The sequence below is a fragment of the Lissotriton helveticus genome, chromosome 1_1 (genome assembly GCF_964261635.1).
Source record: "Lissotriton helveticus chromosome 1_1, aLisHel1.1, whole genome shotgun sequence".
In the NCBI taxonomy this organism is placed as follows: domain Eukaryota; kingdom Metazoa; phylum Chordata; class Amphibia; order Caudata; family Salamandridae; genus Lissotriton; species Lissotriton helveticus.
In genome coordinates this window covers 26,701,846-27,278,561 of record NC_136057.1, presented here as the reverse complement: position 1 = coordinate 27,278,561, position 576,716 = coordinate 26,701,846, and the positions used below count along the sequence as shown (strand labels likewise).

Below are 576,716 nucleotides of genomic sequence, written 5' to 3'. Positions count from 1 at the left end.
ATGAGACCTCCTCAGAGTCATGAGACCTCCTCACAAACCATGAGACCTCCTCACAAACCATGAGACCCCCTCACAAGCCATGAGACCTCCTCAGAGTCATGAGACCTCCTCACAAACCATGAGACCTCCTCACAAACCATGAGACCTCCTCACAAACCATGAGACCCCCTCACAAACCATGAGACCTCCCCACAAGCCATGAGACCCCCTCACAAACCATGAGACCCCCTCACAAACCATGAGACCTCCTCACAAGCCATGAGACCTCCCCACAAGCCTTGAGACCCCCTCACAAACCATGAGACCCCCTCACAAACCATGAGACCTCCTCACAAGCCATGAGACCTCCCCACAAACCATGAGACCTCCTCACAAGCCATGAGACCTCCTCAGAGTCATGAGACCCCCTCACAAACCATGAGACCCCCTCACAAACCATGAGACCCCCTAACAAACCATGAGACCCCCTCACAAACCATGAGACCTCCTCACAAACCATGAGACCTCCTCACAAACCATGAGACCCCCTCAGAAGCCATGAGACCCCCTCACAAACCATGAGACCTCCTCTCAAGCCATGAGACCCCCTCACAAACCATGAGACCTCCTCACAAGCCATGAGACCTCCTCACAAGCCATGAGACCTCCTCACAAGCCATGAGGCCTCCTCACAAGCCATGAGACCTCCTCAGAGTCATGAGACCTCCTCAGAGTCATGAGACCTCCTCAGAAACCATGAGACCTCCTCACAAGCCATGAGACCTCCTCACAAGCCATGAGACCTCCTCACAAGCCATGAGACCTCCTCAGAGTCATGAGACCTCCTCAGAAACCATGAGACCTCCTCACAAGCCATGAGACCTCCTCACAAGCCATGAGACCTCCTCACAAGCCATGAGACCTCCTCACAAACCATGAGACCCCCCCACAAACCATGAGACCTCCCCTCAGAGCCATGAGACCCCCCCACAAACCATGAGACCCCCTCACAAGCCATGAGACCTCCTCACAAGCCATGAGACCTCCTCACAAACCATGAGACCCCCTCACAAGCCATGAGACCTCCTCACAAGCCATGAGACCTCCTCACAAACCATGAGACCCCCCCACAAACCATGAGACCCCCTCACAAACCATGAGACCTCCTCACAAACCATGAGACCCCCTCACAAACCATGAGACCTCCTCACAAACCATGAGACCCCCTCACAAACCATGAGACCCCTCACAAACCATGAGACCCCCTCAGAAGCCATGAGACCTCCTCACAAACCATGAGACCCCCTCACAAGCCATGAGACCTCCTCACAAGCCATGAGACCTCCTCACAAACCATGAGACCCCCTCACAAGCCATGAGACCTCCTCACAAGCCATGAGACCTCCTCACAAACCATGAGACCCCCCCACAAACCATGAGACCCCCTCACAAACCATGAGACCTCCTCACAAACCATGAGACCCCTCACAAACCATGAGACCCCTCACAAACCATGAGACCTCCTCACAAACCATGAGACCTCCCCACAAACCATGAGACCCCCTCACAAACCATGAGACCTCCCCACAAACCATGAGACCTCCTCACAAACTATGAGACCCCCTCACAAACCATGAGACCTCCTCACAAGCCATGAGACCTCCTCACAAGCCATGAGACCTCCTCACAAACCATGAGACCCCCTCACAAACCATGAGACCCCCTCACAAACCATGAGACCTCCTCACAAACCATGAGACCCCCCACAAACCATGAGACCTCCCCTCAGAGCCATGAGACCTCCTCACAAACCATGAGACCCCCTCACAAACCATGAGACCCCCTCACAAACCATGAGACCTCCTCACAAACCATGAGACCCCCCCACAAACCATGAGACCTCCCCTCAGAGCCATGAGACCTCCTCACAAACCATGAGACCTCCTCACAAACCATGAGACCTCCTCACAAACCATGAGACCCCCCACAAACCATGAGACCCCCTCACAAGCCATGAGACCTCCTCACAAACCATGAGACCCCCTCACAAACCATGAGACCCCCTCACAAGCCATGAGACCTCCTCACAAACCATGAGACCCCCTCACAAACCATGAGACCCCCTCACAAGCCATGAGACCTCCTCACAAGCCATGAGACCTCCTCACAAACCATGAGACCCCCTCACAAGCCATGAGACCTCCCCACAAACCATGAGACCTCCTCACAAGCCATGAGACCTCCTCACAAACCATGAGACCTCTCAAGCCATGAGACCTCCCCACACACCATGAGACCTCCCCACAAACCATGAGACCCCCCACAAGCCATGAGACCCCCCCACAAACCATGAGACCCCCTCACAAACCATGAGACCTCACAAACCATGAGACCTCCCCACAAACCATGAGACCTCCTCACAAACCATGAGACCTCCTCACAAACCATGAGACCTCCTCACAAACCATGAGACCTCCTCACAAGCCAGGAGACCTCCTCACAAACCATGAGACCCCCTCACAAGCCATGAGACCTCCTCACAAGCCATGAGACCTCCTCACAAGCCATGAGACCCCCTCACAAGCCATGAGACCCCAAAAACCATGAGACCCCCTCACAAACCATGAGACCTCTTCACAAACCATGAGACCTCCTCACAAACCATGAGACCCCAAAAACCATGAGACCCCCTCACAAACCATGAGACCTCCCCACAAACCATGAGACCCCCTCACAAGCCATGAGACCTCCCCACAAACCATGAGACCCCCTCACAAGCCATGAGACCTCCTCACAAACCATGAGACCTCCTCACAAACCATGAGACCTCCTCACAAACCATGAGACCCCAAAAACCATGAGACCCCCTCACAAACCATGAGACCTCCCCACAAACCATGAGACCCCCTCACAAGCCATGAGACCTCCTCACAAACCATGAGACCTCCTCACAAGCCATGAGACCCCCTCACAAACCATGAGACCCCAAAAACCATGAGACCCCCTCACAAACCATGAGACCTCCCCACAAACCATGAGACCCCCTCACAAGCCATGAGACCTCCTCACAAACCATGAGACCTCCTCACAAGCCATGAGACCCCCTCACAAACCATGAGACCCCAAAAACCATGAGACCCCCCCACAAACCATGAGACCTCCTCACAAACCATGAGACCTCCTCACAAGCCATGAGACCTCCCCACAAACCATGAGACCTCCTCACAAGCCATGAGACCTCCTCACAAACCATGAGACCTCCTCACAAACCATGAGACCTCCTCACAAGCCATGAGACCTCCTCACAAACCATGAGACCTCCCCACAAACCATGAGACCTCCTCACACGCCATGAGACCTCCTCTCAAACCATGAGACCCCCTCACAAGCCATGAGACCTCCCCACAAACCATGAGACCTCCTCACAAACCATGAGACCTCCTCATCAACCATGAGACCTCCCCATAAGCCATGGGACCTCCCCACAAACCAAGAGACCTCCCCACAAGCCAAGAGACCTCCCCACAAGCCATGAGACCTCCCCACAAACCATGAGACCCCCCCACAAACCATGAGACCTCCTCACAAACCATGAGACCCCTCACAAACCATGAGACCCCCCCACAAACCATGAGACCTCCTCATGAACCATGAGACCTCCTCACAAACCATGAGACCCCCTCACAAACCATGAGACCTCCTCACAAGCCATGAGACCTCCTCACAAACCATGAGACCTCCTCACAAACCATGAGACCTCCTCACAAACCATGAGACCCCTCACAGACCATGAGACCCCTCACAAACCATGAGACCTCCTCACAAACCATGAGACCTCCCCACAAACCATGAGACCCCCTCACAAACCATGAGACCTCACAAACCATGAGACCTCCCCACAAACCATGAGACCTCCTCACAAGCCATGAGACCTCCTCACAAACCATGAGACCTCCTCACAAACCATGAGACCCCTCACAAACCATGAGACCCCTCACAAACCATGAGACCTCCTCACAAATCATGAGACCTCCCCACAAACCATGAGACCCCCTCACAAACCATGAGACCTCACAAACCATGAGACCTCCTCACAAGCCATGAGACCCCCCCACAAGCCATGAGACCTCCTCACAAACTATGAGACCTCCTCACAAACCATGAGACCTCCCCACAAGCCATGAGACCTCCTCACAAGCCATGAGACCCCCTCACAAACCATGAGACCCCCTCACAAACCATGAGACCTCCTCACAAACCATGAGACCCCCTCACAAACCATGATACCTCCTCACAAGCCATGAGACCCCCTCACAAACCATGAGACCCCCTCACAAACCATGAGACCCCCTCACAAACCATGAGACCTCCTCACAAACCATGAGACCTCCCCACAAACCATGAGACCTCCTCACAAGCCATGAGACCTCCTCACAAACCATGAGACCTCCCCACAAACCATGAGACCTCCCCACAAACCATGAGACCTCCTCACAAGCCATGAGACCTCCTCACAAACCATGAGACCCCCCCACAAACCATGAGACCTCCCTCACAAACCACGAGACCTCCCCACAAACCATGAGACCCCCCCACAAACCATGAGACCTCCCCACAAACCATGAGACCTCCCCACAAACCATGAGACCTCCTCACAAGCCATGAGACCTCTCAAGCCATGAGACCTCCTCACAAACCATGAGACCCCCCCACAAACCATGAGACCCCCTCACAAACCATGAGACCTCCCCACAAGCCATGAGACCTCCTCAAAAGCCATGAGACCTCCTCACAAACCATGAGACCCCTCACAAACCATGAGACCCCCTCACAAACCATGAGACCTCCTCACAAACCATGAGACCTCCCCACAAACCATGAGACCTCCTCACAAGCCATGAGACCTCCTCACAAACCATGAGACCTCCCCACAAACCATGAGACCTCCCCACAAACCATGAGACCTCCTCACAAGCCATGAGACCTCTCAAGCCATGAGACCTCCTCACAAACCATGAGACCCCCCCACAAACCATGAGACCTCCCTCACAAACCACGAGACCTCCCCACAAACCATGAGACCCCCCCACAAACCATGAGACCTCCCCACAAACCATGAGACCTCCCCACAAACCATGAGACCTCCTCACAAGCCATGAGACCTCCTCACAAGCCATGAGACCTCTCAAGCCATGAGACCTCCTCACAAACCATGAGACCCCCCCACAAACCATGAGACCCCCTCACAAACCATGAGACCTCCCCACAAGCCATGAGACCTCCTCAAAAGCCATGAGACCTCCTCACAAACCATGAGACCTCCCCACAAACCATGAGACCTCCTCACAAACCATGAGACCTCCTCACAAACCATGAGACCTCCTCACAAACCATGAGACCCCCCCACAAACCATGAGACCCCCTCACAAGCCATGAGACCTCCTCACAAACCATGAGACCTCCTCACAAACGATGAGACCTCCTCACAAACCATGAGACCTCCTCACAAACCATGAGACCCCCTCACAAACCATGAGACCCCCCCACAAACCATGAGACCTCCTCACAAACCATGAGACCTCCTCACAAACCATGAGACCTCCTCACAAACCATGAGACCCCCTCACAAACCATGAGACCTCCTCACAAACCATGAGACCTCCTCACAAACCATGAGACCCCCTCACAAACCATGAGACCTCCTCACAAACCATGAGACCCCCTCACAAACCATGAGACCCCCTCACAAGCCATGAGACCTCCTCAGAGTCATGAGACCTCCTCACAAACCATGAGACCTCCTCACAAGCCATGAGACCCCCTCACAAGCCATGAGACCCCCCCACAAACCATGAGACCCCCCCACAAGCCAAGAGACCTCCCCACAAGCCATGAGACCTCCCCACAAACCATGAGACCTCCTCACAAACCATGAGACCTCCTCACAAACCATGAGACCTCCTCACAAACCATGAGACCTCCTCACAAACCATGAGACCTCCTCACAAACCATGAGACCTCCTCACAAACCATGAGACCTCCTCAGAAACCATGAGACCTCCTCACAAACCATGAGACCTCTTCACAAACCATGAGACCCCCCCACAAACCATGAGACCTCCCCACAAACCATGAGACCTCCTCACAAACCATGAGACCCCCCCACAAGCCATGAGACCTCCCCACAAACCATGAGACTCCCTCACAAACCATGAGACCCCCCCACAAACCATGAGACCTCCCCACAAGCCATGAGACCTCCTCACAAACCATGAGACCCCCCACAAACCATGAGACCTCCTCACAAGCCATGAGACCCCTCACAAACCATGAGACCTCCCCACAAACCATGAGACCCCCTCACAAACCATGAGACCTCCCCACAAACCAAGAGACCTCCCCACAAGCCATGAGACCTCTCAAGCCATGAGACCTCCCCACAAACCATGAGACCTCCTCACAAACCATGAGACCTCCTCACAAACCATGAGACCCCCTCACAAACCATGAGACCTCCCCACAAACCATGAGACCCCCTCACAAACCATGAGACCCCCTCACAAACCATGAGACCTCCTCACAAGCCATGAGACCTCCTCACAAGCCATGAGACCTCCTCACAAACCATGAGACCTCCTCACAAACCATGAGACCTCCTCACAAACCATGAGACCTCCTCACAAACCATGAGACCTCCTCACAAACCATGAGACCCCCTCACAAACCATGAGACCTCCTCACAAGCCATGAGACCTCCTCAGAAACCATGAGACCCCCTCACAAACCATGAGACCTCCTCACAAACCACGAGACCTCCTCACAAACCATGAGACCCCCTCACAAACCATGAGACCCCCTCACAAACCATGAGACCTCCTCAGAAACCATGAGACCTCCTCAGAAACCATGAGACCTCTCAAACCATGAGACATCCTCACAAGCCATGAGACCCCTCACAAACCATGAGACCTCCCCACAAACCATGAGACCCCCTCACAAACCATGAGACCTCCCCACAAACCAAGAGACCTCCCCACAAGCCAAGAGACCTCCCCACAAGCCATGAGACCTCTCAAGCCATGAGACCTCCCCACAAACCATGAGACCTCCTCACAAACCATGAGACCCCCTCACAAACCATGAGACCCCCCCACAAACCATGAGACCTCCTCACAAACCATGAGACCTCCTCACAAGCCAAGAGACCTCCCCACAAGCCATGAGACCTCTCAAGCCATGAGACCTCCCCACAAACCATGAGACCTCCTCACAAACCATGAGACCTCCTCACAAACCATGAGACCCCCTCACAAACCATGAGACCTCCTCACAAACCATGAGACCTCCTCACAAGCCATGAGACCTCCTCACAAGCCATGAGACCCCCTCACAAGCCATGAGACCCCCCACAAACCATGAGACCTCCTCACAAGCCATGAGACCTCCTCACAAGCCATGAGACCTCCTCACAAACCATGAGACCTCCTAACAAGCCATGAGACCTCCTCACAAGCCATGAGACCTCCTCACAAGCCATGAGACCTCCTCACAAACCATGAGACCTCCTCACAAACCATGAGACCTCCTCAGAGCCATGAGACCCCCTCACAAACCATGAGACCTCCTCACAAACCATGAGACCTCCTCACAAACCATGAGACCTCCCCACAAACCATGAGACCCCCTCACAAACCATGAGACCTCCTCACAAGCCATGAGACCCCCTCACAAGCCATGAGACCCCCTCACAAGCCATGAGACCCCCCCCACAAGCCATGAGACCCCCTCACAAACCATGAGACCCCCTCACAAACCATGAGACCTCCTCACAAACCATGAGACCTCCTCACAAACCATGAGACCTCCCCACAAACCATGAGACCTCCTCACAAGCCATGAGACCCCCCCACAAACCATGAGACCTCCTCACAAACCATGAGACCTCCTCACAAACCATGAGACCTCCTCACAAACCATGAGACCCCCTCACAAACTATGAGACCTCCTCACAAACCATGAGACCTCCTCACAAACCATGAGACCTCCTCACAAACCATGAGACCCCCTCACAAACCATGAGACCTCCTCACAAGCCATGAGACCTCCTCACAAACCATGAGACCTCCTCACAAACCATGAGACCTCCCCACAAACCATGAGACCCCCTCACAAACCATGAGACCTCCTCACAAGCCATGAGACCCCCTCACAAGCCATGAGACCCTCTCACAAGCCATGAGACCCCCCCACAAGCCATGAGACCCCCTCACAAACCATGAGACCTCCTCACAAGCCATGAGACCTCCTCACAAACCATGAGACCTCCTCACAAACCATGAGACCTCCTCACAAACCATGAGACCTCCTCACAAGCCATGAGACCCCCTCACAAACCATGAGACCTCCCCACAAACCATGAGACTCCCTCACAAACCATGAGACCCCCCCACAAACCATGAGACCTCCCCACAAGCCATGAGACCTCCTCACAAACCATGAGACCCCCCACAAACCATGAGACCTCCTCACAAGCCATGAGACCCCTCACAAACCATGAGACCTCCCCACAAACCATGAGACCCCCTCACAAACCATGAGACCTCCCCACAAACCAAGAGACCTCCCCACAAGCCATGAGACCTCTCAAGCCATGAGACCTCCCCACAAACCATGAGACCTCCTCACAAACCATGAGACCTCCTCACAAACCATGAGACCCCCTCACAAACCATGAGACCTCCCCACAAACCATGAGACCCCCTCACAAACCATGAGACCCCCTCACAAACCATGAGACCTCCTCACAAGCCATGAGACCTCCTCACAAGCCATGAGACCTCCTCACAAACCATGAGACCTCCTCACAAACCATGAGACCTCCTCACAAACCATGAGACCTCCTCACAAACCATGAGACCTCCTCACAAACCATGAGACCCCCTCACAAACCATGAGACCTCCTCACAAGCCATGAGACCTCCTCAGAAACCATGAGACCCCCTCACAAACCATGAGACCTCCTCACAAACCACGAGACCTCCTCACAAACCATGAGACCCCCTCACAAACCATGAGACCCCCTCACAAACCATGAGACCTCCTCAGAAACCATGAGACCTCCTCAGAAACCATGAGACCTCTCAAACCATGAGACCTCCTCACAAGCCATGAGACCCCTCACAAACCATGAGACCTCCCCACAAACCATGAGACCCCCTCACAAACCATGAGACCTCCCCACAAACCAAGAGACCTCCCCACAAGCCAAGAGACCTCCCCACAAGCCATGAGACCTCTCAAGCCATGAGACCTCCCCACAAACCATGAGACCTCCTCACAAACCATGAGACCCCCTCACAAACCATGAGACCCCCCCACAAACCATGAGACCTCCTCACAAACCATGAGACCTCCTCACAAGCCAAGAGACCTCCCCACAAGCCATGAGACCTCTCAAGCCATGAGACCTCCCCACAAACCATGAGACCTCCTCACAAACCATGAGACCTCCTCACAAACCATGAGACCCCCTCACAAACCATGAGACCTCCTCACAAACCATGAGACCTCCTCACAAGCCATGAGACCTCCTCACAAGCCATGAGACCCCCTCACAAGCCATGAGACCCCCCACAAACCATGAGACCTCCTCACAAGCCATGAGACCTCCTCACAAGCCATGAGACCTCCTCACAAACCATGAGACCTCCTAACAAGCCATGAGACCTCCTCACAAGCCATGAGACCTCCTCACAAGCCATGAGACCTCCTCACAAACCATGAGACCTCCTCACAAACCATGAGACCTCCTCAGAGCCATGAGACCCCCTCACAAACCATGAGACCTCCTCACAAACCATGAGACCTCCTCACAAACCATGAGACCTCCCCACAAACCATGAGACCCCCTCACAAACCATGAGACCTCCTCACAAGCCATGAGACCCCCTCACAAGCCATGAGACCCCCTCACAAGCCATGAGACCCCCCCCACAAGCCATGAGACCCCCTCACAAACCATGAGACCCCCTCACAAACCATGAGACCTCCTCACAAACCATGAGACCTCCTCACAAACCATGAGACCTCCCCACAAACCATGAGACCTCCTCACAAGCCATGAGACCCCCCCACAAACCATGAGACCTCCTCACAAACCATGAGACCTCCTCACAAACCATGAGACCTCCTCACAAACCATGAGACCCCCTCACAAACTATGAGACCTCCTCACAAACCATGAGACCTCCTCACAAACCATGAGACCTCCTCACAAACCATGAGACCCCCTCACAAACCATGAGACCTCCTCACAAGCCATGAGACCTCCTCACAAACCATGAGACCTCCTCACAAACCATGAGACCTCCCCACAAACCATGAGACCCCCTCACAAACCATGAGACCTCCTCACAAGCCATGAGACCCCCTCACAAGCCATGAGACCCTCTCACAAGCCATGAGACCCCCCCCACAAGCCATGAGACCCCCTCACAAACCATGAGACCTCCTCACAAACCATGAGACCTCCTCACAAACCATGAGACCTCCTCACAAACCATGAGACCTCCTCACAAACCATGAGACCTCCTCACAAGCCATGAGACCCCCTCACAAACCATGAGACCTCCTCACAAGCCATGAGACCTCCTCAGAAACCATGAGACCCCCTCACAAACCATGAGACCTCCTCACAAACCACGAGACCTCCTCACAAACCATGAGACCCCCTCACAAACCATGAGACCCCCTCACAAACCATGAGACCTCCTCAGAAACCATGAGACCTCCTCAGAAACCATGAGACCTCTCAAACCATGAGACCTCCTCACAAGCCATGAGACCCCTCACAAACCATGAGACCTCCCCACAAACCATGAGACCCCCTCACAAACCATGAGACCTCCCCACAAACCAAGAGACCTCCCCACAAGCCAAGAGACCTCCCCACAAGCCATGAGACCTCTCAAGCCATGAGACCTCCCCACAAACCATGAGACCTCCTCACAAACCATGAGACCCCCTCACAAACCATGAGACCCCCCCACAAACCATGAGACCTCCTCACAAACCATGAGACCTCCTCACAAGCCAAGAGACCTCCCCACAAGCCATGAGACCTCTCAAGCCATGAGACCTCCCCACAAACCATGAGACCTCCTCACAAACCATGAGACCTCCTCACAAACCATGAGACCCCCTCACAAACCATGAGACCTCCTCACAAACCATGAGACCTCCTCACAAGCCATGAGACCTCCTCACAAGCCATGAGACCCCCTCACAAGCCATGAGACCCCCCCACAAACCATGAGACCTCCTCACAAGCCATGAGACCTCCTCACAAGCCATGAGACCTCCTCACAAACCATGAGACCTCCTAACAAGCCATGAGACCTCCTCACAAGCCATGAGACCTCCTCACAAGCCATGAGACCTCCTCACAAACCATGAGACCTCCTCACAAACCATGAGACCTCCTCACAAACCATGAGACCTCCCCACAAACCATGAGACCCCCTCACAAACCATGAGACCTCCTCACAAGCCATGAGACCCCCTCACAAGCCATGAGACCCCCTCACAAGCCATGAGACCCCCTCACAAGCCATGAGACCTCCTCACAAGCCATGAGACCTCCTCACAAACCATGAGACCTCCTCACAAACCATGAGACCTCCTCAGAGCCATGAGACCCCCTCACAAACCATGAGACCTCCTCACAAACCATGAGACCTCCTCACAAACCATGAGACCTCCCCACAAACCATGAGACCCCCTCACAAACCATGAGACCTCCTCACAAACCATGAGACCTCCTCACAAACCATGAGACCTCCTCACAAACCATGAGACCTCCTCACCAACCATGAGACCCCCTCAGAAGCCATGAGACCCCCCCACAAACCATGAGACCTCCCTACAAGCCATGAGACCTCCCCACAAACCATGAGACCCCCTCACAAACCATGAGACCCCCTCACAAACCATGAGACCTCCTCACAAACCATGAGACCTCCTCACAAACCATGAGACCTCCCCACAAACCATGAGACCTCCTCACAAGCCATGAGACCCCCCCACAAACCATGAGACCTCCTCACAAACCATGAGACCTCCTCACAAACCATGAGACCTCCTCACAAACCATGAGACCCCCTCACAAACCATGAGACCTCCTCACAAACCATGAGACCTCCTCACAAACCATGAGACCTCCTCACAAACCATGAGACCCCCTCACAAACCATGAGACCTCCTCACAAGCCATGAGACCTCCTCACAAACCATGAGACCTCCTCACAAACCATGAGACCTCCCCACAAACCATGAGACCCCCTCACAAACCATGAGACCTCCTCACAAGCCATGAGACCCCCTCACAAGCCATGAGACCCTCTCACAAGCCATGAGACCCCCCCCACAAGCCATGAGACCCCCTCACAAACCATGAGACCTCCTCACAAACCATGAGACCTCCTCACAAACCATGAGACCTCCTCACAAACCATGAGACCTCCTCACAAACCATGAGACCTCCTCACAAGCCATGAGACCCCTCACAAACCATGAGACCTCCCCACAAACCATGAGACCCCCTCACAAACCATGAGACCTCCTCACAAACCATGAGACCTCCTCACAAACCATGAGACCTCCTCACAAACCATGAGACCTCCTCACAAACCATGAGACCTCCTCACAAACCATGAGACCTCCTCAGAAACCATGAGACCTCTCAAACCATGAGACCTCTTAACAAGCCATGAGACCCCTCACAAACCATGAGACCTCCCCACAAACCATGAGACCCCCTCACAAACCATGAGACCTCCCCACAAACCAAGAGACCTCCCCACAAGCCAAGAGACCTCCCCACAAGCCATGAGACCTCTCAAGCCATGAGACCTCCCCACAAACTATGAGACCTCCTCACAAACCATGAGACCTCCTCACAAACCATGAGACCTCCTCAGAGCCATGAGACCCCCTCACAAACCATGGGACCTCCTCACAAACCATGAGACCTCCTCACAAACCATGAGACCTCCCCACAAACCATGAGACCCCCTCACAAACCATGAGACCTCCTCACAAGCCATGAGACCCCCTCACAAGCCATGATACCCCCTCACAAGCCATGAGACCCCCCCACAAGCCATGAGACCCCCTCACAAACCATGAGACCTCCTCACAAACTATGAGACCTCCTCACAAACCATGAGACCTCCTCACAAACCATGAGACCTCCTCACCAACCATGAGACCCCCTCAGAAGCCATGAGACCCCCCCACAAACCATGAGACCTCCCTACAAGCCATGAGACCTCCCCACAAACCATGAGACCCCCTCACAAACCATGAGACCCCCTCACAAACCATGAGACCTCCCCACAAACCATGAGACCTCCTCACAAGCCATGAGACCCCCCCACAAACCATGAGACCTCCTCACAAACCATGAGACCTCCTCACAAACCATGAGACCTCCTCACAAACCATGAGACCCCCTCACAAACCATGAGACCTCCTCACAAACCATGAGACCTCCTCACAAGCCATGAGACCCCCCCACAAACCATAAGGCCTCCTCACAAGCCATGAGACCCCCTGACAAACCATGAGACCCCCTCAGAAGCCATGAGACCCCCTCACAAGCCATGAGACCCCCTCACAAACCATGAGACCCCCTCAGAAGCCATGAGACCTCCTCACAAACCATGAGACCTCCTCACAAACCATGAGACCTCCTCACAAACCATGAGACCTCCTCACAAACCATGAGACCTCCTCACAAACCATGAGACCTCCTCACAAGCCATGAGACCCCCTCACAAACCATGAGACCTCCTCACAAACCATGAGACCTCTTCACAAACCATGAGACCTCCTCACAAACCATGAGACCTCCCCACAAACCATGAGACCCCCTCACAAACCATGAGACCTCCTCACAAGCCATGAGACCTCCTCACAAACCATGAGACCTCCTCACAAACCATGAGACCTCCTCACAAACCATGAGACCTCCTCACCAACCATGAGACCCCCTCAGAAGCCATGAGACCCCCCCACAAACCATGAGACCTCCCTACAAGCCATGAGACCTCCCCACAAACCATGAGACCCCCTCACAAACCATGAGACCCCCTCACAAACCATGAGACGTCCTCACAAACCATGAGACCCCCTCTCAAACCATGAGACCCCCCCACAAACCATGAGACCCCCTCACAAACCATGAGACCTCCCCACAAACCATGAGACCTCCTCACAAGCCATGAGACCCCCTCACAAACCATGAGACCTCCTCACAAACCATGAGACCTCTCAAACCATGAGACCCCCTCACAAACCATGAGACCTTCTCACAAGCCATGAGACCCCCTCACAAACCATGAGACCCCCTCACAAACCATGAGACCTCCTCACAAACCATGAGACCCCCCCACAAGCCATGAGACCTCCTCACAAACCATGAGACCTCCTCACAAACCATGAGACCTCCTCACAAACCATGAGACCCCCCCACAAGCCATGAGACCTCCTCACAAACCATGAGACCCCCCCACAAACCATGAGACCTCCTCACAAACCATGAGACCCCCTCACAAGCCATGAGACCTCCTCACAAACCATGAGACCTCCTAACAAGCCATGAGACCTCCTCACAAACCATGAGACCCCCTCACAAACCATGAGACCCCCTCACAAGCCATGAGACCTCCCCACAAACCATGAGACCCCCTCACAAGCCATGAGACCCCCTCACAAGCCATGAGACCTCCTCACAAACCATGAGACCCCCTCACAAACCATGAGACCCCCTCACAAGCCATGAGACCTCCTCACAAACCATGAGACCTCCTCTCAAACCATGAGACCCCCTCACAAGCCATGAGACCCCCCCAAAAACCATGAGACCCCCTCACAAACCATGAGACCCCCTTACAAACCATGAGACCCCCTCACAAACCATGAGACCCCCTCACAAGCCATGAGACCCCCTCACAAACCATGAGACCCCCTCACAAACCATGAGACCCCCTCACAAGCCATGAGACCTCCTCACGAACCATGAGACCTCCTCACAAACCATGAGACCCCCCCCACAAACCATGAGACCTCCCTACAAACCATGAGACCTCCTCTCAAACCATGAGACCCCCTCACAAACCATGAGACCCCCTCACAAACCATGAGACCCCCTCACAAGCCATGAGACCCCCCCACAAACCATGAGACCCCCTCACAAACCATGAGACCCCCTCACAAGCCATGAGACCTCCTCACAAACCATGAGACCTCCTCACAAACCATGAGACCTCCTCACAAACCATGAGACCTCCTCACAAACCATGAGACCTCCTCATGAACCATGAGACCCCCTCACAAGCCATGAGACCTCCTCACAAACCATGAGACCTCCTCACAAACCATGAGACCCCCCCACAAGCCATGAGACCTCCTTACAAACCATGAGACCCCCTCACAAGCCATGAGACCTCCTCACAAACCATGAGACCTCCTCACAAACCATGAGACCCCCTCACAAGCCATGAGACCTCCTCTCAAACCATGAGACCTCCTCTCAAACCATGAGACCCCCTCACAAACCATGAGACCTCCTCTCAAACCATGAGACCCCCTCACAAGCCATGAGACCTCCTCTCAAACCATGAGACCTCCTCTCAAACCATGAGACCCCCTCACAAGCCATGAGACCTCCTCTCAAACCATGAGACCTCCTCTCAAACCATGAGACCTCCTCACAAGCCATGAGACCCCTCACAAACCATGAGACCTCCCCACAAACCATGAGACCCCCTCACAAACCATGAGACCTCCTCACAAACCATGAGACCTCCTCACAAACCATGAGACCTCCTCACAAACCATGAGACCTCCTCACAAACCATGAGACCTCCTCAGAAACCATGAGACCTCTCAAACCATGAGACCTCCTCACAAGCCATGAGACCCCTCACAAACCATGAGACCTCCCCACAAACCATGAGACCCCCTCACAAACCATGAGACCTCCCCACAAACCAAGAGACCTCCCCACAAGCCAAGAGACCTCCCCACAAGCCATGAGACCTCTCAAGCCATGAGACCTCCCCACAAACTATGAGACCTCCTCACAAACCATGAGACCTCCTCACAAACCATGAGACCTCCTCAGAGCCATGAGACCCCCTCACAAACCATGAGACCTCCTCACAAACCATGAGACCTCCTCACAAACCATGAGACCTCCCCACAAACCATGAGACCCCCTCACAAACCATGAGACCTCCTCACAAGCCATGAGACCCCCTCACAAGCCATGATACCCCCTCACAAGCCATGAGACCCCCCCACAAGCCATGAGACCCCCTCACAAACCATGAGACCTCCTCACAAACTATGAGACCTCCTCACAAACCATGAGACCTCCTCACAAACCATGAGACCTCCTCACCAACCATGAGACCCCCTCAGAAGCCATGAGACCCCCCCACAAACCATGAGACCTCCCTACAAGCCATGAGACCTCCCCACAAACCATGAGACCCCCTCACAAACCATGAGACCCCCTCACAAACCATGAGACCTCCCCACAAACCATGAGACCTCCTCACAAGCCATGAGACCCCCCCACAAACCATGAGACCTCCTCACAAACCATGAGACCTCCTCACAAACCATGAGACCTCCTCACAAACCATGAGACCCCCTCACAAACCATGAGACCTCCTCACAAACCATGAGACCTCCTCACAAGCCATGAGACCCCCCCCACAAACCATAAGGCCTCCTCACAAGCCATGAGACCCCCTGACAAACCATGAGACCCCCTCAGAAGCCATGAGACCCCCTCACAAGCCATGAGACCCCCTCACAAACCATGAGACCCCCTCAGAAGCCATGAGACCTCCTCACAAACCATGAGACCTCCTCACAAACCATGAGACCTCCTCACAAACCATGAGACCTCCTCACAAACCATGAGACCTCCTCACAAACCATGAGACCTCCTCACAAGCCATGAGACCCCCTCACAAACCATGAGACCTCCTCACAAACCATGAGACCTCCTCACAAACCATGAGACCTCCTCACAAACCATGAGACCTCCCCACAAACCATGAGACCCCCTCACAAACCATGAGACCTCCTCACAAGCCATGAGACCTCCTCACAAACCATGAGACCTCCTCACAAACCATGAGACCTCCTCACAAACCATGAGACCTCCTCACCAACCATGAGACCCCCTCAGAAGCCATGAGACCCCCCCACAAACCATGAGACCTCCCTACAAGCCATGAGACCTCCCCACAAACCATGAGACCCCCTCACAAACCATGAGACCCCCTCACAAACCATGAGACCTCCTCACAAACCATGAGACCTCCTCACAAACCATGAGACCTCCCCACAAACCATGAGACCTCCTCACAAGCCATGAGACCCCCTCACAAACCATGAGACCTCCTCACAAACCATGAGACCTCTCAAACCATGAGACCCCCTCAAAAACCATGAGACCTTCTCACAAGCCATGAGACCCCCTCACAAACCATGAGACCCCCTCACAAACCATGAGACCTCCTCACAAACCATGAGACCCCCCCACAAGCCATGAGACCTCCTCACAAACCATGAGACCTCCTCACAAACCATGAGACCTCCTCACAAACCATGAGACCCCCCCACAAGCCATGAGACCTCCTCACAAATCATGAGACCCCCCCACAAACCATGAGACCTCCTCACAAACCATGAGACCCCCTCACAAGCCATGAGACCTCCTCACAAACCATGAGACCTCCTAACAAGCCATGAGACCTCCTCACAAGTCATGAGACCTCCCCACAAACCATGAGACCCCCTCACAAGCCATGAGACCCCCTCACAAGCCATGAGACCTCCTCACAAACCATGAGACCCCCTCACAAACCATGAGACCCCCTCACAAGCCATGAGACCTCCTCACAAACCATGAGACCTCCTCTCAAACCATGAGACCCCCTCACAAGCCATGAGACCCCCCCAAAAACCATGAGACCCCCTCACAAACCATGAGACCCCCTTACAAACCATGAGACCCCCTCACAAACCATGAGACCCCATCACAAGCCATGAGACCCCCTCACAAACCATGAGACCCCCTCACAAACCATGAGACCCCCTCACAAGCCATGAGACCTCCTCACGAACCATGAGACCTCCTCACAAACCATGAGACCCCCCCACAAACCATGAGACCTCCCTACAAACCATGAGACCTCCTCTCAAACCATGAGACCCCCTCACAAACCATGAGACCCCCTCACAAACCATGAGACCCCCTCACAAGCCATGAGACCCCCCCACAAACCATGAGACCCCCTCACAAACCATGAGACCCCCTCACAAGCCATGAGACCTCCTCACAAACCATGAGACCTCCTCACAAACCATGAGACCTCCTCACAAACCATGAGACCTCCTCACAAACCATGAGACCTCCTCATGAACCATGAGACCCCCTCACAAGCTATGAGACCTCCTCACAAACCATGAGACCTCCTCACAAACCATGAGACCCCCCCACAAGCCATGAGACCTCCTCACAAACCATGAGACCCCCTCACAAGCCATGAGACCTCCTCACAAACCATGAGACCTCCTCACAAACCATGAGACCCCCTCACAAGCCATGAGACCTCCTCTCAAACCATGAGACCTCCTCTCAAACCATGAGACCCCCTCACAAACCATGAGACCTCCTCTCAAACCATGAGACCCCCTCACAAGCCATGAGACCTCCTCTCAAACCATGAGACCTCCTCTCAAACCATGAGACCCCCTCACAAGCCATGAGACCCCCCCACAAACCATGAGACCCCCTCACAAACCATGAGACCCCCTTACAAACCATGAGACCCCCTCACAAACCATGAGACCCCCTCACAACCCATGAGACCCCCTCACAACCAATGAGACCCCCTCACAACCCATGAGACCTCCTCACAAACCATGAGACCCCCCCACAAGCCATGAGACCTCCTTACAAACCATGAGACCCCCTCACAAGCCATGAGACCCCCTCACAAACCATGAGACCCCCTCACAAACCATGAGACCCCCTCACAAACCATGAGACCCCCCCACAAACCATGAGACCCCCTCACAAGCCATGAGACCCCCTCACAAGCCATGAGACCCCCCCACAAACCATGAGACCTCCTCACAAACCATGAGACCCCCTCACAACCCATGAGACCCCCTTACAAACCATGAGACCTCCTCACAAGCCATGAGACCTCCTTACAAACCATGAGACCCCCTTACAAACCATGAGACCCCCTCACAAGCCATGAGACCCCCTCACAAACCATGAGACCCCCTCACAAACCATGAGACCCCCTCACAAACCATGAGACCCCCTTACAAACCATGAGACCCCCTCACAAGCCATGAGACCTCCCCACAAGCCATGAGACCCCCTCACAAACCATGAGACCCCCTCACAAACCATGAGACCTCCTCACAAGCCATGAGACCCCCTCACAAACCATGAGACCCCCCCACAAACCATGAGACCTCCTCACAAACCATGAGACCTCCTCACAAGCCATGAGACCCCCTCACAAACCATGAGACCCCCCCACAAACCATGAGACCTCCTCACAAACCATGAGACCCCCTCACAAACCATGAGACCCCCTCACAAACCATGAGACCCCCTCACAAACCATGAGACCCCCTCACAAACCATGAGACCCCCTCACAAACCATGAGACCTCCTCACAAGCCATGAGACCCCCTCACAAACCATGAGACCCCCCCACAAACCATGAGACCTCCTCACAAACCATGAGACCTCCTCACAAACCATGAGACCCCCTCACAAACCATGAGACCTCCCCACAAGCCTTGAGACCCCCTCACAAACCATGAGACCTCCCCACAAACCATGAGACCTCCTCACAAACCATGAGACCCCTCACAAACCATGAGACCTCACAAACCATGAGACCCCCTCAGAAGCCATGAGACCTCCTCACAAACCATGAGACCTCCTCACAAGCCATGAGACCTCCTCATAAACCATGAGACCTCCTCACAAACCATGAGACCCCCTCACAAGCCATGAGACCCCCCCACAAACCATGAGACCTCCTCACAAGCCATGAGACCTCCTCACAAACCATGAGACCCCCTCACAAGCCATGAGACCTCCTCACAAACCATGAGACCTCCTCACAAACCATGAGACCCCCCCACAAACCATGAGACCTCCTCACAAGCCATGAGACCTCCTCACAAACCATGAGACCCCCTCACAAGCCATGAGACCTCCTCACAAACCATGAGACCCCCTCACAAGCCATGAGACCTCCTCACAAACCATGAGACCCCCTCACAAGCCATGAGACCCCTCACAAACCATGAGACCTCCTCACAAACCATGAGACCCCCTCACAAGCCATGAGACCCCCCCACAAACCATGAGACCTCCTCACAAGCCATGAGACCTCCTCACAAACCATGAGACCCCCTCACAAGCCATGAGACCTCCTCACAAACCATGAGACCCCCTCACAAACCATGAGACCCCCTCACAAACCATGAGACCCCCTCACAAGCCATGAGACCTCCTCACAAACCATGAGACCTCCTCACAAACCATGAGACCTCCTCACAAACCATGAGACCTCCTCACAAACCATGAGACCTCCTCATGAACCATGAGACCCCCTCACAAGCTATGAGACCTCCTCACAAACCATGAGACCTCCTCACAAACCATGAGACCCCCCCACAAGCCATGAGACCTCCTCACAAACCATGAGACCCCCTCACAAGCCATGAGACCTCCTCACAAACCATGAGACCTCCTCACAAACCATGAGACCCCCTCACAAGCCATGAGACCTCCTCTCAAACCATGAGACCTCCTCTCAAACCATGAGACCCCCTCACAAACCATGAGACCTCCTCTCAAACCATGAGACCCCCTCACAAGCCATGAGACCTCCTCTCAAACCATGAGACCTCCTCTCAAACCATGAGACCCCCTCACAAGCCATGAGACCCCCCCACAAACCATGAGACCCCCTCACAAACCATGAGACCCCCTTACAAACCATGAGACCCCCTCACAAACCATGAGACCCCCTCACAACCCATGAGACCCCCTCACAACCAATGAGACCCCCTCACAACCCATGAGACCTCCTCACAAACCATGAGACCCCCCCACAAGCCATGAGACCTCCTTACAAACCATGAGACCCCCTCACAAGCCATGAGACCCCCTCACAAACCATGAGACCCCCTCACAAACCATGAGACCCCCTCACAAACCATGAGACCCCCCCACAAACCATGAGACCCCCTCACAAGCCATGAGACCCCCTCACAAGCCATGAGACCCCCCCACAAACCATGAGACCTCCTCACAAACCATGAGACCCCCTCACAACCCATGAGACCCCCTTACAAACCATGAGACCTCCTCACAAGCCATGAGACCTCCTTACAAACCATGAGACCCCCTTACAAACCATGAGACCCCCTCACAAGCCATGAGACCCCCTCACAAACCATGAGACCCCCTCACAAACCATGAGACCCCCTCACAAACCATGAGACCCCCTTACAAACCATGAGACCCCCTCACAAGCCATGAGACCTCCCCACAAGCCATGAGACCCCCTCACAAACCATGAGACCCCCTCACAAACCATGAGACCTCCTCACAAGCCATGAGACCCCCTCACAAACCATGAGACCCCCCCACAAACCATGAGACCTCCTCACAAACCATGAGACCTCCTCACAAGCCATGAGACCCCCTCACAAACCATGAGACCCCCCCACAAACCATGAGACCTCCTCACAAACCATGAGACCCCCTCACAAACCATGAGACCCCCTCACAAACCATGAGACCCCCTCACAAACCATGAGACCCCCTCACAAACCATGAGACCCCCTCACAAACCATGAGACCTCCTCACAAGCCATGAGACCCCCTCACAAACCATGAGACCCCCCCACAAACCATGAGACCTCCTCACAAACCATGAGACCTCCTCACAAACCATGAGACCCCCTCACAAACCATGAGACCTCCCCACAAGCCTTGAGACCCCCTCACAAACCATGAGACCTCCCCACAAACCATGAGACCTCCTCACAAACCATGAGACCCCTCACAAACCATGAGACCTCACAAACCATGAGACCCCCTCAGAAGCCATGAGACCTCCTCACAAACCATGAGACCTCCTCATAAACCATGAGACCTCCTCATAAACCATGAGACCTCCTCACAAACCATGAGACCCCCTCACAAGCCATGAGACCCCCCCACAAACCATGAGACCTCCTCACAAACCATGAGACCCCCTCACAAGCCATGAGACCTCCTCACAAACCATGAGACCTCCTCACAAACCATGAGACCCCCCCACAAACCATGAGACCTCCTCACAAGCCATGAGACCTCCTCACAAACCATGAGACCCCCTCACAAGCCATGAGACCTCCTCACAAACCATGAGACCCCCTCACAAGCCATGAGACCTCCTCACAAACCATGAGACCCCCTCACAAGCCATGAGACCTCCTCACAAACCATGAGACCCCCTCACAAGCCATGAGACCCCTCACAAACCATGAGACCTCCTCACAAACCATGAGACCCCCTCACAAGCCATGAGACCTCCTCACAAACCATGAGACCCCCTCACAAGCCATGAGACCCCCTCACAAGCCATGAGCCCTCCTCACAAACCATGAGACCCCTCACAAACCATGAGACCTCCTCACAAGCCATGAGACTCCTCACAAACCATGAGACCTCCTCACAAACCATGAGACCCCCTCACAAACCATGAGACCTCCTCACAAACCATGAGACCCCCTCACAAGCCATGAGACCCCCTCACAAACCATGAGACCTCCTCACAAACCATGAGACCCCTCACAAGCCATGAGACCTCCCCACAAACCATGAGACCTCCTCACAAACCATGAGACCCCCTCACAAACCATGAGACCCCCTCACAAACCATGAGACCTCCTCACAAACCATGAGACCCCCTCACAAGCCATGAGACCTCCCCACAAACCATGAGACCTCCTCACACACCATGAGACCTCCTCACAAACTATGAGACCCCCTCACAAGCCATGAGACCCCCTCACAAGCCATGAGACCTCCTCACAAGCCATGAGACCTCCCCACAAACCATGAGACCTCCTCACAAACCATGAGACCCCCTCACAAGCCATGAGACCCCCCCACAAACCATGAGACCTCCTCACAAACCATGAGACCTCCTCACAAACCATGAGACCTCCTCACAAACCATGAGACCCCCTCACAAGCCATGAGACCCCCCCACAAACCATGAGACCTCCTCACAAACCATGAGACCCCCTCACAAACCATGAGACCCCCTCACAAACCATGAGACCCCCTCACAAACCATGAGACCTCCTCACAAACCATGAGACCTCCTCACAAACCATGAGACCCCCTCACAACCCATGAGACCCCCTCACAACCCATGAGACCCCCTCACAACCCATGAGACCCCCTCACAACCCATGAGACCCCCTCACAACCCATGAGACCCCCCCACAAACCATGAGACCTCCTCACAAACCATGAGACCTCCTCACAAACCATGAGACCCCCTCACAAACCATGAGACCTCCCCACAAGCCATGAGACCTCCTCAGAAACCATGAGACCTCCCCACAAACCATGAGACCCCCTCACAAGCCATGAGACCCCCTCACAAACCATGAGACCCCCTCACAAACCATGAGACCTCCTCACAAGCCATGAGACCTCCTCACAAGCCATGAGACCTCCCCACAAACCATGAGACCTCCCCACAAACCATGAGACCCCCTCACAAGCCATGAGACCTCCTCACAAGCCATGAGACCCCCTCACAAACCATGAGACCCCCCCACAAACCATGAGACCTCCTTACAAACCATGAGACCTCCTCACAAACCATGAGACCCCCCCACAAACCATGAGACCTCCCCAAAAACCATGAGACCTCCTCACAAACCATGAGACCCCCCCACAAACCATGAGACCTCCCCAAAAACCATGAGACCTCCTCACGAACCATGAGACCTCCCCACAAACCATGAGACCTCCTTACAAACCATGAGACCCCCTCACAAACCATGAGACCCCCTCACAAGCCATGAGACCCCCTCACAAGCCATGAGACCCCCTGACAAACCATGAGACCCCCTCACAAACCATGAGACCCCCTCACAAACCATGAGACCCCCTCACAAGCCATGAGACCTCCCCACAAGCCATGAGACCCCCTCACAAACCATGAGACCCCCTCACAAACCATGAGACCTCCTCACAAGCCATGAGACCCCCTCACAAACCATGAGACCCCCCCACAAACCATGAGACCTCCTCACAAACCATGAGACCTCCTCACAAGCCATGAGACCCCCTCACAAACCATGAGACCCCCCCACAAACCATGAGACCTCCTCACAAACCATGAGACCCCCTCACAAACCATGAGACCCCCTCACAAACCATGAGACCCCCTCACAAACCATGAGACCCCCTCACAAACCATGAGACCTCCTCACAAGCCATGAGACCCCCTCACAAACCATGAGACCCCCTCACAAGCCATGAGACCCCCTCACAAGCCATGAGACCCCCTCACAAACCATGAGACCCCCTCACAAGCCATGAGACCCCCTCACAAACCATGAGACCTCCTCACAAGCCATGAGACCCCCTCACAAGCCATGAGACCCCCTCACAAACCATGAGACCCCCCACAAACCATGAGACCCCCTCACAAACCATGAGACCCCCTCACAAGCCATGAGACCTCCTCACAAACCATGAGACCTCCCACAAGCCATGAGACCTCCCACAAGCCATGAGACCCCCTCACAAACCATGAGACCCCCTCACAAACCATGAGACCCCCTCACAAACCATGAGACCTCCCACAAGCCATGAGACCTCCTCACAAACCATGAGACCTCCCACAAGCCATGAGACCCCCTCACAAACCATGAGACCCCCTCACAAACCATGAGACCCCCTCACAAACCATGAGACCCCCCCACAAACCATGAGACCCCCTCACAAACCATGAGACCCCCTCACAAACCATGAGACCTCCTCACAAGCCATGAGACCCCCTCACAAACCATGAGACCCCCTCACAAACCATGAGACCTCCTCACAAACCATGAGACCTCCTCACAAGCCATGAGACCCCCTCACAAACCATGAGACCCCCTCACAAGCCATGAGACCCCCTCACAAGCCATGAGACCCCCTCACAAACCATGAGACCCCCTCACAAACCATGAGACCCCCTCACAAACCATGAGACCCCCTCACAAACCATGAGACCCCCCCACAAACCATGAGACCCCCTCACAAACCATGAGACCCCCTCACAAACCATGAGACCCCCTCACAAGCCATGAGACCCCCTCACAAACCATGAGACCCCCCACAAACCATGAGACCCCCTCACAAACCATGAGACCCCCTCACAAACCATGAGACCTCCTCACAAGCCATGAGACCCCCTCACAAACCATGAGACCCCCTCACAACCCATGAGACCTCCTCACAAACCATGAGACCCCCTCACAAACCATGAGACCTCCTCACAAACCATGAGACCCCCTCACAAACCATGAGACCTCCTCACAAGCCATGAGACCCCCTCACAAGCCATGAGACCCCCTCACAAACCATGAGACCCCCCACAAACCATGAGACCTCCTCACACACCATGAGACCTCCTCACAAACTATGAGACCCCCTCACAAGCCATGAGACCCCCTCACAAGCCATGAGACCTCCTCACAAACCATGAGACCCCCCCACAAACCATGAGACCCCCTCACAAGCCATGAGACCCCCTCACAAACCATGAGACCCCCTCACAAACCATGAGATCCCCTCACAAACCATGAGACCCCCTCACAAACCATGAGACCTCCTCACAAACCATGAGACCCCCTAACAAACCATGAGACCCCCTCACAAACCATGAGACCCCCTCACAAGCCATGAGACCTCCCTACAAACCATGAGACCCCCCACAAACCATGAGACCCCCCCACAAACCATGAGACCCCCTCACAAACCATGAGACCCCCTCACAAACCATGAGACCCCCTAACAAACCATGAGACCCCCCCACAAACCATGAGACCCCCTCACAAACCATGAGACCCCCTCACAAACCATGAGACCCCCTAACAAACCATGAGACCCCCCCACAAACCATGAGACCCCCTCACAAGCCATGAGACCCCCTCACAAACCATGAGACCCCCTCACAAACCATGAGACCCCCTCACAAGCCATGAGACCTCCTCACAAACCATGAGACCCCCTCACAAACCATGAGACCTCCTCACAAACCATGAGACCCCCTAACAAACCATGAGACCCCCTCACAAACCATGAGACCCCCTCACAAGCCATGAGACCTCCCTACAAACCATGAGACCCCCCACAAACCATGAGACCCCCCCACAAACCATGAGACCCCCTCACAAACCATGAGACCCCCTCACAAACCATGAGACCCCCTAACAAACCATGAGACCCCCCCACAAACCATGAGACCCCCTCACAAACCATGAGACCCCCTCACAAACCATGAGACCCCCTAACAAACCATGAGACCCCCCCACAAACCATGAGACCCCCTCACAAGCCATGAGACCCCCTCACAAACCATGAGACCCCCTCACAAGCCATGAGACCCCCTCACAAGCCATGAGACCTCCTCACAAACCATGAGACCCCCTCACAAACCATGAGACCTCCTCACAAACCATGAGACCCCCTAACAAACCATGAGACCCCCTCACAAACCATGAGACCCCCTCACAAGCCATGAGACCTCCCTACAAACCATGAGACCCCCCACAAACCATGAGACCCCCTCACAAGCCATGAGACCTCCTCACAAGCCATGAGACCCCCTCACAAACCATGAGACCCCCTCACAAGCCATGAGACCCCCTCACAAACCATGAGACCCCCTCACAAACCATGAGACCCCCTCACAAACCATGAGACCCCCTCACAAACCATGAGACCTCCTCACAAACCATGAGACCCCCTCACAAGCCATGAGACCCCCTCACAAACCATGAGACCCCCTCACAAACCATGAGACCCCCTCACAAACCATGAGACCCCCTCACAAACCATGAGACCCCCTCAGAAGCCATGAGACCCCCCCACAAACCATGAGACCCCCTCACAAACCATGAGACCCCTCACAAACCATGAGACCTCCTCACAAACCATGAGACCCCCCCACAAACCATGAGACCTCCTCACAAACCATGAGACCCCCTCACAAACCATGAGACCCCCTCACAAACCATGAGACCCCCTCACAAACCATGAGATCCCCTCACAAACCATGAGACCCCCTCACAAACCATGAGACCTCCTCACAAACCATGAGACCCCCTAACAAACCATGAGACCCCCTCACAAACCATGAGACCCCCTCACAAGCCATGAGACCTCCCTACAAACCATGAGACCCCCCACAAACCATGAGACCCCCTCACAAACCATGAGACCCCCTCACAAACCATGAGACCTCCTCACAAACCATGAGACCCCCCACAAACCATGAGACCTCCCCACAAACCATGAGACCTCCTCACAAACCATGAGACCCCCCCACAAACCATGAGACCCCCTCACAAACCATGAGACCCCCTCACAAGCCATGAGACCTCCTCACAAGCCATGAGACCTCCTCACAAACCATGACACCCCCTCACAAACCATGACACCCCCTCACAAGCCATGACACCCCCTCACAAGCCATGAGACCCCCTCACAAACCATGACACCCCCTCACAAACCATGACACCCCCTCACAAGCCATGACACCCCCTCACAAGCCATGAGACCTCCTCACAAACCATGAGACCCCCTCACAAACCATGACACCCCCTCACAAGCCATGAGACCTCCCTACAAACCATGAGACCCCCCCACAAACCATGACACCCCCTCACAAGCCATGAGACCTCCCTACAAACCATGAGACCCCCCCACAAACCATGAGACCCCCTCACAAACCATGAGACCTCCTCACAAGCCATGAGACCCCCTCACGAACCATGAGACCCCCTCACAAGCCATGAGACCCCCTCACAAGCCATGAGACCCCCTCACAAGCCATGAGACCCCCTCACAAACCATGAGACCCCCTCACAAACCATGAGACCTCCTCACAAACCATGAGACCTCCTCACAAACCATGAGACCCCCTCACAAACCATGAGACCCCCTCACAACCCATGAGACCCCCTCACAAGCCATGAGACCCCCTCACAAGCCATGAGACCTCCCTACAAACCATGAGACCCCCCACAAACCATGAGACCCCCTCACAAGGCATGAGACCCCCCCACAAACCATGAGACCCCCTCACAAACCATGAGACCCCCTCACAAGCCATGAGACCCCCTCACAAACCATGAGACCCCCTCACAAACCATGAGACCCCCTCACAAACCATGAGACCCCCTCACAAGCCATGAGACCTCCCTACAAACCATGAGACCCCCCACAAACCATGAGACCTCCTCACAAACCATGAGACCCCCTCACAAGCCATGAGACCTCCTCACAAGCCATGAGACCCCCTCACGAACCATGAGACCCCCTCACAAGCCATGAGACCCCCTCACAAGCCATGAGACCCCCTCACAAGCCATGAGACCCCCTCACAAACCATGAGACCCCCTCACAAGCCATGAGACCCCCTCACAAGCCATGAGACCCCCTCACAAACCATGAGACCTCCTCACAAACCATGAGACCCCCCCACAAACCATGAGACCCCCTCACACACCATGAGACCTCCTCACAAACCATGAGACCCCCTCATGAACCATGAGACCCCCTCACAAACCATGAGACCTCCTCACAAACCATGAGACCCCCTCATGAACCATGAGACCTCCCCTACAAACCATGAGACCTCCCCACAAACCATGAGACCCCCTCACAAGCCATGAGACCCCCTCACAAACCATGAGACCCCCCCACAAACCATGAGACGTCCTCACAAACCATGAGACCCCCTCACAAACCATGAGACGTCCTCACAAACCATGAGACCCCCTCACAAACCATGAGACCTCCTCACAAACCATGAGACCTCCTCACAAACCATGAGACCCCCTCACAAACCATGAGACCCCCTCACAAACCATGAGACCCCCTCACAAACCATGAGACCTCCTCACAAACCATGAGACCTCCTCACAAACCATGAGACCTCCTCACAAGCCATGAGACCCCCCACAAACCATGAGACCTCCTCACAAGCCATGAGACCCCCCCACAAACCATGAGACCCCCTCACAAACCATGAAACCTCCTCACAAACCATGAGACCCCCTCACAAACCATGAGACCTCCTCACAAGCCATGAGACCCCCTCACGAACCATGAGACCCCCTCACAAGCCATGAGACCCCCTCACAAGCCATGAGACCCCCTCACAAGCCATGAGACCCCCTCACAAACCATGAGACCCCCTCACAAGCCATGAGACCCCCTCACAAGCCATGAGACCTCCCTACAAACCATGAGACCCCCCACAAACCATGAGACCCCCTCACAAACCATGAGACCCCCTCACAAACCATGAGACACCCTCACAAACCATGAGACCCCCTCACAAGCCATGAGACCTCCTCACAAGCCATGAGACCCCCTCACAAACCATGAGACCCCCTCACAAGCCATGAGACCCCCTCACAAACCATGAGACCCCCTCACAAACCATGAGACACCCTCACAAACCATGAGACCCCCTCACAAGCCATGAGACCTCCTCACAAGCCATGAGACCCCCTCACAAACCATGAGACCCCCTCACAAACCATGAGACCCCCTCACAAACCATGAGACCCCCTCACAAACCATGAGACCCCCTCACAAGCCATGAGACCCCCTCACAAGCCATGAGACCCCCTCACAAGCCATGAGACCCCCTCACAAACCATGAGACCCCCTCACAAGCCATGAGACCCCCTCACAAGCCATGAGACCCCCTCACAAACCATGAGACCCCCTCACAGACCATGAGACCCCCTCACAAGCCATGAGACCTCCTCACAAGCCATGAGACCCCCTCACAAACCATGAGACCCCCTCACAAGCCATGAGACCCCCTCACAAGCCATGAGACCCCCTCACAAACCATGAGACCTCCTCACAAACCATGAGACCCCCTCACAAACCATGAGACCCCCTCACAAACCATGAGACCCCCTCACAAGCCATGAGACCTCCCTACAAACCATGAGACCCCCCACAAACCATGAGACCCCCTCACAAACCATGAGACCCCCTCACAAGCCATGAGACCTCCTCACAAACCATGAGACCCCCTCACAAACCATGAGACCCCCTCACAAGCCATGAGACCCCCTCACAAGCCATGAGACCCCCTCACAAACCATGAGACCTCCTCACAAACCATGAGACCCCCCACAAACCATGAGACCCCCTCACACACCATGAGACCTCCTCACAAACCATGAGACCCCCTCATGAACCATGAGACCTCCTCACAAACCATGAGACCCCCTCATGAACCATGAGACCTCCCCTACAAACCATGAGACCTCCCCACAAACCATGAGACCCCCTCACAAGCCATGAGACCCCCTCACAAACCATGAGACCCCCCCACAAACCATGAGACCCCCTCACAAGCCATGAGACCCCCTCACAAACCATGAGACCCCCCCACAAACCATGAGACGTCCTCACAAACCATGAGACCCCCTCACAAACCATGAGACGTCCTCACAAACCATGAGACCCCCTCACAAACCATGAGACCTCCTCACAAACCATGAGACCTCCTCACAAACCATGAGACCCCCTCACAAACCATGAGACCCCCTCACAAACCATGAGACCCCCTCACAAACCATGAGACCTCCTCACAAACCATGAGACCTCCTCACAAGCCATGAGACCCCCTCACAAACCATGAGACCTCCTCACAAACCATGAGACCTCCTCACAAGCCATGAGACCCCCCCACAAACCATGAGACCTCCTCACAAGCCATGAGACCCCCTCACAAACCATGAGACCCCCTCACAAACCATGAGACCCCCTCACAAGCCATGAGACCCCCTCACAAACCATGAGACCTCCTCACAAACCATGAGACCTCCCCACAAACCATGAGACCCCCTCACAAACCATGAGACCCCCTCACAAGCCATGAGACCTCCTCACAAGCCATGAGACCCCCTCACAAACCATGAGACCCCTCACAAGCCATGAGACCCCCTCACAAGCCATGAGACCCCCTCACAAACCATGAGACCTCCTCACAAACCATGAGACCCCCCCACAAGCCATGAGACCTCCCCACAAACCATGAGACCCCCTCACACACCATGAGACCTCCTCACAAACCATGAGACCCCCTCATGAACCATGAGACCTCCTCACAAACCATGAGACCCCCTCATGAACCATGAGACCTCCCCTACAAACCATGAGACCTCCCCACAAACCATGAGACCCCCTCACAAGCCATGAGACCCCCTCACAAACCATGAGACCCCCCCACAAACCATGAGACCCCCTCACAAGCCATGAGACCCCCTCACAAACCATGAGACCCCCCCACAAACCATGAGACGTCCTCACAAACCATGAGACCCCCTCACAAACCATGAGACGTCCTCACAAACCATGAGACCCCCTCACAAACCATGAGACCTCCTCACAAACCATGAGACCTCCTCACAAACCATGAGACCCCCCCACAAACCATGAGACCTCCTCACAAGCCATGAGACCCCCCCACAAACCATGAGACCCCCTCACAAACCATGAGACCTCCTCACAAACCATGAGACCCCCTCACAAACCATGAGACCCCCTCACAAACCATGAGACCCCCTCACAAGCCATGAGACCTCCTCACAAACCATGAGACCCCCTCACAAACCATGACACCCCCTCACAAGCCATGAGACCTCCTCACAAACCATGAGACCCCCCCACAAGCCGTGAGACCTCCTCACAAACCATGAGACCCCCTCACAAACCATGAGACCTCCTCACAAACCATGAGACCCCCTCACAAACCATGAGACCCCCTCACAAGCCATGAGACCCCCTCACAAACCATGAGACGTCCTCACAAACCATGAGACCCCCTCACAAACCATGAGACGTCCTCACAAACCATGAGACCCCCTCACAAGCCATGAGACCTCCTCACAAACCATGAGACCTCCTCACAAGCCATGAGACCCCCTCACAAACCATGAGACGTCCTCACAAACCATGAGACCCCCTCACAAGCCATGAGACCCCCTCACAACCCATGAGACCCCCTCATGAACCATGAGACCTCCCCTACAAACCATGAGACCTCCCCACAAACCATGAGACCCCCTCACAAGCCATGAGACCCCCTCACAAACCATGAGACCCCCCACAAACCATGAGACCCCCTCACAAGCCATGAGACCCCCTCACAAACCATGAGACCCCCCCACAAACCATGAGACGTCCTCACAAACCATGAGACCCCCTCACAAACCATGAGACGTCCTCACAAACCATGAGACCCCCTCACAAACCATGAGACCTCCTCACAAACCATGAGACCCCCTCACAAACCATGAGACCCCCTCACAAACCATGAGACCTCCTCACAAACCATGAGACCTCCTCACAAACCATGAGACCTCCTCACAAGCCATGAGACCCCCCCACAAACCATGAGACCTCCTCACAAGCCATGAGACCCCCCCACAAACCATGAGACCTCCTCACAAACCATGAGACCCCCTCACAAACCATGAGACCCCCTCACAAACCATGAGACCCCCTCAGAAGCCATGAGACCTCCTCACAAACCATGAGACCTCCTCACAAGCCATGAGACCCCCTCACAAACCATGAGACCCCCTCACAACCCATGAGACCTCCTCACAAACCATGAGACCCCCTCACAAACCATGAGACCTCCTCACAAACCATGAGACCCCCTCACAAACCATGAGACCCCCTCACAAGCCATGAGACCCCCTCACAAACCATGAGACGTCCTCACAAACCATGAGACCCCCTCACAAACCATGAGACGTCCTCACAAACCATGAGACCCCCTCACAAACCATGAGACCCCCTCACAAACCATGAGACCTCCTCACAAACCATGAGACCTCCTCACAAGCCATGAGACCCCCTCACAAACCATGAGACGTCCTCACAAATCATGAGACCCCCTCACAAGCCATGAGACCTCCTCACAAACCATGAGACCTCCTCACAAACCATGAGACCCCCTCACAAGCCATGAGACCTCCTCACAAACCATGAGACCCCCTCACAAACCATGAGACCCCCTCACAAGCCATGAGACCCCCTCACAAACCATGAGACGTCCTCACAAACCATGAGACCCCCTCACAAACCATGAGACGTCCTCACAAACCATGAGACCCCCTCACAAACCATGAGACCCCCCCACAAGCCATGAGACCCCCTCACAAACCATGAGGCGTCCTCACAAACCATGAGACCCCCTCACAAGCCATGAGACCCCCCCACAAACCATGAGACCCCCCCACAAACCATGAGACCCCCTCACAAACCATGAGACCTCCTCACAAGCCATGAGACCCCCTCACAAACCATGAGACCCCCTCACAAACCATGAGACCCCCTCACAAACCATGAGACCCCCTCACAAGCCATGAGACCCCCCCACAAACCATGAGACCCCCTCACAAACCATGAGACGTCCTCACAAACCATGAGACCCCCTCACAAGCCATGAGACCCCCCCACAAACCATGAGACCCCCTCACAAACCATGAGACCCCCTCACAAACCATGAGACCTCCTCACAAGCCATGAGACCCCCTCACAAACCATGAGACCCCCTCACAAACCATGAGACCCCCTCACAAGCCATGAGACCCCCTCACAAACCATGAGACCTCCTCACAAGCCATGAGACCTCCTCACAAGCCATGAGACCTCCTCACAAACCATGAGACCCCCTCACAAACCATGAGACCCCCTCACAAACCATGAGACCCCCTCACAAGCCATGAGACCCCCTCACAAACCATGAGACCTCCTCACAAACCATGAGACCCCCTCACAAGCCATGAGACCTCCTCACAAGCCATGAGACTGTTAAAGGTTAGACCGAAAATGTCAACATTATCGGCACCATCTTGCTCTCCCTGGGCCCATTCGTGCGCATAAGCGGCAGCCATTTTGTACACCATGGCCTCCCTGCCCCGCGCCGATAGCCAGCGTCTCTCTCACTCTCGACCTCGCAGGCGACCCCTCGCGCGCTGACAACCCCCCCCCCACTCTCACACGTCTTGGGTCATAAACCCCTCTTCAGCGCGGCTCTGCCTCAGAACCCCATCCTGCTCCCAGCGCGACACTTCCCTTCATCCCTTTCATGGTCCCAGGCCCTTTAAAGCCAACCCCCTTTTCCTGTGTGCTCGTTTGTCTTCCTCATTCCCAGGCCGACACCTAGCTCTGCCGATACTGTTCCTTGCCCCTCCCCGTACAGTAGAAAGCTTCCCTTATCAAAGGACCCCCGGGTTGATCAAAGCCCTCACCCTATGAGATCCGACCAAACCCCCACATTCCATGAATCGGCGGAATGTCCAGCTGCGCGGTAATCATCACCTGTTGTGACCGGGGTGGGGACTTCAACTGTAAATGTGTGTGGGAACGGGTATGAAGGGGAGATTCGGAGGATATCCCTCCGTACATCAAAGCATTGCCAAGGATGTGTTGTATGTAATAAAGCAATAAACTTGTGTATAAGAGGCCAGGCCTCAGAGATGCGGGTAGAGCACCTCGTGACGATACTTGCTGTCCGAACCGATGTGTTCTCCTCCGGAGAGATGCTGAATAAAACCCTTGTTTCCTGCCTTCCAGTCTCCAGCGCCTGCCTCTTCATTTGATTAATATCTTGTGGGTTTAAGAGGCGACACCGCCGGGCAATACTTAAGGATCTTTTATTCTGGTTGGTAGCTTGACCTTTAGCAATTGGCGTCCCAAACGTGGGGCCCATCAGCGACTCGTGGATCCAGTGGGAGAGGTCCTGACGACAGAGTGAACGACTGCAACGATCGGGAGCGCGCCTGTCCGATAGACCCTCGTCTGACAGCCGATCATCCGAACTTCACTGGTTCCGAACAGACCTCTCTCGAGTGATCTACGGTCCTGACTGGGAACCATCAGGAGTGCCGTGAGGAATACGAGGAAAAGAGGACGATCGGGCGCTGGATTCGGAAGACAAGAAACTGTCCATGCGGTCCGGGTAAGGTCGTGTAAACACGACGAATTGCGAAATGATTATTTGAATTGTCCAGAAAATACTAGTATTACTCCTTGTTAATTTATTTGGAGATCCTCTGTCTGCAAACGGAGAAACAACAGGCTCTCCCTTTTTAAACAGTGGAGGATAGGTAATACAACTGTCGTGTCTATCCTTCTCCCCCACTGATCAATTACTTGAAACTGAACTATTGTTCACAAACTGTTTTCTGGAGATTCTCTGTCTGCAAACAGGGAAGAGCCCCTCTCCCCCCTTTTTACAGATAGTGAAAGGGTAGGTAACGCAGACCTTTGCGAGCCTACTTATTCTTCCCACTGAATTGTTTTTTTATTTTTATTGGTCCATGAGGTATTCACTGCTTGCAAACAACGTAGAATAGAAATATTCTGTCTAGTCTTTGCACACAGTGATAAGATAGGCAGTGCTGACTTTTTGTCCCTCATTGCGAGCCGTCATGTCTGTCTTCTCCCCACTGATCGGTAGCCTGTTTAGCCCGGACCGCTTATTAGAGATGAACCATCCGGCTCCACCGGAAGGCACCCCTAATAAGGACATGTTCATGAAGCATGGATTGATCGCTATAGCCTATAACAAACTGTGGCATAAATATACGAAAAAGAATGAAGGAAGTCAGTGGCCACTGATAGGATCCTTCGATGATGACAAAATAAACGCGCTAGAAACAGCCCTAGGTAAAAATAAGACAACGCCCGCTATGCTTGATAGTTTCGGCATGTGGCGCAAAGAAACTGAACAACATAAAAGGAAAATTGAGAGTAGGTTGGAAAAAGAGCTGCGAAAAGCAGCCCACCTAGCTGCTCAGAAGCTAGAAGGAGAGATAAAGGAAAGGGAGAAAGCCAAACAGAAACTAGAAATGGAAACATCAAGCCAGTGCCCGGTTAGAACACCCTCCATGCTCTACCCTGATTTATCCTCGAGACAAAAGCGAGTGAGCGATGATTTGCTGTTAGGCCCTCCGACCATCTACATGCCCCCTCCACATGCCCCTTCCCAACCCTTAGCACAACACCCACCACCCCCAGGTGCAAATGAGGGTAGTGCCACAGCATCGGCCCCCATGGTCTCTATGTCGGCCGAACCTCTTGTACCAAATACTCTGCAAACGGCAACGTTGGGCGACCCAGAGACCCGAGGGACCGGTTCCGCCAGAATAAGCAGACTAAGCAAAGATGAGCGAACAGGGATCGACAAGATAGTAAGAACACTGGTAGAAAGGAAGGAAGGTGAAGAGTACATCACGGATATGTTTAAATCATATACAGGGAGTCACAGACGACACTTTACTGTACGACTGTGTTACCATGTCTTGAATGCATACGAGGACCGATATCGAGACCAAGGTCCCGAGAGCCTAACGACTCTGTACCGGAAGGTCGATATCGGGGATGAGGGCGAGTGTGATGTGACGGATCTCCTTACGCGTACGCTTGAGGTTTTCCGCCACCTCACGGAACGAGAATCGGGAGCTAAACCCACGACATCCGTGGCGACCGAACCACAAACTGAGCCACCTAGCGCCATGATGCCAATACGAGAGGCTGCCCCTTACTGGGTGCCTCCACGAGGTGCAGGGACTCACGATGATGCAAACCACCAAGATGCAAAAGGAAGGGTAGTGTACAACTGGGTCTACCAGCCATGGGACCGACAAGAGATTCTGACATTCCGGAAATCTCTACCCGACCTGCGTAAAAACCCCACTGCCTTCTATACTGAATTAGGTACAGCCCTAGGTTCAACGATTATGACCCTGGCTGACATCGACTTGTTTTTCGGGTTATGTCTACCAGCTGATGTGTGGAAGCAAATCCGGAAAGTCGACCACCATGAGCTGCTCGGACATACCTGGACACAATTCGAGGAAATTGACAAACAACGAGGACCGGGACAGAAGCCTTTGAAATCCATTTTAGACCTCCCAGATAAAATCGTACAGAAATTGAAAACCCTGATTCCAGAAAAGAAAGTGGACTGGTCGATAGTAACGGCCTGTCGCCAGAAACCCCAGGAGGATGTATCGGAATACTTCTCTCGGTTCGAAACAGTGTTCTCCGATTACAGCGGCCAGGACATGACCACTGCAACCGGACACCATCTGTTCGTCCAAAATTATGTTAAGGGTCTGTCGTCCGAGGTCTCCCAGAAACTGCAGGCTAGCGAGAGTAGTTGGGCAGCCTCCAAACCTACGGCTATCCTCCAGATGGCCCAATATTATGAACATCAGAAAAATGAAAACGATAGGGCAACCAAGAGAAAGAAGAAGGATTTGAAAGAGAGGGTGATGATAGCCCAGCTGCAAGGGGTGACTATAGGACGAGACCAATACCGGGGAAACTATCAGACGAATGCCCCTAAGTCCCAAGACCGTACTTCGACTCCCCACAGTGGACGTACAGACATTAGAGAGGACCAGTGTGCTTTCTGTAAAGGGACTGGCCATTGGAAATCCCAGTGCCCGGTTCTTCTGGACATGATCAGAAACAAAGACCCCAAGGACATAGCAAATGGGCCGAGAAATAAGGGACAACAGCGAGGGCCCTCAAATGACACGACTAACGACAGATCAGGTAGACCAAATGCATTTGATCGACCCAGACAGAACCAATACCAGCAATCTGACTATGATGACACCCACAACTTTGCATAGGACTGCCAAGGGCAAGGGAGGGATCCAGTCGAGCTCTATGTTGACCAGCAAGGCCCTTACGTCACTGCTAAGGTCCTGGGTACCACGTCACCATTTCTGGTAGACACTGGCGCAACACGTAGTGCGTTATCTAAACGACTGATTACGGGGGCACCCTTGTCTGGCTCACTTATAACATCGACAGGTTTCGATGGAACGCCCTCCACTAACCCTTTGTCCGCCCCGATCCTCTTTGACGTAGAAAACAACACCACTGACACCACGTTTTTGCTTTCCTCCAATAGCCCTGACGCCATTATGGGACTTGACCTATTGAAACACTTCCGAGCGACGATTAGATGTTCTCAAGACGGAGTTCGAGTTTTTCTTTACAACAACCCTGTCCTGCTTAGACATTGCCCTCCCCGACGCATGTTTTCCATCACCGACACTGACACATCCCTGCTTGACACTCTGCCTCCATATCTATGGGCCAAGACGGATTCGGACGTAGAGCGCATGTTAATCGACCCAGTGCACATTACTGTCCGACCAGACGCAACTCTCCCAAAACTTCCACAATATCTGATATCGCCCGAGGGCGAGAAGGCATTGGTAAAAATTATTCAGTCGCTAGTCGACGCTGCAGTAGTGGAGGAAGTAGTTAGCAACGTTTGCAACAGCCCTATCCTGCCCATTATCAAGAAACAGGGAGAGGGAGATGAGAAAGCATACCGTTTTATCATCGACCTTCGAGAGATCAACAAAGTGGTGGTACCCCAGTACCCTGTGGTCTCGGACATCACCACCATCCTGACTTTGATTCCTTCTACTGCCACCACCTTCACTGTCATTGACCTCAAAAATGCATTCTTTTCCATCCCCATCCATCCAGACAGCCGATACCTCTTCGGCTTCACCCTAAAAAACCGCTCATATAGGTTCTGCCGAGCACCCCAGGGCTACACAGAAAGCCCTAGCATCTACAGCCAGGCCCTCAAGAGACAACTAGATCAAGTCCAGTTACCCGACGGAGTGGTGTTAGTGCAATATGTCGATGACATCCTCTTAGCAGCCGACACCACTCCATTAGCAGTCACAGCCTCCATTCAACTCCTGCACTTCCTTGCGGAAAATGGCCACAAGGTCTCCAAGAAGAAGTTGCAATTCTGCCAACCCCAGGTCACTTACCTAGGCCACCTTTTGTCCAAAGAAGGAAGAAAACTCACCCCTGATCGAATCCAAACCATTCTAGATACCCCTGTCCCTAAGACCCAGAAGCAGGTCCGCTCCCTATTAGGCCTCACCTCCTTCTGCCGACAGTGGTTACCAAACTTTAGCCTCGTTGTGAAACCACTGCTTTCTCTGCTAGGTAAAGACGTCCCTTTCCCACTCCCTTGGACCCCTGAGTGTCAAACCTCCTTCACGGAACTACGAGATGCCCTCTGTTCAGCCCCCGTCCTAGGTACCCCTGATTACAAAAAGCCCTTCTCCCTTTACACTCACGAAAGGGAGGGGTGCGCTTTATCTGTCCTGACCCAGGCCATCGGCCCTAAGCAACGACCGTGCGCTTACTTCTCCGCCACTCTTGACCCTGTAGCCAGAGCCTTGCCTGCCTGCCTTCGAGCCGTAGCTGCTGCTGCGATCTCTATCCGACAGAGTGAGGGGATCGTACTCTCGAGTTCCCTCACGGTACTGGTACCCCATGCAGTCGACACCCTCCTGAACCAAACCAAGACGCAACATCTGATGAGTGCACGACTGACTGGATACGAACTGACCTTGCTTGCACCCCATATCACCCTGAAAAGATGCACCACACTGAACCCGGCAACTCTGTTACCCTTGCCAGAGAACGATCCCAACGTGCACCCTGCACATGACTGCGTGACTCTTACAGACGAACAGACTAGAAGTAGGGTTGACCTCAGAGACACGGCTTTCCCTGACCCTGACGGTGAGCTGTGGGTGGACGGTTCTTGCATCAAACTCCCCGATGGCACCACTTCCGCTGCCTATGCAGTCACCACGGCCCGAACTATAGTTGAGAAAGCCCGTATCACGCAACGATCTGCCCAGGCAGCGGAACTGATTGCCCTGACCCGAGCCTGCATCCTGGCAACAGGAACTACAGTGAACATTTACACCGACAGCCAGTATGCCTTTGGGGTGGTTCACCATTTTGGGCTCCTTTGGAGGGAAAGGGGATTCTTGACCTCACATGGCACCCCCATTTTGCACGGGGATCTAGTCTCCGCCTTGATCGAGGCCGTCCTTCTCCCCAACAAGCTTGCAGTCATCAAATGCCAGGCACACAAAAAGGTGACAGACATCATTGGACAGGGAAATGCGCTAGCCGACGTCACTGCCCGAACGACAGCTGAAAATAGGACGACAACACATATGTACGTGACCAGGTCACAAGCAGAAAAATGGACTGACGCTAGAGACACTATTAGAGACATTCAAACGGCTAGCACACAACACGAGTTGACTGAATGGACACGGGTGGGATTAAAAGACGATGAAGGCTGCTGGCGGACAAGAGACACAAACAAATGGTTGCTACCTGATTCATACCTGATTCCCATACTGGCTATGGCACACTCCCCTGCCCACATAGGATCAGCCCCCATGATTGAACTTGTCTCCAGAGTTTGGCACAATGATAAAATCACAGATTCCGCCAAACGTCTGGTCCAACAATGCTTGATATGCCTGCAACACAACCCCGGGAAAGGAACTGTAGTGCCCCGGGGAGGATTTGGGGTCCCAAACCACCCATTTGAGGTCCTGCAAATGGACTACATCCAGCTAGATAGGTGCCAAGGCCTGAAATACGTGCTTGTCGTGGTGTGCGCCTTTAGCAAATGGGTGGAAGCATACCCAACCCGTGACAACACTGCTATGGCCACTGCAAAGGTACTATTAAAGGAGTTTTTCCCCCGTTACGGCCTTTGTCGTATTTTATGGAGCGATAATGGCCCCCACTTCATAGCCGAAGTCATCCAGTTCATCTTAAAGGGGTTGGGCATCAGGCAGAAATTTCATGCAGTCTTTCACCCCCAGTCCGCTGGACTCGTTGAGCGACACAATGCCACACTAAATCTTAAACTGGCCAAAATAGTAGCTACGACAGGTCTGAAATGGCCAGATGCCCTCCCCCTAGCATTGCTATCGATGCGTTCCACCCCCACCAGACATCACTTAACCCCTTATGAAGTTGTTTTCGGCCGACCCATGAGTATCTGGTCTGCACCAAAGCCAACTTCCATTCATGACGTCCCGGACGTCCTAATATCTGATTATCTGTATAAATTGACTGAAACTCTGTCTGTCATTCATCAGCAGGTGCAGCAGGCCATCCCCGATGCTTCCAGGGGTCCGGGTCACGCCATCCAACCCGGGGATTTCGTGCTGATCCGAAATTTTCAGCGGACGAAAAGTTTGGAACCCCGGTGGACGGGCCCCTGGCAAGTGTTAATCACCACCCGGACGGCTCTTCGTGTGGAGGGGAAAAGGCATTGGCTGCACGCGCACCACTGTAAGAAGGTCTCCCCGACCCTGGCCACGGCGGAAAACATCGGCGACCAAGAAGAGCTCCTGAACAAGGACCGACCGTCACTAACCTGCTATCCTGATACCGAAACACTTGAACTTTCCAAATTCTCCGATCCCACTGTGCCATCCAGAGAAGGGTATTTCCTGCGTCGAAAGGAGGGAGCTTCGGCTAAGTAGACCAAGAACTAAGTTGAATCTCAAAACGGTGACCCAAAGCAATCAAGGGTTGCCTGGAGAGAAGCTAAACTAAGTCTGTGGTTCTGCCCACTACCGAGCACCTTGAAAATGAAGATGATGGAAGCGCCAGATAAGAAGATGATGGAAGCGCCAAATAAGAAGATGATGGGGACAACAGGAAATACCCACTACAGAAACCCAAGAACAGACAGACTCCACAGCTCAAAGACAATTGCACTCTTCATCGCAATCCTTTTTTGCTTTCTCCTCATGACCACACTCTGGATTGTGGAAGAAAATTCACCTGCTCATGAGACACTCCTGACCACTGCTCAGCCTATCACCGCGAAGGAACATTATCTGATTTCGCTCTCTCCCCAACTCAGAGAGAGGCGAAAGGAGTTTTGGAATAACTCTTTCGTACAGCTCCTTCACCAGCACAATCTCGCCACCAATGCCACCAACTGTTGGATCTGTGGGTTGCTACCCCACGCCACTGGACACTCGATACCATTCATCCCCTCACCCTTCTCGGTTCATGGCTCCTGCCTTGCTTGGCTGATCATCCTGCAAGAAAGCTACAAGGACAATGCCACCTCCAGCAAAACCGCAACGCATTTCTCCCACGGGGTCCGGCGAAACAAAACAAAGACACACTTCTGCCCGCAGACCTCCAACGACTCCGTCCACATGGATATCCCTGCTAAAGAACGAATTGAAATGCAGGTGTTCAACAATCCAACCAGACCCACCTTCTCCTACCTGCGGAAACGAACGGCTGCCACCCTGACTGTGGCCCTGTCAGTCATCAACGTCACAGGCCACATGTGCATAGAAGGACATGGGACACAGCTGGTGGGCCACAGTGCCTGTCGTTTCACCAGAACTTTGGACTCCACGGATCCACCTTCCTTTGTGTCGTCCCCAAACATGTATTTCGTCTGCGGCACCAAAGCCTACACTTGGCTCCCCAAAGGCTGGGGGGGCACTTGTTTCATCTCCTTCATCCTTCCTCCGACTTATGTGGCCCCAGCGAATCATCATAGACAAAAACGAGCCAAGGACATCGAGCAAGCCGACTCAACAGGAGCACAGTTCCTCGATGCTATGAAGGGACTTGTTCCTCTTTGGGGCCCGATGGCAAACAGCCGGGCCATCCGACATTTTTTTTTTTTTTTTTTTTTTTTTTTTTTTGCAGAGTTTTATATAGCGCGAACTAGACCCGAACCAATCAGGTATCAGAGCGCTTTACATATTTTTCCAGTTACATTACATTTTTACGTTTTCCAGTTACTTTCATTTTAGGCACGGGGAGATTAAGTGATTTGCCCAGAATCACAGGAGGTTTTGGCGTCGTTACCGAGACTCGAACCCAGTTCCTCCCGGTCCGAGGTCGAGCGCCCTAGCCGTTAGGCCAACTCCTCTCCCCTCTCCTCCTCTCCATTTGACTCAGGCAGTTGAGACAACAATGAATATCACAGCTGGTATCTTTGCCAACAACACCGCCGAACTCCAAGCAGTCCGCTTGGTGGCCCTACAGAACCGCCTTGTCCTAGATGTGGTTCTTGCGGACCGTGGTGGAGCATGCCGCATTATTGGGTCCAGCTGCTGTACATACATACCGGACAACTCGCCCTCAGTGTACAAAGCCATCGAACATCTTCACAGACTCTCTTCGGAAGTCCACCAGGAACAGGAAGAATGGTCGCTTGGTGGTTGGTTCTGGAACACCGTTAAGAACTGGGGCTGGAGACTGTTCACCATTATCCTAATTCCTGTGGTAGTAATATGTGGCCTATGTTTAGGGATTCATTGTCTGCCACCCCTGTGTTCATTATGTGCAAACTGTATTTGTCCTAAGGTCGTGGACTTTGGAAACGAACGCATGGGGGCATTATATGATGCCGAGGTTGGGAATTTGATGAAGATTGACATTGAGTAGGCAAGTTGGCTAGATATGTTGAAAAGGGAGGACTGTTAAAGGTTAGACCGAAAATGTCAACATTATCGGCACCATCTTGCTCTCCCTGGGCCCATTCGTGCGCATAAGCGGCAGCCATTTTGTACACCATGGCCTCCCTGCCCCGCGCCGATAGCCAGCGTCTCTCTCACTCTCGACCTCGCAGGCGACCCCTCGCGCGCTGACAACCCCCCCCCACTCTCACACGTCTTGGGTCATAAACCCCTCTTCAGCGCGGCTCTGCCTCAGAACCCCATCCTGCTCCCAGCGCGACACTTCCCTTCATCCCTTTCATGGTCCCAGGCCCTTTAATGCAAACCCCCTTTTCCTGTGTGCTCGTTTGTCTTCCTCATTCCCAGGCCGACACCTAGCTCTGCCGATACTGTTCCTTGCCCCTCCCCGTACAGTAGAAAGCTTCCCTTATCAAAGGACCCCCGGGTTGATCAAAGCCCTCACCCTATGAGATCCGACCAAACCCCCACATTCCATGAATCGGCGGAATGTCCAGCTGCGCGGTAATCATCACCTGTTGTGACCGGGGTGGGGACTTCAACTGTAAATGTGTGTGGGAACGGGTATGAAGGGGAGATTCGGAGGATATCCCTCCGTACATCAAAGCATTGCCAAGGATGTGTTGTATGTAATAAAGCAATAAACTTGTGTATAAGAGGCCAGGCCTCAGAGATGCGGGTAGAGCACCTCGTGACGATACTTGCTGTCCGAACCGATGTGTTCTCCTCCGGAGAGATGCTGAATAAAACCCTTGTTTCCTGCCTTCCAGTCTCCAGCGCCTGCCTCTTCATTTGATTAATATCTTGTGGGTTTAAGAGGCGACACCGCCGGGCAATACTTAAGGATCTTTTATTCTGGTTGGTAGCTTGACCTTTAGCAAGACCTCCTCACAAGCCATGAGACCCCCTCACAAGCCATGAGACCCCCCACAAGCCATGAGACCTCCTCACAAACCATGAGACCTCCTCACAAGCCATGAGACCCCCTCACAAGCCATGAGACCCCCTCACAAGCCATGAGACCCCCTCACAAACCATGAGACCCCCTCACAAACCATGAGACCCCCCCCACAAACCATGAGACCCCCTCACAAACCATGAGACCTCCTCACAAACCATGAGACCTCCTCACAAGCCATGAGACCTCCTCACAAACCATGAGACCCCCTCACAAACCATGAGACCCCCTCACAAACCATGAGACCCCCTCACAAGCCATGAGACCCCCTCACAAGCCATGAGACCTCCTCACAAACCATGAGACCTCCTCAGAAACCATGAGACCCCCCCACAAACCATGAGACCCCCCCACAAGCCATGAGACCTCCTCACAAACCATGAGACCCCCCCACAAACCATGAGACCCCCTCAAAAGCCATGAGACCTCCTCACAAACCATGAGACCCCCTCACAAGCCATGAGACCCCCTCACAAGCCATGAGACCTCCTCACAAACCATGAGACCCCCTCACAAGCCATGAGACCTCCTCACAAACCATGAGACCCCCCCACAAACCATGAGACCCCCTCACAAGCCATGAGACCTCCTCACAAGCCATGAGACCCCCTCACAAGCCATGAGACCCCCTCACAAGCCATGAGACCCCCTCACAAGCCATGAGACCTCCTCACAAACCATGAGACCCCCCCACAAACCATGAGACCCCCTCACAAGCCATGAGACCTCCTCACAAACCATGAGACCCCCTCACAAGCCATGAGACCCCCTCACAAGCCATGAGACCTCCTCACAAACCATGAGACCCCCCCACAAAACATGAGACCCCCTCACAAGCCATGAGACCTCCTCACAAACCATGAGACCCCCTCACAAGCCATGAGACCCCCTCACAAACCATGAGACGTCCTCACAAACCATGAGACCCCCTCACAAACCATGAGACCCCCTCACAAACCATGAGACCCCCTCACAAACCATGAGACCCCCTCACAAGGCATGAGACCCCCTCACAAGCCATGAGACCCCCCCACAAACCATGAGACCCCCTCACAAACCACGAGACCTCCTCACAAACCACGAGACCTCCTCACAAACCATGAGACCCCCCCACAAGCCATGAGACCTCCTCACAAACCATGAGACCCCCTCACAAGCCATGAGACCCCCTCACAAGCCATGAGACCCCCTCACAAACCATGAGACCCCCTCACAAACCATGAGACCCCCTCACAAACCATGAGACCCCCCTCACAAACCATGAGACCCCCTCACAAACCATGAGACCCCCTCACAAACCATGAGACCCCCTCACAAACCATGAGACCCCCTCACAAACCATGAGACCCCCTCACAAACCATGAGACCCTCACAAGCCATGAGACCCCCTCACAAGCCATGAGACCCCCTCACAAACCATGAGACCTCCTCACAAACCATGAGACCTCCACACAAACCATGAGACCCCCTCACAAGCCATGAGACCTCCTCACAAACCATGAGACCCCCTCACAAGCCATGAGACCCCCTCACAAACCATGAGACCCCCTCACAAACCATGAGACCTCCTCACAAACCATGAGACCCCCTCACAAGCCATGAGACCCCCTCACAAACCATGAGACCCCCCCACAAGCCATGAGACCTCCTCACAAACCATGAGACCCCCTCACAAGCCATGAGACCTCCTCACAAACTATGAGACCCCCTCACAAACCATGAGACCCCCTCACAAACCATGAGACCCCACAAACCATGAGACCCCCTCACAAACCATGAGACCCCCTCACAAACCATGAGACCCCCTCACAAATCATGAGACCCCCTCACAAACCATGAGACCTCCACACAAACCATGAGACCCCCTCACAAACCATGAGACCCCCTCACAAACCATGAGACCCCCTCACAAACCATGAGACCTCCTCACAAACCATAAGACCCCCTCACAAACCATGAGACCTCCTCACACACCATGAGACCCCCTCACAAGCTATGAGACCCCCCACAAACCATGAGACCCCCTCACAGACCATGAGACCCCCTCACAAGCCATGAGACCCCCTCACAAGCCATGAGACCCCCTCACAGACCATGAGACCCCCTCACAAGCCATGAGACCCCCTCACAAACCATGAGACCCCCTCACAGACCATGAGACCCCCTCACAAGCCATGAGACCCCCTCACAAGCCATGAGACCCCCTCACAAGCCATGAGACCCCCTCACAAACCATGAGACCCCCTCACAGACCATGAGACCCCCTCACAAGCCATGAGACCCCCTCACAAACCATGAGACCCCCTCACAGACCATGAGACCCCCCCACAAACCATGAGACCCCCTCACAAGCCATGAGACCTCCCACAAGCCATGAGACCCCCTCACAAACCATGAGACCCCCTCACAAGCCATGAGACCCCCTCACAAACCATGAGACCCCCTCACAAGCCATGAGACCCCCCCACAAACCATGAGACCTCCCCACAAACCATGAGACCCCCTCACAAACCATGAGACCCCCCCACAAACCATGAGACCCCCTCACAAGCCATGAGACCCCCTCACAAACCATGAGACCCCCTCACAAGCCATGAGACCCCCCCACAAACCATGAGACCCCCTCACAAACCATGAGACCCCCTCACAAGCCATGAGACCCCCTCACAAACCATGAGACCCCCTCACAAACCATGAGACCTCCTCACAAACCATGAGACCCCCCACAAACCATGAGACCCCCTCACAAACCATGAGACCTCCTCAGAAACCATGAGACCTCCTCACAAGCCATGAGACCTCCTCACAAACCATGAGACCCCCTCACAAACCATGAGACCTCCTCAGAAACCATGAGACCTCCTCACAAGCCATGAGACCTCCTCACAAACCATGAGACCTCCTCACAAGCCATGAGACCTCCTCACAAGCCATGAGACCCCCTCACAAGCAATGAGACCCCCTCACAAGCCATGAGACCTCCCCACAAACCATGAGATCTCCTCACAAACCATGAGACCTCCTCACAAACCATGAGACCCCCTCACAAGCAATGAGACCTCCTCACAAGCCATGAGACCTCCCCACAAACCATGAGACCTCCTCACAAACCATGAGACCCCCTCACAAGCCATGAGACCCCCTCACAAACCATGAGACCCCCTCACAAACCATGAGACCTCCTCACAAACCATGAGACCTCCTCACAAGCCATGAGACCCCCTCACAAGCCATGAGACCCCCTCACAAACCATGAGACCCCCTCACAAACCATGAGACCCCCTCACAAACCAAGAGACCTCCTCACAAACCATGAGACCCCCTCACAAACCATGAGACCTCCTCACAAACCATGAGACCCCCTCACAAACCATGAGACACCCTCACAAACCATGAGACCTCCTCACAAGCCATGAGACCTCCACACAAACCATGAGACCCCCCACAAACCATGAGACCCCTTCACAAACCATGAGACACCCTCACAAACCATGAGACCCCCTCACAAGCCATGAGACCCCCTCACAAACCATGAGACCTCCTCACAAACCATGAGACCCCCTCACAAACCAAGAGACCTCCTCACAAACCATGAGACCCCCTCACAAACCATGAGACCTCCTCACAAACCATGAGACCTCCTCACAAGCCATGAGACCCCCTCACAAGCCATGAGACCCCCTCACAAACCATGAGACCCCCTCACAAACCATGAGACCTCCTCACAAACCATGAGACCTCCTCACAAACCATGAGACCCCCTCACAAGCAATGAGACCTCCTCACAAGCCATGAGACCTCCCCACAAACCATGAGACCTCCTCACAAACCATGAGACCCCCTCACAAGCCATGAGACCCCCTCACAAACCATGAGACCTCCTCACAAACCATGAGACCCCCTCACAAACCATGAGACCCCCTCACAAACCATGAGACCTCCTCACAAGCCATGAGACCTCCTCACAAACCATGAGACCCCCTCACAAACCATGAGACCCCCTCACAAACCATGAGACCTCCTCACAAGCCATGAGACCTCCTCACAAACCATGAGACCTCCTCACAAACCATGAGACCCCCCCACAAACCATGAGACCCCCTCACAAACCATGAGACCCCCTCACAAACCATGAGACCTCCTCACAAGCCATGAGACCCCCTCACAAACCATGAGACCCCCTCACAAACCATGAGACCTCCTCACAAACCATGAGACCTCCTCACAAACCATGAGACCCCCCTCACAAACCATGAGACCCCCTCACAAACCATGAGACCTCCTCACAAACCATGAGACCTCCTCACAAACCATGAGACCTCCTCACAAACCATGAGACCTCCTCACAAGCCATGAGACCCCCCCACAAACCATGAGACCCCCTCACAAACCATGAGACCTCCTCACAAACCACGAGACCCCCTCACAAACCACGAGACCTCCTCACAAACCACGAGACCTCCTCACAAACCATGAGACCCCCTCACAAACCATGAGACCCCCTCACAAACCATGAGACCCCCTCACAAACCATGAGACACCCTCACAAACCATGAGACCTCCTCACAAGCCATGAGACCTCCACACAAACCATGAGACCCCCCACAAACCATGAGACCCCTTCACAAACCATGAGACACCCTCACAAACCATGAGACCCCCTCACAAACCATGAGACCTCCTCACAAACCATGAGACACCCTCACAAACCATGAGACCTCCTCACAAGCCATGAGACCCCCTCACAAACAATGAGACACCCTCACAAACCATGAGACCTCCTCACAAGCCATGAGACCCCCTCACAAACCATGAGACCCCCTCACAAACCATGAGACCCCCTCACAAGCCATGAGACCTCCTCACAAACCATGAGACCCCCTCACAAACCATGAGACCCCCCACAAACCATGAGACCCCCTCACAAGCCATGAGACCTCCTCACAAACTATGAGACCTCCTCACAAGCCATGAGACCCCCTCACAAACCATGAGACCCCCTCACAAGCCATGAGACCCCCCACAAACCATGAGACCCCCCCACAAACCATGAGACCCCCCCACAAACCATGAGACCCCCTCACAAACCATGAGACCCCCCACAAACCATGAGACCCCCTCACAAGCCATGAGACCTCCTCACAAACTATGAGACCTCCTCACAAGCCATGAGACCTCCACACAAACCATGAGACCCCCTCACAAGCCATGAGACCCCCTCACAAACCATGAGACCCCCTCACAAACTATGAGACCTCCTCACAAACCATGAGACCCCCTCACAAACAATGAGACCTCCTCACAAACCATGAGACCCCCTCACAAACCATGAGACCCCCTCACAAACCATGAGACCCCCTCACAAACCATGAGACCCCCTCACAAACCATGAGACCCCCCTCACAAACCATGAGACCCCCTCACAAACCATGAGACCTCCTCACAAACCATGAGACCTCCTCACAAACCATGAGACCTCCTCACAAACCATGAGACCCCCCCACAAACCATGAGACCCCCTCACAAGCCATGAGACCTCCTCACAAACCATGAGACCTCCTCAGAAACCATGAGACCCCCCCACGAACCTTGAGACCTCCTCACAGACCATGAGACCCCCTCACAGACCATGAGACCTCCACACAAGCCATGAGACCCCCTCACAAACCATGAGACCCCCTCACAAACCATGAGACCCCCTCACAAGCCATGAGACCCCCCCCACAAACCATGAGACCTCCTCACAAGCCATGAGACCCCCTCACAAACCATGAGACCCCCCTCACAAACCATGAGACCCCCTCACAAACCATGAGACCCCCTCACAGACCATGAGACCCCCTCACAAGCCATGAGACCCCCTCACAGACCATGAGACCCCCTCACAGACCATGAGACCTCCTAACAAGCCATGAGACCCCCTCACAAACCATGAGACCCCCTCACAAGCCATGAGACCCCCTCACAAACCATGAGACCTCCTCACAAACCATGAGACCCCCCACAAACCATGAGACCCCCTCACAAGCCATGAGACCCCCTCACAGACCATGAGACCCCCCACAAACCATGAGACCCCCTCACAAGCCATGAGACCCCCTCACAAGCCATGAGACCCCCTCACAAGCCATGAGACCTCCCACAAGCCATGAGACCCCCTCACAAACCATGAGACCCCCTCACAAGCCATGAGACCCCCCCACAAACCATGAGACCCCCTCACAAACCATGAGACCCCCTCACAAGCCATGAGACCCCCCCACAAACCATGAGACCTCCCCACAAACCATGAGACCCCCTCACAAACCATGAGACCCCCTCACAAGCCATGAGACCTCCTCACAAGCCATGAGACCCCCTCACAAGCCATGAGACCCCCTCACAAGCCATGAGACCCCCTCACAAGCCATGAGACCCCCTCACAAGCCATGAGACCCCCTCACAAGCCATGAGACCCCCACAAACCATGAGACCCCCCCACAAACCATGAGACCTCCTCACAAAGCATGAGACCCCTCACAAACCATGAGACCCCCCCACAAACCATGAGACCCCCTCACAAGCCATGAGACCCCCCACAAACCATGAGACCCCCTCACAAGCCATGAGACCCCCCACAAACCATGAGACCCCCCACAAACCATGAGACCCCCTCACAAGCCATGAGACCCCCTCACAAACCATGAGACCCCCTCACAAACCATGAGACCTCTCAAACCATGAGACCTCCTCACAAGCCATGAGACCCCCCCACAAACCATGAGACCCCCTCACAAACCATGAGACCCCCCCCACAAGCCATGAGACCCCCTCACAAGCCATGAGACCCCCTCACAAGCCATGAGACCCCCTCACAAGCCATGAGACCTCCTCACAAGCCATGAGACCCCCTCACAAGCCATGAGACCCCCCACAAACCATGAGACCCCCCCACAAACCATGAGACCTCCTCACAAGCCATGAGACCCCCTCACAAACCATGAGACCCCCTCACAAACCATGAGACCCCCTCACAAGCCATGAGACCTCCCCACAAGCCATGAGACCTCCTCACAAACCATGAGACCTCCTCACAAACCATGAGACCCCCTCACAAGCCATGAGACCCCCCCACAAGCCATGAGACCTCCTCACAAAGCATGAGACCCCTCACAAACCATGAGACCCCCCCACAAACCATGAGACCCCCTCACAAGCCATGAGACCCCCCACAAACCATGAGACCCCCTCACAAGCCATGAGACCCCCCACAAACCATGAGACCCCCCCACAAACCATGAGACCCCCTCACAAGCCATGAGACCCCCTCACAAACCATGAGACCCCCTCACAAACCATGAGACCTCTCAAGCCATGAGACCTCCTCACAAACCATGAGACCCCCCCACAAGCCATGAGACCTCCCCACAAGCCATGAGACCCCCCCACAAACCATGAGACCTCTCAAGCCATGAGACCTCCCCAGAAACCATGAGACCCCCTCACAAACCATGAGACCCCCTCACAAACCATGAGACCCCCTCACAAACCATGAGACCTCCACACAAACCATGAGACCCCCTCACAAGCCATGAGACCCCCTCACAAACCATGAGACCCCCTCACAAACCATGAGACCTCCTCACAAACCATGAGACCCCCTCACAAACCATGAGACCCCCTCACAAGCCATGAGACCCCCTCACAAGCCATGAGACCTCCCCACAAACCATGAGACCTCCTCACAAACCATGAGACCCCCTCACAAACCATGAGACCCCCTCACAAGCCATGAGACCCCCTCACAAACCATGAGACCTCCTCACAAGCCATGAGACCCCCTCACAAGCCATGAGACCTCCTCACAAACCATGAGACCCCCCCACAAACCATGAGACCCCCTCACAAGCCATGAGACCCCCTCAGAAGCCATGAGACGTCCTCACAAACCATGAGACCCCCCCACAAGCCATGAGACCTCCCCACAAGCCATGAGACCCCCCCACAAACCATGAGACCTCCTCAGAGCCATGAGACCTCCCCACAAGCCATGAGACCCCCTCACAAACCATGAGACCTCCCTACAAACCATGAGACCCCCTCACAAACCATGAGACCCCCTACAAACCATGAGACCCCCTCACAAACCATGAGACCTCCTCAGAGCCATGAGACCTCCCCACAAGCCATGAGACCCCCCCACAAACCATGAGACCTCCTCAGAGCCATGAGACCTCCCCACAAGCCATGAGACCCCCTCACAAACCATGAGACCTCCCTACAAACCATGAGACCCCCTCACAAACCATGAGACCCCCCTACAAACCATGAGACCCCCTCACAAACCATGAGACCTCCTCACAAGCCATGAGACCCCCTCACAAGCCATGAGACCCCCCCACAAACCATGAGACCCCCTCACAAGCCATGAGACCTCCTCACAAGCCATGAGACCCCCTCACAAGCCATGAGACCCCCCCACAAACCATGAGACCCCCTCACAACCCATGAGACCTCCTCACAAGCCATGAGACCCCCTCACAAACGGTGACACCTCCTCACGTGCAATAACTTCAGACTTATTCTGCCTGCCTCTCCCTCCCTCGCCTGCTACAAACCCACCGCCCTTCATTGCAGTGACCACTTCACATTACACATCTACCTTACTCCACCCAACCTCCCTTACAAAAGGTACCCCAAGCTCACCACTGTCACAGCCTATGTTCCCTTTAGGGTGTGCGCCTGCGCGCGCACACACCTTTCCACTTAAAAGCACCCAGGTGGAGCGCGTACGCTGAACATGCACAGAGGGAGATTTTGTCAAGTGCTTATTTAAAGGAGTGACTGGAAAGTTTCTCTTGGTGCAGGGCGGCATTCGAGCTCCGTGAGAAGTCTTGGGGAGGTGTGAGGGCACTTGAGGGCATGTTGTGCAGAAACTCGCACATTTTGCAGACGCTGCCAGCTCGGGACAGCTGCTCATGTGCTTTATGTAAATAATTTAGATATATGAGTCCGGGGTTTGGGCACTGTTTGACGGGCCTTGTGCTGAGTGGAGAAGGGCGGTGGGGGTGAGGGGTGCTTATAAGGAGGAATAAAGCAGCCCTGTGTGACTGGTGCCCCGGGGGGAATCTGCTAAAATTAATTGGACACTTAGCGGTCGATTTTGGCATCAATGCGCGTTTTGCATGACACTGGCCTCTCGGGTTTCAAGCAGGCTAGAGTGGTGTAGTGGTTGAGGCTAGGGGTGTATGTGGAGTAGCTCCAGTGAAAACAGTAGTGGGTTCACACCAGCTGCTATGTTCTTGCACTTAATGTTGCAGGTAAAAGTTGTTTTTCTCAAGAATATGTACAAGAACCCTAAAAGTAATAAAAATCAGCAATTCAGTCCCTGTTTTTTTGCGTCGTGTTGCATGGTATACCCAATCCTGCTACCTGGGAGTATTTTATTTCACCAGATGTGTTTCAGAAACTTATTCTCATTCAGCTTATAAATCATGTACTCTGCATCATCAAGCTGAATTTCCTCCAAGCGTTTGGGTGAGTTCAGGGCGTGGATGGGGTTTATGATGGGGGCAAGATTGAGCACTCCGAAATTGTGTCTGAAAGCAGTGTGAGTTTCTCCTAGCGCCTCTCACTGGGTCATTATGGTGTTCAGAAAACATGCTCATGCAATCTTTGGCCTCTCTGTGGAGCACAGAGAGAAAGTCACATTTGTGCCATTTGGAGCAAAGGAGACACATTGCTGTCTAGAGATTGACAGTGAAGTATAAGAGGTGAGGGGGTCAACAAATTAACAGGTGGCCCGAGGCAAGGGTATGGCTTGGCTCTAACATCCTGTGCATGAGCCAAGTCCTCACAATGTCCGGTGTGTAAATTATGTAACAAACACTATACAAAAATATGAGAAAGTCTCTTCAAAATTCCAGAAAGCATATTCCTTTAACATACAGGAGCATTTCCCTTTGGTAAATCAGAATATTTCACTGAGTTGAAAAGCATTTACTAAAACTGACAGTTTTTAAAAATGAACTTGGAAACAGTCAGGCCTCCTGCCATGATAACAATGCCATTAGTGACCTAAGAGGTAAGTCAGTTGTCATGTACACCCTATATATAGGCTATATCTGTATTGTAAGTGGAGCAACATTATAATCAATTTAATCAAACACAAGATATGTTTTGTACAACAAACATCCTCACCCTACATATTCAAAGATGCTCTCATGTGCAACAATGAAGAAAAAAGAGGCAACAGTTAAATAAAATACTTGCCTAAGATCACACAATTTTGTCAAACAGGGAAGCTGTGGAAAAGTCAGCCCATAACGCACCTGATGCCCAGGCTGCTGGCGCAAGACGCCTCTTAGTTCCCATCTTGAACAATTACCAAATAAAGAGACGGGCGCTGGAAGCAGGAAAACAAGAACAGAGTTTTATTTCTCATGAGGAGAGCCTGTCATTTCGGACACTCGCATAGTGTCTTCAGGAGGTGCTCTAACAAGTTTCTCTGAGGCTTCGTCTTTTATACACATGTTTATGATGCACAAACATTCCTTATTGCAGTAAAGATGCTTTGAAGTAGGAAAAAAACATGCTTGGAATCCCAGCTTCAGGCCTATTCCCATACCTGTCGCTCGGATGTCATCCTCCCCTCCTGAATGTAACAAGAGATTGTGATCTCTCAGCCGGACATTCCTACAGGACACGAGGGCAGGAGGGGATGATCAGAACAAAGGTTGGGCAGGCGATAAGATCGGGCACTTCGGTTGGTGTATCACGGTTTTGTTATGCTGGGCAGGAAAAAGGGGGGGTGTACATCCACGAGGCTTGGTCTTAGGACTTAGGACCGGGTCGAAAGGCCAAGTGCAGCTGGGGGGGGGGGCTCGTCAGCAGAGGGGAAGGGTGTTCTTGGGAGGAAATGGGGGGTGTGGGTCAAGCAGGAGTGTTACTTCTAGAGCAGGGTCACGCAGAGGGAGGGGGTTTTATGGCCGATGCATGAGCAGTGCGCGCGGGGAGGGGTGCCGGGGGTTTAACAAACGGGCAGAGAGGCCATGGTGCCTAAAATGGCTGTCGTGTACGTGTGTGCATGGGTCTATGCTGGCGGGATAACACAGTCAGTGATTCGCGATATCCGTTCTGCTTACAACAAGGGGTACAGTGAACACAAATGAACGCCGCTTATGTGTATATACATTGCCATTTTCAACAGTCGCCGCTTTTTAACATAAGCTAGTTCATTTCGGTGTTTACCCCAACTGACGGAGTGTACATATAGCCATGTGTGGCCAATGAAATAGCGTTTGTCAATACTAGCAGATTGCGTGTGACCATATGCAGTCGAAACGATTGGCGGAATGCGGTACATATGAATTTACATTTGTTGGGTTATTCATACAAGTCTAGAGATCGGCATAATACTTAGTCGGGGTCAATCAAGAAAAACGTTCCGACACATTATAGAATCAGGTTCTGACTTTCTCTCCGGTGACATCAACATACAGTAAAAAGTGCTCTGATACCTTCGGGTCTTGTCAGTGCTATATGAGACTTTTGGAAAACTAAATACATGAGTGACCGATGTAGCATTTTTGAAAGCAATACAAAAATGGTTGAGGGAGGAATTCAGTTCGATACAAGCAATTAGTCAAGGGGTGGGTAGAAAGTTCAGGAAGGGGGGTCTTCGTCACAATGTCTTTTTAACAGCGAGCCATCACTGGTAGGCTCTGGTAGTCCGTCTTCTTTCGTTGGCGCTGTTGAGCACCGGCGGTGGAGCTATAGGTCCAGCTCGGATCCATCCTTACGCGTTGCAGGGTGCGATCAGTCCTCTGTTGTTAGATCACAGTCCTGTTTCCTAACTGATCTTCTTAGGGGTGCCTCATGCTGGGCACCTGCGTGTCTTTCTTCTTCCGTGGCAAACCCTTATTCTATCTAAATGCTGCTCTTCTTTTCTGAGTCAAAAGTTATGCGAAAAGGGTGATGTTGTTGAATAATCGAGGGAAGAGAGGGCGGAGCGGGATCAGATCTTTGAACACACCAAGGGACCAAGGGAGCAAAGGACGACGAGCAGGCAGGCCCATCAGTCGGGCTCAAAAGGGATGGGGACTTCAGGCACGAGTGGGTCAGCAAATCGAGGGCTTCAAGGCAGCCCTTCATTCCTTTATCTGCCGAGTGTGAGAGTGGTGCCTCGTCCCGCGTCTCGTTGCTCTGCAACTCCACCTTTGGTTGAGGTCACACGTGCTTCATGATCTGTGGCCAGGCTGTGCGTCACGTCCAGCTCCTCTCCTCCGGTGATTGTATCTTTGAATGGGTACAAAACAAGTTTTAGAAAAAATGGCAGGAGAAGACATTTATACATCTCAATTCCGTCCCCAATCCTAAGTAGGTGGGGGATAGGTTCATCGGTCACAGTCAGAAGTCATCACTTATGGAGTATGTAGGAGGGCATTTCCACTGAATTCGTAAGCCTATTTGGCGTTCATTCGTGACGTACGTGGAGAGAAATCGGACTCCCATCGACAGTGTATTCTATCAAACTCGAAATCGAGTCCTTAGGTAGAGACTCGCCTTTTTTTTTATTAACCCAAGTACTGACAATCTTACATTTCCCTTCGGGGTCGGCTAACACTTGCAAGCAGGGGGGTTATCATCATGAGAGGGGGGCAGAGGCTAAAACATGCTTTTCTTGGGGAGCGACGGTTAATCAAGGTCATCAATTATGCTTCGGGGATAGCTGATATGGAGCTGGGGTCAATCGGGAGAAGCGAGGATGCTTTGGACAGGGAGCTGGGGTCAATCGGGAGAAGCGAGGACGCTTTGGACATCCGCACTTAAGTGCAGAGGGGTGGGGCAATCTGGGCATTGGGGATTGCATTTCTAACGAACTGAAAAACAGAAGACCATCGACGTTATAGTCCCCCTATAAAAAGGCCAGATTAGGGGACATCAGTCGTCTTACCTGTCCTTTCTTTCATTACCAACTCGGGTTCTATCGTTTTGCAGAAAGGAGAGGTAGTAATATGGCAAGTTACAATCGTTTTAGTTCCTGTCAATTTTGCCGAACACCTTTGTGTTCGAAGAGACCCAATTAGGTTTGTGCCGGTGGGGCACAACGTTACCACACAAGGGAGGAGGGAACAGGGGGACCCTCAGAGAGAGAGAGAGAGAGTCGTCCGCACTCTAAACGAACCATTCGGTACACGTATGACATGGAGAGAGAGAGAGAGAGAGAGAGAGAGAGAGAGAGAGAGAGAGAGAGATGTGTACAATAATAGGCCATTTAGTGCGCACACAACACAGAACAGCAGGGGTCAAGTAATACGGAAACACAGGCAGAGGGACGACGTAGATCCATACATTACGTACACACAAACTCAGGCGGGGGAGACAGTACATGTATTATATACAAAAATCCGAGACAAAACATAGAACAGTTATTGGTATTATATACAAAAATCCAAGACAAAACATAGAACAGTTATTGGCCAAAATGATCTCTTCCTGTATGCTGCGCATCCTTAGCATCCTAAGCTCTTTTTACCTTTTTCTTCTCTTTTATCGTCGGCTGCCTTCACTGGTGGCTTTGGTTGCACACACTTACACCTTTGCCAATTGGTCAAGAACTTACCTGGTCGGGCTAATGCTCACGGTGCGATTTTCGAATCATTTTTTTAGCAAATGTGTTTCCAGGCTGAGGCAACAGTGGGTGTCAGTTGGGAGAACAATGGGGCAGCTTTGAGTTCCATGTCTATGAGGGTGGGAAAAGGAGGTAGTAGATTTTAAACACTGGCAACATTCCTAGTCCTCCAGGCGGAGGGTACTTGGGTAAACCTCACCTCGGAATATTCCTTAAACTTTCCCTATTTAGTTAAACGTAGGAATTTATTCATTAGTGCACGTCATTCTTGGTTGTATTATTCGGGGTGCCAAGCGAAGTCATATTTTGTAGTTTCCGCTTCAGGCTGTCCTCCCAAGCGCTAAGTTCAGGGAGAGAAATAGTCATTGTTTGCTCGTCGTGTGTAGGCACCATAATCAAACCCCTTTTTCCTATCTCTTCGTCCGCTAGATCACCATTTTTTCGTACTTTAATCGACGTTCCGATGTGACCTGCAGAAAGAGGGAAAAAGAAGGGGGGCGGTGGCAGCATTTAAAAACACATTAGCGCGCATAAACCCGAAAAGGCTTTTACTTACTACATACTCGGCCTATCTCCACGGGATGCAGTCCCTGCCAACTTGGCGTTTAAGCCCATGTGGACCGTTTAGTGTGGGAGAGATGATTATCGGAAGCCTGTGGATAGCATAGGTCACCCAAGTGTGGTATTACGGATCGTGTGCAGGGGGGGGGTCAGAACAAAGGGCAGTCGGTGTAAAGTGGGGGGGGCGAGCTCATGCTCTCCTTTGAGGAAGAGGGATAACCTACAGTGGTACGGGGTCGTTGTAGTTCGTACTAGGGGGGTCAGGTGGCACTCCTTCGGGGCGACTTAGGGGCATTTTAAAACAACTTTCCTGGTACAGGTAGCATATAAAGTATAGGCTAAATACCAGGGTCTTTAGCGGTTGCTTTAGGCTGTACAAAAATGAAAAACACATACAACAAAAACCTGGACCGTTCATATTTGCAATATTTCTGCGTACTATACTTTTTAACCCTTAACTAATCGAGCTGAGCCATTTCACCTGTATTTTAGTTATATCGGAAATAGTGGTCATTTATTCGAAACTTACCAATCTACGCGTGACAACTACGTTTGCTTTTTCCAAAAATCTTTAATAAGGATGTCGGCGCACAAATACGGGCCTACAACCCCGTGGGCCGGCCACGGAGCAGGCTGGAACTGTACATGTGGGGATACTTATTAGTGGGAAACCTAATGGAGTCGGTGGTCGTTGATTTCATAATAAAAAGTGCGACAAGTGCAATAAAATCATATCGAAACTTCAGTGTGAGCGAATATCATAAGTGTTGAAGTTCGAACTTTCGATAATCATGATGCGCCAAAACTTAACAACAATTCATTGTCCGAATGTTCAATCAGTACCCATCTCATGTCAATTCATTGTCCGAACACATAATCAGTACCCATCCCATATCAATTCATTGTCCGAACTGACAGTACACATCCAATATCAATTCATTGTCCGAACATATAATCAGTACACATCCTATATCAATCCATGTGTTTAAAAAAACTGCATACATATCTCATGACACCAAGGCTGAGCAATCGGGGTACAACAAGGAGTTGAAAGTTTCATTTGTACCAGCGCCATTTTGGGTGCAGCCAGGCAGATCCAGGCATAGTCAAAATCTCCACCAACTCGTGGTTGGCCCAGAGCCTCTTTCGGTAGTCCAAAAGTTCCGTTAAAGGGCAACAGAAAGGATCGGCGGTATGAACCATCAGTCAAAGGGGGAGGGAGGCAACAATTTTTTCTACCGGGTCATACTGGGTTTTCACCGGAACTGATCCGAACTGTAGTCTGCAGGATTTTAGTCATTCATACTGAGGCTGGCGCGAGCATGGGAGCGCCGACGTCTCGCGGCTACATTTTCATCGTTCCGCGGGCAATCATGGCAGTCATGCCCCATCGGGGGTGTCTGCGGGGGTCGGGGCCCCCGTGGCTCTTATAGAATCTTCAAAGTCGAGGAGAACACTTCTGATTGTGGGACTCATTTCTTAATTAACAAGCAACCAGGCCATGCCTTCACGCCGGGCCCGCTCCTGCAGGGTCGACCGCCATTTTACGAGTTCCAGCAGTCACTGCATCACAAGAGTGGACGAACCCTTGTCGGGTGAGTGGAGCGTCGGGGGTGCCACTGGGGGCCTCCACCTGGGGAGGTGGGAGAGGCTCGTTCGCGCCGCCTATCCCTCCCAGCGCACCCCATGCCATTTTTCTCGGCGTTGACATTCATGATGGCCGGACCAGGCGATGAGAGGGGTGGGGGGTCGGAGGCATAGGCAAGACATCCCCCCCCCCCCCCCGGTGGCCTGCAAGGCGCCGCTTCAGGGCCGAACGGGGAGCTCATACCAAGCCGGGGCTGGACCAGGAGATACGAGGGGGGGGTCGATGGCATGAGCAAGACATCCCCCCCATGTTGTCGCAGCCATTATTGAAGAAAGAAGAGGAGGGGACGCCCGGATCCCGTCGGCCTCGGCTCCTCTTCTGGCCCACCTTATGCGACGACCTCCCCGGCCGACGGCTGGCAGCAGGACCTGCCCTACACGTGCCGAAGATCTCGTCTTCTGGATGGGCGTAGCCGCGAACCTGTTGCACTTCGGGAGTTTCCAGAATGGGGGTAGGTATCTGCTGACTTGTATCTATCTCATGTTACCGTTATTGGGGCGTGGCAGGCGGTGGGACAGACATGTTTGGAGCAGTGAGGGGTGGCGGAGCCTAGCTACCTTGTGGCTGCCGTGATGTCAAGCTTGGCTTCTCTCACCACTTTCATGTTTCTTATTGCGGGCTATTTCTAACGTTTCTTATTTCTAGCGAAGTCAAAAACTCATCAGTGGCCTACTGATTTTGCTCGATTTCTTTTTCCTTCCTTTTCTAGTGTGTTTCGTGCTAAAGTTTCTGTTAACAGGATACGGTGATTACTTCGTATTTTACATATGTCCTTTTTATTAGGGGCGCCCTCCGGTTGAGCCAGATGATCTACCTCTAATAAATGGTCCTGGGGGAACTAGTTTACCAATCAGTGGGGAGTAGATAGGCATGACAGATTACAACGGGGGACAAAGGTCCACATTACCTACCCTTCACTACTTGCAAAGATTAGACAGAATATTTCTTTTCTATGTTATTTGCAAACAGGGAATGCCTCAAACGAACTATTACTTGAACAATAAAATGTCCAAGTAATCAATCAATCAGTGGGGAGAAAAAAATAGGCATGACGGATTACAATAGGGGACAAAAATCTGCATTACCTATCCTTCACTATTTGCAAAGAGAGAGGAACGTTCCTATTCATCGCTGTTTGCAAATAGAAAATGTCTCAAAGAGAACCAATACTTCAAGTACAATCAATCAATCAATCAGATGGATAAAGCCATCCTACCAATCGGACGTAAAGACGTCCTACTTAACCTTACCCGGACCGGACCGTGTGGGCAATTCTTCGCCTTCCCTTTTCCAGCGCCCGATCGTTCTCTTTCTCCATGTTTTTACCGCAGCATTCCTGTGGGATTCCAGTCAGGACAGTAGGTCACTTGAGAGAGGTCCGTTCGGAATCGGTGAAGTTCATTCAATCGGCAGCCGGACGAGGGCCCTCTCAAGGCAGGTATACTCCAATCGTTTAGATGTTCACCTCATCGTCTGGACCTCTCTTACCGGACCTTATGTCGCTGATGGGCCCCGCGTTGGGCGCCAATTGTGGAAAAGTCAGCCCATAACGCACCTGATGCCCAGGCTGCTGGCGCAAGATGCCTCTTAGTTCCCATCTTGAACAATTACCAAATAAAGAGACGGGCGCTGGAAGCAGGAAAACAAGAACAGAGTTTTATTTCTCATGAGGAGAGCCTGTCATTTCGGACACTCGCATAGTGTCTTCAGGAGGTGCTCTAACAAGTTTCTCTGAGGCTTCGTCTTTTATACACATGTTTATGATGCACAAACATTCCTTATTGCAGTAAAGACGCTTTGAAGTAGGAAAAAAACATGCTTGGAATCCCAGCTTCAGGCCTATTCCCATACCAGTCGCTCAGATGTCATCCTCCCCTCCTGAATGTAACAAGAGATTGTGATCTCTCAGCCGGACATTCCTACAGGACACGACGGCAGGAGGGGATGATCAGATCAAAGGTTGGGCAGGCGATAAGATCGGGCACTTCGGTTGGTGTATCACGGTTTTGTTATGCTGGGCAGGAAAAAGGGGGGGTGTACATCCACGAGGCTTGGTCTTAGGACTTGGGACCGGGTCGAAAGGCCAAGTGCAGCTGGGGGGGGGGGCTCGTCAGCAGAGGGGAAGGGTGTTCTTGGGAGGAAATGGGGGGTGTGGGTCAAGCAGGAGTGTTACTTCTAGAGCAGGGTCACGCAGATGGAGGGGGTTTTATGGCCGATGCATGAGCAGTGCGCGCGGGGAGGGGTGCCGGGGGTTTAACAAACGGGCAGAGAGGCCATGGTGCCTAAAATGGCTGTCGTGTACGTGTGTGCATGGGTCTATGCTGGCGGGATAACACAGTCAGTGATTCGCGATATCCGTTCTGCTTACAACAAGGGGTACAGTGAACACAAATGAACGCCGCTTATGTGTATATACATTGCCATTTTCAACAAAGCCAAGATTGGTCCCAGGTTTTTTCACATTGTCCAGTTCTGTCACTAGATGGGTATCTTATTCTCTCTCATGCTATTCATCAAGGGCTAATGTTTGTCTTCAATTCTTGGCGCAGGAGCTTTAAGCGTGGGCGGCAGGCAGAAGCCACAGGAAAGCTCGTTTTAGTCTTAAGATTCCAAGAGGACCTCAAAGTGAGCCAAAGCCAGGCATCTGTTTGAGCCTCCAGTGGTTCGCCCACCTCTATGAAGTGCTGACAGCGCCAAAGGGGAAAAACATTGTGACAGAGAGAGTGAAAGCATGGTCCTTTGAGGGGACAAAGGAAACGCATAATGGGAAGGGTGTGCGGTGCTCGACACTCTGGAGGAACCAATGTTCCATAGGGATGGACAGCTAATGAGATGAGTGAAATGCCCCCCCCCCCTTCCCTTACAGGCCACATGTGTCCCCTCATTGGCAATCTACAGTGGTTTTGCAGTTCTGGAGAGGAAGACTGTTGCTGCTGTCCTTGGCAACCATTGGAACCACCATGCCCTCTGTATTGTGGAAAGAACTGTTTGGACTTCTTCTTCACAGGGTGTAAATGTAAATGTAAATGTAAATGTCATGGTACTTATAGAGCGCACTGTCACCAGACGGTCACCTTATGTCGCCTATTCGGCTACCTGGCGCGGATATTCATACCGCTGTGGAACCCCTCCTAGCTTTTCCTGTGAAGTGTCCACTCCTGGGCACCCCCAGGGTGGAGGCCAGGCATCCTAGCGTTGCTGGGGCCGTTGTGGAGATTAAGCAAGCTATTTCCCAGAGTCACAGAGTGGGGCCCGTGATTAGAATAGGCACCGAGGCGAGAATGAACAGGTCCGGGGAAATTGAGCACAAGACCCCGCTGAGGCGGGAATGGAACCCTGGTCCCTGGCCAGAACTCTGCATCAGGGTCTGCCGCTCTAACCATTGAGCCACAATCCTCCAGGTGTGAAGGATGGCTCTGCCAGAAGGGTACACATTGGGAGCAATCCCTGAACTTACAGTATTGTCTGTGGAAGCCAAGAGCAGGAGAAGCCAGGCCAATCAGAGGGCCAGGCCACAACCTTGTTTAAAATGCTCCAAGGCCAAATCAGCCGCCTCTCCCAAAACATGAGCATCATCAACGGGAATGTTCATGAGAATTCAGTGGTCATCATCAAACAGCCAGTGAGATCATCCAGGCATAATGATGCACGGCAATAAAGAAGCCCAGGGGCCTCCACACGATTCCACAGTGTATCGGCCAGAGCAGAAGAGATTCTCTTTGGCCGTGTCCCGACCATCACGCAACACTTTCGCAAAATGGTTCCAAAGGTGATCAGGGAAATTCAGGACAAACATCTGTGCAATCTCCGAAAGATCATGAGAGTAATGTTATAATCTAGTAAGTGATTAATGCATCCTCTCTGTTGTTGCTCTTTGCCTTGCTGCTCAGTCTATGTGATGTCATCAGAATGTTGAGAGTGTTTGAGTGGAAGAAGGAATCCGTTGGTGTGGAAGGGCGGAGCGGCAAGGAGGCTGCTCCTGGTGGGGCATTGTATGCAGCATAGCATGAGGCATAACTTGGATCCTATCTGAAGAATAAAGATGTGATCCTAATATACATCTCTGGACTACGTATCTTTCATTTAATTGTGACAAGTAGCAGGCCAGAAGGCAAGTCACTTTCAAGGAGCGAAACGACGAGGCTCCCCGAAAATAACAACTTCTTCCCCGTTGCCTGAATCCTCTTAGATTCCCTCTCAGGGAGTAGAGAGGAAACAGTCGGGATTCTGCTAGGAGACTCCCGGAGTGAGCCAGGGAAGGTTGAGGTCAAGGATGAAGGCGTTGGGTGACCTGATGATTTACCATTGGAGCAGAAACTTATTTACTCCATGTGACCAACATGAGATCTGTGAAGGCCTTGTTGAAAGAGAGCAAGGGATCCAAAGCTGAGGAGGCCGGCTGTGGAATCTCTGTGGGGTTTGCTTTGTTTTCATCTACAGGCAGAGGCATTCAAGAAGCCTCAGCAATCATGGGTAGCGCAGCCATTTATTTATTTATTATTTATTAATAAAATTTATAGAGCGCGAACAATGGCCCTTAGGCGTCTCGGCGTTGACTTATCTGCTGCATTTAACCAATGAGGGGAGGACTGGGTCTACTGATTAAAAAGCCAGGTCTTGGGGGCGGAGCCGGGCCAGCGGCCAAGATGGTCGCACGAGAGCCCGGCTCCGCCGGCTCTCCTCTCCCGCCGTCTGTTTTCCCGTCTGCCCCGCACCACTTTGCAGCTTTCGTGTGTCGGAAGGGATGCCGAGTGGATGTGTTCGCCTCCGGGCGCTTTCCGTGCCTCGGATGCGGAGTTACGGCTATTTCTGTGCTCGGCCTGTGAACGACTTTCAGCCGGGCCCTGGCGTGGCTGCGCCGCCGCCAGCGAGATCCACATCGTCGGATACAGAGCTTCAGGAGGTCCCTCCCCGCGATTGCACAGGTCAGCCCGCCCCCACAGTCTTGGCGTCAACGCTGCCCCTGCACCGGGAGGACAGATCATACGCTGCTTGTCCCGCTGGTGTGGTGTACCCCCCCCTTTCTCCTTAATGGACTTTCTCGACCCCTACTTGTTGCCGGCTGTTTGGATGGCGTGCTGCCTAGCCTGCAATGGACTGCCTACTCCACATTGTTACTGCGTGGGGCTGGCTTCGGCGCGGCACCACCAATGCGCCCTTTCGGATCGTGGGGGATCGTTTATGTTCATTCACATCAGTGGGGTGCTGACATTCATGGGTAGAGCGTTGGACTGCCGACTTCCTCTTTCCCCCTTTATTGGACTTGGGGCGGGCGACCATGACACTTGCTCTGGTGGCGCTGGGATTTGGGGTCCCCCCGACGAGTGGTGATTTGACCGGTTGAGCCCACAATACGTGTTGGAAGTGCACGCGGTGAAGGCTGCGGAGTGGCATGGACGTTCCCCGCGCGCTGGCAGAGAAGAGCCGGACTTGGATTACGGTGGGGGGCGCCAGCCGCCACCAGAACGGAGAGATACATCGTCGCAGGTATTTTGTGCATGTGACTTTGCCCGTGCGGCCATTGCACGGACCTTTATTGCATATGTTTGGTGTTGGGACCCTGCTCCATTTTTCTTGACGACGTGGGAGTAGGTTTGCGCTACGATCACCTCAGGTGTGCCCTTCATTGACTGCCTATTTGACGCTTATTCGTAAGCCTACTTTGGATGTTCGGAGAGTCCACTGTTCTCATTTGGCACGTTATCCTTTTATTTGTTTATCCTGATGTCGAACTTTGCAACCCCGAAATGGCCGTCCTGGTTTTCCTATCTACGTGACTTGGACTGAAGGCGCAAAATGGCGGCGGCGCCCCTGACGTTGCTTCTTCATGTGACATTGCAGGACATTCGGTTCCTTTAGAGTTGGCATGTCCGCTTGTTGTGCTGCTTCACTTGTGTTTTCCCGCGTGTAACTTTGAGCCCCGTTTCTACCCGGGCCGGCAAACTGTATGTACGACATTGACACTTGGCTCCCTTTCCACTGGCATTGAGAGTTTTTGCGTATTGCTTACTAAGCTTGCGTGGGTGGGCTGCCTAATTGATTTTGTCCCTGCGTATGGGGTTTTTGTATTTCAATGTTTGTTACAGTAATATTACAGGGGTGTGGGACTCGGGGGGGGAGGGTCGGGTGCCTTGTCGGAGGGCCCCCCCTAGCTTCTTTTCCCCTTCTGTGGGGTTTTTGATTATTTTCTCCCCTTTTCTCTTTCTTTCGTGTTGGATATTGTCTTTCCCTTTCCTCTTGCCTCTTTCTTTCTATATTTCGGGTTTAGACTCTGGGCGACAGGCACGCTGCTAGGGGGGGGGGGGCCGTGGCCATTTGCAGTGGTGCAGGGTGGGGGGGGTGGGGGTGGGGTGTTGTTTTTGATTCCTTTTAGTTCCATGGCCTTTTTTCATGTGGTTCTTTCGGTTTTTCCTTTTTCTCTCCCCTTTTTCCCTCCTTTTTCCTTTTTTGAGGGTCGGATTCTAGGCACGTCTTTGTGTGTTTCTCGAGTTCCATACGGGGGTTCTTATTCTACTGCTTATTAAATGGCGGGCGGGCATTGTCTGGGCAGGGGTCTGACCTGTTTGTTGATTATCCTGATTGTACGTTTGATATGTATGCCCTGCCTATGATGGTCTTGCCGTAAATATCCTGTAACTAGTGTAACCCTAGTGTTGGCGATGTTTAATGATATGTTATCCGATCCTGTTTTTCCTCCTTTTTAAAAAGACAAAACGTAACCTTTTTGATCCTGCTACCATGTTCCATTCGGCTCTCCTGAGTTGCGCATCGATATTACGAGGTATACCATGGCTTTGATCCTGATTTACATTGTTTGACTGTGCCACCTCTGTACTTTTGCTTCACTGTGCCGTCTGTCGGATTTTGAATGTAACTGTGAAATCTCAATAAAGGTTTTAAAAAAAAAAAAAAAAAAGCCAGGTCTTGAGCTGTTTACGAAAGGACCAGAGTGAGTGGCTTAGTTTAATTGAGGGAGGTAGGGTGTTCCAGAGCTTAGGGGCTGCGACAAAGAATCTTCTGTCTCCCCATGAGACTGATTTACTGCGTGGAACCACGAGATCATTTGAGCTGGAGGAGCGTAGAGCTCTGGGGGGGCAATAAGGAGGCAGGTTTTGGGTAAAGAAAGCAGGTCCCATGTTATGCATGGCCTTGAACACGATGCAGAGAGCCTTGAATTTTATCCTGTTCCTTATCGGTAGCCAGTGTAATTTTCTGATGGTTGCGGAGGCAGAACAGTATTTGGGGATTCTACCCAGGAGCCTTGCTGCTGTGTTTTGGATTATTTGCATTTTATTCAGGACTCCTTCTTGTGCATTTAAGAAGAGAGCATTGCAGTAATCCAATGTTGACAGCACCAGGGAGGTGACCAATGTTTTGCCAGATGAGTCGGGAAGGAAAGGGAGGATTTTTTTGATTAGCTTCAGTTTATAAAAAGCGGCAGAGGTGATCTGGTTAGCATGGGGGAGAAAAGTGAGACGGTCGTTGAAAATAATTCCGAGATTCCTCACCTTGCCAACCGGGACAGGGGGAGGGCCTAGTGATACGGGCCTCCAGCAGGAGGACCATTCCGGGGTCAGCTGACCAAAGACGACTACTTCCGTTTTGTCGGAATTTAATTTTAGGCAATTGGAAGCCATCCAGCTCCCAATTGCCAGCATGCCCTGATTAAGATCATCGGCTTTTTTGTGGCCATCATTCTTAATGGCCAGGACCAACTGTGTGTCGTCCGCATAGGAGGTAAGGCTCATCCCGTGTGCACGAATGGTATTGGCAAGGTCCGACACATAGATATTAAAAAGTGTCGGACTGAGGGATGAGCCTTGCGGGACTCCACATGGCAGAGACAGAGTGGCGGAATGGAAAGAGCCCATTGTAACCACCTGGGTCCTGTTGGCCAGAAAGGCAGCCAGCAATTTCTTGGCATTGTTTTGGACACCAATGTTTTCGACACGGTTGATCAGGGTAACATGATCGACCGTGTCGAACGCTGCCGACAGGTCGAGCAGTATTAAAACTGCAGTACCCCAGCATCACGGATAGATCTAATATCATCTGCGGCTTTAATAAGAGCCGTCTCTGTCCCATGGTATTGACGAAAGCCAAACTGAGAATCATCGAGGAGATGAAATTCCTCTAGAAAGGCCGAAAGTTGTAAATTCATCGCTTTGTCGGCTATTTTTGCCACTATTGGAAGGTTGGCGATCGGACGATAACTCTTTAGTTCTTCCATGTCCAGTTGAGGTTTTTTTAACAAGGGTTTGATGAGGGTTTGTTTTAGAGTGGCTGGGTAGATGCCTGAAGTGAACATAGAGTTGCAAATTGATGTGACAACCGGAAGCACCACTTCAATGACGGGAAGTAATACTTTGAGAGGACATGGATCAAGGGCCGAGCCCGATTTTATGGTGGAGATAATGTCCGCGACCTGAGAACTGGAGATATCTTTAAACTGGGAGAGGGTGGGTCCATTCCTGAAGCTTGTCAACGGTTTAGAAGGAGGGCTAGGGTTGTTTGCAAATGCGGAGTAGATGTAATTAACCTTGTTGTAAAAGAAATTGGCCAGGGCGTCGCATAGCGACTGGGAAGGTGGGGGGGGTAAGGTTGGAGGATTGACCGGCTAACTGCTTGGTTGTTTCGTACAACGCCTTGTTAGAATTTTTGGCTGACTCAATTCTATCACTAAAGAACTTTTTCTTGGCCTCGCTGATCATTGATTTGTATATGACCAGCGTTTCTTTGTACTTGAGTTTGGCCTCAACAGAGTAGTCTTTCCGCCAGTGCCTCTCTTTGTTCCTGCACTATTGTTTCTGATTCCTTAGGGTCTCTGAGTACCAGGGGGCTGACGGAGCAGATCTATTACGAGATCGTTGTTTAAGAGGGGCCAGATGGGTAGCTGCAGAGCCTACCCACTCATTAAATTGTGTGATGGCGATGTTAGGATCATCTGATAGGGAGGGGGTAGAATTGGTCAGCAGAGTTTTCAAGCTAACAGCATCTATATCGTTCCATGCTGGGAAAGGTTGACGTAAAATGGGGTGTTGTTTAGGAGCACCGGAGTCTTGGGTCATTAATGATGCCAAAATGACGTGATGGTCTGACCAAGTGAGGGGAGGATTCGTGAGACCTGTAGCTCCGGTAGATTAGAAAAGATGCCGTCTAGAATATGGCCCCCCTCATGAGTAGGGGATTTAACCAACTGAGGGAGACCAAAAGTGGCCATATCATCTAGAAGGGTGGCTGTATCCTTATCCTCAATTTTGTCAAAATGAAAGTTAAAATCGCCGAGGATAGTTAAGGAGCTATCCAAGGCTAAAGATTCCAGTATGGCCCTGAAATCTGAGATAAATCCTATCCTGGACCCCGGGGGTCTATATAGTAGGATCCCTTTAAAATTATAGGATGGGGATAATTTGATGGAAAATTGCAAAGCCTCACATAAGGGTACAGAGATTAGATTAATTCTGACAGTGAAAGCGTCACGTAAGATGATGGCAATTCCACCACCCTTTTTACGCTGTCTATCCAATCTATGGATAGTGAAGCCTTTAGGAACTGCGATCACAAGATCTGGATCGGACAAACTGTCCATCCAGGTTTCAGTCAGGAAAAGTATGTCAAGTTTTTTATCCTCAATTAGATCGGCTATTTCCTGTCGGTGTTTACCGAGTGACCGGACATTGATAAGGGCCATCGGATACGATTTATGGGATTTATGGTTTGTGATGAGGGATGGTTTAAACTGAAAGGAAATAGAGGATCCGCAACAGGGACAAGTGTGATCGAGATCTCGAGCGAGGAGCAGAGGATCAATTACTGAGCATGACTGATATAGAGGGGGACGCAATTGTCGGAGCATGCTCGATGTGTAAGATCCATGCGCGATTTTAGAAGCAGAGCCAGGGGGGGTGGGCCTGGGCCCGGTCCAGGCGCGGACGGGCTTGCCTTTGGCGCGCCTTCGGCGCCCATGAAGGAGGCAACCTCCTCTCTCAGAAGTGTTGATGGACTCTCCAGATCTACCTCAGGGAAAGTGCCCAGGCCACTTGCTTTCTGAAGATACAACCTGTCCCTACCATCTCTGCTAATAAGGGGAAAATATTACCCACTTCATTACCATGGTTGAAGATATTGGCATCTAAATGCGGTCTGGGTAAGAGCCAAATATCCCTTCAAACCTTCCCAAGTACTTATCACAAGCTGAAGGCTGCAAGGAACTCTTCCTCCATCAAACGTTGGGCATGGCACTGGGATCATGTCAAAATGGCTTTCGCCTTTAGGAAATCTGCCACATTTTGTAACAGATCGCGATGGTTGGCATACTGGCAGTGGATCAACTTCCAATTCCTTTGGCAGAGGAAGAGGTTTGGCCCGTGGCATGGCAGCGTCAGGGGAGGCTGAGCAGGGTAGACCAGGGCCAGGGATTGAGTCTCTGGTGGAATATTAGTTGGAGGCACCAAGGGCTCTTGAGTCTTTCAGGTGCACCAGAGGAGACTGGGTGAACAAAGAGCCAGTATAGCCTGGGTGAAGACAACAAACTGTGCAGTGTCAGCCCCGGTAAACTATCGTAGAAAGCAGGAGGCCTGACGGTTATCCTAAGCTCGGGCCATGAAGGGCTCTGACTCCCACTCTTTCATGTTCTTGGCGTGATTGAAGCTGCACTTCTCACATGATCTAGAGTCATGTTTGGGCACCTGAGGCAGATAACAGTTGCTGTCCGATGTCAGGGCACGGCTAGCTCCACTAGTACTGTCCAACGTTAGACATAGCTGGCTCATCCAATCCCTTCTATTCACTGTGGAGTGGTGTGGCTCACTGGTTAGAGGCGGCAGACCCGGAAGCAGAAGTCGGCCCTGGACCAGGGTTCGATTCCCGACGCGGCAGGGTCGTGGACCAGGGTCAGCGGACTCGATAATTCTCGCCTCGGTGCCGACTCTAACCAGGGGTCCCACTCGGCAACTCTGGGCATCAGCTTGCCTAATCTCCACAACGGCCCCATCAACGCCGGGGATGCCTGGCTCCACCTTGGGGACTCCCAGCAGGGACCATCCCACAGGGAAAGCCAGGACGGGTTCCCCAGCGGTATACAGCGCCAGGACGCCGACTGGCAGCAGTGCGCTTTACAAGTATACACATTACATTACATTACATTACTCTGCATTCTACCGTATGTAATCTTGCTGTTATAATCTGGTGGAAAAAATACAAGTTATGCAATGCCAAGAAAGACCATGTCTGGGTTAGCTACTCATGACTTACATGGGAAAACCAGAGAGCTCTGTTTCATGCTTCCCCACACTATTCAAAGTAAATGTACTTGATGGTACCTACCTTTGAGTTCTGTCATTTCTGTACCTGTTTATGCAGATGCTGGGAGAGTAAATGTCATGGGGACCTGGTATGATCATGTTAGTGTATAATACGTCTGATTTAAATATGATTATTACATGCAACTAAGTGGCGGAACCTTCTGACTTTGGCAGCTCATGCACTGAGATCACTTTCACAGTGAGTTTTCCCATGCCTTAGGTGCACACAAACTTGACTGCTGTGCACAGAGAACCTTTATTGCCGCACATAGACGAAAGATTCAAGGGAACATTGGTCACACCCATATCCTTCAAGGAAGTCCCAAGAACTTCCTCCATTGGTGCTTATCTGTCCTTCACCTCTAGGCCTCAAGAAGCAAAGTTGACAACTCCTTGGACACACCATCTTTCACACTAACACCCTTCTTCAACACCAACTTACCTGTCTGAACCTAGAAAGTAAAACCTAACCCCAGCACTCCTTCGGCACTCCATTGACCTGAACGCCTCCAAGTGCACTAAGGAACTTAGAAAACAATCCTGGCCCTCATCCAGATGATCAAAGTACCGAAGGCGCGCCAAACGCAAGCCCATCTGCGCCCGGCGGAGCCCGAACTAGGCCAGGGACTCTGCCGGTTTTAATAAAAAGAACCAGGCAAGAATGACCTATTCTCAAACTTGCTTTTACCTCTAAACAACGTTCCCACTACTAGTAAAACCCGTTGTTGGAAAGACTCTCCTGGCCACTGAGAAGACCCAGCCACCTGTATAAAGTGTAAACGGACTATCTGGCCAATCAAAGAGTCGCCCACGAGGTCAACTAAACATATTTTTAACATTAAAATGTTTGTATTCCAATGCCAGTTCCCTCCCTAAACACTGTCTCATCTCAGCTCCAATCCAGATTTACTATTTATTGCAGAAACATGGTTTAAATACTCCATCTTGCCCAAAATGGCGATTGCGGTACCACCAAGCTACAAAATATGTGGCAGAATTAGCCGTGCTGGAGGCGGCATTGCTGTTTAACTCCTTCCGTGCTCATGACGAGCTCAGCTTGTCATGAGGCACGGTGGCGCTGTGCTCATGACGAACTGAGCTCGTCATGAGGCACGGTGGCGCTGTGTTCATGACGAGCTGAGCTCGTCATGACGCGTGGCGCTGACACGCAGGGCTAATTCCTCTGCTGTGCTGAGCGTTCTGAAGAAACGGGCGTGGTCATGACGAGCTCAGCGCCACCGTGCAGTGTGGCGAGCCGAGCTCATCACAAGCACCTTGTTGCTGCGCGCGCCCCCACTACCCCCAGCGCCACGGGGTAATTAGCCCCGCGGTGAAGGGGTTGAGTTCAAACACTTTAGCTCTAGTTAATGATCAAACTTCAAGTGACACCTCGCCGCCACCATCTTGACATGGTCTACACAAGCATGGAGATGTCTCAGGTTGAGTTTCCTACTTTCTAAGGGACAGAGGCGTGCAGTTGTCGAAATAGGAAGGAGTGGACAATTTTCATTGAGTTTAGATAGTATTTTAGTGTTTGACATTCAATAACTGGGGTGGCTGAGTGAACTAAAGAATGGTGATGGATTAAACCCATATCAGTTGACTGGGGGTGAGTGTTTGATTTGTTCAAGCGCTCCGTCCATCATCCCCTTTTGCATCGCTTTGTTCGCCCTAAGTGTGGCAGGGTATACTCAGACGTGAGTCCCTTGCTCACTTGGCCACTGGATTCAAGATAGCCTGGCTGATGAGGATTATGAATCCGAAACCGGTCCCAGGATGCTTGTTTCCGGTCCAGGGAAGACATGGCTTGGCAGTTCGGGCTGGACTGTTCCCATGAGGCACAGGGTCAGACTGATTTGCATAATGGCCATGTCTGAACTGGGGTGGCTGAGTGGGCTAAAGAATGGTGATGGATTAAACCCAGATCAGTTGACTGGGGGTGAGTGTTTGATTTGCTCAAACGCTCCGTCCATCATCCCCTTTTGCATCGCGATGACATTCAATAAAGACATCGGTCAATAGGAAAATGTTTTTCAGAAGTATATTTGGAGATCTCAGGCCTGAGTGCAGAGACCTCCACACACAAACATTTATGTTTTAATAGTAAATGTGGAAGGGACACGGGAAGTGGTTAAAAACGTAATTCTCATTACAAAGTAGAAGTGGTTTAGGGCAGAGGAAGGAGCTGTTTAGGGTGGGTTTGGGAAGGGTTTAGAGAGGGACATGCGTCTACCCTTAAAAGAGTAGGCCCATTACTATTTATCAACAACACTTCTAAAGTTACTACAGCCAAAAAGGACCCCAAGACAGCTGCAAATGTACTCCAGCTCAGACCTGGAGTATGTCCATCACCACACATGGCCAACACTGTCGCACCTTCCATGGTAAATAATGGAGGCAGGGACCTAAAATAGAACTCCTTAGGAAGTGATGTTAAAATAATCTACTTTTTTTGTACTTTAAAAATGTATAAATTGAATTTCATTTGAACTAATCATGTAAATTAAAAATAGATATTGCCTAACATTCTACCCGGCACAGTTCGCGTTCCAACGTTGTGAATCACATTGCCTCCCTGGGGTAGCTTCTGCAAGTCTACAGATATATCGCAGCATATTTGAAGCCATAAACACCGCAGAGTTGGAGTTCTTCCCATAGAAGAGGCCATGCTCCCTGGTGGTCCATCTCCAAGAAGAGCTGGCAGAAGTCTAAGGCGCTTGAGGTCAGGTGGAAGAGTCCTCATGCTTGCATTGTGAGTAACTGCTGACCTCGGTATTCCGCATATTAACACCAGAACCTGGGCTTCTATGGGAATTTACAAGGGCATATTATCAAGCCCATTATCGCCGCTTTAGCGGCAGTTTCCTGCCGATAAAAGCAGCGATAATATATCGCTTTTATGTTTTTCTCTTATAGATGTAGCAGATTGGATATTCTTTATTAAAATTCCTTTAAATTCTGGTTGTAACACTGAGCAATGTTTGTTTGTTAATTTTTTTATTGTTAAACTCATTGTGGAATAAGTAGATACACATGGTTGTCTCTTCGTTGTCTTTTTTTAAAGATTTTCTATAATTTCTCAGTTTGTTCATTATCTGCTTTCATCATCCCACCCAGATCCAATCCTAGAGCAAGCAAGGAATATTCCAAATTGAGTTTCACAATAAGGAAAAGAATATAAAAAACTAAAGTTTCAATATAGACAAGGAAGATTTCACAGACAACACAACTAAACTAATGGGACAGTGTAAGGGTCTCTGCAGCGAATCAAGTAGAACAAGCCAGGGTGGCAGGTTGGAGGTTGGCTCGCTTCAATGATGGCCTCAAACAAATCTATGGGCAACAAACGTTTGCCAATGCTGATCAGCTGGGCCTTGGGGTTGTGTTTCCTGTGAGACTCAAAGGTAGGCAGATCTCGCAGGAATAGCAAGTCTCGGCGGCCATCTTGGATTCCTCTTGTATTTAAACCGTGTCTTTCCTTGAGGGCCTTTGCTAGCCAATAGAGCGACTGGAGGAACACGCATCTCAGTGATTGCCCGCGCACTTTCTCGTTGGTGTGAACAGTCGACAGTGAGTACAGCTTTGGGCCTGCAAAACAAGTAGATAGAAGGTTAGCGAACAGAAAAGCTGAAGAGAAACACACACTCTCATTGGTAGATCTTGATTGGAACACTGGGAGAACCGGCGTAGTCGGTTTCAAAGAACGATCACTCAGGAACAGACCCGAAAACCTAGAATGTAAGGCACCATAGATAATCCAGGCCTGTGCAGTAACAAGTCCTACCAACATAGAAGAGCAAAGAGCTGTAATCAGTGATGCGTCACGATTATTGTCGTCAGAATTAAAGACATGTCAGAGCTGAAGACATTCCAAGAACAGGGCAAAGATTACTTCCTTGTAATATAACAGGGTGATAGATCATGAGAGTTAAAGACACCACAGAAAGGTAAACCAAGCAGAATACAACAGTTCAAGAGAAAGGTATGAAAGCGTAGAAACTAGGGGTGGGCGAAATTTGCATAGTCGCACTACGCAAAGCTCTGCAAAATGGTAAAAAATCTCAGCGAGCACCCAAAAGTTCAGTGAACACGCGGAATTGCTTGTTCCTCCCGTTCGCAATTCTTTTTTCCTGTTTGCGAACGCTGTTTGTGTGCTCTGGGCGAACAAGCAAACAAATTCCGCCAAAGCGATGATCCTGGAATGTTTGGCAATTCCACGTTCTCCGCGGAACGCGAAATTACTCAAATCCTGCAAATTCCGCGAGCGGAACGGAATTTACTGCCCAGCCCCCTAGTAAAAACCCTAGAAAAAAAGCAATCGTTGGTGATTATGCAGCGATATCTGTGATTAAACCCAAGAGCTCCTGCAACAACAGTAACCTTTACAGTCACAGGTGTGTTTCACCTGTCCGGACTCAGCAGGGAGAAGCTTTCGTCTTGTTTGAGGAGGCTGAGGGTCGCGGGGCTGGTGAAACATGATAGCATGTCCATAGAGCTGGGAGCCGGGGCCTGGTTTAGAGTTTGATGGGCAGGTTACTTAGCCACAACGTGATGGATATCCTGCCCTCCTTGCTACAATTGCAAATGTTTACAAATAAATACAGGTATAAAACAATATGTTTTCTGTCTGTATTTATTTTTTAAAATGGAGAAATACAGAAAGGTGTTCTTCTTGTGAGGGACTCTACTTGCTGTCTTTAACTCATTCAAATTCAACAGCTGAGCAGATAGACATCATGGAGAGTTGAAACCAGGATGAGACTTCCTTAAATACAGGCATATGTTAACACATATTTGTATTATAATGCTAATATTTACCTGTGGGTGTGGTGTTTGTTACATTTGGCTGCTCAATGCGCTAACACATGACAGGCATCAAAGCATTAGTGCATGTTTATTAGTTAAATACATGTGGGAATGTACCATTATACAACTTTATTTATTCTCAAAACACTAAATAAATATGGATAAATACCAATAAGATGGTTAAAAAATAAATATGGATAAATACCAATAAGATGGTTAAAAAATAAATATGGATAAATACAGACGGAAATGTTAAAAAAACAAAAATATCATAAAACTGGGAACCCTAATTATATCTTAAAGTATATATCACAGCCACTCACGGGCACTTGTTGCATGGTCTCTGTAGGGTATGTTGAACGTCTGCACATCGCTCACTGGTGACACTGCACCCATGTGAACAATCCTGCGATGTCGCCAACTTCATCACTAGTGTCATGGTGGGAGGATATGGGTGGACCCCGCCTCAGTCTGTGGGGGGTTAAATACCATTGGAACAAGAGTTTCTTTCCCAGTCCATTCACACAGACTAGGAGATGGCTCTCTGGAAGTCCCTCTGTATTGATTCAGGTACTTTTCCTAGAGCACCCTCATATGTAATCAAATCAAAGTGGCAGCTAACGCTCCTAGGGAAATCACCCAAATAGCGAAAAAAATTACAAATTGGCCCCAACCGGATTACCCGCAGAACCTGCACCTCAATATTGTCAGGATTTAGCAGAATTTTTTAACAATAAAATTCTGGATATATATAATTCGTTTCCCCGAGTTTCTGGCCCCGAGAACCAGGATACAGAATGAGAAATCCTGGAGGGCAGAGCGGCTCATCTAGATGGTCTTCCCACCCTAGACATGGCTACGCTCTCACAAATTTTTACTAAAATCAAATCTGGATCCCCCTGTGATGCAACCCCGGTGCACCTGCTGCACAAGGTAAAGGAGGTTATACTACCGGTATTATTGGGAGTACTAAGGGGCATATTATCAACGGCCAGCGATAATTATCACTGGCCCTACATAGCGATAGAAATATTATCGCTGGCTATCGCTGAATATTATCGCCACGATAACGCTATATTTACAACGCATAGCGCTATGGCGAAAATATTTCAGCGGTGGCGGTGATTTCAATGGAACATCGCTGGTTTTCCAGCGATGCTCGATTAAAAAACAGTGATAACATTGCTGATATGACCCTGTTGTTGTATCAGCATAATCCATCTCCCATTAAAAGTATGCCTTAGTCAGGAATTTAACAGACGTTAAATTCCTGAGTTAAGGCTGAGGTAGCGCGATTTTTTTTATCGCTGCACCTCCTTGTTGATATCGCGAAGCTGCCTTCACTATATTAACATGTGTTGTTTTCACAGCCACGCCTTTTTTGCATCCCATTAACGATGCGAGGCGAGGCTGTGAAAAAATGGGCTCTACATCAAGGAAACACGCGCTAGCGTGTCCTTGATGATATTGCGATAAAATTATCGCCGCTTTTCGCCCAAAAATAGACGCTAAAGCGGCGATAATTATATCGCCAGCCTTGCTATATTCCCCTAAATTCTTCCATTATCGCTGGTCAAGTGCCTAGATTGTGGAAACATACCATGGTAAAGGCACTATTAAAGAAACCCAACCTCAACCCTGAAGTATGGAGCAACTATTGGCCAGTATCGCTCCTCCCCATGACCAGAAAAATCTTAGGAAAACATGTAAATAAGATTCTCTCTGATTACTTGGAATCCAGCGCGATTTTACATACTTCCTAGACAGGCTTCTGACCTAACCATGGCACAGAAACAGCCTTGTTATCAGTTATGGAGGAATCACGGAAGGGCCTTGATCCGGGAGGCACAGTGGCGATTATCCTGCCTGACTTGAGCTCCGTTTTCAACACTGTCAACTACAACATTCTCTTTGACAGACTCAAAGTTGTGGGAGTGTCAGGCAAGGCCCTCTCCTTGCTCAAATCCTTTTTAGAGGAAAGATGATATCAGGTATTCGAAGGCAATCACTTCTCTAGAAGGAGTTCTACAGGGGTACTCCTTGAGCCCCACCCCTTTTAATGTTTATTTAAGACCACTTGCTGAGATACTCCTCCTATATGGGATCCAGATTATGACCTATGCAGATGACACGCAGCTAGTGGTGGCGCTAATCCAGCGTAAGAAGGTGTTAGTCAACTAAGAAGCTTGCTTGGGAACGGTGGACACTTGGATGGACCAGTCGTATCGGAGATAAGACAGAGTTAATGATCCTTGGCAGTCACACCATCATTTCTCCATCTTTGAAATGGCCCAATTGTTTTGGGCTCACCTCCAAAACCCAAAGAAAGGATCAAAAGCTTAGGAGTTTGGCTAGACAGGTCACTAAAGTTGGACCACCAAACAGTCCAAGTAGCAGCTACTTGCTATGGCATTATCAGGCAAATGCGGAACATTTTACCACTGATTGCTGTAACTGTTCGCAGGATCATGGTACAAGCACTGGTGTTGTCCCGGTTGGATTACTGTAACTCTCTGTACCTGGATACCCCAAAGACCACCACTAGGAAACTGCAGGTTGTGCAGAATTGCGCAGCCAGGCTGCTGCTCACCATCCCTGAAGCACAGTCGGCTAAACCGGAGCTGAGAGCACTGCACTGGCTACCAATCAAAGAACGCATAATGTTTAACTCACTATGCATAGCGCACAAAACCCCATGGGGTACGGGTCCAAAAATCAATCTCCCTCTGATGACCTTTCATCGTCCTTCTCGCAATCCGAGACAGGCTAATCTGTTCCAAGCAACAATACCTAAAGTCCAGAGAGCACGAGCCGGAGGCCGTTCATTCTCATACAATGCGACAAGTCTATGGAACACGCTCCCGATCCAGCTCCGATCAATGACCCATCATCTCTCATTTAGGAAGCAACTAAAAACATGGCTCTTCCAGAACCTGCCTTGAGGCCATTGGTTGCAACAGCGCTGGGATGCGTAAGGGTAGCCATGCGCTCTACCAAGAAAGAATTAATAATAATAATAATAACTTTGATGCATTTGGTCCCAGATCTCTGCATTTACCTTGTATCTCTCCACTTCGAGACACTGCCGAAAGTGTATGATATGCTGCACCAGAGGGGGGCTGCCCCCTCGGTAAATGGGGTGATTTGCCTTCCAATCTCCTGGAATGTTTTTGGGGTCAATTTTGAGCTAGAGATAGGTCAAGTACCTAGGCTGTCACAGAGGAGGTGAAGGTCCCGCTGTTGTACCTACTACCACTTGTTGTCGCTCACACATTGCTTCTAATTGAGTCAATCAGGTGAGAGTGATCTTCACTGAAAGCGAAGCTCCAGATGTTGTACCTACTACCAGTGCTTGTCATCACTACAGTGTCTGTCATTGAGGCAGTCAAGTGAGAGTAACCTTCACCTGCAGTGAAGTCTCTTGATGCCTTACCTGTCATTACCGCTTGTCATCACTCTCTCCTTCGCTGTAATCCACTGAGAGTGACCCGCAAACCTCCTGTATCCACAATAATCATGGTCATTAAGGTCCTTTTCTTTTCAGGGTTCTAGCTTGCCCAAGCTTGCAAAGACTAAAGACAGAGCCTCATGAACATACAGTATTGGAATAGAGTCTAAATATATACAATAACGCTGTCTTGCACCCGTTAGCACTCTCTCACTAGCAAACCCCGTCAGTTTGTGGTGTCACCAGGAGTGCTGTCCTGAAGATAAAAGACGGACTTATGTTACATGATGTATATTGCGCTCTTCGTGCTACAAGTGCATTATATCCTATGTTGCGCCTTCGATGGACAGGCCCTCATTGGATGCTAGTGTACAAAGATCAACACAAAGTCGCAGTCTCCCCTCCATCTTCCCCCTTGAGGCAGCTGCAAAGAAGGACAAAAATCTACTTTTTCCAAACTTTTCTAACTTTGCAGGTGTACTGGGAAACTTTTGAAAGTAAGTAGCTCTGCTGCACTGCACTATACTAATTGGACATTTTTAAAAGTAAGTTTAAGCACAGTATTTTGTACTGGACACGGCACCTGGAAGAGACCTTTGCACATGTACGACTATGTTTTTGTAGTAAATGCGGGAGGGACGGGGGGGAGTGCATGGAAAATGGGGAACACTTATAAAATGGAAGGGGTTTACAGAGGCACCTACTCCCACCCAGAAAAGAGTAATCCCATTGCTATTCACAAACTGCACTTCTAAAGTTACCACAGCCCCAAAAGGGCCCAAAACTGAACATATTACTCCAGTTCAGAGCTGGAGTAAGTTCAGCACCACACATGGCCAGCCTGAGGAACTGCAACAAAATTTATATTTCAATAATTTACATATATTAAAATTGTATGTCATTACACAAATAAATATTCATCTGTTATACATGTATTTTTTTTTGCTAATGTAAAAATAAATGTAACTTATTTTAAGGTGTGTTAAAATCTTACTAACTTCTTAACATTTAGCTCCACTTTACCCTTTGGCTTTCTCAGTAAAGTAAAAAAATAAATAAATAAATAAATATATATAAACATATATATATATATTTAGGACTCACTATCAGCCAAATTCATAAGTTACAGCTCATTCAAAATCAAGCAGCTAGGCTGTTTTTTCAGCAACCGAGACAGTGCCACACTAACCCATTAATGAAGCAGCTTCATTGGCTTCCTGTGATACAGCGGTCTATGTTCAAGACCGGTTGTGTGATTTTTAATCCACTTCATGAATCAGGAACCAAGTTCATATCCGCCAAGATCTCAAGATCTCAAGATACTTGCCTACACAGAATCTTAGATCAGCGACAATGAACATGTTGACTGTTCCAAGATTTAAACGTAAGAGTATGGGTGGCTCGCGCTTCTCGGTACTAGGTCCCACTTTGTGGATTTCCCTTCCAATTGAAATTAGACTAACCTCAGAATATTTCAGCTTCAGAAGAAAACTCAAAACATGGTTATTCACTCAAGTCCATTGTTAGAGCTGAAGGATAGCTCACTTCTCCTCTTAGCGCCATGAGACCGTTGGTATACGAGCCCTTTATTAGTTCCATAAACATAAACATATATATATATATATTCACTGAAAAAACCATAGGTTATAGACCATATATAGTTAGGAATTAGCATTTAGAAAACCTTATTTTACTCACACAAAACCATTGAAATTCCATATATAGTTAGTTGCACTAACTATATATCGCGCACCCGCAATCCACTGCTGATGATGTCACATATTACATCATTCATGACATGGTCAGTGACATCACTGATGACATCACTGATGACGTCTCAAATGACATCACTGATGACATCACTGATGACATCTCATTTGACATCATTCTTGTGCTAATACGATAAACCTCTTCAGACTCTAATATAACCTTAGATACACTCAGTGTATACAGACACTCACACACTGTCACTCATCCATGGAGTTACTCACACACCTAGTCAGTCATGCAAAGAAACAATCTCACCTCCATTTCCTCAACTATACAGTTATACACACCTTACTTATTCAAACATATACTAACACATATTTACTCTCTTATACAATCCCTGATACAAGTTCACAATGATCCATACAGCCACTCACACATTCAGTGGCTCTCATGCACAGTTATTTATATATGCCAACTCTCACATGTACTGTGTTTTACATATGTACTTACTATGACATGTAGCATTGAGATATCCATTCACTCATCAATACACTCATGCACACAGTCAACCGCCCATGTAGCTTTTTCCACATGCACTCTTGAACTCATACACCTAGTGAATCACTGCTCACACATCTATGCACAGAGTCACACACCTCCCAGCCACCCCCACACAAACTCAATCTCCCATAGAAATACTTGGGCAACCAATTAATAACACATATAGCCTCTCGTATAGCTAATGATCAACACATGCAGCAGTTTACATCACAACAGACATAATGATGCACAAATTAAGACAGTTTAGTCACTAACCCATGCATTCAGTGAGACACATTTAATCACTCACTCATACAGTCAGTCACGCACCTACTAAATCCTTCATCCAGACACTTATACATCCACTCATTCTTCAATATCTAAGACATATTTTAACTTTACAGAAACATACAGTCACTGGATGTTGTCATCAGTGATGTCATTTGAGATGTCATCAGTGATGTCATCAGTGATGTCACTGACCATGTCATGAATGATGTAATATGTGACATCATCAGCAGTGGATTGCGGGTGCGCGATATATAGTTAGTGCAACTAACTATATATGGAATTTCAATGGTTTTGTGTGAGTAAAATAAGGTTTTCTAAATGCTAATTCCTAACTATATATGGTCTATAACCTATGGTTTTTTCAGTGAATTTTCAAGGTTTTGTAAATGCTAATTCCTAACTATATATGGTCTATAACCTATGGTTTTTTCTGTGAATTTCATTGGTTTTTTAACAGCTAATATCTGTAGCTGTAAAATGTATTCTTCTTTAAATCCAAAAATATATTTTATATGTTTATGAATAATTTTTTTTTAAAATATTTTTTTTTCTTCGTTCCCGCTTCGCGAATCGGGAAGCTTCCCGTTAGCTGACCTTGATGCCGCGAAATAGACCGCGAGCCGGTAAACGTTTCTTTACCGCAAGTGCCGCGTTAGAAAACAACATCGTGACGCCTCCCGTCCGCATGACGTTTCACGTTGTCGCGTGATACGTCATATGACGTGCTACGTTAGCGAACTGGTACGCGAAGCGAGTGCCAAAGCGCAGGTTTCTGGAAGCAAACCGGGAGGCCCTGCAAAGCGCTTAACGTAAACACAGCAAGTCATGTGACTTGGTAATAACACTTTTCATTGGTTCATTTCACTTTTGGTTTCCTAATGATGTAAGACTAGGTCATATAATCTAAAATGAACACTTTTGATTGGTTGAGAACTCTTGTTTTTCCCAAATGATGAAAATCCCTCCTTCTTTCCTCACTCTGACTTTCATCATTGTGAGAGAAAGACCCTTTGTGATCACTGAGCAATGGCTTCTTTAGTAGCTTCAGCTGGTGCTTCCCCACCACCTCCACCACATCCAAGGAAGAGTGGACCACCTGCTCAAGTTGTAATTCAACAAGAAGAAGAAGAAGAGGAACAGGAGGACGAGCACGAAGAGAGGCAGTTTTTGCCTGAGCAGCCCAAGACGTCTCACCGGAAAGAAAACTTCATTTGGCAATTTTTTAAAATTCCCAAAGGTCAGAAAAAAGTAAATGCAAGATACGTAACTTGCCTTATATGTCAAGATAGACTGTCCAGAGGGACCGACAAAAAATACAGTTTCGGAAACTACACAATGCATCGCCATATGACTAGGTGGCATCCTAACAACTACAGTGCTGCACAGTTTCGGAACGACCTAGATAATCTCCCTATTATGGCCAGAAGATCTGTTGTACCGGAAGTAACGGGACCAGAGGGCAGGGAGATGGTGCCAAATATACAAATGAGATTTGGTGAAGTAAAACACACCTGCGTATTTTGCGATGGATTCATTTCCTACGGAGAAAGAAGCATCACTCTGATCAACAGAGCTATTGACTATCATATGCAAGTTTGTCCGAAACGCCCAAAATAATAAATACTTCTTTTTTTTGTTTTGTTGCTCCTGTTGAGCCCTTTACAATGAATCGTTTTCATTGCCCCCTCCAAGAAAAACCCAAAAAAATATAAAACTGTTCCGAAAAATTCAAAAACAGTAAAAAAATGTTCAGAAAAATAAAAAAAAAAGTTCTTTTCAGAACTACCTCCCCGTTATTAAAAAATTGGTACAATATTTGGAACTGTGCCAACCTCTATTTCTCTTAGTTCGCTTCCTAGTTCGCTCGCTGGTACGCGAACTGGAAGCGAACCAAAAACAGTAAGTATAAGGGAAGGAAACACACACTTATGTTAAAAGAAAGACAGCTATAGGGGAGTAAACTAGAGATACTATTACCCATAATCCACTGCTGATGATGTCACATATTACATCATTCATGACATGCTCAGTGACATCATCAGCAGAGGATTGCGGGTTTTTTGGCAACATGCCTTATCCACGGTTTAATAACGCTGCCTTTTGCTTTATATAAGTTTTCAAATTGTATGAAATATATACCAATAGGTCTTTATGAACCTTTAGGTAGTGCTTTTGTTCATGAGGTCTGGTCGCTTCCATACACATACAGATGTTTCAAAGATGATCAAGAAGTTTATCTGAATGGAGAGGAATGCACTGAGACGCCAGATCATTCACTAATGTGTAGGCACATACAGTTACACGATTCATGCAACAAACACCGACCAAATATGGCTTGCGTGTTGCAAGGCACGCCAGTTCCTGCTATCATCCCCACGTTCAAGTTGTTGGAAAATGGTAGTTATTTGATGCTCAATAATGAAGATTGTTCTGAGTTAATTAAAAGTATTCCTTTTATCGTAACAGTAAGTGAACGGGTTATTTGCTGCAGAAATGTTCTATTTCCTCCCACACATGAACATAGGGAGTTTTCAATCTGGCCACAAATACCAACCTTGGGACACGTTTCAACGGCATGGCAAGAATAAGAGCTCTTTTGTCTCAGAGAGAGGTGGCCTTGAGTTCGGCCCGTGAAACTTTCGTACTTCACATAGCGAACACCCGTACACAGGTTTGCCTTTCAATTTCAGCAACATGTTTCCGACTATCTTTAACGCATCCTCCACAAAATCCCTGGCACACTTTTTTAAAGTTGTTACCAGTGGTCTCGTGACTTCATTTGAGAAAATCTTTGGAGTCATCCCTGCTCCCTTTCATTGTATTTTCTGCACTCTGGTTCGTGGATTGGCATTTTTACTTGCATTACCAGCGGACGCTCTTGTGCTTTTTTACATTTTTAAATATGGATGTCCCTCCTATGCAACCTCCGACCCTGCAGCTGCTGACACTGTTCCGCAATCGCATGCTAGAATATTATGGCACAATGCCGTTGGCGATATTAAGCACGGCATATGGATTATCTTTTCGGTTCTCCTACTTCACCTGTGTCCAGCCTGTATTTCACTGCCTGACCTGTGATTTCGATTGGGCCATTGATTTGTGTCTCTGCGGACCGGTTTCTCCTGACGTCGACTTTAATCAGCTGATGACTCCTATCATTACTCACGAGTTGATTTGTCCTGGCGAAAGGATTATGGCTGTGGCATTGATGCATGGACTACTTGGTCCCTGGAATTTACTGGCGGCAGCACAGTCTTTCTTGGAACACAGCTTTCTTGAAAACCCACCGAGCTGTCCTCTGATGGTGATAGAGGATCCGGTGCTGGGAGAGCACGTATGTTCTTTTCCGCTTTTAAATTGGATGGCTGAACTGTTTTCGGATGAAGACGGTGACTTCCTATTGGAGGCTGTTGCAGCTTATTTTGCATACACAGTTATGTCATAGACCTTTTTCATGTTTGATATGCTGAGTACTAGCATTTCATTGACAATTCATTGACTTATTTGTCAAGTTTTTATTATTTACCTTGCCTATTGGCTTAAGACTCGATAAAGTACTTGGCTGTTTTATTTTTCTTTAGCATTGAATTTTCCTAGTTTTTAATGCTTTACCTTGCGGACCGTCCACATATAAACTTGCAATCTGCTCTCATGAGATGGCACTTCTATTATCTTATTCAGTTCGTTTCCGGATCATGAGGAGGTGTCATCTAGGTCCTGGATATCTTTACACCGTGTTAAGTTAGCATGGGCTCATTACCGGTTTAAACGCCATTTTTCCTTTTTTGCAACTTCTGCACACGACACTTAGTTGTTGCTTTAGCTTTCCACCTAGTAGTTCATCGTGGTTTACATGAGAATAATATGTTATTGGTCTACTATCTGCTTTACTTGTTAAACTATATCTGTACAGCGAGTGCTAAAGTTTCAAGAACAACACGATACAGAATTGTTATGAGGTCTGATCTCCACGACTTCATACTCATAACATAAGTGCAACTTCTGCCAATTCTGGGCATGAGGCGGGTTTTATATTGCTTTGCCGAACACACATACACAACAGTTGATGCGGTTCACATGAAGAGAGAGCTGGTGTATGCTGATGTGATTCCTTCAAATCTAAGACACTAAAGTATGGGCACGCCCTAAACCAACACAAAGAGACCTTCTTAGCAAATAATATAATATGTGTATTAGGGAGGGTGAGATATAAGCAGCCGCGGGCCGTGGAGGGAGTTACGATGGGGCAGGGAGGCGGGGAGGGGGAGAAGCAGGGTGGAGCCCTCTCTACCTTGCCCCTCCCCCTCCCCGCCTCCCTGCCCCACCGTAACTCCCTCCACGGCCCGCGGCTGCTTATAAGTGTTGCTAACTCTTATTCATTTACAGCATGTTAACATACTGTCACCATTCGCTTTTTATGTACTAGTAACTATGCTGGTAATTTTGCTACTGATAATATGTGTACTTGTATTCTCCACCCTGCTTCTCCCCCTCCCCGCCTCCCTGCCTCACCGTAACTCCCTCCACGGCCCGCGGCTGCTTATAAGTGTTGCTAACTCTTATTCATTTACAGCATGTTAACATACTATCACCATTCACTTTTTATGTACTAGTAACTATGCTGGTAATTTTGCTACTGATAATATGTGTACTTTTATTATCTAAGGTACTACGCCTGAGAAGACGGCATTAGTAAATAAACATTTCAAATACACATCTGTTCTTCTTAACTCCATGTTCTGGTTTCTAAGAAATCTATAACGACCGACTGTTCATGAGTTCCACGTATCCTGAGGTACTATAAGTTCATATTCTGGATTGTCTAAACATTGAGAGTTTGTTATATCCAATGTGACACTGTACCTAGCTTGCTAAATAGTTTTTGATTACTAACGTGAGTTTTGGGACACCCTAATTCGCCGAGGTTCCAATCCTCTGTCCACAGTTCTGTGTGAGAACAGAAACCCTGCGACAGGGGCACCCCCGACCCTTGCTGGAGCTTCATCACACTTGCGATACAACTCCAGCAATGCGCCACCTTTACGGCACAGATACATCACGCATCTGTGCTGTTTTTGCCCCATGATGCGCCGCATTGTAAATGCAGCACACCATAGCTGACGGAACAGCGGCACAGAATGACTAACACATCCCTGGTGATGCGCCAGTCATCATAAATCTATCCCTATGCTTCTTATCTTGTTAGAGATGAACCGCCATATGTATCATCAAAGTTATTTGCATTTCCTAAATAGCGAACTTTAAGGAATAAATAGCGATTCTTTACCATTCCTAGTTTGCGATGAGCTATTTGCTAATTAGCCGAATGTAGCCCAATGAAGCCCAATGTAGCCCAATGTAGCCCAAAGATGGCCGCCAGACACACAAAAAAACAAATGTAGCCCAAATATCAGCCAGATGTAGCCCAACTATAGCCCAGTGACAGAATGACCAATCAGCTTCGCAAACCTCCGTTACGCGAAGCGGAGCGCTGTTACAGATATATATCTTTTTTTGAACGTTAATTTCTCAAAATCCACTGGAGCACATATATTGAGACCTAGCAAAGGCACATCGGGCTACCAGTCCCTAATATTTTGCCAAGTTTCGTGCAAATCCATTCAGCCGTTCAATTATTATTTTTATTATTTTTTTTTGCCCCGCGGGGCCCTTTTAAAACCTCCACATCAAACCTAGGGGGTCAGCGAGGATCTACTATGCCCCCTTATAGTTATTTCCCCCTTTGTTTTGACCTCCTCTTGTCTCTCGATCCTACCGAGAGACAAGATGGCGGCCGCTACGGACTGTTTGGAATGTTGACAGACGCCGGAGAACCAATCAGCTTCGCTTCACAAAGCTCCGTTGCGCGAAAAGTCCGCGAACCAGAGCGCTGCCTGGTCCGCGCTTACAGATATATATCTTTTTTTAAACGTTAATTTCTCAAAATCCACTGGAGCACATATATTGAGACCTACAAAAGGCACATCGGGCTACCAGTCCCTACAATTTTGCCAAGTTTCGTGCAAATCCATTCAGCCGTTCGGGCTAAAAGTGAGGCCAACCGCCCTATGGAAAACTCAATGTTAAAAACACGTTTTGGGACCCCCCTTTTTTCTCGGCCCCCCCTGGACGAACCCCCCCCAAATTTTCAAGGGCTGCTCAGAAACAAAATGTGCCATTTTCCTGAAAATTTCAGCCAATTCCGTCCACAAACGCCAAAGTTATTAGACATAGAATTTTCAAAAAACCCATAGAGAAAAAATCCTAACTATATATACCTACTGGCGACCGCCAGTAGGTAATATACATATATATATATATATATATATATATATATATCATTAGACACATGAAAGAGACACCGCACTCTTCTCGGATGGTTAAAGCGATTTATTCCAGCTCAGCAATAACTTCCTTCACCTACGCGTTTCGAACAGTAAATGTTCCTGATCACACATCTACCGTGATCAGGAACATTTACTGTTCGAAACGCGTAGGTGAAGGAAGTTATTGCTGAGCTGGAATAAATCGCTTTAACCATCCGAGAAGAGTGCGGTGTCTCTTTCATGTGTCTAATGATGAATCACGAGTCTTGTCCTTGACTCGTCACCTGCACCAGCTGAAAGGTCGCTCCTCCTAACCCAGGGACGTTTGCTTTGAAATATATATATATTCACAGAAAAAACCATAGGTTATAGACCATATATAGTTAGGAATTAGCATTTACAAAACCTTGAAAATTCACTGAAAAAACCATAGGTTATAGACCATATATAGTTAGGAAATAGCATTTAGAAAACCTTATTTTACTCACACAAAACCATTGAAATTCCATATATAGTTAGTTGCACTAACTATATATCGCGCACCTGCAATCCACTGCTGATGATGTCACATATTACATCATTCATGACATGGTCAGTGACATCACTGATGACATCACTGATGACATCTCAAATGACATCACTGATGACATCACTGATGACATCTCATTTGACATTACTGATCACATCACTGATGACATCATTCATGTGATGATACAATGAACCTCTTCAGACTCTAATATAACCTTAGATACACTCAGTGTAAACAGACACTCACAGACTGTCACTCATCCATGGAGTTACTCACACACCTAGTCAGTCTTGCAAAGAATCAATCACACCTCGATTTCCTCAACTATATAGTTATACACACCTTACTTATTGGAACATATAATAACACATATTTACTCTGTTATACAATCCCTGATACAAGTTCACAATAATCCATACAGCCACTCACACATTCACTGGCTCTTATGCACAGTTATTTATATATGTCAACTATCACATGTACTGTGTTTTACATATGTACTTACTTTGACATGTAGCACTGAGATATCCATTCACTCACCAATACACTCATGCACACAGTCAACCGCCCATACAGATGTTTCCACATGCACTTTTGAACCCATACATCTAGTGAATCAACTGCTCACACATCTATGCACAGAGTCATACACCTCCCAGACACCCACACACACACTCAGTCTCCCATACAAATACTTGGGCAACTAATCAATAACCCATATAGTTAGTCATATAGCTAATGATCAACACATGCATCAGATTACAAAACAACAGACACAATGATGCACAATTTAAAACAGTTTAGTCACTAACCCATGCACTCAGTGAGACACATTTAATCACTCACTTATACAGTCAGTCATGCACCTACTAAATCCTTCATCCAGACACTTATACATCCACTCATTCTTCAATATGTAAGACATATTTTAACTTTACAGAAGCATACAGTCACTGGATGTTGTCATCAGTGATGTCATCAGTGATGTCATTTGAGATGTCATCAGTGATGTCATCAGTGATGTCACTGACCATGTCATGAATGATGTAATATGTGACATCATCAGCAGTGGATTGCAGGTGCGCGATATATAGTTAGTGCAACTAACTATATATGGAATTTCAATGGTTTTGTGTGAGTAAAATAAGGTTTTCTAAATGCTATTTCCTAACTATATATGGTCTATAACCTATGGTTTTTTCAGTGAATTTTCAAGGTTTTGTAAATGCTAATTCCTAACTATATATGGTCTATAACCTATGGTTTTTTCTGTGAATTTCATTGGTTTTTTAACAGCTAATATCTGTAGCTGTAAAATGTATTCTTCTTTAAATCCAAAAATATATTTTATATGTTTATGAATAATTTTTTTTTTAAATATTTTTTTTTCTTCGTTCCCGCTTCGCGAATCGGGAAGCTTCCCGTTAGCTGACCTTGATGCCGCGAAATAGACCGCGAGCCGGTAAACGTTTCTTTACCGCAAGTGCCGCGTTAGAAAACAACATCGTGACGCCTCCCGTCCGCATGACGTTCCACGTTGTCGCTTGATACGTCATATGACGTGCTACGTTAGCAAACTGGTACGCGAAGCGAGTGCCAAAGCGCAGGTTTCTGGAAGCAAACCGGGAGGCCCTGCAAAGCGCTTAACGTAAACACAGCAAGTCATGTGACTTGGTAATAACACTTTTCATTGGTTCATTTCACTTTTGGTTTCCTAATGATGTAAGACTAGGTCATATAATCTAAAATGAACACTTTTGATTGGTTGAGAACTCTTGTTTTTCCCAAATGATGAAAATCCCTCCTTCTTTCCTCACTCTGACTTTCATCATTGTGAGAGAAAGACCCTTTGTGATCACTGAGCAATGGCTTCTTTAGTAGCTTCAGCTGGTGCTTCCCCACCACCTCCACCACATCCAAGGAAGAGTGGACCACCTGCTCAAGTTGTAATTCAACAAGAAGAAGAAGAAGAGGAACAGGAGGACGAGCACGAAGAGAGGCAGTTTTTGCCTGAGCAGCCCAAGACGTCTCACCGGAAAGAAAACTTCATTTGGCAATTTTTTAAAATTCCCAAAGGTCAGAAAAAAGTAAATGCAAGATACGTAACTTGCCTTATATGTCAAGATAGACTGTCCAGAGGGACCGACAAAAAATACAGTTTCGGAAACTACACAATGCATCGCCATATGACTAGGTGGCATCCTAACAACTACAGTGCTGCACAGTTTCGGAACGACCTAGATAATCTCCCTATTATGGCCAGAAGATCTGTTGTACCGGAAGTAACGGGACCAGAGGGCAGGGAGATGGTGCCAAATATACAAATGAGATTTGGTGAAGTAAAACACACCTGCGTATTTTGCGATGGATTCATTTCCTACGGAGAAAGAAGCATCACTCTGATCAACAGAGCTATTGACTATCATATGCAAGTTTGTCCGAAACGCCCAAAATAATAAATACTTCTTTTTTTTGTTTTGTTGCTCCTGTTGAGCCCTTTACAATGAATCGTTTTCATTGCCCCCTCCAAGAAAAACCCAAAAAAATATAAAACTGTTCCGAAAAATTCAAAAACAGTAAAAAAATGTTCAGAAAAATAAAAAAAAAAGTTCTTTTCAGAACTACCTCCCCGTTATTAAAAAATTGGTACAATATTTGGAACTGTGCCAACCTCTATTTCTCTTAGTTCGCTTCCTAGTTCGCTCGCTGGTACGCGAACTGGAAGCGAACCAAAAACAGTAAGTATAAGGGAAGGAAACACACACTTATGTTAAAAGAAAGACAGCTATAGGGGAGTAAACTAGAGATACTATTACCCATAATCCACTACTGATGATGTCACATATTACATCATTCATGACATGCTCAGTGACATCATCAGCAGAGGATTGCGGGTTTTTTGGCAACATGCCTTATCCACGGTTTAATAACGCTGCCTTTTGCTTTATATAAGTTTTCAAATTGTATGAAATATATACCAATAGGTCTTTATGAACCTTTAGGTAGTGCTTTTGTTCATGAGGTCTGGTCGCTTCCATACACATACAGATGTTTCAAAGATGATCAAGAAGTTTATCTGAATGGAGAGGAATGCACTGAGACGCCAGATCATTCACTAATGTGTAGGCACATACAGTTACACGATTCATGCAACAAACACCGACCAAATATGGCTTGCGTGTTGCAAGGCACGCCAGTTCCTGCTATCATCCCCACGTTCAAGTTGTTGGAAAATGGTAGTTATTTGATGCTCAATAATGAAGATTGTTCTGAGTTAATTAAAAAGTATTCCTTTTATCGTAACAGTAAGTGAACGGGTTATTTGCTGCAGAAATGTTCTATTTCCTCCCACACATGAACATAGGGAGTTTTCAATCTGGCCACAAATACCAACCTTGGGACACGTTTCAACGGCATGACAAGAATAAGAGCTCTTTTGTCTCAGAGAGAGGTGGCCTTGAGTTCGGCCCGTGAAACTTTCGTACTTCACATAGCGAACACCCGTACACAGGTTTGCCTTTCAATTTCAGCAACATGTTTCCGACTATCTTTAACGCATCCTCCACAAAATCCCTGGCACACTTTTTTAAAGTTGTTACCAGTGGTCTCGTGACTTCATTTGAGAAAATCTTTGGAGTCATCCCTGCTCCCTTTCATTCCATTTTCTCCACTCTGGTTCGTGGATTGCATTTTTACTTGCATTACCAGCGGACGCTCTTGTGCTTTTTTACATTTTTAAATATGGATGTCCCTCCTATGCAACCTCCGACCCTGCAGCTGCTGACACTGTTCCGCAATCGCATGCTAGAATATTATGGCACAATGCCGTTGGCGATATTAAGCACGGCATATGGATTATCTTTTCGGTTCTCCTACTTCACCTGTGTCCAGCCTGTATTTCACTGCCTGACCTGTGATTTCGATTGGGCCATTGATTTGTGTCTCTGCGGACCGGTTTCTCCTGACGTCGACTTTAATCAGCTGATGACTCCTATCATTACTCACGAGTTGATTTGTCCTGGCGAAAGGATTATGGCTGTGGCATTGATGCATGGACTACTTGGTCCCTGGAATTTACTGGCGGCAGCACAGTCTTTCTTGGAACACAGCTTTCTTGAAAACCCACCGAGCTGTCCTCTGATGGTGATAGAGGATCCGGTGCTGGGAGAGCACGTATGTTCTTTTCCGCTTTTAAATTGGATGGCTGAACTGTTTTCGGATGAAGACGGTGACTTCCTATTGGAGGCTGTTGCAGCTTATTTTGCATACACAGTTATGTCATAGACCTTTTTCATGTTTGATATGCTGAGTACTAGCATTTCATTGACAATTCATTGACTTATTTGTCAAGTTTTTATTATTTACCTTGCCTATTGGCTTAAGACTCGATAAAGTACTTGGCTGTTTTATTTTTCTTTAGCATTGAATTTTCCTAGTTTTTAATGCTTTACCTTGCGGACCGTCCACATATAAACTTGCAATCTGCTCTCATGAGATGGCACTTCTATTATCTTATTCAGTTCGTTTCCGGATCATGAGGAGGTGTCATCTAGGTCCTGGATATCTTTACACCGTGTTAAGTTAGCATGGGCTCATTACCGGTTTAAACGCCATTTTTCCTTTTTTGCAACTTCTGCACACGACACTTAGTTGTTGCTTTAGCTTTCCACCTAGTAGTTCATCGTGGTTTACATGAGAATAATATGTTATTGGTCTACTATCTGCTTTACTTGTTAAACTATATCTGTACAGCGAGTGCTAAAGTTTCAAGAACAACACGATACAGAATTGTTATGAGGTCTGATCTCCACGACTTCATACTCATAACATAAGTGCAACTTCTGCCAATTCTGGGCATGAGGCGGGTTTTATATTGCTTTGCCGAACACACATACACAACAGTTGATGCGGTTCACATGAAGAGAGAGCTGGTGTATGCTGATGTGATTCCTTCAAATCTAAGACACTAAAGTATGGACACGCCCTAAACCAACACAAAGAGACCTTCTTAGCAAATAATATAATATGTGTATTAGGGAGGGTGAGATATAAGCAGCCGCGGGCCGTGGAGGGAGTTACGATGGGGCAGGGAGGCGGGGAGGGGGAGAAGCAGGGTGGAGCCCTCTCTACCTTGCCCCTCCCCCTCCCCGCCTCCCTGCCCCACCGTAACTCCCTCCACGGCCCGCGGCTGCTTATAAGTGTTGCTAACTCTTATTCATTTACAGCATGTTAACATACTATCACCATTCGCTTTTTATGTACTAGTAACTATGCTGGTAATTTTGCTACTGATAATATGTGTACTTTTATTATCTAAGGTACTACGCCTGAGAAGACGGCATTAGTAAATAAACATTTCAAATACACATGTGTTCTTCTTAACTCCATGTTCTGGTTTCTAAGAAATATATAACGACCGACTGTTCATGAGTTCCACGTATCCTGAGGTACTATAAGTTCATATTCTGGATTGTCTAAACATTGAGAGTTTGTTATATCCAATGTGACACTGTACCTAGCTTGCTAAATAGTTTTTGATTACTAACGTGAGTTTTGGGACACCCTAATTCGCCGAGGTTCCAATCCTCTGTCCACAGTTCTGTGTGAGAACAGAAACCCTGCGACAGGGGCACCCCCGACCCTTGCTGGAGCTTCATCACACTTGCGATACAACTCCAGCAATGCGCCACCTTTACGGCACAGATACATCACGCATCTGTGCTGTTTTTGCCCCATGATGCGCCGCATTGTAAATGCAGCACACCATAGGTGACGGAACAGCGGCACAGAATGACTAACACATCCCTGGTGATGCGCCAGTCATCATAAATCTATCCCTATGCTTCTTATCTTGTTAGAGATGAACCGCCATATGTATCATAAAAGTTATTTGCATTTCCTAAATAGCGAACTTTAAGGAATAAATAGCGATTCTTTACCATTCCTAGTTTGCGATGAGCTATTTGCTAATTAGCCGAATGTAGCCCAATGAAGCCCAATGTAGCCCAATGTAGCCCAAAGATGGCCGCCAGACACACAAAAAAACAAATGTAGCCCAAATATCAGCCAGATGTAGCCCAACTATAGCCCAGTGACAGAATGACCAATCAGCTTCGCAAACCTCCGTTACGCGAAGCGGAGCGCTGTTACAGATATATATCTTTTTTTGAACGTTAATTTCTCAAAATCCACTGGAGCACATATATTGAGACCTAGCAAAGGCACATCGGGCTACCAGTCCCTAATATTTTGCCAAGTTTCGTGCAAATCCATTCAGCCGTTCAATTATTATTTTTATTATTTTTTTTTGCCCCGCGGGGCCCTTTTAAAACCTCCACATCACACCTAGGGGGTCAGCGAGGATCTACTATGCCCCCTTATAGTTATTTCCCCCTTTGTTTTGACCTCCTCTTGTCTCTCGATCCTACCGAGAGACAAGATGGCGGCCGCTACGGACTGTTTGGAATGTTGACAGACGCCGGAGAACCAATCAGCTTCGCTTCACAAAGCTCCGTTGCGCGAAAAGTCCGCGAACCAGAGCGCTAACCGGTCCGCTGTTACAGATATATATCTTTTTTTAAACGTTAATTTCTCAAAATCCACTGGAGCACATATATTGAGACCTACAAAAGGCACATCGGGCTACCAGTCCCTACAATTTTGCCAAGTTTCGTGCAAATCCATTCAGCCGTTCGGGCTAAAAGTGAGGCCAACCGCCCTATGGAAAACTCAATGTTAAAAACACGTTTTGGGACCCCCCTTTTTTCTCGGCCCCCACTGGACGAACCCCCCCCAAATTTTCAAGGGCTGCTCAGAAACAAAATGTGCCATTTTCCTGAAAATTTCAGCCGATTCCGTCCACAAACGCCAAAGTTATTAGACATAGAATTTTCAAAAAACCCATAGAGAAAAAATCCTAACTATATATACCTACTGGCGACCGCCAGTAGGTAATATATATATATATATATATATATATATATATATATATATATATATATATATATATATATATATATATATTCAAAGATGGGAGCACACTCCTAACCTCTCCGCCGGATCGCCCCTTTTCATTCTGGTACATGCAGTTCGTATGACTTGAAGAGTTAGGAAAAAGTTCGTAAGTGTTTCACCAAGGATGGTGCAAGTAAGTACTTGGTATTTCCAGTATCTCTAAACACGGCTTGTGTTTCGGGATAATATCCCTCATCAGTAGAGATCAGTTCTGGGGTGGCTGAGAAGGCTGCCAAACAACAGTCACAGGCTTCGTTGCCTGTCAGGCGCGAAGGTGCATCTCCAATAGCTCGTCAGCTATGGGGGCTCACGGGAGCCCTTAAAAGTATTCAAAGATGGGAGCACACTCCTAACCTCTCCGCCGGATCGTCCCTTTGGATTCTGGTACATGCAGTTCGTATGACTTGAAGACAATTGTGGACAAGTTTAATGTCTTGGTCTCTTTGCTCTAAACACATAGGGGCAGATTTATAAGCCCCCTGCGCCACCAGTGCGCCACTTTTTGTGACGTACTAGTGGCGCAGGGGGCTCCTCCATATTTACAAGGAGAGGAAAAGCCACCCTGCGTGACTTTTTCTCTCCTTGTAAATACGGCCCCTTCACACGCAGCACTTTTCATTGAAGGGCCATTCCATGGGTGTTGCTGTGGGTGTTCCCACGCAACACCCATGGAACAAGACACATCTCTAGATATACGAGTAAATCTGGAGATGCCTCTGAATGCTACACCACTATAGAGTTGGCGCAGTGAGGCGCAACGAGGAGAAATGTTTTAATTTCGTCTAGTTTCTTCCTCTTTCAATGCGTGCTGCATTCTACAGCACGCATTGAAAGAGGAAAATACCTGTAATGATTGTTTTTGTGCAGGAAGGTGCCCCTTCCTGCACAAAATCAATCTCCCCACGATGCAGGCATGCTTGCACCATGGTGCAAGGGTGCCTGCTGCAGTTTGTGACCCCGCGCAGGGGAAGCACAGAGATGCAACATTTTCTTGTAAATATGTAACATCCCTGAGCTTCGGAAGTGCCGCAGCTTGGCGCAGCCAAAGGCCTTGCTGTTCCACACTGCAGCACTTCCTTGTAGATATGCCCCATACTCTATTAGAACCTAGAGCCAATACACAGAGGGGGGCTCACAAGGTTTGAGGGGAGGGAGAAGGAGCCCTGAATCGCGGCCTCATTTGCCTTCTGGTCCTAGAGACGGGCAAATCATTGTAAATTCCCATTGCTTACCGAGCCGCATTCCGTATCCAAGGGAAATTCTCTTGCCAATCCAACCGCGCAGTCTGTAGTAAAAGGTTATGCATAATGCTAGCCTCCTGTCCTGCCACAAAATGGAAACGGCCAGCTTGTAGTCACTATTCATCCTAGAAAGAGCCTATGACCAACTTGCAATTGCCCCCTCCTCCCCCAGGAGTTCCCCTTATGTCGATCAGGATTTGACCAATCAGGATTTATCAAGCGCAGCAAATCCCCTGTGAGGGTCTCAGGGCGCTGGAGTTGGTAGCTGCTTCGCGGTGCTCTCTCCATCAGAAAATACATTTTTGCAGTAAAAAATCAGGCAAAAGAAGGAGAAAGCACCCAGAATGACGGGGAAGAGGAAGGAGAAATCAGTAAAATACGAGGCAAAAGCAAAAGATAGCACTCAGGGCCATATTATCGCCGCTTTTAACGGCAGGAAACTGCCGCTAAAGCGGCGATAATGGGCTTGATATTATGCCCTTGTGAATTTCCATAGAAGCCGAGGGTCTGATGTTAACCTGGGCTTCTATGGGAATTCACGAGGGCATATTGTGAAGCCCATTATCACCGCTTTAGCGGCAGTTTCCTGCCGATAAAAGCTGCGATAATGTATCGCCCTTTCTTGATAATATGGCCCTCAGTGAATCGGAGGAAAGCAGAGCGGTGCAGCAGCACGGGGAGAGCTGGGCCTGGGGCTTGTTCCTTATGTCATTGTCCTGGTAAATGAACCACTCCTGGTTGAAAGTCACAAGGCCAGATGGGCCAAATTAAGGAGTAAGCCAGCACGCTGGCTTACAAAGTATTGTGACTGGCCACGAGACCTCTGTGATGAGTTCAATATGCAAGATCAATGTGGGGGGAGGGAAGGAATACGTGATGCGTTCAGTTTCCTGTAGTCATATACTATCTAATCAAATGAGAAGGATCACTTGTCCTGCATAACATCGGGTATGCGGGAATGGTTCTTTCTAGTCCCAATTAAAAAACCCTCATGCACGTGTTGGTTGATGGTAACGTCAAGCGGTATATCTTGGTTCTCCGCTAGCCCTCACACGTGTCTGCATAATCATAGGGTTTAGTGGTTATGCAACCTCCACCAGGAGGTAATACCCTTTGTTAAAAACAGTAGTGACCAGTGATAGTGACAGTGACGTGGTGTAGTGAAGGTTATTAAAAGTCTCTCACTTCCAGACAAATGTTTAATAGTTCTGGTTTCTGGAGGCAATAAAAAACAATGTAGGTGACTCAGAGTTATTATGACTCTTTCACACTGAAAATGTGATATAGGTCAACATGTTTCAGCCCTCAATCGCCAGACGGTCGGGTGGGCTTTCTTCAGGACCAGGGTGTGAAATATACAAATAAGTATTTCTTAGTGTATCAGTATAACAGGAACATAACTTTATGTAGTTCCTAAAGGTCACTTGATACCTTCGTTCGCTGTTTTAGTAAACCTCATCAGGATCCATGTGGGTCAGGGAGGCCTGCTTCGGTCACTCCGTCTCATGACTGGTTCTGACTCTGCCACTGCTGGTCCCGGAAACAAGTTCAATATGGCCATTAGGGTACTCTTGATTTTTCAAAATCTTCCCCAGGGGATTGTGTGGTCATAGATTTTCAAAACCCTAGCCTGCTTGGTAATTTATGATACAGGGCACACTACGTGGGCTCTACTCCTCGGATGATTAAGCTGGCAGCCTTTTTTACAAGTCACCTTCAAGGGGCATGGTAAGTTCCCACGAGGTAAGTTCATCCATCCCCGGCTCGAATAGTCCACCTGTGAGTTTTAATATTCCCCATACTGATGCTTTTAAAACCTCTCCAAGATGTACATGAAATAAACTGACTCTCCACAGATTCTAATGTGAGGGTGTGTGAATTCCTATGGGGGGCGGAGGGAGAGAACAGCAAAAATAATGGTTCTCGTACGTGTGATGCTGCTCACTCTGTAAAGAAGAATGCTCTTTGGGACAAATATCGCTGGTTTGCATTCAGAACTCAACAATCAAGATTGTTTTTTTTTGTTTTTTTTTAAAAACCTTTATTAAGCAGTAAGGAATATACAAATACGGGCCTACAACCAGTCAGGCCGGCCACGACACAGTACGAGAGGCCAATGACTCCGGAAGGAAGTTCCCCGGAATCAGCAAGCAATTCAGTCTGGAAAGGTTAAGTACGGCCATCGAGCAGGATCAAAGAAGGTTAATTTTATAATAAGGAGTATAGCAGGATCAATTGCAGGGTATGGATATCCGAGTCCCCATAGCGGGCCACGAAGCAAACAGCAAAACATAAGGGCATCAATATGGATAATCATCAGCAACAGTTTACATCAATCAGGATATGGACGCCATATATCAGAGCAGTACCCACCGTGGCCCGTCTCTTGTCTACCTATCACCCAGTTACATGTTTGAAACAGAACGGAGGAACCGGAATAGCAACAGTGAATATAATCATCCGCTATACTAACCTAAAGAAGAAAAGAGGGGAGAAGGGAGGGAGGAAAGGGGAGAAGTAATATAAGCAAGAAGAAGAGAACGCCGCGCCGATGCAAGCGCCCCACAGCAATAAGCACGCAAAGAAGTAAGGATATCGCCAGTAAGGTGGGCATGTGAGTCGTAATAGCAATGTGGCAAAACCGTAAGAAGGAGAACAACACAACTCCAGTTCCCACCCTCAATCGTACCATGGGAGACAAGCACAGACGCGGCGCTCCGATAAAGGGATACAAAAGAGCCATAGAACTAAGGAAAAGAAAACAGAGAAGAAGCCCCGGCCCACCCACCCCACCCTGCACCTCTGCAGAAGGCTACGGCCTACCCCCCCAGCAGCGTGCCTGTCGCCCTAAATCAGAACCCGAAATATAGAGAAGTCAAGGAAAGAGAGAGGAATAAAGAGGCAAAAAAAGGGGGAAAGAAATCAAGAGGGGGGGAGGAGACCATCAATCGAGTCTTTCGGCCCCAGTCCCCCGCCCACCCACACAATTATACAGCGTCTAAACGAGATCGACACAATCTCAGGTATCGTTAACTCGAAGGGATCATCCATATTATCATGATTGGGGGTCTGCCTCATCACAATCCGTTCACCGGTAGTCCTCAGGGTTCAGTTTGGCTCACCTCTGGCCTTCCCTAGTCATCACTACCACACATGATATAGCAGTGGGAAGCAAACATTTCAAGATGGAGAGGCTACTCGATCGGAACAAAACAAGGCAAGGGTGTAGACCAGGGGGCCCCAGCAACCAGCAACAAAACAAGAATCTTTCTCTGCAGTCCGGAACTCTCAATAATGACACCAAGAGCAACAAAAAACAGGAGTTCAGTCTCGCCATATAAGAAATCAGAGGCTCCCCCGCAGTATAACAGCACGACCTCACCAAAGTAGATCAGAGCAGCAGTCCACAACGCTCCTCGAACACTCGAGCAGGATCGGGCCCCAACATGGAGCCCACGCCCTCGCACTCCACACTCACAACTGCCAGGAGATTCGGGGCCGCAGGCTTGCAGTCTTGTCAGTGTACAGCGGTAGCACTCCTCGCAGCGATCGAGGGGGACAAAGCAGCGCCTCCACGAAGTCGAGCCGCGTCCATGAAGAACGGTCCATCAAAGATGGCGGCGGACCGTAGACCTTTCACAGGGGCATCGGGGGCCAAGGCCGCATGCAGAGACTGCAGGGCGTCAAGGACATCACCAATCGTGGGCTCACGCTCACATGACCAGGCCCCCGCGCACTCCAACCACACAAGTCCGCCGCCCTGAGGAGATCCGTGTCCCAGGGCGTCGGCCGCCATTTTGCGGGTTCAGCCGCGTCACCACCCTCCGCAACTCCCGGAGCGGACTCTTAAGCGAGGGCACCCCTGGAGTTCACGCAGGCCCCACGAATGGCAATCTTGGTGCAGAAAGATGCGCCACCAAATTCGGGGGGTCCGCCCGCGCCACCACTCGCGGGCATCACAAGCCGACTCCGGGCGCAGGGCTCCAAGATGGCCGGACGAGGCAGCAACGGGGGCGTCCACCTGCACGGTCTTCCCCCATCCACGGCACGCCGTGCCCTACCACGGGGCCTCCCGGCCGCTGGATCGGGCCCGGTCAGTATTCACCGGAACAATCGCACAATGGCCTCTCACAGTCGGCCCTCTCTCCCGCCGGGGGCCGCCGCCGACACCGCCACCCCGTCCGATCCACGCAGGCAAGGCTCCGGTCTCCACACCGCGAAGGCCCCGGACCAAGCAGGAGCACAGCTTCTGATCCACAGCACACAGGAGCCCCCAGGCCAGACTGTGAGTACGAGCGTTGCTTCACGTTTCCGTTTCTTCCCGAGTGTGTCGTCTCGGGGCAGGATATTCGTCAGGATTTGCGTGTTGGGCAGGAAGGCTGACGGAGCCGAGCTACAGAGCGGCCATTGCGGTCAGGAGCTTGGCTCCTCCCCCAAGATTGGTTATTTTTTACTAGTTCTTATGACTCAAGAAACATGACGTACAGAAGATTTTCATGTTAATGTTTTGCGTACATAGGAATCACTGCCCGCCTCCTGGAGAGATTACAGACAATCCAAAACTCAGCAGCCAGACTCATCTTTGACCTCCCCGAAAAACCCACATCATACCCCACCTCAAGAAGCTACACTGGCTCCCGATCCAGAAGAGATGCCAGTTCAAGATGTTGATCCACGCATACGAAGCCCTGCACAACGAAGGACCAGCATACAACAACAAACAAATGACCTTCCACCAACCGACCAGACACCTGGAATCCACCTCCCTCTACCTTGCAGACAACCCCTGGATCCACCGATGCAACAGCGGAGGACGCTCCTTCTCACAAATGGCGGCCAAAGCTTGGAACGACCTCCTCTGCACCTCAGGACCACCCCATCGCGCTGGGAATTCAGGAAAGGACTCAAGTCCTGGCTGTTCGAGTGAACAGGCACCACAAAGAGGACGGATATTCCATCTGCCGAAATATAAATCCCATTATATCCAATGAGATTTACAGTTCGGCTGATTGGATATCAGTCAACGTTGTGACCGAGTAACCCGTCTGCCAAGATCTAAACAGGCCCTGGCTCTTAAGATCCATCGACAAAGTGAAGAGAGAAGTGGTTGGTTTTATCACGCTTGCTCCACTGCTCACAAATAACTTTTCGCTGCTCTTAAGAAGGAAGCAGGATCGAAGGATGGAATGAGAGAATGCAGGCTGCATTATTATAATTCAATCAGTAAGGGGAAGGATGAGATCAGAGCCACAGCATGGGAAGAGGTTGAAGCTGCTTACAATCGTAAGGACTGTGGAGCTTTCAAGAGGGAAGTAAATGCACCATGTTTTAATGACAACACCATGTCTCCCTCGTACGCTATAATACGGGCCACTGGAATTATGCGATTGCATGGCCATGGAGATTTTCACATAATTATGCATTTGCCGCATCTACCACATAATCCCCTGCACATTCTGCAGATTTTAACATAAAAAATGTGTTTCTAGCTCAAACAGTTCAAAGGTTACTAAAAATGCAGTGACACGTGTTGCTGGGCTGTGGAAGACACCTAGCAAAGCTGGACTGTTCATCTTTCTGTTGCTTATTGCTATATTTGGATATTAAACGGGTACTAACAAGATGCTGCCAAAACTCAGGTAGTGTTACCAAGTTTAAAAATGATGAAATAATGAAGTAATACTATTACAAAATGTGCCTCATTATGTTGCATAATTTGCCTTTTCTTGACACATAATATACTCAACCGTGCCGCATAGTTTGACCCTCTCATGCCACTTGATTCTTGCGGCCCTGACTATAATCCCTGCTGATAAATGGGTTATGTTATAACAATTTATTATGCGCACTACTACCCGGAGGTGTCTAGGCATTCACGGTCTACCATGCTGTGTCAGGAAAAGCTAATTTCTGAAAAGCCATGTCTTGAGCAGTTTCCGGAACTCAAGCAGGGATGGAGTCTTCCTAAGGTAGAGTGGAAGGGCGTTCCATTCCTTTATAGTGTTGTAGCTTAAACTCCTACCCACCCCCCAGTAGGTCCTTTTGATTCTAGGGGTGGGCATCCGGTAGGCATTTGCTGAACAAAGCGATCTGTAGGGAGAATACCAGCTAAAAAGGGATGTATGACGTTTCAACGCATACTTTTACCACGCATGCCTTTACAACGCAGGTTTTACAACGCAAGTCGTTACAATGACTTGCGTTGGGGGGCGCTGGATAGTGAATAGTTTAATTTACTATTCAAACTCCAGTCCCCGTGGATAGTAGGGAAGGTGTTGGATAGTAAATTATACTATTCCCTATCCTAGAGCGCCCCCCAGCGCAATGCGTTGTAATAACTTGCGTTGTAAAAGTTGCGTCGTAATGGTAGTGCGTTGTAAAAGTTGCGTCGTAAAGGATGTTCCCCGCTAAAAAGATCCAACAGAAATCGTGGTCCTTCTCTATGCAAGGCCTTATGCGCAGTGCAAAGAGCCTTAACCCCTTCGCTGCGGGGGTTAATTCTCCCGCTGTGCTGGGGAGGAGGGTGGCGCGCACAGCGCCCGCATGCTCATGACGAGCTCAGCTTGTCATGAGGCACGGCGATCCTGTGCTCATGACGAGCTGAGCTCGTCACAGGTGCACCGGTTCCCGTGGAACGTTCAGCACAGCAGGGGAATTATCCCCGCATGCGAGCGTTCCACGGCTCATGACGAGCTCAGCACCGGAGCGCCGTGCCTCATGATGAGCTCAGCTCGTCATGAGCATGCAAAGTGTTAAATTTGATCCGCTGACCAACTGGTAACGAGTGCAATTCCTGAATGCCTGCTCTGATAGACTGGTATTTAGGAACATCCAAGACCAGTCTAGCCGCTGCGTTTTGTACTGCCTGCAACCTTCTAAGTAAATTGGATTGTAAGTTAATATACAGACCATTACAGTAATCCAATTTGGATAAGACAAGGGAGGTCAGTACTGTTTTTCTTGTACTTATAGGGATAAAAGGCAGAATTGTACGTACAATTCTGATAGTGAGGAAGGAGGAGGAGACCACCTTAGAAACTTGGGACTTCATGTTGAGTTTTTCATCTATGATGACCCCCAGATTCCTTGCCTTGGCTACTGGTGTAGGAGTAGGGGCTAGTGTGTCTGGCCACCAAACTGGTGACCATTGAGGGGAAAAGTTTCCAAATAACACCGCCTCGGTTTTTCCTGAGTTCAACTTCAGGCAGTGCGTACCCATCCAGTTGCTCAGAGTGACCATACAGTCGTGAAGTTTGATAGAGTAGTTGATGTCCTTGTCTAATGCTGAAATAACCAACTGAGTGTCGTCAGCATAGGAGGTCAGAATTAAATCAAAGTTTCTAATTAAAGAAGCTAATTTCTAATTTCTAATTTAAAACATTTGTAGAGCGCAACGTCCACCAAGCGGTTTCTTGGCGCTAACAAGGTCCGATTTACTGAAGATTGCAGGGGTAAGCGAGTTTATAAAAGGAAGGCCTGTCTAAACAGGAACGTTTTGAGATCCTTTCGAAAAGAGGCATAGTGGGTGGCAAAACGTAGGTGATCAGGCAGAGAATTCCACAAAGCAGGGGCCAAGGTGGAGAAATTGGCTCCACCCCACTTTTTCCGCTTAAAACGGGGGGTTTGGAGGAGAGCTTTAGAGGAGGACCGGAGCTCTCTGGAGGGAACATAATCGCTTATCAGCGAAGAGATGAAGTGCGGGGCAGTGCCTTGCCGGGCCTGGAAGGTCATACAGGCGGTCTTAAAGAGGGAGCGCTCCCTGATAGGCAGCCAGTGGAGCTCCCTAAGAAGAGGGGAGGAATGATGGTAGCGTGGGAGACCGTAAATAAGCCGGGCCGCGTGGTTTTGCACCACCTGGAGCCTCCGTAAGCTGTATGCCGGAATGCCATTATAGAGGGCATTGGCGTAATCCAGCCGTGAGATTACCAATGCGGCCATGATCAGTTTGAGAGCCTGGGGGGAAAAAAAACGGGAGACAGTACGCATTGTTCGAAGGGTGAGGAAGCAAGAGGAGACTACGGAACTGATTTGGGAGTGAAGAGTGAGGTGACTGTTCATTTTCACTCCCAGTGTTTTTACTGTGGCTGAAGGGGTAGGGGCGGGACCAAGAGAGGGGGGCCAAAAGTGGGGGTTCCAGGGACTGGATGAACCACCAGTGAGAACCAACTCGGTCTTCTCCGGGTTCAATTTGAGGTGGTTGTGGTTCATCCAATCCCTGATGAAAATCATAATGGACTGAAAATTAGAGACAGAAGAAGAGGAAGAAGAAAGATCGAAGATGAGCTGGAGGTCATCTGCATAATTAAATACAGTGACCTCCAGCTGCTGAAGAGCGAAAATAAGAGGGGAGATGTAAAGGTTGAAAAGTAAGGGGGAAAGGGAAGAACCCTGGGGGACACCACAAGTGACGGGGAGTGGGGTGGTCGTGAAGGCTCCCAGCCGAACCGCCTGGGTACGGTCCCTCAGAAAGGAGGAAAGCCAAACCAGGGCTGTTCCCTGGATTCCGGCCGCCTTGACACGGGACAAGAGGATGTTATGGTCAACCGTGTCAAAAGCGGCGGAGAGGTCCAGGAGCACCAGCGCCTGGTGTTGGTTATGATCCATTCCCTTCCTGAGTTCATCTAGGACCGATACCACGACTGATTCGGTCGAGTGCCTGGGACGAAAGCCAGCCTGGCGGGAAGCCAGTCCCCCATTTGCCTCTACGTGGGCACTGAGTACCGCGGTGACGTGGCGCTCTAGTACCTTGCCTAAGTAGGGCAGTAGGGAAATGGGGCGATAATTGGCTAAGATGGTTGGGTCCGCGCCAGGCTTCTTCAGTATGGGCACTATGGTGGCAGATTTGAGTGCGGGTGTCACGACTCCCTGGGCCAAAGAGTTGTTCAGGACAGTGAGGGGGGGTTCAGGGCAGCAGGAATAAATTTGCTGCAGAATGCGTGCAGGGCAGACATCTGCAGGGGAGCCCGATTTAACCTTAGGGAGAATCTCCAAGAAAACTTCCTGGGTAAGGGGGGGAATAGAGGTAAGACAACTTGGGACGGTCGGAGGGGGAAGATCGACGAAGGCAGATGAAGGGGGAGGGATGTTAGCCTTGATGGTAATAATCTTGTCTAGGAAATATGAGTTGAGTTGGGTACATGAAGACTGGGATGGAGGAATTTGGGGTGAGGCTCTGTCAGAAAAGGCTAGATCATTCACTATGGAATTTGGAAACATAAATATTAAAAAGCGTAGGGCTAAAGAGGACCCCTGAGGCACCCCGCATGGCAGGTTAAAGGTGTAGATTTAAAATTGCCCAATTGAACAGATTGAGTTTGATCCGAAAGGAAAGAGGTTAAAAGGCCGAGAGCCCTTCCTTCTATCCCTATTGTTTTTAAGCGTTCGACCAAAAGCGTATGGTCCAATGCCACGGACAGGTTGAGGAGAACGAGGGCTGCCGACCCTCCACCATCTAGAGTCTTACGGATTTCCTCAGTAGTTTTTATTAGAGCGGTCTCGGTACTATGACCGGCTCTGAAACCAAACTGACTCTGATCCAAGATTTGATTCTCTGCAATGAAGGTGGAGAGCTCAGTATTTAACAGTTTCTCAAAAATGTTTCCGGGCAGTGGGAGCCTTGCAATAGGACGGTAGTTGACTGGATCTGCAATAGGACGGGTGGAACACTTTGCACAGGTGTTTAACCCAAGAGATAATCAGGGCATCAGGAATTTTGGGAAGAGGTGGATGACACGGAGGGGCTGGCACTCCTCTCTGAATCTATTCGGGTTTAGGAGGTGTCCAACGCCCTACAGATTTGTCTTTTGGGCAAGACCCCGGGAGCGGGTGGAGTTCCAGTCCATCTTTTTAAAACCAGTGTCTCTCTCCGGGACCCACTGTTGAAAGATGTGATCCGAACCGTAATAAGAGGCCCTACCCCTCCATCCTGGATGGAGGAAAATGTCATCCCCATGTTTAACAAGTGTGACAAGAACCTCAGTAGTTGCTATCGTCCGATATCCCTTCTCGACTCAACGCTGAGAATATTGGGAAGAGTCCTACTGCTCGGCTGGAGGCTTGATATGAGGAGAGTTGTCCCCTTTATGAGATCTAACATAGTTTTCACCAGGGGCTGGGCACCGCAGAGCAGCGCCTCGCTCTACACTTGTGACTTGGGAAGCATACTAAAGCTAAACTGGATCACTTCAGATGGGTTTGATGGACTTAACCAGAGCATTGAATCCAGTGAGCCCTTCAAAGCTAGGTCAGATGGTGGAATCAGTGGGGTCCCTCCTTCTCATCCTTGGGAGATGCCATCATGATACTTCTGCAAGGGTTTGCTATGCACTAAGGGGGCTTCTACAGACAAGATAGGTTTGTCCAGAGGGGTCAAATAGCGTAGTGTTTTGGCACCCTTTTTATTTTCGCTATTTATAAATGGTCTGGAAAAGAGTTAAGTTGGCCTAGGGAAAGACTGCCTTCAATTGGGAAGGCGCTTGTTTATTCTGGGTTTTATTGTACGCAGATGATGCTGTGTTTCCTTCTCAGACAGCCAATGGCCTCAGTGCTTACAGAATGCCTTTGCCCTGTTTATGAATGACCTAGGGACTCATTTATGAAAAGTGACGCATCGCTGCGTGAAAACAGCGATGCGTCGCTTTTCACTGCGCCCTCCTTGCGACACCAATGATGCGTCATATTTACAGTATGACCCATCATGGCGCAAGGAGTTACAGATACGTCAGTATTTCTGGCGTATCTGTAGGCGCAAAAGTGACGCATTGCTGGAGTGTGTCACAAAAGTGATGCAACTCAAGCAATGTGTACTTTCACATGGGCAAGTCCCATGTGAAAGGGCCTGCGTCAGTCTTACGCCTGCTGTGAGGCAGGCGTAAGAAATTGACGCATTTGTGTCCTAGAAGTGGCGCAGTGAAATCTCATAGATTTCACTGCGTCACCTCTACCATCCTTTCTTGCGTCAGAACGCCCCCCCTGTATACATTATACCTGGCGCCGGTATAATGTGGCGCAGGGGTTTACAAAGTGACGCATCTACCTAGATGCGTCACTTTGTAAATATGGTGCAACAAGGCACATTTTTTACGCTGCTGGTGCGTCACAAAAAGTGACGCACCGGCGGCGTAAAAGTGACACCGGCATCATAAATGAGGCCCCTAGATTTGAGTATCAGTCTAGCCAAAGCCTATGTTATGATCAGTCCCGATGAGGCTACCAAAACTAGATCCCACCTCCATGACTAGCCAAGAACCAGAGAGAGTAATGGGGCTTTCTTATCCGGGTCTTTCTGTTGCCTCATTCTTAAATTGGAGGGACGCGCTGATCATCAGAACCCAACACCTGCCCAGATCCACCCAGGCTGGGCTCAGATTCGCATCTAACCAAAGAGCCAAACCAATGGAAGCTTTGACTGTGATAAACAAATCTAAAAGCATCTTTGCGGGCACCTTTGGGGCCAGGGTTTGGGGTTCAGTTAATCCAGAGCCCTTCAAAGGTTTGAGAACAACTTTATATAGCGCCATTTGAAACCTCCGGTGTCAGTGCGCTTCAAAAGTGTCATTTAACATAACATAACATAACATTTGAGTGCTCCGAAGTCCTGCCCTGACTCCAGCTGGCCTCCCAGCTGTTACTGCCAGATACTATGGACTTTGTTAAAGTTCGACTGATTTGGTTACTGGTATCAATTCGGACCCAATATGAAACGGGTTCTCAAAAGCTCTTGTCAATTATTGTCTGTCTTTGGAAAACATGAAAGCCAAACCCTGGCTGAATCGTGTAAACCAAACTTTAGTAGCCTCGGGGGTCCTTGCGTTGTTGAGTACCCTGGGCCCACCAAATGAAGAGTGAAGCGTTTATTTAATGGATATCAAATGTCAATAGAAAGTCTGAAATTAGGGGTGAAGGAAAATTAAAATACCCGCCACCTCAAACCAAATTGCGTATGGCACCTATCAAACTAAGCAAGTCATCGGGACCCTCCCCGGAAGAGCTCTCGTGTCTCTTTCATCCAAGCATCGATCCATTCCTTTCACTCTTCCATCCCCCTGCTGATATCAACCATTTCACCTCTGCATTCGGTCGTCCATTCATTTTTTCATCCATCATTCAGTCGTCCATCCATACCCAAACCTATCATTCCATCTCCAAACCTATCCATTAAACCTATCCCTCCATCTATCTATCCATCCATCCACCCTTTTACCTATCCATCTCCTCATCCACCCTTTCACTCATCCACCCATCCTTTCAGTCATTCATCAATACATCCTTTTGCTCATTCATCCACCCATCCTTTCAGTCCATTCATTCATCTAGCCACACTTTCACTCCATCCATCTATCCATCCTTTCACTAATCTATCCACCCTCCCACCCATCCATCCATTCATCCCTCCACACATTTACCCTTTCACTCATTCACCCATCCTTTCACTCACTCATCCATCCAGGTTTACACTCATCTGTCCATCCACCCTCCCTTTCACTCATCACACCCATCCACCCTTTCACTCTCCCCTCCATCCATCCATCCATCCATTCTCTTATTATCCACCCATCCACCCATTCAACCATACATCTATCATCCAGCCATTCACCCTCCCTTTCACTCATCCATCCATTCTTTCTCTCACCCATTCATCCTTCTCATCCATCCATTGTCCCTTTCACTAAGCCATCCATACTTTCACTCACTCATCCTCAAATTCATCTTTTCATTCAATCATCCATCTACCCAACCATCCTTTCACTCACCCATCAATCCACCTTTTCACTCACATCTATCCATCCTAATACACACTCATCTTGGTCTGCCAAGTTGCTAAAGTTTGGGGGTTCATGACGCCCCAGCATCCATCCTTTACTCATCCATCTATCCATCCTTTGCTCATCTATCTATCCACCCTTTCATTATGTCCATCCATTTACCCTGTTACTCCCCCCATCCATTCAACCTTTCACTTAGCCATCCATCGTTTCATTCACTCATGCATCTATTCTTTCACTCATCATCCATGCACCCTTTCACTCATCCATCAATCCACCCTTTCATCCATCCAGCCGCCCTCCCTTTCATTAATCCGTCCAATCTTTCACGTATCCATCCACCCTTTTATCCATCTGTCCAACCACCCTCTTTCAATCATCTATCCATTCTGTCACTCATCCATCCTTACATTCATAATTTCACTCATTCATCCATCTACCCATCCACCCTTTCACTCACCCACCCACCCACCCATCCATTGTTTCACTCCCTCACTCACTCACCCACCCTTTCACCTTATTTATGAGTCTTTGCCTGCCAGTTGCAGACAGAAGTGGCCCATCAAGAACTCCCCCCAGCTGTAGTTGCTAAAGAGGGGTGAGGGTAGGTGGGGGAGGGGTTCACGACGACCCTGTGTACTACTCATACTTATGCAACAGTTTTTATATTTTGATTTCCACAGTTGTATGATTCAATGTCTCTGTATAATGTGCAAGTGTGATGTGAAGTGCTCTGACACCCTCCATTGGGATGAGAAGCGCTAGAAAATACATTAATTACAAGTGAGAGAGGTGCTATGGAGAGCTGAAGGGCCCTTTTGGAGGGTGGTACTGAGGGAATCTGCGGAGAACGAGGCCTCTGGGAGCCGCCAATAAAGATTGCCGCACCGGGCACCACCACCCCAAGGCCGGCCCTGAGTCAGAAGTCACCTGTGTTACGACGCAGTCCACACTGCAGAGAGGTCAAGCTCTGTCCTGGGAGCAACTATGTCCAAAACACCATGTAGTGCTCCAGCCAGGTGACCTGAGGTGTGAGCCTGTTATGTGGGAAGCCATTCTTTTGACCCAAAAACAGCCGACTTATAAGTCCTTCAAAGGTTTGCTACAGGTTCCAGGGCCACTAAAGCCATTGCCACAGCTTTCACCCAGTGCCTAATTTGAGCCTGTGGTTTCTGGTGCTGGGCACTGGCACTTAATTGTCAACACCGACACTTATAACAGCCTACCACATGGTGGCGCTGTTTGATTTAGAGATTAGAACAACAACAGTTGTTTATTAATTCACTATGCATTAAACATGGCTGATTGCTGCCGCTCAAGCCATTCTTATAGCTTTTTTGGGGCCGGAATAGTCAGCACTGTCACACTTGTAGGTGTGTGATGGCAATGGCTCTGTTACTACTGTCATTGGCAGCGCTAGGGGGGCAATGTGTGGTGAAAGCTGCTGCTGCCTCCTGACGAGGCCCCGGGCACCTATTTATTTTCCAAATTAAGTACTGCCCCCTGTTTTATTAGACCAGTGGTGTGCTTGCACTAATGTTTCCACGTGAGTTTCCCCCACTGACACTTCCATATTGAGCGCAGCCGGCGCACAGCCTTATGTACTAGAACCGCGCCTCTCAGTCCAGAGGTGGCTCTGATGATGATCTTGTGCGTGTCTGGATTGGTGCGCTGGGGTCTTTCAACGTTTGTTTATTGCCTTCAAGATGCCCCCCCCCCCCCCCCCCCCCCCGCCTCTGCGCATGCACTTTGACGCACGTGGGCGCGCCTGCTGCCGGGACTCATTGGGGCCTCTCGGTTTGTGTCTGTGCAGACCCGCTCACAAGTATGGAGGCGTTTCTTGTTAATATGCCACTAACTGGGCATTCTATCTGTGTTTTCAGACAGAGCCTCTGCCTGGAGGGTCGGGCCGCCCTCAGCAGCCGCTGGGATCATCCATGCTCCAGGAACTTTGAATTTGGCGCGCAAAGACGGATTCCCTCCGCAGCTCTGGGCACTTCTTCTTCTCTACTTATATTCCCAGGCTTTGGGAGTGCTGGGTTAAATGGTAATGCAAGTCAGCAAGTCATTGCCAAAACTTAATACCTGTGGGAGATAACTAAGGGATTTATCAAGAGTCTTCAAGAAGCACTGGTAAATACAATGTGAAATAAAGTTCGAGGTGATTATGGAAGAAAGCACACCCAGAAACAGACGGCCATGGATGCGTTTTGAATGATAGATGCCGCCATCACTCCCTTATGGTAAAGTCCGGTGCACCCACCAATGACTGGACCCACAGAAGCACGCATCCAAGGTATACACCCCACATAAACTCCAAGCAGCAAAGGTACGACAGCAATCACCCAGCACAAGAGACAGACACAGTGTGTGAATGTCTGTCTAGGAAACAAAAATGGAACTAAAACCCTCCACGATCAGGATATTGGTGCGGTTGTTACTGGGCCAAGGGGAACACGCCCCAAGAAAGACACCAACAACCTCCCACAACTTGAACAGCGTACATACGACTTGACCACTGCTACCAGCACAGCTGCACCGCCTGACCAGAACCTCCTGCGCTGCTTTTACCAGAACCACCAGTGCCGCGTCGACCAGCACCGCCGATCCCCACCCAACGGAGGGATCCCTTCCTGGACTGCAGGCAGCTAATCCTGCAAGCACACTCATACATCTGCAACATCCAACCCCATTCCTACTCAATGACTTACTGTAGTGCCTACCAGCCACCACAAGTCCCTGACCCCGGGTATGATGCCGTATTGTGTCTACGGCTGACCCCGGCATGTCATCTGTAGCCGTGTGCCTCAAAACTCTGGAGGCACAGTCGCGCAAGAACCACTCCACGCTGTTAGTTTTAGCGTAAAAGGCCATTTATTAGGACAGGGTTGACCACCAATTTTAACATAACACTAATAAACAGTTAACAATCCCCGACCTCATGTCTTCCAACCATCATCCACTCTCGTACTCCAATCACTCACTCTCACTTCGCATCACGACCTCTTCACATATATCATTCACTTCCACGCTTCTCTTTCAAACCTCCTCCAGCATCTAGCCATCGCACTCCTGCCTGCCACACCCCCATCCTGCACCTGCATTCCCCTCCCCGGAAGGGTGATTATGCCCGTCATGGACTCCCCACCCCTCCCAAGAACTGCCAACCAGGGAACCCCCAGAGGGCGGTTACCTGCCCCACCACATACCGTGTACCTTTCGTTCTCACACCCGTCAGCACCAGATCGACTCGTTCCACAACTGACTAATAGTATCCCGCATTTCCATAAATTAGTATGCATTCCCCATGTACGAAAGGTGCACTCCGTCATCACGAAAGAGAAGGGGCTCCTCGAGCCGCAGCCCCGCATGAGCAAATACCTTGATACCATGGTCACCACAAAAAAGTCTCATAGCCCTATTCAACTTTCGCCTCGCCCTTTCAACGGCTGCAGGCTTCAGTGCCCCCCTCCAGATACGTCGTGGCACAAACTCAGTCCAAACAATGCAGGCGCCAGCCAGATTGCTCCTTATTGCCTCCAAGTCCCGTTGCATCAAATGTAGTAATGACACTCATGTCCGGGCAGCCCAGCTGAGCCATCTTCTTCGTCAACCAGGGAAACAAAGCACCCCATCGCATCCCGCTCTTACCCCACCAATGGATCTCATGATGGCTGCTCCGCAGGCCCAGGCTATGACCATACACCTGTCTGTCCGCATACTTGGAGGCCCAGTGAACAAAGGAGTGCCCAACAATCCAGGTAACCGTCTTGGCTCCTGGCCCCCGAACGCAACCTACGAAGAAAAAAGAGATTAGCACCACAACTAAACAGTAATAACGCACCAGCAGCCGCCCTGCCTACCCAAGACGCTCCCTCCATCATTTGTGCACATAGCGTTCACAGCAGCTAGACCTCCAGCGCCCAATCCTCCTTGATCTCGTTCCACGACCATCCCAACCTAGCTGCTGCCGTGGCCGCCCCTATCTGGAATGAGTGCGTCCCATACCGAGCTGGGTCCCTGCCAATGCACTGCAGCATCATCCTCAATACTGCCAGCAACTGAAAGGAAGTCAAACGCTTCTGAGAGGCATGGCAAAATATCTCCCCCACCGACCTTGCCACAAAAAACTCTCCACTTACGAACCGGGCACACCTCCGCACAACCACTCTCACCCAGCCATACCCATTTGCCTCGCCCGACATGGTCCGTCTTGGAACAGCCCAACCAAATACCCAGACGAGACCCATGCACACGCACCTCCTCAAACAGTCTACCAGGCGTGCCCTTCGTCCCCACCAACTCTGACACCCTAAATGCTCCAAAAAACATCCAAATCATGCACAAACGGAACAACGCCACTTCATGATCATCTTAACAGCAATGTGGCAACTCAGCCAAAAAGCCCCACAACAACTCAAACGTAATCGCCTCTCGAGGTGCTTCCCACCCTCCCACTCCCCTCACACGCCCCCAACCTTTCAGCATCCTGCTCAGTAAATTAGTCCTAGCCGGGTCAAAACCCAAATATACCATGCTGTAAAAAGAAATCCCAGCCAGCTTACCAGAAATCGTCGTCTGCGACAGTCCTCTGTCCATGAAGTCCAACACAAATCGAACAACTCCCCGCTCACAGTCACACCTGGGCATACGCCACGCATCCCTGTTCCAACCCAAAAAGGCACCAAATTCAGACCACGCCAACCTGTAGGAGCGCCTCATAGAGTCTGCTATAGATCTTTCCACCAACCCACTACTCTCACTCCCCCCAGGCCCAGATACCCTCCGGCACCATGGTCTTGCAAGCTTCCGCTCCCGGCGCCAGCCTCCTAAAACGCTGCTACTGCGAACGAGACAATGCATCTGCAATGTCATTGCTTGCACCCGGGACTTGTTGCGCACGAAACAGCACATTAAATCGCAAACATAGCAGCATAAAACTTCGCAATAATCGCAACACTCGCAGGTCCCTCGCCCTCTGATTGTTCACCAGGTCCACCACTGTCCTGTTGTCAACATGAAACAAAACAGACCTGTTCTGAAACTCAGGGCCCCATGCCTGCAATGCCACCAACAAGGGGAAGAATTCGAGAAAACCAATGTTCCTACCCAGCTGCAGCCAATGGGCCGGCCACTGCTCCGTACACCAACGCCCGTCCCAGAAAATACCAAAACCGGTCGCGCCTGCAGCATCTGAATAGAGTTGCACCTGACACACAATCTTATCATGTGCAAATCCAGGCACACGCCGTTAAAGTCTTCCAAGAAACTTTGCCACACACGTAGATCCGACCGGATCCCCAGCGTGACCCTGACCCTGTGGTGAGGGAGCACCGCCCCTGACATGGCCATGCCAAGACGCCTGCAAAAAGTCCTCCCGGCCCTCACCACCCGGCAAGCAAAGTTCAGTAGTCCCAGAAGACGCTGCACTAACCTCAGGTCAATCTTCCGCACCCCAATCACATGAAACAGAAAAACATTCATCTCCGCCACCTTCTGCTCTGGCAGTCGCGCCAACCACGCATTGGAATCAAGCTCAATACCCAAAAAGGTCAAGCAGCAACTGGGCCCAGCCGTCTTCTCGGGCGCCAAAGGAACTCCAAAATCCTGAGCCAAACTCTGGAACTGCCCCAGGGTCGCCCCACACTCCCCCGTCTGGCCCCTCCCTACGAACAAGAAATCATCCAGATAGTGTGACACCAGCCGATGCCCACTTCTGTCCATGAAGGCCCACTGCAAAAAGGAACTGAATGTCTCAAACAGCGCGCAGGAAATCGCACAACCCATCGGCAAGACCCTGTCCACAAAGATGGCCCCTCCAAACTGCATCCCCAACAAGGAAAACTCAGCCGGATGAATGGGAAGGAGGCGAAAGGCCGACTTGATGTCACATTTTGCCAATTCCGCCCCCTCCCACAAACCCGCACCAGACCAATGGCATCGTCGACCGACGCATACAACACACTGGAGTCCTCCTCCGCAATGAAATCATTCACTGAACTCCCTTCCGGCCAGGACAGGTGGTGAATCAGCCTGAACTCCCCCTGCTCTTTTTTAGGTACCTTTCCCAAAGGTGAAATAATGAGATCCGGGACCGGCCACGTGTCAAACGGGCCCACAATCCTGCCTTCCAATAGTTGTATTGTATTGTATTGTATTGTATTTATTATTTGTAACGCGCAACTGTCACCCTACGGGTATCCTGGCGCCAACAGGAAGTAGTCAGATGGAAACAAACAATACACTGGCTGTCATGTCCTACAAAAACAAACCGCCTGGACTGTTAGATAGGCTCAGGAAAAAATCAAACTTTGACGAACAGCCATGTTTTCAGGCTCTTTCTGAACCCCAGCAAGGTGTCCATTTGCCTGATATTCTGGGGGAGCTCATTCCACAGCCTAGATGCAGAAGTGCAGAAAGCTCTGCCTCCCATCCTTGATCTCCTAATCCTGGTAGTTGCTGCCAGACCCAAGCTGGAGGAGCGCAGGGACCTTGTAGGCTTATACCAGGTGAGCCTTTCCTGTAAGGGAATAGGTCCCATGTTGTGCAGGGCTCTATACACAATACATAGGGACTTAAAAGCGATTCTGCTCCCGATTGGCAGCCAATGTAAAGTTCTTTTTGCAATTTCGCCACCACCACCCCCGGTAGTTCCTTCGCAGACCGCAAGTTCTCTGCCCACCGACGCTCCCGAGGACCCTGATAACCTACCCGAAACCCTTCCAGAAACCCCCAATGAATCTTCAATGCCGCTTCTCTATCAGGGTACCGAGAGAGCCATGGACTCATGGCCTCCACATCAACCTGTGTAGGGGCCCTTTGGCCCAGTTTGCCCCCGTCCTTTAGTGATCCTCCACTGCTTGGAGGACGTGGCCAGGGTGAAACATTGTGTGACAGGGTGGCGACCCCCACATTTGGAACACTCGTGCTTAAACTTGCATGGATGTCGTGTGCAGAAGCCATTATCAAAGTTCCAGCAGGCCCCAGTGGTAGCCCCCCAAGGCTTGGGTTGCTGACCAGCGGTTCCTGTGTAAGTACCCTGACTCCCTGATCCAACGGCAGATCCCTGCCCACCCGCCCCAGACTGGGCGGGACACAACTGAAAAGGCCGATAGGCCACCGGGAGGCCGCTGGCCATGTGAGTAGAAGCGCCGCCTGTGTGGAGGACATCCACTGTACCCAAAGTTCCTGGTCGATATCCTCCCATGCCTTGTCCGGGTTGACGCTAATCCTGGCTCTAAACTCCTCATCGTAACTGAGCCACGCAAACCCACCAAAATGCATCTGGGCTTTTCTGATCACATCCATATACTTAAACAGAGCTATCGCCCTATCCAGATGCCTCTCGCAATAAATGCTGGCGTAGATCAAAAACGCCGACGTCCAATTTTCCATAGTTACCGGCACCTTCGACCGTCTCGTCAACTCCCATTCCTCCTCCTTTGAACCCTCCTCGGCCTGAATCTCCCTGTGTAACAATTTGAACGCATCTATGTACTCATGCTTCCATATTCTAGATTTCGTCTTTTCCGACAAGTGAGACCCGAGTGGCATCGCCAAGCCCTTGTACGGTAACTTCTTCCGGTGTTTGTCCCCCCGTCCTCCTTCCCCTCCGGGTCCTCAGTCTTGTCAGTCTGCACACTGGCCACCACCGCCTGCGCCTTCCCTCCAATCGCAGCCCCCACCACATCCCCCCCAACCCCTGCATCCCTGACAGACCCATCCCCCACACCCACCGACCGGCAGGCCTTTTTACGCCCCCCCCTTCGGGCCGTCATCCCACGCATCCCACTAGGCACCCTCACCTGAAAGTTTCGTGGACACCTCCCGGTCCTTTCCTCTGGCGTCCGCCGCCTTCTGACACACCTTTGTGGGCCGACCGGTGCTGGCCTGTGTCGCCTGTAAAACACCAAGCTTCCCTGTTGCCGCCTCACTCTTTCTCCAACACACTTCTTCACGCACCTCACCCTCTTCCAGCTCCTCACTATCCTCCTCATAGTCCAATTGCTCCTCATCCACTACCTCCAGAACTGCTCTTCGCACTTCACTCGCCACTCTCTTCGCACCTTTCCCATGCACACCAGGTACAAACCCGCACTCCAGAACCGCTGTTGCCTGCTCCCTCGGTGGAAGGCAGGCTGACGCGGACCCCCCTGCTGCTTTGCCCCGGCGTTTGGAGGCCATCTTGCACCGGACGGCCCACCCTCGCCTCTGCCAGCCTCCGCTGCCGGCTTGTGCCCCCCCACACCAGGCAGTCTGCGCCTGAGGAGGCCCCAGCGCTGGCGAGGCCCTTCCCTCAAGCCGACACCGCTGCACTCCGTCAGCCGCACACACCGGCGCACCAGTGTTCGCTCCTCCGCCCAGCCGACCGACCGGGAGTGTAAGTCAGCACCCACAAGGACAACTACCTGAAAGTTACCTAAACTAAAGCTCCACCACTACAAACTTCCTTAACCTATTCCCTGAGGCGCTGGGGACAAGAAGAGAAAAAACTTCCTCCCCTGCCCCCTTATAAACACTATCTTAAGCCCACCCCGTAAAACCCACCCCCTACACTACCTAACACCCTGTCTCTCTCGCTCGAACTCCCCAGGGGAAGACTGGTCTGCCGACCTCACTTCCCCTGGGGGCCGCATTCTGCTTGATGTGGCGGACGGATGCAGTGGGGTCCTGAAGAGTAGTGACCACCCGCAAATGACACGCAATGCACCGTGACAGCCACATAGCCAATGCTTTGGAGGCATCGCCACATTTCCATAGTCAAGTGTAAAACATCTGGCTCCACGTTGGCCAGCGCTCAAGGTGCTTCACCCGCCACCAGTTGGTGAAGAGCTGGCACCGCCGTCCTGGAGAAGTAAAGGCAGCTGGGTATGTTTCAGTGGAGTGCCAAGGAAGCGGTGAACCCCATGCTCCCCACAAATGGAGACGGCAGACACGTCCAGCCACAATCCTGACAGGGAGGTTCTTGGGACGATGATGGGCAGCGGAGGCTCGAAGATGTCGTGTATGGCTGCCGGCTGCAAGCCGCCCTCTCTTGGCACTGGTGAGGGTGGTGGTGTCAAGGCGGCTTCTGTAAGCACAGAGGAAGAAACTGCAGCCATTGCACCCCTGGAGTGGCGCCTTTTAGCCTCGTCCCAGAGAAGACACTTCTTCAGGTGGGCAATTTGACCAGATGTCCCTAAAAGTCAACCTAACTTCCACCTACTGACAGACCATTGGCAAACTGGGAGGTTAAGTTAGTTCTTGGCAGACAAGGCTGATGTAGGTCCAGCAGCAGAGTGTGTGTCTGCCTCAGAGCTGGCAATGCAGGTGCAAAAAATAACCAACTAGGTCATTTTTGAAGCATCTGCTGGACTTGTCCCTGGAAGGAGGCGCGCTGTAGTATGGAAGTGTCCTCGCCCGAAAGCGAAAGTACTGCCAGTACTTTTGTTGAAACCTCCTTCCTACCGGTTGATATTGTCCTGAAAAAAGGAATTAAAATGCTTCAGATTGATGGCCCTGGTGAAGTCCTGATGAGATTTGAGATGCATTGTCGGGGTCGAAACGTGTCGACAACATGAAGGGAAACAACCTGGCAAATGATTTCCAGGTGATAACTTTGTGGGGAACAAAATAACTGTTTATCAGGCAAGAGTGACATTTAAATTACACTACCGTAATTTCTGTAATTCAACATTATGCTTATTGTGTGAAATCCGGAAATGACGCCACATAATGGATTTATGCTACATTTCAGGCAAAATTATCGAACGGAAAAGCAAACAACCACAGCGTGAGTGACGGTTGCTCATGACACTTCTGTTTTTTGCACGTCCCAAGAACCTTCTCCACCCATTCCAAGAACCTTCTCCTCTGCCCAGCCCTATCACCTCTTCCGTCCATCCTTTCTCTGTCCTTTCGCCGCGTCTCCCCTCCTCGGCTTTCCTGTTCTCTCCCTCTCTTCTCCCTCCTTTCATCCTTTCTCTCCCTCTCTTCTCCCTCCTTTCATCCTTTCTCTGTCCTTTCGCGGCGTCACCCCTCCTCGGCTCTCCTCTTCTCTCCCTCTCTTCTCCCTCCTTTCATCCTTTCTCACCCTCTCTTCTACCTCCTTTCATCCTTTCTCTCCCTCTCTTCTCCCTCCTTTCATCCTTTCTCTCCCTCTCTTCTCCCTCCTTTCATCCTTTCTCGCTCTCTCTGCTCCTTCACTTCACCCCACCCTTTTCCTCTCCTCATTCTCTTCGGTCCAGTTCTGCTCTCTCCGTCCTTTCTCCCCTCCCTTCCTCCTCTTTCTGCCCCCCCCTCATGTCTGCAGCTCCCTCTGCCCCCCCCCCCCCTCGACCCCCCCTCGGCCTCCACTTATCTCTCCTCACCTCTCTATTAAGCGCTGCTGATGGACTGGCCTGTAAGTATCTCAAACTCTGTTAAGAGCCATCAGGGGGGTCCCTGGGGGCCCCAACGAGGCAGAGAGATCAATGGTTAACGGATTAAAGGGAGGGGGGGCAGAGGGGGGGTCTGCTGGAGTAGGGAGCGCAGTGCTGGCATCTGAGGCTCACCTGCTCGAAGCCACGCACCCGCGCGCCAGAGAAATATAGAAATACTGCAAGAAAACAAACAGGAGGGACGGGGGGGGGGGGGGGGGGGACGGGGGGCGAAAAACAATGTGAAAAGAATAAAGAGGAAAAGGTGGGGAGGGGGGACTGGGGGGCTCCGTCTCTGGCGGCTTCCACCCCTCGTGGTAGTGTTTTCTGCCCAGGGTCAGAGGGTGTCTCCGCGTGGCGCCCCCTCACAGACGCAACATATTAATAATAATATTCATAAAAATGATAAAACAAAGAATAACAAGAACAGGGGCGTGCCTTGGACAAGAAAAATAAGGGCGGGGGGGTGAGCTTCAGCTTTTCCAACAATATATAATGTTAAAATATATTATCCCACAAGCAGGGGCATGAGAGGAGCTTGAGGGGCAGAGGTATGGGAGAGGAGTGCGGATTGGCAGGGGCACTGAGGGGCATATTTACAAGCCCCCATCACCACCACAACAAGCACTTTAAGTGACGTTGTGATGGCGATAGGCGCCGCGCCTTATTTACAAGGCAGCGTTAAGCCACTTAACGTGGCTTAACGCTGCCTTGTAAATAAAGCCCTCTTTTACGGTGTATTTAGCATGAAAGTGGTGAGCAGCGGGTGTTGCCGTGGGCGTTCCACCATACCACCCATTGATTTTGACGCTGCCCCTATGTACACGCGCACCGTACATAGGAGGCAGCGCCAAAATTAACAAGTCTTAACCCCTTCGCTGCGCCAGCAAGTCCGCCGCAGCGCTAGGGGGGTGTGGCGGCCGCGCGGCGCTCCCATGCTCGTGACGGAACCGCTCCGTCACGAGCCTCGGGTGCGCTGTCCTTATGACGGAGCGGTTCCGTCACGGCCCCGCCTGCTCAATGGAACGTCCAGCGCAGGCGCGGAATCCGCGCTGCGCAGGCGTGCCGAGCAGACTGTGACGGAACTGCTCCGTCATCAGCACAGCGCGTCCGTGGCTGGTGACGGAGCGGTTCCCTCACCAGCATGGGAGGGGTTAAACAGACATAACGAGGAGAAATGCTTTATTTCTCCTCATTTCTGCTGTGTCCTTGTGTGCTGCCCTGTGCAGACATAAAATTGCCTTGGATTGTTTATGTGCAGGAAGGGCCCCCTTCCTTCACATAAACAATCATTAAAAAAAATAGCTGTTTTGCAACTTCTATGTCTGCTGCATTAAGCAGCACACATAAAAGTTACAAAATCGCCTTTAAAGATTGTTTATGTGCAGGAAGGGGGACCTTCCCGTACATAAACAATCTTCCCCTGCACGCACAAACCCTTGCACTATGGTGCCTGCGTTGGCCCCAGGCAGCTAAAGGTAGCGCCAGCGCAGGGGGAAACGCAGGGCTGCACCATATTCTGGTATAAATGGTGCAGCCCGAGTTTCTAAAATGACCAAGCCTGTCTTTAGCCTTCTTGGCTTAACAAAACGCTTCACCACTTTATTGAAAATATGTCCCTAAGGGAGAGAATTCGCAATGTTTTGTAAAATAACTAACGGTTTTGAAGACTTTTAAAACCAAGAGACGGAGTGTGTGTCGGCGTTTTGGTCTGTGTGTAAACAATGCTAGTGAAATCCGACACCTCACTCTACCCAACCGGAAGCACCAGTACCCACCTATTTGCTAGAATATATATTTATTGGGGGGGTGTAGCACCCTTAACACCCCCTTGAAACTACACCCCTGAATCATAACGAAACCAAAACAAAGTGACTTTTCGCAGTGGTATTGTTTTTGAGCAGATTAGACACTTGGGGCCCGATTCACAGAATGAATTTAAGACTCAATCCTAAACTTACTACTATTTTGGTATTCACAGAATGCACTTACAACTTTTGGCATTCACAGAATGAATTTACTACTTTTGGCATTCACAGAATGAACTTACTACTTTCGGTATTCACAGAAGTTAGGATTTTGTCTTAAGTTTGTCTTAAGACAAACTTAAGATAGACTTAAGACAGACTTAAGACAAAATCCTAACTTCTGTGAATGGCAAAAGTAGTAAGTGCATTCTGGGAATACCAAAATAGTAGTAAGTTTAGGATTGAGTCTTAAGTTCATTCTGTGAATCGGGCCCACTGTGACACCGAGACTAAACTCTAGAAAAATTAAGTATGAAGGTGGCTGAAGCCAGCGGGTGAACTTCGACATGCAGCGGGCGGGGCTGGGGCTGCAAAGTCTGGACTTCCTGCGGAAACTTGGGGCCTGACGTAGGAGCGGCTGTACCCATTCCATGTCTGTGTGGAAATGTGCGGCTGCTCCAGAAGGGCTTTTGTTCTCTGCGAGGATGGGTGTCAGGACTGGCCCTACCGGGCATCGGGCGTTTCCCCAGGAGGCTGGAATGGTGGGGGCGACTTTGTTACTGGAAGCCGGTTTTGTAGCAGTGCAGCAGTTTCTGTTTTTTAAGTTTGAGTTTATTGGGAAAAACAAGACAGGAACAGCGAATGCACAATTACATATATCTTCAAAAGTTCCATGAAAAACAGAAGTAATGGCTACGAAGCATTAACAATGATTAATAAACAATGAATTACCTACTGGCGGTCGCCAGTAGGTATATATAGTTAGGATTTTTTCTCTATGGGATTTTTGAAAATTCTATGTCTAATAACTTTGGCGTTTGTGGACGGAATTGGCTGAAATTTTCAGGAAAATGGCACATTTTGTTTCTGAGTAGCCCTTGAAAATTTGGTGGGGGTTCGTCAAGGGGGGGCCGAGAAAAAAGGGGGGTCCCAAAACGTGTTTTTAACATTCAGTTTTCCATAGGGTGGTTGGCCTCACTTTTAGCCCGAACGGCTGAATGGATTTGCACGAAACTTGGCAAAATTGTAGGGACTGGTAGCCCGATGTGCCTTTTGTAGGTCTCAATATATGTGCTACAGTGGATTTTGAGAAATTAACGTTTAAAAAAAGATATATATCTGTAACAGCGGACCGGGCAGCGCTCCAGGACGCGTACTTTTCGCGCAACGGAGCTTTGTGAAGCGAAGCTGATTGGTTCTCCGGCGTCTGTAAACATTCCAAACAGTCCGTAGCGGCCGCCATCTTGTCTCTCGGTAGGATCGAGAGACAAGCGGAGGCCAAACCGAAGGGGCAAATGACCATAAGGGGGCATAGTAGATCCTCCCTGACCGTTTAGGTTTGATGTGGAGGTTTTAAAAGGGCCCCGCGGGGCAAAAAAAAAAAATAATAATAATAATCGAACAGCTGAATGGATTTGCACGAAACTTGGCAAAATTGTAGGGACTGGTAGCCCGATGTGCCTTTGCTAGATCTCAATATATGTGCTCCAGTGGATTTTGAGAAATTAACGTTCAAAAAAAGATATATATCTGTAACAGTGCACCGCTTCGCGTACTTTTCGCGTTACGGAGCTTTGCGAAGCGAAGCTGATTGGCTCTCCGGTGTCTGTAAACATTCCAAACAGTCCGTAGCGGCCGCCATCTTGTCTCTCGGTAGGATCGAACAGCTGAATGGATTTGCACGAAACTTGGCAAAATTGTAGGGACTGGTAGCCCGATGTGCCTTTGCTAGGTCTCAATATATGTGCTTCAGTGCATTTTGAGAAATTAACGTTCAAAAACAAGATATATATCTGTAACAGCGCTCCGCTTCGCGGAGATAAAATTTTATGTGTATTACCTAGCTGTTGCTAACACCAGTTAGCGACGGCTAGTAGAAGATAGCGACCATCTTGGGCCCCACTTTGCATGTGAGTGATATTTATCACTAATGACATGCAAAGTGGGCATGCCAAGATGTTAGCGACTGGAAACAGTCGCTAACATCGCTATCTCCTATTATCAACTTTTGGAAATATTCGAGATAAGCGCGAATATCTCCAAAAGCTACCACCTGCCCTGAGCAGTTCTTAGCCATGTTATCCAATGGGAGGTGGATAATATGGCTAAGAGCATTAGCTCGGTAATGCATGAATATCGCTGAGTTTTCAGCGATATTAATGCATTGCGGTCGTTTTTTATCGTATTTGCGATAAACCTTGATAATAGCAAGGTTTATCTGCGATAATTTCTGACGGTAAAAAAATCGTTGCTAAGCATCGTTAGGGATAAATATCGCTTAACTTTGGTAATATGCCCCAACGTCTGTTAACGTTCGATTCGAAGGAAATCAGGAAGTGTTGAAAAACATTGTCTGCGCCATCTTGTCTTTTTTCAAATGCCACACTTTTGTCGTGCACGGCAGCCATTTTAGATGCCTTGACCAGACCCACTCTGTGCACGCTGTCGATCCTTAGCATGGCTCCCCACCCTCGCAAGCATCTCCCCCAGGCAGTGGTCACCCCCGCTCTCTGTCTTATGCATGGGTAATAAACCTCCCCCCATCTGCGCTGCTCTTCCCTGAGAATCACACCCTGTGCCCGCCCGACACCTCCCTTTCGCCCTATTCACTACCGCACCCTCTGTCACTCCTTTTCCTCTGTGTCCGATTGTCCAGGCTGGTCCTAGGGTATCAGCTAGCCCTGCAGATGTAGTTTATGGCCACAGCTGTAAAGAATCACCCCTCTTCAAAGGAGTTATAGTAGATCAAGGCCCACACTCGATGAGATCCGTCACAGCAGAAGCGTTGCTATTATCTGAAAACCATCCTGTATTGTGATTGGGGAGGGGACCGAGCCTGAAGCGGAAGATTCCAGGGATGACTCTTTGTATATCAAAGTTTTTACAATTATGTGTCACATAAAAAATATATAGCACTCCGACAAAGTAGTAAGTTTATAAAACTTTAATAATTTATATATACAAGAAAACAAAAATAGTAATAACATATAAAAAAATTTAGGGAAAAACAACGAAGTAGCGGTCGGCTGTGCGAATAGTCCCAACGCAGCACAACGTCCAGATTTCCGGCGTGGGGCGTCGCGGGGGGTGGGTCATCAGTAGCAAACATTTGTGCGAATAGTTCCAAGGCAGCAGAACGCGCTGAAATCTAGATGACACGAAAGTGATGTCTAGTAAGTTGCCACCCAGCAAATAACGGCGTGGGGCGTCGCGGGGGGTGGGTCATCAGTAGCAAACTGTTGTGCGAATAGTTCCAAGGCAGCAGAACGATGGCACCAAGGTGATGTCCAGTAAGTTGCCGCACTGGTTTTGGTATCCTACAATGCTGCTCCGAATAACGGCGTGGGGGGAGGCGGCGTGAACGGGCCTCTCCAGGTGGAGTGTCATCTGTTGTAGTGGGGCGCCCCTTTACCGTTTCAGTTGCCATTCCGTCCGTTTTTGGTCCACTGTGTCAAAAGCCGCAATTCAGCTGAGTTGCGCCCACTCTTGCGGTGCAGCGATAGGCGGCTGTCACAGGACTCTCAAAATGGCGGCAGGCTGTTTCCTTTTTGGGCCTGGTCCACTGAAATGGCCCTGGGACACCTTGGAAATCGGACGCTTGTCTGCTAGGTCTTGGACCCCATTCTCGAAAGCGTCCCCTCCGCCTTGAGAATTCATCAAAAGTTTTGGGGGCCCCGACTCCTGCAGGCTTCTGGTGGGGAGCGGCTGCCATGATTGCTCGCGGAATGACCACGACTGAGCTACGAGATGGTGGTGCTCTCATGCTGACGCCAGCTTCAGTCTGAAACATCCAGAAACAAGGTGGGGCTTTCATCGTTTGGGAAAAAAAAAAGTTTTCATCCAATGAAAAGTGTTGTTTTTAGGTCATATGATCAAGCCTTCCATCATTAGGAAACCAAAAGTAAAATGAACCAATGAAAAGTTTTATAAACAAGTCACATGACCTGTTATGCGGCATAGGGTATAAAATGCGGAGAAAATACGTTGGCACGTGAGGCGGCGTCAGTAGCGGACCGATGTGCGAATAGGCCGAAGGCAACACAACGCGCCAAGATCCGGATGGCACCGAGGTGGTGTCCAGCAAGTTGCAGCACTGGTGTGGCCATCCTATAATGCTGAAAGTCGGCGTGGGTCATAGTTGAGAGTTCTGAGCAGCGGTTGTAACACTGTCTGAAGCTTATTTGCAGCTGCTGCAGCTTCACTACGAGCCAAGATCCGGATGGCACCGAGGTGGTGTCTAGTAAGGTGCACTGGTGTGGCCATCCTACAATGCTGAAAGTCGGCGTGGGGCGCCCCGTTGGCCTGTGAGTTTGCGTCAGTAGCGGACCGATGTGCGAATAGGCCGAAGGCAGCACAACGCGCCAAGATCCGGATGGCACCGAGGTGGTGTCTAGTAAGTTGCCGCACTGGTGTGGCCATCCAACAATGCTGAAAGTCGGCGTGGGGCGCCCCGTTGGCCTGTGAGTTTGCATCAGTAGCGGACCGATGTGCGAATAGGCCGAAGGCAGCACAACGCGCCAAGATCCGGATGGCACCGAGGTGGTGTCTAGTAAGTTGCCGCACTTCTGTGGCCATCCTACAATGTTGAAAGTCGGCGTGGGGCGCCCCGTTGGCCTATGAGATGGCGTCAGTAGCGGACCGATGTGCGAATGGGGCCAAAGGCAGCGCAACAATATTTTCTGATTTGAAGACACCACAAGGCGCTGAGATGCCAAGATCCGGATGGCACCGAGGTGGTGTCTAGCAAGTTGTGGCACTGGTGTGGCCATCCTACAATGGTAAAAGTCGGCGTGGGGCGCCCTGTTGGCCTGTGAGATGGTGTCAGTAGCGGACTGATGTGCGAATGGGGCCAAAGGCAGCGCAACAATATTTTCTACAATATTTTCGGAGTAGAAGACACCACAAGGCGCTGAGATGCCAAGATCCGGATGGCACCGAGGTGATGTCTAAGTTGCGGACCGATGTGCGAATGGGGCCAAAGGCAGCGCAACAATATTTTCTGAAGAGAATACACCACAAGGCGCTGAGATGCCAAGATCCGGATGGCACCGAGGTGATGTCTAAGTTGCGGACCGATGTGCGAATGGGGCCAAAGGCAGCGTAACAATATTTTCTGTATGGAAGATACCAGTAGGCGTTGAGATGCCAAGATTCGGATGGCACCGAGGTGATGTCTAGCAAGTTGCTGTACTGGTGTGGTCATCCTACAATGCTGAAACTCGGCGTGGGTCGCCCCATTAGCCTGTGAGATGGCTGTTCTTTGGATTTGGGCCTGGTCCACTAAAATGGCCCTGGGACACCTTAGAACTCGGACACTCGATTTTTTTTTCCTTTCCTGTACATGCAAAAAAGGTAAATGCCCGGTAAGTTACACGCTTCATCTGCCACGATGAACTCTCCAGAGGAACCGAAAAAAAATATAGTTGTGGTAACTATACCATGCATCGTCATATGGAGAGGTGGCACCAATTAATTATAGTGCTGCATAAAAGAGAGATTTGGAGGAGAACCCCTGACCTGCTAGTACATTCATCAAAGAAGTGGCACTGAGAGCTTCAGAGGCAAGGGAAACGGTCCCAAATATTTAGAAGAACTTTGGAAAGATTAAAATGACATGTTTAGATTGTGGTAAATTAATTTCATGTGGACAGATGAGTGTTACTCTAATAAATACAGCATATGAGCATCATCATAGTCGATGGTTGGTAGAGACATTTTGACTATATCCTGGACCTGCCCGTCCTCGCCCAAAATGGCGCCGGAATAAATGGGACTCGTAACTCCTTGTTGTGTACTGGTTGCAGAACCTTGAAATCACGAGATACGTATGCAGTTTTGAAGCACATGGCGGGCGGGGACGAGAATTGATTGAATATTTCGACATTCCTATTGATATTAAGTTCTGATGTGTTATTGATTACTGTACTGTTGAAAGTTCGAATTAACGTCACCCATGGTACTTGCCCGCAAATGTATATCTAGATAATTTTATTGTAACTGGCCCTGTCGTATTTTAATTATAAAATGTACGTCCACCGATTCCGTAACTGTTAGACACCTTAGTTCTTGCAACCTAATGGCCCGCCCGTTACGTTCCTCTACAGTGTAAATGTCTATTCATCATATACGATTACAGTTTGCTCTGTGGCAGGCCCACGTGGTTATAGGCTCGTATTTGTATAATGAAATTTTCACAATAAAGGTTTTTAAAAGAAAACATGGTAGTAGTATATACATTGGTAAAGTTTTTAATAATAGTCACTGTTTTAGAATCATTAAAAGGCAAGTGAAATAAAGCAGACCAATTACATGAAGGGTAAAAGGTATAATACGAAGGAACGCAGTAAAGATAAATGGTCAAGGGCTGTTGTGTTTTCTATTCCTGCAACATAAAGTGATCGATAAGAATCTCATATTCAGGCGTATCGGCGACTAAGACAGCAGGTCGACCCTCTTTTGCTCAACGGCTCCGTCATGGGACGAAGAAACGCTCTTTTTCTCGAAAAAAGAATATATTTTACTTGCAGGACAGTTGTAAAATTTCCGGGAAAGTACATTAGCCTGGAACATTATAACATATATTTAAGAAAAAATAATGTTCAGAAGTAATGAAAAGCGTAATTTTTAGGTGATATGACCAAGCCTTTCATCATTACAATAAGAAAAGTAAAATGAAACAATGAAAAGTTTTATTAACAAGTCACATGACTTGTTATGCTTACGTTACGCGCTGCGCGCCCCGGATGACTTCCGGATGCGCTAACGCGGCGCGTCATATGACGCATTACGCGACAACGCAGGTCCAGAATATAGTCAAAATGTCTCCACCAACCAGCGGTCGGAACACAACCCCTTTCAGCAGGCTAAATAGTTCTGTTAAATGACAACAGAAGGGACAGGCAACAAGAACCATCAGTCAAAGAGGGGAGGGCTAGTTCTTCTCTACCGGGTTAAATTGGGGCGCTACCGGAACTGATCGAATTGGTAGTCTACAGTGTTTCTGGATGTTTCAGACTGAAGCTGGGGTTAGCATGAGAGCAGCACCATTTCGTAGCTCCGTTGTGGCCATTCCGCAACCAATCATGGCAGCCGCTCTTTATCGTTATTTTGGGCGGGGTGGGTGGCGGAGCCGAGCTGTTTTGCAGCCATCATTGTGTGGAGTTCAGTTCATCTCACTAGTTTTGTATTTGTCATGAGGGGTTGTTCCTAATGTTTCTATTTTAGCGAGGTCAAAAAGAGATCCCATTAGTGGCCTACTGATTTTACTCGATTCCTTTTCTTTTTTTTTACACGATTTTTCGTTATCTGCAAAGACTAAACAGAGTATTGCGACTCTGTGTTTGTTTGTAAATAGAGAATGAACCAAAGAGAACTAATTCTAAAACAGTAAATACTTGGATAACAATCAATCAAATGGAGAGAGAAGCAGGCACGACGGATTACAACGGGGGCAAAGGCCTGCGTTAACTACCTTTCACTATCTGCAAAGAGAGAGTACTCCTAATAGAAATGAGGGGGGGGCACCATTCAAAGCAGATCAGTGTGCATAAACACGAAAATGTTTTCACTTACCACGTACTTGACATTCGACAGCTTATGATATTTGCTATTAAAAAACCATTGAAATTCACTGAAAAAACCATAGGTTATAGACCATATATAGTTAGGAATTAGCATTTACAAAACCTTGAAAATTCACTGAAAAAACCATAGGTTATAGACCATATATAGTTAGGAATTAGCATTTAAAAAACCTTATTTTACTCACACAAAACCATTGAAATTCCATATATAGTTAGTTGCACTAACTATATATCGCGCACCCGCAATCCACTGCTGATCATGTCACATATTACATCATTCATGACATGGTCAGTGACATCACTGATGACATCACTGATGACATCTCAAATGACATCACTGATGACATCACTGATGACATCTCAAATGACATCACTGATGACATCACTGATGACATCTCAAATGACATCCCTGATGACATCACTGATGACATCTCATTTGACATTACTGATCACATCACTGATGACATCATTCATGTGATAATACGATGAACCTCTTCAGACTCTAATATAACCTTAGATACACTCAGTGTAAACAGACACTCACAGACTGTCACTCATCCATGGAGTTACTCACACACCTAGTCAGTCATGCAAAGAATCAATCACACCTCCATTTCCTCAACTATACAGTTATACACACCTTACTTATTCAAACATATACTAACACATATTTACTCTATTATACAATCCCTGATACAAGTTCACAGTGATCCATACAGCCACTCACACATTCACTGGCTCTTATGCACAGTTATTTATATATGTCAACTCTCACATGTACTGTGTTTTACATATGTACTTACTTTGACATGCAGCACTGAGATATCCATTCACTCACCAATACACTCATGCACACAGTCAACCGCCCATACAGCTCTTTCCACATGCACTTTTGAACCCATACATCTAGTGAATCAACTGCTCACACATCTATGCACAGAGTCATACACCTCCCAGCCACCCACACACACACTCAGTCTCCCATACAAATACTTGGGCAACCAATCAATAACCCATATAGTTACTCATATAGCTACTGATCAACACATGCAGCAGTTTACAGAACAACAGACATAATGATGCACAAATTAAGACAGTTTAGTCACTAACCCATGCACTCAGTGAGACACATTTAATCACTCACTCATACAGTCAGGCATGCACCTACTAAATCCTTCATCCAGACACTTATACATCCACTCATTCTTCAATATGTAAGACATATTTTAACTTTACAGAAACAGTCACTGGATGTTGTCATCAGTGATGTCATCAGTGATGTCATTTGAGATGTCATCAGTGATGTCATCAGTGATGTCATTTGAGATGTCATCAGTGATGTCATCAGTGATGTCACTGACCATGTCATGAATGATGTAATATGTGACATGATCAGCAGTGGATTGCGGGTGCGCAATATATAGTTAGTGCAACTAACTATATATGGAATTTCAATGGTTTTGTGTGAGTAAAATAAGGTTTTTTAAATGCTAATTCCTAACTATATATGGTCTATAACCTATGGTTTTTTCAGTGAATTTTCAAGGTTTTGTAAATGCTAATTCCTAACTATATATGGTCTATAACCTATGGTTTTTTCAGTGAATAGAAGATATAAATAGATATGAACTTTAAACAACTGCATAATAAGAGAAGGCGGAAATGGGAAAAGAGGGGAGAGCCATATTTAGCATACTATATCAAATAAAGAAATATAGCAATACACTATAACAAGAAATAAAAAGATAAAAACACCATGTCTTTTGTTTTGATTTTGACATTTATTTTTTACAAACTTTATACAAAGACAGAGTGAAAAAGAAATTCAAGGTGCTTTCCCTAAGTTCGCTGGAGGCAAGATGGCCGCCGAGACGCTGTAGAGGAAAGTCACGCCTGACTCTCCTCCTGATGGTGGTGTATTTGGTGTTCTATTCCTTGCTTTTCTGAATCGGTTTGGAATCGGTTTTGCCCTCAGTTGGAACTTTAAATAGAATACCTGACTATCACTGGACTGATATAAGAAAAAAAAACAACAGAGAAAATAGATAAGAGAGGAGCACTCAGCCGCTGGTTGCGATGCTCGGAGTGTCTATTCTCTGGCCTGTACGAGCAGAGTACATAACTCAGCTTAAGGAAAGGACCCTGTCCAAGGTTATCTCCCTCTTTTCGACGCGGACTGTGTGGTCTGGGCAGATTGACTGGAAGAAGCTACTGAGAGTAATGACTCCTAAACTCCAGCGTTCGCCCAAGAAAACCCGCGATTTTCGAGATAGGTGGGGTGATGATGAAGAGGAAGTACTCACAGATGACTCCGGAGCCCCAGCCTCTAACTTAAGAGGAAAAGCGAGATCGAAGGCGCAGCAGAGACGAGAGGCCGCAAAGGAGAGTAAAATGCGGAAGATCCGAGAAAACGAAATGGAGAGGAAAAAGATGACGGCCCCATTTAAAAAAGTCAACAAGGAGCAGGCTCTCACTGGCGAGTCAATAGTGAAAGAGACTTCGCTCCGACAATCTACTATTGTTGAAACATTTTCGCCCTTACCGAGTTCCCAATCTGCTCTGCACCGGGTGTTCGTGGTTCCGTCTCTGGCATCTCTGTGTGGCTTGGTCGGGGAGAAACAGCTTGGCGGCCTCGCGGGAGTGACTGAGGGAGCGACCTGTCCGGTGGAGCCCGTCGGCTACAGTAAAGTTACAGAGCCCTCGAGATCGCGAGGGATTTCTACGGCTTTGGTAGGGGGCGGGGCTGTGCAATCACAGGTATTGCATACACAAGAGCTACAAGAGATAAGTACAGGGCCAAAACCTGACATAAATCATGACACACAACCCTTGGCTAAATCAAATGCGGAAATGAGCAGCAAGATCGGGGGTATTATTGTGGCATCTAAAGGGATTCAAGAAACTGCATTTAAAGAGACAGTCCACGAGTCAGCTAAAGCTAATGCTAATGCGGACGCAACTGATAAGATCGGGTATATCATTGCGGCATCAGAACCGACCCAAGAAATCGCAGATAAAGAGGCAGCCCTCGACACGGTGAAATCAGGGGCTAAGAAATCTGCAAATGTAACCCATAAATCTGGTAAGAAAGTACCAATCACCTTAGGACCCAACTTGGCTTCCCCCAGTGAGGACGTTTTTTACACTGGCAATGATGAGGCAGATGACGACGATGATGAGGGTGAGAGCGAGAACAGTGGTTCGGACTCAGAGTCAGATTTGGGAACGTCAGCTGGCTCTGAAGTGGGCACTGATTCAGATATTGAGACAGAATCGGATAGTGTTTCAATTTTTCTGGATAGTGACACGGAGTCTATTGATTTGGAGCAAGAGACAGTTCAAAAAGTCCCAAAGGTAAGACAAAAGGCCGCTGCCATAGAGATGAATAAGCCAGTACTGAAAAGCAGAACCAAGTGTAAGAATAAGTGTAGACGAAAGAACTTGGCCAGAGCATCTCGAGGAGCCCCGGCGAAATCAGTTGCAAAGAAATTGGATTGGGACAATGCAGTGGAAAGCCATGCACTGTCTACTGGGGGGGCCAATAATACGACTATTGGTATGCACGATGTTAATTTTCAGGGGCCTGAGGGAAGTGCCTCTAACTTTGAAGTACTGCTTTCTATTTTAAAGCAAATACAGGGTGAGGCTCGAGCTGAGAGTCAAAGGGTAAGCAGAAGAGCCAGGCACCCAAATAAAAAAATCCAAACTTCTCTGCGTAAAATCAATAAAATGTATGAAGAAGTGGTTGGGAGAGTATCGGAGGTGGAGGACAGAACGGGAAAATTAGAGGATGACTTCGTGAAATTGCAAGACACTAAGAGAGATCAGGATAAGACATCAGCGGATATGCTCTGGAAATTGGAAGATTTCGAAAACAGACAAAGGCGCAATAATGTCAGATTACTTGGGGTACAGGAAGGAAAGGAGGGGGAGGATGTACGGGCATTTGTTGTTGAGGGTGCTTTTCCAGAGATGGCTTCATGGGATTGGGAACATGAGGTACAACGGGCACACCGGTTCCCAATGACGCGGAAGGAGTCACAGGGTAAGCCGCGCGCAATATTGCTCTATGTTGGGAATTTTCTACTGCGTGAAGAGATAATCAGTAAGGCAAAACCGCAGGCCAAGCGTACCTATAAGGATGTTGTTTTCTTTGCCCGTCCTGACTTCTGCCACGCCACTGTGGAAAGGCGATGGCGTATGAGGCAGATGATCACTCCCTTTCAGAACATTGGCTGTGAGGCTTACCTCATGTTTCCAGCACGATTTAAGGTTGGACTAAATGGAAGCTTTAAGATCTTTTATTCTGAAATTATGGCGCAAGAGTACCTTAGTTTTTTGCGTGAAACCAGAGGTCAGCATCAGGCACAACATAAGGCACAACATAAGGAGCATATGGAGCATGATGCTCATGTAGTTGCTCTTAGAGACATTCCCCGGAAGAAGTAGTAAAAAGAAAAGATTAATAACCTTATGAAGTAGGAGAAGCCTAAGGTTTGGTTTAAATATCTGATGTATGAGTTAAGATCGTATACTCCTAGGATGTTCTATTCTTTTTTTTGTATAGGATGCTCAGGCTGGTTATGATGCTTAGTTTTGGTTTAAAACAGGATGTTTTAGGATGTTTAGGATGTGCATTATTAGGGGGGGGAAGGGGGAAAAAAAAGGAAAAAGGAGGAAAGGAAAAAAAAAACGGAAAGGGGCAGCTGTGTATTGGTGGGTGTCAGTGGTTCTAGGTGGTATTGGGGGCAGATGGGGATAAATATTATCTCGGGGAGAGCACCATGAGTGAAATTTATGGTTTATGAGGATCAGGGGAGGGAGGGCGTGACATCCTGTAGGCATCGTCGGTCAGACATAGGTCCTTTGGACCTATTTGCCTGTGGGGGGGGTGGGTATCTGTGGGAGGGCTGTCTGGGGTGGGGGAGGGGGGAGTCGGGGCAGGGCACATGGGCTTTGGAAATTGTCAGGATTATGAAGAACTTGATCTAGAATGGAAGCACGAGTCTGAGTATCGAATGGAATGGGCTGAGAGAGTTAAAATGGGAGTTGCTGAAATAGAAGTAGTAAAGAACAAGCTTGAAAGATTGGTAATTAGTACTGAGCGGTTAGTTTGCAGCCCTTTAAAAACTAGATATGTCCCTTAGATTCGTAACATGGAACGTCTGTGGTTTAAATGACGTTCGAAAAAGACAAAAGATAGCAGTTCGACTGCGGCAGATGAATGTAGACTACGTATTCTTGCAAGAAACACACACAATGAGTACCCAGGAGTTCTGTCTTAATCAGTTGGGGTTCCATTTAATAGTAAGATCCAAGCAAGGGACGAAAAATAGAGGGGTAGCTATCCTTTCAAGAAGTAAAAATGTGGTAACCAGAAAAAAACTAGAAGATCAATGGGGTAGATGGGCTATGGTTGAGATCTTAATAGAGGGAGTATGGACAACCTTGGTGGCAGTTTATGGCTCAACGCAGGATGATCCAGAAATTTTGCAGTTCCTAGATGCAGAGTTAGCGGGCTGGCCTCCTCGGGTTATTATAGGAGGTGATTTAAATATTAATGGTGCAGATGGGCTGGGGGTAGGACTGACTGGAAGCTATAAAGGTAGGAAGAAAAGAGTACATAAAGCACTGGTTGATCTTTTAGAGAATAATGTTCTGCAAGATGTTTGGGGTAGAATTAGATCGGATCAAATAGGCTTTACATACTACTCCGCACCACATCATATATGCGTCCGACTAGATTATTTCTTGATATCTAACGAACTAATGACTAGAGTAGAAATTGATAGGCTCCCACGCATCTTCAGTGATCACAACCCCCTAGTATTAACAATGAAGCTAGAAGGGAAAACTAGAATAAGTAGGGTCTGGACCTTTGAGAGAAGGCTTCTCCTGGACGATAATTATATTCAGCATATGTCCAAATGGATTAATGAGTTTTTTGAGATTAACAGAGGAAGTGCTCCGGTGGGAGTTATATGGGACGCCTTTAAGGCCGGTGCTCAGGGAGAGACATGCAGTTTTAGCGCGTATAAACAGAAACTGGAACGACTTAGGGATACTGGCATAGAGAGGGCCGTGTCAGAGGCGGAGGAACAACTTCATCAGTGTGTAATAATGGGGGAACCGATAGAACAACCAATTATAGAATTGATGAAAGCAAAAAGTGAAGCTGAGGATGATTTGGCAAACAAGGCAGCTCAGTACTATACTATTAGAAGGGAGAGCTGCTACGAGTTTAGCGAAAAAGTCGGACATGTTCTGGCCATGCGTACTAGGCAGATAGCGGCAGCTGGGACTGTGAGGGAGATTCGGGATGAAAATGGAAGGCTAAATTAGGGAAGTTTTTAGGAAATTTTATCAGACACTCTATGATGACCAATACCCCAGTAATCCTGAAGAGATAGGTGAATATCTGCGGAATATTCCGGTTGAAAGGGTAACTAATGAAGATGCAGAAGGACTAGAGAGGCTGTTGGATTATACTGAAATTAAAGAAGCTATGGGCAATCTCCCCTCAGGAAAGGCTGCTGGCCCGGATCAGCTGCCTTCAGAGTTTTATAAAACCTTCTGGGGGAGCCTAGGGCAGGATTTAATTAGAACGATCCAAGCTGCTCAGACGGGGGAATCTATCCCAAAATCTTGGGGGGTGCAGATATTGTTCTAATATTAAAAAAAGGGAAGCCGGCGATTGAGCCGGGGTCTTACAGACCAAGCACCTTGATGAATAATGCCACAAAAATATATTCGAAAGCCCTTGCGACGAGATTCGCAGGAATAATAGGTGCCCTAGTCAGTAGCAACCAGCACGGTTCAATCCCGGAAGAGGTACGACACATCATACCCGGAAAGTTATAACTATGTTTGACGCCACCGAGGTCACAGGAGACCCGATGGCCGTAATGTTGTTAGATGCTGAGAAGGCGTTTGATCGGGTCTCCTGGGACTATCTATGGCACACCTTAATAAGAGCTGGGATTAAGGGGGGTTTCGTGAAAGCCCTACAGACTCTGTATAGGGAACCGGTTGCGGCTTTAAGAGTAAACGGGGGCATTACGGGACAATTTCAGATTAAGAGAGGCACACGGCAGGGGTGCCCTTGCTCCCCGTTGCTATTTGCCATGTACATGGATCCATTAATTCGCAGGATAGAGTCATGTGTAGATATCACCCCATTAAATACACTATTGGGCCCCTGTAAGATACTTGCTTACGCTAACGATGTGGCAGTGATAACACCAAACCCCACGGAGGCGATTGAGTTGATAGAGGCAGAGGCTCGTAGATTTGGGCAAGTTTCAGGTTATGCCCTGAATACTTCAAAGACTCAGATCATCAAAAACTCTATGACTCTCTGTGATGATAACCGAGTGGTTCAGGCAGGGCTGTATTTAGGTATTAATATCTCAGCTGATCTTGACGCTTTGGTGGAAAAAAACATCGTCCCAATAATAGACAAAGTTAAGAAAGATCTTGATCGATACGAGAATCTTCACTTGTCACTAGTAGGGCGTGTTAATATCATCAAGATGCTGGTTCTTCCGAAATTTTTGTATGTTTTTAGGGCGATTCCACTCTCATTTGATAATAAGTGGTTTAAAATCTGCGAACAGACGGTCAACCGTTTTATCTGGGCAAAAGGCAAGACGCGGAGGGCATTGAGATTTATGTCGCTCTCGCGGGAAAGAGGAGGCTGGTCACTACCGGACCTAAAACTTTATCATTGGGCAGCAGCACTGCAATGTATGGTTGGCTTGATCGGAGGCGCTGAAGTGGAGGGTTAGGACAGGTTTGGTTCGCTTGCTATTTATGGTTTGGTCTTGGGTACGAATGCTGAAAATGTATTTTTGAGATTCACGGAGGGAAGCTACTTCAAAAGAACACGATTTAAGACGGTTATGGCCGCACATAATATAAGGAAAGGGTTTTCTAAAAAGGTGGGAATAGGGAAGTACAATGCATACACTAGACTAAAAGATAACCCCTCCCTTCCTAGTGAGGTTTTTTCGGGAGCTGTCTTTCAAGAGTGGGAGAGGCGGGGGATAAGAAAGTTTGGAGATATGTTGGGTCTTCATGGTATATTACAATTCACGGAACTACAAAACAGTTATGCTTTGGATACAAAACATTTCTTTAAATACCTTCAAATAAGAAGCTGCATACTAAATAAACAAGGGGGTACATCGGGATTCGAAAGAAATGTGGTTATGGACCTTATAGAAGGTGGCAGTGATTGCACTATTAAGAGGTTTTATTTAGAAATGACACAATTAAAGAAGGATGATTTAGAGAAATGGATAGATAAGTGGACTATTGATTTAGATATAGGCAGGGATATTTTTACAGAGTCATTAGAAATGGGGGGGAAAATGCTGTGCTCATCCTCCCTTCAGGCCCAACATTATAAGATACTTTATCATCTATATTATACACCCGCGAAGATTGCCCAGTGGGGAGGTTTATCCGGTACTACTTGTTTTAGATGTGGTAGTACAGATGCTGATCTGCTACATATCTTTTCTGTTTGTCCCCATTTGGATAAGATGAAACAGGATATTAAGAATTTTTTCGGAATGCACTGTCAACAACAATAGAGTTAACACCAGCAATTATGTTATTGGGGATAGATGTTGATGGGCAGTCGAGTTGTAGAAATTTTATATTTGTAGCAATGGCGATCATGAGATTGTTAGTGGCTTCTGCTTGGCTTGATCCTAACCCTCCATCATATCATCAATGGTTAGGCTAACTATTGTCAATTCATAAACTGGAAACAGCCATATATGCTAGGAAGGGAAAAAAGGGTAAGGAATTGGGCATGCAAATTTGGGGTCCTTTTATTCGATGGAAATTAGGTACTGATTGTTAAAAGTCTAAGAACTTGTTTAGATGGATATTTGAATATGTATGTATGATTTTGTGTTCTATTTTACTGTAATTATTGTGCCCTGCTCATGTTATAAAGAAAATGGGGAAAAAATCTTGAATAAAAAAAAAAACAAAAAAAAACCAAGGTGCTTTCCCTACTTCATTTGATACAGAGACAGTGGTATTGCCGAAAGAGGCACAAAGAGATACGTATTTGGTTAGAGGAAGCCATAAAATATCTCTTTTGATAGCTAGAGGAAAAGGAGTGACGTAGTTGGAGTCCAATCTGTGATGAAGACAAATGACGTTTCACCAAGACCTGAAGGTAACATTTTGGGTTTGTTTCTAATTTGATGTAATTAAATGAAAAGCAACAGTCAATAATAAATCTATTACTCTAAACCCTGGTCTTGAACAAGGCCATTGAGGTGCCAAACTACCTAAGAAAATATTAGTGAGGGAGAAAGGGATGGCGACATTAAAAATCGTATTAACCTGGGAACAGACCATTTTCCAAAAAATGATAAATAGTGCGGCACTCAAATAACATATGTTTAAGACCCGCAGTGGAACATGAGCAGGGCCACCATGATGAGGACATTTCAGGGCAAAAGGATTTCAAAGTAGTAGGAGTACGTAATAAATGGCAGCAAACAAAATAAAGGGTTTGAGTACTGTTTGCAGTAAGTGTAGTTTTGTTTATTTTAAGCCAAATCCTATCCCAAAATATTTTAGGCCAACATTTGGCGAAATCCTTTCCCCAAGCTAGTTCTGGTTTTGAATTCGCTCCATCATGAGTCATTTGTAATGATTTATAAATAATAAATGCTGCTGACAGTGCAGCCGTTTTGAAAGCACCCGCTGCTGAGTTCCTTGTATAGCCAGTTTTTTCAGGCTACAATAAAAGTGTCAAGATAACTCTGGTGGTTACTACGCCTGCTGCAAAGGATTTGTACCATGCAGATCACAGAAGAGTATTTTATGTGCATAGCTCAGTGGGTTACTGCTTTTGTAGCAGGGACTCTTTTGTTACTGTGCAGTTCATAAGTTACAATCATAATCAAGCACAGTGAGCTGTGAAGTGTCATCAAAGAGCTACATGGAAACTGAATGGCACAAGTAAGAAAGTTATGTTTTTCCGATGCATTTATTATCTTAATGTTGCTTAAAAGGGTTACTTTGGGTAGAAATCAGTGGCGGCCCCTCCATTAGGGCGGAGGAGCGCCGCCCTCTCTGCCACCACCCTCAAATAAAACAATAATAAAATGGGTTTTAACCCCTTCCCCCACGCTAAGCCCTTTTTTGGCTATCTGGGGTAGTTTGCGTTTACGCCCCTGTAACTTTCTGTCCACATATCCACACCAAATTTGCATCCTTTTCTTCCAACATCTTGAGGATTCTAAATGTACCCACGCTTTGTGGATTCCCTTGGAGGGAACCCAGAAATTAGCCAAAATACAGCAAATGTTTTTTTAAATGGGAAAAAATTGCTGCAGAAGAAAGCGTTTGTTTGTTACCTGCAAATAGTATCAACAAAGGGTTTGTGGTGCTGAAATCACCACTGGGCATATTATCAAGGGCCATATCGCCACTTTTCCGGCTTTAAAAACCAGAAGAGTGACGACATTTACATCCCCACTATCAACAAGCTCGCAGTAAGCCTTGTTAGACCTAGTTTCCATGAGTTTGCTCTCGTTGTCTTATCGCCCTGCATGCCATCGCTAATGACATGCAAAGTAGGCGTTCCGGAGCAAAGCTACATGGAAATAGTCGCTGTTGGAACTGGCCCTTTTTGCAGGGTTATCCCCAAACTTTTTGCTTCTGCCTCCCTTATTTTCCCTGACCCGTGGCTGTTGGCAATAGGACTCTGCAAACTTTACCACTGCTGATCAGTGCTAAAGTGCATATGCTCTCTGTGTAAATTGTTATTCTGATTGGATGTACATGATTGGCATATTTGTATCACCATGAAGTCCCTAGTAAAGTGCACTGGGTGTGCCAGGGCTGGTGATGACAAATGCTACTAGTGGGCCTGCAGCACTGATTGTGCCACCCACATGAGTAGCCCTAAAATGGTGTCTCAGGCCTGCCACTGCAGTGCCTATGTGCAGTTTAGAAACTGCCATGTCCTCCTGGTTAGTGTCCCCACTGATCAAGCCTAACCCTTCACTTTTTGTGCACATTAGTCACCCCTATGGAAGGCCCAAGGTACCCCCTGGGCAGGGTGCAGTGTATGTAAAAGGTAGAGCATGTACTGGTGCAGGTAACATGCTCTGGTAGTGAATTACAGCCATTTTAGTTTTTCACTATTGTAAGGCTATTTTGCTCCATAGGCTAACATGGGGGATGCTGGCTACAGTGGCTAACAGCAGATCTTCCCATTGGCACAAGATAGGACATAAAAGTTTGGTATCCCTGAACTCAGAATTTAATAACACATCTTTTAGGAAAGGTTGTTTTAAATCCTGTGTTTGAGAACAGCACTTTTAGAAAGTTGCTGTTCTCTTGTCTGACCCTTCTGTGTGCCTTGGCCTGTTTGTGTATTGACTGTCTGGTTTGAGAGTGACAGGGGCTGGGGATGCCCAAGGAGGCTGGCTGAGTCAGCCCTAGGCTGAATGACTGCATTTGCAACTTGAATGGTGGGAGGAGATAGCACCTGGGCAATGCTGGCTCCACCTCCTTCTGGGCGGCTGACGACCCTGCCCCTCACTCTGAAAGGAAAGGAGAAGCCAGAAAAACAAAGTGCTCAAGGAACACCCAGAACTGGTTCAGACCCGGCTCAGGGCCCACTTGCACAAAGAGAACAAAGACTTTTAGGGGTATAAGTACAGGACCCCTGACAACAGAAAATTAGATCATCCTGGAATCAAGAAGGAACGTCTGCCAAGGAGAAAGTTAAAACTGAAGAAGGAAGATTGTCCAGCTGTTGCTCTGCTGGATTGCCCTGCTGTTGCTTTGCTGCCAAGGAGAGGGGAAGGACTTTGCTTTGTGCTGCGTCCCCTTGCTTGAAGGAATCTCCAAGAGCCTGAGAAGAGCTGGCTCCCTGTTTTGAAGTCCCAGGAACAAAAGGACTTCACCCCAGCTTCCCATGAGCTCTACTGAGAGAGTTCTGTCCTTCCTGACGTGCGTGGCCCATCTGGAAGCTGTACCTGTGCTGGTAAGCTGGAAACTAAGCTTTAAAGACTTTGCTACAGAAAAGTTGTCTCATCGCTCGCTGCGGAGCGCATCCCCGACAGTGCGAGGAAATTCCCGCCGCTACGAAGGCCGAGATCGCCGCAGCGCCTGTTGGCGCTGCCAGAGCCGTCGCACCCTTCATTTGCGGGACGCACCAGACCGGTGCGGGAAGACTAACATTGCTGCGAGTGTCGTCGCCGAGCCTGTCGTCGCTGGGTGAAATCGCCACCCCGCCTGCTTGCGGACCGCATCACGTCGCTGTGAGTGTCATCGCCGAAGCCATTGCATCGAGGAGCTGCGAGAGAGAAGATCACCGCTGGTCCGCCCGAGTCGTCGCCCCGGAGATCGTCGCAACTCCAAAGATCGTCGCATCGTGCCTTTGCGAGGACAAACTTCCTACGGATGATAATGCGCTATCTTGGCATTTGAATCCAGCGATAGCTGGCGATAAAAGAAATAGCGCTAAGCGCGCTTTGAGATATTTATCGCAAGTTGTTGTTAATATGCCCCCATATTCTCAGCTTTCAGGGACAGGCAGACTTTCATCAGAAAACCCAATTTTTTTACACAGTTTTGTCATTTTACTGGGATATAGCCTATTTTTGCTATTTGTTGTGCTTCAACCTCTTTTCAATTAGTGGTAAAAAAGGGTATAAAATCAATAAAGGATCCTGGAAAGCTATACATTTCTGAAAGGTAGGCAAACTCTGAATTCAACAAGGAGTCATTTGTGTAGATCCTTCAAGGTTTTTATTATGGAAACTAACAGTTGAAAATAAAAAATATTGAAATTAAGTTGATAAAAACAGCCATTTGTGCCAACGTTTTCACCTGTAACTTCTTCTAAGTATGACAGATTTTTTAAAACAATATACCGTTACATCCACTGGATCCTTCTGGTTGTGGGGATATATAAGACTCATAGGTTCACTAAGAACTCGAGTAACCCAGAGCCAATAACTGAGCTGCGTGCTGCAATGGTTTTTCGTTGTGTACAGTGTACATAGCGATTCATTTGGTAAAATATGAGGAGTGAAAAATAGGTACCAAGGAAACCTATATATTTCCGAAATGGGAACAAAATATAAAGTTATGAAGCAGTGGTTATTTGCACATTTCCAAAATTGTGGGTACAATTACAAGCATGTGAATTAGAGGTCATTTTTCAAAGTGACTTCTTTTTTACAGATTGTCTTACATTTGGAAGGCAGAAATGCAAAGTAAGTCAATTGGTAATAACACTTGTTCTACTATTCTATGTTTCCCATAGTCTCCCGATAAAAATGGTATCTCACTTGCGTGGGAAGGCCTAGTGCCTGCAACAGGAAACAGCCCATCACGCAACTTGGACACATCACATTTTTCCAGTGAAAACTTACCCTTTTTTTGCAATGTGCCTAGCTGTGGGTTTTGGACCGTAGCTCAGCCGGCACCCTAAGGAAACCTAGCAAACCTATAAATTTTTTAAAACTAGACACCCTTGGGAATCCAGGATGTGGTGACTTGTGTGGTTCTTACCAGGTTCTGTTACCCAGAATCCCTTGCAAACCTCAAACATTGTAAAAAAAAAAAACTTTACCTCATAATTCTGTGAAGGAAAGTTCTAGAATCTGTGTGGATCCACAAACTTCCACACACCCAGCATTCCCCAAAGACTCCCGATAAAAATGGTACCTCACTTGTGTGAGTAGGCCTAGTACCCGCGACAAGAAACGGCCCAAAACACAACGTGGACACAACACATTTTTCCAGTGAAAACGGACCTTTTATTTGCAATGTGTCTAGCTGTGAATTTTGGACCCTGTCTCTTCCAGCAACTAGGGAAATCTAGCAAACCTATACATTTATTTAAACTAGACATCAGGGGAATCCAGGATGGGGTGACCTGTGTGGCTCTCACAAGGTTCTGTTACCCCAAATCCCTTGTTAACCTCAAACTTTCTCCACATAAACAATTTTCCTCATTTTTCTGTGAAGGAAAGTTCTAGAATCTGCGGGGAGCCACAAACTTCCAGCCACCCAGTGATCTTCAGATACAAATGGTATCTCACTTGTGTGGGTAGGCCTAGTACATACGACAGGAAATGGCCCAAAATACAACGTGGACACCTCACATTTTTCCTGTGACAAAGGGCCCTTTATTCACAATGTGCCTAGTTGCCTATTTTGGACCCTAGCTCTACCGACACCTAAGAAACCTAGCAAAACTATATATTTTGTTTACCTAGATATCCAGGGGAATCCAGGATGGGGTGACTTGTGTGGCTCCCACCAAGTTCTGTTACCCAGAATCCCTGGCAAACCTCAAACTTTGTAAAAGAAAAACACCCTTTTTCTCACATTTCTGTGATGGAAAGTTCAGGAATCTGTGAGGAGCCACATACTTCCACCCACCCAGCATTCCCAAAAGGGAATGCACAACGCAGCACACATGGAAACAGCAAATAAACCATTCTCTTCGTTTTGCCAGGGTAAGACTAGGTTTTCCCTGGTCTTAATTTTGCTATCTCATATTTAATTATTGTATTGGCTTTTCTGCTATTTTGTGCATGTAATGGCTACTTCACTACAGGCATTGGTTACTCAACCACCATCTTTCTTGAGTTCCCCAGGTAAGCCTGGCATAAAATGGGTACATTGGCTTAAGCCGTTTGAAAATCATATTGTTGCTCTTGATGCCGCAATCTACAGTCCTGCGTGTAAATGTGCAATGCTGTATGGTGGTCTTGACCTTGCACCGCAACAAATGTTTGATAGTTTGCCAACTATTTCTGCACCCTCTGGGGAGGGCCCTTGGAACCTATACCTCAAGGCAATTGCAAGATTATTACATAAGCAATTTTCAGATGCACCAACATTGGGCCCGATTCACAGAATGAATTTAAGACTCAATCCTAAACTTAATACTATTTTGGTATTCACAGAATGCACTTACTACTTTTGGTATTCACAGAAGTTAGGATTTTGTCTTAAGACAAACTTGAGACAGACTTAAGACAGACTTAAGACAAAATCCTAACTTCTGTGAATACCAAAAGTAGTAAGTGCATTCTGTGAATACCAAAATAGTATTAAGTTTAGGATTGAGTCTTAAGTTCATTCTGTGAATCGGGCCCATTCTGCTTGGGCAGCATGCCTCTTTCAAGAGCAGGGAGCAGTCTGAAGAGAATGTGAAGGAGTGTGTGTCAGCACTTAGGGAATTAGCAACCACACGTGAATTGGAAACCAATTTGAATAATTACATTTGTGACCCATTTGTTTTTAATTGTGCATCTAGAAAGGTACATGAAAGACTATTAAGTTGTAGAAGCCCCACTCTCTGAAGTTCTTGATTTGCAAAGAGCCTTAAACACTCTCTTATGTCTTCAAAACCTTACATCCAGAATCTACTATGGTTAAGGCTGTTATATCCACTGAGGAGTGTGTAGATTCTGTCTGCGCCAAAGGAAGGCCGTTTAGAAGTACAAGCAAGAAATCCTTTAGTGCATGTTGTGGTTCTAAGTCTCAGTTTAGTAATGTGCAAAACTGCCCGCACTTGGCAAGAAGTGTAGAGTTTGCAAACAAATGGGGCATGTTCAAATTGTATGCAAGAGTTCCAAACAGTACACAAAAATTGGCAATGGTTGAAAAAATGAAGTTTTGCAGCATTTTTGTGTAGACAGACGGAGTTAACAAAGGTGCAGCGCTTAGAGACACTAAGGGGCATATTAGCAAAGAATAGCGATATTTATTGCTAAACGTGCTCAGCGATTTTTTTTTATCGCTGCCTTTCTCTGGATATTTTAGCGGAGAAAACATGCTATTAGCAACGTTTATCTCCATTGTGCTAAAATATCCAGTGATAGCGGCGAAATGCGAGAATATCGCTGGAAATCCAGGAATATTCTCGCATTAACGGCAATGGGGGCCTAATCTGATAATCCACCTCCCATTGACTATACAGGTAAGTCAACTTTTTAGCAGTCGTTAGGTTAGAGTGATAATCGCGCTTAGCGAATTTTTTTTATCGCTATGCGTGCCTGGCTAATAGGCGATAGCTGTGTTAGCGACTGCTTTCAGTCACTAACAGTTTGGGTACGCCCACTTTGCATGCCATTAGCGATAAATATCGCTGACATACAAAGCGGGCCCCAAACCGGTCGCTATCACCTATAAGCTGTTGTTAACTGCTGTTAGCGACAGCTTGATAATATGCCCCTAAGAGTCCTCCTTCAGGCGGGCGAGCGGTCCACCAAACTAAAATTCAGGCCCTGAGTCTCCAGAGTTCTGGCCAGTCAGTCAGGGTGGAACCCTGGACTGAATAATCTTTGTAAGTGGTAAGTTATGAGTCCTACTGCTTATAGAACATTAATTTACTTTTGAAAAAACCTTTAAAAATACCCTTTACAAAAGTGAAGTTATGTCTACTAAACAAACTGAAAAACTATTGCGAATGTCCAGCTATTTGAACAAACCATAAGTTGCGTCCCAGCCATCCAAACCATAACTAGCAGCACCCGAAATGCAATGCCACCGAACTGACCCATGATGTGTCGGACGACATCACGAATGACATCGATGACATCACTAATGACGTTACATATCACCTTGATATTCATATTGTCAGTGACATCACCATGGAAACAGTATCACATCTTTGGGTGAGTGTTGATGTTTAACTATCTTGCACTGTTAGTCTGTGTTTCATTGGTGTAAATACTGTGAGGTCATGGGCATTGCTTTTGGGGTGCGAGTTGAGTGACTCATGCTTTTTCGGTTTTGTTTACTATGCATTCCTTTCCTTTAACTTTTTCAAAGGGAAGTTCTGAGGTTCATTTTTAAACACATGTTAAAGTCAAATCAGTAGAAAAAAACATAACTTACCTTTAGAAGAGTTTTTATGTTTTTTGTTTGTTTTTAAGGCATACTTCAGACATATTTGTTTAGTCCATTCCCTCTTAGATAGAGCATCCCACAAGAGAGTAGCTTGGTTACGTGAATGGAGTAAATTTGTCCCAGTGGCTCTAGGCAGTGCTTAATTTGTAAAAAAACGATAACTGCCGGGCCCCGCGTCAGACCCCTGCAGCTTGCACCACACATTACCCCTGCTCTGCTGCCAATAACAGTACCAACACAACTACTAACCATCACACTCCTACAAGTGTGACAATTCAGACTATTTGAGGGCTCCAAAGCTATGAGAATTACTTGGCCACGAGGTAATGGTCATTTTTTATGTATATTGAATGAATAGAAATAAACGATGGATCGCACACTGCTAGCCACCAAGTAACCGTCACAGGCCTCGATGCCTCTCCGGCGCGCAGGTGCGTCTCCAAAAGCTCGTCAGCTTGGGGGCTCATGGGAGCCCTATAACAGAAATAAACGATGGATCGCACACCGCTAGCCTCTCCTCCGGATCGCCCCTAAGGACTCTGGTATGTGAAGTGCATGTGGTTTGAAGAGTTGAAACAAAGTTCGTAAGTGGTTCACTAAAGTTGGTGCAAGTAAGTACTTGTTGTTCCCAAGATCTCTAGACCCGAGACATGGCCCGGGTTTCGGGATAGTTTCCCTCATCAGTAGAGAAAGTATTTGGGGTGGATGAGAAGGCCGGCAAGTAACCGTCACAGGCCTCGATGCCTCTCCGGCGCGCATGTGCGTCTCCAAAAGCTCGTCAGCTTGGGGGCTCATGGGAGCCCTATAACAGAATGAATTAATAATTAACTGTTGTTGTGGTCATCCCAAAATTAGCCAGCCAGTGCCACCTTGTGGCAGACTGTCAGAAGCGCTGGTGTTGAGAATGAAGTGCCGGTGCCCAGCCCTGGAAACCACTGCCTCAAATTAAGCACTGGTCCTGGGATACCTGTAGTAAAGGACAATACCCAGCACAGATATTGCCCCAAACCCAGAGACTGACCCTGGATCCACAGAAGAGCCTCAAACACGTGCCTAAGTTTTTCATTCAGACTTCTGTCTATTACACGCGTGTTACAGAAATGGCCTCCACCCACTCCCGTCAGCCATTCCCGCCGGATCCCGGAAAGGGTCTAAATGCAAAATATGAGCACTGAGTGTTCTAATTGCATCATCTATGCATCCGGAGTGTTCTAGAAGGCAGAATGGGACACAATGTAGATTTTCTGAGTGCACTCCGGTCTAAGTATGCGAGAGTGGTAATTGGATTAGTAGAATGTACAACGGACATAAGTCCCAGTAATTGAAAGATATTCCACAGAATGGATGTAATTGTATGTTAAAGTTTTGCTGAGCTAAATGTAAAGCTTGCAGCTCCTCTGCCCCCGAGGCGGCATGGTGCACTCACTCTGGTGCGGGCACGTGGTTGGAATCCCATAAACTGGAGATAATTGTGTCTCGTGTCAATGCTGCAAGTCAAATGCTCTGACCGTGAGTGGAGCAGACGACAGCAAGCCTCCACATCTGCATGTTACTGCTATTGTTAGGGGAAACCTGTACTATATGCTAGTGATGATACCTGGGCCATGTTATACAGAGTGCCCCGGGGGTGCAATGGGCGTTTGTACCCTCTTTTTGTGCCCCGGGGCCCTCTGGTTTTACAGAAGGGGCCGCAGACGCTTGTGCAGCCCCCTTCTGTAATACAGGTAGGGCTGACGTACATATGGGCACAGCGCTATCATCAGAGGGCGTTCCCTCAATTGCATGGAGGCATGCAGCGCATTATAGACAAAGAAGCTCTCAGGAGGCTCACTTAAACGGTGGTGCACTGTCAGTGTGCCCCCAGATGGCAGCCCTCTGGAGGGGTGTAGGGGGTCCTATGGACCCCCCCAGACATCCCCTTGCAGGTGGGTGCAGTCACTCGCTGCACCCAGGCCCGGACTGGCCGTTATGGGCACCGGGCAATCCCCCGGTGAGCCGCAAGGGTGGGGGCCGGTTTTGGTCCCCTGGGGGCCGTTTTTATCACAGGGCCGTTTTTGCAGCATAGCTGCAAAATCGGCCCTGTAACAAAATCGGCCGAAAACCCTCCCTGGCAAAGAGTTCGGCCCCTCGCCCCCCGGGGGTGGCGGCCGAGCACTTTGCCAGGGCCGGTTTTCGTTCCCAGTCCGCCCCTGGCTGCACCCCTCTTCAAGGGGATCTCTCACCCCTCTTCAAAGTGCAGACGGGTTGCCGCCTGCATTGTGAAAACACAAAGCGGCTTCAAAGCGCTCCATATTTCACTTGAATGTGCTGCCCCCAGCACAAGTTCACGGCTGCGGGGGGTGGGAGAGCAGTGCATTCACTGTAGTAGGGCGCACTCTCCTTGTTAGCGCCAAGTGCACGTTTTTAAAGTGCGCCTATCGCGAACAAGGAAAATGTTCCTCGTTGTATAATACGGCCCCTGATAAATTCTGATTCACCATCCTCCAAGGGACCTGTAGTTATTGCCACTGTTTTTCATATTCATTATTTTTATTCATTATTATTATTGGCTACTCTTTTCTTTATTTTTATTCTATTTCATTATTGTCATGGAAGCCCTTAGATTTGCCACCCACTTAATCTTCCTGCCCTTGTTTCCGCTCATAGTTTTCCCTGTATACCTCAGCAGATGAGCAATCTACCCTATGTTCGTGTGACAACCAGACACACTAATCTTCGGTAAAAGGTTCTCGACTTCTCAAGCTTCTGAAGGGCCTATAACCAGTCACTGCAGGGGCAACTCTGCACGCCCACATCATTTTATTTAACTTCTTTCCCAATTTGTACAGCCATTAATGGCCCCCTGGGTGTCACCCATTATTACTCTGTTAAAGCGCTCCGCCGGGTGATATCAACAGGTATCGTTGGGCTGGATACCATTCCTAATGAAAAAAAACATTAATTTCCTTTGATGTAAACTGCGGTCCATTATCACTCAGCAATTTTCTTTTTTGTCTGTAAATGCATTTCTAAGAAAGCTGTGATCCCCAGGAGCGGGGTCCCCCGGCAACAAGCAAGACGTCCAGCTCCCCAAAGAGAAGCAGCACACACATTTATCCCCACTTACAGAAGATTTCATAACATATGCTCATGTGTTCATAAATTATAACATACGGTCATGTGTTCATAAATTATAACATATGGACATGCGTCCTAAGTTATAACATACGGTTATGAGTTCATAAATTATAACATATGGACATGCGTCCTAAGTTATAACATACGGTTATGAGTTCATAAATTATAACATATGGTCATGGTTCTAAGTTATAACATACGGTTATGAGTTCATAAATTATAACATATGGACTTGCGTCCTAAGTTATAACATACGGTTATGAGTTCATAAATTATAACATATGGTCATGCGTCCTAAGTTATAACATACGGTTATGAGTTCATAAATTATAACATATGGTCATGGTTCTAAGTTATAACATACGGTTATGAGTTCATAAATTATAACATATGGACTTGCGTCCTAAGTTATAACATACGGTTATGAGTTCATAAATTATAACATATGGTCATGGTTCTAAGTTATAACATACGGTTATGAGTTCATAAATTATAACATATGGACTTGCGTCCTAAGTTATAACATACGGTTATGAGTTCATAAATTATAACATATGGTCATGCGTCCTAAGTTATAACATACGGTTATGAGTTCATAAATTATAACATATGGACATGCGTCCTAAGTTATAACATACGGTCATGAGTTCATAAATTGTAACATATGGACATGCGTCCTAAGTTATAACATAGGGTCATGAGTTCATAAATTATAACATATGGTCATGGTTCTAAGTTATAACATACGGTTATGAGTTCATAAATTATAACATATGGACTTGCGTCCTAAGTTATAACATACGGTTATGAGTTCATAAATTATAACATATGGTCATGGTTCTAAGTTATAACATACGGTTATGAGTTCATAAATTATAACATATGGACTTGCGTCCTAAGTTATAACATACGGTTATGAGTTCATAAATTATAACATATGGTCATGCGTCCTAAGTTATAACATACGGTTATGAGTTCATAAATTATAACATATGGACATGCGTCCTAAGTTATAACATACGGTCATGAGTTCATAAATTGTAACATATGGACATGCGTCCTAAGTTATAACATAGGGTCATGAGTTCATAAATTATAACATATGGACATGCGTCCTAAGTTATAACATACGGTTATGAGTTCATAAATTATAACATAAGGACATGCGTCCTAAGTTATAACATAGGGTCATGAGTTCATAAATTATAACATATGGACATGCGTCCTAAGTTATAACATACGGTTATGAGTTCATAAATTATAACATATGGACATGCGTCCTAAGTTATAACATAGGGTCATGAGTTCATAAATTGTAACATATGGACATGCGTCCTAAGTTATAACATAGGGTCATGAGTTCATAAATTATAACATATGGACATGCGTCCTAAGTTATAACATACGGTTATGAGTTCATAAATTATAACATAAGGACATGCGTCCTAAGTTATAACATAGGGTCATGAGTTCATAAATTATAACATATGGACATGCGTCCTAAGTTATAACATACGGTTATGAGTTCATAAATTATAACATATGGACATGCGTCCTAAGTTATAACATAGGGTCATGAGTTCATAAATTATAACATATGGTCATGCGTCCTAAGTTATAACATACGGTTATGAGTTCATAAATTATGACATATGGACATGCGTCCTAAGTTATAACATAGGGTCATGAGTTCATAAATTATAACATATGGACATGCGTCCTAAGTTAAAACATACGGTTATGAGTTCATAAATTATGACATATGGACATACGTCCTAAGTTATAACATAGGGTCATGAGTTCATAAATTATAACATATGGTCATGCGTCCTAAGTTATAACATACGGTTATGAGTTCATAAATTATAACATATGGACATGCGTCCTAAGTTAAAACATACGGTTATGAGTTCATAAATTATGACATATGGACATGCGTCCTAAGTTATAACATAGGGTCATGAGTTCATAAATTATAACATATGGACATGCGTCCTAAGTTATAACATACGGTCATGAGTTCATAAATTGTAACATATGGTCATGCGTCCTAAGTTATAACATAGGGTCATGAGTTCATAAATTATAACATATGGACATGCGTTCTAAGTTATAACATACGGTTATGAGTTCATAAATTATAACATAAGGACATGCGTCCTAAGTTATAACATAGGGTCATGAGTTCATAAATTATAACATATGGACATGCGTCCTAAGTTATAACATACGGTTATGAGTTCATAAATTATAACATATGGACATGCGTCCTAAGTTATAACATAGGGTCATGAGTTCATAAATTATAACATATGGTCATGCGTCCTAAGTTATAACATACGGTTATGAGTTCATAAATTATGACATATGGACATGCGTCCTAAGTTATAACATACGGTTATGAGTTCATAAATTATAACATATGGACATGCGTCCTAAGTTAAAACATACGGTTATGAGTTCATAAATTATAACATATGGTCATGGTTCTAAGTTATAACATACGGTTATGAGTTCATAAATTATAACATATGGACTTGCGTCCTAAGTTATAACATACGGTTATGAGTTCATAAATTATAACATATGGACATGCGTCCTAAGTTATAACATACGGTTATGAGTTCATAAATTATAACATATGGTCATGGTTCTAAGTTATAACATACGGTTATGAGTTCATAAATTATAACATATGGACATGCGTCCTAAGTTATAACATAAGGTTATGAGTTCATAAATTATAACATATGGTCATGCTTCCTAAGTTATAACATACGGTCATGTGTTCATAAATTATAACATATGGTCATGCGTCCTAAGTTATAACATACGGTCATGTGTTCATAAATTAAAACATATGGTCATGCTTCCTAAGTTATAACATACGGTCATGAGTTCATAAAATAAAACATTTGGTCACGCGTCCTAAGTTATACCATACGGTCATGAGTTCATAAATTATAACATATGGTCATGCGTCCTCAGTTATAACATACGGTTATGAGTTCATAAATTATAACATATGGTCATGCGTCCTAACTTATAACATACGGTCATGAGTTCATAAATTAAAACATATGGACATGCGTTCTAAAGTTATAACATACGGTCATGAGTTCATAAATTATAACATATGGTCATGCGTCCTCAGTTATAACATACGGTCATGAGTTCATAAATTATAACATTTGGTCATGCGTCCTCAGTTATAACATACGGTCATGAATTCATAAATTAAAACATATGGACATGCGTTCTAAAGTTATAACATGCAGTCATGAGTTCATAAATGATAACATATGGTCATGCTTCCTCAGTTATAACATACGGTCATGAGTTCATAAATTATAACATATGGTCATGCGTCCTCAGTTATAACATACGGTCATGAGTTCATAAATTAAAACATATGGTCATGCTTCCTAAGTTATAACATACGGTCATGAGTTCATAAATTTAAACATATAGACATGCGTTCTAAAGTTATAACATACGGTGTTGAGTTCATAAATTATAACATATGGGCATGCGTCCTAACTTATAACATACGGTCATGAGTTCATAAATTATAACATATGGTCATGCGTCCTCAGTTATAACATACGGTCATGTGTTCATAAATTATAACATATGTTCATGCGTCCTAACTTATAACATACGGTCATGAGTTCATAAATTATAACATATGTTCATGCGTCCTAACTTATAACATACGGTCATGTGTTCGTAAATTATAACATATGGTCATGCGTCCTAAATTATAACATATGGTCATGTGTTCGTAACTTATACCATATGGACACGTGTTCGTAAATTATAACATACGGTCATGTGTTCGTAAATTATAACATATGTTCATGCGTCCTAACTTATAACATATGGTCATGCGTCCTAAATTATAACATATATTCATGCGTCCTAACTTATAACATACGGTCATGTGTTCGTAAATTATAACATACGGTCATGTGTTCGTAAATTATAACATATGGTCATGTGTTCGTAACTTATACCATATGGACACGTGTTCGTAAGATGTTAAATAAGGTGAGGCTCAGGGAGGAGCCATTTTTTTATTTTATTTTTTTTAAAGACCTTTATTGTACTAAATGCATCTTACACAGCTTACAGCTTACAACCCCTCTGGGCCAGCCGCGTAAAACAATAACTACACATTACAGTATCAGGTGAACACAGTCGTCTGGCCGACAACCCGGAGGTCCGGCGGCGTAATATGTATCGTGTGTAGCATTCATAGTTTAGCAAACCACATATCTCATCGAACAAATAGGTCTGTGAGGTTTTTAATTTTGTAGAGTAATAGTGGGGGCGTCACGGTCATTAGCCGGATGACAGCCCGCACTCATGAGCGTATATGACTAGTAAACATGTCCATGGGTATCTTCCCCCATGGGGGTGCGGGGCATCGACGCGGAAGTGATGTGCGATACAACATCGTAGATGTGTTAAGGATGTATGAGTGCATAGTTGATTATACCTTGTGGAAGAATGTCGGAAGGACGGCAGCGTTTGGTGGGAACCGCCTCAGCCATGTCCGTCGCACTTGGCGGTCTCATGTGTGTGGCTTCACCCAATAGTGGTGGTTTGAGTAAGTTAGCTGGTGGTGTGAAATACCATCCGGATTCACCTACCCAGCGTCGGGCAGTAAGCGTGCGTGGCGGCCAGTCCCCCCGTCCGTGTTATGGTGATATCGTGTATTGTCAACCCTGGACAGAGGGGAAGGGGGGCCCAGGCGCGTGGAGCAGGGTATGGTGTGTGAAGGTGGTCATGTAGTACGTACAATGTCTTAGCTAACTAAAGCATGAAGGTCTGGTCAGGGAGCCGAACTATTGCTTCAAGAAGCATCAAAGCCTCAACTGGAGGGGGGTTATATACAAAGGGGAAACGACTCTTGGTTGGGTGTTTGTGCATGGTCGGGGAAAACAAGGGTAGGAGTGCAGCATTCATGTGGGTGTAGGTCTGATGATCGGGGATCAGGGGCATCATGGAGTCGGCGTGTCCGTTCCTCAGGCAGGAGCCATGAGGGATCCCTTTGTTGCCAATCAAAGTACAAGTCTTAAATGCGTTTGATAAGATTGTCTGAGTCCGGTTGTCCAAAACGTCAATGAGCCAGTGTACGTGTTCCCATGGATGCCCACCTGGTGAAGCCCACGAGCCAAGATGGTATGGGAAAGAGTGTCGAAGGCAGCTGACAAATCAAGCAATACCAGCATGGCTGGATCGCCAGCATCAGGGAAAGTCTAATACCATACGTTACCACCACAGCACAGTTTCAATGTTATGAAAGGTTCAATCACCGGATTGAGAGGGTCCAGTGTACCGTGTTCTGCAAGATCGGCAACAAGAGCAGAAGGCACCGAGGAGTCAATGGAACCTGGGGCAGTCATTCACAGTCAAGCCAGGGTGACCTGCTGTGGCTCACCTGTGCTATGGCTGACAGCTCAGATGGACACCTGGGGTACCATGGTCAACAGCACAGGGGGGCACCCGGCTTTAGACGCTGACGTATAGTCACGTCAGATGGTGCATGTTTGTCATCCAAGGACTTGAAGCGAAGCCCACATGCGGGATGACCACTGTGGGCTTAGGCAGGATGGATCTTGCATCGCCTGGGCTGCCTGCAGGTGAGTGTCGGCCACCTCAGAGGAAGTGCAGAACACCTTTAGCTATTTACTTCAGTGCGAAAGGAGGAGCTCTGCCATGATGAGTGAAGCAGGATGTTAAATCTTCATTCCATCGCGGAGTGCATGCTACCTGGGCAGGTGCAGGTGAGAATGAAACAGATGCTTTGAGGTTTGTGTGTTGATCCTGCTGTCCCAAGTAGCATAGACTGTGAATGTCCTGTCGCGACAGTCAACGCGCTGTGTAAGCAGTGGTATGTCTCAGAGTCTGTCGAGAAAGAGTGGTTATTGAGCCAGAGTGATATTTGTAAATAGCGTTTCTTGGACCCGGCAACCAGCAGGTCATGTTATGTTAATTACATTTACAAAGCGCTAGCCACCATTTTCATGGTATCGCAGGGCGTTATTACTTCACCAGAACTGGGAAGGCCGTCGATTGTTTCTGATGTTTCTTGTTGTCTGATTGTTCGGGTTTAGTTGAAGGTAAGGTAAAGTTTTAGCTTAGAAGTCGTTTGTGTGGTTTAATGAGAAGATACATTCCATTGCATCCTGGGAGATGTGTGTGCAGTGCCATGTGCATGGGGGGGGGCTCCCCAAACACCTTTAGTGTTATTCTGGGTTGGATGGTCAGTTGTCTATGTCTTGGATAAAGTAAAGTGTCCTCTTTGCTTTGCACCTCTCTTCAGGGAGGTGGGTATGATGTCTTGTTGTCCACATGAGGGGTGTCCTCTTTCTGCCAGATTGGTCTGAGGGGTCCTAACAGCGCTCTTGGTTTGGCAGCATTTTGCCCACTGTGACGTGTTGGTGTCGTCTTGAGATCACGAGGGTAGTAGGGGTAAATCCAATGTTTGCTGTCTGAGGGGGACTGAAGTTGGGACTGAAATGATGGTGTGGTGATAGTGCTGAGTGCTAGTGAAAAACCGAGGAAAGCTTGTGTGCAATATCTGATGTGTGTGGCCCGGTTCACAGAACTAACTTAAGACAAATCCTAAAATTACTACCATTTTGGCATTCACAGAAGGCACTTACTCATTTTGGTATTCACAGAAGGCACTTAGGGCCCGATTCACTGAACTAACTTAAGACAAAATCCTAAACTTACTACCATTTTGGTTTTCACAGAATGCACCTACTCATTTTGGTATTCACAGAAGGCACTTACTCATTTTGGTATTCACAGAAGGCACTTACTCATTTTGGTATTCACAGAAGGCACTTACTCATTTTGGTATTCACAGAAGGCACTTACTCATTTCGGTATTCACAGAATGCACTTACTCATTTCGGTATTCACAGAAGGCACTTACTCATTTCGGTATTCGCAGAAGGCACTTACTCATTTTGGTATTCACAGAAGGCACTTACTCATTTCGGTATTCACAGAAGGTACATACTCATTTTGGTATTCACAGAAGGCACTTACCCATTTTGGTATTCACAGAAGGCACTTACTCATTTTGGTATTCACAGAAGGCACTTACTCATTTTGGTATTCACAGAAGGCACTTACTCATTTCGGTATTCACAGAAGGCACTTACTCATTTTGGTATTCACAGAAGTTAGGAGTCATAACTTTAGGACTCCTAAATGCCTTCTGTGAATACCGAAAGTCTTAAAGTTAGGATTTTTCTCAGTTTAGGAGTAGTAAAGTTAGGATGTATGCATAAATGTGATTTTAACCAGGGCGTCCGCAGCGCTACTGCACTATAGTGTGCAGGGTAACCACTGTGTGGTCTTCAGACCCTTACAAGAGGCCGAGAAGTGACTCTTCTGCTGCCGTCTGTCTGTCTCTCTCTCACCCCTTCCTCTCGAGCCCCCAGTGCACTCTCACATTCATCACAGATTCCTTCTCCAACCCCTCAAGCTGCCCATTCTCGCTGGCACGGATCCCTCCAAAAATATCTCCTCATCTATCAAATGATGCCATGAAGTATAAACATGGCTCTTACAGACCTTCCTCAAACTCGTGTCTCCATCCCGTGGTCCTGCTCCCGGAGAGGCCGCCAGAGCATTGGCTGCATTTTCTGCTCCAATGACATCAGTCTGAGGTTTCCTCCGGCCCCTTCCTGGTCTCCAGCAAGTCCAAACTTTTTCATGGTCAGAAAGTTTTGATCTCTCCCACGCCCTGTTTCAATGTCAAAGTTTCCATCTCTTCTTTATATGACAATGTCTGAGTTATGATACAGGTTTCAGAAAATAAATCTTCGATCCCTAGGCTCTTACTTTTCATGTTCGTTCACCTCTTGGAAATCTAGGTCTCTTCACTTCTGCTTGCAGGACTCACTGCCCCACCCAGACCCTCCCTGACTCCTCTTTCTACCTCTTCCACCCACATACCCCTCCACTAAACCTCATCTAGCATCTGACAGCTCTTCAGATCTCTCCAGCCCCCTAAATCCAGTCTCTAGTCCCAGACATGCCCAAAGTTGTTTACAATTTAACCAATATCTGCAGTTTACGTTGGTGCAAAACTGGTTGAACCCTCAGCTTCTTCCTGAGTATGTGGACCTGGTAGAAATGTACAGGGCCCGATTCACAGAACTAACTTAAGACAAAATCCTAAACTTGCTACCATTTCGGTATTCACAGAAGGCACTTACTCATTTCGGTATTCACAGAAGGCACTTACTCATTTCGGTATTCGCAGAAGGCAATTCATTTCGGTATTCACAGAAGGCACTTACTCATTTCGGTATTCGCAGAAGGCAATTACTCATTTCGGTATTCATAGAAGGCACTCATTTTGGTATTCACAGAAGGCACTTACTCATTTCGGTATTCACAGAAGGCACTTACAGCCTGATTCATGTACGGGCCGTTTTGCGTGTCCCTAATAGCGATTAATAGCGACTCGCTATTGAGGAAACGCAAAACGGCATTCATGTACTTTTCGGGGAAAAAATAGCGACTCGCACGCGGGCGCTAAAGCCGTTAGCGACCGACAAAAAACGCAGAAAAATCGCTATTTCCGGCTACCTGCGATCGGGATAGCGACTCGCAATCCCGATCGCACGGGATAGCGACTCGCAATCCCGATCGCACGGGATAGCGACTCGCAATCCCGATCGCACGGGATAGCGACTCGCAATCCCGTGGGATCGGGAATGCGAGTCGCAATCTCGCGGGATCTGGAAAACGGGAAGACGCATTACGAGCACCGTGATGACATCACAACCAGGAAGCAGCCAAATCCCACCCCCAAACAACACAGTGACGCTATCAGTCGAGTGTTGAAGACCGAAAGCTGCCGCTAAACCGCCGTTAGCGACTCACAACCCCGCCGAAATAGCGACCGCCATGTCGGAGGAACCCCAGCCAGGCCCCAGCAACAGCGCTGCCCGCAAGTGCAAACTGAAATTCTCCGAACAGGAGCTGGAGAACCTCATCGAAGGGGTGGTGGCCAACCACGACCAGCTGTTTGGTGGCAACTCCCGGAGGGTCCCAGAGCAGGTGAAGAGGAGGATCTGGGTTGGGATTGCCTCCAGTGTGAACTCTGTGGGCGTTGCGGACAGGTCTCTGGAGGAGCTCAAAAAGCGGTGGTACGACCTCCGAGGCCGTGCCAAGGAGAGGGTGGCGGAGCGCCTTGGTGAGGCATCAGGCACCGGAGGTGGTGGACCGACTGTCCCACCCAACACCCCCTGGAGGACCAGGTAGAGGACACGTTGGAGAGGGAGGCGTGTGTTGGCGTGACCCCTCTGGACTCCTCCCGCCCCACCCAAGACACCCAAGGTAAGTGGCATGCGACTGCACCCTGTCCCCTATGACCGCCCCTGACCAAATAGGCTCACTCATTGGCCCTTAGTCATGCCTATGTTGTGCATCAGGAAATGCCCTGAAGCATTGTGGGAGACGTAGTATGTCCACAATGTAGTAGTACCACAATGCGGCCAGAAAGGTTCCAAAGTGCGCAAATACACAGCCACCCAGGGAATGACACCCAGCATGCATGTAACATCTGCACGTCTGACAGTCACATGCACCTAATGAGTATCCACTTACCCTCACAGGTGCGGGTGACAGCAGTGACAGTGAGAGGCTGCTGATCGATGAGGAGGCCCAGGAGGAGGAATCCCTACCTGATACACAGCCACCAGCCCCTGCAGCAGCGACAACACCAGCAGCCAGGCCCCTCGCCTCTGCTGCTACAACACCTGCAGGCCCACCGTCTGCCAAGGCCAGGCCCCCCGCCTCTGCTGCTTCAACACCTGCAGGCCCACCGTCTGCCAAGGCCAGGCCCCCCGCCTCTGCTGCTTCAACACCTGCAGGCCCACCGTCTGCCAAGGCCAGGCCCCCCGCCTCTGCTGCTACAACACCTGCAGGCCCACCCTCTGCCAGAGCCAGGCACCCCACCAATGTGCCTCCAGTGGCTGCCGCACCTGCAACACCAGCTGCTACAACACCTGCAGCACGTCCAATAAGATCTGGGCCAGCCACATCCGCTACACAGCGGCCCAACAGCAGGCGGGGCAATGGGCATCTCCATGCCTGCATGAGCGTGGAGCGGCGCATGCTCCGCATACACCAGCGGCAGTCCCAGCAGCAAGGAGCAATCCAGCTCCAGCTTCATAAGATAGGCCGCAATGTGGCTGGAGTCGGGGAGAGGATGGACCGCATGACGGCGGCCATGAACCGCATGACGGCGGCTATGGAAGACAACACTGCAGCGCTGGTGAAGCACCGCAGTGTTGCAAGCAGGCGCCACCACCAGTTGCTGAGCCGGCTGTCCACCTATAGCCTCTCCAATTATGTCTCGGCAAATGCCACCACCCTGATTGCGCGGCGCTCGTTGACCCAGCAGCACCAACTGGTCCAGTGCTGCGAGGATATTACCCGGGTGCTGGAGCATTTGACCACCGCCGTCACCGCACTGCACGCACCTGTGCTACCGGCAATTGTGGGGGGTGATGATGCTAGTGAGGGTGCCTCCAGTGTCAGCAGCCACTCTGCCACGCAGGCCCCCCCACCTAGGCGCAGCACAAGGGCTACGCCTGCTCCAGCTGCCCAGGATGAGGAAGAGCCTCACAGGCGCCTGGGGATTGTGCGCCGGAGGCGCCAATGACATTGTGTCAGGGACACAGGCGCAGGCTGAACTTAAGCCTGCCATGGACCGTCTCATGCAGTATGCATGAATACTGCATTTTGTAAATAGTTGTTACCAAGACCCTTTTTTTTTTGTGATTATAACAAATACATTTATTTTGGTGCACACATACGCCTTGTGTAATCATTACAGTTTGCATGCAATTGTGATATGTGGGGTGGGGGAAGGGGGTGGGCTAGAAATTGTTAGCTGTGATGTGGTTGCGACGTCTGTGGCCTTCAGCTGGGTTCTCCCCGCGTGCATGGTGCGCATGTGCTGGTGGCCGGTCGTCCCCCTCAGATTCACTGCCTGAGATGTCAACTGGTATCCGGCGCTTGGTTGCAATGTTATGAAGCATTGCACAGACAGCCACAATGCGGCAGCACGCTGCAGGACTGTAATACATGGCCCCACCTGTCTTGTGCAGTATACGGAACCTGCTCTTGAGCAGGCCAAATGTCCTTTCAATACAGTTCCTTGTCCGGATGTGCGCAACATTGTAGCGGCGTTGCTGAGGTGTGGCAGGGTTGAGGTAAGGGGTCAGGAGGTATTCCCGTAGGGCGTAGCCACTGTCACCTGTATGAGAGGAGCAGATGTTGATTGCCTGTGCAGCGCAGTTACTTCATAGCAATGTGACATTGTCGACAAAGTGTACTTACCAAGTAGGTGTCCTTCCCCAAACTCTCCCCTGAGCAGTCGTGTGTGGAGTCCGCTGTGCCTGAAGATAAAGGAGTCATGGGTACTCCCTGGGTACTGGGCCACAATGTCAGTGATGATGGTCTTGGCATTGCAGACCATCTGTATGTTGAGGGAGTGGTACGACTTCCTGTTGCGGTACATATACTCCGTTCCAGCTGGTGGGCAGATGGCGACGTGGGTACAGTCTATGCAGCCAAGGACATGGGGAAAATGGGCAACATTATAAAATTGTAGTTTTGTGAGGTCCAAATCCTGTTGGCTCGTGGGAAATGTGATGTGCCGGTGGAGCTGGGTGAGCATGGCGTCAACAAAAGTGTGGAGGCAGCGTGACATGGTGGGCTGGGATATCCCCCCAGCAGCGGCTACTATGCCCTGGAAACTGCCGGATGCCAGGAGGTGCAGGCTGCACAATACCTGCACATGTGTGGGCACAGAATTGTTTCGCCTTGTTGGGTGCTGCATGATGGGGTCGAGTTCTTGTATCAGCCAGGTGATCATTTCCCCATTCAGCCTGTATTTAGCATAAATCTGTTCTCTGGTTTGCCCCAGCAAGGTGACCCGCTGCCGGTAAATCCTTGCCTGCCTCATGCGTCTCCTCCGTGCTGCTCGCTGTAGCCTTCGCCGCCTCACCACCATGTACATCCCAGGCATTGTGGAACGCCTATTGCTGCTGCTGAATGTCCTTGTGTGTGATTGGTCAGGCCTGGACCTGTTGGTGATTGGCTAACAGTTTTTCAAATTTTGGTTAATCATGGCTTTTATGGTTACCACCTGCTTTGAGTTGTCCTTAAATTGCGCCGCGCAAATGTGCGATTTAGCGCTTTTTCGCTAATGTATTTCTTTCATGAATGCCGATTGAGACAATATTGCGTTTCGCTATTCAATTCGCAGATTCCGTGGTTGGTCGCTATTTCATTATCGCTAATGCTCGACTTCCCGGAGTCTGCGACTTTTACAGCGTAATCGCTATTCCGCTCGCTATTATTTTTTAGCGATTTCGCTATTTCGTACTTGAATGCCGATTCCGTGTTTTGCACCCGCAATTGCGTTTTCGCAGCCATTGCGGGCGCTATTTCGTTTCATGAATCAGGCTGTTACTCATTTCGGTATTCACAGAAGGCACTTACTCATTTCGGTATTCACAGAAGGCACTTACTCATTTCGGTATTCACAGAAGGCACTTACTCATTTCGGTATTCACAGAAGGCACTTACTCATTTTGGTATTCACAGAAGGCACTTACTCATTTCGGTATTCATAGAAGGCACTTACTCATTTCGGTATTCACAGAAGGCACTTACTCATTTCGGTATTCACAGAAGGCACTTACTCATTTCGGTATTCACAGAAGGCACTTACTCATTTTGGTATTCACAGAAGGCACTTACTCATTTTGCTATTCACAGAAGGCACTTACTCATTTTGGTATTCACAGAAGGCACTTACTCATTTCGGTATTCACAGAAGGCACTTACTCATTTCGGTATTCACAGAAGGCACTTACTCATTTTGGTATTCACAGAAGGCACTTACTCATTTCGGTATTCACAGAAGGCACTTACTCATTTTGGTATTAACAGAAGGCATTTAGGAGTCCTAAAGTTAGGACTCCTAACTTCTGTGAATACCAAAATGGTAGTAAGTTTAGGATTTTGTCTTAAGTTAGTTCTGTGAATCGGGTCCACAGTTTTTTACAATTTTAACGATTACCCCATGACTCCATCGCGGCACACTCTGCTGCATCCAACCCACAGGACCTCAGACCACAACTCTTTCCTGACAAAAAGTGACTCTCGTTTCAAGAAGTGAGACTGGTCTCACCTGTCCTTCCTCATACTCACACTTCACTTGCCTCATTTGAAAAGAGTTTCAGGTCACATCTCCTATCTACATCCTCCATCTCCATTTATTTCAGGTCTAACTCTCCCAAAAGTAAGGAGCCCCCATCTAAAAACACAAACCAAATACAAAAATGACATGAAAAATCCCTCTAAATCCTACAATGCTGACCGTCAACATTCTAAAACATCCTCATCAACAAACACATCAGAAGAACAACCTCATCAAATTACCAAATGCATCATCTCCAGTGCAAGACTGTCGACTACACCGCCAACCGCCTCCTGCGCTGCACGCTGTAGGTCAATGGACAAGCACCCAGACCTATAATATCCATATGTTATTCCTGACACAAACCTGGCACTCAGTCGATGCTTCAGGGTGGTACCCCCTCTTCTTGATCTCCACTTCAACCATAAAGGAGGAAATGTGGCAATTACTTATAGAGATTTCATTTAATGCAAAAACCTAAAACATGTATAATTCTACCTTTCCAATGTCTGACAGTTGAAGTGAAAATGACTGACTCAAAATCCACCATATTTCCACATTAAGGGGTCGATTCCGATCCGGTAAAAAGCGTTCCGAATTGCCGTTCGGAGCGTTTTTCACGTACGAATCGTACCCTGCAACGTCCCCCGTACGAACGACGAAGTACGATCCGTACCAGGAGCCATACTCCGTACGAATCGTATAGGGATAGTACGAATAAAATTCCCTTTCGATCTCTATTGAACTTGCCCCAATAAAACTAAAGGAACAGAAAACAGAAGTTTGTCCACTAATTCCTAAAATAACTAATTGAAGTGATATCTCAGAGGTATAGAGTGCTTCTGACACCAAAACCCTTCTTTGAGAAACCTTAAACAGGATAAAAGTAATAGAAATATAGAAACTACACATTCCTAGACCAAAACTGATTTTTTTCTGATCTGGGATAAACCCATCAAACACCAAGAGACCCAAAGAAGCTTTTTGACATAGTTAAACCAGCCACAAACCTCTCTCAATGCCAACAAATAAAACATTTGGGTGAAATGTGTTTACTGACAACAAAGTAAAAATATTGAACTGTCTACAACAGTCTCAGGCCTTACCCTTACTGCCTCAACCGGAAGTCTAGACAACTCTGTGCATCAAGCTGACCTGATAAATACTAAAGCAAATGCCAAACTGTTGGGAATGCCCCCTGCACTGCAAACAGATGTGTGACTGTGCTCCGGGTGCCCAGACTGTGGGGAATGCCCCCTGCACTGCGAACAGATGTGTAACTGTGCTCCTGGTGCCCGGACTGCTGGGAATGCCCCCTATACTGCAAACAGATGTGTGACTGTGCTCCGGGTGTCCAGACCGTGGGGAATGCCCCCTGCACTGCGAACAGATGTGTAACTGTGCTCTGGGTGCCCGGACTGCTGGGAATGCCAACTCAACTGCGAACAGATGTGTAACTGTGCTCTGGGTGCCCAGACTGTGGGGAATGCCCCTTGCACTGCGAACAGATGTGTAACTGTGCTCCGGGTGCCCGGACTGTTGGCAATGTCCCAGGCATTGCAAACAGATGTGTGACTGTGCTCCGGGTGCCCAGACCGTGGGGAATGCCCCCTGCACTGCGAACAGATGTGTAACTGTGCTCTGGGTGCCCAGACTGTGGGGAATGCCCCCTGCACTGCAAACAGATGTGTAACTGTGCTCCTGGTGCCCGGACTGTTGGGAATGCCCCCTGCACTGCAAACAGACGTGTAACTGTGCTCTGGGTGCCCGGACTGCTGGGAATACCCCCTGCACTGCAAACAGGTGTGTAACTGTGCTCCGGGTGCCCGGACTGTTGGCAATGTCCCAGGCATTGCAAACAAATGTGTAACTGTGCTCTGGGTGCCCAGACTGCTGGGAATACCCCCTGCACTGCAAACAGGTGTGTAACTGTGCTCCTGGTGCCCGGACTGTTGGGAATGCCCCCTGCACTGCAAATAGACGTATAACTGTGCTCTGGGTGCCCGGACTGCTGGGAATACCCCCTGCACTGCAAACAGGTGTGTAACTGTGCTCCGGGTGCCCGGACTGTTGGCAATGTCCCAGGCATTGCAAACAGATGTGTAACTGTGCTCTGGGTGCCCGGACTGCTGGGAATACCCCCTGCACTGCAAACAGGTGTGTAACTGTGCTCCTGGTGCCCGGACTGTTGGGAATGCCCCCTGCACTGCAAACAGACATGTAACTGTGCTCTGGGTGCCCGGACTGCTGGGAATGCCCCCTGCACTGCGAACAGATGTGTAACTGTGCTCTGGGTGCCCAGACTGTGGGGAATGCCCCCTGCACTGCGAACAGATGTGTAACTGTGCTCCTGGTGCCCGGACTGTTGGGAATGCCCCCTGCACTGCAAACAGACGTGTAACTGTGCTCTGGGTGCCCGGACTGTGGGGAATGCCTCCTGCACTGTGAACAGATGTGTAACTGTGCTCTGGGTGCCGGGACTGCTGGGAATGCCCCCTGTACTGCAAACAGATGTGTAACTGTGCTCTGGGTGCCCGGACTGCTGGGAATGCCCCTTGTACTGCAAACAGATGTGTAACTGTGCTCTGGGTGCCCGGACTGCTGGGAATGCCCCCTGTACTGCAAACAGATGTGTAACTGTGCTCTGGGTGCCCGGACTGCTGGGAATGCCCCCTGTACGGCAAACAGATGTGTAACTGTGCTCTGGGGGCCCGGACTGTGGGGAATGCCCCCTGCACTGCAAACAGATGTGTAACTGTGCTCCTGGTGCCCGGACTGTTGGGAATGCCCCCTGCACTGCAAACAGATGTGTAACTGTGCTCTGGGTGCCTGGACTGCTGGGAATGCCCCCTGCACTGCAAACAGATGTGAAACTGTGCTCTGGGTGCCCAGACTGCTGGGAATGCCCCCTGCACTGCAAACAGATGTGTAACTGTGCTCTGGGGGCCCGGACTGTGGGGAATGCTCCCTGCACTGCGAACAGATGTGTAACTGTGCTCTGGGTGCCCGGACTGCTGGGAATGCCCCCTGTACTGCAAACAGATGTGTAGCTGTGCATTGGGGGCCCGGACTGTGGGGAATGCTCCCTGCACTGCAAACAGATGTGAAACTGTGCTCTGGGTGCCCGGACTGCTGGGAATGCCCCCTGTACTGCAAACAGATGTGTAGCTGTGCATTGGGGGCCCGGACTGCTGGGAATGCCCCCTGCACTGCAAACAGATGTGAAACTGTGCTCTGGGTGCCCGGACTGCTGGGAATGCCCCCTGTACTGCAAACAGATGTGCAACTGTGCTCTGGTGCCCGGACTGCTGGGAATGCCCCCTGCACTGCAAACAGATGTGTAACTGTGCTCTGGGTGCCCGGACTGCTGGGAATGCCCCCTGCACTGCAAACAGATGTGTAACTGTGCTCCGGTTGCCCGGACTGTTGGGAATGCCCCCTGCACTGCAAACAGATGTGTAACTGTGCTCTGGGTGCCCGGACTGCTGGGAATGCCCCCTGCACTTTGAACAGATGTGTAACTGTGCTCCTGGTGCCCGGACTGCTGGGAATGCTCCCTGCACTGCGAACAGATGTGTAACTGTGCTCCTGGTGCCCGGACAGTTGGGAATGCCCCCTGCACTGCAAACAGATGTGTAACTGTGCTCCTGGTGTCCGGACTGTTGGGAATGCCCCCTGCACTGCGAACAGATGTGTAACTGTGCTCTGGGTGCCCGGACTGCTGGGAATGCCCCCTGCACTGCAAACAGATGTGTAACTGTGCTCTGGGGGACGGACTGTGGGAATGCTCCCTGCACTGCGAACAGATGTGTAACTGTGCTCTGGGTGCCCAGACTGCTGGGAATGCCCCCTATACTGCAAACAGATGCGTAACTGTGCTCTGGGTGCCCCGACTGCTGGGAATGCCCCCTGTACTGCAAACGGATGTGTAACTGTGCTCTGGGTGCCCAGACTGTGGGGAATGCCCCCTGCACTGCGAACTGATGTGTAACTGTGCTCCTGGTGCTCGGACTGCTGGGAATGCCCCCTGCACTGCAAACAGATGTGTAACTGTGCTCTGGGTGCCTGGACTGCTAGGAATGCCCCCTGCACTGTGAACAGATGTGTAACTGTGCTCCTGGTGCCCGGACTGCTGGGAATGCCCCCTGCACTGCAAACAGATGTGTAACTGTGCTCTGGGTGCCCGGACTGCTGGGAATGCCCCCTGCACTGCAAACTGATGTGTAACTGTGCTCTGGGTGCCCGGACTGCTGGGAATGCCCCCTGCACTGCGAACAGATGTGTATCTGTGCTCCTGGTGCCCGGACTGCTGGGAATGTCCCCTGCACTGCAAACAGATGTGTAACTGTGTTCTGGTGCCCGGACTGCTGGGAATGCCCCCTGCACTGCAAACAGATGTGTAACTGTGCTCTGGGCACCCGGCTTTTATTTTGGTCCAGGGGTCACGCTAATCTAGCATGTGTGCAGAGGCCTAGGCTTGTTCTTGTAATGCACGGCCCTGAATGTTTCTCTGACCTGGAGGGGCGCACCGAGTGTGCCCTCACAGTTGGCAATGGATGTCTGTCCATGCCCTGGGGCATCACCTAAAGTGGTGGTGGCAGCTCTTGGAAACTATAGTATGAACAGACCTTATTCTATGTGTTAAGGCGAGGCGAGCCTATCAGCTTCTCTCGTGTCAAGTTTAGCTGTAGTGGTATGGGAGTGCATGTATGTGCGGTGAATGACAGGCTGCCCCGGGACACCGAAGGGGGCCACCTACGAGGGCGGCCACCTTTAGTGCCACAGGATGGCACAGACCCCAAAGAGTGGTCTAGTGTTCGGGACTCGGAGGGTCCCCAATGATGTCACTTCCGGCGGGGGAGGGGTCAGGGCCGAAGGTATATGGCCCGGGGTCGCGGGCCTGGTGCCCTCTTTGACCCCTGATCGGCTAGAAGGTGGGGGGGCTCTGGGGCGGCGGCGGGCACACCCAGAGCCATGGCGGAGTTACAGGGCGATCCAACGCTGGAAGGTACAGAGGGGTACCCCCTTCAGGAGCACAGTAAGGGTGCGAGAGCCAATTATCCCCAGGGAGATCCTCGGTGGGATCCTGGAGGAGTGACGGCGCCCCGTTAGTCCTTTGGGCGGTTGTGGACCTGAGCAACCGGGGGTTGCCTGCAACGCTCCGCCCCCCGAGGGGGGAGGGGCGCGAGTAAGGGGTGGACTGGAGGTCCGCCGGGGGGAGGGGGTTAGACCTTCCCCCCAATATTGACAACGCCCCCGCGGTTAACACCACAAGGGGGTTTATGGCTCAGCAGGTGGGCAGGTCACGAGGGGCGGCCTGACCCTGGATCGCCTGTAAGATAACCCAACATGTTGGCATAATGTTTATGCAAATAAAGCTGCAACAACTTTCTCTAACAAAAACATTCTGTGGTGTCTGTTATTTGGGAAATTGTTGTGAGCGGTTTGGGGTATGGGCCGATATTGGCACTATGATAGGCTGCCCCGGGACACCGAAGGGGGCCACCTACGAGGGCGGCCACCTTTAGTGCCACAGGATGGCACAGACCCCAAAGAGCGGTCTAGTGTTCGGGACTTGGAGGGTCCCCAGTGATGTCACTTCCGGCGGGGGAGAGGTCAGGGCCGAAGGTATATGGACCGGGGTCGCGGGCCTGGCGCCCGCTTTGACCCCTGATCGGCCGCGGGGACGGACCCTCTACCCCCTTGACTCGGATGAGCGGTGCTGCCCGAATGCTGTTTTCCCTCCCTACCACTAACCCGACTATCGGGCAGCAAGGGGGGGTAGTTATCTAATACTATTTTGCTTTGTGTTGCAGGCGGAGTTACAGGGCGATCCAACGCTGGAAGGTACAGAGGGGTACCCTCTACAGGAGCACAGTAAGGCTGCGAGAGTCAATTATCCCCAGGGAGATCCTCGGTGGGATCCTGGAGTAGTGACGGCGCCCCGTTAGTCCTTTGGGCGGTTGTGGACCTGAGCAACCGGGGGTTGCCTGCAACGCTCCGCCCCCCTAAGGGGAGGGGCGCGAGTTAGGGGTGGACTGGAAGTCCGCCGGGGGGAGGGGGTTAGACCTTCCCCCCAATATTGACAACGCCCCCTTGGTTAACACCACAAGGGGCTTTATAGCTCAACAGGTGGGCAGGTCGCGAGGGGCGGCCTGACCCTGGATCGCCCGTAATAACCCAACATGTTGGCATAATGTTTATGCAAATAAAGCTGCAACAACGTTCTCCAACAAAAACATTGTGTGGTGTCTGTTATTTGGGAAATTGTTTTGAGCGGTTTGGGGTATGGGCCGATATTGGCACTAGGCATAGCACACTGATAGGAGCAGGACTCCGTGTGTTTGAGGCTCAGTATTGGGCCAGCGGGATCCATTTTGATGTCCCTGGGGCAGATTTGCAAGCCCCTTGCGTTACTTTTAACATGGGGAAAGTAACGCAAAAGTGGCGCAAGGGGCATGTACATCTGCCCCCTCTGGCTTTAGTACGACACATGATGGAGGACGAGGGGAGCTTCCCGCAGAAGGTGCGAGTGATGCTTGCCTTAGGGTGGAGACTGAAATGAGGGGGAATGGGGAGAAAACTAGTTAGAAATTGTTTGAAGGCCTTGTTTGCAAAAGGCTGCTGATTAGTTCTTCCCAAGTACTGGTATTTGGAAGAACCCAGGGGTGAGGAGCCTGACAGGCGGTTCTGTTGTTCTAGGTGAGGCCGTTTCGAAGAAGCGCCTGCCCCTTTGTCTGTCTCTGATGACAGCTTCAGGAAGGCTGATGACAGCCAGGTGCAGAGATCTCACACTTCATTGTGCCCATGTTTTGGATATTTCTGCTTGGAGTCAGCCCTATTGCTTCCTGCTGTGGGAGCCATCATCTTGCATAAAGTTTGTGTTTGAGAGCTGGTCACATAATCACATTTACCGTAGAAAGTGGATCCATATTTCCAGCCTGGAAAACTTTGCAACAATCCTGGCTTATTCTTGACTGAGGACGAGAGAGCTCCGCGGAGTCATCGAAGAGCTGATCTTCACCCAATGCTGGTGTCTGCCTGGCAGTCAGTCTCCCAGTATTCAGGACTCACCTCCTGAAGGCTGCACTTTCTGCTGGTGGAGCTGAGGGTTGGCCTAATGTGCACAGACGCCTCCCTGGCTGCTGAGAGAGGGAAGCAGTGCCCTGGCCCTGCAGGAGTAGAGACTGTCCAGGGGGAGATGACCATCATATTCCCAGTGGTAGGACCATCCGGAGAAAGCTAAGAGTGTCATGATCCCATAAAAGAAACAAGCAATGACAGTTGTATGCGGTGACTTGCATAAGATCTTGTGCAAGATTCTCTGAAGGAACTTTATAGGCAGGTTCTGGGTTGGAGATGTTGGAAGACAGAGCAGTGGCTTGTATTAAAAGTTAGATCACAACGATCGCGAGTGGTCCTTTATAGTGCGATGGTCACTTCTGGGTCAGATGCAGCAGAGCCCATTTAACACCATTGCAAGCATCCCTGTGTGCAGCATTTCATGGTGGCCCTGGCTTTCTGCTCTCAGTGCAGCTTCTCCTCTTGGCTTTCCATCATTACACATTTGTTTTGTTTTCCTTGGCTGTTCTCTGTTGCTCCCTCCTCTACCCCCTTTGCTTGTTGCCTTAGCTCTGCTCTCTCCATTTTCATTGGTCTGTCTTTGAGTTGGTGCATCTAGAAAGTTTACCTGCTCTTTGGCATCCTGAGGATTAGCGCTGGGATCCTGGTTGAGATCTGGTCTCAACACAACACCATTCATCAGGGAGCAGGGTAAGCTCACTACATATCTGCTACCGCAACTTCTTTCTCTACTCCTACTTATTTTTAATGCTCTGATAGCTTCCATTCCTTTTCAGAGCACACCCCTTGTTCACCTCCTGTGGCAGACCACTCACCAATCCAGAAGCGACACCAATCCGGTCAAGGAGTTAGCGTCACCATCCTGCTCCTGTGAGCACTCCTCCTGTGTTTCTCTTTCCCATCTCCATTTTAGCTGCTGTTTCTATTGAAGTTGGGGAGCCCTCAGCACTACCTTTGGAGAGAACCGGGGAAGGCTGGGATTGGCTACGGCTCTACTCGAAGCTTGAGATGAAGCCAGAGTGACCCGTGTGGTGGGGGATTGCCCCCTCTTGGTGGCTCTATGCAGATTCTGTGTGAGCTGCATAAGAATGCACCAAAACAAGTATCCTGTGTCACCTGGAGGTTTGTTGCAAGCTTATGAGACTGATGCTGCTGTGAGTGTAGCGGGAAGGTCTGATCAACCTAGAGGCCACAGCTGGCGGAAAGACATCGCAGCAAGGCTGCAATGGCTACACCAGAGGACCTGTCTGCAGCCAGAATAGAGGGCCAGAGAAGACAACTGCACCAGTCACCTCTACAAACCTCAGCCTCATAGAAGCTGCCCGTGAGGCCCCCTGCTGTGAAGGCAAGAGCCCCAACAGCCTCCACCACACTGCATGACCTGCTGCAACAGACTTGTGAGTGCAGCAGGAGGAGTGGGGTACCGGGAAGATACAGGAAGGAGGGGTTCAGGCCTCACTGCTTGACACAACTTCAAGTTCAAGTTCAAGTTCGGAGATTTGTATAGCGCACCACTCACCCAGACGGTCTCAAGGCGCTTGAGGGAGGGGGGGGGGGGTGCATTACTTATCGAATATCCAAGTTTTTAGTTGCTTTCTGAAGGAGAGGTGGTTCTGTGTAAGGCGGAGGTGGGTGGGGAGAGAATTCCAGGTTTTTGCCGCTAAGTAGGAGAAGGATCTACCCCCCTTGGTGGATTTATGTATGCGCGGAATATCGGCGAGGGCTTGATTGGACTATCGAAGATGGCGGGTGGGGGTGTAGAAGGACAGTCGTGTGTTGAGGCATTCGGGTCCTAGGTCGTAGAGGGCTTTGTGTGCGTGGGTGAGGAGACGAAACGTTATTCTCTTGTTGACGGGAAGCCAGTGGAGGTCTTTCAGGTGATCGGAAATGTGAGCTTGGCGGGGGATGTCTAGGATGAGTCTGACTGAGGCGTTTTGGATGCGTTGGAGTTTTTTTTGTAGTTTGGCTGTGGTTCCGGTGTAAAGGGTATTTCCATAATCCAGTCTGCTTGTGACCAGTGCGTGGGTGACCGTCTTTCTTGTTTCGGTGGGGATCCAACGGAAGATTTTTTTGAGCATGCGTAGGATGTTGAAGCATGATGAAGAGACGGCGTTGACTTGTCTGGTCATCGAGAGGGAGGAGTCCAGTATGAAGCCCAGGTTACGTGCGTGATCCGTGGGTATGGGTGCGGTTCCCAGGGCCGGTGGCCACCATGAGTCGTCCCAGGCAGAGGGGGATGAACCAAGGATGAGGACTTCCGTCTTGTCCGAGTTTAGTTTTAAACAGCTGTTCTTCATCCACTCGGCTACTTCTTTCATTCCGTCGTGTAAGTTGGTTTTGGCGGTGTTTGGGTCTCTGGTGAGTGAAAGGATCAGCTGGGTGTCGTCTGCGTAGGAGATGATGTTGAGGTTATGTTGGCGTGCGATGGATGCGAGGGGACTCATGTATACGTTGAAGAGGGTGGGACTGAGTGATGAACCTTGTGGTACGCCGCAGATGACTTCGGTGGCCTCTGATTTGAAAGGGGGGAGGCGGACTCTTTGTGTTCTTCCGGTGAGGAACGAGATGATCCAGTCTAATGCTTTTCCTTGTATACCGATGTTGTTGAGGCGTTGTATGAGGGTGCTATGACAGACTGTGTCAAAGGCTGCGGAGAGGTCAAGTAGGAGGAGAGCGCCTGTTTCTCCGTTGTCCAAGTAGAGTTCGAATGTCGTCTGTTGCTGCGATGAGGGCGGTCTCGGTGCTGTGTTTGGCTCGGAAGCCGGACTGAGATGGGTCGAGGGATTTGTTGGATTCAAGGAAGGCGGCGAGCTGATTATTGACGGCCTTCTCAATGACTTTGGCAGGAAAAGGGAGGAGCGAGATGGGGCGGTAGTTCTTAAGTTCAGTGGGGTCTGCTGTGGGTTTCTTCAGAAGGGCGCTGAGTTCGGCATGTTTCCAGCTTTCCGGGAAGGTGGCGGAGTTGAGGGAGCAGTTGATGACGTCGCGGAGATGGGGTGTGATAATGGAGTCTGCTTTGTTGAAAATGTGGTGGGAACATGGGTCGGTTGGCGATCCTGAGTGGATGGAGTTCATCAGGCGGATGGTGTCTTCAGTGGTGATTGGGTTCCAGGCGCTAAGGTTATTAGAGTGTGGTTTTGGTTCGGAGGTGGGTGGAGTGGATAGGTCTTCGGGCTGGTTTTCGAAGATGTTATGTATGTCGATGATTTTGTTGTGGAAGAATGATGAAAGAGAGTCGCAAAGGTGTTGGGAGGGAGTGATGTCGTTGTTGCCGGCGGTGGGGTTGGTAAATTCTTTGACGATGTTGAATAGTTCCTTGCTGTTTTGGGCGTTGTTATCAAGCCGATCCTTGAATGCTGATTTCTTGGTGGATCGGATCAGCTGGTGGTGTTTGCGGGTGGCGTTCTTGAAGGTGGCCAAGTTGTCCGTGGTTGGGTTTTTTCTCCAGGCTTTCTCGAGGGTACGGTAGAGCTTCTTGGATTTCTTAAGGTCATCGTTGAACCAGGGGGCTTTTTTGCTAACTTGTTTGATTTGATGTTTTTTCAAGGGTGCTAGTTCATCGGCGCTGTGAGTGATCCATTGTGTGAGGTTGGTGGCTGCTTGGTTTGGGTCCGATGATATGGCAGGAGGGTTTTGGTGAAGCGAAGTGAAGAGGTGGTCGGTGGTAACTTTGTTCCAGTTTCTTCGGGGAATAGGTTGTGGGAGGTTGAGGGTCATGTTTTTTTTGTAGTTGAAGTGAACGCAGCTGTGGTCCGTCCAATGGAGAGCTGTGGTGTGATCGAAGGAGATGTGCTTGCTGGAGGTGAAGATTGGGTCGAGCGTGTGCCCGGCATAGTGGGTGGGGGTGTTAACAAGTTGTTTGAGTCCGAGATTGGCGAGGTTGTCCAGAAGGGTGGTGGTGTTACTGTCATTTGTCTTTTCCAGGTGGAAGTTGAGGTCTCCCAGTAGGATGTAGTTCTCGGAGGGGAGGGCATGTGGGGTGATGAAGTCAACGATGTCATCGCTGAATTGTGTGCGGGGTCCTGGTGGCCTGTAGATGAGGGTGCCTCTGAGTGTGGTCTTGGGGTCGGTGTGGATCTGGAAGTGAAGGTGTTCGGCGGCTGCGAGGTTATCGTCGGAACTGGTTGTGATGCGGATGGTGTTCTTATGGACAATGGCGATTCCTCCTCCTGTTTGGTTGGTGCGGTCCTTTCGGATGATTTTGTAGCCGTCCGGGATGGCTATGGCGATGTCGGGCGCTGATGAGGCGTTCATCCATGTTTCTGTAAGGAAGGCGACGTCCAGCGATGTAGTGTCGAGTAGGTTCCAGAGTTCGATGGAGTGTCTGTGGACCGAGCGGGTGTTGAGCAGGAAGCACTTTAGGTGGTTAGTGTCGGAGCTCTGTTTGGAGATTGTGGATTTGGTGTGGGTCTTGGTGCAGTCTAATTTGCAGGAGTGGCAGGCGAAGGGTCCATGAGTAAGTCCTGGGGCAGCTTGGTAGCAGTCTTGGAGACGGCCGGGGTTGAGTGCTGAGAGGGTTGCGGCGTCATATGTTATGCGGGTGGAATGGGAATCGCTAGGACCAGGGGGTTTGGCGCTGGGCGCGGTCCAGGCGCGGACGGGCGTAGACGGGCTTACCTTTGGCGCACCTTCGGCACACAAATGCATCTGTCATATGTGGATAGTGGAGGGGGGAGGGGCGAGGGAGGAGCAGCTGGGAGGCGGGAGCGGGGTGGAGAGCCGGGCAGGGAGGTACAACAACAAACAACAAAATGGATGGCTGCGAGCCAAAAGCGAAAGAGGATTTGGGCACAAACTTTAAAACGCGATCAAATTGGCAATGGCACTGGCACAATCAGTCACAGGAGATATAGTTAGGCAAAGGCAGCACAGCACAGTACAATGATCGTCAAAGCGCACTATCGCAGTATAGCGCTATTATACAAATATAATGAGCAGTCAGGCACTATTAATTTCGTGAGCAATGCGAGCTAGCAAGTATTAATCTGGCAGTGTGGCGCTACGATACCAATCAGCAGGGAGCTGGGAGCAGCGTGAGGAGCGACCGCTTCTGATCAGATCAGGACGGTCAACTTAGGTGTCGATTATGATTGCGGATAATCCGCATCCTCCGGGCCGGTGGAAGCCACCGCCGGCCCGGAGGATGCGGATTCACCGCCACGGTCACAGAAAACACCCACCGCCAGATTATGATGGCGGTGGAAACAGCGGCGGACGGCAGGTCCGTCCGCTGCCGATCCGCGGGGTGTTGAGCGCTATTTGGTGGCGGTGTCTGCAAGACACCGTCAGCGAAATTAGGATACGTGTTTAAACATGCTTTTCCGCGGCGGCTTTTCCGCCGTGGAAAAGCATGTGGAACTTTGCTTTTGGGGGTCCCTTGCGGGCCCCCAGGGTGAAAGGGGGGTGGGGGTGCACATGGGGGGTACCTATGGTACCCCCCTGCATTTACACGCACAAAGCGGCAGGCACCGCGCGGTGCCTGCCGCTTTGTGCATGTAAATGCAAAGCATGTATTTTTAACCTTGCGGCGGGTGCTGCTTCAAGCAGCACCCGCCGTAAGGTTAAAGATACGGGATGTGACCGCCAGGGTGGCGGTCACATCCTAATTGCAACGGAGGGACCGCCGCTGCCCCTGCGGACGGTCCCTCCACCTCGGGGGTGGCGAACGGACGCAGGTCCGTCCGCCATCCTAATAGGCCAACTAGTTTGGAATCCTGTTTGTTGCTTCCAGTGAATTGTGTAGTATTTAGTTCTGTTGTGTGACTAACGTACTGTCTTTTTACATAGAAAACAAGGTATACAGACAAAATATCGATTCCAAAATATGGAATTGCAGTAATATCGAAGTGAAAATATAGAATGGGCAAAATATCGAATGAACAGAATATAGGCAACCAAAATATTGAATTTAAGGTAAGTAATTTAATATCGATTTTCGTAAATATAGAAAGTCAAAATGTCAAAGTATATAATATAAGTATTAAATATATCGAATTTTTAATAATATCGAATTTTTGGAGTGTTTTGTATGTTAGTATATGTGTGAAAAGTGTAACATTATTTTATAATTTATTTTAAGTAATGAATTTGATGTTATTTAAATTTTGCGTAATTTAATTCTGTAGCGGGTTGTGGGTTTATAGGAGAATAGGGTGGGAAGTAATTTAATTATAATTAATTAAGTATTTAACTTTATTTATTGGTATTTATTTTGAATGAATTGTTCATTAATTTTTAATTGGTAATTAGTTAAATTTAAAATGGCAATTAATTTTACTTAATTGATTAATTGATAATTATGTTAATTTTATTAATTTATTTTCCGTAGCGGGTTGTGGGTTTATAGGGGAATAGGGTGGGAAGTAATTTAATTATAATTAATTAAGTATTTAACTTTATTTATTGGTATTTATTTTGAATGAATTGTTCATTCATTTTTAATTGGTAATTAATTAAATTTAAAATGGCAATTAATTTTACTTAATTGATTAATTGATAATTATGTTAATTTTATTAATTTATTTTCCGTAGCGGGTTGTGGGTTTATAGGGGAATAGGGTGGGAAGTAAGTTAATTATAATTAATTAAATATTTTAATTTATTTATTGGTATATATCTTGAATAATTGTTAAAAAAATGTCATTGGTAATTAATTACATTTTAATTGGTAATTAATTTTTATTAATTGGTTAATTGATAATTATGTTAATTTTATAAATGTATTTCCCGTAGCGGGTTGTGGGTTTATAGGGGAATAGGGTGGGAAGTAATTTAATTGTAATTAATTAAATATTTTAATTTAATTATTGGTATTTATTTTGAATTGATTGTTAATTAATTTTCAATTGCTAATTAATTAATTGGTAATTGGTAATTGGTAATTAATTTGTATTAATAGGTAATGAATTTTAATAATTAATTTGTATTTGTATTTTTAATTGATAAATTATTATATTATATGAAATTGGTAATTACTTTTAATAAATTTTTTATTGGTATTAATATTTCATTTATTTTTATTAATATATGAAGTATTTACTTTCCCTACTGTTGCACTCACTGGAGTAGGAATAGTAATTTGTATCCCTACGCTATCCAATACTTTCCCTACTGTTCCACTCTCTGGAGTGGGAATAGTAATTTTTACCCCTACGCTATCCAACGCTTTCCCTACTGTTGCACTCTCTGGAGTGGCAATAGTAAGTTTTACCCCTATGCTATCCAACACTTTCCCTACTGTTGCACCCTCTGGAGTGGGAATAGTAATTTTTACCCCTACGCTATCCAACGCTTTCCCTACTGTTGCACTCTCTGGAGTGGGAATAGTAATTTTTACCCCTATGCTATCCAACGCTTTCCCTACTGTTGCACTCTCTGGAGTGGGAATAGTAATTTTTACCCCTACGCTATCCAACGCTTTCCCTACTGTTGCACCCTCTGGAGTGGGAATAGTAATTTTTACCCCTACGCTATCCAACGCTTTCCCTACTGTTGCACTCTCTGGAGTGGCAATAGTAAGTTTTACCCCTATGCTATCCAACACTTTCCCTACTGTTGCACCCTCTGGAGTGGGAATAGTAATTTTTACCCCTACGCTATCCAACGCTTTCCCTACTGTTGCACTCTCTGGAGTGGGAATAGTAATTTTTACCCTCCCGCTATCCTACAGTAAAAATATTGTATATTATTAATTAATATTATGTTAATATATATATATATATGTTCGGTATGTAGACGTCCAAATAGCCAGCAACTAGATAGATAGACGAAGCAAGACCCATAGATAGTGCAGAATTTCTTTATTCAAAGACCCAGCACCAGTCCGCCATGACGCGTTTCGGCTTCACCAAGCCTTGATCACATGACACTGACATGGAGGCTGACCACCCATTTTAAAGTGCACAATGTTAATTTGCATAATAGATACAGAAGAGTTACTGACACATTCTCACTCGCGTAATGCACATGGAAGGACTTAACCCAATCCTAGTAACCAAAACCTTACATCAGCATAAAATGTTTATACACAGCTATTCAGTTCATGGTAGTTCTCCCAAAATGTTGCACAAAATTGTAAAAATGGAGAAAGCGGATGAGGCAATTGCGAATAATGTTAAAACACTTAAATAAATAAACTGTTTTAAAACAATAAATATTCTCAATCATTGCCCCAACTGCTAAAATGTGAATACAATTCTACCGTACGCTTGCATTTAAGCAACAGAGAAAATATAAAACACACATTAATGCCAGAACACATGTAAACTTTATATTGGGTTTTTAAAACTGGCAAACATTCAGCCCTAGTGGGCAAACAAGGTGCAAAAAATGAGTTAAGTCTGTGTGCAAAGTTGCATTGTCAACAGGTAGAGTACTGCCCTAGTGGGCAAGACCACTGTGCAAAATACGCTTTTATCACTGTGCAAAGTTGCAAACCTGACTCCATTATACAATAAATATAAAGTGCTACCAGTGAGTTTAAAATCATAAGACAGATGTTAAATATCATGTAATTACATTCGTGTGGAGGACTTTTTTGTGGGGTAGTTCATTATTTCTTTACAGTCGGTCCAGCCACTGTTGATTGCTATCTGTATATATATGTGTTAAAAAATTAAATTGTATGTTTATTTTTTTTTTACTTAAATTAATAATTTAATATTTCTAAAGTTATTTAAGTTTTTTTATGTATGTTTTAGTTAATTATAGTTATTATTTCATTAATTTTAAATTACTTTTAAGACATTTTAAAAAATTCGATATTTTGACTAATTATATATTTTTTTCTCGATATTTTTGTACTTACCTGTTTGTAGATAGGACTTGAATATTTTTGCTTTCTATATTTTTACTTCGATATTTTTAGTATTCTATATTTTTGTATTCTAAGGGGCATATTATCAAGGGAGTTTATCTCCGCTTTTTTGGCTTTAAAAGCCAAGAAAGCGGAGATAAAATTATCTCCCTATTACCTAGCTGTCGCTAACACCAGTTAGCGACAGCTAGTAGGAGATAGCGACCATCTTGGGCCCCACTTTGCATGTCAGTGATATTTATCACTAATGACATGCAAAGTGGGCGTGCCAAGATGTTAGCGACTGGAAACAGTCGCTAACATCGCTCTCGCCTATTACCAACTTTTGGAGATATTCGCGCTAAGCGCGATTATCTCCAAAAGCGAACACCTGCCCCTGAGCAGTTCTTAGCCATGTTATCCAATGGGAGGTGGATAACATGGCTAAGAGCATTAGCTCGGTAATGCATGAATATCGCGGACTTTTCAGCGATATTCATGCATTGCGGCCGTTTTTTATCGCATTTGCGATAAACCTTGGCAATACCAAGGTTTATCTGCGGTAAAAATCGCCGCAGCTCAGCGGTAAAATTTTGTCTCTAACCAAGCAATAGCGATAATTATCGCTATTGCTTGGTAATATGCCCCTAAATGTTTTCAGTGATCCATAAAATAAGCACTAGGCTGGATAATACGTTATTGCATCTGTTGGGTGACTGTTGAGTTGTGAGCTCTTGCTCCCCACACACTACCTCCCTGAGAAGCCTGTGACTGCTCGCCCTTTCTACCCTGAGATTAAAGTGTGGAAAAGGTGGTACTTGGCCTAGTTTCAGGAGCATTAGTAGGACGGACCCCAAAAACCAGGGGCAAACAACATCAATCACCACGGTTGTGGCCCAGTAGCCCCGTCTGACCTGTATCCTTTGGAATGGGGTCTGACACAGACCTACCACACTTTTCAGATCTGAGTCCCATTTTAAGGACATCAGCACCCCTGTTGCTCTGTACCTGACCTGTGTGACTCTAACACAACGCGAAAGCTTCGACAGAGTGAAAATAGGACAGGCCACCCTACTTTCCAAAAATCCTGGTGAGTATCCAGATGACGTAAACATTTTCCGCACTTTATCAAGTCTTCCTTTCCTTATGAGAGTCCTTAAGAGCTGTGTGGTGATTCCACCGAAACAATTCAGAAGTGAGAGTCTTCTTTTCTTCTATTAGTCACTCCTGTACAGAGACTGATGTGATGCAAGCAGTGGATACAAAATAAAGGAGATTCATGGTTTGTCATCTCATCTGATTCCATCCGCTGCGTTTGACGATGTGGGTCATTTCTTTCTCCAAGTATTTTACTTGAACAGATTGGATATGTAATGTTCTGAAATGGCTCTACTCTTATTTCTAGATCTGCTCTCAGCAAATAAAAATATCTCTCCAAACCATCACCTCTGATATGAGCCTGTGAGACGCCCAACATCCCCCATTATCCATATGGTGACGGTGCTCGGTTGTATATGAAAGTCTCCCCCACAGAGGACATTGTTGACCTTGCGCACCACGTGGACCTTCGATCATGATTGTTGGTCCAGCAGTCCACACTGAACTCACTCAAAACAGAATTCCTACTGATCACGGTCTTCACAGTACAACCCTGACTCGATTCACTAAATCTACTCAGCTTCAAGCCGTCCATTGTTGAATGTTGTCGATCCTTAAACTTCATCCTGTACAAAGACTTTAATCTGGGTGGTAATGTAAATGCACGGAGCAGAGGAGCACAATGCCATGTCAGGTCCTTTGTGGAATAAATGCAGGACCGCAGTAGAGGACTTTACGTCAGTAATCCAACCTTCGATCACGAGTGCTATCGAGGCGTGATTATGGTAACACCTTACTAACTGCACCCCAAGGATTCATCTGGCCTCTCTAAAGGCAGGTGTCCATCACACATGGCCAACCTTCGATCACGAGTGCCATCGAGGAGTGATTATGGTAATACCTTACCAACTGCATTCAAGGACCCACCTGGCCTCTCTAAAGGCAGGTGTCCATCAGACATGGCCAACCTTCGATCACGAGTGCCATCAAGGAGTGAGTGACGATGGCACCTCCTTACTAACTGCATCCAAGGATCCACCTAGCCCCTCTAAAGGCAGGTGTCCATCAAACATGACCAACCTTCGATCACGAGTACCATAGAGCAGTGATTATGGTAACTCCTTACTAAAAGCATCCAAGGATCCACCTGGCCTCTCTAAAGACAGGTGTCCATCAAACATGGCCAACCTTCGATCACAAGTGCCGTCAGCGTCTCTAAGGCTAGGGATGCGGCGTCTCCGGTTTTGATCTGATCCAGCTCTGACTTGAGAATTTGAATGTCCCAATGGCAGCATATGTTTAGAAGGTCTCACGCGGCTCCAATTCAGCGGTACTGTGGGGTGATTTATCCCCGACCATGATGAATTCACAGGAGATTTTGACGAAGTAAAATTGGAACCATTCGTAGCATGAACCTGAAGTAATCTCAGGATTATTTCACACCACGACCGTATTCTGGTCCTTCCTTTCCCCTGTCCAGAGGAAGACCCCCAGCAGAGGAGTCTACTTACCCTTTTGCGTTAGGGTCGAAACGTTGACATTCCCCCAGTGGACCTACACCCAACATCTACACCCCAAATATCCCAACCACAGATGAAGTCTCATTGTGACACAAATTGTAAAATATTTATCAAAAATTGTGAATGAGCATAGGGGTAGGTCTAATATTGTAGGGGTACCGGCTCTGTTAGGAATTTATGCCGGATCCCAACTGCCGTAGTATTTTGAATTGCCTTTTTTTTTTTAATTCCTCTTGATGATCTACATCTTCATTTTCTGTCCTACACATGAGCACCTACTTACTCACCTCTCTCTCTCCCCTTGAAAATAACCGTGCTAATATTACATGCTGCATATTATGCCTCTGTGTATGTCTTTCATTCCAAGAAAAAAGACTCAACGTAAAAATAAATTGATGTTTGCAATTTAATGAATTTTCGGTGGCCTCATATCAATGAATTTTGCCCTGTTGAATGTGCCGCTATATTATATAATTTCGCCTGTATGAATTGTTTTCATAGTATACTCTCTTATAGCTATTACATTGAGTATAGTTAGGAGTGTCTAGGACCAATTGTTTTCTTTATCGATCGATACCCAGGTCCTTTGACACTAAAGTGGGGTTTTTTTTTTTTTTGCAGAGTTTTATATAGCGCGAACTAGACCCGAGCCGAATCAGGTATCAGAGCGCTTTACATAGCACCAGTTACGTTACATGAGGACAGACACACATTCATTTTAGGCACGGGGAGATTAAGTGATTTGCCCAGAATCACAGGAAGTTTTGGCGTCGTTACCGAGACTCGAACCCAGATCCCCAGGTCTGAGGTTGAGCGCCCTAGCCGTTCGGCCAACTCCTCTCCCCATGGGTTACCCCATTTATTATAATGGGTCATAATTTACTCAAACCTTCCAAATAATGTGGCCATCTCCTGCTACATAATTCCAGTGGCCCTGTTTATAAGTCAAACATCTGACAAACCTACAGCAAATTGGAAGTACCTAACTGAGCTCAGGGAGTCACCCAACATTACAACACAAATCTGTGCTAACTGTAATACCTGGTTTCTTGAGTGTTCGGTTTAAAATTATTAAAGAATCTAGAACTCATGTGCCCCGTGTAAGGGTGTCGAATTATACCTTTCTAGATTTTACTAAAAACACAGAGGTTGTTTTTTAACATTCCCCGGTACCAAAGACTTAGACAATGTGACAACCTTAATTAAAAAGACAGTTAACTGCAACCATTCCACAACCCACCGAGCAATATTTGAGTGAGCCACATTTCAAGTAACAATCAATCCCGTGGAACGTAACAGGGATAGTTAGTGGAACCCCAAACCTTCTTTCATTAAAGCACTACACACTTGTAGTCTAGTTCACACAATATGAATTGTGACCACAATAAAGACAAATAAAATGGCAGCTACAAAAATCAAATTAGAGGAGCCACTCAAACATGTCCTCATTCTGTTACTTCTAAGTACGAATCAAATTCTATCAATCAATCAGTCAATCAGGGGGTTTGTATAGCGCAAACTACTCACCCGGAACAGGTCTCAAGGTGCTGAGGGAGACAGGGGTATGGGGGGGAGGGGTCCGCAGATCCAGCAGGATCATTGAGCTCCGTCGAAGAGCCGGGTCTTGAGGTCCTTTAGGAACTTGGGGAACGATACAGTCTGTCGGAGGTGGAGAGGGAGGGAGTTCCATGTCTTGGCCAAGAGGAGGGAGAAGGAGTGCCCTCCTGTTCTGCTTTTCTTGATCTGAGGAACCGTTGCGAGGGAGAGCTGGGCCGATCGGAGACAGTGCTGGGGAGCGTGAAACAGGAGGCGGTGGTTCAAGGTGGCGGGTCTGGTGTTGTGGAGGACCGGGTGTGCGTGGCTGAGAAGCTTGAAGGTGATTCTCTTCTCCAAGCCAATGTAGGGTCCGTAGGTGTTGGCTGATGTGGCAGTGGTGTAGTTGTTTGCGGGTAAGGTTCTTGTTGATACGGCATAAAGTGCATTGCCGTACTCCAGTCTGCTGCTGATGAGGGCGTGTATGCCCGTTTTCCTATGTTCGGGGTTATCCACTTGAAGGTCTTGCGGAGTAGGCGGAGGGTGTGGTAGCAGGAGGAGGTGATGGCGTTGACCTGGCGGCCCATGATGAGTTCGGAGTCCAGGATGATCCGGAGGTTGCGTGTGTTGTCCTTGGGGGTGGGTGGGTCACCGAGGGCAGGGGGCCACCAGGTGTCGTTCCAGGCGTTGGGTGTCTTCCTGAAGCCTGCTTGGGAGGGGTCAAGGATGTTGTTCTCTTCAATGAAGGCAGCGAGTTGGCTGTTGACGGCTTTTTTCATGACTTTGGCCGGATAAGGGAGTAGGGGGATCGGACTGAAATTCTTGAGATCGGTGGGGTCCGCCGAAAGTTTTTTCAAGAGAGTGTTGATCTCTGCATGTTTCCAGTCATCGGGGAAGGAAGCGATCTCAAAGGAGCGGGTGATGATACGTTGAAGTTCGGGGGCAAAAATGTCCATGACTTTGCAGTAGATGTGGTGGGGGTAGTGGTCCGTGGGGGCCCCAGTGGGTGGTCTATATTATCCTCAGATTGTCTTCGATGCTGAGGGCGGTCCAGCTGTTAAGTATTGGTTGCGTGCTGCTGGGAGAGGTGGAAGGGGGTTCCTAATAGGGTTTTTTTTTGTTTTTGTTTTTAAACAAATTTTATTGAAAGATTGCATATATTTCGCAGAGCTCTGTGCCCCAGAGATATCTGCAGGTCAAATATATCACAGACATTGAGTTGCAATCCACTTTTCTCATGTTATACAAAAAAATGTAATCAAAGCAAAATTACTCCCCTCTCCCCCCCAACTCCCCCTCCTCGCCGAAACTCCCCCCTCCCGGATCCCACCCACCCCTGCCGCACGGTCTCTATCTCTCGTCTTCCATTCATCATACATTCAACGGACAATACGCAAACACCTCGTATCATGGCCCCTTCATACTCCTCATAGGGGTTTTTGACGTCGAAGTTGTCATAGATGGTCTTGATCTTGTGATGGCAGAAAGCGCTGAGTCTGTGGCAGAGGTCCTTGGAGGGCGCGATGTCTGTGGACTCGCTGTTGGGTTAGGTGAACTCTTTGATGATGCTGAAGAGTTCTTTGCTGTAGTGAGCGTTGGTGGAGATTCTGTTCTGAAGTGCTTCTATCCTGGAGAGTCTGATGAGCTTGTGGTGGGCCACAGTAGCTGTTTTGAAGTTGACAAGGTCCGTCGGGTTTTGAAGTTCCTCCACAGTTTTTTGAGTCATCGGCAGGTGCGCCTGGAGTCTCGGAGTTCGGTGGTGAATCAAGTGGCTTTCTTGGCTTGGGCTTGGAGGTTTTCTTGAGGGGGGCGATAGTGTTGGCGCAGTTGTTAATCCAGTTTTGTAGAGTGTGGCTGGCAGTGGTAGGGTCATCGTCTGTGGTGGTGGGAGGGGAGCTGCTGAGGGTGGTGGCGAGTTGGTCGTTGGAGATCTTGTTCCAATTCCTGCATTGGAGCTGATGCTGGCCTCTGCATGGGATGTTGCATTTGAAGGTGAAGTGAACACAGAAGTGGTCCATCCATGGGAGTTCGGAGGTGTGGTTGAAGGTGATGGAGTTCCCTGCTGTGAAAACGGATCAAGGATGTGCCCGCTGAGTGCGTTGGTTCAGGTACGATCTGCTTGAGTCCGATGGTGTGGAGGTTGTCCAGGAGGGTGGCGGAGTTGGGGTCCAAGCAGTTGTTGAGGTGGAAGTTGAGGTCTCCCAGTGGCATGAAATTGGTGGAGGTGATGGAATGCGGTGTGATGATGTCAGTGATGGAGTCGGAGAAAGGAGCACCGGGTCCTTGGTTCTGTAGATGAGGGTGCCTCGGAGGGTGGAGGACGGGTTGGTCTGGATCTTGAAATGGAGGTATTCCATCAGGTCTATGGGTCCATCGGAATAGGTGCTCAGCCGGAGATTGGTCTTGTGACCCATGGCGATGCCTCCTCTGGGGTGGTTGGGGCGATCCTTCCAGGTGAACTTTTATCCTTCAGGGATGTTGATCGCAATGTCTGGCCGGAGGAGGCGTTCGTCTAGGTTTCGGTGAGGAAGGCGATGTCCAGGGTGGTGCTGTCGAGGAAGTCCCAGACTTCTGTGGTGTGTTTGTGGAGGGAGCGCACTTTGAGGAGGATGCCTCTCAGGGCGTGGGGTCCAATGGAGTGTTGCTGGAGGGAGGTGGAGGGTCATGGGTCTCGGCAAAGGTGAAGGAATGATGGCAGTGACGCCAGGTGAAAGAACCGTGGGTGTTGAGAGGTGAGGAGAGAATGCAGTTGAAGTTCCTGGCAGTGTTGAGTTTGTGGAGAGCCGAGGAGCTGTAGAGCTGGTGGACCGGAGGTCCAGGGGTCCTGGTGCTGGTCACGGTCGGGTTGCGGACAGGCGCAGATGGACTTGCCTTTGGCGCACCAGCAGCGCACCCGCTGTGTGCCTCTGCTGCTCCGCTGCACAGTGGCCGCCATTAATTACGGGAGGAAGGAGTGAGACGCAGCTGGGAGGTGGGGGAGGGGCCCCTGGGAAAAAGAGCGAGGAAAGACGGGTGGAGAAAACGGGAAAGGGGGGCACCAGACAAGGGCACAGGCACAAGGGTGGGGCAGAACCAAGGAAAAATAAAGAAATGAAAGAGAAAACAGTGGAGGGGAACCAGGAAATAAGAAGAAATGTAAAAAAAGAAAAACAGCAGAGGGAAACCAAGAGCAGGCAGGCAGGCAAAGATGCAAGGCAGAGCGGGTGCCGGGGTGGGGGTCGGCGCAGAGCAGGCAGTAGAGGCACTTCAGGTGGAGCCCGATTCTCAAACATAATCTGAGACAAAATCCTAACTTTCCGACTTTCGGTATTCACAAAGGGCATTTAGGAGTAGTAAAGCCTTCAGTCTCAGTTAACTGAGATTTTGTCTCAGTTAAACTTAAGTTTTACTTAAGATAAACTTAAGACCCAAACTTACGTTTAACTGAGACAAAATCCTAACTTTACGACTTTCTGTATTCACAAAGGGCATTTAGAGTCGTACGGTTAGGATTTTGTCTCAGTTAAACTTAAGTTGTACTTAAGTTAAACTTAAGACCCAAACTTAAGTTTAACTGAGGCAAAATCCTAACTTTACTGCTCGTAAATACCCTTTGTGAATACAGACAGTCGTAAAGTTAGGATTTTGTCTCAGTTAAACGTAAGTTTGGGTCTTAAGTTTATCTTAAGTAAAACTTAAGTTTAACTGAGACAAAATCTCAGTTAACTGAGACTGAAGGCTTTACTGCTCCTAAATGCCCTTTGTGAATACCGGAAGTCGTAAAGTTAGGATTTTGTCTCAGATTACTCTTCTGAATCGGGCCCAGTGTAAATTGCTAATTACACCTATTTTACTAATCCTACAAACTCTTTTTTTAATTGATTGGCTGGCAGATGTAACTCAAGCAGGGGAATACCCAGAGTAGAAAAGAATATTCATAACAGACACAACGACTTGGAGATAGCACCAGAGTTACTTTACACCGACATCTACAACACTGACCAGCGCAGAAACACTTGCATTGGTCAATAAGTGAAAACGTATTAGTGCAAAAGTGCAAAATTGTGACAGAGTGCAGTCTATATAGCCAGGTACTATGATATTATCCTGACATATAAAAATTAGCCATCTGTAGTAGGGGGGTGGACAGGTGGGGCGCGAACCTGGGTGTCCACAGGAAAACAGGCAAAGGACCAAAGATCCTGTCCCCCATCAGAGACTGTGAAGGTAAGGGGAGGGCTTTAACATACCTCTTATTTGGAGAAGTGTGGCTCACCGGTTAGAAGCGGCAGACCCTGAAGCAGAGGTCGGCCCGGGACCAGGGTTCAATTCCCGAAGCGGCAGGGTCTTGGGTCAATGTCCGCGGACTCCATAATTCTCACTTAGGTGCCTCCTCGAATCACGGGTTCACACTCTGCAACTCTGGGCAATAGCTTGCTTAATCTCCACAAAGGCCCTAGCAGCGCCGGGGATGCGTGGCTTCACCTTGGGGTGCCCTCTCACAGGGAAAGCCAGGACGGGTTCCCCAGTGGTATACAGCGCCAGGACACCGCGTAACGAGGTAACAGTGCGCTTTACAAGTATACATACATTACATTACATTACATTTAGTGCCTGGAGGTAAATATCTGACACTTTGCTACTTCCCACCGTCATATGTCTAAGAGGCATCTACAAAAACAAGTGCGCACAGGACGAGATGAAAGAAGAATCAGAGGCAGGGAAGAAAGAGAAAGCAAAAGAATAAAGTGAAAGGGGGAGACAGAAGGGGTCAAAGAAAAAAAGAGATATGAGACTGCATGAGTGTGTACACGTTATACAGCAATACTTGGATCAAAGTTAAACTCACAAACAACACGACAACAAAAAAGTGTCTTACAAATCGAGGCCTAAAACAGGGATGCGTACTTGCCCCAACACTTTTCAACCTATATACAGCGGACCTTGGGAGAGGCTCCACAATGCCAACCTCGCAATCCCAAAAATTGGAGTCAACAAAATACAAATGTTACAATACGCGGATGACCTGGTGGAGATGGACCACACAAAAATAGGCCTACAAAAGGGACTAGACGCTTTAAACACCTACAATCAGATCAATGAACTTACAATAAACCCAGAAAAGACCAAAGTATTGATCTTCGGGTGTTGCACAAAAAAAACACTCCTCAAATGGCTCATGGGCAAAGATACAATAACTGTTTCAAAGTCTTATAATTACCTCGGGCGCTGGCTGAGTGACTCGGGCAAAGCAACTTTACACTTACACAAAATGAACTCTAAAGTAGAGTCCACAATCTATGGGCCCGATTCACAAAATGAACTTAAGACTAAATCCTAAACTTACTACTATTTGGTATTCACAGAATGCACTTACTACTTTTGTGATTCACAGAGTAAACTTACTACTTTCGGGATTCACAGAATGAACTTACTACTTTCGGTATTCACAGAATAGATTTAAGACTACTAACTTTACGTCCGCACTCGGCCGTAAATTCCGGCCCGGAGGCGGAGCTTCAGGCTTGGAGGCGGAGCTTCCGGCTCGGAGGTGGGGATTTAGCCATGGCTGAAATCTCCACCTCTGGGCCACAAGCTCCGCCTCTAGGCCGGAAGCTTTGCCTCCGGGCCGCAAGCTCCGCCCCCAAGCCAGAAGCTCCGCCTCCGAGCCGGAATTTACGGCCCGAGTGCGGACGGAAAGTTATTAGTCTTAAATCTATTCTGTGAATACCGAAAGTAGTAAGTTCATTCTGTGAATCCTGAAAGTAGTAAGTTCACTCTGTGAATCCCAAAAGTAGTAAGTGCATTCTGTGAATACCAAATAGTAGGAAGTTTAGGATTTAGTCTTAAGTTCATTCTGTGAATCGGGCCCTATTACATGAGAAAATGCAGAGTCCAACCACTATCCCAATCAGAAAGGTACTACAATCTAAAATAAGGGCAAATCGCGGGTTACGCGCAGCAGGCATTCCCAGGCAAAATGAACGCAATGATGGAAAAAGCACAATGTCGGGCGTATAAACGTATTTTTAAACTACCTAATTACACCCGCAATAGCGGCATCCGTTTGGATTTTGGCCTGGTGCATCAGAGCAAAGAATGCTTGGGAATGCACGCAAAATATTATTATCATGTATTCAAAACTCAGAATGGGACCATGAGGAGCATGCTAACACCCATCGATAATGGACCTCTTAACCCATGGCAGGTCTACATGCAGGAAGCAGTAGAAGTTTTAGACTTGGCGACACAGAATTGGGGTCAAGAGGACATAACCTTCCTGGGGATTAAGAAGGCAATCAAAAAACAATGCTATCATTTGTCAAGAGAAAGTGCTCATACATGGAGCCCAAATCTCAGCCTTCCCTCCACCAAGCACTGGGGAGAAAGGCTCTAAAAAACATTCAGTGGGCTAGACTAGTGCCACTCCCAATAAAAGAACTTATCCGGGGTGGAAAGCCCTTGACCATATAATCAGCTGTAGAATCTGCGATTTCAAAACAGAATCATTACTACATCTGACGTGCTGCTGTGCGGGTCAGTTACAATCTCGACTGAAGCTATTAACCCGTTCCGTGCTGCCGTCGGCCATTGGCCGACGGCAGCACTACATCCCCAGTGCTGCCGTCGGCCAATGGCCGACGCGGCCCCACCCGTTTAGCGGAAGTGCGGTACTTCCGCAAAATCGCGGCCACAGTTAAAACCAATATGGCTACGCAAAGGTGTTCGGACAGTAAAAAATGCTGTCTTGGTTTTATTTTCCTCCACTTTACTGACCGATCTGGCCAGACTTGGGAGATACATGGAAGAAGTGCGTTCCAGACTTGTTAAGGAATAAGATCACGCCAACTGCAAGAAAATAGTCTTGCGGGGGACAGACAAAGACTCACTTCCCTTGTAATGCTTTATATATCATTCAATTTATTAATTTGATTGTTTTCTTTCTTTAACTCTCCTATATTTTACTAGTACTTTTTATGAAGTGAAATTGTTTATAATTGTAAAAAATTTTCTTAATGTTCGGCTTTTAAATCATCCTGTTATATTGCAATTGGTTTTAAGTAACGGTGCAATTAAATAAAATCTTTCTACAGTATCTACAGAGTGTGTGGGAGGAAAAAAAGGTAGACAGAGAGAGAGACAAAAAAAGAGAAAGAAAGAGAGAAGCAAGAGAGAGAGAGAGGAGATGGGGTGGAAGGGCAGAAAATGAGATGGTAAAATATAGAAGAAAGAGGGTCAGGGCGAAGGAAGGAGACAAAAAGATCCCCAAAGATATTCAGAGAGCGAGAAGATCGAGGAAAAAAAGTCAGCTAGGGAGAGAAAAAAAGGAAAGGAGATAAAACAGAGAGAGAAAGAATAGGAGAGAACTGTTGAGGGACAATGGGGCATATTACCAACGTTAAGCGATATTTATCGCTAACGATGCTTAGCAACGAATTTTTTAACGCTAAGCATCGTCAGAAATTATCGCAGATAAACCTTGCTATTATCAAGGTTTATCGCAAATGCGATAAAAAACGGCCGCAATGCATGAATATCGCTGAAAAGTCAGCGATATTCATGCATTACCGAGCTAATGCTCTTAGCCATGTTATCCACCTCCCATTGGATAACATGGCTAAGAACTGCTCAGGGCAGGTGTTAGTTTTTGGAGATATTCGCGCTTAGCGGGAATATCTCCAAAAGTTGGTAATAGGAGATAGCGATGTTAGCGACTGTTTCCAGTCGCTAACATCTTGGCACGCCCACTTTGCATGTCATTAGTGATAAATATCACTGACATGCAAAGCGGGGCCCAAGATGGTCGCTATCTCCTACTAGCTGTCGCTAACTGGTGTTAGCGACAGCTAGGTAATAGGGAGATAATTTTATCTCCGCTTTCTTGGCTTTTACAGCCAAAAAAGCGGAGATAAACCCCCTTGATAATATGCCCCAATATTTCTATATATAGATAGATATGTGAAGAGTAAGAAAGTAAAAGAGAGACAAAAGAGGGAGAAGTTGGGGGAGAGAGAGGAAGGAGCGATAGATATAGAGGAGGTGCAGAGAGAGGAAGAGAAAAGAAAGAAGACAGAGAGAGAGAGAGAGAGAGAGGGAGGGACGGACGGAGTGAGAGAGAGCAGCGAGAAAGCGCTTAGAGGCAGAGATAAGGGGGGCAGGAGTCATGGGAGCCCTGGTGAGTGTGAGGAGAGGGGAGGAGAGCTGAGTGAGCGCCTCCCGGAGAGAGGGAGTGAAGAGGAGCGGGGGCTGAGAGCTGACTCCACCAGAAGCAGAGGACGAGGGGCTGAGGAGAGACAGAGAGACAGAGAGAGAGGGCAGCTGGCACAGAGGAGAGACAGGGAGCACGAGGCACCAGGAGGAGCGGGGCGCACGTGCACAGAGACATCCTTCAATGTAGATGCAGAGAGAGCGGAGGACATAACGGGGCAAAGACCAAGAAGGGGAGAGTGACAGAGACGGGGCAGAGAAGAGACGGGGGAGGTACCGAGAGCGCAGGGGCAGACAGAGTGCCCGGGCAGAATACAGACAGCGCGTGAGAGAGGAGCGCTCTCACCCGGACACCCCCTGAGGTACCGAGTCCAACCCACTGCTTGCCTCCTGTCCCAGGATACCTCCTGCCTCCTCGCCGGGGACATCTTCGGTGAGGTAGAGAGCTCCATCCGCCTCCACTCCCCGGACCCCACCTGCCTCCTCACCCCGGACACCTGCTGCCTCCTCACCCCGGACACCTGCTGCCTCGCCACGGATAGCTCCTCGCTGTCCCACAGACGCTCTTCACCCCTCGGCCCGGACAGCACCTCCGTCAGGTAGAAAACTCAGGCTGCACTTTCAACCCGGACGCATCTGAGAGAGGTAGAGAGACCCCAGGGGGTCTGCTCCCCCTGACACCCCCGGGCGAAGAACAGAAGGTTCAGGCTGCCTCCTCGCCACGGGTGGACCCCCGTGAGGTACAAGGAACCCCGGCTGCCTCCTGTCTCCCGACACATCTCAGTGAGGTACAGAGACCCCCGTGTGGCTGTTCCACCGGGACACCCACTCGGCGAGGTACAGAGACCCCAGGCTGCCTCCTTCCCCCGGACCCCTGCCCAGTGAGGTACAGGGACCCCAGGCTGCAGCCCCCCCGGACCCCCTCACCATGACCTGCATCGCGGATTTCTTCACCTACGAGACCACCAAGTCCGTGGTGGTGAAGAGCTGGACCATCGGCGTCATCAACCGGGCCGTGCAGCTCCTCATCATCGCCTACTTCGTCGGGTAGGCGCTGTCTGTCCGTTGGTGGATGTGTGGGTCTGTCCTTGTGTGTGCAGAGATGGACGTGTGCGTGTGTCATTGTCCTTACTGTTGTGATAATAGCCCTGTGGGGCCGTCGCAGGCCACACATTCGTTATGACAGGGATCTTCCTTGCCTACATGGCGCATTGTGATTAAATAACAATGTGCCTTACATTTTATTTGTTTTCTACTCCTATATTAATTTGTATCCATTATGACTAACAGTGCATTGGGACCCCTCCCTTTTGTACTGAGATACTTGTGTAACCTGGAGGCTACAAGTTGGAAATCAGCAGGGCCGACTCCGACTTTCATCCTTGAATAGACAGTAGATTGAGCCCGGTGGAGTGATACTTCACAGCGCCACGAGGACGAAGGCGGAAGGCGCAGTTGTCCTCCTCACCCTGGTGTTAGCGGCGCTGCGCCTGCCCTGGGTGATGGCTGAAAGCTTTCAGGGGTTGTGTTAGCGGATGAAGATAAGTGCATGGCTGTAATTAGACCCCACGCCTGTGGGTGCTCGGGAAACAGCAGGTAAAACATTTACTCGCCTAACAAAGCTGGCATCCTAAAATGGAGCAATTGAAGTTTAGTAGGGCAGCCCGCTGGCCCACCGTGGCTGGGGGGAGACTCTGAGGGCAGTGTTTAGAGTTCACTGGTCTGCACCGCCACAGGCATTGTTTAATATTTTAAGAATCATCCATTGCCGTTATTCGATAGATCTCTGGTCCGGGCATTGTTCGATAGAGCTCTGGTCTGGACATTGTTCGATAGAACTCTGGTCTGGACATTGTTCGATAGATCTCTGGTCTGGGACTGTTCGATAGATCTCTGGTCTGGACATTGTTCGATAGAACTCTGGTCTGGGACTGTTCGATAGATCTCTGGTCTGGACATTGTTCGATAGATCTCTGGTCTGGGCATTGTTCGATAGAGCTCTGGTCTGGACATTGTTCGATAGAACTCTGGTCTGGGACTGTTTGATAGATCTCTGGTCTGGGACTGTTCGATAGATCTCTGGTCTGGACATTGTTCGATAGAACTCTGGTCTGGGACTGTTCGATAGATCTCTGGTCTGGACATTGTTCGATAGATCTCTGGTCTGGGCATTGTTCGATAGATCTCTGGTCTGGGCATTGTTTGATAGATCTCTGGTCTGGACATTGTTCGATAGAGCTCTGGTTTGGGCATTGTTCGATAGAGCTCTGGTTTGGGCATTGTTCAATAGATCTCTAGTCTGGGCATTGTTCGATAGAGCTCTGGTTTGGGCATTGTTCGATAGAGCTCTGGTTTGGGCATTGTTCATAGACCTCTAGTCTGGGCATTGTTCGATAGAGCTCTGGTCCAGGCATTGTTCGATAGAGCTCTGGTCTCGTCATTGTTCGATAGAGCTCTGGACTGGGCATTGTTCGATAGAGCTCTGGTCTGGACATTGTTCAATAGAGCTCTGGTTTGGGCATTGTTCGATAGATCTCTAGTCTGGGCATTGTTCGATAGAGCTCTGGTCTGGACATTGTTCGACAGAGCTCTGGTTAGGGCATTGTTCAATAGATCTCTAGTCTGGGCATTGTTCGATACATCTCTAATTTGGGCATTGTTCGATAGATCTCTGGTCTGGGCATTGTTCAATAGAGCTCTGGACTAGGCATTGTTCGATAGATCTCTAGTCTGGCCATTGTTCGATAGAGCTCTGGTTAGGGCATTGTTCAATAGATCTCTAGTCTGGGCATTGTTCGATGGATCTCTAGACTGGGCATGGTTCGATAGAGCTCTGGTCTGGACATTGTTCGATAGAGCTCTGGTTTGGGCATTGTTCAATAGATCTCTAGTCTGGGCATTGTTCGATGGATCTCTAGACTGGGCATTGTTCGATAGAGCTCTGGTCTGGACATTGTTCGATAGAGCTCTGGTTAGGGCATTGTTCAATAGATCTCTAGTCTGGGCATTGTTCGATAGATCTCTGGTCTGGGCATTGTTCAATAGATCTCTGGTCTGGGCATTGTTCAATAGAGCTCTGGTCTGGACATTGTTCGATAGAGCTCTGGTTAGGGCATTGTTCGATACATCTCTAATTTGGGCATTGTTCGATAGATCTCTGGTCTGGGCATTGTTCAATAGAGCTCTGGACTGGGCATTGTTCGATAGATCTCTAGTCTGGGCATTGTTCGATAGAGCTCTGGTCTGGACATTGTTCAATAGATCTCTAGTCTGGGCATTGTTCGATAGAGCTCTGGTTTGGGCATTGTTCGATAGAGCTCTGATTTGGGCATTGTTCGATAGAGCTCTGGTCTCGTCATTGTTCGATAGAGCTGTGGACTGGGCATTGTTCGATAGAGCTCTGGTTTGGACATTGTTCAATAGAGCTCTGGACTGGGCATTGTTCGATAGATCTCTAGTCTGGGCATTGTTCAATAGAGCTCTGGTTTGGACATTGTTCGATAGAGCTCTGGTTTGGGCATTGTTCGATAGATCTCTAGTCTGGGCATTGTTCGATAAAGCTCTGGTATGGACATTGTTCGATAGAGCTCTGATTAGGGCATTGTTCGATAGATCTCTAGTCTGGGCATTGTTCGATAGAGCTCTGGTTTGGGCATTGTTCGATAGAGCTCTGGACTGGGCATTGTTCGATAGAGCTCTGGTCTGGACATTGTTCGATAGAGCTCTGGTTAGGGCATTGTTCAATAGATCTCTAGTCTGGGCATTGTTCGATGGATCTCTAGACTGGGCATGGTTCGATAGAGCTCTGGTCTGGACATTGTTCGATAGAGCTCTGGTTTGGGCATTGTTCAATAGATCTCTAGTCTGGACATTGTTCGATGGATCTCTAGACTGGGCATGGTTCGATAGAGCTCTGGTCTGGACATTGTTCGATAGAGCTCTGGTTTGGGCATTGTTCAATAGATCTCTAGTCTGGGCATTGTTCGATGGATCTCTAGACTGGGCATTGTTCGATAGAGCTCTGGTCTGGACATTGTTCGATAGAGCTCTGGTTAGGGCATTGTTCAATAGATCTCTAGTCTGGGCATTGTTCGATACATCTCTAATTTGGGCATTGTTCGATAGATCTCTGGTCTGGGCATTGTTCAATAGAGCTCTGGACTGGGCATTGTTCGATAGATCTCTAGTCTGGGCATTGTTCGATAGAGCTCTGGTCTGGACATTGTTCAATAGATCTCTAGTCTGGGCATTGTTCGATAGAGCTCTGGTTTGGGCATTGTTCGATAGAGCTCTGATTTGGGCATTGTTCGATAGAGCTCTGGTCTCGTCATTGTTCGATAGAGCTGTGGACTGGGCATTGTTCGATAGAGCTCTGGTTTGGACATTGTTCAATAGAGCTCTGGACTGGGCATTGTTCGATAGATCTCTAGTCTGGGCATTGTTCAATAGAGCTCTGGTTTGGACATTGTTCGATAGAGCTCTGGTTTGGGCATTGTTCGATAGATCTCTAGTCTGGGCATTGTTCGATAAAGCTCTGGTATGGACATTGTTCGATAGAGCTCTGGACTGGGCATTGTTCGATAGAGCTCTGGTCTGGACATTGTTCGATAGAGCTCTGGTTTGGACATTGTTCGATAGAGCTCTGGTTTGGGCATTGTTCGATAGATCTCTAGTCTGGGCATTGTTCGATAAAGCTCTGGTATGGACATTGTTCGATAGAGCTCTGGTCTGGGCATTGTTCGATAGATCTCTGGTCTGGGCATTGTTTGATAGATCTCTAGTCTGGGCATTGTTCAATAGAGCTCTGGTTTGGACATTGTTCGATAGAGCTCTGGTTTGGGCATTGTTCGATAGATCTCTAGTCTGGGCATTGTTCGATAAAGCTCTGGTATGGACATTGTTCGATAGAGCTCTGGTCTGGGCATTGTTCGATAGATCTCTGGTCTGGGCATTGTTTGATAGATCTCTAGTCTGGGCATTGTTCGATAGAGCTCTGGTCTGGACATTGTTCAATAGAGCTCTGGTTAGGGCATTGTTCGATAGATCTCTAGTCTGGGCATTGTTCGATAGAGCTCTGGTTTGGGCATTGTTCGATAGAGCTCTGGACTGGGCATTGTTCGATAGAGCTCTGGTCTGGACATTGTTCAATAGAGCTCTGGTTTGGGCATTGTTCGATAGATCTTTAGTCTGGGCATTGTTCGATAGAGCTCTGGTCTGGACATTGTTCGATAGAGCTCTGGTTAGGGCATTGTTCAATAGAGCACTGGTTTGGGCATTGTTTAATAGATCTCTAGTCTGGGCATTGTTCGATGGATCTCTAGTCTGGGCATTGTTCGATAGAGCTCTGGTCTAGACATTGTACGATAGAGCTCTGGTTAGGGCATTGTTCAATAGATCTCTAGTCTGGGCATTGTTCGATACATCTCTGCTTTGGGCATTGTTCAATAGATCTCTAGTCTGGGCATTGTTCGATAGAGCTCTGGTTTGGGCATTGTTTGATAGAGCTCTGGTTTGGGCATTGTTCGATAGAGCTCTGGTCTCGTCATTGTTCGATAGAGCTCTGGACTGGGCATTGTTCGATAGATCTCTGGTCTGGATATTGTTTGATAGAGCTCTGGTCTGGACATTGTTCGATAGATCTCTGGTCTGGGACTGTTCGATAGGGCTCTGGTCTGGGCATTGTTCGATAGAGCTCGGGTCTGGACATTGTTCAATAGAGCTCTGGTCTGGACATTGTTCGATAGATCTCTGGTCTGGGACTGCTCGATAGGGCTCTGGTCTGGGCATTGTTCGATAGAGCTCTGGTCTGGACATTGTTCAATAGAGCTCTGGTCCGGGCATTTTTTGATAGGGCTCTGGTCTGGGCATTGTTCGATAGAGCTCTGGTCTGGACATTGTTCAACAGAGCTCTGGTCCGGGCATTGTTCAATAGATAGTTGGTGTAGACATTGCTCGATAGATCTCTGGTCTGGACATTGTTCGATAGATCTCTGGTCTGGACATTGTTCAATAGAGCTCTGGTCTGGACATTGTTCGATAGAGCTCTGGTCTGGACATTGTTCGATAGAGCTCTGGTCTGGACATCGTTCAATAGAGCTCTGGTCCGGGCATTGTTCAACAGAGCTCTGGTCTGGACATTGTTCAATAGATCTCTGGTCTGGACATTGTTCAATAGAGCTCTGGTATGGACATTGTTCAATAGATCTCTGGTCTGGACATTGTTCGATAGAGCTCTGGTCTGGACATTGTTCGATAGAGCTCTGGTTAGGGCATTGTTCGATAGAGCTCTGGTTTGGGCATTGTTCAATAGATCTCTAGTCTGGGCATTGTTCGATAGAGCTCTGGTTTGGGCTTTGTTCGATAGAGCTCTGGTTTGGGCATTGTTCGATAGAGCTCTGGTCTCGTCATCGTTCGATAGAGCTCTGGACTGGGCATTGTTCGATAGATCTCTGGTCTGGATATTGTTCAATAGAGCTCTGGTCTGGGCATTGTTCGATAGAGCTCTGGTCTGGGCATTGTTCGATAGATCTCTTGTCTGGGCATTGTTCGATAGATCTCTGATCTGGGACTGTTCGATAGGGCTCTGGTCTGGGCATTGTTCGATAGAGCTCTGGTCTGGACATTGTTCGATAGATCTCTGGTCTGGGACTGTTCGATAGGGCTCTGGTCTGGGCATTGTTCGATAGAGCTCTGGTCTGGACATTGTTCAATAGAGCTCTGGTCCAGGTATTTTGTGATAGGGCTCTGGTTTGGGCATTGTTCAATAGATCTCTAGTCTGGGCATTGTTCGATAGAGCTCTGGTCTGGACATTGTTCGATAGATCCCTAGTCTGGACATTGTTCAATAGAGCTCTGGTCTGGACATTGTTCGATAGAGCTCTGGTCTGGACATTGTTCGATAGAGCTCTGGTCTGGACATCATTCAATAGAGCTCTGGTCCGGGCATTGTTCAATAGAGCTCTGGTCTGGACATTGTTCAATAGATCTCTGGTCTGGACATTGTGCGATAGAGCTCTGGTCCAGGGATTGTTCGATAGAGCTCTGGTCTGGGCATTGTTCGATAGATCTCTTGTCTGGACATTGTTCGATAGAGCTCTGGTATGGACATTGTTCAATAGATCTCTGGTCTGGACATTGTTCGATGGAGCTCTGGTCTGGACATTGTTCGATAGAGCTCTGGTTAGGGCATTGTTCGATAGAGCTCTGGTTTGGGCATTGTTCAATAGATCTCTAGTCTGGGTATTGTTCGATAGAGGTCTGGTTTGGGCATTGTTCGATAGAGCTCTGGTTTGGGCATTGTTCGATAGAGCTCTGGTCTCGTCATTGTTCGATAGAGCTCTGGACTGGGCATTGTTCGACAGATCTCTGGTCTGGGCATTGTTCGATAGAGCTCTGGTCTGGGCATTGTTCGATAGATCTCTTGTCTGGGCATTGTTCGATAGATCTCTGGTCTGGGACTGTTCGATAGGGCTCTGGTCTGGGCATTGTTCGATAGAGGTCTGGTCTGGACATTGTTTGATAGATCTCTGGTCTGGGACTGTTCGATAGGGCTCTGGTCTAGGCATTGTTCGATAGAGCTCTGGTCTCGACATTGTTCAATAGAGCTCTGGTCCGGGCATTTTTTGATAGAGCTCTGGTCCGGGCATTGTTCGATAGAGCTCTGGTCTGGACATTGTTCAATAGAGCTCTGGTCCAGGGATTGTTCGATAGAGCTCTGGTCCGGGCATTGTTCGATAGAGCTCTGGTCCGGGCATTGTTCGATAGATCTCTGGTCTGGGCATTGTTCGATAGATCTCTGGTCTGGGCATTGTTCGATAGAGCTCTGGTCCGGGCATTGTTCGATAGATCTCTGGTCTGGCCATTGTTCGATAGATCTCTGGTCTGGGCATTGTTCGATAGATCTCTAGTCTTCACATTGTTCGATAGATCTCTGGTCCGGGCATTGTTTGATAGATCTCTAGTCTTCCCATTGTTCGATAGATCTCTCGTCCGGGCATTGTTTGATAGATCTCTAGTCTTCGCATTGTTCGATAGATCTCTGGTGCGGGCATTGTTTGATAGATCTCTAGTCTTCGCATTGTTCGATAGAGCTCTAGTCTGGACATTGTTCGATAGAGCTCTGGTCTGGACATTGTTCGATAGAGCTCTGGTCTGGACATTGTTGGATAGAGCTCTGGTCCGGGCATTGTTCGATAGATCTCTGATTTTGTATCAGTTAAACTTAAGTTTTGCTGAAGTTAAACCTAAGACCAAAACTTAAGTTTAACTGAGACAAAATCGATAGATCTCTAGTCTTCGCATTGTTCGATAGATCTCTGGTGCGGGCATTGTTCGATAGAGCTCTGGCCTGGACATTGTTCGATAGAGCTCTGGTCTGGACATTGTTCGATAGAGCTCTGGTCCGGGCATTGTTCGATAGATCTCTGGTCTGGGCATTGTTCGATAGATCTCTAGTCTGGACATTGTTCGATAGAGCTCTGGTCTGGACATTGTTCAATAGAGCTCTGGTCCGGGCATTGTTCGATAGATCTCTGGTCTGGGCATTGTTCGATAGATCTCTGGTCTGGGCATTGTTCGATAGAGCTCTGGTCCGGGCATTGTTCGATAGATCTCTGGTCTGGCCATTGTTCGATAGATCTATGGTCTAGCATTGTTCGATAGATCTCTAGTCTTCACATTGTTCGATAGATCTCTGGTCCGGGCGTTGTTTGATAGATCTCTAGTCTTCCCATTGTTCGATAGATCTCTGGTCCGGGCATTGTTTGATAGATCTCTAGTCTTTGCATTGTTCGATAGATCTCTGGTGCGGGCATTGTTTGATAGATCTCTGGTCTTCGCATTGTTCGATGGATCTCTAATTCGGGTATTGTTCGATAGAGCTCTGGTCTGGGCATTGTTCGATAGATCTCTCATACGGTCATTGTTCACTAGATCTCTGTTCTGGGAATTGTTCGATAGATCTCTGGTCTGGGCATTGTTCGATAGATCTCTGGTCTGGACATTGTTCGATAGAGCTCTGGTCTGGACATTGTTCGATAGAGCTCTGGTCTGCATAATGTTCGATAAAGCTCTGGTCTAGACATTGTGCAATAGAGCTCTGGTCTGGGCATTGCTCGATAGAGCTCTGGTCTGGGCATTGTTCTACAGATGTCTAGTCTGGGTATTGTTCAATAGATCTCTAGACTGCGCATTGTTTGCTAGAGCTCTGGTCCTGTCATTGTTCGATGGATCCCCAGTTTGGGAATTGTTCAATAGATCTCTACTCTGCGCATTGTTAAATAGATCTCTGGTCTCGACTTTGTTCGATAGAGCTCTGGTCCAGGCATTGTTTGATAGAGCTCTGGTCTGGACATTGTTTGATAGAGCTCTGGTCCCGGCATTGTTCCATAGATCTCTGGTCTGGACATTGTTTGATAGAGCTCTGGTCCCGGCATTGTTACATAGATCTCTGGTCTGGACATTGTTCGATAGAGCTCTGGTCTGGGCATTGTTTGATAGAGCTCTGGTCTGGACATTATTTGATAGAGCTCTGGTCTGGACATTGTGTGCTAGAGCTCTGGTCTGGACATTGTTTGATAGAGCTCTGGTCTGGACATTGCTCGATGGAGCTCTGGTCTGGGCATTGTTCTACAGATGTCTAGTCTGGGTATTGTTCAATAGATTTCTAGTCTGCGCATTGTTTGGTAGATCTCTCGTCTGGACATTGTTCGATAGAGCTCTGGTCTGGCCATTGCTCAATGGATCTCTAGTTCAGGCATTGTTCGATACATCTCTAATCTGGCTATTGTTCGATAGATCTCTGGTCTGGGCATTGTTCGATAGAGCTCTGGTCCGGGCATGGTTCGATAGATCTCTGGTCTGGCCATTGTTCGATAGATCTCTAGTCTTCCCATTGTTCAATAGATCTCTCGTCCGGGCATTGTTTGCTAGATCTCTAGTCTTCGCATTGTTCGATAGATCTCTGGTGCGGGCATTGTTTGATAGATCTCTAGTCTTCGCATTGTTCGATGGATCTCTAATTCGGGTATTGTTCAATAGAGCTCTGGTCTGGGCATTGTTCGATAGATCTCTCATACGGTCATTGTTCACTAGATCTCTGTTCTGGGAATTGTTCGATAGATCTCTGGTCTGGGCATTGTTCGATAGATCTCTGGTCTGGACATTGTTCGATAGAGCTCTGGTCTGGACATTGTTCGATAGAGCTCTGGTCCAGGCATTGTTTGATAGAGCTCTGGTCTGGACATTGTTTGATAGAGCTCTGGTCCCGGCATTGTTCCATAGATCTCTGGTCTGGACATTGTTTGATAGAGCTCTGGTCCCGGCATTGTTCCATAGATCTCTGGTCTGGACATTGTTCGATAGAGCTCTGGTCTGGGCATTGTTTGATAGAGCTCTGGTCTGGAAATTATTTGATAGAGCTCTGGTCTGGACATTGTGTGATAGAGCTCTGGTCTGGACATTGTTTGATAGAGCTCTGGTCTGGACATTGCTCGATGGAGCTCTGGTCTGGGCATTGTTCTACAGATGTCTAGTCTGGGTATTGTTCAATAGATTTCTAGTCTGCGCATTGTTTGGTAGATCTCTCGTCTGGACATTGTTCGATAGAGCTCTGGTCTGGCCATTGCTCGATGGATCTCTAGTTCAGGCATTGTTCGATAGATCTCTAGTCTGCACATTGTTCAATAGAGCTCTGGTATGGACATTGTTCGATAGAGCTCTGGTCTGGGCATTGTTCAATAGAGCTCTGGTCTTGGCATTGTTCTACAGATCTCTAGTCTGAGCATTGTTCGAGGAAGGTCTGGTCTGGACATTGTTCGATAGAGCTCCGGTCCGGCCATTGTTCGATGGATCTCTAGTTAGGGTATTGTTCGATAGATCTTTACTCTGTGCATAGTTCGATAGAGCTCTGGTCTGGACATTGTTCGATAGAGCTCTGGTCCGGCCATTGCTTGATGGATCTCTAGTTCAGGCATTGTTCGATAGATCTCTAGTCTGGGCATTGTTCGATAGAGCTCTGGTATGGACATTGTTCGATAGAGCTCTGGTCCGGGCATTGTTCGATGGATCTCTTGTTCTGGCATTGTTCGATAGATCTTTAGTCTTTGCATTGTTCGATAGAGCTTTGGTCTGGACATTGTTCGATAGAGCTCTGGTACGGGCATTGTTCAATGGAGCTCTAGTTTGGGCATTATTTGATAGAGCTCTGGTCAAGGCATTGTTCGATAGAGCTCTGGTCCGGGCATTGTTCGATAGATCTTTAGTCTTCGCATTGTTCAATAGAGTACTGGTCTGGACATTGTTCGATAGAGCTCTGGTCCGGGCATTGTTCGATGGATGTCTAGTTCAGGCATTGTTCGATAGATCTCTAGTCTGCGCATTGTTAGATAAATCTATGATCTGGTCATTTTTCGATAGATCTCTAGTCTGGTCATTGTTCAATAGATCTTCGGTCTGGACATTGTTAGATAGATCTTTGGTGTGGGCATTGTTCAATAGATCTCTGGTCTGGACATTGTTCAATAGAGCTGTAATCCAGGCATTGTTCGATAGTTCTTTAGTCTGGACATTGTTTGATAGAGCTCTGGTCCAGGCATTGTTTGAAAGAGCTCTGGTCTGGAACTTGTTTGATAGAGCTCTGGTCTGGACATTGTTTGATAGAGCTCTGGTCTGGACATTGCTCGATAGAGCTCTGGTCTGGGCATTGTTCTACGGATGCCTAGTCTGGGTATTGTTCAATAGATCTCTAGTCTGCGCATTGTTCGCTAGAGCTCTGGTCTGGACATTGATCGATAGAGCTCTGATCCGGGTATTGTTCGATAGATCTCTCCTCTGTGCATTGTTAAATAGATCTCTGGTCTCGACTTTGTTCAATAGAGCTCTGGTCCGGGCATTGTTTGATAGAGCTCTGGTCCGGGCATTGTTTGATAGAGCTCTGGTCTGGACATTGTTTGATAGAGCTCTGGTCTGGAAATTGCTTTATAGGGCTCTGGTCCGTGCATTGTTCCATAGATCTCTGGTCTGGACATTGTTCAATAGATCTCTGGTCTGGACTTTGTTCGATAAAGCTCTTGTCCGGGCATTGTTTGATAGAGCTCTGGTCTGGAAATTATTTCATAGAGCTCTGGTCTGGACATTGTGTGATAGAGCTCTGGTCTGGACATTGTTTGATAGAGCTCTGGTCTTGGCATTGTTCTACAGAGCTCTAGTCTGAGCATTGTTTGAGGAAGTTCTGGTCTGGACATTGTTCGATAGAGCTCCGGTCCGGCCATTGTTCGATGGATCTCTAGTTAGGGTATTGTTTGATAGATCTCTACTCTGTGCATTGTTCGATAGAGCTCTGGTCTGGACATTGTTCGATAGAGCTCTGGTCCGGCCATTGCTTGATGGATCTCTAGTTCAGGCATTGTTCGATAGATCTCTAGTCTGGGCATTGTTCGATAGAGCTCTGGTATGGACATTGTTCGATAGAGCTCTGGTCCGGGCATTGTTCGATGGATCTCTTGTTCTGGCATTGTTCGATAGATCTCTAGTCTTTGCATTGTTCAAAAGAGCTCTGGTCTGGACATTGTTCGATAGAACTCTGGTACGGGCATTGCTCGATAGAGCTCTGGTCTGGGCATTGTTCTACGGATGCCTAGTCTGGGTATTGTTCAATAGATCTCTAGTCTCCGCATTGTTCGCTGGAGCTCTGGTCTGGACATTGCTCGATAGAGCTCTGATCCGCGTATTGTTCGATAGATCTCTCCTCTGTGCATTGTTAAATAGATCTCTGGTCTCGACTTTGTTCGATAGAGCTCTGGTCCGGGCATTGTTTGATAGAGCTCTGGTCCGGGCATTGTTTGATAGAGCTCTGGTCTGGACATTGTTTGATAGAGCTCTGGTCTGGACATTGCTTGATAGAGCTCTGGTCCGGGCATTGTTCCATAGATCTCTGGTCTGGACATTTTTCAATAGATCTCTGGTCTGGACTGAGGGGCATATTATCCAGGACGGCCGATACATTTTCGCCGCTTTTATTTATTCCTATCGAAGCCCATGTTAGATGTCTTCACATCTAACATGGGCTTCGATAAGAATTCATAGAGCATCTTATCAAGCCCATTATCGCCGCTTTATCGGCAGTTTCCTGCCTATAAAAAGCGGCGATAATGTATCGCCCGTCCTTGATAATATGCCCCTTTGTTCGATAGAGCTCTGGTCCGGGCATTGTTTGATAGAGCTCTGGTCTGGACATTGCTCGATGGAGCTCTGGTCTGGGCATTGTTCTACAGATGTCTAGTCTGGGTATTGTTCAATAAATCTCTAGTCTGCGCATTGTTCAATAGAGCTCTGGTCTGGACATTGTTCGATAGAGCTCTGGTCCGGGCATTGTTCAATAGAGCTCTGGTTTTGGCATTGTTCTACAGATCTCTAGTCTGAGCATTGTTCGAGGAAGGTCTGGTCTGGACATTGTTCGATAGAGCTCTGGTCCGGCCATTGTTCGATGGATCTCTAGTTCGGGTATTGTTCGATAGATCTCTACTCTGTGCATTGTTCGATAGAGGTCTGGTCCAGCCATTGCTTGATGGATCTCTAGTTCAGGCATTGTTCGATAGATCTCTAGTCTTTGCATTGTTCAATAGATCTCTAGTCTGGGAATTGTTCAATAGAGCTCTGGTCTGGGAATTGTTTGAGAGAGCTCTGGTCTGGACATTGTTGAATGGATCTCAAGATCAGGCATTGTTCAATGGATCTCTAGTCTGCGTAATGTTCGATAGAGCTCTGGTCTGGGCATTGCTCGATAGATCTCTAGTCTGGGCATTGTTCGATAGATCTCTGGTCCCGGCATTGTTCGATAGATCTCTGGTCTGGGCATTATTCAATAGATCTCTAGTCTGCATAATGTTCGATAGAGATCTTGTCTAGACATTGTGCGATAGAGCTCTGGTCTGGGCATTGCTCGATAGAGCTCTGGTCCGGGCATTGTTCGTTAGATCTCTTGTTCTGGCATTCTTCGATAGATCTCTAGTCTGTGCATTGGTCTGGTCTGGACATTGTTTGATAGAGCTCTGGTCTGGACATTGCTCGATAGAGCTCTGGTCTGGGCATTGTTCTACAGATGCCTAGTCTGGGTATTGTTCAATAGATCTCTACTCTGTGCATTGTTATCTCTAGTCTGGGCATTGTTCAATAGATCTCTGGTCTGGACATTGTTAGATAGAGCTCTGGTGTGGGCATTGTTTGATAGATCTCTAGTCTTTGCATTGTTCGATAGATCTATGGTCTAGCATTGTTCGATAGATCTCTAGTCTTCACATTGTTCGATAGATCTCTGGTCCGGGTGTTGTTTGATAGATCTCTAGTCTTCCCATTGTTCGATAGATCTCTGGTCCGGGCATTGTTTGATAGATCTCTAGTCTTTGCATTGTTCGATAGATCTCTGGTGCGGGCATTGTTTGATAGATCTCTGGTCTTCGCATTGTTCGATGGATCTCTAATTCGGGTATTGTTCGATAGAGCTCTGGTCTGGGCATTGTTCGATAGATCTCTCATACGGTCATTGTTCACTAGATCTCTGTTCTGGGAATTGTTCGATAGATCTCTGGTCTGGGCATTGTTCGATAGATCTCTGGTCTGGACATTGTTCGATAGAGCTCTGGTCTGGACATTGTTCGATAGAGCTCTGGTCTGCATAATGTTCGATAAAGCTCTGGTCTAGACATTGTGCAATAGAGCTCTGGTCTGGGCATTGCTCGATAGAGCTCTGGTCTGGGCATTGTTCTACAGATGTCTAGTCTGGGTATTGTTCAATAGATCTCTAGACTGCGCATTGTTTGCTAGAGCTCTGGTCCTGTCATTGTTCGATGGATCCCCAGTTTGGGAATTGTTCAATAGATCTCTACTCTGCGCATTGTTAAATAGATCTCTGGTCTCGACTTTGTTCGATAGAGCTCTGGTCCAGGCATTGTTTGATAGAGCTCTGGTCTGGACATTGTTTGATAGAGCTCTGGTCCCGGCATTGTTCCATAGATCTCTGGTCTGGACATTGTTTGATAGAGCTCTGGTCCCGGCATTGTTACATAGATCTCTGGTCTGGACATTGTTCGATAGAGCTCTGGTCTGGGCATTGTTTGATAGAGCTCTGGTCTGGACATTATTTGATAGAGCTCTGGTCTGGACATTGTGTGCTAGAGCTCTGGTCTGGACATTGTTTGATAGAGCTCTGGTCTGGACATTGCTCGATGGAGCTCTGGTCTGGGCATTGTTCTACAGATGTCTAGTCTGGGTATTGTTCAATAGATTTCTAGTCTGCGCATTGTTTGGTAGATCTCTCGTCTGGACATTGTTCGATAGAGCTCTGGTCTGGCCATTGCTCAATGGATCTCTAGTTCAGGCATTGTTCGATACATCTCTAATCTGGCTATTGTTCGATAGATCTCTGGTCTGGGCATTGTTCGATAGAGCTCTGGTCCGGGCATTGTTCGATAGATCTCTGGTCTGGCCATTGTTCGATAGATCTCTAGTCTTCCCATTGTTCAATAGATCTCTCGTCCGGGCATTGTTTGCTAGATCTCTAGTCTTCGCATTGTTCGATAGATCTCTGGTGCGGGCATTGTTTGATAGATCTCTAGTCTTCGCATTGTTCGATGGATCTCTAATTCGGGTATTGTTCGATAGAGCTCTGGTCTGGGCATTGTTCGATAGATCTCTCATACGGTCATTGTTCACTAGATCTCTGTTCTGGGAATTGTTCGATAGATCTCTGGTCTGGGCATTGTTCGATAGATCTCTGGTCTGGACATTGTTCGATAGAGCTCTGGTCTGGACATTGTTCGATAGAGCTCTGGTCCAGGCATTGTTTGATAGAGCTCTGGTCTGGACATTGTTTGATAGAGCTCTGGTCCCGGCATTGTTCCATAGATCTCTGGTCTGGACATTGTTTGATAGAGCTCTGGTCCCGGCATTGTTCCATAGATCTCTGGTCTGGACATTGTTCGATAGAGCTCTGGTCTGGGCATTGTTTGATAGAGCTCTGGTCTGGAAATTATTTGATAGAGCTCTGGTCTGGACATTGTGTGATAGAGCTCTGGTCTGGACATTGTTTGATAGAGCTCTGGTCTGGACATTGCTCGATGGAGCTCTGGTCTGGGCATTGTTCTACAGATGTCTAGTCTGGGTATTGTTCAATAGATTTCTAGTCTGCGCATTGTTTGGTAGATCTCTCGTCTGGACATTGTTCGATAGAGCTCTGGTCTGGCCATTGCTCGATGGATCTCTAGTTCAGGCATTGTTCGATAGATCTCTAGTCTGCACATTGTTCAATAGAGCTCTGGTATGGACATTGTTCGATAGAGCTCTGGTCTGGGCATTGTTCAATAGAGCTCTGGTCTTGGCATTGTTCTACAGATCTCTAGTCTGAGCATTGTTCGAGGAAGGTCTGGTCTGGACATTGTTCGATAGAGCTCCGGTCCGGCCATTGTTCGATGGATCTCTAGTTAGGGTATTGTTCGATAGATCTTTACTCTGTGCATAGTTCGATAGAGCTCTGGTCTGGACATTGTTCGATAGAGCTCTGGTCCGGCCATTGCTTGATGGATCTCTAGTTCAGGCATTGTTCGATAGATCTCTAGTCTGGGCATTGTTCGATAGAGCTCTGGTATGGACATTGTTCGATAGAGCTCTGGTCCGGGCATTGTTCGATGGATCTCTTGTTCTGGCATTGTTCGATAGATCTTTAGTCTTTGCATTATTCGATAGAGCTTTGGTCTGGACATTGTTCGATAGAGCTCTGGTACGGGCATTGTTCAATGGAGCTCTAGTTTGGGCATTATTTGATAGAGCTCTGGTCAAGGCATTGTTCGATAGAGCTCTGGTCCGGGCATTGTTGGATAGATCTTTAGTCTTCGCATTGTTCAATAGAGTACTGGTCTGGACATTGTTCGATAGAGCTCTGGTCCGGGCATTGTTCGATGGATGTCTAGTTCAGGCATTGTTCGATAGATCTCTAGTCTGCGCATTGTTAGATAAATCTATGATCTGGTCATTTTTCGATAGATCTCTAGTCTGGTCATTGTTCAATAGATCTTCGGTCTGGACATTGTTAGATAGATCTTTGGTGTGGGCATTGTTCAATAGATCTCTGGTCTGGACATTGTTCAATAGAGCTGTAATCCAGGCATTGTTCGATAGTTCTTTAGTCTGGACATTGTTTGATAGAGCTCTGGTCCAGGCATTGTTTGAAAGAGCTCTGGTCTGGAACTTGTTTGATAGAGCTCTGGTCTGGACATTGTTTGATAGAGCTCTGGTCTGGACATTGCTCGATAGAGCTCTGGTCTGGGCATTGTTCTACGGATGCCTAGTCTGGGTATTGTTCAATAGATCTCTAGTCTGCGCATTGTTCGCTAGAGCTCTGGTCTGGACATTGATCGATAGAGCTCTGATCCGGGTATTGTTCGATAGATCTCTCCTCTGTGCATTGTTAAATAGATCTCTGGTCTCGACTTTGTTCAATAGAGCTCTGGTCCGGGCATTGTTTGATAGAGCTCTGGTCCGGGCATTGTTTGATAGAGCTCTGGTCTGGACATTGTTTGATAGAGCTCTGGTCTGGACATTGCTTTATAGGGCTCTGGTCCGTGCATTGTTCCATAGATCTCTGGTCTGGACATTGTTCAATAGATCTCTGGTCTGGACTTTGTTCGATAAAGCTCTTGTCCGGGCATTGTTTGATAGAGCTCTGGTCTGGAAATTATTTCATAGAGCTCTGGTCTGGACATTGTGTGATAGAGCTCTGGTCTGGACATTGTTTGATAGAGCTCTGGTCTTGGCATTGTTCTACAGAGCTCTAGTCTGAGCATTGTTTGAGGAAGTTCTGGTCTGGACATTGTTCGATAGAGCTCCGGTCCGGCCATTGTTCGATGGATCTCTAGTTAGGGTATTGTTTGATAGATCTCTACTCTGTGCATTGTTCGATAGAGCTCTGGTCTGGACATTGTTCGATAGAGCTCTGGTCCGGCCATTGCTTGATGGATCTCTAGTTCAGGCATTGTTCGATAGATCTCTAGTCTGGGCATTGTTCGATAGAGCTCTGGTATGGACATTGTTCGATAGAGCTCTGGTCCGGGCATTGTTCGATGGATCTCTTGTTCTGGCATTGTTCGATAGATCTCTAGTCTTTGCATTGTTCAAAAGAGCTCTGGTCTGGACATTGTTCGATAGAACTCTGGTACGGGCATTGCTCGATAGAGCTCTGGTCTGGGCATTGTTCTACGGATGCCTAGTCTGGGTATTGTTCAATAGATCTCTAGTCTCCGCATTGTTCGCTGGAGCTCTGGTCTGGACATTGCTCGATAGAGCTCTGATCCGCGTATTGTTCGATAGATCTCTCCTCTGTGCATTGTTAAATAGATCTCTGGTCTCGACTTTGTTCGATAGAGCTCTGGTCCGGGCATTGTTTGATAGAGCTCTGGTCCGGGCATTGTTTGATAGAGCTCTGGTCTGGACATTGTTTGATAGAGCTCTGGTCTGGACATTGCTTGATAGAGCTCTGGTCCGGGCATTGTTCCATAGATCTCTGGTCTGGACATTTTTCAATAGATCTCTGGTCTGGACTGAGGGGCATATTATCCAGGACGGCCGATACATTTTCGCCGCTTTTATTTATTCCTATCGAAGCCCATGTTAGATGTCTTCACATCTAACATGGGCTTCGATAAGAATTCATAGAGCATCTTATCAAGCCCATTATCGCCGCTTTATCGGCAGTTTCCTGCCTATAAAAAGCGGCGATAATGTATCGCCCGTCCTTGATAATATGCCCCTTTGTTCGATAGAGCTCTGGTCCGGGCATTGTTTGATAGAGCTCTGGTCTGGACATTGCTCGATGGAGCTCTGGTCTGGGCATTGTTCTACAGATGTCTAGTCTGGGTATTGTTCAATAAATCTCTAGTCTGCGCATTGTTCAATAGAGCTCTGGTCTGGACATTGTTCGATAGAGCTCTGGTCCGGGCATTGTTCAATAGAGCTCTGGTTTTGGCATTGTTCTACAGATCTCTAGTCTGAGCATTGTTCGAGGAAGGTCTGGTCTGGACATTGTTCGATAGAGCTCTGGTCCGGCCATTGTTCGATGGATCTCTAGTTCGGGTATTGTTCGATAGATCTCTACTCTGTGCATTGTTCGATAGAGGTCTGGTCCAGCCATTGCTTGATGGATCTCTAGTTCAGGCATTGTTCGATAGATCTCTAGTCTTTGCATTGTTCAATAGATCTCTAGTCTGGGAATTGTTCAATAGAGCTCTGGTCTGGGAATTGTTTGAGAGAGCTCTGGTCTGGACATTGTTGAATGGATCTCAAGATCAGGCATTGTTCAATGGATCTCTAGTCTGCGTAATGTTCGATAGAGCTCTGGTCTGGGCATTGCTCGATAGATCTCTAGTCTGGGCATTGTTCGATAGATCTCTGGTCCCGGCATTGTTCGATAGATCTCTGGTCTGGGCATTATTCAATAGATCTCTAGTCTGCATAATGTTCGATAGAGATCTTGTCTAGACATTGTGCGATAGAGCTCTGGTCTGGGCATTGCTCGATAGAGCTCTGGTCCGGGCATTGTTCGTTAGATCTCTTGTTCTGGCATTCTTCGATAGATCTCTAGTCTGTGCATTGGTCTGGTCTGGACATTGTTTGATAGAGCTCTGGTCTGGACATTGCTCGATAGAGCTCTGGTCTGGGCATTGTTCTACAGATGCCTAGTCTGGGTATTGTTCAATAGATCTCTACTCTGTGCATTGTTATCTCTAGTCTGGGCATTGTTCAATAGATCTCTGGTCTGGACATTGTTAGATAGAGCTCTGGTGTGGGCATTGTTCAATAGATCTCTGGTCTGGACATTGTTCAATAGAGCTCTGGTCCAGGCATTGTTCGATAGTTCTCTAGTCTGGACATTGTTTGATAGAGCTCTGGTCCAGGCATTGTTCGATAGAGCTCTGGTCTGGAAATTGTTTGATAGAGCTCTGGTCTGGACATTGTTTGATAGAGCTCTGGTTTGGACATTGCTTGATAGAGCTCTGGTCTGGACATTGCTCGATAGAGCTCTGGTCTGTTCATTGTTTTACAGATATCTAGTCTGGGTATTGTTCAACAGATCTCTAGTCTGCGCATTGTTCGCTAGAGCTCTGGTCTGGACATTGCTCGATAGATCTCTAGTCTGGGCATTGTTCAATAGATCTCTAGTCTGGGCATTGTTCAATAGATCTCTGGTCTGGACATTGTTAGATAGAGCTCTGGTGTGGGCATTGTTCAATAGATCTCTGGTCTGGACATTGTTCAATAGAGCTCTGGTCCAGGCATTGTTCGATAGTTCTCTAGTCTGGACATTGTTTGATAGAGCTCTGGTCCAGGCATTGTTCGATAGAGCTCTGGTCTGGAAATTGTTTGATAGAGCTCTGGTCTGGACATTGCTTGATAGAGCTCTGGTCTGGACATTGCTCGATAGAGCTCTGGTCTGGGCATTGTTTTACAGATATCTAGTCTGGGTATTGTTCAACAGATCTCTAGTCTGCGCATTGTTCGCTAGAGCTCTGGTCTGGACATTGCTCGATAGATCTCTAGTCTGGGCATTGTTCAATAGATCTCTAGTCTGGGCATTGTTCAATAGATCTCTGGTCTGGACATTGTTAGATAGAGCTCTGGTGTGGGCATTGTTCAATAGATCTCTGGTCTGGACATTGTTCAATAGAGCTCTGGTCCAGGCATTGTTCGATAGTTCTCTAGTCTGGACATTGTTTGATAGAGCTCTGGTCCAGGCATTGTTCGATAGAGCTCTGGTCTGGAAATTGTTTGATAGAGCTCTGGTCTGGACATTGTTTGATAGAGCTCTGGTTTGGACATTGCTTGATAGAGCTCTGGTCTGGACATTGCTCGATAGAGCTCTGGTCTGGGCATTGTTTTACAGATATCTAGTCTGGGTATTGTTCAACAGATCTCTAGTCTGCGCATTGTTCGCTAGAGCTCTGGTCTGGACATTGCTCGATAGTGCTCTGGTCCGGGCATTGTTCAATAGATCTCTAGTCTGGGCATTGTTCAGTAGATCTCTGGTATGGACATTTTTCGAAAGAGCTCTGCCTCGGGCATTGTTCTCTAGAGCTCGATCCAGGCATTGATCAATAGATCTCTAGTCTGCTCATTGTTCGAGGAAGGTCTGGTGTGGACATTGTTCGATAGAGCTCTGGTCCGGTCATTGTTCGATGGATCTTTAGTTCGGGTATTGTTCAATAGATCTCTACTCTCTGCATTGTTCGATAGAGCTCTGGTCTGGACATTGTTTGATAGATCTCTGGTCTGCGCATTGTAAGATGGATTTCTAGTTCGGTTATTTTTCAATAGATCTCTGGTCTGGACATTGTTCATTAGATATCTAGGCTGCACATTGTTCGATGGATCTCTAGAGATCTATCAAAGAATGCCCAGACTAGAGATCCATCGAACAATGTGCAGCCTAGATATCTAATGAACAATGTCCAGACCAGAGCTTCCTCGAACAATGAGCAGACTACAGATTATCGAACAATGCCCACACTAGTCTGCTCATTGTTTGAGGAAGCTCTGGTCTGGACAATGTTTAATAGAACTCTGGTCCGGGCATTGTTTGATGGATCTCTAGTTTGGGCATTGTTTGACGGATCTCTAGTCCGGGCATTGTTTGTTAGATCTCTGGTCTGGGAATTGCTCGATAGATCTCTAGTCTGCGCATTGTTCGATAGATCTCTGGTCCGTGCATTATTCAATACATCTCTAATCTGGCCATTGTTCAATAGATCTCTAGTCTGGACATTGTTAAATAGATGTCTGGTCTGGACATCGTTCAATACATCTCTAATCTGGACATTGTTCGATAGAGCTGTGGTCCGGGCATTGTTCGATAGATTTCTGGTCTGGACATTGTTCAATAGATCTCTGGTCTGGACATTGTTCGATAGAGCTCTGGTCTGGGCATTGTTTGATAGATCTCTAGTCTGCTCATTGTTTGAGGAAGCTCTGGTCTGGACATTGTTCGATAGAGCTTTGGTCTGGGCATTGTTCAATAGATCTCTGGTCTGGACATTGTTCGATGGATCTCTTGTTCTGGCATTGTTCGATAGATCTCTAGTCTGTGTAATGTTCGATAGAGCTCTGGTCTAGACATTGTACGATAGAGCTCTGGTCTGGGCATTGTCCAATGGATGTCTAGTTCATGCATTGTTTGATAGATCTCTAGTCTATGCATTGCTCGACAGAGCTCTGGTCTGCACATTGTTCGATAGAGCTCTGGTCCGGGCATTGCTCGATAGAACTCTGGTCTGTGCATTGTTCTATAGATGTCTAGTCTGGGTATTGTTCAATAGATCTCTAGTCTGCACATTGTTTGTTAGAGCTCTGGTCTTGACATTGCTCGATAGAGCTCTGGTCTGGCCATTGTTTGATACATCTCTAATCTGGCCATTGTTCAATAGATCTCTGGTCTGGACATTGTTTAATATATCTCTGGTCTGGACATTGTTCGTGGAAGGTCTGGTCTGGACATTGTTCAATAGATCTCTGGTCTGGACATTGCTCATCAGATATCTAGACTGCACATTGTTTGATGGATACCCAGAGATCTATCAAAGAATGCCCAGACTATAGATCAATCGAAAAAATGTGCAGCCTAGATATCTAATGAACAATGTCCAGACCAGAGCTTCCTCGAACAATGAGCAGACTTGAGATCTATCGAACAATGCCCACGCTAGTCTGCTCATTGTTTGAGTAAGCTCTGGTCTGGACAATGTTCAATAGAGCTCTGGTCCGGGCATTGTTCGATGGATCTCTAGTTTGGGCATTGTTCGATAGATCTCTAGTCTGCACATTGTTCGATAGATCTCTGGTCCACGCATTGTTCGACACATCTCTAATCTGGCCATTGTTCGATAGATCTCTAATCTGGGCATTCTTAAATAGATCTCTGGTTCGATACATCTCTAATCTGGTCACTGTTCGATAAAGCTCTGGTCTGGGCATTGTTTGATAGATCTCTAGTCTGGGCATTGTTTGATAGAGCTCTGGTCCGGGCATTGTTAAATAGATCTCTGGTCTGTACATTGTTCGATAGAGCTGTGGTCCGGGCATTGTTCGATAGATCTCTGGTCTGGACATTGTTCAATAGATCTCTGGTCTGAATATTGTTTGATTGTGCTCTGGTCTGGGCATTGTTTGATAGATCTCTAGTCTGCTCATTGTTTGAGGAAGCTCTGTTCTGGACATTGTTTGATAGCGCTCTAGCCTAGGCATTGTTGAATGGATCTCTAGTTCGGGAATTGTTCTATATATCTCTTGTTCTGGCATTGTTCGATAGATCTCTAGTCTGCGTAATGTTCGATAGAGCTCTGGTCTAGACATTGTTTGATAGAGCTCTGGTCTGGGTATTGTCCGATGGATCTCTAGTTCAGGCATTGTTCGATAGATCTCTAGTCTATTGATTGTTCAACAGAGCTCTGGTCTGCACATTGCTCGATAGAGCTCTGGTCCGGGCATTGCTGGATAGAGCTCTGGTCCGGGCATTGTTCGATACATCTCTAATCTGGCCATTGTTCAATAGATCTCTAGTCTGGACAGTGTTCAATAGATCACTGGTCTGGACAATGTCCAATAGATCTGTGGTCTAGACATTGTTCGAAAGAGCTCTGCTCCAGGTATTGTTCTATAGAACTCTGGTCCAGGCATTGTTTAATAGATCTCTAGTCTGCTCATTGTTCGAGGAAGGTCTGGTCTGGACATTGTTCGATAGCGCTCTGGTCGGGTCATTGTTCAATGGATCTCTATTTCGGATATTGTTGGATAGATCTCTACTCTGTGTCTGTTAGATAGAGCTCTGGTCTGGACATTGTTCGATAGAGCTCTGGTCCGGCCATTGCTCGATGGATCTCTAGTTCAGGCATTGTTCGATAAATCTCTAGTCTGCACATTGTTCAATTGAGCTCTGGTGTGGACATTGTTCAATAGAGCTCTGGTCTTGGCAGTGTTCTACAGATCTCTAGTCTGAGCATTGTTCGAGGAAGGTCTGGTCTGGACATTGTTCGATAGAGCTCCGGTCCGGCCATTGTTCGATGGATCTCTAGTTCGGTTATTGTTCGATAGATCTCTACTCTGTGCATTGTTCGATAGAACTCTGGTTTGGACATTGTTCGATAGAGCTCTGGTCCGGCCATTACGCGATGGATCTCTAGTTCAGGCATTGTTCGATAGATCTCTAGTCTGGACATTGTTTGATAGAGCTCTGGTCCGGGCATTGTTCAATGGATCTCTTGTTCTGGCATTGTTTGATAGATCTCTAGTCTTTGCATTGTTCTATAGAGCTCTGGTCCGGGCATTGTTCGATAGAGCTCTGGTCCGGGCATTGTTCGATAGATCTCCGGTCTGGGCATTGTTCGATAGATCTCTGGTCTGGGCATTGTTTGATAGATCTCTGGTCCGGGCATTGTTCGATAGATCTCTGGTCTGGGCATTGTTCGATAGATCCCTAGTCTGCGCATTGTTAGATAAATCTATGATCTGCCCATTTTTTGATAGGTCTCTAATCTGGGCATTGTTCAATAGATTTCTGGTCTGGAGGACATTGTTAGATAGAGCTCTGGTCTGGGCATTGTTTGATAGATCTCTAATCTGCTCATTGTTCAAGGAAGCTCTAGTCTGGACATTGTTCGATAGAGCTCTGGTCCGGGCATTGTTCGATAGAGCTCTGGTCCGGGCATTGTTTGATAGATCTCTGGTCTGGGCATTGTTTGATAGATCTCTGGTCTGGACATTGTTTGATAGAGCTCTGGTCCTGGCATTGTTCGATAGAGCTCTGGTCCGGGCATTGTTTGATAGATCTCTGGTCTGGGCATTGTTCGATAGAGCTCTGGTCCGGGCATTGTTCAATAGATCTCTGGTGTGGACATTGTTCGATAGAGCTCTGGTCTGGATATTGTTCAATAGTGCTCTGGTCTAGGCATTGTTCGATAGTTCTCTAGTGTGGACATTGTTTGATAGAGCTCTGGTCTGGAAATTGTTCAATAGATCTCTGGTCCGGGCATTGTTCGATAGATTATACATATAATTAATTTTGGCTGCCGCGGGTTGTGTGTTGATTACTAGAGGTGCTTAATATATACAAATATGTGTTCCAGAAAGGAAAGAAGCAAAGTAGCTGAAGAGCCTTTTAGAAATTTAAATGCAGGGATATCTGTAAACAAAGCGTTGACTCATGGAAATATAAGGCCTAATGAAGGCCTGAAAGCTAAATTCATTAGGTTAGAGAGGTTAAAAAAGACAGAGATTGCTAAATGGTGGGACGGGGCAACACTGAAGGAGTACATCAATCTTGAGAGGATCCCGCGGGGCTTACGCTCTAATATTTTCCCGACCTATGATGACCTAGAGGAGGACTTGATCCTTTTATGTGAGAAGGAACTCATAGGGAATTCCATGAAACCAATGAACTTGCTTATTGAAAACACAGAGAGAAAGGTATCTAAGGCAGCAGAAGAGGCTGACACTTTAGAAAAAGAAATAGCAGATATGAAGCTTACAGTAGCTACTAAGAAAAATTACACTATTTTGGAAGAAGTACTCAATAAATTTGAAGATGAGATTAAGGAAAAGAAAGCTTGTAAACTTAAGCGGGATGAAATAGATCACCGTAACGGTAGAGTTTTCCCTTTCGCTAAGAAGTTTGACAACATAGTCAGACAAGATTTACAACGTGGTGAGAGTAGATCTTCGTTACTTAGGGGCATATGTAGATAATTTACATTTTGCTATTCTCAAATAGTGATTTTTAAGGAATCGCTATTTGAGAATTGCAAAATGGAATGTAGGTAATAAATCGCAATTTTTTTGCGAATCTCTAAAATTCCTTAAATGCGATTAGCAAATTGCGAATCGTAATTAAGGGATGAATGTCCCATTCATTCCTATGGGCCAAGAGGCCCATAGGAATGAATGGGGATACATTCTCAAATTGCGATTTTCTATAAGAAAATTGCAATTTGAGAATCTCAATTCCAAGGGTGCCAGGGTGTCCAAAGGACACCTGTTGCACCCCTGGAATGTGCCTGTAAGTACATGTGACGCACATACATGCCCTAAGGGCATGTCTGTGCGCCACATGGCACTTTGAATTTTTAAAAAAAATGCATTTTGACAGGAAATCGCAAAATACCATTTACTTGGAGTAAGTGGTATTTTGCGATTCTTTAAGCCAAAATCGCAATTTAAAAGGCACCCCTACATAGCATTTAAGGAATCGCAAAATTGCGATTCCCTAAATGCTTGAGCAAAATGAGGAATCGCAATTTTTTCGATTCCTTATTTTGATATGTTGCACCTACACACCAAAAGGCCGTTTGCGATTTGCAAACACCTTCCTACATGTGCCCCTTAGTTCTGTTAGCACAGCCTAATCTAGTAATATATCTGGAAATTGAGATGAGGGAGTAATAGATGGATTGATCCAACACAACAATGGGGAACAGTTTTTTAAGGGAGGTCCAACAAATTTGTATTGGAAACAAGGAAAACAATATCAGGCAGAGAGAGGACACCCGAGGAAGACCAAGAGAGGGAGCAGGGGGAGAGGTAAATCCAGAAGCAAGAGAGAGTGAACACAAGCTCCTAGAGCAGGGCCAAACAATGAACAATGTAGAGCGGGAGATTCAGGTTACAAATCTTTCAAATGCTACTCTTTCTAATGATATGTTATCTGTTTTATGTAAAGGATTGAGCTTTTGTTCAACTACATATTGTGACATGACTAACGTCAATATGGATCTATATAAGTTTATTAGGAACTTAAAATTAAAATAGTTGTTTGCCTCTAACATTACCGTTAATAAACAACCTGTAGTTGATGTTATTGTGGGTGATTTATCAATACAGGATATTCGAGATACCGTCATGTTACTTTCCATTACAGAAAATGAACAGGATCCCATTACGATGCATAGGGTTTTACAAGATCTTGAGTGCTGTTCTGATTTGAGTGCAGATAGCGGCCTGAAGCCCAAATCTAAATGGACACCCAAATTGTCAAGCGGTAACAATATTGATGCATTTCACAAGGTTGTTAATAAAGAACTTGACAAATATGAAGAGACCATGAATCACCGTAGGTTAATGCCACATGTTGATAACCTTACATCCAATGAAAGTGCCGTATTAAAGCAACTGGGGGCATATGTATCAAATACTCCATTTGCAATTCTCAATTCTTTTTGAGAATCGCTATTTGAGAATAGCAAACGAGATGTAATAAAAAATTTGCAAATAGTTAGCGATTCCTTGGCATTCCTTAATTGCGATTAGCAAATTGTGAATAGCAATTAAGGAATACCTTAGGAAACTCATAGGAATGAATGGGAAGACATTCTCAATTTGCGATTCGCAATTATAGAATCGCAAATTGAGAATAATTTCAAGGGTGCAAGGGTGTCATGAGGACACCCTGATGCACCCCTGAAATGAGCATGTGTGCGCATGTGGTGCACATACATGCCCTAAGGGCATATATGTGCGCCACATGGCACTTTGAAAAATGGCAAAAGGTGCCTTTTTCAAAGAAATCGCAAATTACCACCAACTTGAAGTTGGTGGTAATTTGCAATTTCTTAAGGAGAAATCGCACAACTTGGGTGCTTGTTACATCACATTTAAGGAATCGCAATTTGTGATTCCTTAAATGCTTTCGCAAAATAGGGAATCTCACATTTTGTGATTCCATAGTTTGCGATTCCCTTTTGGCATGATGCATCCCAAAAGCCTTTTCCCGTTTGCAAATGGGCCGATTCTCAGAATCGGCCCATTTGCGAACGGGAAAAGGGCTTGATACTTACGCCCCCTAATTGCCAATTACATGATTATCATAAGGGAAGCAGACAAGGGTGGCAATATTGTAGTCATGGAGAAAGGCTATATGAGGTTGAAATTATGAGCGAATTGAGCAATGTACTTTGTTATATAAAAACTCTCTAATAACCCTGTGTTTGGGATCACCAAATTGAATAATGAACAACTAAAGAAATGGAACACAAGAGGCCTACTTAATGACGACGAATATCGATATCTGTTGATTGACAGGCCCAGGTATCCCTGTTTATATCATGCCGCTGCTCCACCAGGTAGGCCGATTGTATCCGGCATAGGCGGTCCAACCGAGAGAATTTCCGAATTTGTAGACACATATCTGCAACCTTATGTAGCCAACTTACCTTCTACGATAAGAGACGCAAAACACATTCTGAATGTCATAATGGACATACCATGGGATAGGGCCACGATATTGGTTACGTTAGACGTGGTTTCATTACACACCAATATTTTACATCAACAAGGTCTATCTGCACTTCGCCATTTTCTCTACAAAAGACCTGTGGAGCGGTTGGAGCATTCTGAAATGTTAATCACCATGTGGCAAATGATCTTGAAACACAATGTATTTTTATTTGGAGGAAACTGGTACCAACAGACGTGCGGAACCGCAATGGGTTACAGATTTGCGCCGCCTTTGCCTGCCTCTTTATAGGGTGGTTCGAGGCGGCGCACTTTTGGGGCCCATTCGGGGCCACTTGGCATGATTATATAATGTATTATGGCAGCTACATAGACAACTGTCTTTTAATATGGACTGGCAGCGTTACTGAGCTGCAAAATTGTTTGGGATACTTGAGGAAGCCACATGACAACCATACTAGTAGGCAACACAGTTTAATAGTGATTGATCTGGAGAAACACACATTTTGAATTTAAAATGTAATATCATGGTTGGGGGTTCTCTTTAATAATCAGAATTGATTTCCTTCTGAGTGAACACCTTTTGCAACATTAGGATAATCAAAGACTGGGGAAAAACCATACCACTCTAACTTATACCTTGCAGTTTGCATGCAGCTCTTAGGTGAGAGTTAGTAGCTCACTGTTCTATGTTAGGATTTTAACTTGTAAACTGCAAGTAGCAGAAAGATCTCACTGACAAAAGCAGTGGCCCATTGACCTATTTACATTATGTGCTGTTTCATAGGCCTGCCAGGACTGGAGGTGAACTTCAGTATGGATTGTGGTGGACAGGCATCAAGGTTAAGCTACACTTGCCACCGCTAGGGTCCACCTGCTAGTGTTAAGACGTCAGGGTTTCTGAAGTCGAGCGGGGCCATCGATGGTCTAGCATGGGAATGTGCTCCCTCGGGAGAGTGGTCTGGGGGACAGGCCGTGACGGCTGAACCTGGTTCCCCAGTTCCAAATTCGGCAGCTCTCACCATAGTGCCACATCCTCTCCCCCACTGAACACCATACTGCCCCACTGAGAGAAACTCGCACTGCCTTCAGCTACAACCCATTTGTGCCCCGCCATAAACACCTGGATGCAACTCAAATCAAATTACGCACTAGACAAGAGCAATATGCTGCCTTAAAAAACAAACCTACCAACATCCTGGAAAAAGCAAAGTAAAGCATGTGAAATGTAAGCAGGAACAACATGGTTACCAATCCACCCATCAATCAGGCATTGCAGTACCTTAAGGACTGGTGCACTTCCCCACCCGGGGAAAACAATGCTGTTCAAAGAAAAACAAGAAAACAAAGATAGCGCTTCACTGGCACACTCTGTAAAGTAGCGCTAATGTGTTTGGGTGTGAATTAATTCAATCTGGCTGGCCAGTTTGCGAACACTCTGTCTTGCTCTATTTTGTTTTTTATTTATTTTTCATAGTTTGAACCTTTTATTCCTGAGACTGCACTGTGGAAAACAAAAATGTCAGAAAAAGACGTCAAAAGTGTTTTTACTTTTTTTGGATCCATTTCACAGGTGAACAAATAAACGAAAGGAGGAAAGAGAGGGTTAAAAACGTTTCTTGAAGTCACAGGGGCATATTACCAAGGGGGGCGATAGGCAATTATCGCCGATTTAGCGGCCGTTTTCGGCCGCTAAGCATCGATAATTTTATCACCCTAGTAGCAAGCTGTCGCTAACAGCAGTTAGCGACAGCTTGTAGGCGATAGCGAGCGGTTTGGGGCCCGCTTTTCATGTCAGCGATATTTATCGCTAATGACATGCAAAGTGGGCGTGCCCAAACTGTTAGCGACTGAAAGCAATCTCTAACGTCCTATCGCCTATTAGCAAGGCAGGCGTACCGATGGAAAAATTTGCGCTAAGAGCAAATATCTCCAGAAACACCTGCCCAGACCAGTTGTTAGCCATGTTATCCAGTGGGAGGTGGATAACATGGCTAAGAGCATTTCGTCGCTAATGCGTGAATATCGCTGTATTCTCAGCGATATTCACGCATTTCGCCGCTATCGCCAGAAAATGTATCGTTTTGGAGATAAACGTTGCTAATAGCAAGTTATCTCAGCGATAAATTCCGGCGATGCTCAGCGATAAAAAAATCGTCGCTAAGCCTATTTAGGGATAAATATCGCCCCCCTTGGCAATATGCCCCACAGTTTTCAGTAAGTGAGGAGGAGCGAGATAGAAAGAGAGGGAATAAGAGAAAGAAAGAGAGGGGGACAGATGCCAGAGGCAGAGCAGAAGTGCACACTGCCCTTGTCTTCTCTGGGCAAGAAGGAAAAGAGTCCTTTTCCTCCTCTGCCCACCAGGCCTATCCCCAAACGGCCACGAACGTCAAGCCTCCTTTGCAGGCTTTGGCAACTTTACTGTCCTGGGATGGGATGAATGTTTAAAATAAACAAAGTAGAGGAACGGAGTCTACTGGAAAAAAGTAGTAGGGGCACGCCGTGCCCCGCCGATCCCGCCAACTTCGACCACTGGAAGCAAGGAAAACTGCTGGCACGTGATTCAACACTGGGTGAGGCAGGGATTGGAGAAGGTTCTTTTTTGTCCAGCTTGCAACCGAAAGGCTGGCGGGGCTGGGGCACAGTCAACCGATATGAGGCTGGTGAAGTCAGTCACAAGATAGGACAGTAGACTGACCGGGGCAGGGTCGCTCGCTAGATCCCCAAAAGTGAGGGAAAGGCAGTCACGTGCCTGACTCAACTATAACTGAGTCGGGGTTGTGTAATCCTTCCTCCTATCAACCTTCAGAATGATGGCCGGACGGGAAGGGAATCAGGCAGGCTTAAGCCAGTTTTGAAGGGGGACATTCAGACCCAAAGCTTCAGTGTGCCTGTGACTCAGTGTGCATGCGTGTGTGATCACGTGCTTCGGTGCACCCGTGCACCCGTGTGCCTCTATGTATTATTATTTTTTTTTAATACATTTTATTGTTTTTCAAAAAGCAAACAAATGACATTACAATACATCCCCTCAACAAAAAGCTCATTCAACACGTAACAAAAAAAGGAAAAAGAAAGGCTCAATTACATCAATACCCCCATATCTTCTACAGTTAAACAGCTGATGCCAAAATGAAGATAAAAACAATAAAAAAGACAAAAAAGAAACACATCTGCCCACTTATCCTTATCATGCGTTATATAGTCGATTTGTAATAATGCAACACCACCTAGTCAACATGCCAGCCAACTCCCCTGCCCCATAGTCATTATTCTCCCAATCCCTTGTGTGCGACCTTCTACTCAGCATCAGCTGTCCTATTCAATAGAAATACCCGCAGCGGTTCCCAGATGTCTCTTGGCCTCGAAATTGTTGGTAATTCTTCTGCATAAGTTTCCAGATTTTCTTTACAGTAAACTACGGGCCCAATTCACAGAATGAATTTAAAACTTTATCCTAAATTTACTACTATTTTGGCATTCACAGAATTAACTTACTACTTTTGGTATTCACAGAAGTTAGGATTTTGTCTTAAGTTTGTCTTAAGACAGGCTTAAAACAGACTTAAGACAGACTTAAGACAGACTTAAAACAGACTTAAGACAAAATCCTAAATTAAGTCTGTCTTAAGTCTATCTTAACTTTGTCTTAAGACAAACTTAAGACAAAATCCTAACTTCTGTGAATGCCAAAAGTAGTAAGTTTAGGATTGAGTCTTAAGTTCATTCTGTGAATCGGGCCCCAAGTCTTTTAACCAATGTTCTACTTTCGGACTGTACCTATCCCCCCACACAACTGCCACTCTTTGCACCGCCATCAACAAGGCCAATCTTACAAATCTCCCAGTCACTCCCCTGATGTGTGGCACACAGCAAAGCAGACAAACAAGCGGAGTTTACCGGATCTCTCCCGCCACCATAGTCATGCAGTTTCTCACCACCCCTTCCCAGAACTCATACACCTTTCTACAGCCCCAAGCTAAGTGCAGAAAATCTGCACTTCCCTGACAACAACGCATACAACAATCAGACTCACGCAGTCCAAACCTATGCAACCGTGCAGGCGTGTAATATACCTGATGTATATATTTGAAATGTATGATGCTTAGATTGCCATTCATACTAAGCTTCCCTGTCAATTCGCAGACATGCTTCCAATCCTTCTCCATAATCGGCTCAGATAGACAGGCATTCCATCTCTCCCAACTTCTGTCCGGTTCATTCATGCATTCATCTTTAATCATTTTATATAATCTGGAAATCAATTTTTTGTTAGTGGGAGTGGTGAAAGCAAACTGCAGTGATAACAACGCAGGAGGTTCCAGAGGGTAAGTAGTATAGTATACCTTGTCCGCATGTTGCAATCTGTGCATCGCAAACCTGAATAGCAGTGTCTGATTACTAATGTATAGGAGAGCGTCCGGTGTAATAAACGTCCCGTCCGGGTATATATCTTGCGGGAGGCCCGCGGTCCCTGCAGGGGACCCCATAGGAGGGCAAACCCCGTAGTAGTGCGCAGGGAACCGCGGGCCCGCCTTGGGGAGGGTGGGTGGGCGGGGACAAACACTCTGGCCACACCCCCCCTTCCGGTGTCTGCCTATATGGGGCGCGCTCGCCCCTTGGCGCCCTTTTTGCTGCTGCCCCTGTCCACCTGGTCACTCCCGGCTGCCCTCGCCAGCCCAGCCGTTACCCCTGAGCCCCCTACGCTCCCCCACTTCCCCCCCTACAACGTCGGACGCGAGGCCCGCAGTTCTCTCCCCTCCCTACCGCTCACCCGATTGAAGGGGGGAAGTGGGGAGGGGGCCATAATAATGTTGTTCTTGTCTTCCAGGTTGCAGGAGGAGTTACATGGCGGCCCCCATACAGGACAGGCGCAGGAACAGGACCTGAAGCCACAGTGCGAGAGGCACCATACTGAGTCATACATAGCTAAGGGGCCCTTCTTGGGGACTTGGCTCAACGGCACCCCGTTAGTCCTTAGGGCGGTTGTAACCTGAGCAACCGGGGGTTTGCTAATAACGCCCCTCCTAGCTGGGCAGGGTGTGAGTTGACTCTCCCTTGTTCAGAGGTGGGCGGGGCAGGTGGACGGTAGGTCCACCGGGGGGAGGCTTGCCTCCCCGGTCGACACGGGGCCAGGGGCCACTAGTGTCTGCTTCTTTGGCTCGAATTCAGGCGCCCTGCAACAAGGGGTTGCGGGGCGGAGGGGTCGCCTATCAGTTAACCCGCTTTGTTATTTGTACCACAAATAAACCTGCAACTTTTTACTTCCCAAACATACTTGTCTGTGTATTATTTGGGTGAAGGGTTGCGGGGCAAGGGTACCGATGCAACTACTATGCATTCGTTGAAAGCCATCCCCGTGGATTAAACGCATCAACGGCGCTTCGTGAGTCACTGACATCGCAGCGTGGTGCTCTATGTACATGGCTGGTGAATATAGCGGTAGCTTTTGCGCCAATCGCCCTATTGCCTGCCAGGCGGCTATGGTCGCATCTACTGCATTTATTTCAGTTTTCGGGGTGCCGCGCGTCCGGTGAGTAATCATGCTGTGCAGCGGAGTCGAGGAAGCATCCCCTTCCTCCACCGCGACATGCAGAGTATATGCATGTGGTCTCAACCAATAACATAAGTATTGAACCTGCGCACTCAGGTAGTAAGCGTAGAAGACTGGTGCTCCAAACCCCCCGTCATGTGCCTCTATGTATTAGTGTATCTGTCTCACGGGGTGCGTGTGTTTCTCAGCGTGCGCATGCATGTGAGCCCGTTTGTAGTGCGGTTTGTATGTATGTCTGTATGCTGGGGACAACATGGGATAAAAGGCATTGTCATTTACAACGTCATTACTTGATTAATGCTTCACGAAGGGGGAAAAAACAATAACATGTTCAATGCCAATAGCTCAAAACAATGTCATTGCGAGACCTATTGCATTGTAAATGCTTGTTCTGAATGCTTTCTGTGCCTCTGCTTAGTTTTTTATTGCTTTCTCCCCCCTTCACCCCTAATTTTCTGAGTGCTTTTACCTGATTTTCCCTCGTTTTTACGGCTTACAGGCTTGTTTGAATGAACAGAGCGCCGCAAAGCGGCTAGCAACTCCAGCGCCTTGAACCCCTCAGGGGCGATTTGTACTTCCTGATTGATGGTTTGATTGACTCTTTCGGGACCTCCTCTGCTCTCTGTCCATCGATCCTCACTCAGCTGAGCACAGAGAGAGAATGATAGCCCTTGCTGTGCACAGAAGGCTGTGCTGTGATTGACAGGCCGCCTCATTCGGAAAGACTCACTCCCTGTCTATTAAACAGTAAGTGAGTTTTATGAGACACTCTTGGAAGCATTAAATACCCAGGGGTCAGATCAGGAAATCACTTTAGACACTGACAGCCGGTCACAGCTCATTTCCTCTTCCCACTCACGTATTGATTGGACAAGAGAGTACTTTGCATATCACTGAACCATAAATGCGCCTGCGCAAAGTATGCTATAAACCGATACGTTACTTGCAAACTGATGTGCAGATATGAAGACAGACGTCGCCCAACATATGCACCAGGGTCAGACTTAGGGGTGAAGCCAGCACAGAGTCGGGGACACCCCCCCTTCACAAAGGCACAGGCTGAGGGCGGTACTCAGCTGAGGATCACAAGAACAGACCTGAGGCAAGAGAGGCAGGGATACAGGACGAAGACACAGAGGCCTCCTCCAGGCAATGTTCACAACTGTTTACTAGTACTGAACCAGTACCTCGTGGTTGTCACCCCTGTACACTGGCACTGATGCGGGACCTCGAGGTTGTCACCTCTGTACACTGGCACTGATGCGGGACCTCGTGGTTGTCACCTCTGTACACTGGCACTGATGCAGGACCTCGTGGTTGTCACCCCTGTACACTGGCACTGATGCGGGGCCTCGTGGTTGTCACCCCTGTACACTGGCACTGATGCGGGACCTCGTGGTTGTCACCTCTGTACACTGGCACTGACTGATGCAGGACCTCGTGGTTGTCACCCCTGTACACTGGCACTGATGCAGGACCTCGTGGTTGTCACCTCTGTACACTGGCACTGATGCAGGACCTCGTGGTTGTCACCTCTGTACGCTGGCACTGATGCGGGACCTCGTGGTTGTCACCCCTGTACACTGGCACCGATGCAGGACCTCGGGGTTGTCACCCCTGTACACTGGCACCGATGCTGGACCTCGTGGTTGTCACCCCTGTACACTGGCACTGATGCAGGGCCTCGTGGTTGTCACCTCTGTACACTGGCACTGATGCAGGACCTCGTGGTTGTCACCTCTGTACACTGGCACTGATGCTGGACCTCGTGGTTGTCACCTCTGTACACTGGCACTGATGCAGGACCTCGTGGTTGTCACCTCTGTACACTGGCACTGATGCTGGACCTCGTGGTTGTCACCCCTGTACACTGGCACTGATGCAGGGCCTCGTGGTTGTCACCTCTGTACACTGGCACTGATGCTGGACCTCGTGGTTGTCACCCCTGTACACTGGCACTGATGCTGGACCTCGTGGTTGTCGCCCCTGTACACTGGCACTGATGCGGGACCTCGTGGTTGTCACCCCTGTACACTGGCACTGATGCGGGACCTCGTGGTTGTCACCCCTGTACACTGGCACTGATGCAGGACCTCGTGGTTGTCACCCCTGTACACTGGCACCGATGCAGGACCTCGTGGTTGTCACCCCTGTACACTGGCACTGATGCAGGACCTCGTGGTTGTCACCCCTGTACACTGGCACTGATGCAGGACCTCATGGTTGTCACCCCTGTACACTGGCACTGATGCAGGGCCTTGTGGTTGTCACCCCTGTACACTGGCACTGATGCTGGACCTCGTGGTTGTCACCTCTGTACACTGGCACTGATGCCGGGCCTCGTGGTCGTCACCTCTGTACACTGGCACTGATGCAGGGCCTCGTGGTTGTGACCCCTGTACACTGGCACTGATGCGGGACCTCGTGGTTGTCACCCCTGTACACTGGCACTGATGCAGGACCTCGTGGTTGTCACCCCTGTACACTGGCACTGATGCAGGACCTCGTGGTTGTGACCCCTGTACACTGGCACTGATGCAGGGCCTCGTGGTTGTCACCCCTGTACACTGGCATTGATGCAGGACCTCGTGGTTGTGACCCCTGTACACTGGCACTGTACACTGGCACTGATCCAGGACCTCGTGGTTGTCACTCCTGTACACTGGCACTGATGCAGGACCTCGTGGTTGTCACCCCTGTACACTGGCACCGATGCGGGACCTCGTGGTTGTCACCTCTGTACACTGCACTGATGCAGGACCTCGTGGTTGTCACCTCTGTACACTGGCACTGATGCAGGGCCTCGTGGTTGTCACCTCTGTACACTGGCACTGATGCAGGGGCTCGTGGTTGTCACCCCTGTACACTGGCACTGATGCAGGGCCTCGTGGTTGTCACTCCTGGACACTGGCACTGATGGAGGACCTCGTGGTTGTCACCTCTGTACACTGGCACTGATGCAGGACCTCGTGGTTGTCACCTCTGTACACTGGCACTGATGCAGGGCCTCGTGGTTGTCACCTCTGTACACTGGCACTGATGCAGGGGCTCGTGGTTGTCACCCCTGTACACTGGCACTGATGCAGGACCTCGTGGTTGTCACTCCTGGACACTGGCACTGATGGAGGACCTCGTGGTTGTCACCTCTGTACACTGGCACTGATGCAGGACCCCGTGGTTGTCCCCCCTGTACACTGGCACTGATGCGGGACCTCGTGGTTGTCACCTCTGTACACTGGCACCGATGCAGGTCCTCGTGGTTGTCACCTCTGTACACTGGCACCGATGCAGGTCCTCGTGGTTGTCACCTCTGTACACTGGCACTGATGCAGGACCTCGTGGTTGTCACCCCTGTACACTGGCACTGATGCAGGACCTCCTGGTTGTCACCTCTGGACACTGGCACTGATGCAGGACCTCGTGGTTGTCACCTCTGTACACTGGCACTGATGCAGGACCTCGTGGTTGTCACTCCTGTACACTGGCACTGATGCATGACCTCGTGGTTGTCACCCCTGTACACTGGCACTGATGCAGGCCCTCGTGGTTGTCACCCCTGTACACTGGCACTGATGCGGGACCTCGTGATTGTCACCTGTACACTGGCACTGATGCAGGACCTCGTGGTTGTGACCCCTGTACACTGGCACTGATGCAGGACCTCGTGGTTGTCACCTCTGTACACTGGCACTGATGCTGGACCTCGTGGTTGTCACCTCTGTACACTGGCACTGATGCTGGACCTCGTGGTTGTCACCCCTGTACAGTGGCACTGATGCTGGACCTCGTGGTTGTCACCTCTGTACACTGGCACTGATGCAGGGCCTCGTGGTTGTCACCTCTGTACACTGGCACTGATGCAGGGGCTCGTGGTTGTCACCCCTGTACACTGGCACTGATGCTGGACCTCGTGGTTGTCACCCCTGTACAGTGGCACTGATGCTGGACCTCGTGGTTGTCACCTCTGTACACTGGCACTGATGCAGGGCCTCGTGGTTGTCACCTCTGTACACTGGCACTGATGCAGGGGCTCGTGGTTGTCGCCCCTGTACACTGGCACTGATGCATGACCTCGTGGTTGTCACCTCTGTACACTGGCACTGATGCAGGACCTCGTGGTTGTCACTCCTGTACACTGGCACTGATGCAGGGCCTCGTGGTTGTCACCCCTGTACACTGGCACTGATGCTGGACCTCGTGGTTGTCACCCCTGTACACTGGCACTGATGCAGGACCTCGTGGTTGTCACCCCTGTACACTGGCACTGATGCTGGACCTCGTGGTTGTCACCCCTGTACACTGGCACTGATGCAGGACCTCGTGGTTGTCACCTCTGTACACTGGCACTGATGCAGGGGCTCGTGGTTGTCGCCCCTGTACACTGGCACTGATGCAGGGCCTCGTGGTTGTCACCTCTGTACACTGGCACTGATGCAGGCCCTCGTGGTTGTCACTCCTGTACACTGGCACTGATGCATGACCTCGTGGTTGTCACCCCTGTACACTGGCACTGATGCAGGACCTCGTGGTTGTCACCCCTGTACACTGGCACTGATGCAGGGCCTCGTGGTTGTCACCCTGTACACTGGCACTGATGCAGGGGCTCGTGGTTGTCACCTGTGTACACTGGCACTGATGCTGGGCCTCGTGGTTGTCACCTCTGTACACTGGCACCGATGCACGACCTCGTGGTTGTCACCCCTGTACACTGGCACTGATGCGGGACCTCGTGGTTGTCACCCCTGTACACTGGCACTGATGCTGGACCTCGTGGTTGTCACCCCTGTACACTGGCACTGATGCAGGACCTCGTGGTTGTCACCCTGTACACTGGCCCTGATGCAGGACCTCGTGGTTGTCACCCCTGTACACTGGCACTGATGCAGGTCCTCGTGGTTGTCACCTCTGTACACTGGCACCGATGCAGGACCTCGTGGTTGTCCCCTCTGTACACTGGCACTGATGCGGGGCCTCGTGGTTGTCACCCTGTACACTGGCACTGATGCAGGACCTCGTGGTTGTCACCTCTGTACACTGGCACTGATGCAGGACCTCGTGGTTGTCACCCCTGTACACTGGCACTGATGCAGGACCTCGTGGTTGTCACCTCTGTACACTGGCACTGATGCAGGACCTCGTGGTTGTCACCTCTGTACACTGGCACTGATGCGGGACCTCGTGGTTGTCACCCCTGTACACTGGCACTGATGCAGGACCTCGTGGTTGTCACCCCTGTAAACTGGCACTGATGCGGGACCTCGTGGTTGTCACCTCTGTACACTGGCACTGATGCAGGACCTCGTGGTTGTCACCTCTGTACACTGGCACTGATGGAGGACCTCGTGGTTGTCACCTCTGTACACTGGCACTGATGCAGGACCTCGTGGTTGTCACCCCTGTACACTGGCACTGATGCAGGACCTCGTGGTTGTCACCTCTGTACACTGGCACTGATGCAGGGCCTCGTGGTTGTCACCCCTGTACACTGGCACTGATGCAGGACCTCGTGGTTGTCACCCCGTACACTGGCACTGATGCAGGACCTCGTGGTTGTCACCTCTGTACACTGGCACTGATGCGGGGCCTCGTGGTTGTCACCTCTGTACACTGGCACTGATGCAGGACCTCGTGGTTGTCACCCCTGTACACTGGCACTGATGCAGGACCTCGTGGTTGTCACCCCTGTACACTGGCACTGATGCGGGACCTCGTGGTTGTCCCCCCTGTACACTGGCACTGATGCGGGGCCTCGTGGTTGTCACCTCTGTACACTGGCACTGATGCAGGACCTCGTGGTTGTCACCCCTGTACACTGGCACTGATGCAGGACCTCGTGGTTGTCACCCCGTACACTGGCACTGATGCAGGACCTCGTGGTTGTCACCTCTGTACACTGGCACTGATGCGGGGCCTCGTGGTTGTCACCTCTGTACACTGGCACTGATGCTGGACCTCGTGGTTGTCGCCCCTGTACACTGGCACTGATGCAGGACCTCGTGGTTGTCACCCCTGTACACTGGCACTGATGCAGGACCTCGTGGTTGTCACCCCTGTACACTGGCACTGATGCAGGACCTCGTGGTTGTCACCTCTGTACACTGGCACTGATGCTGGACCTCGTGGTTGTCGCCCCTGTACACTGGCACCGATGCAGGGCCTCGTGGTTGCCCCTGTATACTGGCACTGATGCAGGACCTCGTGGTTGTCACCCCTGTACACTGGCACTGATGCTGGACCTCGTGGTTGTCACCCCTGTACACTGGCACTGATGCAGGACCTCGTGGTTGTCACCTCTGTACACTGGCACTGATGCAGGACCTCGTGGTTGTCACCTCTGTACACTGGCACTGATGCAGGACCTCGTGGTTGTCACCCCTGTACACTGGCACTGATGCAGGACCTCGTGGGTGTCACCTCTGTACACTGGCACTGATGCGGGGCCTCGTGGTTGTCACCCCTGTACAGTGGCACTGATGCTGGACCTCGTGGTTGTCGCCCCTGTACACTGGCACTGATGCAGGACCTCGTGGTTGTCACCTCTGTACACTGGCACTGATGCAGGACCTCGTGGTTGTCACCCCTGTACACTGGCACTAATGCAGGGGCTCGTGGTTGTCACCCCTGTACACTGGCACTGATGCAGGACCTCGTGGTTGTCACCCCTGTACACTGGCACTGATGCGGGACCTCGTGGTTGTCACCTCTGTACACTGGCACTGATGCAGGACCTCGTGGTTGTCACCCCTGTACACTGGCACTGATGCAGGACCTCGTGGTTGTCACCCCTGTACACTGGCACTGATGCAGGACCTCGTGGTTGTCACCCCTGTACAGTGGCACTGATGCAGGACCTCGTGGGTGTCACCCCTGTACACTGGCACCGATGCAGGACCTCGTGGGTGTCACCCCTGTACACTGGCACCGATGCAGGACCTCGTGGGTGTCACCCCTGTACACTGGCACTGATGCGGGACCTCGTGGTTGTCACCCCTGTACACTGGCACCGATGCAGGACCTCGTGGGTGTCACCCCTGTACACTGGCACTGATGCAGGATCTCGTGGTTGTCACCTCTGTACACTGGCACTGATGCAGGACCTCGTGGTTGTCACCTCTGTACACTGGCACTGATGCAGGACCTCGTGGTTGTCACCTCTGTACACTGGCACTGATGCAGGACCTCGTGGTTGTCACCCCTGTACACTGGCACTGATGCAGGACCTCGTGGTTGTCACTCCTGTACACTGGCACTGATGCGGGACCTCGTGGTTGTCACCCCTGTACACTGGCACCGATGCAGGACCTCGTGGGTGTCACCCCTGTACACTGGCACTGATGCGGGACCTCGTGGTTGTCACCCCTGTACACTGGCACCGATGCAGGACCTCGTGGTTGTCACCCCTGTACACTGGCACTGATGCGGGACCTCGTGGTTGTCACCCCTGTACACTGGCACCGATGCAGGACCTCGTGGGTGTCACCCCTGTACACTGGCACCGATGCAGGACCTCGTGGGTGTCACCCCTGTACACTGGCACTGATGCGGGACCTCGTGGTTGTCACCCCTGTACACTGGCACCGATGCAGGACCTCGTGGGTGTCACCCCTGTACACTGGCACTGATGCAGGATCTCGTGGTTGTCACCTCTGTACACTGGCACTGATGCAGGACCTCGTGGTTGTCACCTCTGTACACTGGCACTGATGCAGGACCTCGTGGTTGTCACCTCTGTACACTGGCACTGATGCAGGACCTCGTGGTTGTCACCCCTGTACACTGGCACTGATGCAGGACCTCGTGGTTGTCACCCCTGTACACTGGCACTGATGCAGGACCTCGTGGTTGTCACCCCTGTACACTGGCACCGATGCTGGACCTCGTGGTTGTCACCCCTGTACACTGGCACTGATGCAGGACCTCGTGGTTGTCACCTCTGTACACTGGCACTGATGCAGGACCTCGTGGTTGTCACCCCTGTACACTGGCACTGATGCAGGACCTCGTGGTTGTCACCCCTGTACACTGGCACTGATGCGGGACCTCGTGGTTGTCACCTCTGTACACTGGCACTGATGCAGGACCTCGTGGTTGTCACCGCTGTACACTGGCACTGATGCGGGACCTCGTGGTTGTCACCTGTACACTGGCACTGATGCGGGACCTCGTGGTTGTCACCTGTACACTGGCACTGATGCGGGACCTCGTGGTTGTCACCTCTCTACACTGGCACTGATGCAGGACCTCGTGGTTGTCACCTCTGTACACTGGCACTGATGCAGGACCTCGTGGTTGTCACCCCTGTACACTGGCACTGATGCAGGACCTCGTGGTTGTCACCTGTACACTGGCACTGATGCGGGACCTCGTGGTTGTCACCCCTGTACACTGGCACTGATGCAGGACCTCGTGGTTGTCACCTCTGTACACTGGCACTGATGCAGGACCTCGTGGTTGTCACCCCTGTACACTGGCACTGATGCAGGACCTCGTGGTTGTCACCCCTGTACACTGGCACTGATGCAGGACCTCGTGGTTGTCACCTGTACAGTGGCACTGATGCAGGACCTCGTGGTTGTCACCCCTGTACACTGGCACTGATGCAGGACCTCGTGGTTGTCACCCCTGTACACTGGCACTGATGCAGGACCTCGTGGTTGTCACCTCTGTACACTGGCACTGATGCAGGACCTCGTGGTTGTCACCCCTGTACACTGGCACTGATGCAGGGGCTCGTGGTTGTCACCCCTGTACACTGGCACTGATGCGGGACCTCGTGGTTGTCACCCCTGTACACTGGCACTGATGCTGGACCTCGTGGTTGTCACCCCTGTACACTGGCACTGATGCAGGACCTCGTGGTTGTCACCCCTGTACACTGGCACTGATGCAGGACCTCGTGGTCGTCACCCCTGTACACTGGCACTGATGCAGGGCCTCGTGGTTGTCACCTCTGTACACTGGCACTGATGCGGGACCTCGTGGTTGTCACCTCTGTACACTGGCACTGATGCAGGACCTCGAGGTTGTCACCACTGTACACTGGCACTGATGCAGGGCCTCGTGGTTGTCACCTCTGTACACTGGCACTGATGCGGGACCTCGTGGTTGTCACCTCTGTACACTGGCACTGATGCGGGACCTCGTGGTTGTCACCTCTGTACACTGGCACTGATGCAGGACCTCGAGGTTGTCACCACTGTACACTGGCACTGATGCGGGACCTCGTGGTTGTCACCCCTGTACACTGGCACCGATGCAGGGCCTCGTGGTTGTCACCCCTGTACACTGGCACTGATGCTGGACCTCGTGGTTGTCACCTCTGTACACTGGCACTGATGCAGGACCTCATGGTTGTCACCCGTGTACACTGGCACTGATGCAGGACCCCGTGGTTGTCACCTCTGTACACTGGCACTGATGCGAGGCCTCGTGGTTGTCACCCCTGTACACTGGCACTGATGCAGGACCTCGTGGTTGTCACCTGTACACTGGCACTGATGCGGGACCTCGTGGTTGTCACCCCTGTACACTGGCACTGATGCTGGGGCTCGTGGTTGTCACCCCTGTACACTGGCACTGATGCAGGACCTCGTGGTTGTCACCTCTGTACACTGGCACTGATGCTGGGGCTCGTGGTTGTCACCCCTGTACACTGGCACTGATGCAGGACCTCGTGGTTGTCACCCCTGTACACTAGCACTGATGCGGGACCTCGTGGTTGTCACCCCTGTACACTGGCACTGATGCTGGACCTCGTGGGTGTCACCCTGTACACTGGCACTGATGCAGGACCTCGTGGTTGTCACCTCTGTACACTGGCACTGATGCTGGACCTCGTGGTTGTCACCCCTGTACACTGGCACTGATGCAGGACCTCGTGGTTGTCACCTCTGTACACTGGCACTGATGCGGGACCTCGTGGTTGTCACCCCTGTACACTGGCACTGATGCAGGACCTCATGGTTGTCACCCGTGTACACTGGCACTGATGCAGGACCCCGTGGTTGTCACCTCTGTACACTGGCACTGATGCAGGACCTCATGGTTGTCACCCCTGTACACTGGCACTGATGCGGGACCTCGTGGTTGTCACCCCTGTACACTGGCACTGATGCAGGACCTCGTGGTTGTCACCCCTGTACACTGGCACTGATGCAGGACCTCATGGTTGTCACCTCTGTACACTGGCACTGATGCAGGACCTCGTGGTTGTCTCCTCTGTACACTGTCACTGATGCAGGACCTCGTGGTTGTCACCCCTGTACACTGGCACTGATGCAGGACCTCGTGGTTGTCTCCTCTGTACACTGGCACTGATGCAGGACCTCGTGGTTGTCACCTCTGTACACTGGCACTGATGCAGGGCCTCGTGGTTGTCACCCCTGTACACTGGCACTGATGGAGGACCTCGTGGTTGTCACCTCTGTACACTGGCACTGATGCAGGGCCTCGTGGTTGTCACCCCTGTACACTGGCACTGATGCAGGACCTCGTGGTTGTCACCCCTGTACACTGGCACTGATGCAGGACCTCGTGGTTGTCCCCCCTGTACACTGGCACTGATGCAGGACCTCGTGGTTGTCCCCCCTGTACACTGGCACTGATGCAGGACCTCGTGGTTGTCACCCCTGTACACTGGCACTGATGCAGGGGCTCGTGGTTGTCACCCCTGTACACTGGCACTGATGCAGGACCTCGTGGTTGTCACCCCTGTACACTGGCACTGATGCAGGACCTCGTGGTTGTCACCCCTGTACACTGGCACTGATGCAGGGCCTCGTGGTTGTCACCTCTGTACACTGGCACTGATGCAGGGCCTCGTGGTTGTCACCCCTGTACACTGGCACTGATGCAGGACCTCGTGGTTGTCACCCCTGTACACTGGCACTGATGCAGGACCTCGTGGTTGTCACCTCTGTACACTGGCAGTGATGCAGGGCCTCGTGGTTGTCACCCCTGTACACTGGCACTGATGGAGGACCTCGTGGTTGTCACCTCTGTACACTGGCACTGATGCAGGGCCTCGTGGTTGTCACCCCTGTACACTGGCACTGATGCAGGACCTCGTGGTTGTCACCCCTGTACACTGGCACTGATGCAGGACCTCGTGGTTGTCACCTCTGTACACTGGCACTGATGCAGGACCTCATGGTTGTCACCTCTGTACACTGGCACTGATGCAGGACCTCGTGGTTGTCACCTCTGTACACTGGCACTGATGGAGGACCTCGTGGTTGTCACCCCTGTACACTGGCACTGATGCAGGACCTCGTGGTTGTCACCCCTGTACACTGGCACTGATGCAGGACCTCGTGGTTGTCACCTCTGTACACTGGCACTGATGGAGGACCTCGTGGTTGTCACCCATGTACACTGGCACTGATGCAGGACCTCGTGGTTGTCACCTCTGTACACTGGCACTGATGGAGGACCTCGTGGTTGTCACCCCCGTACACTGGCACTGATGCGGGGCCTCGTGGTTGTCACCCCTGTACACTGGCACTGATGCGGGGCCTCGTGGGTGTCACCCCTGTACACTGGCACTGATGCAGCTCCTTGTGGTTGTCACCTCTGTACACTGGCACTGATGCAGGACCTCGTGGTTGTCACCTCTGTACACTGGCACTGATGCAGGACCTCGTGGTTGTCACCCCTGTACACTGGCACTGATGCAGGACCTCGTGGTTGTCACCTCTGTACACTGGCACTGATGCGGGACCTCGTGGTTGTCACCTCTGTACACTGGCACTGATGCTGGGCCTCGTGGTTGTCACCCCTGTACACTGGCACTGATGCAGGACCTCGTGGTTGTCACCCCTGTACACTGGCACTGATGCAGGACCTCGTGGTTGTCACCCCTGTACACTGGCACTGATGGAGGACCTCGTGGTTGTCACCTCTGTACACTGGCACTGATGCAGGACCTCGTGGTTGTCACCCCTGTACACTGGCACTGATGCAGGAGCACGTGGTTGTCACTCTGTACACTGGCACCGATGCTGGACCTCGTGGTTGTCACCTCTGTACACTGGCACTGATGCGGGACCTCGTGGTTGTCCCCCCTGTACACTGGCACTGATGCAGGACCTCGTGGTTGTCACCCCTGTACACTGGCACTGATGCAGGACCTCGTGGTTGTCACCCCTGTACACTGGCACTGATGCAGGACCTCGTGGTTGTCACCTCTGTACACTGGCACTGATGCAGGACCTCGTGGTTGTCACCCCTGTACACTGGCACTGATGCAGGACCTCGTGGTTGTCACCTCTGTACACTGGCACTGATGCGGGACCTCGTGGTTGTCACCTCTGTACACTGGCACTGATGCTGGGCCTCGTGGTTGTCACCCCTGTACACTGGCACTGATGCAGGACCTCGTGGTTGTCACCCCTGTACACTGGCACTGATGCGGGACCTCGTGGTTGTCACCTCTGTACACTGGCACTGATGCAGGACCTCGTGGTTGTCACCTCTGTACACTGGCACTGATGCGGGGCCTCGTGGTTGTCACCTCTGTACACTGGCACTGATGCTGGACCTCGTGGTTGTCGCCCCTGTACACTGGCACTGATGCTGGACCTCGTGGTTGTCGCCCCTGTACACTGGCACTGATGCAGGACCTCGTGGTTGTCACCCATGTACACTGGCACTGATGCAGGACCTCGTGGTTGTCACCCCTGTACACTGGCACTGATGGAGGACCTCGTGGTTGTCACCTCTGTACACTGGCACTGATGCAGGACCTCGTGGTTGTCACCCCTGTACACTGGCACTGATGCAGGACCTCGTGGTTGTCGCCCCTGTACACTGGCACTGATGCAGGACCTCGTGGTTGTCACCCCGTACACTGGCACTGATGCAGGACCTCGTGGTTGTCACCTCTGTACACTGGCACTGATGCAGGACCTCGTGGTTGTCACCTCTGTACACTGGCACTGATGCAGGACCTCGTGGTTGTCACCCCTGTACACTGGCACTGATGCAGGACCTCGTGGGTGTCACCCCTGTACACTGGCACTGATGCGGGACCTCGTGGTTGTCACCTCTGTACACTGGCACTGATGCAGGACCTCGTGGTTGTCACCCCTGTACACTGGCACTGATGCAGGACCTCGTGGTTGTCACCCCTGTACACTGGCACTGATGCAGGACCTCGTGGTTGTCACCCCTGTACAGTGGCACTGATGCAGGACCTCGTGGGTGTCACCCCTGTACACTGGCACCGATGCAGGACCTCGTGGGTGTCACCCCTGTACACTGGCACCGATGCAGGACCTCGTGGGTGTCACCCCTGTACACTGGCACTGATGCGGGACCTCGTGGTTGTCACCCCTGTACACTGGCACCGATGCAGGACCTCGTGGGTGTCACCCCTGTACACTGGCACTGATGCAGGATCTCGTGGTTGTCACCTCTGTACACTGGCACTGATGCAGGACCTCGTGGTTGTCACCTCTGTACACTGGCACTGATGCAGGACCTCGTGGTTGTCACCTCTGTACACTGGCACTGATGCAGGACCTCGTGGTTGTCACCCCTGTACACTGGCACTGATGCAGGACCTCGTGGTTGTCACTCCTGTACACTGGCACTGATGCGGGACCTCGTGGTTGTCACCCCTGTACACTGGCACCGATGCAGGACCTCGTGGGTGTCACCCCTGTACACTGGCACTGATGCGGGACCTCGTGGTTGTCACCCCTGTACACTGGCACCGATGCAGGACCTCGTGGTTGTCACCCCTGTACACTGGCACTGATGCGGGACCTCGTGGTTGTCACCCCTGTACACTGGCACCGATGCAGGACCTCGTGGGTGTCACCCCTGTACACTGGCACCGATGCAGGACCTCGTGGGTGTCACCCCTGTACACTGGCACTGATGCAGGATCTCGTGGTTGTCACCTCTGTACACTGGCACTGATGCAGGACCTCGTGGTTGTCACCTCTGTACACTGGCACTGATGCAGGACCTCGTGGTTGTCACCTCTGTACACTGGCACTGATGCAGGACCTCGTGGTTGTCACCCCTGTACACTGGCACTGATGCAGGACCTCGTGGTTGTCACTCCTGTACACTGGCACTGATGCGGGACCTCGTGGTTGTCACCCCTGTACACTGGCACCGATGCAGGACCTCGTGGGTGTCACCCCTGTACACTGGCACTGATGCGGGACCTCGTGGTTGTCACCCCTGTACACTGGCACCGATGCAGGACCTCGTGGTTGTCACCCCTGTACACTGGCACTGATGCGGGACCTCGTGGTTGTCACCCCTGTACACTGGCACCGATGCAGGACCTCGTGGGTGTCACCCCTGTACACTGGCACCGATGCAGGACCTCGTGGGTGTCACCCCTGTACACTGGCACTGATGCGGGACCTCGTGGTTGTCACCCCTGTACACTGGCACCGATGCAGGACCTCGTGGGTGTCACCCCTGTACACTGGCACTGATGCAGGATCTCGTGGTTGTCACCTCTGTACACTGGCACTGATGCAGGACCTCGTGGTTGTCACCTCTGTACACTGGCACTGATGCAGGACCTCGTGGTTGTCACCTCTGTACACTGGCACTGATGCAGGACCTCGTGGTTGTCACCCCTGTACACTGGCACTGATGCAGGACCTCGTGGTTGTCACCCCTGTACACTGGCACTGATGCAGGACCTCGTGGTTGTCACCCCTGTACACTGGCACCGATGCTGGACCTCGTGGTTGTCACCCCTGTACACTGGCACTGATGCAGGACCTCGTGGTTGTCACCTCTGTACACTGGCACTGATGCAGGACCTCGTGGTTGTCACCCCTGTACACTGGCACTGATGCAGGACCTCGTGGTTGTCACCCCTGTACACTGGCACTGATGCGGGACCTCGTGGTTGTCACCTCTGTACACTGGCACTGATGCAGGACCTCGTGGTTGTCACCGCTGTACACTGGCACTGATGCGGGACCTCGTGGTTGTCACCTGTACACTGGCACTGATGCGGGACCTCGTGGTTGTCACCTGTACACTGGCACTGATGCGGGACCTCGTGGTTGTCACCTCTCTACACTGGCACTGATGCAGGACCTCGTGGTTGTCACCTCTGTACACTGGCACTGATGCAGGACCTCGTGGTTGTCACCCCTGTACACTGGCACTGATGCAGGACCTCGTGGTTGTCACCTGTACACTGGCACTGATGCGGGACCTCGTGGTTGTCACCCCTGTACACTGGCACTGATGCAGGACCTCGTGGTTGTCACCTCTGTACACTGGCACTGATGCAGGACCTCGTGGTTGTCACCCCTGTACACTGGCACTGATGCAGGACCTCGTGGTTGTCACCCCTGTACACTGGCACTGATGCAGGACCTCGTGGTTGTCACCTGTACAGTGGCACTGATGCAGGACCTCGTGGTTGTCACCCCTGTACACTGGCACTGATGCAGGACCTCGTGGTTGTCACCCCTGTACACTGGCACTGATGCAGGACCTCGTGGTTGTCACCTCTGTACACTGGCACTGATGCAGGACCTCGTGGTTGTCACCCCTGTACACTGGCACTGATGCAGGGGCTCGTGGTTGTCACCCCTGTACACTGGCACTGATGCGGGACCTCGTGGTTGTCACCCCTGTACACTGGCACTGATGCTGGACCTCGTGGTTGTCACCCCTGTACACTGGCACTGATGCAGGACCTCGTGGTTGTCACCCCTGTACACTGGCACTGATGCGGGACCTCGTGGTTGTCACCTCTGTACACTGGCACTGATGCAGGACCTCGAGGTTGTCACCACTGTACACTGGCACTGATGCGGGACCTCGTGGTTGTCACCTCTGTACACTGGCACTGATGCGGGACCTCGTGGTTGTCACCCCTGTACACTGGCACTGATGCTGGGCCTCGTGGTTGTCACCTCTGTACACTGGCACTGATGCAGGACCTCGTGGTTGTCACCCCTGTACACTGGCACTGATGCGGGACCTCGTGGTTGTCACCCCTGTACACTGGCACTGATGCAGGAGCACGTGGTTGTCACTCTGTACACTGGCACCGATGCTGGACCTCGTGGTTGTCACCTCTGTACACTGGCACTGATGCGGGACCTCGTGGTTGTCCCCCCTGTACACTGGCACTGATGCAGGACCTCGTGGTTGTCACCCCTGTACACTGGCACTGATGCAGGACCTCGTGGTTGTCACCCCTGTACACTGGCACTGATGCAGGACCTCGTGGTTGTCACCTCTGTACACTGGCACTGATGCAGGACCTCGTGGTTGTCACCCCTGTACACTGGCACTGATGCAGGACCTCGTGGTTGTCACCTCTGTACACTGGCACTGATGCGGGACCTCGTGGTTGTCACCTCTGTACACTGGCACTGATGCTGGGCCTCGTGGTTGTCACCCCTGTACACTGGCACTGATGCAGGACCTCGTGGTTGTCACCCCTGTACACTGGCACTGATGCGGGACCTCGTGGTTGTCACCTCTGTACACTGGCACTGATGCAGGACCTCGTGGTTGTCACCTCTGTACACTGGCACTGATGCGGGGCCTCGTGGTTGTCACCTCTGTACACTGGCACTGATGCTGGACCTCGTGGTTGTCGCCCCTGTACACTGGCACTGATGCTGGACCTCGTGGTTGTCGCCCCTGTACACTGGCACTGATGCAGGACCTCGTGGTTGTCACCCATGTACACTGGCACTGATGCAGGACCTCGTGGTTGTCACCCCTGTACACTGGCACTGATGGAGGACCTCGTGGTTGTCACCTCTGTACACTGGCACTGATGCAGGACCTCGTGGTTGTCACCCCTGTACACTGGCACTGATGCAGGACCTCGTGGTTGTCGCCCCTGTACACTGGCACTGATGCAGGACCTCGTGGTTGTCACCCCGTACACTGGCACTGATGCAGGACCTCGTGGTTGTCACCTCTGTACACTGGCACTGATGCAGGACCTCGTGGTTGTCACCTCTGTACACTGGCACTGATGCAGGACCTCGTGGTTGTCACCCCTGTACACTGGCACTGATGCAGGACCTCGTGGGTGTCACCCCTGTACACTGGCACTGATGCGGGACCTCGTGGTTGTCACCTCTGTACACTGGCACTGATGCAGGACCTCGTGGTTGTCACCCCTGTACACTGGCACTGATGCAGGACCTCGTGGTTGTCACCCCTGTACACTGGCACTGATGCAGGACCTCGTGGTTGTCACCCCTGTACAGTGGCACTGATGCAGGACCTCGTGGGTGTCACCCCTGTACACTGGCACCGATGCAGGACCTCGTGGGTGTCACCCCTGTACACTGGCACCGATGCAGGACCTCGTGGGTGTCACCCCTGTACACTGGCACTGATGCGGGACCTCGTGGTTGTCACCCCTGTACACTGGCACCGATGCAGGACCTCGTGGGTGTCACCCCTGTACACTGGCACTGATGCAGGATCTCGTGGTTGTCACCTCTGTACACTGGCACTGATGCAGGACCTCGTGGTTGTCACCTCTGTACACTGGCACTGATGCAGGACCTCGTGGTTGTCACCTCTGTACACTGGCACTGATGCAGGACCTCGTGGTTGTCACCCCTGTACACTGGCACTGATGCAGGACCTCGTGGTTGTCACTCCTGTACACTGGCACTGATGCGGGACCTCGTGGTTGTCACCCCTGTACACTGGCACCGATGCAGGACCTCGTGGGTGTCACCCCTGTACACTGGCACTGATGCGGGACCTCGTGGTTGTCACCCCTGTACACTGGCACCGATGCAGGACCTCGTGGTTGTCACCCCTGTACACTGGCACTGATGCGGGACCTCGTGGTTGTCACCCCTGTACACTGGCACCGATGCAGGACCTCGTGGGTGTCACCCCTGTACACTGGCACCGATGCAGGACCTCGTGGGTGTCACCCCTGTACACTGGCACTGATGCAGGATCTCGTGGTTGTCACCTCTGTACACTGGCACTGATGCAGGACCTCGTGGTTGTCACCTCTGTACACTGGCACTGATGCAGGACCTCGTGGTTGTCACCTCTGTACACTGGCACTGATGCAGGACCTCGTGGTTGTCACCCCTGTACACTGGCACTGATGCAGGACCTCGTGGTTGTCACTCCTGTACACTGGCACTGATGCGGGACCTCGTGGTTGTCACCCCTGTACACTGGCACCGATGCAGGACCTCGTGGGTGTCACCCCTGTACACTGGCACTGATGCGGGACCTCGTGGTTGTCACCCCTGTACACTGGCACCGATGCAGGACCTCGTGGTTGTCACCCCTGTACACTGGCACTGATGCGGGACCTCGTGGTTGTCACCCCTGTACACTGGCACCGATGCAGGACCTCGTGGGTGTCACCCCTGTACACTGGCACCGATGCAGGACCTCGTGGGTGTCACCCCTGTACACTGGCACTGATGCGGGACCTCGTGGTTGTCACCCCTGTACACTGGCACCGATGCAGGACCTCGTGGGTGTCACCCCTGTACACTGGCACTGATGCAGGATCTCGTGGTTGTCACCTCTGTACACTGGCACTGATGCAGGACCTCGTGGTTGTCACCTCTGTACACTGGCACTGATGCAGGACCTCGTGGTTGTCACCTCTGTACACTGGCACTGATGCAGGACCTCGTGGTTGTCACCCCTGTACACTGGCACTGATGCAGGACCTCGTGGTTGTCACCCCTGTACACTGGCACTGATGCAGGACCTCGTGGTTGTCACCCCTGTACACTGGCACCGATGCTGGACCTCGTGGTTGTCACCCCTGTACACTGGCACTGATGCAGGACCTCGTGGTTGTCACCTCTGTACACTGGCACTGATGCAGGACCTCGTGGTTGTCACCCCTGTACACTGGCACTGATGCAGGACCTCGTGGTTGTCACCCCTGTACACTGGCACTGATGCGGGACCTCGTGGTTGTCACCTCTGTACACTGGCACTGATGCAGGACCTCGTGGTTGTCACCGCTGTACACTGGCACTGATGCGGGACCTCGTGGTTGTCACCTGTACACTGGCACTGATGCGGGACCTCGTGGTTGTCACCTGTACACTGGCACTGATGCGGGACCTCGTGGTTGTCACCTCTCTACACTGGCACTGATGCAGGACCTCGTGGTTGTCACCTCTGTACACTGGCACTGATGCAGGACCTCGTGGTTGTCACCCCTGTACACTGGCACTGATGCAGGACCTCGTGGTTGTCACCTGTACACTGGCACTGATGCGGGACCTCGTGGTTGTCACCCCTGTACACTGGCACTGATGCAGGACCTCGTGGTTGTCACCTCTGTACACTGGCACTGATGCAGGACCTCGTGGTTGTCACCCCTGTACACTGGCACTGATGCAGGACCTCGTGGTTGTCACCCCTGTACACTGGCACTGATGCAGGACCTCGTGGTTGTCACCTGTACAGTGGCACTGATGCAGGACCTCGTGGTTGTCACCCCTGTACACTGGCACTGATGCAGGACCTCGTGGTTGTCACCCCTGTACACTGGCACTGATGCAGGACCTCGTGGTTGTCACCTCTGTACACTGGCACTGATGCAGGACCTCGTGGTTGTCACCCCTGTACACTGGCACTGATGCAGGGGCTCGTGGTTGTCACCCCTGTACACTGGCACTGATGCGGGACCTCGTGGTTGTCACCCCTGTACACTGGCACTGATGCTGGACCTCGTGGTTGTCACCCCTGTACACTGGCACTGATGCAGGACCTCGTGGTTGTCACCCCTGTACACTGGCACTGATGCGGGACCTCGTGGTTGTCACCTCTGTACACTGGCACTGATGCAGGACCTCGAGGTTGTCACCACTGTACACTGGCACTGATGCGGGACCTCGTGGTTGTCACCTCTGTACACTGGCACTGATGCGGGACCTCGTGGTTGTCACCCCTGTACACTGGCACTGATGCTGGGCCTCGTGGTTGTCACCTCTGTACACTGGCACTGATGCAGGACCTCGTGGTTGTCACCCCTGTACACTGGCACTGATGCGGGACCTCGTGGTTGTCACCCCTGTACACTGGCACTGATGCAGGAGCACGTGGTTGTCACTCTGTACACTGGCACCGATGCTGGACCTCGTGGTTGTCACCTCTGTACACTGGCACTGATGCGGGACCTCGTGGTTGTCCCCCCTGTACACTGGCACTGATGCAGGACCTCGTGGTTGTCACCCCTGTACACTGGCACTGATGCAGGACCTCGTGGTTGTCACCCCTGTACACTGGCACTGATGCAGGACCTCGTGGTTGTCACCTCTGTACACTGGCACTGATGCAGGACCTCGTGGTTGTCACCCCTGTACACTGGCACTGATGCAGGACCTCGTGGTTGTCACCTCTGTACACTGGCACTGATGCGGGACCTCGTGGTTGTCACCTCTGTACACTGGCACTGATGCTGGGCCTCGTGGTTGTCACCCCTGTACACTGGCACTGATGCAGGACCTCGTGGTTGTCACCCCTGTACACTGGCACTGATGCGGGACCTCGTGGTTGTCACCTCTGTACACTGGCACTGATGCAGGACCTCGTGGTTGTCACCTCTGTACACTGGCACTGATGCGGGGCCTCGTGGTTGTCACCTCTGTACACTGGCACTGATGCTGGACCTCGTGGTTGTCGCCCCTGTACACTGGCACTGATGCTGGACCTCGTGGTTGTCGCCCCTGTACACTGGCACTGATGCAGGACCTCGTGGTTGTCACCCATGTACACTGGCACTGATGCAGGACCTCGTGGTTGTCACCCCTGTACACTGGCACTGATGGAGGACCTCGTGGTTGTCACCTCTGTACACTGGCACTGATGCAGGACCTCGTGGTTGTCACCCCTGTACACTGGCACTGATGCAGGACCTCGTGGTTGTCGCCCCTGTACACTGGCACTGATGCAGGACCTCGTGGTTGTCACCCCGTACACTGGCACTGATGCAGGACCTCGTGGTTGTCACCTCTGTACACTGGCACTGATGCAGGACCTCGTGGTTGTCACCTCTGTACACTGGCACTGATGCAGGACCTCGTGGTTGTCACCCCTGTACACTGGCACTGATGCAGGACCTCGTGGGTGTCACCCCTGTACACTGGCACTGATGCGGGACCTCGTGGTTGTCACCTCTGTACACTGGCACTGATGCAGGACCTCGTGGTTGTCACCCCTGTACACTGGCACTGATGCAGGACCTCGTGGTTGTCACCCCTGTACACTGGCACTGATGCAGGACCTCGTGGTTGTCACCCCTGTACAGTGGCACTGATGCAGGACCTCGTGGGTGTCACCCCTGTACACTGGCACCGATGCAGGACCTCGTGGGTGTCACCCCTGTACACTGGCACCGATGCAGGACCTCGTGGGTGTCACCCCTGTACACTGGCACTGATGCGGGACCTCGTGGTTGTCACCCCTGTACACTGGCACCGATGCAGGACCTCGTGGGTGTCACCCCTGTACACTGGCACTGATGCAGGATCTCGTGGTTGTCACCTCTGTACACTGGCACTGATGCAGGACCTCGTGGTTGTCACCTCTGTACACTGGCACTGATGCAGGACCTCGTGGTTGTCACCTCTGTACACTGGCACTGATGCAGGACCTCGTGGTTGTCACCCCTGTACACTGGCACTGATGCAGGACCTCGTGGTTGTCACTCCTGTACACTGGCACTGATGCGGGACCTCGTGGTTGTCACCCCTGTACACTGGCACCGATGCAGGACCTCGTGGGTGTCACCCCTGTACACTGGCACTGATGCGGGACCTCGTGGTTGTCACCCCTGTACACTGGCACCGATGCAGGACCTCGTGGTTGTCACCCCTGTACACTGGCACTGATGCGGGACCTCGTGGTTGTCACCCCTGTACACTGGCACCGATGCAGGACCTCGTGGGTGTCACCCCTGTACACTGGCACCGATGCAGGACCTCGTGGGTGTCACCCCTGTACACTGGTACTGATGCGGGACCTCGTGGTTGTCACCCCTGTACACTGGCACCGATGCAGGACCTCGTGGGTGTCACCCCTGTACACTGGCACTGATGCAGGATCTCGTGGTTGTCACCTCTGTACACTGGCACTGATGCAGGACCTCGTGGTTGTCACCTCTGTACACTGGCACTGATGCAGGACCTCGTGGTTGTCACCTCTGTACACTGGCACTGATGCAGGACCTCGTGGTTGTCACCCCTGTACACTGGCACTGATGCAGGACCTCGTGGTTGTCACCCCTGTACACTGGCACTGATGCAGGACCTCGTGGTTGTCACCCCTGTACACTGGCACCGATGCTGGACCTCGTGGTTGTCACCCCTGTACACTGGCACTGATGCAGGACCTCGTGGTTGTCACCTCTGTACACTGGCACTGATGCAGGACCTCGTGGTTGTCACCCCTGTACACTGGCACTGATGCAGGACCTCGTGGTTGTCACCCCTGTACACTGGCACTGATGCGGGACCTCGTGGTTGTCACCTCTGTACACTGGCACTGATGCAGGACCTCGTGGTTGTCACCGCTGTACACTGGCACTGATGCGGGACCTCGTGGTTGTCACCTGTACACTGGCACTGATGCGGGACCTCGTGGTTGTCACCTGTACACTGGCACTGATGCGGGACCTCGTGGTTGTCACCTCTCTACACTGGCACTGATGCAGGACCTCGTGGTTGTCACCTCTGTACACTGGCACTGATGCAGGACCTCGTGGTTGTCACCCCTGTACACTGGCACTGATGCAGGACCTCGTGGTTGTCACCTGTACACTGGCACTGATGCGGGACCTCGTGGTTGTCACCCCTGTACACTGGCACTGATGCAGGACCTCGTGGTTGTCACCTCTGTACACTGGCACTGATGCAGGACCTCGTGGTTGTCACCCCTGTACACTGGCACTGATGCAGGACCTCGTGGTTGTCACCCCTGTACACTGGCACTGATGCAGGACCTCGTGGTTGTCACCTGTACAGTGGCACTGATGCAGGACCTCGTGGTTGTCACCCCTGTACACTGGCACTGATGCAGGACCTCGTGGTTGTCACCCCTGTACACTGGCACTGATGCAGGACCTCGTGGTTGTCACCTCTGTACACTGGCACTGATGCAGGACCTCGTGGTTGTCACCCCTGTACACTGGCACTGATGCAGGGGCTCGTGGTTGTCACCCCTGTACACTGGCACTGATGCGGGACCTCGTGGTTGTCACCCCTGTACACTGGCACTGATGCTGGACCTCGTGGTTGTCACCCCTGTACACTGGCACTGATGCAGGACCTCGTGGTTGTCACCCCTGTACACTGGCACTGATGCGGGACCTCGTGGTTGTCACCTCTGTACACTGGCACTGATGCAGGACCTCGAGGTTGTCACCACTGTACACTGGCACTGATGCGGGACCTCGTGGTTGTCACCCCTGTACACTGGCACCGATGCAGGGCCTCGTGGTTGTCACCCCTGTACACTGGCACTGATGCTGGACCTCGTGGTTGTCACCTCTGTACACTGGCACTGATGCAGGACCTCATGGTTGTCACCCGTGTACACTGGCACTGATGCAGGACCCCGTGGTTGTCACCTCTGTACACTGGCACTGATGCGAGGCCTCGTGGTTGTCACCCCTGTACACTGGCACTGATGCAGGACCTCGTGGTTGTCACCTGTACACTGGCACTGATGCGGGACCTCGTGGTTGTCACCCCTGTACACTGGCACTGATGCTGGGGCTCGTGGTTGTCACCCCTGTACACTGGCACTGATGCAGGACCTCGTGGTTGTCACCTCTGTACACTGGCACTGATGCTGGGGCTCGTGGTTGTCACCCCTGTACACTGGCACTGATGCAGGACCTCGTGGTTGTCACCCCTGTACACTAGCACTGATGCGGGACCTCGTGGTTGTCACCCCTGTACACTGGCACTGATGCTGGACCTCGTGGGTGTCACCCTGTACACTGGCACTGATGCAGGACCTCGTGGTTGTCACCTCTGTACACTGGCACTGATGCTGGACCTCGTGGTTGTCACCCCTGTACACTGGCACTGATGCAGGACCTCGTGGTTGTCACCTCTGTACACTGGCACTGATGCGGGACCTCGTGGTTGTCACCCCTGTACACTGGCACTGATGCAGGACCCCGTGGTTGTCACCTCTGTACACTGGCACTGATGCAGGACCTCATGGTTGTCACCCCTGTACACTGGCACTGATGCGGGACCTCATGGTTGTCACCCGTGTACACTGGCACTGATGCAGGACCCCGTGGTTGTCACCTCTGTACACTGGCACTGATGCAGGACCTCATGGTTGTCACCCCTGTACACTGGCACTGATGCGGGACCTCGTGGTTGTCACCCCTGTACACTGGCACTGATGCAGGACCTCGTGGTTGTCACCCCTGTACACTGGCACTGATGCAGGACCTCATGGTTGTCACCTCTGTACACTGGCACTGATGCAGGACCTCGTGGTTGTCACCCCTGTACACTGGCACTGATGCAGGGGCTCGTGGTTGTCACCTGTACAGTGGCACTGATGCAGGACCTCGTGGTTGTCACCCCTGTACACTGGCACTGATGCTGGGCCTCGTGGTTGTCACCTCTGTACACTGGCACTGATGCAGGACCTCGTGGTTGTCACCTCTGTACACTGGCACTGATGCAGGACCTCGTGGTTGTCACCTCTGTACACTGTCACTGATGCAGGACCTCGTGGTTGTCACCCCTGTACACTGGCACTGATGCAGGACCTCGTGGTTGTCCCCCCTGTACACTGGCACTGATGCAGGACCTCGTGGTTGTCCCCCCTGTACACTGGCACTGATGCAGGACCTCGTGGTTGTCACCCCTGTACACTGGCACTGATGCAGGGGCTCGTGGTTGTCACCCCTGTACACTGGCACTGATGCAGGACCTCGTGGTTGTCACCCCTGTACACTGGCACTGATGCAGGACCTCGTGGTTGTCACCCCTGTACACTGGCACTGATGCAGGGCCTCGTGGTTGTCACCTCTGTACACTGGCACTGATGCAGGGCCTCGTGGTTGTCACCCCTGTACACTGGCACTGATGCAGGACCTCGTGGTTGTCACCCCTGTACACTGGCACTGATGCAGGACCTCGTGGTTGTCACCTCTGTACACTGGCACTGATGCAGGGCCTCGTGGTTGTCACCCCTGTACACTGGCACTGATGGAGGACCTCGTGGTTGTCACCTCTGTACACTGGCACTGATGCAGGGCCTCGTGGTTGTCACCCCTGTACACTGGCACTGATGCAGGACCTCGTGGTTGTCACCCCTGTACACTGGCACTGATGCAGGACCTCGTGGTTGTCACCTCTGTACACTGGCACTGATGCAGGACCTCATGGTTGTCACCTCTGTACACTGGCACTGATGCAGGACCTCGTGGTTGTCACCTCTGTACACTGGCACTGATGGAGGACCTCGTGGTTGTCACCCCTGTACACTGGCACTGATGCAGGACCTCGTGGTTGTCACCCCTGTACACTGGCACTGATGCAGGACCTCGTGGTTGTCACCTCTGTACACTGGCACTGATGGAGGACCTCGTGGTTGTCACCCATGTACACTGGCACTGATGCAGGACCTCGTGGTTGTCACCTCTGTACACTGGCACTGATGGAGGACCTCGTGGTTGTCACCCCCGTACACTGGCACTGATGCGGGGCCTCGTGGTTGTCACCCCTGTACACTGGCACTGATGCGGGGCCTCGTGGGTGTCACCCCTGTACACTGGCACTGATGCAGCTCCTTGTGGTTGTCACCTCTGTACACTGGCACTAATGCAGGGGCTCGTGGTTGTCGCCTCTGTACACTGGCACTGATGCAGGGGCTCGTGGTTGTCACCCCTGTACACTGGCACTGATGCAGGACCTCGTGGTTGTCACCTCTGTACACTGGCACTGATGCGGGACCTCGTGGTTGTCACCCCTGTACACTGGCACTGATGCTGGGCCTCGTGGTTGTCACCTCTGTACACTGGCACTGATGCAGGACCTCGTGGTTGTCACCCCTGTACACTGGCACTGATGCGGGACCTCGTGGTTGTCACCCCTGTACACTGGCACTGATGCAGGAGCACGTGGTTGTCACTCTGTACACTGGCACCGATGCTGGACCTCGTGGTTGTCACCTCTGTACACTGGCACTGATGCGGGACCTCGTGGTTGTCCCCCCTGTACACTGGCACTGATGCAGGACCTCGTGGTTGTCACCCCTGTACACTGGCACTGATGCAGGACCTCGTGGTTGTCACCCCTGTACACTGGCACTGATGCAGGACCTCGTGGTTGTCACCTCTGTACACTGGCACTGATGCAGGACCTCGTGGTTGTCACCCCTGTACACTGGCACTGATGCAGGACCTCGTGGTTGTCACCCCTGTACACTGGCACCGATGCAGGGCCTCGTGGTTGTCACCCCTGTACACTGGCACTGATGCTGGACCTCGTGGTTGTCACCTCTGTACACTGGCACTGATGCAGGACCTCATGGTTGTCACCCGTGTACACTGGCACTGATGCAGGACCCCGTGGTTGTCACCTCTGTACACTGGCACTGATGCGAGGCCTCGTGGTTGTCACCCCTGTACACTGGCACTGATGCAGGACCTCGTGGTTGTCACCTGTACACTGGCACTGATGCGGGACCTCGTGGTTGTCACCCCTGTACACTGGCACTGATGCTGGGGCTCGTGGTTGTCACCCCTGTACACTGGCACTGATGCAGGACCTCGTGGTTGTCACCTCTGTACACTGGCACTGATGCTGGGGCTCGTGGTTGTCACCCCTGTACACTGGCACTGATGCAGGACCTCGTGGTTGTCACCCCTGTACACTAGCACTGATGCGGGACCTCGTGGTTGTCACCCCTGTACACTGGCACTGATGCTGGACCTCGTGGGTGTCACCCTGTACACTGGCACTGATGCAGGACCTCGTGGTTGTCACCTCTGTACACTGGCACTGATGCTGGACCTCGTGGTTGTCACCCCTGTACACTGGCACTGATGCAGGACCTCGTGGTTGTCACCTCTGTACACTGGCACTGATGCGGGACCTCGTGGTTGTCACCCCTGTACACTGGCACTGATGCAGGACCCCGTGGTTGTCACCTCTGTACACTGGCACTGATGCAGGACCTCATGGTTGTCACCCCTGTACACTGGCACTGATGCGGGACCTCATGGTTGTCACCCGTGTACACTGGCACTGATGCAGGACCCCGTGGTTGTCACCTCTGTACACTGGCACTGATGCAGGACCTCATGGTTGTCACCCCTGTACACTGGCACTGATGCGGGACCTCGTGGTTGTCACCCCTGTACACTGGCACTGATGCAGGACCTCGTGGTTGTCACCCCTGTACACTGGCACTGATGCAGGACCTCATGGTTGTCACCTCTGTACACTGGCACTGATGCAGGACCTCGTGGTTGTCACCCCTGTACACTGGCACTGATGCAGGGGCTCGTGGTTGTCACCTGTACAGTGGCACTGATGCAGGACCTCGTGGTTGTCACCCCTGTACACTGGCACTGATGCTGGGCCTCGTGGTTGTCACCTCTGTACACTGGCACTGATGCAGGACCTCGTGGTTGTCACCTCTGTACACTGGCACTGATGCAGGACCTCGTGGTTGTCACCTCTGTACACTGTCACTGATGCAGGACCTCGTGGTTGTCACCCCTGTACACTGGCACTGATGCAGGACCTCGTGGTTGTCCCCCCTGTACACTGGCACTGATGCAGGACCTCGTGGTTGTCCCCCCTGTACACTGGCACTGATGCAGGACCTCGTGGTTGTCACCCCTGTACACTGGCACTGATGCAGGGGCTCGTGGTTGTCACCCCTGTACACTGGCACTGATGCAGGACCTCGTGGTTGTCACCCCTGTACACTGGCACTGATGCAGGACCTCGTGGTTGTCACCCCTGTACACTGGCACTGATGCAGGGCCTCGTGGTTGTCACCTCTGTACACTGGCACTGATGCAGGGCCTCGTGGTTGTCACCCCTGTACACTGGCACTGATGCAGGACCTCGTGGTTGTCACCCCTGTACACTGGCACTGATGCAGGACCTCGTGGTTGTCACCTCTGTACACTGGCACTGATGCAGGGCCTCGTGGTTGTCACCCCTGTACACTGGCACTGATGGAGGACCTCGTGGTTGTCACCTCTGTACACTGGCACTGATGCAGGGCCTCGTGGTTGTCACCCCTGTACACTGGCACTGATGCAGGACCTCGTGGTTGTCACCCCTGTACACTGGCACTGATGCAGGACCTCGTGGTTGTCACCTCTGTACACTGGCACTGATGCAGGACCTCATGGTTGTCACCTCTGTACACTGGCACTGATGCAGGACCTCGTGGTTGTCACCTCTGTACACTGGCACTGATGGAGGACCTCGTGGTTGTCACCCCTGTACACTGGCACTGATGCAGGACCTCGTGGTTGTCACCCCTGTACACTGGCACTGATGCAGGACCTCGTGGTTGTCACCTCTGTACACTGGCACTGATGGAGGACCTCGTGGTTGTCACCCATGTACACTGGCACTGATGCAGGACCTCGTGGTTGTCACCTCTGTACACTGGCACTGATGGAGGACCTCGTGGTTGTCACCCCCGTACACTGGCACTGATGCGGGGCCTCGTGGTTGTCACCCCTGTACACTGGCACTGATGCGGGGCCTCGTGGGTGTCACCCCTGTACACTGGCACTGATGCAGCTCCTTGTGGTTGTCACCTCTGTACACTGGCACTAATGCAGGGGCTCGTGGTTGTCGCCTCTGTACACTGGCACTGATGCAGGGGCTCGTGGTTGTCACCCCTGTACACTGGCACTGATGCAGGACCTCGTGGTTGTCACCTCTGTACACTGGCACTGATGCGGGACCTCGTGGTTGTCACCCCTGTACACTGGCACTGATGCTGGGCCTCGTGGTTGTCACCTCTGTACACTGGCACTGATGCAGGACCTCGTGGTTGTCACCCCTGTACACTGGCACTGATGCGGGACCTCGTGGTTGTCACCCCTGTACACTGGCACTGATGCAGGAGCACGTGGTTGTCACTCTGTACACTGGCACCGATGCTGGACCTCGTGGTTGTCACCTCTGTACACTGGCACTGATGCGGGACCTCGTGGTTGTCCCCCCTGTACACTGGCACTGATGCAGGACCTCGTGGTTGTCACCCCTGTACACTGGCACTGATGCAGGACCTCGTGGTTGTCACCCCTGTACACTGGCACTGATGCAGGACCTCGTGGTTGTCACCTCTGTACACTGGCACTGATGCAGGACCTCGTGGTTGTCACCCCTGTACACTGGCACTGATGCAGGACCTCGTGGTTGTCACCTCTGTACACTGGCACTGATGCGGGACCTCGTGGTTGTCACCTCTGTACACTGGCACTGATGCTGGGCCTCGTGGTTGTCACCCCTGTACACTGGCACTGATGCAGGACCTCGTGGTTGTCACCCCTGTACACTGGCACTGATGCGGGACCTCGTGGTTGTCACCTCTGTACACTGGCACTGATGCAGGACCTCGTGGTTGTCACCTCTGTACACTGGCACTGATGCGGGGCCTCGTGGTTGTCACCTCTGTACACTGGCACTGATGCTGGACCTCGTGGTTGTCGCCCCTGTACACTGGCACTGATGCTGGACCTCGTGGTTGTCGCCCCTGTACACTGGCACTGATGCAGGACCTCGTGGTTGTCACCCATGTACACTGGCACTGATGCAGGACCTCGTGGTTGTCACCCCTGTACACTGGCACTGATGGAGGACCTCGTGGTTGTCACCTCTGTACACTGGCACTGATGCAGGACCTCGTGGTTGTCACCCCTGTACACTGGCACTGATGCAGGACCTCGTGGTTGTCGCCCCTGTACACTGGCACTGATGCAGGACCTCGTGGTTGTCACCCCGTACACTGGCACTGATGCAGGACCTCGTGGTTGTCACCTCTGTACACTGGCACTGATGCAGGACCTCATGGTTGTCACCCCTGTACACTGGCACTGATGCAGGACCTCGTGGTTGTCACCTCTGTACACTGGCACTGATGCGAGGCCTCGTGGTTGTCACCTCTGTACACTGGCACTGATGCAGGACCTCGTGGTTGTCACCCCTGTACACTGGCACTGATGCAGGGCCTCGTGGTTGTCCCCCCTGTACACTGGCACTGATGCAGGGCCTCGTGGTTGTCACCCCTGTACACTGGCACTGATGCAGGACCTCATGGTTGTCACCCCTGTACACTGGCACTGATGCGAGGCCTCGTGGTTGTCACCTCTGTACACTGGCACTGATGCAGGACCTCGTGGTTGTCACCCCTGTACACTGGCACTGATGCAGGACCTCGTGGTTGTCACCCCTGTACACTGGCACTGATGCAGGGCCTCGTGGTTGTCACCCCTGTACACTGGCACTGATGCAGGACCTCGTGGTTGTCACCCCGTACACTGGCACTGATGCGGGACCTCGTGGTTGTCACCTCTGTACACTGGCACTGATGCAGGACCTCGTGGTTGTCACCCCTGTACACTGGCACTGATGCAGGACCTCGTGGTTGTCACCCCTGTACACTGGCACTGATGCAGGACCTCGTGGTTGTCACCCCGTACACTGGCACTGATGCGGGACCTCGTGGTTGTCACCTCTGTACACTGGCACTGATGCAGGACCTCGTGGTTGTCACCCCTGTACACTGGCACTGATGCAGGACCTCGTGGTGGTCACCCCTGTACACTGGCACTGATGCAGGACCTCGTGGTTGTCACCCCTGTACACTGGCACTGATGCAGGACCTCGTGGTTGTCACCCCGTACACTGGCACTGATGCGGGGCCTCGTGGTTGTCACCTCTGTACACTGGCACTGATGCAGGACCTCGTGGTTGTCACCCCGTACACTGGCACTGATGCGGGACCTCGTGGTTGTCACCTCTGTACACTGGCACTGATGCAGGACCTCGTGGTTGTCACCCCTGTACACTGGCACTGATGCAGGACCTCGTGGTGGTCACCCCTGTACACTGGCACTGATGCAGGACCTCGTGGTTGTCACCCCTGTACACTGGCACCGATGCAGGACCTCGTGGTTGTCACCCCTGTACACTGGCACTGATGCAGGACCTCGTGGTTGTCACCTCTGTACACTGGCACTGATGCAGGACCTCGTGGTTGTCACCCCTGTACACTGGCACTGATGCAGGACCTCGTGGTTGTCACCCCTGTACACTGGCACTGATGCAGGACCTCGTGGTGGTCACCCCTGTACACTGGCACTGATGCAGGACCTCGTGGTTGTCACCCCTGTACACTGGCACCGATGCAGGACCTCGTGGTTGTCACCCCTGTACACTGGCACTGATGCAGGACCTCGTGGTTGTCACCTCTGTACACTGGCACTGATGCAGGATCTCGTGGTTGTCACCCCTGTACAGTGGCACTGATGCAGGGCCTCGTGGTTGTCACCCCTGTACACTGGCACTGATGCAGGATCTCGTGGTTGTCACCTCTGTACACTGGCACTGATGCAGGACCTCGTGGTTGTCACCTCTGTACACTGGCACTGATGCAGGACCTCGTGGGTGTCACCCTGTACACTGGCACTGATGCAGGACCTCGTGGTTGTCACCCCTGTACACTGGCACTGATGCAGGACCTCGTGGTTGTCACCTCTGTACACTGGCACTGATGCAGGACCTCGAGGTTGTCACCCCTGTACACTGGCACTGATGCAGGACCTCGTGGTTGTCACCCCTGTACACTGTCACTGATGCAGGACCTCGTGGTTGTCACCTCTGTACACTGGCACTGATGCAGGACCTCGTGGTTGTCACCTCTGTACACTGGCACTGATGCGGGACCTCGTGGTTGTCACCACTGTACACTGGCACTGATGCGGGACCTCGTGGTTGTCCCCCCTGTACACTGGCACTGATGCAGGACCTCGTGGTTGTCACCTCTGTACACTGGCACTGATGCAGGGCCTCGTGGTTGTCACCTCTGTACACTGCACTGATGCAGGATCTCGTGGTTGTCACCTCTGTACACTGGCACTGATGCAGGACCTCGTGGTTGTCACCTCTGTACACTGGCACTGATGCTGGACCTCGTGGTTGTCACCCCTGTACACTGGCACTGATGCAGGACCTCGTGGTTGTCACCCCTGTACAGTGGCACTGATGCAGGACCTCGTGGTTGTCACCCCTGTACACTGGCACTGATGCAGGACCTCGTGGTTGTCACCCCTGTAAACTGGCACTGATGCAGGACCTCGTGGTTGTCACCCCTGTAAACTGGCACTGATGCAGGACCTCGTGGTTGTCACCTCTGTACACTGGCACTGATGCAGGACCTCGTGGTTGTCACCCCTGTAAACTGGCACTGATGCAGGACCTCGTGGTTGTCACCCCTGTACACTGGCACTGATGCAGGACCTCGTGGTTGTCACCCCTGTACACTGGCACTGATGCAGGACCTCGTGGTTGTCACCTGTACACTGGCACTGATGCGGGACCTCGTGGTTGTCACCTCTCTACACTGGCACTGATGCAGGACCTCGTGGTTGTCACCTCTGTACACTGGCACTGATGCAGGACCTCGTGGTTGTCACCCCTGTACACTGGCACTGATGCAGGACCTCGTGGTTGTCACCTGTACACTGGCACTGATGCGGGACCTCGTGGTTGTCACCCCTGTACACTGGCACTGATGCAGGACCTCGTGGTTGTCACCTCTGTACACTGGCACTGATGCAGGGCCTCGTGGGTGTCACCTCTGTACACTGGCACTGATGGAGGACCTCGTGGTTGTCACCTCTGTACACTGGCACTGATGGAGGACCTCGTGGTTGTCACCTCTGTACACTGGCACTGATGCGGGACCTCGTGGTTGTCCCCCCTGTACACTGGCACTGATGCAGGACCTCGTGGTTGTCACCCCCGTACACTGGCACTGATGCGGGACCTCGTGGTTGTCACCTCTGTACACTGGCACTGATGCAGGACCTCGTGGTTGTCACCCCTGTACACTGGCACTGATGCAGGACCTCGTGGTGGTCACCCCTGTACACTGGCACTGATGCAGGACCTCGTGGTTGTCACCCCTGTACACTGGCACCGATGCAGGACCTCGTGGTTGTCACCCCTGTACACTGGCACTGATGCAGGACCTCGTGGTTGTCACCTCTGTACACTGGCACTGATGCAGGACCTCGTGGTTGTCACCCCTGTACACTGGCACTGATGCAGGACCTCGTGGTTGTCACCCCTGTACACTGGCACTGATGCAGGACCTCGTGGTGGTCACCCCTGTACACTGGCACTGATGCAGGACCTCGTGGTTGTCACCCCTGTACACTGGCACCGATGCAGGACCTCGTGGTTGTCACCCCTGTACACTGGCACTGATGCAGGACCTCGTGGTTGTCACCTCTGTACACTGGCACTGATGCAGGATCTCGTGGTTGTCACCCCTGTACAGTGGCACTGATGCAGGGCCTCGTGGTTGTCACCCCTGTACACTGGCACTGATGCAGGATCTCGTGGTTGTCACCTCTGTACACTGGCACTGATGCAGGACCTCGTGGTTGTCACCTCTGTACACTGGCACTGATGCAGGACCTCGTGGGTGTCACCCTGTACACTGGCACTGATGCAGGACCTCGTGGTTGTCACCCCTGTACACTGGCACTGATGCAGGACCTCGTGGTTGTCACCTCTGTACACTGGCACTGATGCAGGACCTCGAGGTTGTCACCCCTGTACACTGGCACTGATGCAGGACCTCGTGGTTGTCACCCCTGTACACTGTCACTGATGCAGGACCTCGTGGTTGTCACCTCTGTACACTGGCACTGATGCAGGACCTCGTGGTTGTCACCTCTGTACACTGGCACTGATGCGGGACCTCGTGGTTGTCACCACTGTACACTGGCACTGATGCGGGACCTCGTGGTTGTCCCCCCTGTACACTGGCACTGATGCAGGACCTCGTGGTTGTCACCTCTGTACACTGGCACTGATGCAGGGCCTCGTGGTTGTCACCTCTGTACACTGCACTGATGCAGGATCTCGTGGTTGTCACCTCTGTACACTGGCACTGATGCAGGACCTCGTGGTTGTCACCTCTGTACACTGGCACTGATGCTGGACCTCGTGGTTGTCACCCCTGTACACTGGCACTGATGCAGGACCTCGTGGTTGTCACCCCTGTACAGTGGCACTGATGCAGGACCTCGTGGTTGTCACCCCTGTACACTGGCACTGATGCAGGACCTCGTGGTTGTCACCCCTGTAAACTGGCACTGATGCAGGACCTCGTGGTTGTCACCCCTGTAAACTGGCACTGATGCAGGACCTCGTGGTTGTCACCTCTGTACACTGGCACTGATGCAGGACCTCGTGGTTGTCACCCCTGTAAACTGGCACTGATGCAGGACCTCGTGGTTGTCACCCCTGTACACTGGCACTGATGCAGGACCTCGTGGTTGTCACCCCTGTACACTGGCACTGATGCAGGACCTCGTGGTTGTCACCTGTACACTGGCACTGATGCGGGACCTCGTGGTTGTCACCTCTCTACACTGGCACTGATGCAGGACCTCGTGGTTGTCACCTCTGTACACTGGCACTGATGCAGGACCTCGTGGTTGTCACCCCTGTACACTGGCACTGATGCAGGACCTCGTGGTTGTCACCTGTACACTGGCACTGATGCGGGACCTCGTGGTTGTCACCCCTGTACACTGGCACTGATGCAGGACCTCGTGGTTGTCACCTCTGTACACTGGCACTGATGCAGGGCCTCGTGGGTGTCACCTCTGTACACTGGCACTGATGGAGGACCTCGTGGTTGTCACCTCTGTACACTGGCACTGATGGAGGACCTCGTGGTTGTCACCTCTGTACACTGGCACTGATGCGGGACCTCGTGGTTGTCCCCCCTGTACACTGGCACTGATGCAGGACCTCGTGGTTGTCACCCCCGTACACTGGCACTGATGCGGGGCCTCGTGGTTGTCACCCCTGTACACTGGCACTGATGCGGGGCCTCGTGGTTGTCACCTCTGTACACTGGCACTGATGCAGGACCTCGTGGTTGTCACCTCTGTACACTGGCACTGATGCAGGGCCTCGTGGTTGTCACCCCTGTACACTGGCACTGATGCAGGACCTCGTGGTTGTCACCCCTGTACACTGGCACTGATGCTGGGCCTCGTGGTTGTCACCCCTGTACACTGGCCCTGATGCAGGACCTCGTGGTTGTCACCCCTGTACACTGGCACTGATGCAGGGGCTCGTGGTTGTCACCTCTGTACACTGGCACTGATGCAGGGCCTCGTGGTTGTCACCCCTGTACACTGGCACTGATGCAGGACCTCGTGGTTGTCACCTCTGTACACTGGCACTGATGCAGGGGCTCGTGGTTGTCACCTCTGTACACTGGCACTGATGCAGGACCTCGTGGTTGTCACCTCTGTACACTGGCACTGATGCAGGGCCTCGTGGTTGTCACCTGTACACTGGCACTGATGCAGGACCTCGTGGTTGTCACCTCTGTACACTGGCACTGATGCTGAGCCTCGTGGTTGTCACCCCTGTACACTGGCACTGATGCGGGGCCTCGTGGTTGTCACCTCTGTACACTGGCACTGAGGCAGGACCTCGTGGTTGTCACCCCTGTACACTGGCACTGATGCAGGACCTCGTGGTTGTCACCTCTGTACACTGGCACTGATGCAGGGCCTCGTGGTTGTCACCCCTGTACACTGGCACTGATGCAGGACCTCGTGGTTGTCACCCCTGTACACTGGCACTGATGCTGGACCTCGTGGTTGTCACCCCTGTACACTGGCACTGATGCAGGACCTCGTGGTTGTCACCTCTGTACACTGGCACTGATGCTGGACCTCGTGGTTGTCACCCCTGTACACTGGCACTGATGCAGGACCTCGTGGTTGTCACCTCTGTACACTGGCACTGATGCAGGACCTCGTGGTTGTCACCCCTGTACACTGGCACTGATGCGGGGCCTCGTGGTTGTCACCTCTGTACACTGGCACTGAGGCAGGACCTCGTGGTTGTCACCCCTGTACACTGGCACTGATGCAGGACCTCGTGGTTGTCACCTCTGTACACTGGCACTGATGCAGGGCCTCGTGGTTGTCACCCCTGTACACTGGCACTGATGCAGGACCTCGTGGTTGTCACCCCTGTACACTGGCACTGATGCTGGACCTCGTGGTTGTCACCCCTGTACACTGGCACTGATGCAGGACCTCGTGGTTGTCACCTCTGTACACTGGCACTGATGCAGGACCTCGTGGTTGTCACCTCTGTACACTGGCACTGATGCGGGACCTCATGGTTGTCACCTCTGTACACTGGCACTGATGCAGGACCTCGTGGTTGTCACCTCTGTACACTGGCACTGATGCAGGACCTCGTGGTTGTCACCTCTGTACACTGGCACTGATGCAGGACCTCGTGGTTGTCACCTCTGTACACTGGCACTGATGCAGGGCCTCGTGGTTGTCACCTCTGTACACTGGCACTGATGCAGGGCCTCGTGGTTGTCACCCCCGTACACTGGCACTGATGCAGGACCTCGTGGTTGTCACCTCTGTACACTGGCACTGATGCAGGACCTCGTGGTTGTCACCCCTGTACACTGGCACTGATGCAGGACCTCGTGGTTGTCACCCCTGTACACTGGCACTGATGCAGGGCCTCGTGGTTGTCACCTCTGTACACTGGCACTGATGCGGGGCCTCGTGGTGGTCACCCCTGTACACTGGCACTGATGCAGGACCCCGTGGTTGTCACCCCTGTACACTGGCACTGATGCAGGACCTCGTGGTTGTCACCTCTGTACACTGGCACTGATGCAGGGCCTCGTGGTTGTCACCCCTGTACACTGGCACTGATGCAGGACCTCGTGGTTGTCACCCCTGTACACTGGCACTGATGCAGGACCTCGTGGTTGTCACCTCTGTACACTGGCACTGATGCAGGGCCTCGTGGTTGTCACCTCTGTACACTGGCACTGATGCAGGACCTCGTGGTTGTCACCTCTGTACACTGGCACTGATGCAGGACCTCATGGTTGTCACCTCTGTACACTGGCACTGATGCAGGACCTCGTGGTTGTCACCTGTACACTGGCACTGATGCAGGACCTCGTGGTTGTCACCTCTGTACACTGGCACTGATGCAAGACCTCGTGGTTGTCACCTCTGTACACTGGCACTGATGAAGGACCTCGTGGTTGTCACCCCTGTACACTGGCACTGATGCAGGACCTCGTGGTTGTCACCTCTGTACACTGGCACTGATGCAGGACCTCGTGGTTGTCACCTCTGTACACTGGCACTGATGGAGGACCTCGTGGTTGTCACCCATGTACACTGGCACTGATGCAGGACCTCGTGGTTGTCACCTCTGTACACTGGCACTGATGCAGGACCTCGTGGTTGTCACCTCTGTACACTGGCACTGATGGAGGACCTCGTGGTTGTCACCCATGTACACTGGCACTGATGCAGGACCTCGTGGTTGTCACCCCCGTACACTGGCACTGATGCGGGGCCTCGTGGTTGTCACCCCTGTACACTGGCACTGATGCGGGGCCTCGTGGGTGTCACCCCTGTACACTGGCACTGATGCAGCTCCTTGTGGTTGTCACCTCTGTACACTGGCACTAATGCAGGGGCTCGTGGTTGTCGCCTCTGTACACTGGCACTGATGCAGGGGCTCGTGGTTGTCACCCCTGTACACTGGCACTGATGCAGGACCTCGTGGTTGTCACCTCTGTACACTGGCACTGATGCGGGACCTCGTGGTTGTCACCCCTGTACACTGGCACTGATGCTGGGCCTCGTGGTTGTCACCTCTGTACACTGGCACTGATGCAGGACCTCGTGGTTGTCACCCCTGTACACTGGCACTGATGCGGGACCTCGTGGTTGTCACCCCTGTACACTGGCACTGATGCAGGAGCACGTGGTTGTCACTCTGTACACTGGCACCGATGCTGGACCTCGTGGTTGTCACCTCTGTACACTGGCACTGATGCGGGACCTCGTGGTTGTCCCCCCTGTACACTGGCACTGATGCAGGACCTCGTGGTTGTCACCCCTGTACACTGGCACTGATGCAGGACCTCGTGGTTGTCACCCCTGTACACTGGCACTGATGCAGGACCTCGTGGTTGTCACCTCTGTACACTGGCACTGATGCAGGACCTCGTGGTTGTCACCCCTGTACACTGGCACTGATGCAGGACCTCGTGGTTGTCACCTCTGTACACTGGCACTGATGCGGGACCTCGTGGTTGTCACCTCTGTACACTGGCACTGATGCTGGGCCTCGTGGTTGTCACCCCTGTACACTGGCACTGATGCAGGACCTCGTGGTTGTCACCCCTGTACACTGGCACTGATGCGGGACCTCGTGGTTGTCACCTCTGTACACTGGCACTGATGCAGGACCTCGTGGTTGTCACCTCTGTACACTGGCACTGATGCGGGGCCTCGTGGTTGTCACCTCTGTACACTGGCACTGATGCTGGACCTCGTGGTTGTCGCCCCTGTACACTGGCACTGATGCAGGACCTCGTGGTTGTCACCTCTGTACACTGGCACTGATGCTGGACCTCGTGGTTGTCGCCCCTGTACACTGGCACCGATGCAGGGCCTCGTGGTTGCCCCTGTATACTGGCACTGATGCAGGACCTCGTGGTTGTCACCCCTGTACACTGGCACTGATGCAGGACCTCGTGGTTGTCACCCCTGTACACTGGCACTGATGCAGGACCTCGTGGTTGTCGCCCCTGTACACTGGCACTGATGCAGGACCTCGTGGTTGTCACCCCTGTACACTGGCACTGATGCAGGGGCTCGTGGTTGTCGCCTCTGTACACTGGCACTGATGCAGGACCTCGTGGTTGTCACCCCGTACACTGGCACTGATGCGGGACCTCGTGGTTGTCACCTCTGTACACTGGCACTGATGCAGGACCTCGTGGTTGTCACCCCTGTACACTGGCACTGATGCAGGACCTCGTGGTGGTCACCCCTGTACACTGGCACTGATGCAGGACCTCGTGGTTGTCACCCCTGTACACTGGCACTGATGCAGGACCTCGTGGTTGTCACCCCGTACACTGGCACTGATGCGGGGCCTCGTGGTTGTCACCTCTGTACACTGGCACTGATGCAGGACCTCGTGGTTGTCACCCCGTACACTGGCACTGATGCGGGACCTCGTGGTTGTCACCTCTGTACACTGGCACTGATGCAGGACCTCGTGGTTGTCACCCCTGTACACTGGCACTGATGCAGGACCTCGTGGTGGTCACCCCTGTACACTGGCACTGATGCAGGACCTCGTGGTTGTCACCCCTGTACACTGGCACCGATGCAGGACCTCGTGGTTGTCACCCCTGTACACTGGCACTGATGCAGGACCTCGTGGTTGTCACCTCTGTACACTGGCACTGATGCAGGATCTCGTGGTTGTCACCCCTGTACAGTGGCACTGATGCAGGGCCTCGTGGTTGTCACCCCTGTACACTGGCACTGATGCAGGATCTCGTGGTTGTCACCTCTGTACACTGGCACTGATGCAGGACCTCGTGGTTGTCACCTCTGTACACTGGCACTGATGCAGGACCTCGTGGTTGTCACCCCTGTACACTGGCACTGATGCAGGACCTCGTGGTTGTCACCCCTGTACACTGGCACTGATGCAGGACCTCGTGGTTGTCACCCCTGTAAACTGGCACTGATGCAGGACCTCGTGGTTGTCACCCCTGTAAACTGGCACTGATGCAGGACCTCGTGGTTGTCACCCCTGTACACTGGCACTGATGCAGGACCTCGTGGTTGTCACCCCTGTAAACTGGCACTGATGCAGGACCTCGTGGTTGTCACCCCTGTACACTGGCACTGATGCAGGACCTCGTGGTTGTCACCCCTGTACACTGGCACTGATGCAGGACCTCGTGGTTGTGACCCCTGTACACTGGCACTGATGCAGGGCCTCGTGGTTGTCACCCCTGTACACTGGCATTGATGCAGGACCTCGTGGTTGTCACCCCTGTACACTGGCACTGATGCGGAGCCTCGTGGTTGTCACCTCTGTACACTGGCACTGATGCAGGACCTCGTGGTTGTGACCCCTGTACACTGGCACTGATGCAGGGCCTCGTGGTTGTCACCCCTGTACACTGGCATTGATGCAGGACCTCGTGGTTGTCACCCCTGTACACTGGCACTGATGCGGAGCCTCGTGGTTGTCCCCCCTGTACACTGGCACTGATGCAGGACCTCGTGGTTGTCACCTCTGTACACTGGCACTGATGCAGGACCTCGTGGTTGTCACCTCTGCACACTGGCACTGATGCAGGACCTCGTGGTTGTCACCCCTGTACACTGGCACTGATGCAGGACCTCGTGGTTGTCACCTCTGTACACTGGCACTGATGCAGGACCTCGTGGTTGTCACCTCTGTACACTGGCACTGATGCAGGACCTCGTGGTTGTCACCCCTGTACACTGGCACTGATGCAGGACCTCGTGGTTGTCACCTCTGTACACTGGCACTGATGCAGGACCTCGTGGTTGTCACCTCTGTACACTGGCACTGATGCGGGCCTCGTGGTTGTCACCCCTGTACACTGGCACTGATGCAGGACCTCGTGGTTGTCACCTGTACACTGGCACTGATGCGGGACCTCGTGGTTGTCACCTCTGTACACTGGCACTGATGCAGGACCTCGTGGTTGTCACCCCTGTACACTGGCACTGATGCAGGACCTCGTGGTTGTCACCTGTACACTGGCACTGATGCGGGACCTCGTGGTTGTCACCCCTGTACACTGGCACTGATGCAGGACCTCGTGGTTGTCACCTCTGTACACTGGCACTGATGCAGGGCCTCGTGGTTGTCACCTCTGTACACTGGCACTGATGCAGGACCTCGTGGTTGTCACCCCCGTACACTGGCACTGATGCGGGGCCTCGTGGTTGTCACCCCTGTACACTGGCACTGATGCTGGACCTCGTGGTTGTCACCTCTGTACACTGGCACTGATGCGGGGCCTCGTGGTTGTCACCTCTGTACACTGGCACTGATGCAGGGGCTCGTGGTTGTCACCTCTGTACACTGGCACTGATGCAGGACCTCGTGGTTGTCACCTCTGTACACTGGCACTGATGCAGGGCCTCGTGGTTGTCACCCCTGTACACTGGCACTGATGCAGGACCTCGTGGTTGTCACCCCTGTACACTGGCACTGATGCAGGACCTCGTGGTTGTCACCCCTGTACACTGGCACTGATGCAGGACCTCGTGGTTGTCACCCCTGTACACTGGCACTGATGCAGGGCCTCGTGGTTGTCACCCCTGTACACTGGCACTGATGCAGGACCTCATGGTTGTCACCTCTGTACACTGGCACTGATGCAGGGCCTCGTGGTTGTCACCCCTGTACACTGGCACTGATGCAGGACCTCATGGTTGTCACCTCTGTACACTGGCACTGATGCAGGGCCTCGTGGTTGTCACCTCTGTACACTGGCACTGATGCAGGACCTCGTGGTTGTCACCCCCGTACACTGGCACTGATGCGGGGCCTCGTGGTTGTCACCCCTGTACACTGGCACTGATGCAGGACCTCGTGGTTGTCACCCCTGTACACTGGCACTGATGCAGGACCTCGTGGTTGTCCCCCCTGTACACTGGCACTGATGCAGGACCTCGTGGTTGTCCCCCCTGTACACTGGCACTGATGCAGGACCTCGTGGTTGTCACCCCTGTACACTGGCACTGATGCAGGGGCTCGTGGTTGTCACCCCTGTACACTGGCACTGATGCAGGACCTCGTGGTTGTCACCCCTGTACACTGGCACTGATGCAGGACCTCGTGGTTGTCACCCCTGTACACTGGCACTGATGCAGGGCCTCGTGGTTGTCACCTCTGTACACTGGCACTGATGCGGGGCCTCGTGGTGGTCACCCCTGTACACTGGCACTGATGCAGGACCCCGTGGTTGTCACCCCTGTACACTGGCACTGATGCAGGACCTCGTGGTTGTCACCTCTGTACACTGGCACTGATGCAGGGCCTCGTGGTTGTCACCCCTGTACACTGGCACTGATGCAGGACCTCGTGGTTGTCACCCCTGTACACTGGCACTGATGCAGGGCCTCGTGGTTGTCACCTCTCTACACTGGCACTGATGCAGGACCTCGTGGTTGTCACCTCTGTACACTGGCACTGATGCAGGGGCTCGTGGTTGTCACCTCTGTACACTGGCACTGATGGAGGGGCTCGTGGTTGTCACCTCTGTACACTGGCACTGATGCAGGGGCTCGTGGTTGTCACCCCTGTACACTGGCACTGATGCAGGGGCTCGTGGTTGTCACCTCTGTACACTGGCACTGATGCAGGGGCTCGTGGTTGTCACCTGTACAGTGGCACTGATGCGGGACCTCGTGGTTGTCACCTCTGTACACTGGCACTGATGCAGGATCTCGTGGTTGTCACCTCTGTACACTGGCACTGATGCAGGACCTCGTGGTTGTCACCTCTGTACACTGGCACTGATGAAGGACCTCGTGGTTGTCACCCCTGTACACTGGCACTGATGCAGGACCTCGTGGTTGTCACCTCTGTACACTGGCACTGATGCAGGACCTCGCGGTTGTCACCCCTGTACACTGGCACTGATGCAGGCCCTCGTGGTTGTCACCCCTGTACACTGGCACTGATGCAGGCCCTCGTGGTTGTCACCTCTGTACACTGGCACTGATGCAGGGCCTCGTGGTTGTCACCCCTGTACAGTGGCACTGAGGCAGGACCTCGTGGTTGTCACCTGTACACTGGCACTGATGCTGGACCTCGTGGTTGTCACCCCTGTACACTGGCACTGATGCAGGACCTCGTGGTTGTCACCCCTGTACACTGGCACTGATGCAGGACCTCGTGGTTGTCACCTCTGTACACTGGCACTGATGCAGGGCCTCGTGGTTGTCACCCCTGTACACTGGCACTGATGCGGGACCTCGTGGTTGTCACCCCTGTACACTGGCACTGATGCAGGACCTCGTGGTTGTCACCCCTGTACACTGGCACTGATGCAGGACCTCGTGGTTGTCACCTCTGTACACTGGCACTGATGCGGGACCTCGTGGTTGTCACCCCTGTACACTGGCACTGATGCGGGACCTCGTGGTTGTCACCCCTGTACACTGGCACTGATGCAGGACCTCGTGGTTGTCACCCCTGTACACTGGCACTGATGCAGGGCCTCGTGGTTGTCACCCCTGTACAGTGGCACTGAGGCAGGACCTCGTGGTTGTCACCCCTGTACACTGGCACTGATGCAGGACCCCGTGGTTGTCACCCCTGTACACTGGCACTGATGCAGGGCCTCGTGGTTGTCACCTCTGTACACTGGCACTGATGCTGGACCTCGTGGTCGTCACCTCTGTACACTGGCACTGATGCAGGACCTCGTGGTTGTCACCCTGTACACTGGCACTGATGCAGGACCTCGTGGTTGTCACCTCTGTACACTGGCACTGATGCTGGGCCTCGTGGTTGTCACCTCTGTACACTGGCACTGATGCAGGGCCTCGTGGTTGTCACCCCTGTACAGTGGCACTGATGCAGGACCTCGTGGTTGTCACCCCTGTACACTGGCACTGATGCTGGACCTCGTGGTTGTCACCCCTGTACACTGGCACTGATGCGGGACCTCGTGGTTGTCACCTCTGTACACTGGCACTGATGCGGGTCCTCGTGGTTGTCACCCCTGTACAGTGGCACTGATGCAGGACCTCGTGGTTGTCACCTGTACACTGGCACTGATGCTGGACCTCGAGGTTGTCACCCCTGTACACTGGCACTGATGCAGGACCTCGTGGTTGTCACCTGTACACTGGCACTGATGCAGGACCTCGTGGTTGTCACCTCTGTACACTGGCACTGATGCTGGACCTCGTGGTTGTCACCCCTGTACACTGGCACTGATGCAGGACCTCCTGGTTGTCACCTCTGTACACTGGCACTGATGCAGGGCCTCGTGGTTGTCACCCCTGTACAGTGGCACTGATGCAGGACCTCGTGGTTGTCACCTCTGTACACTGGCACTGATGCTGGACCTCGTGGTTGTCACCCCTGTACACTGGCACTGATGCGGGACCTCGTGGTTGTCACCTCTGTACACTGGCACTGATGCGGGTCCTCGTGGTTGTCACCCCTGTACAGTGGCACTGATGCAGGACCTCGTGGTTGTCACCTGTACACTGGCACTGATGCAGGACCTCGTGGTTGTCACCTCTGTACACTGGCACTGATGCAGGACCTCGTGGTTGTCACCCCTGTACACTGGCACTGATGCAGGACCTCCTGGTTGTCACCTCTGTACACTGGCACTGATGCAGGACCTCGTGGGTGTCACCCTGTACACTGGCACTGATGCAGGACCTCGTGGGTGTCACCCTGTACACTGGCACTGATGCAGGACCTCGTGGTTGTCACCCCTGTACACTGGCACTGATGCAGGACCTCGTGGGTGTCACCCTGTACACTGGCACTGATGCAGGACCTCGTGGTTGTCACCCCTGTACACTGGCACTGATGCAGGACCTCGTGGTTGTCACCCCTGTACACTGGCACTGATGCAGGACCTCGTGGTTGTCACCTCTGTACACTGGCACTGATGCAGGGCCTCGTGGTTGTCACCCTGTACACTGGCACTGATGCAGGACCTCGTGGTTGTCACCCCTGTACACTGGCACTGATGCAGGACCTCGGGGTTGTCACCCCTGTACAGTGGCACTGAGGCAGGACCTCGTGGTTGTCACCCCTGTACACTGGCACTGATGCTGGACCTCGTGGTTGTCACCCCTGTACACTGGCACTGATGCAGGGCCTCGTGGTTGTCACCCCTGTACAGTGGCACTGAGGCAGGACCTCGTGGTTGTCACCCCTGTACACTGGCACTGATGCAGGACCTCGTGGGTGTCACCCTGTACACTGGCACTGATGCAGGACCTCGTGGTTGTCACCCCTGTACACTGGCACTGATGCAGGACCTCGTGGTTGTCACCCCTGTACAGTGGCACTGAGGCAGGACCTCGTGGTTGTCACCCCTGTACACTGGCACTGATGCTGGACCTCGTGGTTGTCACCCCTGTACACTGGCACTGATGCAGGGCCTCGTGGTTGTCACCCCTGTACAGTGGCACTGAGGCAGGACCTCGTGGTTGTCACCCCTGTACACTGGCACTGATGCAGGACCTCGTGGTTGTCACCCCTGTACACTGGCACTGATGCAGGACCTCGTGGTTGTCACCTCTGTACACTGGCACTGATGCAGGACCTCGTGGGTGTCATCCCTGTACACTGGCACTGATGCGGGACCTCGTGGGTGTCATCCCTGTACACTGGCACTGATGCAGGACCTCGTGGTTGTCACCTGTACAGTGGCACTGAGGCAGGACCTCGTGGTTGTCACCCCTGTACACTGGCACTGATGCAGGACCTCGTGGTTGTCACCCCTGTACACTGGCACTGATGCAGGACCTCGTGGTTGTCACCCCTGTACACTGGCACTGATGCAGGGGCTCGTGGTTGTCACCTCTGTACACTGGCACTGATGCAGGACCTCGTGGTTGTCACCCCTGTACACTGGCACTGATGCAGGGGCTCGTGGTTGTCACCTCTGTACACTGGCACTGATGCAGGACCTCGTGGTTGTCACCCCTGTACACTGGCACTGATGCAGGGCCTCGTGGTTGTCACCTCTGTACACTGTCACTGATGCAGGACCTCGTGGTTGTCACCCCTGTACACTGGCACTGATGCAGGGGCTCGTGGTTGTCACCCCTGTACACTGGCACTGATGCAGGGGCTCGTGGTTGTCACCTCTGTACACTGGCACTGATGCAGGACCTCGTGGTTGTCACCCCTGTACACTGGCACTGATGCAGGGCCTCGTGGTTGTCACCTCTGTACACTGGCACTGATGCAGAACCTTGTGGTTGTCACCTCTGGACACTGGCACGGATGCAGGACCTCGTGGTTGTCACCCCTGTACACTGGCACTGATGCTGGACCTCGTGGTTGTCACCTCTGTACACTGGCACTGATGCAGGACCTCGTGGTTGTCACCTCTGTACACTGGCACTGATGCAGGACCTCGTGGTTGTCACCTCTGTACACTGGCACTGATGGAGGGGCTCGTGGTTGTCACCCCTGTACACTGGCACTGATGCAGGACCCCGTGGTTGTCATCCCTGTACACTGGCACTGATGCAGGACCTCGTGGTTGTCACCCCTGTACACTGGCACTGATGCGGGACCACGTGGTTGTCACTCCTGTACACTGGCACTGATGCAGGACCTCGTGGTTGTCACCTCTGTACACTGGCACTGATGGAGGGGCTCGTGGTTGTCACCCCTGTACAGTGGCACTGATGCAGGACCCCGTGGTTGTCATCCCTGTACACTGGCACTGATGCGGGACCTCGTGGTTGTCACCTCTGTACACTGGCACTGATGCAGGGGCTCGTGGTTGTCACCTCTGTACACTGGCACTGATGGAGGGGCTCGTGGTTGTCACCCCTGTACAGTGGCACTGATGCAGGACCCCGTGGTTGTCACCCCTGTACACTGGCACTGATGCAGGACCTCGTGGTCGTCACCTCTGTACACTGGCACTGATGCAGGACCTCGTGGTTGTCACCCCTGTACACTGGCACTGATGCTGGACCTCGTGGTTGTCACCCCTGTACACTGGCACTGATGCAGACCTCGTGGTCGTCACCTCTGTACACTGGCACTGATGCAGGGCCTCGTGGTTGTCACCTCTGTACACTGGCACTGATGCAGGACCTCGTGGTTGTCACCTCTGTACACTGGCACTGATGCAGGGCCTCGTGGTTGTCCCCCCTGTACACTGGCACTGATGCAGGACCTCATGGTTGTCACCTCTGTACACTGGCACTGATGCAGGGCCTCGTGGTTGTCACCTCTGTACACTGGCACTGATGCAGGACCTCGTGGTTGTCACCCCTGTACACTGGCACTGATGCAGGACCTCATGGTTGTCACCTCTGTACACTGGCACTGATGCAGGACCTCGTGGTTGTCACCTGTACACTGGCACTGATGCAGGACCTCGTGGTTGTCACCTCTGTACACTGGCACTGATGCAGGACCTCGTGGTTGTCACCTCTGTACACTGGCACTGATGCAAGACCTCGTGGTTGTCACCTCTGTACACTGGCACTGATGCATGACCTCGTGGTTGTCACCCCTGTACACTGGCACTGATGAAGGACCTCGTGGTTGTCACCCCTGTACACTGGCACTGATGCAGGACCTCGTGGTTGTCACCTCTGTACACTGGCACTGATGCAGGACCTCATGGTTGTCACCTCTGTACACTGGCACTGATGCAGGGGCTCGTGGTTGTCACCTCTGTACACTGGCACTGATGCAGGACCTCGTGGTTGTCACCCCTGTACACTGGCACTGATGCAGGGGCTCGTGGTTGTCACCTGTGTACACTGGCACTGATGCAGGACCTCGTGGTTGTCACCTCTGTACACTGGCACTGATGCAGGACCTCGTGGTTGTCACCTCTGTACACTGGCACTGATGGAGGACCTCGTGGTTGTCACCCATGTACACTGGCACTGATGCAGGACCTCGTGGTTGTCACCTCTGTACACTGGCACTGATGGAGGACCTCGTGGTTGTCACCCCCGTACACTGGCACTGATGCGGGGCCTCGTGGTTGTCACCCCTGTACACTGGCACTGATGCGGGGCCTCGTGGGTGTCACCCCTGTACACTGGCACTGATGCAGCTCCTTGTGGTTGTCACCTCTGTACACTGGCACTAATGCAGGGGCTCGTGGTTGTCGCCTCTGTACACTGGCACTGATGCAGGGGCTCGTGGTTGTCACCCCTGTACACTGGCACTGATGCAGGACCTCGTGGTTGTCACCTCTGTACACTGGCACTGATGCGGGACCTCGTGGTTGTCACCCCTGTACACTGGCACTGATGCTGGGCCTCGTGGTTGTCACCTCTGTACACTGGCACTGATGCAGGACCTCGTGGTTGTCACCCCTGTACACTGGCACTGATGCGGGACCTCATGGTTGTCACCCCTGTACACTGGCACTGATGCAGGACCTCGTGGTTGTCACCTCTGTACACTGGCACTGATGCTGGACCCCGTGGTTGTCACCCCTGTACACTGGCACTGATGCAGGACCTCGTGGTTGTCACCTCTGTACACTGGCACTGATGCGGGGCCTCGTGGTTGTCACCCCTGTACACTGGCACTGATGCAGGACCTCGTGGTTGTCACCTCTGTACACTGGCACTGATGGAGGGGCTCGTGGTTGTCACCTGTACACTGGCACTGATGCAGGAGCACGTGGTTGTCACTCTGTACACTGGCACCGATGCTGGACCTCGTGGTTGTCACCTCTGTACACTGGCACTGATGCAGGACCTCGTGGTTGTCACCCCTGTACACTGGCACTGATGCAGGACCTCGTGGTTGTCACCCCTGTACACTGGCACTGATGCAGGACCTCGTGGTTGTCACCTGTACACTGGCACTGATGCGGGACCTCGTGGTTGTCACCCCTGTACACTGGCACCGATGCTGGACCTCGTGGTTGTCACTCCTGTACACTGGCACTGAGGCAGGGCCTCGTGATTGTCACCTCTGTACACTGGCACTGATGCGGGACCTCGTGGTTGTCACCACTGTACACTGGCACTGATGCAGGACCTCGTGGTTGTCACCTCTGTACACTGGCACTGATGCGGGACCTCGTGGTTGTCACCCCTGTACACTGGCACTGATGCAGGACCTCGTGGTTGTCGCCCCTGTACACTGGCACTGATGCGGGACCTCGTGGTTGTCACCCCTGTACACTGGCACTGATGCGGAGCCTCGTGGTTGTCACCCCTGTACACTGGCACTGATGCTGGACCTCGTGGTTGTCACCTCTGTACACTGGCACTGATGCGGGACCTCGTGGTTGTCCCCCCTGTACACTGGCACTGATGCAGGACCTCGTGGTTGTCACCCCTGTACACTGGCACTGATGCAGGACCTCGTGGTTGTCACCCCTGTACACTGGCACTGATGCAGGACCTCGTGGTTGTCACCTCTGTACACTGGCACTGATGCTGGACCTCGAGGTTGTCACCCCTGTACACTGGCACTGATGCAGGACCTCGTGGTTGTCACCCCTGTACACTGGCACTGATGCAGGACCTCGTGGTTGTCACCTCTGTACACTGGCACTGATGCAGGACCTCGTGGTTGTCACCCCTGTACACTGGCACTGATGCAGGACCTCGTGGTTGTCACCTCTGTACACTGGCACTGATGCGGGGCCTCGTGGTTGTCACCCCTGTACACTGGCACTGATGCAGGACCTCGTGGTTGTCACCTCTGTACACTGGCACTGATGGAGGGGCTCGTGGTTGTCACCTGTACACTGGCACTGATGCAGGAGCACGTGGTTGTCACTCTGTACACTGGCACTGATGCTGGACCCCGTGGTTGTCACCCCTGTACACTGGCACTGATGCAGGACCTCGTGGTTGTCACCTCTGTACACTGGCACCGATGCTGGACCTCGTGGTTGTCACCTCTGTACACTGGCACTGATGCGGGACCTCGTGGTTGTCACCCCTGTACACTGGCACTGATGCAGGACCTCGTGGTTGTCACCCCTGTACACTGGCACTGATGCAGGACCTCGTGGTTGTCACCCCTGTACACTGGCACTGATGCAGGACCTCGTGGTTGTCACCTCTGTACACTGGCACTGATGCGGGACCTCGTGGTTGTCCCCCCTGTACACTGGCACTGATGCAGGACCTCGTGGTTGTCACCCCTGTACACTGGCACTGATGCAGGACCTCGTGGTTGTCACCCCTGTACACTGGCACTGATGCAGGACCTCGTGGTTGTCACCTCTGTACACTGGCACTGATGCGGGGCCTCGTGGGTGTCACCTCTGTACACTGGCACTGATGCAGGACCTCGTGGTTGTCACCTCTGTACACTGGCACTGATGCTGGACCTCGAGGTTGTCACCCCTGTACACTGGCACTGATGCAGGACCTCGTGGTTGTCACCCCTGTACACTGGCACTGATGCAGGACCTCGTGGTTGTCACCCCTGTACACTGGCACTGATGCAGGACCTCGTGGTTGTCACCTCTGTACACTGGCACTGATGCAGGGCCTCGTGGTTGTCACCTCTGTACACTGGCACTGATGCAGGACCTCGTGGTTGTCACCTCTGTACACTGGCACTGATGCAGGACCTCGTGGTTGTCACCCCTGTACACTGGCACTGATGCAGGACCTCGTGGTTGTGACCCCTGTACACTGGCACTGATGCAGGACCTCGTGGTTGTGACCCCTGTACACTGGCACTGATGCAGGACCTCGTGGTTGTGACCCCTGTACACTGGCACTGATGCTGGACCTCGTGGTTGTCACCCCTGTACACTGGCACTGATGCAGGACCTCGTGGTTGTCACCTCTGTACACTGGCACTGATGCAGGACCTCGTGGTTGTCACCCCTGTACACTGGCACTGATGCAGGACCTCGTGGTTGTCACCCCTGTACACTGGCACTGATGCTGAGCCTCGTGGTTGTCACCCCTGTACACTGGCACTGATGCAGGACCTCGTGGTTGTCACCTCTGTACACTGGCACTGATGCAGGACCTCGTGGTTGTCACCCCTGTACACTGGCACTGATGCAGGACCTCGTGGTTGTCACCCCTGTACACTGGCACTGATGCAGGACCTCGTGGGTGTCACCCTGTACACTGGCACTGATGCAGGACCTCGTGGTTGTCACCTCTGTACACTGGCACTGATGCAGGACCTCGTGGTTGTCACCTCTGTACACTGGCACTGATGCAGGACCTCGTGGTTGTCACCCCTGTACACTGGCACTGATGCAGGACCTCGTGGTTGTCACCTCTGTACACTGGCACTGATGCGGGACCTCGTGGTTGTCACCTCTGTACACTGGCACTGATGCTGGGCCTCGTGGTTGTCACCTCTGTACACTGGCACTGATGCAGGGCCTCGTGGTTGTCACCCCTGTACAGTGGCACTGAGGCAGGACCTCGTGGTTGTCACCTCTGTACACTGGCACTGATGCTGGACCTCGTGGTTGTCACCTCTGTACACTGGCACTGATGCGGGTCCTCGTGGTTGTCACCCCTGTACAGTGGCACTGATGCAGGACCTCGTGGTTGTCACCTCTGTACACTGGCACTGATGCAGGACCTCGTGGGTGTCACCCTGTACACTGGCACTGATGCAGGACCTCGTGGGTGTCACCCTGTACACTGGCACTGATGCAGGACCTCGTGGTTGTCACCCCTGTACACTGGCACTGATGCAGGACCTCGTGGTTGTCACCCCTGTACACTGGCACTGATGCAGGACCTCGTGGGTGTCACCCTGTACACTGGCACTGATGCAGGACCTCGTGGTTGTCACCCCTGTACACTGGCACTGATGCAGGACCTCGTGGTTGTCACCTCTGTACAGTGGCACTGAGGCAGGACCTCGTGGTTGTCACCCCTGTACACTGGCACTGATGCTGGACCTCGTGGTTGTCACCCCTGTACACTGGCACTGATGCAGGGCCTCGTGGTTGTCACCCCTGTACAGTGGCACTGAGGCAGGACCTCGTGGTTGTCACCCCTGTACACTGGCACTGATGCAGGACCTCGTGGTTGTCACCCCTGTACACTGGCACTGATGCAGGACCTCGTGGTTGTCACCTCTGTACACTGGCACTGATGCAGGACCTCGTGGGTGTCATCCCTGTACACTGGCACTGATGCAGGACCTCGTGGTTGTCACCTGTACAGTGGCACTGAGGCAGGACCTCGTGGTTGTCACCCCTGTACACTGGCACTGATGCAGGACCTCGTGGTTGTCACCCCTGTACACTGGCACTGATGCAGGGCCTCGTGGTTGTCACCTCTGTACACTGGCACTGATGCAGGACCTCGTGGTTGTCACCCCTGTACACTGGCACTGATGCAGGGGCTCGTGGTTGTCACCTCTGTACACTGGCACTGATGCAGGACCTCGTGGTTGTCACCCCTGTACACTGGCACTGATGCAGGGGCTCGTGGTTGTCACCTCTGTACACTGGCACTGATGCAGGACCTCGTGGTTGTCACCCCTGTACACTGGCACTGATGCAGGGCCTCGTGGTTGTCACCTCTGTACACTGTCACTGATGCAGGACCTCGTGGTTGTCACCCCTGTACACTGGCACTGATGCAGGGGCTCGTGGTTGTCACCCCTGTACACTGGCACTGATGCAGGGGCTCGTGGTTGTCACCTCTGTACACTGGCACTGATGCAGGACCTCGTGGTTGTCACCCCTGTACACTGGCACTGATGCAGGGCCTCGTGGTTGTCACCTCTGTACACTGGCACTGATGCAGAACCTTGTGGTTGTCACCTCTGGACACTGGCACGGATGCAGGACCTCGTGGTTGTCACCCCTGTACACTGGCACTGATGCTGGACCTCGTGGTTGTCACCTCTGTACACTGGCACTGATGCAGGACCTCGTGGTTGTCACCTCTGTACACTGGCACTGATGCAGGACCTCGTGGTTGTCACCTCTGTACACTGGCACTGATGGAGGGGCTCGTGGTTGTCACCCCTGTACACTGGCACTGATGCAGGACCCCGTGGTTGTCATCCCTGTACACTGGCACTGATGCAGGACCTCGTGGTTGTCACCCCTGTACACTGGCACTGATGCGGGACCACGTGGTTGTCACTCCTGTACACTGGCACTGATGCAGGACCTCGTGGTTGTCACCTCTGTACACTGGCACTGATGGAGGGGCTCGTGGTTGTCACCCCTGTACAGTGGCACTGATGCAGGACCCCGTGGTTGTCATCCCTGTACACTGGCACTGATGCGGGACCTCGTGGTTGTCACCTCTGTACACTGGCACTGATGCAGGGGCTCGTGGTTGTCACCTCTGTACACTGGCACTGATGGAGGGGCTCGTGGTTGTCACCCCTGTACAGTGGCACTGATGCAGGACCCCGTGGTTGTCACCCCTGTACACTGGCACTGATGCAGGACCTCGTGGTCGTCACCTCTGTACACTGGCACTGATGCAGACCTCGTGGTCGTCACCTCTGTACACTGGCACTGATGCAGGGCCTCGTGGTTGTCACCTCTGTACACTGGCACTGATGCGGGACCTCATGGTTGTCACCCCTGTACACTGGCACTGATGCAGACCTCGTGGTCGTCACCTCTGTACACTGGCACTGATGCGGGACCTCATGGTTGTCACCCCTGTACACTGGCACTGATGCGGGGCCTCGTGGTTGTCCCCCCTGTACACTGGCACTGATGGAGGGGCTCGTGGTTGTCACCCCTGTACAGTGGCACTGATGCAGGACCCCGTGGTTGTCCCCCCTGTACACTGGCACTGATGCAGGACCTCATGGTTGTCACCTCTGTACACTGGCACTGATGCAGGGCCTCGTGGTTGTCACCTCTGTACACTGGCACTGATGCAGGACCTCATGGTTGTCACCTCTGTACACTGGCACTGATGCAGGGCCTCGTGGTTGTCACCCCTGCACACTGGCACTGATGCAGGCCCTCGTGGTTGTCACCTCTGTACACTGGCACTGATGCAGGACCTCATGGTTGTCACCTCTGTACACTGGCACTGATGCTGGACCTCGTGGTTGTCACCTCTGTACACTGGCACTGATGCAGGGCCTCGTGGTTGTCACCCCTGTACACTGGCACTGATGCAGGACCTCGTGGTTGTCACTCCTGTACACTGGCACTGATGCAGGACCTCGTGGTTGTCACCTGTACACTGGCACTGATGCAGGACCTCGTGGTTGTCACCTCTGTACACTGGCACTGATGCAGGACCTCGTGGTTGTCACCTCTGTACACTGGCACTGATGCAAGACCTCGTGGTTGTCACCTCTGTACACTGGCACTGATGAAGGACCTCGTGGTTGTCACCCCTGTACACTGGCACTGATGCAGGACCTCGTGGTTGTCACCTCTGTACACTGGCACTGATGCAGGACCTCGTGGTTGTCACCTCTGTACACTGGCACTGATGGAGGACCTCGTGGTTGTCACCCCCGTACACTGGCACTGATGCGGGGCCTCGTGGTTGTCACCCCTGTACACTGGCACTGATGCGGGGCCTCGTGGTTGTCACCCCTGTACACTGGCACTGATGCAGCTCCTTGTGGTTGTCACCTCTGTACACTGGCACTAATGCAGGGGCTCGTGGTTGTCGCCTCTGTACACTGGCACTGATGCAGGGGCTCGTGGTTGTCACCCCTGTACACTGGCACTGATGCAGGACCTCGTGGTTGTCACCTCTGTACACTGGCACTGATGCGGGACCTCGTGGTTGTCACCCCTGTACACTGGCACTGATGCTGGGCCTCGTGGTTGTCACCTCTGTACACTGGCACTGATGCAGGACCTCGTGGTTGTCACCCCTGTACACTGGCACTGATGCGGGACCTCGTGGTTGTCACCCCTGTACACTGGCACTGATGCAGGAGCACGTGGTTGTCACTCTGTACACTGGCACCGATGCTGGACCTCGTGGTTGTCACCTCTGTACACTGGCACTGATGCGGGACCTCGTGGTTGTCCCCCCTGTACACTGGCACTGATGCTGGACCTCGTGGTTGTCACCTCTGTACACTGGCACTGATGCAGGACCTCGTGGTTGTCACCCCTGTACACTGGCACTGATGCAGGACCTCGTGGTTGTCACCCCTGTACACTGGCACTGATGCAGGACCTCGTGGTTGTCACCTCTGTACACTGGCACTGATGCAGGACCTCGTGGTTGTCACCCCTGTACACTGGCACTGATGCAGGACCTCGTGGTTGTCACCCCTGTACACTGGCACTGATGCAGGACCTCGTGGTTGTCACCTCTGTACACTGGCACTGATGCAGGGCCTCGTGGTTGTCACCCCTGTACACTGGCACTGATGCAGGACCTCGTGGTTGTCACCCCTGTACACTGGCACTGATGCAGGACCTCGTGGTTGTCACCTCTGTACACTGGCACTGATGCAGGGCCTCGTGGTTGTCACCCCTGTACACTGGCACTGATGGAGGACCTCGTGGTTGTCACCCATGTACACTGGCACTGATGCAGGACCTCGTGGTTGTCACCCCGTACACTGGCACTGATGCAGGACCTCGTGGTTGTCACCCCTGTACACTGGCACTGATGCAGGGCCTCGTGGTTGTCACCTCTGTACACTGGCACCGATGCAGGTCCTCGTGGTTGTCACCCCGTACACTGGCACTGATGCAGGACCTCGTGGTTGTCACCCCTGTACACTGGCACTGATGCAGGGTCTCGTGGTTGTCACCCCTGTACACTGGCACTGATGCTGGACCTCGTGGTTGTCACCCCTGTACACTGGCACTGATGCAGGACCTCGTGGTTGTCACCCCGTACACTGGCACTGATGCAGGACCTCGTGGTTGTCACCTCTGTACACTGGCACTGATGCGGGGCCTCGTGGTTGTCACCTCTGTACACTGGCACTGATGCAGGACCTCGTGGTTGTCACCTCTGTACACTGGCACTGATGCAGGGTCTCGTGGTTGTCACCCCTGTACACTGGCACTGATGCTGGACCTCGTGGTTGTCACCCCTGTACACTGGCACTGATGCAGGACCTCGTGGTTGTCACCCCGTACACTGGCACTGATGCAGGACCTCGTGGTTGTCACCTCTGTACACTGGCACTGATGCGGGGCCTCGTGGTTGTCACCTCTGTACACTGGCACTGATGCAGGACCTCGTGGTTGTCACCCCTGTACACTGGCACTGATGCAGGACCTCGTGGTTGTCACCCCGTACACTGGCACTGATGCAGGACCTCGTGGTTGTCACCTCTGTACACTGGCACTGATGCAGGACCTCGTGGTTGTCACCTCTGTACACTGGCACTGATGCAGGGCCTCGTGGTTGTCACCCCGTACACTGGCACTGATGCAGGACCTCGTGGTTGTCACCTCTGTACACTGGCACTGATGCAGGGCCTCGTGGTTGTCACCCCGTACACTGGCACTGATGCAGGACCTCGTGGTTGTCACCTCTGTACACTGGCACTGATGCAGGACCTCGTGGGTGTCACCCCTGTACACTGGCACTGATGCTGGACCTCGTGGTTGTCACCCCGTACACTGGCACTGATGCGGGACCTCGTGGTTGTCACCCCTGTACACTGGCACTGATGCGGGGCCTCGTGGTTGTCACCTCTGTACACTGGCACTGATGCTGGACCTCGTGGTTGTCACCCCTGTACACTGGCACTGATGCAGGGGCTCGTGGTTGTCACCTCTGTACACTGGCACTGATGCTGGACCTCGTGGTTGTCACCCCTGTACACTGGCACTGATGCAGGACCTCGTGGTTGTCACCCCTGTACACTGGCACTGATGCAGGACCTCGTGGTTGTCACCTCTGTACACTGGCACTGATGCAGGACCTCGTGGTTGTCACCCCTGTACACTGGCACTGATGCAGGACCTCGTGGTTGTCACCCCTGTACACTGGCACTGATGCAGGACCTCGTGGTTGTCACCTCTGTACACTGGCACTGATGCAGGGCCTCGTGGTTGTCACCCCTGTACACTGGCACTGATGCAGGACCTCGTGGTTGTCACCCCGTACACTGGCACTGATGCGGGGCCTCGTGGTTGTCACCCCTGTACACTGGCACTGATGCAGGACCTCGTGGTTGTCACCCCGTACACTGGCACTGATGCAGGGCCTCGTGGTTGTCACCCCTGTACACTGGCACTGATGCAGGACCTCGTGGTTGTCACCCCGTACACTGGCACTGATGCAGGCCCTCGTGGTTGTCACCTCTGTACACTGGCACTGATGCAGGACCTCGTGGTTGTCACCCCTGTACACTGGCACTGATGCAGGACCTCGTGGTTGTCACCTCTGTACACTGGCACTGATGCAGGGCCTCGTGGTTGTCACCTCTGTACACTGGCACTGATGCGAGGCCTCGTGGTTGTCACCCCTGTACACTGGCACTGATGCTGGACCTCGTGGTTGTCACCCCTGTACACTGGCACTGATGCAGGACCTCGTGGTTGTCACCCCTGTACACTGGCACTGATGCAGGACCTCGTGGTTGTCACCTCTGTACACTGGCACTGATGCAGGACCTCGTGGTTGTCACCCCTGTACACTGGCACTGATGCAGGACCTCGTGGTTGTCACCTCTGTACACTGGCACTGATGCAGGGCCTCGTGGTTGTCACCCCTGTACACTGGCACTGATGCAGGACCTCGTGGTTGTCACCCCTGTACACTGGCACTGATGCAGGACCTCGTGGTTGTCACCTCTGTACACTGGCACTGATGCAGGGCCTCGTGGTTGTCACCCCTGTACACTGGCACTGATGCAGGACCTCGTGGTTGTCACCTCTGTACACTGGCACTGATGCAGGGCCTCGTGGTTGTCACCCCTGTACACTGGCACTGATGCAGGACCTCGTGGTTGTCACCCCTGTACACTGGCACTGATGCAGGACCTCGTGGTTGTCACCCCGTACACTGGCACTGATGCAGGACCTCGTGGTTGTCACCCCTGTACACTGGCACTGATGCAGGACCTCGTGGTTGTCACCCCGTACACTGGCACTGATGCAGGACCTCGTGGGTGTCACCCCTGTACACTGGCACTGATGCGGGGCCTCGTGGTTGTCACCTCTGTACACTGGCACTGATGCAGGACCTCGTGGTTGTCACCCCTGTACACTGGCACTGATGCAGGACCTCGTGGTTGTCACCCCGTACACTGGCACTGATGCAGGACCTCGTGGTTGTCACCTCTGTACACTGGCACTGATGCGGGGCCTCGTGGTTGTCACCTCTGTACACTGGCACTGATGCTGGACCTCGTGGTTGTCGCCCCTGTACACTGGCACTGATGCAGGACCTCGTGGTTGTCACCCCTGTACACTGGCACTGATGCAGGACCTCGTGGTTGTCACCTCTGTACACTGGCACTGATGCTGGACCTCGTGGTTGTCGCCCCTGTACACTGGCACCGATGCAGGGCCTCGTGGTTGCCCCTGTATACTGGCACTGATGCAGGACCTCGTGGTTGTCACCCCTGTACACTGGCACTGATGCAGGACCTCGTGGTTGTCGCCCCTGTACACTGGCACTGATGCAGGACCTCGTGGTTGTCACCCCTGTACACTGGCACTGATGCAGGACCTCGTGGTTGTCACCTCTGTACACTGGCACTGATGCAGGACCTCGTGGTTGTCACCCCTGTACACTGGCACCGATGCAGGACCTCGTGGGTGTCACCCCTGTACACTGGCACTGATGCGGGACCTCGTGGTTGTCACCTCTGTACACTGGCACTGATGCAGGACCTCGTGGTTGTCACCCCTGTACACTGGCACTGATGCAGGACCTCGTGGTTGTCACCCCTGTACACTGGCACTGATGCAGGACCTCGTGGGTGTCACCCTGTACACTGGCACTGATGCAGGACCTCGTGGTTGTCACCTCTGTACACTGGCACTGATGCTGGGCCTCGTGGTTGTCACCTCTGTACACTGGCACTGATGCAGGGCCTCGTGGTTGTCACCCCTGTACAGTGGCACTGAGGCAGGACCTCGTGGTTGTCACCCCTGTACACTGGCACTGATGCAGGACCTCGTGGTTGTCACCCCTGTACACTGGCACTGATGCAGAACCTCGTGGTGGTCACCCCTGTACACTGGCACTGATGCAGGACCTCGTGGTTGTCACCCCTGTACACTGGCACCGATGCAGGACCTCGTGTGTGTCACCCCTGTACACTGGCACTGATGCAGGACCTCGTGGTTGTCACCTCTGTACACTGGCACTGATGCAGGGCCTCGTGGTTGTCACCTCTGTACACTGGCACTGATGCGAGGCCTCGTGGTTGTCACCCCTGTACACTGGCACTGATGCTGGACCTCGTGGTTGTCACCCCTGTACACTGGCACTGATGCAGGATCTCGTGGTTGTCACCTCTGTACACTGGCACTGATGCAGGACCTCGTGGTTGTCACCTCTGTACACTGGCACTGATGCAGGACCTCGTGGTTGTCACCCCTGTACACTGGCACTGATGCAGGACCTCGTGGTTGTCACCCCTGTACACTGGCACTGATGCAGGACCTCGTGGTTGTCACCCCTGTAAACTGGCACTGATGCAGGACCTCGTGGTTGTCACCCCTGTAAACTGGCACTGATGCTGGACCTCGTGGTTGTCACCCCTGTACACTGGCACTGATGCAGGACCTCGTGGTTGTCACCTGTACACTGGCACTGATGCGGGACCTCGTGGTTGTCACCTCTCTACACTGGCACTGATGCAGGACCTCGTGGTTGTCACCTCTGTACACTGGCACTGATGCAGGACCTCGTGGTTGTCACCCCTGTACACTGGCACTGATGCAGGACCTCGTGGTTGTCACCTGTACACTGGCACTGATGCGGGACCTCGTGGTTGTCACCCCTGTACACTGGCACTGATGCAGGACCTCGTGGTTGTCACCTCTGTACACTGGCACTGATGCAGGACCTCGTGGTTGTCACCTCTGTACACTGGCACTGATGCAGGACCTCGTGGTGGTCACCCCTGTACACTGGCACTGATGCAGGACCTCGTGGTTGTCACCCCTGTACACTGGCACTGATGCAGGGGCTCGTGGTTGTCACCCCTGTACACTGGCACTGATGCGGGACCTCGTGGTTGTCACCCCTGTACACTGGCACTGATGCTGGACCTCGTGGTTGTCACCCCTGTACACTGGCACTGATGCAGGACCTCGAGGTTGTCACCACTGTACACTGGCACTGATGCGGGACCTCGTGGTTGTCACCCCTGTACACTGGCACCGATGCAGGGCCTCGTGGTTGTCACCCCTGTACACTGGCACTGATGCTGGACCTCGTGGTTGTCACCCCTGTACACTGGCACTGATGCAGGACCTCGTGGTTGTCACCCCTGTACACTGGCACTGATGCAGGACCTCGTGGGTGTCATCCCTGTACACTGGCACTGATGCAGGTCCTCGTGGTTGTCACCTGTACAGTGGCACTGAGGCAGGACCTCGTGGTTGTCACCTCTGTACACTGGCACTGATGCGGGGCCTCGTGGTTGTCACCTCTGTACACTGGCACTGATGCAGGACCTCGTGGTTGTCACCCCTGTACACTGGCACTGATGCAGAACCTCGTGGTTGTCACCTCTGTACACTGGCACTGATGCAGGACCTCATGGTTGTCACCCGTGTACACTGGCACTGATGCAGGACCCCGTGGTTGTCACCTCTGTACACTGGCACTGATGCGAGGCCTCGTGGTTGTCACCCCTGTACACTGGCACTGATGCAGGACCTCGTGGTTGTCACCTGTACACTGGCACTGATGCAGGCCCTCGTGGTTGTCACCTGTACACTGGCACTGATGCAGGCCCTCGTGGTTGTCACCTCTGTACACTAGCACTGATGCGGGACCTCGTGGTTGTCACCCCTGTACACTGGCACTGATGCTGGGGCTCGTGGTTGTCACCCCTGTACACTAGCACTGATGCGGGACCTCGTGGTTGTCACCCCTGTACACTGGCACTGATGCTGGACCTCGTGGTTGTCACCCCTGTACACTGGCACTGATGCTGGACCTCGTGGTTGTCACCCCTGTACACTGGCACTGATGCAGGACCTCGTGGTTGTCACCTCTGTACACTAGCACTGATGCGGGACCTCGTGGTTGTCACCCCTGTACACTGGCACTGATGCAGGACCTCGTGGTTGTCACCCCTGTACACTGGCACTGATGCAGGGGCTCGTGGTTGTCACCCCTGTACACTGGCACTGATGCAGGACCTCGTGGTTGTCACCCCTGTACACTGGCACTGATGCAGGACCTCGTGGTTGTCACCCCTGTACACTGGCACTGATGCAGGGCCTCGTGGTTGTCACCTCTGTACACTGGCACTGATGCGGGGCCTCGTGGTGGTCACCCCTGTACACTGGCACTGATGCAGGACCCCGTGGTTGTCACCCCTGTACACTGGCACTGATGCAGGACCTCGTGGTTGTCACCTCTGTACACTGGCACTGATGCAGGGCCTCGTGGTTGTCACCCCTGTACACTGGCACTGATGCAGGACCTCGTGGTTGTCACCCCTGTACACTGGCACTGATGCAGGACCTCGTGGTTGTCACCCCTGTACACTGGCACTGATGCAGGACCCCGTGGTTGTCACCCCTGTACACTGGCACTGATGCAGGACCTCGTGGTTGTCACCTCTGTACACTGGCACTGATGCAGGACCTCGTGGTTGTCACCTCTGTACACTGGCACTGATGCAGGGCCTCGTGGTTGTCACCTCTGTACACTGGCACTGATGCAGGACCTCGTGGTTGTCACCTCTGTACACTGGCACTGATGCAGGACCTCATGGTTGTCACCTCTGTACACTGGCACTGATGCAGGACCTCGTGGTTGTCACCTGTACACTGGCACTGATGCAGGACCTCGTGGTTGTCACCTCTGTACACTGGCACTGATGCAAGACCTCGTGGTTGTCACCTCTGTACACTGGCACTGATGAAGGACCTCGTGGTTGTCACCCCTGTACACTGGCACTGATGCAGGACCTCGTGGTTGTCACCTCTGTACACTGGCACTGATGCAGGACCTCGTGGTTGTCACCTCTGTACACTGGCACTGATGGAGGACCTCGTGGTTGTCACCCATGTACACTGGCACTGATGCAGGACCTCGTGGTTGTCACCTCTGTACACTGGCACTGATGGAGGACCTCGTGGTTGTCACCCCCGTACACTGGCACTGATGCGGGGCCTCGTGGTTGTCACCCCTGTACACTGGCACTGATGCGGGGCCTCGTGGGTGTCACCCCTGTACACTGGCACTGATGCAGCTCCTTGTGGTTGTCACCTCTGTACACTGGCACTAATGCAGGGGCTCGTGGTTGTCGCCTCTGTACACTGGCACTGATGCAGGGGCTCGTGGTTGTCACCCCTGTACACTGGCACTGATGCAGGACCTCGTGGTTGTCACCTCTGTACACTGGCACTGATGCGGGACCTCGTGGTTGTCACCCCTGTACACTGGCACTGATGCTGGGCCTCGTGGTTGTCACCTCTGTACACTGGCACTGATGCGGGGCCTCGTGGTTGTCACCTCTGTACACTGGCACTAATGCAGGGGCTCGTGGTTGTCGCCTCTGTACACTGGCACTGATGCAGGGGCTCGTGGTTGTCACCCCTGTACACTGGCACTGATGCAGGACCTCGTGGTTGTCACCTCTGTACACTGGCACTGATGCGGGACCTCGTGGTTGTCACCCCTGTACACTGGCACTGATGCAGGACCTCGTGGTTGTCACCTCTGTACACTGGCACTGATGCAGGACCTCGTGGTTGTCACCCCTGTACACTGGCACTGATGCGGGACCTCGTGGTTGTCACCCCTGTACACTGGCACTGATGCAGGAGCACGTGGTTGTCACTCTGTACACTGGCACCGATGCTGGACCTCGTGGTTGTCACCTCTGTACACTGGCACTGATGCGGGACCTCGTGGTTGTCACCTCTGTACACTGGCACTGATGCAGGATCTCGTGGTTGTCACCCCTGTACACTGGCACTGATGCAGGACCTCGTGGTTGTCACCCCTGTACACTGGCACTGATGCAGGACCTCGTGGTTGTCACCTCTGTACACTGGCACTGATGCTGGACCTCGAGGTTGTCACCCCTGTACACTGGCACTGATGCAGGACCTCGTGGTTGTCACCCCTGTACACTGTCACTGATGCAGGACCTCGTGGTTGTCACCCCTGTACACTGGCACTGATGCAGGACCTCGTGGTTGTCACCTCTGTACACTGGCACTGATGCAGGGCCTCGTGGTTGTCACCCCTGTACACTGGCACTGATGCAGGACCTCGTGGTTGTCACCCCTGTACACTGGCACTGATGCAGGACCTCGTGGTTGTCACCTCTGTACACTGGCACTGATGCAGGGCCTCGTGGTTGTCACCCCTGTACACTGGCACTGATGGAGGACCTCGTGGTTGTCACCCATGTACACTGGCACTGATGCAGGACCTCGTGGTTGTCACCCCGTACACTGGCACTGATGCAGGACCTCGTGGTTGTCACCCCTGTACACTGGCACTGATGCAGGACCTCGTGGTTGTCACCCCGTACACTGGCACTGATGCAGGACCTCGTGGTTGTCACCTCTGTACACTGGCACTGATGCGGGGCCTCGTGGTTGTCACCTCTGTACACTGGCACTGATGCAGGACCTCGTGGTTGTCACCCCTGTACACTGGCACTGATGCAGGACCTCGTGGTTGTCACCCCGTACACTGGCACTGATGCAGGACCTCGTGGTTGTCACCTCTGTACACTGGCACTGATGCAGGACCTCGTGGTTGTCACCTCTGTACACTGGCACTGATGCAGGGCCTCGTGGTTGTCACCCATGTACACTGGCACTGATGCTGGACCTCGTGGTTGTCACCCCGTACACTGGCACTGATGCGGGGCCTCGTGGTTGTCACCTCTGTACACTGGCACTGATGCTGGACCTCGTGGTTGTCACCCCTGTACACTGGCACTGATGCAGGGGCTCGTGGTTGTCACCTCTGTACACTGGCACTGATGCTGGACCTCGTGGTTGTCACCCCTGTACACTGGCACTGATGCGGGGCCTCGTGGTTGTCACCTCTGTACACTGGCACTGATGCAGGACCTCGTGGTTGTCACCTCTGTACACTGGCACTGATGCAGGACCTCGTGGTTGTCACCTCTGTACACTGGCACTGATGCAGGACCTCGTGGTTGTCACCTCTGTACACTGGCACTGATGCAGGACCTCGTGGTGGTCACCCCTGTACACTGGCACTGATGCAGGACCTCGTGGTTGTCACCCCTGTACACTGGCACTGATGCAGGACCTCGTGGTTGTCACCCCTGTACACTGGCACTGATGCAGGACCTCGTGGTTGTCACCCCTGTACACTGGCACTGATGCGGGGCCTCGTGGTTGTCACCTCTGTACACTGGCACTGATGCAGGGTCCCGTGGTTGTCACCTGTACACTGGCACTGATGCAGGACCTCGTGGTTGTCACCCCTGTACACTGGCACTGATGCAGGACCTCGTGGTTGTCACCCCTGTACACTGGCACTGATGCAGGACCTCGTGGTTGTCACCCCTGTACACTGGCACTGATGCTGGACCTCGTGGTTGTCACCCCTGTACACTGGCACTGATATAGGACCTCGTGCTTGTCACCCCTGTACACTGGCACTGATGCAGGACCTCGTGGTTGTCACCTCTGTACACTGGCACTGACGCAGGGCCTCGTGGTTGTCACCCCTGTACACTGGCACTGATGCAGGGGCTCGTGGTTGTCACCTCTGTACACTGGCACTGATGCTGGACCTCGTGGTTGTCACCCCTGTACACTGGCACTGATGCAGGACCTCGTGGTTGTCACCCCTGTACACTGGCACTGATGCAGGACCTCGTGGTTGTCCCCCCTGTACACTGGCACTGATGCAGGGCCTCGTGGTTGTCACCCCTGTACACTGGCACTGATGCAGGACCTCGTGGTTGTCACCCCTGTACACTGGCACTGATGCAGGACCTCGTGGTTGTCACCTCTGTACACTGGCACTGATGCTGGACCTCGAGGTTGTCACCCCTGTACACTGGCACTGATGCAGGACCTCGTGGTTGTCACCCCGTACACTGGCACTGATGCGGGACCTCGTGGTTGTCACCTCTGTACACTGTCACTGATGCAGGACCTCGTGGTTGTCACCCCTGTACACTGGCACTGATGCAGGACCTCGTGGTTGTCACCCCTGTACACTGGCACTGATGCAGGACCTCGTGGTTGTCACCCCTGTACACTGGCACTGATGCAGGACCTCGTGGTTGTCACCTCTGTACACTGGCACTGATGCAGGGCCTCGTGGTTGTCGCCCCTGTACACTGGCACTGATGCAGGGCCTCGTGGTTGTCACCCCTGTACACTGGCACTGATGCAGGACCTCGTGGTTGTCACCCCTGTACACTGGCACTGATGCGGGTCCTCGTGGTTGTCACCTCTGTACACTGGCACTGATGCAGGACCTCGTGGTTGTCACCTCTGTACACTGGCACTGATGCAGGGCCTCGTGGTTGTCACCCCTGTACACTGGCACTGATGCAGGACCTCGTGGTTGTCACCTCTGTACACTGGCACTGATGCAGGACCTCGTGGTTGTCACCTCTGTACACTGGCACTGATGCAGGACCTCGTGGTTGTCACCCCTGTACACTGGCACTGATGCAGGACCTCGTGGTTGTCACCTCTGTACACTGGCACTGATGCAGGACCTCATGGTTGTCACCCCGTACACTGTCACTGATGCAGGACCTCGTGGTTGTCACCCCTGTACACTGGCACTGATGCAGGACCTCGTGGTTGTCACCCCTGTACACTGGCACTGATGCAGGACCTCGTGGTTGTCACCTCTGTACACTGGCACTGATGCAGGGCCTCGTGGTTGTCACCCCTGTACACTGGCACTGATGCAGGACCTCGTGGTTGTCACCCCTGTACACTGGCACTGATGCAGGACCTCGTGGTTGTCACCTCTGTACACTGGCACTGATGCAGGGCCTCGTGGTTGTCACCCCTGTACACTGGCACTGATGCAGGACCTCGTGGTTGTCACCCCTGTACACTGGCACTGATGCAGGACCTCGTGGTTGTCACCTCTGTACACTGGCACTGATGCAGGGCCTCGTGGTTGTCACCCCTGTACACTGGCACTGATGCAGGACCTCGTGGTTGTCACCTCTGTACACTGGCACTGATGCGGGGCCTCGTGGTTGTCACCCCTGTACACTGGCACTGATGGAGGACCTCGTGGTTGTCACCTCTGTACACTGGCACTGATGCAGGGCCTCGTGGTTGTCACCCCTGTACACTGGCACTGATGCAGGACCTCGTGGTTGTCACCCCTGTACACTGGCACTGATGCAGGACCTCGTGGTTGTCACCTCTGTACACTGGCACTGATGCAGGGCCTCGTGGTTGTCACCCCTGTACACTGGCACTGATGCAGGACCTCGTGGTTGTCACCCCGTACACTGGCACTGATGCAGGACCTCGTGGTTGTCACCTCTGTACACTGGCACTGATGCGGGGCCTCGTGGTTGTCACCTCTGTACACTGGCACTGATGCAGGACCTCGTGGTTGTCACCCCTGTACACTGGCACTGATGCAGGGCCTCGTGGTTGTCACCCCTGTACACTGGCACTGATGCTGGACCTCGTGGTTGTCACCCCGTACACTGGCACTGATGCAGGACCTCGTGGTTGTCACCTCTGTACACTGGCACTGATGCGGGGCCTCGTGGTTGTCACCTCTGTACACTGGCACTGATGCTGGACCTCGTGGTTGTCGCCCCTGTACACTGGCACTGATGCAGGACCTCGTGGTTGTCACCCCTGTACACTGGCACTGATGCAGGACCTCGTGGTTGTCACCTCTGTACACTGGCACTGATGCTGGACCTCGTGGTTGTCGCCCCTGTACACTGGCACTGATGCAGGACCTCGTGGTTGTCACCCCTGTACACTGGCACTGATGCTGGACCTCGTGGTTGTCACCTCTGTACACTGGCACTGATGCAGGACCTCGTGGTTGTCGCCCCTGTACACTGGCACTGATGCAGGACCTCGTGGTTGTCACCCCTGTACACTGGCACTGATGCTGGACCTCGTGGTTGTCACCTCTGTACACTGGCACTGATGCAGGGCCTCGTGGTTGTCACCTCTGTACACTGGCACTGATGCAGGGGCTCGTGGTTGTCACCTCTGTACACTGACACTGACTGATGCTGGACCTCATGGTTGTCACCCCTGTACACTGGCACTGATGCAGGACCTCGTGGTTGTCACCCCTGTACACTGGCACTGATGCTGGACCTCGTGGTTGTCACCTCTGTACACTGGCACTGATGCAGGACCTCGTGGTTGTCACCCCTGTACACTGGCACTGATGCAGGACCTCGTGGTTGTCACCCCTGTACACTGGCACCGATGCAGGACCTCGTGGGTGTCACCCCGTACACTGGCACCGATGCAGGACCTCGTGGGTGTCACCCCGTACACTGGCACTGATGCAGGACCTCGTGGGTGTCACCTCTGTACACTGGCACTGATGCAGGACCTCGTGGTTGTCACCCCTGTACACTGGCACCGATGCAGGACCTCGTGGGTGTCACCCCTGTACACTGGCACTGATGCAGGATCTCGTGGTTGTCACCTCTGTACACTGGCACTGATGCAGGACCTCGTGGTTGTCACCTCTGTACACTGGCACTGATGCAGGACCTCGTGGTTGTCACCCCTGTACACTGGCACTGATGCAGGACCTCGTGGTTGTCACCCCTGTACACTGGCACTGATGCAGGACCTCGTGGTTGTCACCCCTGTAAACTGGCACTGATGCGGGACCTCGTGGTTGTCACCCCTGTACACTGGCACTGATGCAGGACCTCGTGGTTGTCACCCCTGTAAACTGGCACTGATGCGGGACCTCGTGGTTGTCACCTCTGTACACTGGCACTGATGCAGGACCTCGTGGTTGTCACCCCTGTAAACTGGCACTGATGCAGGACCTCGTGGTTGTCACCTCTGTACACTGGCACTGATGCAGGACCTCGTGGTTGTCACCCCTGTAAACTGGCACTGATGCAGGACCTCGTGGTTGTCACCCCTGTACACTGGCACTGATGCAGGACCTCGTGGTTGTCACCCCTGTACACTGGCACTGATGTAGGACCTCGTGGTTGTCACCTGTACACTGGCACTGATGCGGGACCTCGTGGTTGTCACCTCTCTACACTGGCACTGATGCAGGACCTCGTGGTTGTCACCTCTGTACACTGGCACTGATGCAGGACCTCGTGGTTGTCACCCCTGTACACTGGCACTGATGCAGGACCTCGTGGTTGTCACCTGTACACTGGCACTGATGCGGGACCTCGTGGTTGTCACCCCTGTACACTGGCACTGATGCAGGACCTCGTGGTTGTCACCTCTGTACACTGGCACTGATGCAGGACCTCGTGGTTGTCACCCCTGTACACTGGCACTGATGCAGGACCTCGTGGTGGTCACCCCTGTACACTGGCACTGATGCAGGACCTCGTGGTTGTCACCCCTGTACACTGGCACTGATGCAGGGGCTCGTGGTTGTCACCCCTGTACACTGGCACTGATGCGGGACCTCGTGGTTGTCACCCCTGTACACTGGCACTGATGCTGGACCTCGTGGTTGTCACCCCTGTACACTGGCACTGATGCAGGACCTCGAGGTTGTCACCACTGTACACTGGCACTGATGCGGGACCTCGTGGTTGTCACCCCTGTACACTGGCACCGATGCAGGGCCTCGTGGTTGTCACCCCTGTACACTGGCACTGATGCTGGACCTCGTGGTTGTCACCCCTGTACACTGGCACTGATGCAGGACCTCGTGGTTGTCACCCCTGTACACTGGCACTGATGCAGGACCTCGTGGTTGTCACCCCTGTACACTGGCACTGATGCAGAACCTCGTGGTTGTCACCTCTGTACACTGGCACTGATGCAGGACCTCATGGTTGTCACCCGTGTACACTGGCACTGATGCAGGACCCCGTGGTTGTCACCTCTGTACACTGGCACTGATGCGAGGCCTCGTGGTTGTCACCCCTGTACACTGGCACTGATGCAGGACCTCGTGGTTGTCACCTGTACACTGGCACTGATGCAGGCCCTCGTGGTTGTCACCTGTACACTGGCACTGATGCAGGCCCTCGTGGTTGTCACCTCTGTACACTGGCACTGATGCAGGACCTCGTGGTTGTCACCCCTGCACACTGGCACTGATGCGGGACCTCGTGGTTGTCACCCCTGTACACTAGCACTGATGCGGGACCTCGTGGTTGTCACCCCTGTACACTGGCACTGATGCTGGACCTCGTGGGTGTCACCCTGTACACTGGCACTGATGCAGGACCTCGTGGTTGTCACCCCTGTACACTGGCACTGATGCTGGACCTCGTGGGTGTCACCCTGTACACTAGCACTGATGCGGGACCTCGTGGTTGTCACCTCTGTACACTGGCACTGATGCGGGACCTCGTGGTTGTCACCCCTGTACACTGGCACTGATGCAGGACCTCATGGTTGTCACCTCTGTACACTGGCACTGATGCAGGACCCCGTGGTTGTCACCTCTGTACACTGGCACTGATGCAGGCCCTCGTGGTTGTCACCTCTGTACACTAGCACTGATGCGGGACCTCGTGGTTGTCACCCCTGTACACTGGCACTGATGCAGGACCTCGTGGTTGTCACCCCTGTACACTGGCACTGATGCAGGACCTCGTGGTTGTCACCCCTGTACACTGGCACTGATGCAGGACCTCGTGGTTGTCACTCCTGTACACTGGCACTGATGCAGGACCTCGTGGGTGTCACCCCTGTACACTGGCACTGATGCAGGACCTCGTGGTTGTCACCCCTGTACACTGGCACTGATGCAGGACCTCGTGGTTGTCACCTGTACACTGGCACCGATGCAGGCCCTCGTGGTTGTCACCTCTGTACACTGGCACTGATGCAGGACCTCGTGGGTGTCACCCCTGTACACTGGCACTGATGCAGGACCTCGTGGTTGTCACCCCTGTACACTGGCACTGATGCAGGACCTCGTGGTTGTCACCCCTGTACACTGGCACTGATGCAGGACCTCGTGGTTGTCACTCCTGTACACTGGCACTGATGCAGGACCTCGTGGTTGTCACCCCTGTACACTGGCACTGATGCGGGGCCTCGTGGTTGTCACCCCTGTACACTGGCACTGATGCTGGACCTCGTGGTTGTCACCCCTGTACACTGGCACTGATGCAGGACCTCGTGGTTGTCACCTCTGTACACTGGCACTGATGCGGGGCCTCGTGGTTGTCACCTCTGTACACTGGCACTGATGCAGGGGCTCGTGGTTGTCACCTCTGTACACTGGCACTGATGCAGGACCTCGTGGTTGTCACCTCTGTACACTGGCACTGATGCGGGGCCTCGTGGTTGTCACCCCTGTACACTGGCACTGATGCAGGACCTCGTGGTTGTCACCTCTGTACACTGGCACTGATGCTGGACCCCGTGGTTGTCACCTCTGTACACTGGCACTGATGCTGGGCCTCGTGGTTGTCACCTCTGTACACTGGCACTGATGCATGACCTCGTGGTTGTCACCCCTGTACACTGGCACTGATGCAGGACCTCGTGGTTGTCACCTCTGTACACTGGCACTGATGCTGGACCCCGTGGTTGTCACCTCTGTACACTGGCACTGATGCTGGGCCTCGTGGTTGTCACCTCTGTACACTGGCACTGATGCAGGACCTCGTGGTTGTCGCCTCTGTACACTGGCACTGATGCATGACCTCGTGGTTGTCACCCCTGTACACTGGCACTGATGCAGGACCTCGAGGTTGTCACCCCTGTACACTGGCACTGATGCTGGACCTCGTGGTTGTCACTCCGTACACTGGCACTGATGCTGGACCTCGTGGTTGTCACCCCTGTACACTGGCACTGATGCAGGACCTCGTGGTTGTCACCTCTGTACACTGGCACCGATGCAGTGCCTCGTGGTTGTCACCCTGTACACTGGCACTGATGCAGGAGCTCCTGGTTGTCACCTCTGTACACTGGCACTGATGCGGGTCCTCGTGGTTGTCACCTCTGTACACTGGCACTGATGCAGGACCTCGTGGTTGTCACCCCTGTACACTGGCACTGATGCAGGACCTCGTGGTTGTCACCTCTGTACACTGGCACTGATGCTGGACCTCGTGGTTGTCACCTCTGTACACTGGCACTGATGCGGGTCCTCGTGGTTGTCACCCCTGTACAGTGGCACTGATGCAGGACCTCGTGGTTGTCACCTCTGTACACTGGCACTGATGCTGGACCTCGTGGTTGTCACCTCTGTACACTGGCACTGATGCAGGACCTCGTGGGTGTCACCCTGTACACTGGCACTGATGCAGGACCTCGTGGTTGTCACCCCTGTACACTGGCACTGATGCAGGACCTCGTGGTTGTCACCCCTGTACAGTGGCACTGAGGCAGGACCTCGTGGTTGTCACCCCTGTACACTGGCACTGATGCAGGGCCTCGTGGTTGTCACCCCTGTACAGTGGCACTGAGGCAGGACCTCGTGGTTGTCACCCCGTACACTGGCACTGATGCAGGGCCTCGTGGTTGTCACCCCTGTACACTGGCACTGATGCAGGACCTCGTGGTTGTCACCTCTGTACACTGGCACTGATGCAGGACCTCGTGGATGTCACCCCTGTACACTGGCACTGATGCAGGACCTCGTGGTTGTCACCCCTGTACACTGGCACTGATGCAGGGGCTCGTGGTTGTCACCTCTGTACACTGGCACTGATGCAGGACCTCGTGGTTGTCACCCCTGTACACTGGCACTGATGCAGGGGCTCGTGGTTGTCACCTCTGTACACTGGCACTGATGCAGGACCTCGTGGTTGTCACCCCTGTACACTGGCACTGATGCAGGGCCTCGTGGTTGTCACCTCTGTACACTGTCACTGATGCAGGACCTCGTGGTTGTCACCCCTGTACACTGGCACTGATGCAGGGGCTCGTGGTTGTCACCCCTGTACACTGGCACTGATGCAGGGGCTCGTGGTTGTCACCTCTGTACACTGGCACTGATGCAGGACCTCGTGGTTGTCACCCCTGTACACTGGCACTGATGCAGGGCCTCGTGGTTGTCACCTCTGTACACTGGCACTGATGCAGAACCTTGTGGTTGTCACCTCTGGACACTGGCACGGATGCAGGACCTCGTGGTTGTCACCCCTGTACACTGGCACTGATGCTGGACCTCGTGGTTGTCACCTCTGTACACTGGCACTGATGCAGGACCTCGTGGTTGTCACCTCTGTACACTGGCACTGATGCGGGGCCTCGTGGTTGTCACCCCCGTACACTGGCACTGATGCAGGACCTCGTGGTTGTCACCTCTGTACACTGGCACTGATGCAGGACCTCGTGGTTGTCACCCCTGTACAGTGGCACTGATGCAGGACCTCGTGGTTGTCACCTCTGTACACTGGCACTGATGGAGGGGCTCGTGGTTGTCACCCCTGTACACTGGCACTGATGCAGGACCCCGTGGTTGTCATCCCTGTACACTGGCACTGATGCAGGACCTCGTGGTTGTCACCCCTGTACACTGGCACTGATGCGGGACCACGTGGTTGTCACTCCTGTACACTGGCACTGATGCAGGACCTCGTGGTTGTCACCTCTGTACACTGGCACTGATGGAGGGGCTCGTGGTTGTCACCTCTGTACACTGGCACTGATGCAGGGGCTCGTGGTTGTCACCTCTGTACACTGGCACTGATGGAGGGGCTCGTGGTTGTCACCCCTGTACAGTGGCACTGATGCAGGACCCCGTGGTTGTCACCCCTGTACACTGGCACTGATGCAGACCTCGTGGTCGTCACCTCTGTACACTGGCACTGATGCGGGACCTCGTGGTCGTCACCTCTGTACACTGGCACTGATGCAGACCTCGTGGTCGTCACCTCTGTACACTGGCACTGATGCAGGGCCTCGTGGTTGTCACCTCTGTACACTGGCACTGATGCAGGACCTCGTGGTTGTCACCTCTGTACACTGGCACTGATGCAGGGCCTCGTGGTTGTCCCCCCTGTACACTGGCACTGATGCAGGACCTCATGGTTGTCACCTCTGTACACTGGCACTGATGCAGGGCCTCGTGGTTGTCACCTCTGTACACTGGCACTGATGCAGGACCTCGTGGTTGTCACCTCTGTACACTGGCACTGATGCAGGACCTCATGGTTGTCACCTCTGTACACTGGCACTGATGCAGGACCTCGTGGTTGTCACCTGTACACTGGCACTGATGCAGGACCTCGTGGTTGTCACCTCTGTACACTGGCACTGATGCAGGACCTCGTGGTTGTCACCTCTGTACACTGGCACTGATGCAAGACCTCGTGGTTGTCACCTCTGTACACTGGCACTGATGAAGGACCTCGTGGTTGTCACCCCTGTACACTGGCACTGATGCAGGACCTCGTGGTTGTCACCTCTGTACACTGGCACTGATGCAGGACCTCGTGGTTGTCACCTCTGTACACTGGCACTGATGGAGGACCTCGTGGTTGTCACCCATGTACACTGGCACTGATGCAGGACCTCGTGGTTGTCACCTCTGTACACTGGCACTGATGGAGGACCTCGTGGTTGTCACCCCCGTACACTGGCACTGATGCGGGGCCTCGTGGTTGTCACCCCTGTACACTGGCACTGATGCGGGGCCTCGTGGGTGTCACCCCTGTACACTGGCACTGATGCAGCTCCTTGTGGTTGTCACCTCTGTACACTGGCACTAATGCAGGGGCTCGTGGTTGTCACCCCTGTACACTGGCACTGATGCAGGACCTCGTGGTTGTCACCTCTGTACACTGGCACTGATGCGGGACCTCGTGGTTGTCACCCCTGTACACTGGCACTGATGCTGGGCCTCGTGGTTGTCACCTCTGTACACTGGCACTGATGCAGGACCTCGTGGTTGTCACCCCTGTACACTGGCACTGATGCAGGACCTCGTGGTTGTCACCCCTGTACACTGGCACTGATGCAGGGGCTCGTGGTTGTCACCTCTGTACACTGGCACTGATGCAGGACCTCGTGGTTGTCACCTCTGTACACTGGCACTGATGGAGGACCTCGTGGTTGTCACCCATGTACACTGGCACTGATGCAGGACCTCGTGGTTGTCACCTCTGTACACTGGCACTGATGGAGGACCTCGTGGTTGTCACCCCCGTACACTGGCACTGATGCGGGGCCTCGTGGTTGTCACCCCTGTACACTGGCACTGATGCGGGGCCTCGTGGGTGTCACCCCTGTACACTGGCACTGATGCAGCTCCTTGTGGTTGTCACCTCTGTACACTGGCACTAATGCAGGGGCTCGTGGTTGTCACCCCTGTACACTGGCACTGATGCAGGACCTCGTGGTTGTCACCTCTGTACACTGGCACTGATGCGGGACCTCGTGGTTGTCACCCCTGTACACTGGCACTGATGCAGGAGCACGTGGTTGTCACTCTGTACACTGGCACCGATGCTGGACCTCGTGGTTGTCACCTCTGTACACTGGCACTGATGCGGGACCTCGTGGTTGTCCCCCCTGTACACTGGCACTGATGCAGGACCTCGTGGTTGTCACCCCTGTACACTGGCACTGATGCAGGACCTCGTGGTTGTCACCCCTGTACACTGGCACTGATGCAGGACCTCGTGGTTGTCACCTCTGTACACTGGCACTGATGCTGGACCTCGAGGTTGTCACCCCTGTACACTGGCACTGATGCATGACCTCGTGGTTGTGACCCCTGTACACTGGCACTGATGCAGGACCTCGTGGTTGTCACCCCTGTACACTGTCACTGATGCAGGACCTCGTGGTTGTCACCCCTGTACACTGGCACTGATGCAGGACCTCGTGGTTGTCACCTCTGTACACTGGCACTGATGCAGGACCTCGTGGTTGTCACCTCTGTACACTGGCACTGATGCAGGGCCTCGTGGTTGTCACCCCTGTACACTGGCACTGATGCAGGACCTCGTGGTTGTCACCCCTGTACACTGGCACTGATGCAGGACCTCGTGGTTGTCACCTCTGTACACTGGCACTGATGCAGGGCCTCGTGGTTGTCACCCCTGTACACTGGCACTGATGGAGGACCTCGTGGTTGTCACCCATGTACACTGGCACTGATGCAGGACCTCGTGGTTGTCACCCCGTACACTGGCACTGATGCAGGACCTCGTGGTTGTCACCCCTGTACACTGGCACTGATGCAGGACCTCGTGGTTGTCACCCCGTACACTGGCACTGATGCAGGACCTCGTGGTTGTCACCTCTGTACACTGGCACTGATGCGGGGCCTCGTGGTTGTCACCTCTGTACACTGGCACTGATGCAGGACCTCGTGGTTGTCACCCCTGTACACTGGCACTGATGCAGGACCTCGTGGTTGTCACCCCGTACACTGGCACTGATGCAGGACCTCGTGGTTGTCACCTCTGTACACTGGCACTGATGCAGGACCTCGTGGTTGTCACCCCTGTACACTGGCACTGATGCAGGACCTCGTGGTTGTCACCTCTGTACACTGGCACTGATGCAGGACCTCGTGGTTGTCACCTCTGTACACTGGCACTGATGCAGGGCCTCGTGGTTGTCACCCCGTACACTGGCACTGATGCAGGACCTCGTGGTTGTCACCTCTGTACACTGGCACTGATGCAGGGCCTCGTGGTTGTCACCCCGTACACTGGCACTGATGCAGGACCTCGTGGTTGTCACCTCTGTACACTGGCACTGATGCAGGACCTCGTGGGTGTCACCCCTGTACACTGGCACTGATGCTGGACCTCGTGGTTGTCACCCCGTACACTGGCACTGATGCGGGACCTCGTGGTTGTCACCCCTGTATACTGGCACTGATGCGGGGCCTCGTGGTTGTCACCTCTGTACACTGGCACTGATGCTGGACCTCGTGGTTGTCACCCCTGTACACTGGCACTGATGCAGGGGCTCGTGGTTGTCACCTCTGTACACTGGCACTGATGCTGGACCTCGTGGTTGTCACCCCTGTACACTGGCACTGATGCAGGACCTCGTGGTTGTCACCCCTGTACACTGGCACTGATGCAGGACCTCGTGGTTGTCACCTCTGTACACTGGCACTGATGCAGGACCTCGTGGTTGTCACCCCTGTACACTGGCACTGATGCAGGACCTCGTGGTTGTCACCCCTGTACACTGGCACTGATGCAGGACCTCGTGGTTGTCACCTCTGTACACTGGCACTGATGCAGGGCCTCGTGGTTGTCACCCCTGTACACTGGCACTGATGCAGGACCTCGTGGTTGTCACCCCTGTACACTGGCACTGATGCAGGACCTCGTGGTTGTCACCTCTGTACACTGGCACTGATGCAGGGCCTCGTGGTTGTCACCCCTGTACACTGGCACTGATGCAGGACCTCGTGGTTGTCACCCCTGTACACTGGCACTGATGCAGGACCTCGTGGTTGTCACCTCTGTACACTGGCACTGATGCAGGGCCTCGTGGTTGTCACCCCTGTACACTGGCACTGATGGAGGACCTCGTGGTTGTCACCTCTGTACACTGGCACTGATGCAGGGCCTCGTGGTTGTCACCCCTGTACACTGGCACTGATGCAGGACCTCGTGGTTGTCACCCCTGTACACTGGCACTGATGCAGGACCTCGTGGTTGTCACCCCGTACACTGGCACTGATGCAGGACCTCGTGGTTGTCACCCCTGTACACTGGCACTGATGCAGGACCTCGTGGTTGTCACCCCGTACACTGGCACTGATGCAGGACCTCGTGGTTGTCACCTCTGTACACTGGCACTGATGCGGGGCCTCGTGGTTGTCACCTCTGTACACTGGCACTGATGCAGGACCTCGTGGTTGTCACCTCTGTACACTGGCACTGATGCAGGACCTCGTGGTTGTCACCTCTGTACACTGGCACTGATGCAGGACCTCGTGGTTGTCACCCCGTACACTGGCACTGATGCAGGACCTCGTGGTTGTCACCTCTGTACACTGGCACTGATGCGGGGCCTCGTGGTTGTCACCTCTGTACACTGGCACTGATGCTGGACCTCGTGGTTGTCGCCCCTGTACACTGGCACTGATGCAGGACCTCGTGGTTGTCACCCCTGTACACTGGCACTGATGCAGGACCTCGTGGTTGTCACCTCTGTACACTGGCACTGATGCTGGACCTCGTGGTTGTCGCCCCTGTACACTGGCACCGATGCAGGGCCTCGTGGTTGCCCCTGTATACTGGCACTGATGCAGGACCTCGTGGTTGTCACCCCTGTACACTGGCACTGATGCAGGACCTCGTGGTTGTCGCCCCTGTACACTGGCACTGATGCAGGACCTCGTGGTTGTCACCCCTGTACACTGGCACTGATGCAGGACCTCGTGGTGGTCACCTCTGTACACTGGCACTGATGCAGGACCTCATGGTTGTCACCCCTGTACACTGGCACTGATGCAGGACCTCGTGGTTGTCACCCCTGTACACTGGCACTGATGCAGGACCTCGTGGTTGTCACCCCTGTACACTGGCACTGATGCAGGACCTCGTGGTTGTCACCTCTGTACACTGGCACTGATGCAGGACCTCGTGGTTGTCACCCCTGTACACTGGCACTGATGCAGGACCTCGTGGTTGTCACCCCTGTACACTGGCACTGATGCAGGACCTCGTGGTTGTCACTCCTGTACACTGGCACTGAGGCAGGGCCTCGTGATTGTCACCTCTGTACACTGGCACTGATGCGGGACCTCGTGGTTGTCACCACTGTACACTGGCACTGATGCAGGACCTCGTGGTTGTCACCTCTGTACACTGGCACTGATGCGGGACCTCGTGGTTGTCACCCCTGTACACTGGCACTGATGCAGGACCTCGTGGTTGTCACCCCTGTACACTGGCACTGATGCAGGGGCTCGTGGTTGTCCCCCCTGTACACTGGCACTGATGCAGGACCTCGTGGTTGTCACCCCTGTACACTGGCACTGATGCGGGACCTCGTGGTTGTCACCTCTGTACACTGGCACTGATGCAGGACCTCGTGGTTGTCACCCCTGTACACTGGCACTGATGCAGGTCCTCGTGGTTGTCACCTCTGTACACTGGCACTGATGCAGGGCCTCGTGGTTGTCACCCCTGTACACTGGCACTGATGCGGGACCTCGTGGTTGTCACCTCTGTACACTGGCACTGATGCGGGACCTCGTGGTTGTCACCACTGTACACTGGCACTGATGCAGGACCTCGTGGTTGTCACTCCTGTACACTGGCACTGAGGCAGGGCCTCGTGATTGTCACCTCTGTACACTGGCACCGATGCAGGACCTCGTGGTTGTCACCTCTGTACACTGGCACTGATGCTGGATCTCGTGGTTGTCACTCCTGTACACTGGCACTGATGCAGGACCTCGTGGCTCTCTCTAAAAATTGTTACTTCAGACCATATGATGGTTGTTGGAAATGGGATCCCCGGCTGGCCAGGGCTTTCGCCAAAGTCAGTCAGAGACCACCACTCCCAAGTCAGGGCAAGGGAGTTACACGCCAAGATAACCCCTGCTCACCCTCTAGGTAACGTGGCGCGAGCAGCAAGGCTGAACTTGGAGGCGATGTAAGTGAAGTATTTGCGCACGCACCCCAGCAACAACACCCAGGACCCACCACAAAGGAAACTCCACACAAGGTTATATAAAAAATAGCCTTTGTATTACACCAAAAACACATTAGATAAAACACACACTTTACAATGTGCCAGAGGCACGGGCAGAATTTACAGGGGATATTTACAAGACAGGGCCACCTGGACCACTGTCAGGAATCAGAAGTAACACTTTCAGAAATAGCACTTAGAATGTAAATCACTGTAGCACAAAATATAAAAATAGAGCACACAACCAGTAACTACTGGTAACCAGGACCTCACTAGCACCACCTGTACTAGGGAGAAAACAACCACCTAAGTATTACAGTACCTTTAGGGGTGTAAGAACATAACACATGATGCAATGCATAACATTCATTCAGAGGTGTAAGGGAGGAAAACACATGATGCATCACAATACATTCAGAGGTGTAGCAATAAGTACAGTTGCGCCAAACTCACACAGGTCACCACCTGTGACTGTCCCTAGGCCCTCTGGCCTTGTTGGGGCTAGGACGCCCTGTGTCCAGTGTCCAGGGGCCTAAACGTGGCAGTTGCCCACAAAGTGCTGGGCAACTGGCGCAATTGATGGGGCCAACGTGGGAGCCTCTCTAGGCTCTGCCCAACTGGCTGTCTCCTGAGCCTCTCTGGGCTCGTGAAACAAATGGCCCCTGAGCCTCTCTGGGCTCCTGCAAGAATGGCACTCAAGAGCCTCTCTGGCTCTTAACACTGGGGCGCCTTGGGGGAGCCTCCCAGGGCTCTTAACATCTAGCAATGCCCCCAAGAGCCTCGGGGCTCTAAGAACAACTGTGGCAGGGGCGGCCCTCTGGGGAGCCTCGCAGCGCTCCAAACCAACAATGCCCACACGAGCCTCTCTGGGCCCGTCACTAGCGTTGGAGTCCCTCCCGGGGGACTCGAAATGGCATTTGGGCCCCTGAGCCTCTCAGGGCTCACCAACAATTCCTCGCGTTGGACCTTAAAGGGGAAGCGGCCCGCTGCCTTCCAGGGCCGCTCCCGAAGTATGCACGGGCCCCACGGGGCCTTTACAGAGCACTGGGGCCCCCGCCTCGAGACGCCCCCACTTCACTCACCGGGCTCTGCTGCGGGGGCTCCGAGGTCGCGCTGGGTTCCTGCGGCGTCTCTCTGCCGCCAGGACGCTTCTCTCTGGTGCTCCGGGGCTCTCCCTCGTCCTCGGGAGCCCCGGGGAGGGAAAAGGAAAGACGCCAGCTTCTGCCCTCACCGGAGAGCGGGGTGGCCTCCCGTCCGCTTCCGGTTGCTTCTCTGTCCTGCCCCCGGCCTGCCTGACTTCCGGGTCACGGCTGTGGGGGCGGGACTTCTGTCGGGCCGCGCTCGGATTGGCCGGCCGGCAGGAACACTTCCGGGTCGTCGCGGGCAGCGCGGCGGCCCGTCTCCGGCACTTTTAGGCGGGGGTGAGTTTACCGAGGAGTGGGCTCCCTCGAGGTAAACTTAAAAGATAGCGGCCAGGTCCCTGGCAGGGTGGGCACCTGCCAGGGGGCAAATTAATCAAAAGTAAGTGAGGTGGCACTCGCTTGGGGCGGACAATGCCGGGTGGGCACCGGCCTCTGCAGACAAAGCGCTCCTAGCGCTAGAGGGGTGACCACAGCGCTCCCAGGCGCTAGATGAATTTTTAAAGCGCCTCCTGCGCAAAAGTAGCAAATAAAGCGCTATTAAGCGCTGGGGGCCGAAATCAAGCGCTCCCAAGCGCTAGGGGAGAGTTCAGGCCCCCAAAGTCCAGGCAGAGTCCTTCAGCAAGGCAGGGGGGGCAAGGCTGGGCCCAGAGCCAGCTCACTGGGTCTCCAGGCAGGGAGACAGTCCAAGTGGCGGTCCTCTGGCCCAGCAGCAGCAGCAACAGCCCCCTCAGGATCCTGGAAGAGAACAACTCTGTGGGGACACAGCCCCATTTTCATACACCATTTCCTGTGTCTCAGGGTGCAGGGTGGGGGCAGAACCAGTCGCAGCTGGTTCTTGAGTACTCTGTTTACCTCAACCACCCTCTCTATTCACTGGCAGGGCTTGGGTCATTAGACACACCACAGGGGGGCGGAGCCAGCATTGTGTGGGGAAAACCCAGCCCATCCAGGACACAGGTACACTCCTCCCACACATCACTCATGCTAATCTCCCACTCACCACCGGGCAGACCCATCCAGACTTCCTGGAGCCTGGCATGCCAGCCAGCTCCAGCCAATCACGCTCCAGCACCCTCACTGCACACGTACAGCCATGTCTAGGAATGACACTTCCCCCCTAGACACATACATGCCGCATACACCACCTTGCAGCATTCACTCTCACGAGTTCACACATACCAGACTCGAGCCTGTACACCCCACGCATCAGGAACTACCAGGGACACATAAATTCCCCATGCATTCCTATGGGCGGGCAGGCCTAGCTCAGCACATGCACTCAGAGTGCGCACGCACTTTTCACTGGGACACAGTGAAAGTGCGCAGAATCCAAAAATCACCATCACCAGGTCCCCATTTAAAGGCAAAAAGTCTAGGGGTGAACCTGCCCTAAGGGCCAAGTCCAACAATGGTCGTGCTCCCGAAGATCTTGGACACCTCCTTGAGGTCTGCCTGGATGTCCTGCAGGAGGGCCTTCCTTCCTGTCTGTGCCAGGTTGTTACCCTGAGGTGTATAATAAGCATATCTGTGTGCCAGGCTGTGTCTTCTCGCAGATTCTTCAGAGCCGCTGTTAGTTGGTTCCATCTCATCCCTGGTTTCCCCAGTCAGCAGATGCATGTGCTCACCGGTCGCTGTGTCATCCTGTGGCCCCCCCACCCCCGCTGCCACCAGGTCTGCATTCTAGACACGAACGAGTGGTCCACTACCCACACCAGGCGGGGGCGTTTTCCTGCTGAAACAATGGTCACAATGTCAGCCGTCCTCTTGTGGTGGTGGCCGTGCTCCTCCCTCAGCTACCACCCCTTTTGCTGCCCTTCCGGTGGGCTCTACAGCAACTGGGGCCTGATGTAGGTCCTGTATGCCTGGGACCGCCACCTGCCTATTGACTGTATCCCCGCTTCGGACATGCCGTACTGTGCTACTGAGGTTGCTGCGCCAATCCTAAAAGAGTGGGAACCAAACGCCGCTGGGGGTAGCCGGCTGTAGCAAGGGCATGGCGCATCACTGTTGTGAATTGAAACTTGTTTAAGTGGCTCCCATCCTGATGTTTGAACAACGGGTCGTCACCCGCCGGTCGAGCCACCATGTATGTGAACAAGCAGCACACCGCACAGTATCTGTGATCTTTGATGCTTTGTAGCTGCACCACCATTCCTTTGCCAGCCTGACCCGTTGTGGACTTCCTTAGTAATATCTCAACCTGGGCTTCCCTGGGTTTGACATCAGTGGCTTGGAGGCACCGCCCTGCCGGCCCGCTCTTCCTGGGGGCCACTAGCTCACTGATCCGAAAGGCTCCAAAGAATGCTGTGGCGAAGGCTGTCCTAAACAGGTGTAGCTCACAGACATCCCTTGTACATTCCTTTAAAGCCTCCATAAACTTGCCCAATCTCGTGAAATCTATTGGGCGCCTGCTGCCTGACTTTTTCCCCTCGGCCCGTTTCCACCCCTTCATTGCTGCTTTGAGGTATAGGGATGTGGTCCTGTCCTGCATGTATCTTCGTGAAATGTGCTATGGCCGCCAAGTGGGCCTGTGCCCATCATCTGGAAAAAAACAGTCTGAATTGTCAAATACGTAGTTGTGTGATGATAAGTAGTTGTGTTGGTAGTGGCATTGGCAGCACTGGCAATGGCAATGGGTGGTGAAAGTTGTGGTAGCCTCCTTGAGAGGACCTGGCACCTATTTTTGTACAAATTAAGCATTGTGAGCAAATATATGGAGGAAACTGTGGGACACAATCCAACTGCCCCTCCTGCGAACTAATTACTAGCCACCCACAGCCATGGTCACTGCACTTCTCACTGGAGAACCACCAAATATGAGGTTGGCCATGACGTAAGCGTGCTGTTAAAAATAAACATGCTGGACACTTGGCGTTGAGACCAGACAGATCACGTGTCTCTTTGAATAGTTGTTATGGCTGCGGCACATGCTGGTGAGCCGAGACACGACAATCACCACAGTACCAGCCGGCACCCCGGCTCCACTCAAGCCTTTCTTCACCACATGGGTCCATCTGATCACAAAACACAGGAAACAGGAACACATCACACCCACTGTGCAACAATTCCACTGACCTTCGCTCCCAGCATGCATCCTGTTCAAACCACTCTGCATAATCTGCAAAGGCATTCACAGGAACTGTCAGAAAGTGGGAGCATTAGATGGTGCAATCCCACGTCAAATAATAATCACAATCCTTGTCAGGGTGAACCACAAAAGTCACTAATTAAACCTGAGCGCCACCCCCTGGTAGCTCTGGTACTGGGCAAACAGGCTTAACTTGGAGGCGTTGTGTAAAGTACTTATGCAGTGCTAAAACTGTAATAAAGTTGAAATGCAAAACAATAAGAATCCCAAAACAAATTATATAAATAGAGTGAACCCAAATGACACCCAAGTGACAAACATTCAATGCGAGGAACCAGATATATGATTTTTTTTTTTAAACAGCACCATGGAAGCACAAGGTGCCACTAATACTCAATGATCGTGGGAGAAGAACATGACCTAGACGCAATTTGACCTTGAATGTAAGGGAGTGCAAGTCAGATACACTCTGCAGGTTTGTCCTGGTCAAAGAGTTTACCTTCCGACTTTAGTCCTTTAAGCCCAAATCCACCACAGGAGCTCACTTCTAAAGCCCCCTGGACTTTAGGGAAGGCACTCAGAAACACACAGGGTGTCAGACAGAGGCCACTTCAAGTTCCAGGACAGGTCCACTTGCCACTGGTCAGCTGGGCAGTTTCAGGTAAAGGCCTCTTGTAGCTAGTTGTGTCCCTGTAGCTTTAACAGGAGGTCAGCCTTATGACCCTTGGATTCCACTTCTTTGTCCTGGGTACAAGGGGAAGAGCCAGACCAGTCTTCCAGGTTCTTCTCAGGTCACAGAAAGCTGCACGGTCCTTTTTCTGTTCTTTCCAGATCCAGAGAGTGTTCTGAAGTGGGTGCCTGGAGATGCTACATTTATGCCTGACTGGAGCGAGTGGGTGAGAATGACCCCTGGGGATGCCCTAACCAATGGGGAAAAGGTTCCTGGGTTAACCCCTACTCACTTTTTGCATTTTCACGATGGCGGAAGTATTTGGCCACACTGAACTTGAACTGGTGGAGGGGGGTGTTTGGGGAGTGTACTATGGTAATCCTACTGTGCTCCAAAACTCCAGTTTGAAATAGTCCTTGTATCCTCAACAAACTCAGAGACAGAAGTCTGGTAGAAAACAGCTTACCTTTCAGCAGCTGGGTAGTGATTGTACAAGAGCTGCTTTGGTGTCCTGTCATTGTCCCTTTGAAGTGCACCCCAAGTGTTACATGAAGCCTCCATCAGACCTGGCAAAGTATTGTCAAAAAGCATCCCAATGGGAATAGAGCCTGACTGGCTGGTTGGACAAAAGAGAGGGCAGGCCTAGGTGTTAGCTGCATCTGCCTGTGACAGGAGAGGCCTCCTTTGAAGTTACTCACTTCATAGCCCACCAGAGATCATGCCAAACAAAGGGAAACACCACCCCACACTCAAGACCCTTTGTCTAGTGTCTGGGAGCAATACACATACACCTCAAATGTGCCATTAGGGTGAGTAATGTCAAGGTCAGGTTGGAAAATTACAACGTTCTGAAAGTTCCAGATCTAAAATAATAATATAAAATCTGACTTTAGCTTTAAGTTGGATTTAAAATTACTTGTAAAACGAGTCTTTGAAATATTTCTCTAGCTACTCCCAAACTGAATTTTGCCCTTATTAAATGTTATAGGGTAATTTAGCGTTGGTCTACTGGAGGCCAGCCTTACTGTATCCTTACCAGATTCCCACATTCGTGATTTATGTCTGAGAGGCTTTTTTGGAATGTAGGAATTGCTTTATTGCATCTCATGAACTGTACATAACAGCTGCCAAATCTTTGTACACTTAGAGACTTTGAGTAGACGCATTTTGTTGAGGCTTACCCAACCACAGCATTTAATTAAACCAACTTGTTCCTGTTTTGCCAAACTCCTTTTGTCTTTTCATTTCTTTAAGGTAAACTCATATGCGAGCAACACACTATCAGTGTAATTGAAAAATGACAAACAGCATGGACAGTGTAGTCCCAACTGATGCCCATAAGGAAGAGCTGCCCCTGTGCTTCTGGCACTGATTTGCCACCACTGAGGCCAGGGGTTGCAAATGCAGTGCCAGGTGTTGCAACGGAAAAGGCAGGAGTTGCAGCTGCAACACCTGGCGACCCCTAAAGGACGTCTGAGGATAGTCTCTCTCCTTGCTGCAGATGAGGAAAACCTAAACGCCGATCTTTCTGTTACCACAAATCTATCTCGTCTGCTTTAAACCCATTGCTCATTTGCTCATCTCCTCCTGCTGGCACTACTTTTCACCAAGTTATGCAAACGTCCCCATATGCACTATGTAACCATTTAGGTCCCATTTATTTGTTGTTCTTTAAACTATTCACTTACTCTCTACATCAATAGGGTACTTTAAGATTACTCTCAACAAATTAAATAAATCCACCGCCCAAGAAGGTATGGAGTGTGTGCCATGTGAGTGGCAACCCTAGCGGTGCATGCGGCACAGGCCGCTAACTCACTCAGTGCCAGGGGCGTAACACAGGCCCCTGCAGCCCCCGCGGGGCGGGGGGGCCCTCACCCTCCAGGGGGCCACGTCAGCACCGCACTTCTGCTGGGGAGCTCTAGATTGAGTCCGGAGGGGGCCCCTTCACGTACCCTGCAGGGGGCGCCCCTCAAGGTTCGTTACGCGGTGCACAGACATAATATCGACTCCAAAATATCGTTTGGACAGAATATCGAGTTTGAAATATCGTTTGGACAAAATATCGACAGGACAGAATATAGACAGCCAAAATATCGTTTTTAAGGTAAGTGAAGTAATATCGACTGTAAATAATATAGAAAGTAAAAATATCCAAGTATATAATCTAGATAGTAAAAAATATCGTTTTTTTAATAATATTTAATTATTTATAGTGTTTTTTCATGTTATAATGTGTGTGAAAAGTGTCATTTTATGTTATAATTATTTTTAATTAATGATTTTTTTAAATTATTGTGTAATTTTATTCTGTAGCGGGTTGTGGGTTTATAGGGGAATAGGGTGGGAAGTAATTTAATTATAATTAATTAAATATGTAAATGTATTTATTGGTAGTAATATTTAATTAATTGGTAATTAAATAATATGTGTTAATTATTTAAAATTTAATTGGTAATTAATTTAATTTTATTGATTAATTGCTAATTACGTAAATTTAAATAATTTATTTCCTGTAGTGGGTTGTGGGTTTATAGGGGAATAGGGTGGGAAGTAATTTAATTATAATTAATTAAATATGTAAATTTAATAATTGGTAGTAATATTTAATTAATTGTTAATTAAAAAATATTTGTTAATTAATTAAAAATAAATTGGTAATTAATTTAATTTAATTGATTACTTGCTAATTATGTTAAATTAAATTATTTATTTCCTGAAGCGGGTTGTGGGTTTATAGGGGAATAGAGTGGGAAGTAATTTAATAATAATTAATGAAATAATAACATTTATTTAATTGTATTTATTTTAAAATAATTGTAAATTAAATTTTAATTATCAAATTAATAATTGGTAATTAGTTATAAATTAGTATTAATAGGTAACTAATTGAAATATTTACAGTTTTTGGTTTTTGGGTATTTTTAGGGTTCAGGGTCAGTTTTTAGTTTTGGGTAAAGGGGTATTTTTAGGGTTCAGGGTCAGTTTTTAGTTTTTGGGTAAAGGGGTATTTTTAGGGTTCAGGGTCAGTTTTTAGTTTTTGGGTAAAGTGATATTTTTAGGGTTCAGGGTCAGTTTTTAGTTTTTGGGTAAAGGGGTATTTTTAGGGTTCAGGGTCAGTTTTTGGTTTTGGGGTAAAGGGGTATTTTTAGGGTTCAGGGTCAGTTTTTAGTTTTTGGGTAAAGGGGTATTTTTAGGGTTCAGGGTCAGTTTTTAGTTTTTGGGTAAAGGGGTATTTTTAGGGTTCAGGGTCAGTTTTTGGTTTTTGGGTAAAGGGGTATTTTTAGGGTTCAGGGTCAGTTTTTAGTTTTTGGGTAAAGGGGTATTTTTAGGGTTCAGGGTAAGTTTTGGGTTTTTGGGTAAAGGGGTTTTTTTAGGGTTCAGGGTCAGTTTTGGGTTTTTGGGGTACAGGAAACAGTGTAAAAATAAAGTAAAATTAAATTTACATTAAATTAATTTAATGAAATTTAATTAAATTAAAATATATTAAATTAATTTTAAATAATTTAAATAAATTTTTTTATTATATACTTACCAATAGAATAGTAATTTTTACTCTTTTGTATTTGTATGTTAATAATATTGGCTATTATTTATTTAAATTTTGTTACTATATATATATATGTTTTAAGAAATATGAATAAAAAAAGTTATTTTTTTACTTTCATTAATTATTTAATTATTAAAAGTTATTTTAAGTATTGTTAAGTATATTTTAGTAATTAATTTTTTATATTAATGTAATTAAACATTGTTTTTATTAAAGTCGATATTTTTTACAACGATATTTTTGTAAACGATATTTTAAACTCGATATTTTTGTACTGACCTGTTTGTAGATACAAACTCGATATTCTGTCAGTCGATATTTTGTCAACGATATTTTTTCCAGTCGATATTATGTCCCTCGATATTTTTTCAGTGATCCTCGTTACGCCACTGCTCAGTGCCACTGCATGACTTACAGTTTCCTCATCACACAGGGACCTGGTGAAGTGCCACTTTCACATGGGAAGCTGAAACACTAGGTAGGTCTGGTGTGGGCATCACTGCTGCGCACACCATGGTGAGCAACTGCCCTTGCTGGGCAAGCATCAGGAAATGTGGCTACACTTGCGGTGCCTGCATCATGGGAGTTGCTACACTTCTGCTGAATGCATCCTGGGAGCAGCAGCCCCTACTGTTCATGCATCACTTTACACTACTCCCCTTGCTGTACAGGTAACAAGATGAATAGCTGAATCTCTTCAACCAATCAATCGGTCAATCAATCAATCAATCGGGCTACTCACCCGTGAGGCTCTCAAGGCTCAGTTTGACCTGTGGTCACGTGTTAAAATCCAGTCCAATCCACTCCACGTTTCATGCTTTCAAGGTCGAGTACAATTAAGATGAGCAACAAGAAAGCTCTGTTATGCAGCATAACAAGGGGTGAATGTGAGCTTTACAAGCACCTTATGTTATGTTGTTCCGTGAAGTCCTCCGCTGTCACAGTCTCACTGTCGATATATTTCCTGTCCCCTGAGCCAGAACTCTAGTTCCACTTTCACTTCTGAAGAAGCTCTTGGCTTTAGGTTAAGAAGTTAAGGGCCAGCCCTGGACCCTGTGCGGCTGCGACTATTAAATATTAACATCTTAAAACAATAGTTTAAACAGAACGCAATACTTTGTATAAATATAATCAGATTTCAACTTTTTGAAAGTAACTTGCACTTCAAAAAGTTGAACATAATTAATTAAAAAAAGTAATGAATATGTGCTATAACTTTTTTCCCCAAATAATTACTACTGGCTAAAGGGTAAGCTAGTTCTTTATGACACAAACAGAATTATCACCATTTATTAAACATATCAACACAAATCACATCTGTTCAAAAATGGCCATTTTTAGATTCATGTTGCAAACATTTTTCTTAAAACATTAGAAATGTAATTAAGTTGGCAATGTGTTTATTTGGCCTTTATGAGAAATGTGAAAAACAAAGTCCTTAATTTCACCATCCTCAATTATTAAGGAAACTTTCTTAGTGGAGGGATGTTCTCGAGCACAATGTCCTTATTGAAATGGTGTGTGCATTGAAGGATCTCTCTTCACACATTAGTTATTTATTAATGAAGTACAAGCCCCAGGGCTGACATACATAAAGTGAACAGTGATTTATATATATATATATATTCAAACAACTCCTGGTAAGACAAATCCTTCAAACGGAAAAAAAACGTAGCTGAGGCCTCAAATAGTGCTCAGTGTGATTTTATTTTATTTTCAAGGTTTTATATAGCGCTGGCTAGACCCGGAGGTATCAGAGCGCTTTACATGAGCATCAGATCATAGTTACAGGTTACATCGTCACAAAGGTTACACAGTTATTAGAGCATGGCAACATAGTTACTTGTAAGGTCGAGATAAAACAATAAGCACAAATACGTAAGGGGAAAAGCAGGCAGGGGGAAAGATTCAGGGAGGGATAATGAGGGGGAAAGAGGAGGGGAGGGTGACGGACACAGCATGGAGAGAGATGGGGAAGGGCGACGGGGACACAAACCGGTAGACGAGTCAAAGCAACGTCTAAAGTCTAGTAAGCTGTGATCCCAGGGGAAGTGGTATCACTTCCCTATCTCAGTTGCGGGAGGCTCCCTTTACACAGTGGACTCTCTCAGAGGGGTCTCTGAGACTCCAAGGCCTACAAACTGGATCCTTCCCCAAAAAGGGGAGAGGGAGTGCTTTGGCAAGGGGTGCCATACCAGACCTCAGCTGCGAGTGGCTCCCTTGGCGCAGTGGACTCTCTCAGCGGGTTCGATGAGACTCCAGTGTATAAATATTGGATCTTTCCCCAACAAGGGGAGAAGGAGTGCTTAGTCAAAGGGCACAAAGGACAGGGGGGTAGGCAGACTAGCAGGCAAAGTGAGAGATTCAGGGGAGAGGGGATAGGAACTAGGGAAGTAGACAAAGAGAGAAAGAGTACTAAATGGAAACACATTTAAATTAATGAGTTATTTTATATCGCTGGCTAGACCCGAAGGAAACAAATCGCTTTACATGAGGAACAATAATGTTGCAATTTACATCAGTTAAAAAATTACATAAGTATCAAGAAAAGCATTTAAAGAACATAGGGGACAAGGTGAATGGCACAAGGAAGGGTAAGGGGATGGGGTAAAGGGGTAGGAGGAAGATAGGACGTAGAGACGAGGGGAAAATCTGCCCAAGGTCCGGCTGGGTAGGTGATGGCAGCAGGGGAGTCCACAACCCATCTCCTCTTTAGCTATATGGTAGCTCCACCGGGGATCAGCCTAATCGCTTGGTCTCTACATTCTGGGGTAAGTTCAACAGGTTCCAAGTCCTGATGTGTAAACAGGTTAAGGAATAGGTTCAAGGTCTGATCAATGTCCAATTGTTGTCCCAGGGAAGTAAAACAACGTGGAGGGGACCACTATGGAAGCCATCTTGGGGTCGGGCAGGGGACTGTACTGTACACTGGTGGCCATCTTAAGGTCAGGCGTCTGGCAGTTAGAGTCAATTACCAGGGCAGTGGCTGCCAAAGAGTAACAAATCCAGCGTGCACACACCATCACACGCACAGACATGCACAAGCACATACAAATGTGGGCACACACTCTCATATGCGCACATACGCACAAACACAAGCACATAGACATCCAAAAACACAAGTACACATAAAATCCCATGCTCTAGTACAAAAAGCCCCAGTGGGCAAAAAATATAATGTTCTAAAACATTAAAAAATAAAAGAAACCAATGTAGGCGTTTTTGGCAACATGTCGTAATCATGTTCTCGTGCTCAATCACGCTACACAGTACTGCACATTATTGCGAGATTCTTCCCAAGTGGGCATTCCTCTTCCAGTATACAGATATCTTTCTTTCTTCATATCTAAAAGTAAAAAAGTAAGGGGCAACATTTACAATCTATATCACAAAATCATCGCTACTCATCATCAAAACAATTAAAATCCAAGAATGAAATTCCTAGAACAGAGACAGTCTTAAACATATTTCATCTATAAACTAATTCTGTAAATGAACTGCAAGCTCCTCGTCCAAATTATGACCAAAAGGGTGTGTGGTGTTATAGTTAATAATAAATCTAGATTCAAGTTTCCTCAACTCCAACATTCCGTTACCTCCCCTTTCCTGATATGCAACGTGATCGAGTACATATAATTTTAACAAGTTTGGATTTTGATTGTGTTCTGCTGCAAAATGGCGTGCAATTAGATATTGTTGGTTAACAAACTTGATCGCCCTCAAGTGTTCGAATATTCTGAGTTTGGCCCTTTTTATTGAGCGATGTAAAACTTATTGCATGGACACTGTAACGCATACACAACATATTCTGTATTACAACCAAAATGCTTCGTTATCTTGTATGGAGCCTGATCTACAGAGATTTTTAAACTTTTACGATTCGTGGTATTTTTACACGCTTTGCATTTTTTGCAAATATAAAATCCCTGAATCTGATTGGTTTTGGCCTTGTCTCTTATTAAAGCTGTAGTTAGTGTATCCTTCAATTATTTTGCTTTTTTAAAAGTTAAAGAAGGATTTTCACTCACAACTTCAGTTAGATCTTTTTCAAGTGTCAAAATGTTCCAAACTTTTTTCAAACTTCTCCTGACCTTCCAAGATTGACAGCTGTAATCTGTGATAAATCTCACTTGTTCTTTATTTTCCCGCTGTTTTGGGATTAACAGGTTGTTTCTCTCCATCTGATCAACTTTTAGTTCTGCCTGCCTAATCACGCTTTTACTGTATCCTCTTTCAAGAAATCTTTGGGTCATTACTCTTTTTTCATTTTCATAACCCATTTGTGAACTACAGTTGCGTTTAGCTCTTATTAGCTCACCTACAGGAATGTCCTGGATCAGATTAGCCGGATGGCAGCTCCCTGTATGTAGCAGGCTATTGCCTGCTGTTGGTTTCCTGTACAGGCAAACCCAGGGGACGGTGATGGGAACTTGCTTTGCCGCCATTTTCGCGGGTTTATACCTGGGCTGGGGGGAGAAGCTTGTGGTGAATAACATCTCCCACTTTAGTGACCACGCCGTCCTCTGGGTCCGCTATATTGATGACATTTTCTGCATCTGGAACGGTACAGAGGAGCAGGCAAGGGAGTTTGAAGTCATCCTAAATGACAATTCATTGAATCTACAGTTTACGAGTCACATGGATAGGACAAGTCTAGATTTCCTTGATCTGAGATTGACCATAGTGGATAATGAATTAACAAGTGTTTTATTTCAGAAACCAACAGCAGGCTTTTGGCCGCCATGGGTGTGGCAGGGTATGCTCAGACGTGAGTCCCTTGCTCACTTTGCCACTGGATTCAAGCAAGCGGGCTGAAGACGGCTGGAATGCCAGAAACCGGTCCTCGAAAACTTGTTTCCGGTCCAGGGAAGGCATGGCTTGGCAGTTCGGGCTGGACTGTTCCCATGAGGCACAGGGTCAGACTGATTTGCATATAGCCATGTCCGAACTGGGGTGGCAGAGTGGGCTAAAGAACGGTGATGGATCAAACCCAGATCTTTTGACTGGGTGTGAGTGTTTGATTGGTTCTGATGCTCCGTCCATCACCACCCCCTTTTGTACCGCTTTGGCCGCCATAAGTGTGGCAGGGTATGCTCAGACGTGAGTCCCTTGCTCACTTTGCCACTGGATTCAAGCAAGCCGGGCTGAAGATGGTTGGAATGCCAGAAACCGGTCCTCGGAAGCTTGTTTCCGGTCCAGGGAAGGCATGGCTTGGCAGTTCGGGCTGGACTGTTCCCATGAGGCACAGGGTCAGACTGATTTGCATATAGCCATGTCTGAACTGGGGTGGCAGAGTGGGCTAAAGAACGGTGATGGATCAAACCCAGATCTTTTGACTGGGTGTGAGTGTTTCATTGGTTCTAATGCTCCGTCCATCACCACCCCCTTTTGTACCTTCAATCTTTAATGAGCAAGTTTAACACGAACAAATGTGGCAACATTGTAACTCTTTTATTTCTATGTATCACATGCACGTGTTGAAATCACTGTACTTTTTTATTTATTTTATTTAGAAAGTTTTATATAGCACGAACGTGACCCTTGGGTATCAGAGCGCTTCACAGATACATATACATGAGGTAGATTTGAGATACAATTCACATAGCATTACCATATAGGGAATGAAGTAGGTAATTATAGCTCTATATAGTAAGCGTATCACACTGATATGAGGTAGATTAGGTATATTTCAAACAGGAGATATATTCTGACTATGTACAATAGTTTGTTAAAATTAGGCTAGTATTAACACCGAGATTACACAGTTCTGTATTTTTTCTATCTGCGTCTATCCCCCAAGTTATCATAAACGTTATTCTATATCCTACTATATTGCATGCTGTATTCCTGTACAAACAGTTCTGACTTGGCCTTGTCAGTGCAATCTTCCTCTAGTTCTAATCGGGTGTAGCGCCTCTAGGTTGTTCCCCGTTTACTGGAGATTTTCTCTTGCTTCCTTTAAAAAAGAATGGCCGTGAAACAAACCTCACCCGTGACAAAGAAGTGAGGGAACTTCGAAACGCGTTGGGTGTTTCCCGAGTGTGCCAATAAATCACACTGAGCACTATTTGAGGCCTCGGCTCTGGTGTTTTCCGTTTGAAGGATGTGTCTTACCAGGAGTTGTTTGAATGGTTAGGGGTTGGCGACCCCGCTGAGTGCCCGCCGTCGAGAGAGGCTTGAGCACACCAACATTTGGTGCTTGTAATATATATATATATATATATATATATATACATACCAAGTCGCCACGCCACAGGTAAGTATCTGCCACAACTTGTTTAATGCAGGTCCAGAAAGGTGACATGTCGCCCAGCACTCGATAATTCCATACAGCGCCTGACGCGTTTCGTGCCAAAACACTTTTTCGAAGGCTCTGGAAATATGCACACAGCTGTTACTTTTCTTCGCGCTACTTATCAGATGAAACACAGTCCCGCCCCAGTGGGCGTGTCCAACCCCGTGGCCTGCTGGACGTCGTAGTGCTTGCTCTTGCTCCAGTGAGCTAACATTGCTGCGTTAATTAAAATAAGTACTACCCTAGTGGGTTGGTGGTGATCTGTACTCATGGTCCGGTACATGCCTTAGTTCTATCTATAGACCACGCGCCAATCAGGAGGGATCTAGATATGTAATGATGATCAGGTGCATGTCTTAGTTTCCTTAATAGACCATGCTCCAAATGTATTGTATTTTTTTTGTAGTGGTAGGAGGAGGTTTGGGATGAGTAAAAAGGGAGGTGGAGGGTGGAAGAGTCAGAGGGAAAGGTTTAGAAAAGCTTGTTAGGAAGATCTGAATAGTAAAACAGGCATGAGATGATGCAAGGAGGGAAGAGTCTAGAAAGGGTTATTTTGTGGATTACATTAGTAGAATGGGTTTGGGATCAGTGAGAGAGTGGGGGTATAGGATTTATTGATAGACATATAGGGTGAGATATAGGCTAGTGCATTGGAGACGCTGAATTAGAAGTAAAGTAATACATAGAAAGATACATAAGTACATGGAAGGTTTATATGTATAAGGAAGGTATTATATGTCGATTTAAGTTGTATTTAATAAACTCAGACTTTCAAGTGTTGCTTTACTTTAAGTTAATTTATTTGTTTTCATATTTTTTTCAAATTCAATACTGAAGCAATTGTAGATAAATAGTTATGATAAAAGATGTACTTATTTATGGAATCAATAATAACATGACAATAAGTAATATATACAATTGCTAAGCAGAACTAACGAATATCTATATATTTATAAATAAGCTTATTATTATTATTATTATTATTATTATGCAATTTGTATTGCGCAAACTAAACCAGAAGGTGTCAAGGCGCCTATCAAAACAGATCAGAAAGTTTGCAGAGCACCACTACAGGTATGCACGTGTAAAAAGGTGGGTCTTTAAAGCAGATCTAAAGGCTTGTAAAGTGGGGCGGGACCTTACTTCCAAAGGGAGAGCATTCCACCATTTAGGGGACAGGTTAGAAAAGGCCTTGCCTCCCCACCTTGTTTTCCTAACACGAGGCACAGAAAGAAGAAGTTTGTGAGAGGAACGAAGATTCCTGCCGGGGTTGTACTGAGACAGGATCGATCCAATGCCTGTAGTGCTGGTTTTCGCTAAGGCTTTGTACACCATACACATGGATTTAAAAAGGATACGATCCCCAACGGGGAGCCAGTGGAGCTGCTTACGGGCTTCAGTAGCAGAGGCCCGTTTAGGTAGGTCGAGAACAAATCTCGCTGCCGCATTCTGGACCACCTGCAAGCGCTGTAGCTGACTCTTATTCAGTCCTGCATACAGCGCATTGCAATAGTCCAGACGGGAGCCCAGAAGTGCGACGGCAAGTTGCTTTCTTGCCTGGAGGGACAGATAATGTCTGATTTTCCTCAGGATGTGGATAATCCCCCAACAGGTCGATACAGTCCTGCTGACCTGTTGGCACATACCAAGGGTGGGATCGATCATAACCCCCAGATTTTTAGCTAAGGAGGTAGGGTCGGGGCAGACGCCCAGTGAGTTCGGCCACCACTCGGCAGACCAGATCTCTTCCTTTCCTCCAAAAACCATCACCTCCGTCTTCTCCCCATTCAGTTTCAGTGAATTGTGAATCATCCACTGGCCGACTGCCTCCATACAAGATCTAAAATTGGCGGCAGTCGACGTAACTGACTGGGAGAGAGAGACTAGGATCTGGGTGTCGTCCGCATAGGAAACTACCTCCATCCCGAAAGATCTGATAAGTCTGGCAAGGGGGGTCACATAGATGTTAAAAAGGGTAGGACTAAGCGCCGACCCTTGAGGGACCCCACATTGCACAGACAGGGATGGAGATAGAAACGATCCCAGCATCACCCTTTGCTCTCTATGGTCGAGAAAAGAGGAAAGGAGTCCCAGGGCCGACCCGCGAACCCCAATCACATGTTTATACAAAGCAATACACATATGTAGGTACGCATCTCTAATCCAAATAAATGCTTATATATAGAGGGACATGCTGTATATATCTGTTTGAGCATGGTAGGTATGTGGAGAAGAACCAATTCTTGAGTAGTTTTCTGAAGATAAGACAGTTATCTGTTGATCTTATGTTGGGGGTAAGAGTTCCATAGTTTGGCTGCTTGAACAGAGAAGGATGTGCCACCCATGTTTTTTCTTGTATATTGGGATTTTGAGGCGAGGTCCCACTCTAGAGCAGGGGTTCCATTGTTGAATGTTTTTGGAGATTTTATCCCTGATGAAGAGCGGTCCCTTTCCATGTATCACTTTGTGGGTAATACAAAGCAGCTTGAACGTGGATCTTCTGGCATCCGGTAACCAATGTCGAGCCCTCAAGGCAGGAGAGATGTGGTCTTGCAGCTTTATATGTAAGAGTAGTCTAGCAGCAGAGTTCTGAATCCATTGTAGTCTTTTCATAGTTGCTAAAGATGATCCATGGTAGAGACTATTGGCGTAGTCGAGTTTAGACCGAACAAGAGAGACAGTGGCCTGGACCTTGTGTGGAAATCCCAGGTGGGGTAAGATGCGTCGCAGAGTTTTTATAGTAACGAAGCTTGATCTTGCTAGTTTGTCCACTTGGGCATTCATTGATAGCTTTGAGCCCATGGTAATTCTGGTGTTTCTTACTACCTTCAATACTTTAGGCGGTGATCCCAGTTCCTCAGGCCGGGCAGCCAGTGGGTCATAATTTTTCCAATCGACACATGTGCGTATTTCTTTTTTATAAGCATTCAACTTGAGATGGCTCCATGTCATCCAGTGATCTACGACTCAGAGACAACTGAACATTTGTGAGTTTCCAATGTCTTTGGGGCTTACTACTTTAAGGAGTATTTGTGTGGCATCTGCATAGTTAACGCACGTGAGGTGAAATTGATTGATCAGTGCCGGTAATGACTTCATGTAAATGTTGAAAAGCATGGGTGAGATGATAGAGCCTTGAGGCACCCCTGCTTTTGTGAAGTTTGGTTTGGATGAGAAATGGGGGGTGTGGATGACATTATTTATGTTCTGAAGGTAGGATGTGATCCAGTCAAGATCAGTAACATCTATGCTGTCTTCGTAGAGTCTTTGTATTAGTGTGTCATGGTCAACCGTGCCAAAGGCACACTCTGGAGTTCTGCTGGTCAGGGCCTCAATTAGGCCTCTAACAATCCTGCTTTTCCCACACTTAAACAATTCACTCTCCTGGCCAAACACTGAGTGCTACATTCACTTTCAAAACCCAGTTTAAACTCTAAGAGCAGAGCACACTCTGCTTAGCCTATGAGGTATTATACATTTGTTTCTTGGGTGGGGGGTTTTTATGTTTCACTCACTTGCTAAGACAAAAGGGAGCTGGGGGTGGATTGCTTACAGACAGGTGTGAGTACAGATTTGAAGGAGAAAGTAGGTGGGGAAATTAAGCAGTCACAGGCAGGTGAAACAGCAGATTTCAAGCTATAAACCCCACAAACAAACAAGTAAATTGAGGCAGTCACTGGCAGGTGAAAACTGTTGTGTTTGAACTACAAAGCCCACAATGCAACAGGAAAATGTAGGCAGTCACGGGCCGGTGAAACAGAAGATATTAAAGTGCAAATCCGACAAACAAACAGGTGAAAAAAAAGGCACAGTCGGGTAGAGGAGAATTGCTTTTAAAGTCTCAGGAAATAGACAGTGCAATGTCTGTCTTCTTACCCCCTCCTGGTCCTTGGTTCACTGCAATGTTGGTCAAAGTGAAGCTGCAGCTAATAAAATGGGGGTGGCTGTTTTGGGGTTCACCCAACAAACATTAAGGGGTCCGGGCAGGTTTCAGAGAAGGGCTCAGGGTTACTTGGGAGCTAGAGAGCCAATCAGCAAGCTGAGGTTGCTGGGCAGGGGGCTGGGAGCTGCTCCTCACCCAGTTCATCGTCAGAGGTAGACGAACAGCCTGGCCACCGCTGGGTGTCTCTGACTACTGAGAGACCAGAACTTAAATAATCAAAAAGAATCAATCACTTAGGTCGTTTTCCAGAGTCTCTTGGAAATTTTCTAATGACGACCCTCAGCCGCACTGTCACGGCAGAGGTATATCTTGGTTCTCCGCTCATTTGATTAAGTGGGATGAATCATCATATGGTCTTAGCACCTGAGTGTTCCGTTCTCCAGGTGTTCGTCATCCGCCATCAGGAGGATGTGCGACAGTCATGGTGTGAGACAGTCATGAGTGGGAGGAGTGTTGGAATAATAAAATAATATTACAAATCTCTTCTCTCCTGTGCAGTTTGTTTTTATTTTCACAGGGGAGGGATAAGGTTAAAAAAGTGGGCGGTGCCTAATTGCATAATGATAGGTCCAAAGCACCTGGTGAGTGGCCGGTCGACATGTTTCAGCCTGTGTCGCCCAAAAGGGTCGGAGGCTTTCTTCAGGACCAAAAGATCCAGCGGTCTCAAAAGATGAGGGGCTGTGAATGTGCTATGTAAGGTGAGTGGATTCTCCCACCCTATTAGGGCAACAGGTTGTGTTTAATGGCAGTTATGGACATTTGGTAATAGGCCTTGTTTTGGTCTATTGCTGTGGAGGACAAAGAGAAAATAAGAAAGGGGTTAAAGGCTTACTTATTAAAGGCAAACATATTCATAGGCTAACACCTTGTTGAAACAAATGTTGTTCTACTTCTTACTTAATGTGATTGAGATGTTGTAATACGTTTCGCAGTGCTGGTTTCCTGTTGTCAGTAGACGTAAAGTATCACAAGCCAGAGTGAACTTTCAGGTTATTAAAAGAAGAGTAAAAAAGAGAAAAAGTCCAGAAAAGCCGACATAAAGCGTTTTCCTGGAAAATTACCAAAGGTGCATTTGTGTGCCTCTGTGAGGGTAAAAGTGAAAGTAAAAGTGAGAGCGCTTTAGGAAAAATAGATTTGGTTAGTGTTACCTGGAATCTATGGGCCCGATTCACAGAACTAACTTAAGACAAAATCCTAAAGTTACTACCATTTTGGCATTCACAGAAGGCACTTACTCTTTTCGGTATTCACAGAAGACACTTACTCATTTCGGTATTCACAGAAGTTAGGAGTCTTAACTTTAGGACTCCTAAATGCTTTCTGTGAATACCGAAAGTCCTAAAATTAGGATTTTTCTTAACTTTACTACTACTAAACTGAGAAAAATCCTAATTTTAAGACTTTCGGTATTCACAGAAGGTATTTAGGAGTCCTAACTTTACTACTACTAAATTGAGAAAAATCCTAACTTTAAGACTTTCGGTATTCACAGAAAGCATTTAGGAGTCCTAAAGTTAAGACTCCTAACTTCTGTGAATACCGAAATGAGTAAGTGCCTTCTGTGAATACCGAAATGAGTAAGTGCCTTCTGTGAATACCGAAATGAGTAAATGCCTTCTGTGAATACCGAAATCTGTGAATACCGAAATGAGTAAGTGCCTTCTGTGAATACCGAAATGAGTAAGTGCCTTCTGTGAATACCAAAATGAGTGTGAGCCTTCTGTGAATACCGAAATGAGTAAGTGCCTTCTGTGAATATTGAAATGAGTAAGTGCCTTCTGTGAATACCGAAATGAGTAAGTGCCTTCTGTGAACACCGAAATGAGTAAGTGCCTTCTGTGAATACCAAAATGGGTAAATGCCTTCTGTGAATACTAAAATGAGTAAGTGCCTTCTGTGAATAATAAAATGGGTAAGTGCCTTCTGTGAATACTAAAATGAGTAAGTGCCTTCTGTGAATACCGAAATGGGTAAGTGCCTTCTGTGAATACTAAAATGAGTAAGTGCCTTCTGTGAACACCGAAATGAGTAAGTGCCTTCTGTGAATACCAAAATGGGTAAATGCCTTCTGTGAATACTAAAATGAGTAAGTGCCTTCTGTGAATACTAAAATGGGTAAGTGCCTTCTGTGAATACTAAAATGAGTAGGTGCCTTCTGTGAACACCGAAATGAGTAAGTACCTTCTGTGAATACCAAAATGGGTAAATGCCTTCTGTGAATACTAAAATGAGTAAGTGCCTTCTGTGAATACCAAAATGGGTAAATGCCTTCTGTGAATACTAAAATGAGTAAGTGCCTTCTGTGAATACCAAAATGAGTAAGTGTCTTCTGTGAATACCGAAATGAGTAAGTGCTTTCTGTGAATACCAAAATGGTGGTAAGTTTAGGATTTTGTCTTAAGTTAGTTCTGTGAATCGGGCCCGTAGTGGTTGTTTCAGTTCCATGAGGCCGGCACTGTGCCTTGTAATCCTACTGAGGGACCAGTGCAGCCCTGGGATGACCAGGCCATGATCAGAGGGGGCAAACAGCCTGGCCGCCACTGGGTGACTCTGTTGTGCATGTCTTTTTTAAGAGGGACTTCTTGTGGAGAGGTCTTCCTGTTGAGGGATGGGTCTTACAACCAGGGGCGTAGCTTACTCAGTAAGATGGGGGGACCTTCAGATTTTCCAACAATCACGCTGGCATATCATGTTAAATACATTATATGATAAGCAGGGTGCACGAGAGGGGTTCAAGGGACAGTGTAAAGGGAGAGGAATGTGTATTGGCAGGGGCCCTAAGTGAGAGAAACATCATATTTTGTAAACTATCCAACATTTTTTAAGTATTTCAAAGTAGAGAGGGAGAGAGTGTGTGTGCATTTTTTATCTGTGTGTATGTACAATTCCTGGTGAAATCTGACATATACCCCACCATACCCGAATGAAAGAGCCTCCCTTCGTAGCTGAGACCCTTCGTAGCTGAGACACTGCACTAAGAGGGGGTAGGAAGAGAGACTGCACCAAAAGGGGAGGGGAAAGAGAGACTGCACCAAGAGGAGATGAGAGAGAGACAGTATTGTCAGGGCTGAAGAGAGACAGTATTGGCAGGGCTGAAGAGAGGCTGAATTTTCAGGGCTCTGTGCCCCGGTGTCACTGCACCTGCTGAACTAATAGCTAAGCCCTTGGGACAGCCCTTCCCCAGCCCTGCTCTGGAGAGAGCCCTGTCTCTGTCTCTTATTCCTCGACGGCTCAGATGTACATATTTGGGCGGAAAGCTTCAATCTAAGACGTCTGCTGCCCTGGGCCGGTGCCAGCCTGCTGCCCTGGGCCGGTGCCAGGCTCCTGCCCTGGGAAAGGACAGGAAACCTCAGTGCTGCTTCCCAGGCCCCCCTGTGCCAAGAGCAACAAACACAATTATTAATACCCACCTCTGAGGCGACCAGCCGTCCCCGGGCACAGGACATGGCGTAAACAGGCTACCGGGCTGAGCTGGCATCGGCCGACGGGCAGTGGCACCCAAGGGAAGCATGAAACCCGGGGCTTGAGGGGTGCTGGCGCCTAGAGTCAGCATGGAGTCACTGGGAGAGAGAGGCTAGCGCCTAGCGTCAACATGGAGTCACTGGGAAAGAGAGGCTAGCGCCTAGCGTCAACATGGAGTCAGTGGGAGAGAGAGGCTAGCGCCTAGCGTCAACATGGAGTCAGTGGTAGAGAGAGGCTAGAGGCTAGCCCCTAGCGTCAACATGGAGTCAGTGGGAGAGAGAGAGGCTAGCGCCTAGCGTCAACATGGAGTCAGTGGTAGAGAGAGGCTAGAGGCTAGCCCCTAGCGTCAACATGGAGTCAGTGGGAGAGAGAGGCTAGAGGCTAGCGCCTAGCGTCAACATGGAGTCAGTGGGAGAGAGAGGCTAGCGCCTAGCGTCAACATGGAGTCAGTGGTAGAGAGAGGCTAGAGGCTAGTGCCTAGCGTCAATATGGAGTCAGTGGGAGAGAGATGCTAGCGCCTAGCGTCAGCATGGAGTCACTGGGAGAGAGAGGCTAGCGCCTAGAGTCAACATGGAGTCACTGGGAGAGAGAGGCTAGCGCCTAGCGTCAACATGGAGTCACTGGGAGAGAGAGGCTAGCGCCTAGCTTCAACATGAAGTCAATGGGACAGAGAGGCTAGCGCCTAGAGTCAACATGGAGTCAGTGGCAGAGAGAGGCTAGCGCCTAGCGTCAACATGAAGTCAGTGGGAGAAAGAGGCTTGTACCTAGCGTCAACATGGAGTCACTGGGACAAGTTTTTTAGAATTGTTAAAGCGAAAACCCAACTTCCTATAATGCACATGCTGTTAGCTTAAAAATCCATTGCTGTCTGTGTCACACATCTGATTTGTCAGCTGTAATTCTTCATCTGTGTCTGTGGAGGCGGTAGTCACTGTAGTCCTTTGTCTATGTCTATGACAGCTGTCAAATAGTCCTACTTTTATGTCGACAGTTGCTGCAAACTGTAGTCCTACTTCTATATCTATGAACTGTCCCAGTTTTTTGTTTTGAGAATCTGGTCATCCTACCTGTGGGGGAGGGAGGTGCTAGCACCTAGCATCATCTCACCATACCCGGCTCAGACTACCTTCAACCAACTAGTTACCAAAATATACATTAGTCGGGTGTAACACCTCAAACACCCCCCTGAAGCTATGCCCATGCTGTGGTGTCTAGCTGTGTTTTAAATTTGCAATCATCTAGCCACATGCTGGCCTTGTCACCAGGTGCATTAACCTGCTGAGCTGTGCCAACCGATTGGCATGAGTCTGTGGCCAGTGGGTGCAATGCCGGATTAAACCCCGTGGAGGCCCCTGGACAGTCGAAGTTTGGGGGGCCCCCTCGCAAATTATCTCCCAATACCCAATGCACCGGCTTATTTTACAAACTAACAGCTGCCAGAAGAGGAGCTTTTAAGAGACAAACTGTTCTGTGAATCTGATGTCTCTGGTTTATTTACTTTAAGTTGTTAGTAGTACATTACGTTAATAAAGTATTTCCTGTGTCGCAGCTTTAATGTAAAGTTTTCGTTACTTTCAGTTGATTACATTTTTTTAAATCTATCTTTTGGAAATAATATTTAAGGAAGCTTGATTGTAATTTTATCTCAAGATCAAATCAATATTATTGTGATCTGTAATTGCGGGGCCCCTAAAAGGAGCGGGAGCCATAAACCAGTGCCTACTTTGCCCATTTGGTTCATCTCTTCAGCAGGCCCTTTAAGGCGCCAAGAAGCCACCTCCCTGAAAGACAGCGCGTGCCTTGCAGTCCGCCGTCAGCGCATTAGCCCGCCGCGCTATCTTCGACGCTGTGCCCTCTCTGGCTCCCGGGGCAGCGGTGCTTACATGTTCTGGTAAGGCCTCTACCTCAGCCGGATGGCGGCGGGGGCGGGGGCTCCTGGGAGCCGCTAATGGACAGGCTGGAGTGCTGCTAATAGGACCAGCACTGAGTGTGCCCCCCTGGGAGGGGATTCCCCGCAAGTGAGGCTTCCTGCTCTCACACACACACTTGGAGGGTCGAGGGGGAGTCACTTAAACCGCCTCCCTTCCTGCCAGGGCGGATCTCTGCCCCGTTAAGTGTCTCATTAGAGAGAGGAGGCTAGAGTTTAACAGGGGTGGGAGAGACGGAGTCTGACACACCCCTCGCTTCCCAGCTCACTCAGGCCTGGATGTACTCTTCCCATTCTGATGCTTGCCTTTATTAGGTCTCGCCTGGCGAAAGCAGCGCACGCGCTGATCTCGCCTTGCGAGTGCCTTTTGCAATCAAATCTCCCAGAGGCTTCCATGCACGCGTCTGCATGGACAAAGATGGCTGCTCTCACCATTTGTCCAAAGCAAACAGCATGAGCGTGTCCGTAGGGACTGTGGACAGTCCGACGTCATTTTGTTGTTCTAGCAACTAAAATGCCGCTTCGCGTATACTCATCTTTGACACAAAGCAAAACATGCACTCGTATCTTGTTTTAATTGTCATTATGAGTACAAAACAAGCAGTATACCAGACCTCCCAAAAAACCAACAGTGGGAAAGCAGCTCAGGTTTTATATAGCGCCAACATAACCAGATGGCCACCAGAGCGCTTTATAGTGATAGGTAGAAGGATGCTTTTTTTTTGCAGATTTATATAGCGCGAACTCGACCCGAAGGCATTGGAGCGCTTTACACGAGCACCAGTTATACTACCCAATGACACTTTTTTTTTTTTTAGGCACGGGGAGATTAGTGATTTGCCCAGAATCACAGGATGTTGAGCTGACACTGAGGCCTGAACCTGCTTCCCCAGCTCCAAAGTCTAGCTCTTAGAGGCTAAGGTCTCAGACAGAACTATCATTCAGGTTACACAGATGTAAGAAAGTGCCCCTTTTTGCATGGTTGTCCCATTTTTTGTCTTATGATGCTTGTTGACTGTGTGTGTCCTGGGTTTCTGCCAACCAGGTACCCAGGGCCTATGTTCTTTCCCCAAAACTGTACTGTGTACCCCCAGATTGGCACCTATCTGCCGACATCTAAGTACCTTGTGAAAGGTAACATTGGTACCAAGGGCGCTGTGACCAGGGAAGGCCTTTAAGAGCTGCAGCACACATTGTGCCCCCTTAGAAGCCCTGTACCTTTACACACTGCCTTTGCAGTCTGAGTGTGTTGTTGCAGAGAAAAGTGAAGAGTCAGCATAGCAAAACCACTGCCTACGGCATAGATCAACCACCCCTCTAGCAGGGTGCACTGTCTCTCTGGTGAGGGTACAGGCGCATGAGCCCTGTAGCCCTACAGTGTCTGAATCTATTCTTAGACATTGCAAGTGCAGGAATGCTCTTAAGAGTATATGGTCTTTGGAGGTTGTCATTACGAACTCCACAGCACCATAATGACTGTACTGAAATCCAGAACGTTTGGTATCAAACTTCCCAGCACATTAAACCCACACTGATGCCAGTGTGAGATTTAATGATAAATGCACTCAGAGGGCATCTTAGAGATGCCCCCTGAAAAACATCCTAACTCTAATGTTCTGGCTTTTTGCCAGCTGCCACCACCAGACATGTTTCTGGACCCCTGGGCCGAGAGCCTCCCGCTCTCAGGGTCTAGAAGCAAAGCACATCCTGGGGCGAGGTGCCAAGCCTCCTCCCCCAGGATGGGCAGGGTCCACAAAGGGGAAGCTTCAAAGGCTTGCCGCCTTTGTGAGCTGACCCAGCCATTTGCTGCTCCAACCAACTGGCCCATACTGGTTCTGATCCCTACTTTGGGTGGGAGAATCAGCAGGAAATCCAAGGTAGGAGGAGAGGTGTTCCCACCTTTGCCAACCCCACCCCTCAGGCGGGGGAGGCGAGGTGGAGCACAACTCTCTCCGCCGTTGTGAGGATGGGGGACCCAGCCAACCAGAGTGAGGCTTATGCCCACCTTTCACTGGAGGGTGGCACATTCAGGGGTGTTCCCTCCACAAGGATGGGACCCAGTGGTCCCCACCTACACCTACCTGAAATGACCCTAAACCTAGCAACCCCAAACCTTGCTCCCTCAGACAAGAAGAAGGACTGAAGAGCCAGACTGAAGGAAGAAGAGGGCGACACCAAATGACTTGGCCTCAGCCCTTCTAGCCTGTCCCGAACTCGACCTGCTCCAGCGAAATACCAGTGTGTCCTGCAGCCAGAAGCCCCCCAGAACCAGGAGGACCTGCCTTGCCTCAGTCTTCCCTGAAAAGTCTTTGTCTCCCGTGAGCACCAGATTTGCTCACCAACAGACTCTGGCCAAATCCACGAGTCTGCACTACTCTGCAACCGATGCCCATGGCCCAAATTCGAGTGGCCCAACATCACAAGGAGGTCTCCCCGGGGATCTTGACCTGGCATCTGGTGATCCTTGACCTGCCTCAGTCTCCTGACGACGCCTGCAGTCCCTTTTTGGAGGATCCCTCCGACCGCGACCGGAGCCAGTGAGGAAAACCAGACGCCAAAAGACACCCCTGCATCCAATGCCCCACGGCCTTGAGTGACCCAACAGAGGGTGTCCCGGCATCCCACGACCTCCCAACTTACCTCTTCAGCCAGTGGTCGCCTCCAGAAGATCTTTGTCCCCGAGCCTGCAGTGTTTATTTTAACCAGAGAATCCCCATTGAAAACAACAGGGCAACCAATGCCAAAACAGCACCCTGCACTCGGCCGTCCCTGTGCCGCTGCAGGTGCACTTTGTGTGCTAACTTGAACCCTCCTTTCCAGGAGCTTTGCTCCCTCAACCTGTGGCCTGCTCATGAGCAGCCACCAACCGGAGGCCCCGTACCCCCAATTGGATGACATTGGGCCTCAGCACTCTTCACCCGGCTGCCCTAGTGCCGCTGAGAGTGCTCTTGGAGTGCATCCATGACCCTGCGGGAACCCTTGTTCTAACCTCAGAAGCTCAACCCTCAAAACCATTTACTTACCTGCAAAACGTTAACTCCATTTTTCTCCCTAGGATTGCATTGATTGTTTTCCCCTCAAAACTTCTAAGTGTTGAGGGTGTTTGTATGGAAACCTAAGAAACTGTGATTTGATAAAAACTGTTTCACTCACCTTTTATCCAGGAAATATCCCAGTGTGATATCTAGGCATATCACACTGAGTAGAGAAAGTAATCTGAAAAGTAACTTAAAAAGTAATCACAAAGTAATTGCTAAGTAACTAAAAAGTAATTTCAGCTGTTTCTGCGCATTGAACCTACCTGTAAATGCATTCAACTGTATCACATGAGAAACGTATTGTTTTACTTACCTGCACCAAGTCTGGCTTAGTTCTAAAAATAAAAAACAACAAAGAAATATTTCTGTACAAAACAATTGGTCTAGGTCAGTCTTTGAGTGTGGGAAATCATTTCTTGTACAACAAATGCTTAACACTTTCCTCAGATAAAGCCTTACTGCTCGCCCGCACTACCACAAATAGAGAGTAGGATATTATCTGCTTTACTATTCGTACGGAAAAGGGGGTGGTGATGAACAGAGTGCCTGAATTAAGCAGACCACTCTTACCCAGTCCAAAGATCAGGGCTTGATCCATCACCGTTTTTGAGCTCACTGCACCATCCCAGCTCAGAACTTGGCTATATGCAAATTAGTCTGTTCCTGTCCCAGTGCATGATGGGAACAGGGCAAACCAAACTACCAAGCCAATTCTTATACTGGGAAGGAAACAAGCTACCGGGGACCGGTTTCTGGCATTTCAGCCTTGTCGGCCCGGCTTGCTTGAATCCTGATGGTGCAATGAGCAAGTGACTCACATCTGAGTATACCCTTCCACGCTTGTGGTGGACAAAATGATTCAGAAAAGGGGGTGGTGATGAACAGAGTGCCTGAATTAAGCAGACCACTCTTACCCAGTCCAAAGATCAGGGCTTGATCCATCACCGTTTTTTAGCTCACTGCACCATCCCAGCTCAGAACTTGGCTATATGCAAATTAGTCTGTTCCTGTCCCAGTGCATGATGGGAACAGGGCAAACCAAACTACCAAGCCAATTCTTATACTGGGAAGGAAACAAGCTACCGGGGACCGGTTTCTGGCATTTCAGCCTCGTCGGCCCGACTTGCTTGAATCCTGATGGTGCAATGAGCAAGGGACTCACATCTGAGTATACCCTTCCACGCTTGTAGTGGACAAAATGATTCAGAAAAGGGGGTGGTGATGAACAGAGTGCCTGAATTAAGCAGACCACTCTTACCCAGTCCAAAGATCAGGGCTTGATCCAGACACTCTGTTCATCACCACCCCCTTTTCTGAATCGTTTTTGGCCACTATAGGTGTGGCAGGGTATACTCAGACATGAGTCCCTTGCTCACTGCTCCATCAGGATTCAAGCAAGCCGGGCCGACGACGCCTGAAATGGCAGAAACCGGTCCCCGGAAGCTTGTCTCCTTTCTGGTGAAGAATTGGCTTGGTAGTTTGGTCTGCCCTGTTCCCATGATGCACTGGGCCAGGGACAGACTAATTTGCATATAGCCAGGTTCTGAGCTGGGATGGGGCAGTGAGCTAAATAACGGTGATGGATCAAGCCCTGATCTTTGGACTGGGTAAGAGTGGACTGCTTAATTCAGACACTCTGTTCATCACCACCCCCTTTTCTGAATCGTTACTATTCGTAAGCCGTACACACTATACCTTACTTTGGTATAGTATATACAGAGCCAGGTTCCTACAACAGATCATAGAAGATCCTGCATCCCACGGCACACCTGTACCACAGGTTACTGAGCACTTACAGGTCAAGGCCTTAGAACTATCCGTCCGGGTCAGTGGCGGCCGGTGCAGGTAAGTGCAGTGGAGCAAGGCGGGAGGGTGAGTTAGTTAGCAGATAACGGAATAGGGAAAATAAAAGAAAGAAATCAATCCTATTCTGTTATCCGTTGACTTCCCCACCGCCCCGCCCACCGTGCTTACCTGCACCGGCCGCGACTGGTCTGGGTACACAGACCGTAGAAGACTATGAATCTTACCCCACACCTGTACCGCGGATTAAGAGCGATCTAAAGCTTTCACCAAAAAAAGCCATCTTTAACTACATAAACCTGAGAGGCTCAGGCCTTGGACAGAAATGCTGAGACCCCATTCACACCTGTCTCACAGGCTCAAGCCTCTGGCAGCAGAGCTATCCTTCAGGCTACAGAGACCTCTCAGGCATCAGACAGCCCTGGTGTCTCTCAGATTACATACATCTTCCTGTCTCTGGCCTTTAATAGCCCAGAAGCCCTTTAAGTACTAATGTGGGAACTTGTCTGCTCTCTTGGGAGGGGATTTAATGAGTCATAGGCACCGTCTGCAGATGGAGTGTGGCCTGGGGCACCATTAGCAATGTCAGAGTTTAAAAGGCAACTCAAAAGTATCATTTGATCCATTTACAAAACACACAAAGCAACACTTACCAGCACAAGGAACACTGTTGGGTTTTAAGGAGCTTTAAGAAGTGGTATGCACATCTGGCATAAGAGCCTTGTGCATTGTGGGTGTGTAGGACACCCCCTTTCTATTAGTGTTCACAATAATGCAGGAACCATGCACACTAACTGCTCACAACAAGCACTGCACAGTCAGCAGTGGTGCAAGCGTCCCTCACACACAGACCAAGCAGCAGCAGTGCAAGCTTCCCTCACTCACAAGTAAGTCTGAGCCAGAAGAGACGTACAGCTGTGAAATAGATTGAAAATGTACGTGTTTCCACGCAGAGTACAGATTATAAACATATGGATACTTTCTCTGGCCCGCCCCAGTAATGCCCCCTTGATGCAAAATGGTGCAAAGTCGATTTGGCGCTGTAAAAATGGCATCTTCCCAAAGTAAAACACTTTTTGTGCTGTGAAGTGAATCACAGCTCTTTTAGCACCATTTGTGTCGCTTTGTGTCATGCTAACACCAGCGCAATCTGCGCCTATGTATATTGACCAGTCACTGACCAAGGGCTGATTTAGAGTGTGGCGGAGAGGGAACTCTATCGCACTGAAGATACTGTACCCTGTCCGACAAGCTGAAGGTCCACCTATCAGATTTACAGTCAGGCGGGCCTTAAGTATGTCAGTGATAGCGACTTCTTAGCCTCCATCGTTTGACATACTCCTCCCATGGTCTGGTGGAATAAAGGTCATCTGAGGTTTCAAGAATGGAAGGACGGTGCACCAGAATGGATCCAAAAGTAATCTTTATTTCATCATCAAATTCAAATCTTTTGGGGACATGGCTGATGTCCACAAAACATTTTAATTTGAAGACGAAATAAAGATTACTTTTGGATTATCATGGAGAACTTCCGACTCCATTCTGGTGCACCGTCCTTCCATTCTTGAATTCTCTTATCTGGTATCCAGTGGGGTATTCGTGCGGCATACCCCGGACGAGATTGCACGGACAATTTATACATTTTTTGACTAGGAAATTGAGGTGCAGAACCTTGGTCAGTCGCATTGGGGTTTGGTGTATCACAGGTCATCTGAGGTTTGGCCATTAGGGTCACTGACAGAGTACTGGAAACAGAAATATCATGTGGACATAATATGTGTCAAAAATATCGCGAACAAAATATCGAGGTGAGTGCAACTAGGTAAGTATAGGTTTGCTATTCTTAACTCCTCATCTTTGAAGAAATGTATATATCATCAAGGTACATATAAGTGGAGTTATATATAGTAAAACTTTGCTCACATATAGAAACTACGATCACAATATTTTCTCTTCGAAATTCTTGACACATTATTTTCTCCCACGATATTTCTGTTTCTGATCATTTGTCTAAACACCGGCCATTCGACCACCTGCCCGGTTTAGAGTGGGTAGTCGAATGGCCAATTATTACAATCTCTTCTCCCAGTGAAAACCTGGCAGTAAGGGACAGTAAAAACATTTAAATTGGCCCTTCACGATGAGAGAAAATACCATGGTGTTGGGGTCATTAGTTTTGTTTTTTTGAAACCAAAGTCCTGCTTTGGGATTTTGTTTTCGAAGAAACAAAATTTAGTTAAGACTTTAACAGGCGGCTGTCCTGTTTGACAGCCATCCGTCAAACTTGTATCCCATTGACTGGAACTACAGTTGGCAGGTCCGGTCCCTCTTTGCTGATGGACAACTCTAAATTTGGATGGCGGGTACTCCGTCAGGGTGATGGGGTAAAATATTCTGTCACCCGTATGGATTAAATGCCGTCTTCTGAACTCTAAATCTGGCCCTAGCTCTCAAAGTACGGGGACTGATTTAGAGTTTGGCAGGGAGGGTACTCCATTGCGGCAACTGTGACGGAATAAGATCTCCACCCAACCCTCGGCTCCCCCACCTTGTGTACAGGCAGGTGGACCTTCGGTACCTCGACAATGCAGCCTACTCTGGGTCTGTTGTACAGATAGTGCTCTGACGGCTCAATGGAGTACGGGCCATCAGAGGTTGACGCATAACACCATCTGGACGATTTCAAGCGGACACGGAGCGGGACAGTAAAAAACATAATGACAACCAAACCATGGGAAAAAAACTCCCAGGGTGTGGGAGTCATTTCTTTTTTTCAAAATCAAACTCCAGCTTTGGGAGTTTGATTTTGAAAAATGATAAAGTTTATAAAAGTTTGACGGATGGTCATTCTGTTTGGCCGAGCCGTCTGCCAAACATTTGCAACATTGACAGGAACCGCTGTGGCGGCGGTGCCTGCCAAGGCTAGGAGTTGTTCGCAAGGCTGGAGGACGACTCTAGATTTGGGGGACGGGATGATATTATTCCATCTGCCCAAATCTAATTCAGGCCCATAGACTTAATGCAAGCTGTCTGACTTGGGGGCCAAATGGCCAACCTGACAGCAGACATCTGTGTCAGAACCACAAGTACAACTAGTCCTGGTACGGTCACATATCTGCATTAAACGTTGCCATGATAGGCAGAGGTAAGGGATGCGTCTGTACCCTCTGCCGTCTCGCAGTGTGGAAGGGTTGCCTTCTTGCCTACCGAAGAGACGCGGATGCTGTTACTGTGATTAAGAGGTCAGACAATAGTAAAACGAGATCAGAAGGTTCGAATTGCCGTGCATGTCCTCCTGTCGGTGGTGGTGGAACCATTTGTAGAGTGGAGATGCTGCCATCAATGCTACATCACTGAAGTCATGGGGATTGGGAAAAATCCAAGTGTCACACAAAGAACAAGTGTAGTAAATGAGCCCCGCCCACTCAGCAGGAGAGTGGTAAGGGTGGAGTATATCGCTCATGTTACATATTGGGGCACGCTGTTGCTGATAAATTACTAAAGCGCGGTGTGGTAGCATACTGTCATTTATAGATAGCACGTTTATCATTTCAGTGGCACGTACATTTGCACAGGCGTGTCGTTGTACTGATAAAACCAAACTGCGCACAAGTGATAATGTGTGAAAATCAACTTTCACAAATATTTATAATTTGTGAATCTCCAAGTAAAGTGCCTTGATTTGTTTTAATTGTATTAAAAGGCACGTTTCCATAATTCTTCAGAATTGCAAAAAAGTATTTTATTTGTGCTTTCCTAACTGCTGATATACTGTAAATAATAAGCTCAGTTTATTTACAGGAATGTAAGTTTTGTTGTGTGTTGGGAAAAAATTGACATCCTACAACCCTTCCTTTTACACTCCTTGTGCTCCAGCAAGATTGTCACGCAGTTCACTTTAGAAAAACTTCACACTTTGCAGTCAGAGAAAGAAAAGTAAACACCAAGCTCCCTGTTAGGAGAATAAGCAGCAATTTGACAGAAGTCACACCTGACATTTGACCTCCATCTTTCAATGCACAGCAGATGAGATAAGAGGAAAACAAAATGTAAACACATATTTACTGGTCATTCACCTTCAGAACTCAAGCACGGTTATTTAGGGGGTGCTGGGACACCCCCAGCACCCCTACTTCCAGCACCTATGCATCTTGTAACAAACTGCTGAGCATCTGATAAGAATACAAGGCTCTGTCTTGCAGGCTTGGATCTGCTGAAAACAGTGTACAGTGCGGAGGTGTTCGCACAGCAAAAGTTTTTGGCCCAAATGAACTTCCTCAGCACATCTGGTTCCAATAAGTTTAAAATCAGAAGCACAGAGTAAACTCCGTCCAATGAAGGCTGTCATCACATCTGGGATTCATGGTCAGACCCCTGGGAACCCCACTAAAGCCACTAGTTTACAAAAAGTATTTGGAAAACTCATCAGGTCCAACCACCTCCTCTCTAGGATTTGCCCCAGGAGGGTAAGCCAGGGGTATTTGCGGGACATGTTTATAATTTGGGTCCTGACCCATGGACATTCTTGCACATGTCTTTACCTCCATGCAGATTATTCAGGGAGAGGCGGTTGGTGTACCCCCATGCCCCTTGAGTGGGTGCCCACCCCTGGACCAATCCCAGTTAGTCTAGAGTGGGTGAGGTGGTCCTCAGTGTGCCAATAGGGACGGGTGTGCCTAGGCTGTCTGCCCGCGCTGTGGTAGGGTGTGGGACGCTGACCTCCATCCTTGCCTCATGTGGCCGCCTTCGGTGTTACTGAGGGCCTCGGGCCCCCTGAAGGGATGAGACCCACCTGAGCTCTCGTTCCTCTTAGTACCCTTGGTGCTGGCTGACGCGGGCATTCAATACCTACGTGTGTCGTTTACTTGAATAAGGCGTTTGCGTTACTATGAGTCGGGTCCTGTGTGTGGTCTGCTCTTGGAGAGCCTCACCCAAAGGTCTTCTAATGAGGCGTCCCCTCAGACCTTCTGCCTTGTGTGTCTCCTGCCCACTTTTCCCTCCCTCCTTCAACAAGTTCGATATGTTAATTATAGGATACCTATGGAACGGCAGGAAGTAGGAGGTCTGCCTGGTCTGGTGGCTTAGTGGACTAATGCGCTCACTGTAGTGGCCTGAGCCGACCTGGTGGTCACAGGTTCAAATCCCAGCAGGTCCATTCAGCCTTTCATCCTGCTAAGGTCAAGATACCCTTCTAGGTGAACGTGTGCTTTACAAATACACATGTTATGTTTAGTTGTTTTCACTCGCTGAATTTATGTCATCTTATGAGGCCTTCTTCAGGCCCTGGAATCATGTGCCTTGAAGCGCCTGTTGCTCACAGAGGCTCCCCAAACTGCCCTGACGTGGGAGGACATTCATGGTCATCGCTACACCCAGCTGAGCTAAATATCATGTCAAAATATTCTCCGGTTATAGAATCTCCAGTCACTCTGTCCATAGAGGGACCCACGGTTCATCTAAAACAACTCTTGCCGCAGTCTCATCTGGCCCAGTTCTTGTTCCGCGTCAAGGGACGCAAGTGACCCCTGAATCACTTGTCCTCAGGGGACATCTTCACAGTTGAGGACATTCTACTGAAAAAACTTGACCTATCTCCTAATATAGCTCTGCCCACATCATTTATTTTATTAACTTCAAATGTCCTGAGACCCTGCTGTAAATTCTTGATATTTTAAGTACAATAAACCAGTCCTCTGTTCTGCAGTACCTCCCACCACAAACATCTCAGAATTCCTCAACTATTACAACCTTGAACCCTTGTACATTCCTAATGTCCTTGTTCCCACAGCTGGTCATGTAACCATTTGAAAAGTACTCATGAGAAGTGGGAGGCCTTGCTATCATCAGTTAGTTCTCATGAGTCCATACCCTAGGCAAGCAAGGGACACTCAACCCCATGGAGCGCCTCAAATGCCAATTCCACTCTCTGGGCCCGATTCACAGAATGAATTTAAGACTCAATCCTAAACTTACTACTATTTTGGTATTCACAGAATGAACTTAAGACTCAATCCTAAACTTACTCCTATTTTGGTATTCACAGAATGAATTTACTACTTTTGGTATTCACAGAAGTTAGGATTTTGTCTTAAGTTTGTCTTAAGTCTGTCTTAAGTCTGTCTTAAGCCAAACTTAAGACAAAATCCTAACTTCTGTGAATACCAAAAGTAGTGAGTTCATTCTGTGAATGCCAAAAGTAGTAAATTTAAGATTGAGTCTTAAGTTCATTCTGTGAATCGGGCCCAGAGAAACTCAGTCCACTATCTTCCACCTCATGTACACCAAATCAAACTCATACACAAACCCTCGGATCTCCTCACCACCTCATGCATCCAGCCCTCCCATGCCACCATCCTCAGCATCCTCAACCACCCAGACTACCCAAGCCTTATAAACAGCCTCCTCAGTACAAACACCATAGTACCAGGTGATTCATTTCCCAAAAATTGTTCCTTAGGTTGTCTTTTTTAGCAGTTTCCTCTGTCTCTGATTTAATGGTGATGCTATGCAGTAAAAAGGAGTCAAATGCAGGTTAGTTTCGCCAATAGTATGTATTCCAAGATAATCGGTAAAGGAGGGATGCCACTGCCAGACACCTCTCTGCCAGTTCCTCCATTTCTAACCACCACCCTCCGAATCTCCTCTCTCCCATCTTCTGACTCCAGGCATTACATCACAGGCTTGCACCACAGGTGCCCTGGCTGAGTGCTCCTGAAAATGGCGAGCGTGCCTGTCAGAGAGGCTGCGGTGTCGGTCGTGATGACTTTGGGGGTAATGTTGCTGGTTTTGAAGAGGGCGTGGGCTGACACAGGGGGTGCCAGTAGAATTCTATCTGAGAGGGGGTGATGTCATCGTACTTCTGCAGGCCTTTGATATGTGCTGCTGAATATATGATGCCCTTAAAGGGAGGGGGGCAAGTGTGGAACCTTGAAGGCCATGGAGGAGGGGGGGGTTACCACCAGCCAAAAGATGCAAGAGTATGAAGGCTTGAGCAGCAGTTCTGTTGTCACATTCTATGAGATACAATAAAGATATTTGGTACCAAACATCATGTTTTATTGGGCAATGTGTTTTTGTGAGGTTGAAGTAGGTGTTAACGGTGAGTCCAAGTGACTTGGCATTGCTTGAAAGTTGGAATTGTACTCTGTCCAGGCTCATGTTGTAGAGACAGTCTTGGTGGTCTGAGCTTTAGGTGGGTGCTGGACATCTGGCTGAGGGGCAGGCAGTGTTTGAGGCGGATCACTGAAAGAATATCGACTACCAAAATATCGACTACCCAAAATATCGAGGAAAAAATATCTACAGCAAAAATATCGAGTTTGTATGTACAAACAGGTAAGTACAAAAATATCGAGTACAAAATATCGTTTACAAAAATATAGTTGTAAAAAATATCGTATTTACTAAAAACAGTGTTAAATTAAATTAATATTAATAATTAATTACTAAAATATACTTAAAATTACTTAAATTAACTTATAATAATTAAATAATTAATGAAAGTTAAATAAATATTTTTTTATTTCATATTTATTAAACATATATATATAGTAATAAAATATAATAAAATAATACCCAAAAACTGACCCTGAACCCTAAAAATACCCCTTTACCCAAAAACTGAAAACTGACTCTGAACCCTAAAAATACCCCTTTACCCAAAAACTGAAAACTGACCCTGAACCCTAAAAATACCCCTTTACCCAAAAACTGAAAACTGACCCTGAACCCTAAAAATACCCCTTTACCCAAAAACCCAAAACTGACCCTGAACCCTAAAAATACCCCTTTACCCAAAAACCCAAAACTGACCCTGAACCCTAAAAATAAAAACAATTTATTTTACTATCTATAGTATATACTTACATATTTTCACTTTCTATATTATTTACAGTCGATATTACTGCACTTACCTTAAAAACGATATTTTGGCTGTCGATATTCTGTCCAGTCGATATTTTGTCCAAACGATATTCTGTCCTGTCGATATTTTGTCCAAACGATATTTTTTCCTCGATATTCTGTCCAAACGATATTTTGGAGTCGATATTATGTCTGTGCACCGTTTGAGGCATGGCATGTCTAGATCAGAGGTCTCTTTCAAGTAGAGTACCTTTTCGAGTACAGGTGTGTATCCTCAGTGTATTGGAGAACTTTAATACTGTGATTAACGAGAAGAGCGAAAAGGAGGACAAGATAGGTCCAGGTGGGACTTTGCGAGTAATAAAGATTTTCTGAGATCTGGAGTAGCCCAAGTGAACAAACTTCTGTTGTGTGATAAGAAATGAGCTGGTAAGGGCATTGTGGGTGAATTCCATGCAGATCTTCAGGGTGTGGATGAGGGAGGGAGGAAGTTGGCCCCATCCTGCAGCATGTCCTGAAGCCAGGTGTGTGGTCACGCACAAGATAGATGGCACTGATGTGAACTTGGAGTGTGCATGGGTTACTTTTCCAATGATTTTGCACATGAGGGGCAAGTTGGCGAGGTCATCGCGGTCTAGGATCTGGCCTGTCTTGAGAGCTTATGGAAAGGTGCCTTGAGTAAAGGAACAGTCTTTGAGAGAGTGTCAGAGCATTCTGCGAGAGACAGGGGGCCTCATTTATGAGGCTGTGCGTCACTTTTACGCCGCCGGTGCGTCACTTTTACGCCTCTGATGTGTCACTTTTTGTGACGCACCAGTGGGGTAAAATTTGCGCCTTGTTGCGCCATATTTACAGAGTGACGCATCTAGGTAGATGCGTCACTTTGTAAACCCCTGACCACATTATACCTGCACCAGGTATAATGTATGCAGGGGGGGGCGTATTGATGCAAGAAAGGGTCGTAGAAGTGACGCAGTGAAATCTATAAGATTTCACTGCGTCACTTCTAGGACGCCGTTGCATCAAAATCTTGCGCCTGCCTCACAGGAGGCGTAAGACTGACGCAGGCCCTTTCACACGGGGCTTGCCCCATGTGAAAGGACACATTGCTGGAGTTGGGTCACTTTTGTGACACACTCCAGCAATGCGTCACTTTTTCGCCATACAGATACGTCAGAAATACTGACGTATCTGTAACTCCTTGCGACATGATGCGTCATACTGTAAATATGACGCATCATTGGTGTCGCAAGGAGGGCGCAGTGGAAAGGAATGCATCTCTGTTTTCACGCAGCGATGCGTCACTTTTCATAAATGAGGCCCAGGGTTTTGAAGACCTCTGCGCTGAAATGTGAGTGTCACAGTAGAATCAGGCTTTTTGTTTTCGATGTATTTAGAACATCTGTATTTTTTCCTCAAAGAAGAGGTAATGGCATTGCACTTGTCTGTGCAGTTGTGTGTCTTTTCTTTTTTACACTTCTTATTCTGCAGTGTGAAGGTGTCCTGACTGCAGGTGTGCCAAGAACCACCAGAGATTGTTAGTTTGTTTCCAAGATAAGGGGGGTACTGGTCTTGATGACTTTGTCAAAGATGTCACTGGTTTTGAAGATAGTGGGGAGAGGAGTTGGCCTAACTTCTAGGGCGGTCGACCTCGAATCTGGGGAACTGGGTTTGAGTCTCGGCAATGACGCTCAACATCCTGTGATTCTGGACAAATCACTTAATCTCCCCGAGCCTAACAAAAATGTATTGCAACTGGTGCTTTGTAAAGCGCTCTGATACCCAATTTGGGTCAAGTTTGCGCTATATAAAACTCAGTAAAATAAAAATAAATAAGTAAATAGTGAAGGCCGGCAAAGGGAGCCGATGGTGTTCCAGGATAGAGGTGATGTGATTTCTTCAGGTGCTGAAAGAGATGTACTGCGGTGAGAAAGATGCCCTTATGGGGTACCCGTGTGTGGTCTGGTAGAACAGGGCATTACCACCATATAGGTCCGACAGCACGCCGACGTCACCAACAATTCTGAAGTTGCTTTCTGGAGGGAATGGTTTCTCTTTCTTAAGACGAGTGAGCGGGTACCAGGTCTTCTTAGTTTTGTTTTGGCAGTGAGTTCATTGAGGGAAAGTTGGAGTCCAGGGTGAATCCAAGTGAATTGGTATTCAGTGAAATATTACATTTGTAGCTGCAAGGTTCACTTGATTGAACCCACCTTGCACTGTTTTATTGTTTGTTGTTTTTGTAAAATAACAGGAATTCTGTCTTGGTTGGGTTGAGCTTCAGGTGGGTGCTGGACGTCCAGGTCTGGATGATGTGCCGGCCGTGTTTGAGGCTTTGGGCGTCTGAAGTAGAGGAGCCTTTCAAGTAGAGGTGCTTATCATCAGCATGTTTCTGACTCTTGATGCTGGGATCTGTGAGCAGAGCACCAAATCCCTCCATGTTGTAGAGGCCGAAGATGACGAGAGACAGCATGGAAAAATGGGGGGCACCGGAGTGATAGGAATCATATGGGACCTTGAGCAACCCATATGAATGAACTTTTGTGGCAAAGGTAGGAGGAGCACCAGGGAAGGACATCGCCAGAGAATTCCACTCGAAAAAAGAGTTCGGACCAAATATCTCTGGACAAAATGCAGTGCAAGACTATCGAGGATAAAAATATTGTGAAGGTTTTAAAGTTTGCTTTGGCTGTGTTCTTCCAGTTCGTTAGGATTATTTTAAGGGCTGCTGTGAGGAGTACGCTCCACCTGTATATATATATTTTTGTATGGTCTTTTTTTTGTATGCCAATAAACGTTTTTAAATAAAAAAAAAAAAAAAAAAAAATATTGTGAAGGTAAGTTTCTATGGGAAGCAAAGCTTTACTATACGTAACTCTACATATAGGTACCTTGACAGTATTCTGTCCACACGATGTTCGTAGCATCAATAGTGTATTAGAGAACCATTCGAGATGCCAGGGTGTATATGGGGGAGGGAAGGTCGACTGTGTCGACGGCAGCTGAGAGGAGCAGTCAAGCCTGTAAAGATCCCTGCCGAGTAGGCGGGATATCTAAATAGGGTGGTCGGTCCATCACCGCAGAGCAGTCCTGGCGGGTCTGTTCATTGATCTGCTCAGATATTTAAAAAGATTATCATGTAGCTCAGATGTGACATATCAAGATCACTAATTGAGGAACTGGGGGAAGGGCTTCTGTCTGCAGGGACAATTTAACAAGAACTTCATTCCAATCTGAGATTTCAGTTTTTACCAAACTTTTGTAATGCAGAACCGTTTGCCAGATAATAGCTGGCAGAATTTGTGTGGAAAAAGCACTACGTTGTAGGACTGCGAGGTAACACAAGACAGTAAGCACTGTTATTTAGGACTCAGCATTGTGAAACAAGGTTCCACATGCTGTCAAACGGTATTACAAGTTCTCTGCTGTAGGACGCTCGCACAATGATACAGGGCTGCCTCGTGATAAAGAACACTATCGCAATGATTTTGGACCCTCCCGTCATATGGGACACTAGCACAATGATACAGGGCTGTCCTGTGATATAAATTTTTTTACAGAAAACTCCTCGGACCTGTTGGACTTTGGCCCTTAGGGCAGGTTCACCCCGAGACTTTTTGCTTGAAATGGTGACCTGGAGATGGTGATTTTTGGGATTCTGCGCACTTTCACTGTGTCCCAGTGGAAAGTGCGGGCGCACTCTGAGTGCATGTGCTGAGCTAGGCCTGCCCGCCCATAGGAATGCATGGGGAATGTATGTGTCCCTGGTAGTTCCTGATGCGTGGGGTGTACAGGCTTGAGTCTGGTATGTGTGAACTCGTGTGAGTGAATGCTGCGCAACGGTGTATGCAGCATGTATGTGTCTAGTAGGGAAGCGCCATTTCTAGACATGGCTGTACGTGTGCTGTGAGGGTGCTGGCGTGTGATTGGCTGGAGCTGGCTGGCATGCCAGGCTCCAGGAAGTCTGGATGGGTCTGCCCGGTGGTGAGTGGGAGATTAGCATGAGTGATGTGTGGGAGGAGTGTACCTGTGTCCTGGATGGGCTGGGTTTTCCCCACACAATGCTGGCTCCGCCCCCCTGTGGTGTGTCTAATGACCCAAGCCCTGCCAGTGAATAGAGAGGGTGGTTGAGGTAAACAGAGTACTCAAGAACCAGCTGCGACTGGTTCCGCCCCCACTCTGCACCCTTGAACAAAGGAATGCACTGTATAAAAATGGGGCTGTGTCCCCACTGAAGTTGTTCTCTTCCAGGATCCTGAGGGGGCTGTTGCTGCTGCTGGGCCAGAGGACCGCCACTTGGGGTGTCTCCCTGCCTGGAGACCCAGTGTGCTGGCTCTGGGCCCAGCCTTGCCCCCCCCTGCCTGCCCAAGGACTGCTGGGACTCTGCCCTGCTTGCTGAGGGCACCTGGGAGCGCTTTATTTCACTTATAGCGCTTAAAAGCGCTTTCTTTGGCTTGTAGCGCTTGGGAGCGCTGTGCCTTCACCCTAGCGCTGAGAGCGCTTTACTTTTCCTTTTTGCGGCTGCCCACGCCGAGTTTGCAGTCCCCTGGCAGGTGCCCACCCTGCCAAGGATCTTGCGCTGTACACTGCCACTAGCGCTGTGGGAGCGCTTCATTTATCTCTAAGGCCGGTGCCCACCCGGCATTACCGCGGAGATTGTCCCCGTGGCCGCCCGGCCGCGACCAGGAAGTCAGGCAGGCCGGGGGCGGTACTCCGGGACACTCGTCATTCCCCGGGCCGCGCTCTGATTGGCTGCCGGCCCGGGACAGGAAGGAGGAAGCCAGAAGCTGCCGGGAGCCGACCCCGGGATCCGGGGAACAGGAGAGAGAGAAGCCGGCGTCTTCCCTTGTCCCCCCCCGGGCTCCCAAAGCGAGGGAGAGCCCAGGAGAGGGAGGACAGAAGTCTGCAGAGACCGGTGAGTGGGGCTTTGAGTGAGGCGGTTGGGGGGTGTGTCGGGCACGCTTTCGGTGCCGCCCCCGTGACCTGGGCCCCCTTCTCCCTTCAATTTGTTTGTTGGAGCCTGCGAGGCTCCGGGGGCATAATTGAGTATTTGAGCCCTGAGAGGCTCCAAGTGCCCACCTTGTGTTGCGAGCCCAGAGAGGCTCGTGGGGGCATTTCGTCGTGCAGAGCCCTGAGGCTCAGTGGCAGCCCACAGTGTTCTGTTGAGAGCCCTGTGAGAGGCTCAGGGGCCATTTATTTACGAGAAGCTCCTGAGGGCCCGGTCAATCCTTTGAGAGCCCAGCGAGGCTCCTCCATCTACATTGGCCCCATCATTGTGCTATCCAGTTGCCCAGCACTTTGTGGGCGACTGCTCCGTTTAGGACACTGGACACAGGGCGTCCTAGCCCCAGAGAGGCCAGAGGGCCTAGGGACAGTCACAGGTGGTGACTTACGTGAGTTTGGCGCAATTGTACTTTCTATGCACCTCTGAATGTATTGTTTATGCGTCATGTGCCTTTTACACCTCTGAATGAATGTCATGCATTGCATCATGTGTTTTCCTCTTACACCCCTACAGGTATTGTAATACATAGGTGGTTGTTTTCTCCCTAGTACAGGTGGTGCTAGTGAGATCCTGGTTACCAGTAATTACTGGTTGTGCGCTCTATTGTTATATTGTGTGCTATTTTGTGCTAAAGTAATTTTACTTTCTGAAAGTGCTACTTCTGATTCCTGACAGTGGTCCAGGTGGCCCTGTCTTGTACATATCCCCTGTAAATTCTGCCCGTGCCTCTGGCACATTGTAAAGTGTGTGTTTTATCTAATGTGTTTTGGTGTAATACAAAGGCTATTTTTATATAACCTTGTGTGGAGTTTCCTTTCTGGTGGGCCTTTGGTTGTTGTTGCTGGGGTGCGTGCGCAAATACTTAGCCTACATCGCCTCCAAGTTTAGCCTTGCTGCTCGCGCCACGTTACCTAGAGGGTGAGTAGGGGTTATCTTGGCGTGTAACTCCCTTGCCCTGACTTGGGTGTGGTGGTCTCTGACTGACTTTGGCGAAAGCCCTGGCCAGCCGGGGATCCCATTTCCAACAGGACCCAAACAACTTCCGACCGATAACCAACATACCCATGCTAGCCATGTTTCTGGTAAAATGTGTTCAACAACAACTCAGCAAACACATCACAGAATTCAAGCCACTGGACGACTGCTAATCAGGATTCAGACCTGGGCACAGTACCGAAACAGCAATTCTACATTTAGTGGACGACGCCCTACTTGTTCTCGGCCGTAATGAAACTTGTCTGCTGGTGCTGCTTGACCTCTCGTCGGCTTTCGATACTGTTAACCACTGCAAAATACTGGAGAGATTAGAAAACAGGATGGAACTATCGGGCACCGGCATACTGTGGTTCGAATCCTTCTCAGAAAACAGAACGCAAAGGTTTATGGTGAATCAAAACCTATCTTCGTCATCCCCTAATCCAATTGGAGTACCACAAAGCTCAACATTATCTCCTTCACTATTTAACCTCTATGTCGAGCCCCTAACTGAATTATTACAGCAGGCGAATATCTCCTTTCACATGTACGCGGATGACACACAGTTGTCTAGTACAGATCAAGACAATGGACCAAGCTTTAGAAAGGGCCGTTCAATGGCTAACCAACAATCACTTTAAGCTAAACTCTAAAAAAAATGGAATTCCTTCTAATCTACTTCCCCAAAAACTCTTTGCTAATGAAGGATTGGACGAAGCTGATCACTGCAATAAATTGTACCCCTATCCCAGTAGACTCAACCAAATCACCTGGAATTACACTGGATAAGAACCTAAATATGCAAACACACATCAGCATGATGGCTAAAAATGCCCGCTTTCACCTCAGCTTTCTCAGAAAAATGAAACCGTTCATCGAAATTCCAGACCCCGAATCTGCAGTTCAGGCATTAGTCATCTCGAGGTTGGAATACGGATGTACTACTTTATCAGCTCTTCCCACTAAAAGCCTATCTTAATGCAGCCGCAAGACTCCTAACAGGATCTAGAAAATTTGACCACATCACGCCACACCTGAAGGCGCTCAACTGGCTGCCTTATGAAGCAGGAATGCAACTAAAGATGGCCTATATCACTCATAATGCAATAAACTACAAAACTCCCCGGTATCTAGCCCAGAAACTTACGATATCTGGTGAAGCAGTCTCTCTAGGAGTTCCGACAATCTTCTCCTGAAACCCGCATTCTTGAGCAAGAAAAAAACATATGATAGAGCATTCTCTGGAGATGCACCAAGAATTTGGAACTCACTCCCTCGGAGTTTCAGAAGAATCTCATCAACGACAGTATTTAACAAGCATTTGCAATGCAATAGGTCTCGCATTAATTAAGTTTGAGCTATTGGCATTGCTAAATATTGCAACACCAATTGCAACAAAAGTCTATAAATTGTAGGCCAAAAAAAGTGTCTTTATTTTTGTAGCAATGGTGCATGCTGCGCTTTAGATGAATATGTTTAAAAGTAAAGTGCACCATACTGCAATTGTTACAATAGTTAATTGTGGATGCGTTAACAATTGATGTGTGCACTGATGGCTGGTGGTGTGTGTGCCTGGTGGAAGCGTGCACTGACGGCTGGTGGTGTGTGTGCCTGGTGAAAGCATGCGCTGACGGCTGGTGGTGTGTGTGCCTGGTGAAAGCGTGCACTGACGGCTGGTGGTGTGTGTGCCTGGTGAAAGCATGCACTGACGGCTGGTGGTGTGTGTGTGCCTGGTGAAAGTGCGCACTGATGGTGTGGTTGTGTGTGTGGTTGTGTAGTTGTATGTGTGGTTGTGTGTGTGTTTGTGTGTGTGTCTGTGTGTGAGTATGTGGTTGTGTGTGTGTGTGGTTGTGTGTGTGTGGTTGTGTGTGTGTGTGTGGTTGTATGTGTAGTTGTATGTGTGGTTGTGTGTGTGGTTGCATGTGTGGTTGTGTGTGTTGTGTTTGTGGTTGTGTGGGTGTGTGTGGCTGTGTGTGGTTGTGTGTGTGGTTGTGTGTGAGGTTGTGTGGTTGTGTGTTAGGTTGTGTGTGTGGTTGTATGTGGTTGTGTGTGTGTGTGGTTGTGTGTGTGGTTGTGGTTGTGTGTGTGTGGTTGTATGTGTGTGTGTGGTTGTGTGTGTGTGGTTGTGTGTGTTGTGTTTGTGTGTGTTGTGCTTGTGGTTGTATGTGTTGTGTTTGTGGTTGTGTGTGTGGTTGTGTGTTGTGTGTGTGTGGTTGTGTGTGTGTGGTTGTGTGTGTGGTTGTGTGTGTGGTTGTGTGTGGTTGTGGTTGTGTGTGGGTGTGGTTGAGTGTGTGGTTGTGTGTGGTTGTATGTGTGGTTGTGTGTAGTTGTGCTTGTGTGTGGTTGTGTGTGTGGTTGTGTGTGTTTGGTTGTGTGTGTGTGGTTGTGTGTGTGTGTTGTGTTTGTGGTTGTGTGTGTGGTTGTGTGTTGTTGTGTGTGTGTGTGGTTGTGTGTGTGTGTGGCTGTGTGTGTGTGTGGTTGTGTGTGTGGTTGTGTGTGTGGTTGTGTGTGTTTGTGTGTGGTTGTGTGTGGTTGTGGTTGTGTGTGGTTGTGGTTGAGTGTGTTGTTGTGTGTGTGGTTGTGTGTGTGGTTGTTTGTGGTTGTGTGTGTGGTTGTATGTGTGGTTGTGGTTGAGTGTGTGGTTTTGTGTGTGGTTGTGTGGTTGTGTGGTTGTGTGTGTGTTTGTGTGTACGGCTGTGTGTGTGGCTGATGGTGGTGGTACTGGTAGTGGTAGTCCTGGTGGTGGTGGTACTGGTAGTACTGGTGGTGGTGGTACAGGGGGTGGTAGTACTGGAGGTGGTGGTAGTACTGATAGTGATAGTATTGGTGGTGGTGGTACTGGCAGTCGTAGTATTGGTGGTGGTGGTACTGGCAGTGGTTGTACTGGTGGTGGTGGTACTGGTAGCGGTAGTATTGGTGGTGGTGGTACTGGTGGCGGTAGTACTGGTGGTGGTGGTAGTACTGGTAGTGGTGGTGGTGGTACTAGTAGTGGTAGTACTGGTGGTGATAGTACTGGTGGTGGTGGTACTGGTAGTATTGGTGGCGGTGGTACTGGTAGTGGTAGTACTGGTGGTGGTAGTACTGTTGGTGGTAGTACTGGTGGTGGTGGTACTGGTAGTGCTAGTATTGGTGGTGGTGGTACTGGTAGTGGTAGTGGTAGTACTGGTGGTTGTAGTACTGTTGGTGGTAGTACTGGTGGTAATACTGGTGGTGGTAGTATTGGTGGTGGTGGCAGAGGCAACGTGAGGAATCCTTAAGGAGGGACAGGGTGGGGAGCTGTAGAAAGTCCACGAAAGAAGCATGCGTGGGAAGGGAGGCTGTGAGGGAGAAGAACCTCGCAGGGCCCGCTTAGAGGAGCGGTTAAAACGGCGCCTCTGGGGCTGGTGAATTGGAGTGGAACAATGAACGCGAGTCCTGAGTCAGTGAAACAAGGAGGAGGAGGAGGTGCAAGGCAGAGGGAAAAGAAGGGAGAGCAATTAACTAACGAAGTGGGAAGGACGAAAGGCGAGAATAGTGGGTATGTGTAGATCTTCACCATAGATGACAAGTGGCCCATGTCATTCTTTATATTTTCAGTCTGTCGTGGCTTTCAGGTACTGACAGGTTGCATTCTGGGACTTGTAGTTTTTACCCGAGGCCTGCAGTGGTGCAAGGTAACTAGGACATTTTATTGTTGGACTGAGACTAAAAGAGCGCTGTGATGTAAGAGCACTGTATAGGTGATTACAGAGCAACGCCGAAACTGCGCCTTTTTGTGAGGCTAAATGCCCGACTCCGGCCACTCCTACCCTTCAGGGCCCAAAGAGGCGTACCTTACTCAGCTAGGAAACGGCAATATAAGAAGAGGGACAGTAACATCAAAGAGTGAGGCCGAGACGAGGGGCAAGAATGAAAGAGAGGACTTGGTTCCCTATGGAGGCGTGAGGTTCAGCAGAGGAGAGGACAAGGGAAGGTTAACACTAGAGGGTGCGCATTGATCCGAGGGAGTGGCTGAGACCAGGAAATAGGTGGGTCGAGCAGATTGGTGAGAGAAGAGAGGCAGGCATCAATGGAGGCGGGGTTGAAATGGATGTTAACAGAAAACCAGGGAGACTGGGAGATTAAGATGGTGAAAAGGTGCGAGAAGGGGATCAAGTGGTAAAAGTGAAGTAGGAGAGCTGTGTAGGGAAAGGAGGGACAGTGCAAGGGGAGAAAGCTATGTTAAATACAGGAGGAGAGATGGGGAGAGGCGGCATAAGGGAGGGGTGCCAGACAGCTAATCCCATGGAGCCCTGGGAGAGAGGAGAAGAGCACAGCATACTAAAAGCAGGCCCTGGGGGACTATCAGGTGAGGGAGGGGGTGCGGGAAGAGGAGAGACAGCACTGCCACTGTAGGCAGCCAGAGGATGAGACAGCGCGAGGAGTGAAAGATAGATGGCGAGATGCAGCCAAACAGATAAAATGAGATAGGAATATACAAGCATTGTGAATAGAGCGATTTAAGAAGAAATCCACGCCAGGCAATCAGCAGTCATGAAAGTAGAAAATAGGAGAGCGACAGAAGCAGGGAGGGAGACAAATGGACGTGAAAGGGAGACAATAGGCAGGAAGAGCAGGAGAGCGCATGGAGAAAGGCAGTCACAGGAGAGGAGACAGATGGATAGTGGCAGGCAGAGACATGACACCAGACGGGGGGACAGGTAAAGCAGCAGGCAGAGAGTGTCGTATAAAGAGACAGAAGACAGCAGGCACAGTCAACAGCCAGGCAAAGACAGGATAGCGGCAAAGAGACAGCCAGGGAAAATGACTGACAGGAAAAAGACAAACCAGGCGACGGACAGGAAATCATACGGAAAGGGCAGAAGTGAAGCATGGCTGATACCGAAAAGACACGCAGACGGGGAAAAAGCACAGAGGAAGGCAAGAAGTGGGGCGGACAGGAAAACATACGGAAAGGGCAGAAGTGAAGCATGGCCATTACCGAAAAGACACGCAGACGGGGAGAAAGCACAGAGGAAGGCAGGAAGTGGGGCGGACAGGAAAACATACAGAAAGGGCAGAAGTGAAGCATGGCTGATACCGAAAAGACACACAGACGGGGAGAAAGCACAGAGGAAGGCAGGAAGTGGGGCAAGAGGAGAATCCAAAAGACACAGATGTACACAAAACAAGCTCTCAGCATTGCGTGGCGGGGTGGGGGAGCGGCTTCCTTTGCGTGACGGGGGGGCAAGGGAGGGGCTTCCTTTGAAGTCTGATGGTGGGGGGGCGGGGGAGCGGATTCCTTTGAAGTCTGATGCCGAGGCTCAGACAAATGGTAATGGTGTGCGATATGCGATGTGGCTGGGATGTGCACGTGCCCAGCTCACATGAACTGTACCGAATCCGCAGTTTGGGGAGACTTTTCGAAAGCCTTACTACAATCTCGCCCACCATCCCTACGGGATGGCTTAGACAAGACCTAAAAAGGAAGCTAAGTACTTTTTGATGCGCAAATTCTTCCCTTAAATCCTCAGCAGTCAGTACTCACCTTTACTCCATTAGTTCCAACAGATAATCTCTCGACTTGCTCTTTCGTTGGAGTGATACTCCCTGTTTGGTTCTTTTCGAGAACCGACTCCTGGAGGGACCTTAACTTGCTATAACATTTTTGCCTGCTATAATCAATCTTCTATACTAAACTCTTTTGTGATACCCTGTGAGGTCAGCCTCTCTAAATGTGATCTGTTTTTACTCAGAACACGTCCTATTACACTTGAACTTAACAACCTATTCTATTTAGAATGTTTTTATCGAATGTACACTTACCTACCCATCATAGATATTAGGTATCTATCTATAGGACTCCACTAAACTGTTTGAATTCTTTGCTTTTGTACTGTAAAGCGCTCTGATACCCTAGTCAGGGTCTTGTTCACGCTATACAAAACACTAAATAATTAAATAAATACAATAAAATAAAGGACATGAGCACAATGATACAGGGCCGTCCTGAGATACTAGCACAATGATATAGGGTTGTCCTGTGATGCAGGTCAGGAGCACAATGCTATAGGGCTGTCCTGTGACATATCACACTAGCACAATGATATAGGGCTGTCCTGTGATATAGGACCCATGCACAATGATATAGGGCCGTCCTGTGATATAGGACACACGCACAATGATATAGGGCTGTCCTCTGATATAAGACACTAGCTCAATGATGTAGGGCACTAGAACACTCATATAGGGCTGCCTTGTGATATAGCACAATGATATAGGGCTGTATTGGGGAACATCCTTTACAACGCAACTGTTACAACGAAGTACCTTTACGACGCAACCATTACAACGCAACTTTTACAACGACTTGTGCTGGGGGGCGCTCTAGGATAGGGAATAGTTTCCAACACCTCCCCTACTATCCACGGGGACTGGAGTTGGAATAGTAAATTAAACTATTCACTATCCAGCGCCCCCCCAACGCAAGTCGTTGTAACGACTTGCGTCGTAAAACTTGCGTCGTAAATGCATGCGTTGTAACGTCATACATCCGCTGTATTATGATATAGCACACTCACACAATGATATAGGGCCGTCCGGTAATATAGGACCCACGCACAATGATATAGGGCTGTTCTTTGATACAGTGCACTAGTACAGTAACATAGGGCAGTCCTGTGATATAGGACTACTGCACAATGATATAGGGTCGTCTTGTGATATAGGACCCACACACAATCATATAGGGCCGCCCTGTAATGCAGGACACTCGTACAATGATACAGGGCTGTCCTGTGATATATACCCTTTTTGCTGCGAGCTGTACAGGTTGTTAAAGCCAAGGGCCACTCCCTCGTCATAGGCCTGGACTCTTCAGGGCCTTTAACAGCTGGTATATCCCTCGCCATCGGGCCATAAGGCTATATTATAGGGTTTTTCTATGATGGAGGGCAGCAGCTCTATGATATAAGGGGATTCGCACTCTGATATATGCTGCAGTGTATACCCCACAAGCAATAATGTGGTACCCACAGACCACACCCCGTTCCATCTTGTCCCCCACTTTCTGCCTTCATAAGACCTCATTGAGCTGACCTACCCCACAGTGAACTGATGAAGCGGGAAGACAGAGAGGCTTTGGGTAGCTGAGACAAAAGTCTTCTGTGGCTGTTCTATGAAAGTCCTTGGAAACCGTTTCCTCTTTCAGTATCTTCTTGGCTTGCCCAGTCGTGTGATTCGTCATAGAATTCTGAGGTTCAGAATTTGGTCTCCATCCCCTCCACTCTCATCCTTCCGGGAGATCATCCTTTAAGAACTCAGAAGGATTATGTGGTTGTGGCTGAAAATGCAAAGAACAAAAGTGCACAGTGTATTTCACCGCCTGTATTTTTTAAGTGCGTGTTGCAATTTTCTAAAAAAAATATTTTGTAAATGTACAATATAATGTAAAGATGTTGCAGCAGGGAGTTTTCTCTTTTGAATGGAATCCATGTAAGTAGCCTTGCATTGAGTAGATTTGTAATGCTTTTTAAATCAGTCAATCACTCTGGCTCTGTATAGCGCTGCTAGTCACCCGAGGGTATCCAGGCGCTGGGGGTGTTCCTGCAGGGCTCAGTCGAACATCCAGGCCTCGAGTCCTTTTCTGAATTCCAGCAGAGACAATGAGGTCCGTAGGTGAAGGGGGAGGTCGTTCCAGGCCTTCGCAGCGAGGAAGGAGAAGGAGCGACCTCCACTGTTGCTGCGGCAGATGTGGCGGGAGTGGGCGTGGCAGAGGCACAGGTGCATGGGCATCCGCAGAAATTTTTCCTGGGGGGCTTGATGAAAAAGGGTCAGGCAGATCAGGTCGATTACCCCTTTTCTAGGTTTGCCCGGCGTTAGCCGCTTCTCACCCGACTCACGATTACCAAACAAAGAGGCAGGCGCTGGAGACTGGAAGGCAGGAAACAGGAGTTTATTTCCGACGGAACAGAACACGTCAAATCAGACAACAGGGTTTCTTCTCGAGGTGCTCTCTCGACATCTCTGAGGCCTCGCCTCGGATACACTGTTACTTTATTACATGCAACACATTCTTGGTAATGCTTTGAAGTATGGAAAAGGCGTCTTTGGAATCCCCGGTTCAGGCCCGTTCCCACACATATCTACAGTAGGAGTCCCCACCCCTAATCTCAGCATGATGGCTATCGCGCAGCCGGACATTCCGCTGGGAACAGAAATGCGGGTAATCGATCGGATCTAGGGGTGTGGGGGCATTGATTAACCCCCCGCTCCTTTGAAGTGAGGTGAGGTCCTACTGTAGGGGCAATAAACCGCATCTGTTGGGCTAAGCGATGGCCTGGGGTCGGGCCAAACAATCGGGTAAGGAGGAAGGAGGAAGAGGTTATCAAAGGGCCTGTTTTATGAATGAGATGAAAGGGTGTGGGGGGTTCAGCACGGGATGTGGCTAGGAGGCAGGGTCGCGCTGGAAGTACGATCAGGGCCCAAGCAGGAGAGACCGGGGGCTGTCAAAAAAGGGGGGGGGTGCTTGCGAAGCCGGGGCGTGAGGAGATGAGACGCGCTGGCTATCGGCAGTAGGCAGAGAGAGATCATGGCATTCAAAATGGCTGCTGCTTACGCGCACGCATGGATCTGAAAAAAGACAAGATGGCGCCGATAATGTTTATGCCACGATCTAGATTTTAACAGTCCTCCCTTTTCAACATATCTAGCCAGCTTGTTAATTTACGTCAATCCCCATTATATCTCTTATTTCGAGGTCATACAATGTTTTCATGTGTTCAGTTTTGAAGTCCGAAGTCTTAGGGCACATGCAGTTAGCAATGAGCGAACACAGAGGTGGCAAACATTGAATGCTTAGGCAACACCCACACAGTATCACGACCGGTATCAATATATATGTGAATAACCTCCATCCCCAGTCCTTCAAAGTGCCCCAAAACCAGCTTCCAAGCGACCATCCTTCCTGTTCCTGGTGAACCTCCGAGGAAAGCCTGTGGAGGTGTTCGATTGCTTTGTAGACTGAGGGCGAGTTATCTGACACGTAGGTGCAACAGCTGGATCCAATGATGCGGCATGCTCCCCCTCGGTCAGCTAGAACCACATCTAGAACAAGGCGGTTCTGAAGAGCCACCAGGCGGACTGCCTGAAGCTCGGCCGTATTGTTAGTGAGGATGCCAGCCGTGATGTTCATGGTCGTTTCTACTGCCTGGGTCAGGTGGCGGATGGCGCGGCTGTTTGCCATTGGACCCCACAGAGGAACAAGCCCCTTCACTGCATCCAAGAACTGTGCTCCAGTGGAGTCGGCTTGTTCAATGTCTCTTGCGCGCTTCTGTCGGTGATGGTTTGCGGGGGCTACGTACGTTGGAGGGAGAACGAAGGCGACGTAGCAGGTACCCCCCCAACTTTTTGGAAGCCAAGTGTAAGCTTTGTGCCACAAACAAAGTACATATTCGGAGAAGCAACAAAGGAGGGGGGATCAATGGAGTCCAATGTTCTGGTGATGTGGCAGGAACTGTGACCCACCGGCTGTGTTCCCAAGCCTTCGAGGCACACGAGGTCCGTGACATTGATAACAGACAGAGCCACCGTCAGAGTGGCAGCAGTTCGTTTCCGTAAGTAGGAGAAGGTGGGTCTGGCTGGATTATGGAACACCTGCATTTCGACTCGCTCCTTGGCAGGGATGTCCATCTGGAAGGAGGAGCCAGAGGTCAAAGGACAAAAGGGAGCAGAAGTCCTTCCGGTTTTGTTCAGCCAGAACCCGTGGTAGAAGTGCGACACTGTTTGACCAGAAGTGGCGTTGTCCCTGTAGCTCTCTTGCAAGAGGGTCAACCAGGCAAGGCAAGAACCGTAAACTGAGAAAGGGGAAGGGATGAAAGGGATGGAGTGTCCGGTGGCATGCGGGAGCAACCCGCAGATCCAGCAGTTTGTAGCGTTGGCGGCAAGGTTGTGTTGGTGCAACAGTTGCACGAAGGAATTGTTCCAGAACTCCTTACGCCTTTCTCGGAGCTGAGGCGAGAGGGAGATCAGGTGATGTTCTTTCATAGTAGTTGGCTGTGCAGTGGTCGGCAATATCTGATGAGCGGGTGCGCTCTCTTCCATGATCCAGAAGGAAGTCATGAGGAGGAGGCAAAAGAGGAGGACAATGAAAAGAGCAATTGTCTTCGATTTGTGTATACTGTCAGTCTTTGGGTTTCGATAACGGGTATTTCCTGTTGCTTCCGTCGTCTTCTTATCTGGCGCTTCCATCATCTTCTTATCTGGCGCTTCCATCCTCTTCAAGGTGCTCGGTAGTGGGCAGAACCGCTGACTTCGTTTAGCCTCTCTTCGGGTAACCCTTGGTTGTGTTTAGGCTACCGTTCTGAGATTCAACTTAGTCTGTGGTCTACTTAGCCGAAGCTCCCTCCTTTCGACGCAGGAAATACCCTTCCCTGGATGGCACAGTGGGATCAGAAAATTTTGCAAGTTCGAGTGCCTCGGTATCAGGATAACAGTTCAATGATGGCCAGTCTTTGTTCAGTAGTTCGTCTTGGGTGTTGACGTTTTCTGTCGTGGTCAGGGTCGAGGAGACCTTCTTACAGTGGTGCGCGTGCAGCCAGTGTCGCTTCCCCTCCACTCGAAGAGCCGTTCGGGTGGTAATCAGTACTTGCCAGGGGCCCGTCCACCGGGGTTCCAGACTCTTTGTCCGTTGGAAATTCCGGATCAGCACATAATCTCCCGGTTGGATATCGTGACCCGGACCCCTGGAAGCATCGGGGATGGCCTGCTGCACCTGCTGATGAATGACAGACAATGTTTTAGTCAATTTGCACAAGTAATCAGACAGTAGGACGTCTGGGATGTCGAGAACGGAGGTCGGTTTAGGGGCAGTCCAGAGATTCATTGGTCGCCCACACACAACCTCGTAGGGGGTCAAATGGTGCTTAGTGGGAGTGGAGCGCATCGATAGCAATGCCAGTGGGAGGGCATCTGGCCATTTAAGTCCTGTGGTGGCCACTATCTTCGACAATTTTAGTTTCAGCGTGGCGTTGTGTCGCTCAACTAAGCCGGCAGATTGGGGGTGAAAGACTGCATGAAACCTCTGTTTTACACCCAACCCTTTCAAGATTAGTTGGATAACTACAGCTATGAAGTGGGGGCCGTTGTCGCTCCATAGAATTCGACAAAGACCGTAGCGAGGGAAAAACTCTTTCAGCAGTACCTTGGCAGTGGTCATGGCAGTGTTATCACGGGTTGGATAGGCTTCTACCCATTTGCTGAAAGCACACACAATGACTAATACATACTTCAGGCTTTGGCATCTTTCTAGTTGGATGTAGTCCATCTGGAGGACCTCAAAAGGATGGTCGGGGACTCCGAACCCTCCCCGGGGTACCACAGTTCCTTTCCCAGGGTTGTGTTGCAAGCAGATAAGGCATTGTTGGACCAGGCGTCTGGCTGAGTCGGGAATTTTGTCGTTGTGCCAGACCCTGGAGATGAGTTCGATCATAGGGGCAGATCCTATGTGTGCGGGGGAGTGTGACATAGTCAGTATGGGGATCAGGTATGACTTGGGTAGCAACCATTTGTTAGTGTCCTTTGTCCGCCAGCAGCCTTCCTCGTCTTTCAATCCCACCCGTGCCCATTCAGTCAATTCGTGTGGTGAGCTGGCCATCTGGATGTCCCTAATCGTTTCCCTAGCGTCAGTCCATTTTTCTGCTTGTGACCTGGTCACATACATGTGTGTCGTTGTCCTATTCTCAGCTGTGGTTCGGGCAGTGATGTTGGCCAGCGCGTTTCCCTGTCCGACTAAGTCTGTCACCTTCTTGTGTGCCTGACATTTGATTACCGCTAATCGTTTGGGAAGGAGAACTGCTTCAATCAGGGCGGAGACTAAATCTCCGTGGAGGATGGGCGTGCCGTGGGACGTCAAGAATCCCCTTTCCCTCCATAAGAGTCCAAAATGGTGAACCACTCCGAAGGCGTACTGGCTGTCCGTGTAAATGTTTGCAGTAGTCCCTGTCGCTATAATACATGCTCGTGTGAGGGCAATCAGTTCTGCCGCCTGTGCGAATCGCTGTGCGATGCGAGCAGTTTCAACTACAGTTCGGGCTGTGGTAACTGCATAGGCAGCTGAGGTGGTGCCGTCGGGGAGTTTTATGCAAGAACCGTCTACCCATAGCTCTCCGTCAGGATCTGGGAAGGCAGTGTCCCGGAGGTCAACTCTACTCCTAGTCTGCTCGTCTGTGAGGGTAACACAGTCATGTATAGGGGGGACATTCGGGTCGTTTTCGGGCAGGGGCAACAAGGTGACTGGGTTCAGTGTGGTGCATCTTTTCAGCGTGATGTGGGGTGCAAGCAGAGTCAGTTCGTATCCAGTCAGTCGGGCGCTAGTCAGGTGTTGCGTCTTAGTCTGGTTCAAGAGGGTGTCAACAGCATGGGGCACTAATACCGTGAGGGAATTCGAGAGTACGATCCCCTCACTTTGTCGGATAGAGACAGCAGCGGCAGCTACGGCTCGAAGGCAGGCAGGCAAGGCTCTCGCTACGGGGTCGAGGGTGGCAGAGAAATAGGCACATGGTCGTTGCTTGGGGCCAATAGTTTGCGTCAGGACGGACAAAGCGCACCCCTCCCTTTCGTGAGTGTAGAGAGAGAAGGGCTTGGTGTAATCGGGGGTTCCTAGGACTGGTGCAGAACAAAGGGCATCTCGAAGTTCTTTAAAGGAAGATTGGCATTCGGGGGTCCAAGGGAGTGGGAAGGGGACGTCTTTGGCTAGTAGGGAAAGTAGTGGCTTTACAATGAGGCTGAAATTTGGCAACCACTGCCGGCAGAAGGAGGTGAGGCCTACCAGGGAGCGGACTTGTTTCTGGGTCTTTGGGACGGGGGTCTCTAGAATGGCCTGAATTCGATCGGGTGTAAGCTTTCTCCCGTCTTTGGACAAGAGGTGGCCTAGGTAGGTGACCTGGGGTTGGCAGAATTGCAACTTCTTTTTGGAGACCTTGTGGCCATTTTCCGCGAGGAAGTGCAGGAGTTGGAGGGTGGCTGTGACTGCAAGTGGAGTGGTGTCGGTCGCCAAAAGAATGTCATCGACGTACTGTATCAACACCACTCCCTCCGGTAGCTGAACGGCGTCCAGCTGTCTCTTGAGGGCCTGGCTATAGATGCTGGGACTTTCTGTGTAGCCTTGGGGAGCTCTACAAAATCTATATGAGCGAGATTTTAAAGTGAAGCCGAAAAGGTAGCGGCTGTCCGGGTGGATGGGGATGGAGAAGAAAGCGTTTTTGAGGTCTATTACAGTGAAGGTGGTGGCTGTGGAAGGAATCAGGTTCAGAATGGTGGCGATATCTGAGACTACGGGGTACTGGGGTACAACTACCTTGTTGACTTCTCGAAGGTCGATGATGAAGCGATACGCTTTCTCATCTCCCTCGCCCTGCTTCTTCACAATGGGTAGGATAGGGCTGTTGCAAATATTGCTGTCTACTTCCTCTACCACTCCTGCCTCTACCAGGGACTGGATTATCATCACCAATGCCTTCTCACCTTCGGGCGATATCCGATAATGTGGGAGTTTTGGGAGTATCGCATCTTGGCGGACAGTTATGCGCACGGGGTCAATCATCATTCGTCCTACATCAGCGTGAGTTTTAGCCCATAGATACAGAGGTAGAGAGTCAAGTAAGGATGCGTCAGTGTCAGAGATGGAGAGCATGTGTCGTGCATGATGATGTCTGAGCAGAGTTGGGTTATCGTACAGAATGACTCGAACCCCATCCTGTGAACACCTGATAGTGGCTCGGAAATGCTTCAGTAAGTCAAGTCCCATAATGGCATCGGGGGTGTTGGAGGAAAGCAGAAACGTCGTGTCAGTGGGGTTACTGTCCAAGTCGAAGGAAACTGGTGCGGATAAAGGGTTAGTGGAGGGCGTTCCATCAAAGCCTATTGATGTTATTTGTGAGCCAGACAAGGGTGCCCTTGGAATCAGTCGTTTAGATAACGCACTACGTGTCGCGCCAGTGTCTACCAGGAATGGACACTTCGTACCTAGGACCTTAGCGGTGACGTAAGGACCTTGCTGGTCAACATAGAGCTCGACTGGATCCCTTCCTTGCCCTTGGCAGCCCTATGCAAAGTCGTGAGCGTTGTCGTAGTCAGACTGTTGGCACTGATTCTGTCGGGGGCGGTCAAATGTGTTCGGTCTGCCAGGTCTGTCATTGTTGGTGTCGTGGGTGTGCCCTCGTCCCTGCCCTCTAGTCCTGGTGCCATTCGTCATGTCCCTCGTCTCTTTATTTTTAAGCATTTCCAGAAGAACCGGACATTGAGACTTCCAATGGCCAAATCCTTTGCAAAACGCACACTGGTTCTCATCGAGGTCTGTTCGTGGAGCGCCGGGTGTGCGGTCTCTAGGGGGTGAGTTTCTAGGGGCATTCGGCTGGTAGTTTCCCCTATACCGTTCCCTTCCTGTCATCACTCCTTGCAATTGAGCAATCATCACTCGTTCCTTCAAGTCCTTTTTCTTTTTCTCAGTCGCCCTCTCGTTCTCGTTCTTTTGGTGTTCGTAATACTGAGCCATCTGAAGGATAGCTGCAGGTTTGGAGGCCCCCCAACTACTCTCGCTCGTCTGTAACTTTTGGGAGACCTCTTGCGATAGACCCTTTACGTAGTTTTGCACGAATAGGTGTTGTCCGGTTGCAGTGGTCATGTCTTGGCCACTGTAGTCGGAGAACACCGTCTCAAATCGGGAGAAGTATTCTGATACGTCTTCCTGGGGTTTCTGACGGCAAGCCGTGACTACCGACCAGTCTACCTTCTTCTCTGGGATCAATGTCTTCAGCTTCTGAACTATTTTGTCCGGGAGTTCCAGTATGTCTTTTACAGGTTTCTTTCCGGGCTCTCGCTGTCTATCCAGTTCACTGAGTTGATTCCAGGTATGTCCGAACAGCTCTGTGTGGTCGGCTTTTCGAATTTGCTTCCACACATCAGCCGGCAGACATAACCCGAAAAACAAGTCAATGTCCGCTAGAGTCATTATGGTTGAGCCTAAGGCTGTACCTAGTTCGGTATAAAATGCTGTCGGGTTCTTTCTTAAATCGGGCAGGGTTTGCCTAAAAGTTAAAATATCTTGTCGATCCCATGGTTGATAAACCCAGTTGTACACAACCCTCCCCTTTGCATCTGCGTGGTTGATATCGTCGTCTGTTCCCTGACCTCGCGGGGGAACCCAGTAGGGGGCGGCTTCTCTGATAGGCATCATAGTGTTGGCTACTTCTGATGAGGACCCAGTCGTTTCGGGAACTGTAATCTTAACTTCCGGTTTTTGTTCCGTGAGGATGGCGGAAAACCTCAAGCGTTTGCATGAAGAGGTCCGCCGCGTCACGCTCGGCCTCGTCTCCAATATCGACTTTTCTATATAACGCTGTCAGTTTAGTAGGACCCCGATTCTGATACCTATCCTCATATGCGTTCAGGGTGTGGTAACTAAACCGTAAAATGAAATGCCGTCTGTGGCTACCGGCATGCGAATTGTGCATATCCATCGTATACTCTTCGCTCTCCTTCCGTTCTACCAGTGCCTTTGCTATCTTGTCAATTCCCTTCCGCTCATCTTTGCTCAATCTATTCAGTCTACCCGGTGGCTGCTTGCTAGTCTCGGGTTCATCTGATGTCGTTACTAATGCGGCCGGGGCGGAGGCCGTGAAGGTTGGGGCACTGGATTCAAGGTTATTCTCCTTTGCACTCGGAGCTGGCAAGTGCTGTACTAGGGGTTGGGAGGGGGCATATGGGGGGGGCATATAGATGATCGGAGGACTTAGCAGCAGTTCATCGTTCGCCCGTTGTTTGGAGGTCAGCTCAGGGTAGAGCGTAGAGGGGGTCCTAACAGGACACTGGCCTGTTGATTCAGATTCCTGTTTTTGTCTGGCTTCCTCCCTTTCTTTTATCTCTTCTTCTAGTTTCTTAGCGGCCAGGTGGGCTGCCTTTTGTAACTCTTTTCCTATTCTCGCTTCTTCTCTTTTCTTTCGTTGCTCTGCTTCTTTACGCCACATGCCGAAACTATCAAGCATAGTGGGCGTGGTTTTATTGTTACAAAGGGCTGTTTCCAGCACGCTTATTTTTGTGTCATCGAAGGATCCTATCAGTGGCCACTGACTTTCCTGATCCTTTCTAGTATATTTATTCCATAACTTACTATAAGCTACGGCGACTAGTCCATATTTTAAAAACATATCCTTATTAGGGGTGCCCTCCAGAGGAGCCGGATGATCCACCTCTAATAAGCGGTCCTGGCTGAACCAACTACTGACCAATGGGGAGAAGATAGGCATGACGGGTTACAACGGGGACAAAAGTCTGCACTACCTATCCTTCACTACTTTTTGAAGACTGGACAGAATGTTTCTATTCTGCAGTATTCGCAAATAGGGAATACCCAAAGAGAGAACCAATATCGAACAATTAATGTCCGTTCAATCAATACAATCAGTGGCGAGAAAAAAATAGGCACGACGGGTTACAATGGGGGCAAAAGCCTGCGCTACCTATTCTTCACTATCTGCAAAGGAGGACAGGATGCTTTTATCCTTCCCCGTTTGTAGACAGAGAATTCTCGAGAAAACAATCCTCGAACAAACAATGTTCGGGCAAACAATCAATCAGTGGGGGAGAAAGATAGGCACGACGGATTACAACGGGGGCAAAGGCCTGCGTTACCTACCCTTCACTCCCTGCAAAGGAAGAGAGAATATTTTTATCCCTCTCAGTTTACAGACAGAGAATCTCCAAGAGAACCAACAATTCGGAGAGTAATACTAGTATTTTCCAATCAAACAATCACATATTTCCCAGTTTGTCGTGTTACACGACCTTACCCGGACCGTATGGACAGTTTCTCGTCTTCCGCTTCCAGCGCCCGATCGTCCTCTATTCTCCGTAATTGCTGTGGCACTCCTGATGGTTCCCAGTCAGGACCGTAGATCACTCGAGAGAGGTCTGCTCGGAACCAGTGAAGTTCGGATGATCGGATGCCAGACGAGGGTCTATCGGGCAAGTGCACTTCCCGATCGTTGCAGTCGTTCACTCCGTCGTCGGGACCTCTCCCACTGGATCCACGTGTCGCTGATGGGCCCCACGTTTGGGACGCCAATTGATGAAAAAGGGTTCAGGCAGATCAGGTCGTTATACCCCTTTTCTAGGTTTGCCCGGTGTTAGCCGCTTCTCACCCGACTCACGATTACCAAACAAAGAGGCAGGCGCTGGAGACTGGAAGGCAGGAAACAGGAGTTTATTTCCGACGGAACAGAACACGTCAAATCAGACAACAGGGTATCTTCTCGAGGTGCTCTCTCGACATTTCTGAGGCCTAGCCTCTTATACACTGGTTTATTACTTTATTACATGCAACACATTCTTGGTAATGCTTTGAAGTATGGAAAAGGCGTCTTTGGAATCCCCGGTTCAGGCCCGTTCCCACACATATCTACAGTAGGAGTCCCCACCCCTAATCTCAGCATGATGGCTATCGCGCAGCCGGACATTCCGCTGGGAACAGAAATGCGGGTAATCGATCGGAACTAGGGGTGTGGAGGCATTGATTAACCCCCCGCTCCTTTGAAGTGAGGTGAGGTCCTACTGTAGGGGCAATAAACCGCATCTGTTGGGCTAAGCGATGGCCTGGGGTCGGGCCGAAAAATCGGGTAAGGAGGAAGGAGGAAGAGGTTATCAAAGGGCCTGTTTTATGAATGAGATGAAAGGGTGTGGGGGGTTCAGCACGGGATGTGGCTAGGAGGCAGGGTCGTGCTGGAGGTGCGTTCAGGGCCCAAGCAGGAGAGACCGGGGGCTGTCAAAAAAGGGGGGGGTGTGTGCTTGCAAGGCCGGGGCGTGAGGGGATGAGACGCGCTGGCTATCGGCAGTAGGCACAGAGAGAGAGAGAGATCATGGCATTCAAAATGGCTGCTGCTTACGCGCACGCATTGATCTGAAAAAAGACAAGATTGCGCCGATAATGTTTATGCCACGATCTAGATTTTAACAGGCTAACCTGGCAAACGAAGGGGTGTGGCTAATGTTAATCAATAGGGGCGGGGCTAACATGGCAGACATTCAGAATCGGGTAATGGTCAGGCCAAGCTGAGAAAAAAAAGTGGTGAATTCTGCATTTGAAACTGGACAACAAGTAGAGCACACATACGAACCCTAACATTACCCCCCTGGCCCCTTAAAACTCATACATTCACTGATCCCTAAAATTAGCCCCCTGCCACCCCAAAACCCATACCCGCCCTGACCCCTAAAATTGTCCCCCTGACACCCCAAAACCCATACCCGCCCTGACCCCTAAAATTGTCCCCCTGGCACCCCAAAACCCATACCCACCCTGAACCCTAAAATTACCCCGTGGTACCCCAAAACCCATACCCACCCTGAACCCTAAAATTACCCCTGCCCCCCCTAAACTCACACTGCCCTGAACCCTAACATTACCCCTGGCACCCCAAAACCCATATCCACCCGAACCCTAACATTTCCCGTAGCACCCCAAAACCCATACACGCCCTGAACCCTAAAATTAACACTGGCACCCCAAAACTCATACCCACCTTGAACCCTAAAATTATCCCTGCCACCCCAAAACCCATACCCACCCTAAACCCTAAAATTACCCCACTGGCATCCCAAAAGCTGAACACTACGGGGCAGATTTAAAAGCCCCTGCGCCACTCTTGCGTCACTTTTAACATGGGAATAGTGACACAAAAGTGGCCCAAAGGGCTTGTAAATCTGCCCCTACAAGCTTACCCTACATTTGCATATTCAGAGGGGGCTGTCCTTCTTGACGTTTCCATGCATGTAAGTCTAAAACACCGTAACCTAGATATGCAGCCAGTAGGTAATGCTGGTGATGCAGTAGAATGCATTAAAGTTACTGGAACTTACTTAAAAACTGCTGCCTGCTCTTCTGATACTATTCGGTGGAGTCGGGCTGATCAGCAGCACTGTTGTACTGACATCCAGCCCCTCCCGAAGGTCTCACTTTCTAGATAGGTGTTGGTCGAATGTCTCCTGGATTCTCATTCCCTGGGCCTTTTTTGCTTCTTTGTCTGTGCCCTTGGATGCAAAAAGAGACAGATCCATGGCTCTGTTCACCATTTATCTGGTGAGCAGCGCCATGGATGTGTATTCTATACAAGTGCACAGACAGCAGGGAAAAGGGATGATAGTGCGGGTGATGCTTTTCCTTTGTAAAGTCATTCCTGCTGGTGTCATAGCCCAGGGTGTGCTGTCTGTGCACTTGTATGGATACACACCTATACAAGTGCACAGACAGCAAACCCTGGGCTATGACGCCAGTAGAAATTCCTATACAAAAGAAAAGCGTCACCTGCACTGGCCATCCCTTTCCTCCTGCTGTGCACATCTTCTTCCCACTCCCACCCCATGACCAGACAGCTAGAAGTGGTGATTTGTCATTCTGAGGGGTGTGAATGTTATAAGAATGTGTGTGCCCGGCTGAGGCAGCTTCCCGGCACACCACACACACACAGCCGCACCTGAGTACTTCACACAGGTCTTTAAAAGACTATTTACTTGGTAATGAGGCTTTGTTGTGTTTTCACCCCTAATTAGAGCCCCTGCATCTCCACTATGCACATGGCTTTGGCGGGATGAATTAGCCCCGCCCGCCCCCGGAAATTTGAGGGAGACGAGTTGACGTGAGGTTTAAAAGAGGGGTGAACAAGGGATTGAAGACACTGAGTGGTGACCGTGATGGGGCAGACATTTAATGCAGTTTCCTTTACAAATAGGTTTATTGTACAAATCCACTTTGACAGACTCGCAGACAGCAAATGCTGCTGCCTTTCCATTGCGTCTGAAAGTTTTTTTCTCGAAGTTGGGTCGACGAGCTGATCGGGTTATTTTCTTCCTTCATGTGGTGGTGATGAGTGGGTTGCAGGGCGCCTGTACTTGTCGCCTCTGTCATTAGTAGCCCCCTGCTTCCATTTGAACGCCGAGGATCACCGCCCCCCCCAACCACTGGCACCTGGAGGGGTTGCCGTGATGTCTAGGGTGACCAACTGGCATGCGTGCAAATTCAGGAGGACGGTGAGTTTAAAAATTCAGGACAAAGGGTCAAAATTCAGGACAAAAGGTAAGGTTTACAGACACATCAGAGAAGGTTGCGCAATAGTACATAAGTAAGTAAATAGACAACTACTAAAGTACAAGTGAAAATAAGTTTATATTAGGTTGAGATAATTGTGCACTTCATGGTTTGTCAGTATACGCGCAGCTGTAAGCAAATGTGCAGGTCTTTTGTGGTAACAAGACCGCCCCCACCTTTCCAGCTCCCCGAGAAAACGCCTGTTGCCCGGTCCGGCCAGTCCGGCCTTGCTACCACCCTCCAATGGCGCCCCTCATCTTCACATAGACCCTCGCTCATGTGTATTTCATTTCTTCTATGGTGCTACTCATCCCAAGTATGTGGGGCAGAGTTTTGGAGTGCGTTACAACACACACATATTGTAAAGAGACAATCACTCATATAAATGGGAAAGTCAATGTATGGGAAATGTTGCTTAAGATAATAGGGCTTACAATGAGTAATCATACTTTCATCCATCATTCAGTCTTTCGCCATTCATTCTGTCCTTCCATCTGTGTGCCCATCCATGTCATATTCATCCATTTACAAACCTATCCATTTTCGTTTCCTTCCATCCATCCGTACACTCATCAATCCACTCTTCCACCCCTCCAGCCATTAACTCATCCATCCAGCCATTCAACTGTTCAGTCATCCATTTACCCATCCCCCTTTCTCTTTCAATTCCCCTTTCACTTAGCCATCCAATCTTTCTTCCATCCACCCACCCATCCATCTACTCATCCACTCATGAATCCATCCATCGAACCTATCATTCATCCATCCTTTCACTCATCCACCCTATCACTCCTTCACTCATCTATCCATCCTTTTGTCTATCTACCCGCCCTTTCACTCACTCATATAGCCTTACATCCACCCTTTCACTTATCACTTCATCAATCAACCCTTTCACTTATCAATTCATTAATTCATCCATCATTTCACTCATCCATCCACCCATTCACTCACCCGTCATTCACCCTTTCACTCCTCCGTCCATCCATCATTTCACTCATCTATCCAGCCATCCATCCACCCATCCCATCCCTTCACTTACTTACTCACTCACCTTTTCACATTAATTATGAGACCCATCAAGGACTCCACCCTCGCTGTAGTTCCTAAAGCAAGGGGTGGGGTGGAGCAGGGTTCACTATGCCCCTGCACATAGGCAATCTGAAAAAGTGGAAGGCATGAGTCATGCATGATGCATAGTGCCTGGACGTGGGGCGACTGTGACATGGTGTTGTTTCCAGGGCTTTAAGTGGGATGAAAAATTGGGGGGTCTCTCCAAAAGGGTGTTTGATGTAACAAAATGCGTGCCTTAAAACACATAAGCTAAAAATCTGTGCTTAATATAATGTGTCGCCCGACTGGTATTTTTGTTGCTTCTGTGATTGCATCCAGATATATAATACAACAAGAAACGTTACACTTAGAACAAGTAATGTTACACCTACAACAAGCCAGAACTATTGGCTTTGTCAATGGTTGTTAGTTGAATAAAATAAAAAAAGCAGCAATCATGGTTGCTGTACTAAAACTATAATCCTTTCCTTTCAACTTCTTTCACCGCCTTCCTATGGCTAAGTGGATTCTCACCTAGCAGCAGCATGGGCGTTTTTGCACCTCCATGTGACAGAATGCTCTGCCCTGGACCGAGGCTGGATGAGGCCACCACATGTTGTGCCAGCCCAGACTGACCCATTGTCACTCTGTGTGGGGCAATCAGCCCCACACAGAGTGACAATGGGCGGGTGGGGCTGCTCTTGTGTTCAGAGTATTGCGAGGGGGCCTCATCAGGGAGCTGAGGCTTTTTGCAGGGAACAGATCTGCTCCCTGCAAAGCCTAAAATTAAGGCGGATGGTTGGATGATGTCCTGCCTGAGGATGAGGATGTGCATACCACGTGTACATTGGAAGTTACGGACTATGGGGCAGATTTACAATGACTGGCACATTGCTGCATATTATCAGGGATGCGCCAGTTATTTTGCGTGACTCAAAAAACCCCTTGTGCCACCATGGTTGCGGCACATTTACAATGCGGCGCACCATGGCGCAAGGATAGACAGATGCATGACGCATCTGTCGTGTAAGGGTGACGCAGTGCTGGAGTCGTATCGCAAGCGCGAACCAACTCGAGCACTGCTTAGGGATGTCCTATGCCTAACATGCTGTGTCACCCCTTACGCCTGCTTCAAGCAGGTATAAGGATTTGATGCAGCGGGGACATACAAGTGACTCAGTGAAATCTTATTAAGGTCGAGCCAGAGCCCAGCCAGGGTCGAGCCAGAGCCGAGCCAGGGTCGAGCCAGGGTCGAGCCAGAGCCGAGCCAGGGTCGAGCCAAAGCCGAGCCAGGGTCGAGCCAGAGCCAAGCCAGGGTCAAGCTAGAGTCGAGCCAGGGTCGAGCCAGAGCCGAGCCAGAGTCGGACCAGGGCCGAGCCAGGGTCGAGCCAGAGCCGAGCCAGGGTTCAGCCAGAGCCGAGCCAGGGTCGAGCCAAAGCCGAGCCAGGGTCGAGCCAGAGCCCAGCCAGGGTCGAGCCAGAGTCAAGCCAGGGGCGAGCCAAAGCCGAGTCAAGGTCGAGCCAGAGCCGAACCAGGGCCTAGCCAGGGTCGAGCCAGAGCCGAGCCAGAGCCGAGCCAGAGCTGAGCCAGAGCCGAGCCAGGGACGAGCCAGAGCCGAGCCAGAGCCGAGCCAGAGCCCAGCCAGGGTCGAGCCAGAGCCCAGCCAGGGTCGAGCCAGAGCCGAGCCATGGTGGAGCCAAAGCCGAGCCAGGGTCGAGCCAGAGCCGAGCCAGGGTCGAGTCAGAGCCGAGTCAGGGTCGAGCCAGAGCCGAGCCAGGGTCGAGCCAGAGCCAAGCTAGGGTCGAGCCAGAGCCGAGCCAGGGTCGAGCCAGAGCTGAGCCAGAGTCGAACCAGGGTCGAGCCAGAGCCGAGCCAGGTTCGAGCCAGAGCCGAGCCAGGGTCCAGCCAGAGCCGAGCCAGGTTCGAGCCAGGTTCGAGCCAGGGCCGAGCCAGGGTCGAGCCAGAGCCGAGCCAGAGCCGAGCCAGGGTCGAGCCAGAGCCGAGCCAGGGTCGAGCCAGAGCAGAGCCATAGCCGAGCCAGGGTCGAGCCAGAGCCGAGCCAGGGTCGAGCCAGAGCCGAGCCAAGGTCAAGCCAGAGCAGAGCCATGGTCGAGCCAGGGTCGAGCCAGAGCAGAGCCAGGGACGAGCTAGAGTCGAGCCAGGGGTGAGCCAAAGTCGAGTCAAGGTCGAGCCAGAGCCGAGCAGAGCCGAGCCAGAGCCGAGCCATGGTCGAGCCAGAGCAGAGCCAGGGACGAGCCAGAGTCGAGCCAGGGGTGAGCCAAAGTCGAGACAAGGTCGAGCCAGAGCCGAGCCAGGGTCGAGCGAGAGCCGAGCCAGGGTCGAGCCAGAGCCGAGCCAGGGTCGAGCCAGGGACGAGCCAGCGCAGAGCCAGAACCGAGCCAGAGCCGAGCCAGAGCCGATCCATGGTCGAGTCAGAGCCGAGCCAGAGCCGAGCCATGGTCGAGCCAGAGCCGAGCCAGAGCCCAGCCAGGGTCGAGCCAGAGCCCAGCCAGGGTCGAGCCAGAGCCAGGGTCGAGCCAGAGCCGAGCCATGGTGGAGCCAAAGCCGAGCCAGGGTCGAGCCAGGGTCGAGCCAGGGCCGAGCCAGGGTCGAACCAGAGCCGAGCCAGGGTCGACCCAGAGCCGAGCCATGGTGGAGCCAAAGCCGAGCCAGGGTCGAGCCAGGGCCGAGCCAGGGTCGAACCAGAGCCGAGCCAGGGTCGACCCAGAGCCGAGCCAGGGTCGAGCCAGAGCCAAGCGAGGGTCGAGCCAGAGCCGAACCAGGGTCGAGCCAGAGCCGAGCCAGATTCGAGCCGGGGTCGAGCCAGAGCCGAGCCGGGGTCGAGCCAGAGCCGAGCCAGGTTCGAGCCAGAGCCAAGCCAGGGTCGAGCCAGAGCTGAGCCAGGGTCGAGCCAGAGCCGAGCCAGAGTCGAGCCAGAGCCGAGCCAGAGTCGCGCCAGAGCCGAGCCAGAGTCGAGCCAGAGCAGAGCCATGGTCGAGCCAGAGCAGAGCCATGGTCGAGCCAAAGCCGAGCCAGGGTCGAGCCAGGGTCGAGCCAGAGCCGAGCCATGGTCGAGCCAAAGCCGACCCTGGCTCGGCTCTGGCTCGTTCTTAAAACTCAAGGCTCGCCGCTCGAGCCGTGACATAAAACGCTCGGGTGTGTAATGGTCGGTTAAAACGCAAACAAGTGGGTCCTTTTTTAACCTATACCCAAGTTTCTCCAAATTAGTTGTTTAAAGAAATACATTAAAGCACGATAAAATGGTCTGCCCAGCATTTGACCAAGTGGTAAAGTCACAATTTGAACCCAGATTTGCCGGTTACACGTTGTGAAATTCAGCCACTGGGTGGACAACTTCTTTCCTGTTAACACCAAAGGACAACATTGTCCAATCCGCTGATGACGTAAATTAATCTGCTGGGGTCAATACATAAATACACCGATCACATGTTTTGTTCCATCTCAAGCTATGTTTATGACGGTCCTTTCTAGAAAGAAACTGAAGGTTAGGTGTAGGAGTAAACAGGGCTCTCTTGGCCCAAATCAGAAAGGAATTTGCTTGTCTAAGTTAGAGTTACATGTGAAAATAGCTTTGTTTTATAGAGCAAAACGTATTTTTAAATGTACAGAAATTGCTTTCGCACGAGACGAGAGGGATTCCCCGGCGGGAATGTCACCCACAAATTTAGGGGCATATTATCAGGGACCGGTGTTAAAATTATCCCCGTTTTATCGGCAGGAAACTGCCGATAAAACTGCGATAATGGGCTTGATAATACGCCCATGTTAATTCCCATAGAAGCCTATGTTTACATCAGAACATGGGCTTCTATGGGAATTCACAAGGGCGAAATATCAAGCCCATTATCGCCGTTTAAAACGGCGATAATTTTAACACCGGTCCTTGAAAATATGCCCCTTAGATATTAGTAGGCATTTACACACACCAATTAGAGCCCTCCCCACCCCGTAGGTTTACGAAAGCCAAGGGCAGGATTAAATCCCTCCCAGAGGGGCCTGGCGGGGAGGTGGGGGCAAGGATTCTTCCGGGGGTGTTTCCTTCATAGAGAAATAAAAGAATCACGACAGTAAGTGCAGTGCACCTGTTTGTCTTGTGAAAATACACGAGTGTCTATATTCGCTTCAGAAAATTGATTTCTCCAAACTTTTCGGGTTATGCATGGAAAGTTGAAGCTTACGAAGATTTCGGGTCGATAAACTACCATACTATCGCGAGTAAAATATCGCGATACAAAAGTATCATGGCTTAAAAATAGAGGGGCAGATTTACAAGCCCCCTGGTCATTTTTGCGCCGCCGTTGTGACACTTTTTGTGAAGCGCCAGCTTGAGCAATACGCCACGTTGCGGCCCATTTACAACATGACACATCTAGATGCGTCACGTTGTAAAGCCCACATTATACCTGCGTCAGGTATAATATATGCTGGGTGGGCGTTCCCACACAGGAAAGCCTCGTAGAAGTGACGCAGTGAAATCTACAAGATTTCACTGCCTCACTTCTAGGACGCCACTGCGTCAAATCCTTACGCCTGCCTCACAGCAGGCGTAAGAAGTGAAGGAACACAATGAGGATAGGCCTGCCCGTGCATTGCAGGGGTAGCGTCGTGCTTGCAATGACTCCAGCAATGCGTGACTTTTGCCCAGTCAGATGCGACAGAATTTCTGACGCATCTGTCAATCCTTGCGCCATGGTGCGCCGTATTGTAAATAAGGCGGGGCAGATTTACAAGAACTGGTGAATCCCTGCATATTAGCAGGGATGCACCAGTAAAGATGCGACACGCAGGAATACCCTTGCGCCACCACGGATCCGTCGTATTAACAATGCGACGCACTGTGGCGCAAGGCTAGTCAGATGCGTGTCGCATCTTTTGGCATAAGGGCAGCAGATTGCTGGAGTCATGTCGCATGCGTGACACAACTCCAGCAATGCTCAGGAGCGCCCTACACCTAACATGCTGCCTCACTCCTTATGCCTGCTTCAAGCAGGCGCATTAGTTGCACCTTATTAGTACCAGTGTAACACCCACATATAGCAATAAGCCACATAAAGGTGACCAGTCAACCTTTGGGAAGGGCCTCCCACTGCTCGGCAACACATATCTCTGGGATTTTACTAATTTTTTAACCGTTTGCGCTAGAAACACATTTTTTTCTTAAAATCTGAAAATTATACAGCAGATGGTGCTTTCTATGGAGAATGCGGCAAATCTACAATTATGCGAAAATCACTGCGACCACACAATCGCATCCTTATTCCAGTAACCCTGAGTACACGCTACCCAGTACTAATGGTTGACCATGCAGGCGGCCCCGGAGCAGGACATGTCGCCTCCCGGCACCTATAAGTGAGTCTGTGAACACGAACGGAGGACCTGGGCTCACCCATGTTGCTGTGCCTGGGGCATACACTGAGCAGGTTGCATGCTAGAATTGTCCTTTCCTTTTACTTTCAACTTTGGCGCCTTCAGCCTGATTAAGATGAGCCTTTTGCAGGAATGCTAGGTTAATGTCACTTCGTCAGCTGAGCGTGTATTATATATTACTTGGTTGCAAACCCCATCCCTCTTACATTCCATGTAGAGGAGAGGTATCTACCCAGCAAACCTGTCACCGTTAAAGTCAATGGGCCCGATTCACTGAACTAACTTAAGACAAAATCCTAAACTAACTACTTTTGGTATTCACAGAAGGCATTTAGTAGTAGTAAAGTTAGGATTTTGTCTTAAGTCTGTCTTAAGTCTGTCCTAAGTTTGTCTTAATTCTGTCTTAAATTTGTCTTAAGTCTGTCCTAAGTTTGTCTTAAGTTTGTCTTAAGTCTTTCTTAAGTCAAACTTAAGTCAAACTTAAGACAAAATCCTAACTTTACTACTACTAAATGCCTTCTGTTAATACCAAAAGTAGTAAGTTTAGGATTTTGTCTTAAGTTAGTTCTGTGAATCGGCCCACTGTGTCGGCCTGGAGTTCTGTCTAAATTGTATAATTTTATTGTTAATTTTCTAACTTGCATTTTGTACTTAAATTACATTGTACCTAAATTATTTTGTTTGTGCCTTTCTGTGGGCAAGAGTGGTATGCAATATTTATGCGTTGATATGAACACTGTCTACAAGTCTGTTTGTGCACCTTAATGTGTAACGCAGCCTTGCATTAGGAGGGAATCCTTGTGTGTCGGGGAGTTCAGTCGCGCTCTCTCTGTAGCACTGAGAAGGAGGCTCTGTGTGGATTCTGGCTTGAGGGGTTGAGGGGCTGCAGCCATAACCCTTGGAGTATGGAGCATTCATTGCATAACCCCTCGCATGGCCAAATTGGGTTACAGCAATGCACGTGGAGGGAGCTGAGGTGTTGGAGGTCTGTGGGGAAGGGTGGAGACCAACTGGAGTGTGGGATGCTACAGAAGGAATGCTCCTGGGCAGGTGGGATGACCTTGAGGTTTGACCTCAGAGGTGGGGCTCCCAGTGTTTTTCAGTCTTTCATCACTTTCTCTTCTCTCCTCCTAGGTGGGTGTTTATCCATGAGAAGGCCTACCAGGTCCGGGACACCGCCATCGAGTCCTCCGTCATGACCAAGGTGAAGGGCTTCGGGAAGTACAGCGAGAAGGTCATGGATGTGGCAGACTACGTCACACCCCCACAGGTGGGTCACGGAATCAAGGCACAACCAGGGGAAACCTAAACCACCCTTTCCTCAGAGTTCTCAACCCCCACTGTCTAAAGCACTCCTCAAAGTACTAACACACTCCTCAACCCCAAATATTTATCACGCTCCTCAACCCCAAATATTTATCACGCTCCTCAACCCCAAATATTTATCACGCTCCTCAACCCCAAATATTTATCACGCTCCTCAACCCCAAATATAATATTTATCACGCTCCTCAACCCCAAATATTTATCACACTCATCAACCCCAAATATTTATCACGCTCCTCAACCCCAAATATGTATCACACTCCTCAACCCCAAATATTTATCACGCTCCTCAACCCCAAATATTTATCACACTCCTCAACCCCAAATATTTATCACGCTCCTCAACCCCAAATATTTATCACGCTCCTCAACCCCAAATATGTATCACACTCCTCAACCCCAAATATTTATCACGCTCCTCAACCCCAAATATGTATCACACTCCTCAACCCCAAATATTTATCACGCTCCTCAACCCCAAATATTTATCACACTCCTCAACCCCAAATATTTATCACGCTCCTCAACCCCAAATATTTATCACGCTCCTCAACCCCAAATATAATATTTATCACGCTCCTCAACCCCAAATATTTATCACGCTCCTCAACCCCAAATATAATATTTATCACGCTCCTCAACCCCAAATATAATATTTATCACGCTCCTCAACCCCAAATATTTATCACGCTCCTCAACCCCAAATATAATATTTATCACGCTCCTCAACCCCAAATATAATATTTATCACACTCCTCAACCCCAAATATTTATCACACTCCTCAACCCCAAATATTTATCACGCTCCTCAACCCCAAATATTTATCACACTCCTCAACCCCAAATATTTATCACGCTCCTCAACCCCAAATATTTATCACGCTCCTCAACCCCAAATATGTATCACACTCCTCAACCCCAAATATTTATCACGCTCCTCAACCCCAAATATTTATCACACTCCTCAACCCCAAATATTTATCACGCTCCTCAACCCCAAATATTTATCACGCTCCTCAACCCCAAATATGTATCACACTCCTCAACCCCAAATATTTATCACGCTCCTCAACCCCAAATATGTATCACACTCCTCAACCCCAAATATTTATCACACTCCTCAACCCCAAATATTTATCACGCTCCTCAACCCCAAATATTTATCACGCTCCTCAACCCCAAATATAATATTTATCACGCTCCTCAACCCCAAATATTTATCACGCTCCTCAACCCCAAATATAATATTTATCACGCTCCTCAACCCCAAATATAATATTTATCACGCTCCTCAACCCCAAATATTTATCACGCTCCTCAACCCCAAATATAATATTTATCACGCTCCTCAACCCCAAATATAATATTTATCACACTCCTCAACCCCAAATATTTATCACACTCCTCAACCCCAAATATTTATCACGCTCCTCAACCCCAAATATTTATCACACTCCTCAACCCCAAATATTTATCACGCTCCTCAACCCCAAATATTTATCACGCTCCTCAACCCCAAATATAATATTTATCACGCTCCTCAACCCCAAATATTTATCACGCTCCTCAACCCCAAATATAATATTTATCACGCTCCTCAACCCCAAATATAATATTTATCACGCTCCTCAACCCCAAATATAATATTTATCACGCTCCTCAACCCCAAATAATTATCACGCTCCTCAACCCCAAATATTTATCACGCTCCTCAACCCCAAATATTTATCACGCTCCTCAACCCCAAATATAATATTTATCACACTCCTCAACCCCAAATATAATATTTATCACGCTCCTCAACCCCAAATAATTATCACACTCCTCAACCCCAAATATTTATCACAATCCTCAACCCCAAATATTTATCACAATCCTCAACCCCAAATATTTATCACACTCCTCAAGCCCAAATATTTTTCACATTCCTCAACCCCAAATATTTATCACACTCCTCAACCCCAAATATTTATCACAATCCTCAACCCCAAATATTTATCACACTCCTCAAGCCCAAATATTTTTCACATTCCTCAACCCCAAATAATTATCACACTCCTCAACCCCAAATATTTATCACACTCCTCAACCCCAAATATTTATCACACTCCTCAAGCCCAAATATTTTTCACACTCCTCAAGCCCAAATATTTTTCACATTCCTCAACCCCAAATATTTATCACACTCCGAAACCACAAATCTCTAATCTATGCCTCATCTCCAAACCTCTCCCATACTCACCAACTCCTCCAAGTTCCTACCATGATCCTCACCCAAGCCTTACCTCAGTCTTTGTAGTTATTAAACCATTGCCCCTTGCAGAGGGCAGTGCCATTCTGCACTTTCATTGAGGTTATGACTGGTCTTGCTTTTCCACCCGTGACCTCGGCATTTGTGAGCCCATGGGGGCGCTCCACCGCCTCAGGAAAGCACAACTGCTGCCCCCTTGCCTACTAGGGAACAGGTGCGATTTGTGCCAGCTGAGATTATAGCAAAAAATAAATATGGATAAATACAGACGGAAATGCCCAAAAAATAAATACCATAAAGTCCGGAGCCCTAGTAATTATTGACAAATAAAAAAAATTCTCCAAGGGAGCACCTGCTTCAAGGAGACATCATTTGTTGATGCAAACCCTGGCATGACTATCTGAGGGGCATATTTACAAGAGCTTTATCTTCGCTTTTTTGGCTCACAAAGCCAAAAAAGCGAACATAAAACCAGCGCACTATTTACAAGAGGGTGCTAACATGCATAATCGCATGTTAGCACCCTTTTTCCCAACGCCTCCCTGTGCATATCCAATGAGATGCAAAGTGGGCGTTACTGGGCGTACCCCGGATGGATTACCTTGCAAATATAGCTGATGTTTACATCGCGATATTTACAAGGCAGCCCACATGATTTTAGCACATGTTAGATTTTGGCGAAAACTGCCTTTTTTGCCAAAATCTAACGTCAGCTAAAATCCTGATTTAGCCATCCCTAACATAGGGGGTGGATTATGCTGATACAACCCTGTGGGTCGTATCAGCAAGGTTCTCGCCGTTTGCAGGGAACATCGCTGGAAAACCAGCAAGATTCCCTGCAAAAGGGAGATAACCTCACTATCGCTGGAATTTTTATCGCCCTGGAGTAACGCGTTGTTAATAACGCGCTACCAGGGTGATAAATTCCAGAGATAGCCTGCGATAATATAATTATCGCTAAGCACAGCCAGCGCCGTTGTTGCTATGCCCCTGAGTAGGTTGGGCTGTGCATCAAAAACTACGGATGTTTCCATCATCCACCCATTCAACACCCACGCCAATGCCTTCTTGGCGCTAAGTGACGCAATGAGCAGCAAAGCAGCACCAACATCTATCTGCACAAAAAAAAGGCACCTCTGAAACGTAAATATTCATCCAAGACTGTTCACTTTTATTTGCTTCACTTTGTGTGATTTTGTGTAAATAATGAGTGAATCTGCCCCTGTGTTTGTTGGGTGTTTTACTGCCCCCTACAGTGCCTGAGCTCCAGACCCTGATTCATAAGCCCTGTTGCTCCTCCTTGCACCCCTAGAGAGTCAGGAGTGAGAAGGGGGTACTGGAGAGCACTGGAGCCATGAGACACTGTGATGTGGTTATATCACCTAAAAGAGGAGGCAGACCCTGTAGACTCTTGGGGAAGGTTTGCGTTTATTTATGTTCAGCAGATCACAGAAGGAGCGCCGGGCGTCTTACCATTCGCGCTCCGATCGCTCGCACATTCGCGCCTCACCCTCGCGCATGCCCACGACTGTTTGCGAGCTCGTCCTTGCGTGCCGCGTCATCACGCGCCCGCGAAGGACTAGACCGCTACACTACATATCTCCCCTTTTTGCACACACGCAAAGAGATGCTAAGAGTCCACTATTTCAACATCCCCCCAATTCAAAGTCTCTGAAGCGAGCGGGTATGACCACCGCTCTCCCTGCACGTGTACGCCTTACCGGGGTAGAAGCTTCTCGGACACCTTCTCCCATAGGTCTCAACATTCCGCTCCTCATCTGACTCAGTTCATTTCTCTGGGGTGTCAAGTCCTTTTCGACCCTCTCTTCCTCTACCCTCGGAGCTTCCAGATCTTCTCCCTCTACGTGCAAATGTCCTTCCACTTGGCTTTCACCTTCTTCCGTTATTCTCTCCTCTCTGCCACTCAGTCCTTGATCTTGTTGGCCTTTCTCTTTTTCCTCTGGCCACTGTAGGATCTTGTTAATTTTAGCCATGCGGTCTTGGGACCACACATTTCCGTCACTAAGTAACGCAGCTCTGTCGTATACTTCCTCCACTTGCATGGGTGGGCTGTACTTGCTTTCTCCTTTCCTTTTCAGCACGGCCAACTTGACTCTCACCCATTCCCCTTTTTCCAAAGGCGCTTCTTTCACATTTCTTCTCCTGTTATAGTGCTCAGTATATACTTTTTGGGCCTTTTCGAGATTGTGCTGGACTACGGCAGGTGACCATTTGCTGGTGACGGTCTTCTCCCTCCAGACCACATTGTCCTTTGTGAACGGGTGCCTGCTCCTTAGGATCTGGAAGGGGCTGTAGGAGGTGGGGGTAATCCTGTACGCCCACAACATGCTTTGGACCTCCTTCTCCCAATCTTTGCCCTACATGATGGCGGCTCGTATGGATCCCATGAGGGCACGATTAAATCTCTCCACCTGTCCGTTGCTCGAAGGGAGGTACACTGAGGTGTATTTCGCTTTGATTCCATTAGTTTCTGCGTACTTGTACCACTTCTCAGATGTGAAATGCTGACCATTGTCACTGAGGACCGTCCTCGGGATCCCTTCTCTCAGGAACACTGAGGTGAGAAACGTAATAATTGTGTCAGTGTCCCTCTCTTCCTGCACATGTATTTCTGGCCACTTAGAATACTTGTCCACCAAAACACATAAGTATTTCGGCATACCTTGGTTATCCAGCACTGGTCCCAGAATGTCAACCGATACATCCTCCCACGGGTTGCGCGGTTGGTCGAACCTTCCCAATGCAGGTCTCAATGGCTTCAATATTTTGTCGGCTCCTTGGCACTGGTTACAGTCCCTCACGTGCCTTTCTACTTGATTGTCCAGTCCCGGCCACCAATACATTTGCTTCACTCGCAGTTTGGTTTTCACGATGCCGAGATGTCCTTCATGTAGCTGGTGCAGCAGGCGCGGGATTAGTCTCGTGGGGGGGCACCACTTTGTCACCTCGATATAAGAAGATTCCGGAGTCGCTCACAGATAGTTCTTCCCTTACTTCGTAGAATTTTCGGAGAACTTCCTTCAACCTCCTTTTCTCTGGCCAGCCATCGAGCACACATTCTTTGACCTCCTTCATGTCTTCGTCCTCCTCATACGCTTGCGCCCATTCTTGCTTGCTGATTACTTTTTCTGACTCCTCCATCACAGCTATCATCTCTTCATTCTCCAACAACGAATTTGGCGCCTCCTCCATGGCTGAAGCTCGACTAAGATAGTCAGCCACTTTGTTGCGTGTCCCCGGTATGTACTCCACATCATACCTATACTCGAGCAGCTTCAGCGCCATCTTGGCTATGCGTGGGGTTGCAGTTGCATGTCCACTCGAGGTGAGTACCTTGACCAGCGGTTTGTGGTCCGTTTGTAGATGAAATCTCGTGCCCCACAGGAACTGCCTGAACTTCCCCATGGCCCATACCACCGCCAGCATTTCCTTCTCAATCACACTGAACTTTTGTTCTGTGGGGGATAACACTCTGGATGCGAAGCTGAGGGTTTCCACAGTACCATCTTCTCTCTCCTGTGCGAGAACTGCCCCTAGCCCCTTTTCGCTGGCATCTGTGGTCAGTATGGTCTGTCCAAGAGGATCATGTCCATGCAAAGGCACAGCCTGGCTTATGTCCGTCTTTAACACTTCAAATTCTCTCTGTGCCTCTTCATCCCAATGGAACGCCGTCTTGTTTCTTATGAGCTGTCTCAATTGATGTGTTTTAGTCGCGAAGTGCTGAACGAATTTACTATAGTATTCGGCCATCCCTAGGAAGGATATCACTTCCTCCTTGCTGACGGGGGCTCTGGCATCACAAATCGCCTTCACGTTCTCCCTCTTAGGGGTGATCCCATTTCCTCCAATCTCATGACCCAGGTAGGTGACAGATGTCATTCCCAGTTGACATTTCTTCCATTCAGCAGTCAGTCCTTTCTCCTGCAGCACGCTCAGTACTTTGTTCAGTTTCTTGTCGTGGTCTTCTCGGTCCATTCCCATCACCAAGATGTCGTCTTGGAAATATTGGATGCCCTCTACGTCCTTGAACAGGCGGTGCATCAGCTTTTGGAACACCGCTGCAGCTGATGCCAGCCCGAAGGGCATTCTGCGAAATTGATAACATCCGAACGGTGTTATGAAGGACGTGAATTTTTGGCTAGATGGATGCAAGTCTATCTGATGATAGGCGGACGCGAGGTCAATGGTGGAGAACCACTTCACTCCCCTTGTTCTGGCTAGCATTTCTTCAATCCTAGGCAACAGGAATTTCTCCACTATCAGGCATTTATTTAGTTCTCGCAGGTCCACACACAAACGCACCTTGCCGTTGGGTTTTCGTGCGACGACTAAGGGAGATAGCCATTCCGAACTGTCTATGGGCTCAATTATCCCTTGTTCTTCCAGTATGCGTAGCTCTTGTTGTAACGCTTCCCTCGCCGCGATGGGTACGTTCCGGATTTTGTGGGACACTGGGCGGGAGTTCTCTTTGAGCAAGATTTTGTGCGTGAATTTCTCTAGCTTGCCGACTTTCCCTCCGAATACCTTTGGAAATTCTCTCTTCACTTTCTCCGGATTCGGCCAGCATTCACAATCCGTCAGCAACACTTGCTCACTGCCTCCTGGGTCCAGTTTGATCCCTAGATCACCTTGATCTCTCCACCCCAACACCGATGGGCCCTTCTCTGCTACATAGTTTGCAGTCCGCCGTTCTTCCCCTAAATTCAAACTTCAGGATCCGGTAGCCCACCATGGGGATCGGGGTGCCTGTATATGATACCGGCCGAATGTCTGGCGGTTCCAACTTGGGGCTTAGGCTTGGACTGAACTCTTCCTCCCATACAGATCTTTGGACTATGGTGTACGGGGATCCTGAGTCTATCGCAATCCTGATCTTCACTCCTCCTATCAGCATGTCGGCCCGTGGTTTACTCGAGCGCTTGTTTTCTATTCCCAGCACTTGCTCCTCGATGCACAACACCAGGTCTTCTTCTTCCTGTTCCTCTTCTTCTCCTTCTAGGCGGTCCTGTGCCACGTACTTCACGACCATCTTCTTCCCCTTCCTGCGACATACCTTCTCATAATGACCTATTAGGCCACAGAACATGCATTTCGCCCGAAATGCTGGGCAACGTTTATCTTGGGCCGCATGGTTCGCACTTCCGCACCTGTAACACGTGGCTTTGCTGTCCGTGGACTGTGTCCATGTCTGACTTGACTTTCCAGACCATCTGTTGGTTCCTTTATTATTCCCGGGCGTCATTCTGTTTCGTCCTGACTGCTCTGCATCGTCCACCTTGTTCACCATGGTTCTCTGGGTGTTCTACCGTTTCGCTGCGTCAGCGCATCGCTTTGACAGTTCTGCTTTCTTTACCATTGCTATTACTTCTTTTAGCGTCGCCTCTCCATGCACCCACAACTTATCCTGCACCGTCTTATTGGTGGTGTGCATCACGATTTGGTCCTTTATGAAGTCGTCTTGTAGTGTCCCGTACTTGCATGTAATCGCTAACCTTCTCAACGCCGCGACGTAGTCATCAATGGATTCTCCCGCTTCTTGCTTCCTCTGCTGGAAGTTAAAACGATCAATGGAGACGCACACCGCAGGTCGGTAATGGTTATCTAGATCTTCTAAGGCATGCCGGAAGACATCATCATCATCCGCTGGTCTAGGCGTGGGCACTAGGTTCGTGAACACTCTTATCCCTTCTGGACCTAGATTATGTAGGAGTATCCTTCTTCTGCTCGCACTGGGGAAGGGTTCTCCATTTTCGCCTTCCAAAGCTTCTAAATAGTCCTTGAAATATTCCCTCCAGTCTTCCCATTTCATCTGGGGCTCACCAGGTTTGGGCAGAAACGGAATCGGCGTCGTAAGGGAAGATGTTTGTGTGCTCATCCTGGCCTGCTCTTCCGGTTCCCCTCCTTGACTTCTAGGGCTACCAGGCGCGCTTGCGTTCCCGCCTTGTGCCGTGTTGAGTCGGGGTTCTCCTTCTCCCCCTTCTCTTCTCTCTCCCCGTTCCGCCAGGGCCTCAGTGGTGGTGTATCTACCCTCCTACCGTGCTTCCTTTCCTTGTTCGCCTGAGTTCCTGGCCCTGGTGCACGTGGTGGGAGCGTCTCGTCTCCTTGCGCCTCTGCCACGCTCCTCCTGCGACTCTCTGCCACTGCGCTTCTTTCCTTTTTGTCCCCTGACCGGTACACTGCAGTGGTCTCCCAATGTTTGTTGCTCCTCTGTGTGCCTTTAGTCTCCTACGAACCAGTCAAGGCTTCTAGTGACGAATCCCACTCCTCGTCGCCACTGTGATGTGGTTATATCACCTAAAAGAGGAGGCAGACTCTGTAGACTCTTGGGGAAGGTTTGCGTTTAATTATGTTCAGCAGATCACAGAAGGAGCGCCGGGTGTCTTACAATTCGCGCTCCGATCGCTCGCACATTCGCGCCTCACCCTCGCGCATGCGCACCACTGTTTGCGATCTCGTCCTTGCGTGCCGCGTCATCACGCGCCCGCGAAGGACTAGACCGCTACACTACAGACACCAGTGGGAAATCCCAGTTCCCACCACTAATAAAACCCAATCGCCCACTAACCCCACTCTTGCACCCCTCCACCCGCAGCTTCTCAACTGCAATTGTCTTTTCGCAGTATTTTCTGACAAATCATGCCTTTATTTGGGTTCCTAGGGGGTAATGTTAGGACCTAGGAGGCCCAGGCCAGTCATGCTTGTTTGTACAGACTAAAAAACCTTGCGAGAAAAGAATACATCCGTCACGCCCCTTTGAGGGACAGTCCCTTTGATTTTAAATTGCAAGTAACTCCATGTATACACAGGCATGGTTAAGCCGCATCATCTTTCGGTACGAAACTGTGTTTGTGCGTGAAAGTTCACCAGTGCTGCCATTTGTGCAGGAAAGCGTCCCACGGGCGCCTGCACTAATTATTAGCACACCTCGGCCTGTGAAGGAAGACAGCCTGGACCAGTGCTGGCAAACCTCATCTGCTCTCAGCTGAAGGCGCAGACAGTCGCAGTTCACACAGTGTGCGCTAGAGGGCAGCAGATGACAGGCTCAGATCCGACTCCACATTCCAACGTAAAGACAAGTGACGTGACCTCCTGCCGCAAACAAGCATGTCCTTCTGTCTGTCTGCAGTCTGTCCGCACCCGTGTGCTGTCTGTGAGGCACTCTGCACCCCTCAAGCCTCTAGGGTGTCACTTAGGCTTGTCCACGCCAATGCTTGTACACACTCATGCAAGTCATCCAAAGTAGTGCTACTTTAAAAACTCCAAAATACAATATTTACTACACAGTGGGCGGGGCTTAGAGTGGGACATGATGCTACAAAACACAGACCTAGTTAGGAGTCAGAGAACTGCAATTCACAAACTGCACTTTAAACACACTACAGCAGCACTACTGATGAAACAGGAGTGACTGTCCTCCAGCTGAGTCAAGGGCAGCCAGAGCCAACCACTGCCACTGTAACTCAGTACTAAAGAATAAAATCGAGGCAGGTAAAGTTTTATTATAATGTTATTAATATATCATTTATTAAAATGAACATTTTAATAGATTTTTTATTTAAATTACAAAGATAACATTTAATTCAATTTAAACAATGAATTTAAATAAAAAAATAAACAATTTTTAAAGTTAATATGTCATAATATGAAAGTGTGAATAGGTGTTAGATGAATGTGTTGTAATATTTCTAAGTCAGGTAAAACGTGTATTTTTTATGTTTTAGAATCATTTTTCTTAAAATTCCCTATTACTTTCTGCATGGAGGTCTCCACCCCAGTGGCTGAGGTGTCCAGCAATACCTGGAAAGTTACTAATACTAACTTTTCAGTCAGAAATGAGGTCATAGGAGCCTTCGCCCCTCATTTGAAGGGATGGAGACACATAATTCGACACATATGTAAATCTTCACATATAAATGGTGACTTGCATCCATCAAGAGATTTGCGCATAGGTGTAGGAGTATATCTACACATGAGGGGCTCTCCACGTGTAACCTTGCCTCCTCACCAGGCCTCTTGTGTTCCTCTATGGTTTCACTCCAGCCATCCCAGCCCAACCCCTCCCGCCTCAAGGGAGACCTCACCTGGGCTACTCTGCCCATTTCCATAGTTTATGTAAGAAATACTAGGCCCTGCTATGTGCACCGCATCTGCAGTACTGTTATGGGGACCCCTTCTAAAGTGCTGTGTCCAGTTCTGTATGTGTCCAGTTCTGGTGGCCGCAATTTGGAACAAAAAGTCTAGTCATGTTGGCCACATCAAAACTGGACATTCTTGGCAGCCACACCGAATTACTTAAGGTCACCAGATGACCCCATATCTTCCCCTGAATTATTAGACTGGCAGAAAAACAAAAGAAGGTAAGCCCCCTGGAATGATCAAGTCCCCAATGATATCGAGTCATCTGGGAAGTTTAGAAAGAGTTAGCTCTGTCCTTGAGGCTAAATATGGAGCGTAAAGTCCAGGCCTGGATGCCACCCGTGGAGAATCATGCCCAGTCCATGAGGCCACCAGTGGAGAATCATGCCCAGTCCATGAGGCCACCAGTGGAGAATCATGCCCAGTCCATGCGGCCACCAGTGGAGAATCATGCCCAGTCCATGAGGCCACCAGTGGAGAATCATGCCCAGTCCTGGAGGCCATCCGTGGAGAATCGTGTCCAGTCCTGGAGACCACCCGTGGAGAATCATGCCCAGTCCTGGAGGTCAGCCATGGAGAATCATGCCCAGTCCTGGAGGTCACCCGTGGAGAATCATGCCCAGTCCATGAGGCCACCAGTGGAGAATCATGCCCAGTCCTGGATGCCACCCGTGGAGAATCGTGCCCAGTCCTGGAGGCCACCCATGGAGAATCATGCCCAGTCCATGAGGCCACCAGTGGAGAATCATGCCCAGTCCTGGAGGCCACCCGTGGAGAATCGTGTCCAGTCCATGAGGCCACCAGTGGAGAATCATGCCCAGTCCATAACGCCACCCATGGAGAATCGTGTCCAGTCCATGAGGCCACCAGTGGAGAATCATGCCCAGTCCATGACGCCACCTGTGGTGAATCATGCCCAGTCCTGGAGACCACCTCTGGAGAATCATTCCCAGTCCTGGAGACCACCCATGGAGAATCATGCCCAGTCCATGAGACCACCTCTGGAGAATCATGTCAAGTCCTGCAGACCACCTCTGGAGAATCATTCCCAGTCCTGGAGACCACCCATGGAGAATCATGCCCAGTCCATGAGACCACCCGTGGAGAATCATGTCCAGTCCTGGAGACCACCTCTGGAGAATCATGCCCAGTCCTGGATGCCACCCATGGAGAATTGTGTCCAGTCCTGGAGACCACCTCTGTAGAATCATGCCCCGTCCTCGAGGCCACCCGTGGAGAATCATGTCCAGTCCTGGAGACCACCTCTGGAGAATCATGCCCAGTCCTGGATGCCACCCATGGAGAATTGTGTCCAGTCCTGGAGACCACCTCTGTAGAATCATGCCCAGTCCTAGAGGCCACCTGCGGAGAATCATGCCCAGTACTGGAGGCCACCCGTGGAGAATCGTGTCCAGTCCTGGATGCCACCCGTGGAGAATCGTGTCCAGTCCTAGAGGCCACCCGTGGAGAATCATGCCCAGTCCTGGAGGCCACCCGAGGAGAATCATGCCCAGTCCACGAGGCCACCCGTGGAGACTCATGCCCAGTCCATGAGGCCACCAGTGGAGAATCATGCCCAGTCCTGGAGGCCACCCGTGGGGAATCATCCCCAGTCCTGGAGGCCACCCGTGGAGAATCGTGCCCAGTCCTCGATGCCACCTCTGGAAAATCATGCCCAGTCCTGGATGCCACCCGTGGAGAATCGTGTCCAGTCCTGGAGGCCACCCATGGAGAATCATGCCCAATCCATGAGGCCACCAGTGGAGAATCATAACCAGTCCATGAGGCCACCGGTGGAGAATCATGCCCAGTCCTGGAGGCCGCCCGTGGAGAATCATGCCCAGTCCTGGAGGCCACCCGTGGAGAATCATGCCCAGTCCTGGAGGCCACCGGTGGGCAATCATGCCCAGTCCTGGAGGCCACCCGTGGAGAATCACGCCCAGTCCTGGAGGTCACCCGTGGAGAATCATGCCCGGTCCTAGAGGCCACCCGTGGAGAATCATGCCCGGTCCTAGAGGCCACCCGTGGAGAATCATGCCCAGTCCTGGAGGCCACCCGTGGAGAATCATGCCCAGTCCTGGAGGCCCCCTCTGGAGAATCATGCCCAGTCCTGGAGGCCCCCTCTGGAGAATCATGCCCAGTCCTGGAGGCCCCCTCTGGAGAATCATGCCCAGTCCTGGAGGCCCCTTCTGGAGAATCATGCCCAGTCCTGGAGGCCACTAGTGGACAACAATGCCCAGTCCTGGAGGCCCCCTCTGGAGAATCATGCCCAGTCCTGGAGGCCACCCATGGAGAATCGTGTCCAGTCCTGGAGGCCATCCGTGGAGAATCGTGTCCAGTCCTGGAGACCACCCGTGGAGAATCATGCCCAGTCCTGGAGGTCACCCATGGAGAATCATGCCCAGTCCATGAGGCCACCAGTGGAGAATCATGCCCAGTCCTGGATGCCACCCGTGGAGAATCGTGCCCAGTCCTGGAGGCCACCAGTGGAGAATCATGCCCAGTCCTGGAGGCCCCCTCTGGAGAATCGTGCCCAGTCCATGAGGCCACCCGTGGAGAATCATGCCCAGTCCTGGAGGCCACCAGTGGAGAATCATGCCCAGTCCTGGAGGCCACCAGTGGGGAATCATGCCCAGTCCTGGAGGCCACCAGTGGGGAATCATGCCCAGTCCTGGAGGCCACCCGTGGAGAATCATGCCCAGTCCACGAGGTCACCCATGGAGAATCGTGCCCAGTCCATGAGGCCACCAGTGGAGAATCATGCCCAGTCCTGGAGGCCACCAGTGGGGAATCATGCCCAGTCCTGGAGGCCACCCATGGATAATCGTTCCCAGTCCTGGAGGCCACCCATGGAGAATCATGCCCAGTCCTAGAGGCCATCCGTGGAGAATCATGCCCAGCCCTGGAGGTCACCCATGGAGAATCGTTCCCAGTCCTGGAGGCCACCCATGGAGAATCATGCCCAGTCCATGAGGCCACCAGTGGAGAATCATGCCCAGTCCTGGAGGCCACCTGTGGAGAATCATGCCCAGTCCTGGAGGCCACCCGTCGAGAATCATGCCCAGTCCATGAGGCCACCCGTGGAGAATCGTGTCCAGTCCATGAGGCCACCAGTGGAGAATCATGCCCAGTTCATAACGCCACCCATGGAGAATCGTGTCCAGTCCATGAGGCCACCAGTGGAGAATCATGCCCAGTCCATGACGCCACCTGTGGTGAATCATGCCCAGTCCTGGAGGCCACCTGTGGTGAATCATGCCCAGTCCTGGAGGCCACCTCTGGAGAATCATGTCCAGTCCTGGAGACCACCCGTGGAGAATCATGCCCAGTCCTGGAGGCCACCTCTCGAGAATCATGTCCAGTCCTGCAGACCACCTCTGGAGAATCATTCCCAGTCCATGAGGCCACCCGTGGAGAATCATGTCCAGTCCTGGAGACCACCTCTGGAGAATCATGCCCAGTCCTGGAGGCCAGCTGTGGAGAATCATGCCCAGTCCTGGAAACCACCTCTGGAGAATCATGCCCCGTCCTCGAGGCCACCCGTGGGGAATCATGCCCAGTCCTAGAGGCCACCTGCGGAGAATCATGCCCAGTCCATGAGACCACCTCTGGAGAATCATGTCCAGTCCTGGAGACCACCCGTGGAGAATCATGCCCAGTCCTGGAGGCCACCTCTCGAGAATCATGTCCAGTCCTGCAGACCACCTCTGGAGAATCATTCCCAGTCCATGAGGCCACCCGTGGAGAATCATGTCCAGTCCTGGAGACCACCTCTGGAGAATCATGCCCAGTCCTGGAGGCCAGCTGTGGAGAATTGTGTCCAGTCCTGGAGACCACCTCTGTAGAATCATGCCCCGTCCTCGAGGCCACCCGTGGAGAATCATGCCCAGTCCTCGATGCCACCCGTGGAGAATCGTGTCCAGTCATGGAGACCACCTCTGGAGAATCATGCCCAGCCCTAGAGGCCACCCGTGGAGAATCGTGTCCAGTCCTGGAAACCACCTCTGGAGAATCATGCCCCGTCCTCGAGGCCACCCGTGGGGAATCATGCCCAGTCCTAGAGGCCACCTGCGGAGAATCATGCCCAGTCCTGGAGGCCACCCGTGGAGAATCGTGTCCAGTCCTGGATGCCACCCGTGGAGAATCTTGTTCAGTCCTAGAGGCCACCCGTGGAGAATCATGCCCAGTCCTGGAGGCCACCCGTGGAGAATCATGCCCAGTCCTGGATGCCACCCGTGGAGAATCGTGTCCAGTCCTGGAGACCCCCTCTGGAGAATCATGCCCAGTCCTGGATGCCACCCGTGGAGAATCGTGTCCAGTCTTAGAGGCCACCCATGGAGAATCATGCCTGGTCCTTGAGGCCACCCATGGAGAATCGTGTCCAGTCCTGGAGGCCGCCCATGGAGAATCATGCCCAGCCCTGGAGGTCACACATGGAGAATCGTTCCCAGTCCTGGAGGCCACCCATGGAGAATCATGCCCAGTCCTGAAGGCCACCCGTGGAGAATCATGTCCAGTCCTGGAGACCACCCGTGGAGAATCATGCCCAGTCCTGGAGGTCACTTCTGGAGAATCATGTCCAGTCATAGAGGCCACCCGTGGAGAATCATGCCCAGTCCATGAGGCCACCCGTGGAGAATCATGCCCAGTCCTGCAGACCACCTCTGGAGAATCATTCCCAGTCCTGGAGGCCACCCGTGGAGAATCATGTCCAGTCCTGGAGACCACCTCTGGAGAATCATGCCCAGTCCTGGATGCCACCCATGGAGAATTGTGTCCAGTCCTGGAGACCACCTCTGTAGAATCATGCCCCGTCCTCGAGGCCACCCGTGGAGAATCGTGTCCAGTCATGGAGACCACCTCTGGAGAATCATGCCCCGTCCTCGAGGCCACCCGTGGGGAATCATGCCCAGTCCTAGAGGCCACCTGCGGAGAATCATGCCCAGTACTGGAGGCCACCCGTGGAGAATCGTGTCCAGTCCTGGATGCCACCCGTGGAGAATCGTGTCCAGTCCTAGAGGCCACCCGTGGAGAATCATGCCCAGTCCTGGAGGCCACCCGAGGAGAATCATGCCCAGTCCACGAGGCCACCCGTGGAGAATCATGCCCAGTCCATGAGGCCACCAGTGGAGAATCATGCCCAGTCCTGGAGGCCACCCGTGGGGAATCATCCCCAGTCCTGGAGGCCACCCGTGGAGAATCGTGCCCAGTCCTCGATGCCACCTCTGGAAAATCATGCCCAGTCCTGGATGCCACCCGTGGAGAATCGTGTCCAGTCCTGGAGGCCACCCATGGAGAATCATGCCCAATCCATGAGGCCACCAGTGGAGAATCATAACCAGTCCATGAGGCCACCAGTGGAGAATCATGCCCAGTCCTGGAGGCCGCCCGTGGAGAATCATGCCCAGTCCTGGAGGCCACCCGTGGAGAATCATGCCCAGTCCCGGAGGCCACCGGTGGGCAATCATGCCCAGTCCTGGAGGCCACCCGTGGAGAATCACGCCCAGTCCTGGAGGCCACCCGTGGAGAATCATGCCCGGTCCTAGAGGCCACCCGTGGAGAATCATGCCCGGTCCTAGAGGCCACCCGTGGAGAATCATGCCCAGTCCTGGAGGCCACCCGTGGAGAATCATGCCCAGTCCTGGAGGCCCCCTCTGGAGAATCATGCCCAGTCCTGGAGGCCACTAGTGGACAATCATGCCCAGTCCTGGAGGCCCCCTCTGGAGAATCATGCCCAGTCCTGGAGGCCACCCATGGAGAATCGTGTCCAGTCCTGGAGGCCATCCGTGGAGAATCGTGTCCAGTCCTGGAGACCACCCGTGGAGAATCATGCCCAGTCCTGGAGGTCACCCATGGAGAATCATGCCCAGTCCATGAGGCCACCAGTGGAGAATCATGCCCAGTCCTGGATGCCACCCGTGGAGAATCGTGCCCAGTCCTGGAGGCCACCAGTGGAGAATCATGCCCAGTCCTGGAGGCCCCCTCTGGAGAATCGTGCCCAGTCCATGAGGCCACCAGTGGAGAATCATGCCCAGTCCTGGAGGCCACCAGTGGGGAATCATGCCCAGTCCTGGAGGCCACCCATGGAGAATCGTTCCCAGTCCTGGAGGCCACCCATGGAGAATCATGCCCAGTCCTAGAGGCCATCCGTGGAGAATCATGCCCAGCCCTGGAGGTCACCCATGGAGAATCGTTCCCAGTCCTGGAGGCCACCCATGGAGAATCATGCCCAGTCCATGAGGCCACCAGTGGAGAATCATGCCCAGTCCTGGAGGCCACCTGTGGAGAATCATGCCCAGTCCTGGAGGCCACCCGTCGAGAATCATGCCCAGTCCATGAGGCCACCCGTGGAGAATCGTGTCCAGTCCATGAGGCCACCAGTGGAGAATCATGCCCAGTTCATAACGCCACCCATGGAGAATCGTGTCCAGTCCATGAGGCCACCAGTGGAGAATCATGCCCAGTCCATGACGCCACCTGTGGTGAATCATGCCCAGTCCTGGAGGCCACCTGTGGAGAATCATGCCCAGTCCATGAGGCCACCTCTGGAGAATCATGTCCAGTCCTGGAGACCACCCGTGGAGAATCATGCCCAGTCCTGGAGGCCACCTCTGGAGAATCATTCCCAGTCCATGAGGCCACCCGTGGAGAATCATGTCCAGTCCTGGAGACCACCTCTGGAGAATCATGCCCAGTCCTGGAGGCCAGCGGTGGAGAATCATGCCCAGTCCTGGATGCCACCCATGGAGAATTGTGTCCAGTCCTGGAGACCACCTCTGTAGAATCATGCCCCGTCCTCTTGTATGTATGTATGTACATGTATTTACATACATACATACAAGAGAATCATGCCCCGTCCTCGAGGCCACCCGTGGGGAATCATGCCCAGTCCTAGAGGCCACCTGCGGAGAATCATGCCCAGTCCTGGAGGCCACCCGTGGAGAATCGTGTCCAGTCCTGGATGCCACCCGTGGAGAATCGTGTTCAGTCCTAGAGGCCACCCGTGGAGAATCATGCCCAGTCCTGGAGGCCACCCGTGGAGAATCATGCCCAGTCCTGGATGCCACCCGTGGAGAATCGTGTCCAGTCCTGGAGACCCCCTCTGGAGAATCATGCCCAGTCCTGGATGCCACCCGTGGAGAATCGTGTCCAGTCTTAGAGGCCACCCATGGAGAATCATGCCTGGTCCTTGAGGCCACCCATGGAGAATCGTGTCCAGTCCTGGAGGCCGCCCATGGAGAATCATGCCCAGCCCTGGAGGTCACACATGGAGAATCGTTCCCAGTCCTGGAGGCCACCCATGGAGAATCATGCCCAGTCCTGAAGGCCACCCGTGGAGAATCATGTCCAGTCCTGGAGACCACCTCTGGAGAATCATGTCCAGTCCTGGAGACCACCCGTGGAGAATCATGCCCAGTCCTGGAGGTCACCTCTGGAGAATCATGTCCAGTCCTAGAGGCCACCCGTGGAGAATCATGCCCAGTCCATGAGGCCACCCGTGGAGAATCATGCCCAGTCCATGAGGCCACCCGTGGAGAATCATGTCCAGTCCTGGAGACCACCTCTGGAGAATCATGTCCAGTCCTGGATGCCACCCATGGCGAATCGTGTCCAGTATTGGAGACCACCTCTGGAGAATCATGCCCCGCCCTCGAGGCCACCCGTGGAGAATCATGCCCAGTCCTCGATGCCACCCGTGGAGAATCGTGTCCAGTCCTGGGGACCACCTCTGGAGAATCATGCCCCGTCCTCGAGGCCACCCGTGGGGAATCATGCCCAGTCCTAGAGGCCACCTGTGGAGAATCATGCCCAGTACTGGAGGCCACCCGTGGAGAGTCATGCCCAGTCCTAGAGGCCACCCGTTGAGAATCGTGTCCAGTCCTGGAGGCCACCTCTGGAGAATCATACCCCGACCTCAAGGCCACCCGTGGGGAATCATGCCCAGTCCTAGAGGCCACCCATGGAGAATCATGCCCGGTCCTAGAGGCCACCCGTGGAGAATCATGCCCAGTCTTGGAGGCCACCCATGGAGAATCATGCCCAGTCCTGGATGCCACCCGTGGAGAATCGTGTCCAGTCCTGGAGACCACCTCTGGAGAATCATGCCCCGTCCTCGAGGCCACCCGTGGAGAATCATGCCCAGTCCTGGATGCCACCCGTGGAGGATCGTGTCCAGTCCTGGAGGCCATACATCGAAAATCATGCCCAGTCCTGGATGCCACCCATGGAGAATTGTGTCCAGTCCTGGAGGCCACCCACGGAGAATCATGCCCAGTCCTGGATGCCACCCGTGGAGAATCGTGTACAGTCCTGGAGACCACCTCTGGAGAATCATGCCCAGTCCTGGAGGCCACCCGTGGAGAATCGTGTCCAGTCCTGGATGCCACCCGTGGAGAATAGTGTCCAGTCCTCGAGGCCACCCGTGGAGAATCATGCCCAGTCCTGGAGGCCACCCGTGGAGAATCATGCCCAGTCCTGGATGCCACCCGTGGAGAATCGTGTCCAGTCCTGGAGACCACCTCTGGAGAATCATGCCCAGTCCTGGATGCCACCCGTGGAGAATGATGCCCAGTCCTGGATGCCACCCGTGGAGAATCGTGTCCAGTCCTGGAGGCCAACCGTGGAGAATCGTGTCCCGTCCTGGCAGTTGCCTGTGGAGAATCTTGCCCTGTCCCATAGGCCACCTGTGGAGAATTGTGCCCAGTTCTGGAGGCCACATCTGTGTGTCTAGTTCTGAAAGTCACACTAAAGTATTGGGTTAATTCCTGGACTCCTTGGCTTAAGTATTGTGCTCATCTCTGGAAGGACCTCTGGAGAAATGCGCCCATGCATTGAGACAAGGGCTTCAAGTAGCTTGTACAACTCTGGAGCCACAACGTGATCATTGTCTTTGTTTCTCTAGAGGTCAAGTGTTGTAATCTACTTTCTGATATAATCCTTCGTCCCCATTGTTGTTCTCTGCCTTGCTGCTCAGCTAGTGGTGAGGTCATTTGAATGCCAAGAGTGTGTGTGCTTGGGTAGGAGTTAGTTGGAGTGTATGGGTTAAGCAGCAAGGAGGCTGCTCCTGGACGGGCATTACATAGGAACTTATCATCGTCCTGTAACCTGTAAATGAAGATATAACTTTTTCTACATGACCTGACTACATGTTGTACACATTGCAACATCATATCTGTCAAACTGCATCAACTGTCCTTTTCTGGAGGCCACCCTGGAATGCTGTGTTCTGTTCTGAAGACCGTATCAGGATGATTGACTCCAGGTCTGGAAGTCACCCTGGAATGCTGTGCTCTGTTCTTGGGGATTGAGCCCTGTTCTGAAGGCCACCCTGGAATGCTGTGCTCTATTCTAGAGGCCACATCTGTAGGATTGTGTCCAATCAGGAGGTCACCCTTGGATTCTGTGTTCTGTATTGTGGTTCCGTCAGTCCTGGAAGCCACCCTCGGATGTTGTGTTCTGTTCTGCAGGACATATCTGGAGTATTGTGTCCAGTTCTGGAGGCTGCCCTGGGATGTTCTGTTCTAAAGGTCATATCTGGAGTATTGTGTTCAGTTGAGGCTGGGATGTTGTTTTCTGTTAAGAGGTCATAACTGGAGTATTGTGTTCTGTCAGTTCTGAGGCCCCCCTTGGATGTTGTGTTCTGTTCTGGAGTACATATCTGGAGTATTGTGTCTAGCTCTGGAGGCCGCCCTCGGATGTTGTGTTCTGTTCTGCAGGTCATATCTGGAGTACTGTGTCCAGTTCTGGAGGCCACCCTCGGGTTTTTGTTCAGTTCTGGAGGTCATATCTGGAGTACTGGGTCCAGTTCTGGAGGCCGCCCTCAGATGTTGTGTTCTCTTCTAGAGGTCATATCTGGAGTACTGGGTCCAGTTCTGGGGGCTGCCCTCGGATGTTGTGTTCTGTTCTGGAGGTCATATCTGGAGTACTGGGTTCAGTTCTGGGGGCTGCCCTCGGATGTTGTGTTCTGTTCTGGAGGTCATATCTGGAGTACTCTGTCCATTTCTGGAGGGCGCCCTCAGATGTTGTTTTCTGTTCTGGAGGTCATATCTGGAGTAGTGTGTCCAGTTCTGGAGGCCCCCCTCTGGTGTTGTGTTCTGGAGGTCATATGTGGAGTATTGTTTTCAGTTCAGGCAGCCACCCTCGGATGTTGTGTTCTGTTCTGGAGGTCATATCTGAAGTACTGTGTCCAGTTCTGGAGGCCGCCCTCGGATGTTGTGTTCTGTTCTAGAGGTCATATCTGGAGTACTGTGTCCAGTTCTGAAGGCCGCCCTCGGATGTTGTGTTCTGTTCTAGAGGTCATATCTGGAGTACTGTGTCCAGTTCTGGAGGGCGCCCTCAGATGTTGTGTTCTCTTCTGGAGGTCATATCTGGAGTACTGTGTCCAGTTCTGTAGGCCGCCCTCGGATGTTGTCGTCTGTTCTGGAGGTCGTATCTGGAGTACTGTGTCCAATTCTGGCCCCTGCCCTCGAATGTTGTTTTCTGTTCTGATGGTCATATCTGGAGTACTGTGTCTAGCTCTGGAGGCTGCCCTCGGATGTTGTGTTCTGTTCTGGAGATCATATCTGGAGTACTGTGTCCAGTTCTGGAGGTTCCCTCGGATGTTGTGTTCTGTTCTAGAGGTCGTATTTGGAGTACTGGGTCCATTTCTGAAGGCCACATCCGAACGGCTGTGTTTTGCCCTAAAGAACATATCTGGACACCAGGTTCAGTTCTAAAGTCCATGCCTGACGCTGGGTCCAGTTCTGGAGGTTGCCCTCAGACGTTGTGTTCTGTTCTGGAGGTCATATCTGGAGCACTGTGTTCAGTTCTGGAGGCTTACCTCAGATGTTGTGTTCTGTTCTGGAGGTCAAATCTGGAATATTGTGTGCAGTTCTGGAGGCCGCCCTCGGATGTCGTGTTTTGTTCTGGAGGTCATATCTGGAGTACTGTGTCTAGCTCTGGAGGCTGCCCTCGGATGTTGTGTTCTGTTCTAGAGGTCATATCTGGAGCACTGTGTTCAGTTCTGGAGGCTTACCTCAGATGTTGTGTTCTGTTCTGGAGGTCAAATCTGGACTATTGTGTTCAGTTCTGGAGGCCGCCCTCAGATGTTGTGTTCTGTTCTGGAGGTCATATCTGGAGCACTGTGTTCAGTTCTGGAGGCTTACCTCAGATGTTGTGTTCTGTTCTGGAGGTCAAATCTGGACTATTGTGTTCAGTTCTGGAGGTCGCCCTCGGATGTTGTGTTCTGTTCTGGAGGTCATATCTGGAGTACTGTGTCCAGTTCTGAAGGCTGCCCTCGGATGTTGTGTTCTGTTCTAGAGGTCATATCTGGAGTACTGTGTCCGGTTCTGGAGGGCGCCCTCAGATGTTGTTTTCTGTTCTGAAGGCCATATCTGGAGTACTGTGTCCAGTTCTGGAGGCCGCCCTCGGATGTTGTGCTCTGTTCTGGAGGTCATATCTGGAGTACTGTGTCTAGCTCTGGAGGCTGCCCTCGGATGTTGTGTTCTGTTCTGGAGGTCATATCTGGAGTACTGTGTCTAGCTCTGGAGGCTGCCCTCGGATGTTGTGTTCTCTTCTAGAGGTCATATCTGGAGTACTGTGTCCAGTTCTGGAGGGCGCCCTCAGATGTTGTTTTCTGTTCTGATGGTCAAATCTGGAGTACTGTGTCTAGCTTTGGAGGCCGCCCTCGGATGTTGTGTTCTGTTCTGGAGGTCAAATCTGGAGTACTGTGTCTAGCTCTGGAGGCTGCCCTCGGATGTTGTCGTCTGTTCTGGAGGTCGTATCTGGAGTACTGTGTCCAATTCTGGCCGCCGCCCTCGGATGTTGTGTTCTGTTCTGGAGGTCATATCTGGAGTACTGTGTCTAGCTCTGGAGGCTGCCCTCGGATGTTGTGTTCTGTTCTGGAGATCATATCTGGAGTACTGTGTCCAGTTCTGGAGGTTCCCTCGGATGTTGTGTTCTGTTCTAGAGGTCGTATTTGGAGTACTGGGTCTAGTTCTGAAGGCCACCTCCGAACGGCTGTGTTTTGTTCTAAAAAACACATCTGGACACCAGGTTCAGTTCTAAAGTCCATGCCTGACGCTGGGTCCAGTTCTGGAGGTTGCCCTCAGATGTTGTGTTCTGTTTTGGAGGTCATATCTGGAGTACTGTGTTCAGTTCTGGAGGCTTACCTCAGATGTTGTGTTCTGTTCTGGAGGTCATATCTGGAGTACTGTGTTCAGTTCTGTAGGCCGCCCTCAGATGTTGTGTTCTGTTCTGGAGGTCATATCTGGAGTACTGTGTCCAGTTCTGGAGTCCGCCCTCTGATGTTGTGTTCTGTTCTAGAGGTAATTTCTGGAATATTGTGTCCAGTTCTGGAGGACGCCCTCGGATGTTGTGTTCTGTTCTGGAAGTCATATCTGGAGTACTGTGTCCCGTTCTGTAGGCCGCCCTCGGATGTTTTGTTCTGTTCTGGAGGTCGTATCTGGAGTACTGTGTCCAATTCTGGAGGCCGCCCTCGGATGTTGTTTTCTGTTCTGGAGGTCGTATCTGGAGTTTTGTGTCCAGTACTGGAGGCCACCATCGGATGTTGTGTTCTGTTCTGGAGGTCAAATCTGGACTATTGTGTTCAGTTCTGGAGGCCGCCCTCGGATGTTGTGTTCTGTTCTAGAGGTCATTTCTGGAATATTGTGTCCAGTTCTGGAGGACGCCATCGGATGTTGTGTTCTGTTCTGGAAGTCATATCTGGAGTACTGTGTCCCGTTCTGAGGGCTGCCCTCGGATGTTGTTTTCTGTTCTGGAGGTCGTATCTGGAGTTTTGTGTCCAGTACTGGAGGCCACCATCGGATGTTGTGTTCTGTTTTAGAAGTTATATCTGGAGTACTGTGTCCAGTTCTGGAGGCCGTCCTCAAATGTTGTTTTCTGTTCTGATGGTCATATCTGGAGTACTGCGTCTAGCTCTGGAGGCCGCCCTCGGATGTTGTGTTCTGTTCTGGAGGTCATATCTGGAGTATTGTGTCCCACTCTGTAGGCCGCCCTCGGATGTTATCGTCTGTTCTGGAGGTCGTATTTGGAGTACTGTGTCCAGTTCTGAAGGCCACCTCCGAACGGCTGTGTTTTGTTCTAAAGGACACATCTGGACACCAGGTTCAGTTCTAAAGTCCATGCCTGACGCTGGGTCCAGTTCTGGAGGTTGCCCTCAGATGTTGTGTTCTGTTCTGGAGGTCATATCTGGAGTACTGGGTTCAGTTCTGGAGGCCGCCCTCAGATGTTGTGTTCTGTTCTGGAGGTCATATCTGGAGTACTGTGTCCAGTTCTGGAGGCCACCCTCGGATGTTTTGTTCTGTTCTTGAGGTCCTATCTGGAGTACTTTATTCAGTTCTGGAGGCCGCCCTCGAATGTTGTGTTCTGTTCTAGAGGTTGTATCTTGAGTACTGGGTTCAGTTCTGGAGGCCACCATCGGATGTTGTGTTCTGTTCTAGAGGTTGTATCTGGAGTACTGGGTTCAGTTCTCGAGGCCACCCTGGGATGTTGTGTTCTGTTCTAGAGGTTGTATCTGGAGTACTGGGTTCAGTTCTGGAGGCCGCCCTCGGATGTTGTGTTCTGTTCTAGAGGTTGCATCTGGAGTACTGTGTCCAGTTCTGGAGGCCGCCCTCGGATGTTGTGTTCTGTTCTAGTGGTTGTATCTGGAGTACTGGGTTCAGTTCTGGAGGCCGCCCTCGGATGTTGTGTTCTGTTCTAGAGGTTGTATCTGGTTTACTGTGTCCAGTTCTGGAGGCCGCCCTCGGATGTTGTGTTCTGTTCTAGTGGTTGTATCTGGAGTACTGGGTTCAGTTCTGGAGGCCACCCTCGGATGTTGTGTTCTGTTCTAGAGGTTGTATCTGGAGTACTGTGTCCAGTTCTGGAGGCCACCCTCGGATGTTGTGTCCTGTTCTGGAGGTCATATCTGGAGTACTGTGTTCAGTTCTGGAGGCTTACCTCAGATGTTGTGTTCTGTTCTGGAGGTCATATCTGGAGTACTGTGTCCAGTTCTGGAGGCCGCCCTCGGATGTTTTGTTCTGTTCTTGAGGTCGTATCTGGAGTACTTTGTTCAGTTCTGGAGGCCTCCCTCGGATGTTGTGTTCTGTTCTAGAGGTTGTATCTTGAGTACTGGGTTCAGTTCTGGAGGCCGCCCTCGGATGTTGTGTTCTGTTCTAGAGGTTGTATCTGGAGTACTGGGTTCAGTTCTCGAGGCCACCCTCGGATGTTGTGTTCTGTTCTAGAGGTTGTATCTGGAGTACTTTGTTCAATTCTGGAGGCCGCCATCGGATGTTGTGTTCTGGTCTAGAGGTTGTATCTTGAGTACTGGGTTCAGTTCTGGAGGCCACCCTCGGATGTTGTGTTCTGTTCTAGAGGTTGTATCTGGAGTACTGGGTTCAGTTCTGGAGGCCGCCCTCGGATGTTGTGTTCTGTTCTAGAGGTTGTATCTGGAGTACTGGGTTCAGTTCTCGAGGCCACCCTAGGATGTTGTGTTCTGTTCTAGAGGTTGTATCTGGAGTACTGGGTTCAGTTCTGGAGGCCGCCCTCGGATGTTGTGTTCTGTTCTAGAGGTTGCATCTGGAGTAACGTGTCCAGTTCTGGAGGCTGCCCTCGGATGTTGTGTTCTCTTCTAGTGGTTGTATCTGGAGTACTTGGTTCAGTTCTGGAGGCCGCCCTCGGATGTTGTGTTCTGTTCTAGAGGTTGCATCTGGAGTACTGGGTTCAGTTCTAGAGGCCGCCCTCGGATGTTGTGTTCTGTTCTAGAGGTTGCATCTAGAGTACTGTGTCCAGTTCTGGAGGCCACCCTCGGATGTTGTGTTCTGTTCTAGTGGTTGTATCTGGAGTACTGGGTTCAGTTCTGGAGGCCGCCCTCGGATGTTGTGTTCTGTTCTAGAGTTTGCATCTGGAGTACTGTGTCCAGTTCTGGAGGCCGCCCTTAGATGTTGTGTTCTGATCTAGTGGTTGTTTCTGGAATACTGTGTCCAGTTCTGGAGGCCGCCCTCGGATGTTGTGTTCTGTTCTAGAGGTCGTATCTGGAGTTCTGGGTTCAGTTCTGGAGACCGCCCTCGGATGTTGTGTTCTGTTCTAGTGGTTGTATCTGGAGTACTGGGTTCAGTTCTGGAGGCCACCCTCGGATGTTGTGTTCTGTTCTAGAGGTTGTATCTGGAGTACTGTGTCCAGTTCTGGAGGCCGCCCTCGGATGTTGTGTTCTGTTCTGGAGGTTGTATCTGGAGTACTGTGTCTAATTCTGGAGGCCACCCTCGGATGTTGTGTACTGTTCTGGAGGTTGTATCTGGAGTACTGTGTCCAGTTCTGGAGGCCGACCTCAGATGTTGTGTTCTGTTCTAGAGGTTGTATCTGGAGTACTGGGTTCAGTTCTGGAGGCCGCCCTCGGATGTTGTGTTCTGTTCTAGAGGTTGTATCTGGAGTACTGGGTTCAGTTCTCGAGGCCACCCTGGGATGTTGTGTTCTGTTCTAGAGGTTGTATCTGGAGTACTGGGTTCAGTTCTGGAGGCCGCCCTCGGATGTTGTGTTCTGTTCTAGAGGTTGCATCTGGAGTACTGTGTCCAGTTCTGGAGGCCGCCCTCGGATGTTGTGTTCTGTTCTAGTGGTTGTATCTGGAGTACTGGGTTCAGTTCTGGAGGCCGCCCTCGGATGTTGTGTTCTGTTCTAGAGGTTGTATCTGGAATACTGTGTCCAGTTCTGGAGGCCGCCCTCGGATGTTGTGTTCTGTTCTAGTGGTTGTATCTGGAGTACTGGGTTCAGTTCTGGAGGCCACCCTCGGATGTTGTGTTCTGTTCTAGAGGTTGTATCTGGAGTACTGTGTCCAGTTCTGGAGGCCGCCCTCGGATGTTGTGTTCTGTTCTGGAGGTCATATCTGGAGTACTGTGTTCAGTTCTGGAGGCTTACCTCAGATGTTGTGTCCTGTTCTGGAGGTCATATCTGGAGTACTGTGTCCAGTTCTGGAGGCCGCCCTCGGATGTTTTGTTCTGTTCTTGAGGTCGTATCTGGAGTACTTTGTTCAGTTCTGGAGGCCTCCCTCGGATGTTGTGTTCTGTTCTAGAGGTTGTATCTTGAGTACTGGGTTCAGTTCTGGAGGCCGCCCTCGGATGTTGTGTTCTGTTCTAGAGGTTGTATCTGGAGTACTGGGTTCAGTTCTCGAGGCCACCCTCGGATGTTGTGTTCTGTTCTAGAGGTTGTATCTGGAGTACTTTGTTCAATTCTGGAGGCCGCCATCGGATGTTGTGTTCTGGTCTAGAGGTTGTATCTTGAGTACTGGGTTCAGTTCTGGAGGCCACCCTCGGATGTTGTGTTCTGTTCTAGAGGTTGTATCTGGAGTACTGGGTTCAGTTCTGGAGGCCGCCCTCGGATGTTGTGTTCTGTTCTAGAGGTTGTATCTGGAGTACTGGGTTCAGTTCTCGAGGCCACCCTAGGATGTTGTGTTCTGTTCTAGAGGTTGTATCTGGAGTACTGGGTTCAGTTCTGGAGGCCGCCCTCGGATGTTGTGTTCTGTTCTAGAGGTTGCATCTAGAGTAACGTGTCCAGTTCTGGAGGCTGCCCTCGGATGTTGTGTTCTGTTCTAGTGGTTGTATCTGGAGTACTGGGTTCAGTTCTGGAGGCCGCCCTCGGATGTTGTGTTCTGTTCTAGAGGTTGCATCTGGAGTACTGGGTTCAGTTCTGGAGGCCGCCCTCGGATGTTGTGTTCTGTTCTAGAGGTTGCATCTGGAGTACTGTGTCCAGTTCTGGAGGCCGCCCTCGGATGTTGTGTTCTGTTCTAGTGGTTGTATCTGGAGTACTGGGTTCAGTTCTGGAGGCCGCCCTCGGATGTTGTGTTCTGTTCTAGAGTTTGCATCTGGAGTACTGTGTCCAGTTCTGGAGGCCGCCCTCGGATGTTGTGTTCTGTTCTAGTGGTTGTATCTGGAGTACTGTGTCCAGTTCTGGAGGCCGCCCTCGGATGTTGTGTTCTGTTCTAGAGGTCGTATCTGGAGTACTGGGTTCAGTTCTGGAGACCGCCCTCGGATGTTGTGTTCTGTTCTAGTGGTTGTATCTGGACTACTGGGTTCAGTTCTGGAGGCCACCCTCGGATGTTGTGTTCTGTTCTAGAGGTTGTATCTGGAGTACTGTGTCCAGTTCTGGAGGCCGCCCTCGGATGTTGTGTTCTGTTCTGGAGGTTGTATCTGGAGTACTGTGTCTAATTCTGGAGGCCACCCTCGGATGTTGTGTACTGTTCTGGAGGTTGTATCTGGAGTACTGTGTCCAGTTCAGGAGGCCGAACTCAGATGTTGTGTTCTGTTCTAGAGGTCATTTCTGGAATATTGTGTCCAATTCTGGAGGCCACCCTCGGATGTTGTGTTCTGTTCTAGTGGTTGTATCTGGAGTACTGTGTCCAGTTCTGGAGCCGCCCTCGGATGTTGTGTTCTGTTCTAGTGGTTGTATCTGGAGTACTGTGTCCAGTTCTGGAGGCCGCCATCCGATGTTGTGTTCTGTTCTTGAGGTCGTATCTGGAGTACTGGGTTCAGTTCTGGAGGCCGCCCTCGGATGTTGTGTTCTGTTCTAGTGGTTGTATCTGGAGTACTGTGTCCAGTTCTGGAGGCCGCCATCGGATGTTGTGTTCTGGTCTAGAGGTTGTATCTGGAGTACTGGGTTCAGTTCTGGAGGCCGCCCTCGGATGTTGTGTTCTGTTCTAGAGGTTGTATCTGGAGTACTGGGTTCAGTTCTGGAGGCCGCCCTCAGATGTTGTGTTCTGTTCTAGTGGTTGTATCTGGAGTACTGGGTTCAGTTCTGGAGGCCGCCCTCGGATGTTTTGTTCTGTTCTTGAGGTCGTATCTGGAGTACTTTGTTCAATTGTGGAGGCCACCCTCGGATGTTGTGTTCTGTTCTAGTGGTTGTATCTGGAGTACTGTGTCCAGTTCTGGAGGCCGCCCTCGGATGTTGTGTTCTGTTCTAGTGGTTGTATCTGGAGTACTGTGTCCAGTTCTGGAGGCCGCCATCGGATGTTGTGTTCTGTTCTTGAGGTCGTATCTGGAGTACTGGGTTCAGTTCTGGAGGCCGCCCTCGGATGTTGTGTTCTATTCTAGTGGTTGAATCTGGAGTACTGTGTCCAGTTCTGGAGGCCGCCATCGGATGTTGTGTTCTGGTCTAGAGGTTGTATCTGGAGTACTGGGTTCAGTTCTGGAGGCCGCCCTCGGATGTTGTGTTCTGTTCTAGTGGTTGTATTTGGAGTACTGTGTCCAGTTCTGGAGGCTGTCCTTGGATGTTGTGTTCTGTTCTAGAGGTTGTATCTGGAGTACTGGGTTCAGTTCTGGAGGCCGCCCTTGGATGTTGTGTTCTGTTCTTGAGGTCGTATCTGGAGTACTGGGTTCAGTTCTGGAGGCCGCCCTCGGATGTTGTGTTCTGTTCAGTGGTTGTATCTGGAGTACTGTGTCCAGTACTGGAGGCCGCCATCGGATGTTGTGTTCTGTTCTAGAGGTTGTATCTGGAGTACTGTGTCCAGTTCTGGAGGCCGCCCTCGGATGTTGTGTCCTGTTCTAGAGGTTGTATCTGGAGCAGAGTGTCCACTTCTGGAGGCCGCCCTCGGATGTTGTGTTCTGTTCTAGAGGTCGTATCTGGAGTATTGGGTTCAGCTCTCAAGGCCACCTCCGAACGGCTGTGTTTTGTTCTAAAGGACAACCAGGTCCAGTTCTAAAGTCCATGCCTGGAGCCTGGTCCAGTTCTGGCGGCCACATCGAGAACAATAAAGCTGATAATGCAAGGCTCCAACTGGAGCTCACACAGGGTGAAGGTGTCAAACGTAGTCAACAGAAAGCTCTCTGTGTTTGTTTACATGTCTTCCAGCTAAAGCAGCAAAGATAAGTCTTTAGAAATATGGACTGCTGGCTTGATTAATATATTGATTAAAAGAAAGCGTTGCTTCTGCGCAGCTGGTCCTGACTCCTCACTCGACCTATCAGTGCTCGCTGGCTTCTGTCATGCCCAGTCAGGCTCTGATAGTCCACATTATGAAAATGGGGTGACCCAGTGGTCATGGACCTGGGTTTAATGTGGTACCAAAGACAATGGTCCTAGACCTAATTATGTAGATGAAACAAATCACAACCCACAATAATTATTTGACAAATTATTTCCTGAGCCCATACCCTGTTGGCTCATAGTAATTGATACAATCAGTCTATCAAAGTGCAACAACCAAGGAATTATTTGATTTACAACACGTTTTGTTCCATCATTTTTAACACAACACTATCAGCCTGATTCATCAAAGTCCCGTTTTGCGAGCCCCTAATAGCGATTCATAACGAATCGCTATTAAGGACTTGCAAAACGGGATTCATGTAGGAATTGCAAAAAATATTGCGATTCCTACATGTTCCTTATTTGCGATTAGCTAATTGCTAATCGCTAATAAGGAATCACTCCCCATGCATTCCTATGGGCCTACAGGCCCATAGGAATGCATGGGGAGTGATTCCTTATTTGCGATTAGCAATTAGCTAATCGCAAATAAGGATGCGATTTCAAGGGTGCAGGGGTGTCCAAAGGATACCCTGTAGCACCCCTGAAATGTAATCTACATTGGTGTTGCGCACACACATGTCCAAAGGACATGTGTGTGTGTAACATGCAACTTAGAAAAATGCATTTAAATGCATTTTTCTAAGTTTTTGCTATTTACCACGAGGTCTGACCTCTCGGTAAATAGCGGCCCAAAATTGCAATTTCGCAATTTTAAAATGATTCATGAATTGCATTTAAGGAATCTCAAATAGAGATTCCTTAAATGCAATTCTTCGCAAATGTGCGAATTCTTTAATAGCGAATTTTGCATTTGGGATGATGAATCCCAAATGCAAAAATTGCGCTCGCAAAAGGCAAGATTCTGAGAATATGGCCCTTTGCAAGTGCAATTTAGCTTGATGAATCAGGCTGTATATTCTTTACTGCAATTGACAAAATTGGACAGAAAGGGGAAATGGAGAGGTTGCTCCAAGGAAACGTGCAGAATGAGGGGAGGCTCTAGTGTGGGAAGGGTGAATAGAATTCAGATAGTGTGGTAAAGGAAATGGTTAAAATTGTTCATTCATTAGACGGATCGATAATTCTCAGTCTTTTTTCTACCTTTTGTCTTTGGTACCACATCTGATAGTCCACAGCCTGGACAGTATTGAACATTAATGATCTGTGTCTTCTGTAGTCTCCCATCTCTTCTTCCGCCTCCATGAGTCCTCTCCTCCACCATGGCTTGTGGTTCCTCCAATATTGCACCCCTTTCTTCCAAAATCCACACACTTTTTGCCTATCCTCTCCTGACTCCCTGTCTCTCCCTTGACTTTTGTTCTTCGACCCCTGAGTCCATTTCTCTCTCTTGAGGTTTATTCACCCGCTCCTGACTTTCTGTCTCTCCCTTTCTCTTCATCCTCTCCTGACTCCCTGGGGCATATTAGCAAGGGCAATATCGCCACTTTTTCCCGCTAAAGCGACAATATTTTTATCGCCCTATCAGCAAGCTGTCTCTAACAGCAGTTAGTAAGAGCTTTGAGGCGATAGCTACAGATTTGGGGCCAGCTTTGCATGTCAGCGATTTTTATCAGTAGTGACATGCAAAGTGGGCGTACCCAACCCGTTAGCGACTGAAAACAGTCGCTAACACAGCTATCGCCTATTAGCAAGGTGCGATTATCGCTATAATCTAACGCCTGCTAAAAACATGACTTACCTGTTTATCCAATGGGAGGTGGATCTTCAGGTTAAGCCCACATTGGCGTTAATGCGTGAATATCGCTGGATTTCCAGCGATATTCACGCATTTCGCCACTATCGCTGGATATTTTAGCACAATCGAGAAAAACGTTGCTAATAGCAGGTTTTCTCCGCTAACATATCCAGCGATAGGCAGCGATTAAAAAAAATGCGCTAAGCGCATTTAGCGACAAATATCGCTATTTCTTGCTAATAGGCCCCCCTGTTTCTTGTTTGACTTTTCTTCATCCTCTCCTGTCTCTCCCTCCCCCTTTCACTCTCTACTTCCCCTGTCTCTTCCCATACTTACCCCAACTCCTCCTCATCATATCTTCCTCTCTCCCACCAGGGATCCTCCGTGTTCGTGATAATCACAAAGATGATTCTGACAGAAAACCAGGTGCAAGGCTACTGTCCTGAGGTAAGTGAGGGCGGAGGGAGGAGCGAGGCAGGCGTAAAACCAGGCGGTGCAGGGGTAAGAGTACCAATGAACCTCGTGCGGCGAGCGCCTTGAAGGGTAGAGGGAGCTATCACCGCAGGGGTGTCTCAACCTGCTGGGGATGTTGTAGTTTGCAGAGCACCATTGACATGTGTCCAGGGAGTTCTCTAAGATTATATGTGGGTATTTACAGACCCCATCTCGCTGTAGCATTAGAGGTACCAGTGAAGACAAGCGGGTAAGGTACCCCAGATGGGGCCCATTCCCCCAGCTTCTGGGTAACTCTAACGCGTCTCTCCATATGAGGGGTGCAGTCGCTGTCACTTCTTGGGGAGCAGATGTGCCCCCCCAGACTTGGTTCCTCAGCGTCTTCCAGAGGTGTAGTAATGGCGGTCCTCATTAGACCTGTCTCAGGATCCAGGGTCACCGCGATGAGCCCTGTCTGGTCTTTTCCTACTTCCACATGATGGATCCCAGCCTGGCTCTGCAGATGCACCGCAGATCTTGGTCTGAAATGCCAGGCACTGTGGTGTCTGGGCAGTAACCAGTAGGTTCTGTTGTGTGTTGGCAGTAACAAGCAGGTACTGCGGTGTGTTGGCGGTAACCACCAGGTACTGCGGTGTGTTGGCTGTAACCACCAGGTAACACGGTGTGTTGGCGGTAACCACCAGGTAACACGGTGTGTTGGCGGTAACCACCAGGTACCACGGTGTGTTGGCTGTAACCACCAGGTAACGCGGTGTGTTGGCGGTAACCACCAGGTAACGCGGTGTGTTGGCTGTAACCACCAGGTAACGCGGTGTGTTGGCGGTAACCAGCAGGTAACGCGGTGTGTTGGCGGTAACCAGCAGTCACCACAGTATTTTGGCGGTAAAGACTCTGCTACACATCTCAGATCTTCCAGATGGGCAGGTCCACTGTCCCTCTTCCTGAAGTCTTGTCGTCTGCATCTGGAAGGACCTGGGTCAGCTTCCCTTTCAATACCTGTTCCTTTCCTTGCAGACAGAGGTGAAGTATGCCTGCACCAGTGACGAGAAATGCAAGAGCTTTTCATCTGGGACAACAGGAAACGGTGAGGGCTGGTGACCGGAAGAGCCTCTCGGCTCCTTCTCTGAACACTCAGCCTCTTCCTTGGCCAGAGGTCCCTCTCCAGCTGCCCTTGCTTGTCTCTCTTTAACTCCATCTCCAGTCACAGGGCCCGATTCACAGAACTAACTTAAGACAAAATCCTAAACTTACTACCATTTTGGTATTCACAGAAGGCACTTACTCATTTTGGTATTCACAGAAGGCACTTACTCATTTAGGTATTCACAGAAGTTAGGACTCCTAAATGCCTTCTGTGAATACCGAAAGTCTTAAAGTTAGGATTTTTCTCAGTTTAGGAGTAGTAAAGTTAGGAGTCCTAACCTCTGTGAATACCGAAATGGTAGTACGTTTAGGATTTTGTCTTAAGTTAGTTCTGTGAATCGGGCCCACTGTCATCATCCTCTTCTCATTCATGTTTGTCTCCCTACTCTCTGTTTGCCTGTGTCTCAGCATCCTGCGTGGTTTGACATGCATTTAGGTGTATTTGTAAGTGCATGCTCAGCATCACAGTCATTGTAGTGACTGCGTTGTAAAGGTACATTGTGGTTGTGGCTGTGTGGTAAAGGCTGTTTCCCACATACAAGTGTATTTTTGAATGGACGCTCACTTTGAGTGCTGTATTTGACATGGATGCAGTTGTATGTGTGAGTGCACACTCACCTCGATGGATGGCCTTTGGTACTGTGGTCGGATAGTATTACCCAGCTCTGTGGTATTTAGTTTATTGCCAGGTGAGAGCAGTAGGCCTCACAAGTGTGCAAGGTGTGCGTGCACAAAAAAGAGCAGGGATGCTCACAGAGAAGGCCAAAACATGTTGGCACAGAAACTAAGGGTATAATTGAATAATTGCAACCAATAGAACCCACAAATGTCTAGTTTTATCCATACCCAGGGACCCTACTAATAAAGTAAAACCTTTGTATATACCTTGAGGTATTTTTAATACATCACTTTTCTGGAGAATCATTATCCACTTTGTTTATCTAAGAACTCCCACTTCCACCTATGGTTGAGTCCACCCTGGCAGTACCACCTTACCAGGGTGTTGATAGGCGCCGATGATGAAGCATGTCACGATAAGTGAGTGAGGCGTCTACTCCAATATCTTTGGATACCCCCTAACTATTTAGAACAAAGCAGAGGTAACACCTGACATCCTGACACAATAGGGAACCCGATGTTTCCCCATAAGAATCTCTGATTATTCAGTTGCTCGTGGTGTGTGTGAGTAATCTCAGGCTGTTTATGTCTTATCTCTGTCCTGTTTATTCTCAGGTCGCGTCTCTCTTATCTGTGCACTGTTTAATCTCAGGCTGTGTTTCTCATATCTGTGTCCTGTTTAATCTCAGGCTGTGTGTCTCTTCTCTGTTTAACCTCAGGCTGTGTCTCTCTTCTCTGTTTAACCTCAGGCTGTGTCTCTCGTATATGTGTCCTGTTTAATCTCAGGCTGTGTATCTCTTCTCTGTTTAATCTCAGGCTGTGTCTCTCGTATATGTGTCCTGTTTAATCTCAGGCTGTGTCTCTCTTCTCTGTTTAATCTCAGGCTGTGTCTCTCTTCTCTGTTTAATCTCAGGCTGTGTATCTCTTCTCTGTTTAACCTCAGGCTGTGTCTCTCTTCTCTGTTTAACCTCAGGCTGTGTCTCTCTTCTCTGTTTAACCTCAGGCTGTGTTTCTCATATCTGTGTCCTGTTTAATCTCAGGCTGTGTCTCTCTTCTCTGTTTAATCTCAGGCTGTGTATCTCTTCTCTGTTTAACCTCAGGCTGTGTCTCTCTTCTCTGTTTAACCTCAGGCTGTGTCTCTCTTCTCTGTTTAACCTCAGGCTGTGTCTCTCTTCTCTGTTTCACCTCAGGCTGTGTTTCTCATATCTGTGTCCTGTTTAATCTCAGGCTGTGTCTCTCGTATATGTGTCCTGTTTAATCTCAGGCTGTGTCTCTCTTCTCTGTTTAATCTCAGGCTGTGTCTCTCGTATATGTGTCCTGTTTAATCTCAGGCTGTGTCTCTCTTCTCTGTTTAATCTCAGGCTGTGTCTCTCGTATATGTGTCCTGTTTAATCTCAGGCTGTGTCTCTCGTATATGTGTCCTGTTTAATCTCAGGCTGTGTATCTCTTCTCTGTTTAATCTCAGGCTGTGTCTCTCGTATATGTGTCCTGTTTAATCTCAGGCTGTGTCTCTCTTCTCTGTTTAATCTCAGGCTGTGTATCTCTTCTCTGTTTAACCTCAGGCTGTGTCTCTCTTCTCTGTTTAACCTCAGGCTGTGTCTCTCTTCTCTGTTTAACCTCAGGCTGTGTTTCTCATATCTGTGTCCTGTTTAGTCTCAGGCTGTGTCTCTCGTATATGTGTCCTGTTTAATCTCAGGCTGTGTATCTCTTCTCTGTTTAATCTCAGGCTGTGTCTCTCGTATATGTGTCCTGTTTAATCTCAGGCTGTGTCTCTCTTCTCTGTTTAATCTCAGGCTGTGTCTCTCTTCTCTGTTTAATCTCAGGCTGTGTATCTCTTCTCTGTTTAACCTCAGGCTGTGTCTCTCTTCTCTGTTTAACCTCAGGCTGTGTCTCTCTTCTCTGTTTAACCTCAGGCTGTGTTTCTCATATCTGTGTCCTGTTTAATCTCAGGCTGTGTCTCTCTTCTCTGTTTAACCTCAGGCTGTGTCTCTCTTCTCTGTTTAACCTCAGGCTGTGTCTCTCGTATATGTGTCCTGTTTAATCTCAGGCTGTGTCTCTCTTCTCTGTTTAATCTCAGGCTGTGTATCTCTTCTCTGTTTAACCTCAGGCTGTGTCTCTCTTCTCTGTTTAACCTCAGGCTGTGTCTCTCTTCTCTGTTTAACCTCAGGCTGTGTTTCTCATATCTGTGTCCTGTTTAATCTCAGGCTGTGTCTCTCGTATATGTGTCCTGTTTAATCTCAGGCTGTGTCTCTCTTCTCTGTTTAATCTCAGACTGTGTCTCTCGTATATGTGTCCTGTTTAATCTCAGGCTGTGTCTCTCTTCTCTGTTTAATCTCAGGCTGTGTCTCTCGTATATGTGTCCTGTTTAATCTCAGGCTGTGTCTCTCGTATATGTGTCCTGTTTAATCTCAGGCTGTGTATCTCTTCTCTGTTTAATCTCAGGCTGTGTCTCTCGTATATGTGTCCTGTTTAATCTCAGGCTGTGTATCTCTTCTCTGTTTAACCTCAGGCTGTGTCTCTCTCATCTGTGTTTTTTTAATCTCAGGCTGTGTCTCTCTCGTCTGTGTCCTGTTTAATCTCAGGCAGTGTACCCCACGTGTGCCCTCTTTAATCTCAGACAGCGCCTACACTTTTTGTCTCCTGTTCAGCATCAGACTCTGTTTCCTCTGCTTGTATCCTGTATGAGCTCATTCTTTCTCTCCTGCCTGTCTCCTGTTTTAATTCCAGGCTATGTCTCTCCTGGCTGTGTCCTATCTTACCTCTGTCTGTGGCCCCCTTCATGCCTAACTGCTGACTTTGCTTCTCTCTCTCCACAGGGTACCTGACTGGCCGTTGTGTGAACTTCAGCCCCAAGTTCCGGACTTGTGAGATTCAGGGCTGGTGCCCCACTGAGATGGACACCGTTGGCGCGTGAGTGTCTCAGTGCAGAGAGTACCTTGTGAGTCCTCCAAAGGGTGACTCTCCAGAGGTTCTCCTGATGCTCTGGGGAACCACTTCAGACATCATCTCCAGCACCTGTCTCTTCTACATGGTCAGGTGTAACTGTAGTGGGTGTCTCCTCAGGGTGATCAGGTGTGCTCCATGAGAAAGGTGTTGTCAGGGCTTCTCTCCAGATCATCAGGACGGTGCCATCAGGGCGGAGCTGCAGGCCCGAGTCCAGGTGCGCAGGTGTGCTCTATAGAACAGGATCTGCAATAGATGGTCAGGTGTACTTTAAAGGACAGTAACCGTAGTGGTCGTCTCTTCCGGGAGATCAGGTGTGCTCCATAAGGCAGGTGCTGCCAGGGCAATCTCTCCAAATCACCAGGAGTGTGCCATCGGGGAGGAGCTGTAGCGCCGCGTCTAAATGCGCACTATAGAACAGGATCTGCAGTAGATCATATGCATTCCATCAGAGAGGAGCTGCCTTGGTTGTCTCCTCCAGGTTATGAGGTGTAGCTTACAGGACAGGATCTGTCCTAGCAGTCTTCTCTAGAAAATCAGGTCCTCTCCATCAGAGAGGAGCTTTCTTGGTTGTCTTCTCCAGGTTTGAGGTGTCGTCTACAAGACAGAGTCTACCCTAGCAGTCTTCTCCAAGTATTGAGGTGCTCTCCATCAGAGAGGAGCTTTCTTGGTTGTCTTCTCCAGGTTTGAGGTGTCGTCTACAGGACAGAGTCTACCCTAGCAGCCTTCTCTAAGTATTGAGGTGCTCTCCATCAGAGAGGAGCTTCCTTGGTTGTCTTCTCCAGGTTTGAGGTGTCGTCTACTGGACAAAGTCTACACCCGCAACTTTCTCCAGGTAAAAATCAAGGTGCTCTTCATCAGAGAGGAGCTTTCTTGGTCGTCTTCTCCAGGTTTGAGGTGTCGTCTACAGGACAGAGTCTACCCTAGCAGTCTTCTCCAAGTATTGAGGTGCTCTCCATCAGAGAGGAGCTTTCTTGGTCGTCTTCTCCAGGTTTGAGGTGTCGTCTACAGGACAGAGTCTACCCTAGCAGTCTTCTCCAAGTATTGAGGTGCTCTCCATCAGAGAGGAGCTTCCTTGGTTGTCTTCTCCAGGTTATGAGGTGTAGTCTACAGGACAGGGTCTGCCCTCGCAGTCTTCTCTTGGTAATCAGGTGCTGCCCATCAGGGAGTAGCTGGTGTTATTGTCTCCTCCGCTCCTCCAGCTGATCAGGTGTACTCTGTAGGGCAGAGTCTCCTCCAGGTGAGCTCTATCAGGGAGGAGCTGCCATGGTTGCTTCCTCGTAGTGATCAGGTCTACTCTATAGGAGAGTGTTGGACCCGGCCTCGTGGCGTGGTCCTGCTCCTCCCCGCATGGCGGGCCCTGGACCGCAACAACCCCTGGCCTCCTCGACGAACCTCCCTCTCCAACCCTCAACGAGAGCCGCCACTCCTGGCGACCCCCGGCTCTCCCCCTCGGGAACGCGGCGACCCCTACTCGCCCTACTCTGCTGGGCTGGCCCCTAACCTGGCCCGCCATCTCAGGCCCGACTCCACCTTGGGCCTTCCACCTCATGACCACGTGGCCTCGGCCTGACCTCGGCCGCGGCCTCAGCGAAGCCCTGACATCGAGGCTCCAAGATCCGACCAGGGGGTAAAACGGCCACTCGACGAATCAAGGAGGAGGAGAGTTTCGATGGCCCTCCAGCCGTCCCTGGACGCCTGGTTTCGATCGCCCTCCGGACTCCCTGGGCGCTAGCTCCACCCCCCTGCTGGGTGTCTGGACACCCTCATCCCGGCCCCTCTGACCCCCAGGCGTGAGGGTCCGGACATCAAAGACCTCCAGACCTATATCTGGGGCAGCTCTGGAACAAGTCAGCAGTTGTATCCTGGAGTTGAGAGCCCTGCTGACGCTGTCGCGGCTGACCCCGAGAAGAACTCACTGCTCTGATCCCTGAAACCATCTTGGAGTCCTGCTGGCGCTGCCGCGACCCAACCTCGCTGAAACCATCTTTGGAGTCCTGCTGGCGCTGCCGCGGCCCAACCTCGCTGAAACCATCTTTGGAGTCCTGCTGGCGCTGCCGCGGCCCAACCTCGCTGAAACCCTCTTTGGAGTCCTGCTCGCGCTGCCGCGGCCCAACCTCACTGAAACCATCTCTGGAGTCCTGCTGGCGCTGCCGCGCCCAACCTCGCTGAAACCACCTTTGGAGTCCTGCTGGCGCTGCCGCGTCCCAACCTCGCTGAAACTATCTTTGGCGTCCTGCTGACGCTTACGCGGCCCGACCTTACGGAACCCCCCAGCTCGAGGATTGAGAGCTGTGCGTAGGGTATCCCCGTACCAGGCTGGTACTAAGACTGTCCCGCTACCCCTTTCCCCCCAGAACCAAGACTTTATGGATCCCTCGATCCGCTTGTACATACTGCCGAGAGAACCAATCTTTACTGTTGATAAAGACCCTAAGAAGTTATCCTTTTGTGTGGTGTACCTTTGTAGTGGTGTGATTGCTCTGCTGTTACGATTCGAGGAGAGGACCCTCTCCCAGGAGGACTCTCTACAAACGCTCGGCCATCTCCCGAAGGAGAGGGGGGTCCAGGGGTGGTCAGTCAGACATCTTCTGCCACCCCGGGGACCGCCTTTCTAACATTGGTGGCAGGCGGTGCGATCCGAGCCAACGCAAATCGTACAGAGAGTGACTCGCCCACTACTGACCGAAACACACCGCGACCATGACTACCAAAGAAAACAGACCGACCGCAGAGTTCCAGAAGGAACGGTTGGAAGTGTATAACCATAAAGAATTGAAACAATTCTGCAAGGATCTGGGCATCGCTACCACTGGAATAAGCACCAAGGCAGATTTCAAGTTGGCCCTACAAACATGGGTGGAGGCAGGAGAGACGCCACCCCAGGGCGAAGAAAACACGGCCCCCGATGTGCCCCGAGAAAACCTCGCAACTACAGCAGAGGAAATAAACACCAACGTCGACACGGGCCTCTCCCACGAAGACGCCCGCGAACAAGAAAGGAGCCGGCTCCACGAATTGGAGCTCGCCCGACTCCGTCTGGACGGAGAGCTGCAGCTAGCAGAGAAGAAGATAGCCCTTGAGCAACTACGGCTGCAGGGAGAATTGGAGGAGAAACGGAAACAGAGAGACTTATAGGAGAAGAAGCTCACGTTCGAGCACGAACGTGGCTTAAAAGAACTTGAGATCAAGGCCACAACGAGTGAGGCCAGCGCCTCCGGGAACCGGGGCCCGCCTCCGCCGGCGGACACGAAGGTCCACATCCCCAAAGATGTCGTCAAAGAATACTATAAAAACGACGACATCCAACAATGGTTTAAGGCCTACGAGGTAGCCATGGCCTCTCATCGAATACCCCAAAAAGACTGGGGTGCTGGCTTGTGGGGAAGTTCGTCAACGAAGGGAGAGACGCCCTGCTAGAACTCCCCAACGCCGAGATGACCTCGTACGAGCATATGAAAGCCGCCCTCCTTACTCGCTATGGACTCACCCCTGAGATGTACCGGCAGCGATTCCGAGACTGTAAGAAACTCCCCGGTACTACATGGGTGGAGTACGTGAACTTCTATAGTAGAGCTCTAGAGGGGTGGATCAAAGGCAGCCAGGTCACCACCTACGAGCAGCTGGTCAACCTCATCGTATGGGAGCACCTCTCCAACAACTGTTTTATCGAACTCCGGCAGCATCTCCTCGACAGCAAGCTGACCGAGCCACGGAAACTCGCCATCGAGGCCGATCGGTGGGTGAGCACCCGGGTCCCCCGGAGCCCGATGGGAGACTACGGCCGAGGTCCCCCGGGGAACCACCGCCCACGAGGCGGCGGAGGAGGCCAAACCAGGACCAGGGACTCCCCCGCAGGACCGCTCCCGACCCCCACTTCGCCGTCCCTGGCCAGAAGAGGGACCCCCCCAGCACGGCCGGGGCCCCGCCCGAACTTTACCGCCAACAGATGCCAGCGGCCCGGTCACTATGCCAATGACCCCCTCTGCCCGATGAACCAACGACCCGGCCCCACCGGTCCTCCTAATCGCCAGATCGCTGCCGCCGCCCTGGGAGAAGAGAGGGGCGAAGAAGAAAGCTACGACCACGACCAGACCGAGTGGGAGCCCGCCGCTATGTCCCTGGTATGTCTAGGCGAAAGAGACATGATACCCCGGGCAACACTCAAAAGTACTGCAAATGGGTCACCATTAATGGAAGCCCTCCGCGACACCGGAGCCAGCGTAACGGCCGTCCGAGGCCACTTGGTGACCCCTGACCATATCCTGCCCAATGCGCTGTGCCCAGTACGGTCGGCGGACAATTCAGAGAGCCTGTGCCAGATGGCCCGCATCCCCTACGAGTGGGGGGGGTGTCGGACCTGCTGAAAGTGACCGTCCGGGACGATGCCCCCGTGGACTGCCTCCTCGGGAACGACCTGGAAAGTTCCCCCTGGGCCCACGTCGAGCGGAGAGAGCATCTGGGGATGCTCGGCCTTCCCGAGTGGGTCTGTGCGACCACCCGATCCATGGCCGCCCGGGCCACAGCCCCGGCGGAAGCTGCCCCGACTGAAGAACCGGAGTGGCCCGCGCCTCCGCCGCCCGTCGTATCCGAAGACGCCGATCAGGAGCCCGACCCACCGGGGCCCAACAGTGAGGAAATAGCTGAGCTCGGCAACCTCCCGGAACTAGCCCAATGGCGCCAAGAAGGTGGCCCCACGCGAGAACAGTTCCGGCAGGAGCAGAGAACCTGCCCCTTCCTCGAGGGAATTCGACAGCAAGCCGCCACTCAAGCCGCCAGAGACCCGTCGGGGTCCCACTGGGTCTATTGGGATCATGATCTCCTCTACAGCGAACAAAAGATTGCCGAACTGGGGGCCGGCCGGGTGCTGGTGGTCTGCCTCCGGTTCAGAGACTTCCTCCTGAACCTGGCACACGATGTGCCCCTCGCCGGGCACCTGGGGCAGGACAAAACATACAGCCGCCTGTTAACCCATTTCTACTGGCCAAAAATGAGAAACGATGTGCACAATCATTGCCGGACGTGCCCCACCTGCCAAGCCAGCGGGAAGAGTGGAGGGAAGCACAAGGCCCCCCTCCAACCCTTCCCAGTCGTCAACACCCCTTTCGAGCGGGTGGGAATAGACATTGTGGGGCCTCTGGAGCCTCGCACCTCCCAAGGGCACCGGTTTATTCTCATCCTGGTAGACCATGCCACCCGCTATCCCGAAGCCATCCCCCTCCGGACTGTGACGGCCCCCGTGGTGGGCCGGGCACTGATGGGGATCTTCTCCCACGTGGGCTTCACTCGAGAGGTCGTCAGTGACCGGGGTACGAACTTTATTTCCCGATACATGAAGTCCCTGTGGCAACAGTGCGGGTCACGTATAAATTCACGACCCCCTACCACCCCCAAGGGAATGGATTGGTGGAGCGCTTCAATAGAACTCTCAAGGGGATGATCATGGGCCTGGAGGAGCCCTTGCGACGCCAATGGGACGTGCTGCTGCCCTGCCTCCTCTTCGCCTATCGGGAAGTTCCTCAGAAGTCCCTGGGGTTCAGCCCCTTTGAACTATTGTACGGACACCCCGTCCGGGGTCCCCTCAGCCTGGTCAAAGAAGGCTGGGAGGCGGCAGTCAAAGATGCTCCCCCCGACGTCTACCGATACCTCCTGACCCTCGGAAATCAAACTCGGAAGTCCTGGGAACTTCCCGAAGCCAACCTCGAGGCCAGCCAAGAGGAGATGAAACGCTGGTACGACCAAAACGCCTCTTCCATCGAGTTCGAACCGGGCCAACAGGTCTGGGTCATGTCCCCGGTCGAACTCTGTGCCCTCCAGGACAAATGGACGGGGCCCTTCAAGGTGGTGGAGCGTAAGGGTCCTGTCACCTACCTGGTGGACATGGAATCCCCCAGGAACCCCCTCAGGGTCCTTCACACCAACTGGCTTAAGCCTCACTTTGTCCGGACCGAACTCAGCCTGCTGATGGCTACGGATGGTGGGGCCGAAGACGACTCTGAGCCCCTACCGGACCTCCTGAGCACCTCCGAGAAGGACGGCTCCATCAAGGGGGTCACCCTCTCCTCCACCCTGACCCCAGAACAGCGCCAGGACTGCCAATAACTGCTGGGTCAGTTCACAGACTTGTTTTCACTCACCCCCGGAGTCACCCAGTGGTGCATCCACGATGTCGACACCGACACCGACGCCTGTGCGACACCGGGCCTACAGAGTTCACGACCGAGTCCGGACCTGCATCCAATCGGAGGTCTCCAAGATGTTGGCTCTGGGGGTAGTCGAACCCTCTGACAGTCCGTGGGCCAGTCCGGTCGTCCTGGCCCCCAAAGCCGCCGCCCCTGGCGCCGCTCCCGAACTGCGATTTTGTGTAGACTACCGGGGGTTGAACGCCGTCACCCGGACCGATGCCCACCCCATTCCACGGGTCGATGAACTGATCGATCGCCTGGCAGCGGCCCGCTACCTGAGCACATTCGACCTAACCTCCGGTTACTGGCAGATCGGACTCACCCCGGGCGCCCAAGAGCGCTCCGCTTTCTCAACCCCCAATGGCCACTACCACTTCAGGGTGATGCCCTTCCGGATGAAGAACGCCCCCGCCACGTTCCAGAGGCTGGTGAATAAGGTGCTGGCGGGGCTAGAAGGGTTCAGCGCCGCCTACCTGGATGATATTGCGGTGTACAGCCTCCACTGGGCCGAGCACCTCAAGCACCTCCGACCGGCCGGACTGACAATAAAAGCAAGCAAGTGCCAGATAGGCCAAGGTTCCGTGACCTATCTGGGACACCAAGTGGGGAGCGGCCATGTGGCTCCCCTCCAACTCAAGATCGACGCCATTATGGCCGGGGAGCCGCCGGTCACCCAGACAGCAGTCACAGCCTTCCTGGGGCTCACTGGGTATTACCGGCGCTTTGTGAAGAATTATGGGAGCATTGTTGGCCCCCTCACCGAACTCACTTCCAAGAGGCAGCCCCTGAGTGTCAGGCCGCCTTTGAGACCCTAAAAACAGCGATGTGTACCGCCCCCGTGCTCCAAGCCCCCGACTACAGCCGGGAATTCATGGTACAGACAGACGCCTCGGAGCATGGTGTCAGGGCGGTCCTTTCCCAACTCAACGCCGAAGGAGTTGACCAGCCTGTGGCCTTCATCAGCCGACATCTGCTGGCCCGAGAACAACGCTGGAGCACCATTGAACGAGAGGCCTTCGCCGTGGTGTGGGCCCTCAAGAAACTCCCACCTTATCTCTTCGGCACCCACTTCCGGGTGCAAACGGACCACCGGCCCTTGCGGTGGTTGATGCAAATGCGAGGAGAAAATCCAAAGTTGCTGCGATGGTCCATCTCCCTCCAAGGGATGGACTTCACTGTGGAACACCGCCCCGGCAACGACCATGCCAACCCCGACGGCCTGTTCCGCTTCTTCCGCCTCGACGAGGAGAACCCCCAAGGAAATGGGTGACTCTCCCCGCCTTCAGCTGGTGGGGGCGTGTGTTGGACCCGGCCTCGTGGCGTGGTCCTGCTCCTCCCCGCATGGCGGGCCCTGGACCGCAACAAACCCTGGCCTCCTCGATGAACCTCCCTCTCCAACCCTCAACGAGAGCCGCCACTCCTGGCGACCCCCGGCTCTCCCCCTCGGGAACGCGGCGACCCCTACTTGCCCTACTCTGCTGGGCTGGCCCCTAACCTGGCCCGCCATCTCAGGCCCGACTCCACCTTAGGCCTTCCACGTCATGACCACGTGGCCTCGGCCCGACCTCGGCCTCAGCGAAGTCCCGACATCGAGGCTCCAAGATCCGACCAGGGGGTAAAACGGCCACTCGACGAATCAAGGAGGAGGAGTTTCGATGGCCCTCCAGCCGTCCCTGGACGCCTGGTTTCGATCGCCCTCCGGACTCCCTGGGCGCTGGCTCCACCCCCCTGCTGGGTGTCTGGACACCCTCATCCCGGCCCCTCTGACCCCCAGGCGTGAGGGTCCGGACATCAAAGACCTCCAGACCTATATCTGGGGCAGCTCTGGAACAAGTCGTCAGTTGTATCCTGGAGTCGAGAGCCCTGCTGACGCTGTCGCGGCTGACCCCGGGAAGAACTCACTGCTCTGATCCCTGAAACCATCTTGGAGTCCTGCTGGCGCTGCCGCGGCCCAACCTCGCTGAAACCATCTTTGGAGTCCTGCTGGCGCTGCCGCAGCCCAACCTCGCTGAAACCACCTTTGGAGTCCTGCTGGCGCTGCAGCGGCCCGACCTTACGGAACCCCCCAGCTCGAGGATTGAGAGCTGTGATTTAGGTATCCCCGTACCAGGCTGGTACTAAGACTGTCCCGCTACCCCTTTCCCCCCAGAACCAAGACTTTACGGATCCCTCGATCCGCTTGTACATACTGCCGAGCGAACCAATCTTTACTGTTGATAAAGACCCTAAGAAGTTATCCTTTTGTGTGGTGTACCTTTGTAGTGGTGTGATTGCTCTGCTGTTACGATTCGAGGAGAGGACCCTCTCCCAGGAGGCCTCTCTGCAAACGCTCGGCCATCTCCCGAAGGAGAGGGGGGTCCAGGGGTGGTCAGTCAGACATCTTCTTCCGCCCCGGGGACCGCCTTTCTAACAGAGAGGGTCTGTCAGTCTCCTCCAGAAGAAAAAGTGTCTTACACCAGACAGGAGCAGCAGTAGCTGTCTCGCACACATAATCTGGTGTTGTCGGTGAAAAGGCGGTTCAGTGGTTGTCGCCTCAAGATGATTTGGCATTCTGGAATGAGCTGTTGTACCGTGTCACACCTTGTGACAGTCGTGTCTCGTCTTCATCCAAGGAGACACAGTTTTGAAGAGCGATGGTGAAGGGACAAGGGGTAATACCAAAATAGCTTTTTAAAAAAAAAAATATTGTTAACCGAAATATCACCTTTCTATACTAAGAAAAAGAATGACAAAAAGATCATGTCCAGAATATTGTGGAAGAGATTATTGTCAACAATAAATGTAAACTTTAAAGCAATATATTTGAGATATTTTAGAGTGAAACTCATTATAATATAAACGAAATCGTTTTTATTAATTACTTCACTATGCATATATATATATATATATATATATATATATATATTTACAAGCATACATATATGTATTTCAATGTATATGTATACCATATTTTGTTATGTAATTTATTTCCCATGCTATTCCTCTATAAACCCATTAACCCACTACATTTTAAATTACCAATTTAACTTAAAAATAAACTTTTTTTAAATTCCAACATTATTTAAAAAAAATTAAACAATTATACTATTAATATCCCAAACTTACATTCATGTTTTAACTAACATATGTACAAATAATGTAAAACAATACTTTTATAGCTACATTTAGGTAAATTATATTGAAGAAAACAGGATTAAGTAAAACAATATTAAATAGCGATAAAGCAATATTTTTGACAACGAAATTCTGTGACACAATGTTTTTTTTTTTAAACAATATTCTTGATGTGATTTTGAGGTACTGTGATATTTGAAACTCAGTTTTTTATCCAATCACCAATTTCTATTTTGTCTGTAAGCCTTCACACTGTTCTCACAGATCTTCTTGTCCATAGCCTTCATTTTTTTATTTTACAGAGTTTTATATAGAGCAAACTAGACCCAAATCGGGTATCAGAGCACTTTACATAGCACCCGCTGCATTACATGAGGACACATTCATTTTATTGTTAGGCAGCGGGAGATTAAGTGATTTGCCCAGAATCACAGGATGTTCAGCGTCAATGCCGAGACTCGAACCCAGTTCCCCAGATTCAAGGCCGACCGCCCTAGCCGTTAAGCCAACTCATCTCCCCAAATTCATGTGGTGCCACAGTGCTGCTCACCCTGAAGTAAAATGTGGTCTCCCTCCTCCTGTATAACGCTGTATAACGCTGGAGTCACAGTGGTGCTCTCACTTCTCTTCACTATCATGCTCTGGTATGTGTTGGGTATTTAATTTCCTGCATTTCTACTGATGCCGATGTTTGCAGAATGCTGGCACAGTGTATTCCTTCTTGAAATCTTTTCTGAGAATTCCCTCAATGGCACTCACTGCCTACCGTCGGTTGCCAGTGGTATATTCTAGTCTGGATTAAACTCCATCACCAAGTATTGGATTCCAGCATAGAATAATCCTGGAGCTATGGGCTCAAACTTATGTGCATAAGATTTGTGGAGTGCCTATGGGTTTGAGAGAATATCTTGAGAAAGACCTAAAGAAAGTGTGGGTATGATAGAAGAAATAGAGAGATTGGAGAGGTTGACTCCTGTGATCCATGATCACATGTTGAATGGCACACTGAGGATGTGTGTGGACTTGCGTGATTAGAACCACACCATTTGTGTAGATAGCCAGCCACTCCTGGGCATTATCAAAATGCTGAACACATTGAAGTGGGCCATGAAGTTTACAGAACTGGATATGTCAGTGGACTGTTCTCAAATCGAGTTGTGCAAAGATTCTCAGCATATGATGTCCTTTCACTGTAGGTGGGGCATGTCATTATAAAAGAATGGCCTTTGATTTTCCATGGGTGTTAGCCAACTTCCATAAAGTAATGAAAGTTCTGTTTGTGAAAGTTTTTGGACATGTCTATTTCCATAACAATATATTTGCCTACAGGGATAAAAAAGACTGACAGGCTGATGAAAGGCAGATGCATTCCTTCCTCTTCTCTTCCATGCTCTAATCTCACAGTGTTGCTCTCTCTTTACTCTTCTCTCCAATGCTCTGGCTGTGGGATCACAAGGCTGTTTGCCCTGCTGTAACCTGTGCTGCCCCTCCTCTTGCATTGCATGTGGAGGTGTCACAGGGATGCTTTCTCTCACCGAGCCGGACTGGGTGTTTATTACCGAGACGTGGGCCAGAGACTGCTCTTGTCCCGTTCTGGTGGAGGCAATCCCTTCCACATATGCGTTTTGCAGATTAAAGAGGGTAGGCAGAATGGGTGGGGGCTTGGACGTTTTGTATAAAGATGTTTATTCTTGTCCCACCGAGCCGCTCACAACGGGGCTGGTTCACAGAACTAACTTAAGACAAAATCCTAAACTTACTACTTTTGGTATTCACAGAAGTTAGGATTTTGTCTCAAGTTTGTCTTAAGACAGACTTAATATAGACTTAAGACAAACTTAAGACAAAATCCTAACTTCTGTGAATACCAAAAGTAGTACGTTTAGAATTTTGTCTTAAGTTAGTTCTGTGAATCAGGCCCAAAGTGTCTTGATCCGTACCAGGCATTATATTTTTTGTTAAAAGTTCATCTGACTGAAAGTTTTACTGGTATTGTGATCTACCGCCAACCTGGACCGAGAGCGTTGTTTAGCCAGGATTTTAGCAACCTCATAGAACCTTACCTGGCAAGATCCAATCTCACCCTTCTGGGTGATTTTAATTTTCACCTGGATAGGACCCTATGCAAGGAAACACACATGTTTCTAGAAACTATGAATTGTTGTGGTCTACCCTAATTGGTTATGAGCCCTACCCATATAGCAGACCATATACTAGATGGCATTTTTTCTAATAATTCCCGGATTATGGTAACAGAATCTATACTACTCTCCTGATCAGACCATTATTCCATTCCTTTCAACTTCCAGATCCCGGTATCTTATAAAGCTCTAAATAAGAAAAATAAAATGGAGAAGAGAAACCTCAGTCGTATCAGCAATGTGGCTCTTCTTAACGCACTTAATAACCATCAATGGCTCCCCCATTCTGATGCTAATTTGGCAGCCACAGATTTTTCTAACTGAATTGAAGTAGCCATGGACAGCCTAGCTCCGCTTAAGGAGCACAATGCGGCTAGAAAAATGCCCTCTGCCCCCTGGTTTTCTGATAAGCTGAGAAAAGTCAGACAATCCTGCTGCCATCAGGAAAGGATCTGGCGTCTAGACCTCAACCCTGCGGGAAGAGACTTGCAGAAACAAAGACTAAGGGAATATAAAACCACCATCATAGAGGAAAAAGTATTATTTTATTCCCAGGTTACAGAATCCCTAAGATCTTCTAGGGAGATTTTTAATGTAATTAAGTCTCTTTCCTCCCTCTCAGTCCCTGTCCACACTGACTCCTCCCAGGAGCTTTATGACAGAATTGCTAGTTTTTTTCCGTTCTAAGATCACGGAAATATATTCCTCCTTGGAAACTCTTAATGCTGGGACCCCTAAATTAGTCTCTGCCAACAGCCCCCTTTCTTTTTATAATGCAGTAACTCTGGCGGAGGCAGGCAATTTACTTACCCCCCCTCCTCCGTCACAAGAAGACACGGGCCGCCTGTTAGGTGGAATTACATCCCCCTCCCCGTTAAAGTCCTCTCCACTGGAGATTATGAAACTAGGGAGGGAGGTTATTGTACCCACATCACCTCAGTACTTAATGTAGCTATTTCATCCGGGAAGTACCCTACCTCCTGGAAGACTGCGGTCGTCAAACCTCTCTTAAAAAAGCCCTCTCTAGACTCTGTAAAAAATGACCGCCCCCTCTCCCTATTACCCGTCCCAGCTAAAATTCTGGAGAAACATCTGAATTCTCGCCTTAGCTCCTATCTGGGGGAATATCAGCTGCTCGATGGCTCTCTGCGCGGTTTTAGAAGGGATCATAGCACGTGAACGGCGTTAACCTCCGTACTCAACAACATCCACGTTCAGATTGACGCTGGTCACACCACGCTATTGATTCTTCTTGACCTTACGGCAGCCTTCGACACGATATACCCCCTGTGATTGGTGGATCACCTTAAGGAAATGGGGGTTGGGGGTCTGGCCCTTAAGCTCCTCACCTCGGGCCCGATTCACAGAATGAACTTACTGCTATTTTAGTATTCACAGAATGCACTTACTACTTTTGGTATTCACAGAAGTTAGGATTTTGTCTTAAGTTTGACAGACTTAAGATAGACCTGCTTTCCATCCTCTACCCTTTCATTCTCTTTATCACAATTCTGGCCACCACCATTCCAATTTCTGCTTTCCCACCTCTTCTTTTTCATGCTCTGAGGTCACAGCAGTGCTTTACCAGCTCTAACTCTTTCTTTCCCGTCTCTTCTCTTCCAGGCCTATCATGGTGGAAGCTGAAAACTTCACCATCTTCATCAAGAACAGCATCCGTTTCCCGCTCTTCGACTTTGAAAAGTGAGTCCTTCGAAAACTCTGCACCATCTCAGTCAGCTGTCCCTCACATTGCACTAATATCTCTGGTTCAGGATGTAAACAGCAGAGCTATCAATAGATTTACACTAAACGTATTAGGTGAGGATGCAGACAGCAGACCTACATCTTGGTGACTCTAATCCTATCTGGTTCAACACATGGAGAGCATGGGTTTAAATAGCAGAGGTGTCCATAAAGGTTTACTAATCTCACTTGTTCAGGACAGAACGGAGTTTGTGCCTCAGATAGCAGAGCCGTGCCTCAGGGTGTACAGATCCTCCAGCTCATGCCTCTGAGAGCAGAGTGATGCCTCAGGAGGTACAGATCCTCCAGCTCATGCCTCCGAGAGCAGAGTGATGCCTCAGGATGTACAGATCCTCCAGCTCATGCCTCATACAGTAGAGTGAGGCCTCAGGATATACTGATCCTCCACCTCATGCCTCAGACAGCAGAGTGATGCCTCAGACTGTACAGATCCTCCAGCTCATGCCTCAGACACTACAGTCATGCCTCAGGATGTTCGGATCCTCCAGCTCATGCCTCAGACAGTAGAGCGATGCCTGAGGATGTACAGATCCTCCAGCTCATGCCTCAGACTGTACAGATCCTCCAACTCATGCCTCAGACAGCAGACTGATGCCTCAGGGTGTACAGATCCTCCAGCTCATGCCTCAGACAGTAGAGTGATGCCTCAGGATGTACAGATCCTCCACCTCATGCCTCAGACAGTAGAGTGATGCCTCAGACTGTACAGATCCTCCAACTCATGCCTCATTCATCAGGACCAACAATGAAATTAAAACTACTGCACCAAGTGAATTTAATAAAGTGAAAGAAATCACCGGGAGAACAAGAAAGTGAACATTGTCACCTGAAAGCTCCGGGTGCCCTTACAGTCTGGGTTAATCCCTCAATCTGTAAGGTAGACTGGCCTCACCCCACCTGGCAGCGGCTCAGGGGAAGATGAAGCACCGCTCTCTCCGTCGGTACTTCGGGGCCGGCGTCCTGATGAATGCAAAGACACAAAAGTCGCTTATTTGCAGAAACTAGTCGACCATTTCTCACCCCAGGCCGTCCACCTAACTTGACAGTCTTGGGTCATATCGATTTTTAACGTTGGTATGTCAGGCACACACCGAATAAATTCTTGTTAAGTGCCTTTGTTCAAACCAATTTTAACGCACTCCCAGTTTGGTTTCTTCACCCTCTCACTCCTTTCTACACTGCACACCCCAGTCCCATGTTTGTGTCCACTCATTAACATCGAGTGGCATACCTCACTGTCTTTGCCACCATCCACTTAGGAACCCCCTTACCACCGGGTTGACCTTTGTGTGTGGCACCGATTTTCTCAGACGGGTGGTACGGATAAAATCCCAAATGATGAAGGGCGGATCCGTGTGGTGACTGATGGGTATTTCTCGCATCCTGCTGAGAACTTCTGTGGTATGTCACTGTGGTCTTATGGTTGTGGTTGACCTGTTGTTAATTTTGGGCACTTTATTTTGAGACCCTCTGTTACTTCTGTTGTTTATAGGTTCTTGGGGATTGTACTCAGAGCTTGGTCTTTAAACTCCCCTAAGGTCCCCCCCTACCGTAGTGTTTTTTGATTATTTTTTTTTTTTTTCTTCTGGTCACCACCTTGGTTCTGGGGTTTCTGCTTAATCCTTGTTCTGACCCATTTGTCTGCCTTCTTTCCCAATTCTTGGGGAGAGGTCAGATCAGAGTCAATAAGGTATTGATGCAACAGCTGGTTTGTACAGTTATTAAGGATCTGTTCTCTCATCATAAGATTGTACAATCCTGTATAGTCTGAAACTTTACTTCCCTGCAACCAACCCTCCAAAGCCTTAGTGGCACATTCAACGAAATCAGTCCAGTCTTGAGTCTGTGCTTTTTGGGTGTCTCTGAACAACAACCTGTATTGCTCAGTGGTTAGGCCATACCCTTCAATAAGAGCACTCTTCAAAACAGAGTAGTTTTTGGCATCCTCAGGTCAAACTGTGAGGAGCCTGTCCCTCCCTTTCTCAGAAAAGGAGTACCACAAAATTGCAGCCCACTGTTCCTCAGGAACCTGCTGTACCATGCAGGCTCTCTCAAGAGCAGTCATCCATTTGTGGATGTCATCCCCTTCTTTGAAGGGGGCCACAATTTTAGTCAGGTTTCTATTGTCATAGGCCCTGTCTTTTTCTCTTGGAAAATTGCTGCCACCAGTGACATCTAAGCCACTTAATTTCTGCTCTCTTGCCAAGGCAAGTTTAGCTTGAGCTAAGGTAAGCTTAGCTTGACTCAGGGCTACCTCCTCTCTCTCTATCTGGAGTCTGACAGCCCTCATCCTAGCCCTATGCTCAGCTTTCTGAGAAGCAGTCATGCCTCTCTCTGATTCTCTGGAGGCACTAGAAATATGAGAGTCCCCTGAGGGAGATCTCACTCTTCTGTTGCCTGGGAGAATAAGATGGTGGGTTCTGGGGAGGTGCTGGCCCTCTCCATTCCCCAGTAGGTCCAAGTTGGCCTGGCTAAGCCTGGCAACTGGAACCTGGCTACCCTGTTCCTGAACTTCTAAGTCCTCAACATCTGAGTCCTCATCTAAGTCATCATCATCCTCCTCTTCAGGGGGATCAGTTACAGGGGGGTTCCCTCCATTTCCTGTTTCTAGGGAAGCTTGCTTCGCCTTGTCTAAGTCATCCTGTTCTAGGATTTCTACCAGGATTAGGCAGGTGGGGCTTCTGCCCCTTTTTAACCCTCTTGCTTTGCACAAGGCAATCAAGTCTCTACGGGTTAACTTGTCATATCCAAAAGTTGCCTGGGTAGGGTCAACTGTCGCAGGATTAGACCCTGAGGCCTTTCCTGTGTCAGACATGGTTACTAGTGAGGTGTAAGTGGTGCACTTACCTACACTAAGTGTTTTCCTACTGTACCTTGCTAGTGAGTTGTAGTCAGGGTGTGCTAATCCCTTTAATCTACAACTACTAAGTTCAGTAGAACTTAATATGCTAAGCTTTTGATTTATATGTACCTAGAGGTACTTGATGTGATCTTTCAATTTGATATAAAGATTGCAATGGTAAAACAACAGCAAGCTCAAATCCGCACCGCTGCTCACCAATGTGAGAAGTTGGCCTGGTAGGGGATGTTTCCAATTCTGGAACCACCTACTACCTGACCAAACAATCCCTTATGGTGTCTGGTTGTAAGTCAACCTTATTAGACAAGCTATCCTAGGGGTAGCATGGACTAAGCAGCCTAAAGGCTTAACTTAAGAGGTCGTGTTAAGCGAGCTGTTTTACCACATACAATCCTGTAATACCAAATGAAAGGACACCACACAAGTATATATTATAAAAATATATGTGTTTATTACTAAAAACAATCCCCAGTATTCTTTATGAATAAAGGGGCACAAGCGTTAAATCAAAAGCACTGTTTAAACATACAAAGTTGCACAATTATGGATGAGGGCAGGGGGCCACTCAAACCATATACTAAACAAGTGGTATAAGAGATGTCACTCGAGCAGTGGTTAGGCCTAGGGCCTAGGGAATCGCTGGGAGCAGTCAGGACAAGCAATGCTGAAGTCGGGAATGGCCCTCGGGATTCGGGAGATGTGCGGAAAGCGCACGCACGCACCAATGTTAACCAATAGTGCGTAAAAGTTGTAAAGTTAAAGTTAAAGGACACTTCCGCTGAACCTAGAGGAACAAAACTTAACACACAGACCCTAGAGGTGTGCACCAGTGTGGGAACACCGGCGGAGCAAAGTTACCTCACCCACAGGAAGTGGATGCACAGGGTCGAAGTGGCGTCGGGTTTTGACTCGCAGGCTCTTGGTGCTTGAAGCTGAAAGGGCTGCAGGCGGGTTAAAGATGAAGTGTCCGGTGGAGTCCAAGGGTGGACCCAAGTTGTAGAGTACCTGAAAGCAGAGGGGACAGAGTCTGGGTCACTCAGCAGTGACCAGGGTGGAACCAGGACGGAACCAGGCAATGTCGGGCGCAATCAGGTGGTCGTCGAGGAGCTTTTCTCCGCTGTCACGTGGGCTCTGGGGTATCTGCGACGTCCAGGAGCAGGTCACGATCTGTCCCACGCAGGCTCTCACCGTCGGTGCAGTCGGCTTCAAGTTTGGAGCAAACAAGCCTTGGCAAGAGCAATCCACGCGGGATCGGAAGATTGCTTTTCACTCAGACCAGGAAGGTCAGAGTCGGGGCTCCTTTTCAGGGGAGCTAGTGTGGATCTGGAGCAACTAGATTCACGAGTCTTCTTAGTTAGTTCGTCGGCACAGGGACCACTAGCCAGCTGGCAAGTGACCGGGCCAACGCGGTGAGCCAAATAGAGCCAAAGGGCCCCACGCAGCACTCGTCGAGTGTGGAGGGCTGAACTTCGGCTCAGGAGTAGCTCAGGGTGGGGGCTTCTCAAACCCCGGTGCACAGCTTTGAGGGTCACTCGTGGGCTGCACGGTCAGCGTCTCGTGGTCAATTCAAGATGGCGTGCCCCACGCTTCCGGTCGCCTCCACGGGTCTCAGCTTTGCAGGGACTGTGGATCGGGCTGTTAGAAGGCAGGCAGGCTTGATCTCGTTGATCTCAGTCGCTCGAGTTCCGGCGGGAACTGCAACTAAGTAGACGTCGAGGGCTGGATGGTGCCTGCTGCTGCAGGGTGGTCACTCCTTGACCACAAGGGAGATTCTTCGGGCTTCCACGTTGAGATGGAGGGCGAAGGGTCCAGAATATCCTTTCAAATGTTTCTTCCAGGAAATCTGATGTGCATTGGCACTGCTCCCACTCTTATTCGAATCTGGTGGGCGTGATTACCTGCTAGGTCCCCTCCTATGGGTGGGACCCAGGAAGTGGGTGGATACACCCCCTTCCTTTGATCCAGGCCGCCCTGGCACGAGGGCTGGAGTGCCCCAGAACCGGTTTGGCCGGATTATGCAAGGGGCAGCCTTGTGCGCCCCAAGCAGTGTCTGGTTTCTTTCAAACCTCCCTGCTACAATACACTATCTCCTGTCTGGAGGGCGGTGACACCCTCCTGTGACAGGAAACCCTTTTTCCAGGACCCATTTGGTCGAGTTTCGGTCGACTGCAGGGGTCCAGACATTTGTCTGTGGCAGAGGCATCCATTTTGTGGATCTTAAGGCCTTTGGAGAAATCAACCGCATTAAAGTAAAGTAACATGTCTTACCCCTCTAGAGGGGTGGAATGCCATCCCCGTCGCCAGAACTGGCGAGGGGATGGTATTCCAAATCGTATGACACCTTACACGACATGTTTTGATAAAGCCAAACCAAAGTTGCTAAATAACCGCGAGGATTATAAGGCACTTAATAGTATATGGTATGGCATTATCCTGAAACAGCTTAGGGATTTGTTCCCGACAGCTGCAGACAGGCTCAGCTCATGCTAGAGCTCCATCTCACATAAAACCACGCACTCAGCCTCCAGGATTGATGAGGCCTACTATAAGAGTGGCTCACAGGTTTACATGTGTCCAGATATAGGTTTAGATATAGATATACTATACCTAAGCAAGGGGTGTTTACACCACCTTACCCCAGCTGAGTGATCAGCCAGTTGTGTCAATTTAAGAACCAGCCAGGGGTGGCAAAAGATATGCTGCAGCCCCTGGTAGGCCTTAGTGGCCCCTATGCCCTGTGCACCTATAGTGCATTCTACAGGGGCTGACAAGGAGTCCATTTCCAATTGGTATGTGCCTATAGCACATATGTCAGTAATTTAGTGAGAGAACAGCAGGCTGGGGGTCTGATCAGCAGGCCCACAGCCTCAGTAGTCGAAAACCAGTGAAGCAAAAAGCAAAAATTTGGGGTGACCATAGGATAGCAGACCCTACTCTCCTACAGCAGGTATTCACATTACCAGAGGACCATTTGACAGTAAAAGCATTGAGGGGTAGGGAACCAATTCTAAACTGGAAATATAACTTCCTATCTAGGGGTTTGGAAATCAAATCCCAATACTGTTCGTATTTGGGTATGGGTTTAAAATCCAGGAACTGGGATGTCAACATCGATGGTTGGTTAGAGATCAATGCCGTGTTAAATATCATATCCCAGTACATTTTTTTCAAACATGTCTTGGAAGGAAAAACCTGTGGATCTACTGCTGTCCACAGGTGATCTAGGTGCAGTTTTTGGAGCAAGGTTCTTACTTAATTGAGCCATAGTATCTTATGAAAACAATCGGAGCTTACAACATCCATTAGAGCAGCTGCGTAATGATTCAGTTCGGGAGTAGTTTTTACGCGTCTCCAATATAGGAGGGGACGCAGTCTTGCCATGTCCTCTATCTTTTTCCTCCCAAAGTCGTATTGTAGCGGGATCATGGGTGTGCTCTGGGGTACACCAATCGTTCGTCGAAGAAACGTATTTTCTGCGACGACTAGTGGACTCAAGTTTGAGAAGCCCCATAACTCTGATCCATACAAACAAGCTCCCAAAACTTTCATGCTGTAAATCTCCATAACTGGCTGGGTGGGTTTTGTGAATGAAGATTTGTATTTTAGCGCTATTGAACCTGTCAGTTGGTTAAACTTTAGCACCACATTATCCATATGAGATTTCCAGTTCATGTTTGACTGTAATAAAATGCCTAGATAGGTAAAAGCATTCACTTCTTCCAATACAGAGCCATTAAAATACATTTTCCCCTTGAATTTCTTAACCGGGCATAAGTTCATGAACTTTGTCTTTGATGTATTTAGTTCTAAGCCCCGGATCCGGCAGAAGTCACCAAAAGCGTTTAGTGTCTTTTGTAATCCACTGGGGGTCCGTGAGACCAGCAGAGTATCATCGGCAAACATCAATACTGGTACTCGCTCCCCACCTAGTATTGGAGCATCTGTCGTGGATTGTTTCAAGAAATCAACTATACCATTAATATACAGTGAGAATAAGGTGGGGGCCAGGACACAGCCTTGCCTTCCCCCCCGCTCTACCGGGAAGGATTCTGTGACATCTCCCTGGGCACCCCACCTAATCCGGGCATAGTTGTCTTCGTGCAATCTCACAAGCAGGGTCAGCATTTCTGGGCTTATTCCAAGATCCCTCAGTACAATCCAAAGTTTGTGTCGGGGTACTAAGTCAAACGCTGACTTCAAGTCCACAAAGACAGCGTATAATGGCCCGTTTGTCAGGGTTACATTTTTCCAGAACATTGTCAAGAAGTGGAATACCTGATCGACAGAGCTAGTTAGGGGGCGGAAGCCTGCTTGGTACGGGGAGAGGATGTCCTTATCATCAATCCAGGCTTGTATTTTGTTTTGTAACATCCTGCCCATCAGTTTTTGCGCAGCATCGATAAGGCTGATGGGCCTGTAGTTGCTTGGTAAAGCCTTGTCCCCTTTTTTAAAGACCGGTATTATCTCCGCGCCCTTCCATGTTGCTGGGATCGTGGCACCTTGTGCGATTGCGTTGGCAAGCCATACAAAATATTTACACCAGTTAGTCCTGTCGGCTAAAAACACATCCGCTGGTATTCCATCAATACCTGGCGCCCTACCTCTGGTTACTCCATCCATAGCCACTTGTGCATCTTTCAATGTGAATAGGTCTTGGGTGTATAATACCCTTTGCAGGGGGGTTTCAGTTGGGGGAGGTAAATTGTCTGCGTATTGCGGTTTGAAGAATTCCACCCAGTCCTTCTTCGCTACATGGTTTTTTGGGCAATCTGCATTTCCCCCTTTACCCCACTTTAATATAGCCCAAAACTCCTTCTGATGCTTAGCAGCACACGCTTTCTTCAAATCTAGCCACGTGTTCTCGTCCCACAATCTTTTTGCCCTATTTTGTGCTTTTCTATAGTCGTTCCTGGCTTTTAATACATCAGTTTTTGTCCTCAGCGCTATGCTGAGTTTCTGACGCGCTTCTCTACACGAGTTGTCATACCATGCTCGTTTTATTAGTTTTCTAGAACCTTTCTTCTGTTTAATTTTTTTGAAGAATAACTTCTGAATATTAGCGAACAGCTTTTGCTGTGACTCTTCGATCAATTGATTAAAATTCATCTCGTTGGTAAGAGATTGTAATCTAGATACCTCTACATTAACTATTTCCTCTAAGACCTGCATGTCCCCTATATTATCCATCAATGTTGCCCATTTAATATGACGAAGATTATTGGATGAAACAACATCTAATGTTGGAACACCCTTATTCTGGTTAGTTGTGTTTTCACCTGGTACCAGATTAATGAGCAAGCACAAGGGATTGTGGTCACTCTCCAATCTCGGTACCACTTGCATGTCCACCACTTTGGACCAGTCTCTAACATCTATGATGATGTAATCTATCCTACTGCTTGACCTCTCATTATCAAAGGTATGTTTACCCTGGAGGTCCGAGGGGGTACGACCATTTACTGCCCTCAGGCCTCTGGACAGGCATAAGCTCTTAACCTGTATAGCTACTTCTGTCCACTTCTTTACCTGTGGTAGATCTAATTGCGGAATACCCCATTTAGAGTCTTCTTCTTGGGTCAAATCATTATCCTCACAACCTAACGGTTCAAATGTTGTATTCAGATCTCCCCCCACGCAGATAGTATAATTTGCGGGTAGGATCTCTAAATCATTATCTAATGCACCTATCACATCAGAGGCAGCGCCTCCTTGCATTCCCCTGGCATAAATGTTATATAGAGCCATGTTTTGGCCTTCCGCCCTAGTAAGCACTAATGAAAGTAGGTCACTGTTGTTGATGGGTCTCTTTTTGATGGTGCATTGTAAGGATTGTCGTACCCAAATAATTAAACCCCCTGAGGGCCGTCCCTTAATGTTCTTTTTCGCAGGTATATGATAATTTAAATACCCCTGGCGAAAGACTGGTGCCACTGCCCAGGTTTCTTGCATCATAATGATATCATAGCTATCGATGAACTGGCACCATTCCGGGGTCTCCAATTTGTGATGGATACCTGCTATGTTCCATGAGATAAATTTTGTACTACCTTCTGTCTGGGCAATGCCCCTTTGTAACAAAGGACATTGGTTAAGAGGAGTCAGAAGGTGTGTAGGATTAATTTCCACCTCCTGTGTATTAGTGTGGGAATTTGGCGAGATTAGCTCAACTATGCTAAGGGTGTCTTCCCTGTGGATGGATGTAATTCTCTCGCTGCAGTTTAGTTCTGTGTTATTTAAAATACAATATTTTCCCTCATAGCATTCAATAGCCTTGGCCACTTCTGTGTTTGACCTTTCTTCCAGTCAGTCACATTCGCTTAGACCAGAAAGGGACGAGAACCTATTTTCCAACGGTATTCCCCAGTTATTTATTTTTCCGCTAATTTTGGCTTTCCTTAGTACAGGGTTCCATTTGGTTTTCAACATAGTTGGGTTTAGGGTGTTACTTTTCTTTGAATAGAAAAAGTCCAACGTTAATGGCACAATTTCCGTTGTTCTGCGCTGAGGGGGGTATATATTAGCTAATATATTTGGCAGAACTTCTGGATCGGTAAGATGCAGCACCACACAATCCCCCTTAAATTTTTTGGCGCCGCCCCCGATCCATTCAACTCTTCTAGCTTTAGTTATTTCTTGTGCCAACTGATCCCTGCCTCCTTGCGAAAAAGCCATGTTCCCTGATAACCAGTGAAGAGATTTGTTTATTAGGGAGGGAATATTCTCTACTTGCCCTCGCTCCAATTGAGGGACATTTGCGAGGACTAGTATTAGCGGAGAGGCCTCAACAACTAATTCTACAGCCCCTTTATCTAACTTGGCATTTTCTACGCTATGTGTATGACTTGACCCTGTGTTGTTCCCTATGTTGGTATCTGGGTCCAAGTCTCTTAACCCCCCCCTCCCATGATCAGAGCTCTCCAGATTGATTGTGGGGATATCTACTAATACTTCTTGTCTGGGGGCTGTTTGGGTTGATTTGGAATCAACTATAGGTACTTTCAATAGCGGGCGTTTTGTGTTCTCCTCTATTGATTTTTGTAAGAGGTCCCCTAGTCTATTCACCTCTTCAGTTAGATGGTCAATTTTATTTAAGAGTGGTTTGGTTATTGATTTAATTTTATGATCAATAGCATTTAATAACTTTTTAAGTTGATCATCATCCATATGTGCCTTTCCTTCTATGGGAGCACTTGTATCTTCTATACTTTTTTTTTTCTCGGGGGACCCGTTGGGGCGTTTTTTACTTGACCGTAGGCCACCCCGCTTGGGCATATTCTTCACCCCCCCCTTTGCTATTCTCGGTGCTGGGACGGGTGCGAGGGCCCCCTCTTCAATGGAGATTATTCCTTGATCTAATATATTCTCGTGGGCTGGTTCATCTATGACCACCAAGAGTTCAGTCAATGGGATATCATCCTGGGTCTGGAACACCTCGTTACTGATATCGAGTGTAGGGGTGGGTGGTAGCGTATTTTCAAAGTGCATATCAGGTGATTGGCTCAACCCCAGAGATGATCGCCTGTCATGATTTATTTGGGCAACTTTTTGTACCATATAATTGTCTATGGTATTGACGGGAACAGTCACTTTCGATTTGGACATGTTAGTTAAATTTATCGAAGCTGTAGAAGCAGGTACTTAGTTTTGGTAGTCTATGGCGGTATCTTTTACACTTACAATTATGCGTGGTGGGATCACACTTACTTTAAATATTCGTGCAGGGGTCAGGGCCCTGCCCCTGCCTCCTCGTGCCGATGAGGGCCGTAGAGGGCCCGCCCTTTGCCCGGGCTTAGCCTGGGCGCTCCCGCGCGCGACTCGCGGGGCGAGAGGCGTTCCTCTCTTTTCAGGCGCCTCCGGGCGCAGAGGTGGCGTCAGGGACGCGACTCAGCCGCCGGGGCACCTGGGAGGTGTAGTCTTGACCCCCGGTGGCTGCAGGCACAATGGCGGTGCAAGCGCGGCGGCCGTTCCCCTCACGGCGTCTCACTCGCGCTGCACAGCAAGATGAAGGCGAGGCGAGGGCAGAAGAAACAACAGCAGCCGTTCCCCTCACGGCAGGTAAGCAAGGATTCTGGCGTCCCTCAGAGCGCTCGGGGCTCCTCTCTTTTCAGGCGCCTCCGGGCGCAGAGGTGGCGTCAGGGACGAGACTCAGCCGCCGGGGCACCTGGGAGGTGTAGTCTTGACCCCCGGTGGCTGCAGGCACAAAGGCGGTGTAAGCGCGGCGGCCGTTCCCCTCACGGCGTCTCACTCGCGCTGCACAGCAAGATGAAGGCGAGGCGAGGGCAGAAGAAACAACAGCAGCCGTTCCCCTCATGGCAGGTAAGCAAGGATTCTGGCGTCCCTCAGAGCGCTCGGCGCTCCTCTCTTTTCAGGCGCCTCCGGGCGCAGAGGTGGCGTCAGGGACGCGACTCAGCCGCCGGGGCACCTAGGAGGTGTAGTCTTGACCCCCGGTGGCTGCAGGCACAATGGCAGTGCAAGCGCGGCGGCCGTTCCCCTCACGGCGTCTCACTCGCGCTGCACAGCAAGATGAAGGCGAGGCGAGGGCAGAAGAAACAACAGCAGCCGTTCCCCTCACGGCAGGTAAGCAAGGATTCTGCGTTAACAGATTCTCCAGCTCATGCCTCAGACAGTAGAGTGATGCCTCAGGGTGTACAGATCCTCCAGCTCATGCCTCAGAAGCAGAGTGATGCCTCAGGATGTACAGATCCTCCAGCTCATGCCTCAGACAGTAGAGTGATGCCTCAGAATGTACAGATCCTCCAACTCATGCCTCAGACAGTAGAGTGATACCTCAGGATGTACAGATCCTCCAGATCATGCCTCAGACAGTAGAGTGAGGCCTCGGGATGTACAGGTCCTCCAGCTCATGCCTCAGACACTACAGTCATGCCTCAGGATGTACATATCCTCCAACTCATGCCTCAGACAGCACAGTCATGCTTCAGGCTGTAGAGATCCTCCACCTCATGCCTTAGACAGCAGAGCGATGCTTCAGGATGTACAGATCCTCCACCTCATGCCTCAGACAGTAGAGTGATGCCTCAGGATGTACAGATCCTCCAGCTCATGCCTCAGACAGCAGAGTGATGCCTGAGGATGTACAGATCCTCCAGCTCATGCCTCAGACAGTAGAGTGATGCCTCAGGATGTACAGATCCTCCACCTCATGCCTTAGACAGCAGAGCGATGCTTCAGGATGTACAGATCCTCCACCTCATGCCTCAGACAGTAGAGTGATGCCTCAGGATGTACAGATCCTCCAGCTCATGCCTCAGACAGCAGAGTGATGCCTGAGGATGTACAGATCCTCCAGCTCATGCCTCAGAGAGCAGAGCAATGCCTCAGGATGTACAGATCCTCCAGCTCATGCCTCAGACAGCAGAGTGATGCCTCAGGATGTACAGATCCTCAAGCTCATGCCTCAGACAGCAGAATGATGACTCAGGATGTACTGATCCTCCAGCTCATGGCTCAGACAGTAGAGTGATGCCTCAGGGTGTACATATCCTCCAGCTCATGCCTCAGACAGCAGAGCGATGCCTCAGGACGTACAGATACTCCACCTCATGCCTCAGACAGTAGAGCGATGCCTCAGGATGTACAGATCCTCCACCTCATGCCTCAGACAGTAGAGCGATGCCTCAGCATGTACAGATCCTCCACCTCATGCCTCAGACAGTAGAGTGATGCCTCAGGATGTACAGATACTCCACCTCATGCCTCAGACAGTAGAGCGATGCCTCAGGATGTACAGATCCTCCAGCTCATGCCTCAGACAGTAGAGTGATGCCTCAAGATGTACAGATCCTCCACCTCATGCCTCAGACAGTAGAGTGATGCCTCAGACTGTACAGATCCTCCAACTCATGCCTCAGACAGCAGAGTGATGCCTCAGGGTGTACAGATCCTCCAGCTCATGCCTCAGAAGCAGACTGATGCCTCAGGGTGTACAGATCCTCCAGCTCATGCCTCAGACAGCAGAGTGATGCCTCAGGATGTACAGATCCTCCAGCTCATTCCTCAGACAGCAAAGTGTTGACTCAGGCTGTAAAGCTCCACTTGGATAAGAAGTACTTATCGGTGTATGTGTTGTGGTCACAGGGCAGCACATGAAGTTACTCCCCAGTCTTGCTTCATGTGAATCGTGTTGCAGTATTGGGCAGTGAAGTGCACCAGCTCCTGGACAATGTGAGGTCAATCTGAGAAGTATCGAAGCACCCTTTAATGAAGTCTGAATCTTCCCCAAAAGCTCCAGAAGCGAATAGGAGCCATTATCCCACGGCTTACCCTAGGTAACCAAGCGATGCTCTTGAAAAACGTCCACAAACCTAGGATTCCACCATGCTTCCGTATAACAACAACAAAGCATCCATCTTGCGGTACTGAGGGGCTGAGTTCTGGATGTCCAAGGCTTAATGCAAAAAGCCCCTCTGAAGCTGAATGTTGTAAAGAAGAAACCCCAGGCAGGGGGACTGAAATCAGCCATCTTCCCTCATCTGTTCCCCAGATCCTTGGCTTCTCTGCTGTCCAGGGACCATCAGCAGGGTGCCAGGCTGAGCAACTTCCACCAGAGAAGAACATTGATGACGATGAGACTCCACGTAAGTGCCGGACGACCCCATTACCAAGAAACTGTCCCTACGTTCCCCGGGCAAGTAGAAAATACCATAACCAGTTGGGTTATGGTGACCAACTGACGAGCAATTGGTCAGCTTGGGTAAGCCTGCACAGGGATTGGTAAAGTCTGATGGTCATGACGAGGAAGGATTCAATGCTGTGAATCAGACACGAGTGGTTGGCCGGGTGCAGCAGACTCCAGTGCTAAAGTGCCAGTTCTGGAGAAGAATCCAGCCGCAAAATGTCACCACCGTACATTTCTCCTGATTTATCGCTTCCTCTAGAAATTGGAGATGTTCTAATATATATTCAACGTTACATCAGGCCCTTGGTATAGGTGTACACTGAATCCTGGCTCAGAACAGACTTCAATAACCTTAGGGCACAAAGAAGACGGCAATGCACTTACAACATTGATCCTTCTGCAATGAATACACGTTGCATCAGACTAGAATCCATTCCTAGCAGTGGACAGACTGGAATACACGTCTCATCAGACTGGAATGCACTTCTAGCATTGGTCAGGCTGAAACTCACCCCACATCAGTCTGGAATGCACAGCTAGCAATAGTCAGGTTGGAATGCACTTCTCATCAGACTGGAATGCACATCTAGCAGTGGTCAGGTTGGAATGCACTTCTCATCAGACTGGAATGCACATCTAGCAGTGGTCAGGTTGGAATGCACTTCTCATCAGACTGGAATGCACATCTAGCAGTGGTCAGGTTGGATTGCACTTCTCATCAGACAGGAATGCACTTGTAGTATTGGTCAGGCTGAAACTCACCCCTCATCAGACTGGAATGCACATCTAGCAGTGGTCAGACAGAAACACACCCCACATCAGACTGGAATGCACATCTAGCAGTGGTCAGTTTGGATTGCACTTCTCATCAGATGTAGCACTGGTCAGGCTGAAACTCACCCCTCATCAGACTGGAATGCACATCTAGCAGTGGTCAGACAGAAACACACCCCACATCAGACTGGAATGCACATCTAGCAGTGGTCAGTTTGGATTGCACTTCTCATCAGATGTAGCACTGGTCAGGCTGAAACTCACCCCTCATCAGACTGGAATGCACATCTAGCAGTGGTCAGACAGAAACACACCCCACATCAGACTGGAATGCACATCTAGAAGTGGTCAGGGTTGAATGCACTTCTCATCAGACTGGAATGCACATCTAGCAGTGGTCGGTTAGACTGCACTTAAAACATTGATTCTTCTGCAACGAATACACTTTGCACCAGACTAGAATGCATTTCTAGCAGTGAACAGACACGAATATACTTCTAGAATTTGGTCAGACTGTTATAAACTTCTCATCAGACTGGAATGCCCTTCTAGCGTTGGTCAGACTGAAACTCACACCACAGCAGACTGGAAGGCACATCTAGCAGTGGTCAGGTTGGAATGCACTTCTCATCAGACTGGAATGCACTCACAACACTGATCCTTCTGCAATCAATATACTTTGCATCAGACTAGAATCCATTTCTAGCAGTGGACAGACTGGAATACATTTCTGGGCGACCAGGCATGTGTGACATTTACCTTCAGCTTTGAAGACTGATAAATACAAGTATTCAATAAATATATAAGCAGTAGAGTATTTGTCTCAAATTCTTTTAAACAAGTTCAGAGTTGTGTTTTAAAGAAAAGCACCAAACTAAAAACAAAACATGGACAACAATTTTCATGGTTCTTCCCTTTCAAGCGTTCTCAAATGCAAGAGAAAATGAGGTACACAAAGGTACTCTATGTAGGCATTAAGAAGAAGCATGTCCAAGATGGCCACCCACCTGGTCCTAGATGGCTACCATCTGTTCCAAAATGGCTTCCAGCTTATCCAAAATGGCTGCCTGACAGAGCCAATCTTCAGAGATAAATCAAGACTACCCAGTACCCTACGTAGTGTCCTTCGCCACACAATTGGACAGAAATAGAGCAAAAAGACACAAGAAATTGGACCTCAGAAGAGAACCACCGGACCCACCCACACTTCCCATTTCCTGTTTGATCTTTACGCATGAACCATCCAGTCTCCAGCTTTATTATTACTTGCTCATCTTGACTGCACCCTGTTTCTTCCCTAGGGAGTCCCCAGACAAGGGGTGCACACGTATGTTATGTTACAACATATTTATAAAGCGTACGTACACCAAAAAGATTTCATGGCGCTATGTTCTTTCTTCTAGATCTTTCTTCATCAGTCCATCTCTCACTTGTCTCCTCCAATCGCAGTCTCTGGTCTCCTCCCTCTGCTCACCCCACCTCTCTCTCTCTCACCCTCACAGGGGAAATCTGGCCTCTAACCTCACCGCCGACCAGATCAAGAAATGCCGCTTCAACCCGGACACCCAACCCTACTGTCCCATCTTCCGCCTTGGAGACGTGGTCAGAATGGCAGGCCAGAACTTCACCAAACTCGCCGACAAGGTGTGTATTCTCCATCCACTCGTTGTGATGGGAATGTCAAGGGAATGAGAAGGATTGTCAGGGAATGCCATGGAAATGGAAAGGGGCTGGTAATGGGGTCGGTTCCCACTTCAGAGATGCCCCAAAAGGTTTCACGTTTGGCATATAGCGTCATATGCATCAAAAAGTCATTTTGCGATTCTCAAATAGCAACTTTTTTGTGAATCGCTATATGAGAATCGCAAAATGCTATGTATGTAGGATTTGCAATAAATTTTGCGAATCCTACATATTCCTTAATTGAGAATTGCAAATGGCGATTCGCAATTAAGGAATACCTCCGCATTCATTCCTATTGGCCCTAGAGGCCCATAGGAATGACTGGGAAGACATTCTCAATTTGCGATTAGCAATTAGAGAATCGCAAACTGAGAATGCAATTTTAAGGGTGCAGGGGTGTCAAAAGGACACCCTGTTGCACCCCTGAAATAAGCATGGGTGCACATGTGGCACACATACATGCCCTAAGGGCATGTATGTGCTTCACATTGCACTTTGAAAAATGCAAAAAAGTGCATTTTTCAAAGAAATCGCAAATTACCACCAACTTGAAGTTGGTGGTAATTTTCGATTCCTTAAGGCCAAATTGTACTTTTTTGGTGCTTCTTACATTGCATTTAAGGAATCGCAAAATTTGCGATTCCTTAAATGCAATCGCAAAATAAGGAATTGCAAATTTGCGATTCTTTATTTTGCCTTAATACATACCATTTGGCAAAATTGTATACACAAAAGCCAAAATTCCGCAAATTTCGGCGTTTGCGAATGCAATTTTGCTTGTTGGGATGGGGTGAGGGAATGGGAGAAGAAAAGAAGAGAGACAGAGGTGGTGATGAAAGAGAGAGACTGGGGGGCATTCTCCATGGGTCGAGGGATGGGCTGAGTGTACCTGGGAGAGAAGAGGCGCTAAAATGACGTAAGGGGAGAGCATTGACACATCAGTGAGATAAAAAACCAAAGCTGGTGAGCTGTGTACACACATTGCAGTGGGTTTAGTAAGTAGTGATTATTTACTCTGATTTCACACTCCTGGGAGTAGGGGCATTGCTGCATGCACTTCACTTTGATTCCCAAAATAGCAGAAGATTGAGAAAACAATACAAGACTAGAAGGGAAAATGAGAACAAGGTACAGAGTGACATGATTGTCCCTTGTGACAGCTCCCAAGGCCATCGAAGGCCCAACAGCTCGCGACAGATAGGTTCAGTCCACACTAACATGGCCATGTCAGCAGACGTCTTACTGCAGCGGTTCTTACCCTGCGGTCCGCGCACTTCTGGGGGTCCGTGATACGCACTTAGGGTCAAAGGCTGTTTAGAAAATTAAATATTATTAGCAGATTAATAAAGTACATATACATAAAAGCAACATTCAAAATAGAATTTTTTAAAAAGCTCTGCAAACGAAAAGGCTTTTAAAATTAGAAGCTAAGTACAGTAAAGTGAATATAGTAAGGACCATTGCAAGCTGCAAAGCAGTCATAGGGGCCAATAGAAAGAGAGCATGCATTAGAAACAAAAAAGACAATCTGGTGTGCTAGAATCTAGAATATTGCTTCATCTTGAAATAGAACTACGTTTTGAACGTTCCTATTAATATTTAAATTTCCATTTCACTTTTTTGTGAATTAAATACAATATTTAATCATTTGTGTATTTGGTTGATGTGTACTTGTTCTTGTATTTTAGTTATTGGTTTGAGGTTCAATTAGTTGAAAGTGCTTTGGAGGTGGTCGTCAAAGTGTTAAGAACAGCTGACCCACTGTGTACTTTTGGGAGCACATTAACCCTACCCAATAAGTCCTCTTTCTCTGTCTTCTGTCTTGCAGGGAGGCGTCATGGGAATAAAGATTGGGTGGGTGTGTGACCTGGACCGCTCCTGGGATGACTGTGTGCCAAAATACACCTTCACTCGCTTGGACAGCATCTCCGAGAAGAACAACGTGTCACCTGGGTACAACTTCAGGTAAGTGGGGAGACCATAGAGTCTATGATGCTGTGATAGAATAAGAGAGACACACAGAATGGAATGTACACACAGTATAAAGTCTACAATGATGTGGTAGAACGGCAGAGACACACCTGCAAATTTACAAAGCACCGTAAGGCCTTTGGCTGCACCACGTTGCGGCACTTTCAGAGCACAGGAATGCGACATATTTACAATGATATACCAATTGATGTGATTTAGACGTAAAAAAAACGTTATCTTATCTCTTCTCTCCTATGAATGTATTATTTGTACAATCTTCCATGTATTCACGGTGAATTTGGACAACATAATAACTTTTTTATAATATCTAAACAAAATACCAGAAATATATTTGGATGTTTATTTTCGTAAAAAAGATTTTAAAAAGTTATATATAAAAAAATAAGACAAATAGATAATTAGATACTATTTGTGTATGCTACTTTGCCTGTTTTTTCCAATACATGTTATTGTATGATTCATGTTCTAGATCTTTCTGCCTGCGCCTAAAGTACCATTGCCCTACCCAGGCTTTTTTCTTCAATTTATATTTTCCTTGTTATGTAAAAAAAATGTAAATGTAAATGTGTTGGACTTGTAAAGCGCACGGCTGCCCGTAAGCGTCCCGGCGCTGGAGACCACTGGGGAACCCGTCCTGCTTTCCCTGTAAGATGGTCCCTTCTGGGTATCTCCAAGGTGAAACCAGGCATCCCTGGCGTCTGTGGGGGGCCGTTGTAGAGATGAGGCAAGCTTAATGCCCAGAGTTGCCGAGTGTGATCCCTGGTTAGAGTAGGCACCGAGGCGAGAATTGTCGAGTCCGCTGACCCTGGTCCACGACCCTGCCGCGTCGGGAATTGAACCCTGGTCCCGGGCCGTTCTCTGCTTCCGGGTTTGCCACCTCTAACCAGTGAGCCACACCACTCCACGGGCATGGGCAAGTTTATCTTGTAAACAGGGGCCCCACTATTTTCCAAGTTAAGTGCAGGTTTTGACAATTAAGTGCCGGAGCCGAGCACCGGAAACCACTGGTCCTGGGCAGTTCCCTGGTGACTTTGGTTAACCACTGCCTTCTGATGAGCGGCACCTGCTCTTTCACTCGGGGTCTGGCAGCTCCTCTGCTGAAGGCATTACAGCTCTTGTCCTTCCTGCTGGGCACAGCAACACATCTCTTCCAGATTCCAGGCAGGGTCCAGCCCCAGCTAGGAAGCAGCAACCCATGGTGGTGTGATCCTGGGCAGAAGAGCTCTTTTCAAGTGTAAAGGGAGTATGAGGAACTGATTCTGCAGGGCCAGTTCTTTTACAGTTGCAATGGGCACTGGCTGGAAGCCAAGGCCAATCGAAGACTGCGTTATAGTAAAGAATTCCCCAATCGCCACTCAAAGCTGGGCACGTCTTGCCAGTAATTTCTACAAATGAGGGAATAGCAAAGGCACCAAACGATGGAACAAATCTATATGCTAGAAAGAGACAAGTGGATTCTCTCATAGGCTGGTAGCTCTCAACTCTCAAATAGAGTATGCTACAGCTGAGCGCAGTGAGTGTGTGCTGGGTCCTGTGCATGTCATGTATCCTTGTGCAGCAAACAACAAGGTGATGGATGGAATGCTTCAGTTATTCTCAGGCACTGGCGATCACTCAGGACACATTCCAGGTCATCATTTTTCACCCACGCTGGCACTCTAGATGGAGGCCCGCCTTATGCATGTCAGTACTAACCCTGGGTGGTGAACTCCACTCCACTTGCAGAGTTTGCAGAGTTTTCCACTCTCCGGGTTACACGGAGCTCGCAGAGGTTTTTTCCTCGCTCGCTTTCGTCAACGCCAAGTTGGCTAGCGCGAGCGAGGAAAATCAACCTCCTGGCGATATTTTTCCTCGTTCGTGATCGTCAACATCAAGTTGGTGAGCGTGAGTGTGGAAAATCAACCTCCCAGTGAGATTTCTCAAAGCGGGGGAAGGGGTTCAGGTTTCTCATGGCGAGTGGTCGCAAATGCTCGCGACCACTCAAGTTGAGAAACTGCCTGTTCGCTTTGAAAAAGCTGCCGCTCAATTTAAAATCTATTCGAGTGTCAGAAAAAGAAAGCAGGGACCGCTTGCACTGTGCATGGTGCCGTTCGCAATGATTGCACAGTGCGGACAAGCATCCGGCACTGTGCAATCACCACAAACTGCATTTTTCTATCGTACTCCGCCGCTCGCGGAGCTCTGTGTAGTGCGGCAGAGTTTTTTTGCACATTGCAGAGTTCCACGTAATGCAACTCCGCGAACTCCGCCAAGGGTTAGTCAGTATCAAGGGTCTACTGTTGTTTGGCACAGTCTGTCAGGCACACAAGCTGAGTTCATGATAAGAAGACAATGCAATGGGAGGGGGGGTTGCTCTATGCAAGGACAAAGGCTTTCCAGAGAAGGTGCTAAATATAAACAAGAGAGTCTGGGAGGGCCTGGAGGAGGTTGGATCAGGCAGTGAACAGGGAGCTGGAAGTCCGCGGGAGAAACTATGAGGTTCACACAAATACAAATAGGAAGGTAAGAGCAGGGAAATGACAGACAAACTCTCACACATGATAGTCTGCCTGCTCCTCGGAAGTGATCTCTCTGTGAGGTGAAAAGGACCTTACAAGATGGCAAGGAGCAGATTCATCTCACACAGGTAAGGGAGACAGCCAGCATCTCTGCAGAAGAAGAACTGGGAGGGTCTCTGTGCCAAAGGCACACACCTTGGAGTCTAACAAGCACCCTTGGAAGCAATGAACGTCAGGATAAATATAAAACACACAAGAAGGCAGGGAGGAGAGTGGAAGGCTCACAGGAACAGGAACTGAGCTCACAGGAACAGGAACTGAGCTCACAGGAACAGGAACTGAGCTCACAGGAACAGGAACTGAGCTCACAGGAACAGGAACTGAGCTCACAGGAACAGGAACTGAGCTCACAGGAAATCTTTATTATAAGATCTGGACTGGAACACACAGAATTGTGAATACTGGGAGCTGAATAGTAAATGGGACTGGACAGGAACGTGCACTCAGAGCGGGAAGATGGGATACAAGACTAGGAATCTGCGTATGCAAAACAGGTCTGGATGTGTTTAGTCAGAATCAGCAACAAGGCAAACACTGGAACCAAGAGGTAGGATGAACAAGAGGCAGACAACAGACACAAATAACCAATCAGAACAGGAACATGGAGTCAATAACTATGAGAACAGGCATCAAAAGACGAGCTGGAATATAGGTGCAGGGACAGAGCACAAGGAGGCTGAGCAGTGAGGCCAGCTGTGAACCTCTGCACTCTGGGTTCACCAGATAGAGACAGCTGGAGGCTCAGAGGAGGAGCACAGCTGCAGGGAGAGAGCCTGGTGCAAGGAATCAACCAGGTGGAAGGAATCAGGGATCCACCCTGAAGGGAAGGCAGAACTGAGGTTTGGAAAGGGGAAGACCAGGGGATCCAGCAGATACAGGACTGGACACAAGAAAGCCAGGAATGGCACACGGATCACTCACCAGACAGAGGAAAGTCCAGAATGCAGGGATAGAGAGGTCAGGATCTGAGGGGCCGATTCACAGAACTAACTTAAGACAAAATCCTAACTTACTACTTTTGTTATTCACAAAAGTTAGGATTTTGTCTTAAGTTTGTCTTAAGACAGACTTAAGACAAAATCCTAACTTCTGTGAATACCAAAAGTAGTAAGTTTAGGATTTTGTCTTAAGTTAGTTCTGTGAATCTGGCCCTAAGAATTAAGAGAGAGAATAGAGCCCCACCACCCAGGCGTGACCGGGGCAGGCTTATGAGACAGAATGGACTGCAAGGACCATGATGCATTAGAAAGGTGGTGTGGAAGCCTGGACTGGAATAACGTGGAGCTGGAAATGCAAGGTGTAGAAGTGTATATTGTCCTATTCAGGGGTAAAGGCCGGACATCGAAGGGACCTTTGAGAGCCATCTTGTTGCCTGATGGTAGAATCCTAGCAGTCGGCACTGACCTTGCTCCTGATGGGAACCCTCCTCCCTGAACTGCGAAGTTCGGACCCTCCAGAAGGGAGCACAAGCAAACCCAGACCGGTGTCGGGTTCATCCGTAGGGTGCAGGTTTCTTGCAGTGGCCCAGTGAGCACAGGACTAACGTCAGTGCATACCCGGTGCACTTAGGGTGTCAACTGCAACATCCAAGGTGATGGATGAATGCTTAAATTAATCTTCCCACTGGTGCTCACTTAGGATTGCATTCTGTCCATTGGCATGGTGGCAAAAAATGATGAACTGGCATGCAGTCCGAGCAGTTACCAATGGCTAAGATGAGGTCAAGCCTTCCATCCATCACTTGTGTATTCCTCATTGCGACGCCCTGAGTGGGAAAGTTGTGGCCAGGCTTGGGTGCTGCGCGCTCCCTGTCCTGGGACTCAAGCTGCACCCTTCCGATGAGGCCCCGATAGGTGGAAGCCAGCCTGGGTGCTTGTGTCCCTGTCTGACAGTTTAGGCTCGACTGTTCCTATTGCAACAGGGTCAAGGCTGGTTTGCATATGGCTGGTTTCTGTCTGAGCTGGTATAGAAAAAAGAAGGGCTGGGACATGGCCCAAGTAATTGAGAACAATTTCCTCTATCAGGATCTTCAAGAAGAAAGGTAAGGCTGTATTCCTTGAAAAACATGTATCTTAAGATGTCCTACACACCAGAACCTGGGCTTCTATGGGAATTCACAAGGGCATATTATCAAGCCCATTATCGCCGCTTTAGCGGCAGTTTCCTGCCGATAAAAGAGGCGATAATGTATCGCCCTTTCTTGATATATGGCCCAGTGTTCCTTATCTATATTTCATCCTATTGTATTTATACCTGATCCGAGAACTCTTTGTACAGATTACCTTATTGTGTCAGGTGTTTTAATGCACTGTAGCCCTCCCCAGCTCTCTCATTGCACAGCACTCTGATGCTGTGATGGTCATGTCTATGCTTTATAAAAACACAATAAATAAAAAAAAATTACCATTTGCTGAGATTACCTCTAGCATTCCAACCACATTTTTTTTATTTCGGCACATTTCCTAAACTGGAGGAAACCATCTCATGGCACATCTTGGAGCAGAGCTGCAGAGCCACGCAGACTGCTTTTGGCTACTTCTTTGTTTTATAACAGGTCTCTAGTCTGAAGAAAGACTGCATCCAGACAGCAGACATGGGTGAAATGCCGCATGGCCTCCAGTGTGCAGACCACCGCTGAGGCAAGCGCAGGGGAGTCTGAATGGCCTTAACCCAACTTTTGGGGCGATGTGTAGTGTTTCCTCACAGAAAACCCCAGTCACACTGCAACACATATGGAAACACAACTAGAGTACACAGTCACATGGAGGCAGTGATACACCATGAATTTATAGATGAGCCTCAACGAACTGTCCGGTGAGGGTCAGGGGTCAGCCTCATGCATTGAGCGCACTTTGATGTGTTCTACCAATCTAACCTAGCTCAGCACTCGGCCACAGCAGCAACAAGCGTGCCCAAGAAGCACGTGCCATTGGTTGTCAGAGCTATGGCCGTGGTGCAGAAAAACACAGGCCCTCATTTATGAAAAGTGACGCATCGCTACGAGAAAACAAAAATGCGTCACTTTTCATTGCACCCTCCTTGGATGTGTCATATTTTCTGTTTGATGCATCATGTCGCAAGGATTTACAAATACGTCAGTATTTCTGACGTATCTGTAGGCACAAAAATGATGCATTGCTGGAGTGTGTCACAAAAGTGACGCAACTCCAGCAATGGGTCATTACACATGGGCAAGTCCCATGTGAAATGTGCCAGTGTCAGTCTTACGCCCTCCATGAGGCAGGCATAAGATATTGACGCATTTGCATGGTAGAAGTGATGCAGTGAAATCTCACAGATTTCACTGCATCACTTCTACAACCCTTTCATCGTACATGGGGTACGGCTCGTACACCCATCGTACATGGGGTACGACTCGTACACCTCATGATCGCAGGGGTACGCACCGTACCCCTGCGGTCATGGGGTGTACGGACCGTACGGTGTGTATGTGCTTGTGTGCTTTTCCGTACGACTCGCCCTTACCTGACGTGGACCGTACGAATCGGGTCCTTATACTCCAGTCCGGATCGTACTGGTCGGGTCGTACGGCATGTGTACGAGTCGTACGGCATGTGTACGAGTCGTACGGTTCACGGTTTCAGGCTTGCAATATGTACGGATCGCGACGATTCGGACGGATTCACTGAATACGGATCGTACTATGCAACTCGGAAGGACGGGTGCGATTCGTACGGAGAGGGCTCCGGATACAAATCGTATGGATGTTTTTTCTCCCAAATCGGAATCGACCCCCATGGTGTCAAAGTCCTGTCTATGAGAGACCTATGACCTAACAGCCTCTTTCAACAACTTCTTAGTGAATACATTTTGCTTGTGAACTTTCCTTTCTGTCTCCTACCTGGATCTTGTCAGCCATCTTTAGATCCACCTCTGTGGTGTGTTCTTGTGCTATGCCTCCATCGATATGAATTCTGGATTCTCCCTTCGGAACTGAAGGGATGGGATCTCATTCTCACGATTTAGTGCACATACTGAGTTACAGATGCCCAAAGGACCACAGTCCTGACACAAACCCACCGAGCTATCCTTTTTGGAGGCAGTGCTTTCAGCAGTCCTGTTAAACAAGTTCAGGGGTGCAGAGGTAATCAAAGCAATTATCCTGTCTTGCCTACAACACATTCAAGCACATTGTGAAGTTGGGAATTGTAGTTTTAAAAATGTATTCTAGATGGTGTAAATGAAATGAACGGTAACAACACCGAAGGAGAAGATTGCAGTTAAAATGGCTGCTGTTCATGAGAACAATAAAAACATTGCAGACATGTCTACAAGTTACAAAGCATCCTAGACCCGGAAGCTATTTCTAAACCCTACATTATTTTGGTAGGCTAGAACATTAGATAGAATCCTGCCTGTTAAGCATTTAGAACAGATGGCACAGCATACCTTTAGAAACAGCTCGTCTGGCTGTCTCTCATCAGAGTTTCTTCACAGAAGGACAGATGCTTCAGTCAAAGATGGAAGTGCCAGCCTGACTGCTCCTGGCTTCTGCAGCTAGCTCTCCCGATATATCTCTCCGACTGAAAGCCGAGTCTACTACTCCTAAACTGAGACAAAATCCAAACTTTACGACTTTCGGTATTCATAAAAGGCATTTAAAAGTTGCAAGGTTAGGAATTTCTAACTTTACTACTCCTAAACTGAGACAAAATCCAAACTTTACGACTTTCCGTATTCATAAAAGGCATTTAAAAGTAGCAAGGTTAGGAATTTCTAACTTTACTACTCCTAAACTGAGACAAAATCTAAACTTTACGACTTTCCGTATTCATAAAAGGCTTTTAGGAGTAGCAAAGTTAGGAATTTCTAACTTTACTACTCCTAAACTGAGAAAAATCCTAAATTTACGACTTTCTGTATTCACAAAAGGCATTTAGGAGTCCTAACTTTACATGCCTTTTGTGAATACCGAAAGTCGTAAAGTTAGGATTTTGTCTCGGGAAACATCCTTTACAACGAAACTTTTACAACGCAGTGCTTTTACAACGCAGGTTTTACAACGAAAACCATTACAACGCATTGCGCTGGGGGGCGCTCTAGGATAGGGAATAGATTTAATTTACTATCCAACACCTTCCCTAGGGTCCACGGGGACTGGAGTTGGAATAGTAAATTAAACTATTCACTATCCAGCACCCCAAAGCGCTATGCGTTGTAAAGGTTTGCGTTGTAAAAACTGCGTTGTAACAGCATGCGTGGTAAAAGCATGTGTTGTAACATCATACATCCCATCTTAACATCACATATATATATGTATGAACAAAGCCATGTTAGCCTTGAACACCAGAAAACGGCTGTGATGACGTGTGCAGGCATGTGTGCAACGGAGTAAGAAGCCAACATAAAATGAAGAGTTTCCTTGTGAAGACAAGCATAGAAACAGGATCTGCGTCCACTGGACACATGCGTGTTTTATCAGCAGCAGTTTCAACGGAGAAGGGATCTCACCCTTTTTAACACAGATAGTAATAGGATTCAATGCAAAGCAAACTTAGAAAAGAACCAACTTCAGATGGTTCCGAACACCACGCTGCCGGTGGATGCTTGTAGCTAGAGGTGGGAAGGGGCTTGTATACAAGGATAGAAGTTGTGATGCAACTGTAAGAAGGGATGTATGACGGTACAACACGTGGTATTACCACGCGTACCGTTACAACGCAGGTTTTTCAACTCAAGTCGTTACAACGACTTGCGTTGGGGGTGCTGGATAGTGGATAGTTTAATTTACTATTCCAACTCCAGTCACCGTGGATAGTAGGGAAGGTGTTGGATAGTAAATTAAACTATTCCCTATCCTAGAGCGCCCTCCAGCGAAAGTCGTTGTAACGACTTTCGTTGTAAAACCTTCGTTGTAATGGTACTGCGTTGTTAGAGTTTTGTTGAAAAGGATGTTCCCCGTAAGAAGAGGTATTGAACTGAACCAGCCAGCATGGGCTAGCATCAGGGGTCTAACAGTTATGTTATGTTAAAAACATTTATTAAGCGCGCATACACCAACGGTTTCTTGGCGCTCAGATAAGGATCACGGCAGTGGAAAGGAGATTGCTTAATCAGTATATGCTGCTTGAATGAACAATCAAGTCTTTAGCTGCTTCCTGAACTGGGCAAGGGAAGTCAAAGACCTAATCTGCGCCGGGAGGAACTTCCAAAATTGCGGAGCAAGGACAGAAAACCTTAGTCCGCCGTACTTCATCCGTTTGGCTGCAGGAGTTTCCAACAGATTCAAGTGGGAGGATCTAAGATTTCGAGTGGCAGTGTAGCGGTGCAAGCGGGCCGAAATAAAAGCCTGACCGTTGCAATGTAGTGCTTTAAAAATGGTGCAACCCATCTTAAAAGCACAGCGCTTACTCACTGGAAGCCAGTGAAGGCTTTTCATTAATGGGCTGACATGATGCCATTTAGGCTGATGAAAGATCAGCCTGGCCGCCTGGTTCTGAACTAGTTGGAGGCGCCTCAGTTGGTAGGCCGGAATGCCAACATACAATGAATTGGCATAATCCGGGCGATAGATCACAAGGGCAAGAATGGCCAAAATCATAGCTTCCCTGCTCAAGAATCTGCTGATCCTCTTTATTCTACGCAGCTGAAAAAAACCAACAGAGACTACTGAGCTGATCTGAGCCTTCATGGACAAATCATTACTGATAATGATCCCCAGACTCTTAGAAGAGGCAGCTGGCACAGGGGGATTACCGAGTTTAGGGGACCAGAAGTTGGAATGCCATGGGTTAGCTGACCCACCTGTGAGAATCAACTCGCTGGGCCCGATTCACAGAATGAATTTAAGACTCAATCCTAAACTTACTACTATTTTGGTATTCACAGAATGCACTTACTACTTTTGGCATTCACAGAAGTTAGGATTTAACTCTGTCTGTCTTAAGTCTGTCTTAAGACTGTCTTAAGTCTGTCTTAAGTTTGTCTTAAGACAAACTTAAGACAAAATCCTAACTTCTGTAAATACCAAAAGCAGTACATTTATTTTGTTAATGCCAAAAGTAGTAAGTGCGTTCTGTGAATACCAAAATAGTAGTAAGTTTAGGATTGAGTCTTAAGTTCATTCTGTGAATCGGGCCCAGTTTTCTCTGGGTTCAGTTTCAACTGCTTGTTGTTCATCCAGTCACTTATAAAAACCATTGTGTCTCAAACATTGGACTCAGATGAAGCAGAAGAATTAACATTGAACACCAGTTGAAGATCGTCTGTGTAGTTAAAAGTTCCAACATTCCTTTCCCGCAGTGAATGAATTAATGGAAGAAGATAAAGAATAACAAGCATTTACAATGCAATGGTTTCGCCTTTGGAAAAGTTTGAGCTATTGGCATTATAAATGTAAATGACAAAATTTGTATTTATGTGTTGGTTTTGAAAACAGATAAATAAATGGCATTGTCATTTACAATGCCATTAGCTTAATCTCTCGCAAATGTGAGACCTATTGTACCCTACGGACGAGCTCAGCAGACAGCAATTACTACCACACACACACCCAGAGCCACACACACACACACAGAGCCAGCCACACACACACATTTCTGCAGTGAGGGTGAATATGCAGTGCTGCAGAGGAAGCCACAGTGTGCAGTGCTGCAGAGGAGAAGACAATGTGCAGTGCTGCAGAGGAGGCCACAGTGTGCAGTGCTGCAGAGGAGGAGACCGTGTGCAGTGCTGCAGAGGAGGCCACAGTGTGCAGTGCTGCAGAGGAGGAGGAGACAGTGTGCAGTGCTGCAGAGGAGGCCACAGTGTGCAGTGCTGCAGAGGAGGCCACAGTGTGCAGTGCTGCAGAGGAGAAGACAATGTGCAGTGCTGCAGAGGAGGCCACAGTGTGCAGTGCTGCAGAGGAGGAGACAGTGTGCAGTGCTGTAATTAGAGTCGGCCTGGGCAGTGATGTAATGATTATCACCTTGCAGTGTTGCCCTCTAGTGCAGTGCTGCTGAGGGGGGTACTGTTTATAGTGTGGTAATGAGGATTATTCTGTGCATTTCTCCATTAAGCGCTTCTTTGTGTAGTACTGCACGGAGGGCTGTTCTGTGCAGCCCTGCAGTGAGGGTCACGCTCTACAGTGAGGTCTCTCCAGTGCAGTAATAATGGCGGTCCCTCTGTGCAGTGCTGCTGTGGGGGTGTCTTGGTATACTGGAGGGATGCTGTTCAGCCCTGCAGTGAGGGTCAGGCTCTACAGTTCTGCAGTGAGGTCTCTCCAGTGCAGTAACAATGACTGTCACTCTGTGCTGTGCTGCGGTGAGGGTGTCTTGGTATACTCGAGGGACGCTGTGCAGCCCTAATGTTGCTTGGACACTTCACCTCTCGGCTCCAGAATTGAGCCCACCTTCTCTGCTTCGGGGAAGCACCTAGAAGCACATCTGTTCCCCAGTGCGTAATTTGAGCCAGTGGTTTCCGGTGCCCGGCAACGGCACTTAATGTTTGGCACCAGCATTTAATTGTCTGCACCGACATGTAATTGCCGACACTGGCACTTCTGACAGCCACCACATTATGATGCTGTTTGTATAAATTAGAGATGAGCAAACAGCAAATGTTTATTAATTCAGTACGCTTTAAAAACAACAAATACCTGCTGCCCAAGCTATTTTGATATCTTTGGGGGCCTGGAATAGACTGAATTGTCGCACTTGCAGTGTGCTAATTAGTAGTAGTTGTGTAGGTACTGCCATTGTTCAACAAATGTTCTCCCCACTCAGAAGCCACGACCTGGTCTGTGTTCCACCTCCCAACTTGCTTGCTTGTTTCCAGGCATGTCTTTTGTAATTGTGTGTAACTCCAGGGTTATATGTAAAGCATCCTAGCAACTGTTGGTGCATAGGCGCTATATACGACTGTTAAGTAAATACACCAATAGCTGTTCAATCACTTCCCCAGTGTGTGCACACAGACACGCTCTCACCCCCCATTGCCTGTCACTTCACCGTATCTCCTTTCCTTTCTCCTCCCCCTCCTACATCTCTCCCCTTCCAGTCTTTCCTATTTTCTTGCCCCTCATTCTCTCATCCCTTGCCCTCTTAAACCTTACCTTCGCCCCTTCTTCCATCTTTCTCGCAACCACTCCTTCTATTCCCACCCATAGTGCCCACATCGCCAGCGCTCGCGCCACACTGCGCACGTTAACACTTACATACCAAGGAAACTCATGAGACATATTTGTGGGAAAGCAGTGGTGCAGGTTTATTTCGTACAACAAGTAGCTGATAAGGTGGGTCATCTTACAGGCGATCCAATGCGGCAGCCCCTCGCTGACCCGCATGCCTAAGGAGCCATCTTGCACGGCGAGTCGATGCTCTGACGGTGCAGTAAATTACCATTTTATTTCGTTATACTCCCGCTTCCCCTGTCAGGGCGGAGCAATGAGGCACACCCCCGGTCGGTTCAGGCCCCCCGACCGCCCGAAGGACTAACGGGGCGCTGACGCTGTTTCCTGGAACCCCCTCGGCTCCAGGTTCTTGGCTCAGGCACCCTTACTGTGCCAGGCAGAGGTATTTAGACTGTATCCTTCTGCCGCAGAGGTACCCCTACTGTCCATCTGCTTCCAGATCGCCCTGTGACTCCGCCACAGCTCTGGAGGACGCCCCCGTCGATGACAGAGCCCCCCACCCACCTAGCTACTTCACAACGCTGTCTCGTACCACTTGTACATCCAGAAGGGATATGTTCACCCTCAGTTTCTCTTGTACTGGTACCACCCAGACCTCCTTCCAACTAACTTCTGCATGGGACCGTTGCCCATCCTGCGGCATGCTCTATCGCTATCGGTTTATCTGGGCCTACGAGTGCCACCTTCAGACCACGGGAACTCGCTCGCTCTTAACCTATTGCCCACTGCTACCACGTCCTCCTGCACGATACCCTCCAGTTCCTCTTGTAGGAGTGCATGTCTAAGGACCCCGGCTTCTCTTTTCCATCAACTTATGTCTGGATCCTTTGCCCCACCCAATCCAAGAGCAGCCCACGGAACCAATGCGGAAAGGAGAGGCTGAGCAAAGTTGCTGGGCCGGCTATAAACCCCCCGGGAACGACCCCCCATCCTAGAAGAGCCCTCCCATTGGCCATTGGCGAGGAGGGCGGCTCAGGGGGGTTGGCGCGCTGCAGGCTCCTCTCGCGCGACGTGTGGGACTAAGACGCTGTCTCGCCCATGCTCCCCTCCGTGTCGCGCGGCCAGCGGCATTCTGTCAGTCTTTCTTGGGGATGGAGGGAGTTTTATATAGCGTGAACTCAACTCGAAGGTATCAGAGCACTTTATATGAGCACCCGTTGCGTTAAAGAGGGACCCATTCATTGTGTTATGCACGGTCAGATTAAATGATTTGCCCAGAATCACAGGTGAGGTTGTTGGGTATCCGTGCAGAGACTCGAACCCCGTTCCCCAGCTTCGAGGCCGATGTTTCTTGTCGGAAAGTGGTCCCATTTCATACATTTTTATCAGGCTCTGCGTTTTGCCTATAGCCCGCACTCTGCCTCCATGCACATTGGTGTGTGTGTCTGTGAGGGAGGGGAGGGTGCTGGGGGAGAGTGAATGGTTCACTAGAGGTAGAGATTCAAAAAACAAGTCAATTGTATTCAAAATATTCATGTTCCCTGCTTTCAAATGTTGGTGTGTACGCAAGACCTAAGTAAGTGACATACGGGAATCTTAGGGACACCTCGGTATATTTCGCAAAGGATCTGTCATTTCAAGTTGTGCCACTGCAGGTAGAAATGACAGAATTAAATCTAAAATGTTGCGGAGCCTGCAGCTGGTATCTATTGACCCACCTCAGTGAACCAAATCGGAAAATACATTTGAGAAGTTAAAAACTGAAAAATAAAACACATTTTTTTTCATTTAAATGACTAAACAATGCACCGGTCGACTTGAACTTTGGAAGAGATATGGATGGCTTTAGTTCACAATCCAATGTCTTTCATGCCCCTTTCCTTATTGGCGCAATTACGGTAGGTATAAAGCACAAGCTCTGCTTTGCAGCCTGTTAGCGCAGGGTTTCATAACCTTCAAACCGGAAGAAACAACAGGGAGTGGAAAACGACAGGCTCCTCCTTGGAAGGTAAAAGGACGGAGCAACAACGTTTGCACCTTTTCCTCACAAACAAGGAAGCTGCAATCACATTAGTACGGTCACCGACTGCCAGATCAGAAGGAGCCGACTGTGTTTTTTTCCTGAGCTTAAAAAACAAGCGCTCGAGTGAGACGCGCTAGAGGAAAATTTATGAAGGGACACCCTCCGTCCACCCTGAGGCTGTAGAAAGCGCTAGAGTGAGACAACCTGAAAAGGGCGCACACTCATCTGACGGCTGGCGTCGGGGAGCTCAGTCTAACACGATCATATCTAATGCCCGAATCAGTCACTCGAGAGCCTCTAGAACTGTGCTCGGACGGATGTTGCTAATCTGCCAGAACGGAAATCAGCGGCGAGGCAGGAAATATCTTAGCCAGCTCATGGGTGCTCCGTAAGATGAAGCAAAGTGGAGGAGGAGGATGACACAGGTTTCCTTTAAACAGGAGCTCACATGACACCACAGGCATCTGTTGCACAGAGCGAGTCAAGAACACATTACAGCCCGTGCGTGGCGCGTGCAGCAACTAATGGCCGCCCGTGGCGATAGAGGAGAGGTGTGTTTACCTCTCTACTGCAGGGGGCAGCTCTGAGGTGAGGAGGGGGAGCCTGCTGCGCAGCCTACATTGTGCCACCCAGCTGGTGTATAGGTGCCCCTGTTGAGTGTTTGGTGTTTCAGAGGAGTTAGGTGCTTGATGCATGACTGAGATTCTTCCTAGAGTATTTAGCAAACTGCTGTTTAAAACAAGCACCTACGGGCACACGGACAGCGGGAGGGTGGGCGGGAACGGACAGCGGGAGGGGGGACGGGAACGGGGACACGAACAGCGGGAGGGGGGGGCAGGAACAGGCACACGGACAGCGGGAGGGGGGCGGGAACGGAGAGCGGGACATCGCGCAACCCACCCCTGAAAACGACACTTAGAAAAATGCCGAAAACAAAGCTGGAAAAAAAAAATAAATAAACAACCCGCCCACCGCCGAGATGACGCACACAGAGAGGCGGAGAGGGAAGAAATCGCTGGAGCGCCCACGAATCTGGTCCGGCCATGACGGACAGATCTCTGTTCCAATGGCTAGCCTCCATTTATGGAGCTAGCCAATGGAACAGAGGGCGGATTCCCAAGCCACCATACTATTCTCATTAGGTTTTCACCTGCGTAAAAAGCCTGCGCAGTGCGCAGCTTTCACTTAGGCGAAACCTAAAAAGGAGTGGGGAAAGAGAAGAGCCTTGAGGAACCCCACAGGTAATATCTCTTTTGTTGGAGGAAAAATTGGCAAGGCGCACCGCTTGGGACTGATTGCTCAGAAAGGAGGAAAGCCACTTCAGGGCCAGACCCTGAATTCCGGCATTGCTGACACGGTCGATCTCGGCATCTTGATCAAAAGCTGCTGAAAGATCCAGGAGAATCAGGGCCTGGGTGGTGCCTATATCCGCCCCCCCCCCCCTCTGAGCACATCCATAACGGTAAGGATGACTGACTCGGTCGAGTGTGCAGGTCTAAAATCAGCCTGGTGAGTGTCCAAGACCTGAAAGTGTTCAACAAAAGAGCTGAGGCAATGAGCTACATGGGTCTCTAAAACTTTTCCCAGATAGGGCAGCAATGAAATAGGGTGATAGTTGCTGAGAACCGACAGTTTGGCGCCCGGTTTCTTCAAGGTGGCCTGTGCAGTACAAGCAGCCCCTGCCGTCTAAGGGGCCCGTTTCAGTCTAATGCCTATGAAGTTTGTGAGGTATGGTAGTGTCAGGGGCCCCTCACCACATTCTGTGGGGTGCATCATTTTATGTTTAACCATTGGTTAAGACCAACCACAGTTATCAAGCCTGCTCATGCTGCTCTCTTGCTTTGCTAGGCTCACACTTGGTACGAGAGAATGAAGCTTGCGCTACCACAGGCGAAGGCCTCCGTTTCTAAAATGTAAATCCTCTGTTTTAACTATGACCCGCCGAGTAGTCCGTGCTCGCCTCACTGAGGGGCCATGGCCTCTCGTGCAGCCCTGGTCACCCCTCTTTCCTTAGGCCATGGAGGGCTCCCAGATACACAGATTCACTGACCAGTGCACTCTCTAAGTCTTGTACCCCAATGTGTCCCGCAGGTACGCCAAGCACTACAAGCGAGAGAACGGCTCTGAGTACCGCACCCTGCTGAAGGCTTTCGGCATCCGAATCGACGTGCTTGTGTACGGAAATGTAAGTATGGCTGCATGAGGCATGTGTGTAGTATACAGAACTGTACGGGGAGCAGCAGGTGCGACAAGCACGAGGCATGTGTGAAGTGTACGGAACTGCACAGGGAGCAGAAGGTGTGCACCAGCACGAGGGATGTGTGAAGTGTACGGAACTCTATGAGGTGCAGCAGGTGCGACCAGCACAAGGCATGTGTGAAGTGCACGGTGTATCCCAGAGTATTTGTGCAATATTCAGAGCATATGCAGTGAGCACAGACCATGTGGGCATGTATAGTGAGCACAGAGCATGTGTGCAATGCTTAGAGCATGTGTAGTGAGCACTGAATATGTGGGCATGTCTAGTGAGCACAGAGCATGTGTGAAGTGCACGGTGTTTCCCTGAGCATTTGTGCAGTATTCAGAGCATGTGCAGTAAGCACAGAGCATGTGGGCATGTGCATTAAGCATAGAGCATGATTGCAACATACAGGCTAGGACCAGACCACGAGCTGGCCCGCTGGGCCCGTCTGAGCCCGCCCGCGGCCAGACGAGCCTGGGCCTACTCCTATTCATGTTTGCCAACAGCAGGCGAGTGAGCGCTCTTCTGGATTTCATTAAATCATGGGCAAGCGCTAAGTTGTTGGGTCTGCCAACAACCTTGCTCACCGGTGAACATGGACAGTATGCTAGAAAGAGGTGTGGGAATCTCTTACGAGATTGTACTTACTGAAACTAGGCTCTCGTTAGAGCAGTCTAGCCGCCAGGTGTAAAAAAACAGCCAGAAAAAAACAGATAGGTCAGCAAAGCGGAGGTTTCGCTTGGGTACTTGGAAGGAGATTCTGTCATTGAGACATTGGGGTCCGGTGTTGTGGAGGCATTTGTATGCATGGGTGAGTATCTTAAAGGTTACTCTTTTCTCGACGGGTAGCCAGTGGAGGTTGCGCAGGTGCTGGGTGATGCGTTCATGAGGAGTGATGCTGAGGACGAGTCTGGCTGCGGTGTTCTTTATGGTCTGGAGTTTTCGGAGCAGAGACTCGTTGATCCTGGTGTGGAGGGCGTTCCCGTGGTCCAGTCTGCTGGTTATTAGTACATGGGTGATGGTCTTCCTTGATTCGGCGGGGATCCATTTGAAGGTCTTTCGGAGGATGCAGAGGGTGTTGAGGCAGGTGGATGTGACGGCTTTAACCTGTTGGGTCATGAAGAGGGAGTAGTCCAGTATGATGCTGAGGTTTTGGGCGTGGTCCATGGAGGTGAGAGGGGCTGCTGAGGGAGGTGGGCCACCAGGAGTTGTCCCATGTAGAGGGGGAGGGTATGAGGACAAGGACCTCTGTCCTCTGTGAGTTGAGCTTCAGGCAGCTGTTGCTCATCCAGGATACGATGTCTTTCATTCCTTCTTGGAAGTTGAGTCCGTTGGTGATGGGGTCCTTGCTAAGGTAGAGGATGAGCTAGATGTCGCTGGTGTAGGATACTATGCTGAGTCCGTACTGTCTGACGATGGTGGCGAGGGGGGCTATGTAGATGTTGAAGAGCGTGGGGCTGAGTGATGATCCTTGGGGTACTCCGTTGTTGATTTCCTTGGGTTTGGAGAGGAAGGGTGGAAGTCTGATTCTTTGGGTTCTACCGGTGAAGAAGGAGCGGAGCCAGCTGAGGGTGGTTCCATGTATGCCGGCTTTGTGGAGTCTGGTAGTGAGAGTGCGGTAGAGATGGTGTTGAAGGCTGCAGAGAGGTAGAGTAGGATCAGGCTGCGGTGTGCCCTTGGTCGATGAGGGTGCGGATGTCGTCTGTGGTGGCGAGTAGAGCAGTCTCTGTGCTGTGGTTGCTGCGGAATCTGGATTGGGGGGGTCGAGGATGGAGTTTTCTTCGATGAATTTCGTTAATTGGATGTTGACGGTCTTGTCTGTGACTTTGGCCACGAAGGGGAGGAGGGAGATGGGTCGGTAGTTCTTGACTTTGTATCAAGTACATTTTATAATAATGATTTTATTATCATTCCCAGTACGAAATTCCCTGTATTATTTGATTATATCAACGCACTGCTAGACAAAGTTACTACAAAGGGGCGTCAGGCCTATCTCTTTTTAGCAGGTGCTTTTTATGTGATATTCGTTCAGTACCCTGAATCCGCCTACAATGGCTCGTGCCACCTAGTGAGCGCTGACCCAAGAGGCAAGGCGTTAATGTCCTTCCTTGCCTCACTCGACTTGAGTAACGTAATGGATGTGGCAAGCACGAGTGATCCTGGGCTGCCTACTTTTAGGGGTAGAGGGGGGTAGTTAACTACTAAATTTTTATTACAAGTAAATTAAAGAGATATATCACTATGGAGCCACCATGCATTCACATTTCGGGGACCGAGACTCTATTAAAGTAGTTTGGTTGGTAACCTGAAAGGCAAAGTTTAAAGTGCATAAAGGGATTAGCAAACTGCAAGCTGTCTACAGACAATCTAAGATCATTGTGGGAACTCCAAGTTCCTGCCCAATTCCTGGAACAAATAATAAAGCAGAATCTAGGGATGGTGAGGAGCTGTCTGATGGAAGAGGCAGCTGAACAAGAGGTGGTCAGTGCTGTTATCAACCTATGCTTAAATATAAAAAAGCGCTTTTGAAGCCACCCGAATCCGTACATATGGCTCCGAGATGGTTCAATAGAGACTGCTCGGCAGCCAATCGATCCTTACGCAGGGCCCTTGCTGCTAACCCTAGGACCCCTTCAGTGGTGGCCGTGTCATGTAAGCAGTACAAAGTGGTTACCTAAAAGCGTTGGAAGAAAGTCATAGCACAGCAATGGAATTCACTTCCACTAGCGGCAACTATTAGAGACAGCAAATCCTTCTAGTCTGCTCCCACATCTATGAGAGGTTTGAATCAAACTGTGGCCTCGATTAGTTGACATATTGCAAGCGAGGCCCTGGGAGGTCCACTTTTCTAAAAACATAATCTGCTACACTATTGACCAATGAATTTAGACCAAATGGCAATGTTCAGCAGGGCATTAGGGTTACCCTACATGAAGTTGAGGAGTCTATACACCAGAGTGTTCGTGGGAAGACCCCGGTCAGGACGGAGTCCAAATCAGCTTGATAAAATGCAATACTGAGGGCCCGATTCACAGAACTAACTTAAGACAAAATCCTAAACTTACTACCATTTTGGTATTCACAGAAGGCACTTACTCATTTCGGTATTCACAGAAGTTAGGAGTCCTAACTTTGGAACTACTAAACGCCTTCTGTGAATACCGAAAGTCTTAAAGTTAGGATTTTTTTCAGTTTAGGAGTCCTAACTTTACTACTCCTGAACTGAGAAAAATCCTAACTTTAAGTCTTAATGTATCGCCCTTTCTTCAATACCATCTGCCATTGCACACTACGCACACGACTCCACGACGCAGGGATCCGAAGCAAGGCCCTGGACTGGACCTCCTCCTTCCTCTCCGGCAGAACCCACAGAGTCCGCCTCCCCACGTTCCAATCCAAAGCCTCCGAGATCATCTGCGGCGTCCCACAGGGATCCTCCCTCAGCCCGACACTGTTCAACGATAACATGGCGCCTCTCGCACGCATCGCCGACATCATGACCTCAACATAATCTCCTTCGCTGATGACACGCAATGGATCCTCTCCCTCACCAAGGACCCCCTCACTGCTGAATCCAACCTACACCAGGGAATGAAGCCGTCTCCGACTGGATGGATGATAGCCACCTTAAACTGAACACAGACAAGATGGAGATCCTCATCCTCGGGCCCAACCCCTCAGTGTGCGACGATTTCAGGTGGCCCGCATCACTGGGGACCCCCCCGCACCTACCAACCACGCACACAACCTGGGAGTCATCCTCGACTCGAAACTCACCTTGACCAAACAAGTCAACGCTGTCTCCTCCTCCTGCTTCAACACCCTCCGGATGCTCCGCAAAATCTACAGATGGATTCCGACAGACACAAGGAAAACATTCACCCAGGCCCTAGTCAGCAGCAGACTCGACTACGGAAACAGCCTCTTCGCCGGAGCCCCGACCAAGCACATCAACAGACTGCAAAGAATCCAGAATGCCTCTGCACGTCTGATCCTTGAAGTCCCGTGCCGCGACCACCTCACCCCCCACCTGAGGAACCTGCATTGGCTCCCTATCAACAGAAGAATCTCCTTCAAGCTCCTGATCCACGCACACAAGGCACTCAACAAGTCCGGCCCAGCCTACCTCAACAGTCGACTCTCCTTCTACGTACCCAACAGGAACCTCCGCTCCGCAGACCTCTCCCTGGCTACCATCCCACGCATCCGCAGAACCACAGCCGGAGGCAGATCCTTCTCCCACCGCACCGCCGAGACCTGGAACACCCTCCCCCTCATCCTACGACAAACCGAAGACCTTCTAACCTTCAGGAGACAACTCAAGACCTGGCTGTTCGACCAGTAGCAACAGCACCCCCTTCCTCCCCACCCTTCAGCGCCTTGAAACCCTTGCGGGTATGTAGTGCGCTTTACAAATTATATGATTGATTGATTGATTGATTGATAATATGGCCCTCAGTTTGTTGTTTCGTTTCAGGGCTGACACAACCAAGTATCTACTCTGTTTACCGCTGGGTTACCAGAAGAATCTTGATACAAAACATGTCCTTGTAATGGAAGGTCTGGGCAAACTAGGTTGCACTTTGCTTTTTACTTCCATTTCTATAAGATACTTAACTTTTTAATAACACTTTTATTAAACGTCGAAATTTTAGACAATCTAGGCCAGCCAGTTAAATGAGTCTGAAGCATTTATAAAGTGTATAAAATATGCCCAGTGAGCACAGAGGCGGTGTGCAATGTTCAGAGGAAGGGTGCTGTGTTCAGAGCACATGCAGCGGGCACGTAGTATGTGTGCAGTGTTCAGCTCTCATACAGTCAACAAGAAGCATTTGTGCAGTGCACTGAAAGTGTGCAGCAAGGGGAGCAGGTCTGCAAATCCTTTGCAAGTCTTCAAGCAGATGTGATTGCTATAAAAATGCTGACACGCACATCATATTCACAGATTCCAGGGGTTCAAAGGCTCCCCCTGTAACCAATTCAAAACAATGGGCAAGCCCCACGGGAGAGAGAGCTGGAGACTCCTCAGCAAAATTACCACCAATCGTGTTATTTTCAACAGTTCGTCAGAAATCCCCCTGGATGCCGCCTTAATTGCCGCCCATTGGCTGAAGGAGCAAGATGTTTTAGGAACCCGTCTGTCAAGAATTCTAGGATCTGATAAGGCTCTACTAATAGCAGATCCAAGGTTTACTTGGACGCCATCTTGAAAAAAAAAGCACAGTGTTTCTTATATAAGGAGAGCGTAGACTGTTTCTGTGACAGTTGAATGTCAGCAGCCACCGGTTGTAAGCAGCCCAGACTCTCCAAGGTCAGCCTCTCAAGCTGCAGGCTGGTACCCTGAGATGTTGCAAAAGACTTACAGGGAGTATCAGGCACTGAAGAGGCAATGAATCTAGTAGAAGATAGTAGAATCTGCCCCGAGAAAGGCTTATGAACAGGGGAAACCAAGAATGTCTCGGTCAAAAGAGTGTTGTTGGACCTGCCTGTTTTTGCAGGGTTATCCACAAACAATTTGCCTTCCTCCTCCTAAATTTCTAACCTTATTTTTGTTGGCTTTATGACCTTGGAAACGTTACCACTGCTAATCAGTGCTAAAGTGCATTTGTTCTCTCCTCTAAACATGATCTGATTGGTTTACAACAGTTTGGCACATTTGATTTACTTGTAAGTCCATTGTAAAGTGGTATCCCCCATACCCAGGCCCTGCTTGTGCCATCCACAGAAGTAGCCTTTCAAACCTGTCTCAGGCCTTCCACTGCAGGACCTGCGTGCACAGTTTTCTGCTGCTTTAACTTGGCATTTAAAACTACTTGCCAAGCCTTAACCGCCACTTTTTATTACATGTAGGTCACCACAAAGGTAGGCTCTAGGTAGCCCTATAGGCAGGGTGCTGTGTAAGTAAAAGGCATGTCCTGGTAGTGACAAACAGCCTATTTTGTTTCTCACTGCTGTAATGCCTACTCCTCTCATAGACTAGCATTGGGAATTCCCTTATGTATTTTGAAATAGTAATTCCTTATCTGAAAGGAGTGGCATTGTCATGTATGGTATGTTTAGAATGGTAGTGATAAATCCTACTTAGTGGTGTAATTGGATTTTACATCACTATTTTAGAAATGCCCCTTTTAGAAAGTGATTTACAACAAGAATTGCCAGAAACCGGTCCCCGGAAGCTTGTTTCCTTTCCAGTGAAGAATTGGCTTGGTAGTTTGGTCTGCCCTGTTCCCATGATGCACTGGGCCAGGGACAGGCTTATTTGCATATAGCCAGGTTCTGAACTGGGATGGTGCAGTGAGCTAAAAAAACGGTGATGGATCAAGCCCTGATCTGTTGACTGGGTAGGAGTGTTCTGATTAACTCAGATACTCTGTCCATCACCACCCCCTTTTTGAAATTACTTTGGCCACCACAAGTGTGGAAGGGTATGCTCAGACATGAGTCCCTTGCTCACTGCACCATCAGGATTCAAGCAAGCCGGGCCGAAGACGGCTGTAATGCCAGAAACCGGTCCCCGGAAGCTTGTTTCCTTTCCAGTGAAGAATTGGCTTGGTAGTTTGGTCTGCCCTGTTCCCATGATGCACTGGGCCAGGGACAGGCTTATTTGCATATAGCCAGGTTCTGAACTGGGATGGTGCAGTGAGCTAAAAAAACGGTGATGGATCAAGCCCTGATCTGTTGACTGGGTAGGAGTGTTCTGATTAACTCAGATACTCTGTCCATCACCACCCCCTTTTTGAAATTACTTTGGCCACCACAAGTGTGGAAGGGTATGCTCAGACATGAGTCCCTTGCTCACTGCACCATCAGGATTCAAGCAAGCCGGGCCGAAGACGGCTGTAATGCCAGAAACCGGTCCCCGGAAGCTTGTTTCCTTTCCAGTGAAGAATTGGCTTGGTAGTTTGGTCTGCCCTGTTCCCATGATGCACTGGGCCAGGGACAGGCTTATTTGCATATAGCCAGGTTCTGAACTGGGATGGTGCAGTGAGCTAAAAAAACGGTGATGGATCAAGCCCTGATCTGTTGACTGGGTAGGAGTGTTCTGATTAACTCAGATACTCTGTCCATCACCACCCCCTTTTTGAAATTACTTTGGCCACCACAAGTGTGGAAGGGTATGCTCAGACATGAGTCCCTTGCTCACTGCACCATCAGGATTCAAGCAAGCCGGGCTGAAGACGGCTGTAATGCCAGAAACCGGTCCCCGGAAGCTTGTTTCCTTTCCAGTGAAGAATTGGCTTGGTAGTTTGGTCTGCCCTGTTCCCATGATGCACTGGGCCAGGGACAGGCTTATTTGCATATAGCCAGGTTCTGAACTGGGATGGTGCAGTGAGCTAAAAAACCGGTGATGGATCAAGCCCTGATCTGTTGACTGGGTAGGAGTGTTCTGATTAACTCAGATACTCTGTCCATCACCACCCCCTTTTTGAAATTCCTTTTAGAAAGTGGGCATTTCTCTGTGCTTATGACTCTTTGTGCTTTGCAGCCTGACTCAAATACATGTCTGAGCCTGGGTGGCATCTACACTTTGTGCATACTTTCCAGACAGCCATCACTGGGTGTGACAGGGATTACATCTATATTCATCTGCATACTGATGGTCTTCATGGGCTGGGAGAGCGAGAGAGCGTTCACACTTTACATTTCTATAGGCTGTGTTCTGCCCTCACACAAAGGACCAATTTACCCCCCCACTGATGTCTGGAGCCAGGACTGGGTTGAAAGGGAGTGTTCTTCCCTTCTAAGGTTTCTTGTGAATTCAGCCCCTACATCAAAGACATTAATAATTATGAGTACAGGGTTTCCGCCCCATGTTTTTGAGCACTTTTGTACCTGGAACTAAACCTCTATCAGAAGATCTGGCTGCTTGAGGGACTCAACTGGACTGCTTTTCTGTTTGTTGACCTGCTGCCTGCTACTCCCTGAGTCTGGTCTAACCAGATACTGTGTGGGAGTTGTAATCAGACATTGCTAGAGGACTGCTATGCTGCTAGGAGAAACCACCATTTTGCTCAATTGATCTTATGTGCTGACCTGCTGCCTGCTATCTTTCCTTGTGCTTGCATCACGTGCTCTCCCAGGGCTTATTGGCTTGCTCATACCCCCCCCTTTTGAAGTCCCAGGGCCATAAAGTACTTCTCGCCTCCCCCTGAAGTGGCTGCAGGACGCTGCATCCTGTTGTGGGTCTCGACTAAGCAGTCTAAGCTCGATCTGACCAGCGACAGGGGCTCCAAGACTGTCCAGTGCTTTGTTCCTGGACCTAACACTCACTACCATGGTCCTGTGTTTCACTGTTGGAACCTGCGACACTTTAACAACGATCAGTGCGTTGCACCGACCGAGGTCTCCGTATTTGGCAACTTTCAGATGCTGCTGCACCGAAAGGAGGCTTGCCGCAGCTCCGGCTGGTTGGTCTGACGACAAGAGATCCTCGCTGTGCCAACACAACCTCCCCACTCACGAGAGCAAGATCACTGTGGTGTGCCAGTACCCCAAGCTCACCTGCGCCTTAAGCATTAAGATCAGCGGAACCACGACAGATTACCAAGGTACTGGGCCAAGCGCACAGGCTCCATGGGGTCCACTGAGATCACTCGATCCCGCCAGGAGGTCCCACCATAATTTGTGCATGTTTGTGCCTTCCGTCTGTTATAAACATGGCCAATCCTCTTGGCTTGTGCACTCCCCCGCTGTGCATGACTGGTCCTGGCGAGGCCCCACGCGGAAGCCTTGCCTGCCTAGTGTAGCTCTCTCCACAGGATTTGTCCACATCTATTGGTCAGGAAGGCCGCACCAGAGCTCAAAAGGCTTGAGTGCTGTCCCAGCACTCGCCCGTAACCCCATAAACTCCCTAGATGGAGTACCTGCATTGTTCACCCCGTAAGTAATGGGGACCCGGCATTGAAGCAGCTAAAGGGTCGCTCTTACTAAAAAGAATTACTGTATAACCTCTAATCGAAGCACAGGTGCGCTGTGCCTATGTGTTCACTGTGATTTTGGAGGATTTCCCCTACACATTCTGCACCGCATGCACCAAGAATCTGATGAATATCATTTTGATTCTTGCCTGATACAAGTACTAAGTAATTACATAATATGCACAGTATTCATGATTAATGTCGTGTTTACGAACAATATATAATATATATAATCCTGTGTGGAGTCTCTTTTGTGGTGTATTTATTGTGTTTCTGTGTCAGTGTGTTGCCACACGCTTTACACATTGCCTCTGATGATAAGGCTGACTGCCCTGCGCCAAGCTACCAGAGGGTGAGCACAGGTTATCTTCGGTGTGTAACTGACTTGCCCTGACAAGAGGGGTGGGTTCTGCCTGCTTAGGTGCATACCCTAACAACCAGAAACCCCATTTCTAACAGGTGCTATCAAAATTGCTGAGGACCTCTCCCCCATAATCTTCTGATTCCATTTGGAATCAGGGGAAACACATAAGGGGGACCTCAGGCCAAGGGTTCGTCAATGCATCCACTGCCTACACTTCCGTACAACTGATCACTGTGCAAAAAAAGGGGTACATAACACTGTGCGTTGAGGCAAACATGTCTGTCCATGCTTTGCCGAACATTGTGCGGGGAGGCAAAGATGTCTGTTCATGCTTTGTGAAAAAGGTGACAAGTCTGGTGGAATTGAAGCTAGGCTAGATGAAACAATACTTATGAGGGGACATTGCGTCTCAAGTTTTCTGCATAGTAATTCAGGTCCCTCTGTATATACATCACCTCCATTATTAATAGATGCCTTTCTGCCCACAAGCGAATACGTTTTGCAACTGGGCCTGAAAACAGTCTATCACTTTCTCTACTGCTGAAAGTTCCCTCCAATTGGAGGAAATCAATCTGTCCTCTCTGGAGCATGGCCCTTTGCACTCTAATCCCTCCAGGGTTACACCCCACCCCTGTTCTTAACTGTAGTGATGCAGGATCCTGGGGAAGTGTGGCTCACTGGTTAGAAGCGGCAGACCCTGAAGAAGAGATCGGCCCGGGACCAGGGTTCAATTCCCGACGCGGCAGGGTCTTGGGTCAATGTCCGCGGACTCGATAATTCTCGCCTCGGTGCCTACGCTAACCATGGGTCCCACTCTGCAACTCTGGGCAATAGCTTGCTTAATCTCCACAACGGCCCCATCAGCGCCGGGGATGCCTGGCTTCACCTTGGAGGTGCCCAGGAGGGACCATCTCACAGGGAAAGCCAGGACGGGTTCCCCAGCGGTATACAGCGCCAGGACACTCCGAGATGGAGTAACAGTGCGCTTTACAAGTATACTTACTTACGATACTAAAAGGGAATCCCTGCATTATATTTCCTTTGCATAACCAACAAGTCAACTCCTGGGAAATTTCTGGAGTTTCTGGAATCTGCACCTTGTAGTTGCTTGAAGTTGGAACCCAACAACTCAGTAGGTAATCCACCAGTGATTTCAGATGGAAGCGTGCCTGGGGCGCCACTGCTGTTGTAGCCGACATCAGTGCTGGTCGATGGGGGTGATAGGAGAAGCTAAAGATTCGACTGAAGCGATTTGATCCTGGCCTGTGGCAAGAACCCACTCCCCAACTTCAAATTAAAGATTGCTCCAATGAATTGTCTCTCCTGGCCCGTATCAGGCATGACATCTGAATATTTAACTTGAAACCCAGATGTTGAAGAAGACTGGTCATCGCTAACACAGCTTCCTGCGCATTACAAAAAGAGGAAGCACAGATTAACCCACGCAGAGGCACAGGAAAATAGAAACGCCTTTAAGCTGCAACATCACCACCAATGGAGTCAATCGCATCTTTCACAATAGCATTAACAAATATGTTGATGGTTCTATTAGTCCTATTACAGAGGTTTAAGAGCCAACCAAAAGATACTATCTGGGGACACATAGTAATTTCTTTACATCTCCCATTACAATTCTCCATCACAAATTGGTTAATTCATAATTTCCATCTGTGGATTTACTTCTCCAAGAAGGGAAATGGTTGAAGCGTTTCGGCCTTTAAAGTCTTTTTAAGACCTCATCAGGACCAGAGAGAAAGGGATGACCAATGAATTCTTGATGTTCTAGAGTAAAGTGTAAACAGTATTTTGATCCAGCTTAACCCATTAATGGCCGATGGTGTCCGGGGAAGATAGGTGAAGTAGGAAGAATCTACGCTGTCCTATATATATATCTTATGTTCTGTCTGCAGGAGCCACGCGGCTGTGTGAGAGTGTTGCACGGGTTTTTAAATCTACAGTGGAATGAAGAGAAAATTCTTCCTCAGTGCCAGTGCTAGTGTAAAGTGCACGGATAGAAAGGTCTTGTTTTGTAGCTTCCTCGGATGACAGGATGAGGAAGATGCCATCGAGACAAGACTGAATTGATATTTCCCACTCAAAGCACCGCTCTCCTGCACAAGTACAAATCATCACATTCCCATTCATATTAGTTTTAAATAAAGCATTGAACCAAACAAGGGGCATATTATCAAGAACTGCGTTGAAATTATCGCCACTTTAACGGCAGGAAACTGCTGCTAAAGCGGCGATAATGGGCTTGATAATACGCCCTTGAGAATTCCCATGGAAGCCCAGGTTCTGGTGTAACCTGGGCTTCTATAGGAACTCACAAGGGCATATTATCAAGCCCATTATTGCATATATAGCGGCAGTGTCCTGCCGCTAAAGCGGCGATAATTTTAACACAGTTCTTGATAATATGCCCCAAAATCCTTGTAAAGTGGAAAAGTGTAGCTGCCCAAGCGACAGGGAAATCACAGGAAGAGGGGGCAGGAGGAGCATGTTCATGGTTGTCCTGAACATAGAACATAGAAGGTGGACTTGAGTGGTAGAGGCCTGTCTTGGGGGTTGGGGGCCTCTATCAGCAAGAACTGTGACGAGGAGGACATATGAGGGGGGTGGGGGAGGACACTGCCTGGGATAGCTGAGCTTAAAGTATCAGTTATTTCTTCTCATTATCCAACAAGACCAATCCCATCCTCGTCGCCAATTTGTGTTGTGTAGTCCCAGAAACTGAGGAGGCACAGGTTCACAAGTTTTGAAGGTTTCTTGTAGATTACAGAAACTAGAACTCATGCCTCCGTCTGTTCGCTCCAGAACAGCAGAATAACTGGAACTCGTTGCAACACAGGTCCACGGTGGCAGAACACAATTACTGAGTATTTCAAGAATAAAAGAAATGGACAAAAGACACATGCCCAAAATAGACACATTAAAGGCTGGCATAATCGTCACATCTGTGATCACCCGCTACAAGAGCCTAAGACAGAGTAGCACCAGTGCACGGTTGTGTGTAGGGGCAGTGCACGGCCTACATCTCAGGTGGGAGTAGCGTCTGGAGCCCCACAGGAGTGATAAGCTGCGCTATATAAATCCACATAACATAACATAACACCTCACGTGCGAGTAGTGCAAGCGTTGGGAGGACGGTGATGTAGCCAGCGAGCACCAGGGTTGGCCTTCCAGGTGGTGCAGTGTTTGTGCACTGACAATGTGCAGCATGATGCTTGTGCATTGTGTGTGACTCGTGCGCTGTGTGTGGAGTTCTTGTGCACCATGAGTGCCTCAGGCACAGTGGTGGACAATCATTTGAAGTGAGTGGTGCTCGTGTGCCCTATACCTCACAGACAGTGTTTTGGGATCACGTGTAGTGTGAACATTTTCATAGTGTGTAGCTAATGTGCAGATTTGGAGCCATGTGGAGTGTGGAGTGTGAGAGGGTCATCTTCAGTGTGTGCGGCTTGTGCACATCATGGGTCACTCATGTGGTGTGTGCATGACTCATGCCCAGTGTGATGGTCTCATTTGCAGTGAGGCTTCTGAGGTATGGCGCAGCGGCCAGAGTGACTGACTCCGGAGCGCAGGGCTCATGGTTCGATCCCTGGCAGCAGGTCAGCTCAGCTCCATGTGACTCTGGGTGATAGATCACTTAATCTCCCTGACGGCCCCTAGCGCCTTGAAACCTTGAGGGCTGATATGTTCGCGCTTTACAAACATGGATTATTATTATTATTACTTTTGTTGCCCTCTCTTTTCTTCCAGGCTGGAAAGTTCAACATCATCCCCACCCTGATTAACACAGTGGCGGCCTTCACCTCCGTGGGAGTGGTGAGTACAAGTTCTCATTCTGACCCAAATGTCTCTCCCCTTTGGACTGGATGTGGTTTACTGTTGTGCAACCTTCCTGGCCCCAGAAAAGATTTCCCAAGATGGTTGGCCATGAATCAACACTCCATGTCTGCACAGCACATCTCCCCCACTCTCTCGCTCCACAGCACATGTCACACCTCACTGTCCCCAGAGCGGATCTTACCCACTCACTGCCGGCACGGCACAGCTCACCCCTCACTGCCAGCACGGCACAGCTCACCCCTCACTGTCTGCATGGCACAGCTCACCCACTCACTGCCAGCATGGCACAGCTCACCCGCTCACTGCCAGCACAGCACATCTCACTCCCTCACTGTCTACAGAGCACATCTCACTGTTAGATTTGGGGGTCTCTGGTTGGCACAGGTAAGTACTTGTGACAAGTGGGGACCCTCTCCTCTAGTCAGGATAAGGGGATCACCATCTAAAATAACCCCTGCTCACCCTCTAGGTAGTGTGGCGCAAGCAGACAAGGCTTATCTCAGAGCGTTATGGGTTAAGCATTTGTGAACACATACAGTAACTCAGTGACAACACCACACATGGACACCACACTAGTTTTATGTAAAAAAATTAGTATCTTTTATATAAGGGTTTAACACAAGACCAATAATCGCCAAAAATGATCCACAATACTGTTTAGGCAACAGAGTTCTTAAATATGCATAATTCAATAGTCTGTGCGCTGCGTGTTCTCCAACTCGGCCCTACGGTGAAACCAACAGAGTCTGATGCGCGCCGTGGACGCTTCTGTCCGGTGCGGGTTGAACACAGTGTTTGATGCGGACACAGTACCTTTAACTTGTAGAGTTCGTCACAGACGGTGCTGGAAGGCAGAAGTGTACATGCGGCGATGTCGTCCCTTCGTGGTGCGAGCTACGGCTCGCAGAGGCCCAGAGTCGCGTTACATGGGGAGACTGTGCCTTGCGTTGATGCGGTTGCACTTCGTTGCGGCGTACGCGCCGTACCTGGAGAGTGGGCACCCTGTTGCAGATCCCTCGAGCGCGGTGCGAGGCGACAGTACGCTTCGGAGGTACGAGACATACCAAGCCGCTCTACGCGCCGCAACCTGTAAATAACAGCGGCGGGGTGCGCATCGAGCAGGATGATGCGAAGCGAGAAGCGAGCCCCAAAAGTGGAGTCCGTTCCTTGCTTTGCAAGCTACGGCTCGTAGGGGGAAGAAGTCGCATTGCTCGGGCCAGACAGGTCCGTCCTTTATGTTGCGAGCTACGGCTCATAGGGGGCAGAAGTCGTGTTGCTCGGGCCAGACAGTTGGGCATGGGTTTCTCAGAGTGCGCGGTGAGTTTTCACGAGGCGCACACAGCTCCTCCTTCAGCGCTGCGGGGAAAGCGGCGCTCTCAGCAGCGTTTCTCCAGGTTGTTGAAGTCCACTGGTCCTGGGACTTCAATCAGGGGGCAAGCTCACTCACAAGCCTTTGGAGATCTTTCAGAATGCACAAGTTGAATAAAGTCTCTTTAGACTTTTCCTCTCGTCTCGCAGCAAGGGAACCACTGCAGGCCAATCCCCCAGGTCAGGGACAGTACTCCTTCTTGCAGCTTTCCCAGTTCCTTCTCGTCGGGCAGAGGTTCTTCTTGGTTCAAGCAGGATCTAATTTCTTAGGAGCAGAGCTCCCATATTTATACTACAAATCTTTTGATCTTTTAGGCCAGGGGGCCTTAGCCCAGTTCAGCCCAGTTCTTGAGCACTTTGTGGACATGCTTCTGACTTCTTCTTTCAGGGTGCAGGGCAGAGACATCAGACGCTCCACAGTAGGTGGAGCCAGCATTGTGGTGGCAGAGCACAGCCCTATTCAGAGTCAGGGGGCACTCCTCCCACCCATCCTGGTGTAATATTCCTATTCACCACCTGGCTGCCCAGCCTGTCCCCTGGAATTCCCCAGCCCTGTCACACACAGAAACCAGACAGCAGATACACATCCTAGCAGAGGCGGGCTGAAAAGTTTAGGCAAGCAAATACTAACTTTCTAAAATTGGTATTTGCAAACGCAGAACATTAAAAAAAACTTTACTAAAAGATGTATTTTAATATTCTGAGCTTAGGCATATTAAACTCGAATTTCTACCGTGTTCCCTGAGTCTGTTAGGATAATAGGATGTAACAATTCTAACAGCCCATTCTGGCCTATGAGAACAGGTAGCCTTGCAATAGTGAAAAACGAAAATGGCTGTAATTCACTATTAGGACATGCCACACACATCAGGGCTTGTCCTACCTTATACTTACAATGCACCCTGCCCTTGGGCCTACCAAGGGAAGGTTTAGGGACTGGCAAGTGGGTGCACTTGCCCAGTCAGCATGACAGTATCAGACTGCACGCAGGTTCTGCAATGGCAGACCTTAGACACATTTTACAAGGCTGCTTCTGTGGGTGGCACAACCAGTGCTGCAAGCCCACTTAGCAGCATTTGAATTCACAAGCCCTGGCACTCCTGGCGCACTTTACTGGGGTCTGACAGTAAACCAAATAAGCCAATCATGGAAACTAATCAACGTAGCATTAATTTACAGTAGGGAGAGCATATGCACTTTAGCACTGCTCAGCAGTGGTAAAGTGCCCAGAGTTAATAAACTAACAAAAACAGGTCAGAGAGAATATAGGAGGAAGGCAAAAAGCTTAGGGATGACCCTGCAAAGAGGGCCAAGTCCAACACTCACCCACTCAAACCCCTCACTGTCTGCACATCACATCTCACCCACTCACTGTTTGTACAGCACATCTCACCCACGCCTGACTCCACAGCGCACTTCACCCCCTTACTGTTTCCACAGCACATTTCACACGCTCACTTTATGCACAACACACCCCACTCACTCATTGCCTGCACAGTGGCATGGTGAGCAGAAGATCGATGGATTGGAATGCAACCCTGAGCGATTGTCAGTGGCTACAAATTGCAAGCATCCTCCCATCACCTTATGTGTGTTTGAGGCAGGTCTCCTCACTCACTTCTGCACAGTGACTGCCTCTAGCTCACTCGCTGTTCAGCGCTTCACCCCACTCACTGTCTTTATACAGAGCATGTCTAGCCCACTCTCTGCTAGGTATGTCTCACTTCTGTACAGTACCTATCTCTAGCCCACTCTCTGCTAGGTATGTCTCACTTCTGTACAGTACCTATCTCTAGCCCACTCTCTGCTAGGTATGTCTCACTTCTGTACAGTACCTATCTCTAGCCCACTGTCTGCTAGGCACATCTCACATCTGTACCGTGCCTATCTCTAGCCCACTGTCTGCTAGGCACATCTCACATCTGTACCGTGCCTATCTCTAGCCCACTGTCTGCTAGGCACATCTCACATCTGTACCGTGCCTATCTCTAGCCCACTGTCTGCTAGGCACATCTCACATCTGTACCGTGCCTATCTCTAGCCCACTGTCTGCTAGGCACATCTCACATCTGTACCGTGCCTATCTCTAGCCCACTGTCTGCTAGGCACCATTCACTTCTGTACCGTGCCTATCTCTAGCCCACTGTCTGCTAGGCACCATTCACTTCTGTACCGTGCCTATCTCTAGCCCACTGTCTGCTAGGCACCATTAACTTCTGTACCGTGCCTATCTCTAGCCCACTGTCTGCTAGGCACATCTCACATCTGTACCGTGCCTATCTCTAGCCCACTGTCTGTTAGGTATGTCTCATTTCTGTACAGTACCTGTCTCTAGCCCACTGTCTGCTAGGTACCATTCACTTCTGTACCGTGCCTATCTCTAGCCCACTGTCTGCTAGGCACATCTCACATCTGTACCGTGCCTATCTCTAGCCCACTGTCTGTTAGGTATGTCTCATTTCTGTACAGTACCTATCTCTAGCCCACTCTCTGCTAGGTATGTCTCACTTCTGTACAGTACCTATCTCTAGCCCACTCTCTGCTAGGTATGTCTCACTTCTGTACAGTACCTATCTCTAGCCCACTCTCTGCTAGGTATGTCTCACTTCTGTACAGTACCTATCTCTAGCCCACTGTCTGCTAGGCACATCTCACATCTGTACCGTGCCTATCTCTAGCCCACTGTCTGCTAGGCACATCTCACATCTGTACCGTGCCTATCTCTAGCCCACTGTCTGCTAGGCACATCTCACATCTGTACCGTGCCTATCTCTAGCCCACTGTCTGCTAGGCACCATTCACTTCTGTACCGTGCCTATCTCTAGCCCACTGTCTGCTAGGCACCATTCACTTCTGTACCGTGCCTATCTCTAGCCCACTGTCTGCTAGGCACCATTAACTTCTGTACCGTGCCTATCTCTAGCCCACTGTCTGCTAGGCACATCTCACATCTGTACCGTGCCTATCTCTAGCCCACTGTCTGTTAGGTATGTCTCATTTCTGTACAGTACCTGTCTCTAGCCCACTGTCTGCTAGGTACCATTCACTTCTGTACCGTGCCTATCTCTAGCCCACTGTCTGCTAGGCACATCTCACATCTGTACCGTGCCTATCTCTAGCCCACTGTCTGTTAGGTATGTCTCATTTCTGTACAGTACCTGTCTCTAGCCCACTGTCTGCTAGGCACCATTCACTTCTGTACTGTGCCTATCTCTAGCCCACTGTCTGCTAGGCACATCTCACATCTGTACCGTGCCTATCTCTAGCCCACTGTCTGCTAGGCACATCTCACATCTGTACCGTGCCTATCTCTAGCCCACTGTCTGCTAGGCACCATTCACTTCTGTACCGTGCCTATCTCTAGCCCACTGTCTGCTAGGCACCATTCACTTCTGTACCGTGCCTATCTCTAGCCCACTGTCTGCTAGGCACCATTCACTTCTGTACCGTGCCTATCTCTAGCCCACTGTCTGCTAGGCACCATTCACTTCTGTACCGTGCCTATCTCTAGCCCACTGTCTGCTAGGCACCATTCACTTCTGTACCGTGCCTATCTCTAGCCCACTGTCTGCTAGGCACATCTCACATCTGTACCGTGCCTATCTCTAGCCCACTGTCTGTTAGGTATGTCTCATTTCTGTACAGTACCTGTCTCTAGCCCACTGTCTGCTAGGTACCATTCACTTCTGTACCGTGCCTATCTCTAGCCCACTGTCTGCTAGGCACATCTCACATCTGTACCGTGCCTATCTCTAGCCCACTGTCTGTTAGGTATGTCTCATTTCTGTACAGTACCTGTCTCTAGCCCACTGTCTGCTAGGCACCATTCACTTCTGTACTGTGCCTATCTCTAGCCCACTGTCTGCTAGGCACATCTCACATCTGTACCGTGCCTATCTCTAGCCCACTGTCTGCTAGGCACCATTCACTTCTGTACCGTGCCTATCTCTAGCCCACTGTCTGCTAGGCACCATTCACTTCTGTACCGTGCCTATCTCTAGCCCACTGTCTGCTAGGCACCATTCACTTCTGTACCGTGCCTATCTCTAGCCCACTGTCTGCTAGGCACATCTCACATCTGTACCGTGCCTATCTCTAGCCCACTGTCTGTTAGGTATGTCTCATTTCTGTACAGTACCTGTCTCTAGCCCACTGTCTGCTAGGTACGTCTCACTTCTGTACATTGCCTGTCTCTACATCATTGTCTGATAGGCACATCTCACTTCTGTACAGTGCCTATCTCTAGTTCATTGTCTGCTAGACACTTCTCAATTCTTTAAAGTGCCTCTTTCCAGCCCAGTGTCTTCTAGGTACTTCACACTTTTGTACAGTTCCTATCTCTAGCTCTGTGTCAGCCAGGCATGTCTCACTTCTGTTCAGTACCTATCTCTAGTCCAGTTTCTGCTAGGCACTTCTCTCTTCTGTACAGTGCCTATCTCTATCCCACTGTCTGCTAGGCAGTCTCACGTCTGTACAGTGCCTATCTCAATCCCACTGTCTGCTAGAGACATCTCATGCCTGTACAGTGCCTATCTCTAGTTTACTGTCTGTTCAGTACTCCCCCTCACTCACCCCACACACACTGTAAGTACTGTGACTCCAGGTGAAAACAGATCAGTGAGTGTGCTGGTGGATTTGTCACAAGCATAAAGGGCCAGCTGGTCGACCCTTTTTAGTGGTTGCAAACATAAAATCGGCCCGTTTGCGACCGCTAAAAAGAGTTGTGGGTATGTACAAACCTTGTTTTGTGAGTCGTTAACCTATTATCAACATGCAAAATAGGGTTTGCGAGTCGCTCATAGGCAGGGGCGTGCCAAGGGCGTCCCTTCCTAATAGCGAATCGCAAGACCACGGATGATTGTTTTGTGTTAGAAAGGCGAACCCGGGGGAGGCAGAAGGTGTCTGACTGACCACCCCTAGGTCTACCCCTCCTTCAGAGAAGGGACCGAGCGATGTCGAGGGGCCTCCGACGTGAGGGCCCTCTCCTAGAATTGTACAGCAGAGTAACCACACCCCTACAAGTGTACACCACACGTAGATAGAGTTTTCAATCTTTATCTGGCAATAAGTATCGTTTCAATATATACAGCAGATCCCGAGATCTGGAAAGTCTCGTGACAAAGGGCAAGGTAGCGGGACAGTCTTATAGATGGTCGGTTGCAAGGAGACCCTACGCACAGCTCTCAATCCTCGAGCTGGGGGGTTCCAGGAGGTTGGGCCGCGGCAGCGCCAGCAGGCTCCAAGATGGTTCAGCGAGTGTGGACCGCGGCAGCGCCAGCAGGTTCCAAGATGGTTCAGCGAGTGTGGACCGCGGCAGCGCCAGCAGGTCCAAGATGGTTCAGCGAGTATGGACCGCAGCAGCGCCAGCAGGTTCCAAGATGGTTCAGCGAGTGTGGACCGCGGCAGCGCCAGCAGGTTCCAAGATGGTTCAGCGAGTGTGGACCGCGGCAGCGCCAGCAGGTTCCAAGATGGTTCAGCGAGCGTGGACCGCGGCAGCGCCAGCAGGTTCCAAGATGGTTCAGCGAGTGTGGACCGCGGCAGCGCCAGCAGGTTCCAGGTAGAACAGCAAGGTGAGTTTGTCTCAGGGTCAGCCGCGACAGCGTCAGCAGGGCTTCTCGACTCCGGGATACAACTCCCGTCCTACTCCGGGGCTGGCCCAGATATAGGTCTGGAGTCCTTTGATGTCCGTACCCTCTCGCCTGGGGGTCAGAGGGGCCGGGATGACCCAGCAGGGGGTGGAGCCAGTGCTCAGGGAGGCCGGAGGCCGATCGAAACCAGGCATCCGGGGACGGTTGGAGAGCCATCGAAACTCCCCTCTCCTTGTCTCTGGTTGAGTGGCCACTCTACCACCCGGAGGGCTCTTGGTGCCTCGATGGCGGGCTCGCTGGGGCCGTGTCCGTGTCTGTGACTTGATGGGCCCAAGATGGCGTCGGGCCTGGAATGAGGGTCCGGGGTGGGCACCGGACCGGTAATGCTGGGGCGGCCCGAGTGTGCCGTGTCAGTGGTTGTGGGCCGCCGGGTGGCGGATCTGGTGGTTTGTAGGTCGTGCAGAGGGGTGCCCGAGGCCGACCCAGGCTGGATGGGGGGGCGATGTCGTCCGGGGCCCGCCATGCGGGAGGGGTAGGACCACGTCACGAGGCCGGGTCCAACACACGTCCCCTCCAGCTGAAGGCAGGGGAGAGTCACACATCTTCTTGGGGATTCTCCTCGCCAAGGCGGAAGAATCTGGAGAGGCCGTCAGCGTTGGCGTGGTCGTTGCCAGGGCGATGCTCCACGGTGAAGTTCATCCCTTGGAGGGAGATGGACCAACGTAGCAACTTCGGGTTCTCGCCCCGCATCTGCATCAACCACCGCAGGGGCCGGTGGTCGGTCTGTACTCGGAAGTGGGTGCCGAAGAGGTAGGGCCGGAGCTTCTTTAGGGCCCATACGACGGCGAATGCTTCCCTCTCGATGGTGCTCCATCGTTGTTCTCGGGCCAGCAGGCGCCGGCTGATGAAGGCCACAGGAAGGTCGACTCCGTCAGAGTTCATTTGGGAGAGTACGGCCCCAATGCCGTGTTCCGAGGCGTCAGTTTGGACGATGAACTCTCGGCTGTAGTCGGGGGCCTGGAGCACCGGGGCGGTGCACATGGCAGTCTTTAGTGTCTCAAAGGCTACTTGGCACTCGGGGGTCCAGTGCACCTTCGGGGGTAGTCTCTTGGAGGTTAGTTCTGTGAGGGGCCCCACAATGCTCCCATAGTCCTTTATGAACCGCCGATAGTATCCAGTGAGCCCCAGGAAGGCTCGGACGGCTGTCTGGGTGACGGGGGGCTCCCAGGCCTGGATGGCGTCGTTCTTGGGTTGAAGGGGAGCCACTTGGCCGCTCCCCACTTGGTGTCCCAGATAGGTCACGGACCCTTGACCGATCTGGCACTTGCTGGCTTTTATTGTTAGTCCGGCCCCTTGGAGGGCCGTCAGGACCTTCCAGAGGTGGGTCAGGTGCTCGTCCCAACAGAGGCTGTACACCGCAATATCGTCCAGATAGGCGGCACTGAACTCTTCCAGCCCTGCCAGCACCCGATTCACTAGTCTCTGGAAGGTGGCCGGAGCATTCTTCATGCCGAAGGGCATCACGTTGAAGTGGAAGTGGCCATCGGGGGTCGAGAAAGCGGATCGTTCTTGTGCCCCTGGCGTGAGGCCGATTTGCCAGTATCCGGCTGTGAGGTCGAAGGTGCTGAGGTACGTGGCGGCTCCCAGGCGATCGATCAGTTCATCCGCCCGGGGAATGGGATGGGCGTCGGTCCTGGTGACGGCATTCAGTCCCCGGTAGTCGACACAGAACCGTAGCTCCGGGGGCACCCCGGGGGCGGCGGCCTTAGGCACCAGGACGACGGGACTGGCCCATGGACTGTCTGAGGGTTCGACTACCCCTAGGGCTAGCATCTTGGAAACTTCGGCTTGGATGCAGGCCCGGACTCGGTCGGGGACGCGGTAGGCTCGGTGCCGCACGGGCGGACTGTCCCCAGTGTCGACGTCGTGAACACACCACTGGGTGATTCCGGGGGTGAGGGAAAATAAGTTCGCAAATTGACCTAGCAGTTTCTGGCAGTCCTAGCGCTGTTTGGGTGTCAGCGCGGGAGAGAGGGAGACCCCCTCGACGGAGCCATCTGTCTCGGAGGTGCTCAGGAGGTCTGGTAGAGGCTCGGAGTCGTCCTCTGCTCCGTCATCGGTAGCCAACAACAGGCTCAGTTCGGTGCGGACAAAGTGGGGCTTGAGCCGGTTGGCGTGTAGGACCCGGAGGGGGTTCCGGGGGGACTCCATGTCCACTAGGTAGGTGACGGGGCTCTTGCGCTTCACCACTTTGAAGGGCCCCGTCCATTTGTCCTGGAGGGCGCCGGGATCGACCGGGACATGACCCAGACCTGCTGGCCCGGCTCGAATTCAATGGACGTGGCATTTTCATCATACCAACGCTTCATCTCCTCTTGACTGGCCTTCAGGTTGGTTTAGGCCAGTTCCTGGAACTTCCGAGTCTGGTTGCGGAGAGTCAAGAGGTATCGGAAAACATCGGGCGGAGTATCGGAGGCGGCCAGCTCCCAGCCTTCCTTGACCAGGCTGAGGGGGCCTCGCACAGGGTGTCCATATAAGAGTTCAAAGGGGCTGAACCCCAGGGACTTCTGGGGTACCTCCCGGTAGGCGAACAGGAGGCATGGCAGCAGAACGTCCCATTTGCGCCGGAGGGGCTCTTCTAGGCCCTTGATCATTCCTTTCAGGGTCCTATTAAATCGCTCCACTAGTCCATTCCCTTGAGGGTGATACGGGGTGGTGAACTTATACGCGACCCCACACTGTTGCCACAGGGACCGCATATATTTCGATATAAAGTTTGTGCCCCGATCACTTACGACCTCTCGGGGGAAGCCGACTCTAGAGAAGATCCCCATTAGCGCCCGTCCCACTACGGGTGCTGTGATAGTCCGGAGGGGGATAGCTTCTGGGTAGCGGGTGGCATGGTCCTCCAGGACGAGGATGAAGCGGTGCCCCTGAGAGGTTGGAGGATCCAGGGGCCCCACGATGTCGATCCCTACTCGCTCGAAGGGAGTGGTCACCACGGGAAACGGTTGGAGTGGGGCCTTGATTTTCCCCCCACTCTTTCCGCTGGCTTGGCAGGTCGGACAGGTTTGGCAGTGGTTGTACACATCGCTGCGCATCTTCGGCCAATAAAAGTGGGTCACCAGGCGGCTGTAGGTTTTGTCCTGCCCCAGGTGCCCGGCGAGGGGCACATCATGTGCCAGGTTTAAGAGAAAGTCTCTGAAGTGGAGGGGGACGACTAGCACTCGGCCGGCCCCCAGCTCGGCGATCTTTTGTTCACTGTACAGGAGGTCCTGGTCCCAATAGATCCAGTGGGACCCCGAGGAGTCTCCTGTGGCTTGCGTGGCGGCTTGTTGTCGGAGTCCCTCAAGGGAAGGACATGTCTTTTGTTCCCGACGGAACTGCTCGCGGGTGGGGCCCCCTTCTTGGCGCCACTGGGCTAGTTCGGGAAGGGGCCCGAGCTCAGGAAGTTCTTCATGGCTGGGGCCCTGCGGCCCCAGTTCGGGTTCGGCTGTGGCAGTGGCGGGTGGCGGAGGTGCCGGCCATTCAGGTTCTTAGGGCAGATTGTCTTCGGTTGGGACGGCGTCCCGGGTGGACATGGATCGGGTCGTTACGCAAACCCATTCAGGAAGGCCTAGCATCCCCAGATGCTCTCTTCGCTCGATCTGTGCCCAGGGGGAACTTTCCAGGTCGTTTCCTAGGAGGCAGTCCACCGGGGCATCGTCTCGGACGGTGACTTTCAGCATGCCGGACACTCCTCCCCACTCGAAGGGGATGCGAGCCATCTGGCACAGGCTCTCGGAATTGTCCGCTGACCGGACAGGGCACTGAACGTGGGGCAAGATTTGTTCTGGGGTCACCAGATGGCAGCGGACGGCGGTTATGCTGGCCCCCGTGTCACGGAGAGCCTTGGCCCGGCGTCCGTTGATGGTGACCCACTGGCGGTACTTCTGGGTGTTGATCGGAATCTGGTCTCGGGGGATCATGTCTTTGTCGCCCAGGGCGGCGAGGCACATGGCCGCGGACTCCCATTCTTCTGGTTCCATAGGGACCTCTTCTTCTTCATCCTTTTCTTCGCTCAGAGCGGCTGCAGTGATTTGTCGACCGGGGAGCCCGGTGGTGCCGGGCCGCGGGTTCCTGGGGCAGAGAGGATCATTGGCATAGTGACCCAGCCGCTGGCATCTGTGGCACGTAACGTTGGGGCGTGGCCCCGGTCGGGCTGGATGGGCCCCCCTCGGGTTGGAGGCTGGTGTAGAGGAGACGGTCGAAGACCCCGGCATGTCTCGGCCTCGGCTGATGCCAGACCCGCCGCCTCGCTGCCGGTGGTTCCCCGGGGAGCCTCGTCCGTATTCTCCTGTGGTGTTCCGGTGGACACGGTTGCTCGCCCACCGATCTGCTTCGACCGCTAGCTTTCGCGGCTCGGTCAACTTGCTGTCGAGGAGGTGCTGTCGTAGTTCAATGAAGCAGTTGTTGGAGAGGTGCTTCCATAACATAAGGTCGACCAACTGCTGGTAGGTAGTGACCTGACTGCCTTTGACCCACCCCTCGAAGGCTCTGCTAAAAAAGTTCACATATTCCACCCAAGTGGTACCGGGGATTTTTTTACAATCTCGGAACCTCTGCCGGTACATTTCGGGGGTGAGTCCGTAGCGCGTGAGTAGGGCCATTTTCATGTGTTCATAGGAGGTCATTTCGGTGTCAGGGAGTTCCAGCAGGGCGTCCCTCCCTTCGTTGACGAACTTTCCCCACAGGCCGGCGCCCCAATCATTCAGGGGCACCCGATGGGCTGTCATGGCCACCTCGTAGGCTTTGAACCATTGCTGGATATCATCGTTCTTGTAGTATTCTTTGACTACATCTTTCGGTAGGTGGACCTTGGTGTCCACGGGAGGGGCCGAGGTCTTGGCCCCGGCCGCGCTATCTTCGTTGATCTTGGCTTTGATTTCTAGTTCTCTCAGGCCTCGTTCGTGTTCATATGCTAGTCGTTTTTCTTCGAGGTCACGTTGTCTCCGTTTCTCTTCTAGATCCCCCTCCAGCCGTAGTTGCTCGAGGGCTATCTTTTTCTCTGCTAGCTGGAGTTCTCTGTCTAGCCGGAGTCGTGCAAGCTCCAATTCGTGTAGCCGGTTGCGCTCTCGTTCTCGAGCGTCTTCATAGATGAGGTCCGCGTTTAGTGTTGCGGTTCTTTCCCCCGTCGGGGGTGCGCTGGTTTCCTGTTGCCCGTTCGGGCTATTCTCCTCTTGGGGTGGTCCGTCTCGGGTTTCCACCCAGGCTTGTAGGGCCGAATTGAAGTCCTCTTTTGTGCTCAGGCCAGTGGTAGCGATACCCATGTCTTTACAGAATTGTTTTAGTTCTTTGTGGCTGTATTCTTCTATCTTCTCTTTCTGGAATTCGGCAGGTAGGTTGGTTCCTTGGGTCGTCATGGTCTCTGTGTGTTTTTCCGTCGTAGCGGCTAGATCACTCTCTGTACGATTTTGCGTTGGCTCGGATCCCACCGCTGCCACCAATGTTAGAAAGGAGAACCCGGGGGAGGCAGAAGGTGTCTGACTGACCACCCCTAGGTCTACCCCTCCTTCAGAGAAGGGACCGAGCGATGTCGAGGGGCCTCGACGTGAGGGCCCTCTCCTAGAATCGTACAGCAGAGTAACCACACCCCTACAAATGTACACCACACGTAGATAGAGTTTTCAATCTTTATCTGGCAATAAGTATCGTTTCAATATATACAGCAGATCCCGAGATCTGGAAAGTCTCGTGACAAAGGGCAAGGTAGCGGGACAGTCTTATAGATGGTTGGTTGCAAGGAGACCCTACGCACAGCTCTCAATCCTCGAGCTGGGGGGTTCCAGGAGGTTGGGCCGCGGCAGCGCCAGCAGGTTCCAAGATGGTTCAGCGAGTGTGGACCGCGGCAGCGCCAGCAGGTTCCAAGATGGTTCAGCGAGTATGGACCGCGGCAGCGCCAGCAGGTTCCAAGATGGTTCAGCGAGCGTGGACCGCGGCAGCGCCAGCAGGTTCCAAGATGGTTCAGCGAGTGTGGACCGCGGCAGCGCCAGCAGGTTCCAGGTAGAACAGCAAGGTGAGTTCGTCTCAGGGTCAGCCGCGACAGCGTCAGCAGGGCTTCTCGACTCCGGGATACAACTCCCGTCCTACTCCGGGGCTGGCCCAGATATAGGTCTGGAGTCCTTTGATGTCCGGACCCTCTCGCCTGGGGGTCAGAGGGGCCGGGATGATGGTGTCCAGACACCCAGCAGGGGGTGGAGCCAGCGCTCAGGGAGGCCGGAGGCCGATCGAAACCAGGCATCCGGGGACGGTTGGAGAGCCATCGAAACTCCCCTCTCCTTGTCTCTGGTTGAGTGGCCACTCTACCACCCGGAGGGCTCTTGGTGCCTCGATGGCGGGCTCGCCGGGGCCGTGGCCGCGGCTGGGCCGGGACCACGTGTCTGTGACGTGATGGGCCCAAGATGGCGTCGGGCCTGGAATGAGGGTCCGGGGTGGGCACCGGACCGGTAATGCTGGGGCGGCCCGAGTGTGCCGTGTCAGTGGTTGTGGGCCGCCGGGTGGCGGATCTGGTGGTTTGTAGGTCGTGCAGAGGGGTGCCCGAGGCCGACCCGGGCTGGATGGGGGGCCGATGTCATCCGGGGCCCGCCATGCGGGAGGGTAGGACCACGCCACGAGGCCGGGTCCAACACTTTGCAAACGTAAATGCGGTCGCAAAACAATTGCAGTTACCAACTACTTCAAGCAGGTGGTAAGCCAGTCGCAATTGGGACAGGGCCCCCAGGGGACACTCTTCCCCTTTGTGTTGCGCAGCGGAAATATTTTTTATGGGCGCTGCCTACACTTGAAAAATTAAAAGGAATCTTTATATTTTTCTTTTTTAAATGCACCCCGTTTTCCAAAATGGGCAGCATTTGTAAAACCAAAAAAAATGCTTTATTTAAAAAGGAGTCACAGACATGGTGGCCTGCTGACCCCAGCAGACCACCACCCCTCTGAGTGCCAGCCATTCGCAATGGGTCGCAAATTGCAACCTGCCGCATGATTATTAATGAGGCAGAGGCAGGTCCCTTGAGACCCATTTGGGAATCGCAAACTGTGTCTCAGACCATGTTGTACATTCCACTTTGCGAGTCTCAAATTGCAAGTCACAAAAAATCGCAATTTGAGACTCGCGAAATGGAATGGTCGTACATCTAGGCCAAAAGGAATTAATGCATTTGCATATCTAAGAAGGGTGCTGGAGAGTGAGCCTTAAAGGCAGAGGAGCAGACATTAGCATATCCTATAGGCTAGGGTCTCAGACTGCAGATCTACGCAAGGATGAAAGGATCATACAAAGGTAACCACCTACATGATCACAGGAGTTCATATATGTAGAGGTAACACGTGGGGGCGGTCACTGGGCCAGACCTTCCCCATCTCCTGATACCCACAAATAAACCCTCCCCCTCCCTACAGGCTTCAGGAAGGATCTGAAGACCTGGCTGATCCACTGGTCCCACCCAGCAGCATCAACCTCCAGCGCCTGGATACCCTCCTCGGTGAAAAGCAGCGCTTTGTAAATCCATCTTGATTGACTGACTGAAAGACAATGGTAGAAATTCTCACCTTGCCATCCAGTCAAGCCACAGTGGGGAATTCCATCCCAAAGAAACATTTTAAACCTTCTAAAAAATAGAAAATCAATACTGCCCGCTCCACCAATGACGATCCAGCATATTAGAGGCAGGACAAGCAGCCTGACATTGCACTTCACCCCATGCTCGCCACCCTCTGGACTCAAAGGGAAATCACGTCCATAGCATAGAAGGACATCTCCACCTTTCTCCTGTTTTAGTCCTGGCATTAGCAAAGACCTTTAGATTTTAACTAAAATTAAATGTAAAATATACAGGTAGAGGCTTTCAACCAGCCCTCTCCATCCATTGGTCTGTTGGTGTGTCAATCATATGTTTCTTTCACCCACTACAGCACGCTGCAAGCGACTGTGGGTCCGCCCACTTCAGACACTGGCTAACATCATACAGCCCTTTCACAAGGAGCACATCGACGCACACAAAGTAGTTCCCTTTAGTTCCAAGAATTACAATAACAGTGTTTACTTTTGGGGATAATCCTTTTTTGTGTTTTTTTGACTTTCAGCCATTTTTTTTTAGCTTTACAAAGGCACTGTAGCTTTATCAACAATTACATTTTGCAAAAATCTTAAAAAACAGTCATTGACAATGACAAAACATTGGCAACTAACAGAAGACGTGTTAGCTTAACTAATGCTTGTTCTGCTGTATGTTCAGATATCAAGGACCTGGAAGAGGTCAAGGGTCAGAACCCCTGACGGTCTCATTCCAGACAGACCATCACCATGGTCCTGTATCAAAGCACACTTGTACAATTCCCACACAAAATACAACAGGATAATTCACTGCACAAACCCGTTACTCAGGTCAACTTCAACCAACTACCAACACCCACCTCCCAGCATCACCGCACACACACATTCAAAAGAAACCACAGTACACCTCATGCTCATAGGCGCTTAGTCTCAGGTGCGACGTGTGTGTGGCGTAGCACCCAGAGCCATTACTTACTGCTTAACTGCACTCTTCATCGGTGAAACATGGCTCACCCACGCCTCTAGGCGCATTATCGTCCACAGACGCAACAGCATTCAAGGCGTTAGTGTAACACACAGCGGTGAAGGAGAACTGGCATTCATCCACAAAACAGCTTGGCCAGGCGCACTCTGGGAGACCTCAAACATTCCCTCCATTATCTTGAATAATCCTGGGCGTAGTTTGTGTAGCAGCACTACACGTAGCTTCACGTAGTATACTTTGAACAACACGTAGTGCACGTAGTTGCCCGCACCGCGAAATAATTCCAATTGGCATCCTACACAGTGCAGTTATGATAAAGTAAGTATCTCTATCTTTAAATGTTAAAGAGCATATAATACTTGCACAAAGGTGAAACTGAAAAATTATCAAGCAGTGAGAGTGGTGATGATTTTGGGATCCTCCCTAACCTAGGGAGAGTTCCAAGCAGATGCCTTGAAAACAAAAAACACATCTTATTAAACGATTCGGTGGTGGTCCCATCCTCTTAAGACCACCCCAAGCACAGTTATTGGCAAAGAAACAATCCCAACCAAAGGCCCTGCAAAGCATTATGGGATGAGATTAGCAGTGGGCAGTGAATATTATATAATATATATATATATAATATAATATCCAGTATCAAAATAATTCTACAAAGAGCTGCAGTTCAACTGGTGGTTACTAGATGTCCCTCACAAGTCAAATGCAAACCTTGATGAAAGGGTTTCAATGGTTTTGCATTTGACTCGTGAGGGACACCTAGTAACGACTAGTGGAACTGCAGCTTGATGTAAGAATAATTTCAATGCTTTGCATTTGACTCGTGAGGGACATCTAGTTGAACTGCAGCTCTTTGTAGAATTATTTTGATTTTGGATACTATAATATTCACTGCCACTGTTAATCTCGTCCCATAATGCTTTGCAGGGCCTTTGGTTGGGATTGTTTTTTTGCCAATAACTGTGCTTGGGGTGGTCCTAAAATGATGGGATCACCACTGAAGTTCAACAAAATGTGCTTTTTGTTGATGCTCTTTGTGTTCAAGGCATCTGCTTGGTGCTCCCCCTAGGTTAGGGGGGACCCCAAAAACATCACCTCTCTCTCATTGACTAATGTTTTCATTGAAAAAGTTCACTTTTGTGAATAGGTTATATGCTGTTAAGCATGTAAAATTGCTTTATCAAAGTATCTGAGGATGTTGTTGATTTAGATGCTATGCTACGTGAAGATAGGGCTACACCTTCACCCAGCAGGTAAAATCCAGTGATTTATTTATTTTATTTATTCAAAGTTTTATATAGGGCGAACAGGATCCTTACAGATATCAGAGCGCTTCACAAAGACAGGGTAGGGGCAGTAGGAGTCAACAGAGATAATGGGAACAGTATAAAAGTCAATAACATGGATAATAAAAAACATACATAAAACCAATCCGTATACAATCAGGTAAGGAAGTAATATAGGACAGCACAAATCATTGATCCCACTACAGAGGTGTACAGGTGGATCAGTAAACCAACGTGTATCATATCTTGGTCGGTAGTAAGAGAGTAGCGTAGTAGTGCCCCCAACAAGTAGAGTGTAGTGCCAGGGGATAGGGTGAGCAGTGATACAAAGCAATGCAGAGTCTCTGAACCAACATCTATAACGATCAGGAGATCTTGGCCAGAAGGATGGTTTTCACCTCTTTCTTGAAGAGTGCAGTGGAGGAGATAAGCCTGGTTTCAGGAGGGAGCGCATTCCAGATCCTGGGTGCCATTCCTGAGAAGGAGCGCTTGTAGGTTTTCGCTTTCCGGAATCTACGAGGTTTCAGGAGTAGATTTTTTGTACTCCTATTGGATCTCGAGCCTCCTGATATAGACAGCTTTTGAGCGAGGTAGTTGGGTGCCTTGTGGTGCACGGCCGCGTGTGTCATAACTGCAATTTTTAGATGTATTCTGGCTTCAAAAGGCAGCCATTTTAGAGACTTTAAGTCTGGGGATATGTGCGCACAAAAGTGAGACGGAGCGCAGGTGTATTAAGGCAGATGGCAAACCCCAGGATTTCAGTAGGAAAGTGTTTCCCACTCACATAAAGCTAGATGCACTCATCAACTCAACGGCAGACACTCACATACTTCTTAAAGACACTCAACACCAAACAACAGATCACTAAACCTCAGCCCACATACTCGTCCCTAACAACTCTTATTCTAACCATAGCTTCCAAATCGCTCTCGGTCAGACCAGTTCATCCTCCAATTACATGTTCCCCACCGACCGTCTACCACTGCCGACCACAACCTACCGAGCACAAATTGTAATCATGCTGGCCTTCGCTATCTTGTCACTGAGGAAGACTCACCGCCACCTTTCAATCCAGACAACAAAAGCCTCAAATGAATTCCCTCAATAACACCATCAGTGTTGACAGCGACACGTCAGTCAAACTACACACCACAAACAAGAATTGACAAAGCCAATAGGTCTTGCCGCTGTGAAGCATTGGCTTTGCCAATGTTTCATGCCAATGCTTTAGAGCATTGTCCTTTTTAGGTTGTGCCTACCAGACAGCAAAGCTGCCTGATTCAAAATGGCCTATTGTGGTTTTACCAAGAGTTTACAGTGACCTTAAAACTGGTCCACTGATTGGTTTATCGTCTAAATTGCTTGTTTCCTATTTGATGGCTTTTCTTGTCCATCTTGTGTTTGTCCCCCCCGAACATATCCTCTTTATTTGAGTCCTTCCACTCTTAGGGAATTACTTTTTTTCTTTTTGCTGAAGCACTGCATCAGAGTACACATGTTTTCAAGCTGTCTCCCTCGTGTGCTTCTCTTCGCCCCACTCCATGTTGTTCCTTCTCATATGTGGACTTTACTCCCCTGCACAGTCTGTGTTGCTGTCGCTCGGCCATGTGCTTCTCTCCATCACTGCCTGTTGCTCTCTCTCCCCTGCGCTTCTTCCTTGTGTTATTCTCTCCCTCTCTGTCCCTCTCTGTCCCTCTCCCGAGCTTCCCTGACCCACTTCTCTGTTGTCTCTTATTCCATGCAGACAGGGCCGGACTGGCTAACGGGCGGTTGTGTGTGCTGCCGAGCTGGGGGCTAATTTCGTTGATGGGGACCTGCGTGTGCAAAACGAAATTCGTTTTGCTTTTTTTATTTCAAATCGCACGCAGGTCCCCATCAACGAAATAAGCCCCCACCACAGAGAAATTAGCCCCTAGCTAGGCAGCACACCGACTGCCCGGTAGCCAGTCCGGCCCTGCCTGCAGACCTATTTTTTAAAATAATTTTCCTTTTTTCTTTTGGATGACTAGGCAGCAAATTGCTGCTGGCCCATCCACTTTCTAAATGGAAGCGCTTTCACACTACTTCATTTTGATTTTTTTAAGCTTACCGAGCAGTAAATAAAAAAAGGCTCACGAGTCTCACACATACATTTTCTCGCTTGCGTGGTTGCCTACCAAATATCATTGCTCCTTTTTTCGCACACACAGACACACACACAAAGAACTTAATACGATGGCTCCTATTTAGAGCACCATAGCACCTATTTACTGGGGGTTTGTACCACAGGAACGTCACTTCTACCAAAGCTCTAGTGGCACAATGACCTTCTTCATATTTGTCAAGTCACTTTGCGTGGCTTAACACCACTTTGTAAATTCTCTTTCAAGCCGGTGTCTGCCTGAAAGGAACGTGCAGTGGGTGTTGCTGTGGACGTTCCACTGCAACACCCACTGCTTTTTGACACTGTCTCTGATTTGCAAGGATCTGCAAATCGGAGGCAGCGCCAAAAACAAATGTCCTTGAAAAACGAGCAGTAGAGTGGTGCAACGAGGAGAAATACTTTTGGGTCTCCTTGTTTTTGATCTTTCTATGTGTGCTGCATTCTGCAAACCAGACAAATGGTCTTTAAAGATTGTTTATGTGCTGGAAAGTGCACAAGAAAACACTTTAAAAATATTGCACCTTAGCCATAACGACAGCGACAAGGCACCTGTCTCTGGTGGGTTCTCAGGATCATGTACTTTTTGTCTCTTTTCCTCTTCCCTTCAGGCCTTCCTCTCTCTCCCCCTGTCTTTCTGTTTCTCGCCACCCATTTGCTGACCCTGTGTTTTATGTCTGCACTTTGTTCTTTTTTCAGGGAACGGTGCTCTGTGACATTATTCTTCTGAATTTCCTGAAGGGAGCGGACCAGTACAAGGCAAAGAAGTTTGAAGAGGTGAGTAGGTGGTTTCTAAGGAGCCAGAGGCATTTCTAATCCCTCTGTAAAGAATGCTAACCAGGGACAGAATACATCACCTGCAGTACCTCCATGTCCCCAGCAGAGGGGAGTAGAGGTGGGATGTAAGAACTCAGTGTGAAAGAGAGACCCTTCACTTCTGGTCTCCTCAGCTGCGGGTCGTAGGGTGATGCTGTAAGAATGGTGGCTGTGGTGAGGCTCACAGGCGTGGGGAGGTCTGAGGATGAGTAGTGATGAAGACTTCACTTGTGGCTTGTTTGCCCTCATGCCTCGTTTCTGGGTGGAATTCTTGGAGCGGGGTCTGTTTGCCCCGGGTCCTCCCTGCACCGGCCTGAGGTCTGCCCAGATGTGGCTGCGTCTTGCATCTTTCAACTCCAGTCTGGCGGCTTTTAAAGTGTTAATGTAGGCGCCAGTGAGGCAGACTTCACAACACCTGACTGCAAATTAAATAAAAACAGAATTGCCACGACAGGGCCGGCTTTAGAGCTAGTGCGAACGTCTTTTTGTTGCCCCACCAATGACCTCTTTCTCCGCAGATACCATTACTACCACCCTCCAACAGTGTCCTTCATCTCTCCGTAGCGGTAAACACCCTTTACAACGCAACTTTTACCACGCAGTGCCTTTACAACGCAACTTTTACAACGCAAAGCATTACAACGCATTGCGCTGGGGGGCGCTCTAGGATAGGGAATATGTTTAATGTACTATCCAACACCTTCCCTACTATCCATGGGGACTGGAGTTGGAATAGTAAATTAAACAATTCACTATCCAGCGCCTAAAAGCACTATGCGTTGTAATGGTATGCGTTGTAAAAACCGCGTTGTAAAAGCATGCGTGGTAAAAGCATGCGTTGTAATGTCATACATCCCTCCGTAGCCCCTCTCTTATATGCATTTCATTTGTTGTATAGAGCTGCTCATATCAGTGTAGGGTGTCACAGTATTTTACATCACGCACACATTATACAGAGACAACCAATCATGCAAGTATGTAAACCAGCCTATAGGAATTGTCACATCAGCCAATGAGGATTACAAGGTGTATGAATCACATGTCATCCATACTGGTGGGCAGTATATTTTAAGAGGGTTTGGGCTGGGGAAGTAAAAACTCAGGATGTAAAGCACACCCCAGTGGTTGGGGGTTGGCTTTACTAATAAAAATGTATATCGGCCCAAACTCGTTTTAGCAACATTACAATAATGAAAGACTGGGTATAACTATATAGCAAAACAAAACAAAGAGAAGATTTTTGACCTGCTGCCTCCATGCTCTCAGTCGTTTCTTGGCTGTCTTTTTTATTATCTCTCTTACATCTTTCTCACCACAGCCTCTTCTCTTCTGTCTCAGATGTATCTGTCTCACTGATCTCTTTATAAAGGCTCACACCTCGTCCCTCTCTCACCTTTGTCACAAGCTCTGTCTTTTTGTTCCTCTCTTTCACCTATCTCCAATCAATTTTACTCCGTAGGTTGTCTCTTTTTCACCTATTTCACTCTCAATATTGGCTCCATGCCTTTCAATCCCCCCCCCAATTCTTTCTTAGCTGTATTTTAGGTTTCGCCTGCGCAGCGCTTGCATTGTGCTTGTGAAATCTCTTGTATTTAATATATCTTTAAAGCAGGCTCTTATCATTTCCTATTGCCAAAGTACTGTGTTCATTCGCTTTTGAGTGAAACTTTTTTTTAGCTAATCTCCCCTTGCTGCATGCTTTTACGATACTTCTACTAAAGCCGTTCACACTGTTTAATTCCCATTCACTGTCAAGATAGGATCTCTTCCCATGTAAAAGGCAGACAGCTTCTTTCTAACAGTATGCTGGAATGCTTGCTTTTTTAGGTCGAACGTAAGCATACAACCTCTTGTATACTTTAGTATACATATATCTCTGCGGGCCAAATGCCATTTCTTGCCTCTCATTTGTTTGTTTCAATGTCCTTTAAATATCCTTGCTTTCTAGTGGCCAGTCCTGCTTCTTTGTCCCTCCTTTTTCCTCCAAGGAGCAGGGACTTAGTACAATATAATTACACTTTGGTCTGTTGATCTGCTCCTGGGGGGACTCTTTTAATATGTTTTCTACCTCGTGTTACACTGTGGGTGCTCAGACATAGCTGCATACATTTTATTGCAGCAATCACTCTCCCAGTTCCAGTCTTCCTGAAGGCAGATCCCAGGCTGACTTGGAATGCAAGCAATTAAATATTAGGTCGAGCCTAGCGCAGCGCGCATGCACTGCTCTGCAAGGCTTCTTGTAATGACTCTGTGTGGGTCTGACTCCTCCAACGCATTGGGTTGGATTTTGCTTGCAACTTTTTGGACTCAAAGCCTGCAAATGGCTAAAGGTGGGTTCATGTCCCACCTCTTTTGAAAAGGTTCACTCCAACAGCGTTTTGCTGGTGGGAGCGAGCAGCGGTGCGCAGGACGGCAGCTGCAGTGCCTCCTTGTCTCCCCTACACCACTCCCCCTTGTCTCCCTGTGCCCACCCCCACCACTCCTCTTGAGCTGCTAGCTTCCGCCCGTCACACACACATATTGAGTTGATTAATTATATTTGGTACAGGTCACACGCACTGCGGCTTGGAAAGTATTTCTGTTTACTAACAAAAGCTTCCTAAAGACTTTTGGGCATATTCTCAAGGACTTATCGCCGATTTATCTGCACTTTAGCGCTGCAAAAGTGGTGACAGATTTATTGCCCTATTCTCAAGCTGGCGTAAACTACCGATATCCCCAGTTATCCAGCGATAGTTGGCACAAAAAACATCACCACGGATGAGAGCAACAACTAACGCTAATGAGATGCAGAAAGGACGTTCTCGTGCAAAAACACACGAAAACACAACTTCTCGACATTCTCAACGACCAGCCAGATCTGCGATGCGATCCAACAATAGGTGATAAGGCGCATTAGCAGCAGGGATTTAACACCTGCCTTTTACTGGCGTTAAGCAGGACGACAACCTTCAGTATGAAAGAGAGCCCAGCCCAGAGCCACATCTGAAGACCAACAGATGCCATGGAGCCAATGACTATGCAGCTTGGAGACCCAAGAGGGCCACAACACCCACCACCACCCCCCAGGACACCCCGGACAACCCCCCTACCACAGAGGCAGCACAGAACAAGACAGCAGACCTTCCGAAAATGGCATGGCCCCCAGCCACACATTTGCAGAATGTGGGGAGAGGTGAGAACCAAGAATGTGTGAAGGATCCAAGTCACCCATGAATAAGAATGTACACAATGCCAAGTGTGTCGGTGATGTGCTGGACAGACCTCAGTATGTAGAGCACAGAACTGTCCATGTGGACATATACTGCTGGTATTTGTAAAGTTGTGGACAGTGGACACAACCATGTCACCTCAGGAAGTGGGGAAGACCTTTGACATGTAGCTTTGTCGTCCCCTCTGTAAGCGTAAGCAGAGTGGGCTGGTCCGGCGTATGCCAGTCGGGCATAGGAGTGTGAATAAATAGGCCGGGACTCTGGGTGTGGTGCACTTTCGGTATGGCCAACGCATCTGCCAGGGCGGCGCCCCCACCCTGCCACAAGGACGCCGCCATGCCCGCCAGCCTCTTCAGCCGAGCGCTGACTTCTGCAACACAGGCCCCCAGCGCACCCAGCGTCACAGCAACGCAGAGTCATGTGTGTGCTGACAACTGCCTTCGGCCTACACCGCGGTCAGCAGGTCCTCCAATTCAAATCAGTGTTGATTTTTAAATTGTAGAGTCCAACAGACATTGCATCCAGTGCAGCCCGCCCGGACGACACATCATTGCTGACTGCGCACACGCTGAGCTCTTCGGTGCCACTAACTCTGTGCACCACAACTCATGGTCCCTTTATGAGTGAGTTGCGTGCTGTGGACAGCGGACGCAACAATGTCACCTCAGGGCGCAGGAATATCCCAAAGGGATATTAACAATTTCTTCACATGATCAAGCTCCTCTCTGGTGCCCCTACCTCTGTGCACGACAAGTCATGGACCTTTCATGATTGAATCTGTGTGTGTGATCCAATGATCACTGCTGTAGTTGTTGCCAGCGCCAACCACTCCCTGAGGGCTGGCTTACACTCACCCCACACCCAGCCAGCACAGGCATCACTGGATATGTGACCCTGGTAATAAAAAGGGGCCGGGTGCACGTGCCCGTAGCCAGTTCCACTATCTATCTAAGTGTGTCTGTGTGTTCATTATGTATGCATATTGGCCCCGGACTGTTAGAATTGGGGGTCTCTGGTTGGCACAGGTAAGTACTTGTGACAAGCAGGGACCCTCTCCTCTAGTCAGGCCAAGGGACTTACTCCTAAAATTAACCCCTGCTCACCCTCTAGGTAGTGTGGCGCGAGCAGACAAGGCTAAACTTCAGGGCATTAGTAGTTAAGCATTTATGATCACATACAGTTACCCCTGCATACACCAGAAATGGACACCAGGCATTTGTATATATAAATATAGGTATTTTATATAAATATTTTAAGCAGACTTATGACAAGACCGTAATACCGTTTTAAAAATAAGCCACAAGATTGGTTATGCAAAGCGTTCCTTAAATCAATGTGTAGTTCTTTTATTTGTGCGCGTGGCGCACTCTTTGTCCGACTCCTCACACTGTGCTCACAAAATCAAACAGTAGTATCTGGACATTGCGGACTTTTGGGTCCGTGGCGTGCGCACAGGGGGCGCGAACTGGGGCACAGTACCTTGTAAGGAGAGGAGTCCAGCTTAAACGGGCACACCGGATGTGGCGGAGGATGGGGCGCAGGTCGGACTCCTGATGCGGTGCTCCTGGCTGAAGCGACGTTGTGGGGACAATGCGGAGAGCGGGGGCCACGGGGCGATGAGGTGGACGAGGCGGATCTTCTGGGACGCTGAGGGCGTTGCGGCGTTCGAGCCGTACCTTTGGGTCTGCGGGGGGTAACTGCGTTGCAAGGTGCGCAGGCGCGGCATGGGCCTCCAGTACGGGACGTACAGGAGGCTCGCAGCGTGCGGCGCGGCCCTCGGGACTTCGGAGTGCGAAGCGGGGTGGCCTGGTACGTCTCATACGTACGGGCCGTCCGGGGCTTTAAACAGCACTCGGGTCGGAGGGGTGAGATACGCACAGTGCGCTTCGAAGAGGGCTAGGTGTCAGAGTGCGGGCGGCCCAGCGAGGCGTACGGTGAGCGGCTCGAACTCGAGCGGGGCTCACACGAGGCGTGGGCGGCCAGGCACAAGCATCACTGCAAGTCAGAAAGGGCAATCCCTGGACACTTTACTTCAAAAAGCGAACTCTTACCGCCAGTACTTTAACACTCACTCATCCCACACATGCAAAGGTGTCAGCTAAATCACCGGTCACTAACTAAATCATAATGTTTACAATCTATTTTATTAAAAACAATATAGGTTAAAAATCCAGTATAGATTAACTGAATACATCAATTTAAACACATCTCATGAGGACATTATAAAAACAAACCTATTAAAAAAGAGAAACATGATACATTTTCATATAAAAATAAAGTAAGGAAACAATGTATATCTAATAAACAAGACCACAGTACATTTGTCAAATCCACAAGAATAATTCCACAGTGTATCACAATTTAGACAACACAAACAACATAACCCCTTTGCAATCAATAAAGCTCTTAATATTGCTACAGATTGATTGATTCAAAAAAACCTTATATGAATGTATGGGGTACTTCTAGTACAATATAATAAAAGTATCTCAGGAGTCCCCTAGGTAAATTTGAATTCTATGCAGAAAATGCGTCGACGCGTTTCGGTGTTGTAGCCCGATGTTATGGTCACACCTTCCTCAAGACAATTTTTTTATTTATTGGGGTCTTCGAGAGCAAAGCTCTGTATCCTCTCTGTGTAGTAAAAAAGAATCAATGAGTGCCTGTATAAAATTCCATGTCAGTCACTGGGGTCTATTCTCACATGCATTGTTGATTTAAACAGGAGCTTTTCTTGATTTACGATAAAATCACACATTGGTTACTTTCTAGTGCGCGCCTGTATACCCTTTGCATGTCAGGTCTATGAATAAAGATAATATCTATTTTTACATAGACAACAACTAGTTTACCACATGCTTCTCCTGTCTCTATCTAGTGCATATTTGTCATACCGTAGTCACTATGTATTCATGTCCTATGGTTTTACAGTCGCTTATGCACCTTTATCGTTTATCAATCACCATGTATCTCATATAACATCGCAATTTGCTCCACTTATATCATATCTCGTCCCTCCATTATGGTTCAGTGAGTGACCTGTTGTCCTATGTAGACATCTCCTTACGTGTAAAAGAGTCCACTAACCTCTAGATTATATTGTCTAGGTTCCTCACATTCACCCGTTCTTTCACCACTTCGTACTTTGAAAAGGGAAATATCCTGTTCGGCGGAAAATTTAACATTAGGTCTATATCGTAGTTCCGCTTTTATTTTACACATTAAGGTTTAAATAAATGGATAAGCATTACCTCTCTATTTCCAGCCAAACCGAACTAAATGTTCTGGTCCTAAATTGGTTATTTTTTAGTCGCTGTGAATTTCATGTTCCTGTAGGTACAATCTGTAGTTGTTTCATATGGGTTCCTATTTATCAAAGAGGGAGTAGATTTTCTTTATTATTTCTTTTGTTACAGCTCTGTCTCTAAGGATTTTCTTTTACTATCACCCTTACCTTGCAATCTTGGATAATCCTCGTTCCCCGTGGTAAACTAACTTTCCGGGTCGCCACTTGCGTCCTGGTACAAAATTATTGAATCTGGTGATTTCTACAATGGGAAAACAGTCAGAGTGAATGCCCCACCCGTTCTTCTCAATTCATTTTATTAGATTTGGGACTCTCCCTCCCTATTTGCCTTTTAATATTATCGTAGATTTGGTTTTATCTACCCAAAATTTTCTCCCCTTGTGTGGACCGTGGTAATTTAAACGCGCTGACCCAATAACTCTCTTTCCCCCGAGAATGCGGTCTCACCTGTGCCTGTAGCTCGTTTTAGTGGCTGACCTATTAACGCTGCTTTGATTTAAGGACAAACAGGAAAAGTGCCTGAAAGGCTCTCTTTTCACCATAAACCCGGTATCATTTGTCTCTTTAACTGATATTGATAGTCGTCCTGTTCCCGCAGCCTCGGTTTAGAGACGGACAGGAACAGGACCTGTACCCACACCCTGCAGCTTCGGCATCCTCTTCTCTGTGTAACCGGGGAGTAAGATTGACCTGTCTCTCCCCTCCCCTAGCCACGGTTATCGAGGGACAGGAAACCCTTAAGTTAGTTTGTTGCCATTACCCGCTTACCTCCGTTACACCAGCTCTTAGCGTCCACGGGTACGTCTCGTCTTACTTCCTCCCTTTGGTGAGGGCTAGTCCTTCATCTATTTATGTAGCTCTTTCCTCATTTCTTTCAGCTGAAGATATCGAGAAAGACTTTCCCCTTACGCACGCGCAGAGAGCACTGTTTCTCTTCTCTAACGCGGCGGCCATTTTAACGCTATGTTTACTATCGTTAACCTTCACTGTTGAGGGCGAGAATCCTCGTTATTTCCTGCTGCATAGCACTACCCCGGTGCGTTTCACTGACGCATCTGGTATCCTGCATTTATCCCTCCCTATTTAAAAAATGGGTGGTTTTTATGCAGAAGTTTCGAGGAACTTTACAAAAAGGATTTTATTATATTAGAAAAACGGGGAACTGACTGTAAAAGACCATGAGGTCTTCTGCTCGATTATCTGTATGTCAGTTCGACCAGGAATTCCTTTAAATCAGGGCATCCCAGTCTTCCCTAGTATTCAGCCCATTTTTAATTGTATTAAATTTTACCATAAACCATTGTTCTTGCTGTTTACGTCTCTTTACACTGTTGCCCATTCTTGTCTGTTCCTTGATCTTTTCCAGAATTACCCACTTTATGTCTGACTCGCTATGTTGTTTCTCTTGCCAATGTTTTACTAGAGGTGCATTTTCTTTTTTCAGTCTGATGGCAGATGTATGCTCTCCTATTCTCACCCTGAGTTCCCTACCTGTTTCCCCAATGGACCCTAGGGCACAGGTGCACAGGATCCGGTACACCAGGTTTTTACTTCTACAGATGTTGAGGGTAGTGATCCTATGTGTTACTAAATTGAGGCAGACCTCTTTTGTGGGCAGGCATAAATTACAGACACTGCATGATCCACATTTGTGATTCCCTATCGCTTTGTCTCCTATTAGGGTCAATTGCGTTTCCACTACATCTTCTCTATATGTATGGACTAAGGTGGAGCGCAAGTTTTTATTTTTTCTATATGCGTATAGGGGTCTGGGGAGCTTACTATCGCTTCCTTCATTTAGGATTTTCCAATTATGGTTTATCACATTTTTAACCTGATTTGCTATAGCTGAAAATTGGCTGACCATGACGATTTTATTCATGGATACATCCTTCTCCTTTTTTTCCAGGAGACTCTCCCTGTTGTAATAGCGGGCCCGCTTTAGTGAGTGGTTGATTAGTTTTTTCGGGTATCCCCTTTCCCTAAACTTCTCTTTAGTGCCTTCAGCATGCCTATAAAAGTCATCTAATGACGTACAATTTCTTCTTAATCGGAGAAACTCTCCGAACGGTATGCTGTCTTTCTGACTTTTGGGGTAGTAACTGTTGTAATGAAGTACCGTATTGCGATCTGTTTCTTTCTTGAATAGTTCTACCATTAGCTGATTATTCTCACTCTTCACACTGATATCTAGGAAGTTAACCTTTTTATTGCTATATGCTGCTGTGAATTTGAGATTTTTATCCCCAAGGTTGATCCATATTAAAAATTCATTCAGTTCTTCCTCTGACCCTGACCAGATGAAAAAAATATCATCTATGAACCTAACCCAATTCCTAATATTTTCATAGAAGGGGCTGATCTCATTATATACATGCTTCTCTTCAAATTTACCTACGTAAATGCAGGCAAGACTTGGGGCGCAAGTAGCGCCCATGCTGGTCCCTTTGCGTTGGATATATAAGACTTTTTTGAAGAGAAATATGTTATTCAATAACACCATTGATACACATTGGACTATGAATTCTTTATTAGCCCCCACTATCTCATTCTCTTCTAGTAGAGTTCTAATTACATCTATTGTGTCCGGGAAACAACCTTTACAACGCAACTTTTACAACGCACTACCATTACAACGAAATTTTTACAACGCAAAAACCATTACAACGCATGTATTTACAACGCATTTTTTTACAACGCAGGTACCTTTACAACGCATACCATTACAACGTAAGTATTGGTAAGTATATAATTATATTTTAAATTTTATATGTTTGGGTTTTTTTAAGGGGTATTTTTAGGGTTCAGGGTCAGTTTTCAGTTTTTGGGTAAAGGGGTATTTTTAGGGTTCAGGGTCAGTTTTCAGTTTTTGGGTAAAGGGGTATTTTTAGGGTTCGGGTCAGTTTTCAGTTTTTGGGTAAAGGGGTATTTTTAGGGTTCAGGGTCAGTTTTCAGTTTTTGGGTAAAGGGGTATTTTTAGGGTTCAGGGTCAGTTTTCAGTTTTTGGGTAAAAGGGTATTTTTAGGGTTCAAGGTCAGTTTTCAGTTTTTGGGTAAAGGGGTATTTTTAGGGTTCAGGGTCAGTTTTGGGTTTTTGGTATTTTTAGGGTTAAGGGTCAGTTTTCAGTTTTTGGGTAAAGGGGTATTTTTAGGGTTCAGGGTCAGTTTTCAGTTTTTGGGTAAAAGGGTATTTTTAGGGTTCAGGGTCAGTTTTCAGTTTTTGGGTAAAAGGGTATTTTTAGGGTTCAGGGTCAGTTTTCAGTTTTTGGGTAAAGGGGTATTTTTAGGGTTCAGGGTAAGTTTTCAGTTTTGGGGTAAAAGGGTATTTTTAGGGTTCAGGGTCAGTTTTCAGTTTTTGGGTAAAGGGGTATTTTTAGGGTTCAGGGTAAGTTTTGGGTTTTTGGGTAAAGGGGTATTTTTAGGGTTCAGGGTCAGTTTTGGGTTTTTGGGGTACAGGGGTATTTTTAGGGTTCAGGGTCAGTTTTGGGTTTTTGGGATACAGGGGTACAGGGTAAAAATAAAATAAAATTAAATTTAAATTAAATCAAATAAATGAAATTAAATTAAATTAAATAACATTACATTAAATTAAATTAAAATAGATTATTTTTAATTATTTTAAATCAAAAAAATTAATATATACTTACCAATACTTACGTTGTAATGGTATGCGTTGTAAAGGTACCTGCGTTGTAAATACATGCGTTGTAAATACATGCGTTGTAATAGTTTTTGCGTTGTAAAAATTTCGTTGTAATGGTATGCGTTGTAAAAGTATGAGTTGTAACGTCATACATCCATTGTGTCCTGTTGTGGTATATTTGTATATAGTGACTCTACGTCTAGAGTCACCATATACTCATGATCTTCCTGGAAGGGCAAGCCCTCCACCCTGGTGATCATGTCGGTGGTATCTTTTATGTAGGACTTTTGTTGTTGGACTAATGGCTTAAGATACCTATCTGCGTACTTACTAAGAGGCTCTAATAAGGAGTCAATAGATGCCACTATTGGTCTTAATGGTGGATCATCCATATTCTTATGGACTTTTGGTAATCCATAAAAGGCAGGTGTTTTAGGGCTCTCATTGTACAGGAATTTAAATTCCTCTTCACTAATCGTCCCATTGGCTTTAGCAGTGTAGAGTAATGACTCTACTTTGCGTTTTGTTTCCTCTAGTTTATTTTGGGATACTTTAGTGTAATGTTCTTTATTCGACAGAAGGGATATTGCCTTTTGATCATAGTCCGATGTGTTAAAAACTACAACTCCCCCCCCTTTGTCCGCTGGCTTGATGGTAATCAGCGTGTCCTGGGCGAGGGAGTCTAAGGCTTCTTTCTGGTTTTTGGAGATATTATGTGCTTGGTGGCGTTTTTTCTCAACTAGCTTCCCTATTTCCATTTTTACCATACTTTCAAAGGTATCTATGTTTTTGTCTACCATACCTAAGCTTGGGGTGAAGGTCGATTTAGCCCTCAGACCCGAGTCAGTAGGGGGATCTCTCTCTGGCCTATTCTCAAAAAATCTGCGTAACCTTATTTTTCTGAAGAAAGATCGTAAGTCTTTCTCTAATTGGAATTTATTGATGCCCGCCATGGGGACAAAACTAAATCCCATTCTTAGAACTTCCTCCTCAGTTCGTGACAGGTTTCTACAGGATAAGTTTATAATAGGGGTGGTCCCTACCTCCAATAGACCTTGTTCCTGGTTCTTTTGTACTCTTGAGGTGCTTGGTTGTTTTGGAACTCCTGGTCCTGGTCTCTCATGGTGGGTTTCCTTGAAAATGAGCCCCTTCCCCGATTTGAGAATCCCCTTTGGGGTCTCTGTGGGTGCTGATCTAAAAAATCATCATACTCCCTGTTTGGATGATTATATGTTGCTTCTTCTCTCTGTGGTACATCCTCTTCTCCCCCACTGCTTTCTGACGAACCTGAAAAGTTCATATGTCTGGGTCGTTTTTGTTGAAACCTAACCCTGGGCCCTCTTTTCCAGTTCTGTTCTGGTTTTTCCGTATAGTAGTCTTTTTTGAGGAAGGAGGGGGCGAGGCACACTGGGAATCACGGCTCCAGCAAGGGGGGAAGGCAGCAGACCAGCAGCAGACAGCGAAGGCAGGAGAAGAGCCCAATGGTCCTGGGGCTCAGTTCAGGGGGCAAGCTCGCTTCCAAGCCCTCGGAGATCGTTTCTTTATGAATGCACAAGTAGATTTAAAAGTCTTTCTCAGTCTTTTCCTCTCCTCCTTGCAGCAAGGCACCCATCACAGGCCAGTCTCCCAGGTCAGAGACCGTAGTCCTCCATGCAGCTTTCCCAGGTTCTTCTCTTCGGGCAGAGTTTCTTCTTGGCGCAAACAGGATCTGATTTCTTAGGAGCAGGGCTCCTACTTTTATACACAACATCCTTTGTTCTTTCAGGCCAGGGGGGCTTTTGCCTAATCTAGTTCAGTCCTTGAGCACTTTGTTTTGCAGACTCTGGCTTCTTCTTTCAGTGTGCAGGGCAGGGACATCAGACGCTCCGCAGGAAGTGAAGCCAGCATTGTGGTGACAAGTACAGTCCAGGAGTACTCTGTTGACGGTCTTCCCTTCTCTCTTTACAAGGTTCAGGGCAGAGACATCAGTCGCTCCCCAGGGGGCGGAGCCAGCATTGAGGTGGCAGAGCACAGCCCTATTCAGAGTCAAGGGGCACTCCCCCCACCCATCCTGGTGTAATCTCTCTATTCACCACCTGTCAGCCCAGCCTGTCTCCTGGAATTCCCCAGCCCTGTCACACACAGAAACCAGACAGCAGATACACATCAGAGCCGAGGCGGGCTGAAATGGTTAGGCAAGCAAATACCATCTTTATAAAAGTGGTATTTGCAAACACAGGATATTAAAATAAACTTTACTAAAAGATGTATTTTATTATTCTGAGTTCAGGCATACTAAACTTGAATGTCTACCGTGTTCCCTGAGTCTGCTGGGATCATAGAGTGTAACAATTCCAACAGCCTATTCTGGCCTATGAGAACAGGTAGCCTTACAATAGTGAAAAATGAAAATGGCTGTAATTCACTATTAGGACATGCTACACACATCAGGGCATGTCCTACCTTATGCTTGCAATGCACCCTGCCCTTGGGCCTACCATAGGTGTGACTCACATGAAGTAAAGGGAAGGTTTAGGGATGGCAGGTGGGTGCGCTTGCCTAGCCAGCATGACAGTACCAGACTGCACGCAGGTTCTGCAATGGCAGACCTTAGACACATTTTACTAGGCTGCGTCTGTGGGTGGCACAACCAGTGCTGCAGGGCCACCAGCAGCATTTGTATTTACATGCCCTGGCACTCCTAGTGCACTGTACTGGGGTCTGACAGTAAACCAAATATGCCAATCATGGAAACCAATCACACATAGAAATTTACAGTAGGGAGAGCATATGCACTTTAGCACTGGTCAGCAGTGGTGAAGTGCCCAGATTCATTAAACCAACAAAAACAGGTCAGAGAGAATATTGGAGGAAGGCAAACAGTTCAGGGATGACCCTGCCAAGAGGGCCAAGTCCAACATGGACCCTCCCACATTACATTGTGCTGTGTACAGCGGACGCAACCATGTTACCTCCGGCAGTGGGGAAAACCTCAGTTATGTAGCTTTGTCCCCCCCCCCCGTAAGCATAAGTGGAGTGGGCAGGGCCGGCGTACGCCAGTAGAGCGTAGGGGTGTGCAGATTTTGCCTGGGGCTCTGGGCATGTTTCAGTTCTGGACTGGACAAGGAAGTAACTAATGCGTGTGTCTGTGTTTTATGGTCGGCGCCACCCGGTCCACAATCGACAATGTTGCAATGTAGCATGCACCCAGAGGGCGGGCTCGCACGAACGGAGAAATGAAGGAGCGCAAAACCACTCAGGGTCTTGGCTCATACATGCTAAGTGTTGTGTATATCTGTATTGCGGCAGCATGAGCCAAATTCCTAGCCCTACTCGCAGCGCGATTTCAGCCAGGCATGAACTCTACATCTGTGTCCTCCCTATCCTTACCATTGGCCTACACTCACGTGGCCGCCCACCTTCAATGGCTAACATCAGTGTGTCGTTGTCAGGCTTGTGGACATGAGATATAATAAAGATATTTGGTACCAGAAATCATGGTTTACTGGGCAGTGTGTTTTTTGTGAGGTTGAAGTAGGTATTTACAGTGAATCCAAGTGACTTGGCATTGCTTTAAAGTTGGAATTGTAATCTGTCCAGGCTCATGTTGCAGAGACAGTCTTGGTGGGAGGAGCTTTAGATGGGTGCTGGACATCTGGAGGAGGGGCAGGCAGTGTTTGAGGCATTGAATGTCTAGATCAGAGGCGTCTTTCAAGTAGGGTGCCTTTTTCGAGTACAGTTGTGTGTCATCAGTGTATTGGAGAACTGTAATACTGTGATTAACGAGAAGAGCGAAAAAGGAGGACAAGATAGAACCATGTGGGACTTTGCGAGTGATAAAGATTTTCTGAGATCTGGAGTTGCCCGTGTGAACAAACTTCTGTCATGAGATAGGAAATGAGCCATTGTGGGTGAATCCCATGAAGAACTTCAGGGTGTGGATGAGGGAGGGAGGAAGTTGACCCCATCCTGCAGCATGTCCTGAAGTCAGGTGTGTGGTCACGCACGAGATAGATGGCACTGATGTGAACTTGGAGTGTGCATGGGTTACTTTTCCAATGATTTTGCACATGAGGGGCAAGTTGGCGAGGTCATCGCGGTCTAGGATCTGGCCTGTTTGAGAGCTTATGGAAAGATGCCTTGAGTAAAGGAGCCATAGACATTGCAGAGTGGGAATGAAATAAGTTCTCTGGAGAAGGCTGTGATGGACAAGAGTAAGATGTAAGATGTCATCTTTACAGGAACGGTCTTTGAGAGAGTGTCAGAGCATTCTGCGAGAGACAGGGTTTTGAAGTCCGCTTCGCTGTAGAATCAGGCTTTTTGTTTTCGATGTATTTAGAACATCTGTATTTTTTCCTCAAAGAAGAGGTAATAGCATTGCACTTGTCTGTGCAGTTGTGTGTCTTTTCTTTTTTACACTTCTTACTCTGCAGTGCGAAGGTGTCCTGACTGCAGGTGTGCCAAGAACCCCCAGAAATTGTGAGTTTCTTTCCAAGATAAGTGGGGGTACTGGTCGTGATGACTTTGTCAAAGATGTCACTGGTTTTGAAGATTTTGGGGAGAGGGGTTGGCCTAACGGCTAGGGCGGTCGACCTCAATCTGACATACTGCAGCATTGGTCTGCATGTTGTGGCACTTATCTTGCCCATACTGACACGCATATGCTAATAAAGTCTACGCACCTTTACTTGTATTCAACTATGATGAGTGTTGATTTGAATGACAATGTGTGTCTCACTGCCTATCTGGGTCATGGCCATCCAAGCGCATTGATAGCATTACCCAGGGAGTATCTTCTTGTTAATTCACTGTCCCTACATTCATCCTTACTTACATACTTAATTGATCATAGACATGACACATCTGTGTGAATTAGAATGTTTTATTTACATTCAGTGGCGTGTTGAAGCTAGAGCAGTACAGGGCCATGCAAACTCCACTTCACATTGCTGCCCCGTGGAGGGCCAGCCAGAGTCCTTTAGGTATCGACAAGTTCATCGGAAGTGGAAGACTTCAGTCCGCAGTGTGACTTCTATTGTGTCATATGCAGATGACATCCGACTCATCCTCTCCCTATCCAACGAACCCAATACCGCCAGACATAATTTTCGAGAAGGCATGGAAGCCGTTGCTCAATGAAAAACAGCTGCCTAAAACTAAACACCAACAAAACAGAAGTACTCATCAAGCGCCCAAACCCCGATGCATGGAACAACACCTGGTGGCCCCCTGCCCTCGAAGCCCGCCCACCCCCACGGACCACGCACGCAACCTGAGAATCATCCTGGACTCCGAGCTCAAATGGACCGCCAGATCAACTCTGTCTCGTCCTACTGCTTCCAAACCCTCCGCCTCCTAGGTAAGACCTTTAAATGGTTCCCCCTCGAACACAGAAAGACCGTCACTCACGCCCTGGTCATCAGCAGACTCGACTACGGCAACGCACTCTACGCCAGAATAAACAAAAACCTCACCCGCAAGCTACAGAACATCCAGAATGCTGCCGCAAGACTGGTCCTCGACCTGCCAAGACACTGCCACATCTCCCAGCACCTGCGTACACTCCACTGACTCCCCGTCGAGGCGAGAATCACCTTTAAGATGCTCACCCACGCACACAAGGCTCTCCACGACACCGGACCAGCATATCTGAACCGCCGATTCAAATTCCACGCAAACCAGAGGACCCTACGATCTGCCCAGCTCTCCTACGCTGTGGTTCTTCCCACCAGAAAGACCAGATCTGGAGGCCGCTCCTTCTCCTTTCTCAGGCCCGAGCCTGGAACGCCCTCACGCTCCACCTCAGACAGACATCACTCCCCATCTTCGCAAGAAACCTCGAAACCTGACTCTTTGACAGACCCCCCCGCCCCATGATGGACTGGAGCCTGCTAATCCCCCCCTTCCCCCCAGCACCTAGAGACCCTTACGGATGATTAGTCACGCTTAACAAATGCCTGATTGATTGATTGATTGATTTCTGTGTCATTGGTGACCAGAAAAATTTGGCAGTCCATGTCGAGGTCCAAGGTGAGTGTGGCTGAGTGTATCAGGGGACAGTGGAAGGTGTTATTCCAGGGCATGATGCAGAGGGCAGAACCAAGCTGAAACCGGCCATATGGTGAGATGAATGCTACCACTTCATTCTGACCACACAGCCGGCTTCCTCATCATCTTTGTCCTCTGATGTGTCAGGTGCCTCACATGTTGGTCATGGTGTTTTGTCTGCCGCACTGTGAGGCACTGACACTTCAGGGAGTGGAGATGTGGATGGAGTGGTAGCAGCAGCATGCATCAGCACCAGGCCTTGTGACGGCAATGCCATGAAGAGCATCTGCAGGGCATGGAAGATCCCAACTACATCTGGCTGGTGTGCAGCGGTGGCAAACATTCTTTTCGCCTGCATCAGCTCCCAGCTCTCCATCATTCTCTTTATGTGTCCCAACTCCCGGGTGACATCGCTGGAGCCTCTCTGACTAGACAGTCATTCTTGGCTCAGAGTCAGGACTCCAGCGATGTCGGTCATAGATTGTTGGAGAACATGGGGCGGACTGTGGGTGTCCGTTAGGGACTGTAAGTGGTCCCTGATTGGACTTAGACACCCACATATGGCATCTAGTTTGACTGCTATGAGGTCGAACCCCACCCGCAGCTGATCAGCCATCTTCTCCTGGCACCCTAACACACGGCGTTGGAATGCCATGTTTTGGTCGTGGGGGTCCTGGGAGACAGCCGTGGTGTTGGTGCTTCTTGCTGTGTGGTCTGTGCAGGGGGTAGGGTCTCCTCGATGCAGCTGGGCTGCCCTGCTCCTGGAGGTTGGGTGCCCGAGCGATCCATGAGCTGGTAGAGGGCATCAGTGTCGATGTTGGGGAGGTCCTCTTCATCATCAGTGCTGTGTTGGGTCTGCTCTGCAGGAGGTGTTGATTCTCCCTCTACAATGTGAAGGGGAGATGCAGCTTGACATTGTGTTCACATGTATGTTCACGCCATGTACTCGTTTACTAGCAGACATCATGACAATGTACATTGTGACTGTTTGTGAGGAGATTCCTATTTGATGCGGGACAGTTAACATTTTTACACCATTAGGGATGTGAGGTTGTACTTGTACATTGTCATGTCACAGCTTCCTGCTATGCCAAATGTGAATGGCCATTTTCTACACACAAGCAGATGCAGTTGTGTCCTCTGTTCTGTTGTGAAAGTGTTGCAGTTTGTACCACATTGTTGTCAATGTTGAGGTGCTCTGCGCCTTATGTGTGTGTGCTGCTGCATTGTGGGTGAGTTGCCCCTTCAGCTCTGACTTTGCGGGCACTTATCCCTTTCAGGCATTGTGGCTTTCACTTCTATGCTTCTACAGTGCTGAGATGTTGCAGACTTGAGTAAATTGGGCTGTTTGTCAGAGTTGTCACTCTTGGGCATGGTTTGTCTGCAGATGTGCTATACTTAATTGTGCATGTGTGCCATAGTGCCCATCTCCCCCCATCCCTGGTCGTTACTCACCCTGTTGCTGTTGGCTCAGGTCACGTTGTGCAGTGTCCGGTCCCCCAACTCCTGCCACCGTCTCCCCAATGATGGTCCCAGGCTGGTCCTCCGTGGGGTTTGTTTGGTTCTGGTTGTCCTCTGTACTTTCTCCGGCTACCGCAATGATGCTTCGCAGTTGTATGTGTTTTATTTGTGTTTTTGTTGCCGCTTTTACAGTGATTTTTCCCGCCTGACTTGTGGTACTTGCAGGCGCGGCGCTGCTTATCGCAGCATTTTTTATCGCAGTTGGGCCCATTGCAACTTTTTTCACGTTAGGGTTTAGGTTTTCATCGCCATCCTGGTGATTTCATCACGGACATTTGACGCGTTATCGGGAGACCATCGCATGCTACGGCTGTGTTGTGAATAGAACGTTAACACGGAGGGCCCGGTTCACAGAACTAACGTAAGACAAAATCCTAAACTTACTACCATTTTGGTATTCACAGAAGGCACTTACTCATTTTGGTATTCACGGAAGGCACTTACTCATTTCGGTATTCACAGAAGGCATTAGGAGTCCTAAAGTTAGGAGTCCTAACTTTACTACTCCTAAACTGAGAAAAATCCTAATTTTAGGACTTTCAGTATTCACAAAAGGCATTTAGGAGTTCTAAAGTTAGGAGTCCTAACTTTATACTCCTAAACTTAGAAAAACCCTAACTTTGAACTTACTACTTTTGGTATTCACAGAAGTTAGGATTGTGTCTTAAGTTTGTCTTAAGACAAACTTAAGACAGACTTAAGACAGACTTAAGACAAACATAAGACAGACTTAAGACAGACTTAAGACAAAATCTTAACTTCTGTGAATACCAAAAGTAGTAAGTTCATTCTGTGAATACCAAAAGTAGTAAGTTCATTCTGTGAATGCCAAAAGTAGTGAGTGCATTCTGTGAATACCAAAATAGTAGTAAGTTTAGGATTGAGTCTTAAGTTCATTCTGTGAATCGGTCCCTAAGTGCCTTCTGTGAATACCAAAATGGTAGTAAGTTTAGGATTTTGTCTTAAGTTAGTTCTGTGAATCGGGCCGGAGTTATTTTGCCGCGATAGACGGCGATATAAAAATCGTGTTACCCTATTTTGGCGATGATTATCGCACGTTCTTGAGAATATCCCCCTTTGTGTGTGCAGTCCCATTCCTATCTTGCATACACAGTGCACCGCACACCTTGAGGCGATTTTATTTGAGTTTTTGGGTATAGATAACTGTGTACTGTCATAGTGAAATGTATTACCTGTCCCGTCTTTTACACTGGTGGGTGGTGCCAAGTAATAAGCGCCGTCCCTCCCATGTTTGCATCTTTTAGAATGTTTGACTGTGTGATGTCAGAATGCACTACAGCACCTTGAGGCATATTTGTTCCAGTGTTTGTAACTATATATACCTCCAGTCAAATATGTAGTATTGGAGCCAAACCCCACTCTGTTTCGATTTTCTGCTCTATGTAAACAACCATTAATTTAGCACGGATTTGAGCATTTTATATGCTTCAGGTCCACACAAGACCTGCGTCCTTTCACTTAGGTTTTTCCCCTTTCTCGTGCTTCTGATTTCAACTGGGGGTTTTCATTCTAGCATTGCACCATGTAATCGTGGAGTGGTGTGGCTCAATGGTTAGAGGCGGCAGACCCGAAAGCAGAAGTTGGCCCGGGACCAGGGTTCGATTCCCGACGCGGCAGGGTCAGCGGACTCGATAATTCTCGCCTCGGTGCCTACTCTAACCAGGGGTCCCACTCGGCAACTCTGGGCATTAGCTTGCCTAATCTTCACAACGGCCCAGTCAAACGCCAGGGATGCCTGGCTCCACCTTGGGGATTCCCAGCTGGGACCATCCCACAGGGAAAGCCAAGACGGGTTCCCCAGTGGTATACAGCGCCAGGACGCCGGCTGGCAACAGTGCGCTTTACAAGTATATACATTACATTACATTAATGTGATGCGGTGCGCAACGTAATGTGTGGTTTTCGCAGCTATACGTAAGATGATTTCGAAGGTATCCTGGGAAGGGTGGGCTTTGCTAGGTAATTTTCGTTAACCAACCAGCCTTTCAACATAAAATTGCCATCACAGGGCACTTTTGTTCATTTCTTAGCTATGGTCCATGCTTAATACTTTTTCAATGTGGAAAAACAGAGAATTTCGTGCCTCATTCTTTCTATTTTAAGGGCATATTATCAAGGGGCCACAAATAAAATTATCGCCGCTTTAGCGCCCTTCTTCGGCGATAATTTAATCGCAATATTAGCAAGGACGCGCTAGCGTGTGTTTCCATGATTTAGCACCCGCTTTGCATTGCATCGTTAAGGAGATGCAAAGTAGGCATGCCTCAATAGACTACATGGGAAAATATCCCAAATATTTACAACAATGCCCTGGCCAGCGTAGCGATAAACAAAATCGCGCTAACCGGCCATTAACGCTGGATTTTAACGTCTGCTAAAATCCAGTGTTAGGCATACTTTGCATGGGAGGTGGAATGTGGGGTTACGAACACAGGGTCATATCAGCAAGGTCATCGCTGTTTCGCAGGGAACATCGCTGGCTTTCCAGCGATGTTGGGACATTTCCCTGCTATCCCTGATATTTTCATCGCCAATGCGCTAAGCGTTGTAAATACAGCGCTAGCTTGGTGATGAATTCCAGCGATAGGGAAACTCGCGCTAGGCGCGGCCAGTGATAATTATCGCTGCCGCTTGTTAATATCTATGCCCCTTAGTACTCAAAAGTAGAACATTATTTACCCACTCTGGAGTCTTTTTGCTAAAAGTGACTTTAGGTTTTAGTTCTGCGATGCTTCTTAGGATGAGTGAATGTGTATTGCGCGCTGCATCTCTGGATAACACAAACGAGTCTAAAAGTACAGATTCATTAATAATATTTGTGCCACTTGTGTGCCTTTTATAGATCAGTCTAGTTCTTCATTATCGGGGACAGAAGCACTTACAGATATGTGAGTTCAGACTACCACTTATACAAAAATAGCACTTTAAATACGTACTTCTCAACGCTGTGTTATAATGTGTCTATTAGTGTCAAAGTTTACACGATAAAGAAATGTAAATTTTCTGGCACCCAGCATAATGTACTGCATGGCTAAATACTCAAAAGGTCCTAAAGGCGAGACCTATTGGCTATGCCAATGCTTGTTTTTTATTTGCTACTGCTACCATGGTGGCACTCGAGCTGTAGCTGTAAACTTCGTAAGCTAAAGCACGGGTGTCCTGATTGCTTAAAAATGAAAGAAATAGAAAAAAATATATATTCTTTACTATTTAAGCAATCGCGGCACCCACGCTTTAGCTTACAATGTTTACAGCTAAAGCTCGAGTGCCACAAAGGCTTGTTTTTGTTGCTTTTCCTCTGAAAGGAGCTCATGCTTCAGTGTTGGCATTTTTCTATGGATTTTGTTTTCCCAAGATAAACTTTCTCTTCCTTTCCTTGTTTTTTAGTTTTTTATTAAGGATTCTTTTAGTGTTATTAAACAGTTGGTATGCGTAACGTACTATGTGCCAACCCTACCAGTCATGCAATTTTTTACCCCCATCACGGACTCTATCTCAATATTATATGCATTTTGAATTATATTGTTTTTTTCTCATTTAAACGCGTTTGCCTATTTAATAAGTAACTGACTTGGAGGCATATCATCAAGGCGGCGCTATGAAATTATTGCTGCTTTTGCGTCCGTTTTTTGGCAAAAAGCGGCGATAACTTCATTGCCTTATCTGCTGATTTAGCGCCAGTTACAACAACGACCAGCTTTGCATCTCTAATGAGATGCAAAGTGGGCGTTCCTCCCCGAAATAACTGGAGAAATGTCGCTAACCGACATGTCTCCAATTATCAAGCTGCAGGATAACAGGCAGTGCGATAAGAAAAGTAGCGCTAACCACGGTTATCGCTACTTTCCTTATGCCTACTTGTAATCTGATTTAGCCATGTAATCCAATGGGAGGTGGATTACATGGCTAAGAACACCCTGCCGTATCAGCAAGGTATCGCCGGTCGCAGTGCGATTATTGCTGGATTTCCAGCGATAATCACACTGTTTTCCAGCTAACGCTTGGATTCCTATCGCATTGGAGATATGCGTTGCTGATAGCATGCTATCTCCGCAATAGGAACCAGCGGTAGCCGGCGATAATTATCCTAGCGCTAAGTGCGCTTAGCGATAATTATCGCCTCGCCTTGCTGATATGCCCCTTAGTTCCAGCCGCCACAGATCTTTCTGTTTAAAACATGATGACATTAGACTTGGTGGCTTTTGTTTTCCCAACATATAGTTTCTCTTAGTTTCCTTGTTTTTATTGACTGTCGTGTTTTTGTCTGGTAGTATAATATGGGCTTAACTGATGGCATATGTTTGTTATCCATTATATTGTGTGTATTTTTTTGAAAGCTATTGTTTGAAATTATCTGCTTACGTAATGTAAACAGCCTGCTTGTTTAACCGCATGCGTGCTTTTTTAAAAAAGCCGCGTTACATGACGAACTGAGCTCGTCATGAGCATGCAAGCGGCGCAACTCATGACAAGCTCAGCTCGTCATGAACACGGAAGGGGTTAAAGCAGAAAGTGCTGCTATGGGGTGGTTTGAGTCAGTTACCTATGAAATTGATAAGCGTGTTTTGTTAAGAATGCAAATAGCAATTTTTTTAAGCAAATACTTTTCGGAAGGAGTCTGTGATGTTACGTCTTATACGTGTTCTTTTGATGGCATTCCTCCACTTTTTGTGTAGCTTTTCCTGTGAAATGCATTTAATTGTTGGCATTTTTCTAAGGATTTTGGGGTATATTTACAATGTCTGGCGCATCTCTGCAAATCAGCAGGGATGAGCCAGAACAGATGCGTCATACAATCTGCCCCTCGCGCCACCACGGATGCATCGCATTTACAATGCGGCGCACCATGTCGCAAGGATGGGCAGATGCTTGACGTATCTTGCTGGTGTCGTATCGCAAGCGCGACGCAATTCCAGCAATGCACAGGGGCCGCCCATACTCAAAGTGGGGTGTCAATCCTTACGCCTGCTTCAAGCAGAGTTTTTTTATTTAATTTTTTTTTGTAAAGTAGCGTTTCAGAGCAAATGCAATAAACGCAGGAATGCAAGGTCAAATTTGCTTGTCCCAAAAAGTAATTATCTTTAATGCCTCAAATGCCAATATTTAAGCATTTCTGTTGAGCGAAGAGAAAATGAAATGCGAATCCGACGCTCAGCGGTGTCATACTGTTTCAGCCATGGGCTCCTGATTCAGGGACCGAGCTTGGAGCAAAATGTGTTCATTTTCTACAATCATGTTAACATCGCGGAGAGCCGTGAATTCACAGATAACACAGGCTGTGTACCTGGATAATAGTTCAGACTTGCAGAGCCCCTGGATGTTATAATCGTCCACACTAATGCAGTTAAGACGCACTGCTACACATTTTTGGGCTGATTCGTACAAAGTAAAACCTGGACACGTGGAGTTCCCGCTTAAATTTTGTTCTCAAGCAAATTATTTATTTATATTTATGGACCTGAAGCCCTGCCCACTCTCCACCCATATTTGTCATTGGCTTGTGTCATTGTCCTTCGTAAATGCTGGCTTCTGATTTGTTAATAGGCTTGTTAGTCCCTCCTTAGTACCGCCTTGTCTTCATTTGTAACCTCCCACGAGGTCTGGCCCTTTTACTTCATTTGTTACACGGTGGTACGTCTTATTTAGTCTGTAAGCTCCACTTTCTTTAATGAGTTTCTTCTACTGCAGGCACGACATGCTTTCCTGCAATATTCAGCGCACCATGCACGCTTTTACTTTCTAAGCAGCGCGGGACAATGGAGGCCGCTTCTTTGAAATACTTTTGCAAGAGTTTGAGCTATTGGCATTCAGGTATTAATTATATAAACAGATAAATAAAAGGCATTGTCATTTACAATGCCAATAGTTTAAACTCTCGCAAATGCGAGACCTATTGCATTGCAAAGGCTTGTATTACTTAGTTGTGCAAATCAGACGCCTTAGCCTTAGAACATTTGTGGCATTTTCTATTTGTGCCCCAATACTTTCCTTTACACTTTGTAGGCATTATCAGATTGTTTTTTTCAACTTAATCTATTTGGCTATTAAGATTAAATTTTAAATGTTGTAATAAATATTGCACATTAAAAATAAAGTTAATAAACTAGAGTTATGCTATATTTTACTGCTAAACATGCAACCACAAGTGCAGTTACCTTGCAGGCAACAATGCCATGATTTGAATGGTGCAGCAGGTCCAGTGGCAATGGGCCCAAAAGTTGTCAGAACTCCTCTAAACACATAATATTGTTATATTTTACTACTAAACATTCAGTCACAATTTCAGTTACCTTGCAGTTAAATGGGACTTGATTTACATCAGGGTGCAGCAGGTGCAGCGACACCAGGGCCAAACGCTCTAGGTACCACACTAAACACCTCATATTGCTACATCTTACTACTAAACAGGCAGTCACAAGTGCAGTTACCTTGCAGACAACAGGGTCAAGATTTGAATGGTGCAACAGGTGCAGTGGTACCGGGCCCAATAGTTGTCAAAACTCCTGTAAACACCTAATATGCTACATTTTACTACTATACAGGCAGACACAGTTGCAGTTAAAAGAGGCTTGGTTTGAATGGTGCAGCAGGTGCAGTGGCACCGGAACCAAAAGCTCTAGGGCCCTCACTTAACACCAAATATTGCCATAGTTCACAGCTAAATAAGCAGTCACAAGTGCAGTTATTAGGGTCATGATTTCATTGTTGCAACAGGTGCAGTGACGCATTTGCCCAAAAGCTCATGGAACCGCTCTAAACACTAAATATTGCAATATTTTACTACTAAACAGGCAGTCATGAGTGCAGATACCTTACAGACAATATATAGGGTCATTATGTGAATGGTAGAGCAGGTGCAGTGTCATTGGGGCCAAACGTTGTCAGAACTCCACTAAACAAATACCATTGCCATTACATCAACTAATTCTATTATCTTTCATTTAATTTTCCAAAATGTTGCTATTACTTACCCACACTATACCACTAGTAACAGCACAATATAGTGCCTTTTTGTACATAAGCAAGTCATCCTAGCTTCTCTTTCTTATGTGTCTCTAGAACGTCCCATCTCTCATCTGTCGTCCCCTCTCACCAGTCTTCCCTTGTCTCTTTGTACCGGTCTGTGTCTATCTCCTCCTGTTTCTTGTTGTTTCACTCCCTTCCATACCCATCTCTGTCTCTCTCCCATCTGTCTGGGATTCTCTTTAACCCCTGTCTCATACGCACCCGTCTTTGTCTCTTGACCTCTCGTCCATTTCTCTGTTGTGTCTTCTTGTCCTTATTTTCCCCTCATGATCTCTCCTCTCTTCCTCCTATCTCCATCTCCCCTACTCTATCCTGTACCTCTTGCTTACTTCAGGGGCAGCAGAGGCACAGAGATGGTTTTTTAGGTCTCGCCTGCTAATGCGCTTGCGCATTGCTGGGGAGATATATAGGGGCTTATCCAGAGCTTAACCAAAGTGGCGATTTCATGCAGTGCACGTGGACACAAGCACGCGCATTTCCCCACATGAAAAACCATCAGCCTCCCTGCCACAGACTTCCCCAGCGTGTGCAGTGTGCGCTGGCCTCACTTCTCCTCCCCCCTAATTGCTTCTTTTCATGGCCGCCAGGCCGTGAGCTACATCAAAGGGTTCGGCTCCCCGCCCCCTGCTTCACGGACGCTTCTTAGGCCACCAGCCTGATTCACCCACAACTATTGATGCCCACCGTTCCTGTCCTCCATAGAAAGCGTTTTATTTTCTTTCGGAGATGTTCTTGTATTATATTGCCAATGCTTTTTTTTAAACTTGTTACTTTCACCATGGTATAGACTCTGCTACCACTGGACAGCACAATGCGGGCCTCCTCTTGCCGTGCTTTAATTAAACAGCAAACAGGCGACCAGCCTCGCAACATCTCTGTGTACGGTGATAGAAGTCACAAGCACATTGTCATGTGACCACTCTCTCACGTTCCCTCATTCTACAGCTGCCTCAGTCTGCCCCGTCTTCCTCATCCTCCCTTTGCTCTGGTAATTGTTTTAATCTCATGTTTCCTCAGCTGACAATAATCTTTAGATTATTAGGATGTCATACTATCACACTTCATTTCTAACACTTGTTGTTTAAACTTTTTTTGATTTTTCGCCTTCATGAATGAAATTACTTTTTAGGATCCCCGCTGAAAAACAGTATGTAATTAAAGGTCAAGGTTAATTGTGAGGCCGGAAAATACTCACAGACGCATTCTATATTTTTTGTACACTTCGTGCGAGTTTGTCACACTTTTTATATTATTCTATGTTGTTATAAAATATTTGTAACTCGTATTTCAAAATGTGTGGCCCTATATCAAGGAATGGCCAGTCTATAAGCAATTCCCCATTTCCTCACCACATACACTTGCCAGACTTCTCTGGGAAGCTCACATTGTGCAGCTCATTGCAAGCACTAGCTGCTTATAAACTACCTGTTCCTAGGTGAGGTGCATGGAGCATCAGAGGGGCTGGGGGCTTTGGGGGATGGAAGCTGTTGCTAAGCAGCTAGACGTATGCAAATGTGACCACTTTTCCAGGTCTGTATGTGCTTTGGCTGGAGAGAGCATTGTCATGCAGGCTAAGCCAGGTAAGGCTTTGTTTTGTATACTTGCGTCCTGCTCTGACTTGACCTCTCAGTTCGTCTTCATCAAGCAACAAATAAGTAGCAATTCACGGAAACCCAAGTATCTTAAAATGCAAATTCTTTAAAACGTTAAGCACAATGCAGGAGCACACCAGTAAAGTGTAAAACGAGTTATTTTCCCTGCAGTTATTATGTCTCTTCAAAAGGGAGACATGTGAAACATGTCCAAATGCGCATACTTATTTACACATTATCTGTATGTCAAGTTGAACGTTTTTTTTAGCTTTATTAATCCAGCTATCAGCAAACAACAAATTGCACATTCATGAACTGTACATATATTGTGGCAGTCAGCCAACATAATTTCTTGGCCTTTCATCATGTATGATTTACGTGTTATCTGGGGTCATTTGAGCACGAGCACTAGTACAGATGGGAGGAAATAAGTAAATAACAAAAGCCCTCTGCTTGCATGCTACTTTCGCGGCTCCTTCGATGTGCGTCCATTTGCCACCAGCCACTTAGCCACTTTGTGTGCGCGCGCCGCCTCTGATGGCGCGCGCCGCCTCTGCTGCCAGGCTTCAGCACACCAGGCTGCACACCCCCTCATCCCCAGTCACTTCATCCGCGCCCACTTCACACGCGCTCTGCAGGTATGTATGTATTGCACACTTGTATAGCGCTGCTGTCACCCAGAGGGTATCCTGGCGCTTTGGTCATAAACAGGACCATCTGCTCCACTCCCAGCGCTGCATGACCGTCTTCAAAGCAAGCTTGTAACACGAGCTCCCCTCAGACGTTCCAAGACACACACTTTTCATGCTTCTCAGGTCGATAACATGAGCCTCGTTTCATTGACACACACTGCCCTCACACATACAAGTTACTGTCACACACACAATGCTCTCAGACACACAGGCTGCTCACACACACAGGCACTGTTCACACACAGGCAATTTTCACACACACACAGACACTGCTCACACACACAGACGCAACCCACACACAAAGGCAATTCACACACACACCGGCACTTAACACACACACCAGCACTGCGCACACACACCGGCACTGCGCACACACACCGGCACTGCGCGCACACACACAGCCAAGGGTGCCAGGGAAAACTTATAAATAGGGATGGTTTTAAAAGAAATTTGCACTTGTTGTGCCTTTCTGCCCTCTGCATCACCACATAATCACTCAGCGCTAACCCAGCATCACTCAGCACCACCACATTATCACTCAGCACCACCACATTATCACTCAGCACCACCACATTATCACTCAGCACAACCACAGCACCACTCAGCACCACCACATTATCACTCAGCACCACCACATCATCACTCAGCGCTACCCCAGCATCACTCAGCAGCACAACACCACTCAGCACCACCACAGCACCACTCAGCACCACCACAGCATCACTCAGCACCACACCAGCATCACTTAGCACTATCCCGGTATCATTCAGCACCACCACAGCACCACTCAGCACCACCACAGCACCACTCAGCATCACCACAGCATCACTCAGCACCACCACAGCATCACTCAGCGCCACCCCTGCATCAATCTGCACAACCATTCAACAACAACTGGTTCGAATATGTTCTCTCAATGGTTCAAGCTTTATTACAAATGTCACAAAAAGATGTTAATATTTCACTTCTGTTCTTGGATCTTCGTCACAATAAAATACACTGAACATAATCTTCACAAAAGTTATTTACAAGAGTTTATGGTATTGCCATTATAAATTACAATCACTTTTATTTAAATATTATTTAACAAAAATTAAAAGCCATTGTTATTTGTAATATCAATACATCTAAGTCACGTAAATACAACATATGTTGCATTACAAATGCTATAGGTGTCACATTTGCGAAAGTTATGACTACATTACAATTTGTCATATCAATACATGCACGTCAGGGAAATACTAAACATGTACATTTAATAATGCTATAGGTGTCACATTTGCAATTTCTAACAAAATTCCCATTTATAATAACAAAATTAATACATTTAAAATTATAAAAACAAACTCAAAATAAAAAATTATTACATTTACAAGACCAATAACTCAAACTTTTCTAATGCGAGACCTATTGCATTTCCAATGCTTGTACTGGGTTCTGCTTCACCCCCACTCCATAATCTGGGAGGGTGGGGGTAAATCCCACCTGTCCCCCACAGTTCCTATGCCCACGCGGGATGTACGTCAGTACAACGCGATCTTTTAGATCGCGGTACTTTACAACGCTGCCATTACAATGCAAGTCGTTACAATGACTTGCGTTGGTGTGCGCGGATTGAGGATTAATATAATTTTATATTCCAACACCAGCCCACGTAACAGTAGGGAAGGTGTTGGAATATAAAATTACAATATTCCTTATCCAACAGCGCCATCCAGTGCAAGTCGTAGTAACGACTTGCGTTGTAATGGCATTGTTGTAAAGGTAGTGCGGTGTAAACACCGCGTTGTAAACGAGGTTTCCCGCCCACGCGTCAACCTATCGCCACACTGTGAGGCAACCAATGGACAGAGACCTACCTCCAGGAGATGAGAAGCCCCAGGAGCCACATCAAAGTGGATTCATAAACTGTGGCTAATCACTCACGAGGGTGTCTAGGCGGTGAGATCCAAGCTGCTCGGGTGAATAGCCAGGTCTTGAGTCTCCTTCTGAACTCCTGAAGAGAGGGTGAAGTCCGGAGATGGAGGGGGAGGCTGTTCCAGGACTTCACGGCGAGGTGGGAGAAGGAGAGATCTCTACTGTTGCTTTGACAGATGCAGGGGGTGTGAGCGAAGGCCAGGAAGGTGGATCGCAGGAGTCTGGAGGGTTGGTGGAATCTCAGGCAGTGGTTGATGTATGCTGGTCCCTTGTTGTGTAGGGCTTTGTAGAGATGAGTCAGAATCACATGTTTCCAGGTCGGCAGGGACAGGGAGAATCTGTAGGAGAGCAAACCTGAACATGCCCAGGCACAAGCCACAAATGTTGATGCCCCAGCGAGGGCATCGAATACCCTACCACACTTCAGTCAATTCCCTGATCCTACAATGGCGTCACCCAGATGTGAAGGTTGGATGTGCAGGTTAATCAATTACCTAAAAGCAACAAAAGAGACGGGTAATGGTGCGAAAACATCTGTGGTGCTTCACTCTGTATGGAAAGAAATATTCAAGATAATATACAATCCGACCAACAAGGGGAGAAGGCAAATATGGCCTGGTAGTGGCTTCCCTGGAGAAAGATTTAACACTCAATTAAAGTTTTACTTTGAGTGTTTCCAACTATAGTACTAAGCCACATGAAGATTAAATAATTGATGGTTTCTATGCCCAGCTGCGTGAATTGGCCAGAACTCGTGCAGAGGACAACACAAGCAAAGAAACGCAGTTCATACAAGGGGCGGATCATCTGTCCTACAGAGGCTGATCCTGTAGAAACTAGGGATGCCACAAGACGACATGCTGACATCAGGAAGATCACATGACCTGCCCAACAAGAGGAAAGTACTCATGAAATCAGCTCTGACAAAAGTGTTAATCAAGGGAAAACCAGAGCATACACCATCAATCAAAACAAACAGTTGACAACATTAGAGGTGGACGCAACACTAAGAGTGGCATCCACTCGTGCCACACCAACGACGTGGAAGACCACGTCTGTGACTACTGTGGCGAAGAACCTCGCTGGAGTCACAATGCCTGACACAAGGCAAGATACATGCAAGCAGCATCAGATTGAACCATTATATCTATACAAACATTTCCCTCATTGACCAAGAAATTTCCTTTGGAAGTATGCCAATACTCATATGTTCATTATTTTTTTTTTTATAGTAAAAAATGTCATTTCTTTTGTTTTTATATTTCTTTCTTCATTATATCATTTAGTACAAAGTCAGAACGATTCATTTCATTACATAAGAACACAACAATATATGATCATAGGTACATTTCTTTTATAGTCATGATTATTGCTTATAAATTCTATCAAATACAAAAATATATATTTATATAAAACGTCCTCCTGATAAGTCAACTACATACATCCATTCTACTCATACACACTCACTCATCCACATACATTTGTAACACCACCTCTGTTAGTGGTAAGGAAAGAATTTAGACAGTGAGAAACTCAAAGATATTATTGGTTCTTCTTCTGCCAAAATTATGGGTCTCAGAATCACACTTCAATGAGACTCGGCACTGGGTCGACGCGCGTTTCGGTTGGAATAACCTTCCTCAGGACCACTTCAGATACAATTAAATCAGTTCTCAGGGGACCTATTGTAAACGTATGTTCAGTAGGCCTAGATATAAGCCAACGAAGCCTTCAGTGTAGAACTCGTCCAACTTGCCAAATGTTAGTTGGGAAATAACCCGTGATAGGCTATCTTCTAGATGATGAAGTCATCTTTCTTTATCCAAATTTCGGATGGGCCAGTTGTGAGAAGTTGGCCTGATATATGATGCTCACTGGTTCTAGTGATCACCTTGTATCAGTCCAAACAACCCTTATGGTGATTGGTTGTAAGTCAACCTTATAGACCAGCTATCCTAATGGTAGCATGGACAAAGCAGTCTTAGGCTAAACTCTTTTGGCATGTGAAGCCAGCTGTTTTACCACAATATAACCCCTTGAATACCAGATGAAAAGACACCACACAGGTTGTTATGAAAATAAACAGTCTATTTATTAATAACAACACCTCTGAACTCTTTGAGGTCAGAGGGCTAAGCACATGACAATCTCTTACGAAAAATACGACAAGTTGCACAAAATTACAATGGTGCCCTAGGGGCACGACAAACCATATACTAAGTAAGTGGAATGTGAAAGTCGATAAGAGGAATGGAGCTGTCCAGAGGCTGTAGGATCGTTGGGACCACGCTACACTAACACTAGGTGAGTAATAGGAGGCCCACGGAACGCGTGTGCAGAGTGTGAACTCATACGCGAGATGTGTAACAACGTCTATGGACAGTACAGTTCAAGTTAAAGGTGAGTACGGACAATCCTGACTAGTTAGGACAACATCGACTGTGGAACTGGACACTAGGACAGTTAAACTACCCTTGAGCACCGAAATGCTCTCGTTACCTCACCCACGGGCTGCGGGTGCATAGGTGTCAAAGTGCGTCGGGTTCTCGCATTGAAGTCTATGGAGCCTGAAAGAAAAGATGCTGCAGGCGACCAGGAGGAAGATGTCCGGTGCGATCCAAGGGTGGATCGGTGAAGAAGATGACCTGAAAGCAGAGGGGACAATGTTCAAAGTCACTAGCCAGTGACCGGTGTGGAACCAGGAAGGAACCAGATGTCGTCGTCGCGATCAGGTGAAGAGTGGACGCTTGACTCTGCAGCCACGTGGACCAGGAGGTGTCTTCAATGACCAGGATGGAGGCACGAGCTGTCCCACGCAGGCTCTCACTGTCGGCGGTGTTGGATCCGGAATCGGCGTCAACAGGCCATGGCAAAGGCAACCCACGCGGTGAGTGAAGAAAGCGTCTGGTGGGGACTAGGAGAGTCGGGGGTGCCCCTCTTTTGGAAGGGAGCAAGGGCCAGTCTGGAGTAACCAGACCAGCAGTGAAAATTCAAAGGTTCGTCGTCTAGGAGGCCACTAGCCAGCCGGCAAGTGACCAGACAACGCGTCGAGCAGCAAACAAGCAGAAGGGCCCCACGCAGATCTCGTGGATGCTGGAGTGCTGATCTTCGGTGCAGGAGCTGCTCGGGGCTGGGGCTTCTCAGTCCCCAAAGCACTTGGTCGAGTTTACCTCGGGAGTCGTGCTGGAAGCGAAGTGCAGTTTCTTCAAAGATGGCCGGTCCCACGTGTCTCGTCGCACCCACGGGTCTCAGCTTTGCTGTAGATGTGAGTTGAGGTCAGAGAGGTCTGGGAATCCGGGTCTCGTCGGGCTCTGAAGTCTGGATCCTCGAGGGAAGACGACAAAGGGAAGCCGCTGGACGCTTGATGGTGCCTGCTTGTGCAGGGTGGACACTCCTTGCCCACAAGGGAGATTCTTCAGTCTTCTGTGGAGCAGAACGTCGAAGTCCAGAGTTTCTTCTTGTAGAATTGTTCAGGTTAATCTCATTTGGAATGGGACCAGCTCCTACCTTTATTCTCCTAAAGGGGGCGCACTACTGACTAGGTCCCTCCCCTGGGTGGGACCAGGAAGGGGGGTGGCTACACCCCTTATCCTTTGTCCGGTTTCGCGCCAGAGCTGGGGAAGGGATGCCCCAGCAACTGGTTTGAACCGGTGTATGCACAGGACACCTTGTGTGCCCCAGGCATGTCTCATTCCTTTCAGGCCTCCCTACCTCAATACACAAAATCCTGTCTGGGGTGGTGCTAGCACCTCCCAAGGCAGGAACCCCTTTGTCTAAGCCTCCCTCGCTGGAAGGACTCCCAGCAGCAGGAGGTCAGACTTGTGTCTGTGGTGGTGGCATCCATTTTGTGATGCCAAGGCTCGAGTTAACTTTAACCGGGGTTCACAGTTACATACATGTCGTGTCCCTCTAGAAGGGAGGAATGCTACCCCCGTCGCCAGAATTGGCGAGGGGGTAGTATTCCAAATCGTATGACACCTTACTCGACATGTTTTGATAATGTTATACCAGAGTTAGCATTTAACCACGATGGTTATAATGCACTTAAGAGTATATGGTATAGCGTTATCATGGAACAGCTATTAGGACTTGGTTCCGCAAGCTGCAAACGGGCTCAGCTCATGCCAGAGCACCATCTCATATAATTCCAAGCACTCTGCCTTCAGGATCGATAAGGCCTGCCATAGGAGTGACTGATAGGAGTATATGTGTCCATTTTAGGGTTAGATATAGGTATACTATATCTATAGCAAAGGGTGATTACACCACCTTGCCCCAGCTGTCGTGCAGCCAGTTGTGTCAGTTTTAGATGGCCAGCCAGGGGTGGCATAATACATGCTTCAGCCCCTGGTAGGCCCTGGGTACACCTATGCCCTGGGTACCTAAGGTACGCTGTACAGAGACTGATAAGGTGGCCCAGTACCAAATGGTAAATGCACCTAAAGTACATGGTTGTCAATTTAGAGAGAGAACAGCTAGGCTGTGGGTCTGATTAGCAGGCCCACAGCCAGGGAAAGTCGTAAACCAGTGAAGCAAAAAGCAAAAATCTGGGGTGACCATAGGATTGCAGACCCCACTCTCCTACACCAGTAAAGAATAAATGTAGAGAATAAATATGGCTTAGAAAGTCAATTTCTACCCTTGACGTCCAATTCTCCTTCAATATCCTGCATCTGGGCATAATCAGTAATTCACCGAGTCCGAGTAAAAGTTTTTCCGCAAAGTGGCGTATCAATCGTATACTGGCGCCCCGTACGATTGATACGCGACTTTGCGGAAAAAGCTGTCTAACAATATGGACTCCTCCTCACATGAGCGCCTGTTTCAGGCAATGCTATCGGACCAGCCACAAGGTTTGGAGTTTTTCCTATATAAATTTGGTAATCAGAAGTTTTACAAAAAGGTCCGCCTGAAGACCCTACAGGCGGCACTTAAGAACTGGCAGCATATATGTAAAATCCTGACGATCCCGTATTACAATCTACAAGCCCCAATATGGGATTCCCCGGGTACCCCCGACTGTTTATTAGACCGGCTGGTGCTCCCTTTGAGGGAAGCAGGATTTGTGAAGTGGGGTGATCTTAGCGACCACTGAGCCTGTAACCAGGCGAGGTCGCCTCCCCACACACCACTGCATCTGCCTCGTTTTGCCTGCCTTGTGTGTTTCTGCCTTGCCTTGTGTGTTTGCCCTCGTTCTTCCTCCTCATTTTGCCTTTGTCTTTTTTTTCGTTCCCAGGACGACCCAGTCGCCGCTGATCCGCCCTCTGACCTTCTTTTCCCGCCGCTGACTCCCTGCGGCCCCGCCCCCCTCCTGCCCATTCGCCGCCCCCCTCCTGCCCATTCGCCGCCCCGCTCCCGCCACCCAGCTGCTCCTCCCTCCCGGCTCCTCACTTAAGGGGACAGCGCAGAGGTGCAAGGAGCGACCGCTGAGCCTGTAACAAGGCGAGGTCGCCCCCCACACACCACTGCGTCTGCCTCGTTTTGCCTGCCTTGTGTGTTTCTGCCTTGCGTTGTGTGTTTGCCCTCGTTCTTTCTCCGCATTTTGCCTTCGTCTTTGTTTTTCGGTCCCAGGATGACCCAGCCACCGCTGAGCCACCCTCTGACCTTCTTTTCCCGCCGCTGACTCCCTGCGGCCCCGCCCCCCTCCTGCCCATTCGCCGCACCGCTCCCGCCACCCAGCTGCGCCTCCCTCCCGGCACCTCACTTATGACGCCCACGCGAACGCGCAGCGGTCACGCGCAGCGGGCGCGCCGATTGTGCGCCGAAGGCGCGCCAAAGGCAAGCCCGTCTGCACCCGTCCGCGCCTGGACCGCGCCCAGTGCCAGGACCCCTGTCCCCCGCCGATGCAAGACCACCCGACAGACCTACGACGCCGCCGCCCTCAATACCGGCCAGAACCCCGCCTGCTGCCGAGCCACCCCGAAACGCACCCACGGACCCTTCACCTGCACAGCCTGTAAGTTCACCTGCGCCCAAACCTGCACCGCACCCGCCAAGCCAAGCACCAGCAAGACCCACCTCAAGTGCATCCTGCTCAACACCCGCTCCATCCACAGACACGCCATCGAACTCTGGAACCTGCTCGACACAACCTCACCAGACGTCGCCTTCCTCACGGAAACCTGGATGAACGCCTCCTCTGCACCCGACATCGCCATCGCCATCCCAGACGGATACAAGATCACCCGCAGGGACCGCATCAACCCGACCGGAGGAGGCATCGCCATCGTACACAAGAACACCATTCGCATCACGACCGACTCCAACGGCACCTTCTCCGCCGCAGAGCACCTCCACTTCCAGATACACGCCGACCCAAAGACGACGCTCAGAGGCACCCTCGTCTACAGACCCCCAGGACCACGCACCCAATTCAGCGACGACATCACGGACTTCATCAGCCCACACGCCCTCTCCTCCGCTGACTACATCCTCCTAGGGGACCTCAACTTCCACCTGGAGAACAACAAGGACCGCAACACCGCCGCCCTGCTGGACAACCTCGCCAACCTCGGACTCAAGCAACTGGTCAACACCCCCACCCACTACGCCGGCCACACGCTTGATCCCGTCTTCTCTTCCAGCAAGCACATCACCTTCAGCCACTCCACCGGACTTCACTGGACCGACCATAGCTGCGTCCACTTCAGCTTCAGAAGAACCACGACTCACCACCACCCGCAACAGGTTCCTCACAGAAGCTGGAGCAAGATCACTGCCGAGCAGCTCACCACCTCCCTCAGCCAGAACCCACCCGCCAGCACAACGGACCCCAACGAAGCAGCCCGCAACTTCACGCAGTGGCTGACCGCCTGCGCCGACGACCTCGCGCCACTGAAGGATCCTCCCAACAGACCCAGAAGCAAGAAGGCCTCCTGGTTCACCGATGAACTCAAGGACTCCAAGAAGAACTGCCGCACCCTCGAGAAAGCCTGGCTCCGCGACCGGACCACAGACAACATGACCGCCCTCAAACACGCCACCCGCAAGCACCACCAGCTTATCCGCACCACCAAGAAGAATTCACTGAAGGAACGACTGGGCAACAACGCCAACGACAGCAAGGAACTTTTCAACATCGTCAAGGAGTTCTCCAACCCCAGCACCGGCAACAACGACATCACTCCCTCACAAGATCTTTGCGACTCTCTCGCCTCGTTCTTCCACCGCAAGATCGCCGACATCCACAACAGCTTCGACGCTCCATCCACGCACCCTACCGTCGAACCAACGCCCACCGCCACCCTTCGCACCTGGACCACGGTGACCACCGAAGACACAGCCCGCACGATGAACACCATCCACTCCGGATCTCCAACTGACCCCTGCCCCCACCACAAGGCCAACTCCACCATCGCACCCCAACTCCGGAACATCATCAACACCTCCTTCAACACCGCCACCTTCCCGGAGAGCTGGAAGCATGCCGAGCTCAGCACCCTACTGAAGAAACCAACCCCGGACCCCACCGACCTCAAGAACTTCCGCCCCATCTCGCTCCTCCCTTTTCCTGCCAAGGTCATCGAGAAGACAGTCAACAGACAGCTTGCCGCCTTCCTCGAGACGAACGGAACCCTCGACCCCTCGCAGTCCGGGTTCAGAGCCAACCACAGCACCGAGACCGCCCTCATCGCAGCCACCGACGACATCCGAACCCTGCTCGACAACGGGGAAACAGTGGCACTCATCCTCCTGGACCTCTCTGCAGCGTTCGACACTGTCTGCCACCGCACCCTAGTTCAACGCCTCAGCAACATCGGCATCCAGGAGAAGGCACTGGAGTGGATCGTCTCGTTCCTCGCCGGAAGAACACAGAGAGTCCGCCTCCGCCCACTTCGATCCGAGGCCACCGAAGTGATCTGCGGCGTACCACAAGGATCATCACTCAGCCCCACCCTCTTCAACGTCTACATGAGACCTCTTGCAGCCATCGCACGCCAGCACAACCTCAACATCATCTCCTACGCCGACGACACACAGCTGATATTCTCCCTCACCAGAGACCCCGACACCGCCAGAACTAGCCTACACGAAGGGATGAAGGACGTCGCCGATTGGATGAAGAACAGCTGCCTGAAACTGAACTCAGACAAGACGTAAGTCCTCATCCTGGGACCATCACCCTCCGCCTGGGACGACTCCTGGGGGCCCCCCAGTCCTGGGCACCACTCCCAAGCCAACGGACCACGCAGGCAACCTGGGCTTCATCCTGGACTCCTCCCTCTCGATGACCAGACAAGTCAACGCCGTCTCCTCATCATGCTTCCACACCCTACGCATGCTCCGCAAGATCTTCCGGTGGATCCCGACCGAAACCAGGAAGACGGTCACCCAGGCACTCGTCACCAGCAGACTGGACTACGGAGACACCCTCTACGCCGGACCCACAGCCAAGCTACAGAAAAGACTCCAACTCATCCAAAACGCCTCCGCCCGACTCATCCTGGACATCCCCCGACGCAGCCACATCTCCGGCCACCTGAGGGACCTGCACTGGCTCCCCGTCAGCAAGAGGATCACGTTCAATCTCCTCACCCACGCACACAAGTCTCTCCACGACCTGGGCCCCAAGTACCTCAACGACCGCCTGACCTTCTACACGCCCACCCGTCATCTACGTTCTACAAGCCTCGCCCTCGCCGCCATACCACGCATCCGAAGAGCCAACGCCGGAGGTAGATCCTTCTCCTACCTGTCGGCCAAGACATGGAACTCCCTCCCTATCCACCTTAGACTGACCCAGGACCATCTCGCCTTCAGGAGACAACTCAAGACCTGGCTGTTCGAGCAATAGCAGACCCCTTCCCCCAAGCGCCTTGAGACCCTTCCGGGTGAGTAGTGCGCTATACAAATGTTATGATTGATGATTGATTGATAGTAAGAATTCCCAACTTTTGGATTGGGATTCATTATCAAATCTAACTGGGGGCTCCCTCACAAGATTTAAATGTTACCAATTATCATCATGGTGGGGAAGACAGTGCTGGGGGAACGAGGATGAGACCCAAATTTTAGACTCCATCAATAAAGAGACAGGATGGAAGGGGGAGACTGCACTTTGGTACAATTCGTTAGTGGAGGCAAAGGACTCTCTAGAGTCTGAAATCGTGAAACTCTGGGATAATCTTTTATTTGAAAGCCCAGAGGAGATGTTGAAGGTCTGGACGGATGCATTCACGATTTCACAAAAAATCATAAAGCCAGCCAACCTTAGAAGGAACCATCTGTTTACGGCCTACAGGGTATATTGGACTCCTGCTAAGTTGTCAAAAATCTCTGCGGATTCATATTGCTGTCCTAGATGCAAATACCCAGCTTCTGATGATATACACATGTTTGTGGACTGCCCAGAAATTATAACTTACTGGAGGATGGTGTGCAGCTTTTTAGAGGAGGTACTATTAGCACCTGTTATCTGTTGTTCTAGACTGATTCTTTTTGGTCTCCCACATGGGTATAATATCAGAGATAGCGCCTCACAGCTCCAGTTCTATGTTATTGTTATCGCAAGGAGAGAGATTTGCAGAGAATGGAAGTCCGAGGCCCCCCAATATTTGCTGACTGTTTAAAGAATATTATGGCTATCAGTCAATCAGATATGATGTGTGGTGGAGAGGGCGCCATTAAGGTCTGGTCGAGACTAAAAGAATGGCCCGAAAAATAACACGTCCAATGATTATGCCAGAGGTTTGTGGTCCGGTCCTCCCGGGGTCTTAGGTACAAGAACGCTAATGGGAGTTGGACAAGGAGACAGCCTACCTCTGGGTGACCTCTGTAGGCCAAGCACTTACTCCAGGGGCGGAATCAAAGACAGTTAGTGCCAGTTGCCCAAAGCGATCCCATCTAGATCTGATATTTTCTGGTGGCGTATATGAGGACAAAAAAAAAAAAAAATGACGCTGAACATCCTGTGATTCTGGGCAAATCACTTAATCTCCCCGTGCCTTGCAAAAAAAAATGTAATGTGTCCTCATGCACCGGTACTGGTGCTATGTAAAGCGTTCTGATACCCGATACTGTGTCAAGTTTGCGCTATATAAACTCTGTAAAAAAAAGGTTGAAGATGATGAGGACATTTTCATCATCTCAATGGGAGAACATTCAAAAACACGCCAATCGGTGAGACCAGCATGTGAGATCACAATGCTGAGGCACGACGGTTCACGCACTCAGACATGGGGGCTTTCCTGAATGTCATGTGCTTCGAGCAGTTTCATCAACTTGACCCAGTACCTCAACTTACGAGTATCAAATCTTACCATTTTGCATTCAGCAACTCTGAGGCTTATCCTAGTAGTAGGGATGTTGACAACCATGCTATCCCCCAGCTTGTTAGCGACTGAGGCAAAATACCAAGACTGGAGAATTACTCAGCTGACACGCAGTGAAGATTCTAAAAATCACCAATTCTCACCAATGGAATAGAAAATATCCTGGAAATTTTTCAAAATTCCTTCCCAGATCTAGGATTCCTGAAAGCAGAACCAGTGTGTCTGCTAAGGATCAAAACATTTGTCCTACAGCCCTAAAGCATTGCTGGATACCGTTCCATCTCAGGCATCTGGTAGAAAAATAGGTGTGCAAACCTGTGGATCTTGATGTAATTGAGAAAGTGTCCTGCCCTCCACAGTGGCTATCACCCATGGAGGTTATTTTGAAGCTTTTGCAACCAGGTGCTGTATGTATTTGCATTGACATGATATTTTCTAATAAAGCCATACAACATGAATGGGGCATCACCTCCACTATCAATGACCTACTCCATGATCTAAATGAAATACAATTGTTCTCCAAACTGGAATTAGATGCAGGCCACCAGCATCTCCTTCTTGCCATATCTAATAGCTAATTCACAATGTTTTCGACACGTTGGTATGCGCACTAACATTTCTGGATTTTCTCCACAGTCGAGGTGTCCCAAAGTACTTTCAGATAAGCACTATCAGGGCTGATAGTGGTCTTTAATGTCAATATTGACTCTCTCGTTTACACCAGCTCAAGTCAGGAACACCACCAGTGATTGAGGCAAACCCTATGGAGGCTATCGGAGTACAGCCTCACCCCACACTGCCAAAAATGTGTTTTCTTCACAGACAAAATTGAATTCTATGGCTATGTCTTCTCCAGACAAGGTGTCCATGTAGACCCACTAAAGTCGAGAGGCATTAAAGAAGCAAAGCCCTACGAATGCAACCAAAATTAGAAGCTTCCTGAAGAAGATGCACACATATCGTGGTAAAGTCATCCTGCAGTCGGCCGCCATTGCAGAACCTCTCAGACACCTGGTAAAGTCCAAAAGTCCATGGCCGTAGAAAGCAAAATGCCAAAAGGCATTTGCAAGAATCAAGAATGCCCTGCTCATTGAGAGGGCAATGAGGTATTTTGACTCCACTCTGGGAACCAAACTTATGGTAGATGCCATGCCGGTGGAGCTGTGGACTGTACTAGTACACCGACATAACACAGACAAACAGGAGCTGGTTGCATTTGCACGCAGGACATTATCCAACCGGAGAACAATTACTCAGAAATTGAAAAGGAGTCTCTGGCCATAAATTCTGTCAATTTACGTAATAGCAGATTTAGGGACATCAGAACCAAAAGTACCTTCAATACCTACCATCTTTTGCAAACAATAATGTCCCATTAAAGTATGCTCTGAGGACCAAGTCCTCTGCAAGTTTCTTGCATTGCGCCCAAGAGATGGAAAAGAGGCTGTTGGTAAGCGAGGCTTTCTACCTCTGCTGAATAAGGAGGTAGGGCTTTCCACTGAAGATCAAGGGCCATATGTATCAAGCAAAATTGCAAATTTCGGCGTTTGCGAATGCAATTTTGCCAAATGGCATGTATTAAGGCAAAATAAGGAATCGCAAAATTTGCAATTCCTTATTTTGCGATTGCATTTAAGGAATCGCAAATTTTGCAATTCATTAAATGCAATGTAAGAAGCACCAAAAAAGTGCAATTTGGCCTTAAGGAATCGCAAATTACCCCCAACTTCAAGTTGGTGGTAATTTGCGATTTCTTTGAAAAATGCACTTTTTTGCATTGTTCAAAGTGCATCGTGGCGCGCATACATGCCCTTAGGGCAAGTATGTGCGCCACATGTGCACTCATGCTTATTTCAGGGGTGCAGCAGGGTGTCCTTTTAACACCCCTGCACCCATGAAATTGCATTCTCAATTTGCGATTCGCTAATTGCTAATTGCAAATTGAGAATGTCTTCCCAGTCATTCCTATGGGCCTCTAAGCCCATAGGAATGAATGGGAAGGTATTCCTTAATCGCGAATCGCAATTTGTGATTCACAATTAAGGAATATGTAGGATTCACAAAATGTATTGCAATTCCTACATACGTAGCATTTTACGATTCTCAAATAGCGATTCGCAAAAAATCGCTATTTGAGACTCGCAAAATGACTTCTTGATACATATGGCCCTTAGCCTTTGAACTTCCCAATCAAAAGTGTTAGCTTGAGAGGGAGAGTTAAAGATCTGAAGGGAGACAGAAAGGAAGGATAAAGAGCGTTTTCAGAAGAGGAGACCAAGTCATCCACCACCAATAGAGAACAACTAGTATCACGTCCGCTACCTCCTCCCAAATCTTGCAGAGGAATCTCTGGATCAAAGGACATGGTGGGAAGGCTCAAAACAGCCTTCTGGCTTCTTCATTACTAGTGCATCAACTCCACGAACTCCCTCTCCGTGGAACCTACATAAAAACCTAGCAGAAAGGCACCGTTTCTTAATGCAAGTGAGTCCAGGATTGGAGACCGAAACCTCCTACGCACTTTCCCCAAAAAACTCTGGGGATAATGAATGACAAGTTCTGAGATGAAGGAAGTATCCCGCTTAGTTCAATCCAATTCAATTCAATTCACCTTTATTCAATTTGTAAAAAAAACAACATAATAAATACATAAAACCTTTAAAACCTCAATTGATCAAAAGATTAAAATACTTCAATTTGCAAACAGTTCGTATAAGAAGCGAAGTAATAGATAAAACAAATATTTTGCTTAATTTAGTGTAATCTCAACAACCTCATTAGGGAGGCTTCTCCTAGTTCTCACAGCATTGTTTACAAAGCTCTGTACAACAATACAAATGGGCAATGTTGGGAGAGATTGAAGATAGGTGAGGGAAGGTCTACATTCTGTTAAATTTAAAACCCAGCTAACTAACCACCTCATCTGAATTTTGTGATATCCCTCTCCCGTCCCCCGGCATGCCACTTCCCTAGCCAGGTCAACTGACCCCTTCCTAACTCTCTGCCCCCTCTCTTCTGTCCTCTCTTTTTCTTTCTCTTATTTCAACAAGAAGCAAATTCTCTAATGTGCACTGGAATATTGAAGGCAATATTGCAAATATCTCAACCAGCCAATTATACTTTTCACTGTCCTACACTATACTATAGTTCCTAGCACCTGAACGGCAGGAATACTTCTCTCTTATGACATACTGAAACTCAATAACTGGAAGTTACTGTACTGCCCTTTATTTCTCGCCTTTCCCGTACATATGTTATTGTATGTTTTATTTTATTGAAATGTCTAATAAAATGTTTAAAGATTTTTTTAACCATTTATTTTAGAAAACATGCCCTCTGTATTTTATAATACTTACATTAAAATACAAGGTTCAAGGTGCTTTGTACTGCAATACCCTCACAAGGACAGATTCTGTTATTTTTTAACCAATAGCCCATTTTGGAATATGCCAATGTAAAATGTACTGCGCAACTGAAAACGAGTTAAAATAAAATGATGATGATGATTTAATACAATTCATAAAGGGGGTGGTGATGGACAGAGTATCTGAATTAGGCAGAACACTCCTACCCAGTCAAAAAATCAGGGCTTGATCCATCACCGTTTTTTAGCTCACTGCACCATCCCAGCTCAGAACCTGGCTACATGCAAATTAGTCTGACCCTGGCCCAGTGCATCATGGGAACAGGGCAGACCAAACTACCAAGCCAATTCTTTACTGGAAGGAAACAAGCTTCCGGGACCGGTTTCTGGCATTACAGCCGTCTTCGGCCCGGCTTGCTTGAATCCTGATGGTGCAGTGAGCAAGGGACTCACATCTGAGCATACCCTTCCACACTTGTGGTGGCCAAAACGATTCATAAAGGGGGTGGTGATGGACAGAGTATCTGAATTAAGCAGAACACTCCTACCCAGTCAAAAGATCAGGGCTTAATCCATCACCGTTTTTTTTTAGCTCACTGCACCATCACAGCTCAGAACCTGGCTACATGCAAATTAGTCTGACCCTGACCCAGTGCATCATGGGAACAGGGCAGACCAAACTACCAAGCCAATTCTTTACTGGAAGGAAACAAGCTTCCGGGGACCGGTTTCTGGCATTACAGCCGTCTTCGGCCCGGCTTGCTTGAATCCTGATGGTGCAGTGAGCAAGGGACTCACATCTGAGCATACCCTTCCACACTTGTGGTGGCCAAAACGATTCATAAAGGGGGTGGTGATGGACAGAGTATCTGAATTAAGCAGAACACTCCTACCCAGTCAAAAGATCAGGGCTTGATCCATCACCGTTTTTTTTTTTAGCTCACTGCACCATCCCAGCTCAGAACCTGGCTACATGCAAATTAGTCTGACCCTGGCCCAGTGCATCATGGGAACAGGGCAGACCAAACTACCAAGCCAATTCTTTACTGGAAGGAAACAAGCTTCCGGGGACCGGTTTCTGGCATTACAGCCGTCTTCGGCCCGGCTTGCTTGAATCCTGATGGTGCAGTGAGCAAGGGACTCACATCTGAGCATACCCTTCCACACTTGTGGTGGCCAAAACGATTCATAAAGGGGGTGGTGATGGACAGAGTATCTGAATTAAGCAGAACACTCATACCCAGTCAAAAGATCAGGGCTTGATCCATCACCGTTTTTTAGCTCACTGCACCATCCCAGCTCCATTTATTTTAGAAAACATGCCCTCTGTATTTTATAATACTTACATTAAAATACAAGGTTCAAGGTGCTTTGTACTGCAATACCCTCACAAGGACAGATTCTGTTATTCTTTAACCAATAGCCCATTTTGGAATATGCCAATGTAAAATGTACTGCGCAACTGAAAACGAGTTAAAATAAAATGATGATGATTTAATACAGACATCGAATAAAATGGAATCCCTTCACCTGACGAAATCAAAGCATGGATTAAGATTGTTGGTGGAATCACTTTATCCGTTGAATGGCAACCAGCCGGATGCCTCTTAATTTTCACTTCGGGTCTACTTTACAGTAAACAATACTAACCGGTGAACCTTCCTGCACATAAACAATCAACAAAAAAAGACGTTTTGCAACTTCTATGTGTGCTGCAATAAGCAGCACACATAGGGCCCGATTCACAGAACTTAAGACAAAATCCTAAACTTACTGCCAATTTGCTATTCACAGAAGGCACTTGGGGGCATATGTATCACATTCATTCCTAAGGGCTTCCTGGCCCATAGAAATGAATTGGAAAGTATTCCTTAATTGGGATTTTCATACATATGCCCCTTACTCATTTTGGTATTCACAGAAGGCACTTACTCATTTTGATATTCACAGAAGGCACTTACTCATTTCGGTATTCACAGAAGTTAGGAGTCCTAACTTTCGGACTCCTAAATATCTTCTGTGATTACTGAAAGTCGTAAAGTTAGGATTTTTCTCAGTTTAGGAGTAGTAAAGTTAGGACTCCTAAACTGAGAAAAATCCTAAGTTTAAGACGTTGAGTATTCACAGAAGGCATGTAGGAGTCCTAAAGTTAGGAGTCCTAACTTCTGTGAATACCAAAATGAGTAAGTGCCTTCTGTGAATATCAAAATGAGTAAGTGCCTTCTGTGAATATCAAAATGAGTAAGTGCCTTCTGTGAATACCAAAATGAGTAAGTGCCTTCTATGAATACCGAAATGAGTAAGTGCCTTCTGTGAATACCGAAATGGTAGTAATTTTAGGATTTTTTCTTAAGTTAGTTCTGTGAATCGGGCCCACAGAGGTTTCAAAATAACATTTCAGATTGTTTATGTGCAGGAAACAACATCTTTCTGCACATAAACAATGTTCACCTACAACGCAGGCACCCTTGCACTAAAGTGCAAGGGTGTGTGCACTACAATTAGCGCCAGCGCAGGGGGAAATGCAGGCTACACCATATGCTTGTAAATACAGTTAAGCGTGTGTGTTTTAGAAGTGGCGGGGTATGACGTTAAGCCAAGGTGGCTAACGCCACGCTCCGCTCTTCCTCGTAAATATGCCCCTATATCTATATTAGTTGTCACCTGATGGTGACCTCAATATAAGGTAGGCCTAGTTCTTTGTGGCAGATTAACGCAGTGGTACTCTGGGAGATGGAGAGCAGTCTTCTGACAAACATATTCTTGACTCTTTGCCCCAATTATGGACCATAGGTAGGATGCGGATGCAGGAGCGGCCATGCAGGTAAGAACGGTGGGGTGATGGGACCGGGTTGGTGGCAGATGAGACAGAACAGAGACAGCCAGAATCCTTCCAGGAAGTGCACTGCCTCAATGTAAAGACGGTACAAAAGGGGGTGGTGATGGACGGAGCATCTGAGCCAATCAAACACTCACACCCAGTCAAAAGATCTGGGTTGAATCCATCACCGTTCTTTAGCCCACTCTGCCACCCCAGTTCAGACATGGCTATATGCAAATCAGTCTGACCCTGTGCCTCATGGGAACGGAGGAGGTCGGAGGAGGTTAACATCACCAAGGGGGTCCCGCAGGGCTCATGTCTGAGCCCGACCCTGTTTAACACCTATGTGGCCCCCTTGGCAGATGTAACCAGAGCTTATGGATTCCACCCAGTGTCATATGCTGATGATACGCAGCTGCTCTTCCCTTTTAAACATCTTACACCGGAGATAATACAATCCTTCTCCGATGGAATGAAGGCAGTTGCAAGGTGGATGTCCTCCAATTTCCTTCAATGCAACGTTGGAAAAACGGAGGTGATGCTTTTCGGTGCTGTAAAGGTCCAATGGTCTCCTGACTGGTGGCCTCTCGATCTGGGCCCAGTTCCTGAGCCCAAAACAGTAATCAAGAATCTAGGAGTCAGATTGGAACCAGAGTTGACTATGAAACATCATGTCTCCATTACTGTAGGAACTTGTTTACACGTAATAGGCCTCCTCCGGAGGATTTTTCCTTTCCTCCCTGATTCTTATGGGAGAACCTTGGTTCAGGCTCTGATTATCAGTCGTCTTGATTACTGCAATGGTCTCCTGGCAGGAGCTAATGAAGAGGTTTTCAACCGCCTACAGGTGGTACAAAATACAGCAGCGAGGTTGGTGCTTAATGCACCTCCTAGGTCCCCCTCCAGACCTTTATTGCACAAACTACACTGGTTGCCAATACGGCAACGAGTAAAGTTTAAGACCTGCTGTATTATCCATAAAGGCCTTAATGAATTGGGACCAGAGTATTTGGCTACAAAATTTGTTCCATACGCTCCTACCCGTACCCTTAGGTCTGGTGAACAGCTCTTGCTAAACATTCCTAAAATTACCAAATCTAGGCAAGGAGGTAGGGCTCTGTCTGTGGTAGGTCCCAGCTTCTGGAACTCCCTCCCGCTTTCTTTAAAACAATGTAGGAATCATCTTAAATTCAGAAAATGTCTGAAAACTTTTTTTGTTTAGCACATGTTAAACACCTATCCGCTGGTTCATATTAGGCCTTTGGTTATAAATCATATTCTCTGTGGCCCTCTCTAAGCTTCTTATTCCAGGTGTCATAAGCGCGGAGATACTCCTCCGGGAGTTTATTCATAGCGCTATACAAACACGCAAATAATAAATAAACAGTCCAGCCCGAACTGCCAAGCCATGCCTTCCCTGGACCGGAAACAAGCTTCCGAGGACCGGTTTCTGGCATTACAGCTGTCTTCAGCCCGGCTAGCTTGAATCCAGCCCGGCTAGCTTGAATCCAGTGGCAAAGTGAGCAAGGGACTCACGTCTGATCATACCCTGCCACACTTATGGCGGCCAAAAGCGGTACAAAAGGGGGTGGTGATGGACGGAGCATCTGAGCCAATCAAACACTCACACCCAGTCAAAAGATCTGGGTTGAATCCATCACCGTTCTTTAGCCCACTCTGCCACCCCAGTTCAGACATGGCTATATGCAAATAAGTCTGACCCTGTGCCTCATGGGAACAGTCCAGTCCGAACTGCCAAGCCATGCCTTCCCTTGACCGGAAACAAGCTACCGAGGACCGGTTTCTGGCATTACAGCCGTCTTCAGCCCGGCTTGCTTGAATCCAGTGGATTCAGATGCTCCGTCCATCACCACCCCCTTTTGTAGCACCCCCTTTTGTACCGTCAATGTAAAGACATCAGAATCCACATGGTCAAAAGTTCAGCAGGGCAGGCAGAAAAACAAAGCAACAGGACGCCAGGACGCCAAAGCCAAAGTGCTTCCAGGGCCGAAAACTGGAACAGAACCCAAGCAAGGAAGGACGCTGTCTTGTTTTCGTCTGTCAGATTCCTTCTGACAGTGGTGAGTTTTTGGATACCGAGGCAGTAGCCTCATTACTCCACATTCATTTTGAATTTTTTAGTCGCTGTTTAGGTTGTCTTATTGATGTGTGACGCTTTGTCACAGTTGAGGTTGTATCACATGGTCAGCTCAGTGATGGGCCGCGGGTAGCGGTCAATTGAGTTTGCAGAATTGTCAGCATGTTTCCTCAGAGAGTCTCGTCTTTGTCTATCAAGTACCTTCTGATAGTGTTGAGTTTTGGGTGCCTGCCGCGGCGATTATGCCATCAGACAGTGAGAGGGTTTTGGTTGCTTGCCGAGGCGATTATGCCATCAGGCAGCAGTGAGTTTTGCGTATCTGTTGCGGCGATTATGCCATCAGACAGTGAAAGGGTTTTGGTTGCTTGCCGAGGCGATTATGCCATCAGGCAGCGGTGAGTTTTGCGTATCTGCCGGCGTTTGCCTTCAGGCAGTGATGAGTTTTTGGATGCTGCGTTGCTGTTTCAGTTTCGCAAGTATAGCGCTTCAATGGGACGCGTGTATCGGTCAAATGACGGCGAGTTTCCTGATCAGTGGGTTTTCCTTTTGATCTAGTCCTTTGTAGAATTTCCTGTTGAGTTTGAGGAGATGGTCGTCCGACATCTCAGTGCCCAGGTCCCTGTGGAGGTCTGCTGTTCGTGTGAACATAGGTGCACCTGCTGCAGTCCGTAAGGCCTTGCTCTGTAGTCTCTGTAGGTCTTCTCAAAGCTGCGGGGAGCAAGGAAGGAAGGGCAGGCAGCCCTTAAATACCTCCCTAAGCCCCACCCGCAGGTGCACTAAAGAGGACAAATCGCAGCACACGGCAGGAGGAAAACACGCCCGCCATCCCGCTCCGTGAACCAAAATCCCGCCCTCATGAACCCGTCCAGAGATCCCACCCACAAATCCCGCCCGCAATTCCCACCTACGATTCCCACCCGCAATAAGAAACAGAAAGAATCACAACACATCAGGCACACGACATTCAGACCGCAACACTCCATGTCGGAAAATTAAACTAATAATTAATTTCCCTCTTCGTCGTCTGTCGAAATTCCCCCCATCCAGCCCCACTGCCCCACCACTCTTACCTGCACAGGCCGCTGCTGCACATATATCTGGCAGGTCTTAGCCCTAATTTGGAGGCAAACCAAAAGATTGCAGCAGCCATTTGGTTTAGTTGAATCTGGGGTCTCCCATTTGCAGAGTTGTCGAATAAAACCTGGAGGTAGCTGTAAGCGTTAACTCCGGGTATCTGTACAGCTTTGACAGCAACGTGACGTATCCCTTGCCACAGATGATTATAAATGTTATATTGGGGTTCAGCTTTAGATTTAGAGTGTCCATGAAGAGCGTAAAGGTGTCTAATACCAATTGTGAGCCATTCGCTGTACGTGTCACAAGGACGGCGTCTTCTGCATAGGGACTGGACCGACACCAGTCCTGAGCAGGTCTCGACAGGTTCAATAATGCCCGTTCAAGACCGTTTACCGAAATGGTAAACAAGAAGGGGGCCAAAACGCATCCTTGTCTTACCCCTTTTTATTCAAAATTATCTTATGCATTCCCCACCCGGCCCATACCGGACCCTAGAATTGGCGTCTGGATATAAATAATTTAAAAGATGTATAATTTGAGGGCCAACCCCCAACGACATCATGCTGTTCCATAATTCGTCATGACTGACATGAACGTATCATGACTGACACAAACGTACACCAATGTCCATGAAGTCAAAGCAGAGGCAGTCCTTCTTTGCCTTGGTGTATGTGCCTCGAAGCAATTCTAGATTTAGGCTGTTCTATAGTGCCCAACACTTCCCAAACACAAACTATGAGTCCAACAAAATAGAGTTTTCTTCGGCCCATGTTTCCAATCTCTCCAAGAAGGTTCTGCCAAGTACTTTTACAGAAGAATCCAACAGGGAGATTGGGCGGTAGCTCTGGGGGATGGGGTCTCGTCTATTGCCTTTCTTAAAGGTAGGCGTTATAACAGCCTCAAACCCTGCAGAAGGCAAGGCTTCCTTTCCTACAGCTATTACCACATTGGTTAATATATGATTCCTTGAAGTGCTATTCTTTTGATATATATCTCAGTGGGTACCCCACCGGGACCTGCAGCGTTACCTGAACGGCTTTCATTCAGGGCTAAGTGAGTATCATTAATTGTGGACCGTAGGGGACTCCCACACGGTACTAGCCATTGCAAAGATCTGATTTGGTGCCTATAAGGCCATTATCCAAGAAATTGTTGGCATTTTGAATCAACCACGTTTCTTCTGGGAGCCCTCAATAAATAAAATAGAAATATTTGCCTTCCTAAAGTAGGGGAATTACCAGAGTTGCTAAAATAGAAGAATACCTTTCATTTCACTTGCCCTGGCCAGGTTCTCCCATCCCCTATGCCACGATTTTATTTTACTGTTATTCCAAAACCTGTTTAATATTTTAATTTGCAGGAGGCCATCATACTTTGCACCCTGGTACTATTGTTCAGAGCCTTTTTTTAAATTGTTATGAGCCCTGCTACATTCATGGTCACACCAACGCTTGAGGTGGCCTTTCATGGCTGCCTATTGTTGCAAGCATGGCGTCCGTAGTGGCATAAATAAGCAATAACTTCATGCGGTCAGGTAGGATTCACCAAACAAACCTTAAAATCATCCATCTAATGAGCAATTAGTTCAGGGAAATATTTTTATACCCAGACCATTTGATACCAGCTTCATTGGGTCTCACAGCCTCCATGTTGCTCACAGAGGCCTCATCTTTTGTTTGAGGTACCCCTCTATCACTACAGGCACCATATTTCGGTCACTCATACTAGTTGTGACAACATCATACCCTTATCTAAAACTAGGATGTGATCAATCGTGCTGATAGCCCCTCATCCTGTAAAGTTAGGGGGTAATAAAAATGTACGAATACTTGTATCCACTACAAAGCTCATCTTGAGGTTTCCTTATGTCGAGTCTCTAAAAATGCAATGCAATGAAGTCTTCTCCCCTCTTATCCACAAACTCACAAAACTCCTTGTATGGAAATTTATATTAAAGTCCACTCTCTAACAACATGTGTGATATTTCCGGTGGACATGATACAATTTGCTTGATTAAATTTCAATGCTGCCACTACCTTCACCCAGTGTGAACCAGACAAATTATTATATACATTTTAAATTAATAAATCAGTACCCGGTGTGATTTCCAGGCAGAGAAGTTTATACTCAACTCAAATTAGAACACAAAATCTTCACTGATGAGAGGGTAGAAACTAATATTGCTTAACCCTCTTTTGCTCTCCACCAGGTAGAAGGTAATGCTGGGAAGTCAAACATTCTGAACCCATCGACGTGAAATCTATCAACCGTCCATGATTCAAGAGAAAATTATAATAGATCTTGTGAAATGCATTATTTAATCACTATTTGTCAAGTTTTTTAATTTGTCCACGGCTATCTTCCACATTCATAAATTAATACTAATTACTTAATTGTCACCTGTGGTGGATATTTGAAGGAACACATCAGGTATGTGATCTCCTCGAAGCTCATTCAACTTTACAATTAAGAACAATACTTTCTAAAATGTTGTGTCTACATTGATCACGTCAATGGTTAGAATATGTCAATCCAAGTGTGTCATTATTGGAACGTTGATGAAAACGGTTATGAATGGGGATATTGGACATTACACCGTCCCTCCCTTCCATCTCATTCTGTCGAAGGACTTTTCTTGCATTGCTGCAATCTTCTGACTTGTAAAATGCTCCAGATCGACCGCTATGATCCAACTCATTGTGGTAATTTGCTTAGGTGTGCCACCTGAACTTTGTCTATCCCTTCGATGTGAACTGCTTGTTGGACCCGGCCTCATGGCGTGGTCCTACTCCTTCCGCATGGCGAGCCCAGAACGACATCGGCCCTCCACCCAGCATCGGGCAGCCCTTTTGCCCGACACTGCACGCCCCAACATTGCTGGTCCGGCCACCATCCCGGACCCCCACTACCGACATGGCTCCATCGTGGGCCCCTCACGGCCTAAGCATGAGGCCGCGCCCGACTCCATCTTGGGCCCACCACGTCACGACCACGTGGCCTCTGCTCCGGCCCAGGCCCCAGCGAAGCCCAGACATCGAGGCACCAAGATCCACCCAGGTGGTCGAGTGGCCACTCGACAGATCCCGGAGAAAAGGGTGTTTCGATGGCCCTCCAGCCATCCCCGGACGCCTGGTTTCGATCGCCCTCCGGCCTCCCTGGGCGCTGGCTCCACCCCCCTGCTGGGTGTCTGGACACCATCATCCCGGCCCTTCTGACCCCCAGGCGCGAGGGTCCGGACATCAAAGGACTCCAGTCCTATATCTGGGCCAGCCCTGGATTAGGACGTCAGTTGTATCCTGGACTGGAAGCCCTGCTGACGCTGTCACGGCCGACACCAGACGAACTCATCCCCGGTAACCTGAACCATCTGAGAGCCTGCTGGCGCTGCCGCGGCCTACCTTGCTGAACCATCTGAGAGCCTGCTGGCGCTGCCGCGGCCTACCTTGCTGAACCATCTGAGAGCCTGCTGGCGCTGCCGCGGCCTACCTTGCTGAACCATCTGAGAGCCTGCTGGCGCTGCCGCGGCCTACCTTGCGGAACCATCTGAGAGCCTGCTGGCGCTGCCGCGGCCTACCTTGCTGAACCATCCGAGAGCCTGCTGGCGCTGCCGCGGCCTACCTTCCTGAACCATCTGAGAGCCTGCTGGCGCTGCCGCGGCTCGAACCCCTCGGAACCCCCCAGCTCGAGGATTGAGAGCTGTGCGTAGGGTATCCCTTCCTCCGCCCAGAGCTAGACTGTCCCGCTGCCTACCCCCTTTTCCGAGACTTTACGGATCTTTCGATCCATCTGTATATACCACCAAGAACCAGCAACCTTTTCTACTTATAAAAGCTTAAGAACTTGATCTCTTGTGTGGTGTCCGTTTGTAGTGTTGTGATTACTCGGCTGTACGATCCTCGGCGAGGACCCTCATTCAGGAGGCCCCTCCGTACGCTCGGCTACTTCTCGAAGGAGAGGTGGACCTAGGGGTGGTCAGTCAGACCTCTTCTGCCTCCCCCGGGGTCGCCTTTCTAACATTGGTGGCAAGCGCCGGGATCCGAGCCCACGCAGATCGTACAGAGAGTAATTCACTCACTACCAAGAAAAACCCACTACGACCATGAACACAGAATTCCAGAAAGAGAAAATGGAAGACTACAGTCACAAGGAGCTAAAGCAATTCTGCAAAGAGCTAGGCACCGCTACCACTGGCTTAAGCACCAAAGAAGACTTTAAATCGGCCCTGCAGGCCTGGGTGGACGCCGGCGAGGCGCCACCCCGAGTGAAGATAACCCGGGCCCGAACGGAGGCCCGGAGGCCGAGACGAACCCAGCGGGAGGGAGACCCGCAAACCCAGACAAGGGCCTCTCCCACGAAGACGCCCGAGAACGAGAGAGGAACCGGCTCCACGAGTTGGATCTTGCTCGACTCAGACAAGAAGGAGAAATCCAACTGGCAGAAAGGAAGTTAGCCCTCGAGGAGAAAAAACTCCTGCTCGAGCACGAGCGCGTCCTCAAAGAAATGGAACTTAAAGCCAAGGCAAACGAGTCTGCCATCGCCGGGGGTAAGACCTCGCCCCCGCCGGTGGACACGAAGGTGCACATACCCAAGGATGTCGTCAAAGAGTACTATAAGAACGACGACATCCAACAGTGGTTCAAAGCCTACGAGGTCGCCATGGCCGCCCATCGAGTACCCCTCAAGGACTGGGGCGCCGGCCTGTGGGGGAAGTTTATCAACGAAGGAAGGGACGCCCTGCTGGAGCTCCCTGATGCCGAGATGACCTCGTACGAGCACATGAAGACCGCCCTCCTCACTCGCTACGGGCTCACCCCCGAGATGTACCGGCAGCGATTCAGAGACTGCAAGAAAATCCCCGGTACCACGTGGGTGGAGTATGTGAACTTTTACAGTAGAGCCTTCGAGGGGTGGGTCAGAGGCTGTCAGGCCACCACCTACCAGCAGTTGATCGACCTCATTCTATGGGAACATCTGTCCAATAACTGCTTCATCGAACTCCGGCAACACCTCCTCGACAGCAAATTGACTGAGCCACGAAAACTCGCTGTCGAGGCGGATAGATGGGTGAGCACCCGAGTTCCCCGGAGTCCACTGGGAGACTACGGCCGGGGATCCCCGGGGAACCACCGACCACGAGGCGGCGGAATAGGCCAGAGCCGGGGTCGAGACGTCCCCCAGGGGTCCTCCCCCACCTCCACGTCGCCATCCCTGGGCCAGAGAGGGGGCCCCCCAGCCCGACCGGGGCCCCGCCCAAACATTACGTGCCACAGATGTCAGCGACTGGGTCATTATGCGAATGACCCCCTCTGCCCAATGAATCAGCGACCCGGCACCACCGGTCCCCCAACCCGCCAGATCGCAGCCGCTGCCCTGGGTGAAGAAAGGAGTGAGGAGGAGGACGACAACCCCGAGCAAGCCGAGTGGGAGCCCGCCGCCATGACCTTAGCATGCCTGGGTACTCACGACCTGATCCCCCGAGGCCCGATCCCCGGCAACACCCAGAAATACCGCCAGTGGGTCACCATCAATGGACGCCGGACCGAAGCCCTCCGTGACACTGGGGCCAGCGTGACAGCGGTCCGCTGCCATCTGTTGACCCCGGAACAGATCCTTCCTAACGTCCTTTGTCCAGTCCGGTCCGCAGATAACTCCGAGACTTTGTGCCAGATGGCCCGCATCCCCTTCGAGTGGGGGGGGAGTGTCGGGCGTGCTGAAAGTGACTGTCCGCGACGATGCCCCCGTGGACTGCCTCCTTGGGAACGACCTAGAAAGTTCCCCCTGGGCTAACGTCGAACGGAGAGAGCACCTGGGGATGCTAGGCCTTCCTGAGTGGGTCTGTGCGACCACCCGCTCCATGACCGCCCGAGCCGCCACCCCAGCGGGGGAAGCTCCCACCGAGGAGCCGGAGTGGCCCGCCCCTCCGCCGCCCGTCGTCCCCGAGGACGCCGACCCCGAACACGGCCCCCAAGGGCCCGACCAAGAAAATCTCACCGAGCTCGACCACCTCCCAGAACTCGCCCAAAGGCGCCAAGAAGGTGGCCCCACCCGCGAACAGTTCCGGCAGGAACAGAAAACCTGCCCCTCCCTCGAAGGGATTCGACAGCAAGCCGCTACCCAAGCAGCTGGAGACCCCGCGGGGTCCCACTGGATCTATTGGGACAACCACCTTCTCTACAGTGAGCAAAAGATTGCTGAACTAGGGGCCGGCCGGGTACTGGTCGTACCCCTCCGATTCAGAGACTTCCTCCTGAACTTAGCACATGATGTGCTCCTCGCCAGGCACCTGGGGCAGGACAAAACTTACAGCCGCCTGGTGACCCATTTCTTCTGGCCAAAAATGCGCACCGATGTGCTTAACCACTGCAGGACCTGCCCGACCTGTCAAGCCAGCGGGAAGAGCGGGGGGAAAGTCAAAGCCCCGCTCCAGCCATTCCCCGTGGTGACTACCCCCTTTGAGCGAGTGGGGATAGACATCATAGGGCCCCTGGACCCTCGAACCTCGCAGGGGCACCGCTTCATCCTCGTCCTGGTTGACCATGCTACCCGCTATCCCGAAGCCATTCCCCTCCGAACCATCACAGCCCCCGTGGTGGGCCGAGCCCTCATGAGCATCTTCTCCCGAGTCGGCTTCCCCCGAGAAGTCGTGAGTGATCGAGGCTCCAACTTTATCTCGAAGCATATGCGGTCCCTATGGCAACAGTGCGGGGTCGCCTATAAATTCACCACCCCGTACCATCCCCAAGGAAATGGACTAGTGGAACGATTTAACAGAACGTTGAAGGGGATGATCAAGGGCTTAGAAGAACCCCTCCGGCGCAAATGGGATGTCCTGCTACCTTGCCTCCTGTTCGCCTACCGAGAGGTACCCCAGAAGTCCCTGGGGTTCAGCCCCTTTGAACTCTTGTACGGACACCCGGTCCGAGGCCCCCTCAGCCTGGTCAAGGAAGGCTGGGAGACAGCAGTTCGAGAGGCCCCACCCGATGTCTACCGGTACCTCCTGACCCTCCGCAATCAGACTCGGAAGTTCCGGGAACTTGCCGAGGCCAACCTGGAGGCTAGTCAGGAGGAGATGAAACGCTGGTATGACCAGAACGCCTCGTCCATCGAATTCGAGCCGGGTCGAACCTTGTGCCCTCCAGGACAAATGGACGGGGCCCTTCAAAGTGGTGGAACGCAAGAGCCCCGTCACCTATCTGGTGGACATGGAGTCCCCCCGGAACCCCCTCCGGGTTCTGCACGCTAACCGGCTCAAGCCACACTTTGCACGCACTGAACTGAGCCTGCTGCTAGCGACCGATGACGGAGCTGAGGATGACTCCGAACCCCTACCAGATCTCCTCAGCACCACCGAGAAAGACGGCTCCATCGAAGGGGTCACGCTCTCCTCTTCCCTGACCCCAGAGCAGCAACAGGACTGCCGGAAGCTGCTGGGGCAGTTTGCGGATCTGTTTTCCCTCACTCCGGGGGTCACCCGGTGGTGTGTCCACGATGTCGACACAGGAGACAGCCCGCCTGTAAAACACCGAGCTTTTCGAGTGCCCGACCGGGTCCGGGCCTGCATCCAATCCGAAGTGGCCAAGATGTTAGCTCTGGGGGTAGTCGAACCATCCAACAGTCCCTGGGCCAGTCCCGTTGTCCTGGTCCCTAAAGCCGCCCCCCCCGGAGCCGCTCCGGTTCTGTGTTGACTACAGGGGACTGAATGCCGTCACCAGGACCGACGCCCATCCCATCCACAGGGCGGATGAATTGATCGATCGCCTAGGGGCCGCCAAATATCTCAGCACCTTCGATCTCACGGCGGGGTATTGGCAGATTGGCCTTACCCCTGGTGCACAGGAGCGATCGGCCTTCTCGACACCAGATGGCCACTATCACTTCAAAGTGATGCCCTTCGGCATGAAGAACGCACCCGCAACCTTCCAGAGACTAGTGAACCAAGTGCTGGCCGGTCTAGAGGAGTACAGCGCTGCCTATCTCGACGACATTGCAGTGTACAGCCTCCACTGGGACGAGCACCTGACCCACCTCTGGACAGTCCTGACGGCCCTTCGGCGGGCCGGACTCACCATCAAAGCCAGTAAGTGCCAGATAGGCCAAGGGTCCGTGACCTATCTGGGACACCAAGTGGGGAGCGGTCAAGTGGCTCCCCTCCAACCAAAGATAGACACCATCCGGGCCTGGGAGCCCCCAGTCACCCAAACCGCCGTCCGCGCCTTCCTGGGGCTCACCGGATATTATCGGCGATTCATAAAGAACTACGGGAGCATTGTGGGGCCCCTCACAGAACTGACCTCAAAGAAACTACCACAGAAGGTACACTGGACCCCCGAGTGCCAGGCAGCCTTTGAAACTCTGAAGACTGCCATGTGCACCGCCCCTGTGCTCCAGGCCCCCGACTACAGCAGAGAGTTTGTGGTCCAAACCGACGCCTCAGAGCACGGCATCGGGGCGGTCCTGTCCCAAGTTAACTCCGAAGGCATCGACCAGCCTGTGGCCTTCATCAGCCGACGCCTACTGGCACGAGAGCAGCGATGGAGCACCATCGAGAGGGAAGCCTTCGCCGTGGTGTGGGCCCTCAAGAAGCTCCGGCCCTACCTCTTCGGCACCCACTTCCGAGTACAGACCGACCACCGGCCCCTGCGGTGGTTGATGCAGATGCGGGGAGAAAACCCGAAACTGCTGCGCTGGTCCATTTCGCTGCAGGGGATGGACTTCACTGTGGAGCATCGCCCCGGCAACGACCACGCCAATGCTGACGGCCTGTCCCGATTCTTCCGCCTCGGCGAGGAGAATCCCCAAGAAGGAGTAGTTTCTGTCCTGTAACTCCAGTTCTGTAGTAGGGGTATCTCTGTTATAGTCATAATCTAGTGAATAGTCCCGCCCATGTGCGTGGACCCCGGAGCAATCAAAAATAATCTCTTACAGTGTCAAAAAATGCAGAAATGCATAGACACTTAAGAGAGAATTTAAAGACAGATAATGCAGCCAAAAAAGGCTACACTGTCCAGTACTTCAACTAGAAATTCCACCACAAAATCCACAAAACAGCAAAGCCTGTACAGATTTCCCTTGCTTAACAGCAAAATCCCTCAGGAATGATAGAGAGAAGAACCTGGACAGACAAGCCCCATAGGCTGCCATTATGTGGCTTAAATAGGATACTGTGCCTTTAAGGAACCTTCCAGAACCTTCTCCCAGAATGCATAGCAGGTCCAACTTAGTTTCAGTTCTTTTTGGAGGCGTAAAAACGCCAGACCTGTAGCATTATGTACCTGAACAAATCTCCACCGGGGAGGCGGGAGGGCGCTTATGACTATAACAGAGATACCCCTACTACAGAACTGGAGTTACAGGACAGAAACTACTCCTTCTGTAGTATGGGATCTCTGTGTATAGTCATAATCTAGTGAATAGAATGGCAAGCCCATCCCCACAACAAGCGGCGGTGGAGAAAATGAAATCACGCCACTATTGTGCGAACAAATTCCGCAGCGAAGCCTGCCCAACCTGAGCGTCTGCCCTGGCATCAGTGTCCAGGCAGTAATGCTTAGCAAAGGTATGGACCGACTTCCAAGTGGCCGCCTTGCAGATCTCTGCAAAGGGAACATTACGAAGCATAGCAGTCGTGGCAGCTTTGCCTCTGGTGGAATGAGCCTTAGGTTTACCCCCTAAGGTCTTATTAGCTTTGTAGTAACACAATTGTATGCAGGACACAATCCACCTCGAGATGGACTGTTTAGAGGTAGCAAGACCTGTCCTGACTGAGCCATAATTAATGAACAATTGGTCTGACCTACGAATACCTTTAGTCTTATCAAGATAAAACTTCAGCACCCTCCTCACATCCAGGGAATGTAAAGAGCTTTCCGCTGGAGATGACGGATTCTGAAAGAACATAGGCAAAGTGATAGTCTGATTGATATGAAAATCAGAAACAACCTTGGGAAGAAACTTAGGGTGAGTACGCATAACAACCTTAGCAGCATGAAACACAGTATAAGGTTCTTGGCAACACAATGCCTGAATCTCACTCACCCTGCGGGCCGATGTAATGGCCACGAGGAACGCCGCCTTCCAGGACAGGTGCTGCAACGAAGCCTTATGAATGGGTTCAAAAGGCTCCTTCATCAATCTGGACAGCACCACATTCAAGTCCCACGAAGGCGAAGGAAGCCTGACAGGAGGGAACACTTTCTTCAAGCCTTCCAAGAAATCTTTGATCACAGGGATCTGGAAGAAGGAAGTCTGTGAAGGGCCTTTCCTGTAGGCAGTCAAAGCAGCCAGATGAACCTTAATGGAATGGACGTTAAGGCCCGACTGCGCCAGATGTAGTAGATATGGAAGGATAACATCTTCCTTGCACGTAGTAGGGTTAAAGCTCTTAGACTTGCACCAGATGCAAAACCTCTTCCACTTGTAAGCATAAGAAGTCCTAGTGGAAGGTCGCTTAGCCTCCTTCAGTATGTCCATACAATCCTCTGGGAGATTCAGATGGCCATATTGCACTATTTCAGGAGCCATGCCGCCAAACTCAAAGACGAGAGGTTGGGGTGCCTCGACGTCGATCTCTTTGAATGTCTCGACGTCGACGTCTTCGGCGCCGGAGACTTCTCCCGTCTCGACGGCGACCTTGACGACGAGGATCCCCTCGACGACGACGTCTTCGACGGCGAACGGCGGTGTCGCCTCGACGGCGAGCGCCGACGCCGAGTCCTCCGATGTCGACCACTCGACGCCGACGACGAAGAAATCGACACCGGCTTCGACGGCGGCCTGTAAACGTCCCTCGACGTCGACGGATGACGTTTTCTCAACCCAGAGCCCTGGGGAGACCGGGAACTGGCCGTGGACCTTCCTCTCGACGTCGTGGTCATCGCCACTGACCCAGACGGAGAGCTAGGGCGTGAGCTGGACTTCCTGCCCCTGGGGAGCCCCCCAGAGGCCACAGCATGGGCAGTAGAAGCCCCTCCAGACCCACCTTGAGCCTTCAGTCTTCTTTCTTCAAGGCCCTGAAGTCTGATCTTCCTCCTGTCCTTCAGGGTCCTGCCAGAGAAGCCTCTACAGATCACACACTCCTCAGGGATGTGGGAAGAGGGAAGGCAGAGAATACAGACCTCATGGGGGTCTGACTTGGCCTTCTTCCTGGAGCACTCCGGGCATTTGTCAAATAATGCTGGCATTATGGACAACAAAAGAGTGCAGAACCCAAGAAGAAAGTCACCAAAGTGCTTTAAAAGCACCAGAAAATCGAATTTAGTGAAAAACACCAACAAAACCCTTGAAAAGGGAGAGCTCAATGCTCCAGGGTCCTGCTTGCAGGAGCCGGAAAAAAGAACTGAAACTAAGTTGGACCTGCTATGCATTCTGGGATACTGGGAGAAGGTTCTGGAAGGTTCCTTAAAGGCACAGTATCCTATTTAAGCCACATAATGGCAGCCTATGGGGCTTGTCTGTCCAGGTTCTTCTCTCTATCATTCCTGAGGGATTTTGCTGTTAAGCAAGGGAAATCTGTACAGGCTTTGCTGTTTTGTGGATTTTGTGGTGGAATTTCTAGTTGAAGTACTGGACAGTGTAGCCTTTTTTGGCTGCATTATCTGTCTTTAAATTCTCTCTTAAGTGTCTATGCATTTCTGCATTTTTTGACACTGTAAGAGATTATTTTTGATTGCTCCGGGGTCCACGCACATGGGCGGGACTATTCACTAGATTATGACTATACACAGAGATCCCCTACTACAGAAGATGGGTGACTCTCCCCTGCCTTCAGCTGGGGGGACGCGTGTTGGACCCGGCCTCATGGCGTGGTCCTACTCCTTCCGCATGGCGAGCCCAGAACGACATCGGCCCTCCACCCAGCATCGGGCAGCCCTTTTGCCCGACACTGCACGCCCCAGCATTGCTGGTCCGGCCACCATCCCGGACCCCCACTACCGACATGGCTCCATCGTGGGCCCCTCACGGCCTAAGCATGAGGCCGTGCCCGACTCCATCTTGGGCCCACCACGTCACGACCACGTGGCCTCTGCTCCGGCCCAGGCCCCAGCGAAGCCCAGACATCGAGGCACCAAGATCCACCCAGGTGGTCGAGTGGCCACTCGACAGATCCCGGAGAAGAGGGTGTTTCGATGGCCCTCCAGCCGTCCCCGGACGCCTGGTTTTGATCGCCCTCCGGCCTCCCTGGGTGCTGGCTCCACCCCCCTGCTGGGTGTCTGGACACCATCATCCTGGCCCTTCTGACCCCCAGGCGCGAGGGTCCGGACATCAAAGGACTCCACTCCTATATCTGGGCCAGCCCTGGATTAGGACGTCAGTTGTATCCTGGACTGGAAGCCCTGCTGACGCTGTCACGGCCGACACCAGACGAACTCCTCCCCGGTAACCTGAACCATCTGAGAGCCTGCTGGCGCTGCCGTGGCCTACCTTGCTGAACCATCTGAGAGCCTGCTGGCGCTGCCGCGGCCTACCTTGCTGAACCATCTGAGAGCCTGCTGGCGCTGCCGCGGCCTACCTTGCTGAACCATCTGAGAGCCTGCTGGCGCTGCCGCGGCCTACCTTGCTGAACCATCTGAGAGCCTGCTGGCGCTGTCGTGGCCTACCTTGCTGAACCATCTGAGAGCCTGCTGGCGCTGCCGCGGCTCGAACCGCTCGGAACCCCCCAGCTCGAGGATTGAGAGCTGTGCGTAGGGTATCCCTTCCTCCGCCCAGAGCTAGACTGTCCCGCTACCTACCCCCTTTTCCGAGACTTACGGATCCTTCGATCCATCTGTATATACCACCAAGAACCAGCAACCTTTTCTACTTATAAAAGCTTAAGAACTTGATCTCTTGTGTGGTGTCCGTTTGTAGTGTTGTGATTACTCGGCTGTACGATCCTCGGAGAGGACCCTCATTCAGGAGGCCCCTCCGTACGCTCGGCTACTTCTCGAAGGAGAGGGGTACCTAGGGGTGGTCAGTCAGACCTCTTCTGCCTCCCCCGGGGTCGCCTTTCTAACACTGCTAACAAAACCGTGGAACAATTCTGTTCCCAAGCCCCCAATTTAGTATCCAGCAGGCACAGGGATTTGGAACAAGTACTCCCCTGATCATTGATGTAAGCCACAGTGACAGTGTTGTCTACTCTCCCCAGAATGTTCTTCTGTTGAACTTAATAGTAGAAGTGTCTACAAAGGTCTCAGCAGTGTTGTCTACCGCTTCAAATTTGAATGTAATAGAGAAACCTTTCACTCAAAGCCATGAGCCTTTGCAAAACAGAACTGTAAGCCCCAGAGGGGAGTAGCCGCAGAGCTTCCATTGGATATTACTACAAATGGAGGGGGCTTTTCTTACTAAGAACTGTGTGGACACCCCCAATGTTAAGAGCAGTTTCCCCATGTTGAATATTTCTGCTGAGCTAGTAATGGCTTAACATCTCCAAGTAACATAAAATCGTGTTTTGTTTGTATCTTCTGCCTGTGGACTCTGGCAAGGAGGAGGCATTGCTTTTCTACTTTACCTTTTTTTGGTTGTGACTTTCTCTTTGGAACTATGGAGATCTGGTGTGTCCGGGGCATTCCCACGGTTAGGATGGATTTATGTTTGTAAGCATCCGTGAACCAAAGTAGCCTTTGTAAATGGAATTTGTTTTTTGTAAATGTACTGGAGAAGGCCTCACAAAACATTGCTCTTGTTGGTTCAATTAGCAGTTTGGAAGTTTAGGATGGGACAGTCAGTCAGTGTTTAGTCTAGGGATTGGAGGGGGACTCTGGGTGTTGTCTGTAATGTCTCGGCTGCAGATTGTGCTTTCAAATTTGTGTAAATTGAAGGAATTTTGGAAGTGTAAGAAGTCAGGATGGATTTTGGGGCAGAGTGATTGAAAACCACCAGTTCAAGCCTTGGAAAAGTAACTTTGTTTACATCAGGAGGGGAGGGGGGCAATGTCGGTGCTGCTCTCAAGGAAGCAAGAGGCTGTCTTGGATGACATAACATTTGGGGTTAAAAAAGTAAATCAGAGTCTGGCTGGAAGATGGGAAACAGATCAGAGGGTGCAGCTGTGGACAGAGTATTGGTGGATCCAACCAAACAAGAGCATGGAGGCTATTGCATGAGTACAGTAACATAATAAAAGAATAGAGAGGTGGGGGAAGGTGGCACTGCCCTGTACAAGAAGCGGGGCACAGTAAAATAAAATGAGACTTAGCAGAATAACTCTGAAAACACAGGAAGCCAGAGCTCAAAAGCAAGGTTTTTCAGGTGGAAGAGTTGAAGAGGAAGCAGTCTCCTCAGGCGGGTGCACAGGGTTTCTCAGATCTTTTCCAGTTAGAAGAGTGATATGGTTCAAATCTGGAGTGAAAACTAAAACACAAAGAGAAATTAAGGGTAATTTTGCTTGACTCTTCCAGTAGGTCAGGTGGGGTGGTGGCTGGCAGGAGAGTCACCAACACACCTCTTTGCCTACTAGCCATGCCTACATCCTCAGTTTATCCTGGGATATTCTGATGGAAAATATGGTTTGGCCCACAAAGTTGACTCCTGGCTCCAACATGTCAGGTTCTAGTCAATAGTAAGCAAGTTGTAGCTTAAAGTTGTCTGGAAATTCCACAACTCAAACAGGTGTCAAAACAAACATCAAACACTGAGTGCTTTCCTTGCTGAACTCTCTTTCTCTCAATTTATTTGCAGATAACAGAAGTGAGCCTCAGGTCCATGACTTCCAATCACACGGAAATGTACAAGAGTAACCAGACCCTTTCTGGAAGAATCGACGAGAAGCGATCCACAGACTCAGGGGCGTTCTCCCTTGGACATTGAGGCCTGGCCCGCCGGTCAAGAAGCCCACCTTCTAAACCACCTCTCAAGGGGAAAGCTGTGCGGAGTCCCCAACTGTGCGCTTACACCACCAGTAATCCTGAAACCCACATGCAACCCAGTAAGAACCTCTTGCTGCAAGCTCTGACTTCCACGTCAACGATTGATGGATGGACCAGTGTCTTCTGCATCACATAGAACTGTTATTTCTCATCATAGGTCATACACACTCAACAGCATTCAGCACTTGTCAACATTCACAACTTGGTACCTTCCAATCAACATTTTGATTCAATCGTCTTCTTCATGCAACCATAATCCACAACTAGTTTATAATGACTATCATCCGCCATCCAAAACACTTCACATAAACTAGCCCTTTGGGCTCCAGTTCAAAGCATCCTGCACTCCAAAGGATCAAAGACCTCCACCCTTGAGCCATTTGCAGTTTTCCTTCATCGCACTTTCACATACAATCAACATATACACTTACTCATATTCTGTACCATAACCATTCCACACTTGACAATTGAAGCCAACGTGCACCTACATAACACCCAACAGGTCTTTCATGTGCAGTTATCCTGTAAACAGAGTTGTCAGTGAACTTTCAACTTTAAATGTCTTCACCAATTGACACTCAAGGACCTTCCAAATCCAATCCAACTTACTATTACGCATGTCGGCAAACAGTTTTTAAGATCTAACATGTCTAGTTATCTTGTCCATCTGTCTTTCTCATTCAAGACCAGCGTTACCTATAGCTGCCCTTCATACAAACTTCGAAAAACTCCTATCTACAACCAATGCATAGAAACACAAGACACTCCACCACACACGAGGGCTTGTGCACCCAACGATTTATTCTATCCAACGACACTCTGATATAATGACTAACCATTTTCACAATTAATATTGTCCCAAAAATATCCATGTTCTACCCAGAAAACCTCCAGCATTTTGTATTTTTTACACACTTTGTTTTCTCTGTGATTCAGATCAGGTGATGCATCATTTGTAAAAAGCTACACTTATCTATGCCACAATGTGACCAAAATTTGCGCCCTTACCAACCGTGCGTACCTCCAGTGACCACAGCTCTTCATGTCGTCAACAGAGATCGTTCCAAAGTATTGTAACCCATGTCTCTGGCCATGGGCCCTTTAATGTTCCTCAAAGTCAGACACACTGGACTGAACTTCATTCTTAAGAGAAATGTTTCATCATAGAATAATACATCACCCACCCTCAGGACTGCAAAGGATCTGATCATATTCCGAAATACCTCAAAGTCTTCAAAAGAGATAACTTTAATGTCTTCACCAGTGTACCCTTGTTTCATTCTGAAAACTGAGGCCAAGGATGCTGCAGTTCAAGTCTGAGATGATTGCAGTCTCCTGACAGAGGGTACCTCAGCATCCTCAGCACAGAGGGGCTTCGCCTCGTTACCTGCCATGATTCTCTATTCTCAATTCACACCAGAGATGAATGCATCACAAATGCTCAGATAGCATCAGTAGAGCCCAATGTGGAGCATTCAATGGATACGCCACTGATGGATGCCAAGGATTGTGACCTCCCTGGTAGACGTCCAGTGGACGCTGGACTACTGGAGCTAGCGTGTGGGCCAGTGATGCTGAGAAAACAGACACAGTCCTCACTGCCCACCACCAGCTATTTCACACGGATAGCTTGGTCTGGAAACTGCATCTGACTTACCAGAGGCCTTGGTGGGTTATTTTAGGTAGCAGCCCCCTCTCACAACTAGGTTCTGGGACATCATGGTATGCCAATGGTGTATCTACAGGTCTACATTATGCATTAACCTTATGTATAAAAATGGCATCATCTATTGCACATTGGTAAAAGTGAATAATAGAAAACTGAATTAAAAAAAGATCCTCAGCATTAAAACATAATCCTACTAAAATCCTACACCCTTGTCTGCTGTTTTGAGGACATGTGCGCGTCCCCGCATACCTCAGCTCTTCAACCTTTGCATTCACAGCAGCCCAGGTTCTTCTTGGTTACTGTGTATTCATCCTTCACAGCTCTTCACATAACTACATTCCCATACTAGGCTAACAGATAAAGTACAGGTTGTCTACACTGTAGTAGCAAAAGATCTGTGAGTAGACAGTTCTTGCAACGCGTGAAGAGACAGCAGTTATTCCCTAAGATGTTTGAGAGAAGAAGTTGTAATAATCACACATGTACACAATACAATACTAGCAATGAGATCTGTTTCACAGAGCATTCTACATGTTATTGCTAAACAAAGCATCACTAATTATAAAGACCTCTATAAGTCTATACCATGCAAGCACAAAAATACACCACAAGCCGGCAAACTTTTATATCAAGACCAAATCATACAAGTACCTATGTCATGCTACTCTACCAAGCAACAAGTGCAAAAGTCATGGGTCATTAGGGTTCACAACACATCCTTCAAAGAGACCTTCCTGTCTTAACCAGAGAAGATTCTTCTCTGTGTCCTCACCAGAGGTGGTCGGTGCTCCTATTCGCGAGATAAAAGCTACTTCCTGAGGACGATGGTCTCCGCATTCTCCCAAAAGATTATCTGAGATTTGATTTCAACATCCTTAGCAGACGAGGCGTCACTGTACTTACCATTGGCGATCTTTGCTTCCTTTCCAAAGATGAGCGTGGTGTCTTCCAGAGAGTCAATCTCAGCTTCCTTCCAGAGGTGGATATTATCTGCCTCCGCAGTGGTGAAGTCAGCGTCCTCAACAAATATGAACTTAGAATTGTAAATAGGAATGATCTTGATTTCCTCGCCGCAGAGGATCTATGCTCCTCCGCCAAAGAGGATCTTGTTTCGTGAGGATGTCAGCACCAACCCAAACAATAAGAGAGGAACGCAGTAGATGCGAACCCAACACTGTAACTAGTTCATCGTAAGTTCCTCACCTGAGCTCTTCTGAAACTTCAACTGGAGAAGAACTTTCTATCCCAATCAGAAAAGATTCCAAAGCTCTCCCAAGGGATATGGTCCTGACATTGGTAGATATCTAGTCATCACCATACGTGTGAGGTTCTCCACATGGCTACTTGTGCCTTTCTCTTCCAAGGGTTTGACCTCTGTCAGTATGCGTGTAGACCCATGGAGATCTCACTCAATCTAACCAGGAAATGATTCTCCCTCCGTGCATGTCTTCTGTGGAAGCAAAGTATTTTCTGATGGGGGTTGTGGGACCAAGTACTCACACTGAGGGCAATGCACCATGACTTGTATATTCTGTCTTGCTTCTCTATATAGTATCATTGTAACCTAACATTTTTTAACAATAAAGATTCATTTTACCTTCCTTGTATTTTTTCTTCCCACACTCATGTAGTTGCATCTATACAAGGTGGAGGATTGTAAGAATTGGTTATGGTGGATGTTGCAGCAGGAGTGGATGGGCCCGATTCACAGAACTAACTTAAGACAAAATCCTAAACTAACTATTTTTGGTATTCACAGAAGTTAGGATTTTGTCTTAAGACAGACTTAAGACAGACTTAAGACAGAATCCTAACTTAAGTCTGTCTTAAGACAAAATCCTAACTTCTGTGAATACCAAGAGTAGTAAGTTTAGGATTTTGTCTTAAGTTAGTTCTGTGAATCGGGCCCGATGTGTTAGTTCATTCAGAAACTGTCCACATTCACTTCAAACACCTGGGAGATTATATCACATCAGCTGTCTTCAATGGTTTACAAAAACAGGGTAGGTTGTGGTGGTAAGAACAGCTAGATGAGTGGTAGATAGAAGAGTACCTGTGAAAGTCATGTTGAGCTGTGAGATTTCCTAGGGTGTTGGATTTCATGGCAGTATGAAGTTTGAAATGCATAATACTTCTCAATTGAGATTGATGTTGGAGCAAGTTGGTGTGACATACCACTTTTATTCAGCATACCACCCACAAGCCAGTGGTTTGATGGAGAAGTTAAACAAAGAGCATGATACAAACTATGTCAGAGAACCTCAGGAAGAAGTGGGATCTTCTTGTGCAATGCCTCATCTGCATACCGAGAGATTCCACAGAAGGGGTAGGATTCAGTCCCTTTGAGCTGCTGTATGAACACTCAGTGCATTCTCTACTCACCGTAATGAGAGAAGGGTGGGAAGGAACCTGCGAGCCTTCATAGAAGGAGGTGGTGGACTGTGTGTTTGCCCTCAGGAGATGTTTGGCACAATACATGAGCCAGGGAAAGAAAACGCTTTAGGTAAGCCAAGCGCTGACGAATGACTCATATGATAAGAAATCTGCTCTGACTGGGTACCTGGAAGGTCAGGGAGTATTGGAACTGAAGCCTATTTGTCCTAGGCCTTTGTAGGACAAATGGTCGAGCCATGCGGTGTAGTTCAGAAGGTGTCTATAGTAAACTACTTAGTGGGCACAGGTGCCACAAGAGAACCCAAGAGGGTGTTCCATGTGAACAGGCTGAAGCACTACCTCCGGAGAAATTACCAGGTGAATATCATGGCTATGGCAGAGAGGGTTGAGGTTGACATTGAGTCTCTTCCTGACTAGCTGAATAGTGACATGAAGGATGACACTGGGGAAGGGTTTCAGTAAGACCCCGAGATAACGACTGAGCAGCAGAGAGGGTGTAGAGAGGTGTTGGGACATTTTTCACACTCATTGTAATGTAAAAATTATTTATAGAGCGCTCGGACAACAAACGGTTTCATGGCGCTAGAAAACGGATGTGCAGAAGTGGGGGGCAGGGTGCAGGTGTTAATCATAGGCTTGATGAAACAGGTGAGTTTTTAACATTTTCCTGAAGGATGAATAACAGGAGATAGACCTGAGTTCGTGTGGGAGAGAATTCCATAATTTGGGTGCCAGAAAAGAAAACCCAAGGCCACCATGTTTTTTCCGTTTGAAGGAGGGAACGGAAAGAAGGTTGTGGTGTAAGGAGCGGAGGTTGCGAGAAGGGACATAACGGTGAATCCTGGATGTGATGAAGTCAGGGCCATGGCCAGTTAATGACTTAAAGGTGGTGCAGCCGAGTTTAAAGATACAGCGCTTGGCCACCGGAAGCCAATGAAGCTTCTTCAGCAGGGGGGAGACATGTTGATGTTTAGGTTGAGGAAAAATAAGTCTCGCCGCTTGATTCTGCACGAGTTGTAATTGGCAAAGCTGGTAGGCTGGAATGCCAACATAAAGAACGTTGGCATAGTCAAGGCGGGAGGTGACCAGTGCCATAATGACTAATATGAGGGCCTCAGTGGTCAGAAATCTGCAAAATTTTCGGATTCTCTGAAGGTGGAAGAAACATGATGAAGTGACTGCATAAATCTGAGGTTTTAGAGAGAGGTCCTTGCTGATGATAACCCCTAAGCTCTTCACGGAATCAGCAGGGGAGGGAGCAGAGCCCCAGGAGGGTGGCCAGAAGTTGGGGTTCCATGGATTAAGAGAACCTCCAGTTAAAACAAGCTCCGTTTTGTCGGGGTTAAGTTTCAGTTGGCTTTGACGCATCCATTCGCCAATAAAAGTCATAGTAGACTGAAAGTCGGCAGTGGATGCGGGTGAGGAATCAAGATTGAAGACCATTTGAATGTCATCAGCTTAATTGAGGATAGTGGCTGAGTTATTATATAGGGATCGAATCAAGGGTTGCATATGCAAATTAAATAAGAGTGGCGACAAGGCAGACCCTTGTGGAACCCCACAAGTTAATTTCCTAGGAGCGGCTGAAAAGTGGCTGGCTTCAAGGTTGACCCATCTGTGTGCATGACGGAGGCACACAAGACAGACTGCCAGTGAAGGGCAGAATGTATGGAGTGTCGGACCGGGTTCAGGGATGCATTAAGGCAGAAGTTGCCAAAATGTTAGGTTATTGAGAGATCCTAGTCCCTGGTCCAGTACTGCGGTACTAGTACCAAATGAAGCATCTACTGGCTTGCAGTTCTGTGTGAGCTGCAGAGCCTTCAGTAAGGTGACAAAGATTGAAATCCAATTAATTCCCTGAGTGGATGAGCTTGTGCATCTGACCAGTGGGTACTGGCAGATGACCAGAGCACGAAGTGCTGAGCAGAAGACTGCATTCTCTATGCCAGAGGGGCTGTATCATTTCAAGGTGATGCCCTTTGACTTGAAGAATGCTCCTGCCCCTTTTTAGCGCCTGGTAAACCATGTCCTTGCATAGCTGGATGAATTATGTGTGGCCTACCTTGATGATATTGTGGTGGTTATCAATTCATGGCTGGACCAGCGGAGCCACCTTGGGCAGGTGTGGGTTAGGATGAAAAGCTGACCATAAAGTTGAGAAAGTGTCAGATGGAGCAGTTCTCAGTAGTCTACCTTGGGCATGAGGCTGGGAATGGAAAGATCCGAGATGCCAAAAGTCAGTTTGTGGGAAGTGCCTACTACCCAGGCTAAAGTGAGGGCATTTTTAGGAATCACCGGGTAGTACAAGAACTTTATGGTGGACTATGGAAGTATAATTGCACTTGACTGCTTTGGCCTCCAAGAAGCAGCCCAGATAAAATAATGTAGACGAAGATGGCAAAAGGCATTTGAGGAACTGAAGAAGGCACTATGCACTGCACCTGTACTGAAAGCTTCTGACTACAGTCAGCCTTTCATCATACAGACAAAGGCCTCTGACAAGGGGGTTGGAGCGATGTTAGCTAAATAAGATGACAAAGGTAGAGAGCGATCAGTAGCCTTTATTTATAGGAGGTTACTACCCAAGGAGAGGAACTAGACAGCTTTGAGAAGGACCATTTTGCCGTCGTGTGGCCCTTGCGTTAGTTCCACCTATATTTGTTTAGCACTGAGTGTGTGATGCAAACAGCTGGTAAGCCACTGAAATGGTTGATGACTATGAAAGGAAAGAAAACCAAGCTGTTGAGATAGTCTATTTGTCTGCAAGGGTTAGACTTTGTGGTTGAGGACAGAGCTTGATTGCCCCAAGGAAATACTGACAGACCTTCCTGTCAGTTTTACTGATCTAAACACTCAACCACTACAGGTTGGGATTTTTTTTAGTATAGTTTAATTTTGGGGTGGGGGGGGGGGCATCTGTTGTGATGGAAAAGTCTGTTGTATGGTAATATGCGTGAATCCCTTCCCTGAGTGCTCCAGCTGTGGTGCTGATATCTGATTCATTGGTAATGATTTTTTTTTGGTCACGAGCGAAGATGAATCATGCATGTTTGCCATGACCTAGGCCTGTCTCACGGAGTGCGGTATTAAAACTTCGTTTTTGTTTACTGTTGTTTCTTCTCTTTTTAGGCTGAATAGGAATTTGAGTCCTGACTCACTTAGCAAGGAGTCCCGGCCAGTGAGCCATTCCAATGGCTTCTTTTGAGACCCCCGTTTTTTTGTGTTTTGAGGATTGAATGTTAGGGGATGCAAACCTGGGCAGGTCTTTAAATATCCCTTTGACCCTTTTTCTCTCTGTGGTATTTTGGTTAAGAATTGTACATATGCAACAGCTACAGGCTTTGGGCGAGGTGGGTGGGCGCATGAGAATCTACAGCACTACACACTACGAACAGATGCCTAATGGGTAACAAATTGCGCTCGTAGCATGTGTGGCAGAAGTTAAACTTGCTATGCATGGACTGTAAAGCAGTGCTCCCGAAAGCAGTGGCTAGCCGCAGGAGATTGCAAAAAATTGTAACAGAATTCTTAGAACAGCCTGACTACCTCTAGCTTGTTGGAATTCTTGGATATTCATACAGTAGTGCTTAGTAAACATGCGGAGTGGCACATGTCGCTGCCTTACATACAAATGCCAGCTATAGGGATATCTCCAAGGAAAGCCATAGTGACCCCTTATTCCGGTGTTGAATGTGGCCTGGGCGGAGCAGATACATGACTCCTAGCCTTAATGTAGCAGATCCGGAGACATTTGACAATCTTTCTGACTTTGTCTGCCTCTGTCAGAGCGTGTCCTCTGTGAGATTTGGCGAAAGCAACAAAAAGTTCACTGTTCTGCGAAAGGATTTGGTCTTGTCAATGTAGAATATGAGGGTATGCTTAATGTTAAGATTTAAGGGCCCTCTCTGTTTCAGAGTCTGGCTGAGGGGTATAGACATCAAGCTCCATGGTCTGGTTGAGGTGGAAGGGAGACACCACCTTGGGAAGGAACGTAGGGTTAGACCTGTGAACAACCCTGATGGGATGACTTTGGAATAAATGCTCCTGTGAAGTGTGGCCCTGCAGCTCGCTAACACTCCTGAAGGTTGTTTTAGCGACAAGGACAGTGACCTTCCAGGAGAGGAATTGTAAGGGCATGAGCATAACGGTTCAAAAGGAGGGCCCATGAATGTGGTAAGGACAACGTTCTGGTTCCAAATGGGGCTGAGGGGTATCCTGAGTGGGATAACCTGTTTGAGTCTTTCCATGAAAGGACTCATGACAGGGACCTTGAATGAAGAAAAGTGTTCCCTATTCTGAACACAGGCTGCAACAGCGGCCAAGTGAATGCGTATCGAAATTTAAACAAGGCCTGCTTTTTGGAGGACATGAAATGAAATGAATTCGTACTTGTATAGCGCACTTATACCCTAAGGCATCTTGGCACTGTACGCATACCGCTGTGGAACCCTTCCTGGCTTTTCCCTGTGAGGTGTCCACTCCTGGGCCCCCCCAAGGTGGAGGCCAGGCATCCCAGCGCTAATGGGGCCGTTGTGGAGATTAAGCAAGCTATTGCCAGAGTTGCAGAGTGGGGCCCGTGATTAGAGTAGGCACCGAGGCGAGAATTATCAGGTCCGAGGAAATTGAGCCCAAGACCCGCCGAAGCGGGGAATTGAACCCTGGTCCCGGGCCAAACCTCTACATCAGGGTCTGCCGCTCTAACCATTGAGCCACACTTCTCCACACATAACATATAATATTCCGGACTGCAGGCTTAAGAGGGCCCAAGTGCTTGGAAATGCAGTAATAGACACATCTATTCTACTTGGCTGCATAACAGGCTCACATGGCGGGTCTGCGTGCTTCTTGTAGGATGTCCATGCGTTCTTAAGAGAGATTGAGATACCCAAACTCTAGGATCTCTGGAGCTAAATTGCTGCACTGAACTGCCTGTTGTTGGGGTGTCTGATTCTGCATTGGTTCTGAGTGAGAAGCTTTTCATGGGGTACAATGGACATCCTGAGGAGAGTCATAAGCCTGGGTTGTCTGGCCCATGTGGGAGTTACCAGGAGAGTGGGGGATGTTTGCCAAAGCCTCCAGACCACATAAGGAAAGTGGGAGTAGTGGAAAACCGTAGGCAAAGACCTCTGACTCATTCATCCATAGATCACTGCCCATGGACTGGGGGAATCTGGAGGTGAAGTTTTGCCATTTTGCATTTCGGGCGATGGTGACGGGGTCCAACTCGGGGACCCCCCCCAAAGTACAGGAGCTGGACTTATGAGAGGAGTTTTCCCTCATGGACTTGTTGCCACATCCTGCTGTGCAGGTCTACAAAGTGGTTGTCCACTCCTGGAACATACACCACCAGTGGGTGTATCAGATGGTGAAGTGCCCAGTAACTGCGGTGACTGTCTGCCACCTTGCTTTTGGACATAATACAAGGTGGTCAGGTTTTCTGTCTTTGTGAGGACTACTTTGTGCTGAAGTTGCTTAAAAATGGCATTTGAACGCTAATTGGATGCCAGGAGCCTGAGATGATTGCTGTGGGGGATTCACTGCCCTGAAAAGTCATCTATGAACGATGCGCTCCCCGTGCTGAGAGTGAAGCATCCTTGGTGACGGTCACCTGCGGAACAGGTCCATATATGGCTGGACCCACAACAGATTGTTGATGTTCCACCACTGCAGAGAGAGATGGGTGCTGGCCCTCACCAACACTAGAGGCTCCAAGTGACCCTAGGACCATTGTGCTGATCGGTTCTCTTGGAGGCAATGCACATAGAGCCTGGTAAGGGTGACCTTGGCTATGCATGAGGACATCATTCCAAGGAGGCACATACCTGTCCTCACTGTGAGCTGTTCTGACTGAGGCAGTATCTGCTGGAATGTCTGCACCCTGGTGTGACTGCGTTATGCGTGTCCAGTGATTATAATGAGAACAGAAATCAGTAATGGCTGGATTTGGAGGGGCTGGAGGAGACACTTGGCTGTATTTATAGTGAAGCCCAAACTGTGGAAGGCGACCCTTGACCCTCGGGTAGGTCACTTCTCCACCGCTGCAGCTCCTCCTGCCTGATTGCTGTGTCCCGCCAGTTCAGCGCGTCTCCCGATTGCGTGCTCGCCTCCCGGGCTCTGTGCCCCGTGTGAGCCTGCCTGCCCCCCTTTCTCGTTCTGTAACCCCATTTTTGACTGCGTGAGTGTGCCTGCCCGCCCCCCTTTTATTTTGTACCCTGTATGAACAAGTTACTTTTGGTGTTTGACTGAGTGACTGCTTTTTTTCTCGCTCCCGTCTTTCCCGCCGCTACCTCCCGTGCGGCCCTGCTCCCTGCTCCCATTGGCTCATACCCTCTCGCCTCCCAGCTGACCCCTTCTCCCCTCCTCCCCTCTTATGGCGACCGCTGCGCAGCAGAGACAGTGACCCTTGACCCTCGGGTAGGTCACTTCTCCACCGCTGCAGCTCCGCCTGCCTGATTGCTGTGTCCCGCCAGTTCAGCGCATCTCCCGATTGCGCGCTCGCTGCCCAGGCTCTGTGCCCCGTGTGTGCCTGCCCGCCCCCCTTTCTCGTTCTGTAACCCCATTCTGACTGCGTGAGTGTGCCTGCCCGCCCCCCTTTCATTTTGTACCCTTTATGAACGAGTGACTTTTGGTGTTTGACTGAGTGACTGCTTTTTTTCTCGCTCCCGTCTTTCCCGCCGCTGCCTCCCGTGCGGCCCCGCTCCCTGCTCCCATTGGCTCATACCCTCCCGCCTCCCAGCTGACCCCTCCTCCCCTCTTATGGCGACCAGTGCGCGGCTGCGCGCATCGGGCGCGCCTCTGGCGCACCCAAGGCAAGCCTGTCTGCGCCCGTCCGCGCCTGGACCGCGCCCAGGGCCAGGAACCCTGGACCCCAATGAAGCCAACGCACCCGACGAACCTAGGACGACGCCACCCTCCGCGCATTCAACACCGGCCGGAACCCCGCCTGCCACCTGGCCACGCCGAAACGCACCCACGGACCCTTCACCTGCCAAGAGTCCAAATTCACCTGCAGCCGTCCCGGGCCGGCACCCGCCAAGCCTACCACCAGCAATAATCACCTCAAGTGCATCCTGCTCAACACCCGCTCCGTCCACCGACACGCAGCCGAACTCTGGAACCTCCTAGACACTACAGCACCCGACGTCGCCTTCCTCACAGAGACCTGGATGAACGCCTCCTCAGCCCCCGACCTCGCCATAGCCATCCCGGGCGGCTACAAGATCACCCGGAGGGACCGCATCAACCAAACTGGAGGAGGCATTGCCATCGTCCACAGAAACACAATCCGCATCACGACCAACTCAGAAGACACCATCACAGCTGCTGAACACCTGCACTTCCAGATGCACACCGACCCCAGAACCACCCTCAGAGGCACCCTAATCTACAGACCCCCGGGACCACGCACTCAATTTAGCGAAGCCATCGCAGACTTCATTAGCCCGCACGCCCTCACCTCCCCAGACTACATCCTCATAGGAGACCTCAACTTCCACCTGGAGAACAACAATGACAGCAACACCACCACCCTGCTGGACAACCTCGCCAACCTCAGACTCGAGCAACTGGTGATCACCCTCACCCACTACACCGGCCACACACTTGACCCCTTCTTCTCCTCCAGCAAGTACATCTCTTTCAGCCACTCCACCGGACTCCACTGGACAGACCACAGCTGCGTCCACTTCTCCTTCAGGAAAACCAGCTCACCACCACCACCCGCAACAGGCCCCCCGCAGAAGCTGGAGCAAGATCACCGCCGACCAGCTCACCACCTCCCTCAGCCTGAACCCTCCCACCATCACGACGGACCCCAAAGAAGCAGCCCGCAAATTCGCACAATGGCTCGCCAACTGCACCAACGAACTCGCACCACTGAAGAAGCCACCCAGCAGACCCCACAGTAAGAAAGCCCGTGGTTCACCGACGACCTCATAAACTCGGAGAAAACCTGCCGCTCCCTGGAGAAAACCTGGCGCCAGGATCAGACAACAGAGAACATGACAGCCCTCAAGAACGCCACCCGCAAGCACCACCAACTGATCCGCACCACCAAGAGAAATACATACAAACAACGTCTGGACAACAACACCCACAACAGCAAGGAACTCTTCAGCATCGTCAAAGAGCTCTCCAACCCCAGCGCCTGTAACAACGACATTACACCTTTGCAAGACCTCTGCGACTCACTCGCCTCGTTCTTCCACCGCAAGATCGCCGACATACACGACAGCTTCGGCCCTCAGACCACGCACACAACCACCGAACCCGCGCACCCAACCGCCACCCTCTGCGCCTGGACCCCGGTCAGCACCGAAGACGCCGCTCGCACAATGAGCACCATCCACTCCGGCTCCCCGACAGACCCATGCCCACACCACATCTGCAACAAAGCGGACTCCATCATCGCACCCCAACTCCGGGACGTCATCAACAGCTCCTTCACATCCGCCACCTTCCCGGAGAGCTGGAGACACGCCGAGATCAGCGCCCTCCTGAAAAAAACCACCGCGGACCCCACGTACCTCAAGAACTTCCAACCCATCTCGCTCATCCCTTTTCCTGCCAAAGTCATTGAGAAGACATTCAACAAACAACTCTCTGCCTTCCTCGAGACAAACAAATCCCTCGACCTGTCACAGTCCGGTTTCCGAGCAAACCACAGCACCGAGACCGCCCTCATCGCAGCTACCGACGACATCAGGTCAATGCTCGACAACGGGGAAACCACCGCCCTCATCCTCCTGGATCTCTCAGCAGCCTTCGACACGGTATGCCACCACACCCTGATACAATGCCTCAGCGTCACCGGAATCCAATGCGCGTCCCTGGAGTGGATCATCTCGTTCCTCGCCGGAAGAACCCAGAGAGTCCGCCTCCCGCCGTTCCTGTCCACGGCTACCGAAGTCATCTGCGGCGTCCCACAAGGATCCTCGCTCAGCCCCAATCTTTTCAACGTCTACATGAGCCCCCTCGCAACCATCGCACGCAAACACAACCTAAACATCATCTCCTACGCCGACGACACACAGCTGATCCTCTCCCTCACCAACGACCCAAACACCGCCAGAACCAGCCTCCAGGAAGGGATGAGAGACGTTGCGGAATGGATGAAGCTCAGCCGTCTGAAACTGAACTCAGACAAAACGGAAGTCCTCATCCTGGGACCATCCCCCTCCGCCTGGGATGACTCCTGGTGGCCACCCGCCTTGGGCACCGCCCCCACACCCACAGACCACGCACGCAACCTGGGCTTCATCCTGGACTCCTCCCTCACGATGACCAAGCAAGTCAACGCCGTCTCAGCATCCTGCTTCAACACCCTGTCCATGCTCCGAAAAATCTTCAGATGGATCCCGACCGCAACCAGGAAGACAGTCACCCAGGCCCTTGTCACCAGCCGCCTGGACTACGGAAACACCCTCTACGCCGGAACCACAGCCAAGCTCCAGAAAAGACTACAGCGCATACAGAACGCTTCGGCAACACTCATCCTGGACATCCCCCGCCACAGCCACATCTCTGCCCATCTGAAAGATCTGCACTGGCTCCCCGTCAGCAAAAGAATCACATTCCGACTCCTCAACCACGCACACAAGGCTCTCCACAACGCGGGCCCCAGGTACCTCAACAACCGACTTGCATTCTACACACCAACCCGCCAGCTCCGCTCCGCCGGCCTCGCCCTCGCCACCGTCCCACGAATCCGCAAAGCCACCGCTGGAGGAAGATCCTTCTCCTATCTGGCAGCCAAGACATGGAACTCCCTCCCCACCCACCTCCGGCTGACCCAGGACCATTTCGCATTCAGGAAACAGCTCAAGACCTGGCTGTTGGAGCAGTAGACCCCCCCCCCCCCCTCTCCCCCAGCGCCTTGAGACCCTTACGGGTGAGTAGCGCGCTCTACAAAATCCTTGATTGATTGATTTATCAGACAATCATCTAGGTAGGGGAACACGTGGGTGCCCCCCTTTCTGAGATGAGTGGCTACCACGGCGAGGCATTTGATGAATAACCTAGGGGCTGTGGTGACACTGAATGGCAACACTTGGAACAGATAATATTGACAATTTACCATGAACCGTAGGTAGCGCAGATGAGGGGGTGGAAGGGTATGTGGAAGGAGGGATCCTTCAGACTGAGTGCAGTCATATACAGGCTGTTGGCATAATCTAAGTGGGAGGTTATTAGTGCCTGGATAATGGTTTTTCTGGTGTTACTGGGAAGGAAATTAATACATTTTTGAGCATCCTAATTTTTGAGAAGCATGCCGCAGTCACCGTCTGGACTTGGTTTTGGAAGGAGAGGGTAGAATCCCATCTAACCCCCACATTTTTTACAGATTTTTTGGGGGAAGTGGCAAGCTTAGATCATGGGGCCACCAAAGGTTCGAGTCCAATGGAGAGGATTGGTGAAAAAAGAGGACCTCGGTTTTCCCAGCGTTTAGTCGAAGGAAGTTATTGTCCATCCAGCAAGCGATGTTGCGGAGACAATGGTGGTATGGTTGTTGTTGCTTCTGGAAGGAGGCACGAGGGTCTGGGGAGGAGGTCTTGTTGCCTCCTCTGCACTCTGAACGCTGATAGGACACCCATGGAGTGTATGTCTGAAGGGACCCCATGGTCTCGGCTGTGTCCAGGCAGTCTTCAAGCTTTTTGAGCATCTGCTCCACCTCAGTCCGAAGAGGTGTTCACCATCGAATGGCCGGTTAGCAGAACTGCTGTTCCTGTGGTTTAAAGCCAGGGTCGCAGAGCCAGGCTTGACGTCTGTCCAGGGTACTGGGGCTGACACCTCTAGCCGCAGAGTCCGCTAAACCTGGGGTGCGGTGAAGGATGGCATTACCACTTCCCCTCCATTACTTCCTCTTGACCACACTGCCAATACTGCTCAGAGAGGGGTTTAAGGAGTTCCTCCATCTCATCCCAAAGCTCTTAGTCATATCAGGAGAGATGGCTTACTGAGTCCTCTAATGTGCGTCCGATTGCATGGCCACCTTCTCGCCCACTGCGTCCAGCTTTCTAAGTGTTTCCTGTGGCCAGAGCATTTGTGCGTGTATGCACTGCATGGACTACTAGCAAGTCTGAGAGCACACAGCCACAGATGCAGGGGGATCAATGGGGGTAATATCCCTGGCATCAACAAGGTCCTTAAATGCCTCAAGGGCATCTCTTCAAGTATAGGGAGGACTGAAGGGTGTGTTGGGTCTTGGATAATGTTTGACCAGGAAGTCATCATCTTCCTGGTCAACATGCATATCAACATGTGCCCGCCCTGTGTAGGATCTTGTGATATGTAGTATTGTCATCAGGGAATGGGAGAAGTGGGAGAGGAGGGTTTGGCTGGGTACAAATCCAGATCTGTATGACCCGGAGAATCAACATCTTGGTCATCCCATGGCTCATCTCTGGGCTAGGTTCATGGGGTGCATCATAGGGATCGGCCAGGTGAGGTGGCTGCTCTCCTAGTAAGAGGAGTGGCTACCTCTTAGGCGAATATGTGTGAGGTCGGGCATGAGGTGGTGGTAGTGGTGGAGGAAGTAGTGGTAGAGGAGGAGGAGAAGGAGTAGGCCGATGACGGATGGGGGTAATACCCTTGTCCTTATGCCTCTTATGCTTGGTAAGTGGAGGAGAATCCAAAGCGATCTGCTTCTCGAAAGCCGAATTTCTTTTTCCTTGGCAGACCCTCCTGTGCCTTCGGGGGCAGCTTGGTGGAGATTTTGGCAATCTGTGGGTGAATAAACACCTTCAGGAGTGGATCTAACATCTCCTGCAGGCACCAGAGAATAATTTGCTCCGAGTCTTTGGAGCTACCATTAATGAGATGTTTAGGACTGAGTGTGGTGTAGAGTCAGACATGGATGTGGAAGCTGTTTTTCCACTGATGGTGTCATCGCTACCGGTGTTGGCTTTGGTGTTGATGTCGGATTTGGAGCCGAGGACCATGCCGGCTCCGAAGGGGCCCAAGGCTTAAGTGGGATCCGCATGGCCAACGAAGGGAGTGTTATCTACTCCGAAGCCTTCTGCCAGTGCTGACCATGTCCGGAAGGCAGAGGTGGCACGGCTGGCTGTTACTGAGACTCTGGGCTCGATGCCCAACCCCCACTTGGGCAGTGCTCCATCTGTATTCGTGGTCGCTGCACAGTTATGTGTGACCATACTCAGGGATGAAGCATTGGGGTCTTGTTATGTTATTTTATATTATACGTTTTATAAAGCGCACAACTGCCCCGGCAAAGGGTCGGCCCAGCGCTGACAGCAGGAATTAGGAGGCTACTAGCAGAAAGCAGGTTCTATAGCGGAGGGAAGAGGTGCGTCATTAATTGCCCTACGGAATGCCAGGAAATTATTCATGCTGCGGATACGTATAGGAAGAGTTCCAGATTTTGGCTGCTAGGGTGCAGAAAGAACGCCCACCTGCATGCACCCTCCTCACTCTAGAAACAACCGCCAGATGTTGACCCATAGGGGGGATTTGGCGAGTGGGTGGAATCGGGTAAAAGTAGGTTTGCCAGGATCCCAGGAGAAGGGAGATTCAAGATTTTAAAAGCAATGTAAAGGGACTTAAACTCTACACGTCTAGCCACCGCAACCAGTGTAGTCGGCGGATGGCACCAGTAGTTGAGCAAGCTCTAGGGAGGCCAAGGAGAGTTCTAGCAGCCGCGTTTTGAACCCTCTGCAATCGCAGGATTTCTGTCTAGTTCGTCCCCAAGTACAGCGAGCTGGCATGATCCAGTCTAGAAACAATGGAGGCCTGAATGATAACTAGCCGGATGGGAAGATTAAAAAAAAAACAGCAACAGTTTGAGCCCCAGCAATATTCCAAAACAGGTCCTTGCCACCTTCTTGGTATGGACCTGGAAACTAAGGGACAAATCAACCCAGGCACCCAGATTGTTTACCACCTGCTGTTCTCCCTTGGACTCAAATGGTGAGTTTGCCTCCAAAATGCACTGGGCCAGCTGGGCTACTGAGGGACCAGATTCTTCCTCTGCCTCAATGTCCTGTTCACTGATGTCAAGAGTGACGTCGGACTCCTGCCTCTGCATTCTCCAATGGGTTTACCTCCACTCTTGTCGGTACTAAAGAGTCTTCTTCAACCCGAACATGAGGCAGGCTTGGCACATGGGGTTGTCGAACTCAGGAGAGAGGCAGTGTATGCAGTTTTTATGGTGGTTGATCCAGGAGATCTTGAAATGGCACTGTGGTAGTATTGGAAGGGCGTTCTTTCCATTACTTTCCTGGCATTCTCAATGATAGAGTTATGAAGATGATGGGTGGAGAGCCTCTGCAGTGAGGCTCCGAGAGGAACCTAATTTTCAGTGTCTGTCGAGTAAAGACAAAAAGGAAACAGCATTTTTCTGCCTCTTTCGAGGTGGAACAGGCCGGCATACATTCAGGTGTAAGCCGGGCAACATCCTTGGATCCTCCTCTATTAGAGGGAGACCTGGAGCCCCAGGCAGGGGCATACCTCACTATTCTTTGGTCCTGATGAAGTGCCGCCGGAACCTTGGGCTCTTGAGGGACGAAACATGTTATCACTCCACATTAGAGGCAATCATGGTACTTTAAGACCACATGATCGCACCACTGTTTTTAGTTAGACCTGGTATCCATTTTCTGTCAAATTTGTCCATTTGATACCAGAGCCTATTTTAGCCACCACTCACTGACTTCACTAGCTACACGGTTAGGTAGTTCCCTCACTTGCATCCATCTATCCTCAGATCTAAAATATCTCCGAAAAAGAGCCCCCAATGATGAAGCATGACACGCTAACGGGTGTGTGAGGGCACCAAGATCTGACCTTCAGGTCTTCTTGCGACAGGACTATTAGCCAATCGGGTCAACACTTAGTGGCCACCTTCGGCAAAAGTGGAACTAACCCTTTCTTGAGTTTCGGAGATTAGAGTTGGACGGATTGGAGTGGGGTAGACAGGAGTAGGATAGATTGGGGTAGAGTGGAATTGTAGTGGAGTGGGGAATATTGTAGTGGAGTGGGGTAGACTGTAGTGGAGTGGACTGGGGTAGATTAGAGCAAAGTGGGGTAGATTTGAGTGGAGTGTGGTAGATTGATGTGGAGTGGGGTAGAACAGTTGAGGTTGATTGGGTTAGATTGAGTGGGGGTAGAGTGGAGCGGAGTGCAGTAGATTGGAGTAGAGGTGGGGTACATTGGAAGGGAGTGGGATAGACTGGGTTAGAGTGGAGTAGATTGCAGTGCGGTAGATTGAAGTGGGATAGGTTGGAGTGGTGTAGATTGAAGTAGGGTGGGGTAAATTGGGTGGACTAGGGTTGGTTAGGTTGGAGTGGAGTATATTGGGGTAGGCTGTAGTAAAGTGGAGTGGAGTGAGGTAGATTGGTGTACATTGGGAGGAGTGGTATATATTAGAGTGGAGTGGGGTGGAGTGGATTGGGGTAAGGGATTTAGACTGAAGGGGCGTAGACTAGAGTGGTAATTCGTAGAATGGAGTGGAGTGGCATAGAAAGGAAGGGCATAGAGTGGAGTGGAGTGGCGTAGTGTGGAGTATGTATGGCGTGGTAGCGCTGCCATTACAGACAACACATTTTCAATTGAAAGGACCATTACATTTGCACCAAAATACAGTTTTACTGCACACTAACAATAATGTGTGAAATATCATCACCAACTGTATTGATGTGTTTTGATCTTATGCAAATATTTGTTTCCACCGCACTTCAGAATTACTAAAAAATGTGCTTCATTTGTGCTAAGTCGATATATTCTGAGACATCAACACAGTTCACTTTTTGTGGTGTGCTAGAAAAATAAAACACAATGTCTCCTCGTACATGGATTCTCAGCAGGATTCTCACATCAATTCTCTCTCTTTGAAGTCAGAGAAAGAAATGTAAAGACCAAGTTCCCTGAGAGCTTGACATTTGACTTCTGTCTTTGAATGCGCTGCAAATGTAACAAGATAAGAACAAGATTTTAAGGCCTGTTTACAGAAAGCAGGTTCGTGGAAGAACAGTAATCAAGGTTCAAGCAACGGGAGGGACAAACTCAAGCTGAAGGGCTTAAAGCAAATGAAGCCAACCAATAGAAAATTTAATTTAATTTAATTGCGGGTTTATATAGCGCTAGGAATCGACTCCCGGAGGAGTATCTCCACGCTTCGACCGCTGGGGAACCCGTCCTGGCTCACCCTGAGAGATGGTCCCTGATGGGTATCTCTAAGGTGCGACCAAGCATCCCCAGCGGTCTGGGGGGGCCGTTGTGAAGATGAGGCAAGCTGATGCCCAGAGTTGCCGAGTGTGGTTTCTGACTAGAGTAGGCACCGAGGCGAGAATTATCGAGTCCGCTGACCCTGGTCCACGACACTGCCGCGGTGGGAATCGAACCCTGGTCCCGGGCCGTTCTCTGCTTACGGGTCTGCCGCCTCTAACCAGTGAGCCACACTTCTCCAAGCCAGCAAATGTGAGTTAAAATGACAAAGTCAATGGTAAGCAATGGGTGGATGCATTCCTAGGTCAAGTTTCTGAATGTTTCCAAGATTACTTTGGCAAACCAGACAGCTGCATTGTCTGCTAGGCTGCAACCTAAAAAGTATTAATGAGCATAACTACAAAGCATAAAGAGGAAGAATGACAGAGAGGGAAACGAAACAACACAAAAAAGAAAAATAATTAAAAAAAAACTGAATAAAGTCTGAAGAGAAGCTGGGTAGCTAAAAAGAAACAACAGCAGCAAGAAAAAGAATAAAGAAATAAAGAGAACGGACAATGAAACAATGAGTCAAAACAAGCAGAAATAAATAAAAAAGAGGGAAACATACAGTGAAAAAAAGAGTTGAGAAATAAATTGAAACTTAAAGTACAAGAAGCATTTTAAAAACTGTATTTCTGACTTTGAATGTTCTCTTTAGTTGGCAAGGACCACCAGCTCCAGTGCAGCAGTTGGGGCTAAGACCTGCTTAGAGCCCAATAAGCTTAAAACTGAGATGCTTATATAAGGCCTGGCAAGAGAAGTGACCAGGACTCCAGCGTGCACCAACAATAATTCAAATTCTCCAGTTAAAAGTATATCGTGTTTTAGTCACACATTTAATCACAATTCATTGAAATGGCTTCACCAATTATATAACATTTCAAGTAAATGTCATGAAAATAGTCCAACAAATAATTAGTATAGTCCAATACGAAATGCAAAAATTACACAAAATTAAATTACATCATAAATTGCATAAACCCAATGCATTTCGGGGCTTGTGCCCCTTCGTCAGGGGTCTGTATTAAGAAAAGAAAGGAAAGAAACAAGAAGAAAGAAAACTAAGTTACTTCCAGTGCTTAGGAGGATAGTGGCTTTTCAACATGTGGTATTTTTAACATCAGTCTTACCGCAACTATGGACTTACGAATCCATACATGGCGTGGCGCGCGGCTGCGCGTGATCTAAGGAGTGAACAGATACCTCGAATAAACACAATATTATGTGAACCACAAATGTGCTTATGTATATAGAGCACGCGAAGTGCTAGTTACCTGAATGCTTGCAGTTGAAGTAACTGAAAATAAACGAACAGACAGGGTGCGTACCATTTTAAATTCAGGCAAAATTATCTGGAGTTTTACAATAAACATACGTTATTGCAGTGAAAATGACTCTAGGCTCACCTGCAGGACATAGAATGCAATGTGTTTACCCTAGGGGATTGAAAAATAAAAAAGACTTTTGGGCATTCAAACAATGCATCCTCGTGAACAATTTTAACTAACCCTCCACAGCAAGGAGGAAATGCGTTTACCTGTCAGAGTTCAATGTGCGTTTTAGAACGGCAGTTCAGCGAAGTGTCACAGCATGCTGTGCGGACAATAAGCGGATAGAGACTTTCAAAACTATGCCGTGGGTTATTAATATTATATACTAATATGGGGAAGCGGAGCTCACCGCAAAACTCGACCGGCTCGTTCAAAAAGTAATCCACGTCCGAAGAAAAAATGTAATAAACACAAAGAAAAAATTACTTTCATTCACTGCCTATATACAATCTGGTACTGCACAGCACATTTTTTGAATTTTTTTTTGTGAGTTTACTGCCTATTTCCAATCTTATGCAGTACTCTGGTGGGTCGCAATAATTTATTGTGTTGGAAAGTATTACTAATTTTAGGGATGAGTGTATATTGATGATATTAGTAGCACCGTGAAATTGAGGTCATGAGGGGTCCTATTTTTATGTGTTCATAGAAAACAAACCATTTCCATTTTGTCATTAAGCCCACTTGGGGCCATTGTTCTCAATTTCCGGATCCAAAAGGCTTCCCTCTGGAGGAGGGTCTTGCCGTTATCATGGCCCAAACGCTGTGGGATCAGTTCGATTATTTGAAATCTTAGTTGGGCCAATGTATGCCCTGCATCAATCCAATGCTTTGCCAATGGAGAAGTAAAGTTTTTATTCCGTATCCGGCTTTTGTGCTCAGACAGTCGAACTTTTAATTTTCTGTCGGTCTTCCCGACATACAGAAGACCACATGGGCATTTGATCGAATAAACCACATGTTCTGAATTACAGTTCGTTGTGTGTCTCAGTGGTATTTTCTCTCCAGTTCGTGGGTGCAATAGGGTACTCCCTAGTATGGCATTATTGCAGTTTTTACAGTTGAAGCACTTCGTAGTGCCTTTGTGTGTTTCATTTTGCTGTCTCCCATCGTTCAAGGATTTATTCAAGATTTCTTTGAAGTTTTGTGCTCTTTTGTATGCGAACAAAGGTTTGTCCGTAAACAATGTGCCAAAGTCATTCTCTATTTGGAGAATTTCCCATCTTTTCAGTATTATCCTTTTTATATCTCTAGAGGCTGTTGAAAATTTGGATACAAAAAACATTCTTTGGTTAGCCTTTTTAGTTTTCTTTTGCAGTAGATCTTGTCTTGGGATTGACTTGATTTTACCTAAATGCGCTTCAAGCAATTTTCT

General features: G+C 49.9%; 1 protein-coding gene across 1 annotated transcript; it reads left to right on the top strand.

Annotated features, from left to right (window-relative positions):
* Nucleotides 1-191,824: 191,824 nt before the first annotated feature.
* P2RX3 (purinergic receptor P2X 3) lies at nucleotides 191,825-557,995 on the top strand. Its single transcript, XM_078674358.1, has 12 exons — nucleotides 191,825-193,022; nucleotides 374,896-375,031; nucleotides 406,557-406,628; nucleotides 407,649-407,718; nucleotides 411,212-411,305; nucleotides 424,402-424,479; nucleotides 440,318-440,459; nucleotides 442,327-442,463; nucleotides 458,233-458,326; nucleotides 471,428-471,493; nucleotides 491,175-491,252; nucleotides 554,538-557,995. Exons 1-12 carry the CDS (start codon nucleotides 192,904-192,906, stop codon nucleotides 554,664-554,666), a joined length of 1,215 nt encoding a protein of 404 aa, XP_078530484.1. The 5' UTR covers nucleotides 191,825-192,903; the 3' UTR covers nucleotides 554,667-557,995.
* The last annotated feature ends 18,721 nt before the right edge of the window (nucleotides 557,996-576,716 follow it).

What these genes read in the sequence shown, in the direction of transcription:
- P2RX3 (XM_078674358.1), top strand. Translation starts at nt 192,904, where the DNA reads ATGACCTGCATCGCGGATTTCTTCACCTACGAGACCACCAAGTCCGTG. An exon ending in TGCAAGGCTACTGTCCTGAG is followed by an intron (nt 406,629 to 407,648) that starts GTAAGTGAGGGC and finishes CTTTCCTTGCAG; the next exon opens with ACAGAGGTGAAGTATGCCTG. An exon ending in CCGCTCTTCGACTTTGAAAA is followed by an intron (nt 424,480 to 440,317) that starts GTGAGTCCTTCG and finishes TCACCCTCACAG; the next exon opens with GGGAAATCTGGCCTCTAACC.